Here is a 576,716-nt window from a genome sequence, read left to right on the forward strand (position 1 = left end):
GCTGAACAGACAGCTGAAACCAAGCTTTGAAACTAGATTGTCTGAATAGAAGGCCACAGTGCTATCCCCCACACCACAGCTATCAAGGGCACAGGAGAGTTAAACTTAAGAATTAAAAGACCCTGAGGCGTTCGACACCTCATTGCAAACCAGAGATTCTTGGAGTCAGCAGGGTCTCAGAAGGCCCGGCCCAGGCCTCCAACAAGAGGCAGCCAAGACTTCCTTCCCTCCTCATTCCTCCTAACCACAGGGGGCGCCAAACGCCAACAGTCTCTTCGGAGGGCCCTTCGCGCACCCCCGGAGGCCCTCTTGTTTCTTCATGCACCCGCCCGCCCCGACCCACAGCGCAGGCGCCCTCCCCCGCTCCACAACCCCTCCCCACCAGCGGCCACTGCGCAGGCGCCCCAAGCCTGGCATCGGGGAGGATGCCGCGCCCAGGGGCGGGCCACGTGGCAGTTGGTTGGGAGCAGGGCACGTGGCCGCGGTGTCGTTGCGCGAGCGTGCGCAGAGTGGCCCAGCGCGCCCGTGACGGAACGACGAGGCGTGGGGTGCGCGACCTCGCCCTCCGGGCCGGCCCCCGCCCCTTGGCCTGCTGCTCCGCCCCCGCGGGGCGTCCCGGGCCGCTAGTCCCTTCGGCGGCGGCAGCGCGCGGCCCGGGGTCGCCGTGAGTACTCGCGAGGCTCGCTTTTGCGGCGGCCGCCAAGGGGACGGGGACGGGGACGGGACGGGACGGGGCGGGGTGGCCGGGCCGCGGGCAGGGTGCGGGGCCCGTCCCGCCTCGGCCGGGGTGGATGAAGTGAGGGGCTTGGACCGGGTGGCCGCAGGTGCCCGTAGGCTTGACAGGCTTTGCTGAAGCCGGGCGGCTGGCGACACCGATGAGGCAGAGCTTCTTCCCCGGGAGGCAGGTGTTGGGTGCCTTTGGGGTTTCCAGAGGAAACCGGAGAAGAGCTCTAACTGCTCCCCCAAGGGAGGCCTCAGGGCCTGTCCTAAAAGTGTTTTGGGGGCTCAGCTTGTCGTCTCCCTCTACTGGGTATCCAAGACAGCGCTACGCTGCGAGAATCGCCCCGCCGCGGGTGCTCCCCCGCACTCTTTGTTCAGTGGCCTAGTCTTCCTGAGAAGGGAGCACTTGATAGAGAGTGGAATAACCTCCTTTCCCAGGACCACATAGCTGAGAGTCAAATCCAGAGTTTAAACGTTGAGATCCGAGGCTTTTTTGGCTAGATGTGAAGTTGTTTGGCCGAGAAGCGCCCGTGGACCCAGGGAAAGACCTTTGAGATCCACATTGAGGCTTATTTACATTTGGCCTATTCCCGTGCCAATTCATAAAGTGTTCTATGTTAGCTGCCATCATCCAAACTAAACACTGAGCCGAACGACACTCTTCTTTGGGCACTGTTCTCACAATCTGTCTTTGGCCCATCATCTCTTGAAAGGTTCCCTCCTTTTCCTCATTTAGATAAGTCAGATAGGTCTTACTTGCTTAATTCATTAACGAGACCCTTAATTAGTTATAATCACGTCACAAGAAGATTGGATGTAATTAGGAACTGTTAAATGTGCTTAAGTCCCAGTTCCGCTGTACTCCTGACCTTAAGCGAGTTGCTTGACCTCCCTAAGCATGAGTATTCTATGTATAACATGAAAGCTTTGAAACAGGCCATCTTTCAGGCTTATTCGGCTTTAAAATGTGTGTGAATTCCATGACCCACCAGTCCCCTTTTCCCACTCTTCATCTTTTAAACCCATTCTCCATCTCCCCAGAAGAAAGGGCATTGAGAGTAGAAGGTGGGCATCCCTTTCACTGAAACAGGCTGGTTTGAAAAAGATGGTAGTCTCTGAGTTGTCTCTTCCCTGGATAAGAAAAACTCCCTCTGAACTACATTTTTCTCCTTGTGATAACAGCAGAAGCCAAGCAGCAACAGCCTTTGGAGAGAGGCTAAGTGTTTCTTGACTTCTGCGGTGACAAAGACCTTGAGAAAATTGGTACTTCTGGCCTACGCTGCCATCGGCCTACCGCCCAGCCCAAGACAGCCCAAGCTGGACATTAGTGCCTCCCTCTTTATTCCTGTGTGATCATCCAGATCAGCACCTGACTGTTTATTTTCAAATCTGACAAACCCAGCCCCCGGGTCTTCATATTCTGGTTGTCAGCTGCTCTTGAAGGTGAATGGAGTCTTGCTTTTTAAAATTATTTTTTTATGATTTTGTCTATGTGTGAACGCATTTAGGTTCTTGTATGTATCTCCCATTTGGCTTAGGTAACCAGCAGACAGTTCATTCATTCATTCACTCATTGAATAAATACATGTTGAGAGACTGATAGTATAGACAGTGAAAACAATCAAAGCTCTGTCACCATAGAGCTTACGTTCTGGTGGAAGATAAATACAATAAACATACAAGTTGTATGTCACAGCATGGTAAGTGCTGTGGAAAAAAATGAAGTAGGGAAGGTGGTTAGTGCTAGTATTAGTGCGAGTATGTGTGTGTTGGGGTGTTGCTGTTTTATATAGGATGGTCAGGTTGACCTTTGAGCTGCTGAATGAGTGAAGGAGCGAGTCATGTGGATATCTGGGTGAGAAGCATTCTAAGGGGGAACAGCTAGGGGCAAAGGCCCTGTGGTGGGAATATGGTTGAAGAACAGCAAGGAGGCAGTTGTGGAGTCTTGGGTAATCTTCCTGTTCACATTTAGAGTTAACATTCTAGGGAAAGCCCCTGCAAGAGTACAAGTAGCCTCTGAAACCTTCAGGGACCCATCACTCAACTTCATCAATAATCGACATTTTGCCGTATTTAATCTATCTACCCCCTTTTTTGTGTGTGCTGGAGTAGTATTTTAAAGCAGATCTCAGATGTCAGGCAGTTTCATCTATAAGAGCTTCAGATGCAATTTCCTTTTGCGTATTGTTTTTGGTGGGCCAGGCAGCACTGTCACCTGGAGGACTGCTGTGCTGTTTGCCCTGGCACCGTGCCTTCTGTTCCCATCCTGGGTCGGTTACCAGGCTTAAGTTGGTATCCAAGGTACAGACCACAGTCTCTTGGAACGCACAAGGATTTGGAGCAGTCCTCAAATTTTATGCATCAGAATAACTTGGGGGGCTTGTTAAAACACGAATTACTGGACCTCATCTTTGGAGTTTCTAATTCAGTAGGTCTCAAGAAGGGCCTGAGAATTTACATTTTTAACAAGTTTCCAGTTGATACTGATGCTGCGGGTCCACAGACCCCATCAGAACCACTGATCTAGAACCCTAAGGTTCAGTAGATCCATGTGAGACCAAAAACACCACTGTTTAAGGTTGAAATAGGTTAGACTGAGGTGTGTGCAGAGCCAGGAAGGCCTAGAACCGTGGTTCTCAATTTTGTCTTTGCAGTAGAATCACTTGGAGAACTTTTTACAATTTCGTTAGTTAGGATCCGTGCCCCTGAAATTGAATTAATTGGTTATGGGATGGCGTTGTGGACTGATGTGTGTTAAAGCTCCCCAGGTGATTGCAATGTAAAGCCACTTTTATGACCTACTGATTTAGAGAGCAATAAAAAGCTTTTTTAGCCTGCTCCTAAGGTAGCTTTGCCATCCTCTGCCATTAAAACCTTCATAAATTGACAGATGATGTATTTTTTCCTGCTGTATATGGAAGCTTCAGTGGGACTAAAACTTGCTGGTGTAGGGTTGGGGATCTTTAAGATTAGAAGGGAACAGGGAAACTGTATGTGAAAGGGCTAGGGGTTAGTGTTTTTGTGAGTGTTTTTTTGGGATCAGGATTGCATTTTTATTTGAAGAGTAGTTTCCAAGAGGAGTCCAGGGCATTATTTTGGCCCTGACCACTCAGACCATGTCTACCTTAGGATGCTCAGTGTTGAGGACTTTTAAAGTTAGCTATGATTGTCATATAAAGGCGGCTAGTGATAGTGTTGTTTAAAAAGAGATAACGACTCAATCTGGAGAAATAACTAGAGGAAGAGAGTCCAAAAAAATCTGATTCTGATGGGGGTTAGTACTGTGAAGAATGTTCAAAAATGAACTGACTAGATAGAATAGCATAAGCATCTGGTCCTGCCACCATCACTTTTGGCTTCCGGGGTTGATATAGCATTATGAACTAGAGCAGGGACTTGCTCCTGTCCCAGCTCTCTGGCTTAAATGGAACAACAGTGTTTTATGTTTGTATAGTGCTTTCACAGTTCATTATCTTTAAAGAACTATGTGTACAAGTGTATGTGTACATGCATGCAAGTATGTCTCTGTGTGCAAGTGTCTGTACATATGTATAATAAGAGTGTATCCGTAAATGAGTGCCTGCTTATATACCACCCAGCCATTAAGTGATAACGAAACCTATTGTCTACTTTCCACAGGACAGTGACTTGTTACCACTACAACGGCAGAGCCTGCCATCCTCACCAGATCTTCAGTCATCCCCTGACATCACCCCCTCCCCCATCTCCCTTTGTGGCCTCCTAAATGCCCATCTCACTGGCCTGGGTTCAGCCGGTGGTATGGAGGGGTGCTGCCTAGCACTGACCTGGGAGTGTGTGTGACCCACTGCTCCAATGGTGAGAACAACTGATCCCTAGATGGGACGAAGTGCAGGCCTCACATTTCCCTGGTATTTTCCCTCCCACCCTTTTGGAAGGTAGAGTGGCTATTTGAAGTTAAAGGAAGGAGAAGGTTCATGGAAAGAGTATTATTTGCTGTTTGTGTAGGTGGATTCTCTTGGGAAGGAAGGGGTGAATTGAATACTTTAAGGGATAGGAAGGGAGTGATGAGACAAGAGAGCTTAGGTATATGTGGGAGCTGCTGCCTTGGGTAATGATCCTAGAAGAGGCCAGCTTGTAGTTGAACCTAGATTTGCCTAGGAATCAACCTTGACATTGAAGTCTGAATCCTTCCTCATTGGCTACGAGAGCCTCAATCATCATACCAAGACTTACGAAGGCCGAAATTCCCTATTGTTTTCCCCTGTTCCACCAAGTCAGAGCTAGGCCATGGATATGACCAGATTCAGGAAGAGACTGAGATACTCCCAAAGGTTGAGGTGAAGGGAGTAAAGGGATTAGGGCTTCAGTTATTCTATCCCAAGGGACCTGCTCCCATTCTTTGTGGGAATGTGTTTCCCATCCTATAACCCCACCCCATTCTGTGGGATAGCAGGGACCCAACAAAGGGTTATATCCTTATTTCTCATTACTAGGACATCAAAGGCCAGTTCTGGAATGATGATGATTCGGAGGGAGATAATGAATCAGAGGAATTTCTCTATGGAGTTCAGGTGAGGCTATAATCCCTAAGACCCAAGTTGGATGGTCTTGATGTGTACTTTGGATACATCAGGAGTGAAAGATTATTCTGGAGCAGAGATGAGATGAGGATATAATGTTGGTGTGGTCTGAGCATGGTCTTAGCAGAGCTGATCTCATCTTCTTGCTCTTGCCTGGGACTCATACCTTTCCCAGAGTAAACTATACCCTTTGTATATGGAGGCTACCCATATGTTTTAGTTGGAAATAGTTATTTTCTGACCCTTCCCTCACTAGCCAGTGGGGGTCATTTCATTGATTGGGTCAGATTTTTAAAATATTACCCTGCCAGTCATTGCCTGATATCATCACTACCCAGGGTGTGATCCTCAGCAGGATTGTTGGGCTTTGCAGAAAGAACCAGCCTGAGTTAAATTCTCTTCCGCCTGTTCTGATTGTCATAGAAGGGATACCTAAGGATCCTAGTCACAGTCTGAGAGGAAAAGCAGGAGACTTAAGGATGTGAACTCCTCAAAGCCTGCGGCTAGTCTGCCAAAACTTCTTAAGAAAGGTGTTGAAGGAAGACCTGTGTGTCAGTAAAATCCCCAGCTAGGGCCACCACTAAGAACCCCTTCATATAAGTGGGTTTGAGCTTGTATGTGCTGCTGCTGTTTGATTTCCCTGTTCCTGGTTTTTCTTCATGTTCTTTTTATGTTCTTCATGTTCTCATCTCTCTCTTTCCCCCATCCCTCCCCCCACCGTCACACCATTTTTGCTGCTGACTCAGGGGAGCTGTGCAGCTGACCTGTATCGACACCCACAGCTTGATGCAGACATTGAAGCCGTGAAGGAGATCTACAGTGAGAACTCTGTATCCATCAGGTGGGACTCCACTTCAGGAATGGCAGGGCAGCAAGCCGTTTCTTTGAGTTGTTAAAAGGCTAGAGGTTTTTTCTTCATTTATGGTGTGATAGGGGTTCTGTGGACATTGATAAATTATGAGCTTAATGATAGTGGGAGTTGCTCAGAATACTTAAGCTTGCCGACAGGAATAAGTAGGAAAGTATAGCCACTTTTCTGAGAAGTTCCCGCTTATACACTTAGACCCTAGAAGGGTCTGAGAAGACCCTTCTAGGCTGATAGTTTCACCTTTGAGGTAAGATGGGCTTGTGGCTTGGAGAAGGCCCTAGTCATACTAAGTGGCTTGAAGCTGTAGCTAATAGCCTAGATACAGAGCTACCTTCCACCCTTTCCTCTGCCCTGTCCCCAGGCTCAGTTCTCCTTCTATCTGAGTCTCTGTTCCCGTCTTTGTCCCTTAATGAGTCTCACCTGTGGTCGCCTGTATCTCTGTAGAGAATATGGAACTATCGATGACGTGGACATTGACCTCCACATCAACATCAGCTTCCTCGATGTAAGTGGTGCTAGTATCTGCTAACAACATGTCTAGCTGGACTTGTGGATTTTGTCATGTAGGCCAGGAGTCTTACTCCTGAGTGCTGTATTTGGAGCACGTGTTCTTCATCCCTGTCTTTCCTAGATCATCAGCAGACGGTGGTGTGTACTGTCCATGTGCATGTGTGTGTCATACAGGGAAAACTTTAAGTCTATTACTCTCTGTTGCTAAACTGGAAATTATCTTCTTTACTTTTTTAGGAGGAAGTCTCTACAGCCTGGAAGGTCCTCCGGACAGAACCTATTGTGTTGAGGCTGCGATTTTCTCTCTCCCAGTACCTTGATGGACCAGGTAAAGGCAGTGACTTTGGGCAAGTGGGTGCTCTGAGTGTGGTCTAATCCAAACTCCTAAGTTAACTAAGACAGAGAAAAACTAGGAACAAGGCCCCTGGGTGAAATCTGCAGATAGGGGCTTTTCAGTCTCCTGTCATTGGTGTCTTCATTCCCTGTCACCTGATAGCCATCCCCTGAAAGTCTTCTTGGTTAGTGAAATCATTTTGTCTGGTTCCCAAATACCATTTTTTCCTCTCCTTCCCCTCAGCTTCCTACTGAGGATATTTGAAATTGACCACACAGCTCCCAGAATCTACCCTCTGTCTCAGATGTTTTCCTCCTCCACAATTATTGTTTAGAGCACATTAGAACTGAGGAAGCTAATTCCCTGAACTGTGCCTTTGGACTCCCAGGAAGATAGAGAAATATATATACTAGAAGCTTTCTCTTCTCTTTACAGAACCGTCAATTGAGGTTTTCCAGCCATCGAATAAGGAAGGGTTTGGGCTGGGTCTTCAGTTGAAAAAGTAAGAACTTTGATCTTTCTGGTCTTGGACATAGGAGGGAAAGAGACATGTTTGTATGTGAATGGACAGGCAGACCCTTGCATGGAATGTTTCCTTCCAAAAATGTCTTTCTGAAATATGCCCAAGAAAGACTAAAATAAATTGGGGGAGTCAAATTTATGGTTAGATGGGGGAGACTGTGGTTTGGGGGTATCTGGCCTTGAGACTTCCTGGAAGTAACATGAGAAGCTCATCAGTACTTAGCATTTAAGGAAAAGTACAGCCTTGGACTTAGAGCCATGTTCTTCCCATTTCCTTTTGTGTTTTTTTCAGAGTGGGGCTCTAGCAGCTCAGACAGTTTTAGTTTGTTGAATGTGTTGAGCACCTTGCTAAGTATTTGGTATACAAAGAGAAATGAATTACAGATTCTACCCTGAGAAGTTCCAAATAGAATCCAGTGGATACATACTGTAACAGAAGTGAATATGTAAGATTTAGAAAGGACACAGGAAGCAGTGACTCAGTCTAGGGGCAGATGGAAGGCTATGAATGAAAGAATGAAAGAGAGATGATTAATAGTTTTCAAGGATGGATAAGAGTTGCCTGTGTAGACAGATTCTGAGAGTAACATTTGCAAGGGCACAGCCATGTGAAGCAGCATGTGTGTAGGAAGCTTCAAATAGTTAAATCTTGCTAGTAAAAGGCAAGGGGAGAGTGGTGGGAACTGAAACCAGAGAAGTAGGAAGAAGTCTAAATCAGGGAGGATCTTGGGCTTTTGTCTTGTAGACATTGGGAGCAGTGAAGGGTTTTAGGCAAAGAAAGAACATGGTCAGATTTAGTTTTAGAAAAGCCATTCTGGTAGCATTGTGAAAAATAGGTAGAAGGGGGTGAGACGAGAGACCAGAACTAGTTGTAGAAGGTTTTTGTAGAAGTCCTGACATGAGATGATGAAGGCCTGAACCAATGTGTGACTGTGGGTAAGAATAGAGATGAGAGATAGATGAGAGAGAAGGGCTGGCCTGGTGGTGCAGAGGTTAAGTGCACACGTTCTGCTTCGGTGGTCCGGGGTTTGCTGGTTCGGATCCTGGGTGTGGACATGGCACTGCTTGGCAAGCCATGCTGTGGTAGGCGTCCCACATACAAAGTAGAGGAGGGTGGGCATGGATGTGAGCTCAGGGCTAATCTTCCTCGAAAAACAAAAAAAGACTTGAAGACTGATTTGGATATATTGTATGTGGTCATAAGAGCCAAGGAATAGTAGAAAATTACTCCTAGGTTTCCAGCTTAGATGTCTGGGTAAATTGTAATACCACCAATTTAGGGATTTAAGAAGAGGAGCAGGTTTGTGGGATGAGGGTAGGTAATTAGTTCCATTTTAAACATGTTATTTAAAGGTAACTTTGGGATATTCACGTGGAGATGCTTAATTGATTGTTAGATATGTAGATTTGGTATTTACAGGAGAAGTTGAGGTTGAAGATACATATCAGCGTATGGGTAGAAATTACAAACAGCATAGAATATGATATGAGATTGTTAAGGGAGAGCATGATAGAGCGAGAAGAAAATAGGAACAGCAGCAAAACACCTTTTAACACCCAGACAAAATACCCAACAAACAGCAGGGTAGGCAGAAGAAGAAACACTGAAGATAGGTCAGAGAAGCTGGAGAAGAATGAGAAGAGCATGGTGTCACAGAAGGCCAGGAGGAGAGTTTCTTCAGGGAAGGCAAGAGCCAGAGTGGATACGTAAGAGGAGATCGTGGGAGTTTCTGTTGGATTTAGCATCAAGGTGAGACCAATTTTAGCAGAGCGGTGAAAGTAGAAACCAGAATACTGTAAGTTGAGAAGTGAGTGGTTGGCAGTGAAGTAGAAACAGTAAGTATGGATTGAGAAATTTGGATGAGGATGGGAGGGAAAGACAGAGATAGTTAGACTGAGGTGCAGAAACTTCAAACTTTCTGTAGACTTTGGGAAAGGAGCTGACAGGAGAGGGAGGTAATTGATAGATCAAGCTCCCTAAAGAGGAGGGAAGGTGCTGAGATCTAGATTACAAATAGAGGAATTGGTCCTTAATAGGAGGGTCATCTTGTCTCCAGAGAATGGAGGGATTGAGGTAAGGGTGGAAGTGGAAATAGATTTTGTAGTAGGGTTGGAAAATGAAAGGAGCTGATATCTGATGGCTTCAGTTTTCTCTTAAGGAGGAGGAGAGGTTAGTGGTTGTAGGTGAAGGTAGACACTTAAAGAAGGTGATAAGGATTTGGCATAATAGCTTAGAGTAATGCTAGAGAGAACTGATCAAGGACAAGTGAAAAGATTAGAAGAGTAGCTGATGGCCCAGCTCAAGTTGAAAACCATAAATTTGGGGATGTAATTTTTCACCTAACAATGTTAGTACCCCTCATGTTCCTAGTGCTTTTCTTCACTGTTCACAAGGCAGAGGGTGATACTTACCTCCATCCCACTCTCGGTGTAGTCATTCTTGGCAGTAAATTCCAAGGTTCATACCCTTTGAAGGCTTGCTCACCTTTGAGGTTTCCCTCTAAAGGCAAACCATCTCAGAATTTTTCTGGTCCTTTAGACTAGGTAATGGGAGTGAGTATTTACCCGCTAGGGTAAATAGGTGCTTTAGGACAGTACATTTCTGTGTGTTAACGTCATATCAGGGGAGTCTTCCAACACACATTCCCCCACCACGACTGGCTTTGTAGTCCCTTGGGTCTGAATTTTGGATTAGTTGCCTTTCATAGTCCTCTATTTCATGACCTGTTACCCTGCCTGAGCTTTCTTAAGCCTGTTCTCTTTGAATTCTTAGGATCCTGGGTATGTTCACATCCCAACAATGGAAACATCTCAGCAACGATTTCTTGAAGACCCAGCAGGAGAAGAGGCACAGTTGGTTCAAGGCAAGTGGTACCATCAAGAAGTTCCGAGCTGGCCTCAGCATCTTCTCACCCATCCCCAAGTAAGTGCTCCCCCAGGACCTGATCATCTCTGATCATGTTAATCTTGTCTTAGCACCCACCCCACCTTCTAGATTACCCAAACTTAGCTAGTCTGTCCTCTCCCTAGGTCCTCTGAATTCTGTTGCTTTACTAATACTACCTACGTGGTCTTATCCCTTATATATCCTTTTCTTTCTATTCCTAACCCATTGTTCGTCCTTTATGTAGAACACAATAGCTCACTTCATCCATCCTGGCCCAGGACCCACTTGTTTCCAGTCCTCTTCTATGATTCCTACTGAATCCCCACTTTCTTCACTTCTGTTTGCTGTCCCTTCAGGTCTCCCAGTTTCCCTATCATACAGGACTCCATGCTGAAAGGCAAACTGGGTGTACCAGAGCTTCGGGTTGGGCGCCTCATGAACCGTTCCATCTCCTGCACCATGAAGAACCCCAAAGTCGAAGTGTTTGGCTACCCTCCCAGCCCCCAGGCAGGTCTCCTGTGCCCCCAGCACGTGGGCCTCCCTCCCCCAGCACGGACCTCTCCTTTGGTACATGGGCTGGGGAGAGTTTGACTTGGGTGTCAGGAGGGTGGGAGTGGAAATGTGGGAGTATAGCTTCTCAAAATGGGGTAGAAGTATGGTTGTCCAGGCATCATAAATCACACTTGGACATGTACCCTGAGTGGGTGGAATGGAACTGAATTTTTAATAGCTGAAAGCTTACATCTAAACTGTCTGGCAAACTTTTCTGACAGTAGGCCATGGAGCAGAGAGTCTGGGGTGGGGCATCCCAAGGAGATGTCATGTATGATTTTATTAGGTTGTGGTTAGGATTTGGTAGTCAGCTGCTGTGCTAACCTATGCCACCTACCTTGAAGAGGGTTAAGGACAGGTGAGCTTTTTTTGAGAACTTTTAGCAAAGATAGCTGAAGGTGTTCTGTCCAACTTTGGCATTACTTAAGCTGGTCGGAGCTAGGGCTTAGCTATTTTGGGAGAATACTAGGTGATGGGCATGAGCGACGTCTGTTGAGGCACCAGCTTCATAGGAGGCTCATAGGGTCCATCTTTTCACTCTCATCAGGTCAGTGGTCACTGCAAGAACATCCCCACTCTGGAATATGGATTCCTTGTCCAGGTAATCAAGTCTAAAACCTTTCCCCTCTTGTCTGACCTGTCTGATCCGCTAACATCTCCCAGCTCCTCAGCCAGTTAACAGATGTTTGCTGAGTTAGTCTACTCCCAGAACTATACTATGTGTTGTGTGGATAGAAGTAAAGAAGGCATAGTTTCCATCCTCAAGAAGATTACAGCATTTTTGGGAAGACAACACTTACAGACAACTTAAAATCAAGTGCCAAAGCAAGAGGCACTGCAAATTTTAAGTGCATAGATATCAAGATGAGACAGGGATTAATGCTAGTTTCCTTATGATCCCCAACATCCTTGCTCAAATGGTCTTCTGTTTTCCCCACAGACCTCTGTCACTGCTCAGCCACTACGGGTCATTTGCTCCTTTTAAAATCTCCTTATTTCCTGGACACGCTTTCACATTGCATCTCTGTTACCTTTGTTCATGTCGTTCCTCCACTGGCCTTTCTCCTCGTATCTGCCCATTGCGCTTGAGGCTCAGATGCCACCTTTTCCATAACATCTTCTCCGTTATCCCAGCTGTATTAGCTGGAGGAGATGTCTCTTCTCACTGAACTCTTATGATGCTTTTTGTTTTATAGGACACCTGTGTGTCACATAGCATATGCCTTGAATTGTAATTAATTTGCATGCCACATCTCCCTTGTTGGAATATAGGGTCTGAGTGAGAAGAAAATCTTTTATATTATTGCATAATCGAGGAGACCTTTCCCTGAGCTGGGTACATATAGACATTTAATAAATCTGTATTAAATGAATGAATAAAAGCCCTTGCATGTCCCTTTACCAGCCCAAAGGTATATGAAATGGGAGCAACTTGATTTATATACAAAATATGGCTGATTGAAAAAGCTGTATTAAGACAATGTTTAAAAAAGTACTTGAGGAGGGGCCGGCCCAGTGGTGCAGCGGTTAAGTTCGCACGTTCCGCTTCTCAGTGGCCCGGGTTTGCCAGTTTGGATCCTGGGTGCGGACATGGCACCGCTTGGCATGCCATGCTGTGGTAGGCGTCCCACGTATAAAGTAGAGGAAGGTGGGCACGATGTTAGCTCAGGGCCAGGCTTCCGCGGCAAAAAAAAAGAGGACGACTGGCAGTAGTTAGCTCAGGGATAATCTTCCTCAAGAAAAAAATACTTGAGGATATTGCTGCATGAGCTCTGGATTTGTGCTGTCTTCCCAGGACATAGTTGTATCTATGGTTTTGACTAGTGGACAGGCTAATTGTTTAAGATAGTTGAAATGGCTTCTTAGGTGCCCTCTGATCATGGACTGAATACCCAGAGGGACAATCTATAGTTACTACAACTAGTGTTAATAGTTTGATTAGTACCCATTTATAAAATACTTTCACAGAAATCATCTCAATACCTCTGAGGTGAATAATGTTCCACTTTCTAAATGAAGAAACCAAGGCTCAGGTTTACCGACTTGCCCAAAATTATATTTGGTATTAAGTAGTAGGCAGGGACTCTTAACCTGGCTCTTCTACCCTGTCTGGTCTCATCTTTACTGTAATATATGGTCTTAGCTCTACACCTAGGCCATCAGTTTAACTACAGTGCAGGGCCCAGGAGTAGATTCTACCTTAGGCACAGGAGGGAGAAGGAGAGTAGCCAGAAAAGAAGGTAAAATTCTTTCCCAGATCTGTGCCTGTACTTCCAAAAGACTTAGTAGAATCTCTTCTCTCCCCAGATCATGAAGTATGCAGAGCAGAGGATTCCTACGTTGAATGAGTACTGTGTGGTGTGTGATGAGCAGCATGTCTTCCAGAATGGGTCCATGCTCAAGGTACGTGCCCCTATTCTGTGACCCTCTTCCTTGGACCCTTAGCCAAGGCCCCTTCACTCCTTACCTCTTCTGTATTCCTTTCTTCCTGGGTCTGTGGTAAAGGTAGAATTCTGTCTACACTCCCTGAGACTCTAGAAATGTTTTTCTTTGAAAACAAATCTCAGCAGTCCTGTTTGGAAATATGAGGATATGTGACTATTTTTGAGGAGATAATCCCCACCCAACATTTAAAAATAGGGATCAGATACTGATCAAGATGATTGGATATGATGCTGTCCTCAAGGATCCAAGTCTAGGTGAGTAGACAGACACTTCATTGTAAGTGTGTAGAAGAAACATGAGCAGTGTTGTGGAAACTCAGAAGAGAGAGCATCTCATATCTAGGGAGGCCATGGAAGGCTTCATGGAAGACATAACATTAACTCTCAAACTATCAGTAAGGCAATGTAATTAAGACTTCGCTTACTTATAATTTTCTCATGACGTAGAGGGTCCCAGATCCCTACTTCATTCTAGAATTGTCTGAGGTTGCGATTGTCTCTCTCTCCCTACAACACCTTCTTACTGCACACTCGCTACCACCACCATCTGTTTAATATGTCCATTCAGCCAGCTGTCTGTACTCGTGAACTGTGCGTTTTCTCCTTCTACACACTGGGAGTCATGTCCGGAGCTGCAGAGGAGGTGGCCACTGGAGCAGAGGTATGGGAGAGGGAAAGCTGCTGGGGAATTGGGATCAAGAAAGTGTGGGGAACCCAGCAATGTCACTTCTTAGAATTTAACCTCCAGAAGTGCTTTCACACGTAAGGGAGTTCACTACAGTATTGTTTGTAATAGGAAAAAAATAAAAAGGGTACAGCTCCATCTGTAGGGAATCTAGTTAAATTAAGGTATGTCCTTACAGTGGAAATACTATACAGCTACTATTTATGGGTAGAAAATTATAACATAGAAAATAGAACAGTGTGTATAGTACAATTCTTTTTTTTTAATTGCCTGTATAATAAGATAACTATTTCCATAGGAAAAATATCTGAAAGGATATAAATCAGACTTAGCAATAGTTACCTGTGGGGAGTGAGATTCATTTGTGGGCAAGGGGGTGATTTTCATCTTTTCTTTAATCACTTTTTTAATCATTGTTACTTGAATTTTTATAATGTGCTTATATTTTCTAACAAAAAGGCCATGAACATGTTCGCTTTTTAAAAGAACATCAGAGAAATGCTGAGACTTCAGCAGATGGACCCCTGCTTGATACGGTGTGACTCTCAGCACTGGGGAATCACTTAGTCTCTTCTCCCTGTCTCTCCCTTCCGCTAAGGTGGTGGATCTGCTGGTGGCCATGTGTAGGGCAGCTTTGGAATCCCCTAGAAAGAGCATCATCTTTGAGCCTTATCCCTCTGTGGTGGACCCCACTGATCCCAAGACTCTGGCCTTTAACCCTAAGGTATAGTTGCTTGGGAAGAAAGTCAGGGCTAAGAAACAGAAATCGTAAAAGATGGTGGGAGACTATGGGCCATCGTTCTGGTGTACACAATTTGGAATAAGAGAGAGAAAAAATGGAACACTTGTTTCTTGGGAACTCTTGAACCCTAAGCTTTAGCTGTTTTAGTGAATAAATAACTGAGTTTGTTAGAAGAAAGGGAGAATTAAATATTATATGTCATGATAGAGAAGAATAGAGGCTTTGGAGCCAGACAGACCTGAATTCCATTTGAGGTTTGGCTGCTCTCTAGCTGCATAGTTAGGCAAATCACTTAACCTTTCTAAACCTCAATTTTCTTATCTGTTAAAAAGGGCATACCTTGCAGATTGTTAGAAAAATGAGAGATAACAAATGTAAAGTATTAGTCAGGATTCTCCAGAGAAACAGAACCAATAGGAGATAAATATATATAGGAAGAGATTTATTATAAGGAATTGGCTCATGTCATTATGAAGGCTGAGAAGTACCAGGATCGGCAGTCAGCAAGCTGAAGACCCAGGAAAGCTGATGGTGTAAGTCCCAATCCAAAAGCTGATAGGCTTGAGATCCAAGAAGAACTGACTTTTCAGTTCAGTCCGAAGGAGGAAAAGACTGATGTCCCAGCTCTAGGCCATCAGGCAGGAGGGCATCCCTCTTACTTGGCCTTTTCGCTCTATTCAGGCCTTCAGCTGATTGGATAAGGCCCATAGGAATTGGGGAGGGCAATCTGCTTTACTCAGTCTACTGATTCAAAGGTTAATCACCCTCAGAGAGACACTCAGAATAATGTGTGGCCAAATGTTTGGGCACTCCATGGCCCAGTCAAATTGATCCGATTAACTATTGACAAAATTAATCATCATAAGTACCAGCACAGTGTCTCACAATTACTGTCAGTGCTGTGTATCAGGTACTGTATCAGGTTCTTGACATATGTTGTTTAATCCTCAGAACATCTCTATGAAGGTAGTGGGAATATTTATCTTCCTTTACACAAGAATACTGAGGTTTTAAGAGGTTAAGTAACTTATGCTATTAACTCCAAGCTGGTAAAAGAGAACTAGCTTGTCATTCTATAACTATCTGACATTAAATCTGTGTTCTTTCTATGACATACTACATTGTTTCTCTGGGGCCTAGACTTCTTTTGTGTATCTGACCCTCCTTTTTGTCATGTCTTACTCTCCTCCACTTTTGTTCATCTGGTTCTTCTCTTCCCATTGATTCCCCACAGAAGAAGAATTATGAGCGACTTCAGAAAGCTCTGGATAGTGTGATGTCCATCCGGGAAATGACCCAGGTATTCTGTCCTCTGCCTGTCCTCTGCCCTCTATGTTGCCCCACTCAAGTGCCCTATTCTGCTTGGAAGTCATGGGAACTTAGAGATTTAGAGATGCTACTTAATTCCTCACTGTGTTGTGTTTAGTCTTCCCTCTTTAGCCTTCCCAATCCTTGTTCTCTGTTTTGTTACTCCTTTTTCTCTCTCCTAATGTCTCTCTCAACCTTTACCTTTGCTGCTAATTCCTTCACAAGTTGTTCATATTTAATGTTTTTCCCGTAATTCTTAGGGAATTAGAGAAGTGAGGGAAAGACCTCTGCCCAGGGTTGTGAGGGTGAGGAGGGGGGCTTGGAGGTAAGGAACTAGACCCAGGGGCCTACGTCTTCTATCCTTCTAGGGGTGGGGCAGCCACATGGAGCAGTGACCATCCTTTGAATCAAGGCTGTCCCTCACCAGACTTCCCCACCCCTCGTCTGCAATCTCTGCATGAATAGACATTCATTTGTACTCACATTTACAGGTGGGCCTCTTCTCAGCAAATCCTATATATCACAGTTCAGATTAACACATAAGTGACACCTAGCAGGGATAATTTACTTGTCAAAGGACTCTTTGCTTTTTGTAAAGTTTTACCACAGGATTCCTTAGCCTAAATCTTTCTGGGACATTGATTTTATTTATTTTTTGATTTATAATCAACCTTTTAGGGCTGTAGGAATTGCATAAAATGAGGGAGACCCACCTGCATGTTGTTTTGTAAGCATCTTTGGTCATTTTCATATTTATTTATAGTCTTCCCAACCTGACTGGGCTCCTTAAGGGTGGGAACCCCATCTCCTCTTGCCTTTGTATGGCCTTCAGTGCCTACCTTGCCCTGGGCCCTGATAGTCTGTGGAAAGTGGGAGGGTTCCCACCTCTCCTGGTAGATAACTTTAGGGCCGTTGTCTTACAGGGCTCATATCTGGAAATCAAGAAGCAGATGGACAAGCTGGATCCCCTGGCCCATCCTCTCCTGCAGTGGTATGGATAGAATGATGCATCCTTCCCAGGGCGGGTGGGGAGGGAGGCACAGTGTTAGACATGGAGCCTGCACCTTTTCTTAGAGGCAGTTTCAGCATCCTTAATGAGGTTATAGATGTGGCTGCTTTTTCTTGGGGTTTTGTTAATACACCTGGCCATGATAAGAACTCAGATCCTACAAAGAGCCCACAAATTCTAACATGATGTCTCAAGTTCTCTGTACATGTTTCATGTTTCCCAATAGGTTTTTGAATGCCCCTTGCATGTAAGAATTAACACTGTTCATTTCAACTGGGTTTTCTACGTACCCAGAGGTCTGTCTCCCGCTTAGACTCCCTTTCCCTGTCTCAGTGCCTTTCCTGTTGATACAGACTCTCCAGAGCCTTGAGACATTATTGTTATTCCCTTCTCCTAGCAAAGACTCTGACCGTCCTCTGCTGCCCTCCCTGCTGATGTGGATTTCTGTTCTGTTTTCCTGACATAGCTTTCCCCTTCTAGCTTGTTGCCCTCTTCCTCATCAGCCTTTGACATCAGTACTTTATCAGTGCAGCATTCTCCCTCTTAGCATGAGGAATGACCAAGTATAGACCATCCAGGATACACGTACCATCATAGGTACATGGATGAAGCACAAAAAGTAAACTTTATCCACTCTAGGAGATAATGCTGCCTCGCTGAACCCTCCATGTTTTATGCCTTTATTCTCTCCTGTCTTCTGAGTTCAGGCTCTGTACAGCCCAGTCTGTCCCTGAATCCTCAGAAAGTTTGTTCTAGTTTCTTCTGTTTCCTTCTCCAGCCCAAACAGTAACTTTCTCTCCATTCCTCCCCATCCCTGAGAGAGCCCTCAGGCTTCCTCTCAAGTCAGGTGGGATGGCTCCTGAGCCTCAGTTCTAAGTTTCTAAATCCCAGGTATAAGTTATCACCGTCCTAATACAGACCCCTCCTTTCTAATTTCTTTTGTTTTGTAACTGACCTCTTGTGCTCTTCTTTTATATTATCCTTTTCTCTCCCTAGATATAGCAGCCCACCTCCCATCCTTCTCTTTCATCCACTATTTACAAACCTAGTACTTAGCTCTTTGGTCAGTAGCTTCCCTTTTACATTTTTATACACAGGCATTACCCTCCCCAGGAATATCCAGACAGTGACCTGGACACTTCACACAATTCAGACAGCCCTGGAATCCTTGTTTGTTCTTCCAGGGGCAGAGCAGCGTTGCTGCTTTATTCAGGATGGCCTAACCACGTACTTGTTCTATCCTTTTCCTTTTTTCTCTGTTTCATCCTAGGATCATCTCTAGCAACAGGTCACATATTGTCAAACTACCTCTCAGCAGGGTAAGTGACCATTCTCCCCCAACTCTTTAAATTTCTAGTGAGGGGCAGGGAGGGGCTCCAAATCAGCTAACCTCATTGGTTTTAGACCTGTCTGGTGGGCTCTTTCCATCAACAGTAGTCTTTGGGCCTAAGCATATTTCCCTTCTTTAGGGTCATTGCAAGCCTGATTTGCTCCCTATCCCCAGCCCTTCCCTCCCTGATCTCCATTTCTGCTCTGTTTTCCTGACCCCACCCCACCCTGGGCAGCAGCTGAAGTTCATGCACACCTCACACCAGTTCCTCCTGCTGAGCAGCCCTCCTGCCAAGGAGGCTCGGTTCCGGACCGCCAAGAAGCTTTACGGCAGCACCTTTGCCTTCCAGTGAGGGGGTGGAGCCTGGGGAGGAGGGCAACGAATAATGTAGGGGGGTGGGAGGGCAAGTTCCCTTGAGGTGTATGAGTTTGTGTTACCTATGTCTGTCACCCAGTCAGTCAACAGATATTTACTAAATGCTATTGTGATAGGTGCTGTAGAGAATAAAAAGACACATGTGATATGGTCTTAACTCTCAAACTTGTTATCATGTAGTTGAGGAGAAATGATATTTACATGTAAAAAGATGTGATTGAAGGAACAGATTGGAGGGGATAGGTTTGAAAGCTACTTTGAAGGAAATCAGCAATCTATGCCTAATGGTGGGAGGGAAGAGAGAGAGATTAAAGGCAACTTAAAGGGAGTAGTGGTACCCTTTTCTTAAAATAGACGTTAAGTCAGGATTGGAAGCCATATTTGGGATCAATGATAAGTTTGTTGAGTTTGAGATGAAGTTGTTTAATTTGAAATATCAGGAGAATAAGCACATGAAAATACTGAACCAGCAGTTGAGGGTTTAGGATGGGATTAGCTGAAACGCAGAACAGAGGATGGGACTGGAAGTCAAGATGCAGGCATCTTGCATGCCTGTGACTGTATCCACGTGCATGTCCATCACTGGGTGTATCTGTGTCCGTCATGGCCCGTGTGAGTGAGAATGGGTGGGAGTGGCAGTCTTGGAAGTACTCCTGGGAACCTCATACAATGAGGAGACATGTATACTACCCTGCCTTACAGTGGGTCCCACATTGAGAACTGGCATTCGATCCTTCGCAATGGGCTGGTCAATGCATCCTACACCAAACTGCAGGTGAGGCTGTGCCCTTTCTCTTTCTCTCAACCTCCCTCCCTGCCCCACTGAAGTTTTGAAAGGCAGCTCTAGAGTACTCAGCTGTTTTTGCCTCAGCATCCTCAAACCTAGCCTGCCGTGGGGCTTCCCTAGAGAGGAAGTTGGAATTGCGTGTATAGAGTAAATGTCGCTGTTGTATATTTGACCCCAGGCTGGGTTTTTTGGTGATTTTGGAAATGAGAATGTAGCTATAGGCAGGAATATGAATTGCTGATTGCGGCCACTGTGATGAATTAACCTATTAGAGCTTTTCAATTTATGTGTCTATTTTATTCAGAGAGTTTATATAGGAGACTTATTTCTTTGCCCTCTGAGACTCCAAGGAATGGTTATTGTCCTTCTTCCTGGCTATCTATTCTGTACTGCCCTTTTGTGGAATCTGCATATATCCCAAGGCCCAGGGACAGGAGCATGGATTCTGAGGGACTGACTCAGTGGCTCTGCCACTCTTACTCTCCAAGGCATCAGTATCTAGTATTTCATAGGCAAAGGGGTTAACCTGCATCCACTTTTCAGCCAATCAGCTTTTTAAGAGTAGGTTCCTAGAGTTATCTGAATGAATGAGAGGGTAAATGGAGAGACAGAGGGCTGGATAAGCCTTGTGGCTGCGTAATATGCACCGATGGGAGGGCCCAGGCTCATATTGCTCATCCTGGTGTTTCCCTGCAAGCTGCATGGAGCAGCCTATGGCAAAGGCATCTACCTGAGCCCCATCTCCAGTATTTCCTTTGGATACTCAGGTAAGAAATACTCTCTGGCCACTTTGACTCTATTTACATTGCATCCGTTTTGTGACTATGTGATCTATGCTGTCTCCTCCTCCATCATAGATACTTGGTCTATGTCAGCTCTCTCCCCAATCATGGATACATAGTCTGTCTCCCTCCGCTTTCTCTCATTAGGAATTTAGATTCTTTACAAGATGAGGCCAGTTATCTCCCTTTCTTTTAGGTAGTCCTCTTCTCCATGGGGATTGTTTTATTCATTGTAAGGGCTTGTCTCTGGAAATGGGTTAGGGAATAACTGGGAGATGAAACAAGGCTTTTTTTAGACTACATTTTTGATGTTGGCAATAGCCTGTCATCATAGATTGTGTGTGTGCACATGTGCATCTGAGTTTATATGTAAATACACTTGAAGGCTTGAGTCCTTTTCCACTGGCTTACATTTCGGGAGACATTGCTCTTCTCCCTGTGAACCACCTTTAAAATTTAAACTGTCTATAATTACACAGTGTTATATTAGGCACATTAAATGCAAGAGAAAACATTTTATTCCGAAGATAAGTCATGAATGAGGTCCAGATTCTAGTCAGGAGGTGAGTCCAGCTTTGTCCAGCTCAGAAAACGAATCTGGCCTAGAGCTCTCTCAGTGTTCCAGGTTCATGTCTTAGTTGCTTTCCAGTCTTTTGTTCTTGTTCTATGTAGTCTCTGTGAAGGATAGCCACATGTAGTTGCATGTCTGTGAAGGGGACAGTGCTAGATTCTTTACAGAGTACTTGGTATTCTTGAGCAATTGTAAATGTCATAAAGGTAAGGAAACCTGGGTCCAGCGTCACAGAGCTAGAACAGTCCCCAACAACAAAGTAAACCAGACAAAGTGGAAGAAAGCAGATAACACAGGTGAGCACCTAAGTAGTAGAATAAAGACAGTTACAATAGATAGAGCCAAAAAAGCCAAAAGATGATTCTTGTAAAGAACTGACAAGACAGATAACCCTAGTTGGATTGATCAAGAAGGAAAAGAACACAATTAAATAACAATATGAGTGAAAAATGGAACATAACTACAGATATAGCAAAATTTTAAAAGGTAATGGGAGAATTTTGTCAACTTTATGCCAGTAATTTGAAAACTTTGACAAAAGGTTTAAATTCCTAGAAAACTTAACACAATCAATTCAAGAAGAAATAGAAAGCTTGAATAGCCCTAAAACTAGAAAAGACATTGAAATAGTAGTTTAAAATTTTCCACAAAAAAGAAAACAAACTAAAACCCCACCAAGCCCAGCTAGTTTTACAGTGAGTATTAAATCAAACTTTCAAGGAACAAATTATTCCAATCTTACACAAAATTATCCAGAGAATAGAAAAAGATGGAATTACAAGTCATGAAAGATTGGTAAATTTGACTATATTAAAGCTAAAAACTTGTTTTCATCAGAAGACACTTTAAGAAAATGAAAAAAGAAAGATAAGCTACAAACTGGGGGAAGACATCTGCAACATATATAACCACAAAAGATCAGTAATAAAAATGTATTTTAAAAATTCTTACAAATTAAGAGGAAAAAGACAAACCAAATAAGCAAAAGCTTATTATAAAATAATATTATGAAATTATAAAAATAAGCAAGTGACATGACTGGGCATTTCACTGGAAACGATCAAAAAATATGAAAAGCTGCTCAACCCCTATTAATCAAGGCAGTGAAATCAAGACCAAAATGACTTACCATTTAGCACTCATGTGGATTGGCAAAAATTAAGAAATCTGATAATACCTCTGATCGTATCAGAGGTTGTAGATCAGCAGGATCTCTTTTATTGCTTATAGGGATATAAATTGGTACAACTACTTTGGAAAACAATTTTTGGTGTTAAATTCCATAAAGCTGAGAAATTTTATCACTGTGACTCAGTATTTTCATTCCTACATGTGTGCACCCAGAGACGTGTACACGAATGTTCAAAGCAATGCTGTTTGCAACAGCAAATCTTGGAGACGACCCAAATGCTCATCATCGAGAGAATGAGTAAATGTATTTTAATATATTCTCACAATGGGGGCCAGCCAGTGGCGCAGTGGTTAAACGCGCACGTTCCCCTTTGGCGGCCCGGGGTTTGCCAGTTTGGGTCCCGGGTGCGGACACGGGATTGCTTGGCAAGCCATGTTGTGGTAGGCGTCCCACATATAAAGTAGAGGAAGATGTGCATGGATGTTAGCTCAGGGCCAGTCTTCCTCAGCAAAAATAGGATTGTGGCAGCAGTTAGCTCAGGGCTAATGTTCCTCAAAAAAAAAAATTAAAAAAAAAAATTCTCACAATGGATTATTATTCGGCAATGAAAATTAATGAAGAGTGGCATTCAACAACATGGAACAATTTTAGTAATAAGTTGAGGGAAAAAAGGCCCCCTGTATGATGCCTTTTTTCATATTGTTCAAGAGCAAACAAAATTAAGTGTTATTTGGGGGGGGGGTATGAGTGTGTTTTATGATAAAACTAAAGAAACAAAAAAAGAAATGACAACCTACATTTCAGGGGAGTGATTACCTCCCAAGGGGAGGAAGATAGTTGGCATAGGGTAGGTGTACATAGCTAAATGTAGGTCACTGGTAATGTTTTAGCTCTTGGATTTAGGTCTTAGGTTGGGTCTGTAGGTATTCATTGTTCTATTAAATAAATGGTAGTGTCAAAGGTTATATGACTAATCCACACAGGATAAGTGCCCAATAAATATGTATTGCATGTGTGAATGAATCTTATTCTGTGTGCCTGGGGTCCAAAGTGGGGTTGGATTGGGGTAGTCTTTTTGGCTTCTTTGTCTAGGTTCTTCAGTCTTTATTCCAGCCTGAGCTTCCTTCTAATTAAGCTCTTATTACTTTCTTTTTTTTTTTTTCATTTATTTGTTTATTTTTGTATGTACATCATAATGTATTTCAAATTCTGTGTAGATTAACTTATTACTTTCTGAGTAGTAAGATTCTCCTGGCTCTTGGTACCCGCAAGATTCTTTCTTCCTATTTCCTCCCTGCCTCTCCCTGTTGCCTCTCCCACTGGCCTTTGTTTACCACTAAGTGCCTGAATACCTTTAGTTGATGAAGCCAGGAATTTCTTTTAACTTCTTACCTTTCTTCATCACTTGACTGATTACATAAAAACATCATATGACACTATCCTTCTCCCTCTTGAACAGGTTGATTGATTATAGGTAGAAAATACCATAGGATTTTACTACTGGAGTTATAGATCATCTTGACCAATCCCTTTTACTTTATAGATAAGAAAGATGATACACAAAAAAGTTAAATGACTTTCTCAGAGTCACACAGCTATGAGTAGCAGAGCTAGGACCGGAATCCAGGTCTCCTAACTTCTCGGCCACTGTTGTTATTAGTATATCGCACTGACAGGGTAGGCTTTGCTGGCTGACTGAGTCTCTGAGGGCCCCACAGATATGTGAGAGTCTCTGTAACAGTGGGCAGGATGTGTGCAAATGTCCAACATACTGTAGTTACACTAGCATTTGGCCAACTCTATCTTTTTGTAGGTTTCTTCCACCCTATTCTGCTCTGGTTTCCTTTGTTCTTCCTATTCTTAGCCTAGTGGCATTGGGTGCCTTCGCTGGGCGGGGGTAAATCGAGAGCACCTGTTTGACTAGTAGACCCTCCAATGACTTGGCCATAGTGTGCAGGTTAAAACGAGAGACAGTGTTAAAGGAGATGGTAAACTCCATCTGTTTGTTTAGCCCTGTTTAGAGACCTCTGATGAGTATATACTCTGAACACAAAGTATCCAAGGATTATTCTAGCCGCCATGTTCTCAGGGTCTGGGCTCAGGAAACTGACAGAAAATCGTTGGGTCAGTATGGACAGGACAGTGCAACAGGATTGGGGTGGATCAAGATTTGGGTTAATTCATAAGGGCCATCTCTAAGCTCAGCCAGAAAAATCAGATTGCTCTTGCTCATCTTCTTGGGTAGAACCTTTCATTGAAATACCCAGGCTGAGAAGATCATGAGGTTTGGATAGAGAGCTAAACCTAGTTAAGGCTAAGGGAGAAGGCGAAACAGAGGAGTTGGGTGTCCTTTAGGAGAAGGAAATTGGCAGTTCAAGTCTTGAGGCTTTCGTTGCCCTGAGTTTTGTTCAGATCTGTCATAGGACTTTGGTGTGAGTGCATGATGCATTGACAGCCTCAGCAGTGAAGAGTGTCAGTCCAGTAGTTGTCACCCCCACCTCTACACCATGGCTATCACAAAACCAAGAACTGATGCAGAGTGCAGTTAGTAATAATAGGAAGTTTGGGGTGGAGTGTTGAAATCAGGGCCCTGCTTATGGCCTGTAATGATGGCATCATTTCCCATCTTCATCTCCCTCTTGGTCTCATACACACAGACTTTTATCCCTAACTGTGAAGGGCTGGGCCTATGATAAAGCTGAGTACAGAGACTGCAGTCTTATTCACAAGCCACAAAGAGTTGGGGTAGGGGCACACAAGCACTGTTTCATGCTTAAATAAGGAAAATCCAGAATGAGTCTATTAAATGTTAAAAACAGGGCTATTCACTAAGGGTAAGGATGATGGAGGATTTATGGATTTAAATAGATGGAAATGAGTCTGGGAAGACTTTCTGAAGAAAGCAGTGTATTTCAAGATAGCTCCCTGTGGAAAATTATTCATCACTTAACTGCTGTGCTCTCTCCCTTTTTTCTTGAATGACTCTGGTCAGTTTTTGTGTAACTTTGAGACTAGAGCAGATCTGACTTTCTCTGCTTGCTTCCTCTCCACTCATATCACTTAGCCTGGCATTTGATCCTAGGTGTTGATGTCACCACACTTCTGGGCCCCTCATTCCTAGCTCATTTCATGTGTTACTACCCTGTCTTAGAACCACATGTTTCCCTGATGTTCTCAGGATAAACTCCAGTTGCCTTAACGTGACCTACAGCGCCTGCATGATCTGATCCCAGCTCACCTGATTCACATCCTCTCTTGCCACTCCTCTGCCATTAACTATGCTCCATACAAACTAACGCACACTGCTTTCTTTCCCCCAGGCCTTCCATATCCTATTACCTCTGCCCAGAACACTTCCCCCCCTTCATATAATAACTCTTCTAATCCTGTAGTTCTCAGCTCAGCTGTCACCAGGAAGCCACCTTTAAACTCCTAGGCTAGGTTAGTTCCCCTGTGCTGCCTCACACACTGCTTTGTATTCTCCCCATCACAACCCCCACCATGCTGTGTTATAAATACTTGTTCCTTGCCTGTAATCTCCACCAGACTAAATTCTGTGAGGGCAAATATCTTGTTTGTTTTATTCACTGCTGTATCGCCAAGTGTCTAGCTCATTGCTTGGCACATAGTAGGCACTCTAGTAAATATTTAATGAAGAAATGGGTGAATGAACTGGGTTTGTTGTTCTGTGACAGGAATGGGAAAAGGACAGCACAGGATGCCCTCCAAGGATGAGCTGGTCCAGAGATATAACAGGATGAATACCATTCCCCAGGTATTAGTTGGCCTTGCTCCAGTGAGGCAGGACCCTTCCCCTGGGATGAGTTTAGGCTTCAGAGATGGATGGGGAAACAGTACGGGGGGAGGTGGGTATTTTAAAGATCATTTGAAGGAATCAGGTATGTTCTTAGATGAACATACTTCCAGAGTCATATATGGCCTCAGTCATAAGTATGGAAGCAGAGACTGAGTGTAAATGTAGTGACATGAAAATGTAAAGATGGAAGCTGTGGACTCATCCAGACTGATTATGGGAAAGCAAAAGTTTGGTGGGGGGAGGGTGGCTGGGAGCCCAGGACATCTCTGAGCCCCACTCCCAACCATTACCAGCTAACTAGCTTCTCCAGGGAAAGCTATACCAGTCTACTTGGCTCTGCTCTCCTTCTCTTCCAGACCCGATCCATTCAGTCGAGGTTCCTGCAGAGTCGGAATCTAAACTGTATAGCACTTTGTGAAGGTAGGTAGTTCCCCCAGTCCCTGTTTTTCTGGGTCCCCAACCTTTATTTTTGGTGCAGCTTTGGCACATGATCTAGCTAAGGGTGACATTGAGTCATCATGTCTTCTCTCCCCTGCCTCGATGCTGTGACTTAAGCATTATATATATAATTTCTGGCCCCCTTCTTCCCAGTGATTACATCTAAGGACCTCCAGAAGCATGGGAACATCTGGGTGTGCCCTGTGTCTGACCATGTCTGCACACGGTTCTTCTTTGTGTAAGTCTAGGAGGGTACCTTGGGCATTGCTCTGAGGAGTGAGGGTGGGGGTGTGATGGTGTGTGACTCCTGGGAAAGTGGGAGTCTGAGACTTGTCCCTGGCTGCCTCATTGGAGCTGGCACTGGGACTTTCCCCTTGGAGGATGGGGATGAGTATAGATCAGGATCCGTTTAGAGGAAATCAAATAAGCTGAATCTCTTCCACCCTAAAAAGTAGCACAAAAGGGTTCTGGGATGGGATGGCTACACCTCCAAATACAGTTCCATTGGTTGACATTATCCTGGTATTGTCTCCCTCTTATGCTCACACTTGCCCTATCTTTGGCAGATATGAGGATGGTCAGGTGGGCGATGCCAACATTAATACTCAGGACCCCAAGATACAGAAGGAAATCATGCGTGTGATCGGAACTCAGGTTTACACAAACTGAGGGGGCCCCAGCCCTCGTACCACCCCTGTTCCCCCAGGATCCATCTGCCCTCATAAAAGGGGTCAGGAGCAGCTGGCGAGGCTGTCCTGAGGAATCAAGGGGCCATTACCAAGGGTCAGGAAAAGGATAGAAGAGGCGGCCTTCATGGTGGAGACTGACCCAGGAACCACTCCACATTTGGATGGCCCAGACTGACTCCCTACTCCTGATTTTCCCAGTTGACTTCACCCTGTTTGTAAATAAAACAATAAAATGGAAGGTGCTGTGGACTGGATATGATCACTGTGGTCTGACTAGCCTTGGCCCAGCACCTACCCCAAGCCCCCACTTGGGGGTGGCGGGGGTGGGGATAATGGATGATCCTGAGGGTTGGGACTATTTATGTTGGATGGAATCAAAGCCAATGAAGTCCATCTAGTGTAGTGTACTACAGATTTGTCAACTTTTTTTTTTTTTTTGGTGAGGAAGATTTGCCCTGAGCTACCATCTGTGCCAGTCTTCCTGTGTTTTCTATGTGGGTCACCACCTCAGCATGGCTGACTAGTTGTGTACATCCACGCCCAGGATCTGAACCCACAAACCTGCAAACCCAGGCCACCAGAAGCAGAGCACATTGAACTTAATCACTACACCACAGTTTTTATCAATGGATTAGATAAAGAAAGGAAATTGATCAGTTATGCAGATGACACAAACTGAGAAGGATCTAGAATACCACTGATGACTATTCCTTAAGATTTAAAAGGGCCATTGAGGGCAAAGAAGCTCAGATTTCCTACTCTTAGGGCCTCTGCTTTCTGGACAAAACCTAGCCACTCTCCCTTGCTCTGTGTCTCAGGGGCTGGGCCCCTACTCTCTTCCTCCTGCCAGCTATTTGTGATAAAGGAGGTCAGGGGAGAACTGGCAGGTACAGGAAGTTGGGTTGGTGTCTACTTGATATAAAGAGATCCTAAGGATATGCAGCCTCCCTTGATGAAACAAAATTCAAATTCTCCAAGGTTAGCAAGGTGAGGGAAGACAACTGTTTCTAGGAGACATAATTGTTTCAGTGAAACCCATCTCCCTGTTGGAATTCCCACTGCCAACTTTCTGCTGGCCCTGTAGGCTATGCTCCATGTATCTAAATCCCTAAGTTAGTTCTAAGAGATAGGTTGGACATTGCCAAATATTTTATGAAATATTAATGAAGAGGGGCCAACCCCGTGGCTGAGTGATTGAGTTCGCACACTCTGCTTTGGCAGCCCGAGGCTTCGCCAGTTCGGATCCTGGGCGCAGACATGGCACTGCTCATCAGGTCATGCTGAGGCATCATCCAAAATAGCACAACCAGAAGGACCTACGACCAGAATATACGACTATGTACTGGGGGTCTTTGGGGAGAAGAAGGAAAAAAAAAAAAAAAGATGGGCAAGAGATGTTAGCTCAGGTGCCAATCTTTAAAAAAATATATTAATGAAGAAAAACAGGAATATAAGCCCAGAAAATACAAAAAGCATTAAATAAATCTGGCTTCCTTTTCAAGTATAGATTCTTAATTATTTTATAGCTTCTTGATTTATAAAGCCTGCACCAGACTACTGTTGTCTTTTCGTTAGCTTCACACTGCTTTGGAGATAACTTTGCCTGGGTACCTTGCCTGCTTTTTAGTTCAGACTACAAAGCCTGAACTTAACATGGAAGTACCATTCTTCCTCCCTGCCCCCAAGTAATTTTACTGAGATCATAATGGTTTATAACATTGTGTAATTTCGGATGTACGTTATTGTTTATCAGTTTCTGAATACAATTCATCATGCTCACCCCAGTAGTCTTAATTTTTATCCATCACCATACATATGTGCCACTTTATCCCTTTTGCCCACCCCCCAACTCCCTTGCCCTCTGGTAACCACTAATCTGTTCTCTTTATCTCAAGGTCAGACCTGCCTTACCCTGAAAGTACCATCCTTAAAGTCCATTCTTAACGTGCCCCCCAGGAGCTGTTTCTTAAATTTCTTTATCCCTTCTTCATCAAGACTACTGCATTCTGACTCAGTCTCCTAAGGCTCTTTCCCCCATTCTGGTTTCAGGTTTAGAAGTATCTCTTCACTAAGTAAATGACCCCATCCGGGAACCCACCTAACTGAAATTCCTGCCTCCTGGGAGGACCCCTGCAGCTTATCTGTATGTTATCAGAGATAGCTAGCAAATTTTAGTTCTTTCTAGGTAGGTGCTAGGCATTATGCTAAGCACTTTAATAATTTGCTAACACTTTGACTTACATGTGCTTGGCATTGTTGTAAGCTCTCTACATGTATTGATGAATACAGTTCTCACAAAAAGCTTATGAAGTAGATGCAGTTATTCCCGTTTTGTAGATGAGAAAACAGGCACAGAGGACAAGTGATTTGCCCATATTCTTTGCCTAGTGACTGACAGGCAACCTGACTCCAGAATTGCTGTTCTGGTTCTATGCTATATAGCCATTCAAACTTCACAAATATTTTTTCATTAATCCTGACAACAAAGGTGGAAGATAGGTTTTCTTTAGAGATCTTAAATAATATGTCTAAGGTCTCACAGCTGGTTAGTGGCAATGCTGGGTTTTGAACCAGATCTGCTCAACTCCAGGACTCGAGCTCTTAACCATTCTGTTAATTCCCCAGAGCTTCTCAAACTCTTCCCACTGGTGTTGCAGCAACTAAACCTAGGTGCCTGGATACTCAAATGGGAACGCCATTTTTGCTTAATTTTCAGAAATTATTAATAAATTTTTCTCAGGTGGAAGCATTTCTTAATAGTTTTTCTTTATCAGTGGTAGCTGATATAGCAAGTAGTAGCAAATGATGGAGTGAGAAGTAATGAACAGGTAGGATATATTACCAGAAAAACTCAAATACTTGAGCTAACCTCATGGGTGTCACTTTTTTATAGCATATGCATAATGACTTTTTTATGCCAGTAGAATTGTAATGAAATTAAATATACCATTTTATAGTATTCCAAATAAAAGCAACAGGACTTTATGAATCTGAGAAGTTTGAAAGACATACATCATCATATCTGAACAAATGATTATGGTGTAAAACACATCTAATTAAAACCCACAGCACTCCTATAACAAATGCTTTCATTGCAGGGACGAGCCCTGAGTTTCTGAGAACAATCTTTCCGCAGCCTGGAGGGGGAGTTGAGGGAGGATTGCCCCATTCCCCAACCCCAGGCCTGGCTGCCTTGGAGGTGAGGAGGTCTGAAAGCCAGGTCTGAGCAAGAGCTCTTCCTTCACAGGTGCCAAGGCTATTACAAATACAGTGGCCTTCTCCATTCCACACAGTCCCGTGCTCAAGCAGCCTCACTTCATTTAGACCTGGACGTGCTTAGTGAGGGCTAGGACCAGGAAAAGAACTACTTTTCTCACTTAGTTCCAGGTGGAGGGAAGATGGCTATGATTTCTGGATTGAGAACTCAAAAACGCCTGGAGTTTAAACTTCCGCTTCCTGTCATGGGAATTTTCCATCCAGGCAGGGTGTGGCCATGACTCAGTTTGTGGGGAGGATGTGGCCCTCCATGGGGGAGGAGCCTTCTGCTTGATTCTGCCTTTCATTCTGGCCAGGGGTGGAGACGGAGGGAAGAGTCTGGTGCTGAGTCATAACTGGGTTACTTACTAGCTTCTCACAGGCTGGATTCTGAGGTGGAAGTTTGGGCGATGTCTCAGCTTCTGGGACCACTTTGGGAGTGGTGGGAGGAAACTTCACTGGTCACACAATTACCCCAGAAGGGGTGGGAATAAAGTACGGTCCATTTTGTTTGAAGGGGCATCAGTCTCTCTTGGTATAGGATTTTTCACAAATTTCAGAATCCCCTTGCAGTGGGGCCAGAGACACCACCCTTTAAGTTAAAGCATTGCCTATAAAAATTAGGGGAGAACCCCCAATCTCCTTAGTCCTAGCTATACGTGGGTCCTGCTAGCTGGGAGCCAGTGAGCGTGGAGGTGAAGATGAGAAGTATGGTGTCAAGGAGAAGGCAGACTTTGAACTGCAGCAGCAGAACGTGCTAGGGGAGGGGGCACTTGATCCATTGTTCACTGAGGCCTTTCTTGTTCTTCCAAATCTTGATTACTTTAGGGGACAGGGTCTGCTTACAATTCCACTTGCATTGTAGGGAGCCTAAGCTCTGGCTGCACTTGTAGGGTAAAAGGAGAGAGCACAGGGCTTCCAAGGTAGTGGCTTGGTGGATAGGATTAATGCACCCTAAAGAGGCTTTGTTCTGTGAGCCCTAGTGGTTCTGGGCTAGAGAAAGATTGCTGGAGGTCCTTGGCTAACTAGGTCACCTTGGCTGAGAGAGTATTTCTGCTGGAATAAACAGGACTCTTCAAGCTTCTTCCCTCCTGCTTGTAAGTGCTGATGAGGCATTTTCTCAAGTAGGGGTAGAAAAGAGGGAGGAGAGACCTAGATACACAGTTGCATTCAGAAAACATTCTTTACTATTCCTTCCCATACCCATCTCTATCATAACCAACTCTCTTGTCTCTTCCTCCATGAAACCTTTCCTCTCCTTCACAGACAGCCTGTTCTCTGTTTATCCCTAACTCCAAAAGGCCAACTTTCTTCTGTCCAGGATTTGTCTGAGGGAAACTCTGGAATTAAGATTTTGTGCCACCCTGGTGGGCCTGAAGAGACCTTGGGAGTCTAATGGAAGGCACAGAATAAATTAAAAAGTCTGCTTCGTCTGGCTCTGGAAAGGGCATGTAAAGTCCAAAGTGAGAAGCATTTCTGCTCTAAACCTGACGTTGAGGGCCTATGAGCTGCCCTGGAAGTCTGTATTGGCCTGGGAGAAATAATACTGCTGTTTCAGGCAGAAGTCAAGATGTCAGGTAATGGTAAAGCCTGTAACCTCACCCTCTTCACCAGGGCCAAAGCTTGTCTTTGGGCTCCAGGATTGGGTCCCGTATCCTTTGCTGACATACTACCTTGCCTAGGATTCCAAATGACCTTCAAGAGTTAAACCATTGAACTCCAGATTCTTGGTACTGTGGCTGAGAATCCAAGCAGGTAACAGTAATCTACATCCTCACACCCCAGTCCAGTGAACCTAGAAGCTTCTCTTCTGCCAGGTCTATGAGCACAGTGGAAGGGCTGACTCTAGGGAGAGGAGTCTGGCCTCTAGTTTTGTGTCCTCCCTCAGCTGTTCTCAGTTTCCTGTAGCCCTAGGGTTACTTGTTGCTGAGTCAAAGGAGTGAAGATTCAGGAGAATGGCCCAGAGAAGGGCAAACCGAGTTACTTGAATTTAGAAAGATGTTCTGGCACTAGTCCTAAAGACAACCCTCCAGGACTAATCAATTCCCAAAGAAAGAGGATGCCTATTGGATGCTGTGCTGTACTCATTCGCATACAAGAACCCAAGCTTTCTTCTGTACTATGCTGCTGCTCAGCAAAACAATGACAATCAACCTCAATGTGACAGATTTTCACTATGCACCTAATATATGCTGGATTAGTCTGCGGGAGTTTCATGGACAGCATTTTTATAACTGTTAGATGATCAACATTTGTGACTGAAGGGCAACAGTTTGCCCCCAGCTCTCCAGTTTAATACACTTGTCAATGCAAATAATCAGTAACCAAAATCTATAGATAAGATAGAGTGATATTTATTGAGCTGAGGAGTAACCAGGAAGCCCTGTCTCCACCCCGGAAGAAAGCACTCAGGGAAGTGTGGCTTACAGCATGGTTATATGAACAAAGAACAGATATCAAGCATGACAGGTAGAGAATCTTTTTTCCAAAGTCACAAGGAGATGTTTTGCCACAGTTTAGCACGTACACAGCAGTTCAACTTGACCTTGGTTCTCTGGGAAGAAAAACTTATCTTCAGAGAAGTACTGGTAGTGGCGCCAGAGAAAGGGAGACATTCATCTCTGTAAGGAGTGCATTCTTTGCTTTGGGAAAATGTTTAAGCAGATGTACAATGCATGTTCGGTGGGCCATAAGTCAGGCTGCTCTGGGAAAAACAAGTTTTAGGCCAAATCAGATTTAAACCAGAATGGCTTCTCTATATACCTCAATATGTGAAAAATTATTCTTATTTTCATCATGTGCATTTCAATCTTGCGAATATATCTAGATTTAGAACTTTAAAATGCAACATAGTCCAGCATTGGCCAGATCACTGCCACCTCAATATTGTCCACCACTGTACTTAGTTTGTCTTTAGCTCAGGGGGCAGAGAGGGCCATTTATTGCCATCCATCTTTCTCTGGACAGGGAGGAATCTGATTCTCCCTGGTGGGGCATGGCTTTTTTTCCTCTTAACAACTTCATCTGCTCTCACCACCTCAATAACCAAGCATTTACTCCCTCTCTACAACTAAGGAGACCAGAAAAGGCTTACAGAAGAAATTAAAGGATTTTATCTCAAACAGAAATTTACTTTTAGGCTGTCCCTTTCTCCTCCCGGTTTATCTGAGCTAACAGGAAAGCGTAATGAAGGCCTGTGATTCAGCTGCAGGCAGGGTGTCTGCCTGAGCAGGTCACACCCATTGGTCTCATTTACCAGGAAAAAGAATCTAAGACAGGCTATGATTTTTAGTGAGGCGACGTTGTATCTGCCGTCAAAACTTGGCTGAATGAAGGCAAGAGTTAACAGCTGTTTCCATGATTACTGCTGCTGTCACTGGTGGTGGGCTAATTACTGGGAAATCGGAAAATGCCTTGGAGAAAAATCTAAGAAAAGCTCCAACAACACTTATTTAAATGCACCAAGTTGAAAACATAAGTGCTGACTCCTGCAGAGATGATTGGCTCTAACGTTCTGACTTTATATTTCCTGGTCAGTTCTGCACTAATATTAATGCCTTCCATTCACTCTCTGCTCTCAGGCACTCGCTCTGCAGGATTCCAGCCCGTACCGAAGTATTCACATGGCCCCAACCTGTCCTTCCTTGTATTAGCCTAAGAACTAAAGGCCTCCCGCTCCCGCTCCATTGCACACTCCGCCCTCCCTAGTTCTCCCTACTCCCGCTACCAGTGCCAGGGCCCCTCCGAAGGGGGTCCGGACCTCAAGCCATCCCACGAGTTTCCATCTCTCCCCACCTTTTCATCCCATCCCGGCCTCCCCAACCTCCAGTCCGGCTCAGTCTCCGAGATGTGCCCTGGGGCGGGACCCCGGAGGGGTGGGGAGTCGCAGGGCAGGGCTGGGGGAATGCTGCCCAGGGACCCGTAAGTCTGGGCACCGCCGGGGTAGGCCAGGGCAGCTGGGCGGCCTGGGCCGAGGGTCAAGAAAAGAACCGTCGTCCAACATTCTAAGTTGGCGGCAACAGGTGGGCCTGGGCTCCCCTGGGTCTGGGAGGGAGGTCTCCGGAGCTCCGGGGGCGGGCCCTGCTGCCTCGCCGCTTCCCCATTGGCTCCATTGGATCATCAATGCTGCAATTTTTATGCTGTGTTCTTCCGCCACGGAATGTAGTCCCCCCCAAAAGGGCAACCTGACTGCCCGTTCCGCCTGCGCGCAGTTCCTGCTGAAGGTGACTGCGCCCCGCGAGGACGCAGAGGGGCGGGGCCCGCGAGCCGGAGGCCGGGATTGGGTGGGGGGCGGGGCGGCGGAGGGATTGCGGCGGCTCTGCAGCGGGATAACCTTGAGGCTGAGGCGGCGGCTCTCCGCACTCGAGCGCAGCGCCGCTAGACGTCCGACTTGTTTGCAGGAGCCGCGCAGCCAGAGCCGGACCACGCCGGAGGTGAGCAAGGGAGAGGCTGGGCCCACCGTCCCCGCCGAGGCCCTGTCCACTCGGCTAGTGCGGAATCCCGTCCGCCTGCTCACTCCTCAGGACGCCCATCCCTGGGCGGCGCCGAGTCCTGGGCATCTGGGACCGGGTTGAGGTCGGGAGAGAGGAGAAGGGGTGCCCGCGCCTAGGGCCTGCTACTCCAAGCCCCCAGCTCCCGTTTCTTCCCAGGTCAGATGGGTCGGCCATCCCCTTTCCTCTCCCGATCCGTCCCTCCATTCTGGTCCCACCCTCGCCTCCTTCTCCCTCCCTCATCTGGTTCCATCCTCGTCCTCCTTCCCGTATTTCCTCCTAATGCGATTCCTTCCTCTCTTCCCTCTTTTCCCTCCTCCTTCTGCTCCCATGCTCGTCTCCTCCCCTTACCCCTTAATACTGTTCCATTCGCTCCCTCGTCTTCAGCCTGTCGGTGTCCCCCTCATTCTGATGCTTTCTTTGTAATTTCTTCTTGAAACTCCTTCTCTAGCTCCCCTCACCAGTCCCTCCACGTTCAGGTACCGTCCACTCTTCCCGCGTCCCTGTCCCCTCCTCGTGCTCACCCCTTCCCCCATTCGTGCCTGGGTTCCCCCCTCCCCCTCTCGCTCCATCTGGTCACGTCCGCGCCTCCGCATCCCTCTCCTCTGCTCCCGCGTTCGCGCGGTTCTGGTCACGTCCGCCTGCTCCCCCCGCCCCCTCCCCCTCGTCTCTCATCTCAGTCCAACCCGCGCACTCCGTCACGGCCTCCTAGTCTTTGCTATCCTAGAGTCCCGGGGTCACCACCCGAATTGCAGTGGTCTGCCGACGGGCAGCGCAGGCTCCTGTGCGGCCTGGGTGCTGCTGGAGGGTTACGTAACCCTTGCCCTTCCCCTTCCCCGCTGCAGGGAAGAAAGCGTGGCTGCTCCTGCAGCGCCTTCCGCTTTTGTGCCGCCCCGGATTCGGTGGGGTGGCCGCGGCGCCGCGCTCGTTCCCAGGGGCTCACGGGGCTCCATCCCGCCCCGGCGGGGATGCACGTAGCAGTCAGCGCCTGGGACCCGCCTCGCCCCACCCAGTCCCACCCCGCCGGACGACTGGCCTAGCGGCCGGTTACGGGACAAGCTTCACCTCCCGCACGACAAGCCAGCGCATGTGGCACCGAGCCTCCTTCGGGGCGCTCCCCGGCTCCTCGCCTCTGTTTCACATTGCTTAACAGATGCGCCCCGACTGTAGAACGCGGAGGCCATGGGGCGGGGAGGGAGCGGGTTGTGGGGAGAGAAGAAATATGTCGACGGCTTGGCGCCCCCGCATTCTCATTTACTCAATAAAGATTCTGTGTGTGCCAAGAGCTGTTTGGGGAAGGGGGGTGGAGACCCGGATGACTAGAATGTGACGGAGCTCACAGTCTAAGCAACGGACGCAAAAGTTATTACTGGTAAGTGCTGTGAGGAAGGTACGTGCTTCCTCCCGGGGAACGAGGGCTTGGGGTGAGGGGGACAGGAGGCTACCACCAGTCTTGAAGGTTATTTAAGAGCCCAGTCGTGGAAAGGCATCCCATTTGGCATCTTACCTATATTCTTCAAACCCAGCACATTGGTCCTCTCCAGTGCAAGTGAGCCTAATTAAGATCCACGCATTGGCAAGTGGTAAACAGGCTTTCAGAATTAGATTTGACTCATTAACATGCTGACGCGAATGATGGAGGGAATTCAGCCTCAGGACCTCAGTTTACCGTGTGTAAACTGGGAGGAACGTTCTCCTGATTGTTGAAAGGATTGGTCACTATACACACCTACATGTATATATGTTAAACGCTCAGTGCAGTGTCTAATCTCTAGTGAGATGTCCAGAAGAAATGCCTCCAAATATATTCTTTTGGCCGCCGAGCACAATTACTTAACCCCTAATTGAGCCTGAGGGCTCATCTTCTACAGGCCATCCCCAAACACAGACTTGTAGTTAATCTTTGGGAGTCAGGATCTCTAAATACCAGACATCTCCTGGAGACCAGTCCCTTCAGGGATCTTGGTACAGTGTTTACAAAGTAACTAATACTGTTACTTTGCAACTCTCCACTTGCAACAGGGGCTCTTTGGTCTCCTGAGAATGGGACCTCTAGACAAAGGAAGGCAAGGAGGGGGGTGATTTCAGCCTTTGATGTTTGGCTCTAAGAGTGGAAACAAACTTGCTACCCGAACTCTTCACATTCCATTCCCATCTGTTCAGGTGGGTTTCTAGGATTTTCTCAGCCAGCTGGTAAATGAGGTTAGGATTGGAGGCAGGCACAGTAGCCCCCTGTAGGCTATACTGAGGGTGTGGTCTCTTCCTAGGGTACAGAGGAGGGCCTAGGTCAGGCGCCACCCCCACCCCCATCCCGCAGCATTGTTAGCAAATAATTTGATCTCTGGTTGCCTGAGGATGCTGTTGGGAATACCGTGGGATGTTCTGAGGGGGAAAAGTATGTAAGCTATCACCAGGTGGGTGGGGGTAGGGGAGGAGGCAGGGAAGCTCCGTGGAGAGGATGACTCAACCTTTGAATTTATTGGCTTTTCAGAAAATTCTCTTAGTTGGGTGAGTGGAAACCTGCATTGTGGTCTATGAAGGTTTAAAAAGTCCCCTTTCCCCTTTCAGTGAGTCAGATAATGAAGCATGCAGTTCCCCCAGTTAAAAAATGTGTTAACTAAGTGAAAAACGGTTGATCCAGGTCCCCAGGCTCTCTCTACTGCCCTAGGAGCTGAGGTGCAGCATGGCAGGGCCGCAGGCCAGGATGAGCCTTCTGCAGTGGTCATGGCAGGCCTGGTGGGATGGGGGCCGTATGTACATGAATAATGATGACTTAAAAGAATGTCCTTGAGCTAATTTCTGGGTTACTGGGCTTGAGCCAGACTGTGTGGACATCAGTCTCTTCCTGTCTAGTACAGCAACTCTCATTTTAAGCACTATGTTAGAAGTAAATTTTAGTGTTGAATTTATAGTTCAACAAAGAGGATTATTGGGTCTTTAAGAAATGCACTCATAGTGACTTGGCACATTTGGTAGCTGTGACACTAAACAGAGTTAGCACCCTATGGCAGTTTCTTCTGTGCCTTGAATGTTGTGACATTAATATGAGGGGCACAGGAAAAGGCATTTTATTTCTTCAAGCTATTCATTTCTTAATATTGAGGCAATGGAAGAAATGAGGAAATAACTGAACAGGAAGGTAGAAAAAATGCAACTCTTGCAGTATAAACTCACACTACATGGGTTTCTATTTATTTTGCTTCAGCTTTTATGAAGGCACCTCAGGGTGTGTTATTTTGGCCAAGAGTTAAGACTGAGATCAAGGTAGGAGGAAATGACTCATTTGACATTCTCTTTATTTCTGAATCCTTCCAAATATCCACAGTCAGATCCCAGTTGACTGGTACACTGCAAGAGAGAGTTGTCCGGGTGAGCAGTTTTCTTCCCACCTTGTTGAGGATCTTATGAAATGAATAAGTGATTTACTTGGTAAAAGGTCTTATAGGACCTTGAATCATCACTTTAGGGATCATTTCTGGCACAGATAGGAATAGAGCAAAATGAAGACCTTTCTTAATACCATCATACTTTGTCCTGGTATGACTGCTCAGCCCAAGAGGGGAGGTTGGCTGGGCCACCAAGCAGTGCAACCCCACCCCTGCAGTGATCGGTATGTGCCAGTCTGCACGTAGGAGGGAGAGCCAGGCTGCAGTACCTCTGGTGGCCTCTGAGACTTGCCTCCCGCACTTATGTCATAGGCAAAGCTCCTGGGCAGCTCTAAGCCTCCCTTTCCTGATGCTAGCTCACTGTTTTGGAAGTCAGGTAGGGGCTGTGTTAGAGGAGATGCCAAGACCAGCTATGATAGGGCACTGAACTTGCTGGTCATAGTATTTTGGAGTATGGACCACCTTAGCTGATGCAGTCAAAAAATTCTCCAAAGGAGCACCATCTGTTTAAACACCTTTTAACCTACAAATAATACTTATTTAACTTTAGACAGCTGGTGTCTCCCCTGTCTCTGGTGATGAGTGCCAAAGAATTAGTCAGCTGAGTCTCTCGTGGTATTTGAGACATAACCATGTACATTTTGGAGGAGTCCTAGGGTTTTGATCTGGTTAAGAGGTAGGGAAGTAGAGACTTTGAAAACAAGACTATCCTGATATCCCTCTTTTATTACATTACAGAGCAGATTAACAAATGTCACGCATCAGATGGGCAAACATTTTAGAAGTCTGATAGTATCAAGTATTGACAAAGGTGTGGGAAGGCAAGAACTCACATTACTGATTGGTGTAAATGGATATAACCATTTTGGGGAGTATATCAGCAGTATTTAGTAAAATAGAAAATAAACATACCCTGTGACCCAGGAATTCCATTTTTGAATATGCAGAAGCTCACACCTGCACAAGGAGACATGTACAGGGAGGGTTGTTATAGAATTGATTAATAGGGAAAAAATCGGTTTAGTGGAGGGCAGAGGGCCATCCAGCAAGGGAATACATAAATAAGTAGTCTAGTCCTACAGTGGATTAGTATAGGAGTTCACGTGAATTAAGTAGATCCATATACCAACTGGATGGATCTTAAATGTGTGGAGTGAAAAAGCCAGTTCGACGATGTTTGTAGAGTATACTACCTAGGACATTTTAAAAAAAACAATGTCATGGGGTTCCGTATATAGACACTTAAATAGAAGGATGCAATTCATGATGGTGGGTGGGTATCAAAGTTCATGACAGGGTGTAGAAGGGTTGGAGGGACCTGGGGATGGAGGAAAAATGAACTGTATGAATTGTAATTGTTTAAGTCTAAAGAAAATCTGGCTAAATACTAATGAGCTCTGGGTGGTGGAAATACAGATGTTAATATTTCTTTAAGTTCAAAACAAAATAGAGACAAACCTGTAAAGGTCACTGTAGGAAGACTAGTCCATGCTAACTAGGTCAGTGCTTGGACCTAGTTAGTGTTTCCCTTCCTCTCCGTCCTGCATCATAGCCTTAAATGCTGAGCCAACGCCTCATTTTGCTGAGGCCATAAACCAGGGTCCGAGTCCTTGCTGCTTCCAGAGTATGCATATCACGTCCTGAAGCACTGCCCCATGTTTTTAAGCCTAGTAAGGAGTGACACAGCGGAAGAAAAGGTTCATCCAAACTTCCTCCTTCAGGCTGAAACCAGTTCTCTGCTCTGAGCATCTGTCATCAAACCAGGAAATCCTTGGCATCTGAGGACATGGAGGTTTCTCTGACTTGGGACTCCCTTTTGGGGGTAAACCCAAGTATCAGCTTTTGTGCCCTGTTCCACTCGAGTTTGAAATAGGACCTTAGGCTCCTGCTTAGAAAGTTGAAGTCACTAGTTCTAGCCCTGAATAAATAGAAGAGCAAGGGAATTTTACCTGAACCTTTAAGTGAGCTCCTTTTATTTGTGCGGATCAGGATCTACTCCAGACCTTCCTAGGTTCTGTGGCTGTTCCAGCACCCATTTTGGTCTTGTCGCTCTCATAGATGAGGGCCAGTATTGAGAATTATATTTCACTGCTCCATCATGTAGGAAGAGAGCTAGAAAGCAGGCTGGACTGAATGCAGGGTCAGGGTCCAGCGTATTGTGACACACACTTTCTACTGGATGCTGGAATTCTGAAGATTTGGGGAATTGAAAAGCCTTCATGCTGGCTTAGAGACTTGGAGGTGTGTGTAGCAAATTGATGTCAGAGCGAGGAACACAGTCGTTGGCATCAGAGCAAAATTGGTGCAGAGAGGCCTGGCTGGTTAAAAATAGGCTTATGTAGATGCAGCCTCATAGGCCAGGCTGGTTTACTAGGGCAGAATGATTTGGGCCTTTGTGCAAGATGGAATTGGTGAAGCATGAATCTTTCCCAGCATAACCTGCCAAGAGTATTGGCTCTGAGTGGCATGTTGAGTATTTTTATATACAATTTTCAACCCCTGGTTCCTGAAGACTGGCAAAGAATTGTGTTTGGCACAAACAAAACTATAGTTTTAGAGAACCAGGAGCTGCTTGAGATGAAAGGAAAGGTGGGAATAGGGTGCCTGGAGCTGAGTGTGGCTGCCTGTTCCAGCCCGTCAGCCTGCACTAGGGCGTCTGATGGTATCTCATTTCTCACAGAGGAGAAATGGCCCTGGGGAAGATCCTACTGCAGGGGCTCAGGCTCCAGAATAAGGCTTCTGTACCTGGGCACTGCGTTTGGCACCATCAGTGGATCCACCGGGCTTCCACTGCTGGCAGGAGGTTGGCTTTGCATGTCTGCCTCCCGGAGAGGAAGGTGCAGGAGTGAGTCAGACTGGCACAGGTTGGGCCGCATGTCCAGGCAGGCACTGTCCAGGCGGCCAGTGCAAGGGAGGGGAGCTCTTCCCAGAGGCCTGCTCTGAGAAACGGGGGCTGAGGCTGCTCTCCTGGGGCCGGGAGAGGGAGAGTCCAGACAGTGATTAAGTCAGAACTGTAGGTAGGTGGTTGGTGGGATGGGCAGCTTGTGCTCAGAAAAGAGGCAGGAGCGTCCTCTGACCCCAGGGCAGAGCCTGAGGGGAGAGAGACCAGTTGGTGGCCCCTGGATGAGACAGGTCTCTGGTTTGGTGGAGGGCTTTAAGGACATGATGAGATCTTCTTGGAGTCTGGGCAGACTTGCTGACAAGCAAACTTTTTGATTGCTGGTGTGTAAATCCACTCAAATGCCAAACAAATTTTCATTTGTTATTTTTGTACTTAATAGCCTGGGTGAGCAAAAGATCAGAGCTTGTAGACTTCAGATTTAATTCAAGATGGTGAAATGGGGTTTGTGTTTGAGCCCAATGTAATTATATCTTCTAATGGCGTCTCCTGATCCCAGAGGCAGCCCTTCTGGACTAGAACATCTTTGTCACAAAGATTTTGCTTTGAAGCTTGAGGGCAGACTAAACAGGGGAAAATTTGCTGGATTTGGGCACATAACTAACAGGTTTTGGGCATAGCATTGTCCTAAGGACTGTGTTAACTTTTTTTTTTTTTTTACTTTGAGGTTCTGAATGGATCAAGGTTGACCTTAAGCCAGTGAAACTATCCTGCAGTATATTTGTGACCTAGGGCCTGAGATGGCATATTTTGCATCTGCCACATTTAAACATGTATTCCAGAAGTGCATAGAGCAGCAGTTGACTAATGGAACTGGGAGCTTCACATTTGTTTTAATTCCAACAGTCTTATCAGGGTGCTTGTAAATATATCATTTTTAGAAGAGAGACACTTGTAATTTTTCTTATTATAAAGTATTTCATATCAGTCCATTCATTAATAAAGAGAAGAAAAACTTTTGGGGCCAGCCCCTTGGCCAAGTGGTTAAGTTCATGGGCTCTGCTTTGGCGGCCCAGGGTTTCGCTGGTTCGGATCCTGGTTGCGGACGTGGCACCACTCATCAAGCCACATTGAGGCGGCATCCCACATGCCACAATAGAAGGACCCACAACTAAAAATACACAACTATGTACGGGGGGCTTTGGGGAGAAAAATAAAATCTTAAAAAAAACATTTTTTTTTTTAAAGCAGGTAAACACAGTTTAAAAAAAAACTTTTGCTGTAATCCTACCACCTGGATGACATGCTGTTAATACTTGGTAGATATCCTTCCAGTCCTTTTATGTATGTCTATTTAGTGTCGCTTCCCCCCCAAAAAAGGCGAGGGACCAAGTTCTTTTATAGAATGAGTAGTGAAATGTTAGTAAATCACAGGTTTAAAGAGACTTGAGAGAGAAGGCAGTCTTTGGGTACAGTGGGAGGGGATAAACCAGTGCAGAGAAGCCAGTAAGAACTCACTTTCACCTGTGAGTTTTCTATTATCAGTTTCTTGGTATTTTCTTGGGAGGCTTCTCTGGGGTTTTTTGGTAACATAGCTGAATCTCTAGGAGCAGTACCACCTGGATTCCTGGTTATTAAAGTAATTTCTCCGTTACCTCAAAGAGCTTTAGTTACACTCAGCTTTTACCTTAATCCTTGTACAGTTCTACAGGGCAAACCTTGCTCAGCTCCGACCGGTCTTTGCAAGTGGGGCCAAGGAGCGACCCTGAGCCAAAAAAAGAGCATAAAGTCACCACCGGAAGCCCAAGCCCAGAGAGCACAAGGTATGACCTGATAATCAGTGGCCCCAGCCAGGTCTTTGCAAGGAGACCCTAATGTCTCAGGTCTAGAGAAGAACCGGCTGATGATTTTTAAAAAGAGTGGGGTTAGTTACTCCCACACCCTCAGTCAGGTCTTTTGTCTATGACACAGTCCTCAGACTGGATGACTCTCTACTTGGAGGCCACAGCAAGGCCCACGTGTTCCAGTTGGCTTGGTGTGCCACTTGCTACCATCTCTTGAGTAATGTTCCCTTAACAGCCAGACTTACCTAAGTCCAACTGGGTGCTCTGAAGCCCTGCCTCCATGATGAGTGTGAGTAAAGGGACCCTGGCTGCCCAGGCCGTCCTGTCAGTAATTCAGAAGTTCCTTAGATTTGGGGAGGTAGGGGGAGCAGAGGTATAACTTTCATTTTGATGAAGAGGCATTAAGATCCACTGAAAGTTCATTGAACAAACACTGGAATACCTCCAGGTAGTGGATGCTAAGAGATACAAAACTACATAGGTCATGGAGGAGAGGGTTGACATTTTCATTTTGCTATCTGGTATGCATTGGGTAGGGAGTTGGGACATGCACATTGAAAGGAACAGTGCATTTCCCATGTGGAATAGTTAGCTGGTATCTTATTTCCCTTTTTTAAAAAGTTTTAGAGTCTATACTTAAGGACTCATAGCCATCAGTTTTCAATAGCTGACAGAAGCTTTGCTCACAACTGGTCACAGAGCTTCTTGGCCTTTTACCGGAGTTCTTGAAGATTGCAGAGATGGGTAGATGCACGCTCTACTTGAGCCACCCAGAGGGGCCACAGAGTCAAGGATGGAGGAGGAGAAAGAGTAAGGGTTATATGTATGGGGTACCTGGATTTGAAGCCCTGAGATTTAGGAGGAAGTGGGGCAGGGCTAGAGAGGGGCTTGTTCCTGAGGCTGGGCTGAAGCGTCTAGGCTCAAGGGTTTTAGGAGGAGTAGCTTTTGCTATGAGAACTTGAGGAAGGAACTTCCTTGAAGCCTTCTGATGAGGAGTGTCAAGCTTCTGGCTCACATCCTTTACCTGATGGTTTTTCACACACTGTAGAAACTTCTCAAGTCTTTGTCTCTAATCACCTAACTAGCCGGCTGAGTGAGTTTAGTTGTTAGTAATGAAGTTAAGCAAATAAGTCAGTAATGAAGACAAGCAAGGGTCAGGGCAGTTGTCAGGATTGTGACCTGGGCTGGTTAATTACCTGGAACAAATGATCTTTGTTGCTGGAGGTAGTGTACTTGTCAGACTTAGAAAGGGAATCAGGATGGTCCATCAGACAATCCTTTGGGGAAAAGATTTGACGAGCAAGACTTCCTCATGTTGCAAGTGTCCTGTTAACGTAGTTATAAGAATTTTAGAACTAGACCAGTGCGTTTGTGGTTATCCTTGGTTGTATGCACATTGCTTTGCACGTCCTAAAGTCCTCCTGACCAAAAGTAAATGTGGTTTTTAGTTAGACTCCTGGGGTGAAAGATTTTGCATTCAGGGTTCTGGCTGGACTTTGCTTCCTGTCCAGGGACTGGTTTTTATTGCCTGTCAGTGGGCTGGGACCTACTCTTGGGCCTAAAGTAAGTTGAGAAATGAATTTCTGTGGTGTTCTGGGTTAGTGAAAACCTCGGACTTGGGAGCTTGGAGGATTGGAGCTAGGAGCTTGGATGGTGGTTGTCTCTAGAGCCAGGATAAGCACTTTGGGTGTGGGTGGGGATTGTTAAGAAGTGGTGTTCAGTGCCCCAGCCCGTATGAGAGGTTTGTAGCTTTGAGACAACTTTCCATACAAAGATCTAGATTTTCCAAGGTAAAAAACTTGCATCACTGGAAGATTGGTTACAGCTGCCTTTTGAGGGAACTCCTTCAGTTCATGTAAAATGATGTTATCTATAGGATTAGTGGGAAAGCTGTCAAGGTCGTTATTAGCTCAGTGTGAGGGAGGTCTGCTTACACTGGACACCTGGGAAGTACATGCATTTGGTACAAGGTTTTAACTTGTTCTCTGAGGTCCTTTCTACTTGCTCACAGTCGTGTGAGCCCTTTGCCCGACTTGAGGAGCACCCACATAGCCAGCGCATGGTGGGGATCCCTGTGGCTTGTGCACAAAGCGTGCTTATTGAGTTAATGTGTAAGGAGGAAACAGCCTCCTGTGCCAAGCGGTGTATTAACCACCCCAGGCTTCTCAGACTGATCACTCTCTCTTCAGTTCCCCTGGACCCAGGACCTCAGAAGCCATGTCGAAGCCTCATAGTGATGCCGGTACTGCCTTCATTCAGACCCAGCAGCTGCATGCGGCCATGGCTGACACATTCCTGGAGCACATGTGCCGCCTGGACATTGATTCTCCACCCATCACGGCCCGGAACACTGGCATCATTTGTACTATTGGTGAGTAGGTGTGCCAGGCCCCCCTCCCCCCCCCCCCCCCCCAAACAAGGGCTTCACAGTGATCTTTTCTCTCCTGAAAAGACTAAATGTAGCAAACCTGGGTGCTAAGCGAGATGCTACAGATTCTTGTGGAAATTCAAGTCATAGGAAATTGCAATAAAGAATTAGTATGCTTTAGTAAAGGATACAAAATTTAGAGGATGTCTTCCTTAGCAGATTTTTGTAGAAACATCTGAGAGAGGAAAGATCCTTTTGACATGCTCTGTGCAACCAGGATTCTGTGTTTGGACATCTGTCTGGGCTTCAGGGAGAGCAAAGAGGGCTGGCCAAGTCTTACCTAGGCTTTCCTAATTAGATGGAAGCCTGTAGAATTTGAAGGAAATAGAAGTGTCCTCCTAAATCAAGAAAGTGGGCTAGCACAATAATAGCCATATATATGCTTTTGAAAGAATTTTGAGCAGTTTGGCAGGAAGAATTTAGGGGAAAAAATAAAATATCAAGAGTTCTTTCAACTTAAAGTGTTATTCCTACTTTGAATAATTAACACTTACGGCCTTAAAACTTTTTTTTTTTTTTTTTTTTTTTTTGCTAGGCCCAGCTTCCCGATCGGTGGAAACATTGAAGGAGATGATTAAGTCTGGAATGAATGTGGCTCGTCTGAACTTCTCTCATGGAACTCACGAGGTGAGCCTCAGCTGGAGAGTTTGGCTACTGGGATGGCTTATAGGAAACGGTGGGAATGCAGTATTCATGTAGCCACAGTGGACCAGGCAAGAAGGAGTCTGGGGTTTACAGCCAATGGGAAGATTGTTTTCACTAGCCCACCCCTACTCTCCTTCCCCCCTGTCCTGCCATCTCAACTGGCCAAGTCTTCCTAATTCCTAAGCAAAGAAGACCTACTTTATCATTGGCCATGGTTCTCCCACACACCTGTGCTACCGTTGGCCTCACAAAGGAAAGGAAAGTGTGGAAGCGTTCTACTCTAATCCGTTAGGTATCCTGGCCATAGGGCTTGACACTCCAGCCCAGGGTTTCTGTAATAGCTCACATTGCAGCGATGAACCAAAAGGTCACCCTGCAGACTGATTCTGGCCTAGTTTAGACCCAAGATAACTAGGCAGGTCCAGGAGAGGGGTTTCCACTCTTGCAAGTTAAGGACTGAGTCTAATGCATTAACACCATCTGGCATAATATCCCACTTCATGAACTTTGTGTTCCCAGACAATCTCTTCCTAAGGGGTCTGGTCTATTAAAATAAAGTCAGCACACTTCCCCAGGAGGGAGCCTTGTAGGAATGTATTAGTACTGGGGCTGTTTATGAGCTGACTTCACCTGTGGAGAGCCTTACCCAGGGACCAGGTGACAGCTATTGAGAAGTGCTCCATTCCTACTTCTGTTCCCAAGGTGAGAACAAACTTATTTTGAGGTGTGTGGGGCTCCCTGCGGAACAATGCCTTTCAAAAACCTTCAGGCTCAACCATAGGCCATTCATCCCTACAGGGGTTTTATATTAGCATTGATAGAGGAGTAATGGGTGAGGCAGACTTCCCCAACTCTTGACTTATGTATTTCCTGTTCAGAATAAGGAAAACGCTACCCTGTAAGGTCAAGTCGTTGAGGGGTTGCCCTCTGGCATTTGGAAGTTAGTGTGAAGTTTAGACTAAAAATAAAAGCTCAGGAAGTGCAATCTAAGAGGTGAATTTCTCCTTTCTGGAAACTTGAGACTCTTCATCAGAGGTTCCTTAACCCATGTTCCATAAACAGCCTATGGCCTGGCAGGCAGCAGGCCTCCAAATGTCATGGGGGCCTGACCAAGCTCAGAGGAACTGTGCTCAGCAGGCATCTCTGGCAGATTAAGACACACATCTGTGAGGACATTCTGTAATTTTCCAAAGGGTCCTCGGCAGGAGTCACTAGGGATTACTGCAAGTGTTAGCTTAGCCCAAAGAGAGCTGAAGACCTCAGAGAAGATCGGTTCAGTATTGGTGCCTGCTACTAGAGTGTGCCAGGGTCTTCTGTGTGCAGGCAAAGGAGCAGAAATAGATTTTAAGAAATTGACCTTTTACTAGGCTTTACCCCTTCTTCCATCCAGTAAAGTAACACCACACAGCCCTGAAATGGCAAGGGGATCTGCTGCACCTGCTGGAGGGGGGCTGGCTCAGGGATTTTTTTTTTTAACTACAAGAAGCATTTGGAGATTATCTATGCTTTAACTCTTATTCCAAGATTAGAATTGAGATTAAAAAAAACAATTCTCTTTTATGGGTTTCTTTTGAGGCTTTTGACCATGTGAAGTTGTCTTGTCCCTGGGATCGGGGTTTTGGACACTGATCTGAGATTGTCCTAGTATTATATAATGTACACAGCTTTAGTTTGACTGCGTCTCAGGGCCCTCACTTCATATGCACCTTTCACTAGCAGCTGGGACATGGTTTTCTGATCTTGACAATTGTAAATAATCTTGTAAGCAGAGCGTTGGAATTGTCTTCTCCCTCCCTCTGACAGAGAGACATCCACTGTTTGCATCTGATCTTGCGACAGCTTTGCCACAGTGTCTCCAGTCCCCACTCTTGGCAGTTCACGTAGGCAAGATGTGTTTCTCTTGAATGGGTGGTCACATAATGCCATGTTGGCCAGAAATACTGACTTTTAACCAACCTAAATTTAGAACCTTCCACAAGGACAGCATTGGTTGATAGAATTCTTTACCACCTGGTAACATCCAACAAAACCACAGCCATAGTGAAAGACTTCAGTGCACCTCCCAGAGATATACCAGCAGATGACAATATAGAGGAAGTGGATAAAATAATGCCTAATACTCTAATTGGCTTATGTATAATATATGATTTTACCTCTCCAAGACCAAAAATGCATGTTTTATTTAAAATGCTCATATAGTAGGCCGCTCAGAAACCCTCAAGTTCCGTAAAGTAGAAATTATATAGACTGCATTCTCTGACCTTTTTTGTGAAAATTAAGAACAAAGTCTAACCTAGTAATGAGAAAACTTATAGACTTAAATGCACTTCTCAGGAAGCAGAAGTCTGAAAGTAAATGAAATAAATATTTAACTCAAAACACTAGGGGAAAATACTAAACCTTAAAAGGGTGAAGGAAAGAAATTGATTTAAAAACATAGCATAATGTGGTAGAAAGTAAATTTGACAAATTAAGGCAAGAGCTGGTTCTTTGGGAGTAAAACAACAACAACAACACAGTAAAACAAACTCCCTGGAGGCCTGGTCAAGAATTAAGGATGCACAAAAACACTAAATAGGAGAGGGAATATTCCCTATACATTAGAAGAGAGTTCAAAAGTTATAAAAAGACTTATACCTTCAGCCCTATAAGTTGAGGTGAAATTGACTATTTCCCAAGAAGTAGAAAATGTAAATAGACTATCAGCCTTAAGAAATTGAAAAATGATTATAAGATCTAGCTCTGCTCAGAATACCAGACCCAAATGATTTTGATGGCTGAATTATGTCTCCCCATCAAGGAATACTTAAATCCTTTGTTATGCTGGTCCAGAGCCTAGAGAAGTCTAGAAATCTTCCCAGTATGTTCTTTGAAACCAACATACCCTGATGCTAACATGAGACAAGGATAGTATCCAAACCAGACAGGTTAGTACTAAGTTAGTACACTAGACCAGTGTGACTTAGAAAGCATGAATAAAATTTAACAGTCCAGATCCAGGAGCGTATCAAAGGAATTTCATGACCCATGACCAAGTAAATTTTATTCTAGGAACACAAAGTTCACACTGGGATTAAATAGAGTGGTCAGTCTAATAGAAGAAGATGATCATAATAGGTAACATTTATTAAATAATTATGTGCTCATCTGTGTTCTAAGCATTTCATGTATTCTTTTACTCCTCCCATCAAATCGGAGCAAAAGGCATTTGACAATATTCAACACCCATTCCTTCAAATTATTTCTATATTCAGTACTATTTTTACTGCAAATCAGCAATAGAAAGAAATTCTCATAACTGACGGTAAGGACCTCTACCTCAACGGAATGAGCCAGCGGTCCTCATTATAGAGTATTCCTAGAATTGGAAGCTGAAGATCTTTAGGTAATGCCATGCTTGGAGATTAACCTCTGGTGCCAGCTCCCCACCAGCCTCCTCCTTGCAGGTGCTGTTCTCGTGGACAGTGATAGTTAAAGGACAAGGCCCACAAGTGCTGAATTGGCTGTCCATTATCAGCAAAGTCATACTGATTACACTGTCTAAGAACTTTTGACGTCTTGGCTTTGAGTCAAATGGCAATGGCAAATGGAAAAAGAGAAAGGGATTTAGAGAGACGATTGAAGCCAGGATTTATTGCAAGTGAGAAATAGCAAAGGGCAATTAGTTCAGAGAAAGGCATATTCCCACCTCTCTCTACCCCACTTCCGTCTCTAATCAGACTCTAGAAAGTGATTGGGAAAACCACGCCTGTGCGACCTTAGCAGTGGGTTATTCAACTCGGCCACTGTTAGCTTAAGTTAATAACTTTGAGTTTGAATTGTAGTTGGAAACAATAGAGGAAAAATGCAGAATTACCAAATCTATCAGAAGCTGACACTGATTGCCAGACCAATATTATCCAGACGTGAGCCTGGGTGTTCTACTCCAGTTGCCTGCTTTATTTGCTGAGAGTGTTTGATGAATCTTAGGGAAAAGAGAACAGCCGGAGGGACACATGCTTCTTTTATGTTGAGACATGTTTACACCGACACATTTAATGGGTTTTGGTGGCAGTATTATGAAAAGTCTCATAGATTTGCCCTTAGAGTGAGTTAGTGCTGTGGCAGAAGAGGGCGGAAGCTGAGGAGGTTGAAATAAGCTGGTAGAGGGTGCTCAGTGAACAGACGGTGCTGAGACTAGACGGAGGTGGGGGTCTAGAACATCCACAGGTCTTTCCTGAGTGATTAGCTTCAGCACTAGATCCTAGTGTGTGGGAGGTTGCTCATCACCTTCCCTCCTTTCCCCTAGTACCATGCAGAGACCATCAAGAACGTGCGCACAGCCACAGAAAGCTTTGCTTCTGACCCCATTCTCTACCGGCCGGTTGCTGTGGCCCTGGACACTAAAGGACCTGAAATTCGAACTGGGCTTATCAAGGGCGTGAGTATCCTGGGGAGAAGCTAGAGGGAGGGCACAGGAGGCAGGGTGCCGCAGAGACAACCTCAGCAGTCTCTGCCCTTTGAAAGCCGTGTTCCTCAGTGTTTAGGTCTATAAATGAGAGTTTCCTTCCTCACTGTAAAAACTGTTGATTTGATCTATTTTGCTAAGAACTACTGTCAGAAATAATCTTTGTTTCTCTAAAAACCCACTTCCAAGTCTCTAACTTTGGGGAGCAATTTCTTTATCTCTTTTCTCCTATCAGTAAGCAGCATAACTAAAACATTGTAGGTTTTTCGTAGGTTATTTCCTTGAAATATACCAAGTTAGATGATATGATCATTTATTTCCAAAGGAAAAGCTTTAGTGTTACTTCGACCTGAGGTTTGAGCATTGTTCCCTGGAGGAAGGAGCTTTTCTGTTCTTGTCAGGAGGGCCTGGCCTCTGCATTTCCACTCGCAGCTTTCTCTCTTCACTGTAGAGCGGCACTGCAGAGGTGGAGCTGAAGAAAGGAGCCACTCTGAAGATCACTCTAGATAATGCCTACATGGAAAAGTGTGACGAGAAGGTCCTGTGGCTGGACTACAAGAATATTTGCAAGGTGGTGGATGTGGGCAGCAAGATCTACGTGGATGATGGACTTATTTCTCTGCAGGTGAAGGAGAAAGGTACGTTACAGGAGTCAGGGTCTAGTTGTCTAAAGCCGGCTCCCATCTCTACATTTCTTCAACATAAGGAAGATAGGAAGCATTTTTAGCTGGCAGCAATATTGAGTCTTTATATGCTCAGGAATTCCTTTTATAACTCCTTATTCTTAAAAGCAGACTTCATTCCAGCTTGATTGTGCTCTTGGGGAGCATCTCCACTGCTTTTCGCTTTCTGCTTCCTTCTTCCATCCCTCAGAATGATATGTACAGGCCTCCAGCGTGCATGGGAATGAGACCTAATATTTAAGTGCCAGGCACTATTCTAAGCATTTTACATGATAATTTGTTTAAACTTTAAAACAACCTGATGAGTACTTATTATCCCTATTTAACAGGTGAGGAAACTGAGGCCCAGAGAAGTTAATTGACTTGCTCAAGGTTACATAGTTAGTGGGATTGTGATTTGAATTTGGGCAGTATGGCTCCAGAGCCCATCATCTGCTACTTCCCTGTTCACTGTGCTGGAGAGAGCCTACTTCCTGTTCAGGGCACATGCCCTCATTGCTCCGTCTCTCCTACCTGCTCCATTTCGCACAGGTCCTGACTTCCTGGTGACCGAGGTGGAGAACGGTGGCTCCTTGGGCAGCAAGAAGGGTGTGAACCTCCCTGGGGCTGCTGTGGACCTGCCTGCTGTGTCAGAAAAGGACATCCAGGATCTGAAGTTTGGGGTAGAGCAGGATGTAGATATGGTGTTTGCGTCTTTCATCCGCAAGGCATCTGATGTCCATGCAGTCAGGAAGGTCCTTGGAGATAAAGGAAAGAACATCAAGATAATCAGCAAAATTGAGAATCATGAGGGAGTTCGGAGGTAAGTCCCCTGCCTGTCCCCCACCTCTTTCAGCCCCAACCCATCTCTCTGAAGAGCAAGATGCATCCTATGAATATCTAGTTCCAAACCTGGCTGCCTGTCCTTCAGGATACAGACACTAGTGTTTATTCCTGACCCACTGAATTAGAGTATCTTAAGAAGGGGAGTGGAAGGCATTGGTATTTAAAAATAAACCAAAGATTCCTAGGTGATTGGGATGCCAGCATCTTGACATCGTTCCGTAGGCCCAGGGACCAGCATTAGAGAGAACAGGGTCACTGCTCACAGGATCAGGAGCCCTTGTGCTATGTTGCCTGGCATGGGGGAACCACCAAGAGGGAAGACAGCAGGCTTTGAGGAAAGGGCCCCCTCACTTGGGAGCCATGTGGAAGCTCAGGGCCTAGTGTTGAGACTGAAGCTTATGGCCTCTTGGTCTTCACTAAGAAAGCAGCTGGCTTGACGATTGGGCTAGCTTGGGCGTGGTATCAGCTTCCCAGAGGAAAGCATGCCATTCTCCCTAGGTCCAGATTGTCCCAGCTCAGCTTCACCACCTCCCAGAGCTCACCAGGTAGAGCCAAATGAGTATAGCCAGGTTGATGACGTCTGTTCCTCTTTGGCTCCCTACTGGAAACAGAACTCAGTGCTGCCGAAACTCCAGAACTACTCATGTGGTTTAGGTGTGTGCGTGGGGAGGGTGGGAGGAGCAGCACTAGTCACTGTCATAACCTTGCCATCCTTAGCTTCATTTAGATGTCCTTTGTACCAGGCAATTTGGGGTCCTCCCTCTACCATCCTGATAAGCCATGGGTGCTAGCTGACCTAAGCCCCAGGCTAGGCAAAGCCATGTGTCCTCTTGCCTTCAGCAAGTTAGAAGCAACCACCTGAAGGAGCAGCTCTCAAGTGTCCTTGGCTGGAAGAAGCCATGGACCTTCATGTCAGGAGCAATTAGCAGGCCTTGGGTTTTCTTTCTGCCTTGGAAGTGCTGACAGGAGTGGAAATGGTAGACACCTTAAGAGGGGCGTCATACAATATAGATTGAGAGGAAATGAGCCCATGGGACTTTGGGGGGGGACCTTGCCCTTTCACCCCAATGAAGTAGCCATACTGGTGCTGAGAGCCCAGCAAGCAGAACTGTTGTCCCACTTTAGGGGGCTGGTACACCCCACCACCTCCATGCACCCGTGATGACCTCATAGATGGCTGTCCTGGTGCAAGGACAGCTAAGTCAGAGAATCTCAGCAAAACATCCTTTGCATCACCATACTTGTGGCCCCTGTTCCTTATAAATATCTCTCTTTCCACTTTCTCTGTCAGGTTTGATGAGATCCTGGAAGCCAGCGATGGGATCATGGTGGCTCGTGGTGATCTAGGCATTGAGATTCCTGCAGAGAAGGTCTTCCTTGCTCAGAAGATGATGATTGGGCGGTGCAACCGAGCTGGGAAGCCTGTCATCTGCGCCACACAGGCATGTGCCTCTCCCTGAGTATGTGTGCTTTCATGGGAAACTTTTGTGGGCTAAAAGTTTAGACCACAAACTGGTCTCTTCCTGTGGACTCTGCTCCACGTCATACACACACATACGCACGTACATATATCCCCTTCCCCCACCCCATGCACCCACACAAAGCTATACTCTCTGCACACACACTATCTGGGGAGTCAGCTTGCAGTCCTTCATCTATGAAGATAGCCCAGGCCATGTCTCACTAATGCTCTGTCCCCTCCCAGATGCTGGAGAGCATGATCAAGAAGCCCCGTCCCACCCGGGCCGAGGGCAGTGATGTGGCCAATGCAGTCTTGGACGGAGCCGACTGCATCATGCTGTCTGGAGAGACCGCCAAAGGGGACTACCCTCTGGAGGCTGTTCGCATGCAGCACCTGGTGAGTTCTCAGGGCCTGCGCATCTCCCCGAGCTCAGGCTGGGGCTGGGATGGAGGCACGCTCTGGTACAGAGCAACACCATTTAGGTTTCTGCACACGCAGTCTCCAAGTGACAACAAGAAGAGTGAGGAGGGGTGTGCTGGGCAAGGGGTGTCTTGTTTTTTCTGTTCTACCTTCCCTGCCCACACCACGTCCCCTGTTTCCTTCTGTTCTGGAGGTGTCCTCCTTCATCACACGATAGCCCTGTTCATTCGTAGCTTCAGGGTTGTGAGTCCTTCCCTTGGCTGAAGTACTGGGATACTTGTATCTCTTCCTCTGGACAGCCCAGAGGACCTGAGTAGCTCTCCCCTATTCTGGAAAAGGTCAAGGGCTCCTGATCCCAGCTGTCCTCTTTGTTTGGCTTTCTGTCTGTTTTTTTTTTTTTTAAAGATAGGCACCTGAGCTAACAGCCGTTGCCAATCTTTTTTTTTTTTTTCTCCCCAAATCCCTCCAGTGCAGAGTTCTTTATTTTTTTTAGTTGTGGGTCCTTCTAGTTGTGGCATGTGGGATGCCACCTCAGCATGTCCTGATGAGCAATGCCATGTCCGCACCCAGTATCGGAACCAGTGAGACCCTTGGCCACCAAAGCTGAGCGTGGGAACTTAACCACTCAGCCACAGGACCGGCCCCCGGCTTTCATTTTGATTCCCCACCTGTCCCAAAGACAGGTGCTTCCCCCACAGGGGCCTCTGGGCCTGCGCTGGAGGCTGTTGCCTGTGCTCAGTGGACCATGAGCTGGTCTTGCATGGGGCCTGCAGTGGGACCTGCTTTGCTGAGCTGTTGCACACTCCCCAGACTAAAAAGTGGGGTGTAAGTGATGGCGACAGGTCCACAAATAGAGATAGGTGGGAAGATGGCTGATCCTGGCTGGCCCTGGAGTGAGAGCATCTGGAGGTGACTTTTCTCTCCTGCAGGGAGCTAGCTTTTCAAGGCTCTTCTGTTCGGCTGTGTCCTACCACCTGGCTGCCTCTCAGGGCTTGAGGCTTGGTCCCTCTGCCCTATCTGCTTCTGTTCTAGAGCTTACTAAAGAGTTAATGGAGGCATCAGTTATGAGGGTTTCTTATCCCTGGGAAAATGAGTGCTGCAGATGAACTTTCCCACAGTCGTCCTGGCTCACTGTTTATCACGTACAGCTCAGTGAGCTTGCCTCTTGCTCTGAAGTAGTTTTTCTTCAACCTTCCTCTTCCCTTTCCAGCCAACACAGGACCCCCTGTCCTTTGTGACGCCCTTGCATTCCACCAAATTTAAAACAACCCCCCAAAAGGGACCTCTGCACTAGGTTTTCTTTCTTTCCTCCTTCCCTTTCTATGTGTCCAATTATTAGACTTACATGGCTTCCGGAGAAGACGTGTCATTTGTAACTAAACACTTTGTCAGTGGTGAACAGAGACACCTTAACTACTGATGTCTTCTGGGCTGTCCTCAGCATCCTTGGTGGACTACCCCATAAGGAAATGGTAGAGACCGCTCCCTGTCCCCAGGATGGCTGAGTACCCTGGCCTGGCTGATAGGCCAGCTTCTCTGCAACATGATTGCTCTTCGGATGCTCAGGACCTCTGGGCTTGTTCTCATGACTGCCCCAGTGCAGGAAAGTGTCTTTTCTCTCCCAGGAGACAGTGGACCTTGACCCCGCCACTTCTAGAGTGGCGGCTGTTGTTTATGAGTGTCTCCACACATCCCCCCTCTGATTTTCTTAGTTGTGTGGCCTAATGGCTTCAGAGGTGGGATAGTGACCTTGACCTGATTTACTAAACGATAAAACCACGTAGACTTAGGGACTTTATGTATCTTTTGGCAAATCAGTTCAGCTTTCAAGGCCTTATCTGTAAAATGAATTAGATGGGATATGTTTAATTGTAGCCTTAGCATTAACTATTCACTGCTGTTATTAAGTGTCTGGTAAGTCCCTCTGTAGATTGATGTAAGCTTCATTACTTCTGTGAGATAGATGTCACCCCAATTTATAGATGAGGGTTACATGATACTAAAGCCTGAATTTGAACCCAGATCTCCTGACTCCTAAGTCACTGTTCTCTCCTGCAATGTAGTGCTTTGTCTAGCAGGAGATAGGCCCACATATCCATGTGGAGCCCTCACTGGGGTCAGAGACTGAGAATCAGGCTCTGGGCTCTCAATTCCATGTCCATTTTTCCATACCCTGATCTTTCCTGTGAAGAAACACGTCTTAGAACTGCAAGGCTTGGATTGCATGGTGGTGCTCAGAAGATAAGTTATGGGGTCTGGGCCAGGTGGTGCTGGCCTCTCCTTTCCACATCCCTAGACCACAACAGCCTCTCCTCTTAACTGCTTTCCCCTGTGTCTAATTGATGCAGTTAATGACCCATGACTAGGGCCAGGCAGTACCAGGTATGGTTCTGTTCCTGTTCATGTCCCCTCTCCTTTGGGCTGCATGCATTCTATTCTTACAGAAAGAAAACCTTTAACCTAGTAAATCCTGCCACACATCTGCTTATTACTGTCAAATTAATGAGATGCTGTTACTTATTCCCTCACCCATCATTCTCTAAGTTGCTGATAATTGCCTTATAATCCTTAATAATAATAAGCTTAAATTTTCTTTCTAATTCTTGCTGTTGGTCTGAGTAGTTGGTCTGTAAATAACTCGGTGCCTTTCTTATGACTGTTTTAATCATTAGATTTTAATCAGATATCTTGTTAAACTTGCCTGCGTGCTTCCACAGGCATCTGTCTCATCACATGGCTGGTCAGTCTACCCCTCATTAGGCTGCCAGTTTCCCACCATCCTGCTTAGAATGCGGTAAAGCCACATGGTTTTGGCTTTGTCTGACCCCAGCTTTCCAGCGCTGCTCCATGCATTTCCGTGGCAGGCCACGGGAAAGGCTCATAGCATCCTCGCTTGAAGCTAAGGCAGCACTCCATGTGTGCATGGAAGCTGGACAGGGAGACCTGGGGTAACTAGACAGCCATGTGAGGAGAGAGGGCCTGTTCCTTCCTCTAAGCTGTGTCATGAGGCAGTGTGGCCAAGTCCTGCCAGGGAGTGGCGTGGGCCCAGCCTGGACATGTTTCTGAGTCAGGATACTCGAGCCTGCTGCCATATTGTCTCCCCCCACCACCACCACCCCTACGATCCCCCATCAAAAAATCCTTCCAGAATGGAGGATCCAATTTTCCCTCTATTGGAGGGGAAGCAGCAGCATTTGGTGCTGAAAATTCTCCACATGGTCCTAAATAGTTAAGCTTTCATCACCCTGCCTCATTGCATCTGCCTGAAGGACAGATTTAGCCAATTAACCCAAGGTTACCTTCCTCTCTGATTAATTCCACATTCTGTCTTTCCATGTGTTGTCTCTCGTTTTTTTCCCTTCTTTTTCCTTGCCTCCCGTCTCTCCTAAACCTTGCAGATAGCTCGTGAGGCTGAGGCAGCCATGTTCCACCGCAAGCTGTTTGAAGAACTTGTGCGAGCCTCAAGTCACTCCACAGACCTCATGGAAGCCATGGCCATGGGCAGCGTGCAGGCTTCTTATCACTGTTTAGCGGCAGCTTTGATAGTTCTGACGGAGTCTGGCAGGTAGGGCCCTGAGAGCAGGTAACTCTAGGATAACCAGCTTCTTGCTCCAGCTGCTCTAGAAGACAGCCAGGGCCCAGCCCTGCACCTGGGACCTGGACTCAGGGCCTCTTGTCTCATCTGCAGGGAGCCAGCCAGGGAGGTTAAGGCAGGGCAGGACCAAAGGTCCTTCGGCGTGGTAGGCACAGCAGGTGTCACGGGCACTTGGTGAAGGACTGGTTCCTGTGAGTCTTGATCTTACTCAGCTCAGGACCTCCAGTAATTGGTCTCCTCTTGGCCTTTGCATCCGGGGACATGTTCCTCACCAGCTGTCTGTGCGCCTCTTCCCTTCCCTCTCCCGTTGTGACACAGCTCTGACAAAGCTCTGTCCCCCTCTCGTCCCTCTGGACGGATGTTGCTCCCCTAGATTGCCCGTGAGGCAGAGGCCGCCATCTACCACTTGCAATTATTTGAGGAGCTCCGCCGCTTGGCGCCCATTACCAGTGACCCTACAGAAGCCGCCGCCGTGGGCGCCGTGGAGGCCTCCTTCAAGTGCTGCAGTGGGGCCATAATCGTCCTCACCAAGTCTGGCAGGTAGGAGGTGGCAGTGGCTCCCTGGGAATGCCCTGCTCAGTGGCACCTTTCCTTGGGGTTCCTGGGAGCAGTGCATTGAACGGTGCTCAGTGGCGCTGAGCCAAGGTAAGACCCCTCTGCCTGCCACCTGGACCCTACAGGGAAGGAGCTCCCCTAAGCCAGGATCCAGGAGTGAGCAGAGCCCCTTCCCTGGGCCTGAAGGACAGGACTCCAGGCAGCTGTCATAAGGCGTGTTGGGCCATTTGGATCCAAAGCAAGTTTCTACCCTCATGACAAACTGGAGACTTAACTGCATCACTACAGATAGACTGACTACAAATGTTTATTTGATATTTAAAAGCAGGTCTTCTAAAAAAGTAAAAGACAATTAGTTTTGCTTATTCCAGTAACTATGGGCTCTTTTAAAAGTTCAGTTTTGAAAATTAGTGCTGTTCGCTGACATGCTGTTTCGTTGATGCACCCGTCCTCATCTGTCTTTGAGCCCCAATGATGAGTGGGTTCTGGCTCAGGAAAGGTCACCGTGTTGTCTTGCTGACACTCTGGGGTGCCATGCAGCCAAGCTGAGGACTTGGGACCCCTTCCTAGTCTGGGATAGTCTGCGTTATCCCCAAGTCTGGGGGTGTGCTGCTCATCCCTGCCCACAGGGTGGCTAGGGTTCCTGGCAGAGGAGGGTGGGAGAGGAGCAGACGGGCAGCCCTCATGCACTGAGAGCAGCAGGTGGGGCTGCCTGGGGAAGCGGGACACGAGACCTGTGCAGATTCTCAGCAGAAAGCTCAGGATAAACAGCTCCAACGTTAGGATTGACCTTTGTGAGAAGGTCTGGCCTTTGCTTTCTGGCTATTCTTAGCTCCAGTCTTCTGGGATTTCAGTCTCAGCTGGTCCTGATTTCAGCAGTTGCTACTCTCTGAAAGCCTTGTATGGAGGCCAGGCCTTAAGCGGGGCATTCTCTGCTGTGACATGGCTTAAGTTCCCTGACACCTGTTGAGTGTCCTCATGGCTTGCCTTCTGGGCCCAGTTCCTCCTGCGAGCCCCTCCCCAGCTCCTGAGACACATGTGCGACTACAAGTGTAGTGTCAGTGTTCAAGGCAGCACCTGGCATCGGGCCTTCTGGGGCTCCCCAGCCCTCCAGGGGAGCCTTCACAGGCAGAGCCTCCCACACGGACACTCCAGACTCATGCTCTGGCCTCCTGGGTAGCACCCAGATTTCCAAGCCTCACTTAGCTACTCAGGTTTGACTCTAGGGCTCTAGAGCCTAGTTGCTGGGCCTGTTTCCAGGGGCTGGGGGCCATGTGGGGTCGGGAGAGGGCACAACAGTGAGGAAGGTTTGGATCACAGATTCCCAGGGGGGCTGTGGGGCTCTGCTCCTCTTCTTTACAGATGTTGAAAGTCAGGTGCTATTCACATGCTGCCTGGCTTGTAGCTGTTGCTGACAGCGAGAGGAATGGGTGCTGGTGAGGTTGGACAGGGTTTCCTCCTCATGCCAGAACAGAAAAGTTTAGAGGAGGTGGGAGGGTTCTGCCAACAATGGTCTGTGTGGGGTAAGTGGGTGAGACTGACCATGCTGGGCCGCTATGAGCCTGGGGCCCTGCCTGTGGGGAGGGCTAGAGGACAAATGGATAGCATAGCTTTGAGGAGGAGTTATATGCTGGGACGATAACAGGATTAGGGGCTGCCCCAACCTTGGGAGCAGTTGTGGAAATGGCCAGAGCCTGAGGCTGGCATAGTGAGTTGGATTAGAGTGAGCTGTTACTGAAGGCCCTAAAGGGCTTCTTGGGAGGCTCCTGGGACACTAATGGTCTTTTCTGCCTATTCCCCATCCCATCTCAGGTCTGCTCACCAGGTGGCCAGATACCGCCCCCGGGCCCCCATCATTGCTGTGACCCGGAATCACCAGACAGCTCGCCAGGCCCACCTGTACCGTGGCATCTTCCCTGTGGTGTGTAAGGACCCAGTGCAGGAGGCCTGGGCTGAGGACGTGGACCTCCGGGTGAACTTGGCCATGAATGTTGGTGCGTGGCTGGGGGCAAGGGCTAGAGCCTAGAGGGATGGGAGGGTGCTTGAGCACTGGCCTCTTTGGGACCCTATAGAAAGGGGAACATGCAGACCTTAGAGTGCAAGAGCCCCAGCTGCCCTCACTGGGACTGTTCTCTCTGGATCATCCATCCCCATACTCTGAAGTCCTGGGCTGAGCCCAGGAGGGAAGAGGAGCCTTGGGGTTGTGGAGTTGAGTAACCTAGTTCCTCTCCTCAATCATCCAGTCTGGGGCCCAAAACAAAAGATCTTGGATCGTCAGGGCTGTTCTTTCTCTTACATTTGCTCATTACTGAGGATGTTTATAAAATTAGCCCAGAGCTCCTACACTGTGGGGCCGCACACACACAGACTATGTACTCATATGACCTTTGTCCCTGTGTAAGAGCAGGATGTCATGGGATGAGAGCAAGCAGCTAGCTCTGACCTCGGGCAAGGCTCTCCACCATCTAGAGTATAAAATGAATGATGTCCGAAGGTCCCTGCCAACACTACCATCTGAGTGATAAGGAAATCTCAGGGCCTCTCCACATCCCCTTCGCCTGGGCTGTGAGGCTGGCGCCACCTTGTGGTGTAAGGAAGTAATGGTCAGCCAGCCCTGCTTGCAACCTCTGGCTGTGGGGCAGTCTCCCAGGTGCCTACCTGCCTGGCGTGGCTTTTACTCACCACCTCTCTTCTCTTCTCTTCCTCCAGGCAAGGCCCGAGGCTTCTTCAAGAAGGGAGATGTGGTCATTGTACTGACTGGGTGGCGCCCTGGCTCTGGCTTCACCAACACCATGCGTGTAGTGCCTGTGCCATGATGGGCCCCAGAGCCCCTCCTCCAGCCCCTGTCCCATCCCCTTCCCCCAACCCATCCATTAGGCCAGCAATGCTTGTAATGCTCACTTGGGGCTGTAGCGTGGCACTGGTAGGCTGGGACACCAGGGAAGAAGATGAATGCCTCTGTGAAACATGGCTGTTTTTAAGACCCTGCTTGGATAAGGTAGCCTAGAGTTGGGCTGCCCATCCTGTGGCCCACCCAAGCAGGGGATGAAGGAAGTGTGTGGGACTGGAGGCCCCAGAGCTTAACACAGAGGGCGGCAGCTCCTGCTTCTCTTCCTTTGTATACTCTATTCAGTTCCTTCGAAAATGGATACCCAGAGAACTCCCAGCCCGGCCTGGGGTCAGGAGATGGCCAGCAAGAGTAGGGACCGTAGGGCATGGGCACTGGCTCCAGTTTAAGCAGACGGGCCCTGGCCCTTACTTCTCCAACCCCCTCAGCCTCCCCGATTTGCACCTTGTGCACTTGTGTCTCTGCTCCACTCAGCTGTCGCTGCAGATAAACACTCCAGCCTCCATCTTCCATTTTCCCCACTCCTGCAGCCGCCTCCGGGCCTGTTGCTATAGAGCCTACCTGTATGTCAATAAACAACAGCTGAAGCACCTGTTTCCTGTCTTTTCTGATGGGGGTGTGGGTGGTTGAACCCTGCCCTCTGAGTAGGGTGAAAATGGCAAGAGGCTCGTGGCTCCTGGTGGGTACTCTTGTGTTAACTCAGGCCACCTGTTCTGTCCTCCAGGGTGCAAAGGTGCTGGGAAAGCAGTAGCTGACGAGCAAGGATAACAGGTTACCCCCTTCAGCACACTGGGGAGGTGTGGTAGCTGTGTCTCTAAAAGCTCCTGCAGCTGGAGTAATTTTAGTGGCTTATTTGGACCAAAGCTAGGAGAGGGCAGTAAACCAGGAGTGAGGTGCTCTTGCCCTGCCCCTCCTCTTAGGTCTTCCTGCAGTAAAGGCCTCTGATGCAGGGAGCTGTAGGATGAGACCGGGTTCTGCTCCCAGTTTCCAAAATAGTTGTGGACCCCTGGTCTCCCTTTGTGCCACTATTGCTTGCCAAGTGCTCTCACCATGATAAAGCAGGGCCAAGGAGGTGGGAGGGTTGGAAATGCAACTGAATCTGGCTTGCACCTTCCCTCCCTCCTGACCACTCCCTAGGACCAATCCCTACCTGGTGGGGATAGGAGGAAAGGGGCCCACAGGTTGGCTGGGGGACCAGGGCGGGTCCCATTCTCAGGGCCCAGTTCATTCTTATACACACGTCTGATCTCGTCCTCCTGTGCTCCAAGAGTGGAAATCATCCACTCTTGATTCCTGGCTATCTTCAGTACAAAAGCTTTTTGCCTGGGAGTCCCTGGGAAGTTCTCAACTCTAGGCCAATTGCACTAAGGCATTCTAGCTCCAGGGCTATCACATTCAAAATCCCCTCTGGTGGCCCCTGCTGGGTCCTCACTTCTCCGGTGTGGAGAGAAGTTGAAACCTAGCCTGGAGCCCAGTGTTGGAAGCGTTGGGAGAAGGGTGGGAATGGTTGCTGCAGAGAGCTACAGACTAAAGGTCTGGAGCGGACCCAAACCCTCGCTGTGAGGACGGGAGTACGGACCCAGGCCCTGGGCTCTGGGACTTTCCAGCCTAGAGGACGGAGCGGTAGGATCTGCGCGGCGCCTGGGGCTCCATCCGCGTCTGGAGAGGGGGAAGGACGGCCAATGGGCTGGCGCGTCCCGCGCGAGCAGCCAATGGGTGGGCGGAGGTGGGTACTCGGGGAGGGCGGGGTCGGGCCGCGCTGGTCCCCGGCGGGCGGTCCCCGGTGCTCGCTGGAGGCGCTGCGATGACCGCTCTGCGCCGGGGCGAGGCAGCCGAAGGGGGCAGGTAAGGGGCGCAGCCCCGGGACCGCAGCGAGGGGAAGCTGCCGGCGGGGCGGGGGAGGGGGAGGGGGGGGGCGGCCGCGGGGCCCGCGCAGACTCGGCACGTTCTGCCCGCGGGGCAGACACTCCCTGTCGCCGGCATGAGGGCTCCGTGCCAGAGCTGCCGGCCCGGGAACCTCCGGGGCTGCGGGTGTTCGCGCGGGGGCAGAACGCCGGGGCAGTCTGCCCTTCCTGCGGGGGTCTGAAGTTGCGGGATGAGGGACGTCTGGGCGGCGTCAGGGTGGTGGAGGGCATCTTCCTTGGTTCACCGCCACCCGCTTCCGCCAGCATCGCTGCTCATTCATTCATTCCTCAGCCACGTCGACCCCCAGTCCTGACTGCCGCGGCCCAAAGGCTGGAACTGCCCTGCTGGCCCCCGGAGGGAACAGCCTCTCTCCTCTCCTAGCCGGGTGTGCAATTGTAGCGGCCCGCGGCTGCCCGGGAGGCAGGCAGTGTGGGTGGAGGCATCCTGGCACGACTCAGCCGCGCCGGTGCACCAGGCTCGTCCCGGGAGGGCGGGCGGGCGGGCCGGGGCCGGTCTCTCAGTCTAGAGATCTGATCCAAAGTTGTCCTCCGAGAAAGGAAAGTTCTTGTAGCTGGGGAAAGGGGAAGGAGGCAGGGCAGGCGGTAGTTGGCGTTTCAGGTGACATCAAGAATTGTGGCCTCTGCCCACCTTGATGTCCTGGGGCCCTAGGAGTGAGATTATTTGGGGAAGATAGAGCCAGTGAATGAAGATATAAATTCCTGCCCTTACCCAGGTCCCAAGCCCCAAATCTGAGCTCTGTAGGACAACCTGGCACCCCTGGCCAGCCAGCCCTGGGGCAGGTAGTGTGAATGCGTGAGCCCTGTGCCCACTCCACACAGGTATGTGGAGCTGGCAGAATGCTTAGGGGCTCCCTCTCTCCTGTCGTCAAGAGGCTGGTGAGACTCTACCCAGCTGTCATTTACCCTTGCTTGCCGTACTTCCCCCACTCCCACCCCCACCACTGTGTGATGTTTAGGGGTGCCCATCCTTGAAGGGATTGGGCTCCTAGGGAATGAAAGCGAGTCCCCTGACAATCTAGGATGTCTTTGCCGCATGTACACGTCTAGCTGGCTCTGAAGTCTAGCTCCTTTCAGAGCAAAGATTTATGGGGTTGCAGGGAGAGGCAGCGTAGAGGGTGTCCCTCCCAGTCTGCAGTGAAGGGGCCAGTATGCCCCCTCCACAGTCCTCTGATCACGCTTGCTGGAGTCCAGTCAAGTCCATGCTGGCAGACCCTCTCAGGTTTGAGGTTACAATTTGATGGGGCCGGTTAAGCAGTGAGCAGCTCTGGGGCAAATGGGCAGGTCTAGAGGGCAAAGCTGGCAGGGGTTGCCACCGAGCTTCTGGGAGAGTTTCTGCTGGGGCCAAAGTGGAGTTCTTCTTGACTTGCCTTTGGGAGAATTTTCTGAATAGCGTAGAGGGGACAGTCCGGGCCCTATCCATGCTTTGATGTTCCTTGTAGCTTTCAAATGTCTGAGCTTAGGGGAGTCCTCAAAGCCTTAGTGCAGACCAGACAGGTCTGTGTGCCAATTCATCCACCTAGGATGACCCCCTAGGGTTGAAGTCGGCAGTACTCAAGATGAGCTTATACCCCCCAGCTTCCCTGAAGCTCTTGCACACGCCTGCGCAGCTCCGCCCAGTCCTTAACCTCGTTAAGTCTTTGCTTTGGCTCTTGAATGCCACATACCATATTTATCAGACTCTTGTGAAGAGCTTTCCTCTGGGAGTCAGAAGTGAGTTAGCCTCACGCTGTTCCTACTTTGCTGCGGCTTGAGACAAGTCAGGTCCCCTCTCTGGACCTGCTTTGCCATCACAAGGTAAGGAGATTGGATGGTAGGCTCCCTAGAGGCCTCTTCCATGTAGCCTTTCAGTGATTCTGCTAACTAGCCTGTCACCCTCAGTTTCTAAAGGTATTTTATTTCTTTACATAATTTCTTCTTTGCTGTGTCTACCTTTGGAAAGCCGACGAAGTCGAGCACAGTGCAGCATTCCACTTTGGTGTCCAGGGCCTGAGTCTGGGCACCAGAAAATAATTTTGTTTTCTCCCCTCCTGAGAAGAGAAAATAATTGCCCCTAATCCTGCAGCCATCCCTGATGCAAATGTAACTTTGTCATGAAGTCGGCCTTGGCCCTGCCCTGCGATGCTGTTCACCTGGGCTGCAGGGCGTGACCTGTCCTCATGTGTTATCACCGACCTTTGAAGCTTCGATTAATTTCCCAGCTGTTTATTACTGTAGGCAAGGAAGGAGGAGGGGCAGGGCAGAAGCCCCTGGGAATGGAGCTTCCGGTGTGATTAAGAACTGCAACTGCCTCCCCAAGGAGCACCTGTCTGCTACAGCAGATTCCAGAAGGAGGGCATTGTTCCCAAGAATAAATGCCTGTACAGAGCAAACTGGTTCCTCCCTTCTCCCACCATCAACTACAAATTTTTATTAGTTTAGAAATGCTTGGTCGTGATGTAGGACTGGAATGTTTTAATAACCTGTGGATTCCAAACCAGTCTTTAAGTCCTTGTCCTAAATTAGTGTTTCCTCAGATGATATTTAAAATCCACCAGAAAATCCCATTGTTAATTTTTCAAATGGACATCAGTTGTCTGGCACTATTTTTTTAAAAAAATATGAAATAAAAAGCATACAAAGAATTAGTTTAAATCAAACATAAATTGCGGGGCTGGCCCAGTGGTACATCAGTTAAGTGCGTGTGTTCCGCTTCGGCAGCCCAGGGTTCTCCGGTTTGAATCCTGGGTGCGGACATGGCACCACTTGGCAAGCCATGCTGTGGTAGGCGTCCCACATATAAAGCAGAGGAAGATGGGCTCGGATCTTAGCTCAGGGCCAGTCTTCCTCAGCAAAAAGAGGAGGATTGGCAGCAGTTAGCTCAGGGCTAATCTTCCTCAAAAAAAAATAAAAAGCCTGCATAGGTTAAAAAAAAAAACATGAATTGCTTTCCTCCTAATGTGTTGACGTGGCACTTAAATGGTATATTAAATAAGTGTCAAAATTTTACTGGTATTTCACTTCATCAGTGTCCCTTTTTTCTCTGACTTAGGGTCAGAGCAGCAGCTGGGGTGCTATGCCTGAGGAAACAATAGTGACTGGTTAGGAGATTGGTTCTCTCTTTCTCTTTTCTACAGAAAAAGAAATTACATATTTCTTTTTTTTTTTCCTTCTAAAGATTGGCACCTGAGCTAACATCTCTTGCCAATCTTCTTTTCTTTTTTTTTTTTCTTTCTTCTCCCCAAAGCCCCCAAGTACATAGTTGTATATTCTGGTTTCAGGTCCTTCTGGCTCTGCTATGTGGGATGCCTCAGCATGGCCTGATGAGTGGTGCTAGGTCCGCACCTAAGAGCTGAACCAGTGAAACCCTGGGCCACTGAAGCAGAGTGCGCGAACTTAACCACTCGGCCACGAGGCCGGCCCCTGATGAGGAAACTTTAAATGCTGACTAGCTATCTGATGATTTTAAGGAGTTACTGTTATGTTTGAGGTGTGAAAATGGTATTGTAGTTCTATTTTTTTAAAAACCTTATCTTTTATAGATGCACACTGAAATAGTTGTGGATGAAATAATATATCTTTGATTTGCTTCAAAACAATCCAGGAGGGGCTAGCCCCGTGGCCAAGTGGTTAAGTTCGCACAATCCGCTGCAGGCGGTACAGTGTTTTGTCAGTTTGAATCCTGGGTGCGGACATGGCACTGCTCATCCAACCACGCTGAGGCAGCGTCCCACATGCCACAACTAGAAGGACCCACAACTTGGAATATACAACTATGTACCGGGGGGCTTTGGGGAGAAAAAGGAAAAAAAATAAAAATTAAAAATCTGAAAAAAAAAAAAAAAAACAATCCAGGAGGAGCTGGCCCGGTGGCACAGCGGTTAAGTTCGCACGTTCCGATTCGGCGGCCTGGGGTTCGCTGGTTCCGATCCTGGGCTCAGACATGGCACCACTCATCGGGCCATGCTGAGGCAGCATCGCACATGCCACAGCTGGAAGGACCCACAACTAAAATATACAACTATATACTGGGGGGATTTGGGAGAAAAAAGGAAAAAAATAAAATCTTTAAAATTTCCCCATCATCTCATAAACTTTTTTTTTTTTGAGGAAGATTAGCCCTGAGCTAACATCTGCCACCAATCTTCCTCCTTTTGCTGAGGAAGACTGGCCCTGAGCTAACATCCGTGCCCATCTTCCTCTACTTTATATGTGGGACGCCTGCCACAGCACAGCCTGCCAAGCAGTGTGTAGGTCTGTACCCGGGATCTGAACTGGCAAACCCCAGGCCACTGAAGAGGAATGTGCGAACTTAACCATTGTGCCACTGGGCTGGCCCCCTCATAAACGTTTTTGTACCTTTTAAAAAAAATTTTAATAAGGATCCCAGTGAGTTTTATACAATTGGTTGACACATGGAATCTATATATCTATACCTCTACAATCTCATGTAATCTATAGTTCCCCTTCCCATTCCCTTTCTTCTTTTTTTCCCTTGCAATTACTTTTTGAAGAAACCGGGTTATTTACACTGTACTATTTCCCAGTTTGTTGATGTTGTTTAAAACGTTCCTCTGGGGGCCAGCTGGTAGCGTACTGGGTAAGTTTGCACGCTCCACTTCGGTGGCGCAGGGTTTGCAGGATCAGATCCCAGGTATGGCCCTACACACCACTCATCAAGCAATGTTGTGGTGGTGTTCCCACGTACAAAATAGAGGAAGATTGGCACCGATGTTGGCTCAGGGCCAATCTTCCTCACCCTGCCCCCGCCCCCCCCCGCCAAAAAAAAATTGTTCCTCTGCCTCCTGTATTTCCTATACTTTGGGAGTTGGATCTAGAGGTTGCTCAGATTCAGGAGATATTGAACACTTGAGGAAGCACGGAAGGTCTGGTTATGTCTCTTTGAGGGATGTTAGCAGCCATTGGTGATTATTTTGTTTAGACCCACTATTTCATTAGGGATTTGAAAATGGTATTACTCTAATTCTATCACTCTTTCATCATTTATTAGCTTGAATCTTTCTATAAAAAGAAATGTCCATTCTTCATCTATTTGGTTACACTGAAGTATAGCTAGTCCTAGAAAGGCAGAATAAATGCTTAACTCTTTCCTTTTATTTACAATTTTTCAAAATAATGAGATGGGTCCTTAGTATCCACCTAAGGTGACCAATGAGTCATTTTTGTATTATTATGATCTCATGGATTTAAACAGATTTGATGTGTTTCAGGCCATTGTAGACATCATGCTTATTGGTGCCCAGATTGTCCCATCTTTGTCCTATCTTCAAGTTGGCTCCCGAGTCCTTGTGCCATGACCTCAGTCTTTGATGGCTTCCTTGCTTTCTGGTGTGATTAGATATTTTAGGCTCATTTGTTCATTTCCTGCCCCAAATCTGGAATCAGTCGTTTCTCCAAGGAGCATCAGTTCCTTTCAGTGGGGCATGGCATTTAGAGACAACCATCTAAGTACCAGGGATGCTCATTGCTAGCTGAGTGTTTATTTTTTAAAGTAATCAGTTTTGGAGTTTATATATATATATTTTTTTAAATACATCTTTTTTTTTTTTTCTTCCTTTTTCTCCCCAAAGCCCCCCAGTACATAGTTGTATATGCTTCGTTGTGGGTCATTCTAGTTGTGGCATGTGGGACGCTGCCTCAGCGTGGTTTGATGAGCAGTGCCATGTCCGCGCCCAGGATTCGAACCAACGAAACACTGGGCCGCCTGCAGTGGAGCGCGCGAACTTAACCACTCGGCCACGGGGCCAGCCCCTGGAGTTTATATTTTAAACCCATCTTGTTGCTCATCAAATTAAAGTTGTATTTCCTGTCATTTGGGGAGTCATAGGCTACATTAAAAATCTAATAAAAGTGCAGTAGCATTTCCATACACTAACAATGAACTAACAGAAAAAGAACTCAAGAACTCAATCCCATTCACAATCGCAACGAAAAGAATAAAATACCTTGGGATAAACTTAACCAAGGAAGTGAAGGATCTATACAATGAAAACTACAAGACTTTCTTGAAAGAAATTGATGACGACATAAAGAGATGGAAAGACATTCCATGCACATGGATTGGAAGAATAAACATAGTTAAAATGTCCATACTACCTAAAGCAATCTACAGATTCAATGCTATCCCAATCAGAATCCCAAGAACATTCTTCACAGAAATTGAACAAAGAATCCTAAAATTCATATGGGGCAACAAAAGACCGCGAATTGCTCAAGCAATCCTGAGCAAGAAAAACAAAGCCGGCGGAATCACAATCCCCGATTTCAAAACATACTACAAAGCTACAGTGATCAAAACAGCATGGTACTGGTACAAAAACAGGTCCACAGATCAATGGAACAGAATTGAAAGCCCAGAGATAAAACCACACATCTATGGACAGTTAATCTTCGACAAAGGAGCAGAGGGCCTACAATGGAGAAAAGAAAGTCTCTTCAACAAATGGTGCTGGGAAAACTGGAAAGCCAGATGTAAAAGAATGAAAATTGACCATTCTTTTTCACCACACACCAAAATAAACTCAAAATGGGTCAAAGACCTAAAGATTAGGCCTGAAACAATAAGTCTTCTGGAAGAGAATATAGGCAGTATACTCTTTGACATCAGTTTCAAAAGAATCTTTTCGGACACTGTAACTCCTCAGTTGAGGGAAACAATAGAAAGAATAAACAAATGGGACTTCATCAGACTAAAGAGCTTCTTTAAGGCAAGGGAAAACAGGATTGAAACAAAAAACAGCTCACTAATTGGGAAAAAATATTTACAAGCCACTTATCTGACAAAGGGTTAATCTCCATAATATACAAAGAACTCACACGGCTTAACAACAAAAATACAAACAACCCGATCAAAATATGGGCAGAGGACATGAACAGACATTTCTCAAAAGAAGATATGAATATGGCCAATAGACACATGAAAAGATGTTCAGCATCGCTAATCATCAGGGAAATGCAAATCAAAACTACACTAAGATATCACCTTACACCCATTAGATTGGCAAAAACATCCAAAACCAAGAGCGACAAATGTTGGAGAGGTTGTGGAGAAAAAGGAACCCTCATACACTGTTGGTGGGAATGCAGACTGGTACAGCCACTATGGAAAACAGTATGGAGATTTCTCAAAAAGTTAAAAATAGAAATACCCTATGACCCAGCCATCCCATTACTGGGTATCTATCCTAAGAACCTGAAATCAGAAATCCCAAGAGTCCCTTGCACCCCTCTGTTCATCGCAGCATTATTTACAATAGCCAAGACGTGGAACCAACCTACATGCCCAGATACTGATGACTGGATAAAGAAGATATGGTATATATACACAATGGAATACTACTCGGCCATAAAAAAAGACAAAATTGGCCCATTCGCAGCAACGTGGATGGACCTCGAGGGTATTATGTTAAGCGAAATACGCCAGTCAGAGAAAGACGAACTCTATATGACTCCACTCATAGGTGGAAGTTAACATATTGACAAGGAGATCTGATCGGTGGTTACCAGGGAAAAGGGGGGGTGGGGGGAGGGCATAAAGGGGGAAGTGGTGTACCCACAACATGACTAACAATAATGTACAACTGAAATCTCACAAGGTTGTAATCTATCATAACATTAATAATAAAAAAAATATAGTAAAAGTGAAATGCTCTCTTTCCAGAAACATGTTCCTTTGTTCAGACACAACAATTTGCCTCAAATTCCAAGAGTTCACAGACCCGCCCTGCACCCCTTGCCTGGCCTCCAGAATTCATTAGACTGTCAACCAGGGTTTGTAATGATGGAGGAAGACTTGAGAGGACTGGAAATAACCAATTGGCCCCATGTAAAAGCAGCGAGTGGGAAAGCTAATGGGTCTTGCAATATCAGACCCAGGAGAAGAGAGAGCAGTAATGCTCATGGCCCAGACTCTGCACTGGTCACACTAACGACGGAGATCTAGCTTTATCAAGGAAGGAACGTAATGACAGTTTCGTTCCTTGGTGAAGGATCGCTACATAGGACAAGGTCCATTCAGGTGTGGAAAAAACTCTAATAATCAGGGCTTCAGTGACATATCTGATGGATGATATTCACATGTAGGCACACGTTTTGAAATTCTTTGTGCCTAAGTGCAACTCCACTTTTTTTTCACCCACTCAAATAGTTTCCTTACACCAAGTTCTTTGATATGGATAACACTGAATAAGTGTTTTTTTCTTTTAAGTCTTTCTCAGATACGTAGTCACTATCATATAATAGGAAGAGCTGAGCTTTCACAAAGACCTGGATTCAAATCCTTGCTCCACAAGTTACGCCTGAGTTACTACTAGCTCTGAGGCTCCCTTTCTTCATCTATAAAACAGAGTCACGTCTGACCCACTTCAGAGATCCTCAGGTTGTGAAATGGCCTGGTACAGGAGGTGCTCACCAAAAGTTAGTTTCCCTGCATTGCCTCCAGCTTGGAGAATCTGAGACCATGCCTCTCTGGTGATCCAGCTCCAGCTCTAAGAAAAGCTTGGTCTGTTTTCTTTTCAAGAACCCAACCACTGGGCCACACAGCTGGCCCCCAAAGTTCATTTTTTAAATGTAAACTTTTGGGGCCGGCCCTGTGGCCAAGTGGTTAAGTTCGCGCTCTGCTTCGGTGGCCCAGGGTTTCGTTGGTTCGGATCCTGGGCGTGGACGTGGCACCGCTCATCAGGCCATGCTGAAGCAGCATCCCACAGGCCACAACTAGAAGGACCTACAACTAGAATATACAACTATGTACTGGTGGCCTTGTGGAGAAAAAGGAAAAATAAAATCTTTAAAAAAATAAAAATAAACTTTTGGGGCCGGCCCGGAGGTGCAGCAGTTAAGTGCGCACATTCTGCTTTGGCAGCTGGGGTTTGCTTGTTTGGATCCCCGGTGCAGACATGGAACCGCTTGGCACGCCATGCTGTGGTAGGCGTCCCACGTATAATGTAGAGGAAGATGGGCATGGATGTTAACTCAGGGCCAGGCTTCCTCAGCAAAAGGAGCAGGAATTGGGAGCAGATGTTAGCTCAGGGCTCATCTTCTTCAAAAATAAATAAATAAACTTTTATTTTGAGATAATTGTAGATTCACATGCAATGCAATTATATGACATAATATAGAGATGTTGTGTGTCTTTCACCCAATTTCTCCCAGTGGTAACATCCTGCATAACAAAAACACAACAGCACAAGCAGAAAATTGACATTGATATAATCCATCAACGTTATTTAGATTTCACCAGTTTTAAATGCACTCACTTATGTGTGTGTTTTTAGTTTTGTGTAGTTTTATCATGTGGGGATTTGGCAAAGTTCATTTTTAAAATCAAAGTTTCTTTTTCTGTTGGATTCTGAGGGTTTCCCTGCAAGAAGAATGAGGTTTTAGGATTTTGGAATTTCAGAGGTATCTATTAGTTAACATATTGTGCCCTTGAACAAATCTTTTTTCTTGTCGTATCCTTCTCCTTTCTCCTTTTTATTCTTTTCACCTAATGAAAACAGTTAGTTTATTGTGACAATAAAATTTAGGCAAAGTATACAGAAAAGTATAAAGAAGAAAATAAAAAATACCTAAAATCCCAACTGATGGAGAAAAATGTTGTTAGAATTTTGTTGATCATCCTCCCGACATATATTTTATCATGCATGCTGTTCTATATAATGCTTTTTCCAAGTTGTATAATGCTATCCTTCCATGTTCATATAGCCTTTTTCTTTTTCCCTGAGGAAGATTCTCCCTGAGCCAACATCTGTGCCGATCTTCCTGTTTTGTATATGGGTTGCCACCACAGGATGGCTACTGATGAGTGGTGTAAGTTCATGTCCGAGAACTGAACGCAGGTCACCGAAGCGGAATGCACTGAACTTAACCACTAGGCCATGGGCCAGCCCCGATAGAGACTTATTTTTAATAAATAAGTTTTAATAAATAATTTGATATCATTTTAATAGTTACATAGCCTTCCATTCTATGAATAAACCATAATTTGTTTATGCCCTATTGTTTTTTCTCTTCTAACTACACTTCAGTGAACATTCTTATACATTTAAATTTGTGTCCAATTATTTCCTAAGAATAAATTGTTAGAAGTGGAATTTATGAGTCTGACAATTATCTACACATAAAATGTATATATCTTTTTCACACTGCACTACCACACAGTAGTGTGTGAGACTGGCTGTTCACTATGTTGATCAACAGTAGATACTATTCAACTTTTAAGCCTTTGAAATTTAATAAGAAAAAATATCATTTCTGCCTTTTGTTTTTAAGTATCTTTATTGTTTTTGCTGATTTTAAAAGTATTACATGCCTGTTATAATAAGTTCAAACAAAACACAAATTATAGAGTGAAAATCCTCCCATATTTCTCCCCAAGATACAATCACTATTGTTTGATATATATCCTTAAGTATAGATTTTTTAATTTTAAAAATGGATTATATCTTACTAATCTGTACCTACTTTTCAGTAAACAACACATTTTGGACTTTTCCATTTTAACACTATACTCTGGCCTTTTTTTTTTTTTTTTTTTTTGAGGAAGATTAGCCCTGAGCTAACATCTGCCAATCCTCCTCTTTTTGCTGAGGAAGACTGGCCCTGAGCTCACATCCGTGCCATCTTCCTCTACTTTATATGTGGGATGCCTACCACAGCACGGCTTGCCAAGTGGTGCCATGTCCCCACCTGGGATCCGGGCCAGTGAACCCTGGGCCGCCGAAGCGGAACGTGTGCACTTAACCGCTGCGACCCTGGGCCAGCCCTATACTCCGTTCTTTTAGTTAATTAAATAGCAATCTATTGATAAAATACTATTTTGAAAAAAATACTGTTTTCATGTTTCCACTTTCCCCCCATAATTGTTAACCGTATGAATATAAATTTTGCCTATTTGTCCATTTATTTCCTTATACCAAGTTCTGTGAAATGGAGTTGTTAGATCAAAGGATTTGCATTTCTTTTTTTCTTTTTTTTTTTTTATTGGAAGGTGCTGGAAATGTATATCTTGATTGTAGTGGTCGTTTTGTTTTTGAGGATTGGCCCTGAGCTAACATCTGTTGTCAATCTTCCTTTTTTTCCTTCTTTTTTCCTCCCCAAAGCCCCAGTATATGTTGTATATCCTAGCTGTAAGTCATTCCAGTTCTTCTCTGTGGGATGCTGCACAGCATGGCTTGATGAGTGGTGTGTAGGTCCATGCCCAGGATCCCAACCTGCGAACCCCAGGCTGCCAAAGTGAAGGGTGTGAACTTGACCATTACGCTACTGGGCCAGCCCCTTTACCTTTTTCTTATTGACTTGGATGAGCTTATTACATGTTAAAAATACCAATCCTTTGTCAGTTTAAATTTTGATGTACAAAGATTTTTAATTTTTATGCAATTAAATCTTTTATGTGTTCTGGGTTTTATATCTTGCTTAGAAGAACCTTTCCTGATAGTTTAATATTCTCCTTTATTTTACTTTAGTTCTTTATTGATTTAGAAAATATTCAGATGTTTAGTCTGCCAGGAATTTATTTTTGTGAATGGTGTGAGGTACCCCGTCACCCCAATACCATTTATTGGACAATCCATTCTTCTCTTATTTGAAACTCTTTATTACATACTAAACTCTCAGATGCCCATAGATTATGTTCTGGACTGCCTCTTGTGTTTCTATTGATCCATTAATCTTTCCTAAGCCAGTAAATACCGTGCTATTTTAATTGCTCTTGCTTTGTAGTTCTGACATCTGGTAGGGCAAAGCCCTTGCATTAAATTTGGGATAAACTTGCCTCTTTGAAACTTTGAATCTTCCCATTCAAGAACAGAGTTTGTCTCTCCATTTATTCAAGTCTTCTTTTAAGTCATTTTAGAAATGCTTGTAGTTTTCTTCTAGATTTTCTATGTTTTAAAAGTTTATTGTTGGATATCTTATATGTGTTGTTGCCATCTGAATGAAATCATTTTCCTGAATATATTTTATAACTTTATTGCAGGCCTACAGGGAAACTATTGACTTTTATGTTGCTCTTCTAACCACTAGACTAATAATTAAGTCCATAAGAGTTCATCGTGTCTATCCCCGTCACAGCTCTGTCTAGCCCAGTGCCCAAATTTAAGAATATCTGGGCCACTTTCTTATGGTTTTTCAGTTGATTGTGTGTGTCCCCTAGGTAATCTTCCTATCTTTCAAATAATAATCATCTCTTTTTAATGTATAAACCTTTTATTTCTCTTTCTTGCCTTTGTGCAGTGGCTAGAACCCCTAGAATAATGTTGAATAATAGTAGTGAGAGCCAGCATTCCTAGGGGTTTTCCACCAGTTAGACAATCTGGAGTTCTCCCTGGAGGAGGAGGTCCCAGGCCCCAGCAAGCTCCTTAAGACTAGGTCATTGCTTAGGAATCTGAACCCTTAGCCGAACCACAGCTTGGGGGAGCAGAATTGGCTGGAGCCTGTGGCAGGGCTCAGAGCCTGACTCTGCTTGGGGAGTCCCACATCCAGGCCAGCTACCGGGTTTGGTGCTGGGCACCAATCCAAGCGGGCTTGTTTGGGGGACGGCTCCCTTTTCAGGGAGGCCGGGATGTGCGGGCGCGGCGTCTCTCCCAACAGCGCTCCCTGTCTGCGCAAGCTTTTGCTCTGACGTCTCAGGACCCACCAGCCCCCACCAAAGGGTGGGCCGGGGCCAGGCAGGCGGGCTCTCTGGCGCCGGTCCGCCGCCTCCGGGAGCTGGCGATGAGTGCCGTGCTGGAATTCTGGGTGTGGCTGGTGACCCCGGGCTTCCCAGCCCTTCCTGGAGGCAGGCGCAGAAAATGGACTTGGGATTTGCGGGCTGCGGCAGACACGCACCAAGGGTAAAGGAGAGGCAGGTGAGGATGGCTGGGCAAGGGTGAGGCTGCGAGCAAGGACAGCACCCCTGCCTCTCCCCGACGGCAAACAGCCTCCTCAGGGCACCAGGAGAGGAATGTACAGTCCCTTCTCCTTCCCATCCTCCGCGGTCTTTCACTGCGAGGGAGGCAGGATCCGAGGTTGGTGTGGCGCTGAGCTGGCCAGTGACCTGGGTTTCCGGCTGTGCTCAACAGCATCCTCGCTTGTGCTCAGAGGCCTGTCCCCACTGTCCATCCCTGGGATGAAGTCTCCAGGCTGGGAGAGAGGTAGGAGAAGGCCGTTAGCACCCGAGTCTGGATTCAGATTCCCACGAGCGCACCAAAGTTGTCGCGGCTAAAGTTACCGATCCTCTCCGTGGTGCTCAAGTCCAGACTGCCTCTCCTCAGTCTTCCTTCCACTCCGGCTCTCAGCAACTTCACTGCTTTCCCATTCCTCCTTTTTGAAAACTCCTTTGGCTTCCACAACAGCCTCTACACCTGGTATTCTCCCTCTTGAGGCACTCTCCCCTCATCTCCTTGGGGGAACTCCTCTCCCTCCTCCACACAATCTTTTAATGTTGTGGTTCTTCAAGTCCCAGACTTCTTTCCTTCAAGCTATAATTCATACACCATAAAGTTCACCCTTTTAAAATGTGCGATTCAGTGGCTTTTAGTGTATTCCCAAAGTTGTGCAACCATAACCCAGAACAGTTTCATCACCCCAAAAAGAAACCTTATCTGCATTAGTCACTTCCCATTTCCCCCTCCTGGCAGCCCCTGGCAACTACTAATCTACTTTCTGTCTCTATGAATTTGCCCATTCTGGACATTTCCTCTACATAGAATCATACAATATGTGGTCTTCTGTGACTGGCTTCTTCCACTTAGCGTAATGTTTTTAAGATTTATTCATGTTGTAGTATGTATCAGTACTTCATTCCTTTCTATGGCTGAATTATATTCCACTGTATGGATATATCCCATTTTGTTTATTCATCAGTTGATGAGTATTTGGGTTGTTTTCACTTTTTGGCTATTATGAATAATGCTGCTATGAGTATTCTTGTACAAGATTTTGTGTGGACATATGTTTTCAGTTCTCTTGGGTATATACCTAGGGGTAGAATTGCTAGATCATATAGTAACTCTATGTTTAACCATTTGAGGAACCACTAAACAGTTTTGCAGAGCAATGGCACCATTTTACATTCCCACCAGCAATGTATGAGGGTTCCAACTTCGCCACATCCTCACCAACACTTGTTATTGATTATAGTCTCCTAGTGGGTGTGAAGTGGTAACTTATTGTGGTTTTGGTTTGCATTTCCCTGATAACTAATGATGTGAGCATCTTTTTATGTACTTATTGGTCATTTGATATCTTTCTTGGAAAAATGTTTATTCAAACATTTGCCTTTTTTTTTTTTTGTGCTGAAGATTTGCTCTGAACTAACATCTGTTGCCAATCCTCCTCTTTTTGCTGAGGAAGACTGGCCCTGAGCTAACATCTGTGCCCATCTTCCTCTACTTTACATGTCGGACGCCTGCCACAGCATGGCCTGATAAGCAGTGCCAGGTCCACACCCGGGATCCGAACCAGCAAACCCTGGGCTGTTGAAGCAGAGTGCACAAACTTAACCCAATGCCGTCGGCCGGCCCACATTTGCCTTTTTTTAATTGGATTGTTTGTCTTTTTAATGTTTGGTTGTAACAATTTAAAAAAATTTTTTAATTATGGTGGAAAAAACCCACATAAAATTTAACATTTTAATCATTTCCTAGTTAATTTTTACAGTTCAGTAGTGTTGTGTATTCGTATCGTTGTGCAGCCAATCTCCAGAACTTTTTCATCTTGTACAACTGAAACCATGTACCCATTAAATGACTCTCCATTTCCCCCTCCCTCCAGCTCCTGGCAGTCACCACCCTACTTTTGTTTCTTTGAATTTGACTGCTCTAGATGTGTCATATAAGTGGAAAAATATAGTATTTGTCTTATTGTGACTGGCTTATTTCACTTAGTATAATATTTTCAAAGTTGTGAGAGTTCTTCATATATTCTGAATACTAGTTCCTTATCAGATATATGATTTGCAAATATTTTCTCCCATTCTGTGGGTTGTCTTTTCACTTTCTTGATGTTATCATTGGCGGCACAAAAGTTTCTAATTTTGATGAAGTTCAATTTATTTTTTTTCTGTTTCTTGTGCTTTTGGTCTCATCTTATGAGACCATTGCCTAATCCAAGGTCACAAAGATATACATCTATGTTTTCTTCTAAGAGTTTTATAGTTTTAGCTCTGACATTTTTTAGTTAATTTTTGTATATGGTGTGAGATAGGGGTCCAAATTAATTCTTATGATGTGGATATCAGCTGTCCCAGTGCCATTTGTTGAAAAAACTATTCTTTCCCCTGTTGAATTGGTCTTGGCACTCTTGTTGATAGCTTCTCTTCTTTACGGACCCACTTTCCCTGGAGGATCTTCCTAGCTCCTCTACCCATTCATGGACCAATAACTCAGAAATTTATCCCTCTTGCCTGGACCTTTCTCCTGAGCTCCTTACTCATATATAGCTTGACAGCTCTACTTAAATGTTTCTCACACATGTTCAAGACTGAATTCATAAATGTTTCCTCCAAATATGCTCTTTTTCTAATACATTTTTCTCTATTTTGCCTCGCAAAACAGCAGTATCTTACTTGCTTAAGCCAGAAATCTGAGTCATATTTGACACTTTCTCCTTTATGCCCCATGTCCAGTTGATCACCAGGTGAGGCTCTCTTTAGAAATATATACCCTAAATCGACCCCTGGCCCTTCATCACCAGTGCCACCAAGTCTGAGATGTCATCTCTCTGTTGGAACACAGTCTTCTAACTGATCTGTCTCCGTGGAAAATGAGGAGATATTTACATATACAAAAGAGGAGAGAGTTGTAGGGCGGACCCCCATGTATCCATCACCCGGCTACAATAAGCCTCAACATAAGACTGTCCCTATTTCATCAGGACTCACCCTCTATTCCCCCAGTCCCCCTCCACTGGATTCCTTTGAAGCAAATCTATGTATCAGAGTGATTTCTTTAACACACAAAGTTGATAGTGCATTTCCCTGTTTAAATCCCTTCATTGGCTCCGCATTGCTTTTAAGATAAAGACCAAAAACCCTTACTGGGGTTCACAGGGCCCTCCATGATCTAGCCCTGCCACCCTCTCCAGCCTCATTGCTCACCACTTCACTACTCACCTCTACCATCCAGACATAAAGGCTCTGTTTATGTCCCTCATATACACCACATACTTCTGGCCTCAGAGCCTTTGCACATGATAACCCCTCTACAATGACCCCTCTCTAACTGCCTCCAACTGCCACCCCCCGCCCCCGCCCCGATATGATTAGCATCCATTGGCTATCAGCTCAAATGCTGCTGCTTCTTCAAGGAAGTCTTCCCCGCTCTCCCTGATAGAGGTCCTTCTAGGACGCTGTGCTTTTACTTCATAGCATATATTACACAGTTATAATGATGTGTTAATTTTTATAAATATTTGTTTCATGTCTGCCTCTCCCAACAGGCATTTTGGGGATAGTAGCTTGCCTCATCCCTCTTGGTATACACAGCATTAAACGCAGTGGAGCGAATAACAGGCATTCAGTTGGTGTTTGTAGGAAGGAGGCAGAGAGGCCGGCAGCCCTTTGAGGACTGTGCTCCTGCCAGCCTCTGCTGGGATAGGGTCCCTCTGACCACAGAGGGCCAGTGGCCAACTGCTGTTCACCCAGATCCTGGCTCTGCTTTGTTTTTCCCTCAGACAACATTTGTTTTCCCTCAGGGCTGAGACTGTCTTGCCCCTTTGCAGAGGAGTAGCTGAGGTCCACAAAGAGAGAGTGGCTTCCCGGAAGCCCCTCTGCAGTGAGAGGTACTTCCAAGCCTGCCTTCCTGTCTTCCTGCCCCCATGCCCAGGCTCTTTAAGGACCCTGAGCCTCTGAAACCTGCCTGTGCCCTGAGAAGAGCCTTGTGGGTCCACAAAGCCAGAGTGATTCTGAGGTGGGTGTCGCAGGGTGGCTGGAGTGAAGTGTGTTGGATAGTATCCACAGATGGACAGAGCTGACTTGTCCCAAGTGTAGCCACACCCACTGGCAGCCTGGAGTGGCGGCGTCTGAGCGGCTGAAGCTGTCTGTGGGCCCTCCCATCAGCAGGCCTGGCAGAGGGTGGCCACCAAGAGCACAGGGGTGCTCTGTTTCTTAATGAATGCAAGTCTGTTTTTAGACCTGAATGACCAGCTTCTTGTCTGGAAACAGCCAGGCCCCAAGTGGCCTGCCAAGAAAAAGTGGTCTGTGACCAGGTCCAGGGCTGCCAGCTCAAACAGATGCTGCTATAGCAGTGGGCACTACGGGATGAGGGTAGCATCAGGCAGGCCACTCTGCAGAACCAGCCACTGCTCTATGGTGTGGTCTGGGCCTCATAGGAAATCCTGGATATGCCCCGGAGCAAAACTTCCCGGTTTCAGCTGTTTGTCCCGTCTGTCTCTCTAGTGACTGTTCTCACTCTGCAGACCTTTGAGCTCTGGCCAGGGAGGGGGCAGCAATTGCAGGCCTCAAACTCCTCATGGAGGGAGGAAAAGAGAGGGTGGGATCCTGAGCGTGGCTGGGCCTGAGCTGTGGGAGTACCTCTGTGCCCAAGAGGGGTGGGAGGTAGCCACTGGGTGTGGCCCAGGTGTAAGAGGGCCCTGCTTGCAGCCCTCTCTGGCTGTAGTCCCGGGAAAGATTCAGTCATGCAGGACATGTATGAAGTTTTGTGGGTGCAGTTTGGGGCCCGGTAGAACCGCCATCCCTTCTTCCCTTCGGGAACTACACCTCTAGTCATCCTGCAAAGGACATGATGGGATGTGGGCCCAACTCAGCTCTCAATGGTGCTGGCAGGGGGAGTGAGGCTCAGTGGGCAAGGCTGTGAGGGCCGGCCCCCTCCCCAGGGCTGGGCTGTGGCCTCTCAGAGCCTCACAGGTCTTCAGGGCAAGGAGGGGATTTCCCCCATTTCATAGAGGAGCAAACTCAGTGAGAGGTGACTGGGGGCTACTCAGAGGGTCAGGGGGGCCAGAAGCAAACTTGAATGAGTTGCTCCCACTCCAGGTCTTGTGTCTGTGTCCCAAGGCCCCAGTGCTGCTGAGCAACCTACACAGAGGAGCTTTTCAGCTGGGAGCATTTGTTTATTCAATGTATAGTTATTGAGGGGCCGGCCAGTGGTACAGCCATTAAGCGCGCACATTCTGCTTCGGTGGCCCGGGGTTTGCCAGTTTGGATCCTGGGTGCGGACATGGCATCGCTTGGCAAGCCATGCTGTGGTAGGCGTCTCACATATAAAGCAGAGGAAGATGGGCATGGATATTAGCTCAGGACTAGTCTTCCTTAGCAAAAAGAGGAGGATTGGCAGCAGTTAGCTCAGGGAAAATCTACCAAAAAATATATATATATATATATATATATATATAGTTATTGAGCACTTGCTGTATGCTTAAACCTGTTCAAGGCACTGGAGTAAGAGAGGAATAAGTCAGTCTAGTGGGGAGACAGCCACATAAACAGGCAGTGCAGCAACAGAAGATATCTGAGCAGACTGTGTGTGGACACAGGGAGGGAGGGGTCTGCTTACCCTGGAGGCGCAGGTTGGCCAGGCTTCAGGGAGGACAGGGACTGGGGGATGAGAACAAGGGGGGCGCCATCTTGGGCAGGAGCAGGTTAGCTAAGCAGTGTCCCGGCAGAGCTGGGACAGGCAGCTCGTTAGCACGCCTCCCCAGTGCAGGAGAGGAGTGAGCCTGAGCATTTGCTCCTTTCCATGCCCATGCGGAGCTGGGCCTTTCTGATGTGCTGAGAGAGCCCAGGCCTGGATGGAAGGTCAGGAAACAGGGAAAACGAGGACTCGGGACTTTTAACGAGGGCTGGTCCAGTCAACCAAGCAGCTAAGTGCTTGGCTGACTAGTTCTGGGCTCCACTGAGCCACCTGGGCAGTGGGGAGTGTCTTGACTGCTGAGAGTGGGAGATGGGGCCAGCCTTGCTCTTGGCCCTTCCTGCTCCCACTGGATGGGAGGACCCAGGGGTTTCTGAGATCCCTGTAGGTGGGAGTTCTTGTTAGCACCAAAGCTCAAAGGGGTCCTTGTTCAGGCCGGATCCAGCCACCCCCAGAGGGCTGGGCCAGCCCACATCTCCTCCTGAGCAACTAGCTCTCCCAGTTTGTTTGGTTCTTTGAGTAGAGGAGATAAAGGCTTGTGGGGTGGGGCTCTGAGCTAGGGAAACCAGAAGTGTCCTTGCATGGTCATCTCAGCCTGAGAGACCTCTCTTTCCCTTCTCCAGTTCTCATCTACTAAGTGGGCCTTTGGAGAGAGCTGGGGCCTGGCCCTGCCACCAGGGAAAGCTACATGAGAGGGCAGAATTCCAGGGCCCTCAAGCCCTCCAGGCAGTGTGCCACAATAGAAAGAGTGCACATTTTCAGCCAGACTGGAGTTTGAATTCGAGCTCCGCTACTTTGCAGTTCAGTGGTCAGGAGCAAGGTGATTTACATCCCTGGGCCTCAGTTTCCTCATCTGTATAATGGGGATGATGCCATCTCCCTTGCAGAACTTGAGCTGAACTGAGGAAGGATCAGAGGAGATCATGAGCCAGATTTGTTTAACTTCCTCCTCCCCAGGGGCTCCCTCAGCTAATAGGGCTTGACTTGGTTTGAACAGAGTCCTCTTCCTTTCCTGGTCCTGAAGGCTCATTGAGGGTATGATATGACCCAGGCTTGTGTGTCAGGCAGACCTCCATGGATTCCTGGCCCTGCCAATGACTGTGTGGGCAAGTCACTGAACCCAGCTGAGCCTCCCTTCTCCACCCATGAAATGTAAGTAGTGTCACCTGCCCCACACTAATGGCCTAGATGACATCACATGTGTTCCCTGGTTTGCAGTGTTTGGGCAAACCAGGTATGGGTCGGGCTTGGGGTTGGGGCGGGGTGGGGGGACGCGATTCTTGTCTTGCTGCAGGTGCTGGGGCACTGGGAGCAGAATGGGAAGTTAATGGGCAGCCAAAGGGAGCAAACTCTCTCTGCTGTCCCAGACCAGCTTGACCCATGGCCCCTGCTTCTCTCTGCACCCTGTGCCCTCTGCCTTCGCTCTAGCCCCAGTACCTGGTGCACACACAGATTCTGCTCCAGCATACCTGCAGCTGTGTCCTTCCTGTTCGCTGCATTGGGCTGCACACCTCCATGTCTCGTATTTCCTAGTTAGGATTCATTAGAAAGGGAATCTGATGGGCCAGCTCATCTTTTCACTCCGAAGACGCTGCTGGTGGCTCACGGATGGCTTTGCTTGGGTCTGGAGCATACCTGTGGCTCTGTCAGTTGTGGCCAAGATCATTTGGTACAAACTGTGACGTCTTGGGCAGCAGGGCCTCTGGCCCTTCAGATCCCTCTTCATTTCAAAGGTGCGGCAGGTGGTAAAGGGACACTAAGCACATTCCTGGCCCAGGTGTTTTCAGAGCAGCTCCTGGGAAGTAGGGTTTGTGACTATACTGAGCGCCTGCCCCTCCCTGAGTCCTTTTCCAGGGTGGCTGAGTGAGACAGCTGGATTGGAGCCCAGCATGTGACCCCCCCCCCAACTCAAGGAGCCCCACTCCCTTACACTCAGTTTGGAATTCAATCATGAGATTTTTCTCCCCTTTCTAGCCAATAGAAAGGGCAAAGCAGTTGTCCTAGCTATGGAATATTAGCTTAGAAAATAAAAAGTGAGGTGCAGCTTCTGTGTAAGAAACACTAGAATTATTTTTTGCAAAAGAAGATAACCTTTTATCTTCAAGTTTCAGCATATTGATGATGAGCCTGACTATCCACATTATTCCAGTTTCCCTTTGAGAGAGGTCTTGTCAGTCAGCTTCTGGGCTGTGTGTTGGGACTGTGTTCCCAAGAGAAACTAGGGAGGCTCTTGGGAAGGACATGGTGTGGTTCAGAGCCAGCCTCTGCCACATGGAAAAGCTGGCCTTCTTACTTCCTTGGAATGACCTAGTGAATGTGCTCTGTGTCCCTAACAGATGAAGGAAATCTCTATTAACAATGTGATTCCTCGTCTTGCCAAGGATGTTCCTGGAAATCCACAGGGGCCGGGTGAAGGCACAGGAGGGTCAGGGCCCTAGACTCAGAGCCCAGGAGGGAGGATTGGCCTTGGAGACCAAGAGGTATGCTTCTATCTCTGAGCCACAAAGAGAGGATGGGTGCGGGCAGGGTTCACCCAGTGAATTCTTAATGCTGGCTGTGGGTTTCAAGTCACCTGAGAGCCTTTAAAAGCCTGAAGCTGAACATACGCCTACCTTATGGCCCAACAATTCCAATCCTAAGTGTTTACCCATAGAAATGAATACTTGTGTCCACAAGACAGGCACTGGAATGTTCATAGCAGCACTTTCATAACAAGCAAAAGCTGGAAACTGCCTAGATGCCCATCAATAGTAAAATGAATGAATCAAGTGTATTATGTTCATATAATGGAATTCCAAATACTAGTGAAAATGCACAGTCTACACTACGTGCAACACTGGATGAATCTCACAAATGCATTGCTGAGTAAAACACATAAAAGAGCATGTACGGTGTGATGCCATTCATAGAAAGTCCCCAGTGAGGCAACGGCAGTCTGTGCTTTTGGAAATCAGGGTGATGGTTGTCCTTGAGGGTGGGGTGGGAGGGGGCAGTGAGACTGGGACGAGCAGGAGGAGCTTCTGAGGGGTGGTTTCCAGGGATGTTCTGTTTGTGAAATGCATTGAATTGTACATTTATTTTACATGCACTTTTCTATGTGTAAATTATACTTCAATAACATTTAAAATATGTAGTTACCCCCAGAGATTCTGATTTAATTGGTCTGAGACGGGACTTGGGCATCATATGGTTATTTAAAAAGCTCTGCAGGTGTTTCTAATGTGTACCCAGCAGGCTACACATTAGTGTTAACAAGTGGGTCTCTTCTCTGAAGTAGATGGTGAGCTGTGTGCTGAGTGAGAGGTGGGGTGAGGTGAGGCAGGGGGAAGCTGGGGGAATTTGGAGCAGCACCAAGTCCAGGCCGCTGAGCCCCAGTGGCTGATGTTCCTTCCAGGACAGATGTCCATTCAGCTTTGACTCTAGATGGCTACTCCCATGGTTTCTGGGTTTGTACTCTCGGGCCTGGTGCTAAGACACAGCTCACTGTGCTGCGGCCCAGTGTCCTGGCTGACTGTAGGAGAGGGTGGAGCTTCCCTGGTCCTGGCCTTGAAAAGAGCTGGCAGGACCCACAGAATGCTCTAGTATCTCAGATGTCCATGAGGAGTCAACTTGGGAGAGAGTGGGTGCCTCCCTGGGGGAGGAGACATCCATGGGGACCCACCTGTGACCATGAAGGCCCAGTTGGCTCAGGCTGCTAGGCTTGGCCAAGCTTTCTGTTGCATCATCAGCCACGGCACTCCTACTGCCAGAGGCTTGGAGGAGCCCTGGAGGGAGGTTGGCCCTGGGGTTAAGAAGGGTCTGGTGTGGGGAAAGGGGCTGGGTAAGCTGGAGGAGTGTTGCTTGGGCATGTGGCAGCTCAGGGGGAGTGTGGCCGAATGAACACTTCAGTGGAGGCAGCAGGGGCCCAGCCTGTGCTTTCCTCCAAATACCCCAACCATCCAGTCTGGGCCACTGTATCCTCTTCTATATGTCTCTCCCTCCCACCTGAGCCACCCCTTTGGTCAGTCAACCACACGAATTGAGTACCTTGTGGTGCTGGGCCAGGGTTGTCTGCCTACCAGCCCCCTTCCAGCTAGGGCTCCTGGAGGGCAGGGCCATCTGTGGATGACTCCCATCAGCTCCTGTTCCCAGGCCCTCCCCTTCCTGCTGGGCATCAGGTGTTCTCTGTGCCCCTTTATTTCCACTGCCTTGCTTCTGTTCTTCCCTCCTCCCTCTGGGAGTGCCATCATCTCTCTCTCTCTCTGTCTCCCTCACTCATTCATTTAGCAAACACTGGGTGTCTGCTGTATGCTGGGGATACAGAGATGTGTAAGACACGTGCCTGGTGGAGCTCAGAGTCAACTGGGGGAGGCAGATGTGTAAACAGACAGACGTAGTCTTGTGTGGTAAGTGCTGGGGCAGCAGCGTGAAAGAAGGGACAAGGGACCACAGAGGAGGGACTGACCAGCTCTGTAGGGGAGAAACCGGGCAAGGCTTCACAGAGGAAGTGACCTTTGAACTGGAGCTTGAAAGACAACCAGAATTCCCCCTGGTACATAAAGCATGGGAAGGAATTCCAGGTGGAGCAGACATGCAGGGATGAAGGGTGAGGAAGCAGAGGGGTGAGGAAGCAGAGGGGCTCGGCTGAGCAGCATGGGTGAGGCTGGAACAGGAAGCAGGAAGCCCAGCTGAGGATGTCAGAGGGAACTAAAGAAGGAGAGTCAGCAGGAGTGGAGCAGGATCAGATCTGGGCCCCAGATGGCTCTGTTGGTGGTGTGGATGCGGGAGTGGGCCAGGTGTGTAAGGGCAAGGCTGGGGCAGGGTTAGTTAGGCTGTTGGTAGCATGCAGGAAAAAGACAATGGTGGTCTGCGCTGGCATGTGCAGCAGGAATGGAGAAAGTAAACAGTACATTGGTGAGGTTCTCAGGGCCTTGGGGACTGATTGGTTGTGGCGGTGGGGAGTAGCATGAGTCAAGGATTTAGGTAACTGGAGGATGGCGCCTTTCAGGGATGTTGGGTGCCCAGAAGGAAGCAGGTTTGGGCAATAATGCTGAGCTCACTTTGATGGATTCGTCTATGGGGCAAGGACGAGGTGTCAAGGTTAGAGATGTAGATTTGGGAGTGTCTGCCTGTGGGAGTATTTTGAGCCTGGGGGAGGCATCCAGAGCAGCGTGTACGTCAGGTGTCCTGCGGGGCCTAGTCCATGAGGTCTACAGGAGGCAGCTTGACTCTTGCATCTCTGGCTTCCCTGCTTACTGCCTCTTTCTCCCTCTCCTCTCTGCCTCTCCTTTCTTGATGGGCCCGGCTCTTATCCTGACATCTCCTGGTGCTAGCTGCCTATCCCTGCCCTTTCAGCAGCCCCCCAGGCTGGGCAGGCCCCATACCGGGCTCATAGTGTGATAAGCTGAGTAAGTATTTGTGGAAGGAATGAAGGAATGGCAGGTGGCCTGAGTTCCCTCACCGGCCAGTGAGGCTTGAGGACAGAGCAGGCACCTGCTGTGTCCTCTGGCTAGCCATTCCTGCTTCAGACCAGGCTCAGCAAGGTGAAAGCACCTCATCTGAGTTTTCCAACCTCTACCCCCTTTAACGTCAAAGATACTGGGTGTCCCCTACCCCATCCCTCTCATGACAATAATAATATTTTTTGTGGCTTTTATTGAAAAAAACAGATATTGGGGGGCTGGCCCCATGGCTGAGTGGTTAAGTTGGTGTTGTGTGCTTTGGCGGACCTGGGCTTCACCAGTTCAGATCCTGGGTACGGACCTAGCATGGCTCATCAGGCCATGCTGAGGTGGCATCCCACAAAGCAGAACCAGAAGGACCTACAACTAGAATGTACAACTAGTTACTGGGGGCTGTGGGGAGAAGAAGGAAAAAAAAGATTGGCAACAGATGTTAGCTCAGGTGCCAATCTTTAAAAAGAAAAAAAAGAAAAAGAAAAAATAGATATGGATTTGAGGACCTCTTGATGTTAACTCCACAGTCTGTACGTGGATGTGGGATAGGAATGGACGGGCAGGGTGTGTAGTTCACAACTCACAGAGGAAGAGCAGCTAGCTCGAGGAACTCTATGTGGGAATGGACAGAGGCTGCCAGCAGGGTCGGGGGGCCCAGGCTGAGCCGTCCTGGTTCCTCACTTTCCAGTTCCCTGCTCATGAAGCCTCCTTCCTGGCTCTCTGGATGGGGTCCAGCTGGTCCTCGGGTACCCCTACCACCACCCCGCCTGACAGGTTCCTTTGGTGAATGCTTGATGACCACTTCACCCTAGACCTTTTTATCTGGCATTGCTCCCATTTCTTTATTTTCACTCATCTAAACAAATGCAAACACTATGGGGGGGAAGACTAATTATAGCAGAAAGTCTGAATTGAAGATAATTTTGAAAGCAGTGCATTTTGGCCACAGGGAGGGTCTCTGTACCAACAGCATTATCAGGACAGCCAGGAGGGACTGGCTCCAATGGATGGACATGAAAGAATGGCTTATAACCATCCTGTTGATCACAAGTAAAGGGATTTCTTTTAGTTTAAAAATATTTGAAAGTCCTGTGTTCCCAACTGACTCCCGTTTATTGTTTATTGTTTTCTTCACAGATATGCTGTGGGCCGTGGCCACAGCCTTTTGTTATTCTCATGGTCTGTCTCTCCTGCAGCCTCTGTTCTTTATCTCACTTACACTGTCTTCACACAGTCCTTCCTCAGACATGCCGAGTGCCTGCTGCATGATGGCATTGCACCGGGCTCAGGGGGTTCAGGGATGGAGGAGGCAGTCCCTGATGTCCTGGAGCCCCTGGAGATGGACAGAGCACACCACACAGCGTGACAGTGACATCAGGGTGCCATGAGTGCCTGCAGCAGGGTCCCCTCAGTAGGCTGGGGGAGGGCCGAGGGAAGGCTCCCCTCCCCGAGAAAGTCACATTTGGACCCAAAGATGAGTTTGGTTTGGAATGCATGCAGAGGCATGATTATGGGAGCCATGCAAGATCAGAGTCCTATGCAGTCAGTAAGGCTCAGCTTCCTTTTCTCCAGGAGCCCTTCTGTGACTCTTTTACTCCATGGGATCTGTGTGTCCTCTGAGCTCCTGCAGCCCTGACAACATGAATCATACTCTCCAGTGCCTGAGTGACAGGCTCCCTGCCTCTGAAACCACAGGACAAGCTCCTTCTCCTTGGGGTCCTGTTTTATTTCTGGTCCTCCAGACCGGAGTGTGTCCCTCAGCGGAGCCCACGCCCTTCTCGTTCCTGGTGGCCCAGTGGGCTCAGGGGCTGCAGGGCTCTGAGGTTTGACTTGGACCTCCTCCACCTTAAGGGCCTCTCTTATCAAAGCACTTACATTAAGTAAGGAGCAGAGAGAAGGAAGATAAAAATAAACACAAGTACAGCAACAATACCAGACAAAACTAAAAGACAAATGACAAACTGGGGAAAATATTTGCAAAAAATGATAAAGCAAGGATTAAATATTCTCAATAAAGAATTTATACAAATCAAGAAGAAAAACATGAGGATCCTTACAGACAATTCACAGATGAAATTCCAATGGTTAATATATATTTGGAAAAAATTGCTCAACCTACCAGTAAGCAGAAATAGAAATGAAACCAATTTATTTTCACCTATCAAATTTTCAAAGGTGAGAAAAAGACAATACCAGTCTAGGGCTTGGATGTAGCGAACGGGCACCCTCATATCATGCTGATGGACGTGTTAACTGGTATAGCATTTGGAAAGCATTCTGGAAGTGAGTCTAAAGAGTCTGAGAAAGGTTCATTCTCAATCCACTGATTTCACTTCTGAGATTCTATCGTGGGAATGGACAGTGACATGGGGAATTTCTCATGAAATCATGTTAAACAACAAAAGTAGGGCGTAGAAACTGTGTGATATATAATCCTACTCACATAAAGTATATATTTATGCATAAATATTTTCTTTGGGTGATTTTTGTGGGTTTTTTTCCTTATGGGTGATTTTGATCGTCATATTTTATATGTTTCTCATATTTTCTATAATGAGCACAAAAAAAATGAAGAGGGAATGAAAAAAAAAATCTGTGTGAAATGTGAAACAATGGAACCAAATAAACCCAGAAATTAATTTTGGGAGTCAAAGGATCAAATCACTGGCATAACTTGTCACTTTGCAAGATTCAGGAAATATATATTGATGTGTATACCAAAACCCTCCATTAGGTTGAGGGCAGAGGTCACCAGGCCATGTGACTATAGCTGGGCTGATTTAATGGGTGAGGGTACCTGGCTCTGGGTGACACTGGGTATAGCCTGTCTCTTGGTAGGTCTCAGTTTCCTAATCTGTACAGTGGTACAGTGGGAGGGGGTCAGACTAAACAATTTCTGAGGACTCTGGCAGATCTTGGCTGAGTCAGAAACTCTGTTCTTGAAAAAGAGAACTTCGACTTGCCCCCGTCACACAGCTGAGAGGGACCAAGTGCTGGGATTTGCAGGCTCCTGGTTCCAGCTCCTTATCTGCTGAGAAACCACTGCACAGGACATTGTTACCTATTTGGGACCACTGCACTGCCTTGTCTTGGCTGTGCTCCTTGGCCAACCTCTCATCCTGTCACAGCCGCTGGGCCCACTCACTGGGGGGCTAGTTTGACTGCTCAGGCTTTATTGATTCCTAGTCTGCCTGCCCTGGAGGGGCAGGAAATGGGAACCCCATGCTTTGGAGCTGTCTAGTGGAGGCATGAATTCAAGCCCATTTGGGATCCCCACTTGCCCAGGGAGAGGGTGCCTCAGGGCCCTCTCTCTGGGACATTAAAAAATATATATATATATATATATATACATTTTTTGTTGTTGTTGAGGAAGATTGACCCTGAGCTAACATCCATTGCCATCTCCCTCTTTCTGTTTGAGGAAGATTGGCCCTGAGCTAACATCTGTGCCAATCTTCCTCTATTTTTTGTACATGAGATGCCACCACAGCATGGCTTGGTGAGTGCTGTATAGGTCCATGCCTGGGATCCAAACCTGCAAACCCTGGACCACCAAAACAGAGTGCATGCACTTAATCACTATGCCATGAGGCCAGCCCTTCTTTGGGACATTTTTGAGATGGTTTGGCTCTCAGGGCCAAGCTGCCCTGACTGTCCAAAGGTGATCGAAGCCACTTCCTGATGTGGAGCAGCCCCTCCCCTCCCGGCCCACAATCACCTGTGGGCTGACTGGAGTCCACTCCCACAGCATCAACTGCATCAGCTCTCAGCTTTGATGAGGACTCCTGTGTTCAGTGACCTTTCCCAGAACCTGACAGTTTATGGTAATACTGCCCGGGCACCTCAGAAACTTCTTTTGCTTTCAGCTGTGAGCAAGTCTCAGAGTCCTCCCTCCCATGTACCTTCTCAAGTGTGGGGCTGGAGGCCTAACTCCGCCTGGCCTAACAGCTGCCTGGCGCTGGGGATGAGGTAGATTGATTTTCCTTCCTGCTCAGGTGTAAACTGAGCATCAGGCTTCCAGAAAAGACGGTGTGTAAGACTACTGCCTCCATCAGCTGCCCCAGGACCCCTGCCTGAGCTGTTGCCTCTGGACTGTGACATCTTCAGCCTTACCCTGCATAGCAAGGCCAGTCCTGGGTGGGGGCAGAGGCAGCTGCCCTGGGGCATGGTGGAGATGATAGGGAAAGGTGTCCTCAGGAAACCTCTCTTCCTAATGTGGGCCTGTTTCTCTTTAGCAGCAAACAGATGCATGGAAAGACGGCTTCTCTGAAGAGTCCCGAGTCCTGCACAGAGCAACTAGACAGAGTTCAGGCACCCCTGGACTCCAGGTGAGGCCACCCTCCCAGTCACCTGTACATACAGATTGTAGGTAGGAAGGCCTCAGGAGGTGACCTGTTAGAAAGGGGACCTTGAGGCTGAGCTAGGGTGTTAAGTCTGGCACAGGCTGCCCAGGTCCTCTTCCTCCCACTCTCAGGCCCGTCCCAGTGCACTGGGACCTAGCAGAGTCCAAGCTTCTCGGGTTACCAGCCTCCTCCCTGCCCACCTGTCCTCAGGCCAACCTGGCCAGGGCAAATGTTTGTGTTTCAGCACCACCCCTTCTCCCCCAACCTTGGTAGCATCCATCAGGTCAGGGGAATCTGCCAAGCTCCTCACTGCAGAGCTCGGCAGGGAGGAGGCTGCAAGGAGGGCAGTCCTGCCGGGATCATGGCCCATGACCAGGCCCCGGAGCTGTGAGTCTGACACCTCCATCTCACCCACTCCTCAAACAAGTCCCCATCCCTGTGCTTTCTGCTCATTTATTCTTGGGTCTGTTCTTCTGCTCGTCCCCTGGCCAGAGAAATGGGAGAGTTTTTGACATCCAGGGTGGGTGGCTCCTAAGCATTTCTTGGAGATTGAGGCTCAGGTTGGGCAGCCGCTGATCACACGTGTTCAGGGAGGGCTCTCAGCGACCCCTCCTTGCATCCAGGAATGCCCTTCCCCAGAGTTGAGCTATGTGCTTACTGTGCTTATCACTTTGCTGTGGCCCCTGGAGAAGGGCCCCAGGCTCCAACCTCTGCCCTAAGCTTCTGGCTTGAAGCCAGGGCAGAACTGGCACTGAGGATACATGGGTAGGCCTTGAGGGTTCCTTGTTCCTGGAATGGAATGTCTCCTTTGCAGTCTGCACTGGCCCAAAGGCTCGAAGGGTGAAGAGATAAAGAAGTGCAGCCGAGAAGGGGTAAGTGTGTGGAGGCTGACTTCTCACTGCCCACCAAGGGAGGGGTCCTGGGCTGCCTGAACTCAGTGACTATTGGCTCCTTAGCCAAGGCCTGTCACCAGGAAACCTGAGTGAGTGTCCCCTCCTGGGTGGGAGTGGTGTGTTCCCCTCCAGTCATAGGCTGCCTATCAGGACCCAGCGTCACCAGGAGACAAGGTGTGCTTGGAACTCAGCCCTCCACGCCCATTGACTGCTTACTGGCTGCTTCATGCTAAGTCCCCGGGGGGGGCGTCTGTGGCATTATTTCCTGGTGGCTGGAGCAGAGCCCCTTGGTGGTCTGATCTCCAAGGACTTCTCAGACCCAGCCCATGTGTTTGCAGACATCACTGAGTAAATACAACCAGCAATACCACAAGCTGTTTAAGGACATCCCCTTGGAGGAGGTGGTTCTCAAAGGTGAGCTGTCTCCCTGGTGTGGCTGGACAGGCGCCTCTAGCGCCCGAGGCCCAGTTCCTCTCCTCTGGAACCTCCAAAGCACGATTTAGATATGGGAACTGGCTGCCCTTTGGATGTGGTTTGTCTTGTTTCTTCAAAAGTATGAGAAGGCTGGGCTGGTTTGGGATATGAAGTTGAATTTGTGAAGGGTCTCTTGACAAAATGTCAGGGCTTCCAAATCTAATTTCTGTTCTGCTCTTATCAGTGACTGTTCTCAGGTCTCTCACTGAGCATGTGGGAGCATTTGCACAATCAAGGCCCTCTCTCAAGGGCAGGGCAGAGCAAGGGGTTCTGCCTAAGGGAGTGAGAATCCAGGCTTAGGTGACCCCTTGGGGCATGGTCGGAGGAAGAGGAAATATTAGCAGTTTGGTAGGGTAGGTGGGGGCAGTCAACATTCTGAGGAAGGGACTCTTGGGATGCTGGGGGAATGAGTTGTTTGGAGCCTGGGATTGGGAAGGGGGATTCTGAGGAAGACCGTCCTTGAGCCTGGACTCTGGATTCCTGAGTGTGAGGACCCTGAGGCTTCCTGCTGACCTTGCTCATGGTGGTCTTCTTTCCTGCGACTTCCTAGTGTGCTCCTGTGCCCTCCAGAGGGACCTCCTTCTCCAGGGCCGGCTCTACATCTCCCCCAACTGGCTCTGCTTCCATGCCAGCCTTTTTGGCAAGGATATCAAGGTAGTAATGAGTGGTAAGGGCTGCCATAGCCCAGTGAAGCCCTAGCCCCCTGCCCTGCAGGCACACCTCAGGTCATGCCTGTCCTTCTGCAAGCTGGTGAAGCCTCTCACTGGTTGGATGAGCAGCTGTGAGGTGTCCCAACTGGTGTCCAGGGGAGTAACCCTCCCTCTTCCAAAACCGGGACCCTAATCTAGACTCTGCTTCTCGCCTGAACAGTTCACAGCCAGATTATCCTGCCTATGGGTGTCTCTGAAATGCCTTCAGAATCAGAGTGGCATGTCATTTAGGGGGGACCATAAGTGTGGCCAGGAGTTACGTCAGGGAACTCCTTTACTGGAATATGGGATTCACCAGAGCAACCACCCTTGGCCTCCTGGATAACAGGGTGAGAGCCTGGAGTGGTGTGTGCTGCCAAGGCTGGGGTTGGGTGCTGGGGATAACTGGAAGGGAAGCCTACATAAGAAGGTGGAATGTTCAGATACTCTCCCACATGGGGCCAGGCTTCTCCATGGTGTTCATGCTTGGCTCACTGCCAGCTGTGGCTGGGGCCCTATGCAGGAAGCAAAGGGACCATGTCCTTGGGAGTGAGTCCTGAGAGAAGCATGCTTCTCCCCACTCAGGTGGTCATTCCTGTGGTGTCTGTGCAAATGATCAAAAAACACAAGATGGCGCGGCTCCTTCCTAATGGTCTGGCCATCACCACCAACACCAGCCAGAAGGTCAGTGAGTCTCTGGGCCAGCGCTCCCTTGTCAGTCTCCCCATCCCAGTCCCAGAAACCCATAGCCTGACTGTGGCACACTCTCAAGTCGTTATTACCCCACCCTCTTCTGTTTTCTTTCCATGTCCTAGTATGTCTTTGTGTCACTGCTGTCCCGGGACAGTGTATATGACATGCTGAGGAGGGTCTGCAAGCACCTACAGGTATGGAGTTCAGGGGCAGGAGTTGGGCTAGGGAGGCTGCTCAGGCCTGGAGTGGGGTCTTGAGACAAGTCTGTTGGGGGAGGTCGGCCCATCTCCAGCACAGGGAGAGGGGAGTACGGGCTTAGGCTCAGTGGATCAGAGGCAGTCCTTGGACTATGTGTCTACGCTTGTGAGCATGTCTCTTTCAGGCCAGTGGGACCTTGTGTGTCCCCATGTATATGCTCTCACATGTGCTTCCTCAGCATATGGATAGGCAGGAGCACGTGGCTGCTTCCCAATATGCCTACAACTCTCTCCGGCTCCTGGTGAGGAAGGTGGGAGGGGCAGCAGCATTGGGGAGTATATTGCCTTGGATTTGCCCTCTACTCCAGAATTAACTAGGGGGTTCCTTGGAAACTCTGGGAGCTATGCTCCATCTGACCCAAAGTGGCTTAGTTGGAGGCAAAGCTCTCTTGGAGAGTGCTAGCACCTCCCCATGCCTGACCTTAGCTGTTCCAGATAGACAAGTGACCCCTGTTCCCTTTTCTCCTCAGCCTTCCAGCAAGAAGAGTCTGAGTGTAAGAGAATTTCCAGAGGAACCTAAGTGCCAGTCTCTGGTGAGAGCTAAGGCTGAGAGCAAAAGCTGCTTCCCTGAGATCACCAGTGGCTCTGTGGTTTCAGGGCTTCTCAGGCAGGGGCCCACAATGCAGAACTGGGGCCCCAGGTTCAAGAGCCAATGGCCACACTATGCCAGGGGGGCCCTAGCCCGCCACACTCCATACCAAGCAGAGCTACTAGGTCCTGGGCAGATTTGCTGACTCTGAGCAGAACAGATGTCCAGCCCCCAAGAACACTGCCCAGGTTGGATTCCACACCTGTATGGACTCAGAGCAGTGACCATCCTCTTTCCTCTAGCGGAGTCAGGATGCCTTCAAGGGGATAGAGATGTCCTTGGGCAAGAACTCCAAAGGCTATCACTGTGGAACCCAGACAGACTTAGTTTAGATTTGCTGAGGTCCCAGCAGTTTGCTTAGCTGTGGGGGTTCTGGGTAAGCAGAGCTGAGTTTCTAGAGCAGAGATGGGGGGTGGAAATGACCCCAGGGTGCTTGAAGCCTCCTTCAGTAACTATTAAGTGTTTAGCCAAGCATGCAGCATGACGCAGTGGATAGAAGGTGATGTTCCCATTTTTGTTGATGGGCACCCTGAGTACCCCTGCCAAGGTCAGTGATGTGCTTAGCATTAGAGCCCAGATTTGAAGGAGTCATGACTTATCCCATCTAAGATATTTTGTGCTGAGCTTTCTTGGACTCAGCTGATCTGAGCATGTACCTGGGTTGCCTCACGTCTTAGATCCCAAGTGGTTCTACACTAGAAGTCTTCAAAGACATCACATGTTAACTGGCAGAGTATCTGGTCACTGCAAGGGAGCAGATAGGAGAGACGTGTGGATGCTATGGCAATGATTTCCCCTTTCCTGGATACCTGCTTTCATGCCTTGCTGGGTATCCATACTGGTAATATCTGGAAAAGCTTTGATGAACCTAGTGTGGGCCCCTTAGGGCAAGCAAGATCCCAAGGGCCATGGTGAGACAGCTTCTCCTGCCTTCTCTGCAGGAAGTCCTCATCCCCGAGATGAAATGGAGAAAAGTATGCCCTGCATCTGGGTCTCTGTCCCTCCCAGCCAACATCCCTTGTGTCCCTCGGGCATCCATGGACTCCACGGACAGCTTCTTTCCCTCCAGGAAGCCTCCAGGGTCTGGTGAGTTCAAGGGGCTTGACAACAGCAACTGTGTGCAAAGACTAGGCTTTCCCTCCTCCTACTTTTGCAAACAGGGATCATCACAGCCCGCAGGGCTTCTGAGAGCTGTTTCTTTCTTTCTCCAAACCGATAAGGGCAAGCCAAGCAGCTTCGGAGAATATGGGGAGGTGGGCATGCCCTGTGTTGGACTGGGGTCCTGCCTGCCCCGGGAAGATGCCCAACTGCTCTCCTATTGCAGAGAAGGCTGTCTGTGAGGAGGAGAAGCTGGAGGAAGAGCCCAGGAGTGAAGGGGAACTGAGGCTCTGGGATTACCTGCTCCTCAAGATCATCTTTGTGCTGTAGGTGACTATATTATGGGAGGGGAGCAAACTGATCCGGGTATCTGGGTGTTTGGAGCAGGGGCCTTGGTGTGTGGGGAGGTCACTGTCCAGAGCCAGGGGAAGGTTCTGAGTCAACTGCAAGCTGCTGGCTGGTGTCTGGAGGCCACATGGCAGACCTTCTATAGCAAGACAAAGTATCTCCAGTTTTTATTGTTACAAACCAGCAATTTAGGGTTAAGGCTGTGTGGTGGGGAGGGGCAGGGTATGAAACTGTTGAGAAAAGGAAAAGTTGCACAGGACTGGGGAGAGGGAGGGCTGGCAAAATTGGATAGGGCCATCAGATAGACTAGGGAAGAGCCATGGCCTTACCACTGCTACCCACCATTAGGACAGTTTCTGGAACCCCAGACTTGTCTGTAATTCCGCCTAAGGACCAGTAGGGTAGTGAGCATGGTGGGACGTTTTATGAACAGCCAGTCCCTGGCTTCCCTTCACCTAAGCTCATCACCTTCCTCTGGCTCTGCTGGCTGGGTTTTGACTGTTAACCTCAGCACTTGCTGGAGAAAGGGGCCTACTGTCTTAGTGGGTAATCTTAGTGGCCTCCCAGAAGAGGCACAGGACCAAGGTGGCTGGTCAAAGGGAAGGTGGGCTCAGCTGAAGAACCCAGAACTCCTGCTGGGCTTCGAGGACACTTCCATGGGAATGAGTCTCAGGACCTTCATGAGGCCTCTGGGAAGAAAGATGCCCAGGCCTGAATATAGCTGCAGGGCAAAGGATTCTTTAATTCTTCCAACTGCAGGAGTAGCTTAGTCATTACTCCTATTTTTGGTGAGCCTCGAAAAAGGTCCTTTTACTAGAAGAGAGATTCAACCCTTTCTTGCCCCCTCTTTCTCCAGGATCTGCTTCTTGGTCATGTCCTCATCCTATCTGGCATTCCGCATCTCCCGGCTGGAACAGCAGTTATGCTCCCTGAATTGGGATGGCCCAGTCCCTGGGCACAGGTGATCCCCTTTCTCTTCCCTAATGCCTCTGGGATTGAGGGTTAAGGACAAGAGCCAAAACCTACGGCCAGGCTGCTTGTTACTCTGGCTGGACTTGGCCCTGCCCTTAAGCTGGCGTGATGGCCCTGAGCAAGGCTGGGCAGAGTGTGCAGGTTACACAGATCCCACCCTGACTCACTCTTACTGGGGGAGAAAGGCTTCACTGACCTACCTGCCTGCCTTCTACGCCCTGTCTCTGATCTGGGCGTGTCTCCCATGTGCAGGTAACAGCCAGCTGGCCTTTGTTCCGGCTCCTCCAAGAAGAATGCTCTAGGTGCTGAGGTTCTCCCTATGATCCCCTCGGTTTATGCTGCTGCTGTGCTGAGACTGAGTATGAAGGAAAATATTCCAGATCCCTCCTCCTCCCCACAGCTCTTCTCCCTCCTTTAATGAGTGATCTGAAGTACCTGTTTACAAAGCTCCTACAATTTTGGGACTCAGACAAAAAGCCAGATTTTTGGAAACAGCTGAGGAATTCTGCATTCTAAGCTTCGGCAACCACTTAAATGAAAAAAAATTGTTTCTTGGAAACAGTTCCGGCACACAGGCAGAGCACGAAGGGCCACCCCAAGAGAGGGCCATGATTTGATACCTGGAATGTGGCTCTCTGTCACATGGCTCACTCCAGTGGTAGGACAGGGGCCAGAACCCATACACCAGTGTGGACTCTGCTCTCTCCCAACATACTGTGCCCTCAACTTGGGCCCCTGAGAGTCCCTGTTCTGGGGCCCAAAGGCTTCTCTTCAGGGAGCCAGGCCCCTATCAGGCCTACAACAGACTGGAGGGAGGTAGGGGCAGGCTATGTATAAGGAGAGGAAGGCTTGTGGCCAGGATTCCAGTAAGAATGGAATGTTCATGATCTGTGCTGAGGCTCTGTTCTGGCCCCTCACAAGGAGGCTGGCTGAATCTAGAGGACACTACCCACAGCAGGAGACAGTGGCAGGGGCTGTGAAGGAGAACAGAGGTCCAGCATTCTGTGTCCTCAGCTGCCACTTCCTGGTGAGATAGGTGGATCACTGTGGTCACAGACCTGATACTGGATCTTCTCTTGGTGTGCTCAGACATTTCCAACGTGCCCTAGGCAGGAAGGAGGGGTTGGAAAGGGTGGTGGCTCTGATTTGAGGTCTTGCTCTGTACTCCCTGCCTGACTGCCTGGATTTCAGGCAGGGCCAACTGCAGCCTGTTGGGGAGGCTTGGCTAGGCAGCTGGGCATGATGGTGTTGGGCCACCACGGGGCAGAGCTCACTCATGTCACCTGCAGTCAGTGTGTGGCAGACCACGAACAAGGGTCCTCCACTCCATGGGCTCTGTTCTCTATAAATAAAGTGGAGGTGTCCAAAGCGGGCCTAGTCTAGTGCAGGGACCAGGCCAAGGAGGTCTGTCTGATACCTTTGGGGATGAGAGCGGTAGGGGATGGAAAGAGTGGACATGGTGGTGGCTTTGCCTTAAGAGATCCTTCTCTTAGCCTTCTCTGTCAAGGCCTTCTCTATTCCAAAAAGCGTCTCTGTGCCTTAGAACTCTGGCCTGCTCTCTCTGGGACTCATCTTCTAAGACAGTGCCCTTGGAGGTTCTGGAAGGGCCTTAGTGAGGAGGCCAGATATCAGGGAAAGTCTCTGGTGATGGGGTGGGTGGTGTCAGAAATAGCCACTGTTTTTCCCTCTTCAGACACCTGAGAAGCTAACTGGGGAAACATCCAGGGGAAATGATTGATTGTGGAGTTGCGATTGTCTGTCCTGTTTATGACAAAGCCAAATGAGGATTGGAAGGACTGAGAGTGGGTGATAACTCCCTACGCTCAGACTGGAGGTCTCTTCATCCTGTCCTCATCCCAGATTCTAGGATTAAGCTTAGAGCCTGGCCTTGTGGGTTGCTTGCACCGAATCTGTATGTCTCAGGTGAAACTCGCTGTTCCATTCTCCCTACAGTGCCACACTGGATGAATGCCCCTCCTTTTTTTGGGAACAAGTCCCCTTCATCACTCCTTTCCATAATATTTTCAGGGAAATAATCCTACTTGCCCCAGCGGCTCCCCTCCCTGGTCCTTGCTGAAAGGCAGGGAGAACAGATCCATTCTCTGAGCCTTGCTAGGTTGAGCCAGAGGCCATAAGAGGTGCCAAGTCGTGGGTGGCTGTGCCAAGATGCTGGTGAACCCAGTCTCCAGCCATGCCCGAGACTCAGAAAGGGGAAGAGGAATGCTGTAGGGTATATATGGAGGCCCTCTTAGGGTCCAGGGCTTTGAGTGGTATGAGTGTGCCTGTCCCTCTGGAGGGTCCTCTTTCTGTTTCTCCCTTTTGTCCCCCAGCCTAGTCCTCTGCGGCCAGTGTACCTTCTGTTGTGCTCATTTATAAACTATGTGTATTTATACAGACCTGCTTGCATTGGCTGATGCTCCTTTAATTCCCTCAGAGTCTGGTTCAACTATCCTTGGGTTGTTTCACTATGGCATTGGCCTTTGAAAATATTTTTAAATAAAAAATTTGATTTTTCTAGTGTCCTGTGATATGGAAAGTTCATTTTTATCTTTTGACCACTCATTAAAGGTACTGTTATGTATTTGGCACCAAGGAGACTGATGGAGCCCAAGTCATTCTCAGAATCCCAAGTACTCTGCAAATCTTCATGAACTTCAGCTGAGCTAACTCATACTTCAGGCATATGGGGAAGGATAAGGATGGCCACAGCAAACCACCACAGTCTTCTGCCTTTGTTGGGCGGACACTGAGAATGCTTTCTCCATTTCTCCTTTTCTCCTGGGCAACTCCAAAGCAACGTCCCTGGTTTAAATAGTATTGTGCTTCTGGTTCAAGAATTAAAGTCTGGAGGTTAGAGCCAGAAAACTCCTGTGTCCTTTTCTATGACATTGAGCCTAGATTAGGGAGGTTAAATTCCAGTTTGGGCAACATCACCTTTCTTTTCCCCTAGGATGCCCCCTCTAGTAGTGATTCATTCATTCAGTAAATATTGAGCCCAGACTATGAGCCAGCTACTATGCTGGGCATTGGGGATATAGCAGTGAACATGTCACGCAATATCTCTGCGTCTCCATGGCACTTAAGTTCCATGTAAACATAAGTTCCAAGTAAATATGTAAACAAGGTGATTGCAGATTGCAGTCAAGTTCTATGAAAGAAAGAAAGAAAGAAACAGTAATATGAGATAAACAGAGAGATGGCTTTAAATCGGTGGGCCAGAAAGTTTCTCTGAAGTGACATTTAAGCTCGTGCTTAAAGGATGAGGAGCCAGTTTTGGGAGGAGCTGGGAAAAGAGCATTCCTGGAAAGTGGATCAGCAGCTGTAAAGGTAGGAAAGAGGGCCTGTGTCTCTGAGGAACAGAGAGCCGGTCTGCACGACTCTGGATACTAATCAAGTGGGAGAGTGACATGAGAAGAGGCTGGAGAGGTCAACTCAACAACAAGAAAACAAACAACCTATTTAAAAATGGGCAGAGGACTTGAATAGACATTTCTCCAAAGAAGATACACAAATGGCCAACAAGTACATGAAAAGATGCTCAACATCCCTAGCCATTAGGGAAATGAAAATCAAAACCACAATCAGATCCCACTTCGTTCCCATTAAGATGGGTACTATCAAAGAAACAGAAAACAACAAGTGTCGATGAGGATGTGGAGAAATTGGAACCCTTATGTATAGTTGATGGGAATGTAAAATGGTGCAGCCACTGTGGAAAACAATAAGGCAATTCTTTAAATAGTTAAAAATAATTACTATATGATCTAGTAATTCCAGTTTTGGGTAAATACCCAAAAGAACTGAAAGCAGGGTCTCAAAGAGCTACATGTACACCCGTGTTGATAGAAGCATTATTCATAATAGCCAAAAGGTGGAAGCAACCCAAGTGTCTATTGGCAGATGAATGGATAAACAAAATGTGGTATATTCGTACAATGGAATATTACTCAACCTTAAAAAGGAAGAAAATTCTGACACATGCTACAACAGATGAACCTTGAGGACATTATGCTAAGTGAAATAACACAAAAAGACATACTGTAAAATTCCACTTATGAGGTACTTAGGGTAGTCAAATTCATAGAAATAGAAAGTATAATGGTAGTTGCCAGGGGCTGGGGGGAAGGGAAATGAGAGTTACTGTTTGGTGGGTATAGAGTTTCAGGTTTGCAAGATGAAAAGAGTTCTGGAGATGGTGATGACGCTTGTACAACGATATGAACTACATACTATGGAACTATATGCTTAAAAATGATTAAGATGATAAATTTTCTGTGTATTTTACCACAATTAAAAACAAAGAAAGGCTGGAGAAGCAGGTAGAAGGGAGTTTGGATTTTATACAATCCCTGGGTACTGCAGCTCAGATCTGAACGTTTGGAGCTGGTAGGATCAGTGGTTGCTGAAACCAAGTGCTTTCCTTTGCTGGAAGAAATAAACATGGGGATGTAATATGGTCTATAATCTACATATGCTAATATACCACCTTTTCACTATTCCCAAGGACCCGTTCATAGCAGTAGCATCAGAGAGGGTATATAATCTTAGACATGTTTATATTTTTAGTGGAAATGAGCTAACTTTATAAGGGAGAAACAACTGCCTTAAATTTGGAGGAATGAAGGGAAATATATATATACAATGCAGGAGCCTCAGTTTTGCAACGTGGGCCTTAGCCAGATGAGAAAGGGTAATGGGAGGGGGAGGAGTTCTAGTGAGAAGGCCATTCAGGAATGAGGGGAGCTCCACGAGAACTGCATCCCGTTGGAGACATCCTGGGAGTAAGAAACTGCCCCGACCCTCACTCCCAGGTGCCCAGCCAGCCACCCAGCCTTGGCCCTCCTACCCGATGGCCATGACATTAGGACCACCCATGGAACTGGGTGAGATCCTAAATCTGAGATGCTCCTCTCCTAGCTGCTGGGCCACAGGATCAGGGCATCCAAGGGCAGAGGAACTTCTCAGAGAAGGCTCTCCTATTTGCCTCAGGCCTGGAACTGAGGCCAGATCTCTAGGCTGGTTATCTCTTTGAGGGGGAAGAGATGCCAACTGGGCCACTAGGTGGCAGCAAAGTCCAGCAGGAACTAGAGCCGAGGAAGTGAGCAACACAATTTATTCTTTCTCAAAGGTCCCCCTGTCCCCTTGCAGGTCAAAAAAGGGCCCAGCCCTCATCCAAGTCCAGTGTACGGCCTATCCAATCACAGAAGGCACTCTCTGGCAGGCTCACATGGCCATTTCTCCCGTCTCCTTTGGTCCTTTCTCTTCTCCCTTTCCCTCTTCTTTCATACCTGGGGGAAAGGTCTGAGCTGATTCTGAAAGGAGAGCATTCCCAAGGGATCTCCAGACCTTCAGAAGGTCAGGCCAGTAGGAAGGCAGAACTGGCAGGTGTGAAGAACAAGTGGGGGGCAGGGAGGAGTCACAGGGGAAGCTCGGCCTCACTTCCAACAAGGGCGCAGAAATCCCAGGCTTTCCCCATGATCTGCCCTCGTCAGTAGCATCTTCTCTTACTCAGGACACAAAATTACAGAAACCTGGCTCCTGCAAAGTGTGATTTCAGGAGGCAACAACACTCTTTCCCCTCCTACCTTCCTCTAAAGTGCAGCAGGTGGATCCTAGAGCAGGGAGGATTAAAATTTAATGGTTATACATGTTTTGGCCACTGAAAGTGAGAGGGAGGGGGGTATTTAAGCCTCTGAAATGCTAATCCAGAGAAACCTGAGTTCATCCATCTGCATGCTTGACCTCCACAGAGCCAAGGAGCACCTGGCGCCCAGCAGGCACTGCTCGCTGGGCTTCCTTCGTGTTGGCAGGGCTCCTTGCCTTTCTGGAATGTGTGTGTTCCTTCTTGTTTGCCACTCAGTGCCTGGCCCAAAGCCAAACCTGAGCTGCTCGGAATACCATGCCCCACTCACTTCTCCTCTCACAGGATCTGAGACAAGGCTCTCTTCCGCCTGAGAAAAGGCCAGGCCCTTGCTGCAGCCTCATCCCATTGGTGCTGACTTCTCTACAGACATCAGACCCTCCAGTGGCTAAGAGCAGAAGCACTTTGGGAGGATGCAGCTAGGACCCCAGCAAAGCAGACTGTGGCATATTGACGTCTTATCCTATTGGCAGCCTTCTAAATTGGGCCAGAGTGGGCAAAGTGTTACTCATAAGCTGTTCATTAACTTGCTAAATGCAGAAAGGGTGGCTTAGGCACCACTTTGGGAAAATGTACACCCACTGCTCCTGGATTCACTGTAGCATGAAGGTGTGTTATCTGGTGTAGGATTTCTGATGGAAGTTTTTTCTCTATTGTTAGTTCCAAATACCAGGCTAGTCTGAATGGTATGCTCTCGCCAGTACATGACTACATTTAAAAGATTTATTAAGCACTTTGTATGGGTTCCTGGATGTACACGTCTATAGATACTAGAATACTATAATTTTCTGAGCACTTAGCTGGGTACCAAGCCCCAAACAAGGTGCTTTTTATACTCATTTGACTCTCAATACAACAATACAGTTTTCACACTTTACACTGTGGAAACTGAAACTAATAGGCCAGAAATTCAATACAGACCTCTTCAGGGAGTTTACTGAAGAGACAAGATAGAGGGAATAGCTATATAACTGTCTAGACATGTGAGCCCAGGACAAATACAAAAGGGAGTGCAACAGATGGACTCACTGGCAGAGGGGTGTGCAGCATGTGTGGGCTTCAAAGAAAGAGTAAGATTTGGATCAGAGCAAAGATGTGGGGATGATCCTCACAAAATGTGTGTTCGGAGGGTAACATTGGTAAAAGGATGGAAGAAGAGGTGCAGATGAAATCTTGGGAGAAGCAGAATTCCTTCTGAGGAATGGATACATAAGTGGGCAGAATCCTTCAGGATCTCAGTGCCAGGAAAGGAGGGAGACTTGGTATTTCAGGCAATGAGGAGCCACTGGAGCTATTGAAGCTTAGGAGCAATGGATAAATTTAATTGTGTAGGAATATTGGTTTGGCAATGGAGAACAAGGTAGATTAAAAGTCCAGGGGAATAGTCTAGATCATGGTTTCTCAACCTCAGGCACTACTGACATTTTTGGCTGCATGAGTCTTTGTTATGGGGGTCGTCCTGTGTATTGTAGGATGTTTAGCCACATCCTGGGCCTCTGCCCACCTGATGCCAGTAGCACCCCCACCCTTGGTTGTGACAACCAAAAATGTCTCCAGACATTGCCAAATGTCTCCCGGGGGTCAAAACTGCCCCTGATTGAGAGTCACTGTTCTAGACGGCAGGAGATTAGGGCTTGGACCTCAGAATATTGGCAGGTACTTTCCTAAGCAACTGCATCAGTCTATCGACTTTTAGAACAGCTGACAAAAATGAAAATGGTTTCCTTGCCACAGGAAATTCATCATGCCAAGGAGCTTAATGGCCTAGAGAAAAAGGCTTCAGAATTAGATCATTCTGCATATTAGAAATCTCTAGAGGGTACTCCAAAGCTATAGATAATGTGCTCTAGACTCATTAGCAAGAAAGTGGCTGATATCAGGATTTCTCTCTCTCCTCCCCACCCCCACCCAAGTCAATAGTCCCCTTTGAGTAAGGAATGTCCAATTTGTCAGGCAGACAAGGTCCTGATCTGTAATTTTGCTGGGTTTACATGTACCTTTCTAAAATTTTGTTTTTGGCAATTGGTAGAGTGGATGGATAGAGCCTGATCTGCCAATGAAGAGCTATGATTTACCAAGCTGTATTTTTGTCTAAAGTGAAGTACAGCCTGCTCGCCAGCTACTTATTTTTGTAAATAGTTTTCTTGGAATACAGCCATGCCCATTTGTTTATGTATGGTCTCTGGCTGCTCTGGAGCTCCAAAGGCAGAGTTGAGTACGTAGTTACAACAGTAATCATATGACCTATAAACCTATAATATTTACTATCTGGTCCTTTAAGCAAAAGTTTGCTGGCCCCTGATCTGAAGGAAATGCCTGTGTTGTACAAAATTGTAGACTCGGAAGCTCATTCTCATCCCAGAATGAGATTCTGGAGATGACGGACTTTATTTTTTCATTCAAATAATTATCATTGAGTGCTTACTATGGGCTAAGCACTGTGCTAAGTACTTGGGATATATTAGTGTACAAAGCAGATAAAGATCTTTGCCTTCATGGAGCTTATATATTCTGGCAGGGGGAGGAGGAAGATTAGCAATAAGCAATAAAAATAATAAATTATATATTATGTTAGAAGGTGATAAGTGCTAAGGGAAAAAGAAAAAAATGTAGAGCAACAAAAGAGCGATTAGAAATCCTGACGGGGAATTCCAACTAATAGAGGGTGGTCAGGGAAGGTCTGATTAAGAAGTTGATATTTACACAGATTTAAAAGAAGTGAGAGAATAAGCTTTGTGGGGCATTCCAGGCAGAGTGAATAACCAAAGCAGAAGGTCTAAGGTGAGAGGGTGCCTGGCTTGTTCAGGAATAGCAAGAATGCAGGTAGAGTTGAAGAGAGAGAACAAGGGGGCTCTGGACCAGGAAACGAAGTCAGAGGTGATGGTGGGGTGGTGCTAGGTTGCGGGGGATCTGGAGATCATATAAGACCACTGTAAAAAATCTGGCTCTTATTCAAAATGAAACGGAAGCAGAGGAGTGAATAATAAGCTTTTATTTTACACATGTCAAAAGGACCACCCTTGGCCGCTAGGGAGAGAAAGGTGGGAGCAGGGAGATCAGTTAGGAGGCTCTGTGGCGAGCTAGGAGATATGATGGTGGCTCTGACTAGCATGGCCGAAGTAGAGATGGTAAAATGGGCTGATTCTGAATATATTCTGAAAGTAAAAACAGCAGAATTTCCTATCAAATTAGAGATGGAGTAGAACAGAAAAGGAGTCATAAAGGATGATTCCATGTTTTTTGGCTTGAAAGGATGAATAGAATTGCCATCGACTGAGAATGGAGAAAGCTGTGAGTGGTGGAGTTTTTGGAAGGAAGATCAGAAATGTAATATTGGACATAAGTTTGAGATGAGTTTTAGACATCCAAGTGAGTATGTCAAGTGGGCAATAGGCTATTTGGGTCTGGAGTTCAGGAGAGAAGTCTGGGAGATATAAATTCAGGAACTGTCAATATATGGATGGTATTTAAAAGCACGAGACTGGATGAGATCACCAAGGGACTGAGTGTCGACAGTGGAGAGGATGGAGGACTGAGCCCTGTGGCACATGGTCAGTGCCACAGAGATCAGGAAGAAATGGAGGAACCAGCAAAGGAAACCGATGAGTGCCTGATGAGGTAGGAGAAAAACCAGAAGAGTTTGGTGTTCTGGAAGCTAATTACCACATACCAAGGAGGAGACTGAAAAATGCTGCTAATAAATCAAATTTCTCTTACTGTGGCTCAACAAAATTTTTTTCTTGCTTGAATGTAACCCAGAAGTTTCCAACCTAGACAACTCCAAGCAATTTAATGTTTAGGAGTCATTCTTTCAATACAAAAATGGCCTAAGCCCCATTTTCAACCATTGTAGGAAGTCCTGAGACCTCAGTTTGTCCAAGGGTTTCCCAGGTTGCTTCTCTCTCTCCTGGGTCAGACCATGATGCAGCCTGCTTGCCTACTGCTTTTCCTTTGGCTATTGCCCTCTTGCCCATGATGTGCCACTTCTCATCCTTCATTCCTCCAAATGATCCACCACTAAGACGGCTGGTGTATCCAAATTGCACAAAAGGTTTAGAGTTAATGGAAGGCACAAAGAAGAAAACAGCTTCAAATTAAATGCATACATGACTGCTTATAGAAATTTAACAGCCATTCTCTACTCTCTCAGGAAACTTCTCATTGCATGTCCTCCAGTAGGCCCCTGCCTCCTGCCATTTTTCTGGTATGCATCCCATCTCAGTTCTTTTCATCAACCTCCCTCCACTTCTTTCTTTCCTAGGCCTCATTCTCTTTTTCTAGGACATTCAGTGAAAATTCAGATTGCTTTCATTTTATTATTTGGAGTAACTGATCTCTCTTTGTATCCTCCGGGCCCACCCAGGCTAAACCCAGGAAGTTGACCTTTCTCAACCAAAAAGGTCCTTCTAGATAGTTACTTCAACAAAACAAGCTCCCTAGCAATAAATTATGCCACACTCCTGAAATCGGAAAGGCTACATTCAGTTTTTGTTTTTAATAGCAATTTTTCCTTTACGGTAAATAAAACAGAAAAAAACACATTACCATTAACAAACAATCAGGAGACAGTATATTCTGGTGGTGAAGAGTACAGGTTCTGGAATCAGTATGCCTACATTTAAATCTCAACAATTGGGGCCGGCCAAGTAGCGCAGTGGTTAAGTTCGCACATTCCGCTTCTCTGCGGCCCGGGGTTTGCTGGTTTGGATCCTGGGTGTGGACATGGCACCGCTTGGCAAAAGCCATGCTGTGGGAGGCGTCTCACATATAAAGTAGAGGAAGATGGGCATGGATGTTAGCTCAGGGCCAGTCTTCCTCAGCAAAAAGAGGAGGATTGGCAGCAGATGTTAGCTCAGGGCTAATCTTCCTCAAAATAAATAAATAAATAAATAAACCTCATCAATTTACTTCTTAACTTGGGCAACTCTAAGCTTCAGTTTTCTCATCTCTAACAGGGGGACAATAATAGTATCCAATAATAGTATCTACCCTACGGATATATGGTGATTATTAAATGGGAAAATTCACATCAAATCCTTAGAAGTCCCTGGCACATAGAGAGAGCTCAATAATTGTGAGTTATTATCTATTAAACTTCAAGAAATAAATTTAAACAAGTATAAAACCCAACGTTGGTAGAGCTACATGGAAGTATACATAGGTTTATATTGTACATTTTTAATAGTACTATACCTTGATTCTTTCTTTTGAGAACTCTCTGGCTATCTATACGAAGGGATATAAATTGCTTATATAGTTTGATAACTCAATTCCAGTTTTGTATTCCTCAAGGAGATAACTGAAAATGAAAAAGTTATTTATGAAGAGGGTTTGCAGCACTACTGTTCATAACATTACAACTAACCAAAAAACCTAATCAAGGGGAAATGGTTACGAACATCATGATCTATTAACTTGATGTAACCCCATGTTACCTTTAACCGTAACAAGTGAACAATGATTAAGGAGGGAAATTTGTAAAAAGCAGAATTAAAATAGTGCTTACACATGGATTACAACTATGTGAAATGTGAAAATCTTTAAGAAATCAGCAGATAAGTTGAAGGGATGTCCATGGTTAGAGTTATGTTTAGTGAGTTCCTTATTTTCCATCAGGTTGCTTGAGTTCATCAACCCCGTATCCCATAATAGCTTGCTCTTATGCAAACATGACAAGTTATGCTGATTAACCTGGCATTTTGATTTCTGCTGCAATGCCATGGAAGGATGATGGGCTGTTTTTTGATAAATTGTTTCTATATTTGCATTTATTCATTCAACAAATAACCACCAGCATCTATGTGCCAGGCACTATTTTAAGCAGCAGGGATTGAATGGTGAGCAAATCAGACATGGTCCCTGGCCTCCTTACAGTTTAGCAGGAAGAGATACACCACCAAAAATTATATGTGATTTGGGCATACTGAAAGCGTTCATGACTCTGGAGAATTTTTAACAGGGAAAGCAAACCAGTCTGGTGCATTAGGGAAGACTTCCTTGAGGAAGATATTACATAGGAGTTTCCCGAATGAAGAGTGTGGGAGTCAGAGGGGGAGAGAAAAGCAAGTGAGAGTGCTTTAAGGGGAGGAAAGAAGGTGTTGTGTTGGAGGAACTAAAAGGTGTGCAGAGTTGGAGCACAGTAAACTGGGCAAGCAAGAGAGGTCTAGCTCGTAAGGAGGTAGGAGAAGCAGGAAGGGGCCAGATTATGCAGAGCTTTATTAAAGATATTAGCAGAATATAAAATGGACTGGGGGATGGAAAGTATGCGTGAATACTAGCAGACCGCGTTAGAAGCTATTGTGGCAGACCAGATGAGAGACGACGGTTGTTTGGACAAGAGTGGTGGTATTGGCGAGAGAAATAGATGGATTTAAAGGATATTTAAGATGTAGAATCAACATGACTAGATTGAAGTATGTGAAGTGTGTGAGAGAGAAAGTCAAGGATGACTCCTAGGTTTCTAGCTAGAAGTGGGTGGGGAATTTCCAGTGGGAATACTGATAGAGCAGGTGTGATGGGGAAGATGAGTTGAGCTTTGGGATTTGTTGGGTTTGAGTTGCTTATGAAATATCCAAGGGAATATGTCTAGTAGGCTGGTAAATGGATATACAGGTAGAAATTTGGAAGAGTTCAGGAGAGAAGTACAGGTCTGAAGTGCTGAAATCTATTGCTGGCCTGGGGAATGGGAAGAGGGAGCCTAGGAAGTGTGTACAGAATGAGAATAGAGCTTTTGGGACAAACTCTGAGAATCTACAGCAAGTAGAGAAGAAACTGGCAAATAAGAAAGTCTGGTCAGAGAAGTATGAGGACAACTAAGTATGGCATCAGTTAAACAAGAGTGGTTTGAAAAGAAGGGTTTAATCTTACTAGGAGGACTAATAAAATAAGAACCATTAGGGGCTGGCCCCGTGGCCGAGCGGTTAAGTTCACGCGCTCCGCTGCAGGCGGCCCAATGTTTCGTCGGTTCGAATCCTGGGCGCGGACATGGCACTGCTCATCAAACCACGCTGAGGCAGCATCCCACATGCCACAACTAGAAGGACCCACACAAAGAATATACAACTATGTACCACAACTAGAAGGACCCACAACAAAGAATACACAACTATGTACCCAGGAGCTTTGGGGAGAAAAAGGGAAAAAATAAAATCTTTAAAAAAAAAAAAGAACCATTAGCGATCTTATTGAGAATTTTTTCTAGAGTGGTGGGAGAAGAATCTAGATTAAAGTAGGTTGAGAAGTGGGAGGGAGGTGAAGAATTGTGACACTTTAGATCTGGCTGGAGGAGGAGGAAAACAAAAGGTCAATATCTCAGAGGGAGATACGAGGTCAGGCTTTTATTTTTAAAGATGGGGAGACTCAAGACATCTATACGTGTAAGCGCTGATGGAAAAGAGCCGGTGGAGAGAGGACGACGACGACGGTGACGATGGTGTGTATGTGAAGGAAGTGTCTGCATAAGATCCCTGTGCCCAGGTGAAGGGATTAGCTTTAGCCAAGAGGGTCATCGCAATAGAAGTGAGGAATGCTCAAAGATGGGTAGAGATACACTCAGGTTTGCAGATTTGGTGTCAGGAAAGTTGAAGCTCATGGTGGTAACTACATTCTCTATGAAGTCAGAGAGTGCGGGAGGAAGGCAGGGCTTTGAGGTTTGAGGAATGAAGACTGAGGTGGCAGCAGCAGAGAGCCGCAGTGTGAGCTGGCTAGGAGGCACAGCCTAGTACAGAAAACCTTGTCTCAGCTTGTGTCATGGGTAAAAGGTTTTCTTCCAAGTACAGGTTGCTGCATTTGGTTACAGGGAGGGAAAAGAGCCAGGAAGTAATTCTTCTCGTCCTTTAACACAAACTGCAGGATCTAAAATTAATTTTTTCCATAGTAATGACCACTCTTCCCTACTACTGACAGTGAAGTTGCCTACCACTTCCTTTGACACTCTGACATGTTTTTCCCTACGTAAGAAAACTTAATTTAAATGCATTTTGCACTTGATTTTTCCTTAGTGGAATTTCATTTGCCTCATTTTGGAACTTGGTGACCACTCCTCCCATCTTGTACTGAGTGCTCCATCTTTGCTTAGTTGCATTTACTTGACACAGTTCCTCTAAGCTCTCTCTTGTTTATGAGGCTCCCCAGGCCGCTGCTCTTGTTCTTCTCATCTTTCACATGTACAGAATCTGAAAGGAAATACAACGGAGGGTTTTAAAATGCCTTAGAGCAGTAGATCGATGTCAGGAGCCGATCCAAATATGACCTAATATACAAAACAAAGCCAGTTATTATACAAAGTTTTGCAGTTAATTGAGATAATTTTTCACTATTGGTTTCTGTAATATACCAGCTGAATTTATGAAATTTATAAAGTGAGGCGAGATTACATTTAAAATGTTTAAGCAAGGAGTTTTTGCCACCATTTTCTGAGACAGGGAGAAAGGCATACGCGGAAAGAGTGTAAGAAGAGATGGAGGCCGTGCATTTGAGTCTTGGCCCTGTCTCTTTCAATCATGTGACTGAGCTTCTCTGAGTTTGTCTATCTATAAAATTAGAATAATAATACTGAACAAACATGACAAATGAGACTACATAATTCTATATAAAATAACTTGTACATTATAGAGTGATACACAGATTAGTTGTTGTCAGGGCCAGCCCGGTGGTGCAGCGGTTAAGTATGCACGTTCCGCTTCTCGGCGGCCTGGGGTTTGCCGGTTTGGATCCTGGGTGCGGACATGGCACCGCTTGGCAAAAGCCATGCTGTGGTAGGTGTCCCACGTATAAAGTAGAGGAAGATGGGCATGGATGTTAGCTCAGGGCCAGTCTTCCTCGGCAAAAAGAGGAGGATTGGCAGTAGTTACCTCAGGGCTAAGATTCCTCAAAAAAAAAAAAATAAATAAAAGATTAGTTGTTGTCATTTACCATCCTTGAATAAGTTTTCTCTTTTGTACATAATAGTACTTATCAGGCCATTTTTTTGCAGCTCTTTAGCTGCAATATAAAACAAAGTTTTCAGGCTTGCTGCTAGTCTGAAAATGGAACTGGGTAGTAGGACAGAAGGGGAGTAGGTTTATTTTAATGTCTATTATATGCTTTACATATGATATTTAACCCCTATAGGACCTGCTTGAACAGACCACTAGCTTCATTCTGCAGATGAGGCTACTTAATCTCACACTTGCCTGAGGCTGTAAGTTTATAGGCTTGGATTCTATTAAAACATCCATGCCCTTTCCCACACCACAGCATGGAAATTTCTGTAAATATTTTCCCCTTTTTTATTTTAAGTGACAGAGGAAAAAACTTTCAATATCAGTAAATAGCCATGTGACTGAGAAATTCTACTTTGCCATTTCAATGGAATACCTATTATTAAAACATATGGTCAGTATGGACATAGTAAAAGTAGTATAGTAAAAATCATAAGGTATATATTAGAAATATAATCCACTTGTGATTTTTTAAATTATTCTGGTCCAATTAGGATTAGTGCTTAGGAATTTCAACAACTATCTAGCCAAAGGGCAGAAATATTTATGATTTGGACAGTATTAAATAGAAAACCCACTGATACTTATTTTTATTTTTGACCACCATCTACAGCTGGGTTTCTAAATTCCATATGAGACACAGGTTAGACAAGTGTGAGTATACTTATGGATCAATACACCAGGATATTCAAAAGCAGGGTAGTTCACTGTAGCAATTGCTTAATTGAATTTTGAATAACCTGCTTTCCTTTTGAATATTTTGAAGCTGAATTTTGCACCCTGGATCCTTTTGACTCTAAGAGACAGGGAACACAATACCAACAAAAGATCTGTCTCCTATTTTGTATCATGTAACATCAATGGATGGTCAAGCCGTGTATAACTATGGGCTGTTATAGTAGCATCTAGTGAAATATTACAAGTAAACTCTTAGAGTCTCCTGTCATTTATAATGCTAAAACAAATATCATACTCAAAGTTTCATAGGAGACTAACCTATGGCACAGTTCAATAACAGAATGTATTTGGAAAAGGAGACCTCAGATTTTATCTCTTTTTAAAAGACTTTACTAGTTTAGTTAAAAAAATTATTTCTGGGACAAATCTTAGGGAGTTAGCCAAGACTGCTCTCATACGTATTAACTCTTAAGATGGAGACAATCTGACATGTACACAGACACACTTTGTATTATCAGAAGGACAACTTTTCCCAGAGAGGATATGACTCTTTCAGAGTCTAGACTAGATGCCTAGGTCAACAGTTGTTGAAATAAATATTATTTCTTATCGTTATCTACACTCTTGGCCTCAGCAACCTATGTCACTCCTCTTGTTGTCCCTCCCTCCCTATTTCACCTCTATGACTGATTGCCAGGTCCCAATCTTTTTTTTCTGACACCGATTTCCATTAGGTCTCCTCTTTTTATTCAAAACATACTGACTTGAAATGTAAACTTTTTTGTAGCCCTTCTCTTTGACTTTTAGTTTCAACTTCTGTTCACTTGGGCCTGCTACGTAACCTGTACTTATTTACACTTACTGTGTTTCCTCCGTCCCTGACCAAAAGGAACTGAGTTACTGCCTCTGTGGTCACTGAGTGGTGAGGTTATTCTGGGCTATGAATGCTGGGGGCAGGATTAGGCTGGGGAGGTAGTTGAAGTAAGTTTCATGGCTGAAGGTAATCTTTGGTTTTCAAATCTCATAAGCATTGCAATCTAATTCTCATTAGGAATGGAATTAATGTGTGTACCCAACATGTCATCTGATTGTTAATTATTTGAAGCAACTCTGAAAAAAGACATCAGTGATTTAGGAGGGTTAGCATTTTTTACTCTTGGTTCCACATTTAAAAAGTTACATAGTCTGCATTTTGAATTAAGCAAAAGGGTTGACAAAGGCCACTTTTTCTCATTTATATCTCAAAAACAAACCAACTTTTACCCTGTGAGTTTCAGATAGAATAATCATTCTGAAATCACCATGACATAACTGAAAACAATTCTGCCAGATTAAGGATAGAGAGGAGAGGAAAAACTGACTATCAGAAAGCAGAAATATTTACCTGAAATAACAGGTAACCTTGGAAAGTTATCAGCCATGAGTTTTAAAACCAGAGAAATTTGGACATAAGGAAGGAGTGTACCATGGCTAATAGACATGGTGACGGAAAGCTGTTATCAATCCAGAGTAGCAAGTTGACCCCATTCACTGAGCAAACTAAGAGGGCTACTATAGCCATTTATTTTAATGAAATTACTTAAAGTTCCCCCTTACTTAAAGCATTCAAGAATCAGATGGAGGAAGATGGGATAACATCACCTCTATCAAATATTTGCAAAAGTTACGCAGACAGCCAGAAAAGACTTTGCATGGTGAATGGAAGAGAGATCACAGAACTGAGTAAATGATTTTCATAGCATTTAATCTTGAATTAGGTTAGGTCTTGATCTGCTTCTAGCCAGTTGATCTCTTTAAATATGTAGGCTGTGCAATAAGTTTTTGGTTCTTCAATAGTTTTCTTCTTGCATTCCTCTAGATTTCACATATTCTTAATTTATTTTACAGATTACTGCCTTTCCTTGGGAATAAGCCAATATGGATAAGGGATACCAAAAGGGAATTAATAAATCTTAAAATCGCTTGGTCTTAAGGTTTTGGTGCATAACTTCAAGACATTTTCACAGAACATATTGCTCTCAAGCTAGGGTTAAAGTGAAACTTTCATTAGGATAATGCAGAGGATGACATTCTTTCAAGAGAAAGTAAAAATCCTAAGCTTCCCTCTACCAGGCATCTTCCCTCAGGCACTGAGATTGCAGCCATCCAATAAATGGGGATGGGCAGAGAGAGGAGGCTTCAAAAGTCACAAAATACACTTCAACAGCTAATTTTTAGCAAGTCTGGCAATGAGATCTTTCCATTCTCCCCTCTTCTTTGTGATGTACGTAGGAGTGAGCAGCTGTAATAGTGATTCTGGCTGTTGCCTAAAGAAGTTCTGACACAAGGCCTCAGTGTTACAAATCACGTACATCCCACAGTCATAGCTGTTTTGTTGAGCAGGGGCTTTCTCTTCCACAAAGGCCAGTTTGTCTCCTTTTCTGCCTATGAAAGCCTCCAGTTTCTCTGCTACCTGCTTTGCATGGACTGAGTTGCTTCTGCTATGGGAATCATAATGAAAAAAGGTTTTTTTCTCTTGGAGATAAACCAACAAACTCCAATGGCTTCCCCCAGCTGCCTGGTTGGAATTATCATTGATGGCTAAAAATACAACTCTCTTGTGGGGGAGATCCAGGGGTTCAAGGAACATGGCGATCTCTGTTGGGTTGCTAGTGCACTTGATGAACTGGGTGACTTCGGGGCTGATGAAGCAGACGTACTCAGAGCAGTCATGAAACTGACTGTTGGCAAAGTACTCAAAGGCAAACCCAATAATATGGTCATTGAGCCAGCTTGGAGGATCCAATAGTGAGACATCTGATTGCCGCAGTAGACTGTCCATGTAACTCAAGACTACAGGGTCCATCTTGTACTGACCAGGGCTGCTCAGAAATTCCAGAAGCTGAAGGAGAGGCAGAAGACAATATTTACTGTTGAATACAATACTTGACTGTAAAACAGGGATCATAAATAGTAGCTACTCTTACAAGTTTTTGTGAAGTTAAATACTATTATAAAGAACAACGATGCCTGGCTAAAAGTAAACATTCAAGAAACTCTAGCTTATGTTCTTTATGTTAATAATTCGTTAGAATGAAAACTTTGGAAATTTTCCATGCTAAAACAGTAACCATGGATTTTTAATTTCCTCTTTAAATGCAGAGACTGGTTAAAATTATAACTAATGTTTCACCAAACTATATAGCATTAACCATATATTTGGCTCTTTAATGAATATGCATGATAACAATGGCAAATTTATTATTATTATCATTTCTTTTGCTGAGGAAGATTTTCCCTGAGCTAACATCTGTTGCCAATCTTCCTCTTTTTGCTTGAGGAATATTTACCCTGAGCTAACATCTGTGCTAATGTTCTTCTATTTTGTGTGTGGGTCACCACCACAGCATGGCTGCCGATGAGTGGTGTAGGTCTGTGCCCAGGAACTGAACCTGGGCTGCAGGAAGTGGTGCACACCTAACTTAACCATTAGGCCACAGGGCTGGACCCCAATGGCAAATTATTTTTATATTAAAGATAAATTTTCAAAAAGTCTACAGAAAAATGTTACTAATTACCAAGGGAAATAGTTTCCATTTCAACATTAATTTTCAAGAGATAAGATAAAATATTGCTTCTTCATTCCATAATGGAAAGTGACAGTGATTAGAGCTGTAGTTAAAAGTAACTATAATTTCAAGAACAGAAAATCATGAGAGTAATTCATTCCTGATTCTGCCTAGCTAAGAGCATGAGTGATATAATATGTCTTGCCCATTTCCCACCTTTACCTCAAGGGGTAAGATAAAGACTTTGTTCGTAATGTAAGTTAGCAATTCTTTTGGCATTGAAAGGTAGTGGGCACAGGAATCAAGACCTTGGTCGAGCCCTAGTTCTACCACTGATTTGCTGGTATCACCTTGAGCAAGTCATTTAAATGATCTTGTCCTTGTTTTTGTCATCTGTAAAAAGGGCATATACCTGCTTTACATGTCTAAGAGTATTGTGGAAAAGGTCAAATAAATTCACTCGGAGGTATTAAAAGAGTACAAGCTGTTGTACAAATAATATTTATGTTATTATTGGATGATATTAGTAAGATGATCAGACAATCTAGATAGAGCTCCAAACCAATCAAAGCAAATGAGGTTTGGAAACAAATATCCATTCATATTTTGTCCAAACAAAAGCAGGACTCACTAACAGTAGGAACAAGACAAGTGGTATGATAAGATGAATATGCTCATGATCACCTGAGGGAAGGTGCTAACAAAGACAAAAACTCTGGTAATGGTGGTAAAACAATATTTGAACCTAACAGACTGAGTTCACTGCTATTCACTGATTGGTCAGCATAACACTATTTTTAAAAATCACAAAGCAATCAACTATCACATGCAGACTAAGAGTACAAAGCAAAGCATATTATAAGAAATAACAACACTGGACTAGAATTATGACATCAATTTAATCAATTCCGACCATTACACCAGTTATGTTACCACTTGGTTATGCTACTAAAAACAAACAAACACACAAACAAAAAGACCCAGCATGGTACAGACAAAAAAACAGACACACAGATCAGTGGAACAGAATCGAGAGCCCAGACATAAACTCACACACCTATGGACAGCTAATTTTCGACAGGGAGCCAAGAACATACAATGGAGAAAGGAAAGTTTCTCCAATGAATGGTGCTGGGAAAACCGGACAGCCACATGCAAAAGAGTCAAAGTAGACCATCATTTTATACCACACAGAAAAATTAACTCAAAATGGATTAAAGACTTGAATGTAAGATCTGAAACCAAGAAACTTCTAGAAGAAAGACAATACGCTTTTTTTTAAATCATCCTTTTTTTTTTTAAAGTTTTTTTTTTTTTCTTTTTCTCCCCAAAGTCCCCTGGTACATAGTTGCGTATTTTTAGATGTGGGTGCTTCTAGTTGGGGCATGTGGGATGCTGCCTCAGCATGGCTTGATGAGTGGTGCCATGTCGGTGCCCAGGATCTGAACTGGCGAAACACTGGGCTGCCAAAGCAGAGCGGGCAAACTTAACCACTCGCCATGGGGCTGGACCCACAACACACTCCTTGATATCAGTCTTTTTTTTTTTTTTTTCCTTTTTCTCCCCAAAGCCCCCCGGGTACATAGTTGTATATTCTTAGTTGTGGGTCCTTCTAGTTGTGGCACATGGGATGCCGCCTCAGCATGACTTGATGAGCAGAGCCATGTCCGCGCCCAGGATTTAAACCGATGAAACACTGGGCCGCCTGCAGCGGAGTGTGCGAACTTAACCACTCGGCCACGGGGCTGGCCCACTTGATATCAGTCTTAGCAGCAAATTTTCAAGTACGATGTCTGACCAGGCAAGGGAAACAACAGAAAAAATAAACAAATGGGACTACATCAAACTAAAAAGGTTTTGCACAGTAAAGGAAACAATCAACACAACAAAAAGACAACCTAACAACTGGGAGAAGATATTTGCAAACCATATAGCTGATAAAGAATTAATATCTAAAAAATATAAATAAAGAACTTGCACAACTCAACAACAAAAAAACTAACAACCCAATTAAAAAATGGCCAAAATATCTGAACAGACATTTCTCCAAAGAAGATATACAGATGGCTAAGAGGCACATGAAAAGATGTTCAACATCACTAATTATTAGGGAAATGCAAATCAAAACTACAATGAGATAGCAACTCATGCCCATCAGTATGGCTATAATTAACAAGACAAGAAATAACAAGTGTTGGCGAGGGGCCGCCCAGTGGCGCAGCAGTTAAGTGTGCATCTTCTGCTTTAGTGGACCAGGGTTCGCTAGTTCGGATCCTGGGTGCGAACATGGCACTGCTTGGCAAGCCATTCTGTGGTAGGCATCCCACATACAAAGTAGAGGAAGATGGGCATGGATGTTAGCTCAGGGCCAGTCTTCCTCAGCAAAAAGAGGATTGGCAGCAGATGTTAGCTCAGGGCTAATCTTTCTCAAAAAAAAAACAAGTGTTGGAGAGGATGTGTAGAAAAAGGAACTCTCATACATTGCTGGTGGGAGTGCAAACTGGTGCAGTCACTATGGAAAACAGTATGGAGATTCCTCAAAAAATTAAGAATAGAACTACTGTATGATCCAGCTATTCCACTGCTGGGTATTTATCCAAAGAATATGAAAACATGAATGCGTAAAGACAGATGCACCTCTATGTTCACTGCAGCATTATTCATATAGCCAAGACTTCGAAGCAACCTAGGTGCCCATGAAAGGACAAATGGATAAAGAAGATGTGGTATATATACACAATGGAATACTACTCAGCCATAAAAAGGATGAATGCTTGCCATTTATGACAACATGAATAGACCTTAAGGGTATTATGCTAAGTGAAATAAGTCAGAGCAAGAAAGTCAAATACCATATGATCTCACTCATAAGTAGAACAACAACAAACAAAACACACAGAGACAGAGAATGGATTGGTGGTTACCAGAGGGGAAGGAGGGAGGGAGAAAGGTGAAAGGGGTGATTAGGCACGTGTGTGGTGATGGATTGTAATTAGTCTTTGGGTAGTGAACATGATGTAATCTACACAGAAATCAAAATATAATGATGTACACCCGAAATTTATATAATGTTATAAGCCAATGTTCCAATAATAAATAAATAAAATTTTGTGGCACAACCATTTTCATGTAATCAAAACCCTGCAAAAACCTATAGAGAAAAATAAATATACCCCTCAAGAAAAAAAGCTAAGTAAATGAGGTAGCTAAGACGCACCAAAGGTGGTTTTATGAGCAGTGTATCATAATACGAACTATTTCAGAAACAACATAAGGCTGTTTGTGAGTGTCTGTCTGTCTATCTATTATCTATCTAAAATAAGATGGCGTGAACTAAGATTTTCTTAAGAAAAAGTAACTTGAGCAGAGATATAAACTGGAGCCAGGAACAAAGTCAACGAGGCATAGAGCACATTTGTTATGGGTGGGCCACAAATTTGGCTCTAAGCTTTTTGGCAGCTAACCAGAGTGCATTAAGTTAAATATTCACAATGTCCATAGGTAAAAACAAAGCATTTGTTCAGGAAAGGTAAAAGCATTCTTTGTATTAAAGTCAGACCATTTTCTCTCAAGAAATTTTCATAGAAGTCATGGTCTATCATAATGAATAATATCCCACAATATCCTTACAATAGATGAAACAGTTTCAGAGGATTGTTTCTTCTAATGATCCTGATGGCAATTGAGCAAACAGTGATCAAGTAAAAGCAGTTTTGTGGAGGCTAGGTGCTCAGCTTGCTGCTGATGTGCCTTGATTTAAGAGTATACGAATATGAAAAGGGAATAACTGTACATGCATCAAGCATGGCTCCCTGAATCTCTCCCCCATGCCTTCAGTGAACACTACGTAGTGGTGAGTGCCAGATTGTACTGCCTGGCAACGACATGGAGACCTGCTCTCTACACTGCCAGCTGAAATCAGACCCACATCTTATCAGCCAACCCAACCAGGGATAGGAGCCTACAAGAAGAAGAATGCCTGAAGAGACAGGCATCTCACCTTGGAGGGAGTGTCCACAGGCGGGGACAAAATTTTCTTCAAAAAGTAGTTTTTGTGTTTTGTCTGTTTGAATTTGAAAATGTCCAACATACAGACAATGGGTAATCAAGGACTTAATTCTATTTCATACAGCATGATTGCCATAGTTTAACCCCGACAATTCTAAAGCAAATGGAATCAAACTAATATTAGCCAAAACACCCTTGGCCAAGAAAAAGAACTCTAAACTTCACATCTGAAGACTTGAATTTTAGACTCAGTTCTGTTACTCATGGCTGTGTGATCATAAATAAATTACTTAATTTTTTTAAGCCTCAGTTTCCTCTTCTGTAAAGTGAGAAGATTAATACATGACCTTTATCATAGGGTGTTTGTCAATATAAAGTGAAGAAACATAGGTAACTAAGATTTTAAAAAACATAACAAAGTGGCATTTCCAGGTATCTATTATGTCATTAGGAAATTTACATCCCAGTAACTGATAACTGTATTGTATTTCATTTAACAAATGTTTATTGAGTGTTTCCTATGTGCTAGGGGCTGGAAAATCAGAATGGGAATGAAATAATCATAGTTCCTACCCTGACTGAGTTTAAGCCTATTATGTTATAATGAATACATAATGAATACATATACCTCTTTTAGTCAAAAAACACCTACTGAGTATCTAATATTAGGTGTTGTGGGAGACACAAAGATGTATAAGGTGGCTTACACTCAATGAGAGAAGAAACCCATGAGGCACAAATAAAACGTATGGAAATTAAGAAGAGGGAATAATCACTTCTGGCTAAGGGGGTGAAAGGGAAGGAGAGCTCAGATCAGGAAGACTTGAAGGAGAAAGTGGCATAAAAGTGGGCTCTTGAAAGGCAGGTGAAGTTGGAAGCAAGGAAAAGGGCATTAAGAAGGCAGAGGGGCAAGGAAAGTGCCTTTAAGCGTGTGGTCCAGTCTGGCTGGATTGAAGTGGCAGTAGGAGTGTAGGGAGGGTTAGAGGAAGATTATTAGAAGCTAAGTGGTGTGAGACTGAATTCCAAGTAAAAGAGTTTGGAATTTATATGAGGAAACGAGGAGCCATTAACGGCCATGTCAAGCTTTAGGAAGACTAATGATTCAGCCATAGTATATAGGATTAATTGGTAGGGAGAGAAACTGAGGTAGAGATTAGATTTTATTGAAAATAAAGGTAGGAGGACATGATCTAAAACAGGGAAGATGGTAGTAGGAATGGAGAGGCAAGGAGGAAAAGATAGTGTAGACAGAGAATCAGTAAGTGATCAGAGGAGGTTGGATGAGAAAGGAAAGAATTAAGAAATGGTCTAGGGGCTTTAGCTGGTGTGACCAGGAGGGCGATGATCCCACTATTAAGGGTGTGTGGGGGAAAAGGAGATGAAAGGGACCTCGCCAAAGAACCAAGAGCCATACTTCCTTGCTATAGAGTGAGCCCTGTGCTTGGCATATCTGAGGTACAACAAATATTTGCCAGATGAATGAAACATTTTAAAAGGGGAGTTGGAAAATACAGATTAGAGAAATAAGTCTTCTTAGGATTTTTGTATTGTCTGTAACATCCTCATTTGCTTTTGTTTTGTTTTTTTTTTTTTAAAGATTTAATTTTTTTCCTTTTTCTCCCTAAAGCCCCCCGGTACATAGTTATATATTCTTTGTTGTGGGTTCTTCTAGTTGTGGCATGTGGGACGCTGCCTCAGCGTGGTTTGACGAGCAGTGCCATGTCCGCGCCCAGGATTCAAACCAATGAAACACCGGGCCGCCTGCAGCAGAGCGCGTGAACTTAACCACTCGGCCACAGAGCCAGCCCCATGGTTTTGTGTTTTGTCTGTTTTCCTCTGTTGATTAGTATTAAATTCCTTCAGAATTAAGACCTATGTACTTGGTTTTGGTGGATGGTAAAAATATTGGGCAGTGAACTGGGAGACAATGACCTCCTCATGGTTCTATCTGTAAAATCCTACAAATATATTATAGTTCTATGTTTTGGGGCTAGGTGGCTTTGGGTCCAGGCTCTAACTTTGCTACTTGTTATCTACGTGACCCTGAGCAAGTTACTCCTCCTCTTTCCGGGCCTTGTTTTCCTCATCTGTAAAATGAGGTAACAATAAAATCTGCTTCACAGGGTTGTTACACAAATTAAAAACATGAGTGAAAACACTCAGCACATTGTCTGGTATACAGCAGCCTCTCAAAATAAGGTAGTTTCCTTCTCTGTTCCCTATATTTGGGATGGGAACAATGGACCTTAAAGATTTCTTGAAAATAAAACATTTGTCTCTTTATAAAAAGTCACAAAGTCATCAAGGATAGATCTAGCCAGGGCATGACTCTGTGCTTTTGTGCTTTACCTTTGGCAGAAGAAGAGTGAATGCTAATCCCGGAGAAAATTGTTCTCTCAACCCTAGCTAAGTGAGGCAAAGATGTTAACGTGTTGTCAGTATACACAAACTCTGCAATTACAGGGTTTAGTTTATTATATCTTCCAACTTCTGTAGCTAAATGAAGCTAATATTGAACTCACAGTATAGAACACTTCCTAAACAAAGGTTTAATTTTAACAAGAGGAAGAGACTATTTTTTCATATTAGTCTTAAAATCCTTAAAATGCATACTACTTGAATATCTGTTATAAAAAAAAAGCAGTAAAAACTAACTTGCGGGAAAATTTACAATCCAAAAGGAGCCATTCTTTACCTGCTGATATAAGTAAGGGAAGAAGCTGCTGGTTCAGTAGAAAAAACACTAGGTTGGGAGTCAGAAGACCTGGGATTCAGTTCAGATCTACAATTAACCAGTTTGACTCTGGAGAAGTCATTAAACCTCTGGGTCTCAGCTTCATATCTATAAACTGAGTTATGGATCAGATAAATAGTGGTTCTGGCCAGGGGTGCACATCAGAATCATCTATAGGGATTTTAAAGAGCATACAGGATTTATCTCTAGGGAATAGGGTCTGGGCACCCGTACTTTTCTTTTGCTTTTGTTTTTTTCCTAGTTTTTTATTATGAACAATTTCAAACACACAAAGGTAGAAGGAAAAGTATACTAAACCACCATTATCCATCATCTGGCTTCAACAATTATCAATATATTGCCAAACTTGTTTTGTTTATACCTCTTTGTTTTTTAATATAATTCATTTGATTTTAAGTTAAAATAATTAAAAAAATTTTTTTATTGTGGTCTAAATAGTTTATAATATTATGAAATTTTAGTTGTACATTAATATTTGTCAGACACCATATAAATGTGGGCACCTGTATTTTTGACATTTGCAAGTGATCCTATGATTTCCAAAAGTCTCCTCTAGCTCTAGGATTCTATAATTCTAAGTCTAAGCTTTCACCTTTGCCAACTTTAAAAACTTGTCATCCTATTTAAAAAATCCTAAAAAAATCCTAGTTTTCTAGTCCCAGCGTCAATAAACTACAGCCCACAGACCAAATTTGGCCCACTGCCTGTTTTTGTAAATAAAGTTTTATTAGAACAAAATCTTGCTCATTTGTTACATATTGCCTATGGCTGCTTTTGAGCTATAAGAGCTGAGCAGCCTGCAAAGCCTAAAATATTTACTATTTGGCCTCTTAGAGAAAAACTGCTGATCCCTGTTCTAGACCACAATTATGTAACCTATTGTAAATTTCTAGGTTGAATTAATTTTAAGAGCTTTTAAAGGTCTAATAAAGCATTGGGGCTATTTATTAAACTATCTTAAAGGCAGTTTCCAAGTAGATTATTAACCTTTAACTAGAGGTGCTACTGCTGTTTCAATCTGGATTTTTGATGAGGAAATCCCTAAAAATACTAATTACAGTGGATATAAATAAGTATTGTCTACTTTATAGATGCATTAACAAATATTTTATAAGATTAAAAATATACATGAGGATCTTAATGACCAAGCATTTCAAAAGGTATGCAGCAATCCTCATAACTTCTGGGAAAATATGCCTGTGGCTGTTAAATGAAGTAGCGATCCAGATAAGCTTGTTTTACGGTAAGGCCCAAGAGAAAATATACTATCTCAGAATCGTGACCTTTACTCATTTTTCCCCTAATTATTCAGTCAGTGTTCCTTAAAAAAAAAAAAAGGAACAGCCTTATTTGGTTATGTTTTTAAAAACATTAAAAGTGCAAAGTACACCTGTCCTACTAATTTTAAATGAAGATTATAAATTAGTAGTTTCTAAATGCAGTTCCCCTCCTAACTCCCCTTGGCTTTTGTTTCAAATTGTATCAAACTGCAAATTCTCAGAACTGGTCTGTGCTTCTCTACCTGGATACATGGCTATGGCCAGCAGGTTATCAACAATCAAACACACATCAAAAATCAAACACAGGCTAATCACAGCACATCTTCCTAGAGCTTCAACTTCAGTAGCTTTGGGGGAAAAGAGCTAATCAATTTAATCTTAAAATATTTCAATAAAATATTTCAGTAACTTAAAATATCTTAATTATTAACATAAACATGGACATACTGTATCATAAAATACAAAATCAGCATGGACTTTTAAAATAAGAGATCCCCAGAGAACTTTTGCACCTGTGGCAGGCAATTTTCTCTGCTTCATTCACTCTACTCTGCTGGTTTGGACACTTCGGTGGAACAGTCTAATTACTGTTCATAGTTGATGTGCATGTAACATAAGCCCCTAATTCTTAGGAATCAGATTCCCTAATAATTAACAAAGGTATGAGCACAAGTTATGCTTTAGTAGGTTAAATCTGTATAAGAGCAAGACATTTATTAAAGCAAGTTTATTTATTTGGTTAAAATATATTTACTGGTGTTTTCTGTGTGCCAATTTTGCCTGTAATAATTAGACCAGAAATTGAATCCAGTACTGTATAATGAAACACAGACATCATCCTAGAGTATTCTATTTTCTTCATATCTCACATCCAATCGATAATGTCTTGTTGATTCTCCAGCCAAAATGTTTTGAATCTGTTCAATACTTTCCACCTCCACTACTACCACCTTAGTCAAATCCATCATCATTTCTTACCTTGACCCAGCCTAACTGGTCTCCTGATAGAAGTCATCATTGACCCTTTCAGTAAATTCTCCATATAGCTGTCAGAGTAATTGTTTAAAATTTTAAGTCAGGTCATGTCTGCCCCCTGTCTAAAACCCTCCAGGAACACACTATCATACTTAGAAAGAAATACAAACTCCCTACCCTAGCTTACAAAACCCTGCATGATCACATGGCCCCAGCTACCTCTCCAACCTCATCTCCTATTACTCTCCCCCTTGCCCACTAAGCTCCAGCCACACCAACCTTCTTTCTATTCCTCAGACATGCCATGCTCTTTCCCTCCTGAGGGCTGATGTACTAGCTGTGCCTGGACCTTCTAGTGGTTGGCTCCTTCTGTGGGGCAGATTTCAGTTTAAACACCACTTATTCACAGAGCTCTCCTGTGACCACCCAAAATAAGAGGCCACCAATCACTCTCATCACTCTAATTTCAATTCCTTGCATAGCACTGATGGCTATCTGACAGTCTTCTTTTTTGTTTGTTTGTTTCTTGGTTAATTCCCCCTCTCCCCCACCCAAAAAAACAAGACTGTAAGCTCCATGAGAGTAAGAGAACAAGGGACCTTGTCTGCTTAAACTTGTTTACTTATTATAGCCCCTGGACCTAAAACAGACCTTGTCAGGCAGATACTCAAGAAATAATTGTAGCATAAATGACTGAATAATGTAGTGTAGATCCCAACATGATATAAGTTCTGCAGAGAAATGTTTACATTTCCAGAGTCTTATAAGTGTAAGGACTTTATCCCTTCTAGTCTAACTTCCTACTCCATGCAAGAACTCTTCACTTCTGCTCTCAGGGAAAAAGGTGCAGGAGCTTGACTCACAACCTCCTGTGTGGTACGGGAACAGAAATAGATAAATCAATGGAAGAGCACAAAAACAAATGCTTGCATTTTTAGAAATTTTAAATATGATGATGAAAACATTCCAAATTAATGGAAGAAATTATGAACTACTCCATGTTTTCAATGAACACTATGTTCTATAGCAGTGCCGTCCAGTAGGACTTTCTGTGGTGATGGAAATATTTTTTATATGCAATGTCCAATACAGTAGCCACTGGCCACATGTGGCTATTGAGCACCTGAAATGTGGCTAACGTGACTGAGGAACTAAATATTTAATTTTAAATAATTTAAACAAATTTAAATAACCACATGTGGGTAGCGGCTACTATTTTGGAAACCACAATTGCAGAGGATTTCATAAGTATTTCTGGAAAGAAAAAATTAAGATTATATGGTTAAATAAGTTAGGCAAATGCTGCACCCTAAAACTCCTGATTGAAGATTCATACTGCCACAAGCACATTAGAGGCTAGAAGTTGTTCCCCAATAAAGAAATTTAACTTTTCTTGGTCTGAATATTTCCCAAGCTCATTTGACCATGAAACATTTTTTGTTTTGTTTTGTTGTTTTGTAGAATATCTATTAACTCCTTATTGTCTGTGTAATGACGTTTGGGATATACTCACTGGGTTATTTAACAAATGGCACTGGGACAACTTGTTAATCATTTGATTAAAAAATGAAGTTGGATCCCTACCTCCTACCGTATATCAAATTATATTTTGGATGAAGTAAAATTTAAATGTTAAAAAGTGAAACAAAAATATTAGAAGAAAATAGAGCTTAATACACTTATACGACTGGCCAATAAACACATGAAAAGATACTCAACACCTTACTGGTAATCAAAGAAATGTAAGTTAAAGCAAGATTTCATTTTTCACCTATCAAATTAGCAAACATGGGGAAAACTGGTAATAACCAGCATTGCCGAGAGACTATGGAAAAACGGGCATTATCGTTGTTGACAGGAGTGTAAACAAACGCAAGCTTTTTGAAAGGTAATTTGCCATTATATTTTAATTCTTAAGAAATGTCTATTTGTAGCTATTACACTTTCAGAAATTTATTCTAAGGGAAACATTAAGGATGTGTGCAAAAATTTAACAAGGATGTTTACTATAGCAATATTTATAACAGAAAAATTGGAAACAATCTGAAAGTTCAAAACAGGACTGGTAAATTTAAATAACAGGGTTTGCATACAATGAAATATTTTTCAGCCATTAAAAAATAAAGTTGTAGGGTCTGGCCCCGTGGCCGAGTGGTTAAGTTCGCGCGCTCCGCTGCAGGCGGCCCAGTGTTTCATTGGTTCGAATCCTGGGTGTGGACATGGCACTGCTCATCAGGCCATGCTGAGGCAGCGTCCCACATGCCACAACTAGAAGGACCCACAATGAAGAATATACAACTATGTACTGGGGGGCTTTGGGGAGAAAAAGGAAAAAAAATAAAATCTTTAAAAAAAAATAAAGTTGCAGATATGACTTTATTGACATAGAAAGATGTTCATGATATGCTATGAAAAGGTTATATAAAAATTTGTAGCAGAAAAACACATAAAAATAATCAAGAATGATAGCCATCAAAAATTTTAATACAGTTTTCTTTAAGAAAAGGATTATTAGTACTTTTTAACTTTTAACCTTCTACTTTTTGATACTGTTTGCTTTATTTTCTTCCCTTTTCTTTTTATAATGAGCACATAACCAGTAAATTTAGCTATTTCCACTCAGGGGAAAAAAAACGATGTACCACTTCCCACTCCTACAATGACCTAAAATATGTCTGTTTCTTCAACTCACTGGTCTCACTTCCGTCCTCTGGAAAAGACAGTGTAGGTCTAATCTCTCTTCTACAAACCTTCAAACACAAAGATTTAAAAATAATCTGATGTTTACTAAAATTAGTTTATGCTCAACTTTTAATGGATGATTCCATTTGCAATTTCACAAAAAGAATCACATCCAAGACCATATGTGCTTTTCATGGCAGCATAAGCAAAAAATTTTCAGGAAGGAAGTTCAAGGCTACGTTTTTTTGTTTCATTTTCCCCTAATTAAACGTTTCCTTTTAATGCTAGCCTAAACCATCCAGAGATTTGTACAAAGTGGCATGTAAAAATTACTATCAAGATTTATATATCCTTCTTGAGGGCAGAGATTAGATTTCACTCATTCCTGTTATCTTCAGTGGTTGACAAACTGGAGAAGTTTTAATAAATGAATGCTTTTCCTGAACAAAATACAGAAGTGAAATATATTTTGAAAAACTCCTAATAACATAAAATAGTTATAAACATAGGAAGATTTCTCAATTTTATAAATTTATTTATAAATGTGGATAATATTCCTCTAACATCAATATTTTACAAATAGAAGAATTCAGCTCTCAAAGTAGAAAAACCACTCGGTATGATGATGATGCCTGGTAACTCTAATGCCATAAATTTCATTTGGTCCTGCCTTGGGCCAGAGAGATAAATTAGTTGACCTTTTATGATTCCTTCTAGCACCAAGGTTTTCCATTTACTGCTCTGTTACTAGGCATGGCCATCAACAGCTAAGGTGTCATTGACAATGAAAAGAATTTTATTCTCAGTCAACCATTTCTATCTCAAGGGTTCCATCTATAATTGTATTACAATTATTTTTCCTTATTATAAACTTGGTGTAAACACCAGCCTTTTCTTTTTCTTATTTATTTATTTATTAGGAAGATTGGCCCTGAGCTAACATCTGTTGCCAACCTTCATTTTTTTCTTCTCCCCAAAGCTCCAGTACATACTTGTATATCCTCGTTGTAACTCCTTACAACTAGTTCTTCTATGTGGGATGCTGCCACAGCATGACTTGATGATCGGTGTGTAGGTCCATGCCCAGGATCCGAACCAGCGAACCACCGGCTGCTGAAGTGGAGCACGTGAACTTAACCACTATGCCACCTGGCTGGTCCCAACACCAGCCTTTTCTTAAACTTTGTTTTGCTTAAAATTTTCTGAGAAATGACTTTACACAACTGCAAAATGTAAAACGACTGGGGTTGAAAAGATAGTGTGTGGGGAGGCCATTAGATTTAAGATTTTATTTTTCCGTTTTCTCCCCAAAACCCCCTGGTACATAGTTGTATATATTTTAGTTGTGGGTCCCTCTAGTTGCGGCATGTGGGATGCCGCCTCAGTATGGCCTGATGAGCAGTGCCATGTCCGCGCCCAGGATCCGAAGAGCTGAAACCCTGGGCCGCTGAAGCAGAGCGCGCAAACTTAACCACTTGGCCATGGGGCCGGCCCCCGAGGCTATTAGATTTAATGAGAGGTCTGAGTAAGATAATATTTTATAAAAGGAGTGGACAGACTTTTAGTTTAGTATATAGCTGATATATTTAGCTGATAAACTTTGCTCAAACTAAAGTTATAATATGCTTGATTTCATAAATAATCACGGTGTTCAGCACATAGTAGCTATGTGCAAAGATAGTGTTTGAAAGAGTATGAAAAAGCCATCATCTTTTAATCTTGTTTGTTCTGTATATTTCAAAGCCTGGTAAGTTATTTTTTCATAGATAGTTAAGAAGTAAATTGTTATTAGAAACTCTTAATTAACGGGTTTCAAAAATGTGCTTGGCACATAGTAGGGGTTCAATAAATATTCAATGAATGAATGAAATAATGAACTTCTGTCAGTACTACGCTGACAGGAAAACAGAGTCTGATAGGACATAATGATATATAGAATTTTCTGTCTTAGCCATTTGCCTTTAAATGTTAATTAACACAAATACTTGTGGGCTATCTGACCAAGTTTGAATTAGATTACATATTACTAAGTAGGGCTAAACATTACCAGCAACTATTTATTTTAATGTAAAGTGCCAAGTTGCTGCTGTGAGAAAATTAAGAGCCAACAAAGGCCAGAAGTTCCCAAGCTATTGTTTTGAAGGACTTTAATTTGTCACAATGCTCTGAAGAGTATTTATTCATTTGTTGGCTATCAGGGAAGGCAGGCTTAAGGTTTTTAAACCTGTAATACAGATGCTCAAAAATAATAACTGTAATCAGGACAATTTTTTTCAGTATCAGGATTGATACTGCTTCCATAACACAGGAATATGTGAAGGGACAGCCATTTAATTAGAAGCCTGAGAAAGGAATTTTCAGAGATTTTCTACAAGTAATAAAAGTTTTTAAAAAGCTTCATAAATTTCAAGTATTGTCTCTGCTTTAAGATAGACCTGTTCCCTCTTCCCTCCAAAAAGGGAACAGATAGATAAACCTCAGACTCTACATAAACTTGATTTTCAGTCTGTATTGAACCTTATCACTACCCAAATGGTCTCCAGTAGTTAGATGGACAAAGTCAATATAGGTAAGTCATGCTGAAGAAGGTAGTCTCTCAGAGAATCTGGTTCAGAAAGTTAAGTAACTTTACATTTACTCATTTTGATTACTAATATTTGGACCATCAAAACAATTTTTTGAACAATATGTTTAGAAAAGCACACAATTTGGAGACTAGCTGGTATTTGGGCAGTAAGTTTTAGATAGTCTGATATGGATCAGTTTCCAAAGAGATGGGCCTTGAAGACTTCCTTTTTGTTTGCTAACGCATTTTATTCATCCAAGAGGTTTAAGGGATTGGCAAAGAGAGAGGAGTTTTGACCTTAAAAAGTCAGAAATGTAGGATTTACAGGTGTAGAAGAAATTTAACCAACGAAGGCCTTAGCAACTTCTGGGAACCTGTCTATGTGGTAAAGCCATTGTTTATCAGAAGTATTAATATTATTATTTATAACACAAAAGAATGGGCTAGCCTCTTGACTATGTAAAATGCTAACTGACCTCCACACTAGTGTGCACATCCTTCTTGAAAGGTATGTAATTTATTCCAATCTATGTTTCTTTAGATTGGTCAGTTACACCGGGGAAATAAAGTATCTTAGCGGATTCTTGAGAGATCACTTTATGATAAAATTTAGTTAAAAAAATTTATTTAATTCTTTATTGGTCTAGTCTCTTTGTTCCTATCCTCTCTTACTACACATTACTGCTAGATTAATTTTTCAAACAGAACTCTAATTGTATTATTCTACTCCAAATATTTTAACATCTCTCCACTGTCTACCAAATTAAGTACAAATTACAGCCTGGCATTCAATGATTTCCACAAAAAATAGCCCCAACCTATCTTTCCCAACTTATTTCCTAGTACTGCTCCTACATACACAGCCACAAGCTCAGTCCTCCTGCAGGCCCAAACTGTTAGGCAACACTGGATTAGTACTGGTTGCTGCCCCCAAGGTATAGGAGGAGCAGAATAAAACAGCCAGTGCCCCAGTCCTACTCCAGCAAAGAGGCTGGGAAGCAAACACTGCTCTAGCAAATCTGATCTGTTATGCTCTTGCTTAAAACCATTACAGTGAGGTTTTTTTGAGGAAGATTAGCCCTGAACTAACTACTGCCAATCCTCCTCTTTTTGCTGAGGAAGACTGGCCCTGAGCCAACATCCATGCCCATCTTCCTCTACTTTATATGTGGGATGCCTGCCACAGCATGGCTTTTGCTAAGTGGTGCCATGTCTGCACCTGGGATCCGAACGGGCGAACCCCAGGCCACTGAGAAGTGGGACGTGCGAACTTAACCGCTGTGCCACTGGGCTGGCCCTACAGTGAGATTTTTATAAATCTAGGATCCATGGGCCAGGATGTGGCCAGAATTTAAGAGTTCCAGGAACTTGGATTGGGAAAAAAATTGCATCTTTATTTTCAATAATCTCTAGCTAAAATTTAGTATTTTCTTCAGTAAGTGTAGGCAATAATCCACAGTAGTATTAACAGTCCCTATGTCTTTGTCATCAATAGAAAAACGATATTTTCACATCACATTAGTTACAAGTATCTCAAAATATAATTTATACTCATTATTTTGAAATTACATAATTAGACCTGCTGCCAGATGTTATTTAATGCATAAAGAAGCACATATATAACTACACCACACACTTGTTTTAGTATTTTTAAAACTTTCAATAAAATTGATTTCACTTATGTTTCTATGCATTTTTTTTTTTTAAACAAAGATTTTTTTTTTATTTATTTTTTTATTTTTTCCTTTTTCTCCCCAAAGCCCCCCGGTACATAGTTGTGTATTCTTCGTTGTGGGTTCTTCTAGTTGTGGCATGTGGGACGCTGCCTCAGCGTGGTCTGATGAGCAGTGCCATGTCCGCGCCCAGGATTCGAACCAACGAAACACTGGGCCGCCTGCTGCGGAGCGCGCGAACTTAACCACTCGGCCACGGGGCCAGCCCCTGTTTCTATGTATTTTATTTTATACATTTAAAAACCTCATTCTGAGATAGAGTCCACAGGCCAGGCTGACAGAGATTCATGGTGTAAACAAGTTATTTTATTTTTACCTTTGTTATTTATACCTATTAATTGCTTACAGTATATAATCTAAATGCTTTGGCATGGAATTCAAGACTCCTCATAATTTGTTCACACCCATTTTATCATCTTTATCTCTGCCCCACCTCTATTCTCCATATTAAACTCCAGTCACAGCAGACAACAGTAAGTCTCTTATCTGGAGGCAGATAGACAGGTTTTTGGATTAACCCTAGTTAACAGACAGTAACCATGCAGTGGCTTGGGCTTTGCTTTATAAAGACCTCTGCTTGCCAAGTGAATTCCTCTTTTAAAGGTTTGTTTTCCCTGGGGCCAGCCCGGTGACGCAGCAGTTAAGTTTGCACGCTCCACTTCAGTGGCTGGGGGTTTGCCTGTTGATCTTGGGTCATCTGTTTGGATCTCCGGTTACCGCTTAGCAAGGCACGGTGTGGCAGGCGTCCCACATATAAAGTAGAGGAAGATGGGCACGGATGTTAGCTCAGAGCCAATCTTCCTCAGCAAAAAAAAAAGAGGAGGATTGGCAGCAGATATTAGCTCAGGGCTAATGTCCGCCCCCCCCCCAAAAAAGTTTGTTTTCCCTAATACTATGAGGCCCTAATAGAGTTGTATCTTAAATATCTTTATATATCATTCCTAATTTAAATGACTGATGAAATAAATAATAGAAGACAGATTCTAAATTGGCAAGGCACTGTGTGTAGTAATTTCTAGGGGAGTGATGTTAGCCTTTGAATCTCATAAATTGGCTTAGCTCTGATTTTTTTGGGGATAGAAATGAGGATGCACTTGAGCTCTAAATTTGGATCCCCAGCTGACAAATCCTGCATGGAAGGGAAAAGGAGAGGAAAGACAGCTGTAACCAAGACAGGCCTGATTAAGACTGAGGGATGGAACGTGCTGAAGGGAAAGGCAGGAGGGACTCTTTCTCCCACTTCCCAGAGCAGTTATTCAAAACTTTCATCACCCTGTTCAAGCTTCTCATTCTATCCCTAGCTCTCTCATCAATGACTCCCATCTTAACGTTACAGAGCCCATCAACTTCCTGCCTTTCTCTACTTTTCATCCTTTCTTTTTCTCTAGTTCAGTGGTTCTCAACCCTCAGCATTAGAGCCACCTCAGGAACTTTAAAAAAATATTGATGCCAGAGTTTGTTTAATTGGTCTCGGGTAGAGCAACAGCATTGATTTTTACTTTTTAAAAAAGATTCCCAGGTGATTCTAATGTAATGTGCATACAAGGTTGAGTTCCTCTAGTGCTCCTGATCCCATAAATCAGCCACCCTCACCCATGAATTGTCCACTTCTCGCTTCCATGGTACACTTTTATGCCTGAGTCTGCCATCTTTAAAGAAAACACTCTTGCGGCCCACATACTCACCCCTCATCGCTCTCAGCCTTTACAGCGATGCTTCTTTAAAGGGTAACCTACACAAGTAAGGTTTCCATCAGCTATATTCTATTCCTCTAACTTTTTACGTTTCCAGCCAATACTGTCAGATGCTTTTGTACTCGTTATTCTTTTTGCTTCTATCTCACCACGTACTTCTTTGACCAGCTACCGTTCATGTCTTTTAACATAGTTAAGAGTGACCCATAGGTCACCTTGGAGGGGGTTTCCTCGTGTCCTTCTACACAATCAGGGGCCCCTCTTCTATGCTCAGAGAGTATCATGTGCTTTTTTCCTATTATGATTTTACTATACTACCACCGCAGATTCTCTCATCGTCTTCCACAAAACACAGCACTTCAGAAAGCTGAAGACCATTTCATTCGCTTCTGACTTTACGGAGTCTAAAGCACGGAAACGACTCAGCGAAGTCTGAGGAATGAATGGAAAGGACGACTAGGAAAAGGAGGGCGGGGAAATGCGGGGGGAGGGGGCGTGTGCGTGGAAAGGGGCGGGGGCGAAGAGGGGCGGCGCTGAGAACCCTGCGCCAAAATTGGGGATGGGGCACGGATACACTAGGTCTGCGTGCGCAGCAAAGCAGTCTCCGGCTGGGACACACTGACCGACAAACCGAAGTGGGCAGGCGGCTTCTTACCTGCCTCGGGCCTCACCACCCCAACCAGCATTCAGGAACCTCAGTGTTGGCCGGAAAGCGAGACCTACTGTCGCAAACTCAGAGTTTTTCTACCCCCAACCTTGCGACACTCCTCTCTCCTAGAGGGAAAATCTAAGCAGCGTTCTGCCGTAAAGTGAGGAAGAAAAGTTTGGGCGGGGCCGCCTGAGGCGGACGCGATGAGGCGTGTCCGCGCAAGCGCAAACTGTACTCGCTGGCGGCGTCACGTGCGGGGGCGGGGCGGGGCTGGGCGGGCCAGCTCCGGCGGGCGGTAGGGGGCGTGGGAGTTAAGTGCGCGCGCGCCTGCTCGCCTGCAGCCAAGGAGTCGCGCGGGGCGGGGTCGCGTGCGCGGGGTCGGGGGCGCGCGGGCCGAAGCGGACTAGGGACGCGGCGGCGGTTGGCGTTGGCTTCTGAGAGTCCAACCAGGACCGTGAGAGGCGGCGGAGGAGGCACCGCGGCACCGGCAGAGGCGGCGACAGCGGTTGAGGCGGCGGTCCAACGCGTGCTCTCTGGGCGGGGTGCGGCGGGCGATGTGTCTGCCCAGGCCGGGCGGAGTCTCTCTGACAGGGCGGGGGATGCGCGGCGGCCGCTCGCCCGGACCCTGAGGCGGCTGGGCCCACCCTCCCGGAACCGTCCGACTCTTGGGGGCCTCCGCCTCTGCTGTCTCCTTCGGTCTGACCCTGGGGCCGAGGCTGAGGCGGCTTCCGCCGAAGAGGAGGGGGCTGCCACCGCGGCGAAGCCCGAGGTAAGACCCGCCCAAGCCGCCCAGCGGCCCTGCCGCCGGCCCGGCCCACGTCTCAGTCTCGCTCTTTGGCTCTGGCGGGGCCACCCCGCCCAGCCCCAACGGAGACGCCCCGCGCGGGTCGGCCCCGGAGCCTCCCAGACACCCGATCGCTGCCCGGGGGCTCCAGGAGACCCCACCCATCGTATCTTCCATTGGCCGGCACCATTCCGGCCCTCCAGCCTCCCCGGCGGTTCTCTCCCGGGCTCCCACCCCGAGCACACCCGGTTAGAGCCCCCCTCGGACTCTCTTAGCACTCGTATTTAGTGGAGCCTCCGGGCTCCCTTACATCCTTCTATGAGCTGACCGGATCACAGTTCCTCTGAGACCCAGTCACGGCCGCCCCCTAACCCACTGCGACCCCCAGCTCCCAGGCCTATCTGTCGCTGCCCACCCCTCTCCCCAGCGGAACCCCCCTCCCAGCTCGCTCCGCACACAGCCGACGAGCTCTTCCCCGACCCAACTCGGCTTTCAGAGTCTGTGTCGTGATGCTCTAACCTCCCGGTAGATCTGGTGTCAGCCGCTCTAGACGCCAGCAGACCGCGGCCTCTCCCCCACCCCTGCTGTAGCCTCTCCCACAGACGTTCTCTCCTCAGGCAGTCCTTATCTTTCTTTCTTTCAAAGAAAGGTCTTGATCCTTTTTTTGGTTGAAGGGCTTTGCTGTGAAATCCTGAAGGCATGTTTGCTCAGCCTAGCATTCCTCCCAGTGGGGCTTAAGCGGACCAAGTGACACCTATGTTTGCAGGGTTTACTCTGGTGGCTAAAGAGAGGGAGAGGGAGGAGTGTGAAGCCCAGGGCAGGGGATGGGTGCGCTCTTATAAGGTCACGCAGCCAGCTTCTCATCTTGTCTCTTCTGCAGAACGTGTGAGGTAGTCCAGATATGACATTTTAGGGACCTCTATAAGGATTAAATCACATTACACTAATGGATATAACTGTGTCCGTGTAGTATCATTTGCCTCACTTTCTTGTAGATTTTTGCAGATCTTTTGCAGTTTTTGAAGGATACCAGGGGACTTTTTTTTGGTTTGCTGGTTTTGAATTTCCTGGAAAAGTAGGATTTGTAGCTTTACTTAATCCCTGAAAATTTTAATATCAGTTAAACTTAAGTTTTTACTCCCTGGTGCTGCTGTGTTGCTTTTCCAAGGAGCAAGTACAATTATCATGCAGTGTTCACTGACGTTATCAACAGCCTTCCCAGCAGTAGTAAAATATTGAATAAAATGTTGTTTGTTGAAGTTGAACTCCTGAGCTGTCAAGAAGGTAATGTAATGTTACCCCAAATGATCAGTGCATAATTTTAACGTTGGTACAGGGATGAAGTATAGAGAGATTTTTGTAGTCAGTACTTTTAAAATTTTTATTTTGTGTGTGTGGAACTGAGGAGGGAGAAAATCATAAGGATAGGTAATAACTGAACATAGTATAAAAGTCAAAAGGTTCAAAAGAGTATGCAGTAAAAAATTTCTCTTCCCTCTCTTACCTCCAACCATCCATTTTCCCTCTTTAGAGGCAACCACTGTTTCCATCTTCGTGTGTGACCTTCCTGTGATACTTCTAGCGTATACAGGCCTGTACATTTATATTTTTAAAACACACCACAGACAAATGCTTACATACTGTACACTCTGTATATAGTTTGTTTTTAAAAAATTTCATTTAATAATAGATCCTAGAGGTTATTGAACAATAGTACATATGGAAGTGCCTCATTTACTGGCTGGATAGTATTCCATTGTGGTGGTCTTGAGGTTATTTTTCAGTCTTTGCTTTTACAAATAGTACTGCGTGCTTTTCTTTTAAATGTATCAGCTGTTAAAATTTCCTGATGATTCTTTTGTGTTGAACCTACAAAAAAGGGTATAACTAAAGTAAATTTCTCTTTGAACCTCTGAGCTTCCGTGGAGTGACTAGTTTTGATGGTGATTATATTTATCAAATAAGTTATTGAAGGATTTGGTGTAGGGGACTGAAATGATCAGATTTGCATTTTTAAAAGGTCGCTCTGGCTGCAGTGTGGAGTGTTGTATTGAAGGGTAGACTAATGCTAAAGGCAGGAATATTGGGAGGGTAGTCCAGGCAAATGATGGCAGTGGGTATGGATTTGAGTATTGGGAATAGATAAGTCTTGGTGATTTCATTCAATTTGGGATTAGGGAGAGGGTTCATAGAGGATAATATCTAGGTTTCTAGCTTCTGCCTTTCACTGAGGTGGTGAGCCATAGGAGGGAGGAGTGGGATTTTTATTTTTTGTCAAGAAAGAGGAATTCAATTTCTGACATTTGGGTGATTATACTTCTGTCCGATGTAGATGGCCAGTAGGCAGCTGGATTTGTGTCTTAAGCTTATTATCAAGTTCTGGGTTGGTAGTAATAGATTCTGGAGCAAAGGGTATAGATGAGAGGAGAACAGATTGTAGGACAGAAACCCAACATTTACAGTATAGGAAGAGTTGAATGTTAAGCTGTAAATTATGTGATTAACTTAAAAAAAAATCTTGTTATTATAGTTTAAGCATCAGTAGCGAGGTTCACTGTCTAACATGACTTTTTAACAGTTTTTTCCCTTAGTTAACATTAGTGGTATATAATTCATGAGGGAAATGGAGTAAACTTAGGTTTTTTTTAAAAGAGTAAAACCTCAGTAAACATTAGTAGTATAAATCACATCTTTCCTAATCATTTGGATTACACTATTGTTGAAGCTTGTTCAATCTTCAGTGTTTGCAGAGAAGTGCAGAGGGTTGACAATGTGGTTTGCCAAGAATAAGTTTTTTGATTTACCTGATTTTTAATTATGTTAATTTAGTTTAAAATAAATATTAGCTGAAGAATTTTCAGTCATGTTTTAAAACTATGACGTTAATGTATTTCTTCCTAAGTCTGGAGCTACTGTGTAGAGCTTTTGCTGTACTCTAGACCCCTATAAATCACTGCTAATGGACATCTCCACTTGGATTCACGTTTCACAAGCACTTCAAACATGTACAGAATAAAACTATTCTCTACCTCTCTTCCCTCAAAAAAGGTGGGGGAGAGGGAGACAAACTGAAACAAAATTTTTCTTTTGATTTCCTGTCTTGATGAATGGCACTGCTGTCTCCTCATGAAGGCTTCATGGACCTGGGAATCATCTTCCTTTTCACTCTGTACCTTACTACCAAGATCACTAAGTCTACTTATTCTCCCTCATGATATTTCAGATCATTCCTTATTGCTATTTTTATTGTCTCTATTTTAACCCCAAATGTCGTGCTTCTGTAATGCTTTCTAAGTAGTCTTCTAGCCTGCTCTCTTCTGTCTCTTGTTTTGCCATACCCTTCAGTTCATTCTCTGAACTGCCGCCAGAGTAAGTGTTCTAAAATGCTCTTTTAGTTAGCCTCTTTCAGTTGCAAGCAAGAGACTCAAGTTACCTTAGGTAGTGGAGTGCTTATTGAAAGGTAACAGGCACAAGGGAACCCAGAAAAAGTTAAACACCTTGGTCTCAAGAAGAACAGGAGCTTAATAAATAAAACTAGAACTAGAAGTAGGAAAAGACAGATTTCACTCTAGTGCTTTACTGTTAACTTGTTTTAGCTACTCTATTTCTCTGTGGCTTATTTTTTCTCTCTACTCCAATTTTTCCCCCTCTATTTCATAGCTTCCATTTATTCCTAATTTCTGTCTCTTTATAACTATTGTGTCACTCCCATGCCAAAATCTTGCCTCCTGGCTGCTATCTTATAAACTTGAGCTCCTGTTGCTAACTTCTTCCTTCTCACTAGGATTTTCTGGATTGAGTTCCTGAGAAGCAATCTCTTTGGCTCAGCTCTTTTTCTCATGGGCTGCTAGCAAGCCTGGGTACTTGGGTCATGTGACCACTCCTGGCCATTTAGTGTTGGCCATGTGTTTATTTGTGCATGTGGGTGTGGGGCAGGATCATAATGTGAAAAGCATGGGCCAGTGTGCAGGCTGGTTTCTCACAAAATGGGCTTGCAGGTATGGCAGGCACCATAAATGACATTTACAGCACAAATTCAAATCTAATCATGATTTTTCCTGTTGAAAGATCTTTAGTGCTTTCTTCTTGCTTTCAGGATAAACTTTAAACTGTAGCATGGAATGTATATGAGATTCTTCATGATCTGACTCTTCTCTAGGCTTTCCTCCTTGCTCTCTTCCATAAATTATTTGATACAGTCTTATTCAAATTAGGCTTCCTTTCAGATAAAGTGCTTTTCCTCTTGTCTTTGCACTCTCTGTTCCCTTTCCAATCTTCCCCTTCCGCCTTGCTTCATTTGGCTGAGTCCTTTCCTTCAGCGCTCAGTTCAGATGTATCTTCAGGAAACTTTCGTTTACATCTTCCAGGATAAGTTAGGTGCAACTCTTATGTGCTCCTGTGGTACATAGTGCTTACTTCTGTCATAGCTCTCTAATGAAATTCCTGATTACTTGTTTATTTTCTTCACTGGGCTTTAACATCTTTGATAGCAATGTAATATAGTAAGGCAGGTTTTTAGATTGAGAATTTTTAAAATATAAGCTTTTTATAAATTATAAAGTACACAAAAAAGTACAGAGATCATAAATGTACAGCTCAGTGAATTTTTACCAAGTGACCACACCAGTGTAACCAACATCCACATCAAGATACGGAATATTACTACAACTCCACAAGCTCCCTCATGCCCTCTTCTAGTCACTAATCCAGTTCAGGAGGATTTAATTTTAAATAGGAAAACTCTTTAACATATAGATTTCTCTGCATATTTTGTGTGTGTCTTTAGACATACAAGAGACATAGGCATTGGAATTTTGAACCTATAGAAAGAAACTGCATAATTTATATTATAGAAATGTAATTTTGGCATCCTTTTATGTCATAGACAAATTCAAGATCGTGTAATACTAATATTCTAATATTCAGTTGTGGGATGTTTGTATTTAGGTAGATTTTCTTGTTTATAAGTTTAATATAATTTTAGAGTGGCAGAAAAAGATAAGATAGATCAAAGAATATTTGCTGAAAATAGCCTGTTAGTTTTGAGTGGTGAACATGTTGAGATGGGTATAGTATACATGTACAGCACTTTCCAAATGCTGTTTGGCCTCTGGGTTTTAATGTGAATTATGTTGCTAGCATATTTGGCAGTGGGGTCATCCAGCGGGCAACTGGAGTATAATTTTACATGTACAGAGAGGAAAGTACTAGCTGTCCTGTGTCATAGACAGCTGGCTTGCTAAGAATTGGTTGTTTTTAACAACTAACAATAATTTTAGAGTATACTTTTTCTTTTTTCTCAGTTTTAATTTTTCTTAAACTTTAAGATTATGTAGCTCTTTGAATATGATGATATTCTTTTAAACTTAATTTCCTTAGGTGGACTTTTCTTTGTATAAATATTAAATCCATTAAGGCCAGTTAAGTGGAGAGAATATGGACTTTCAAACCTGGATTTCTAACAGACCTTAATTCAGTTTCCAGCCTCATCACTTATGAGCTGTTATTTATGAGCTAGTTACTTAACATTTCTGAGCTTAAAGATGTTCATCTCTTAAACGGGAATATTTACCTCATAAGATTATCATTAAACACTTTATGTAAAGCACCAAGCGTATAGTTGATAATCAACAAGTCTTCCTTTTCCCACTTGAGTATATCTGTTTCTTTCTTTCTTTTTTTTTTTTTGTGAGGAAGATTGGCCCAGAGCTAACATCTATTGTCAGTCTTCTTTTTTCCTGTTTTTTCTTTTTTTTCCCCTCCCCAAAGCCCCAGTACATAGTTGTATATCCTAGTCGTAAGTCCTTCCTAGTTCTTCTGTGTGGGATGCTGCCACAGCATGGCTTGATGAGCAGTGTTTAGGTCTGTGCTCAGGATCCACATTGGCAAACTCTGGGCCACTGAAGCAGAACACATGAACTTAACCACTTGGCCAAGGGGCTGGCCCCTCTATTTTTTGTTGTGTTTAAATACAAGATCAAGAATTTAAAGAATTTCATTTTGTGGCATTTAGAATAAATGGCTAATAAAAGTTTGTTGGAAATAGAAGTAAATCTTAGGAGGATAGTCGGCTAGCTGTCTTTCAAATGTGATCATATTTTTCAATTCAAAAAATTTCAAAGAAGTGCTTCTCTTGATGTCTTAGTATGTCAGATTAATGGATGTAAGAATGTGTTTTGATTCAGTGGTAGGTATCATAACAAAATGTTCTGTTTGCCAATGGCAAACATTCCTCAAATCATTGACAGATTATAGTACTATTGCTGTTTATAGTGTGTAAGTATTTGTTTGAAATCTGTTTACTTATATTGATCAGATGATAGTGGGCTGAGTAATCTCTTTTTTTATGTAAGGGAGAAGGTTCTTCAGGTGACTGTGTAGATGTGTATTCATAAATGATTTTGAGATCATGTTTTTTCTTTACTTTTCAACTACCTTCTTTTAGTTTTCTTCCTATTTCCCCCCTACTTTTTTATAATAAAAAACTTTGAAAATATTGAAAGCTTGAAAGAATAGAACAAAGAACATTGGTATATCTGACACCTGGATTCAGAAGTTACCAATATGCCATCCATATTTGCTTTATTGTTCTCTATGTGTATGTGTGTATATACTTTTACTGAACCTTTTGAAAGTTGCGAATATTGACATTTACTTCAAAATATTTTAGCATGTATCTCCTGAGGAAATAGATATGCTCTACGTCACCACAGTGCCATTGCCAACCCCTAAGAAAAATAACAGAAATTTCCTAATAACATTTAATATTCAGTCTATATTTAAATTTTACCAATTGTCCCAGAAAATGATTTTTTCAAATCAGAATTCAGTCAAGATTTTTGCATTGCATTTGATTATCTTTTTCGTCTCTTTTCATCTAGAAAGCTTCTTTCCTTCACTCTCCTTTCTTATGGTATCGAAATTTCTTTGACAAGACCAGATCATTATCTTGTAGAATGGCCTGTTTTCTAGAGTTACCTGATTGTTTCTTTGTGCTTTTGTTTAACTTAAATTTCCTCTGTTCCCTGTGTATCCTGTAAACTGTAAGTTCTATTTTAAAAGCTTGATTAGATACATGTTAAAAAGTTTTGGCAAGAATACTTCATAGGTGATGTTGTATTTCATATGCCTACTATGGGAGCTACATAATGTCACTATTAGCGATCTAAGTTTTGTGAGATTTAAGGTGGGGTTTGCTATCTCTCTTCATTGTAAGAGTTATTTTTTTCCTCCTATGATCATCAAGTACAATAATCTGTGGGGGTGATACTTTGGTACCATAAAAATATTGCATTCTTCAAAATTCTTTACCTAATAATTTTAGCATCCTTTCTTGAGCCTTAGGCAAATAAGTTATTTAATTGGAGGTTGAAAAATGGTACTTTTGGGGCTGGCCCGTTGGTGTAGTGGTTGTTTGTGCACTCTGCTTTGGCGGCCTGGGGTTTGCAGGTTCAGATCCTGGGTGCAGACCTAGCACTGCTCGTCAAGCCACACTGTGGTGGCATCCCACATAAAATTGAGGAAGATTGGCACAGATGTTAGCTCAGCAACAGTCTTGCTCAGCAAAAAGATTTTCTAATTCTGTAATTGTTTTACGTGTATTAGCTGTCGTTCTTCAAGCTAGCAAGAGCGTTATGACCTTCATCAACTGGGAGTGAACTACAGTTCCTCCTAAAAGGGCAGAGTAAATACACACTTAATTCTTTCCCCTCTAGTTTTCAGAGTGCGGAGTTGGTCTAATAGTCATCTATGGTGGTGACAAATGAGTTTTTTAATGGTCTCTTGGATTTTTATTTGTTGTATACAATTAGTTACAGACATTTCCTTTTGGATGTTTAAATTGTCTCAAATAAGGACATTGGGAGTTCCTTCAAGTAGACGCCTGAGTTCTTTTTGCATGAACCCATTATTCGTCTTTGAGTGATTCTTTACTTTTGGGTACAAGGTATCTTGGCTGACCAGGGACTTTTCTTGCTTGGGCTGGAATCAGCAATTTCTCCAAGGAGCTCTGTCTCTTTAGAGTGGAGGCTCATATTTATAAACCAATATCTGGATGCTAAGTATGCTTCTTGTTATGGGGCTGTCATTGTTTTTAGGCCTTGTCAGGAGGGAAGAAAAACCAGGAGGTCATATTGATAATTCTAGTTCAAATTTGACATTGTAGGTTTCTTTCTTCATCTGTTTTTAAAAAATTACTTTTAATCTCTTTTACATTGAAGATCTTAGTTTTTGTTAATATTGATGTAATTGTTTTTTTTCTAAGTATGCCTAAAGTAGTTTCAAAATAAATAAAACTACTCAGTGAAGTTTAAGATTTCTTTGCATTTCATTTTGTCCTCAGAACGTATCCCATTAAGGGTATACTTATTGTTAGTACTGTATTCAAAAGTCACTTGAAATCATTATTTTCTCAGTGTGATTGCTACTAATTTGATATGTAGTTAGATCCATTTGTTTTTCATTTTAGGGTTTGCTTCCTCTGTTTTTTGATTTAATATTACCCTTGGAGTGTGTAAAACACATAGTTCAAAAGGAGAAACCACATGAAAAGGAATATGTATCTCCATCCCTTCTACTCTGTTTCCTCCTTGCTCCCCTATAGATAACAATTTTTGTAGATTTCTGATCAATCATTACAGTATTTTTTTCTTCTAAAAATAAGATATCTGTGTATGTGTGTATTCTCCCTTCATACATCAAAGGTAAGATACTATATGTATTGTTTTGTACCTCTTTTTTTTTCTCACTTAATATATTCTGGAGAGCATCCCATATTGGTATATACAGATCTTTCTCATTCTTTTTTACGGAGGCATAATATTCTGTTGCGTTGATATACCATAATTTTATTAACAAGTCTGGATCTGATGGGTATTTGTGTTTAATCTTTTGAACTATGGATAAGTAATACATATTGAATAAATTATTTAAGAAGTAAAGTTTGTTCCCTAGGTAATTGAGAAGGAGTTGATTTGTTCCACAGAGTCTTATAATCCAAGAGGGCTTTGTTGTTGTGTGTTTTGTTGTTGTTGTTAAGAGAATTTCAAGAGATGTAGATATATTTTGGGACATAGGTACACTTTCTTTCCCCTAGTAGGTGATCGACATGAATGTTAATCTGCTTTAATTGTTTTATGGTACCTGAGTCAGAGGGACAACAGATGATTTACCTGCTTTGTCACCCTATGCTTCTTGGCTCCTTGAAGCTGTGCAATTAAAACCTGATGTCCTGGGTATTTTCATGTAAGGATAACTCAAGTTCTGTGTTTGCTGTTTTTTCCCCACAGTTTCCCCTTTCCTTAACTTTAGCCTTTCTTCTTCCTCTTTTCTGCTTTAAATTTCTCAGATTATAGGATTCCAAGCATTTAATGAACAGCTACTTAACAGTCTAGTAAGGCAGGTAAGATGTATATTATGAGTTTAAAGATTAAGAGATCAGGGATGCTAAAGGGAGAGGAAAGGGTACCTGTTAGGATACAAGGAATTCAAGCTCTAGGGCTTTTGAAATAGAAATTAGAAGTTAGAGAACCTATCCATTCTGATCTAAATTGTCTTTTAGTGCAGTGATTGAAAGGGATTTGTTTCATTTATTGAACAAAATATTTGAACATCTACCATGAGTAACTTGTTGTGGTGGGCACTTTAGAGGATACAAAAAATTGTATAGTTATAGTAGCTTTTTTTTTTTTAATGCACACTAGGTACTGGACTTACATAGGTTGCTTTATTTATTAAATTACCATAGCAAACATATTCCTTTTTATTGATATATACAAGAGAATGATAAAACGTGCAATTTAAAGAAAATTATGAAGTGAATATTTGTGTTTTCATCGCCCAGGTCAGCAAATCAGAATTGCCTCCCCCTTACCTCACCCTCCTCTTACCCTTGTCAACATATTCCCCTCTGTGGAGGTTGCTGTTATCCTGACCTTTGTGATAATCATTTTCTTACTTTATAGTTTTAAACACCATGTTGTATATCCTTAAATAATATAGTTTAGTTTTCTTGTATAGTTTAATATTTTAATGTAGTTTAGTTACCTATAATATAGTTTAGTTTTTGTACATGTGATTATTTTATGTGATTTTAAAAGCTTAGTTCAGCATTTGGGAAATTAATTCCAAGTTGTTATAGTTAGCCATAATTCATTAGATTTTGTTTTGCTAAAGTATTCCATTGTATGATTATACTACAATATATTCTTACTAGTGTTTTTTTAATTGAGTTAATGATAGGTTACAATCTTGTGAAATTTCAGTTGTACATTATGTCTGTCAGTCGTGTTGTAGGTGCACCCCTTCACCCTTTGTGCCCACCCCCAACCCCACCTTTCCCCTGGTAGCCACTAATCTGTTCTCTCTGTCCACATGTTTAAATTCCTCATATGAGTGGAGTCATACAGAGATTGTACTTCTCTATCTGGCTTATTTCACTTAACATAATTCGCTCAAGGTCCATCCACGTTGTTGCAAATGGGATGGTTTTGTTCTTTTTTATGGCTGAGTAGTATTCCATTGTGTATATATACCACATCTTCTTTATCCAGTCATCTGTTGATGGGCACTTAGGTTGCTTTCACGTCTTGGCTATTGTAAATAATGCTGCAGTGAACATAGAGGTGCATGAGACTTTTGGAATTGCTGATTTCAGGTTCTTTGGATAGATACCCAGTAGTGGGATAGCTGGATCGTATGGTATTTCTATTTTTAATTTTTTGAGGAATCTCCATACTGTTTTCCATAGTGACTGCACCAGTTTGCATTCCCACCAGCAGTGTATGAGGGTTCCTTTTTCTCCACAACCTCTCCAACATTTGTTACTATTAGTTTTAGATATTTTTGTCATTCTAATGGGTGGAATGTGATAGTGTAGTTTTTATTTGCAGTTCCCTGCTGCACAGTGATGATGAACATCTTTTCGTGTGCCTATTGGCCATCTGTATATCTTCTTTGGAGGAATGTCTGTTCATTTCTCCAGCCCATTTTTTGATCGGGTTGTTTGATTTTTTGTTGTTGAGTTGTGTGAGTTCTTTATATATTATGGTATAATGGTATATATGGTATATTATGGTATATAACCCTTTGTTGGATGTATGACTTGCAATATTTTTTCCCAGTTAGTGGGTTGTTTGTTTGTTTCAATCCTATGTTCCTCTGCCTTGAAGAAGCTCTTTAGTCTGATGAAGTCCCATTTGTTTATTCTTTCTGTTGTTTTCCTTTTCTGAGAAGACGTGATGTCCGAAAAGATCCTTTTAATACTGATGTCAAAGAGTGTACTGCGTACGTTTTCTTCTAGAAGCCTTATGGTTTCAGGTCTCACCTTTAGGTCTTTGATCCATTTTGAGTTTATTTTGGTGAATGGTGAAAAAGAATGATCAATTTTCATTCTTTTACATGTGGCTTTCTAGTTTTCCCAGCACCATTTGTTGAAAAGACTTTCTCTTCTCCATTGTATGCCCTCAGCTCCTTTGTTGAAGGTAAGCTGTCCTTAGATGTGTGGTTTTATTTCTGGGTGTTCAATTCTGTTCCATTGGTCTGTGCACCTGTTTTTGTACCAGTACCATGCTGTTTTGATTACTGTAGCTTTGTGGTATGTTTTGAAGTCAGGGATTGTGATGCCTCCAGCTGTGTTCTTCTTTCTCAGGATTGCTTCAGCAATTTGGGGTCTTTTGTTACCCCATATGAATTTTAGGATTCTTTGTTCTATTTCTGTAAAGAATGTCCTTGGGATTCTGATTGGGATGGCGTTGACTCTGTAGAGTGCTTTAGGTAGAATGGACATTTTAACTCTGTTTATTCTTCCAATCCATGTACGTGGAATGTCTTTCCATCTCTTTATGTCGTCATCCATTTCTTTCAGAGAAGCCTTGTAATTTTCGTTGTATAAGTCTTTCACTTCCTTAGTTAAATTCACCCCGAGTTATTTTGTTCCTTTTGTTGCGATTGTGAATGGTGTTGTGTTCTTGAGTTCTTTTCTGTTAGTTCCTTATTAGAGTATAGAAATGCTACTGATTTGTGTAAATTGATTTTATACCCTGCAACTTTGCTGTAGTTGTTGATTACTTCTAAAAGTTTTCTGATGGATTCTTTGGGGTTTTCTATATATAAGATCATGTCGTCTGCAAACAGTGAGAGTTTCACTTCTTCACTCACTATTTGGATTCCTTTTATAACTTTTCTTGCCTAATTGCTCTGGCCAAAACCTCTAGTACTATGTTAAATACGAGTGGTGATAGAGGGCATCCTTGTCTCATTCCTGTTTTCAGGGGGATTGCGCTCAGTTTTTGCCCATTGAGTATGATGTTGGCTGTGGGTTTGTCATATATGGCCTTTACTGCGTTGAGGTAGTTCCCTTCTATCCCCATTTTGTTCAGAGTTTTTATCATAAATGGCTGTTGGATCTTGTGAAATGCTTTCTCTGCATCTATTGAGATGATCATGTGGTTTTTATTCCTCACTTTGTTGATGTGGTGTATCACGTTGATTGATTTGCAGATGTTGAACCATCCCTGTGTCCCTGGTATGACTCCCACTTGATCATGATGTGTGGTCCTTTTGATGAATTCCTGAATTTGGGTTGCCAAAATTTTGTTGAGGATTTTTGCATCTATGTTGATCAGCGATATTGGCCTGTGGTTCTCTTTTTTCGTGCTGTCCTTGTCAGGCTTTGGTGTCAGCGTGATGTTGGTCTTGTAGAATATGTTAGGAAGTGTTCCATTCTCCCTAATTTTTTGGAATAGCTTGAAAAGGATAGGTATTAAATCCTCTCTGAAAGTTTGGTAGAACTCCCCAGGAAAGCCATCTGGTCCTGGGGTTTTATTCTTCGGATGCTTTTGATTGCTGTTTCAATCTCTTTCCTTGTGATTGGTCTGTTCAAATTGCTTCTTCTTGACTAAGCTTTGGGAGATTGTAGGAGTCCAAGAATTTATCCATTTACTCTAGGTTATCCATTTTTTTGGCATATAGTTTTTTGTAGTATTCTCTTATAATCCGTTGTATTTCTGCAGAATCTGTTGTTATTTCTCCTCTTTCATTTCTGATTTTGTTTATTTGAAGTTTCTCTCTTTTTTTCTTTGTAAGTCTGGCTAGGACTTTGTCACTTTTATTTATCTTCTCAAAGAACCAGCCCTTTGTTTCATTGATCCTTTCTACTGCCTTTTTTATTTCAATGGCATTTATTTCTGCCCTGATTTTTGTTATTTCTCTCCTTCTGCTGGCTTTGGGCTTTGTTTGTTCTTTCTCTAATTCAGTTAGGTGTAGTTTAAGATTGCTTATTTGGGATTTTTCTTGTTTGTTACTATGTGCCTGTATTGTGATGAATTTTCCTCTTAATACAGCTTTTGCTGTATTTCATATGAGTTGGTATGGCATGTTATCATTTTCATTTGTCTCCGGGTATTTTTTGATTTCTTCTTTAATTTCTTCAAAGATCCATTGCTTATTCAATAGCATATTGTTTAGTCTCCGCATCGTTCGCCTTCCTCAGCTTTTTTCTTGTAATTAATTTCTAGCTTTATAGCATTATGATCGGAGAAGATGCTTGTTATTATTTCAATTTTTTTTAAATTTATAGAGGCTTGCCTTGTTTCCCAACATATGGTCTAACCTTGAGAATGTTCCATGCGTGCTTGAGAGGAATGGGTATTCTGCTGTTTTTGGATGGAGTGTTCTATATATATATGTTAAGTCCAACTGTTTTAGCCTTTCATTAAGCTCGACTGTTTCTCTGTTGATTTTCTGTCTGGATGGTCTGTCCATTGATGTGAGTGGGGTGTGGAGGTCCCCTACTATTAATTGTGCTATTTTTGAATTTTTATTTTAGGTTTGTTAATAGTTGCTGTATGAACTTTGGTGCTCCTGTGTTGGGTGCATAGACATTTATAAGCATTATTTCTTCTTGATGAAGTGTCCCTTTGATCATTATATATTGGCCCTCTATGTCTCTCTTTAGCTGCCTTATCTTGAAGTCTGTTTTGTCTGATATAAGTATTGTGACACCTGCTTTCTTTTGTTTGTTATTAGCTTGGAGTATTGTCCTCCACCCCTTCACTCTTAGCCTGTGTTTGTCCTTGGAGCTGAGATGTGTTTCCTGGAGGCAACAAATTGTTCGATCTTCTTCTTTAATCCGTCTCACCACTCTGTGTCAGTTTATTGGAGAGTTCAATCTATTTACATTGAGGGTGAGTATTGATGCCTGAGGGCTTAATGCTGTCATTCTGTTGCTCGTTTTCTGGTTTTCCTGTGTTTCCTTTGTTTCTCGTCCTGTGTGTTTTAGCCTACTCATTGACTTCTGCAATTTCTTATGCTTGATTTCTTAGATTTTTCCTTATTTATGTTTAGTGTCTCTGTTCTGCTTTTTAGTTTAGTGGCTACGCTGAGGTTTGTATTCAGAATCTCGTGTATAACGTAGTCCATTTTCTGGTGGTCTCTTACTTCCTAAGCCTAGACTGTTTCAGTCCCTTTCCTCCTCCTGTCCTTAATTATTATTTTCATCTCTTATTTCAACTTGTGAGTTTGTGGTTAGAGTGATAAGATTGTCTTTGCTTTGGTGATTTCCTTCCTTTTATCCTAATGCTATAGTTGAATATTTGCTATCCTATTCCGATTCTATCTGTCTCCCTACTCTGTGTTTTGTGACCCCTTTCTCCCTTTTTTTCTTATTTCAGGTATGAGAGCCTTCTTGAGGATTTCTTGTAGTGGATGTCTTGTGACTGCAAAATTCCTTAGCTTTTGTTTGTTTGGAAAAGATTTAATTTCTCCCTTATATCTGAAGGATATTTTTGCTGGATAGAGTATTCTTGGCTGAAGATTTTTATCCTTTAAAATTTTGAATATGTCACTCCAATCTCTCCTAGCTTGTAAGGTTTCTGTAGAGAAATCCGCTGAAAGTCTGATAGGGGTTCATTTGTAGGTTATTTTCTTCTGTGTTGCTGCCCTGGGTATTCTTTCTTTGTCATTCATTTTTGCCATTTTTACTACTGTGTGCCTTGCAGTAGATCTTTGTACATTGACAAATCTAGGACATCTGAAAGCTTCCTCCACACACATTCCTCTGTCAATCCCTAGATTTGGGAAGTTCTCTTCTATTATTTCATTGAGCTCACTTTCTGCTCCGTTTTCGTTTTCCATGCTCTCAGGAATTCCGATTATTCTTAAGTTGCATTTTCTCATTGAGTCAGCTATTTCTTGGAGATTTTCTTCAGTTTTTTTAATTCTTAGTTCTCTTTCTTCCTCTGTCTGGAGCCATTCAGCCTGTCTATCTTCGATTATGCTAATTTGTTCCTCTCTGGTGTCTACACGGGTATTCAGGGAATCTGTATTCTGTTTTATCTGATCCATTGTATTTTTCATCTCTAGTATTTCTGTTTGATTGTTCTTTATGGTTTCAATCTCTTTTGTGAAGTAACTCCAGAAGTCGTTGAGTTGTTTCTCCATGTTTCCCTTTACCTCATTGAGTATTTTGATGATAGCTATTTTTGAACTCATCTTCACTTAGTTTACCTATTTCCAAGTCCTCAGGACATACTTCTGCATTTTTACTGTTTTTCTTTTGGACTGGAGCTTTTATAAATTGCTGGATGGTAGAGGAGCGGTTTTTGTGCATGATGGTATTATTCAGTTGCAGTTACAGCCTGTCGCCACTAGATGGGCGTTGAGAGCCGTGCGTTCTGATCCCTTGGCCTTTAGCTGCGATGGCGGCGCGCAGCCGGGTTGGGGGAGAAGGGGCACTTTCTCTTGCATGCTGACCTGGATTCGTGTCAGCTCTCGCTCTCTAGTCTCCTGGGGCCCTGGCTTGCTGGGGTCCCCACATGCCAAAGCTTTCCCCCCTTAGAGGGTTTCCACTGCATGGGCGTAGGAGTCCTGGACCATCCCTGGATGCGTGGCCCCTCCCCTGCTCCTTCCCTCACCTGTGGCAGCAGTCCCAGTCTCTGGGGGAGGGAGTGAAGTTCTCTCGTACCCTGTGCCACCTCCTCCGAGGGCGGCTCCACCCTCTCCCCCTTCCGTCGTTTGACTGCTGTGGGTCTCTGACAATTTCTGTTCTTGGGATTTTTTTTTTTGGTTGGAAAGCAGATGCTCTTTTTGGTTGTAATTTGGAGGAGGGAGAGTCCCGGGTGAGCTCATGCCACCATGTTGCTGACGTCACTTCTACAGTCTCTATTCTTTCTAGTTTTGATGGGCATTTGAGTTGATTTCAGTTTCTTGCTGTTATACAGACAATTCGGTGGTGAGTCGTCTTTTACCTGTTTCATGTTTGCAAGTGCACAAATGTTTCTGTAGAATTTCTAAGAATGGAATTGCTAGGTTGTGAGGTATGCACATATGGCAAAGTATTTTTCAAAATTATTTCAGTTTATGCTTCCACTAACACAATTTATGAGAATCCCTGTTGCTCTACATTTTCAACACTTGGTATTGTCAGACTTTAATTTTTGCTAATCTGAAGGATGTGATGGTATCTCATGATTTTAGTTTGCATTTCCATGACTACTAATGAACACTTTCCCTAGTGTTTTATGTCTTCTTATGTGAGTTTTCTTCTTATGTGATGTGCCTGTTCCAGTTGTTTGCCCAATTTTTTTCTATTAGATCGTCTGTGCTTTTCTTACTGATTTTTAGAAATTCTGTATGTGTTTTGGTTATTGGTTCTTCAGTTATACCTGTTACAAGTTTCTTCTGTTTTTGGCTTGTTATTTCACTCTCTGTGGTGCCTGTTGATCAACAGAATTGCTCAGTTTTTTTTTTTTTTGCACTCTTTTTTTTTTGAGGAAGATTAGCCCTGAGCTAACATCTGCTGAGGAAGACTGGCCCTGAGCTAACATCCGTGCCCATCTTTCTCTACTGTATATGTGGGACGTCTGCCACAGCATGGCGTGCCAAGCAGTGCCATGTCTGCACCCAGGATCCGAACCGGCAAACCCTGGGTTGCCGGAGCAGAACATGTGCACTTAACCGCTGCACCACTGGGCTGGCCCTCTCAGTTTTGATATAGTTGAATTTGTCAACTTTGGCTAGTGCTTTTTGAATCCTTTTAAAGAAACTCTTTCCTGAGGTAAGATGTTCTCCTATATTATCTTCTAAGAGTTTTTAAGTTGTAACCTTTCGCAAATTTGGTCTTCACCTTGAGTAGATTTTGTGGATAGTATGAAGTCCAGTTTCATCTACCCCCACCCTAAATGGATACTTGATTGTCCCAGCATCGATTTTGCAAAGTTCATCTTTCCTCCACTGATCTGCAATGCCACATCTGACATATATCAAGTGTCCATTTTTGTGTAGTTCTGTTTCTGGTCTTGTTTTTCTGTTCTACTGATCTATTTGTCTATTTCTATACTAGTGACATACTCTCTTAACTACTTATAACTTTATAAGATTTTTTTTTTTTTGGAAGATTAGCCCTGAGCTAACATCTGCCACCAATCCTCCTCTTTTTTCCTGAGGAAGACCGGCCCTAAGCTAACACCTGTGCCCATTTTCCTCTACATTATATGTGGGATGCCTTCCACAGCATGGCCTGACAGGCGGTGCCTAGGTCCGCACCCGGGATCCAAACCAGCAAACCCTGGCCACTGAAGTAGAACATGTGAACCTAACCGCTGCACCACCGGGCCAGCCCCATAACTTTATAAGTTTTGATACCTGGTAAAGCATGTCTTCCCACTTTGCTGTTGGTCTTCTAGAGAGTCTTGGCTGTTTTTGGCCCACTTTCATATATATTTTAAAATCACTGTGTCAAATTCCACACACACAAAAAACCCAACAAATAATCCAACATAAAAACAACATTTGGGGTTTTTATTGAGATTGAATTGACTCTATAGGTTAATTTAGGGAAAACCTACATTTTTCCAATATTGAGTCTTAACAATCTATGAACATGGATATCTGTCTGTTTCTGTAATGATTCATAATAGTCTCATTCTTTTCAGTAGAGGTTTTGTACATTATTTGTTAGATTTATTCCTGAGCGTTTCATATTTTCTGATCCAATTTTAAGTAGTGATATCTTTAAAAGATTATTTTCTAATTGTTTCCTGCTGGTATATAGAAATATAAAACATATCAAATTGTGTCTGTTAAATTATAGAATTAATAAGAGATTATCTGTAGATTCTTCTGGCTTTTCTTTATAGTTTTTTCAAAGACACAACTTCTGGCTTTGTTGTCCCTTTCTATTGTATATTTTCTTTTTATTTCTCATTTCTCTTATTTTCTTTTACTTGTCCTAGGTTTATTTTGCTACTCTTTTTCTGTCTTGTTGAATAGACTGTTTCCTAATTTTTGTTTTTTTCTGTTGCACTTGTTTAGGGTTATAAATTTTCCTGTAAAGTATTGCTTTAGCTGCTTCTCTCAAGTTTTGAAATGTAGTATTTTTGTTATCATTTAGTTCAAAATATTTTTTATTTACTTGTCACATGGATTATTTAGGACTATATATTTATTTATTCTATTGAGGTCACATTGGTTTATAACATTGTATAAATTTCAAGTGTACAGCATTATATTTCTACTTTGATATAGACTGCATTGTGTTCACCACCAAAACAGGACTATATTTTTAAATTTACAGTTAGATATTTCCTAGTATGTTAGTTATCTGTTGTGCCGTAACAAGTTAAGCCCAAAACTTAGTGGCTTATTATTGTTTTTGTTGGTCAGAAATTCAGGAGCGGTTCAGCTTGGCAGTTCTGCCTCAATTGCTTTCCATGTAGATTTTTTGATGGAACTTTTTAATATTGTTATGGTATGATTGCTCGAATTCCTGAGGGAGATAGTGCCAGGTAGAAGCCATGTTGTTGTTTCTGACCTAGCCTTGGAAGTCACTCAGCCTCACTTCAATGCATTCTGTTGGTCCAGACAGATAGAAAGATCCATCCATGTTCAAGGGGGAAAGAACACAGGGAAAAATGTCAGCGTCACATTGTAAAAGGGTATGTGGGATGGGATATATATTGGTGTGAAAGATACTATTTGTTATTCCTAGTCATCTTTTTGTTACTAATTTCTCTTTGTTTTCAAAGAACACCATGTTACTATTTCAGTGCTTTACTTTTTCTGGATATCCAACTTACATATATTAGAATTTCTCTCTTTCCTACATGTTTCTTAACCTTGTTTTTTAATTTTTTTCTTTCACTGTAATTTCTTCTGATATGTCTTTTAGTTCACCAATTTTTCTTCAATTATTCCATTTTATTTTTAATTTCAGTTGTTGTGCTTTACAATTTTAAAGTTCTTTTTAGTTCTTTTTCAAATCTTCCAAGTCATTTTTTATGGGTTTTGTCTCCTTCAGATATTTTTCAGGCTTGTTTATTGCTTTTGACATTAGTAAGCAGTTATATTTTGTGTATGATCATGTCCAGTATCTGAAAATTTTTGCAGATCTGTTTCTATCTTTTGTTTACTTACTCTCATTCATGGTGCTTTGTTTCCTTCTTTTTTGGTCTAAATAATGCCTTTTTTTGGGACATTGTTTGTGACATTTGTACATGCATATTCTAGATGTCTATAACCTTGGTTTTTTTTTTTTGTATGTCATCCAGGTGATGTGAATTAGGACCACAAATGTGTGTGTGTGTATGTGTATTGTGTGGGTAGGGTAGTGGTAGCTGAGGTGGTGCTGTGTGTCTTGTGGTTAAGGCGAACTGTGGCCTGTGCCACCTATTTTTATAAGGTCGCAAGCTAAGAATGGCTTTTACATTTTTACATGATTGGTAAAAAAGCATAATATTTTGTGATGTGAAAATTATATAAACTCAAATTTCAGTGCCCCTAAATAAAGTTTTATTGGAACAAAGCCATACTCATTTGTTTCTATATTGCCTATGGCTGTTTTCATGCTACAGAGACAGAGCTGAGTGGTTGCAGCAGATACCACATGGCCTCCAAAGCCTAAAGTATTTATATCTGGCCCTTTCCAGAGAAAGTTATAACTTGTCAGCATCTCTTCTTTCCCCTTTTCCTTTACAGCTCAGTGCCAGAGCCAGAGCAACTTTCCTTGCAGTTCTTAGGGGATAGGTTAGCATGAGACAGGTTTACTTTTGTTCATTTTATGAGTTCCAGTCTTGTGGTATAGGGTCTCCTGTCATACTCACTACCCAGAGTGGGCCCTGGGCTTGGCTTCTATCTTTGTGAGACTGTGAAAACCAAAGCTCAAATTGGCTTTGGTCAGGGGCTAACTTGGCTTCAGTACTCTGCCCACCTCTCTTAATTCCTGCCCTTTCTTATGTTTTGGCCTTAGTTCCTTACTGTATTGTCAGCTCTTGGATCCTTTTAAGGATGTATATTTTCTATCTTATTTAGTTAAAAAAATTTCAGTGAGTGTTTTGTTCTAAGTAATTGGCCATATTATTGGAGATTAATATTCTTTTTTTTTGTTGTTAAAAGATTGGCACCCTCACTAACAACTGCTACCAATCTTCCTTTTTTTTCTTTTCTGCTTTTTCTCCCCAAATCTCCCCAATACATAGTTGTATATTTTAGTTGTGGCTCCTTCTAGTTTTGGCATGTTGGATGCCGCCTCAATGTGGCCTGACAAGCGGTGCCATTTCTGCGCCCAGGATCCAAACCAGCGAAACCCTGGGCTGCTGAAGTGGTGTACATGCACTCAACCTCTTGGCCACGGGGCCGGTCCCTGATATTCTTTTTTGAATATGAAGAAGTTAAGGTTTAGAGAGATAGAGTAGCTTGTCCCAAAGTTGTTACTAGTAAGTAGCAGATAAGACTTTGTCTTTAGGAAGCTTATTTATGATGTAGGAATGTGAGCAGTTAGGATTGCACATTCTTTCCCATATTCCCAGTACAATCTTGAGGATTTCTGCTGCCTGGACCATGCAGGAGAAGTGTCTCAGTTACAGAGGACAAGAAAGACATAAAATACTCAAAAGCTATTTTGGCAGGGAAGTATAACAACATATATACATACTTGAGAACAAAAAAATGTTGGAAAAGAAATGGAAAATTTGTTGACTCTGTACAATACAGTAGAATTTAGTAAATTTGCCGTGGTAACTATATGAATCAAAGATGAAAGTTGGCCTTTTAATTTTGTACCTACTTTGTAGTAATCAGTGTTTTTTATGTACATTATCACATTTAATTTCCTAGCAGCTGTGAGTTAGGTGATGACGGTGATGTCTTTTAACAAGTATCCAAACATTTAGGGAAGATGGTTTATTATTTACCCAGGATTACACACCTAGTAATTGCTAAAAGTAGGATCTGAACCCTTGTGTGACTATAAAGGTCATGTTTTTCCCACAAAATTACATTGCAAACAAAAAATCTCTAAATGCTTAATGGAGATTTTATGAAAATATATGGTTAACATTTCTGTACTTATATGAGAGTCCCTCAGGGTTTCATTTAGAGGTTAGACTTATTTTAGATAATTCAAATCAGTATTGGTTTCTAAGGTCACGTGGATTAGAAGCAGCAATGAAAACAGAGGGACATTTGTAGGTCGTCATGCTGACAGCATGAAAAGCTTTTCTGTAAACTAAAAGTAAGCCAATCTGGCGATATTCAGGTTAGGGCCAGTCAACTTTGCACATCTATGTTAGTAATTTCTGTGAATATCACTGTATCATAAAAATTGACATTTATTACAAGATTCCAATTCTTAAGAAATGAGTAAATTATATTCAATATGCTCTGCTTAAAAGGATATAAATGTAGAAATATATTGTAGGAATAATTTTATCCAGAGTATTTGAAAACAACAACATCTAATGCTTAAAGAGCTGAAATTCTGATTTGTTGAAAGACTTAGATTTCTGGAATGACTTCTCTAAATGTTCAGCATAGCTAAAATTTTACTGATGTGCTGATAAGTAATTTGTGGTTTGTTATCTGATTCTAATTACTATGCAGTAAGACAATGATTAACTTGCACTTTTATTTTGCATAAAACTAGTAACTTCATGAGTACTCAGTCTCCATAAGTTATTTAGCATTGTCTCACAGCTTAACAAAATAGAGGTGAGCTTTCTAGAATCCCACTTGAAGCCATTGTCACTATATAGTTTTTGACAGATGGTGAATGATGACCTTTTTAAAAGTACCAAAACCCAAGGAAACACTCAAGATTGAATTTTTCTGTAAGCGATCGGGCACCATTGCTATTGATAAGGTGAAGATCTTGAAGGAATAAAAATGATCCATTTTTCTGTAATGTTTTGACTCTTGAGTCAGTAAGGCAATATTTGATGAGTATTTTGAAATGTTAACTTAGTTGTTCAGTGTAGCATTCAAATGAGAACAAAATTTTAGGCTTAATTCCTGAGTAATTTGGTAAGGAATACTCTGTTCTTTGATCATACTCTGACCTTTGGGAGGCTATTCTTTGCAAATATGTACATTGTTGGTGAGGGAAGGGAGACTGGATGACTGGATAAATGAGCACAGACATAACCAGTGTAAGTAGAAAAATCAACTTTTAGCACATGCTTTATTGATGTAAAAGCTGGACTCTCTTTAGATAGTATTTGAAGAGCAGTGTTTTTTCATTTTAATAAGCTATACAGAATTAGCATTTGAATTTTCCCAACTCAAGGAAGAGCTCCAACAGTCAGAAAAAAATTGCCTACTGGTGTGAGCAATAAGATAAATAATAGAAACCAGCATATTATTGCTTTGATCATTGACTAGAAGTGCTCTCATTGTCTCATGTCAACAATGCAAGGCTAAGAGGTATACATGAAGCAGCTGGTAAAGGAGTGAGTGAGGGAGAAAAAGATGTCAGAGTGGGAAGTAGCAAATATGTCTCATTACACTTTTGGTAGTGTGTTGGAGAATAGACCTCTGACAGTGGTAAATAATAAGAGCAGAAATCAGACAGAGGGCCTAGCCCTGTGGCCGAGTGGTTAAGTTCATGCACTTTGCTTCAGCAGCCTGCGGTATGCTGGTTCAGATCCTGGGTGCGGACCTGCACACTGCTCATCAAGCCATGCTGTGGTAGCATCCCGCGTAGTAGACTTACAACTAGGATATACAACTATGTGTTGGGGCTTTGGGGAGGAAAAAAAGAAATCAGACAGAGATGATCACTGTTGAGGGGATGGAAGAGAAGGGAACTTGAGTGTAATATTTGAAGCTCTGTTGGGAAAAGAAAGCCATACATATATGACAACCAGGCACAAAGAGTATTGTACTTCTTAGGCCATGGTAGAAAACTAGAGTTAGTATCCTATAGAGTTCATTATAATACAGTGCCAAGTTATGATGTATTAATAATTGTGTACCAAAGACTGCTGTATAGTTGTATTAGTTTGCTAGGGCTGCCATAACAAGATGCCACAGACTGAGTGACTTAAACAACAGAAATTTATCTTCTCATAGTTCTGGAAGCTGAAAGTCCAAGATCAAGGTGTTGGCAGCTTTGATTTCTCCTGAGGCCTCTCCTTCGCTTGCAGATGGCCACCTTTTGCTGCATCTTCACATGGCCTTTTCTCTATGCACATCCATCCTTGACAAGTCTTCTTTTTATAAGGATGCTAGTCCTATTGGATTAGGGTCCCAACCTGATGACCTCGTTTAACCAAAATTACCTCTTTAAAGGTCCTGTCTCCAAATACAGTCATATAAGGGGTTAGGGCTTCAACATACGAATTTTGGGGAAACACAATTCAGCCTAGAACAGCAGTAGTGAAAACCCAAACAGCAGAACAGAGGGTAAATTTTGTCTAGAGAAAGGCATAGTGGAAAAGACTGTAAGAAAGAAAAGACAATCATGGGATAGTTTTGATGATCTGGTACATTATTAGTTTAACTATGTCACAATAGCATATCTCAGATCAATTTTTTGCATATTCTGAAATAATGGATGCTGTAGAATGTTGTATTACAATTTTACTAGTGTGATGTTCACCAGAGTGCCATACGCTACACCAGGTTTTTTTTTTTTGATGGGGGGAAGGGCCTAGGAGTCAGCTAAGTTATGAAAGAAGAGGGTACAATGGAAATACCATAATCATTGTAGGGATGGAATTATTGATAAACTAGGAATCAGCAAATAGTACTTGTTCTTGTCTGGTCAATCACAATTGAGTGATTTAAAATTCCTTATAAGTGTGGAAATATTTACAGATAAAAACCTATATCCAGTGTTAATTTATGCCAAGGCTGTTTATTCTTTTTTTTTTTTTTTTGAGGAAGATTAGCCCTGAGCTAACCACCGCCAATCCTCCTCTTTTTGCTGAGGAAGATTGGCCTTGAGCTAACATCCATGCCCATCTTCCTCTATTTTATATGTGGGACGCCTGCCATGGCATGGTTTGATAAATGGTGCATAGGTCCGCACTCGGGATCTGAACAGCAACCCTGGGCTGCCAAAGCAGAACATGCAAACTTAACTGCTGTGCCACCAGGCTGACCCCTATGCCAAGGCTGTTCATTTTTAAAAGTTTAGAAAACATTTTGAAATTTTTCTTCAAGTTCTGAAGCCTGTTCTTAAAACCTAGAAATAGCCAACTTAAAAAATTAATGTAGATTCTCCTAACAAAGATTAAGACATACAGATCAGGCATACCCAACCCACTCCCATCCTTCCATCCTGTTCCCTTCCCAGTGGTTTTGCCATACTGTTACCTTCCTAGAGCTGCTCTTTTCAGTTTGTTATATATCTTTTCACATAGTTGTCTATGCATTTACTTATATACATATATATGCACTTGTAGAACATACATCATCTTGTTTTAAAAAACATAAATGTATCATTATGACCTTTGTTCTATATCCATTTTTAAATGAAAGATCTAAAGAACCGTTCAGTATTTCATTTTTGAAAATTAAGGTATAATTTACATATAGAAAAATGCCTAAATCTTAGAGTGTACAAGTTGATGATTTTATAAAAATTTGTTAAAAATTTATTTTTAATTAATAGACTTTTTTCTTTTTAAAAAAGCAGTTTTAGGGGCCGGCCTGGTGGTATAGCAGTTAACTTCGCACATTCTGCTTCCACGGCCTGGGGTTCGCCGGTTCGGATCCCGGGTGTGGACATGGCACCGCTTGGCATGCCGTGCTGTCTTAGGCATCCCACATATAAAGTAAAGGAAGATGAGCACAGATGTTAGTTCACGGCCAGTCTTCCTCAGCAAAAAGAGGAAGATTGGCAGTAGTTAGCTCAGGGCTAATCTTCCTCAAAAAAAAAAAAAAAGGCAGTTTTAGGTTTACAGAAAAATTAAGCAGAAAGTACGGAGAGTTCCCATGTACCTCTTCACCCCATCCCTCCAGTTTCCCGTATTAGTAACATCTTGCATTAGTATGGTCTGTTTGCCATGATTTATGAACCAATACTAATTAAAGTCCATAGTTTACATTGGGGTTCACTCTTTGTGTTGTACATCCTCTGGGTTTTGAAAAATATATAAAGACATGTGTCCACCATTATTGTATCATATCAGATAGTTTCATTGTCCTAAAAATCGCCTGTGCTTCACCTATTCATCCCTCCATCCTTCTTCCCAAACCCTGGCAACCACTGATCTTTTTTACTGTCGTCATATTTTTGCCTTTTTCAGAATGTCATATAATTGGAATCATATAGTATGAAGCCCTTTCAGATTGGGTTCTTTCACTTAGTCATATACACTTAAGGTTCCTCCCTGTATTTTCATGGCTGGATAGCTCATTTCTCTTTAGCATTGACTGTTACATTGTATAGATACCATAGTTTATCCATTCACCTTTTGAAGAACATCTTGGTTGCTTCCAGGTTTGGGCAGTTATGAATAAAGCTGCTGTGAGCATTAGTGTACAGATTTTTGTGTGGACATTAGTTTTCACTTCTTTTGGGTAAACACCAAGGAGTGTGATTGCTGGGTTGTATGGTAAGAGTATGTTTAGTTGGTAAGAAGCTGCAAAACTCTTTTCCGAAGCAGCTGTGCTATTTTGCATTCCTACCAGCAGTAAATGGGAATTCCTCTTGCTTTACATCCTCACCAGCATTTGGCCTTGACGTTGTTTTGGATTTTTGCCATTCTGTTAGGTGTGTAGTACTATCTCATTGTTTTAATTTTAAATTCTCTAATGAGATATGATGTTAATCATCTTTTCATATGCTTCTTTGCCATCTGTATATCTTTGGTGAGAAATCCAGATCTTTTTCCCATTTTAATTAGATTGCTTGTTTTTTTTATTATTAAGTTTTAAGAGTTCTTTGTATGGCTTGAATACCAGTCCTTTATCAGATATGTATTTTGCAAAGATTTTCTCCCAGTCTGTGGCTTGTCCTTTCATTCTCTTAGTAGTATCTTTTTTGTTTTTTTAAAGATTTTATTTTTCCTTTTTCTCCTAAAGCCCCCCAGTACATAGTTGTGTATTTTTAGTTGTGGGTCCTTCTAGTTGTGGCATGTGGGACACCACCTCAGCATGGCCTGATGAGTGGTGCCATGTCCGCACCCAGGATTCGAACTGGTGAAACCCTGGGCCGCTGCAGCAGAGTGCACGAACCTAACCACTTAGCCACAAGGCCGGCTCTCTTAGTAGTATCTTTTGCAGAGCAGAATTTGATTTTAATAAAGTCTGATTTATCAGTTTTTTCTTTTTATGGCTTTTACTTTTGGTGTTGTATTTAAAAAGTCGTTTCCAGGGGCCAGCCCCCTGACCTCATGGTTAAGTTTGGCATGCTCCACTTCGGAGGCCTGGGTTCGTGGGTTTGGATCCCAGGTCCAGACCTACACACTCATCAGCCATGCTGTGGCAGCAACCCACATATAAAGTAGAGAAAGATTGGCACAGATGTCAGCTCAGGGCTAATCTTCCTCAGCAAAAAAAAAAAAAAAAAAGAGTCATTACCAAACCCATGGTTATTTAGATTTTTCCCCTGTGCTATCTTCTAAGAGTTTTATAGTTTTTGTTTTACATTTAGGTCTGTGATCCATTTTGAGTTAAGTTTTCTGAAAGATGTAAGGTTTATATCTATATAAAATATTTTTTTGTGTGTGTAGACATCCACTTGTTCCAGCATTTGTTGAGAAGATTATCCTTTCTCCATTGAATTGCTTTTGCTCCTTTGTCAACAATCTGTTGACTACATTTGTGTAGGTCTGTTTCTGGGCTCTCTTTTCTGTTCCAGTAATCCGTTTGTTTTTTCCTTTGGCAATGTCAACTGTATTGATTACTGTAGCTTAGAAAAGATAAGTCTTGAAGTCTTGTCATTTGCTTCTCCAACCTTGTTTTTCTCCTTCAATATTATCATGGCTATTCTGGGTCTTTTGCCTTCCCATATAAACTTTATAATCAGTATATATTCACAAAATAACTTTCTGGGATTTTGATTGGGGATTGTGTTGAATCTGTAGATCAATTTGGGGAACGTTTGCATCTTAATAGTATCGAGTCTTTGTATTCTTGAGTATGGTATATCTATATATTGAGGTTCTCTTCAGTTTCTTTCAGCAGAGTTTCGTAATTTTCAGGTTAGAAGTCTTTCACATCTTTTTGCTAACTTTATTGTTAAATGTTTTTGATTCTATTATAAATGGTATTGTTTTTTAAATTTCATTTTTCCAATTGTCTTGTTGTTACTTGATTTGTGTATATTGTACTTGTGTTATTTGAACTTGATAAGTTGTTAGTTTTAGTAGTTTGACTATTCCTCTGGATCCTCTGTGTATAAGATTGTGTTCTCTGAGAATAAAGATAGTTTTAATTCTTCTTTGTGCCTTTAGTGCTTCCTGGCACTGGCTGTTATCTCTAATACAGTATTGAATAGAAGTGGTGAGAATGGACATACCCTTCTTGTTCCCAGCATTTTTCTTTCTTTCCTGCAGATCCAGACTTATATTCGAGATTATTCTCTTTCAGTCAGAAGACATTCCTTTAGTATTTCTTGTTTGTCTACTGGTGATGAGTTCTCTCAGCTTTTGTTTGTCTGAAAATATCTTTGTTTTAATCTTTGTACTTAAAGGATATTTTTGCAAGGTTTAGAATTCTAGGTTGTCAGTTTTTTTCTTTCAGCAATTAAAACATACTGTCAATTGTGGTCTAGCTTCTATTTTTGAGAACAAATCAGCTGTCATTCTTGTTACCCTGAATGTAATCTGTCCTTTTTCTTTGGATACTTTTAAGATTTTCTCTTTATTTTTAATTTTAAACAGTTTTATTAGATGTACCTGGGTGTAGTTTTCTGTTTGTTTATTTAGTTTGTTGTGTTTTTTGGGTCTGTGGGTTTATTTTTACATCAATTTTGGAAAAAATTCTGCCATTTTCTCCTCAAATATTTCTTCTGTACCATTCTCTTTTTCATCTCTTTCTAGACTGTTTGATATTGCCTCAGAGATCTCTGACTGTCTAATCCTAAACCTTTTTGTTTAATTCTTTTTTGTCTATACTTTAGTTTGGGTAATTCTATTGATCTCTTGAACTCAGTGATCTTTTCTGTGTCTTATCTATTGTTAAGCCTATTCAGCATACTTTCTATTTCAGATATTGTATTCCTTTTTTTTTTAAGGAAGGTTAGCCCTGAGCTAACATCTGCTGCCAATCCTCCTCTTTTTGCTGAGGAAGACTGGCCCTGAGCTAACATCCGTGCCCATCTTTCTCTACTTTTTTATATGTGGGATGCCTGCCACAGCATGGCTTGCCAAGCAGTGCCATGTCCTCACCCAGGATCCGAGCTGGTGAACCCTGGGCTGCCGAAGCGGAACGAGTGAACTTAACCACTGCACCACCGGGCCGGCCCCCAGATATTGTATTTCTTAATTTGAGAATTTCCATTTGGCTCTTTTATAGAGTTCCCATTTCTCTGCCAAAATATATTAAATCCATATTTTTCTCAAACATATCTTTATAACATTTATTTTAAACTCTGCTAATTCCCACATCTGGGTCATGTATGGGTTTTTTTGACTTTTTTCTCTTGCCTGTGCATCACATTTTTGTAATTTTTTGAACATCTTGTAATTTTTATTGTATGTGAATATTATATATAAAAAGAACTGTGAGAATGAAGTTTATAACTTTGCTTTTTCATTTCCATGATATAAACTATAGGGAGAATGATTAATTTTTTATTATTATCACACAGGAATACCTACTCAAATCTAACTTTCCATCAGTTAAATTTTTTTCTGGATTTCAGCTTTTATGAGTAAAAGCCAGGTGATGTGAGGACAAGTTTTTGTTTATGGCTGTCTTCTCACCACAGAGGCAGAGTTGAGTACAGTAGTTGGGAGGAGACCATATGACCTATGAAGTTTGATGTATTTACTGTCTGGCCCTTTACAGGAAAACTTGCACTAGACCTGCGCTAGACCATAATTAAATGCCGGTAAATAATATTGTAAGTTAAATAGCTTTCCCAGGTCACACAGCTACTTTTCTTTTCAGAATTTTGTGTAGAGTCTTTAATTTCAGCAGACTGTGATACCAGATTTACATATTACCTGTCATTGTTGGCATTTCCTGTTGGTTGCTTTCTGTTAGACACCTCAGTTCCATCTGTAAAAGTTGTCCAAACAGAGGAAGATAACTGTATTATCAGTGTTCCTTTTTTTTTTTTGCTTCCCTAAGGGCTTTTGCTGTAAAATCGTTGCCATGATGAACCATTGCTAAACAGCTAATCTGAGCTATAGTTTACGTATTTGTTTGTTTCAAAATGTGGCTCTTCCTGATTTCTTCTTTCAGTTCTTGAGACTGTCATTGATGTTTTAATTTAGATTCCCTTGAGATGTGAATAGGAGTGATATGTTGGCCCTATGGAATAAATTTACTAGATCAGGGGGTATACCTAGATCTGAGGATTGTTGCCCAGTGCATTACTTGGTTATGATTTTTTGATGTTCCATGGACCCTGGTAATTGTGGTGGTAATTGGTTGAGATAGGTACACTTAGTGACTTTTCTTAGTTATAGGAGCCACTAAAATGATTTTTAAATAACTAAGGCAAATGGTTCAAGTTGTTGATCTTGGTATAGATCTTATGATCTTTACAGGTAAATACTAATTTAATGGAGGGTCACACTTGAAGAGTAGTTAGCAGTGGCTTAACTTTAGCTTCTGGGAACAGATGATTTACTATATCTCCACAGTGTCTTAATAGAGTAGTAACATTGATTACATAGTGATCTATGTAAAAGTAGATTACTAACCATGAATAATTTATAATAGGAAAGATAAGATGTCTTCTCATAGGTAGGTAGGTAATGGAATATTCAATAATAATAATAATAATAATAATAATAATGGTGCCTGCCGACACTTATATGCTGTTTACTATGTGCCAGATATTGTTTTAAGTTCTTTTTATATGTTAACTTATCTCTCAGACTAACCCCATTAGGAAATTGAAGTACATGTCCAGACTTAACTAGCTACAACACAAACAGAACACAGAAATGGTCACATTTTATTTCTGTGATTTCAAATAGATAGATCCTTTATCTAATCTTATTTGACTTCATTTGCTGCTTGAAATACTTCTCTTTATGACCCTTCCTTTGCCTGGCGGTTTTCCTCTGCTTAGATGTCTCATCTAGAGCAGGCTGTTTATCCTTTGTTCTTCAGTTTCTTCATTTGAAAATCGTGATAATAGTGCTTACCTCCACAAAGTTGTTCTTAGATTTAATGACTCAAATGAATAGTTTGGCAGATAATAAGTATTCTAAGGGTTAACCATTATTACTATTATTACTGTGACTACTGTTACTAGTATGTGTTTTTAAGTCATTAGCTGCTCTATTTTTGACTTCCCTTCTTTCTCTGCTGGTCCACTAAACATTGGCAACCACATGGCTTGGTCATAGTTCCTTTTCTCTGTCTACAGTTTCTTTGTATGTGAGTTCATCTAGTCTGATGGCTTAAAATACCATCCATATGATGATGATTACCAGATGTGTATTATCTCTAGCCCTTTCCTCATTTGTTTTCCAGATTTGTATATCCGGTTGCTTGCATAATATTTCTACTTGGATATCCTATAGGTATTTTAGACTTAATGTGGCCAAAGGCATACTAAGCCATATTTTCCCCTCCCTTCCAAACAACAACAAAAATAACACCAACAAATGAACATAAACAAACTTGTTCTTCCTCCTCTTCCTCATTTTAGTAAATAGAACCACTATTTACCAAGTTCTTTTCAGCCAGATAAACCTAGGTGTTATGTTTCTTTTCACGTCTAATCCATCAGTGAGTCCAGAATACATACCCAATCTGTCTACTTCTTTTTGTCTCCACTGTTACTACTCTTTCCAACAGCCATTATCTTTTGCCTGGACTACTACAACAACCTCCTAACTAGTCTCCCTGCTTCTGCTTCTTCCTCCCTCCCTTTTCTAATCTATTCTTTTTTTTTTTTTTTCTTTTTTTTGAGGAAGATTAGCCCTGAGCTAACATATGCTGCCAATCCTCCTCTTTTTGCTGAGGAAGACTGGTCCTAAGTTAACACCCGTGCCCATCCTCTTCTACTTTATATGTGGGACGTCTACCACAGCATGGCTTGCCAAGTGGTGCCATGTCTGCGCCTGGGATCCGAACCAGCGAACTCCAGGCCACCGAAGTGGAATGTGCACACTTAACTGCTGTGCCACTGGGCCGGTCCCTAATCTATTCTATTTCAAGCAATTGGAGTCATCTTTTAAAAACATAAATTATGTCATATCATTCCCCGTATATGAAAAAACAAAACAATACTCAGAGGCTTTCTATTCCATTTAGAGTAAAATCACATACTGCAAGCTACTACACAATCCAACCCCTTCCTACCTCTGACCTCATACTCACCGTTTTCCTTTCTGTATACTTTCTTCAGCCACACTAACCTCCTCTCTGTTTCTCAGCCATACCAAGTTTATTTCTGCTTTAGACATTTTGCACTACCTGTTCCTTTGAACCTGGAGTATTTCTTCCATATGTTAGCACAGTTGGTACCTTCGTGTCATATAGGCTTCTCTTCACTTCCCAGAAGCTTCACTGAGTGCTACTGATAACTAAAATAGCATACCTAAGCCCTCTACTATAATGACAGAGAAACTACTGCCCACGGGCCAAATCCGGCAGGTGGCCTATTTTTGTACTGTCTGAGAGCTAAAAATGGTTTTTACATTTTTAAACATTTAAAAGAGTAGAACAAAACACACAAAAAACTCAAATATGTGACGGAGTTTATGTGACCCACAAGTGTAAAATATTAACTGTCTGGCCTTTTACAGGAAAAGAACCCATTGCTATCTAAAATTACTTTGTTCATTTGCTTCCTTAGTATTTTTTTGTTTGTTTGTTTTTGAGGAAGATTAGCCCTGAGCTAACATCTGCTGCCAATCCTCCTATTTTTGCTGAGGAAGACTGGCCCTGAGCTAATATCCGTGCCTATCTTCCTCTATTTTATATGTGGGATGCCTACCACAGCATGGCTTGCCAAGTGATGCCATCTCCGCACCTGGGATCTGAACTGGCAAACCCCGGGGCCAGCGAATCAGAACGTGTGCACTTAACCCCTGCGCCACTGGGCCGGCCCTGTTTCCCTAGTATTTTTTGAGCTTAGGATGCTTAATTGTTGAAGAGTTTTGAAATGTCAGTTAAGTTGTCTGGACTGAAGGAATTAAGCAACAGTAGTTAATAAAAGGAATATTAGAGTCGTTGTTAAAAGGATAGAAAAGCAAGACAGATAAAAAATGTAGTAGAGACAAAGACTAAACAGTCTGAGACTGCTCCCAAAGTGGATGCGAAGAGATGATCTGTTAAAAGGATTTATTGCTCGTGTGACTCTGAAAGCCCCTTAGAATCATTCATACAGAGGATTCATATTTGAGTTTAAAGTATACCTATGAAACTATTCAAATCATTAGAAGTATGCACATCTGAAAAACCACTGAGTACCTGAAAGATGTCATATTATGGAAGCATGTGTTCCATAGGCAAAGTAGTAGAGTTGAAAGATATTCTTAGGCTAAGTTTCTAAATAAGTGCTGAACTCTTGTTGCAGAAGCTTAAGAATTGGAAAGTGATGCTGAGTCTCTGCATTTTGGTGTCCATTTTATAGTCATTGAGTATATGTATCTTGTCAACAAGATTGCCGAAATATACAGACATTTATGGAGCTCATAAGTGGATCAACCCATAAATAAACTCCCCTAGTCTCTGATTCTTAATGAAAGTCAAAGGAAGGGGTGCTCAAAAGGAAGGATGTCTTAAAAGAAACTGAAGGAATGAAAATTTATGAATACGTGAATTAAGAAAAAGAAGAAGTCTCTCTGTTTTGTTTTGCTTTTGCTCCCTTATTTTCTGGTGAGTATAAGCAATATATGTTTCTAGTGTCTAACACTGTACTCCTCTACTCTCCTATTTCAGCAGCCTGATAAGTAGTTTACCACAAATTATATAATTGCTTATGAAATCCTTTTATATTTTTGATTCTGTTGATAGTGGGGATTGTGAGCTATGACCCTTTATAATAGAGTTTCACATATTTATTCAAAAAAGATTTTTTGAGATAAAAACACTGCCCTCAACAAGCCTATAGATTAGTAGGGGATACCACCAGATATGCACTAAGCAATTAGATATACAATTTTGGAGTTCAGTGGCAAGGCAAGCTCAAACATCACTACTGCAAAGAAGCCTTCCTTAGGACCTCAGTGTGTCTCTTAGTTTCCCCTTATTTACCAGTCTCTATGTTAGAGAAAATGTGATGCTGAGGTGTAGTAGGGTCAGAAGACTTGACTTCTGCTCTCTAAGAGCTTATGATTTCATGGAGGAGATAAGACATGTACCTTATCAACTATAATAGAAGGCAATTTATGAAAGGCAAAGTAACATAGCAGTTAAGAACCGAAATTCTCGGGGGCCGGCTCCGTGGCCAAGTGGTTAAGTTCGTGTGCTCTGCTGCAGTGGCCCAGGGTTGGGATCCTGGGCGCAGACATGGCACTGCTCGTCAGGCCACGTTGAAGTGGCGTTCCACATCCCACAACTAGAAGGACCTGCAACTAAAAATATACAATTATGTACAGGGGGGTATGGGAAGATAAAACAGAAAAGAAAAAAAAGATTGGAAATAGTTGTTAGCTCAGATGCCAATCTTTAAAAAAAAGAAAAAGAACCTAAATTCTAGGGCTAGACCACTGAAGTCCAAATCTTGCCTCTGCCATTCACTGGCCTGTAACCTTGGATAAATGGCAGCCTCCATGTGCTTCAATTTCTTGATCTGTAAAATGGGGATAATAATAGGACACATTTAATTAGTATTGTTATGAAGATTAAATGATTTAAGCATGTAGTAAATGCTATATGAATGTTTCTTACCATTATTATTAATTATCATCATGTTTCTTATTTGTGCTAAGTGTAGCTTATTGGTTAAGCAACTGGGACCTGGTTTCTAATCCCAGATCGCCCACATACTAGTTATATTATCTTGGGAACATCACATAACCTCTCTGGAATTGGTTTCTTCATCTGTAAATGAGGGTAATAGGACACATTTCTTATTAAGTGAGGTAGTACATAGAAGGCACATAACACAATGTCTAGCTGTATATGTTCAATAAAGAGGAGATTTTTTTTTTAAAGCTGTGAATGAAATAAGGTGTTACAGTATTTCAGAGAAGTAAAGTACTGCTGAGATACAGCTCATTCCTGAGCTCATAGGAGTCACTAAATGCATGTTCACTTAATACGTTTATGTAGAGAATGAGAGCCTAGGGAGGAAAGCTGTTTGAAGAATAGTTTTCTTTCCATGAGGACTGTGGAAGGGTGATTTGATAGTCTTGTAGGCAGATATCATTGAACTAGTAAAAGGAAACCTCAGAATAAATAACCTAGAAAAGAAAATCATTTATAATTTTCTTTTCTTTTCCAATTGCAAATAGACTTTTTGTATTTTCTTTAAGAATTCTGAAGAACTGTAGGATTCTTAGTCTGTCAAACTGTGCATTGTATTGTAATTATGAGTATCTATGCATTTTATGTAATTAAACTTGAGGGGGTTTCTACAGAATAGAAAATTTGCCGAGTAAAACTATACAAAATTTCTTTTATAGCCTTAAAATACTTTTATTAGAATAAGTAAATATTTTGAAGCTCTGCAATTTTATTACCTACATTGATAAAAGCACAGAAGCTTCATAAGTAGTCCATCCATATTATATTGGTGTATTAGGGAAAAATCTCATTTTACAAACAATGGAAATATATCTTGTAGAGGGAGAGATTTTAAGTTGTTTAAGATTCATGTTTTTGTTACAGTCTGATCTCCGCATGGTGTCTTAGTAGAATGGCAAAAGATCGGTTTGTTTTGAAACTGTTAAAATAAGGTCATGTTTTAACTATTTGGACTGGTATTTTAAATTAGATGCTAAGTTTTGTACTTTCCCTGGGATTTAGTGATTATAGTATGGTGTAATTTTGAGACATTCTTAACTTATACGGTAATAGCAATATTAGACTGATAAGCAACATTTATTACATGAATACCATTTTAACTTCAAATAACCAGTCTCATTAGTTACGCTAAAGTTTTTCCTTCCTTTTTTTATTGAGATATGACATAGAGTAAAGTGCATGAGTCTTCAGGTTCACAGTTTACAAATTATGTGTATATACCTAGTCATCCACCATCCAGATCAAGATATAGAATGTTTATAAAACTATATAAGGCTTCCTTTTGTGCCCTACCTCCGTAACTCCCCCTCCCCTAAAGGTAGCCATGCTTCTGAAGTTTGTAACCATAGATTTATTTTGCCTGTTTGTGAACTTCATATAAATGGGATAATTTAGTATGTATCTTTTTGTATCTGGCTTTTTTCACTTAACTTTATGTCTATGAGATTCATGTTGTGTGTATCAGCAATTTGTCCTTTTTTAATATTGGAATAATGGAATATATTGTATTCCGTTTATTTTATTATTGATGGATATTTTGATTGTTTTCATTTTTTGGCTATTATTTTATGAATGAAGCTGCAATGAATGTTCTTGTACATATCTTTTCATGGGCATAAACCATTTTGGTTGAGGTTTGGTAGCATCCCATTGTGATTTTGATTTGCATTTCTCTGATGACTAATGATGTTGTGTTAGTTAACTATTACTGCTTAAGAAACAACCTGATAATGACCAGTGGTGTACAGCGGTAAGTATTTATTTCTCCGTCATGATTTTGTGGGTCAGCTGGGACAGCTCTGCTCTGTGTATCTCATCTTCCTACCGGGACTGGTAGGCTAGATGAGGCATGTTCTCATGGTGGTGGCACAAGTACAAGAAGGCATAGCTAGCTGGCCAAACATATTTCAAGACCTTGTTTGTGTCATGTCTGCTGACCTCCTATTCTTCAAACTAAGTCATGTGGCTTAGCCCAAATTTAAGGGATGGGGAGATACACTTCTCCAATAGACATGAGGGTAGGTGGTGAATATTTTTGAACAATAATCTAATCTGTCACAGATGTTGAGTTGTTTTTCATGTCTTTATTGGCCATTTGGATATCCTCTTTTCTTAAGAGCCACTCTTCCATATATATTGTGAGATATACTTACTGTATCAGCAGCATTGATTACCTCCTTAGGAAAGGACTTTGAATTACTTGCTCACCTTTAAAGCCAGACATTGTCAAATTATTGTTGAAAATAGCTCTTACAGGAAGTCAAGTAAAGTGGGATATATACTGAAAATAGATGAGAAAGTTAGTGGAAAAAAAGCTATGGAGAAGTTTAATAAAATGACTGTCTTAAGCAATAAAAATGATTGCTTAAATACATGAATTAATGTGTATGTGAATTTGTTTATTCCTTTACCAAGTGTCTTTTTGAGCTGTGGATACCTGTGATGAAAAAGATGAAGTCTTTTATTGTTCAGTGGGCAAGTCAGACAATAAACAAAAAAACAAACAAATACTAATATAATTCCAGGTAGTGTATCAAGTTTCTGATTAAATATAAGTCGAGATAAGGAGAATAGAGTGGGGATAGAGGGTTATTTTAAAGAGGGTAGTAAAGAAGCCTGTTTGAGGAGTTGGCATTTGAGCAGAGACCTCAATGATAAGAAAGAAGGTCCAGGCAGAGGGAGCAGGAAGGAAGTGTAAAGGTCCTGAAGCAGGAATAAGCTTAACACAGAAAAAAGACCAGTGAGGCTCTAGTGGAGTAGAGTGAGGGAAAGATGAAGTTAAGTCACAGTGAGAGGTTTCAATTTTATTTGTTTTGTGGAGAGCCATTGAAAGTTTTGAATAGAAGAGTGGCATGATCTGATTTACCTTTAAAAAGGATGACTCTGCCTGTTGTGTGTAAAACAGACGGTAGTGGAACAATGATAGAAGCAAGATTTATCATACTCCTTCACTAACTCAGATGATAGAATGACAGTGGGCTTGAACTAAGTGCTAGAGATAGGAATGGTAAAAAAAATGGTTAGATTCACAATGTATTTTAAAGGCCGACCAATAGTACTTATTGATGGATTGAATATAAGAGAAATCTCCTTACAGGGGAGGGGTTGGAAAACTTTGTGGTAATGCATTAGTCAGGGAAGGCTAACTGCTGTAACTAGACACACCCTGAATATCAGTGGCTCTACACGATAAAAGTTTGTTTCTTATTTATATCACAGTAAAATGTAGGTACATGGGGATGGAGTGTTGGTGGGTGCTCTTCTCTATGTGGTCTTTTGGGACCCAGGGTCCTTCCATCTAGCGGCTCTATATCCCTTTGGATCTTAGAGCTTTCCCCTGGATCCTCTCCATTCTTGCAGCAGACAAGGAAAGGCTCACCCTTTTTTTAGGGGCCCTTATTTGGCTCAGCCTGAAGGAGATGTGTATCATCCTTGCCCACATACCATTGGCTTAGGACGTGGTCAGATGACCACATGTAACTAACTGTAAGAAAGGTTGGGAAATATAGTCTAGTTGTATGCCTGGGAAGAGGAGGCAATGGTTTGAAAAAAGAGTATCTGGGGACTTTTGGGGAAAAAAAATCATTACAAAACACATAGTTTGCAAAATTTAAAAATACGAATATTTATAAATCTAAGTAAGTTACATATATGTTTATAAATGTGGTTGTACATTAGTATGGTAATAACTATATTGATTTGTAGAACATTTTAATTGTAAGTACCAAAAAATGAAGAAACATGAATATTAGGTCTTGAACACCACTTTCCCAGAGTTATTTTTCTAAAATAAGTTTGAAATAGTAGCTCTCTCCCCATGAAATTTACAGCTGTACACAAATCAGTATTGTTTTCTCGAATGGATCCTGCCTTGACAGTAGAATGTTCTCTTTTTTTTTTTTTTGAGGAAGATTAGCCCTGAGCTAACAGCCGCCACCAGTCCTCCTCTTTTTGCTGAGGAAGATTGGCACTGAGCTAACATCTTTGCCCATCTTCCTCTATTTTATATGTGGGATGCCTGGCACCACATGGCTTGATGAGCTGTGCTGGGTCTGCACCTGGGATTCAAACTGGTGACCCTGGGCCGCCACAGCAGTGTGTGCAAACTTAACCGGTATGCCACCAGGCTGGCCCCAGACAGTAGAATGTTCTCTTTTTAATATGTACTGGTGAGGCCTTTGCTTTGAGTTATTTTATTCTTCAGTGAAGCTAGATTTTATTTTTTAGACATGCATTTGCCTGATTCTATTCTTCCACTCCTCTTGTTACTGAATGATAATTAATGATCCTGCTTACTAACATTCATCAGTAGATCCCTATGATAAAGCAAGTATAAAGAGAGAGGATACTTTTTTTTTCTTCTTGGAAAATAACCTTGAGAACTTGATAAAAAAGTAAAAACAACAATCTAGAATCTTTGAAAATTAAATTTTGTTAGCACACAGACACAAAACTGCATTAAAAATCTTTGGTCATTTCTTTTTATCTTTTTAACTGAACTTCCAATTTAAAGGAAACTCTGTATTCCCTGACTGTTTTCTGTCTTTGCCACAGTTTTCCTCTGTAATTAGTCCCTTCTAACTCAGTCCAGTGAATAACATCATAAGCTGGCCTATTCGGAACCACACCCTACTGACCACAGCAACTGTCTCACCACATTGTTTCCCTCTGTTAGCATATACTTTTGAAGTAACTACCTTGGGATAGGGAATAAAAAGTGTTAAATAATTTTCTTCATAAAAGATATAGCAATGTCTGATTGCTATATAAGTGCCAGTAATGTGCTTAATTCTTTATATGTGTAGTTTTATTCTCACAGTCAGTCATTTATCCTCACGTCATCATTGAGTAATCTCCTTTTTCCCTGCTGATTTGAAATGCTATCTTTATCATAAAGTGTTTTCATAGATTTTTTTGCTTTTTAAGCCTTAATTTTCTGATTTGAAAGGTAATTGTTATTCCCTGTCTCAGGAAAGTGCTGTTCAACTCGAATGAGGTAATGCATGTCGAACTTAGTTTTTGATGAAAACTATAAAGGAAAATTTTGAAGATGTCCCCAAAGCCTATTTTTTTGGTACATTTTTAATATATGTGTACCTTTACATACAATTACATATTGTATGTTTTTTTATTTGACATTATATTGTACATTCCTTTCCATATTTGTGCATGGCTGACATTGTAAATATCTTTCACTATCCAAATCTGTTTAATTCTTCAGTTTGGATAGTGAAACTTGGATGTCAGGGGGTACTGCCTTGGAATCTATTTGGTTACCCAAGTTTGGGTAGCAAATAGCATGATAGTGAAGGAACAATCTAAAAGTTTATTCAAATATATCTGGTTCCTAAATTTAGATTGTGAGGTTTTTCGATGTCAGGAATTTGGATAACAAGGGGTACCTATATTTTCAAAGGGAATTGCACTGAAATGCTACCTGTTGTAGTGGGCTCTTTTGATTGTAGAGAACAGAAAACCAACTCAGAGTGATGCAGGGAATAAAAGAGGATTGATGGGCACACTTAACAAGGAAGTTCAGTGATTGAGTTTATTTGAAGCACAGCTGGATTCAGTGGCCCAAACAATATTGATATGCTGTGTGTGTTAGTTCATTTTCTTTTACTGCAGAGAGGCTTATTCTGTGTATTCAGGGAAGATGGCTGCCCATAGCTCTAGGTTTACATTGTTCTAGATTAGCAACCATAGTAGGAAAAAAATGCTTCTTTCCTAATAGTTACAGCAGTGTTCCAGTGTAGAATGTCAGTGAGCAGGGGGAATGCAGTGTAGAATGTACTGTTCCTAGGGGGAATGGAATAAACTGATTGACTGGCCTGGGTCACAGCTAATACCAGCTTCCCCCGTGACTAGGGGATGAGGTCAGTCCATTCAAACTGTGTCAAATCACAGGAGAGGAGAAGTAAGTCTTCAAAGGAAAACACAGCACTTTCATCAGAAGAAGGTGTAGATTACCTACCAAAGCAGATATTAGGGCAGACTAAACTGATAGCTGTCCATGTCCCAGTGCTACAGTGTGTCATCTGATACCTCATTTCTTCCATTACCTTTTCTTCAATTGATATACTACAAAATATTTCTTCTTTCAGCACCCAGTTTGGCTTTTACCAGGCATTGACTTACTGTAGGTAAAAGTGGGCTCCTACATCCTGTCTAGTGATGAAGATCAGCTGACATGCACTCTTGTCATGTCTTATGTAAAGCTGTTTCTCAGCCCATCAGCCCATCTTCTTTTTTTTTTTTTTTAATTCTTTCAAAAGAGAGATATAGTGTCTTTTTTTCTTTCTGGGAGAGGTACCCGTCCACTTTTGACCTAAGTCTCATTTAGTCTTGTTTACCAAAGAACTTTAGCTCACCACTTAGACCTTTCCTTTTTTACTTCTCTGCTTGCTTCTATTTATAACTGAAAGATGTGCTCCCAAGCCCTCTAGTTAATAAAAATTTCATTCACACTCCTTTTCTTTCTTGCAGATTTGATTAACTGCTTAGTCTGCTTACTTGCCAAACTATCACTTCCTCCTTAACTTCTTATAGTTCTTTCAGTTTCCTGCTTTTCAGGGTCACCAGTGGTATCCAGAGACCTTTGTTTCAGGCCTAAACCTACAATTGTAGTATGTAAGAGCTAAAAGGGTCCTAAGAGGTATTTAACCTAACTTTCTTTTTCTATTTTGCTTGATATTATTTTGATTATACCAACTTTATTTTTGTTAGAATTTACATGAGATATCTTCTATTTTTTTACTTTCAGATTTTGTACCCTTATACTGTAGGTATGTGTCTATTGAAGACAGCATGTAGTTGGATTTTAAAAATCTGGTCTGACGATCTTTGTTTTTTAACTGGAGCATTTACACTTAATACAGTTGCTGATTTATTTAGTTTGCTTTCCGTTTGTCCCATCTGTTCTCACCCCCACCCCCATTTCTTGCCTTCTTTTGAATTGACTGTTTTTTATCATTCTACTTTTTTACTATGCTAGTTGGGAAGTTATATTTTTTTCCTCTTTTTTAGTAATTAGCCTAGAATAGAGGTTGACCAACTTTTTCTTTTAAGGGCCACATATGTTTGTGGATCATATGGTTTCTGCCACAGGTGCTCAGTTCTGCCACTGTAGTGCAGAAGCATCCATGGATAATAGATAATGGCATGAATTATAGGTAGAGGACTAGGTAAAATCATTCAGATAAAAAAGCGCTGGGTTGAGACCAGAAACTGGGGGAATATTTTTATTTTTAAGTTGAGGTAGTGGAAAAAGAGCTGTAAGAGTGAATAAAAAAAAAGATCGAGCCTATCAGGAAGATTATAAGAAAAATAATTCTTTTGTGAGGGCAGTTTCAAGATTGAGAAGATGGCCACCTTAATCAAATGCTGTAGTATGGGATGTTAAGATGAAGATTGAGAGAAGAGGGCTTTGGATTTGGCAACTTTATGCTAACTGGTGACATTTTCCGAGCACATTGGCAGTAGCTCACTATGTGGGACGAGTGGTGAGGGAGTGGAGAGTGGAAATACAGACCACTGATTCCCAAATACTATTCTGTAGACCAGCAACAAGAGAATTGCCTATGTTTCCCAACCTCAGAACCATTATTGGGCCTAGAAATGTATATTTTTAAAAACGTTTTCCAGAAGATTGTGATAAATGCTCATGGCTTGCTGTCAAGATGGATTTGTGAGTGCTATTTTGAGGCAATCCATTTTTTCCAAACATAAAGCAATGATTGATAAAGTAAGGAAAATAGAAAACCAAACTGACATAAATGGGGCTCAAAAAAGATAAACATTTACGTATCTCAGGTAATAGAACACAAAGCAATGAGTGGGGCTATGGCTGCAAACCTGCATGTAAAGCAGCTGAGGTTTTGGCTTCTTTGAGCTAATGAGGAGGTGTCATTGGAATTGGGCTCCTTGTTGGAAACCACGGGTCAGGATAGGTAGGGTTTCCTCTGTTGAAAAACATATTTCTGAGATTAGTTCTAGGGCTGCCGTATTGTACATCTTTAGAGATCAGACTGTAGTTAGGCAATGTGTCTCTTGCAGTAGTGCAGGGCAGAGCCTGCTTGACTGTAAGGAGTAGTTTTGCTGCTGACTGCTGCCGTAGGCCACAGTATATGAAACCTATACCTAAGGATTCAGGAGGACACAAACATGGCTTTACAACTAGGAACCTGCCAGCTCAGAGCATATCTTCACTGTTACTGCATGACAGATCTCCTGATTTGAATGGATCAACTGTAAGAAAAATATTTATAAGATAATTGGGGAAATTGGACACTGACCAGTAATACTAAAAATTCTTAGTTTTTCAAGATGCAATTAATGGTATTTCAATTGTTTTACAAAAAAGTAGGAAATAGTAGGTTCTTGATAAATGTATGAAAAACAAAAAAAATATCTTCCATCAAAAAGTGCACCTGGGTGCCAGCCCAGTGGCATAGTGGTTAAGTTCATGTTCTCCGCTTCTGCAGCCAGGGGTTTATGAGGTCGGATCCCAGGATTGGACCGACACACTGCTTGTCAAGCCATGCTGTGGTGGCATCCTACATATAAAATAGAGGAAGATTGGCACAGATGTTAGCTCAGGACAGTCTTCCTCAAGCAAAAAGAGGAAGACTGGCAACGGGTGTTAGCTCAGGGCCAATCTTCCTCACCAAAAAAAAAAAAAAAAGTGCACCTGTAAATGTAAATTCTGAAACAAATTAGGCCATCTAATTCTGAGAAAGATATGAAAGCAATCAGAAGAGCAGTTCACTCTGGATGACATCATAATGTTAGTCTGAAAAATATCAAATTATATATTTAGGATTTTCAAGGAGATAAGTGAAGGAGTAGTATCCCTTAAATTAAAACAATTATGAAATTTAAATCAGTAGAAAAAAGAACTGGTGGATATGAAAATGACAAACCTTAGAAGTGAAAAATAGTGTAATTTAAAAACAACAACAACGTGGTATTCACAAATGGGGAGTCAATAGCATGTCAGATTTTTCCAGTATTAATCTTTCAAATCAATGCAGTGTCTATCAAAATGCCGAAAGTTTTTTTCATGAGAATTGACGTGCTGATCATAAGATTCTCATAGTAGAGTAAATGGCTAGAGTAACATTAAAGAAACAAATTGAGATTCAAAAATTACAGAGCTATAATAATTAAGACAGGCTCAGGGATAGACAGACAGACTAGTGGAACAGAATACAGAGCCCAGAACAGATTGATATTTATATGGAATTTGCCACATGATGAATATAGCATTATAAATCAGTTGGGAAAGAGTAGGTTCTTCATTGTGGTGCTGGTTCAATTACTGATCTGAATTGATGTGAAAATAGTTGAGAGCCATGTCTCACAGCATACATGAAAATAAATTTTATATTTATTAAAAAGATGTAAATGAGAAAAGCAAAACTTAGGCCTTTTAGAAGAAAATATAGGATAATAACTTTATGTCCTCAAGATAAGGAAGGATTTTTAAAAACTATACCAGGAGATAATACTTACAGAGCCATTAGAACCAGATTGCCTGCTTCAAATCAAAACTTTCTCACATTCTAGTTATGACTTTGGGCAAGTTACATAATCTTTTTGTGTTTTCTCATTTGTAAAATGAGGAGGAGGATGATAAAAACAGCCTGCAAGAAGGAATTGTGAGGATTAAATTAAATAATCCATGTGAAATGCTTAGAAAAATGACAGTACAAATAAACACACAATAAGAGTTAACTCCACTTGTTGTTAATGTTGTTTATTAAAAAAGAAATAATTTATAACCTTTAAAGGATTGATAAATTTGACTACTAGAAATAAAATCTTCGAAAGCTGACCCCGTGGCTGAGTGGTTAAGTTCGAGTGCTCCACTTTGGCGGCCCAGGGTTTCGCCAGTTCGGATCCTGGGCGTGGACATGGCATCGCTCATCAAGCCATGCTGTGGTGGCATCCCACATGCCACAACTAGAAGGACCCACAACTGAAAATATATAACTGTGTACTGGGGGCACTTTGGGGAGAAAAAAAATCTAAAAGAAAAAAAAAACCCTCAAAAAAAAAGAGAAAAACTTCTTTATAACAAAGGGCAGTGTAAACAAAATAGAAAGATAAGCCGCTGATTGGTAGGTGATGTTTGTCACACATTCAACTGAAAATTGATGAATATCCAGGATATATGAAAAACTCATTCAAACCAATTAGGAAAAGACAACTCAAAAAGGGAAAATGAATAAGCAACTTAGCCCAAATGGCAAATAAGAGTTGCTTATCCTCACTAGTAATCAGGTAAATGCAAATTAAAGTAATAAGACAGCTTTTTACACTTATAGAGGCAGAAAATCAAGTCTGACAATACTAACTTTTGGTAAGGAGGCAGAGAAATGTGAGCTCTTGTTATACTGACTGAAATAATCAGTTGGTACACCTATTTTGGAGGACATTTTGTTAATGTCTAGTAAATTTTTTTTTTTTTTTGCTTTTTCTCCCCAAATCCTCCCAGTACATAGTTGTATATTTTTTAGTTGTGGGTTCTTCTAGTTGTGGCACGTGGGACTGACTCAGTGTGGCCTGACGAGCGGTACCCTGCCTGTGCCCAGGATCTGAACCAGTGAAACCCTGGGTCGCTGAATTGGAGTGCGTGAACTTAACTACTTGGCCACAGGGCCGGCTCGGCCCCATCTAGTAAATTTGAAGAGGCTTAAAGCCCAGCAATTCCCCTCCTAGGTGTAAAGCTCAGAGAAATTCTAGCAAAGGCACCTGAAGAGACATGTATTAGAATTACGGCATTGTTTTAATAGTGTTCTATTGGAAACATTCTAGGTGTTCAGTAAAAGGACAGTAGATTGATAAATTGTGGTGTAATCATACAAAGGGATTTAAAAAATAAATCCTGTATTTTTTAGAGCATTTTTAGGTTCACAGCAAAATTGAGTGGAAGGTACAGAGACTTGCCATATACTCCCTGCCGGCCCCCACCACATGCATAGCCACCCCTGTTATCAACATCCCCCACCAGAGGGTGCATTTGTTTCGATTAATGAATCTACATACAATGGCATATTATTTGGCAGTTAATGAACTTTACATACATCACCATTTATACATAGAAAAGACAATATTAAGTTAAAGTGAGATGCAGACTATTAAATATAGTATGATACCATTTTTTTTAAAGCTTACAAAACTGAAACTGTACTATATATAGTTTAGGGAGACCCACATATATAATAAAAATATAAAAACATGTATGGGAATAATACCAGCCTCAGGATAGTGATTACCTCTGCAGAGCAATGGAAGAAGCTTTAACTATATCTCTGATATTTTTTATTTGATTTTAAAATGATCTGGGGGAATTATAGCAGTTTTCAAACTTGTTGAATTTGGATGATAGATATATGGCTGCTTTTTATATGTTCTGTAATATTCTCTGTGTTTAAAACGTCGTCTAGGAAAAAGATGAAAAACAAAGTTTCTTCATTAGAGGACTTTGACAAATATGTAATAGTATGAGAGAGAAGTAAATGAAGGTATTTTTCTTTTTTTTTTTAATAACCGCATCTTTATATGTTAAAGGATGAAATAAGTAAAAAGGGAAAGATTGCTAACTCATGACGGTGGTTTTTCGATGGGGCAGGTTACTGATGGAGATGATAAGAAATGGGTTTTATTAGCCCTGGAAAGGATGTGGGACATATTTTCTCTCTTGACAGGAATGGAAGAACAGAGATGAGATGAAAATAGGAATACGTTTTGAGTTGGAGAAGTCATTTAAAGGAAGTTACTATTTTCTCAGTGAGGTATAAAAGTTGAAATCATTCTTCTAGAGGTGTGGTATGTGAGGTTGGAGAAGATTGGAAGAATATGCAGAATACTGTAAGGAATGAAATAAGGTTAGATAAAAAGGTGGGATTGAAGGACAAGGGAAGGTTGAATAAAATTTATAATGGTGCCTAGTTTATGATTTTGTCAGCTTTGTTCAGCAAGCCGGGGGCAGGATCTTTTTGTTGCCTCCCTTACCTCTTCACCTTGGGGAAAGTGGAGAGTGAGAGCCAGAAGTCCTTGAAAATATGTCTGTTCTTTGGCAGGTTTCTCTCATTGTTATCTTAGTTATAACTTCAACTAGTTTAATTTCTGTTTATCTGATCTCATCTTCTTACTGTTTTTAATTTCACAAAATTTTTACTCCATTGGTGGCATTCTTTCTTGATTTTTTTAAGTATGAGAGCTTTTGGGTCCAGGGTGATTAGATTTGTGTGTTTATTCTGTCCATCTTAATCCAGTCTTCACTGAGGCTCTTTAAATATAAAAAAAGAACTTGATTATGATCCCAAGTACTTTTAGAAACATTTGAGATAGTAGGGGGCAAAATAAATTCTTTGTACTCTTTGGATTTTGAATTGTTAATAAAACATTGAAAAAATTTTTTGGTAAGTTGCTATTTTAGAAGGTTTTCAGATCTGCACAATAAAATGTAATGCTACGTGGTCTCAATGAGACTGTTTTCAAGACTGTTCCTATACTGAGAGAAGAGTTAGGATTTTGTGTTCTAAAAGATGTAATCAACATGATTGTTAATCCTGCCTTTCTTGAGCATCGGAAAGCAATGATTGTCTAATATGACTTCTAAATGTTTCGCATCTTTTATATTACAGTTCTTTTGCCACGAAAATGGTTTGCACAGTCTTGAACACGTACTATCCATTCTGATGGGACAGGATCCAATATGAATATAAATGATGGAGGAAGACGACGCTTTGAGGATAATGAACATACATTACGTATATATCCTGGGACAATTTCAGAAGGGACAATCTACTGTCCAATTCCTGCCAGAAAAAACTCCACAGCTGCTGAGGTGATTGAATCTCTCATAAACAGGCTTAATCTTGACAAAACAAAATGTTACGTACTAGCAGAAGTAAAGGAATTTGGTGGAGAAGAATGGATACTCAATCCAACAGACTGTCCAGTTCAGCGAATGATGTTGTGGCCCCGAATGGCTCTGGAAAATCGCCTGAGTGGAGAGGACTACCGCTTTCTTCTGAGAGAAAAAAACCTTGATGGATCAATCCATTATGGTAGTCTTCAGTCATGGCTCCGGGTAACAGAAGAACGTCGCAGGATGATGGAACGGGGTTTTCTTCCACAGCCTCAACAGAAAGACTTTGATGATTTATGTAGTTTACCTGATTTGAATGAGAAAACTCTCTTAGAAAATCTACGATATCGCTTTAAGCATGAAAAAATTTATACGTATGTTGGCAGTATTCTAATAGTTATTAACCCATTCAAGTTTCTTCCTATTTATAACCCCAAATATGTCAAAATGTATGATAACCACCAACTGGGAAAACTTGAGCCGCACATTTATGCTGTGGCTGATGTAGCTTATCATGCTATGCTTCAGCGCAAAAAGAATCAGTGTATTGTGATTTCTGGAGAGAGTGGTTCCGGGAAGACTCAAAGCACAAACTTTCTTATTCATCACCTTACTGCTCTCAGTCAGAAAGGATTTGCCAGTGGTGTAGAACAGATTATTCTTGGAGCTGGACCAGTACTTGAGGTAAGTGTGTAGAAATAGTTTTCTTACTCTTAAACATATCTTAAAAAATTAAAATTTGGTAGATGTGAGAAAATGAAACTAAACAAGAGGTATAGGCATCATTTTTAGTTATCAAGGAAAACCGGAAGATGGGAAAGCAGAAAAGGCAATGTGGAAGATTGAGTGTGACAGTGGCAATATTTTTTTCAAAGGATGTCTTTGGGTCATAGTGATGCAAAAGAAAGATCATTGGAGTCATATGTATACCCTTGTAAAGGGGGATATACCAGGGGCAAGACTCCCAGTAACCGGGTTGTGGAAGTAGGTGGTTGGGGAAAATATTCTTGTCAGTATATTTCTGTCTTTGCAAACTTAACATCTGTGTCTAGCGTAGAAATTCCAAGGGTTCACTTTTGAAAATGTGTAAAATATGGGAAAAATTTTTAGTTTTGTAATGTTTTAGAAGTAGTACTATCAAGAGTAGCAAGGAAAGAGAATGTATTATTTTTGTTTTAGAGCTGAAAGAAAAAGGTAATATTTCTTAGTATTTTGTTTAAGAGAGATTTTTGTGAGGTATAATTGAGCTATAGTAAATTACACATATTTAAAGTGTATAATTTGATAAATTTTGACCTGTATATATACTCATTATAAACCACTACCGAAGTCGAGATACTGAACATATCTTTTATTCCAGAAGTTTCCTCATATCTCTTTGTAATCCCTCTCTCACACGCCTTCCAGCCCACTTATCTACAAGAAACCACTTAAGTGTTTTCTGTCACTATAGATTAGTTTTTTTCCCTACAATTTTGTATAAATGGAATCATATATACTCTTTTATGTTTGACTTCTCTCACTCAGTATAATTATTTTGAGATTCATCCATGTTGTGTGTGTCAATAATTCATTCCTTTTGCTAAGATAGTATCCATTGTATGGGTATACCACTCTTTGTCCATTCACCTGTTGATGGACATTTGGGTTGTTCCAGTTTGGGGCTGTTACACTTAAAGCTGTATGTAAGTCTTTGTGTGGATGTACACTTTCTTTTTTCTTGGGTAAATACCTAGCAGTGGAATTTTTTCCTAGGTGAAAAGTGTATGTTTAACTTTTTAAGAAACTCCCAAACTTTCCAAAGTGATTGTACATGCCATTTTATATTTCCACCAAGCAGTGTATAACAGTTCCATTTACTCCATATCCTTGCTAACCCTCAGTATAGTCACTCTTTTTAATTTTAGCCTTTCTAATAAGTATATGGTGATATCTCATTGTGGTTTTAATTCTATAGTGACTAATGACGTGAACACCTTTTCACGTGTTTATTTGTCGTCATTATATCTGCTTTGGCTAAGTGTCTGTCAGAATCTATTGCTAAACTTGTTACTGGGTTTTCTTATTGTTGCATTTTGAGAGTTCTTTGTGTATGCTGGGTGCAAATCCTTTATCACATACATATTTTGCACACATTTTCTCCCAGATTTAACCCTCTCTTAGTAATACCTTTTGAAGAGCAGAATTAAAAAATTTTCTCGAGATATAATTGATGTATAACATTGTATTAGTTTAAGGCATACAACATAATGGTTTAATATATATTTATATTGTGAAATGATTACCACAATAAGTTTATTCAACATCCATCACTTGATAGAATTACAAATTTTTTTTCTTGAGATGAGAACTTTTAAGATTTACTGTCTCAGTAACTTTCAAATATATAATACAGTACTTTTTTTTTTTTAAAGATTGGCACCTGAGCTGACATCTCTTGCCAGTCTTCTTTTTTTCTTCTTCTCCCCAAAGCCCCTAGTACATAGTTGTTTATTCTAGTTGTAGGTCCTTCTGGTTGTGCTATGTGGGACGCCGCCTCAGCATGGCTTACTGGGTGATGCCATGTGTGCACCCAGGATCCAAACTGGCAAAACCCTGGGCCTCCGAAGCAGAGCATGTGAACTTAACCACTTGGCCACGGAGCCGGCCCCCTATAATACAGTACTGTAGTCATCATACTGCACGTTACATCCCCAGAACTTATTTATCTTATTAACTGAAAGTTTATACCTTTTGATCACCTTCACCTGTTCCCCCCTCCTGCAACCACCAATCTTCTCTCTGTTTCTGTGAGTTCAATTTTTTTAGATTCCACATATAAGTGAGATTGTATAGTATTTATCTTTCTCTGTCTGACTTATCTCACTTAGCATAATGCCCTCAAGGTCTATCCATGTTGTCTCAAATGGCAAGATTTCCATCTTTTTTTATGACTGAATAATATTCCATTTTAGATACATACCACATCGTTTTCATTTCTTCATCTGTCAACGCACACTTAGGTCTCCATATCTTAGCTATTATGAATAATGCTGCAGTGAACGTGGGAGGTGCAGAAATCTCTTTGAGATAGTGATTTCATTTCCTTCAGATAGATATTCAGAGTGGAACTGCTGGATTGTATGATCTATTTTTTAATTTTTTGAGGAACCTCCATTCTGTTTTTCATAGTGGCTGTGCCGATTTACCTTCCCACCAACAGTGCACAAGCGTTCCCTTTTTTTTACATCCTTGCTAACAATTTTTTTTTTGTCTTTTGGATGAAAGCCCTTCTAGCAGGTGCGAGGTTGTATCTCACTGTGGTTTTAATTTGCATTTCCCTGATGATTAGTGATGTTGAGTACCTTTCCGTGCACCTCTTGGCCATCTGTAGGTCTTTTATGGAAAAATGTCTATTCAGTTCCTCTGCCCATTTTGTAATCAGGTTGTTTGTTTTTTTGCTATTGACTTGTATGAATTCTTTATATATTTTGGATGTTAACCCCTTATGAGTTATATGATTTGTAAATATTTTTTCTCATTTGTTAGGTTGCCTTTTCATTTTATTGATGATTCCTTTGCTGTGCAGAAGCTTTTTAGGTTGATGTAGTGCCACTTGTTTATTTTGCTTTTGTTGCCATTGCTTTTGGTGTCAAATCTGAAAAATCCAAGACTGATATCGTACCCCCTGAATTTTCTTCTAGGAGTTTATGGTTTCAGATCTTACCTTCAAGACTTTAATCCATTTGAGTTGATTTTTTGTGTGTGTGGTGTAAGATAGAAGTCCAGTTTCCATCTTTTGCATGTGACTGCCCAGTTTTCCCAGCACCATTTATTGAAAAGACTATCCTTTCCCCATTGTGTATTCTTGGCTCCTTTGTCGTCAAATAATTGACCATATATGCATGGGTTTATTTCTGGGTGCTCCATTTTTTTTCATTGATTATATGTCTGTTTTCATGCCAATACCATACTGTTTTGATTACTGTTGATTTTTATTATAGTTTGAAATCAGAAGTGTGATGCCTCCAGCTTTGTTCATCTTTCTCAAGATTGCTTTGGCTATTTGGGGTCTTTTGTGGCTCCATACAAATTTTAGGATTGTTTTTTCTGTTTCTGTGAAAAATGCCATTTTGATAGGAATTGCATTAAATCTGTAGATTCCTTTGGGTAGTATGCAGATTTTAACAATATTAATTCTTGCAATCCTTGAGGACAGAATATCTTTCCATATATTTGTCTTGTTCAGTTTCTTTCATTAATGTCTTATAGTTTTCACTGTATATCTTTCATCTTTTACTTCTTGGTGAAATTTCTCCCAGATTTAACCCTCTGTTAAAAGTACCTTTTGAAGGGCAGAATTTAATTTTTTTTTCTTTTTTTGTGAGGAAGATTTTTCTTCTTTTTGCTTGAGGAAGATTGCCGCTGAGCTTTACCAGTCTTTACATCTTTACCAGTCTTTCTCTGTTTTGTATGTGAGATGCCACCACAGCATGGCTTGATGAGCGATGTGTATGTCCACGCCTGGGATCTGAAGCTGTGAACTCTGGGCCTCTGAAGCCAAGCACATGAACTTAACTGCTATGCCACTGGGCCTGCCCCAGAATTTTAAATTTTGATGAAGTTCATTTTAGCCATTTTTTTCTTTTATGAATTGTGCTTTTGGTGTCATATTTAAGAAAATTTGCCTAACCCATCGTTGCAAAGATTTTCTCCTATGTTTTTTTCCATTGCTTTTATTATTTCAGATTTTGCATTTAGGTCTGTGATACATTTTGAGTTCGTTTTTGTGTATGGTGGGAGGTATAGATCAAATGTTTACCTATAAATATCCACTTTTTACAGCACCTTTTGTTGAAAGACTGTATTGTCTTTACCTTGTTGCCTTGATGTCTTTGTTAAAAAATCATCAAAAAATTATTTGTCCATATATATGTGGGCTCATTTCTGGATTCTGTCTTCTGTTTAATTGATCTGTTTGTCTGTCTTTATGGCAATGCCACATTAGTTTCATTGTGTAGCTTTATAATCTTGAAATTAGGTAGTATTGACCCTCCAGTTTTGTTCTTCTTTTGCAGAGTTGTTTGGGTCTTCTAAGTTCTTGGCATCTCCGTATGAATTTTAGAACTAGATTGTCAGTTTTCTTATAAAAGCTTTTTGGGACTTTGATTGGGACAGTGTTGAATCTGTAGTTCAATTTGGGGAGAATTGACGTGGTAACAATATTAAGTCATCTGACCCATAACCAAATTTATTTCTTCATTTATTAAGATCTTTAATTTCTCTCAGCAGTATTTTGTTGTTTTTAATGTACACATCTTTCACATCTTTGGTAAGATGTATCTCAGTATTTTTTTGATTCCTTTATAAGTGGTGTTTAAAAATTTTCGTTTGTTCCTAGAGTATAAAAACAGTTGATATTGGTATATTGATTTTGTATTTTACAACCTGGCTAGATGCAAATATTAGTTCTGATAGTTTTTTTTGTGGTTTCCATTGGCTTTTCCATATAGGAAATTATGTTTGTGAATAAAAAGACAGTTTTATTTCCTTCTTTCCAATATGGAATTCTTTTTTTCCTTGCAGGTTTCACTGGCTACTCCAGTATAATGTTGAATAGAAGTGGTGAAAGCAACATCCTTGTACTGGGGGAAAGCATTCAGTCTTTAAACATTAAGTATGATGGTAGCTGTTGGTTTTGCGTAGATACTCTTTATTAGATAGAGGCCATATCCTTTTATTCCTATCTTGTTTAGAGTTTTTGTGAGAAATGGATGTTGGATTTTGTCAAATGCTTTTTCTGTGTCTTTTGAGATGGTCATATGGTTTAAAAAATATAGTTTGTTAATATGGTGAATTATATTGATGGATTTTGGAATAATGGTAAACCAGCCCAGCATTCCTGGGATGAACACTGCTTGGGTCATGATGTATTATCCTTTAATGTATTGCTGGGTTTGGTTTGCTAAATTTGTTTTTAGAATTTTTGCATCTGTGGTCATGAGAAATATTGTTTTCTTTAATATCTTTTTGTTGTTGTTGTATCAGGATAATTATGGCCTCTTGAGAGTGAGTTGGGAAGTCTTCTGTTATATTTTTGGAAGAGTTGTGTAGAACGGGTAGTTTTTTTCTACTATCAATATTAGAATTTATTAATGAAGCAATCTGGGCCTGGTGTTTTCTTTGCAGGAAGATTTTAAACAAAGTTTCAATTTTTAGAGTAGATACAGTTATTCATGTTACCTATTTCTTCTTGAGTAAGTTATGGTACTTTTAGTGTCTTTCTAGGAAGTTGCTTAATCTAAGTTCTAAAATTTATTGGAATAGTGTTTTATGCAATATTCCCTTATTATACAAGCACCAGCTTTTGGTTTCATGGATTTTGTTGTTGTTATTTTGGTCTTTCATATTTCATTAATTTCAGCTTTGATCTTTATTATTTTTTGGCTTATATTACATTTAATTTGTTCTTTTTTTTAATTTTGTTTTAATTTTTTTTTAAGATTTTTTTCTCCTAATATATTTTTTTATTGAGTTATTGATAGGTTACAATCTTGTGAAATTTCAATTGTACATTAATGTTTGTCAGTCATGTTGTAAGTGCACCACTTCACCCTTTGTGCCCAACCCCCACCCCACCTTTCCCCTGGTATCCACTAAACTGTTCTTGGTCCATAGTTTTAAATTCCTCATATGAGTGGAGTCATACACAGATTATCTTTCTCTCGCTGGCTTATTTCACTTAACATAATTCTCTCAAGGTCCATCCATGTTATTGCAAATGGAATGATTTTGTTCTGTTTTGCAGCTGAGTAGTATTCCATTGTATATATGTACCACATCTTCTTTATCCGTTCGTCTGTTGATGGGCACTTAGGTTGCTTCCACGTCTTGGCTATTGTAAACAGTGCTGCAATAAACATTGGGGTGCACAGGACTTTTGGGATTGCTGACTTCAGGCTCTTTGGATAAATACCCAGTAGTGGGATGGCTGGATCGTATGGTAGTTCTATTTCTAGTTTTTTGAGGAATCTCCATACTGTTTTCCATAGTGGCTGCACCAGTTTGCATTCCCAGCATACAGCAGTGTATGAGGGTTCCTTTTTCTCCGCAACCTCTCCAACATTTGTTGCTATTAGTTTTAGATATTTTTGTCATTATAACGGGTGTAAGGTGATATCTTAGTGTAGTTTTGATTTGCATTTCCCTGATGATCAGCGATGATGAGCATCTTTTCATGTGCCTATTGGCCATCAGTATATCTTCTTTGGAGAAATGTCTGTTCATGTCTCCAGCCCATTTTTTGATTGGGTTGTTTGATGTTTTGTGATTGAGTTGCGAGAGTTCTTTATATATTAAGGATATTAAGCCTTTGTCAGATATATGACTTGCAAATATTTTTTCCCAGTTAGTGGGTTGTTTTTTTGTTTCAATCCTGTTTTCATTTGCCTTGAAAAAGGTCTTTAATCTGATGAAGTCCCATTTGTTTATTCTTTCTATTGTTTCCCTTCTCTGAGAAGGCATGGTGTCCGAAAAGATCCTTTTAATACTGATGTCAAAGAGTGTACTGCCTACGTTTTCTTCCAGAAGCCTTATGGTTTCAGGTCTCACCTTTAGGTCTTTAATCCATTTTGAGTTTATTTTGGTGAATGGTGAAAAAGAATGGTCAATTTTCATTCTTTTACATGTGGCTTTCCAGTTTTCCCAGCACCATTTGTTGAAAAGACTTTCTTTTCTCCATTGTATGCCCTCAGCTCCTTTGTCAAAGATAAGCTGTCCATAGATGTGTGGTTTTATTTCTGGACTTTCAATTCTGTTCCATTGATCTGTGCACCTGTTTTTGTACCAGTACCATGCTGTTTTGATTACTGTAGCTTTGTAGTATGTTTTGAAGTCAGGGATTGTGATGCCTCCCGTTTTGTTCTTCTTTCTCAGGATTGCTTTAGCAATTCGGGGTCTTTTGTTGCCCCATATAAATTTTAGGATTCTTTGTTCTAATTCTGTAAAGAATGTCATTGGGATTCTGATTGGGATGGCGTTGACACTGTAGATTGCTTTGGGTAGAATGGACATTTTAACTATGTTTATTCTTCCAACCATGTACATGGAATGTCTTTCCATCTCCTTATGTCGTCATCTAATTCTCTCAGAAAGGCCTTGTAATTTTCATTATATAGGTCCTTCACTTCCTTAGTTAAATTTACCCCAAGGTATTTTATTCTTTTTGTTGCAATTGTGAATGGTATTGTATTCTTGAGTTCTTTTTCTGTTGGTTCATTACTGGAGTATAGAAATGCTACTGATTTATGCAAATTGATTTTATACCCTGCAACTTTGCTGTAGTTGTTGATTACTTCTAACAGTTTTCCAATGGATTCTTTGGGGTTTTCTATATATAAGATCATGTCGTCTGCAAACAGTGAGAGTTTCACTTCTTCCCTCCCTATTTGGATTCCTTTTATTCCTTTTTCTTGCCTGATTGCTGTGGCCAGGACCTCCAGCACTATGTTAAATAAGAGTGGTGATAGAGGGCATCCTTGTTTTGTTCCTGTTTTCAGGGGGATGGGGTTCAGTTTTTGCCCATTGAGTATGATGTTGGCTATGGGTTTGTCGTATATGGCCTTTATTACGTTGAGGTAGTTTCCTTCTATGCCCATTTTGTTCAGAGTTTTCATCATAAATGGCTGTTGGATCTTGTCAAATGCCTTCTATTGATGATCATGTGGTTTTTATTCCTCAGTTTGTTGATGTGGTGTATCACGTTGATTGATTTGCGGATGTTGAACCATCCCTGTGTCCCTGGTATGAATCCCACCTGATCCTGATGTATGATTCTTTTGATGAATTGCTGAATTCTGGTTGCCAAAATTTTGTTTAGAATTTTTGCATCTATGTTGATCAGTGATATTGGCCTGTAGTTCTCTTTTTTCGTGGTGTCCTTGTCAGGTTTTGGTATCAGCGTGATGTTGGCCTCATAGAATGTGTTAGGAAGTGTTCCATCTTCACTAATTTTTTGGAATAGCTTGAAAAGGATAGGTATTAAGTCCACTCTGAAAGTTTGGTAGAATTCCCGAGGAAAGCCATCTGGTCCTGGGGTTTTATTCTTTGGGATGTTTCTGATTGCTGTTTCAATCTCTTTCCTTGTGATTGGTCTGTTCAAATTGTCTGCCTCTTCTTGAGTGAGCTTTGGGAGATTGTAGGAGTCCAGGAATTTATCCATTTACTCTAGGTTATCCATTCTGTTGGCATATAGTTTTTTGTAGTATTCTCTTATAATCTGTTGTATTTCTGCAGAGTCTGTTGTTATTTCTCCTCGCTCATTTCTGAGTTTATTTGAGCTTTCTCCCTTTTTTTCTTTGTAAGTCTGGCTAGTGGTTTGTCAATTTTATTTATCTTCTCAAAAAACCAGCTCTTTGTCTCATTGATCCTTTCTACTGCCTTTTTCGTTTCAATAGTATTTATTTCTGCTCTGGTTTTTATTATTTCTCTCCTTCTGCTGACTTTGGGCTTCATTTGTTCTTTTTTCTCTAGTTCAGTTAGGTGTGCTTTAAGGTTGCTTATTTGGGATTTTTCTTGTTTGTTAAGAGGTGCCTGTATTATGATGAATTTTCCTCTTAATACAGCTTTTGCTGTATCCCATATGAGTTGGTATGGCATGCTATCAATTTCATTTGTTTCCAGGTATTTTTTTATTTCTTCTTTAATTTCTTCAATGATCCATTGCGTGTTCAGTAGTGTGTTGTTTAGTCTCCACATCTTTGTGCCTTTCTCAGCTTTTTTCTTGTAATTAATTTCTAGCCTTATAGCACTATGATCTGAGAAGATGCTTGTTATTATTTCAATTTTTTTAAATTTGTAGAGGCTTGCCTTGTTTCCCAACATATGGTCTATCCTAGAGAATGTTCCATGTGCACTTGAGAAGAGTGTGTATTCAGCTCCTTCAGGGTGGAGTGATCTATATATGTGTATTACGTCCAATTGTTTTAGTTTTTCATTCAGCTCCACTATTTCCTTGTTGATTTTCTATCTGGATGATCTGTCCATTGATGTGAGTGGGGTGTTGAGGTCCCCTACTATTATTGTGTTGTTTTTAACATCTTCCTTTAGGTCTGTTAATAGTTGCTTTATGAATCTTGGTGCTCCTGTGTTTGGTGCATAGATATTTATAAGCATTATTTCTTCTTGATGAAGTGTCCCTTTGATCATTATATACTGTCCCTCTGTGTCTCTCTTTACCTGTCTTATTTTGAAATCCACTTGGTCTGATATGAGAATTGCAACACCTGCCTTTTTTTCCTTGCTATTTGCTTGAAGTATTGTCCTCCACCCCTTCACCCTGAGTCTGTGTTTCTCCTTGGGGCTGAGGTGTGTTTCCTGGAGGCAACAAATTGTTGGATCTTGTTCTTTAATCCATTTTGCCACTCTGTGTCTTTTTATTGGAGAGTTCAATCCGTTCACGTTGAGAGTGATTATTGATGCATGTGGACTTAATGCTGTCAATCTGTCGCTCATTATCTTGTTTTCCTGTGTTTCTTTTCCTGTGTGCTTTAGACTACCCATTTAATACTGCAATTTCTTATGCTGGGTTTCTTAGATTTTTTCTTATCTATGATTTGTGACTCTGTTCTGTACTTTATTTTAGTGTCTACCTTGAAGTTTGTATTTAGAATCTCGTGTATAATATAGTCTATTCTCTGGTGGTCTCTTACTTACTCGACTAATACTGATTTAGACCCTTTGCTCTTCCCCTCCTAAATAATTATTTTCATTTTTTATTCCAATTCGTCTTATTAATTTGTAGTTAAAGTGCTAAGATTGTCCTTGTTTTGGTAGTTTCCTTATTTTTACCCTAATGCTATAGTTGAATATTTGCTATCCTGTTCTGGTTCTATCCATCGGTCTCCCTAGTCTGTGGATTGTGTCCCCTTTCTCCCTTTTTTCTTTTTTCAAGTATGAGAGCCTTCTTGAGGATTTCTTGTAATGGAGGGCTTTTAGTTACAAATTTCCTTAACTTTTGTTTGTCTGGAAAAGATTTAATTTCTCCCTCATATCTGAAGGAAATTCTTGCTGGATAGAGGATTCTTGGCTGAAGGTTTTTATCCTTTAAAGCTTTGAATATATCACTCCATTCTCTCCTAGCTTGTAGGGTTTCTGTAGAGAAATCCGCTGACAGTCTGATAGGGGCTCCTTTATAGGTTATTCTCTTTTTTTCCCTTACTTCCCTGTGTATTCTTTCCTTATCATTCCTATTTGCCAACTTTACTATTATGTGCCTTGCGGTGGGTCTTTTTACATTGACAAATCTAGGAGATCTAAAACCCTCCTCTACACACATTTCTCCATTGATCCCTAGATTTGGGAAGTTCTCTTCAATAATTTCGTTAAGCACACTTTCTGCTCCATTTTCCTTTTCCATATTCTCGGGAATTCCTATGATCCTTATGTTCTTACTCCTCATTGAATCCATTATCTCTCGGAGATTTTCCTCATTTTTTTTAATTCTTAGTTCTCTTTCTTCCTCTGTCTGGCGCCATTCAGCCTGTCTGTCCTCGATTATGCTGATTTGCTCCTCTAGGTTGTCTACACGGGCATTCAGGGAATCCGTATTCTGTTTTATCTGGTCTATTGTGTTTTTCATCTCAAGTAATTCTGTTTGATTCTTCTTTATGATTTCAATCTCTTTTGTGAAGTAACTCCAGAACTCGGCTTGTTTCTCTATCTTTCTCTCTACCTCATTGAGTTTTTTGATTATAGCTGCTCTGAATTCATTATCACTTAGTTTACCTAATTCCAAGTCCTCAGGACTTAATTCTGTGTTTTTATTGTTTTCCTTCTGGTCTGGGGCTTTTATAAATTGCTGGATGGTAGAGGAGCGGTTTTTTCTCATGGTGGTAGAATTCAGTTGCAGTTACAGCCTGTCGCCACTAGATGGGGGTCGAGAGCAGCGTGTTAGCTCTCCGCCTTTGGGGCAAGATGGCTGCGCCCACTGGCTTTGTTAGGGGGGAGGGGCTGTTACTCACACGCGCCGGTCTGGGTTCAGATCAGTTCTGTTCTCTGGTCTCCCAAGGCCCTTGATTTATAGGGTCCCCGCCGACGGAAGCTTACCCCCCGTCAGCGGGTCTCCACTGAATCAGCGGCAGGAGTCCTGGATGATCCCCCGGTCGTGTGGCCCCTCCGCCGCTCCTTCCTGACCCGCGCCGCAGCAATCGCAGACTCTAGGGGAGGGAGCGATGTTCTCTCCTACTGTTCCGGCGCCTCCGAAGGGGTAAAGCTAGGTTTATGATCTCCTCCTTCTTGGTATAGTAGGTCTCTAACGAGCTGGCATTATGTTTATTCTCTGAAATTCAGTTCTTCCAATCTTTTGTTGTATTTTGGAGGGGAGAGAATCCCGGGTCAGCTCACCCCGCCATTTTGCTCCACTCACCTCCTTTTTTTTTAAGATTTTATTTTTTCCCCTTTTTCTCCCCAAAGCCCCCAGGTACATAGCATAGTTGTGTATTCTTCGTTGTGGGTCCTTCTAGTTGTGGCATGTGGGACGTTGCCTCAGCGTGGTTTGATGAACAGCGCCATGTCCGTGCCCAGGATTCAAACCAATGAAACACTGGGCCGCCTGCAGTGGAGCGCGCGAACTTAACCACTCCGCCACGGGACCAGCCCCAAATTTGTTCTTTTTTAGTTTCTTAGTGTGGTATCTGTGGTCATTGATTTGAGACCTTTCTTCTTTTCTGATAAAGTCATTTAGTGCTATAAATTCTCCCCTAAGTACAGCTTTAGTGACATCTCACAAATTGTGATATATTGTGTTTTCATTTTCGTCTAGTTCAAAATGTTTGTTGATTTCTCTCTTGATTTATTCTTTGATTTGAATTGAATGGAGTGAATTCATGAATTCTTTGAACATGGGTTCAAAGAAGATTCAAAGAAACTTAGATGTGTGTTATTTAGTTTACAAATATTTAGATCCTATCTGTTATTGATTTGTAATTTAATTATCTTGTGGTTGGATATTACATTTGTGACTGGAATCCTTTTGAATATATTGAATATGGTCTTTCCTGGTAAGTATTCTCATATGCACTTAAGAAAATGTGTATTCAGCTCTTATTGGGTGGAATGTTTTATATGCATCAATCTCGTTAATTTGGGTGATAGTGGTGTTGAAGTCCAGTACGTCCTTTACGATTTTCTGTCCACTTATTCTATCAATTCTTGAGAGAGAGAGAGGTCTTGATAACCTTCAGCTATACTTGTAGATTTGTCCATTACTCCTTTAAGTTCTGTCAGGTTTTGCATCTTGTGTGTGAACTTCTCTTGTTGGTGCATACACATTTATGATTATAGGTGCTTGCTTTTGATTAATTGGCTCTTTTTTCATTATGAAATAGCCCTCTCTTTCTTTCTTTTTTTTCTTTTCCTAACTTTTTTTTTGAATTTTTTATTGAGTTCATAATAGCTTACATCAATGTGAGATTTCAGTTGTACATTATTTCTCGACTTTGACCACATAAATGCTCCCCTTCACCCCCTGTGTTGATCCCCCATCCCCTGGTAACCACTGAACTGTTTTCTTTGTCACAGTACTTGTTTGTATTCCACATATGAGTTAAAGCATCTGGTGTTTGTTTTTCTCAGACTGGCTTATTTCACTTAGCATAATTCCCTCTAGGTCCTTCCATGTTATTGCAAATGGGGTGAATTTGTCTTTTTTACTGGCTGAATAGTATTCCATTGTATATATATACCATACTTTCTTTATCCAAACATTGGATTGTGATACCTCCAGCTTTGTTCTTTTTTCTCAGGATTGCCATAGCAATTTGGGGTCTTTGATAGCCCTGTATGAATTTTAATATTCTTTGCTCTCTTTCTGTGAAGAATGTCATTGGGATTCTGATAGGGATTGCATTGAATCTGTAGATTGTGTTGGGTAGTGTGGACATTTTAGCTATGTTTATTCTTCTGATGCATGAGCAAGGAATCTCTTTACATCTCTTTAAGTCCTCATCAGTTTCTCTCAGTAATGTCTTATAGTTTTCATTGTATAAGTCCTTCACCTCCTTGGTTAAATTTATTCCTTGGTACTTTATTCTTTAAGTCGTGATTGCAAATAGAACCATATTCTTGAGTTCTCTTTCTGTAAGTTCATTATGGGAGTATAGAAAAGCAAGTGATTTTTCTAAGTTGACTGTGTACCCTGCAACTTTACTGTAGCTGTTAATTATTTCTATTACTTTTCCAATGGATTTTTTGGAGTTTTCTATGTGTAAGATCATGTCGTCACCAAACAGCGAAAGTTTCACTTCTTCCCTCCCTATTTGGATTCCTTTTATTCCTTTCTCTTGCCTAATTGCTCTGGCCAAAACCTCCAGTACTGTGTTGAATAAGGGTGGTGATAGGGGGCATCCTTGTCTTGTTCCTATTCTCAGGGGGATGGCACTAAGTGTTTGCCCATTGAGTATGATGTTGGCTATGGGTTTGTCATATGTAGCCTTTATTATGTTGAGGTAATTTCCTTCTATCCCCATTTTGTTAATAGTTTTTATCATAAATGTCTGTTGGATCTTGTCAAATGCTTTCTCTGCATCTATTGAGATGATCAAGTGGTTTTTATTTCTCAGTTTGTTGATGTGGTGTATCACATTGATTGATTTGCAGATGTTGAACCATCCCTGTGTCCCTGGTATGAATCCCACTTGATCAGGACGTATGATCCTTTTGATGTATTGCTGAATTCGTGTTGCCAAAATTTTGTTGAGATTTTTTTGCATCTATGTTCATCAGCAATATTGGCCTGTAGTTCTCCTTTTTTGTGCTGTCCTTGTCGGGTTTTGGTATCAGAGTCATGTTGGCCTTGTAGAATGTGTTAGGAAGCGTTCCATCTTTCCTAATTTTTTGGAATACCTTGAGAAGGATAGGTATTAAGTCCGCTCTGAAAGTTTGGTAGAATTCCCGAGGAAAGCCATCTGGTCCTGGGGTTTTATTCTTTGGGATGCTTTTGATTGCTGTTTCAATCTCTTTGCTTGTCACTGGTCTATTCAGATTGTCTGTTTCTTCTTGACTCAGCTGTGGGAGGTTATAAGAGTCTAAGAATTTATCTATTTCCTCTAGGTTATCCGTTATGTTGGCATATAGTTTTTCTTAGTATTCTCCTACATTCCATTGTATTTTTGTGGAGTCTGTTATTATTTCTGCTGTTTCATTTCTGATTTTATGGGAGCTTTCTCTCTTTTTTTCTTTGTAATCTGGCTATGGATTTGTCGGTTTTATTTATCTTCACAAAGAACCAGCTCTTTGTTTCATTGATCCTTTGTACTGCCTTTTTTGTTTCAATAGCATTTATTTCTGTTCTGATTTTTATTATTTCTCTCCTTCTGTTGACTTTGGGCTTTGTTCTTCTTTTTCTAATTCAGTTAGATGTGATTTGAGATTGCTTATTTGGGATTTTTCTTGTTTCTTAAGGTGAGCCTGTATTGTGATGAATTTCCCTCGTAATATGCCTTTTGCTGCATCTCCTATGAGTTGGTGTGGTATGTTATCATTTTCATTTGTCTCCAGATATTGTTTGATTTCTCCTTTAATTCCTTCAGTGATTTATTACTTGTTCAATAGCATGTTGTTTAGTCTCCACATCTTTGTCCTTTTCTCAGCTTTTTTCTTGTAATTAACTTCTTGCTTTATAGCATTATGATCAGAGAAGATGCTTGTTATTATTTCAATTTTTAAAAATTTATAGAGGCTTGCCTTGTTTCCCAACATATGGTCTATCCTTGAGAATGTTCCCTGTGCACTTGAGAAGAATGTGTATTCTGCAATGTTTGGAAGGAATGTTCTATATATGTCTGTCAAGTCCAACTGGGTAAGCTTTTCATTTAATTCCACTGTTTCCTTGTCGATTTTCTGTCTGGATAATCTATCCATTGATGTGAGTGGGGTGTGGAGGTCCTCTAGTATTATTGTGTTATTTTTAATATCTTGTTTTAGGTTTGTTAATAGTTGCTTTATGAACTTTGGTGCTCCTGTGTTTGGTGCTCCTGTGTTGGGTGCATAGATATTTATAAGCGTTATTTCTTCTTGATGGAGTGTCCCTTTGATCACTATATATTGTCCCTCTTTGTCTCTCTTTACCTGCCTTATCTTGAAGTCTACTTTGTCTGATATAAGTATTGCCACACCTGCTTTCTTTTGTTTGCCATTAGCTTGGAGTATCGTCTTCCACCCCTTCACTCTGAGCCTCTGTTTGTCATTGGAGCTGAGGTGTCTTTCCTGGAGGCAGGTAATTGTTGGATCTTTTTGTTTAATCCATCTCACCACTCTGTGCCTGTTATTGGAGAGTTCAGTCTGTTTACATTGAGGGTGATTATTGATGTATGAGGTCTTAATGCTGTCATTATATCACTCATTTTGTGCATTTCCTTTGTTTCTTGCCCTGTGTGTTTTGGTCTACCCATTGAATTATGTAGTTTTTTATGATGTGTTTCTTTGTTTTTTCCTTATTTATTTTTTGTATCTCTGTTCTGCTTTTTTGTTTAGTGGCTACCTTGAAGTTTGTGTTCAGAATCTCGTTTATAAGAGTCTGTTTTCTGTTGTCCTCTTATTTCCATAGTCTAAACCGATTCATAGTCTAAACCGACTATTTGCTATCCTATTCTGGTTCTACTGTCTGTTTGTCTCCCTACTCTGTGTTTTGTGACCCCTTTCTGCCTTTTTTTCTTTTTTCAGGTATGAGGGCCTTCTTGAGGATTTCTTGTAGCGTGTGTCTCGTGGCTATGAGGTCCCTTAGCTTTTGTTTGTATGGGAAAGATTTAATTTCTCCCTCATATTTGAAGGATATTTTTGCTGGATAGAGTATTCTTGGGTGAAGATCCTTGTCTTTTAAAGTTTTGAATATATTGTTTCCTTTTCTCCTAGCTTGTAAGGTTTGTTTGTTTGTTTGTTTGTTTTTGAGCAAAATTATCCCTAAGCTAACTTCTGCCAATCGTCCTCTTTTTACTGAGGAAGACTGGCCCTGAGCTTACATCCCTGCCCATCTTCCTCCACTTTATATGTGGGCCGCCTACCACACCATGGCATGCCAAGTGGTGCTATGTCTGCACCTGGGATCCGAATTGGCGAACCCTGGGCCACCGAGAAGCGGAACATGCGAACTTAACCACTGTGCCACCAGGCTGGCCCCTGCTTGTAGGTTTCCTGCAGAGAAATCTGCTGAAAGCCTGATAGGGGTTCCTTTGTAGGTTATTTTCTTCTGCCTTGCTGCCCTCAGTCTTCTTTCTTTGTCATTTCTTTTTGCCAGTTTTACTACTATGTGCCTTGCAGTAGGTCTTTTTCCATTGATAAATCTAGGAGATCTGGGAGCTTCCTCCACACACAGTTCCCTCTCTTTCTGTAGATTTGGGAATTTCTCTGCTGTTATGTCTTTGAGCATGCTTTCTTCTCCATTCTCCTTCTCTTCATCTCCTGCAATACCTGTAATTCTTATGTTGCATTTCCTCATTGAGTTGGATATTTCTTGGAGACTTTCTTCATTTCTTTTTAGTCTTAGTTCTGTCTCCTCTGGAGCATTTCAGCATGTCTATCTTCAGTTACGCTGATTCGCTACTCTTTTGTATCCACAGGAGCACTCAGGGAATCCGTATTTTGTTTTATCTCTTCCATTGTGTCTTTCATCTCTAGTATTTCTGATTGATTCTTCTTTATAGTTGCAATCTCTTTTGTAAAGTAGCTCCTAAAGTTGAATTTTCTCTATATTCTCTTTTACCTTACTGAGTTTTTTGATGATTGCTATTTTGAATTCATTGTCGTTTAGCTTACATATTTCTGTGTCCTCAGGACTGAGTTCTGGGTGCTTGTCGTTTTCTCTCTGGTTTGGAGATTTGATGTTGTGCCTGATGTTGGAAGGTTGGCTTTTTCTCATTCTGATATTATTCGGTTGCAGTTACAGCCTATGGCCACTTGGTTGGGGTCTAGAGCCTGGTATTCTGAGCCCTTTGCCTACAGCCAAGATGGTGCAGTCAGGTCAGGGGAGGGGCACTTTCTCCTGTGTGCACTCTGGGCCTTTTCAATCAGCTCTCACTATCTGGTCTCCTGGGGTCTTGGCTTGATGATGTCATGCCTCCTGAAAGCTTTTTCCCCCTTCGAGGGCTTCACTGTAGCCTGCAAGGACCCTAGGGAATCCTGGGTGTTCCCACAAATGAGCAACCCCTCCCCCTCTCCTTCCTTCATGGATTCTCCCCTGGCAGTGATTGCAGCCTTTAGGAGAGGGAGCGAAATTGTCTCTTACCCTGTTCCAGCTCCTCTGAGGGGAGGCTCTGGCCGCTCCTCACTCCATCATGTGGCTGCATGTCTCTCTGAGGTTTTTTGTTGTTAGGATATCTTTTGTTGCAGTATGGTTTTTCCCTTTTTGTTGTATGTTGGAGGGGAGAGTATCCCAGGCAAGTTCACTCCGCCATTATACTGATGTGCTTTCCCTCCCTCTTTTTCTTGATAATATTCTTTACTCCAAAATCTACATTGTCTGATATTAATGTAGCCACTCTTTCTTGTGTCTAGTATTAGCAAGATATCTTTTTCCATCATTTTACTTTTAGCTTTTTTCTTTATATTTAAAGAAGTACATGTGGACAGTTTATGGTTGAGTCTTGATTTTTTTATGTAATATCACCATGTTTGACCTTTAATTGGGATGCTAGTACCATTTACATTTCATGAGATTCCTGATATGGCTTAGTATAAGTGTATCTTCTTGTAATATTTCCTATTAATCCCACATGTTCCTTATTTCCTTTATGTTTTTCTGCCTTCTTTTTCTTCCTTTTTTACAATATTTTTTTGAGGTGAAATTCACATAACATAAAAGTAACTTTTTAAAGTGTATAGTTAAGTGGCATTGAGAACATTCACAATGTTATGCAACTACCTCTGTCTACTTTCAAAACATTTTCATGTTTTCATTCCAAAAGACAACCTCATAACCATTTAGCAACCACTTCTCTTTCTCCCCTCCCCCTAGCCCCTGGCAACCGCCAATCTGCTTTTTGTATATATGGAATTATGTATTCCATGTATTTCATATAAATGGAATTATACGCTCTGTATTCTTTTGTGTCTGACTTCTTTCACCTAGTTCTTTCAAGGTTCATCCTTTTTGCAGCATGTATCAGTACTCCATACCTTTTTATGGGTGAGTCATAGTCCATCGCATAGACATAACACATTTTGTTTATCCATTCATATGTTGATAGACATTTGTGTTGTTTCTCTTTTTTGGCTATATGAATAATGTTATGAGTATTTAAATACAAGATTTTCTGAGGACGTATGTTTTCACTTCTCTTTGGTGTATACCTAGGAGTTGAGTTGCTGTGTCATATGGTCACTGTGTTTAACTGGTTGAGGAACTGCCAAACTCCTATTATATACATATGTTATGTGTTTGGTGATGTCCTACAGGCCTCTCCAGCTCTGTTCCTTTTTCTTCATTTCTTTTCCTATTTCTTAGATTGGATCATCTCAATTGATCAATCTTCAAATTTCTGATTTTTCTACTTGCTCATGGCTTCACTTGAACCCCTGTAATGAATTTTTCGTTTTAGTCAATATATTTTCCAACATTGAAATTTTAGTAGTTTTTACAATTTCTATCTCTTTACTGATATTCTCCATTGTTAAGGCATCTTTGTTATACTTTCTTTTAATTGTTTGAAAATATTTAAAATAGCTGAGAAAAAGTCTTTGCCTAGTAAGTCCAACATCTGGGCTTCATCAGGGACAATTTTTATTTATTGCTGTTTTTTATTTTCCCATGTCCATCCTTTGTTACTTCTTTATATGTCTCATAATCTTTTGGTGAGACCTCAGCATTTTTATTAATACAGTGTGGCAGTTTTGGAAATGAGATTTTCCCTTCTCCAAGGGTTCGTGGTTGTCATTTTGTCATTGCTGTTTGGTTGTCCCATGACTTCTTAGAAATAATTCTGCAAAGTCTGTTTTTTTTTTGGTGTGTGTGTATGAGACCATCAAATTCTGTACTCAGTTAGCTTAGTGGTCAGATAATGATTGAACAGGTGTTTCTTTAAATATCCCAAAGCAATAAGGCTCCCACTCTTTTCTACAAGGTTCTGTGTGCTTATTGGGATTAACCCTCAGCACTCAAGCACGAAATTGTCAACTTTGCCATACCTTTTACTTCCTGTTCCCTAGAGCCTGAATGTCCACCAGAGGTCTCAGATCTTTGCTGAGCATGTACACATTCCTGGGTTGTCACACTCCTACACATGCACCAAACCTTCTGCATTTCTAAGAATATTTCACATATTTTCAAAGCCCCTTTAATACATGTCATTCACCAACTTTTCCTTTTAAGTTGCTTGATTACCTTGTTTTTTGTCCCATCCTTGTATTGCCATCTTAGGCAGTTGCCGTGTTTGAACAATTGCCTCTGATTGTTTTAACAAACACACTTCGGGGACAAGCTGTTTTCAGTGAGTGATCTCCAAGTAAGGTCAAATAAAGACAACCATTTGAGTGAGGTTTTCCAGGGAATGCCATTTAGGTGAAATTGTGACAGTTATCTTGTGGAACAGTGCTTTGGCTGTAACTTGGGTCTAATACTTCCAATGGCTTCTAGTCTACTTTTAAAAAAAAACTATAATTGTAGGGTTTTGGTTTTCTCTTCATCCTGGAGCTAGGGAGAGGGAGATGGTAATAGGGTAAGTTGAAATGCCACAATGTCTGTTTTTCTTACTGAAATTCAGTATTTTCCTTGATTAAATGTTCCTCTACAAAGGATTATTCCAAGCCTTTGGTTACTTTCCAGAGTTGTCGAAAAGTTGATTTGAGAATTTTTGTTAGTGTTCTTATTTCTTTTATGAAGGGGAGAGGATATTCAGATATCTTTACCATTTTCTCTGACCTCACGCTCAATGATCTCTTCAAGATATTTAAGCAATAAAAAATGTTTTATATATTTACTCACGTGGTTACCATTTCTGCTGTTCTCCATTGCCTACATTGATCCATATTTGAATATATCATTTTACTTCTGTGTGAAGGACTTCCTTTGTGTTTGTTTTAATGTGAGTTGGCTTTTGCTGAATATTTTCAGATTCGTATATCTGAAATTGCCCTTTTTTGCCTGCATTTTTTACTAATTTACTTTTTTAGGAGATATTAAAATTAAAAGGAATAATATTAATAAAATTCTATAAATTTTAAAACAGATATTAACTTGTATAGCCAACTATATATAATCTGGATACAGAATTGTTCCTCTACCCCATAAAACCACCTCATGCTATTCCTTATCTTCATACCCTCCACCCTCCCATACTCTCATAACTCTTGGGAACTACTTGTCTATTCTCCATTGCTGTTATTCTTATTTTCAAAATGTCATATTAATGGAATCATATAATATGTACAGTTTTGAGACTGGCTACTATCATTTAGCCTTATCTCTTGGAGATTAATTCAAGTTGTTGAATATGTCAGTTCTGCTGTGGATTCTTTTCTTTTAAATTTCAATTTTAATCACTTTCATTGAGCTGTAACTTACAATAAAATATAGTAATTTAAAATGTACAGTTTAGTGATTTTTGATAAATGTATACACCTGTGTAATGACCATTATACAATCAAACTATAGAATATTTCCATTAATCATTGTGCCCCTTTGTAGACATTTCTCAACCTCACCCCCATTCCCAGAAAAGTGATATAGTTCCTGTTACTTTTGTTTTGCCTTTTCTAGAATGTTATATTCCAGTATATACTCTTGTGTCTGGATTATTCCACTTGGCATAATGTTTGGTATTCATCAATGTTGATGTCTGTACTAGTAGTTCACTTTTATTGCTGCGTAATATTCCATTGTATGGTGTATACTTTAGGTCACAATTTAGGAAGCTTATATGTTATTCTTCTAAAATTTGTACTGTAGCTTTGTTTCAAGTAAGTGTAATAAAGTCTATGTTATGTAATGAAACTTCATTTCATTTGTACTATTCTAAAATTGTAATTATTTTGATGTAACTATTTTTTCCTAGCTCATTATTTCAGTTTAGCAAGATTAGCAAGATTTGTATATATGTGTATATATGTATATGAATTATTAAGAAAATTTGCTGGCTCTGGATTGTGAACGTGAAATCTGAATTTTGATAAGCATTAAATTTTTAAAATTGGTTTATTTTGCTGAATTGAATAGTATAAAATACTACCTACTAGGTTTTATTTCAGTTATTAGTTGCTTTCTTTTACTTTACCTGAACTATAGGTCTGAAGGTATAAGTGAATTGCTTCTCTACTATCTCTTTAGCATTTTTGTCTCCTTCAGCGGACCTAAGGAGGATTTTCCATTTTTTTAAACAAATGAAATTAATGAGAACTGTTTATTTTGACAGGCCTTTGGAAATGCAAAGACAGCTCATAATAACAATTCAAGCCGTTTTGGCAAGTTTATTCAAGTAAATTACCAAGAAACAGGCACTGTACTTGGGTAAGTAGCAGTAACAGGCTTTGGAGCATGGTTATATTTTCACCATTGCATCTTCATGACCATAGATTGTTCATTTACTCTTTCATGAGAATAATGATGTTGGTGTCTTCACTAAATTCTTTCCTTGCATCTTTTTTTCCTTTTGGAAAAGTTTAAACCTGAGAAAAATTCTAAGAATAATGTAACACCATACATTCTTAACTTAGATTTATTAATTATTAAGCATTTGCTTTCTCTCTCTATATTATGCATACATTCATTTTTTTAAATTGTTTTTGAATGTCGGACATAGAACTTGACCCTCTAATTACTGTATTTCGTAAAGCAACCACAATTACATTTTCCTACCTAATACTATTATTATCCTCAAGAAATTTAATTTTGTTACCATATTTCTTATTACACAGTCTATGATCAGAGTCCTCTGGTTGTAACAGCAATATTCTTTATAACTTTTTTTTAAATTAATAGACTTTATTTTTAGAGCAATTTTAGGTTCATAGCAAAAATGAGTAGAAAGTGCAGAGAGTTCCCATGTACCTCTTCACCCTATCCTCCAGTTTCTCTTATTAATAGCATCTTGCATTAGTTTGTACCATTTGTGTTGTACATTCTGTGAGCTTTGACAAATATATAAAGACATGTATTCACTATTACAGTATCATACGGAATAGTTTCACTGCCCTAAAAATCCTCTGTGCCCCACTTATTCATCACTTCCCATCCACTAACCTTTGGCAACCACTGATCATTTTACTGTCTCCATAGTTTTGCCTTTTCTAGAATGTCATATAGTTTGAATCACGTAGTACATAGTCTTAATAGATTGGATTCTTTCCCATAGCGATATGTGTTGAGGATTCCTCCATGTCTTTCCTGTCTTGATTTTATTGGACTAATGTATATATTAATTTGAGTATAACTGACATTTTAGTGCTTTGTAGAAATGTTTTTAAGTTTTTTGTATTTCTTGTTGGGTTTATTCCTAAGTATTTTATTTTATTTTAATGTTATGTTGTTATTATAAGTGTGATTTTCTTTACACTATGTCTTCAAATTGTGTATTGTTTGTGTGTATATGAAGGGTATTGATTTTTATATTAATTTTATATATTAATTATTTTGTTATCTTTATTAATTTTCCTATTGTTTCTCTTACCTTTTCTAGATGTATCTATTACTGATACTTTTACTTTTTTTCCTGTTATATCTCTGATTATTTTCTATCTTGTCTGGTTCCATACCTCCTATACTGTGATAATAATTATTTCAGACTATGTGAATGCCTTTACTTTTCTCGACTAAGTAAAATACTGGCTTTAGGACATTTTTTCATGTTAATGAATTAAGCCTCAGTTTTAATTTTCTTTGAGTGTTTTTGTTAGTGATGGGTATTGCATTTTATGAAAGGCTTTTTTGGCATCTATGGAGATTGGCATGATTTTCATTCTGAGATCTATTCATATCATTATTTTCCTAACACTGAATCATTTTGCATTCCTGGGAAAAGAATTCCATGTGGTCAATACAAAGACACACACACTCATACATACATACACAGACATATTAATACACAAACATATATAAATTGGCTGCTGTGTTTTTTGCCAGTTTTTATTTATGACTTTTGTGTCCATATTAATAAGTGAGATTGATCTGTATTTTTCTTTTTTATGCTATCTTAATTATGCTTGTCTTATTTTATTTCTGCTGAATTTTAAAATTTTGACCAAAACTGTGTTCTTTCCCCCAAAAGTCAAAAATAAAAACAAGAAGGCTAAATCCTTCTTCAATGGTAAGTTTCATAGCTTCTTTCTTTCCTGATTAGAGGAATCATCAGTTTCCAAAGGTACAGTTGGAACTTTTACTCATAAAAGTGAGATGCAGTCAAGTTGTCAGGCTGCTCTCTTAGTATTTATGATTTTGCTGCAGGAGAGGTTGATAATGGATAAAATTGTGTATATTGCTTTCTAAGTTACAAAATGTTGATATATATATGTTCATTGATTCTTTAGACAATTTCATGAGTTAGGAATGGCAGATGTTTATTTTCCCACTTTATGAATTAAATTTAAGCTCTTATATTTTAAGTGACTACCTAAAAAATTTAAACTTTCCCTTACATCAATGATGAGCAAAAATCTTCATGTTGATTAGTAAGTCAACAAATACATATTGAACATTTTTAACTTTAACATTGAGTCAACAAATATATATTGAATATTTATCTTCATTTTATCATTTATTAAGCAAACATTTATGGAGTTCATTTTGAGTACCAGGCCCTGTACTAAATGTTGAGCATATGAAAAGATGTAGATATGTTGTCTCCCATTAAAGTTCTCATAGTCTCTTTGGGAAGATGGATGTTTATATAAGATGATTACAGTAAATGAGATAAGTGCAATGATTGAACTATGTGTCTGAGGGACTTCACAAAAAAGGGTGATTTTTATCTTGGGTGTTGAAAATATGCCAAACAGAAAAAGTGGGAAATCACATTATCGATTGATGAACTTGCCTTAGCAAGTGAATGGAATCATGACTATAGCTTGGTATACTTGAGGATGTAAATTCAGTAGCTAAGGATTATGGGCACAGTGGTCAGTTGGTTTCAGATTGTGAATAAAGCTCTTATGTTTATAGTTTATCCTCTTGACACTGGGAAGCAGATTTTAAAAGTTTTATTATGAAAAATGGCCAAACATACACAAAAGTAAAGAGAATAGTATGCAAAACTCCCACTCAGATTCGTGGTTTTCATACTTTGCCATATTTGCTTCATCTAACTCCTTTTTCTTTTTCTATGCTGATGTATTTTAAAAACAAGCCCAGATGGGCATAACATCAGTTCACCATAACATACACTTTAGTATGGGGATCAAGTGAAAGTAGAGGAACAACATGATTGTGATCTTATTTTATAGGTAGATACTCTTGTAGCAGTGTAACTCATGGATTGAAAGAGAGGGAAGAGAGATGTCCAGAAGTATATTGGTATAGTTCAAAGAGAGAGCCTTTGTAGTTAAAATAGACCTGTGTTCAAGTGATGGTTCTGCCGTTTGTTAGCTGCATTATGTTAATATCTTTGAGCATCAGGTTCTCCATTTGTAAAATAGAGGCAGTGATATTTGCATGCAGGGTGAGTATAAGAATTTAACACACTAAGTTTTGTTAGTTCGCTTTCTCCCATTTTGGAGAGATAAGATCCTGTTTCAGTAGTTTAGACGAGGTGATAATGGTAATTCAGAAGAAGTGATCAGTTTTAATTATTGGTGATGGTACTGGCTATAGATTTGCACAGAAGGCACATTTAATGAATGAATGGAATCTACTGGACAGAGTGGGAATAGACTGGAGAATTAGAAGTGGAAGGAAGAGCATGAACAATACAGTCAGGAGTGAATGGCAAGCTTGAGGGAATAACCTGTATTTGGGAGTGACTGAAATAGAGAGCATGCAGTAGGAGGGAACTGAGGGTAATAAAAGCTTGGTCAAATTTTGACCCTAGAGAGATTTGTGCTAAGTAATTTGGATTCAGGAGTCTAGTGCTTTTAATTTTCAGACTGTAGAACCTCTTTTTCCAGTGAGATCTTAACTGATTGCTCCAATTTGGGTAAGACATATTGGAGATTTGAAGGGTTCAGGCTAAATAAAGAGAATAATATATCAGAAATACAAGTAGTGTTTCAGTTCCTCATTACTTTCAAGATAAATTCAATTCTTCCAGCCTATAGTATATTGGTCCTTCTTGATCTAGTCCATTTGCCAATCTCATTCTCTAGCCATGTTAACTAATTGTCTTCCCTGAAACTGTCAGTACCCTCTTTCTTTTATGCCGTTAGGTAAAGTCACTTCTCCTTGCCTTCTTGTCAGATTTCAGAGTAATTTACTCAGTCACTCACCAGATATATTTACTGAATATTTACTGTGTGCTTTGTACTGACCCTTTATGAGAATTCTTCCTTACATCCTTTTTCCTTCTTGGATTGAATCTTATGTGTCTCTCTTTGTACATCCGTAATATCCTGGTTGTTGCTCTATAATAAACCTATCAACTCAGTATGATAGGTGCTAGTTTACCTATTTCTCTACTAGTTTGTAAGCCCCTTTAGAACAGGTAGCGTATTACTTATTTACATATTTGAATGGTGCCTATCACAGTGCCCAATTGATAAGTACTTATTGAGTAAATCATTAAATAATAAATTGATTCCAGCATGTGGCAATAGCATGAATATGTAAAGAAAGTACATCTTTGAGCCTTATTTAGTAAGGTCTGGCCAAAGTATAATGTCTGAAAGAATGGGTAGTGGTATATCAGCCTGGAAAGAAAGTAAACTTTATGTCATGGGAGGGTCTTGTGTGCCACGTATTGACTTTATTTTGCTTTATTGGAAAAAAAAAGAGACTTATATGTTTTGAATTTAACGTGAATAACACTAATGGTGTCCATAACACAGTTTTAATGGTAAATGTACTAAAATGATCTGGATAATAGTATTCTTTATGCTGTTGTGTCTTCTCTGAAAAAATGTTTGTCTAGCTTGTGTTAAGCTTTGTTATTTATATCAACCAATTTGTTTTCTTCTAGTGCCTATGTTGAAAAATATCTACTGGAGAAGTCCAGACTCGTTTATCAAGAGCATAATGAACGGTACATATTTTTATCTATATTATTAGATCAAGTTAACGTTTGCATATGCAGATTGACTTTTAGGATCTTTGTATATTATGACCCTTAATTCAGTTTATACCATACATAGCTTTACATGTAATGCTATTTATATCATGGGGCAGAACACAGCACTTTTTCAGAGGCTGCTAGAAGGAGGTTTTTTAATGAGTATGTAGAATTCTGTTGCCTTTTCCAAATTCTAGGCAAACTATCAGAAAGGAAAACACTGGTATCACAGGTGGTATCTTTTAGCTCTTTGTGAGCGTTTTTGCATTTTTCCATGTTTTAGTGTTCTTTCTCTAATTTGCGAGGTTTTTAATTAAGCTCTTCATTTCATTATAATGTTTGAGGTATATGGGACTTCAGAGATGATATATGTATCTTCCTATAGGTGAAGAAACCAAATATCAGAGAGGTAAATGATTGGCTTCATGTTACAGTGAGACAAAATAGTGTTAAGAGTCAGAGTTTGAAGTTAAACAGACCTGTATTCAAATTTTAGATGTTCCTTTGGCATCTCACTTAAACTCTCTGCTTCTTATTTATTACTTTTTTACAGATGGAAAACTATCTTAGAATTGTTTAAAGGATTAAATGAAATACATTTATAAAATACTCAGTGTGGTCCTTATATATAATAAAAGTTCAATAATTAATAGCTAACATTATCATAATGAATTACCTGCAAGGTTAGGATTAGAACTCAGCCTTTTCTATTAATTTTTTTGTGGCTCGCAGAAGAGGAAATCTGACTTAGAGTTGTTTCAAAATGAAGGGAAGACAGTTTCAGGAAGAGAATAGCTCTAGAAAGACTTGCAGAGCTAACAGGTACTGCTATTAGAAAGTTATTAGTAACTTTTTCTAATACATTTTAATGGAATGGCAGGGATATAAGCTGATTTTCCTTGATGTGAAGAATCAATGGGAGATGAAGATCCAGAGCTTATAAACTGATTCTCTGTTATCGTGTTGGATTTTATTTGCAGATGTATATATAATCCTTATTATATGTTACTGGATTTGGCTTGCTAGTATTTTGTTGAGGACTTTCTGTGTCTCTATTCATAAGGGATATTGCTGTATGGGTTTTTTTCTCTTGATGTTGTTGGCTGGTTTTGGTATCTGGGTAATAGTGGCTCATAGAATGAGATAGGAAGAGTTTGTGAAGGATTGGGTTAGTTCTTTAAATGTTTGATAGAATTCACCAGTGAAGCCATCTGGTTCTGGGTTTTTATTTTGGGGAAGTTTTGGTTATTAATTCAAATGCTTTAGTTGTTTTAGATCTCTTTAGATTTTCTATTTCTTCTTTAGTCAGATTTGGTAGTTTTTTTCTTTCTAGGAATTTGTCCATTTCATCTAGATTATCTAATTTGTTGGCCAAAAAAAAAAATGTTTATAGTATTCCCTTATAATCTTGTTTATTTCTGTAAGGTTCATAGCAGTGTCCCCCCTTTCATTCCTGAGTTTGAGTCTCCGCCTCTTTCTTAGTTCTTTTGGGCTGCAAAATACCACAAACTGGGTAGCTCATAAAAGCACAAATTTATTTCTCACAGTTCTGGAGGTTGGGAAGTTCAAGATGAAGGCACTTGCAGTATGAGCGGCTATTCTAGTGAGAGCCCTCCTTCTGGTTCATAAGCCTTGCCACCTTGATGGGTCCTCACCTGGTGGAAGGGAATAGGGAGCTCTATGGGATCTCTTTTGTAAGAGGACTAATCCCATTCATGAGGGCTCCACCCTCATGACCTAATCACCTCCCAAAGGCCCCACATCCTAATACTGTCACCTTTTGGGGTTAGGAGTTCAACATAGGAATTGGAGGGGTACACATTCAGACCATAGCAATCTCCCCCCTCTTTTTGATCAGTTTAAATAAAGATTTATCAATTTTGTTGATCTTTTCAAAGGAGTGAGTTTTGGTTTCATTGATTTTTCTCTATTCTCTGTTTTATTTCTGCTCTCATGCTTATTACTCCCTTCCTTCTGCATGCTTTGGGTTTAGTTTGCTCTTTTTTCTTCTAATTTTTTAAGGGGGAAGGTTGGGTTATAGATTTGAGATTTTTCTTCATTTAAAATACGGGTTTACAGCTATAAAGACCCACTGAGCACTGCTTTAGCTGTTTCCCATGTTTTGTTATATTGTGTTTTTGTTTTCATGCATCTCAATGTATTTCTAATTTCGTGTGTGATTCTTCTTTGATCTTATTTAGGAGTGTGTTGAATTTTGACGTATTTGTGAAATTTGGAAATTTCTGTTATTAATTTCTAATTTCATTGTAAGGTGGTCAGAGAGTATACTTTGTATAATTTTACTCCCCTTAAATTTATTCATACTTGTTTTATAGTCTAACATTGTCTGTCCTGGAGAATATTGCATGTGTGCTTGAGCAAATATGTATCCTGCTGTTCTTGGATGGAGTATTCTATAAATGTCTCTTAGGTCTAGTTGACATTTAGTATTTTTCAAATCGTCTTTTTCTTTGTTGATCTTTTGTCTAGTTGTGGTGTTCATTATTGAAAGTGAGTATTGAAATATTTCCAGTACTGTCTTTAAATTGTTTATTTCTTCCTTTAATTCTTTTAGCTTTTGCTTCATGTATTTTGGGGCTCTGTTTTTAAATGCATTTATGTTTAAAACTGTTATATCTTCTTGATGGATTGGCTCTTTTGTCTTTATAAAATGTCCTTTGATTTAATAAGAATTTTTGTCTTAAAATCTGTTTTATCTGATATTAGTGTAGATAGTAAGCTTTCTTTTGGTTGCTGTTTGCATGTTATCTTTTTCCATCCTTTTTCTTTCAACCTGTTTGTGTCTTTGAATCTATAGTGTATCCTTTGTAGACAGCATGTAGTTAGATCATTTTTTCTTTTTAAATCTCTTCTGCCAGTTAACCACCTGTGGACTGGAGAGTTTCGTCCACTTATATTTAATGTAATTATGAAGGAGAATTTTTTAATATTATTTTTATTTGTTTTGTATATGTTTTATGATGTTTTTGTTCCTTTAGTCTCCTATTACTCCCTTATTTTGTATAAATAAATATTTTCTAGTGTACCATTTTAATTCCATTGGTGTTTCTTTTATATATTTCTTGGGTTATTTTCTTAATGGTTGCACTGGTGATTACAGTAAACATCTTAACAATCTGGTTTGGATTAATAACTTAATTTTAATAGTATACAAATAACTTTGGTCCTATGTATCTCTCTTCATTTGCCCCTCCTTTGTGCTGTTATTGTCATACAGATTACATCTTTATAATAGTTGACCCAACATTACAGATTTATAATTATTGCTTTTTTGCAGGTATCTTTAAAATCTAATAGGAAAAAAAGTGTTACAAACAAAACATAATTTATACTCTTTTTTGTATTTATGTATGTAGTTACCTTTACTAGTGCTGTTTATTTCTTTATGTTTAACTGGATCTTGTTTAGTCTCCTTTTATTTCAGCCAGAAAAGCTCCCTTTAGCATTTCTTGTAGGGCCCCTCTGCTATATATGAAGTCTCTTATTTTTGTTTATCTGGGACTGTCCTAATTTCTCCTTTATTTTTCAAGGATAGTTTTGCTGGATATATAGTTCTTGATTGATAATGTTTTTCTCTCAGTACTTTGAATATATTATCCTTCTGCCATGGTTCCTGATGAGAAATTAGCTGGTTATCTTATATTAGGATCTCTTGATGAAGCATTTCTCTCATGGTGCTTTGAAAATTTTGTCTTTGTCTTTCAACAATTTTGTTTTGTCTAGGTATGGATCTCTTTGAGTTTCTTTTCCCTGGAGTTTGTTGAGTTTGTTGAATGGGTAAATTGTTTTTCATCAAATTTGGGGAATTTTGGTCATTATTTTTTCAAATATTCTTTCTGCCCCTTTCTTTCCTTTCCTTTTGGGACTCCCATTGTGCATATGTTGGTCTCCCACATTATGCATGTGTTGGTGTCTGCTTAATGGTGTTCCATACATCTCTGAGACTCTGTTCATTTTTCTTCATTCATTTTTCTTTCTGTTCTTCAGACTGTTCTCAAGTGACTTGTCTTCAAGTTTGCTGATTCTTTTTTCTGCCCGCTCAAATCTGTCGTTGAGCTCCTCTAGATACTTTGTGTGAGAGTGTGTGTGTGGAAGATTAGCCCTAAGCTAACTGCTGCCAATCCTTCTCTTTTTGCTGAGGAAGACTGGCCCTGAGCTAACAGCCATGCCCATCTTCCTCTACTTTATATGTGGGACACCTACCACAGCATGGTGTGCCAAGTGGTGCCATGTCCACACCCAGGATCTGAACTGGTGAACCCTGGGCCGCCAAAGCAGAACCTGCGCACTTAACTGCTGCGCCACCAGGCTGGCCCCTCCTCTAGATACTTTTTCATTTTAGTTATTATATTTTTCAACTCTAGAATTCCTTTTTGATTTTTTAAATAAGTTCTCTATATTTATCGATAGTCTTTATTTGATATGATAGATGTGATTTCATACTCTCCTTTAGTTCTTTAAACATGATTTCCTTTAGTTCTTTGAATGTATTTAAAACAACTGATTAAAAGTCTTATAAGTCTAATGTTTGGGCTTCTTCAAGAACAGTTACTATTAAAATCTTTAAAAAAAACGTGGGGCCGGCCCTGTGGCTGAGTGGTTAAGTTCACACAGTCTGCTTTGGTGGCCCAGGGTTTCAACGGTTCGGATCCTGGGCATGGACATGGCACCACTCATCAAGCCATGCTGAGGCAGCGTCCGACATGCCACAACTAGAGGGACTCACAACTAAAAATGCACAACTATGTACCAGGGGGCTTTGGGGAGAAAAAGGAAAAATAAAATCTTTAAACCCCCCTCCCCCCAAAAAACAGTTACTATTGATTGTTTTTTCTCTTTTGTATGCGCTATGCTTTCTTTGCATGCCTCTTAATGTTTTTGTTGAAAATTGGCCATTTTAAATAATCATGTGGCAGCTCTGGAAATGAGATTCTCCCACTCTCACGGTTTATGGTGATTGTTTTTGTTCCTGCTGTTTGTGTTACAACTTTTCTGAGCTACTTTCATGAAGTCTCTTTTTTTTGAGTGTGGCCACTGGAGTATCTGCTTGGTTAGCTTGGTTGTCAGGTAATGATTAAACAGAGATTTCCTTAAATTCTTGATGTGGGGCTCCTTATATGTATTGGGCCATGCCTTAACACTCAGGTAGGTATTTTATAATTGTGACTTAGCCTTTACTTCCTGTTTGTACAGGTTAGCCAGAGGTGAGAGCTTTGTACTTCCTCTGGTCTTTGCTGAATGGACATGCTGCCCTGGACATGCACACAGGCTGATACGTGCACATGGCCTTCTAGATTTCCAGGAATGTATTGGAGCTTTTCAACACCTGTGTGGAGATCTCAATTACTAGCTTTTCCCTTTAATTTTTTTGGTTAGTTTATTGTTTGCCCCAACATTTATCCACCACTTCAGGCAGCTGACGTTTTCAGTTGTCCGTAATTGTTTTCTGCATGCCCTGGGGGAAAAGATTTTCACACTGGGCTAACTCTGAGTCAGGTTAAATAAAGACAGTTTTGAATGTGGCTTCTTCCAGGTAACCACCAGACAGTACAAATAATGATATTTCTTAGGAATGATTCTCTGAACAAACTCTAACTTTGGTCTGCCCTTCTTGGAGGCTACCAGCCTTCTGATGTTCATCATTATAAGCTGTTGGTTTGAAGGCTATCGTGGAGCTGGTGAGCAGGAGGTGGAATAAGGCAAGATAAAAGGCCACAAAGGTTGCCATTTTTACTGAGATTTAGCTATTTTTCTTGTGTAAAGACTCCCTGGATTGCTGTAAGCTTTTGGTTAACTTCCAGAGTTCTGAAAAAGCTGATTCTGACAAATTTGCCAGTTTTCTAATTGGTTTTATGGAGGAGAGAATTTTCGGAGGCCTTAACTTTGCCGCATCACTGCCTTCATCCCCCTCTTTTGAACTCAGCATCCAAAACATCATTCTATTTTGAAGGAGTACTTAAATATTGAATTTATCATCTTTGTATTAAAAAACTGAGGCAAGGCTGAAACATTTACTAATTAATGTTTGCTTTTTTTCTTGTTCAATGATAACCATAGATCATGTGCATTATAAAATCATACTTCTTTATTTCCAACAGGAACTATCATGTATTCTATTACCTCCTGGCAGGAGCAAGTGAAGAAGAGAGATTAGCATTCCATCTTAAACAACCAGAAGAATATCATTATCTCAATCAGGTGAGAGTTCATGAAAAGCATTTTGAAATGTAGGGCATTATTAAATTTTACCTCTTGAGAGAAAGTTTATTGTAGCATTCTTTGTTTTCAAACCTGGTAATGGCTATTAACTAGCATTTTCTTTTCTTTTCTTTTTTTTTAAGATTGGCACCCAAGCTAACATCTGTTGCCAATCTTTTTCTTTCTTTCTTTTTCTACTTCTTCTCCCTAGAGCCCCCAGTTCATGGTTGTATATTCTAGTTGTAGGTCCTTTTGGTTGTTTAGCATTTTCATACATGCAGTCTAAAAATATATGTGATGTAATTGTCAAATTTCAAAATTACTTTTACTCTCATATGTGTTGTAAAAGACTAGTTATTTGTGTGCCTTTTGCTTTTTGTGAGACACTTTAAGAGAGTAATAAGTTGTTTATACGTACCTCCATGTTAGAAAAATGCTTTACTCATTCCCAAGTGGTTTACCTTTTGTAGACCACAGCATGTTAAATGTAACTAATGATTAATGTCCTTGCAAGGGATTACTTGAAACCTTATTTGCATGTTTTGAAGTCTAATACATGTACTTCTTTGCATGACATTATGATAAGGACTTAGAGTATGACTATTTTAATATTTTAGTGAGTGATCCCTTTAAACATTCAATGTGAAATTCATCAAAAGAAATGATTTATTAGAGAATTTGTATCTTTCCTTGAAACTCAAAATTCACTTCCGTAATAATGAGCAATTCTCACTTTTCATTACATTGGTTTCTGTAATTTTCTTATTCCTCATATTAACAAAAATTCTAGAATATTAATAGAATTGGTGTGACAGTAGATCACTTAAATAACAGATTGTCTCCCTTTATTTTTTAATCATTTGAGGCAAAATGTAATGTCTGGAAAAAAATTCACGTATGATAATTTGAAAAATCTGTACGAAGGTTTTATAAGCAAATTAGCACATTGATGATGACTCAAAGATTGTAGTCTGTACTTAGGGTTGTGAAAGTAACATCTTAGACCTCTCCCAAGATATACAGCATGCTGTATAAGTGATATTTCTTAATTTTGAAACTACATGTTTATATAAACTAACATAACTCTGTATTAATATATGGAGAACTTCGAAATTATTCAGAACATAATTTTCTGGTATAATTCTGGGTATTTTTACTGTATAGAATGAAGTAGGTTAGAAAAATAGTTGTCATAGTTTGAGTTTTTCCCCTTGCATGTTTATTTGCATTATATTTGGTTGATTAAATATTTTCCTTTTTAAAAAGTAGTAACTGCCCATAAATGAGCTGATAGTTGTTAGTATTAGAGAAATCTAGAGTTTATTATTGTTTTCCACATCTTTTTGTAATCAGTGGCCATACTATACATATTCTTGTCATAAGATCATTATTCATAGATATGGGACCCAGCAGTTAATGTAAATCTCAGAGTCACTGGACAATAGCAGATATGATTGATTATAATGATCTCCCAGAATCTGAATGTTTACGTAATTGTTTCTTGTTTTATGCTGCTATACAAAACAACTTTCTTTGGATAACAGCAATCCTTCCTCAACACTTACATCTAAGAGGTGATTAGAAAAGTGTGATAACCATTACTTCTACCTAACTAATCTGCCTTACTTTCAGATAACAAAGAAACCCCTCAGACAGAGCTGGGATGATTATTGCTATGACTCTGAGCCGGTCAGTACAAGTACCTAACTATTCTGTGTTCCTGTTAAAGGATCCTCACCTTGCTTGTTTGCATCTATCTCATGACTTAGAAAATCAGCAGAAATACTAATAAAGAATCTAGGAAAGGAGAAGTCAATATTTAATTTCTTCAAATTGATTTGTCTGTATGTCTATGGTTTGTTGGTTAAAAAGCAGTCAGTTTACTTTTTTGAATATTTTTTGTTGCTAAATGTTTAGTCTGTTCACTACGTACTTTGACAAACAAATTGATTGCATTCCTGATTTTTGAGCATTGATGTGGATCCTTATGAACTGTAGTTTTTTCTTGACATTTATTTTTTCAGTTAATTTTTAGTAGTTTCATTACCCACATATTATGAATAGTACTATTATTTTAGATTTAGATTTTTTTGTAAGATTTTTTTTAAAAAATTTTTCTTTTTCTCCCCAAAGCCCCCCAGTACATAGTTGTATATTCTTCGTTGTGGGTCCTTCTAGTTGTGGCATGTGGTATGATGAGCAGTGCCATGTCTGCGCCCAGAATTCAAACCAATGAAACACTGGGCCGCCTGCAGCGGAGCGCGTGAACCTAACCACTCGGCCATGGGGCCAGTCCCTAGTACTATTATTTTAAAAAGTGATATGTATCAATTTAACAATCAATGTAACAGTCTTTTCACAAAATGAATACATGTATATTTTTTCTTTCATTTTTTTTTTTAACAGCAAGAGAGGCTATAGCCTTTATATAATTTTCCACAAATTAAGAATTGAAATTCCTATAAATAAGATTATATGTTTTAAATTGAATGATTTAAGGGCATATATGATGTAGTATAATTTGAGTAGGTAAATTTAGCTTTATTTCTTACATTTTATAAGGACAAATTTGTAATCATAGAAAGAGCACAAAAAATCTTTCACTTCAGTTTGCAATTAGGTCAGATGTAAAAAAAAAGGCTGAAAACATGCACTTATCTATATCTATTAATTAACTAATGAACTAATTTATTAACTGTTCCTCCTGGAAACATATCGTGTCTTAGTCCTTTCTTTAAATAACCATTACTTTAATTTTTTACTGTATGTGATTACATACTTCATTAATTATAAAACTGGCCTATTTTAGAGTTGAGAAGGATCAGTAATTATGGATATTAATTTCTTCCTTCAGGCAAAGTTTAATTGCATGAACATTTCGTAGTAAATCAAGTAATTTATGGTTTCAGATTTTAGATTTTGGAACATAAATTTTAGACATTTCAATTTATAGATTCAGATAAATATTGGAGAAAAATTTTATACTGTTTTGCCACTTGAGAAGCTTCCATGTTTCACTTCCTATACCAAGTGACCGTGCCTCATTGGGAAGTAGGAAGGAGACAGGGAAACTTGTATGGCAAATATAAGATTTGGTTGCCTGTTTAGAGCTTAACATGAAACTGTGAACTCATCTGCTGTTGTTTAGAGGCAGTCTCTAAGTTAATGCTTAAGCATTTGGGCTCTGACTTGAATTCTAGTTCATCCACTTCCTAGTTTTGAGAACCTGAGCAGGTCACTTAATTCTTTTGTTTCCATCATCTGTTTAAGGGGATAATGTCTTTAACTTTTGTGAGTATTAAATTAGACAATGCATATAAACAGCTTGATAGAGTACTTAATACTTAGTAAGTGCACAATAAATGTTCCTACCATTGCTGCTATCATTGAAATCATCATCATTCATCTTTTCCTTTTGGAAGAACTTTGTAGCCATACTCTGCTACTCTCTTAACATTACTTTCATCGCTTTCTTCCCATTTATTGTTTTCAAATCTATTATAGTTTGAACTTTGATTAATTTCTGCTTTTGTCTCAGGAGTTAATTAATGAAACAACCAGTCACTCTGAAGATCTTCTGGTTTATTCTTTCCTCTTAACTCCTCATGGTAAATTTGGGGGCAAACTAAACTTTATTTCCGTCTGAGTTGTTAGAACTTATGTGACTAGCATTATGGGAAGAGAGGATTGTTAAGGTCTGTTTTGCCATTTGTGCTGTATTACTTATCGTACATTTTATGTAATTGATCCCAAGGGGCACTATAGTGAGAAAATTGCATTTAATAAGGGACCTGTTGTTGCCCACTATATGGTGACTTAATACCTTTTAAGGGTTGTTCTGTTAAATAAGATGAAGCAACTAATGTTGCCTAGGAGATAGCAGAGGATTTAGAATTGGATAGATTTTGGTTTGGCCATCCTTGTTATTTAGGCAAGTTATTTAACCTCTGTGTCTATTTTCTTCCCTAGAAATTTACATATAATTATATATACATACATATAATTATCTTCTTGTGTTTTGGGGATTTAGTGAGATTATATGTGTCAGGTGACTTTCATAGTGTCTGATAAGTCGAAGATGTTTGGTACATACTGATTTCTCTTCTTATATGGTAATAATCTATTCAAATAATTTTACCTTAAAGCTAGTTCTCAATAACTTTTATGTAAAAGGTTAGTCTCACCTAATTTTTTTATTTATCTGAACCAAGGTTTGAGTGGTTTAAGGGTCCATCTATCGGGCAGAGATTTAATGAGAATTATTACAGTAAGTGATAGTCTCAGAACACTACCATGTCCACTATGCTGCAGAGGGATTAGAACTTATTATCCTGTTGAGACCAAGCTCTCACCCTGGTCATCACTACCTTTACAGGAACCCAACCATCTGTAGAGTACCTGGCAACCTGTTTTCCCATGAGGTAGACCTGCTGCAGTGCTTTCAGGGATCCTGATGCAACTTGGGTAGAATCCTTTGAATCTATAATGTTTCTATTCTCCTTATTTTAAGTATTTCTACAGCATAAAGACTCTTACCTCCATTCCCTTGTAGTCTGTTAAGTTCATGGTCATTCTCTCAAATACTGCCTTTGTGGCTTTACTCCTCATCGTCTGTCAGTCCAATATGAGGTCTCTGCATGCAGCAAAACTTACTTTGCATATATTTTTCCATTTAAAAACCACTTTAACATCCATATTATATTTGATCATTATAAAACCACTGGTTGGAGTTAGTATGATTACCTTTCTCACAAGAAGCAGCAATGACTTAAAATTTAAGTGGCTTCCCCCATTGTGTTGAAGCAAGTTAGTAATGTTACTGGGATTCCAGTGAAGCCTCTGTTCTTTATATTCTTTTCCTTAAATGATCTCTGGCATCTTTACTAACTCTCAAAGTCAATTATTCTTATTTATGTCCTGTACTGTCAACTTGAAGTTATAAAAAAGTATGATTTTTCTAAATACCATTCTAGGAAATACAGACAAAAGAAATGTATAATTTGACTCTACCCTTTACTTTCTCTCCCTCATACCCATGTCAAATGCCTACTACCTGCCAGGCTTATCGTAGGCACTTGTAAATGAGAAAGGGTTCTCATCATTCCACACAAAGGGAAAAAAAGGCTCATAGCATGAAAGAACATTTTGGTGTGTTTGTTGGGAGTGTGCAGTGGCATGTTATCAAGCAAGACTACAGCTAGAGCTGAGTTGGGCAAGAGGAACCAGCTATCTTTTTCCGGTGGAAAGGTTTGTGGCAGTTATTGGTTAGTTCCCTGCCTTATTCTTTGAACCTTACCATTTCGTTGTTCTCTGAGTGACCTCCAACAGCCAGTATTTGCAGCTTGGTGTCTGAAGACTTTTCTTAGAACTCTGGAAGGCCTTTGTGCTCTAGCATGGCCCCCTGGAAGAGCATAGGAATTAACAACTCCCTCCCCCTATCTGTAGAAATCCTCAGCCAGTGATGGGAGATGACATACAAATGGTCCAGCTTTCTTATCTCTCTGTGTTTTACCCTGTTTCCCAGAGATTACTTTGGGATTAAACTCTACTTACCCACTGTGGTAGGTACTTTAATAGTGAACCCTGTTTAGGCTACACTGCTTTCCCTATTTCTTTTCCCATTCCCTTACTACTTATGCTGAATCCTGGTTTCAAGGTCTACTTCTGTGGGAACCCAAATTAACCCAAATTAAGGTAAGGATATTTCTGGTTTGGTAGATTAACCATCCCTAGCTTTTCTAATACTGTTATCATCAGGGAAACAGTTAAGGTCATCAGTACATGTTTTTGAAAATAAATTATGATTTTGGTGTTTGTTAAGACCACTTTGTATTTCTGAAGAACATTCGATTGTGGATAACAGCAAATATAAATGTATATTTTAGTGCTTCTTTCAATTTACTTTCTCAGTATTTTATATACGTTGTTTTATTCATTTTGGGGGCAGATAAGAACACTGTCAGTTATGAGATTCATTGCTGTATTATTGAGTGGAAACATAACTTTTTTCCCCCCTCACTTATTTGTTATAGAAAAATATTAACCAAATCATAGAGTGAATGAGTTGTTTGTGGTTTGGGGGAGAAGAGAATCAAGAGCCTTTTAAAAAGCTTTTCTATAGGGGTTGGCCCCGTGGCACAGCGGTTAAGTTTGCATGTTACGCTTTGGTGGCCTGGGGTTTGCTGTTTTGGATCCTGGGTGCGGGCATGGCACCGCTTGGCAAGCCATGCTGTGGCAGGCGTCCCACATATAAAGTAGAGGAAGATGGACACGGCTGTTAGCTCAGGGCCAGTCTTCCTCAGCAAAAAGAGGGGGATTGGCAACAGATGTTAGCTCAGGGCTAATCTTCCTCAAAAAAAAAAAAAAGCTTTGCTATAGATAAAAGAAGAATGTGTTAACTTAAAATTTTTTAGTGAGTAGTAGGACATGGGCATGTCTGTAGAAATATGTTTTAAAATTGCTTAGTCCAAATTTTATAGGCAGAAAATTAAATGAATGGATTTTCAGAAAGAACTTTTCTTGAAGTGAATTTGAAATTTTAAACTATGTGTGTGTACCTTTCTATATAGAGAATAAAAATATTTTTAACAGCGTTCTAAAATTTAGTATTTAATTGTAAACTTTATATTTAGATATATTCATTAACTCATTCTTCCAGTGCCTGAGGGGGTTGTACATCGTAGATACTCGATAAATACTTTTAAAAAAAATGAATGAGCAGTTTCTTTATTTCTCAAAAAGGAATGTTTCATTTAATTCAGTAAGTCAATGATTGTGTGTTTACGTCAGTAATTATCCACTGTATTCTTGGCTCACTTACTCAGTGCTGGAGATCTGCAGTGAATAAGACAAATAACAGTCCATGTGTTTACTAAGTACTTGATGCAACATTCCATAGGAAGATAGGCATTAAAAAAGTAAATATGTGTGAGGAGGTTTTTGAAAATGTAAGTGTAAGGGACTGTGAGAACATAGAGTAAAGAGACTTAAGTACTTATTTATTATTTTAAAGATTTAGATTATGTGTACAGATCGTGTTTTTTGGGAACTAAAATGCAAGGGTTACTCTAAAAATGAAATATTTTGGGCTGGCCCAGTGGTGCAGCGGTTAAGTGTGCACGTTCTGCTTTGGCGGCCCGGGGTTCGCCAGTTCAGATTCCGAGTGCAGACATGGCACCACTTGGCAAGCCATGCTGTGGTAGGCGTCCCACATATAAAGTAGAGGAAGATGGGCACGGATGTTAGCTCAGGGCCAGTCTTCCTCAGCAAAAAAGAGGAGAATTGGCAGCAGATGTTAGCTCAGGGCTAATCTTCCTTAAAAAAAAAAAAAACCATAATATTTTTTTATGGGTTTATCCACAGCTGTTTTTACTGACTCATGTGATGTCTGTTCTGTGCAGGTTTTTATACTTTCACATATACTTCTTTCTTTTGCAGAATGGTTACCATGTTGTTTATATTATTTCATTAGGAACTATTTATATTATATCTCATATCTGTGTACCATAAACATCTCTATATTATACAAATCTAGGCTCCACTTCTCAGCTAAATTACTGCCTCTTCTAAAATTTGTTTTTGTGTCCCAGGATCTAGTTCAGTGCCTTGCATGTGGGTAGGCATTCATTAAATATTTGTTGAGTAAATAGCATTGGTTTGTGGTATTGAACCCTCTTAAATACTTTGGATCTCCAAAACTCTTCAGAACCACTCAGAATCAAACTTGGTATTAGAAGAGTTTATAAGTATTGCTAGCTCTTTATCTTAAGTTACTGTTGAGATCCTTGCCTTGGTGATTGTGTAAGGGAGAAAAAAGGTAACTTACTGGTATTTTGGTAGGTATGTGTTTAGTTTGCATATCTGTAGTAAGATAAGATGTCTAATGAATTTGATGATGTCTAAATATTCACCAACTGTGATTTTTACACATGGGTGTTCTCATCTAAAATTACTTTATTTCTCTAGTGGCTTATGTTACTTTTCAATGGGTAGTCTTGATTTTTCCCCCCTTTTTTCTTAAACAGGATTGCTTCACAGTGGAGGGGGAAGATTTGAGGCATGACTTTGAACGCTTACAACTGGCTATGGAAATGGTAGGATTTCTTCCCAAGACACGAAGACAGTGAGTTTATTTGTTGTATTCTTATACCCTTAGTGGAGAACAAGTCATGATGTATGTTTCAAAAAATTCCTCTTCCTCGGTCCTTTTAAACAATTTTCTAACTGATGTTCCTGATCCAGTGCCTCCTCTATCTTAAGCATTGCTCACAAAATTTATTTTTCTAAAAGAGTTGTTTTGAATTGCTTTTTTTTGGTCATAAATTCTTTGAGAATCTTTTGAAAACTAGAGCTCTTCTTCCTGTAAAATGTACATCCATAAACATTTGCATGTAATTGCAAGCGTTCATTGTACCCCTGAAGCCTATCCAGGGACCTTACTTAAAAACTGTTGCTTTATAACGCTATTTAAAGTGTTATAGGTCTTGTTTTTTTATGTCAGTGATCTCTGATCTTGTTAAGGCATGGATACCTCTCAGTAAAACCTAATTTTCCATGTATTTTCCCTGTAAATTTATGTCTGTACTATTGTATGAACCGTATTTTGTTCATTGTAAATATAAGTAAAAGAGAAATGAGATAAGGATGAAGTATATTATATTTAAAATATATTTAAAATAAAACAAAATATTTAAAATCTTGACTGTCACCAGAAGAATGTAGTAACATATAACTTTTTTGAGGAGGGAATTAGTGTTGATAAATATTTCAGTTCTGATTATATTCTCAACTTTTTTTTTTTTAAAGATTGCCACCTGAGCTAACAACTGTTGCCAATCTTCTTCTTTGTTTTTTCTTTCTGCTTTTTCTTCCCAAATCCCCCCCAGTACCTAGTTGTATAATTTACAGCTAATTTAGTTGTGGGTCCTTCTAGTTGTGGCACATGGGACGCCGCCTCAGCGTGGCCTGATGAGTGGTGCCATGTCCCTGCCCAGGATCTGAACCAGTGAAGCCCTGGGCCACTGCAGCGGAGCATGCGAACTTAACCACTCGGCCATGGGGCCGGCCCCTATATTGTCAACTTTTAATCTTGTACCAGGAGTAGGAGAATATTAGTCCTGCCATTTTCTTGTTTGCTTGTGATTATATCATTGGTATGAATCTTCGATTGGCAGATTCTTTGCCCGGATCTTTTTATGAAAGATAAGTTAAAACCAAATAAGATAATATGTAAGTATGCAAACCAATTTAATTGGTGACAAACTACAATTCACTGGAAGTTACTAAATAAATGAGAGTACCTCTGTCAATTACTCCATGAGGTGTAATACCCTCGTTCTTCCTTCAGGATATCTCATTTACCTCATGTGACACCTGCCAGACTGACATATAGACTGAAGTGCCAGTCTATGTATTAAGTAATAGTGAAACTTCATTTCACTTTTTGTAGGTAACATAAGTTGGAAATACAGTGTTTACTTATCATGCACCTATCATGTGAAAGAGTCTTATGTGACTATATCTCATGTTGGAAACCACAGGAAACAATATGTTCCTAGTAGCCAGGTCTTCAATTAGACCCTTCTCTATCCCTTAGATATTATCTTCAGATATTCCCTAGCACAGGGTTTGTATTTTAACTAGATGGTGTTATCTAAAACATTATGTTGTATTCTGAACATTCATTATTTTCCCTATTCCATGAAGGAATGATTTTCATCTCCTTTCCACTCATTCAAATAACTTTCAATTTTTGGATAGAGAGCATATCATGTATACTACTGTTCGCCTCTCCTGTGACCACTATTGACTCTGCTAATAAATCACAATGTTATTTTCTACTGCACTTAGATCTAGCCCAGAATCTCTCTTAACACAACCTTGCAGGCAACCTAAAATTTGGCATGTGAATTGAAACCTTTTTGCTTTAGAGTACTGTTCATATCCTACCTTTTTAATGAAATTTTCCTTAACTGTGTTTGTTTCTATTTTCTGTATTTTAAGATATCCTGCCCTATAGTATAGTTATTTATTGTTATTTCCTTATGGAAGATTATAAGCTTTTGAGAACAGAGATTCTTACTCCTATTTATACTATTTATACTTTTTTTATACTATAGTATATTAAATTGTTTATGTGACATTTATTATTCCTGAAGACTTTGCATCACATATTTGTGTGTGAGAAAACACTGATGTGCTGATTTTTGAACCCCAAATTTTGAAACAATGTAATTTAGAAACCATATAAACTACTACTAAAAGTAGTTTTTAAAAAATGGGCCGTGAGTTTGTGTTTTTATGTCTTTTGTTTTCCATTAGTTTTTTCTTTTTTCCCTGAGAAAGATTTGCCTTGAGCTAATATCTGTTGCCAGTCTTCCTCTATTTTGTATGTGGATCACCACCACAGTGTGGCTGCAAGTGGTGTTAGGTCCTTGCCTGGGAACTGATCCTGGGCTGCTGAAGTGGAGTGCGCCGAACTTAAGCACTAGGCCACCAGAGCTGGCCCCATTCCATTAGAGTTTATAATGTTTATTGATACTGAGTTTACTCTTTGATTTAACCCAGAATACTTTTATGAATTATTCCTTTATAATTTACTTGTATTTTTTTGAGTCATGTTAATGATTCAAACATTTAAAAATTTTAAATTATTTGAAAAACGAGACCTATAAATTAGATACTGTATATCTGAAAGTATATATATTAGCTTCCTAAGTCAATATTTTTTTTTTTTAAGATTTTATTTTTTTCCTTTTTATCCTCAAAGCCCCCCAGTACATAGTTGTATATTCTTCATTGTGGCTCCTTCTAGTTGTGGCACGTGGGATGCTGCCTCAACGTGGTTTGATGAGCAGTGTCATGTCCACGCCCAGGATTCAAACCAACAAAACACTGGGCCGCCTGCAGCGGAATGTGCGAACTTAACCACTCGGCCATGGGGCCAGCCCCCTAAGTCAATATTTTTGTTTTATTTAGAATACTTATTAATTTTAGGAAAACACATAGTAAAAATTTCATGAGTAGAACAGATTTATCCTATGGAAGTACTGGACAAGGCACAAAGATGTGTGTATACATGGAGTTCCAGGAAGGGCTTTAGATGGAGTGTTCAGTTGTGTTAAAAATACCTCTGAGATGTGAGGTAAGTTAAAAACAATATATTTTTCTTAGTTACTTAGAGGTCTTTGGTAACCTCTGTGAGACACTTCAGTGGGTGGTAGATGCCAGAATCTGATAGTAAATAGGGAATAACAAAGTGACGACAGGAGTATAAGTTAACATTTCAATAGGCTTGTTTGTGAAAGGAAGGAGAAGATGTGGATCTAGGACAGATTGTTTAAAATAAGAGAGAAGTAAACGTGAGATTATTTTGATAGAAAGTTCTTATAGGTTCAGGTGAAAGACAGGAAGTAGGTATATAAATGTTCCTGAGTAAACTGGAGTTCCTGGGATGTAGAGCACAAGTGGAGGGATTAGTTTGTGCTTGGAGGAGGGGCACGTGTTCCTCTGAGACAGGAGGGGAGAACAGAAGGGAGGGTCCAGATGTAGATGTTTCACAGTAGAGGCCTAATATTAGATAATATTCCCTAATGGCCTTATACTGTTTTTTAAAAAGCATCTATCAGTATACTAAATATACAATATTTATCGATATTACACCATAATATGATGTAGGAGAACACTTCTTAAATATAACGAGTAATAAAAAAATCACCTAGTCTACTTGATTAAAAATTACAGATTCCAAGGCCTTTCCTTTAAAGATTCTGATTGAGTAGATCTGAAATAGACACTGTAGGGAAAGGGCATTCCAGGCAGGATGAAAAGCATTTAGAAAGGCATGAACTTTTCAAACTACAGCAGATTCAGATGAATAGCAAAAGTCCCCTTCAAACAGCTATGTCTGATACGTGATACAATACTGAAAGTAAAGTTATGTAAAGCACTTTGCACAGTGCCTGACAGAGGAAATGCTCAATAAATTTTAGTTATTATAGTTATTATTCCTGTGTTTCTTCTTTTTCTAAAGATTAAATACTTCATATTTGTACTGATTAATTTGCTTGATTAGAATTTTAGAATGAAATAAGCTTAGAGAATGCACAAAAGCAAGCCATAATTTGTGGTTTTATTTTCGCAGGATTTTCTCTCTTCTCTCAGCAATACTACATTTGGGTAATATCTGTTATAAAAAGAAGACATACCGGGATGACTCCATAGATATCTGTAATCCTGAAATTCTGCCTATTGTCTCAGAATTATTAGAAGTGAGTGATTACATCTAAGTTTTCATTTCAAATACTGCATGACTTCTCAGTTTTTATTTTGTATAACTATTTTGAGAGTGTAGATGGGTTAATGCTTTTTATTAATGGTGTTTCTCCAAAAGATGGGATTTTTTGCTACATAGTGTACCAGAATCTGTAGAAGATTTGGATTTTCTCTCCTGCCTTGCCTTTCCCCAGATATCCATAACCCCTGAATTTGCTGGATAGGGTGAATATTTCATTCTAGATTGTATAATGTTCTAGGCCTTTGCTTGTTTTTCCCCTTCTGTATTTGAGCTATCTTCTCATACTAAGATTTTGTTTAGATTATTTTATTTGAAGATGGGCTATCTGGACGGAGAGAAAGGGTGCTACTTTTTCTTTCTTCGTGGCCAAATCAGAACCAAAGGTCTTCATCTCTCATCATGCTTCTTCCCATATCAAGGTTTTTATTACCTTAATCTTTCTTCCTGGAGTGATGATTTCTCATATTTTCCCCACTAACTTCTTATCTTGCTAGATTCATATTAAAAGAGGTGTTGGTTTTTATAGGCCCTCCCATCTGACAGAGCAAGGAAATATATGTGTGTATATTCACATATCTACAAATATCTTTATGTAACCATCTATATGTATATAAAGATAAACATGAGGCTATAATGATGTTTCTAACTAATCCGTTATCACATCTATCATTCTATGCTTTTCCCCTTGCTTATCTGTAAACTACCATTCTAACAATGAGGAACCTGTCTCCCACCATCTACTATTCATTTCCTTAATTATTCAATTCTAGTATTCGTGTTTAGTAGTAGTAGAATTGTTAACCCATACCCAGGTGGGAAAAGACTTTATCAACTCGAGTACAGTGCTTATGTGCGGTTCCTTTTACCTTTAGTTTTACAGACTCCATTCCTTTCCAAATCTAGGTCAGCACCTTTTCCTCCCACCCCCTTCAGTGAGGTTGTTTCATATGTTTGTCATACAGTAAGATTCTCTTGTCATTGTCTGCATTCTTTCCTAGGATCCCCCAGTGTCTTAAATAATTTTCTAAAAATTTGTATATATTGAAGTTCACTCTTTGTGCTGTATGGGTTGTGACAAATGCTAATGTCATATGTCCTCCATTACAGTATCATACAAAATTACACTGCCCTAAAAATCCTCTATGGTTCACCTATTCAACCCTCTTCTCCAAAACCCCTGATCTTTTTACTAGCTTTGTAGATTTTCCTTTTCCAGAATATAACGTAATTGGAGTCATGCAGTATGTAGCCTTTTCAGACTGATTTGTTTCACTTAGCAGTATGCATTTAAGATTCATCTGTGTCTTTTCGTGGCTTGGTAGCTCATTGCTCTTTATTACTGGGTAACATTCTGACAACAATATTCCATTGTATTGGTGTACCACAGTTTATCCATTTACCTATTGAAAGACAACTTGGTTCTTTCCAGTATTTTGCAATAATGAATAGGCTGCTTTTTTTCTATTCAAATATTACTCATCTTTCAAATCTTGGTTCATGTGCCACTTCATGGGATTTAACCTTATTAAATGGTCTAAACTGACTCCATCAGCATAGTACATTTGCTTCTATTTAGCGTAATTTAATTTTGGTTTTGTAGCAGAAAGTTAATTGTTTACTAGTTTGTGTCCATTATGAGGTTGCAGTGCTCTTTGAGAGCAAAGGATGCCTCTTCCTTATTTTTCTAACCTTACAGAGTTTGTTATTTTGCACATGCCTGGGTGTTGCTTATTAACTTTAATGGAATGAGTTAGCCTGGCAGAAGGAACAGGAGAAAGGGAGTACCTTGCATTGGAACGATACTCACTCATTGGAAAGAAGTTCTACCAGGAGTGTGGTATTTGAAAATTGTAAATGTTGGGGGTCATGAGGGTCAGAGAACAGATGGTATTTCTGTTAGGCATTTCAGGTGATATCTTAGTCAGACATTGGTATTATGGCAGTACATGGCATTGTGGCTAGTGGTCTTGTAAGTTCAAGCATTCAGCAAGTACTAAAGCTTTTGGTCCTTGTCCAGTATTCCTTCTTTGGTGAGAGACTGCTCAGAGCAAGTCAGGCAATTCAAAGAGAAACTCAGGTAGTGATAAAAAGGGGAAATCCAATTCTGAGAATTGGGCTTACCAGTGTGAAAGTTAGACTAACAGCAAATGTAATTTGATAGAAAATCTCACCTTTGAACCCAAGCTTCTTAAATTCTTTGTTAGGTGTAGTTTGGACAGGTTCTAGGAATGGAGGTTTGGTAATAAGTAGAAAGAAGATGTTTTCAGAGTTGAGGAGCTAGAGATCTGATAGGACCTATCATGGTATTGTGCCTATAGTTAGTTCTTAGAAATTATTTTTAAAGATGATCTCCTCTAATTGCTTAAAATTGATACTAATACTTGGCAACCTTAAGGCTTTCGTTGAGATAAAACAAAGATAAGCAGAGTAAGTGGCTTAATTAAAATGTAAACTCTTTAGTTAAGATTTAATTTAATGCCCCTCCTTCCAAAGTGATTGAATTCAATGATAAATAGAGACTTAGTTTCTAAGAACAAATGTTTCATAAATAATGGTTCGATTTTTTTCCCATTATTTTTTTGTAGTTACCTCAAGCAACGGTGAATGTTTGGAGTCTTTTGTTTACTAAATTCTATTTGGGATAGATAGTTGTGAAATTATTGAAAGATGGACAAGCTCCAATAGATTAATTTGGGTAATTGTGGAGCATGTTTTTGTTATGAGATATTAGAACCATCACTGTTAACAAAAACTGTTCAGTTTTTAGCAGATTTATGTATCTGAGTATATTTTAACATCTTTTGAAACAATATAAAGGAGGGATTTTTAACATATGTATCAGTTTCTCAATTAGGTGAATATGAGAAACTTTGTAGATTGGATATTGAGCCCATTGCTAATTATTTGTATTAATAAAGTTTATTTTTTAATTTTAAATGTCATATATGTGCAACTAAGAATATTTGGAAAATTATAGAGGTAGCTGATTAAAATATCATAAACTTATTAATATTTTCTTTAGGATGTTTATCAAATATAATAAACAGGACTAGAGTATTTTGTATGATTTGTGTGTATGTGTGTGGCTCCGTGTACAATCATTGTCAGGTTTTAGTGCCAACATTAAGCTAATTTCTAAAAATGAGTTGGATAGTTTTTCATCCTTTTAAGTTTTTTCCTACGTTTAAGAGAAGAATCATTAGCAGAGAATAATATGTTCCTTAAAGATTTGAGAGATACCAACTCTGTGACCAACTGTGTTTGATGTCCTTTTGGTTTGTTTTGTGTTAACTAAGTTTTTAAGATTTTCAAATCTTGCTTTAGTTAATTTTGATAATTTGTATTTTTCTAGGAAATCATGTGTTGCTTAAATGTTTAAAATTTATTGTTTTTGTGTTCTTTGTAAAATATTCTGTTAATGTTTAAAACATTTTTCTGTGGTGTTAGCTTTCTGTTTGTGTTTCTTAATTTGTTCTTTTGATTTATGTGAGATTTGTCTTTCATTTCTTATTTTCAAATAATTGGGCTTTAGATTTATCAGTTCTACATCTTACTTGTTAGTATTAATTTCTGTTTTTAACATTTTCTTCATTTTTCTCTGTTAAATTATGAAATGTTTTCAACACACACTGTATATAGAAAACGATATAATAAACACCTGTGTACTCACAACTCCACCCAAGCAATAATACATTGCATATAATTGAATACCGTTATGTACTCTGCCCCCACCAGAAGTGCACACTATTATAAATTTGGTGGTTATCATTCCCATTCTTGTTTTCTATTTTCAGAATAGATAGATATTTCCATACAGAATATTTTGTTTTGTTCTGCATGTTTTCAGACTTATGTAAACATTATACTGTATGGATCATTCTAAAACATGACTTTTTCATTTCATATTATATTTTTGAGATTTTTCAATGCTGATTTATAGTCTAGATTCTTTTTTTTTAGCTGCTGTATATAATTGCATTGTATGAATAAAACATAATCTATCTTTTTTAGTGGGCATTGAATTGTTTGTAATTTTCCATTTATAGATAGTGCTATGATAGGCATTCTTGTACGTCTCCTTGTTAAAATGTGTGAGAATTATTCTTGGATATAGTCCATGGAGTCGAACTTTTTGGATATGGTATATACACCTATTGAGCTTTACTGATACTGACAAATGATTCTCTGCAGTGGTGTATCAATTTATACAAATGTCTGGAAGTGACTTTTGCTCCATGTTCTTGCCAGCTTACATTTGTTTGTTCCTTTAAAAAAATTTCTTGAGTCTGCTGCGTAGACCATTTATTTTTAAGTGTTCACTTTTAATAATAATTGCTTAAATGTAGAAATATATACCTCACAATATGACAGTGTTTTTTTTTCACATATATTTTCCCTTAGTTTTGTCATTTTTCTGTAATTAGTATTATTTTGTTTTTGTTCCTCAAAGTATTTTAAATATGTCTGAAAGGTTGAGGTTTTATATTGAAACTTTGGCTGTTCACTTTTGGTTTTACTGCGTTTTGTAAAGGTAATATACCTCAAATTATTTCCATTTTTTAGAATTTGAGAATTTAGCAATGGATGCTTGAAAAGAAGGTGTACTTTCTTTATCATGTACTCATATTTCAAAAAATGATCTATCTATCATGAATTGCTAGTGGCAGGGTAATGCCTCACTCTATCATTTTGTAACTCAGTTTCTCCTTGTAATCTAATCTTTTTTGCTTGTGATGTTTTATATCATACTATCTACATAAAATTCTATGGAGGTTCTGTCTTTATTATATATGGATGCTTTTGTAAAATGCTCATGTTTTACTATTTCATGTCCATCAGCATGGCAAAAATCAAAACAAGAATCAAAAGTCTGATAATACTAGGTATAGTCAAGGTTCGAAGAAATAGGAACTCTCACATTTCTCAGTGCTGCTGCTGAGAGAGCAGATTGATGAAAACTGTGTACAGGAGTTTGGCAATATCCTGTAAAGTTGAAAATGTGTACACTACAACCTAGTAATTCCACTTTTAGGTATATACTTTAGGGAAACTCTTGAACTCATATGCAAGAATATTCACTGCAGTTTATTTTCTAATAGTGCAAAATTGTAAACAATGTAATTGCCTACAAGTAGGAAAATGGATTACACACTGGTAATTTATATACTGGGATGCTATATAGACGTTAAAATGAATAAGCTTCATCTAAATTATCAACATAGTTAGATCGCAAAAACATATGAGCAATATGATACCATACAAATAGGAGTTAGATACACTTGACAATATAATATGGTGTTTATGAATACGTCTGATATATATGTGTGTGTGTGTATAAAAATGAACTGAAATGATACCAGTCAAATTCATGATAGTATTTGCCTCTAGAGAGAGTGTGAGAAGAAAGTAAGTATCAATTTTATCATTAGGTTTAACATCTGTAAATAAAAGTAAACATCCGAAACATAAATAAGTACCGATGGTAATGTTCCTGGAATTCAAGAAGTGTTGTCACTTTTTAGTCCTGTCTCCAGGTTGTGGGATTATGGTTGATTGTCTTAAAATTGTTTTTGTACTGTTCTATATTTTCTATATCCTGTACAATGAAACATATTTCTCTATTATGATAAGAAAGAAAACTTTAATTTAAAAGACCCGTCTGTCTTCTTTACCCTTTGTTTTCTTTTTTGTGAGGGGAAGTGGAGTGATTGGGACACTTAAATTCCGCTTTGGCCAATATTTAAATTGCCCAGTGTATTGCTTTTTTGTTTTTTCTCTATTATATATTTGCTAATCTCATTAAATTTTTTGTCTCTATTTGGCTTTTCAGTAAATAATTCTACCCATTGTCATAAATCTTATATATTGAATTTACTTTTCTGCTGTGTAGGTTAAAGAAGAGATGCTATGTGAAGCATTAGTTACAAGGAAGACTGTGACAGTGGGAGAAAAGCTTATTTTACCATATAAGCTGGCAGAGGTATGAATAAGTTTTCTTTGATATCAAAGTGTGCTGAACTTTCTTAGAAGTTTGGGTTTGTGTTCTTTCTCTTAACAGAAGGAAAATAACGACAAAGAGCGTTGATTGAAGTATTTTCTGTGCCCTTGAAATTTGTGAGCTTTCCATCAACTTGGAAACTTAAAGTGGAATGTGATTTTAAGGAATAAACTTACATTTTTTCCCAAGGATCTTAATCTGTTCATCATTCTTAAGTTTCATATTAATATGAGGTGAATAGATGATAGGTAGAATTATAAATGAGCAGTGTTTGACTCGATTATTCCTTTTTGACAGTTTCTTATCTTCTAGCACATCATACTCTTCTGTTTACTTTTTCAGTGTTGGCCACTGCTTTTCACTTCTTTTTGCCTTTTATTTTCTTCCTGACCTCTAAAAGATGGGGTGCCCTAGGACACAGTCTTTGTTTTTTCTTCTCTATATTCTTTGTCCAGATTATCTCACCCAGTCCCATGGCTTTAAATATCATCTGTATAGTGAGCCTTCTAGGTGAGATTTATTGCTATAGTGAACCATTATTGTTATTGTAATTATCATTATTATTATTATTATACTCAGGTGTATAGGAGTAGGAAAATTATTGAAACACCTACTATTTTATAGTGTAATTTTCTGCAAGTGATGAGAAATCAAACTATGACAGTTAGTGTAAAAATAGGACGGGAAAAAAGCTGAAAAATAACCAAAAACAAATAGGAAATTTCCTTTAACAACTAAAAAAAAAAAGTTAAAAAAAATGGGACAGGAATATGAGATTAGAAGACACAGAGATGGGGAAATAGTGATTGAACTGTAAAGAATGCTTACTAGGCTGACACTGATCAATTTATCCCACTTTTTGAGGTCCCTCCTAACCGTATGTACAAGTCTACATTTCTTCATTATGTCAGGTATCTTATATTGTATTGTATAGTCTCCAACTTTGAGAGCTCCTTTCTAAACAACAGAAAAAGCCAAACCTTTTAAAGAATCTTGCCCTTCTTTTACATAAAAGTTTAGTACTTTTATATTTTGTTCACAACTTTTTTCATTATAAAATATTTCTTTATTTACATTTTCAAATTCAACTTTTTGTAGCCCCTGCTTTATTTTTGTTTACATTTGTTTGGTATATTTATTTGTTTGTTTAGTAAATATTTGAAAACCGTCTTTATGCCCAGAAATGTGCTAGGCATTAGGGGTAAAATGAGGAGTAGTTCTTAAGGATTTTAATATTTATTTGAAGAGCAGTGGAAAGCTTTTCAAATGTTTTTAGTGAAAAAAGTGTGTTTTTTTTTTTTTTTTTTTAAAGGAGCACTCTGGCAGCAGTGTGAAGAATCAGTTGGAGAGTTTATTTGTTTTCTATAGCTGTGTAACAAACTTAGTGACTTAATACAACACAGATTTATTATCTGGCAGTTTCCATGGATCATCAGTCTGGACACTGGTTAGATAGACCCTCTGCTCAGGGTTTCACCAGGCTGAAGTCAAGATGTCCATCAAAGCTGTGATCTCATCTGAGACTCAACATCCTCTTCCAAGTTCACAGATTATCAATAGGAGTCAGTTGCTTACAGTTTTAGGACTGAGATCCTCAATTTCCCGTTGGCTGTCAGGGGCCATTCTCAGCAGCTAGAGTCTACTTGCCATTTTCTGCCGTATGTTCCTGTCCATACTATGGCAGTTTGCTTCTTCAAGGCCAGCAGGAGAATCTGATGAAAGGATTCAGTCCTTTTTAAGAGCTTTCTCTGATTAAGTCAGCTCTGTCCACAATAATCTCTGACTAAAAAATTAGCTGATATTGGGCCATAATTATATCTTTAAAGTCCCTTCGCCTTTATCATATAACATTAGATAGTTACAGGAGTGAAATGCATCATATTTACAGTCCTGCCTACACTTAAGGAGAGGGGTTATACAGAACATGTACACCAGGGTTTGGGAACCTTGGGGCCATTATAGGATTTTGTCTAACACTGCAGGCAAGAGTGAATGTGGAAAGATGAGTTTGGGGCCTGTAGTAGTACTCCTGAGGAGAAAGGTGTTTACTGCTTTGTCCAGAATGATGACATACTGATAGGGAGTAATGGATATATTTAAAAAGAAAGAAATTTAGATGGTAAAATCAACAGGACCTGGCAATGATTTGCTTAATGGGAAACAAGGAGGAAGAAGGAGATACAAGGATGAATCCTAATTTTCTGGCTTACACATCTATAAGAATATTGGTACCATTCAGTGAGATAGGAAACACTAAATGAGATCTTGTTTGGGTGGTGTCTGGTTGCATACCCAGTTGGGCAAGCTGTGCAGGATAGATTGCAGAGAAACCAAAGAAGAGACCCTGAGATGGCATACAAGACTTAAGGGTTTATTGGGTCTTTCTGGTGGGGAGTGTTCAGTGGCGGCTGGCTGGACGAAGTTGTGCACCCACTCGGGTGTCCAGTGGCAGCCAGCTGGATGGAGTTACCGCTCCCACGAGCAGAGAGAGGGTTGCTTATACAGATGGGAGCAAAAGGCTATGTGCTTGCCAAGAGGAACTGTCCTTGGTACAACTAGTGTTCCCAGGAACAGTAGCTCACGTGGAAGGGCTCTGTCTTCCTTCAAGATGTGATGTTCTTTGAGTGAGATAAGTTAAGATTGGCTTGGCCAGGCCCTGGATCATTACAGATCCCAGCTGGTTGGCATCCTGCCCAGAAGAGGGCCGGAAGGACACATGGTTGTAATACAGCGTGTGGGCTATGGCCCTATACTCTACCCTCCGTGTGTCCGAATGGCCCTTACAATTTTATCATGCCATCTTCTGCAGTTTCCCTTGGGCCAGAGACATACAGGAGCATTGCAACTATGTACCACAACAGCCGTAAAGAGCACAGGTAGAATATACAAGCAATACAAAAAGGCAAGAATGCCAAAGAACTCTTTCTGCCATGGTAACCCCATGGTTGAAGAGAGAGAGACAGCTTGCTACATACCCAGCAATTGGAGTGATTTTGTAAGTCAGTAATGGTGTGTGCCCAATCAGTGAAGAAGTTGGCAGATGTTGTCCTGAGGACAAAAAGTAAGGTGTTTAGAGAGAACTAAAACAGGGAGGTCATGACTGTCCAACAAGACACACACGGTTGTAGAGGTATAGGATAAGGGAGGAACGACACTCTAGAGGGAAAGGATGACACTGCCTTGGGGAATGAATCAGAGGCCCTGGATTAGTAAGTTTGGAGGTTTTGGGTGACCTTCCCACAATAAAGGGTGTTACTGTGATATTCTGTTCTAAGTCTGTCCCCTAGGGGCTAAGAGACCACACCAGTGGGGCTCCATCTGCCAGTCCCAGGGCCAAGTGACCATGTGGGTCCCAGTAGGGAGTACTTTTGGCAGAGGCAAAAGCAAGTTGTTCTGAGTGCTTATCTATGGTTGTAGCTTTTCTGCTTTGTGGGCTGTTGTCTGTAGATGTACTGTTGTATTGGGTTCTTGTGTGAACATCTGATATACACTAGGTCCAGTGTGTCTTTCATGTTCATTTAGTTGATCTACGGCTGTTGTTAGGCGTCTCATCCACTGGGCTAGGGTCCTATCTTCTGACCTTAATTATTTTTTCAGCAAGCCATTCGTTTGTTCCACTAGTCTCGTGGCTGTGGGGTTGTATGATAGGTGACAATGCCCATGTATGTCCATTTGGTCAGTCCACATCTGTACCTTGTGGCCGGTAAAATGTGTACCTTGGTTACTGTCGATGTCAATGGGAGTACCGTACACAGTGCAGAGGTGTTCTAGGTCTCTAGGTGGTCTTTTCTGTAGCCTGTTTGCTAGAATATGCCTGCAGCAGTCCTGTATTCGTGTTCACTCAGGTAAGGGTATATCGGCAGCCATCAGAAAGGGGCAAGGGCCTGATGTAGTCTACCTGCCAGCGTTGAGTGGGCTGATTGCCTCTGGTGATTTGGCCTGTGTCCTGGGGAGTGGCCCTGGGGTCTCAGCAAGGAAGAAGAAGGGCACGCCTGGCAGATCTGTACTATGTCAGCATTGCATAGGGGGAGGCCCCAGGCCTTGGCATTGGCCCGTGAGGTCCTTTGTGTCCAGTCTTCTGGTGTAGCCACTCTGCCACTCTTTCGGCTGGCACTTCTTCCAGGAGACAGATCTGAGCTAACTCGTCTGCTTATTGGTTCCCTGGTGGCGTTGTCACCTGATGTGCAGACTCATGGTACACTGTTACCCTCTTTCCATGGACTTGCTTCCTGGGCCTCTCAGTTCTTCTTCCCTATATTTTTCATGCCCAGGACTCCCTCTAGGCCCTTGGACATTTTTGGGGTGTCCCCATACTCATGCAGTAGGCCCTGTCTATCTAGAAGGGCTGTGACTGGCTCCCATATGAGGACACTGACCAACTTGGAATTTCCCCTGAAGATTTCCCCTTCCCATTGCCCCTAGTCTCGGTGCTCATGGGGGTTTCCTCGGTCTCCTGGCTGGTTTACCAATTGTCTGGCCACACGTCCAGTTGGGCAAGCAGTGTGGGATAGGTTGTGGAGAGTCGGAAGAAAAGACCTGGAGACAGCATATGAGACATAAGGGTTTATTAAGTCTTACTTGTGGAGAGTGTCCAGTGGAGGCCAGCTGGACAGAGTTACCACTACCACGAGTGGAGAGGGTGCTGCTTATATAGACAGGAGAACAAAAGTGCTTGCCAAGAGGGACTGTCCTTGGTGTGACTAGCCATCCCGGAACCGTAGCTCATGCGAAAGGGCTCTGTGTTCCTTCAAGACGTGATGTTCTTTGAGTGAGATAAGTTAAGATTCAGGTTGGCCAGGCCCTGGATTGTTATAAATCCCTGATGGTTGGCATCCTGCCCAGAAGAGGGCCAGAAGGACATGGTTATAATACGGCATGTAGTCTTTAGCTGTACGGGTGGGAAAATATTAATTGATATTTGGGCTTATTGAGATTAAGCCATGATAGGCAGGACTGCATTTCAGAGAAAAGAGGCTGAAAGTCTAATACTGGGAGTAATGGGGTAACTAGGCATTTTATTGGTGCATTTTGGTATATCTGGATTCCATCTGACTATGATATTTTATAAAAATAGTACTTAATATAAACCACAAATATGTAGGTTTTAGTTTTTAATTGAATATGAAGGTCTGCCTTTTAACTAAAAATATACATTATTTATATTTATTGTGATAACTGTTACTTTTTTGTATTGTTTTTGTGTCTTATGCTTGTTTATTTAGTTTTAAAATATTTTACTTTTGCTGAATTTGATCTGATTGTCTTCATTCTTTTTTTCCCCCCTTTGGGGAAAAACAGAATGGTTATTCTGTCTATATATTCTACTATTGATATTTTAAAGATAATTTGTTGATAACTTGCTTGAGTATAGAATCCTAGGGCCACATTCCTTTTTCTCTTGGAACTTGTAAACATTTTCCTCTTTTCAAGTTTCTGCTGTTGAAGACAGAGAATTTGATACCTGTCTTCTCTTTCCTATGTAGGTAATGGTTTAGGTCATTATTTTGTGGTCTAGAAACTTGAAGCTTACAATTTTTTTTCACTGAAATTAATCATCTATGTGACAGTTTGTAGTATTATCTTTGTTTTACAAATGTGTTCACTGCAACCTAAAAGTTTAAGTAACTTGACCAAGGTCACATAGCTAGAATAAGTAGAGAAACTGGAATTGGAAGATAATCTAGCTCTTAATCATTACCTTGTACTTCCTCTAAACTTGTGAGCAGAGATATAAATGTGTGCCTGAATATACAAGCTTCAAAATAGGTCCCTAGACTATAAATTATTAGGATTTGTACTCTTCCAAGTGCTAAGATTCACTTCTCTAAGATATGTGCCCCCTTCTTTGTTTTAGATTGTAGTACTTCCTAATTATTGAACTTACTTTAACTAATAGACTTTACTTTTTAGAACTGTTTCAGATTTACAGAAAAATTGAGCAGACAGTAGTTTTCATAAACTGGGAAAAGCTTAAAGTGAGGGAAAAAGTAAATTACGTTGACTCGATAATGAAGGAATTGTTACTCTGTCTTGGGATGGAGAAATTCTAGAGGTCACTGTGGATGACAAGCTGATGACAACCAGGAATGTAATTGTGGTGGTATTATAATTAACTTTTAAGAGTCTGACTAAAATTCTACAGATAACTGATGCCTTTTTGCTCACAGGTTTATTCCTCTGTCTGGAATACTCTTCCTGACTTTAGCTGGCAAGGTTCATTTGTTTGTAAACTTTCTATTTTACCTTCTTTACTGGGTTAAAGATATACCCCAATTTTCAGTAAAATTTTTGAATTGTGTGACCTACATTTTGTTTTCCTTATCTTTCATGGCAGTTTTAGCCTAGATTCCCTGAGTTGAACTAAATTAATGAGTATATATAGAAAACTTCGATTACAGGCTATATATATTGAGAGAAAAATTACTTTCTAATTCAGGATAGTAAGATTTCTTTCTTTCATGAGAGCAAAGCACACTTTGTTATGATATCTTAGATTATTGCCAATTTCACTTGTATTCCTAACCCTTTTCTTTCTTTTCAGGCTGTGACAGTGAGGAACTCCATGGCTAAGTCCTTATATAGTGCCTTGTTTGACTGGATAGTTTTTCGGATTAATCATGCACTTTTGAATAGTAAAGATTTGGAGCAAAATATCAAGGTAGACATACATTAGATTATTATATATTTTTCCTGGAAAACTGTTTTAGTAAAATAGTTAATACATGAAATTTAAAAACACAGAATTATATGGAATAATAAGTGAGAATCACCTTTTATCTGTATTCCCTACTGTTTCCCTCCTTATTTCTGTTTTCATTACCGTATTCAGGGACACTGTTGTTCCCTGTGTCTTTCCAGACCTTTTTTCTTATCTGCTTACATTCCTGTAGATGTATATATACAGAGTTGCTTTTAAACATAAAAATAGAATCATGCTATCTATATTGTTTCTAACTTGTGTTATTTTACCTAGTGTGTCTTGAAATATATCTAGACCTCATTATTTTTAATAATTTTCTAATATTGTATAGTATGCATGTGTACTATAAATTCTCCCATTAAAAATATATTAATTTGTCGTATTGTTATATACAATGATGTAACAAATATTCTTTGTGCACATTTCTTTAGGATAAAATCCTCAGAATGTAATTTATATACATTTATATGTGTCTATATATAATTTATGTACATTTTAAAATTTTGGTAGCTATTGCTAAATTGCTTTTCAAAAAAGACTGCACTTCCACTATTATTGTATGAAAGTACCTATTTCCCTACACCTTTACTCACAGTGGATATTATCTATTTTCATCTGCGAATCTGATAAGGAAGACTATCCCATTTTATTGCCAGTCTTTTCAATGATAGATGAACGTCAAGTATCTTCTCATGTTTTATATCTTTTATTATATTGTTATATATTTTTTCTATTTTTAAGTTGTTCATTTTGTCTTTTTGTTATTTCTTTTTAGGAGTCATTGTGGATATTGCAGAGACTCATAGTTTGATATATATTGCAAATATTTTCTCTTGACTTTTAAGATTTGTTTATGTTGTCTTTTTGAGCTCATATGTTTTAAATTTTTTTGTGCAGTTAATTCTGTCATTCTTTTCCTTTATTGTTCTGGGTTTTATTTATGTTTCTTCCATGGAGAAGCCTCTTCCAGCCCAAGATAATAAAATATTTATTGGCATACTTTTAGAATTTAATTTTTTATGCTCAGGCCTTTTTTTCCAATTGGAATTTATTTTTTAATATGGCAGATTTTAGATATTTAACTTTAATAATTTCAAATCCATTTTTATTTCCCAACAGCTTTTATGGAATAGTCTACCTTTTCAGACTGATTAGGAATGTCATGTTTCTTACTTAATCCTATTGTCTCAAATGTAAAATTGCTTTTATATGAACTTTTCATGCTTTGAGTAAGACCACAGTTAGAAAATTAATTTTAATTGCAATCTAATTTACCACATTGACTTATTTTTGAAGATAATAATTTTCACTGTTTTTCATAAAGGCTTAGCATTAGTCAACAGAATTAATCAAACAAAATACTCTTAATGGAGACTTTTAAAAATCTCTTAACTATTTATCGCTTATTACATTGATTTGCCCAGTGTCTCTCTTAGCACCAGCAGAGAAAAGTTGTTTTTATTTAACCAAAATTGTCATACAACTGTATTTTAAGAATGAGATGAAGTAGGGGGCCAGCCCGGTGGCGCAGCGGTTAAGTGCGCACGTTCTGCTTCTCAGTGGCCTGAGGTTCGCTGGTTCAGATCCTGGGTGTGGACATGGCACTGCTTGGCACGCCATGCTGTGGTAGGCGTCCCATATATAAAGTAGAGGAAGATGGGCACAGATGTTAGCTCAGGGCCAGGTTTCCTCAGCAAAAAGAGGAGAACTGGCAGTAGTTAGCTCAGGGGTAATCTGCCTCAAAAAAAAAGAAAGAAAGAATGAGATGAGGTAGTGACAAGAATGTTGGTTTGGAGGTTTTAGAACTGAATACTCATCAACCATAGTAAGAAGTTAGAAGATAAATTCTAGAAGTAAAATATCAAGAAATAGAAGAATAAATATTTGTGTGCTATACTATTACTATTTCATACCAAATAGCTAAAAGATTTGAGTGTTGTTGACTTTAGGGAGCCGAAACTGAGGTTGAAGAAAGGATTGTTTTTTGTTATAATCCTTTTATAACTATTTAATGTGACAAACCTCGAACAATTTTTTTCTTTAAAAAATGTAATCCGTAATTTTTTTTACTTTTCATTGAGTTCATAGTAGTTTACATTGATGTGAGATTTCAGTTGCACATTATTTCTTGTCTGTCACCATATAAGGCTCCACTTCACCCCCTATGCCCGCCCCTGACCCCTCTTCCTCTGGTAACCACTGAACTGTTTTCTTTTGAACAATTTCTTTTTCGATAATTTTTTTTTTTGAAGATTAACCCTGAGCTAACATCTGCTGCCACTCCTCCTCTTTTTGCTTAGGAAGACTGGCCCTGAGCTAACATCCATGCCCATCTTCCTCTATTTTATGTGTGGGACGCCTGCCACAGCATGGCTTGCCATGCGGTGCCATGTCTGCACCCGGGATCCAAACTGGTGAACCCCAGGCTGCTGAAGCAGAACATATGCACTTAACTGCTGCGCCACCGTGCCCGGCCCCTGATAAAATGTTTAACTTCAAAAAACCACATATTCTGATATCTAGTTTCGTTCCTGTCTTGCACAAGGCTGATTAAACATACTTAGCTTAGTTCCTAAAGAAGAATTCTGTTAGGATATAAAAGTTAAAATAGGACAATTATAATGTCCTCTTGGCATAACCAGGCAGAGTTAGGAGTAGCCTAGCTTTACTTAAGTAACCTTTTGACTTCCCCATTCCCTTATCTCTTAGAGTTTAGGGATTTCTGAGACTGAGATAACAGGCCACTAACCCTGCTTTGCACATTTCTGTAGAGTAAGCAGTGAATTACATGTGTTAAAATTTTAGATGTATTTTTACAATTAGGATAAAAAGAAAGATGAAGATAAAGAGAACTGGAATGCTTTTTATTTGTGATGTATTTTGTTTGAACACCGGCCCTCCCAAAAATCTCCTCTGCACTGCTGTAGAACTTTGAGCATTTGTTGTTTATATTGTGGCTATTATTCATGAAATAAATTTGAGCATCTTTTTTTTAAACATAATTCTTTCCTGTTTTACAGACTTTGTCCATTGGCGTTCTTGATATTTTTGGATTTGAAGATTATGAAAATAACAGCTTTGAACAGTTCTGTATTAATTTTGCTAATGAACGTTTACAACACTACTTTAATCAGCATATTTTTAAATTGGAGCAAGTGAGTGCCTAAATGCATGTATGTTTGCCCCCTCCTACCCCTGCAGCCCCACTTCACACACAAGTTTTTGAGTCATAGTCATCATAAGCATTTTAAATCTTGTATTTCAATATGGATATTGTAGTCTTCGTATCAGTGTAAGCAAGTGACAAATCAGAGCGTAGTTGTTGAGCCGTATCATATAGAATTTCCTTTCTTATTTTTTTTATTGGCCTTAAGTAGATTTAATAATATGTGTTTGTTTGAGTGAACCTTTGAATGAAAAGATGCATGGATTTGTTTTCAAGTTTCTGTTGGTGTTGTTTATTTTTAATTCCTGCCTTGGGCCTGGCCACTGTGTGTAATGCTAAGTATGCTTGTTTGATTGGTTTGGTCTGTTAGTTCCAGGATGGGATAGAGGAGCTTGTTGATAGAATCTTGAAGCAACTCAGAGTATGGATACAAGAAAACAGAACAGTGTAGAGAGACCGAAATGGGTAACTAGATATTTCTTGTGAGAAGCTCAAATTGAGTTAGTGTAGAAAGAGTGAGACATCATTTTCCATGAGAATTCTTAGGGTAAATGCAAGGTTAAAGAAGATGTTGGTTCTTTTTCCAAGCCAAGTTGGAAGTCAGTAACGAGTTGAGATTGTAGCTCATAATTTCAGTTTGTATATGAGGACAGAAGCAGCAGCAGAGTTCACATTTGACTCATGGGAATTGATTGAGAAATGAAATGAAGAGAAAAACTACAACAGGTCTAAAACAGAAAGAAAAAAAGGATCTTCCTTATCACTGGGACTTGTTGGCCTCTGTCCTAGCTTTAAGCACCTATATTTTGCTTAAATGGTGGTAGAGACCGATTAACAGTAGCACAAACAGTGTTAGTCCTGGCCGTCTTGATGAATGCTTAAAGTTTTTAAATATATAACCTTTTAGCTAGACTCTCCAAAAGATGTTAAAAGATAGTATGTCTTGTTATAATGTTAGCTAACATTTATGTAGTGCTTGGTATTTATCAGGCAGGTACTGTTTTTATTCTGGCTTTATTACTCAAACCTTAATATTCTGGCTCTGTAATTCTTGCTTTTAACCAAAAGCCGAGCTGGAATTGATCTCTTCCCTCAGTCCAGTGTTCTTTTAACTAGATCATGCTAAGTTAGTATTTTTTAACTCTTGCAAATGGATATATGTGTTGGAGGAGTGGAGGAAGCATTTTGTTGACTTTGTTCTGTATTCTTTTTTTTTTTATGCTTTTTTTGGTGAGGAAGATTGGCCCTCAGCTAACATCTGTTGCCAATCTGCCTCTTCTTTTTTTTTTTTGCCTCCCCAAAGCCCCAGTACATAGTTGTATATCATAGTTTTAAGTCATTCTAGTTCTTCTGTGTGAGATGCCGCCACAGCATGGCCTCATGAGTGGTGTGTAGGTCTGTGCCCAGGATCTGAACCAGTGAACCTCAGGCCGTCGAAATGGAGCGCGCAAACTTAGCCACTTGGCCATGGGGCTGGCCCCTGTGATCTGTATTTTACAAAGTAAGGCATCAATTGCTCTGTGGATTGTTAAACAGAAGATTGGTTAAATTGCTTTTGAGGAAGAGAAATGTTCTCTTAATGTGAACTGAGATTGTTCTTACTTTTTCTAGAAGTCTAGATTAGACATGGAGGAGCCACAAGAAATAACTTGCCTAAAAACCATGTATAAAAATAAAACCTTATAGTTCTTGGAAAACATATTCAAAACTAGTAGGGGGTGGGTGATCCTTGTTTATTTGCAACCCTGAGTATCATAATTTTGGGCAATGTGGTGGAATTATGGATCAGAAGACTTAGATTGTAAGCTATATCTTTTCTTTTCTTTCAACTCTCAGTATTCTATTCTGAAATTTGTGACGTGATGGGTGTGTTTTTGATGTAATTTATGGAAAGTTTAGAGTTTACGGAAAATTTAGAGACCTTACACCTCTTCACCCATCCCATCTGTTTTTTTTCTTCCTTTCTCTCTCTCTCCATGTTTTTCCATCTAAAATGGATTTGCTGGGAATAAAAGATTTTAAGGCAGTTTAAATATTAAGTGTTTTATTTATTTGTCTATCACTGGTACCTAGTGTGAGATGGGTGTACCCAGTGACTATTGGTTAAATTCAATTGAATAGAAAATCAGTTAAGTAGATAAAATTTTTTTTAAAAAGACAATAGAAATAAAAAAAGTATCAAAGATACTTTGGGAGGAAACATCTTGAAAATCCCGATTACTCATGTTCACCTGTAACTTTTTTCCAAAAGTAATGCATAGCCATATAGGATGGGAGAGAGATATAATAATTGTGATTCAGGATAAGTGCTATAATCAGATATAAGGTAAAGTTGTGATATAAAGGAAAAGTTGATAAGAAGTTCCTGAACTTCTGCGAAGATTTCCCACGTGTGATTCTGGAATCTAGTTTTGAAGAGAAGGTTGAGCTTACCAAATTGTCAGTGCAGTAAAGATATTTTAAACAATGGTAACAATATCCTTAAAACTGTGAGGCATAAAACAGCATGGCACTTTTGATGAACTGAAAATAGTTAATATAGCTAAAATACCAGATATAAAGATGGAGACATGAAGGGAGATAAGTTTGATGAAATAGCCTAGGGTCAGATAGTTGTGGGCCTTATTTGTGGTGCAGAGAAGGTTAGAATTTTTCTTTTGGAGAATGAGGAGCTATTTGAAGCATATTTAGCAGAGGGCTTGAATTGGAGCCGTGGAAGATGGACTGAAGAGAGGTGAAATGGAGGGAAGGACATGATGTATGAGCCACTTGAAGTAGTGTGGGTGAGTGATTCTGAGTCCTGAATCAATGTCTTAGTAGAGATAAGAGAATAAGAGACAGACTAAAAGAGATTTCTTTGATTTGAATATATATTTTCTATTATTTCTAACACTGCTGTCTTCTAATTTCCTTTACTTGCTCAGAATTATCCTTCAGGTCATTGATTCATCAGTAAATTGAATAACAGTTGTGTGTGAGGCACTGTGCTAGGCTTTGAAGATAGAAAATTTAGAGTGTAAAGATCTTATCGGAGGACTTCATAATCTAGTGATTCTTTCTTTTGTCTATCCCACTTCTGGAGATGTCAGACTGGGAAATTTTTACCAAACTTGCCTTGCAGAACAGTTAAAAAAACTGGACAAAATATATTTGAATGCACTAAAGTACCTTCAAATAAGTGAAGTTTTACAGGGCTTAGTGCTATAAGAAGTTAACCCAGGGAGATGAGCCCAACATTTGGGGACTGCTTTGTTTCTGGAGACATTTCTCTGTTCTGGTAGAGGGCTACTGATTTTGAAAGAGCCAGACTTTGAGAATCTGAGAACTGTAACAGGGTTTTCTCTAGATTTAAGAATAAGGAGGTGCTCCCTGTTAACTTCCACAGGATTTAGGTAGAGGCCTCTAAAGGTTATATCTTAGGAGTAAAGGTAAAACAGAAATAGATCAGGCATCATAGGGGCTGAAGCCCAGTTTAAAATCATCTCAGTTTCTGATTGGGTTAAAATAGCATAGAATTTGTAGTGTTCTTAGCCACCTGTCAAGAGCAAATTTAATCTCCAGCAGAGGAAGAGATCATCCTAGTGCTGAAATTACCTCTGTAGTTTTTTCAAATAGAAGATCCAGCATTCAAATTTTTAACAGAATTTTTTTTTAAAGACATATAGGAAGGGAAACCAACATGAATGAAAACCAACAGAAAGGAGACAATAGACAGTATCATAGGGGATTCAGATAATGATGTTGTCAGACATGAACTTTAAAGTAACAATGGTTTTAAGAAATTTTTTTGGAAAGTGGTATTTTTATTAAAGAACTACAAACTGTTAAAAAAAAAAAAATCCTGGGGGCCATCCCCATGGCTGAGTGGTTAAGTTTGCGCACTCTGCTTTGGCCACCCAGTGCTTCACCAGTTCAGATCCTGGGTGCGGATGTGGCATGCTCATCAGGCTGTGCTGAGGCGGCGTCCTACATGGCACAACCAGAGGCACTCACAACTAGAATAGACAGCTATGTACTGGGGGGCTTTGGGGAGAAGAAGAAGAAGGAAAAAAACCCCCAAATTTAGGAAAATCTAGAGCTAAAAAATAGAGTAAAATTAAGAACACAATGATAGTTTTAAATAGTTAGTTAGATAGAGCTTAAGAGAAAATTAGTGACTTGGAAGATAGGCCAGAAGAAAATACCCAGCCTGATGGATAAAGGTAAAAAAGGAGAATAAAGATAGTATAAAAGACATATGGGGGTATGATGAAAAGGTCTAACATATATGTAACAGGAATTCTGTAAAGATGTATATGAGATAAAGAAAGAGAACAAAATAGAAGCCATATTTGAAAAGGTGGTGGTTGAGAACTTCCCAAAACTTAAAACGCAAACCAAAAAAGTCCGACAAGCACACATTTGAGAAGCTCTAAGAATCTAAAGCATGAAGTACAAAGACAACCATATGGTAAACCAAAGCCAAGCAAAAAAAAATCTGAGAAGCAGCCAGAGTGGGGGTGAAAACAGTACCCTTAAAGAAACAACAATAAGACTAGAAGTCAGTCTTTCGGGGGAAACAGTGGGTGTCAGAAGACAGTGGGGTATTTTCCTTAAAACCGAAGTATGTTATTTGGACAGTTTCTAAATTATCCCCGTTTTAGCTCAGAGAGTCAGGAATGAATGAAGAGTAATAAACATTGTAAAAAAGTAGGTGAATCTAAATTGAATATTAACTAAATTAGGCAAAGGTAAAATACCTTTTGTTGTTTAATGTTTATGTTAAACTAAAATACATGAGTATGATAGCATTCAATTCAGGAAGGGATTACATGGAATTTAAAGTATTCTAAGATCTTTGTATTAAATGCCAAGTGGTAGAAGATTTTTTTCTGTTAGATATTGATAAGTTAAGGATGTATATTATGATTTTAGGATAACCACCAAATAGTAAAAGAATATAGAATTGTCAAGTTAATATAGGGAGTAAGTAGAGTAAAAACAACTCTAGTAATCCAAAAGAAAACGAGAAAGAAGAATAAAAGCAATACTAAGAAAGCAGGACAAATAGCAAATGGTAAGATGGTTGATTTAATCCTACAACTCTCACTGATTGCGTTAAGTATAAATAGATTAATTGCTCCAGCTAGAAGCCAAAGGTTGTCAGACTGGATATAAGACAAAACTAAATTGCTGCTTATGAGAAAGACACTTTAAACATGAGCATACAGAAAGGTTAAAAGTAAAAAGGTGGAAAAAGATTTAGCAAACAACAAAAAAAGAAGTGGTATAGCTGTATTAGTATCATATTTTAAGCACTGCTAGAAATAAAAAGGAATATTTGATAATGCTATAAGAATCAGTTCATCAGGAAGTATATAATTCAGAATTTATAGGTACCTAACATTGCCTCAAGGTATATAAAACACAAGTTAATGACTAAAAAAGAAACATATTTTTGCAATTTTGGTGGAATATTTTAACATACCTTCCTGAATATCTGATAGAATAAGCAGGCAAAAGAATTAGTAAGGATATAGCAGATTTAAAACACCCAGAGGTTGAGGGTGGGTGCTTTTGTGGATACCTAATCCTGCCTGCCCTTCAGGTCAGAATGCCAGTTTCCCTGGGCCTATGGTCTGTATCAAATAAGGACCTAGAAGAATTTTAAAGCAAAGACTTACTTGACATATGTAGATAATTGCAAAAACTTTATAAAATTTGTTCATATACTGGACCATAAAACAAGGGTCAACTTTCAAAGGATCAAAATCACACAGATTTTAATACCATAATGAAATTATGCCAGAAACCAAAAGAAAAAAAGATGACTGGAAAATATTTGTATGACTAAAAATTAAGAAATGTACTTCAAAGTACCCTAGAGGTTGAAAAATTAGAAAATGCATTGAACTTAATGAACGTTACATATTAAAACTTGTAGAATGTGTCTAAAGTTGTATTTAGAGGAAGACTTTATAGGTGTTAGAACATTTTAAGGTTGAACAGCAATGATCTAAGTATCCCTTGCAACAAATTGGAAAAAGATCAGCAAACTGAAGTGAAGGAAAGAAGAAAGAAGTAAATAATAAAGATAAAAGAGGAAGTTAAATAAAAGCAAAAACAAATATACCATGGGAGAGGATCAACAAAGTCAAAAGTCATACTTTGAAATGACTAATAACGTTGATAAACCCCTCAAGAAATTCATCTGAGTGAGAGACAGAGACAAAGACAAAGGGACATAACCAGACTTCCAATGATAACCAGACTTCCAATGATAAACGTCATTGTGGATCCTACACATATTAAAAAGATAATAGGATACACTAAACAACTTTATGTCCATAAGTAGACTTGTCAAATGTTATGAGAAAAAACTTTGCAAAACTGACACAGAAGAAATACAAAATCTGATTCTATAACTATTAAAGAAATTTGATATCTGATTAAAAACCTTTGCATAAAGAACATTGTAAGCCAAGATGGCTCTATTGGTGAATTCTACCAAGATTGAAAGAAGAACTATCAGTTTGACATAAATTCTTATGTGGACTAGAATAAAAGGGGACGATTCTCAATGCTTTTTAGGGGGCCAGGATAACATTGATATCCAGATCTGTCAAGGATATTTTTAGAAGTGGAAATTAATGTCAGTTTCGCTCATAAACATAGATTCAAAACTTCTAAACACTTATATTAGCCAACTAAATCCAGCAAGATACGTAAAAAGATAATATGTGAGAACCAAGTGGAATTTTTTCCCCACTGTGTGTTACATCTAACCAGTAATCAATTTAATTTATCTATAAACAAAACGAAGAAAAAAAACTCATAGTGCTCTCAATAGAAGTATAAAAAGCGTTCGACAAAATGACACATCCATTCATGTTAAAAGAAAAAAAAGCCTTAGCAAACTAGGTTTGGAGGGGACTTTCTGATAAAGGGCATTTACAAAAAACCTACAGTTAATGTTATACTTACTGGAAACAGACTGAATGCTTTCCCCTAAGATTGGAACAAGGCAAGGATGTTTCTTAAGAGTTTTTTTATCATGAACATAGGCACATGAGGGCATCCAAATGGGTAGTAAACATAGGAGAGTTTTCACTTATTAGTCATTAGGGAAATTAAAATTAAAACCGCAGGGAGATACCCCTCGGCATTCACCAGAATAACTAAAATGAAAAAGACCGAAAATACAAGTATAAGATACTATGCACAGGCAAGTCCCATACACTGATGGTAGGTGCATAAATTGGTACAGCCACTTTAGAAAGCTGTTTGGCAGTATCTGCTGAGGTTATACATGTGTAGTTTGTAAGCCTGTGTTTTCTCAACATGTGTATAAATACACGCCGGAAGTTTTGTGCAGAAATGTTCATAATGACATTATTTTTAATGGCCAAAAGTTGGGAATAATTGTAATGTCTATTAATAGTACTATGGGTAAATAAATTGTATATAAATACTCTATAGCTTTGGTTCTCAAAGTGTTATTCTTCCCTTACTGTCCCTTTCTGGTAGCATCAGCATTACGTAGGAACTTGTTAGAAATGCAAATACCGGACCCCACCCTGTTCCTACTTATTCAGAACTTCTGGGCATGGGTCCTAGCAGTCTGTGTTTTAACAAGCTCTCTGTAATTCTTTTGTACATTAAAGTGTGAGAACCGATGCTCTTTAGTAGATTTTGGCATGCTTTTTCTGTAAAGGACCAGATAAATAAGTCTTTTGGGTTGTCTAGGCCCTATGGTCTCAGCTTTGCTGTTATATTGAGAAAGCAGCCATAAATAATGCATAAATGAGGGATTCTGGTGTTCCACAACCCGTGTTCTACAGCAGTTAAAATCAATGAACTTTAGATGCATCCTACAAGATGGATGTGTCTCTGAAATATAATGTTGAATAAAAAGAAAAAAAGCCAGATGAAAAGAGTATGTATTGTATGATTCTATTTATATAATATTTATAGACAGACAAATCTTTTCAGTGGTATTAGAAGTTGAGATAATAAACTTTGGGCAAGAATGTCTGAATTGTCATTGGGAAGAGGGGATGAGGAGAGATTTTGGATTGCTGATAATGTCTACAAACATCCATATGCCTGTACTGTCTAGTACGCTTTTGATCCATGCTACAAGAAAAAAGAAAGAGAAAAATAAATCTTGCCTACTGCCACTTGGGGTGACCTTTACATAGCAATTACTTACTTGTGAAATTGTTAATTAAAAGGAAAGAAATAAGCATTTACCTTTCCCAATTAGAGTAACTATAGTTTATACTAGGGCCCATTTTTCTTTATAGGATAATAATACTACTAAAAAATGATAAATTACAAAATCACGATTTTGCAAAACCACCATTTTGCAGAGAAGTGTGCAAGTGTTATCAGTGAATACTAAAACCATCAGGTGAACAGGATATTTACGTGGTGCCTAAATATTACTGCAGTGTAGAGAATTATCTCTTTTAGATTGTCAGAGGCATCTTTCTGAAAAACAGTTTAAAAGTACAAGCATCACAGGGATAAGTAAAAGAATATTTCCCAGGACAAAGAAAAAGTAAGAAATAATGGGGGCTTCATGAAGGGTTTTGAGTAGTTACTTAAGGCCTGAGCTTTGAGTTTTTTAATCTTGGAATTTGAAACCCCCACCTCCACCCCTTTTTGGGAAAATATGCTAAGGGTTTTATTTTGCCAAAATTAAGTATGTATGGATTCCATGTGATTTATATCAGTGATTACTGGAGGTGATGGTTTTCCACTTTTCCCAGACATTGTTTCATTAAATTCATTGCTGATCATCTGACAAATAGTCCTTTTTGATGGCTTAAAGTCATGTGGGAGAGATTAGGCTTCTTCATATTATTTATTTTTATTTTTTTTGCTGAGAAAGATTCACCCTGAGCTAGCATCTTTTGCCAATCTTCCTCCTTTTGCTTGAGGAAGATTCACCCTGAGCTAACGTCTGTGCCAATCTTCCTCTACTTTGTGTATGGGTGCTGCCACAGCATGGCTGCTGACAAGTGATGTAGGTCTGTTCCTGGGAACTGAGCCCAGGCTGCTGAAACGGAGCATACCAAACTTAACCACTAAGCCATGGGACCAGCCCCTCTTCGTTTTATTTTTTCTTAGTGCAGTCATCAGATAGTGTGGCTAAAACAAATCAGCCCTCAGTTTTGATCTGAATGGTATCCCAAATAGGATTTGAATAAAAAATTTTGATTGCATGTTAAAGGAGACAGACATATATTCTATCAGGATTTTATACAACAAATTATACATTATTTTATTGTCTGGATTATTGATTCAAAAGAGAAAAGTTAGACTATTCTTTTAAGCCTGGTAAAAGCTTTTTAGCCTTTATTATCATATATCTGTTATTTTCTGCAAGATGAATAAGTTGTTAATTTATTTCCTAGGAGGAATATAGAACTGAAGGTATCAGCTGGCACAATATAGATTATATTGATAATACTTGTTGCATAAATCTTATTAGCAAGAAACCAACAGGACTGCTCCATCTTTTAGATGAAGAAAGCAAGTGAGTATGATTCTTTTCAATTTTGTTATTGGCCATTTGGGCTTTTCATGTCTTCTGAAGTCCTAAACTTTCTTCTTACCTTATTAAATAAAGAGCCAAAGTTTCCCTTGTTTGCATTTTTTGCATGTGTTTTTGTGTTTCTAGGAAAATTGGATAGACTTCACTTCTAAACTCATTTTTCCTTAAGTTTTTCCAGATTTCTTCTACAGAGTCACTTTGATGTTAAATTTGTTGCCATTTTGTTGTCGTTAAGTGTTCCTCTCTTCTTGAATTGAGTTTTAGATATGATATCTATTTGCAGTTTTCAAATTTAGCAGAAAAGAATATCATTATAGATTAGTGATGTCTGCTATGTCTGTGCAGGTGATAAGTGGCAATATATGCCAATTGTTTGCCATTTCTTGTCAACACTGTTCAATATATCAAACTTATATATAAGCTTTAGAAATAAAGATTCATATAGCATCCTCCAGAGTGTTCTCAGTGCTCTATAAAGTATTTATAGTTAAATTATCCTAAGAGATGGCAGATCTGGAATTGAAGAAATCAAAGTGATGGAGTATTAGTAGGTTTTCTCTGGCTCTTTAATAAAGTACTTAGAAATTGAATTAGGTCACCTGATTCCCAGCTTAATATTTACTCATTAAACTAGAATATAAAATACTGGGGATTTAATATCATAGGTAGGATGACCATACATCAGGTTTGCATGGGAGAATTTAAAGTTTATGCCTGTTGTCCAGTTTAGTTATCCTGGATTGTATGGTAAGTTACATGTCACACGATTAATATGCCATAAATACTCATAATTGTTACATAGATATATAATATGGAGGAATGCCAAATATATTAGCAAGGAGACTGCTAACAGTTACATCTACCCACTCTATCACCAGGGTGTATTAATCTAAATGAGTAAAAATGTGGTTAACACAAAAAATATTTTAAGTTTGTGTCCGAAGTTGGGTAGAAGTTTCTTGTATTGCTGTATATGCCCTGAAACATATATATCTCTTATAAAATGATAAGGTTAGTGGTTCTTAACTTTGTGTGCATACCTTAGCTCAGGTGTACTTTATTTCTGGAAAGCTTCAAAGATCTTGATATTTATTGTTGAGAATGGTTGTGGCTGATAATGAAATGATAAACAGTTCTTTTTTTTGAACTATTTTATGGTAACAAAAGAACAAAAAAGTTTAAGCAATTTGAGAAAAAGGTCATATAGGCAGTAAATGATGGACTAGAGATTCAAAACCTCCAGATATTTCTGACTAATAAACTTGTACTTTGAAGTATTATCCGACATTGCTTCTTCCATAATACTTAGGCTATATAGTCAGAAGTTCAGGATGTATCCCATCTTTATTAAGTACCCTCAGCAAATCTTTTAGTATCCTTGGTCCTCGGTTTTCTTGCTTGCAAAAAGAAAATGATGATGATAAATGATAGTGCTCTCTGCTGTGTGTCTTAAGGAGGTTGTGAGCAGCAATTGAGATAGTGGATATATAATTAAAACTTTAATAGAGCAAAAGGATCTTGTTTGGCCTGTCATTCTTTAAGCAAAATTTCATTGAGTCTACATCTTATACAGAGACTGTATTTTTCTGGTCAGTTGCTACTTCACATAGATATAAATGTTGCCTTTTTATATCACATTTATATGATAAATATATGAAATGGATAGTATTTGAATGCACATAAATATGCCCATTTATATCACATAGATATAAGTGAAGAGAGTGTCATCTCTTTGTTGTTACCCAGAAGCTTCTGGGGTTAAGCCTTGTGGCCAGAAATTACAGGGAGACAGATTTTGGCTCAGTATAAGGAAGAACTTTCTAATCATTAGAGCTGATTACAAGTTGCTTCATAAAGTAATGAAATTTCCCATTATAGTAATTATTTTGCATCATCTGTCAGGATATTGTTGTAGGTTGGAGACTGGACTGAAAAACCTCTTAATCATCCCTTCAATTATATTTCTATGTTCACTCTTCCATAAAAATTTTTAATAAATCATAATATTATTTTCATCACTTTATGAGTTAGTCCTATTGTTATTACCTCCCCTTGTAAATAGACCACTTTTGTCTCTATGCTTTAACATCACAGAAGATGCAAAGGCATGAAATATTTTCCCTCTGCCATGTACCTTTATAAAGAGAAATTGAAAATAAATTAGTCATATTTAGGAAGAGCTATTTTGTGAATCACTTAAACTGAGTATTTTTTTCTCTAAAAAATATTTTGTTCTATAAAGGATATATAATATGAAATATATTCCTAGTGGTGTTCCTACTTCATTCAGTGTGTATATAGTGTATCAGATGGATAGGTTTGAAGTCAGAAGTCTTGTTTAATCTTGTCTCTGCTCTCTACTGGTTGTTTGACCTTGGGCAAGTTACTTAAGCTAGATTCTAAAGGATGCAGTGTGGAATTTAGAAAGGAGAAATAGTGTAAGCAAATTTAGGTATCAATAGGATGTTCATACCTATAGTACTTGAAGTGTAATATGCTGACAGTTCTGGCCGGACCTTGAAGCTTGTTAGAAATGCGTAATCTCAGACTTCCACCCCAAATGTTTGAATCAGAAGCTGTATTTTAACAAACTGAAGTTAAGATCAGGGCATTCATTTAGGACAGCATTTTGTCAGTCTTGCCTGCTCATAAGAATTCCCTGAGGAACTTGTAAATATTACTGACATGTCACTACCCTAGCATCAATTCACTAGAATCACTGGAGGTGGGGTCCAGGCATTGGTATTTTTGAAAGCTCCAGAGGTACTTCTTATATGCATAGCAACACTAATCTAAGGCTACCCTTGCAGATAGCCTTTGGAGAACACTAGATGAAGAGCTTTGAAATGAGCAATAATGTCTGATTTCCCTCTGCCATGTACCTGTAAAGAGAGGTTGAAAATGTTCTAAAGTCTTGCTTGATAATGTAGTATGTATCTATAAATGTTTCTTGAATGCAGGACATGTGAGCTTACTTTCCATCTTTCCTTGTTTGGAATAAAAACTGTTCTCACCACTCTGGAAAACAGTATGGAGGTTCCTCAAAAGTTAAGAACAGAACTACCATACGATCCAGCTATTCCACTGCTGGGTATTTATCCAAAGAACATGAAAACACGAATGTATAGAGATACATGCACCCTATGTTCATTCCAGCATTATTCACGATAGCCAAGACTTGGAAACAACCTAGGTCCCCATCAAGGGACGAATGGGTAAAGAAGATGTGATATATATACCCAGTGGAATGCAACTCAGCCATAAGAAACGTTGAAATCCAGCCATTTATGACAACTTAGATGGACCTTGAGGGTATTATGCTAAGTGAAATAAGTCAGAGACAGTCAAGTATCATGTGATCTCACTCACAAGTAGAAGAGAACAACAACAACAAACAAACACATAGAGACAGAGATTGGATTGGTGGTTACCGGAAGAGAATGGGGGAGGGAGGGGGGCAAAAGCGGTGACTAGGCACGTGTGTATGATGATGGACTGTAATTAGTCTTTGAGTGGAGAACATGATGTAATCTGCATAGGAATCGAAATACAATGATGTACACCTGAAATTTATCTAATGCTGTAAACCAGTGTTACCGCAATTTAAAAAAAAAATCATAAAAATAAACAAATAAAACTGTTCTCATGTCTGTCCTTCTTCCTTTGAAAATTTCCTGTCTCCATTTAAAAGTAAGAGAAAAATAAATCACAAATTTTTCAATTACTCTGAGGATTAGAAGATAAATAAACCCTTATCTAGAGACAATGAGGTGAGCATCCTTCCTGAAGGGAAGCATTCTGCTGTAGAGTAGTGAGGCCTAAGTTTCCAGAGGTTGGGTTGGTCTATGCCTAGGAGCCTGGGTTCCATCTCTTTGGGTGATCATAAATTTTTCTGAGTAGAGGAGGCACATGATTAAAGCACTATTGTGAGACAATTTATTTTGATACTTTGGTGACTTGAAACAGGGTTAGATTAGAATCACTGAGGCTGTAGAGGCTGTTGCTGTATTCTCTGTTTGAAATTGTAAGGGTTGTAATCCATTCTAGAATGGCTTTAGAGTTCTGGAATGGAGAGGAGGAGCTAGATGGTAGAGGTGTTTTAAAGAAGGGATAGTATTTGAATGCAAAAATAGGCCTAGGTGACTAGGAAAATGGCAGTTTGGGCAACATAAAAACGTAGATGTCAGTTAGTGTTAGATGTTTTTACTAGAGTTATTTAATTATAGTAGCACTGTGATACTGCCTTATATTCATTTTATGGGTTAGGAAACCAGTTGTTAAAGAAGGTTACCTAGTTTGCCCAAGGTCACAGATAGAACTGGTAATCTGAACTATGACTATCTGACACCAAAGGCTATCCTTCCTGATTCCAATACATACTATGGATTATTTTTGTTGTAATTTTGGAATCCTTTTTACACCTTAGATCTTGTATTCAGCCTCTTTATAACTTCATGTCACATTATTTCTTAAAATTCCAGCTATTAAATGAAACTATTCTCTGAAAGATGACTTGCTTTCTCCTTTTTCTGTTAGCGATATTTCCTTTATTTGAAACTCCTCCCAACCTTTAATTCTAGCGCATAATTGCCTCCTACATCTTCTGTTAACCTTTTTGTTATTTCCAGCCCCTAGTGATTTTTTTTCTCTTCTGTACTTTTATGTTTCTGCATTTGCTGTTATATAATTATCTCAATAAATATTATTTGATTCTTGAACGTGAAATGCTCATCAGTGAGTACAAACCCATTGATGTATATTTGAAATAATAATAGAAAAATATATAGGAACTTGTATAGGTAAGAGACTTACTACTTAATTTATATATGAAGTAGTAGGAAAACAAAAAATGACTGGATTTAAAGGAACTGTCCAAATTGAGATATCATTCTCTTTTTGGAAGTTCTTGGCCCTGTTGACCTTAAACAGACAGCTAGTTATTTTTCCAGCAAAAGTGGGTTTATTGGGGATCAGCAGCGAAATACAATTCAGAGTCTGCAACCATGGCAAACTATGTGAGAGTCCCCCTCAACAAGGAGAGGAGAAACTCTTATATAGGGGAAGAGGAAGTTGAGAGGTCTGTTATAAACAGAGTCCATTGGAGGAATTGAGAGCTCCATGTCTAGTAGCTTTTCATTGGCTGAGTTTGTGAGTCTTTCATGGCCTGAACCTGTTCCTGTTGGACTGTGCAGTCATCGATGTAGAATGCGAGAACTCCCCTTTTTGGCCTCCTGACTCCAGTTTAATGAGGTTTCTGTTTATTAATTTTCACAGCTCCAAAAACATGCGAGTTAGTTTTTATTATTCTACAGGTTTTACGGTAGTACAGCACCATGCAACCTAAGCCGACTGTCTAAAGACCTAAATTAGTTTCTGTTCTACTATTAGCAAAATGTGCATTTAGGCAAATCACAACTTTTGATCCCTCATCTATAAAATAGGAACACCAATTCTTGTTATACTCGCTTTTAACCTTGTTATGACAGTTAATATAGGTGAAACTCTTTGTAATTTGCTAAATGTGTTAGATGGCAATGTAATTATAATGTTAGTTTTTTTTTTTAAGATTTTATTTTTTTCCTTTTTCTCCCCAAAGCCACCAGGTACATAGTTGTGTGTTCTTAGTTGTGGGTCCTTCTAGTTGTGGTATATGGGACGCCGCCTCAGCATGGCTCGATGAGCGGTGCCATGTCCGTGCCCAGGATTCAAACTGAGGAAACCCTGGGCCACCTGCAGTGGAGCGCACGAACTTAACCACTCAGCCACGGGGCCGGCCCCCCTATAATGTATTTTTTTAAAAAGAGTGTATTAAGTGCTGCATCTTTCTTTACTGTTTTTGTTTTTGTTTTTAATTCAGCTTTCCACAGGCTACAAATCAAACACTGCTAGACAAATTTAAGCATCAACATGAGGAGAACTCTTACATTGAATTTCCAGCTGTGATGGAACCTGCTTTCATCATAAAGCATTATGCCGGGAAAGTAAAATATGGAGTAAAGGTCAGTAAATTTCTCATTGGCTATGCCTACAGGGCAGAGATGTGTTCTTGACTATATCACCATCCCAGTTACAATACCCTCTCTGTAGTTTGTGGAGGCTCTTGATCAGTAACAGTTGGAGACATTTTATAAGGATATTACTAAAATTCAGGTTCTAACTTGCATTATATTACTGTCTTAGGTGATGTTTCTGTTGCTTCCCTCTTATAGATAACCCTGATGCTAGTCCATTCTAATGGCCTTTTTAGATCTTAAGGAATAAATTGCATCATTATGTCTTAAACTCACTAGTTCATCTAGATAGTTTGTTGAATTTTTCTCTTCTCTACATCCCTGAGACCTGACAGAGGCTTCATGTCTTCATGCACCATTAGGTGTTTGTGAACTTGTACTCCTAAAGAACATATTGAAACCCTTTAACTCCTGTGGAAGGGAATCTTCATAATTTTGTCCATTTCTTGTTTGTAATTCATGAGCCCATTACCCTTCAACCTTTGATGTTTCAACTTGTCATTTAAGACAATTTCCCAGGCAAGGCAGTGATGATATGGGGAATAGTTGAGCAGTATGTTTTCTCCTGCGCCTTGAGATGAGAGTCAAAATTAAGATCACTTATTCATTTATTACTGATTCATTTATTCAGTAAGTGTTTATTAAACAAAGAGCATGTGTCAGACCCTGTGCTTGGTGTTTGGAATGATCTAGTGATAAAGTAGATAGATGTGTTCCTTGCTCTCCATATACACATATACATGTGCATGTGTGTATAATATAGATAAATGGAACTGTGTGCTATAAATAAATGAGTGGGTTCTATGAGGGAAAGTAGCGAAATGTGGGTTTTGAATTTGGAGATCCCTGAACACCTCTCTGAGAAACTTAAATTTTGAGAGATGGCCTGAAATAACATTTACTTGGTGAGGAGTTGAGATGATGAATATTCTGGGCCATGAGATAGGAAAGAATTTAATATGTTAAAATAATTGAGAACAGGTTTGTGTAACTAGATTATAGTGAGCAGGTGGCATGAAATGAATTCAGAGAATGGATAGCAAATTAGTTCTTCAGGGCCTTTAGACCAGGTTAAAGGAGTTTGGGTTTTGTTGAAATTATAACAGGGAGCCATGAAAATATTTTAAGCAGAGGATGTAAAAAATTTGTGTTTTTAAAAGATTTTTTTGATTACTTTGAGGAGAAGCCATAGCAGAGGATGAGTGTGGAAGCCAGGAGATCAATTAGGTAGCTTTTCTTAATAGTTGAGGTGAAACGTTAAAGTAAAGTGAACTACAGGGGTGGCAGTAGAGATGGAGGAGGTCTGAATGATTATGAGATATATTTTGGAGGTATAATCAGTTGACCTTATTGATGGATTCTTAGTAAATAAGTGACTTCTGGCTATAGCTGATGGGTGAATTTGAGGTGCTGTTTCTTGACATGAAAATGACAGGAAGGAACAGATTTTAGAACAAACATTAAGAATAACAGTGTGTAGAATGGTGGTTACCAGGGGCAAGAAGGTGGCGGAATTGAGGAGATGTTGGGCAAAGGATACAGATTTGCAGTTAGAAGATGTAGTAAGTTCTGAAGATTTAATGCACAGCATTGTGATTATAGTTAACATGATTATAGCATTGTCTTCAAAGTTGTTAAGAGACCAGATCTTAAATATTCTTGCCACAAAAAAGAAATGATAATTATATGACTTGATGGACGTGTTAGCTAGTGTTACAGTGGTAATCATATCGCAATATATAAATCTATCAAATCAACATGTTGTATACCTTAAACAATGTTAATATGTCGATTTTATCTCAATTCTAAAAGAAGATTTAAAAAAATAGTTTAAAACAAAAACAAAAAACTTGAGCTCTAAAATCACATAGTGAGATGCATCAAGTACACAAATCTAAAGTATACAGATTTTGTTCGTGCCTCTTCCCAGCTCATTCTCCCCAACCCAAAGGTAACCACTATCCTAATCGTCAAAAGTTATATCTACCTACTGACTTCAATTCAATATATATAAACCAAAAAGAGCAAAAGTAGAACTAGAAAAATCTATCCTCATCATTGTAGATTTTAATAATATCTCTCAGTAACTAACAGAATAAGCAGACACAAAATCAATTAAAACAGAAAAATTGAACAGCATTATTAAACAACTGACCCAATTGGCATATCATCAAGATAACTAGATAGTCTTTGGATATTTAGAAATTAAGCAAATTCTTCTATTGTAACCCATGAATCAAAAAAGAAATCACAATTAAAATGATAATATTTTGAATGGAACATTAATGAAAATACAACATATCACAATTTGTAGGGTACATTTAAACAATGACTTATAACTTTAAATGCATATAATAGAAAGGAAGAATGGTTGAAAAGTAATTATCTAAACTTCCATGTCAAGAAACTAGGAAAAGAACAGCAAATTAAACCACAGAAAATTAGAAGAAGGAAATAATAAAGGGAAGACAAAAAATGAATGCAATAGAAAGCAAACATATAATAGAGAAATTAAGCAAAGCCAAAAGTTAGTTCCTTAAAAGGATAACAGAAAATAATATGAGTAAAAGGTAATGGAAAGTAACTAATAATAGGAAAAAAGAGATTCACAAGTTATAAATATCAGAAATGACAAGGGGGGCTTAACTGCATACCCTACAGATATTAAAAGGATATGAACATACTTTGCTAGTAAATTTGACAACATAGATAAAGTGGAAAATTCCATGAAAAACACACATTACCAAAACTGACACCAGAAGATATATGAAAACCTGAAAATCCTATGTCTGTTAAATAATTTGAATCAATTTTAAAACTTTTCCACAACGGAAATTCCAGGCCCACGTGGTTTCTCTGGTGAATGCTTCCAAACATTTAAGTAATAACTAGTCTTACACATTCTCATGCAAGTTTGAGATTCTTTTAAGATGTATAAATGGATCTCAGACATAACAAGAAAGATCTAATTTGGGCCTCATCATATAGATAGTGTTTAAAGCCATAATTATGGTTGAGATCACCTGATGTAAGATGATTGAGTGAAAAATATAAGAGTACACAAGATAAAACCATAAGAATCTCCAGTATGGAACCAGCAGTGGGGATTAAGAAGGGGCAGCACATGAGGTAAGTAGTAAATCACAAAATGTGTTATAGAAACCAGGAGAAAAGAGTTTCAAGAAGAATAATGTGATTTGTTTATGACATGTACTTAAGAAATCTAGAAATATGAAGACAGAGAGATGAGAGCATTACATTTGAAAAATGAAGGTCTCTGTCAACGTTTGACAATCATCATGGAAAAGAATTTTAGAATAGGATGGGATGGTCTTTGGAGTAGGGCAGACCGGTGTTTCATTTCCTGCCTCAGTACTTCGGCAAGCTTCTTTACCTCTCTGTTTACTTATCAGTAAAGTATGATTTATAATTGATTCTACTTTATTTAGAATTGGGTAAATTGTGTATAGTGCTTAACTTAGTGCCTGCCATCTTGTCTGCCCTTGGAAGGTGTTAATTGATGATGATGGTGATGGTGGTGGTGGTGACAACGATTTGGATTTGAAAATTCTTACTCAGTTTTGTTAACTTTTATAATACATACTTTTGCTCAGAGGGTATTTAGGGACAAGCTAAAGACCAAGACTTCTGGCTTGTTTCCCCTTTTTCCCTATTCTCAGGAGAACAATGGAGAATTAGGAAAGGAAAGCCCTAAAGGTAATAGGATGAATCCAAGCTGTCTTCTGGACATGAGGGTAGATGATGTCATACAGTCACACTCCTCATAGAATTCTGAGTTAGAGTTGTTCTATGAAGCTACACCGACATGGAGTGATTTACTCGCCAAGTTTTAATCCTTCCATCTAGGTGTGGTTGTAATGCCTAAACAGTATGTATCAGTCTGGGACCTTCTTCCAGGAGTGTAAAATTCTTGCCCTCTCTTTCTGTGGGGTATTTTAAACCATTTTCTTGTGTTCTATACCTTTCAACTCCCATTGGCAGGTGTTTTTTACTGCCTATTTATAGTCCTTAGGTAATATTATCCAACTTAAAAAATCTGTATGCTGAGACATGCAGATGTATTTTTTTAATTCTCTATAGAACTCTCAACATGTATGTCCATCTGCCTGCTTGATGTCTGTATGCAGACATAGTTTGGTGGTTATGAATGGTTGTGTTTCAATATCTGTTCTTCCACTTACCATGTGATAGGGGCCAAGATAGTTAACCTCTCTGTGTCTCAGTTTCCTCATCTATAAAATAGGAATAATATCTACATCAAGGAGTTGTTAGGAGGATGAAATGAGCTTAAATGAGACAATATAAAATATAAAATGCTTAAGAGTGCCACACACATATTAACCTCTCAATAAATGTTATTTGCTATTATCATTATCATTATCCTCATCATCTCAAACTTCACTTGGACAAAACTGATCTCTTGATCCTCATTTCCTATCTCCTTCTTTCTTTTCCAGTCTTCTCCACATCAGTATATAGCACCTCCATATACCTAGTTACTCAAAACCAAAATAGAGGCATTAACCTAATTCCCTCATTCTCTCACCATGCCGTAATCCACCAGCAAGTCCTCTGCCCTTACCTCTAAAACATATCCCAAATATGGTAACTATTTTCCCTTTCCGTATTACCACTGACATAGTCCAAGTCACTGTCAGCTCTTATCTGGAATATTGTAATAGCTGATCTCCCTTTCTCCATTCTTTGTAGAATTCTTTCCCTCTGCAGCAACCTTTGGTATTTATAAAACACCAGTTAGCTCATGTCATTACCCTTCTAGTGGTTTTCTTTTACCTTTGAATAAAATCCAAACTCCTAATTCCAGCTTACATAAAGGATAAAAGGATAGCTTATTTATTTGCCTCATGTTCTATTACTCTCACCCTTGCCCAGAATGCTCCAGCCCCTGGTTTTACTGCTTTTCTCCTAACTTGTCCAACTCATTACCACCTATAGTTAGTAGGTGTTCCCTTTTCTTGGAATGCTGTTCCTGGTCTTCTCAAATCTGGCTCGTTTTTGTTATTCGCCTCTCTCATCATTTTATGTGATACTGCTTCAGAGAGGCTCTCCTTCAGCAGTGTTTAACTAGCTGCAAGAAAATTGTGGGATATTCATTCTAATCTAAATGTATTATAGAATTCAGTAGTTTTAGGGTTGGATGGGACTTTATAGAAGATATCTGGTCTGGTTAGCTACCTAGAATAGAAATCACTTGTTGTAGTCCTTAGTCCTTGGTCACTCATTATCTTCTTGGTTTAATCATCTTTTCAACAATAACACTAGTACTTTTTTCATGTAGGATTTCCGGGAAAAAAATACAGATCATATGCGCCCTGACATTGTAGCTCTTCTGAGAAGTAGCAAGAATGCATTTATCTCTGGGATGATTGGAATTGATCCCGTAGCTGTTTTCCGATGGGCAGTTCTCCGAGCTTTTTTCAGAGCCGTGGTTGCTTTCAGGGAAGCTGGGAAAAGACACATTCAGAGAAAAACTGGTAAGCAGTAGATATTAGTATTCTACCATGCTGCTTCTTTTAGTTTTTTACCTGTCTAAGGAGTAGAGACATAATTTTATTCTGTTCTCTTTTCTTACCATACCCTAATATGTTTAAGACCTAATGAGTTCTAGTGAGTTTTATATGATTGAGTTAAGTGGATGTTGGTGTATGTGTGTATATATGTGTTGGTACATTTTTATTAATAAATACTGATAGGAATAATGAGTGTAAAGCACCTGGTATTTAGTAGGCAGTCAGTAAGACATTGATGTGATTTTTAAGCAAAAAGTGAAATTAGAATTATCATTTAATTATATAGAATTTATTATTGATACCTTTCTCTGTTTACTTCTTATGCCATAGTTTTTTACTACAGATGAAACATAATTTAATGTGGAAGCATAAATCAGGAGACAGAAAAATTAGGATGGAGGTGTAGTATAAGGTAGTGGAGATAACCCACTTCAGTAATCAATCAAGTGTTATCTCTTCTCCTGACTGATTTTGTGACTATTAGCAATTTTTCTTGGAGTGTAAATACTACCTTCAAAATTATAGGGGTAAAATCAGATAATACATGTAAAGTATCTGTTTATGAGGTGTCAATTTATTTTTCCCTCTTACCCTTAACTCAGTTCATTGGATTTCACTTGGAAATTTAGAAATGGATAGAGCAGGTTCCTTTTTCTGTGTGCCTCCTCTTAAATTATAAAATATCCCATTTCACATTCTGTAGGAAGGTATCTTCCTAAGCAGTTGTTACCTACTGAAAACCACACTGTTGCTTGCTGTAGCTCTAGCCTTAAATAGACCATTGCTGCCTAGTGAGGATTTTCTAATATATATATAGTCATTTAAAATAAAATTTTCTGCCCAGAGAAGCTTCAGTAGAAGTGTGCTAGGGCACACCTGTGCTTTCAGGACTCCCAGACTTACTTTTATGGCTTTTTGGCATGTGCACTAGCAGTAAAACTCTGAATTCAACTTGTATATATTCCAAATGAATAAGTATATTTGGAAGATTGTATTCCTAAAATTGGCAAAATTAATTGAACGTAGAAATATTTTTCAGCTTATGATATATGCAAACTGGCCTTTGTAGACAGGGAGAATTGTAGTTTTTTGGAAAATAAAAGAAATAGCTTAAACCTGCTTTGCCTTTTACAAAGTTATTTCTCAGAGGCTGTCTTTGCAAAAAACATGAGGAAAAGTTTTTCTTTTAAGGTACATTCTTATTTATTACAGTGACCTATAAATTTTGAAAATTAAGCATCCTGCTAAGATTTTTGTATTTACTATTAAATATATTGTTTTCTGTAAAAGTTATTCACATTCTCTGTATGCTCCTTTGGCATGTAAAATATTATTTGTGAAAGTTGGTTGGTTGTATATTATTATCAATTTGGGCAAAGACATTCAATGTTATTGTAATCAGCAAACTGAACCTTTATTTAATCTCTACTTTGATAATTTCTAGATTTTTTTTGTTTTCTAATCTAGCTTTTCTTTCTGGCCAACATAGAGCTTCAATATAATAAACTTTTTGTGAAAACTCTTTTATTCTGGGATATAACGTGCATATAGAAAAGTGTGCAAAACAAAAAGATATAGCTTAGAGAATTATCACAAAATGAAACACCTCTGGAACTACCATCTAGGTTAAGAAATAGAATCTTATCAACACCCTAGAAATTCTCCTTGGACAAACTTTCTAAATTTCACTTTTTATCAAGGAAAATAAAAATCCTATGATTCATTTGCATTTTGAGGCAATGACTGAGCAAATTTCTTCCGGAGAATAATTGTTTGTATTAAAGTATATTAGTATCAATGCCAGCATTTAGCCTTTTTGCTTCCTCTACACCACTTACCACCACCTATTTTCTGGTGGGTTTGCGATAAAAGGATAGCATAAAGTTAGAACATTGTAGCATTGCAAAATGAAAACTAATGGAATTACTGTGAAAATTGATTTAAGTAGTAGATTCAGAACTTATATTGTGACCATAAATATAAATAATATACAAATATATCCAGGTGAAACAGGAATTGGAGATTATTTAAGCAGAAGCAGAATATATGGAAAGCAGAAGGTAACCAAGTTCAGATATTGAATGAGAATAAGAGGTCAAAGATAATACTTCTAGTGAAAAAAGAAGATGTAGACTGCAGAAGTACAGTATATTTTCACTTCCTTTGAGAGTATCTTTATAAAAAATTTCAGTGGACTCTTAGCTAATGGTCAACAAATATCCTGAGGGTGGACTAAAAAATCCTGGATATGCTCAGGGAATTCTCTGACATTCTTTTGCTTCATCAGGCCAACTGAACACAAATGAGAATATCATTGTAAAATCTACTTTTAACTGTTTAATTTTTTTTTGTAGACTTCCAAATGAAGGGACATAATGCCATTTTAAGGCCTTTAAATAAAAATTAATTCAATTTAATTATTCTTTTTAAGAACAAATCTGTTACAGTTGTAGACTCTGTATTATGGTGATCAGGAAACCATAAAATGTTCTTAGTGGAGTCATATAAGTAGGCAGCCTGAGTGAAGCTACATGTTGGCCCTGCTGGGAGGTAGAATGAGAAATGGTAATGATTTGTCTGGTCAGCAGCGAAGTTTTGGAGAACAGAGATTTCAGTGGTATCATCCGCCTTACCTCTGATTTACTCCTCCTGAGTAGGAAAGAGCATGGATTAGAGAGCACAGGGGAGATCATAACTTGACCTTGAATTGTACAGTATGTAGAAGTAAGTGCAGTGATGTTTTGTTTGGTTCTTTTGGAGTTACATGAAAGTATAGCCAAAGAGGAATTTTAATCAGTCTAAAAAGACTAGGCAGAGACAGGGAATTCAGCTGTGGCATTGGAATAAGAAGCAAGAACAAAAGAGTTCAAAGTATCATTCAGTTTCTTCATCTACAGAGAGAGAGACTGAAGCCATTCAAATAGTGTCTGCAAATAGACAGCTTTAATGTCTATTAACTTTAGTTTCTATATAACCTGTTCCCCTTCCTACCCCGCTCAGTGGACTGCATGACTAATGTGCTCCCAGTTGTTTCTGCAAGGGGAATAAGGGTTCCAGTGACCATCTCTTTTCAGAAATGGCCAGATACTAAAACTGATTGGATATGACCAAGAGTCTAGGATCTCTATACAGTACTCTGTCCACAGTGCTACTCAATACTTAAGACAATCACTTCTGTATCAGGCACTGTAGTGTGGTGGTTAAGAGTGAGGGTTTTAGATTGAACATCAGCGAAATGTTGGAGTAAGGACCTCTGAAAATTCTTTCTTCTGTAAAAGCAACAAGAACACTTACAAAGAGTGTCAGAATAACTTTCCCAGAACTCAGGAAATTTGTCAAAGTTTTGTAGTAATATGTGAATTGTTTATACAAGAAAAAAAGCTGAATATTAGTAAAGACAGTACGCTTTGTAGTGTTTTAGCTTGCACTATTTGCATCCCTCCCTCTCCAGCTCCATGGTAGCCTGGAAAACCAACATCCTAGGAGCACAATGAAAATCAGCAGTGTGGAAACCACTGGAGGAACTAGAAGGGGGTTGGAGCTCCTTCAAAGCCCCATTCCCAGAGAATTTTCATTATTTAGCCAATTGGGTAGTTCCCTGGAAGGACTCTCTTATAAGCCTGTCTTTAACCTGATTTGGAGCTTGCCCTGCTTGAATAGCCTTTCCTTAGGGGTGTTGTCAAAAAATAATCAGAAGCAATTGTTGAACATTGCAACTCCCTGATGCAGTAGATACCAGTTGGGCAAAAACTAACCAGAACACTTTAAAGGAAAAGCTTGGGAATGAGGTCTCCATCATGTCTTTGAAAAGTTCCCACATATTCATGGGAATCTAGATAGCCATGCACATGCATAGGGCTATGTACATGTCCAGGGGCTATATGCATAATCAGGAAAGACCTGAGAAGATCCTGATCTCTCACCTCTGGATAACCTTCAGGCTCTGTGCTAGCAGGAAGTGAAGGATAAGACAGAGTTGTAAACTGCCTAGCTGAGTGTTGGTGTGCCCCAGCAGACATACAGTGACCCTTGACAAAGACTGGGAGATTTATTGGTTTCAGGCATGTAAAGATATCTGCCTCCAGTCATTAGCTGACCGTTAAGCTAACTGAACAGAGATTTCCATGGTCATGTGTGACAAAGAATACAAACTTTATAGAATTAGTTCAGGAAAGTCCTAAACAAATAGCAACAACTCTCAGAAACAGCAACAAGAACAAAATCCTGGGGAGACGGGAGAATCTGATTTCCAGAGTTGCCATGTTATATTATTTAAAATGTCTGATGTTCTACACAAAATTACAAGACATGCAAAGAATATGACCTATACATGGGAAAAAAGAAATCAGTGGAAACTATCCCTCAGTAAAGCCAGACATTGAACTTACTAGACAAAGTCTTTAAGCTATTTTAAGTATGTTCTAAGACCTAAAAGCAACCATATCTGAAGAACTAAAGGAAAGTATGAGAACAATGTCTCACCAAATAGAGAATATCAATTTTACATATATATATATATATATAAACTCTGAAATGGGAAAACTAAGTATAATAATTGAAATGAAAAATTCACTAGAAGAATTCAAAAGCAGATTTGAACAGGCAGAAGCCAGAATCCATGAACTTCAAGACAGATCAGTTGAGATTATCTAGTCTAAGGAATGGAACGACAAAAGAATGAAGAAAAATGAACAGAGCTTCTAGACCCGTGGGATACCATAAAGCATACCAACTTCTGGGAGTCCAGAAGGAAAGGAGAGAAAGGAATAGAAAAGAATATTTCAAGAAATAATGGCCAAAAACTCCTCAAATTTGATGAGAAAATTAATCTGCACATTCAAGAATCCCAACAAACTACAAGGAGGGTGAATTCAAAGAGATCAAAACTTAGATACATCATAATTAAACTGTCCAGAGACAGAGGATACTGAAAGCAGCAAGAGAGAAGTGATTTATCATGTGCACAGTACCCTCAGTAAGATTAACAGTTGACTCATCATCAGAAACCATTGAGGCTGGAGGGCAGTGGCTTGACATATTCAAAGTGCTGAAAGAAAAGGACTGTCAATTAAGACTTCTATATTCAGCAAAATCCTATCCTTCAAAATGATGGTGAAATGAAGACATTCCTAGATAAACAAATCTTGAGTGACTATTACTAGCGGATCTGCCCCACAAGAAATAACAAAGGAAGTACTTCTGGCCGAAATGAAAGGACACTAGACAACAACTTGAAGCACATGAAATAATAATGCGCACCACTAAAGGCAACTACAGAGTTAAATATGAGACAGTATATATTGTTTTTTTAATCTTGTAACTTTTTCTGCTCTAATCTGATTCAAAAGACAACTGTACAAAACCGTAATTATAAATCTGTGTTGATGGACATGTCATTTTAAAGATGTAATTTGTATGACAATAACAGCATAAAAGAGGAGGAAGGGAATGGAACTATATAGGAGGAAAGTTTCTATATGCTATTTAAATTAAGTTGTTTTTAATCCAGACTAGATTGTTATAAATTAAGTTGCTAATTATAATTCCCTTGGCATCTGTTAAGAAAATAGCTAAAAAGTAATTTAGCAAAAGAAATGAGAAAAATACTAAAATAATATACTGTAAAATATCTGTTTAATTCAAAAGAGAGTAATAAAATAATAGAGGAACAAAACAATATGTCTAAAGACATATGTGGAAGCTAAACACACTTCTTAATAATCAATAGGTCAAAGAAGAAATCACAAGGGCAATTAGAAAATGATTTGAGATAAATGGAAGAAAATATGTACCAAAATTTATAGGATACCACTAAAACAATGCTTAGAGGGAAATTTGTAATTTTAAAACTTTTATTAGAAAAAAAGAAAGATCTCAAATAAATAATCTAATGCTCTACTTTAAGATTCTAGAAAAAATGAGGAAACTAAACCCAAAGCAAGCAGTAGGAAGGAAGTAATAAAGAGTAGATTTGAAAAAGATAAAATAGAGAATAGAGAACAATAAAGAAAACAAAACCGAAAGTTGGTTCTTTGAAAAGGTAAACAAAGTTGACAAATCTTGAGGTAGACTCACCACAAAGAAGAGAAAGACTTAACTTACTAAATTTTAGAATGAAAGAGGGGTGTTGCTACCAAGTGATGGAAATAAAAGGCGTCACACTATGTACAGTTGTGTAGCAACAAATTATAACCTAGTTGAAATAGGCAAATTCCAAGAAAGATGCAAACAACCAATACTGACTCAAGAAGAAATAGAAAACCTGAATAGGCCTATAACAAGAAAAGAGATTGTATTGGTAACAAAAGAAACTTCCTACAAAGCAAAGCCAGTGAACAGTGAATTCACTGAATGATTTCTATCAAATAATTTAGAAGAATTACCATCAATCCTTTATAAACTCTTCCAAAAATAGAAGATAAGAGAATATTTTAATTCTCATTAAAACCACAAACTAATATCCTTCAACAAAATCCTAGCAAACCAAATCCAGCAATACGTAAAAAGTATTATATACCATCATCTAGTGAAATTTACCTGGGAATGCAAAGTTAGTTTAACTTACAAAAATCAAATCAATGTTGTAGAATGTTAATAGAATAAATGACAAAAATCACATCATTGCCTCAGTAGACACAGAAAAAGCACTTGACAAAAACCAACACCTTTCATGTTTTTCTTCATAAAAACACCGAAGAACTAAGAATAGAAGGGGGCTTCCTCAACCTGATAAGGGGATCTATGAAAAACCCAAAGCTTACATCATACTTAATGGTGAATGACTGAATCCTTTTCCCCTAAGATCAGAAACAAGACAAGGATATCTGATTTCACCTCTTTATTCAGCATTGTCTTGGAGGTTCTGATAAGAGCAATTAGGCAAGAAAAAGAAATAAAAGACATCCACATTGGAGAGGAAGAAACCATTTTGTTTGAAGACGACATATTGTAGATAGAATATCCTAAAGAATCCACAAAAAAAGCTATTAGCACTAATAAATGAGGTCATCAGGGTTGGAGGACACAAGATCAATATGCAAAATCAGTTGTATTTCTATACGCTAACAATGAACAACCTGAAAACAAAATTAAGTTGGTGCTCCAATTACAAGAGTGCCAACAAATACAATACTTACTAATAAATTTAGGAAAAGAATTGTAAGACTTGTTCATTGAAAACTACGAAACGTTGAAAAACCTTAATACCTAAGTAAATGGAAAGATATCCCAAGTTCATGCACTGGAAGGCTTAATATAGTTAAGATGGCAATACTTGATCTACAGATTTAACATAGTCCCTGTCAGAACCTCAGCTACCTTTACGCAGAAATTGACAAGCTAATCCTAAAATTGATATGTAAATAGACCCAGAAATGCAAGAAGAACCAAGTTGGAGGACTCACATTTCCCAATGTGGATTAGGCAATGGATTCTTGGATATGTCACCTAAAGCATAAGCAACTAAAGAAAAAATGGATAAATTAGACTTCATCAAAGTTAAAAACTTTTTTGCCTTAAAGGACACTTAAGAAAGTGAAATGACACTCCACAGAATGATAGATAATATTTCTAAATCATGTATCTGATAAAAAACTGGTATCTAGAATATATACAGAACTCTTACTACTCAATAATAAAAAACTAATAACCCAGTTAAAAAATGAGCAAAGGATCTGAAAAGACATTTCTCCAAAGAAGATATGCAAATAGTCAATAAACACATGAAAAGATGCTCAATATTATTTGTCATCAGGGAAATGCAAATTGAAGCCACAGTGAGATACTACTTCCCGTCTACTAGGATGGCTATAATAAAAAAGACAGGCAATAACAAATGTTGATAAGGATGTGGAGAAATTGGAATCCTCGTGTGCTACAGTTGGAAATGTAAAATGGTACAGCCACTTTGTAAAACAGACTGGTAGTTATAGTTACATTTTACCCAGCAATTTCGCTCTTAGGTAGATACCCAAAATAATTGAAAACAGGTGTTCAAACAAAAACTTGTACATGATGTTCTTAGCAACATTATTCATAATGACCAAAAGGTCGAAACAACCCAAATGTCCATCAACTGATGAATGGATAAACAAAGTGTGGTAATCCATATACTGGAATGTTATCCTGCCATGTAAAAGAATGAAGTACTAGTACATGCTACAACATGGATGAACCTTGAAAGCATTTTGCTAAAGTGAAGGAAGTCAGACACAAGAGGCTGCGTATTGTATGATTCCATTTACATGAAATGTCTAGAATAGGCAAATCTATAGAGACAGAAAGTAGATTAGTGTTTGCTTAGGGCTGGAGTGGGTAGGCTGGGAGATGATGAGGGGAGTAATGGTTAAAGAGTATAGAGTTTTTCTTCAGTATGATGAAGATATTCTAAACTTGATTGTGATGGTTAAACAGCTTTGTGAATTATACTAAAAGCCATTGAATTTTCATTTTAAATAGGTGAATTGTATGCTATATGAATTATATTTCAATGAAGCTATTATACACAAACACAAAGAATGTCCGTAGTGGCTTTATTCATAATAGCCCCCAGTTGGAAACACCCAAATGTCCATCAGTGAAAGAAATGGATCACCAAGTTGTAATACATTCCTATCATGAAACATTATTCGGCAATAAAAGGGAACAAACTACTGATACTCATAGCAAGTGAGTCACAAAGAATATTGAGCAAAAAAGCCAAACATGACAGAGTACATACTGTATGATTTTATTTTATTTAAGAACAGGTAAAGTAATATACAGTGATAGAAATCATAACTTGATTGCCTCTGGGAGGGGCAAGGATGGTATTCACAGGAAGGAGATAAAATAACTTGCTGATGGAGGTGTTTTATATTTTGATTGAGGATTACATGGATGTAAACATTTAAGCTCATCAAACTGTATACTTGAGATCAGTGGATTTTACTGTGTATGAAATATACCTTTAGAAAACGGCCCTAAGGTTTGGGAGCTGGCATTACAGAAACTTATAGGATCAGAGACATGGCTTCAGGTTTGAATGATACAGTGGTGTTGAGATTGAGCTCCTATTGTGTAGTTTAGGAGCTTCAAAGACCTTGAGTTTTTCTGTAACTGAAAGATAATTGAAAAATTCTGTTTGTTGGCCTTGCCTAGAGAAGCAGGAAGAACCTTAGCAATCTGTTAGGCCTTAGATAAGGTTTAAAAAAAAGTTACCTTTAGAAAAAATCAGTGCCCTGTATCTTCACCATGCATGGATATGGAGTCTGAATTTATGCTGTGTGTTTGGTACATAATCTCAAGATAAGAAATTATCAAAACTAGACCAGGAGAAACTAGCATAAGTGGACATTAAATTAAACCTCTTTTAAGAGTTTCTGAGACTCCTCAGACAATAACCCCAATGAAAATGTACTTATAAACCATCCTAGGAAACCAGACCCACGTTGACAGGGAGTTGGTACACACAACAAATGAGCAATATCGCTTTAAGGTTTGGAAATAGTATTATAGTCTGTAAAATAATGTTTAAAATAGTTGAAGAGTTAAAAGGAGGCATAGAAAGCAGAATGAAAAAACAGAAGTTTGAAAAAGCTAATGTAGCTTTGATGGTGACAAAACAGTCACAGATAGAAAATGCCACAATTTATTAGATAAAATAAAAAATAGATTCCAGTGGCTGTAGTAATGTTGAGTGATTTCTTAAAACTACATAATAATTTAGTATATTTAATATCTTGAATTTTTATATAAAATAGTTTAATACCATAATCATCTTAAATTATTTCTGACCAGCAGATTATCAAGTTAGCTACTGAAGGGCCTGAAAGTCTGGTGGTAACTTTTTAAAATTACAGTTTGGATTGAGTATGAGTAGAACTCACCAGGTGTTTTTTTATTAAGTGGTCCCCCTCAGCTCATATCCATCCACCCCCTCAACTAACCAAGTGCATGTTAGTCTGAACCTGAGTATTCTTCCTCCAAGTAGTCCATTAAGGGGGAGATTATTGATAATAATGAGAATAAAATATTTTTACCGAGATCTCTTTTGACTTGTCTCTTTGAAACATTGAACGTTTGCAACTGTGGACTCTCCATATTGGATAAATGAGATAATGTTTTATATTAGCTTGCTTTTTAATTATTGGACATGAAAAAAATTTTTCAAATCCATTTTATTAAAAAAATCCTGCTTTTTATATTATTATCTGATGTTACGGTATCATAAGACTCTGTCTTCTTAGCTAAAATGTAATGTTTACTCTCTGGTTATAGAAATCAAGTTTAAGGAATCATAGTTAGATTAAACCATGCTGTACAAACCTCTTTGAATGACTCTGCCTCTGTTTAACTTTTAACATGATTCTGTCTTGAGAATTATTCATAGGTAGTATCTGATTTCTAATTATACAGTAAATATGCACTAATAGAATGTTACTTCATTGTTTGTGTTGCTTAATTTACCTCGATCTATTGTTAAACTATTCACGTTTGTGTTGTAAAGGCAAACCTACGTAAATTTGAACTTAATGTCCTACCTAATTACTGTTCTTAATTGTCCTAGAGATGTTCTCTGGGTAAATGAAACTCAGCTCCCCCCAAAACCTGGAAAACCTGTATTCTCTTTTAAATCCATTTATCGATAATGTTTATGGTACTGAAACTTCCCCCCTCTTTGTTGCTCAAGTGACTCACTATTTCAGTAGCACTAATCTGGGGCTTTGGTCCTTACTTGAACATGCTCTCTTCCCTTTCCTACCAGTAGTTGATTCTGTCTCACTTTTCTAAGAAGTGGTGGTGAGCTACAGATTTTCCAGGTTTATTTTCAGATTTGTAAATACAGAAGCGCTGCTGGGTTTTCCTGCTCTATGGTGCTTTTCTTCTACTCTTTCTACATTGACACACTTGTTGGAATTCTTTCAAGTGTCATTAATGGCAAGATTTATGAAAGAATTGTTTAACTCTTGGTAAATTGTTTTGGGTGTATTTCTCTTTGGGGTTCCATCAGTGTTCCTTGCATTGTTGCCAACTATATGCTAATTATATTTCAGACCTGATAAAAATGAGTCTACTAAAAAAAAATGACTAAACCATACAAATTGTTTTTGAAATTTCCCTAGTATTTTAAATTAGAAATTTTTAATATGGTCTCAAGTCACAACTGAGTACTGAAAGGAATACTTTGAATACCTAAAAAGGACCTTTATTTTTTCCTAGTATTTTTGGTAATTTCCCTAAATTAATTGGAAAAATCATTCACATTTAATCCCTATTACTTGATACATTTTTATATACTCCTAAGATAGTTGGCAGCATTGTCCTTGATTCTCTCTTGGTTTGGGCTTATATAATGTCTTTTTCTTTTCTCCATTTTTTTGTTTTTCTTTTGCTTCCTAAGGACATGATGATACAACGCCATGTGCAATTTTGAAAAGTATGGATAGTTTTAGCTTTCTCCAACACCCAGTCCACCAGAGGAGCTTAGAGATTCTGCAGAGGTGCAAGGAAGAGAAGTACAGTAAGGCTGCAAATCCTGATAAACCCTGTGTTATCATGTAACCATTTGGAAATGGAAACCAGGAACATTCTACACCAGGGTGGGACATAAATTGCATAGGCAGTGTGACCTCCATACTCCTTTGACCAGTCAGTTAGGATACTTCTATTGATACTTTAGTTCTTTCTATCAAAAAAATGGATATACCTGTTCTTTTAACTTGGATAACTGTTTGCCTATGATCCTTGAGTTCTTAATCATACTTGGTTACAGACTCTGAATTGGTTTCCATTTTTCTCTTTAAAGTAGCCAAATGTTGGGTAAAAATGAATAAGGATTTTTTTCCTGCTGATTAAAAAAAAAGCTTTATTGAACTCTAATTGAAGTAAAATAAATTGCATGCAAAAGTATACAGTTTGGTAAATTTTGACAGATATGTGCACCTGTGAAATTATCACCACACTCAAGATAATTAACATATTCAACACTGCCAAAAGTTTCCTTTGCCCCTAATTCTGACTGATTTTTATGCTTGCTTATGCTTGAATTTCAACATCAGCAGTGCTGCTTTTGTGTATCATTGGTAAATCCAGTTAGTTTGAGTGCAGTCCCATCGCACTTTCCTATGTCTGGTTTCGGGCATAGCCACCACATTAATGTTTTGGCTTAGGAAAGAATGACAAAATCATAGTGGATGTCCTTGTTTCATTTGTTTTTACAAAATTGGTGTAAAAAGTTGCCCTTGGTCTCCATTTCCCCCTTTCTATTCGTTATATGCTCATTCTGCATGAAAGTGGTTTCTTTTGCCTGTTGTTGGATTACACTTATTTGGCTAATGCTATAGTGAGAATAAAGGGGTCCTTCAAAATACTCAAAGCCTAACTCAGCAATTTGCATATAATGGACCTCATTACTTATATGTTCTGTTCTGTTCTGAGCTTTTTACAAGTCACCACAGTTTCACTTTGCTAATTTCACAGTTTTGTGATTGAAATTCTATGAAATTTTAGTATCCCGTTATCAGTGAAAGAAGAATGTAAGCAGAATTCCTAAAAGCAAATGTTGTGGGTTCTTTCTTCAGTTCTTACTTTTGCTGTCTTGGTATAAGAAAATGTGTAATGCATTTTGAAAAGTATTTTCTCCTTTTAGAAAGAAGAAACGTAAGTGTTTCCTTTAAAAAGACATTCTTAAATGTTACTCTTAATTATTGCTGTTGTTTCTAAAAGATATACAACAAGTCGTCATTCCTATTATCCATTTCCTTTTCCAAATCTTTTAATCCATGGGACATTATTTAAAACTGTCTAAATATTTTTTTGGAGCTTGAATTAATTCTTTTTAACTTTTAAATAATCAGCAAGTGGTTTATTTGCTTTGTTGATTTTCATTTTCTTAGTCTGACGACCCCAGGCCTGATTGTATGCCAGCTTAGTATATATATGGGTCTAGAATAGGAAGGCACCAATTTCACCTTAGGCTGCATGAGTAAATTGTACATTTGTCTGTGTTCACCTATAAATTTATTTCTATATTTGTGGAACTTGGAGCTTTTCCATTATTAGTTTATTCCATTTTCCATTATAGTACTACCATTAATTAAAATTTTATATAAAATTATAAATTCAAGTTTGGGAGATTGTTTTTAAAAAGGATCAGGGGACTACCAGCCATGTGAAACCAGAGGACTACCAGATAATGGTGAATTGGTAAGATGAATGAACCCTCCCACAGGTAACAATAATAAAACCTGGAAAAAATGTAAGAATAACAAACTGTTTAAAAGCACTGGAAAAAGACTCAAAATACTAAAAGACCAAAAAGAAGCAGAAACCAGAGGAGACTTTATTCTATTAAGTAAGTGAATTTGTGGGTAAGAATTGTGAATTTGTGACCTTTTGCACAAGGTACTCTCCAACTTCCATAACTCCAGCGACAGAAAATCACAACTATACTGGGTTGAGGTGTCAGAGGACAAAGTTGAGGACTGGCAAAGCGGCTTCAAATTTAGGAGGATAATCCTGGAACTGAAAGAGCTGCCAAAGGGCTAAAACCCAAAGTTAGAGTATGAATTCTGGCAACCATACTTGGCTGACTGCTGTGAGTATCCAGGGAAGACTGTAGGAGCCCTGTCAAAAAAGCAGTGCAAACCAAATAGGAGATAACCTTTGAAAGACACAATGGCAATTGATGAGATTTGCAGGTTTGCTGCTTTTTTGACTGAGGGCTTTTTGTATTTGTGCATAGCTCCTGTGGGAGGGAAAGCCAAATTCTTCCTGCCTTAGTTGGAATCCCATAAGTAGAGGAGAGAGAGAAAAAGGCTTGAAGAAACAGTGACTGAAAACTTCTCACGTTTGGTTAAAAAAACTACCTTAGAGATCCAAGAAGATGAGTGACCTCCAAATAGAACAAATACAAAAGAAAACCACAACTAGGCACATTATAGGTTAACTGCTAAATGCTAGAGATAAAGAGAGAATCTTGAAAGCAGCCAGGAGAAAATATGACACATCAAATACAAGGGAATAATGATATGATTAACACCTGACTTCTTATTAAAAGCAATGGAGGGGCCAGCCCCAGGGCTGAGTGGTTAAGTTCATGTGCTTCAGCAGCCCAGGGATTCGCCAGTTCGGATCCTGGGCGTGGACTAGCACCACTCATCAAGCCATCCTGAGGCAGTATTCCACATGCCACAGCTAGAAGGACCCACAACTAAAATACACAACTATGTACTGAGGGGCTTTGGGGAGAAGAAAGAAAAAAATTTTTAAAAAGCAATGGAGGCTGAAAAATATCCAAAAACATAATTAACCCCACCCCCCCCCCCAAACTCCAAAAACACAAATAATTTCAGGCAGAATTTCTGTATTTGTAGTTTGGGTCCAGGCAAGTTAACTATCTGTTAGAAGAAAAATTGTCAGTCTTCAGAAGAACATAACAGAATTCAGTGTTGCTACAGTGTATTATCTACAATGTCAGTTAGCAAAAGTACCATTCAGAAATGAAGGGAAATGACACTAGATGGTAACTTGGATGTATGGTAAGAAGGGTCAGATAGTAAATATTTTAGGCTCTGTAGGTCATATGGTCTCTGTTGAAACAACTCAATTTTGCTCTGAAAGGAGCCATAGATAAACATAAATAAATAAGTATGGCTGTGTTTCAATAAGACTTTGCTGTGGACACTGATATTTAAATTTCATATAATTTTCACATGTCACAAAAATATTCTTCCATTGAGTTTTTCCTCAACCATTTAAAAATGTAAAAACCATTCTTAGCTCGCAGGCCATGCAAAAATAGGTGGTGGGTTTGATTTGGCCCATGGACTCTAGTTTGCTGATCCATGAATTATTGGAAGGAATAAAGAAACCAGAAATAATAAATACGTTTAAAAATAAATGACTATGTATATTTTTTTCCCTTCTCTTAATCTTTTAACAAGATATATGACTGTTTAAGGTAAAAATTAGAATTGTTTTGGTGGTTTAAAACATGTACACAAATTCTTTGATACTCCTCCCTTCAAAAGGCATATGCTGTACTTAGTGACTCCCTCTAACAAACGGAATGTGGCACAAGTGACAGGGTATGACCTTCAAGATTAAGACATAAAAGGTATTGTGGCTCTTCCTCCTCCTGTTCATTTCCAGTGATTCTACCTTCTCTCTGCAGTGCCTATTCTCTGAGATTTGGCAGGGAGGAAATTAGAGGAGTGGGGAGAAATTGGGATTCTTGGGAGCATGAGCTGTAGCGTCACTTCCGCAAAGGTCAGGAGCTCTGGAAAGGAGAAGGAATAAGATGGTAGGAGGAAGAGAGAGAGATGGTAGAATAGAATAATCTCACTTCAATTTGAACTTATACTTTTGACCTTCAATCTAGTCTAGGGACAATGGAGATTGTGATGTTTGTGAATAAGATGAAGGATTAGCAATTGTGAGAGAAGAGCTATGGGCTTGATAGGCTTCACTCCTTTCACCTTGCTGACAGTGCCTGCCTTAATGTCCCTAACCTCAGGCATCAGTATGATCACACAAATGATTGAAATTTTAAAATATTGTCTGATCAAAATGAAATTAAAATAGAAATCAGTAACAGAAAGATATCTGAGAAATCCTCAAATATTTGGAAAATAATATACATAAATAACTCAAGTAAAGAAAAATTCAAAATGGCAACTTGAAAGTACTTTGATGTCAATGATAATGGCAAACACAACATATTACAACTTAGTAATGCAACTAAAGAAGTGCTTAGAAAAAATTCATAGCTTTAAATCCTTATGTTAGGGAAAAAAATAAAAAATCAATGATCTAAGCTTTTGCCTGATGATGCTACAACAAGAAGAGCATATTAGACCCAAAATAAGTAGAAGGAAGTAAATAATAAAGTTAAGAGCTAAAATCAGTGACTAGAAAGCAGACCAACAGTTGAGAAAATCAGTGGAGATCAAAAGCTGATTTTTCAACAAGAGCAATGAAATTGATAAAACTTGAGCCCAGCACTGTCCAATAGAACTTTCTCTGAAGATGGAAATGTTCTCCAAGTATGCTGTTCAAAATTGTAGCCATTAGCCACGTGTGGCTGTTAAGCATGTGAAAGTTTTGAAAAATTTAAAACCCAATGTTTTAATTAAATTAAATTTGGATAGCCATATATGGCCAGTGGCTTCTGTATTGGACAGTGAAGTTCTAGCCATTCTGATCAAGAAATATGAGAGAAGACACAAATGCTATTATCTGGAATGAAAGAGTGGACACAGTTACATACGGTACAGACATCAAAAGGTTGAAGAGAGATTATGAACATTTATGCCAATACATTTGATAACTTAGATGAAATGGACAAATTCCTTGAATGTCATTAAGTTATCAAAACTGACCCAAGGAAAAATAGAAAAATCTAATTATTCCTGTATCTATTAACAATATTGGATTCATAAGTAAAATCTTCCCACACACAAACACAAAAAGGTCCAGGCCCGGATAACTTCAATAGTGAATTTTATTTAAGAAACATTTAAGCAAGGATTAATACTAGTTCTCTTTAACTCTTTCAGAAAAGAAAGGTGCAAGGAACACTATAAAAATCATGTCATTAGGCCAGTATTATCACTCTAATACCTAAACCAGACAAAACATCACAAGAAAATTACAGACCAACATACCTCACAATGATAGATATAAAAATCCTTGAGAAAATAAGAGCAAACTGAATTCAGCAATATATTAAAGCAATACATGAAGACCAAGTGGAATTTATCCCAGGCATGAAAGGTTGATTTGATAATAGAAAATCAATCAATATAACTCACCATATTAACCATCTCAAAAAGAAAAACCATATTATCGTCTTAGTAGATGGATAAAGAGTTTTTCATAATTCTACACTTACTCCTACTTAAAAACTTTTAGTAGCCTAGGAATAGAAGGCAACTTTCTCAACTCTATAATGAATATGCATGAAAATGCTACAGCAGACTTCATTGTTAGTGGTGAAAGATTGAATACTTCTTCCCTGACATTGAGAATAAGGCAGAGATGTCTGCTTTTGCCACTGAAATTTAACATTGTACAAAAGGTCATAGTGCAATAAGGCAATAAAAAGAAAGAAAAGGTACATAGATACGTGATCATCTATATAGAAAGTGATAAGGAGTTTAAAAAATGCTGTTTGATCTGAAAAATTAATGATCTCACAGGATACCAGGTAAATATATGAAATTGAACTGTAATATTGTAGCCATGAACACTTGGAAAATGAAACTTATAAATGCCATTTATATATCTGTGGCAACCAGCCTCCTACATATTTCTCGGTCATCCCCGTCTTCTGGTATTCACAATCTTATGTAGTCTTCTCCCACATTTTACCACTGTTGGTCTTTATGACCTATCGGACATGGCAGAAGTGATAGGATGTCATTTCCAAAATTAAGTTATAAAAGTCTACAGTTTCCCTCTTAGGTAATTTCTGACTTGCTAGCTCTCTTGGCATCACTGTTTCTGGGAGAAGCAAGCTGTCATTTGTGAATAGCCCTAGTCAACAGGCAGTGAGGAACTGAGGCTTGCCGTCAAATACATAAGTGACTTTAGAAGCGGATCCTTCAGTTCGCTTCCAGTTTTGAGGGGACTGCAGCCTTGGCCGACAACTTGAATACAACCTCATGAGAAACCCTGTCAGAACTACCCAGCTAAGCAACTCTTGAAACCTGTTCCTCTAGAAACTGTGTAACATGATCAACTGTTGTTTTAAAGTGCCAGGTTTGGGAATAATTGAATATGCAAGGGATAATAACGTAACATCAAAACATGAAATACTTAGGGATAAACTTAACAAAATATGTGTTAGACCTGTATACAACTGAGAGAAATTGAAAAATGCCTAAATACATGAAGAGAAATATGTTTTTGTATTTCTGAGATGTCAGTTCTTCCCTCAAGTGGATCTATAAATTGAATGCAATCCCAGAAGGTCACAGCAGATTTTTTGGGTGGAATTTCACAAGCTAATAACTAAAATTTATACAGAAGTGTAGAATACCTAGAATGACCAAAACAATTTTGAAAAGGAACAACAAAGCTGGAGAACTTACACTGTTTGATTTCAAGACTAAAATAATCATGACATTAGTCTCTTAGTGTAAGGATCAACAGATCAGTAGAACCAAATAAAAAATCCAGAGATCTACACATATACTGTCAATTGATTTGCAACAAAGTCACTGAGATAATTTAGTGGGGTAGAGTATAGTCTTTTAAACAATGGCGCTGGAACAACTGGATTATCCATGTTCCAAGAGAACTTTGACCCTATATTATGCATAAAAATTAACTCAGAATGGGTCATACAGCTCTTTGTAAACAGTACAACTATTAAATTTGTAGAAGAAAACCTGAGAGAAAATTTTTGCGATCTTGGGATAGGCAAAGATTTCTTAGATGAGACATAAGAGCATGAACTATAAAAGGAAAAGAATAAAAAATTGGAGTTCACCAAAATTGAAAACTTCTGTTTTTAAAAAGATATTCTTAAGGAAACAAAAAGCATACCGCAGCCTGGGAAACAATATTTGAGATAATTTAGAATACTGATAACTGATAATGGACTTGAGAACAAAATGTTTAAAAAAGTCATGCAATAATAGATAAACAGTTGAGTTAAAAATGAACAAAAGATTTGAACATACACTTCAAAAAAGAAGATATATGAATGGTCCATAGCCACATGAAAGATTATCAGCTTCATTAGTCCTTAGGGAAATGCAAATTATAATCACAGTGAGGTCTCATTAACACCCTGTATCATGGCTAAAATTTAAGAAGTTGACAATACTAACTGATGATGAGGATGTGGAGCAGCTGAAACACTTAACACTCTATTGGCAATGTAAAATAGTACAATTATTTTGGAAGACAGTTTGTCAGTTTTTTATAAAGGTAAGCATATACTTTCCATATGTTCCATTAATTCTATTCCCAAATATTTACCTGAGAGAAATGAAAGCGTATGTTCACACAAAGACATTTATAGATCAATCTCTAAAATATATATGAAACATTAAAAAATGGTATATGATCACAATTCCTATTTGAAAATGATAAACGGAAACAAACACAAGAGATTCTAGTATGTATTTGGTGAAGCCTGCAGGGAAGGCAGAGTGTGTTTCTCTTGAATTGATTGAATATAGATATTTATCAAATTTAGGAAATCAATATGAGTAAATAATCATGAAGTATGCGTTACAGACAACAACAATAACAAAAATAGAATCTTTGTCTTTTAAAATAGCATAAGAAACCTTTATCTGTCAAATGAAAGCTGAGGGGAAAAATGAGCTTAAAGAGTGAAATAAATGGAAAGTATAAAATAAGATACAAGAAACAGGTCCTACTGTTTAAAATTAATGAAAATAGATTAACCTCACCAATTAAAATCTCAAAATGAATGTTTCAGAAAGTTTAATTATTAAATGATGGCTACAGGAGTCTTAAAACAGTGAAAATAAAAGGATGGACAAAGATATACCAGGCAAAGATGAACAATAGTGGTAAATAAAACTAGATAGTAATCTCAGCAGATCTGCACCAGTAGAACTTAGAATAAGATTTAGATGAGAAAGACAGAAGCTGAACTCACTAGAAACTTTGAGATCTGATAAGGAAATTGGTAAAAGTATGTGTAAATCTAAATAAGAAATTACTTTATAAAACTTAGTAGTAATGCCTAATTTGCTTGATTAACGAAGAAAACAAGGTGAATATAATTACTAGGTGACATCTGTTATGGGAAGGGGATGATGAGAATCAAAGCATTTGAAGGTTCTTGTACTCTTTAGGAAAAGAAAAAAATTAACTTAGTTGAGAATTCATGAGTTTGTAAAAAACTGAAAGATAATCAAGGAGGAGAGTATATATAACTTCTAAAACAAAGGAAAGAAGTTGAATATAAAGAAAATATTCAGTAGAAATCTAGATAAAAGCATACCGTAATTAGGGTAGATAGAAAGCATAAAAGAAGGCAGAAAAAATATTGCAGATATATCAGTAATACCATTAAATTAAAATGAACCAAACCAGAAAGTTAAAGAACAGGTTATGCAACCAAGAAAAATAAAATTCATCTGTAAAATGTTTATAAGAGACAAACCTAAAACATATGAACACAAAAAGATTAAAAATAAAATAATGGAATGAAGTTGTGTCAGAAAACTTATTCTTGCTCTCTTGTACATTTTCTCACCTCCTTTAGGCAACTCCTGTTAAGATTTCTGTTACTATAAATTAGTTTTGCTTTTTCTAAAAATTGTACAGAAATGGAATCATACATTATATATTCTTTTGTGTTCTCATTCTGTTATGCAACATAATGGGTATATATATCATCTATGTTGTTCCATATAGCATTAATTTGTAGGCAAGTTGTATTCCACTATACATATGTGTGTATAACTGTGTATACAACTTTGTGTTTATCATTTGTTTCTTGATGGATATGAGGGTTGTGTACTGTTTTGAGCTATTGTGAGAAACCCTGCTATAAATGTTCAAGTGATTTTGTGTAGTCTATTTTCATTCCTTGGGTAAGACTTGTGAGTGGAGTTTCTGTGTCATAAACTAGGCATATGTTTAACATTAGGAACTATCAAACTGGCGTTTAAAGATGTTCCATTTTCTTTTGTCCTCCATTATTTGTGGTGATAAACTCAGATGTCATCCTTTTGTCATTCTTTCATATCTAATGTACCTTTGCTCCTCTGGCTGCTTTAAGGTTTTCTTTTTATTTTTTGGTTTTCAGCAATTTGACTTTGATGTCCAGAGGTGTGATTTTATATTATCCTGTTTGGAATTTGCTGCACCTTTTGGACCTGTGCTTCATTGTTTTTCATCAAATTTAGGAAACTTTTGGCCAATATTTTTTCAAAAATGTACTCTGCTACAATTTCTCTTTTCCTTCTGAGACTTCAATTACATGTTCTTAGAATATTTGATATTGTCTCACAGATTTCTCATACTCTGGTTCCTTTTTATAGCCTCCATTTCTCTCCTGACATTTTCTATCTGTTAACTCAAAAGACCTATCTTCTACTTTAAGTCGTTGAACATTATGATGGCTATTTTAAATGCCTTTTGTGCTAATTCCAACAGGAGTGTGATGTTGGGATCTGATGCTGTTGGAATGGGATCAGGAAGAAAGGTGCACAGGACTTCATTCTCTAATCTGAGTGATCAGTTGCAAGTGTTCAGTGTATTATTCCTTATGCCTTTTTAATGTTTAAAATATTTAATGATATTAACAAATCATTACACAGAGGGAAATAAGGAAGTCAAATAAAATGCATAAAAGAACCACCCTAAAAGAAACACTCTGTTGTGTTTGCAGGGAAGATACTCCAAGAGAGAGAAGAAAATTCCCTCTGAGCACTTTACAGTATAGAAGAATTTAAGAACATGAATCCAATAAATAAATAGCGTGAATTTAAAACTATAAAATATCAGAATGAGGGGGCCAGCCCTGTGCCTGAGTAGTTAAGTTTGTGCACTCTGCTTCAGGGGCCTGGGCTTTTGCTGGTTCGGATCCTGGGCACAGACATGGCACCGCTCATCAGGCCCTGCTGAGGCGGTGCCTCACACAGCACACCAGAAGGACCCACAACTAGAATATACAGCTATGTATTGAGGGGTTGGGGAGAAGGAAAAACGAAAAGAAAATTGGCAACAGATGTCAGCTCAGGTGCCAATATTTTAAAAAAATGTATCAGAATGATATTGAAAATAGATATTGAACTACTGAAAACAAGCAGAGGAATAAAGCCAACAGAGGAAACATAGCTGAAAGTTGACTTAATAGTATTGAGGAAAGGTCTGAGATGCAAATATATGGAAGAAAAGAATGGATATGGTGATAGAAAATGGTAATTTGTCATGGGGTAATTGATGTCTATGACTTAGGAGCTGAATAAGTAAAAAGAAAGTTTTTGTGTGGGTGTAGATATATATCTTTAGTTCTTTAGGGTATAGAATTAGGAGGGGAGTTGCTGGGTCGTATGGTAACTCTGTGTTTAATTTTTTGATCAGCTGCTAGACTTTTCCAAAGTGACTATCATTTCACCTTCAGCGCTGTATGAAAAGTTCCAATTTTTCCATGTCCTTGCCAACATTTGTTACCTGTATTTTTGGTGTTATCCATCCTAGTGTGGTGTGAAGTGGTATCTCATTGTAATTTTGATTTTCATTTCTCTGATGACTAATGATGTTGAGCATTCTCTCATGTGCTTATTAGCTGTTTGCATATCTTCTTTGCAAAAATACCTGTTCAGATCCTTTTTTTATTTTTAAATTGGGTGGTCTTTTTATTATTCAGTTGCACGAGGTTTTTTTTTTATATTCTGGATTAAAGTTCCTTATCAGATATTTGATTTGGAAACATTTTCTACCATTCTGTGGGTTGTCTTTTCACTTTCTTCATACAGTGTTCTTTGAAGCACAAAAGTTTTAAGTTCTGATGATGTCCAGTTTATCCATTTTTTTCTTTGCTTGTGCTTTTGGTGTCATATCTAAGTAACCATTGCCTAACCCAATGTCAGGAAGATCAATTCCTATGTTTTCTCTTAAGAGTTTTATACTTTTGGCATTTATATTTTGACCTTAGACCCAACCTCATTCTATTGCATGTGGATATCTAGTTTTCCCAGCACCATTTGTTGAAAGATTATTTTCCCATTGAATTGTCTTGGCACCTTTGTCAAAATTCAATTGATCATAAGTGTAAAGGTTTATTTCTGTACTCTCAGTTCCTTTCCATTGATCTATTTGTCTATCTTTATGCTGATACCATACCGTCTCAGTTTACTTTATCTTTGTAGTAAGTTTTGAATTTAGGAAGTGTGAGTCCTCCAACCATGTTTTTCTCTTTCGGCATTGTTTGACTATTCTGGGTTCCCTGCATTTCCATGTTAATTTTAGGATCGGCTTACTCATTTCTGAAAAAAAAGACAGCTGGAATTTTAATAGAGATTGCATTAGTCTGTAGATCAATTTGGGGAGCATTGCCATCTTAACAATATTAAGTTTTCCAATTCGTGAGCATGGATGGCATTCCATTTATTTAGATTTTCTTCAATTTCTTTTAATGATATTTTGTAGTTTTTAGTTTAGACATTTTATACTTTTTTGTTCATGTTACTCCTTTATATTATTTTGGTGTTATTATTAATGGAATTGTTTTCTTAATTTCATTTTCTGATTGTTTATTGCTATTGTATAGAAATAAAGTTGATTTTTGGATATTGATCTTATGTTTTTTAATTTTGCTGAACTCATTTATTAGTCTTAATAGCTTTTTGTGAGTTACTTAGGATTTTCTGCATACAAGATGACCTCAAATAGAGATGTTTACTTCTTCCTTTCCAATGTATCTTACCTACATTAAATTTTTTTGTGGGTGTGTATGTTATGAAAATTGATAGCTTTATGTTTATAGAGCTTCAGTGTTCATCATATGATTTGAAGAAAATTATAACTTAAAAAATAGTGGTAATCCAGGGGGCTGGCCTGGTGGCATAGTGATTAAGTTCTCCGTGTTCTACTTTGGCAGCCTGGGGTTTGTGCATTCAGGTCCCAAGTGCAAACCTGCACACCACTCATCAAAGCCATGCTGTGGTGGCATCCCACATACAAAATATAGGAAGATTGGCACAGGTGTTAGCTCAGCGACAGTCTTCCTCAAGTGAAGAGAGGAAGATTGACAAGAGATGTTAGCTCAAGGCCAATCTTCCTCACCACCCCCCAAAAAAAAAATTTGTTAGTCCTTAAGGAAGAAATTTATCGTCTTTGATTCTTAGTGTCTTTATATGTGAGATTAATTGATCTCTAAAATCTATAGTCCGTGTCAGCAATATATTGTTGAAAAGTTTTATTGTTGATGCCAAAGAATCATTAGGAATTTTTTGAATATTGAAATAAGAAATGAGCTTGTACACTTCTAGACCTTCAGCCCAGTTACCCTTTTATTTTCTGATAATATTTAAATGAGAGGAGAAATAAAAAAATTTATTATTAAATTTCCTAGTTGACTTCATTGTCGGTTAAGTCAGATTTGCAAGTAATAGTCCTGAGGCTTGGTTCATGTTATTATTTAGATGTTTCTGACATGTTTAGCAAATACTATCGAAGTACGTTAATTTCATTTGTCCTTAGAAAAATTGTGTTTAGTTTCTTTTAGCATTGATTTGAAAATCTCTGCCTTTCATATGCTAGGTATAACCCGGAAAAATCCCAGAACACCTCTTTCTGATCTCCAGGGCATGAATACTCTAAATGAAAAAAACCAACAGTAAGTATCTTTGGTTTGTTTTCAAGGAATTATAGAAGAAATAACTAGAATTCTTGTTAATAATTTTGTGACTTTAAAAATATGAAGAAAATCATACCTCATTTGGTTTTTAGTTCTTGAAGCTTTTATAAATGGTATAGTAAGTTAATAAGGTTAGAGTTAACAAAACTATTAAGACTAAACTTGCCTCTGGTAGAATAATTGCACAATTAAAAGAAAGTTTCCCCAGAATAATTAAGAATGAGCACATGTGTTTTAATTCCTGAGACCCTTCTACATTTTATGTCTTGTGCAAAATTCAAGATTTTTTTCTGTTTTTTTCCCCATGAAGAAATCTTATTGGTAAGTAATAATTTTGTAGTTTAACTTACATCAAACCATCTAATACCTTTTCTTGATGAGTGTGATAACCAAAGCTTACCTTTTACCATTTTCACTGAAGATTTGTTGAGTAAAATTTGAAAGTAAGAAATATAAATAATTTTCTGAGCTTCTAAATAAAGTTTCTTTGTTCTTTATACATAACTGTTTTATAAAGATTGTACTCTATACAAGCAAAACAGGAATGTTTAGTGTCTAGAGTCGGCTATCTGTGTTTAAACATCCTCAAGAGAATTGAGCTTCTTAGTGCTGTACAAATAAAGATGGTCGGTCATTAAAATTAAAGTGTAACTTCATTGAGTAATTTTTCCAGTTTGAGTTACTATGTCTTTCTAATGTATATTGTCATTTCTATGCTCAGTAACTATTTTATAACTCTTTATTGCTTGTTAAAAGAAGTCTTGGTTCATTAGTCTCACATGCAACAACTGTCACAGCCCAAGTATCCAACCTCAATTATATTCATCTTAAATGTCAGCAAATCAAACTGCTTGCTATCTTTATAGAGTATGCATTTTATTTTCTTAACAATGATGCTTGGCTAATGATGAAATTCACCACTGTATTTGCATGTTAAATTTTACCCAACAACAAATTAAATCATTAATCTGGTGACTTGTGTGCCTTCAATTCAGTCTATTGGCAGTATTCTCACCCTGATCATTAGAGATCCCTAACTTAAGGAACCCATTTTCTTGATTTGGATTAAAAAAAGAAACTGTTCTGCCTCATTTCCCAAAACAATTTAATGGTTATAACTCTCCTAATTGCTGGTTTGTATTTCTTTGTACTTTCAATTTTGGATTCCTGAAGTGAGCTGTATGGGCCTCTGGTTTTTATACATCAGTTTGGATGGTCTCATATTTTGATTTAAGATTGATTGGGTTGTTCTGGACTCAAGCTATTAACTGAATTTAGGCACTGATGGAATGATAAACTAATTTTATAAAGGTATTTGTGTAAGCTGATTTATGAGACCCTTCTTTACAGGGAACTTGACTACATCAGCTTGATTCTTTAACTTTGTAAAAAACATGTGGCATTGAAGTAGTATTATCAGGAAAAGGCCATCTAGCAGCTTTAACAAGAGATCCTTCCAGATTGTGTTCGTTGTATTTGTGAATTTATTTTAGAGAAAATTGGTGAGAAGAAGGAGAGGATAGGATAATAGATACTTATAAAATCAGATCAGCTGTGAAATCATTAGTAACTGATTTTATAAGTATCAGTCTTTTGGATCTTTGCTATAGAATTCTCCTGATAAGTAACTCTTAAGTGAAAGGGTGGAATGTCCAATTTGGTGGTGATCTAGGACCAAGAATTGATGTAGTCTATATAAAAACAAGGAAATGCAAATAGTAAAACTGTTTTTAGCCAGTGCAACTATTCCTCAAGTGAGAGATAAAACTTTCATTAAAGTTGAGAGGGCACTTGTTTTTTGGTAAGAGGATATAAACTGGAAACAAATGTCTTTATATCAAAATATGATTTGAGGAAAAATATGGAGCCTATGGTTCACATATCATGAAACCGATGTGGTAAATGCACTATAGAAGCTACTAAACTGACCCTTACTAAGAATAACTAAAAAGACTGTGTTAGTAGCCAGAGATACATTTATTCACAGGTAGAAAAAGCTCTTGTGAGTGAATAGTTGTAGAGCGGAATTTGTGAAGAATAAAATACATGAGACTATATTGGAAAAAAATGCCTTTGGAAATTTGTTGTCTAGGAGGAAACAGGAGTGTACATCATTACAATTTATTGTTGATAAGTAAATTATGAATTTTGTAAATTGTGGAAGTATGTGGTAGGTTTTTAATTAAATAGCGTCTGTTGTACTGTCGTGCTAATCCCAGGGCATTAAGGAACAAGAATAAGTCTCATTAAAACTCTTGGGTTATGGCACCATTCTTTAGCACTTTCTACTATATTAATATCTGCATACTTGAGATAGACCTATCCTTGAAGAGTCGAATATGTAGCATGTTGTGGACACTGATTTCTATTCTTAATACAAGTAAAAACTCTCTGTCTATGGCATTGTTTTTGTTTAAATTCAACTTTTCCTCTTGATCTGGGGAAATGACTGCTTACCATCTAAGACATTGTATTATAAAATGCAACAATGAAAACAAAGTAAATACCTTTTTTTTGAGAATAAAAGGTAAAATAATTTATTACTAGGATTGATTTAGAAATGATCATATTTAGCATGATTTATAAAGATGAGTGGATTTCAAGGTTCTCTTGGAACCAATATGACTTGGTGTCACATGAAATAGCTTGGAGTGATTTCTGATTTGTTACAGCTAGGTAAATCTTATGGCATTCCTTCATGTCTTAGTATGTATTTTGTTTACCATATTGTCTAGGAAAAATAGAGACATTAGATATTAATGTAAGTAGGTGTATGTGATTAGCAATTCATATAATACTAGAAAATTGTAGGTATTATGAGATAATACTCATATTTAACTATAAATTTAAAGCATTAAGTATTATATACTCATTTCAACAGTCTCTTCCAAGTTTTTTCACTTTAAAATATAGTACGTCTTTTAGCCTAAATGATATTTTTGTGTTTTTACATAGTTTTGTCAAACTTTTGTTTTAAAAATTAATGGCTTTTTTACTTGGGCATTAATTGCATGTTATGTCTATTCCTGAAGGTCAGATTGTTCTTGAGAGAAAAATAAAAAGATAAATTAAGACAATTACAGCTTATAGTTCTGGCAGATCATTTGTTTATTTAACAAGTGCTTAGTGCATACTTAGCACTAAGTACTTAGGTCATGTGGTAGAAACTGGAGATTCCATACTTTGTAAGATAGTGACAAGTGATATGATTGAAAAAATATAGGACACTATGGAAATATATAGGAGGACTATTTAATTCTAATGTTGATACTATTTTTTTTATTGAGTTCTTAATAGTTTACATCAATGTGAGATTTCAGATGTACATTATTTCTTGACTGTCACCACATAAGTGCTCCCCTTCACCCGCTGTGCCCACCTCCAATCCCCCTTCCCCTGGTAACCACTGAACTGTTTTCTTTCTCTAAGTACTTGTTTATATTCCACATATGAGTGAAATCATCTGGTGTTTTTCTTTCTCAGACTGGCTTATTTCGCCTAGCATAATTCCCTCTAGGTCCTTCCATGTTGTTGCAATGGGATGAATTGGTTTTTTTTCAGGCTGTGTAGTATTCCATTGAATATGTATATACCACATCTTCTTTATCCAGTCACTGGTTGGTGGACACTTGGGTTGCTTCCATGTCTTGGCTATTGTCAGTAGTGCTGCAATGAACATAGGGGTGCATGTGTTACTTTGGATTGTTGATTTCACATTGTTTGGGTAGATACCCAGTAGTGGGATAGCTGGGTCTTATGGTAGTTCTATTATTAGTTTTTTGAGGAATCTCCATACTGTTTTCCATACTGGTTGCACCAGTTTGCATTCCCACCAGCAGTGTATGAGGGTTCCCTTATCTCCACACCCTCTCCAACATTTGTTATTCTTAGTCTTAGTGATTATAGCTGTTTTAAAAGGCGTAAGGTGTTATCTTAGTGTGGTTTTGATTTGCATTTCCCTGATGATTAGTAATCTTGAACATCTTTGCATGTGTTTATTGGCCATCTATATATCTTTGAAAAAATATCTGTTCATCTCCTCTGCCCACTTTTTGATCGGGTTGTTTGCTTTCTTATTGTTCAGCTGTGTGAGTTCCTTATATGTTATGGAGATTAACCCCTTGTCAGATATATGATTTGCAAATATTTTCTCCCAACTGGAGGGTTGTTTCTTTGTTTTCATCCTAGTTTGTTTCGTATCGCAGAAGCTCTTCAGTCTGATGAATTCCCACTTGTTTATTTTTTTCTTTTGTTTCCCTTGTCTGAGAGGACATGGTATTTGAAAAGATCCTATTAAGTTCGATGTCAAAGAGTGTACTACTAATATTATCTTCCAAGAGTTTTATAGTTTCAGGATGAATCTTCAAGTCTTTGATCCATTTTGAGTTTATTTTTGTGTATGGTGTGAGATAGTGGTCTACCTTCATTCTTTTGCATGTGGCTGTCCAATTTTCCCAACACCATTTATTGAAGAGACTATCATTTCTTCATTGTATGTTCTTGACACCTTTGTTGAAGATTAGCTGTCCGTAGATATGTGGTTTTATTTCTGGGCTTTCAGTTCTGTTCCATTGATCTGTGTGCCTGTTTTTGTGCTAGTACCATGCCGTTTTCGGACACTATTGCTTTGTAGTACATTTTGTAGTCAGGGATTGTGATACCTCCAGCTTTGTTCTTTTTTCTCAGGATTGCCTTAGCAATTTGGGGTCTTTGATGGCCCCATACGAATTTTAATATTCTGTGCTCTATTTCTGTGAAGAGTGTCATTGGGATTCTGATAGGGATTGCATTGAATCTGTAGATTGCCTTGGGAAGTATGGACATTTTAACTATGTTTATTCTTCTGATGCATGAGAAAGGAATCTATTTACATCTCTTTAAGTCCTTATCAGTTTCTCTCAGTAATGTCTTATAGTTTTCATTGTATAAGTCCTTCACCTCCTTGGTTAAATTTATTCCTTGGTACTTTATTCTTTAAGTTGTGATTGCAAATATAATCATATTCTTGAGTTCTCTTTCTGTAAGTTCATTATTGGAGTGTAGAAAAGCAAGTGATTTTTCTAAGTTGACTGTGTACCCTGCAACTTTACTGTAGCTGTTAATTATTTCTATTAGTTTTCCAATGGATTTTTTGGGGTTCTCTGTGTGTAAGATCATGTCGTCACCAAACAGCGAAAGTTTCACTTCTTCCCTCCCTATTTGGATTCCTTTTATTCCTTTCTCTTGCCTAATTGCTCTGGCCAAAACCTCCAGTACTATGTTGAATAAAAGTGGTGAGAGTGCACATGCTTGTCTTGTTGCTGTTCTCAGGGGAATGGCACTCAGTGTTGTCCATTGAGTATGATGTTGGCTGTGGGTTTGTCATATGTGGCCTTTATTATGTTAAGGTAATTTCCTTCTATCCCCATTTTGTTAATAGTTTTTATCTTAAATGGCTGTTGGAGCTTGTCACGTGCTTTCTCTGCATCTATTGAGATGATCAAGTGGTTTTTATTCCTCAGTTTGTTGGTGTGGTGTATCACATTGATTGATTTGCGGATGTTGAACCATCCCTGTGTCCCTGGTATGAATCCCACTTGATCGTGATGTATGATCCTTTTGATGTATTGATGAATTCTGGTTGCCAAAATTTTGTTGAGAATTTTTGCATCTATGTCCATCAGCGATACTGGCCTGTAGTTCTTTTTTGTGCTCTTTTGGGCTTTGGGATCAGAGTGGTGTTGGCCTCATAGAATGTGTTAGGAAGTGTTCCCATCTTCCCTAATTTTTTGGAATAGCTTGAAGAGGATAGTTATTAAATCCTCTGTGAAAGTTGGGTAGAATTCCCCAGGAAAGCCATCTGATCCTGGGGTTTTATTCTTTGGGGTGCCTTTGATTGCTCTTTCAGTCTCCTTGCTTGTGATTGGTCTATTCAGATTGTCTGTGTCTTCTTGACTCAGCTTTGGGAGGATGTAAGAGTCTAAGAATGTATCCATTTCCTCTAGGTTATCCATTTTGTTGGTTATCCATTTAGTTTTTTGTAGTATTCTCTTATAACTTGTTGTATTTCTATGGAGTCTGTTGTTATTTCTCCTCTTTCATTTCTGATTTTGTTTATGTGAGCTTTCTCTCTTTTTTTCTTTGTAAGTCTGGCTAGGACTTTGTCAGTTTTATTTATCTTCTCAAAGAACCAGCACTTTGTTTCATTGATCCTTTCTACTGCCTTTTTTGTTTCAATAACATTTACTTCTGCTCTGATTTTTATTATTTCTCTCCTTCTGCTGACTTTGGGCTTTGTTTGTTCTTCTTTTTCTAAATCAGTTAGGTGTAGTTTGAGGTTGCTTATTTGGGATTTTTCTTGTTTGTTAAGGTGAGCGTGTATTGCAATGACTTTCCCTCTTAATACAGCTTTTGCTGCATCCCATATGAGGTGGTATGCCATATTATCATTTTCATTTGTCTCCACATATTTTTTGATTTCTCCTTTAATTCCTTCAATGATCCATTGCTTGTTCAATAGCATATTGTTTAGTCTTCACATCTTTGTCCCTTTCTCAGCCTTTTTCTTTTCTCTGTTTTGTTTTTTTTTTTGAGGAAGATTAGCCCTGAGCTAACATCTGCTGCCAATCCTGCTCTTTTTTGCTGAGGATGACTGGCCGTGAGCTAACATCTGTGCCCATCTTCCTCTACTTTATATGTGGGACACCTGCCGCAGCATGGGTTGCTGAGGGTGCCATGTCCGCGCCTGGGATCCAAACCAGCGAACCCCGGGCTGCCAAAGTGGAACATGCACACTTAACCGCTGCACCACTTGGTCGGCACATCAGCTTTTTTCTTGTAATTGATTTCTAGCTTTATAGCATTATCATCGGAGAAGATGCTTGTTATTATTTCAGTTTCTTTAAATTTATGGAGGCTTGCCTTGTTTCCCAACATATGGTCTCTCTTTGAGAATGTTCTGTGCGCACTTGAGACGAATGTGTATTCTGCTGTTTTTGGATGGAGTGTTCTATAAATGTATATTAAGTCCAACTGGGTTAGCTTTTTGTTTAATTCCACTGTTTCCTTGTTGATTTTCTGTGTGGATGATCTGTCCAATGATGTGAGTGGGGTGTTGAGATCCCCTACTATTATTGTGTTATTTTTAATATCTTCTTTTACATTTGTTAATAGTTGCGTTATGAACTTTACTCCTCCTGTGTTGGGTACATAGATATTTATAAGCATTATTTCTTCTTGATGGAATGTCCCTTTGATCATTATATACTGCCCCTCTTTGTCTCTCTTTACCTGCCTTATCTTGAATTATACTTTGTCTGATGTAAGTATTGCAACACCTGCTTTCTTTTGTTTGCCATTAGCTTGGAGTATCGTCTTCCACCCCTTCACTCTGAGCCTCTGTTTGTCCTTGGAGCTGAGATGTGTTTCCTGGAGGCAACAAATTGTTGGATCTTCTTCACCCCTTCACTCTGAGCCTCTGTTTGTCCTTGGAGCTGAGATGTGTTTCCTGGAGGCAACAAATTGTTGGATCTTCTTCTTTAATCCATCTTGCCACTCTGTGTTTTTTATTGGAGAGTTCGATCCGTTTACATTGAGGATGATTATTGATGTATGAGGGCTTAATGCTGTCATTATATCACTCATTTTCCAGTTTTCCTGCATTTCCTTTGTTTCTTGTCCTGTGTGTTTTGGTCTACCCATTGAATTATGCAGTTTTTTATGATGTCTTTCTCTGTTTTGTCCTTATTTACTTTTTGTGTCTCTGTTCTGCTTTTAAGTTTAGTGGCCACCCTTAAGTTTGTATTCAGAATCTTGTATATAACATAGTCCAATCTCTGATGGCCTCTAATTCCCTTAGTCTAGACTGATTCAGTCCCGCTCCTCCTACCCTTCAAAGTCAGTGTTCTCATATCTGATTCCAAGTTGTGTTGTGAGTTTGTGGTTAAAGTGACAAGATTGTCTTTGTCTTTTGTGTTTTCCTACCCTTTGACCTAATGCTGTAGTTGAATATTTGCTATCCTATCCTGATTCTGCTATTTGTCTCCTTACTCTGTGTTTTGTGACTCCTGTCTCCCTTTTTTTCTTTTTTCTGGTATGAGGGCCTTCTTGAGACTTTCTTAGGTGGTGGGGTCTTGTGGCTATGAAGTCCCACAGCTTTTGTTTGTCTGGGAAAGATTTAATTTCTCCCTCATATCTGAAGGATATTTTTGCTGGATAGAGTATTCTTGGCTGAAGATTTTTATCTTTTAAAGTTTTGAATATGTCATTCCATTCTCTCCTAGCTTGTAAGGTTTCTGCAGAGAAATCTGCTGAAAGCCTGATAGGGGTGCCTTTGTAGGTTATTTTCTTCTGCCTTGCTGCCCTGAGTCTTCTTTCTTTGTCAGTCCTTTTTGCCAGTTTTACTACTGTATGCCTTGCAGTAGGTCTTTCTACATTGACAAATCTAGGAGATCTGGAAGCTTCATCCACACACGTTTCCCTCTCTTTCCCTAGATTTGGGAAGTTCTCTGCTATTATTGCTTTGAACATGCTTTCTGTTCCATTCTCCTTCTCTTCACTTTCTGCAATACCTACAATTCTTATGTTGCATTTCCTCATTGAGATGGATATTTCTCAGAGACTTTCTTCATTTCTTTGTAGTCATAGTTCTGTCTCCTCCTCTGTCTGGAACATTTCAACATGTTTGTCTTTGATTATGCTGATTTGCTCCTCTATGGTGTCCACACGAGCATTCAGGGAATCCATATTTTGTTATAGCTCTTCCATTGTGTCTTTGATCTCTAATATTCTGATTGATTCTTCTTCATAGTTTCAATCTGTTTTGTGAAGTAGCTCCTGAACTCGTTAAATTGTTTCCCTTTATTGTCTTTTACTTCATTGAGTTTTTTGATGATAGCTATTTTGAATTCATTGTCGTTTAGTTTACTTATTTCTGTGTCCTCAGGACTGAGTTCTGGGTGCTCGTTGTTTTCTCTCTGGTGTGGAGATTTGATGTAGTGCCTGATGTTGGAATGTCTGGTCTTTCCCATTCTGATATTATTCGGTTGCAGGTACAGCCTGTCCCCACTGGGTGGGAGTCAAGAGCTGCATATTCTGAGCCCTCTGCTTTCAGCCAAGATGTCGTGGCACAGGTCAGGGGATGAACGCTTTCTCCTGTATGCAGTCCTGGGTTTCCCGATCAGCTCTCAGTATCTTGCCTCCTGCTGTCTTGGCTTGATGAGGTTCACCTCACGCACAAGCTTTCGCTCCGTTAGAGGGCTCCCTCTAGCTGCAAGGGCCCTAGGGAGTCCTTGGTGATCCCTCAGACGCAGGACCCCTGCCCCACTCCTTCCCTCTTGGAGCCTCCCGCGGCAGCTACCCCAGTCTTTAGGGAAGGGAGCGAAGTTCTCTCTTACCCGGTTCCAGCTCGTCCGTGGGCATCTCCAGCCTCTCTGCCCTCTGTCATGTGGCTGCATTCTTTCTGAGTTTTTTGTGCTGTTAGGCTATTTTCTCTTGGAATATGGTTGCTCTTTCCTGTTGTATGTTGGAGGGGAGAGATTCCTGGGTAAGTTCACTCTGCCATGGTGCTCATGTTGATACTAGTTTTAAAGAATTGAATATGGGACCAGATGCATCAGAAAGGTTTTTCATAAAAAGAATCTTTTAAAATGTTACATTCAGGAAAAGTGAGAGTGAGCCTTATGAAGAGGAGAGTGATGTATTCCAGCCAGGGGAGCAACCTGTATGAAAGTTCAGGAGCAAAAAGAGAGAGAGCTCTCGCTAGCGAGCATGGCACAAATAAAGAATTAGAAGAATATGAGTATGAAGAGAGAAGTGATGAGAGTTGACTTTAGGAAGAAAAATCGTCATGAGCTTGTTCCTGTAGTGCCATATTGTTAGCCATATTGGAGAAGTTGCATTTCATTTTAAGGGTTCTGAGAAGTTATTTAATGCTTTTAAACAGGAGAAGAATCTCTCTCGTTGCTTTATGAGCATGATTTGGAGAGGCTCTTGATAGGATATAGGGAGACTAGTAGTTCTGGCAAGAAATGATAGCTTGGAATGGGATGGTACTGGTGGTATGCATTGATGTGAACCTATATTAAGAAGGACAACTAAGGGAGAATGTATATGCCTCTCACCTTATTTTTTGAAGATTCAAACTTTATGAGAAATGTATATTGTATCTTCTCTACTTTGTGCGAATAATTTTCATATGTATGCACTTAAGTCTGTGTCAGTGATCTAATATACAAGAAAGGTGTCCATATAGAGCACAAAACAAAGACGTTGTATATGCCATCAATCTTAGTAGCAATGTGCTAAGCTAAGGGAAACTCCTGGAAACTCTGAAACAGATAACCTATGTGAAGTCGTTTCATTGAAACAACCAACTGGTATAAAGATTTTTAAGTATACACAGAGCTTCTCTGTTCTCCCTAGCACCCCATTGATTGTCCTCTCTTTCTGTGGCACAGCCTATTATTGTTTTCTTTCACTTCCAATCTTCTACTTCACCATCAAGCCTGCCATTCTAATGCTGGGACTCTTCTTGTTAGTTAATGTGTTAAATACCAGTAAAATCTGTTTGTTTTGCATTAGCCCTTTCCATAGCATGTAGGAAGAAGAGCACTGGTTTGTCACCAAAAATTTGTTTTTGGCCCATCTTACCTTGTTATTCTGTGATTGCAACTCTGGTATACCTTTGTTTCTAACAAAAAAAAGAGAGAGAGAGAGAGGGAGAGAAAGAGATGGAGAGAATCTATATGTCTATATAAAAATTATGGAATATATTGGATGAGGAGAGGGAGTAATTAAGGATGATTTCTAGATTGCTGGCTTAGTACTTGGATAGGGAATATAAGAAGAGCAATTGTATTGAGGGGGGAATGAAAGTTTTGGCTTGGACATGTTACCTTGAGGTTCCTGAGAGACATTCATTGAGAGAGAATAAATCGTTGGATCCACTGGTACACTCAAGAGATACTAGGACTAGAGATATGTTTTGTAATTAATTGTAGACCTCACCATTTAGTTGGTGACTTCCAAATGTCCTATCTCTAGATTGTTTTTCTTGGGTCAGTTAGATTGTTTCTCTGCCTACAGGTTATAAATCTGGATACTAATGTTCTGGATGTGTTGCTGGGCTTCTTGTGATTCCATATGCATACTTCCATTTAATTCCTCCCATTTTCAGTGTGGTACTTTACTCCTACATTTAGCTTTGTTTAATGTCCCTAACTACTTCTGAAATTCTGTGTTTCCATTTTCTCTATAAAGTAAATTTCCCATCTTCTACAGGTGTGAGCAAGGGAATGTTATTTCACGATGTAGGGTAAGGGTCTAGCTCATTTCAAAGAATTCCAACCTATTTTCCTATTTTTGACCTCCTTCAACAGCACCCCTTGCAGAGGTGCCATTTATCTCTAATACCTGAACGTTCCCAGAGTTCTGAATGAGAATCTACATGCATTTTGTTGTTTTAGTCTCCCTGCCACTCCTTACCCCATCTTCTACACACATACACACATACACTCGTATATATATATTCTCAATCACACGTACACATATATACTCTGCTTTTCTATGATTCTCACGTATATGTAAACTTAGATTTTTCAGCTTTTTCTTGTCTACTGCATGTCCATCAACTTTTAAACTTTTGCCTCTCCTTGTCCCTTGCATAGTCTTCCTTCCTACTCTTTGTTCTTAGGAATTTACGACCTATTTGTCATCTTAGTGGTTTTTCAACTGGGTGCTGAAATAAGCAATTGAGTTCCATATGCCATAGAGGCTTATTTCCTCTAAGCAGAGGCCTAGTAGTTTATTAAAGAATGTAGCTTATTTAAGAATGTTACCCTAGGGGCCGGCCCAGTGGCTCAGCGGTTAAGTGTGCACGTTCCGCTTCTGCGGCCCGGGATTTGCTGGTTGAGATCCCAGGTGCGGACATGGCATCACTTGGCAAAAGCCATGCTGTGGTAGGCATCCCACATATAAAGTAGAGGAAGATGGGCACAGATGTTAGCGCCGGGCTAGTCTTCCTCAGCAAAAAGAGGCGGATTGGCAGCAGATGTTAGCTCAGGGCTAATCTTCCTCAAAAAAAAAAAAAAAAAAAAACGAATGTTATCCTAGGATGCAGGAGTGGAGCTATGGGAATAAAAATAGGAAGGATGGAGAATCCATACAAGAATGCATTAATGAGTTGGCTACTGGTTGCTCAACCCTGTGGGACCAACTGAGAACCCTAATGAATCATATCTCAGGACCATCTATTTGCCTTGGGGAAGAAAGGAGGAAGGATTTTAAGAGTTATGCATGTGTAAGTGCAGAGCTGAAGCCATCAAACAAGAGACAAATGTATGGAGTCTGAAACCGTGTGTTGTCAGTAGCGTCTACTTGAAATTAGACAAAATATGTGTGTCTAACTAGTCACAATACTGTTTGCAACAGCAATAGCTAGAATAAGAGATAAGACTGCGAGGATTTGAAATGGTACATAAGTTTTCAATACACATGTTTAATGGAAAGCTCCTATTCAGTCTTTAGATGTTAATGTAGCATTTGATGCAACAGAATATACAAAACACACGTACGTTAGGCAGCACACCAGCAAAATGAACCTACTCAAGTTCAGAACCAGAAGATTATTAATACTACTGCAGCCATCTTTATATTACTTTCTGATCATTCTCCTCCCTTCCTTCCCACAGGTGACTGCTATCTGTAATTTTATGTTTATCATTACTGTGCGCTGAAAAATAAAGTTATATGATAAAAGTGTATGTTTTCCTAAGCAATAAATTGTTTGGCTTTGCTAGTTTTTGAGTTTTACAGAAATACTAAGATATAGCATAAGGTCTTCTGTGACTTCTTTTCCCCTCAATAATATGCATCTAAGATTCATCCATCTTGTTGCATGTAGTTTGTTCTTTTTAGTTGCTGTATAATATTATATGGTTTTGAGGGGAATGGGGAGTCATCGTTTAATGGGTACAAGGTTTCAGTTTGACTAAAAGTTCTGGAGATGCGTAGTGGTAATGGTTGCACAACAATAAATGTACCTAATGCCACTGAATTGTACTCTTAAAAATAGTTTAAATGATAAGATTTATTATGCTATGTGTATTTTACCACAAAAAAAGAGTATTAAAGAAACTGCATGGTATTGGGAGAATAGGGAGTTATTGTTTATTGGGTACAGAGTCTCAGTTTGGGATGATGAAAAAGTTCTGGAGATAGAAGGTGGTAATGGTTGTACAACAGTGTGAATGTACTCGATGCCACTGAATTGTACATTTAAAATTGTTAAAATAGAGAACAGATTGTGGTTGTCATAGGCAGGGGATCAGGGGTGGGTGAAATGGGTGAAGGTGGTCAAAAGGTACAAACTTCCAATTATAAAATAAATAAGTCCTGGGAATGTAATTTACAGCATGATGACTATAGTTAATAATACCATATTGTATATTTGAAAGTCGCTAAGAGAGTAGATCTTAAAAGTTCTCATTACAGGAGAAAATACCTGTAACTATGAATGATGGTAGATATTAACTAGACTTATTGTGGTGATCATTTTGCAGTATACAAATAGTGAATCCTTATGTTGTGCACCTGAGACTAATATAATGTTATATGTCAATTGTATGTCAATAAAAAAAGAAAATTGTTGAAATGGTAAATTTTGTTATATTTTACCACAATAAAAAATTACATGGTATTAATATACATAATTGATTTGTCCATTCTCCTGTTGGTGGGTATGTGGGTGGTTTTTTCTGTTATGAGTGGTGCTGCTTTAAATATGCTCATACCAGTCTTCTGGTTCACCTATTATTCAGTCTCTGGGATATGTACTTCGTTGTGGAACTGCTAGTTTAGTAGGATATGTGAATGCTAGATTTATAAAATAATCCCAAAATGTTTTCCAAGGTAGTTGTACCAATGTACATTAACAGTGGCAGCCGAAAATTCCTTTTGCTTCATTCTTGCCAGTACAACTTATTCTCAGACTTCTTAACTTGTGACAATCTAATTGTTATAAAATGATATCTTATTGTAATTATAATTTGCATTTCCCTGCTTATTAATTATGTTGAACATATTTTTATATATTTTATGGCCATTCATGTATCTTCTTGAAATGTCAGTTTTTTGTTTGCTCATATTTCTTTTTTTAAAAGTATTCTTTATAAATTTTATGTACTGGTCCCATTTCAATTATATGTTACATATATACTCCCAATTTGTAGCTTATATTTTTATTTTATTTAATGGTGGCTTTTGGTAAACAAAAATTCTTAAATTTAATGTAGTAGTTTTTTCTCTATGATTTGTCCTTTTTCTTCCCCCCAAAGATTGGCACCTGAGCTAACATCTGTTGCCAGTCTTCTCTTTTTCTTCTTCTTCTCCGCAAAGTCCCCCAGTACATAGTTGTATATTTTAGTTGTAGGTCCTTCTAGTTCTGCTATGTGGGATGCCATCTCAGCATGGCTTGATGAGCAGTGCTAGGTCCGTGCCCAGGATGCAAACCAGCAAAACCCTTGGCCACCAAAGCAGAGTGCACGAGCTTAACCAGTCAGCTGTGGGGCCAGCCCCTGATTTATCCTTTTCATAACTTGAAAAAATTCTTCCCTAGTCACAAGTCATGTATTCAGCCAGATTTTCTTCTAAAATTTTCTATGCCTATCATCAGGTAAACCCCCAGCTCTTTTGACAGTTGTCTGAGTTTTCTCTGATCATATAGAGATACATATTGAATTAATTTCATCTTCTTGTAGAAATCTCTCCTGGCATTGTTTTGATCTGTACCAACATGGAGGGTTTGTTTTCTAGATCTATCACATAGCTGTCACATTGATATCTTCTTTTACCTTTGTATTGAACCTTCTTTTTGTTATTCTTCTGTTTCATATCAACTATTTTTTCTACCATTTCTTCCTCTTTTAAGTCTACTTTGAAAACTGTTATGGAACATATTCTGTAGTAGCTGCATGAGAAAGTATGTATAGGGAGAAAATTTTTTGGTTTCGCATAATTAAATATGTGTTTATTCTCTCCTCATGCTTGATTGGTAATTTGGCTGTATATAGAACTCTTGGTTGGAAATAGTTTTTCTTCAGAATTTTGGAGACATTCCTGCTTTGTGTTTAGGTTCCAGTATTGCTGATTTCTGAGCTGATTTCTTGTTTTAAACAGTTTTATTGAGATATAATTTACATACCACAAAATTTCACCCATTTAAAGCATAGAATTCAGTGGAGTTTGGTGTATTTAGGAGTTGGCCAACCATCTCAAAATCTAATCTAGAACATTTTAATCACTCCAGAAAGAAACTTCCTACTCGTTAGTTTCTCTCCATTCCCCATACTGTCACCAACTATAGGTAAATATGAATCCACTTCTTGTCTCTATAGATTTGTCTATTCTGGAAATTTCATATTAATGAGGTCTTAAAATATGTGGCTTCACAAGGCTTCTTTATTTAATATGATATTTTCAGGGATAATCCATGTTGTAGCCTGTACCAGTCCTTCGTTCCTTTTTATGGCTGAATAACATTCCATTGTATGGATATGTCGTTTGGGTTGTTCTCACTTTGGCTGTTATGAATAATGCTGCTGTGAATATTTGTGTGCAAGTTTTTGCATGGACATATGCTTTTGATTCTTTTGAGTATATACCCAGGAATGAAATTGCTAGGTCATATGGTAACTATATTTTGTTTAACATTTTTAGAAATTGCCAAACTGTTTTCCAGAGTGGCTGCTACATTTTACATTCCCACCAGTAATGGATAAAGGTTCCATTTTCTCCACATCCTTGCCAATATTTGTTATTGCCTGCCTTTTTTATTTTAGCTGTCTTAGTGAGTGTGAAGTAGTATCTCATTGTGGCTTTAATTGGTATTTCTCTAATGCCTAATGATGCTCAGCATTTTTTCATGTGCTTATTGGCGACTTATGTATCTTCTTACATTATGCAATAAAAAAAGTGTTTTTTGGTATATATTCTTCTTCTCAAGTGTATATCTGTAGTTGTCTTAAACAAAACTGTATTCCTGCAGCAATTTTTAAATTTAATAACATATGCGAACATATTTTTATGCCATTAAATATTGTTCTACAATATGATTTTTAATGACCTCATAGGCTTACATTGGGTGGTTGTGACATAATTTATTTCACCTATTTTCAATTGTTGGTTATTTAGCTTATTTCTAATTTTTTGGTATTGGTGAAAATTTTTATAGCTAAATTTTTGCATGTTTGATTATTTTTGCTCCTGCTTTTCTTAATAAAAAGCTTGACCAGAAGGATAGTACAAAGTTATTACAAAATTTTAAAGATACTGTCCTGGCTATCCAAAAAGTCTTAAGTTTAAATAAAGACCTAATGGGAAAGTAAATATTTTAAGGTTATATCCCATTTTTCAAAAGTAGGAAGTTTCAAAAATAGTACAAAGGAAAAAATAGTTCACTAAATGTGATGCTTAGTTCACCAGGTTATAACATGTATCAATAGTTCATTCCTTTTTATTTCTGAGTAATCTTTGCCTATTTTTTTAAATTGGATTGTCTTATTATTATTGAGTTGTAATAGTTGTTTATATATTCTAGATACAGGTCCCTTGTTAGATATGATTTGAAAATATTTTCTCTGTCTGGGAGTTGTCCTTTTACTTTTTTTCTGGTGTTGTTTGAAGTGCAAAAGTTTTTAATTTTGATGAAATCTGTTTTTTGCTGTACTTTCATTATCATATTTGAGAAATGATTGCCTAAGTCTGTGTCACAAAGGTTTATTCCCTATGTTTTCTTCTAAGTTTTTTATAGTTTTAGCTCTTAAATTTAGATTTATGATCCATTTTGAGTTTATTTTTGTATGTGGTGTACAATAAGGCTCCAACTTCCTTCTTTTACACGTGGATATCCAGTTATCCCAGCACTATTTGTTGAAAATACTGTTCTTTCCCCATTGAATTGTCTTAACAATTTGGTCCAAACTCAATTGACCATAAATGAAAGTGTTTGTTTCTGGATTCTCAGTTCTATTCCACTGACCTATGTGTCTTTCTTTATTGCAGTACCATATTGTCTTGATTACTGTAGCTTTGTAATATGTTTACAAATTGGGAACTGTAATTCCTCCAGGTTTGTTCTTTTTCAACATTGTTTTGGCCATTCTGGGTTCTTTGCATTTCCATATGCATTTTAGGATCAGCTTGACAATTTTGCAAAAAAGACAGCTGGGGTTTTTATGGGGGTTGTGTTGAATTTATAGATCAGTTTGGGGAGTATTGTCATGAAATATCTTTCCGCTTATTTAGATCTTTAATTTCTTTTAACAATATTTTTTGGTTTTAGTCTACAAGTCTTATCCTTGTTTTGTTCAATTTATTCTTAGGTATATTATTTTTTATGCTGTGGTAAATAATGTTTTGCTTTCATTTTTGAATTGTTCATTGCTGTTGTGTAGAAATATAATTGAATTTTGTAATTTCACTGAACTCATCTTTTAGTTCTAATAGTTTTTTTAGTGGATTCCTTAATTACATGAGATCATGTCTTATGTGAATAAGTGTAATTTTACTTCTTCCTTTCCAATTTGGATGTCTTTTATTTCTTTTTCTTCTTAACTGACCTGGCTAGAAATTTCAGTACAATGTCAAATAGGAATGGCAAAAGCTCATGGCCTTGTCTTGGTCCCAATCTTAGAAGGAAATCTTCCAGGTTTTTTTTTTTTTTATCATTAAGCATAATGTTGGCTGTAGGTTTTTAAATATATGCCCTTGATCTGATTCTTGAGCTCTTGTATGTGACATCTCTTCTCTGTCTCTAAGTCTCAGAATCTTGGAGGATCTATCTAGAAACTCTGTTGTTTGGGTATTGAGTCTACTTGATTGATTTACAGTCTTGTGACACATAACAACTTCTCAGTTGACAGTGGACCACATGTACAATGGTAGAGCTGTAAGATTAGTACCATATAGCCTAGGTGTATAGAAAGCTATCCCATCTAGGTTTGTGTAAGTACACTCTATGATGTTCACACAGTGACAAATCACCTAAAGAAGCATTTCTCAGAAAGTATCTCTGTTGTTAAGTGATGCATGACTGTATTTTGTTTATGATTTTCCATCTTGTTTTGTTTTGCTTTATAAGGAATGATCTCTCCCACTTCCTTATCCCTAAATCTCCTGTTACTAGTAAAAGGTCTTGAAGTCATCTTTAATTCCCTCTTTCTCATACATTCCACATCCTATCTGTCAGCAAGTCATATTGACTTACCCTAAAATGATATCCAGAATTTCACCACTTCTCACTACTTCTACATGAATTGCCCTGGCATGGAAGGCTGGCCCTGAGCTATCATCCATGCCCATCTTCATCTATTTTATATGTGGGACACCTACCACATGGCTTTTGCCAAGTGGTGCCATGTCCGCACCCGGGATCCGAATGGGCGAACCCCAGACCACCCAAGGGGAACGTGCGCACTTAATTGCTGCACCACTGGGCTGGCCCCCATGATCTACCATTCTTACTTCCCCTACTTAATCCAGTTCAGCCTTGGTGACTTACTTCATATATCTCAGATTCATTAACAGCATTCCTGCCTCGTGAACTTTGTCTTTGCACTTCTCTCTGCATGGAATGCTCTTCCAGATAACTATTTGATTTGCTTTTTTTATCTTCTTCACATCTCTGTTTAAATGGAATCTTATCAATGAGGCCTCCCCTGACTATCTATTAAAAAGCCTAGCATACTGGCAATTTTTATCCTTCATCCCTGTTTAAAATTTTTCCTTAAGCCCTATTCTCTGAGATGTGATATAGTATTTTCTTGTGTTTTATTGTTTGTCTCCTTCCACCTGAATTTAAGCCTCATGAGGGTAGAGATTTTTGTTTGTTTTGTTGATTGGTATATGCCTAGTGCTAGAAAAATAATTGGCACTAGTTGATGCTCAATGAATATTTTTGAATGAGGGAATGGGTATATTCTTCTGCATTTCATTAGTGTTACATTTTTAATTTTCAGGAGCTTTTTGTTACTAATTTTGTTTCCTTGATGTTTATCTTTTATAGCATCTTGTTCTTATTTAATAGATGGAATATTTTCTCTTTTCTCTCTAAATGTATTAATGATAGCTTTTTTTGGTTGTTTTTTCTTCACTTTTTTTAAATTGAGTTCCTAATAGTTTACAACATGTGAAATTTCAGTTGTACATTATTTTTTGTCCTTCACAATGTAAGTGCTCTCCTTCACCTCCTGTGCCCACCCTCAGCCCCCTTCCCCCCTGGTAGCCACTGAACCGTTTTCTTTGTCCATGTGTTTGTTTATCTTCCACATATGAGTGAAATCATATGGTATTTGTCTTTCTCTGTCTGCCTTATTTTGCTTAATACCCTCCAGGTCCATCCATGTTGAATGGGATGAGTTTGTCTTTTTTATGGCAGAACAGCATTCCATTGTGTATATATACCACATCTTCTTTATCCAATTAGTGGTCGATGGGCTCTTGGGTTGCTTCCATGTCTTGGCTATTGTGAATAATGCTGCAGTGAACATAGGGGTGCATGGGTCTCTTTGAATGGCTGATTTCAAGTTCTTTGGATAGATACCCTGTAGTGGGATGGCTGGGTCATACGGTATTTCTGTTTTTAATTTTTTGAGAAATCTCCATACTGCTTTCCATAGTGTCTCCACCAATTTGCATTCCCACTTGCAGTGTGTGAGGGTTCCTTTTTCTCCACAACGTCTCCAACATTTGTTATTTTTTGTCTTGGTCATTATAGCCAGTCTAACGGGTGTAAGGTGATACTTAGTGTAGTTTTTGTGAGCATTTCCCTAATGATCAGTGATGATGAGCATCTTTTCATGTGCCTATTGGCTATCTGTATATCTTCTCTGGAGAAATGTCTGTTTCTATCTCCTGCCCATTTTTTGATCGGGTGTTTTGAGATTTTATTGTTCAGTTGTGTGCATTCTTTATATATTATGGAGATTAACCCTTTGTCAGATATGTGATTTGCAAATATTTTTTCCCAGTTGGTAGGTTGTGTTTTTGTTTCAATCCTGTTTTCCCTTGCCTTGTAGAAGCTCTTTAGTCTGATGAAGTCCCATTTTTTAATTCTTTCTATTGTTTCCCTTGTCTGAGAAGACATGGTGTCTGAAAAGATCCTTCTAAGACACTGATGTTAGAGAATGTACTTCCAATATTTACTTCTAGAAGTCTCAGGGTTTCAGGTATTACCTTCAAGTCTTTGATCCATTTTGAGTTTATTTTTGTGAATGGTATAAGAAAACGCACTACTTTCCTTCTTTTACATGTGTCTGTCCAATTTTCCCTGCACCATTTGTTGAAGAGACTTTCCTTTCTCCATTGTATGTTCTCAGCTCCTTTGTTAAAGATTAGCTGTCCATAGATATGTGGTTTTATTTCTGGGCTTTCAATTTTGTTTCATTGATCTATGTGTCTGTTTTTGTACCAGTACCATGCTGTTTTGATTACAATAGCTTTGTAGTGTATTTTGAAGTCAGGGATTGTGATGCCTCCAGCCTTGTCCTTTTTCCTCAGGATTGCTTTAGCAATTCAGGGTCGTTTATTGCCCCATATGAATTTTAGGATTCTTGTTTTATTTCTGTAAAGAATGTCATGGGGTTTGTGATTGGGATTGCATTGAATCTGTAGATTGCTTTAGATAGCATGGACATTTTAACAATGTTTATTCTTCCAATCCATGCGCATGGAATGTCTTTCCATCCTTTATGTTGTCTCAATTTCTTTCAAGAAAGTCTAGTTTTCATTGTATAGGTATTTTACTTTTACTTTTATTCCAAGATAGTTTATTCTTTTTGTTGCGATTGTGAATGGGATTGTGTTCTTGAGTTCTCTTTCTAGCTGCTTCTTACCCCGACATTCAACTAGTAGTGTTCCTGTTTTAACCCTCCTTTCCCACCACTTCCCGAAATACTTGGTATCAGCAACTCTGAAGCCATTTGGGAGTTCTGCAGAGTAAATAGGAATGCTTCTCAACTCTCCCCACATCCGGTTTATTATTTCTTTCTCAGGCTTACTACTGAGAAAGCAATGTGCTTTCTATATTCATCTACTTTCCATATTTCAAAAATGTGTTACTGCTGTCTCTTAGTATTTCTCTTAATTCTTAAGTGTTTATTCTTTCAACAGTTATTTTAGTACTGTTTTTTGGGTTTCTGGAGGAATCCAAATGTGTTTCCAGTTTGCTGTCTTTACCTAGAAAGCCCCCTAGTCTTTATATTGTAATCACTGGTAATTTTATCTGTTTTGTTCATTCCTGCACCTCCAGTGCCTAGAAGAGTACTCAGCCCATAAAAGGAGCTTTGTAACTTTAGTTGGTATGTGTGTAGTGAGTGAGTATGTAAATAAGACCTCCCAGAGGGAAATTAAACATTTAAGAGAATGGAATGGCCTGTTAGAATTGTAAATGCCTTCACTTGCATTTGGAAGTTCTAAAATTTAACAAAGACAAAAGCCATTACATTATAATACCTTATATTATTTACTGATTGTTAAATGGTTAATAATATGCTTAAAGATACTAGCTGCATGATATCCTCATCTACATTCACATTTGTGTGTGAATATGCCAGAATCCATAGAAATTTTTTGTTCTGAATAAATAAAATGTTAGTCCTAATTGATTGGTGATCTCTCTGATAAAACCATTTTCTGCTGGTTTAGCATTTTTTCTAAATTTCAACTTAAGTTTATAAAGTCTTATTTTACTTATTTAAACATTTTAGAGAGTGTTAATTAGAGGTGTCTCAGTTAACTAAAATAAATTGTACTATATTTAATTTTTACAGTGATGCATTTGATTTTTCCTGGAACGGCAGAACTGGGATTCGCCAGAGCAGACTATCAAGTAGCACCTCCTTGCTTGATAAAGATGGGATATTCTCTAATTCAGCTAGCAGCAAACTCTTGGAGAGAGCCCATGGAATTCTCACGTTAGTATTGATTAGTAACTTGGATTGCTTTTCATGACTAGTTTAAAATTTCTGGCTGAAAAAATGAAGAGGGGTGATGGTGAAGCATTATTTTTGTGAGTAGAATTTTGAGTGAAACTAGACTCAAAAGTAGTCATTATTTAGAGCTATGAATTTCATGCATTATAAAGCCAGTGTTTTGTTTGTTTGTTTGTTTTCATTTCACCAAGAGAATAATGGTTGAATGTACTCACTATGTAGATGATTCTTTATTGCTCTTTGACAGACCCTACCTCCAGAGAGAGAAAAAACTTAGCTCTTTTTAGGATTCCTAGTCTTTAACTGCAATTGTTCTTTAATTCTGGTAGTCCTAACAAATTAGTCAGGAAAATCCCCTCCATAATGTTGGATGGGATCGTATATAGTGATATATAACACTTATCTGAGCCTGGCATTCCTCATTATTTGATCATAGAACTGGTTTGAGGACATGGATATAACCATGCATGGTGGATTAGTAAAAAGTTCTCAGCTACCTATATCAGCATATTTCAGACATTTCCAAAGCATATTTTTTGACTACTAGCTAGAGGTCTGACCAGTAGCTAGAGGTCTGACTGAATTGGATTCCTTAATCCCTATCTAAGTCATTGCTTAACAGTGTTAAGAGGTTCAATTTATGTAAGTCTTGCTGTACTCCAGAATTGTGAATTAGCCCATTTAATCCTCACAACAACTCTAAGAGGTTAGTGTATTACCATCCTCATTTTACGTTATTACATAATGAAACCAAGGCTTAAAGAAGTTAAAATCAGGGGCCGGCTCCGTGGCCGAGTGGTTAAGTTCGCGCGCTCCACTGTGGCGGCCCAGGGTTTGGATCCTGGGCGCAGACATGGCACTGCTCGTCATGCCATGTTGAGGCGGCGTCCCACATCCCACAACTAGAAGGACGTGCAACTAAGATATACAACTGTGTACGGGGGCGGGTTGGGGAGATAAAAGCAGAAAAAAAAAAAAAAGATTGGCAACAGTTGTTAGCCCAGGTGCCAATCTTAAAAAAAAAAAAGAAAAAAGTTAAAATCATACCTTAGTAGGTGGTAGAGTTTAGATGCAAGCCCAGGTCTTTCTGACTTCCCAGCCCATGTTCATAAGCATTGGGCTTTATTCTCTTTTTTTCTGTAGCCATAAAACAACCTTCTTGATATAAGTATGATACTGAGTTATGAATAAGAAAAAAAAAGAGCAGAAGAGAATTTTTAATTCCCAAAAGTAGAGGATCATAAGTTTTAGTGAAAAGTACCTTTTAAAAATTTATGAAATAGAGCATCTATTTAAAATCTTAAAATGACAGAAACTGAGTTTCTGTAGGTATAAGAAAGCAGAGCCCTATTAACATCCAAAAGAAAATGCAACTTTAGCTTTGAATGTACAAAATTATGTTACTGATCATCAGGCTTAAATCCGTTTATGCCTAGCTATAGTACAGAGCTGTCGTCTCTTTTCTTGTTCTCTTTTTCCCTTGCTTATTCTTCTTTCCCTAAGGTGCTTGCTTAGTTGAATCAAACAGTGTTTTCATGTGGAGGACCTATATCTTGGAAATGAGTATAGAATCTGTTGTTTCAGTAGAGTCCTTGAAGTCATTCACCTCTACAGTAGTTTTTTCTAATGTTTGATTTGTTTCTATAGGAGAAACAAAAACTTCAAATCCAAACCTGGCCTTCCAAAGGTGAGTGTTATAAAAAAACTTTTTCCATTGGTGTCTTCCTTCATAATTATTTTTTTATTACTCATACAAACAATCTTTTTGAATCAAAGACAAGAAATACCTTATTTATACCCCAAATAGGGATTAATTGTGTGCATTCAGTTGAATCCATTTCAGAAATAACACTGGATATTATGAAATGGCCAAGCTTAATTATTCTGATAAATATTTATTTGTGATATATTCCATTTTCTAGTATTTGTAAAGCTTCTGAATACGAATGAAATTTTTGTTGAGTAATGGCCTCTTTATGTAGATGTTTTCATTTCTCCTTGAGTCAGGTTAAGATCAAATTCTGAATTTTACTTGATTGTAAAATAATTTCTGATTAGTGCTCGTTAGCCAGGTTTTTCTGAAAAGGTCCATGGAGGCTTGCAGGTCTCTCATCTCTGTTGTAACTACTTAGCTCTGCTGTTGTAGCACAAATGCAGTTGTAGACGATACGTAATTGAGTGATTGTGACTGTATTCCAATAACAGTGAAATTTGAGTTTCATGTAATTTTTCCCGTGCCATTAATTTTTTTTTTCAACCGTATAAAATGGTGTAAGAACAGATTTGGCCCACGGGCCGTAATTTGCCTCCTCTGATCTACATTCTTTATGCAGAGATGACATTCCAAAAATATTTATTGCATTTACTAAAGAAAGAAAAATCTTACTGTTTCTTTTTCTTGGACCCTTCCAAAGAAAGAATCCTGTCACTTGTAACTTTGTTGATGAACATAATTCCAAAATTTTAAAGGAGCTGTTTATTCTCATGATTCTCTAGTTCAAGAATAAGGAAATGACTCTGTCTTTATTTTTCTTCAGCTTAAGTCACCTTAGGCTTAATACACTGCTGATGTGGTGTCTGATAATGTAAATATTGTTTTAAACCACAGAGCACAAAGGAAATTAATTTACATGGTTTTCACTTATGTTCTTAGCATGAAAAGATTTTATGTAGAGACAGAGGAAAGGAGGCCAAATTTGTTATCAAACGTCTGTATCTGTTCATTTGTCCTTTTTTTTTTCTTCGTTCTATAGCCATTTAGTATTTTGCATGCTGCTTTTGGGCCTCACTATTTGCACTGTTCTTTTCACTCTCCTCAAGTGGATAACTTCTTCAACTTCATATGATAGCCAGCGTGAATAGGTTGGATACATCTGAAGTAAATAATTCTATTGAATCATCAATCATAGGAATCCCATGTGTTTTTCTCTTTTTAAATTAAATGTGGCTATTTTTGTGTTTAGTGTGTCTCATAGATTCAAATACATATGTTTAATATTAGAGAGGCAAAATAGCCTATAAGAATATAGACTTTGGAGTCAGACTGATCTCCATTCAAATTCTAGATCCGTTACTTGCTCTATGGTTTTTAGAGTAAGTTCTCTAACTTGTCTTAACCTGTGTCCCGTCATTTCTAATGCAGGGCATTATACGTTAGGATTAGATACATGCATGCTTAGCAGTCAATAAATAATAAGTATTTTTCTTCATATTTTCTACCAGAACATTTAGAGCTGAATTTGTGGCTTATCTGTACACATACATGTATGTATGATGTGTGGTTTGTTTAGTAACCTCACTCTTCATCGTATTTTTCCTCCTCTTTTTTAAATATGCCTCTCTTTCTAATTATGCTTAATGAATGTCTTGCTTATTTCTTTCAGTCCATTTCAGATCAAGTCAAAACAAGTATATGTTAATAAAAATTAAAATGGGAGACCCTATATCCTCACTGACCATGGTCATTTTCTGAATATTTCTGTTGCATTGAGTTAGTTTTATATATAATGTGGAAAGAAGAAACAGAAGTGTAGATAACCTGAAATTGTTTTTTTTTCCTTCTTCTTTTGCTCTTTTGTGAAATCTGCACCCTCTTTCTTACCTTGCTATATGAAGCATTATTGCATTCATTGTACAACTTTTATAGCTGCTGGAAATAAGATTCAGTCTTCCCTCTTGTGGGCACTTCTAGTACGTCATTTTATGGATATAGATAAGATAAGATAAGATGCTTTATTTTTATTACAACCCTCAATAAACATAGGCAAATATTTAACAAATATATCCTTCAATAGCTCTTAGCCCTCTGTTAATATAGTTTTGATAGTACTTTCCCTTTTCTCTCTCAGAATTTGTTCCCTCTCATTCCTTGAAATGGTCACTTCTGTTAAATCTACTTTTCTAACATGACCTTTTAATTTCCAGTCTCTTTTACTCATAGTTGCCCTGCTGTACATTTCTACTTTGACACCCTGCTCATCTCTCAGACTTGATGCCCAAAGTGATTTTAGTGTGTTATTCTCCATTTTAGTCACTCAGGCTCAAAACTTGAAGTTAATTTTATCACCCATTTTAGTCCTCTTTAACAACATGAGCAATATCTTCTTTCTTTTTTTGGTGAAGGTAACATTGGTTTATAACATATAAATTTCAGGTGTACACCATTATTTTTTGACTTCTGTATAGACTACCTCATGCTCACCACCAAAAGTCCAGTTGTCATCTGTCACTGTCACATGTGCCCCTTTACCCCTTTTGCCCTCCTCCAACCCCTGTTCTCCTCTGGTAACCACCAATCTATTCTCTGTATCTATGTATTTGTTTGTTTATCTTCCATGTGTGAGTGAAATCACACAGTATTTGTCTTTCTTCATCTGACTTATTTCACTTAGCATAATACCCTCAAGGTCTATCCATGTTGTCGCAAATGGCAAGATTTCATCTTTTTTTATGGCTGACTAGTATTCCATTGTGTGTGTGTGTGTGTCTACGTGTGTACACATACACATCATCTTTACCCTTCTTCTGTCAATGGGCACTTAGTTTGTTTCCAAGTTTTGGCTATTGTGAATAATGCTGCAGTGAACATAAGGGTGTATATATCTTTTTGAATTAGTATTTTTGTGTTGTTTGATTAAATACTCAGAAATGGAATAGCTAGATCATATGGTAGTTCTTTTTTAATTTTTTGAGTAATATCCATACTCCAAATTGGTGGCCACACCAGTTTACATTCCCACCAGCAGTGTACATGGGCTCCCTTTTCACCACATCCTCTCCAACACTTGTTATTTCTTGTCTTTTTAATAATAGCCATTCTGATGGGTGTGAGGCAATGGGTGTGGTTTTGATTTGCATTTCCCTAATAATTAGTGATGTTGAACATCTTTTCACGTGCCTGTTGGCCATCTGTATATTTTCTTTGGAATAACTTCTGTTCAGATCCTTTGCGCATTTTTTAATAGGGTTGTTGTTTTGTTGTTGTTGAGCTGTATGAGTTCTTTATATATTTTGGATATTAATCCCTTATTGGCTATATGATTTGCAAATATCTTCTCCCAATTGGTAGTTTGTCTTTTCGTTTTGAGATGGTTTCCTTTGCTGTATGAGCAATATATTCTTAATTTTTGTGTCTATAGTACCTTGCACAGCAAGTAGTAAATAATTGATTTAAAAACAATGTACTGATTAATTAAGCTGAATAAACTAAACAGTGAAGATGGAATTAAGAAAGGAATAAAGTAGATAATGAACAGAAGACCTAAGAAGGGAATTAACTCTATATCCCTTTTCTGCTAGATCTCTCACCCATGTTCTAATTTTTGGTTTTTATCACCTTATGCTGAGCTTTTGCAGCCATCACTTAACTGGGTTCATCTCTCTCGGGTCCTTAGCCTCCTGCTCTCCATCTAGTTCTGTTCTGTCTTGTCTCCCTTTTCTCCCTTGCCCTATTTTATCTTCTTCATAAATCTTAAAAACTCTCAAATTATCATTTATTTTTTAATGTCCTTGTAGGCTGTTTCTGTATAGTTGAATGCAGTGTATTCCTAGCATTTAGAACAGAGCCTGATGTGTAGATTTGATTGATTTGATCATGGTAAGTTTTATGGGTAGAAGTCTAGTCTCCTGTTGCTGAGGAAACATTGCTCAAAAATCGTTAGTTGATAACCATTTATGCCTTAATCTAAACTAATGTTTATTTAATTACCTACTCTGTACCAGACACTGTTTTCGGCATTGTGGTTATGGGGATAAACAGTCTAGTCAGAGTCCTTGCTCTCTCACAGTTTATCTTTTAGAGAAATAAAAAAAACAACATACAATTAAGCAAATAAATGAAAGGATAATTTACACCATATTATGTTCAAAGAGGAAAATGAAGTGACATATTCTTGACTTAGAAGTGGGCTACTTTTTGGGTATTTAAGCAAAATCTTTATAACGAAGTTTGTGTGTTAATCAATGCCAAGAAAAATCAAGCGATGTGAAGGTCTGCCTATAGAGTATTCCAAGCAAATGAAAAAATTGGAAAGACACTGAGGTGAGAATGAATATGAGGTTTTGTTTTTGTTTTTGTTTTTTTACTTTTCAAATTAAATTCCTTCAAAGCGAGGACTTTTTTTTTATAGTTATTTGTTTTACACAGTCCATATGATGTTTTTTCACACAGTGACAAACATTTAGTAATGAATTTTACCATTGGTTTAGATACAGGTTTATAAAATGAAACCATTATTTCCATGGTCTTTTTCTGGAAAGTGTGTTGAATAGGGGGAAAAATCATTTTCATCTTTAGTGCTAGTTTGTTTTTACTTATGGATAAACTATAAAATTCTTCTAATTGAGTCTTCATGAGCGTGTAAAATTATTTTTTCTTAATATACAATGAATCTTCTTGTGAGAATTGAAAAATACTAATAAGAATAAAGCAAAAACCCTCCAAAATTCAACATACACATGACATTTTGAATATAAGTTATTGTTTTATGTGGCTTTTTTTGGTCAGTAGTATTTGCAAATATTTTTCCTTGTTAGTAAATACAGGTTTACAGTATCCTTAAGAGCTGTATAGTATTCATTTGTGTGAATGAAGCATACTTTATGAAAACAATTGCATATTATTGCAAATCTCTGTTCATAATTTTTCACTATGTTTTGAAGTACATTGTTAGAAATAACATTCAGATCTTGTTTGATAATCTCTTTAAATAAATATCTGGAAGTGAAATTGCTTATCAGGAAAGTTATACTGATTTGCATTCCTAAGAACAGTGCATAAAATGCCTATTTCTCCACATCCTCACGAATACTGGGTTTTGTCAGAATTTATTATGTTTGCCAATCTGCAGAAAATCTCTTTAAAAGAAAATGTGTATTTCTGTGATTACAAGTGAGATTGATTGTCATTATGTTGTCATTTATACTTTATTTGAGAATTGCATATTCAGGTCTTCTACTCATTTATTATGGTGGGATATATTTTTAAAGGATTTTTACAGTTCTTATATACAGATGATAAGTCTTTATCATTGTTGGAAATATTTTTTCTTAGTTGTAATTGTTTAAGCATATATTGTACTTATTGCCACTTGAAAGTTTTTATTTTTTAATGTTTATATTGTCAAAGTTAATATTTTTTAGACTTTTAAAAGCTCCCAATCACTTTACTAATATCCTATTTTGTATTCTTTAGTTGCTTTATGCGTAACTCCTATCTTATTATTAAGGTTAATAATTAGCACATGAGGATGAAGGTTGATAGGGACTATGTTTTCTTTTTTTCTGTGTATATATTCTTGGCATACCTGGTATAACCCTGGGATTTAATTTAATTTATTGTCTCTATGAGTCAGGATTCAGTTGCAGATGACAGTAATCACTGTAGTTATTTTAAGTAGAAAGGGGCTTAATTCAGGGAGATGCTTAGACAATCATTAGAAGCCTTAGAGTTTCAGAGAATTAAAACAAAGAGGAGAACTGAACCCAGTTGTCGTCAGAAAGCTAGGAAATCTGGAAGCTGCCTTTGTAGCTGCTGCTTCCAGTCACACACCACCTGTGGTATAATCCAGGAATCAGGAAGAAGCTGCTACAACTATTGGCTCTAGGGCTAAGGTGTATTTACTAGAGTTGCAGTGACAGTACCAAAGTTCTGCACTCTGCCTCTCAGCACTCACAAAAGTAGTACCTGGACACTGGGACCACAGAAAACGAAAGCACTTTCATGTACATGCTTGCCAGCAGAAACAGAAGCTAGTAGCCAGAGGCTCTGCCTCAGTAATACCTTCCTAGTTTCACATGTGGCAATTTAATTGATGAACTGCAATCACATCTGGGACCCAAGATGCAAGAGAGTTTGGGAAATATAGTTTTCTTTTTAGCTGGAAAGCTTTTGCAGGAAAGCAGAAGGAGTGCAGAATCTCCCATATCCACCTCAGTCATTATACATAAGAAATAATGAAAAGTGGCTTACAATTTTGTTTTTCCTATTCTTAAATTAATTTATGTGAATAATTTGGTATTTTCCCCTTTGTTTTCAGCACTTACTAGAGGTAAATTCTTTAAAACACCTAACAAGACTGACCTTACAGGATCGAATTACCAAGTCTCTTCTTCATTTGCACAAGAAGAAGAAACCTCCCAGCATCAGTGCCCAGTTTCAGGTTATTTCCTATTTTACTTTATAAAAAAAATTTTACTTTTAACAAAAAGGAATATGTTTCTTTCAGATTGGCATTGAAAGGTCAAAGTGATCTGCAGGATACCTGAGTGGGATATGACTCATGTAACTAAAATGCCATGCTATAATGGTCATTTTGGAGAGAAGTACCAAAGATGGAAAAAAGTTAGCTGCCTTTCTTTTTCATCCTTGTATATCTGGATAGTGGATATCCCAAAGAGTGATTCATTATTTTTAATGTGAGGAGAAAGGCAGCAGAAAATTGATAATATAAACAAAATCTGCCTTAAAGCCTACTGCTTGGATATAGTCACTGTTAACATAACGATGTATGTTTTGTTCTCTATATATTTAAACCTCATGCTACTGGCATTAATATTTAAATGGGATTGTAGGATTTTTTTTTTGTTTGCTTATTTTAGTTTTGTATATATAGAAATTCAGTTCCTTTTATTGTGACTGGGCGTTTAAGAGTAAGTATGATCATAATAAATTAACCAAATAACTTGAGAATAATTTTTCAAAATACATTTCTAATTACTTCTTCCTGTTCTTCTCAAGTCATCTCTCTCTACTGTTCTATTCATTTGCTAGTTTTTTATGAAAATGAGCTGAAAATCTGATGAGTAACAATGCTTTGCATAATTTTACTCTGCTTCATGCTTAAATCACAGAAGCAAAGTGCATTGTTAACTAAAAATTTCTTTTATCTGCTGGTAGCTGTATTTCTATATGTTATCACTTTTCTTAATCCTCCTTTTTAAGCCAGAATACTTGAATGTAAATTATCTACTAATATGTCACTGTATATGATCTTGTTTGATTTATAAGCACAGTTCTTCAAATTATGGGCTAGAAATGTCATTTTATTTTAGACACTTCTCACCAGATCTAGAGAAAAATTTGAATCTGTGAAGGCTATTTGGTCAAATGCTTTCTTTTAAAATAGAAAGAAACAGAAAAATCAAGATGAAAAGCCAAATAACTTACTATGTGCTAATAAGGTTAAAGGAAAGACAGTTGAATATAGTGGAAGATCTGCCATGAATTTAAAAAAATCTGTCTTAATTCATAATCCTATGAGTTAATGATATTTGATTATTAAAAAAAGAGAGATGTTTCTTGGCCAAGTGTATCCATACCTTGGTGCTGTCTTCACATTTCCAGAGTCTGGCTTTTTACTTGTAGATTTAGAAATGCAAAAGTGAGTGGGTTATAGGGAAAAAAATCATGCTAAGTGATAAACTATACACTGCTTTGTAAAACAGTATCAAAGTGTATTAATATACAATGAGAAACGGAATTATAAGCAGACTTGTTACAATTGTTAGTTCATTATCACATTTTCCCCTGATTAGCAAATCAACATGGGAAACCTAATTCTGATCAAAAGGTAACTTCATGAGCTTCATATCTGAAAAGGAAGCATTAATCTCATAATTATGAAGAGTAGAATAAAGCTGTTAAGTGTCCTTTGTTTTGTTACCTTGGATCTTTTACAGGTGCCTGTATACCAAAGTCATTCTTTAATCTGAATAGTACATTATAGCTACTACAATAAAAACTTAGTTATAATTACAGTCCTCTTATGTCCCTTAAAATCCCCTGAAATTTAAGAATTTTGGAGAATTTATTCTCAAGTTGTACTTATGTGTTGTATGTAACTTTTGCAAAAAGGGCCATCTTTAGTGTTTCTAATATGTTAAATATTACAAAAGTAATTGAGTTGTTTTGATTATTTAGAAAATACAGGTGAACAAAAACAAGTGAAAATCATTTGCCATCCAGAGATGATGACCAATGTACCATATTTTCCAAATCCTTTACTAAATATTTATATATATGCATTATCTAATTTTTCATCCAATTCTATGAGATAAATACTGTTATTGTACAGGTGAAGAAATTATAAGTGGTGGAGATGGATGGCACCCAAGTGTCTTTGATTCCATGCCTTTCTTATGAATGAATGTCTATTTTCATGAAAATGAGATCATCGAACTCATGATGGGTTAACTGATACAGGAATTGCCCTTCTGCTCTAAGCAACTAGAAAACTGGACAAAAGATAAGAATCAAATGTTTTTAGATATTAGACAGTAAGCATTGCAGGACTGTGATCCCTGAGACAAGAGAAATAAATGAGGCAAGCCCCAGATTACTGCATAAAGGCAGTTTTCTATGGCTCAGGAAGAGGGGAGCCAAACAAATGCCAGAGATTTTGCTCTAGACTTGCCCTCAGAAAGCTTAAAAGGAAGTCTTAAAAGAATCAAAGTGATCCTACATAACAGCATGCCAGGAAAAATGTCTGTCACTCTTTAAAGCAATGTAACAAAATCCAACAGTGTAAAATCACAATGTCTAGCATCCGATATGAAATGACTAGACATGCAAAGAGTCAAGGAAAATGAAACTTATAACAAGGGAGAAAAAACAATCATTAGAAACAGACCTAAACGTGACAGAGATGATGGAAATAGTAGATAAGGATCTCAAAATAGCTACTACAGATTGTATAAATATGTCTAAGGATATAACATAAAACATGAATATGATGAGAAAAAATTAGAAGATATGAAAAAGATTCAAATGGAACTTTTAGAGATTAAAAATGTAATATTTGAAAATAAGGTAGATGGGATTAACACCTATTAGTGCAGAAGTAATGAATTTGAAATTATATTTGCTTAAAAATAAAGCCCAGAGGGAAATAACAAAGATGGAGAAAAATGAAAAAAAGCATTAATAACTTGTAGGAAAATATCAGGTGGTTGAATAGAGGTGTAATTGCATCTCAGAAGGAGAGGTAAGAGAGGAGGGTACAGCAAAACATTTGAAGAAATCATGACCAAAATTTTCCCCAATTTTATGAATAATATAAGCCCAAATATCAAAGAATCTCAACAAACCCCAAGCAGAACAAACGGAAACACACCAAGGCATATCGCATCAAAGTGCTAAAACCAGTTAAAAAGAGAAAATCTTAAAATACTCCCAGAGAAAAAAGAAGATATTATGTGCAAAGAAATGAAGATAAGAATAACAGTAGGTTTCTCATCAGAAACTATGAAAGCCGGAAGTCAAGAGTAATATCTTCAAAAGACTGAAAGGAAAAAAATTGTTACTCTAGAATTCTATGCACAGTGAATATATTTTGTAAAAATGAAGGTTAAAGGGGCTGGCCCCATGGCGTAGTGATTGAATTCAGTGTGCTACACTTCAGTGGCCCAGGTGTCCAGGTTTGGATCGTGGGCACAGACCTACACCACTCGTCAGCCATGGTGTGGTGGCAACCCACATAAAAATAGGGAAGGATTGGCACAGATGTTAGCTCAGGGCTAATCTTCCTCAAGTGAAAAAAAAAAAAGAGAGAGAGAGGAAGATTGGTGACGGATCTTAGCTCAGGGCGAATCTTCCTCAGCCAAAACAAAAAGAAAAAAAATGAAAGTTAAATAGAAAGAAAAACTGAGAGAATTTATTGCCAGCAGTTCGTACAATATCAGAATGTTAAATGTGGGAGAAAAATGATGAGAAAACCACATGGAAATTTAGATCTTTGCAAAATATGAAGAGTGCCAGAATGACAGAAATGTAACTTAACTATAAAAAAATACTTTTTCTCTTCTTTTAATCTTTTAAAAAGACAATTGACTGTAGAAAACAAAAATAATATGAGGTAGAAATAAAACATATGACAAAAGTAGCATAAAAAAAGGAGGGGCTAACATGTAAGTATACACTATTATAAAGTTTTTACATTATACAGGAAATGGTGTGACATTATTTGAAGGTAGATTGTGATATGTTAACGCTGTGAACCCTAGAGCAATTCCAAAAACAAAAGCTCATTATAGGTAATGAGCAAATAGCAGAACTAAAATGGAATCATAAAATATGCTGAATTTAAAAAAGACATGATAAAACAGCATATTAAATAAATAGAAGCAAATAGCAAGATGGTAGACCGTATGTATATTTTTCTTGATCATTTCAACTGTTAGGTAAGTTCCCACCCTCACCCTACTCTGGATCATTCTCTTTTGAGATTTTGTCTCCTGCAAGCAAATGTTAGTATGAATCTATCCTTTTGGCCACCAAACTGTCAAATAAAGTACCTAAAGCCTTAAGTTATGGGCAGAATGATGCAACTTGATCATAAGGCAAAACTGCATTGTTTATGCATGGACCCCTATGTGAAAGCCTGGTCACTTCATAGGCACCATGTCTCTGCTCAATTAATTCCTTAAAAGGAGTTTTGTGGCTTTCTCCTAGGGTAATAGGTCATGCACATGCTGTTGCTATTATATCTGCTGAAACCTGCTAATAAAACCACTGCCCCTCTCCTGCATGCCTAGCTGCTCAGAGACCCATGGATTGCTGGGAAATATATCCGCCACTACATCATTAGTCAACATAGTCCTATACTTAGAGCAGTTTTTCTCTTCCTTGGCCTAAGGGTCTTTCTAACTTTAGGTCTAAGGAAGATGTAGGATACATGAAGCATTTTTTTTTTTTTGCAAAAATCTGAATAACCTTCTTTCAGTTCTGCCTCTGAAACTAAGGATTAAGTCATTACCCAAACTAAACCAAACTGATTTTTATTCTCTGAACATATATTTATGGATTAAGTTTTCTACAATAGCTATCTATATATTGGTTTTATAATTAGAGGAAAAGATGTCTAAAAAGGATTACTTTTTTCACAGATGGTTTATTTATAGCAGCAGGAAGCAGATAGGTGGTTGCCTGGGGCTGTGGGCAGAAGCAGTTATTGATGGCAAATGGGCAGCAGGGAGCTCTTTGGAATGATAGAAGATTTCTAGATCTGGATTGTAGTGATGGTTGCACAATTGTATAAATTTACTAAAAATCATCTGTATACTACAATGGTCATGTTTTTATAGTATGTAAATTGTATTTCAGTAAAACTTCTAAAAACAAAAGTCACTATTAACAGAATGAAAAGGCAGCCTACAGGGTATGAGAATATACTTGCAGTACAGCTGAAAAAGACCTTGTATGTGGAATATATGAAGAACCATAAATCAATTTTTAAAAAGACAGACAACCTAATAGAAATGCGCAAAAGTCTTGAATACGCAAAACTGTCTGATATCAAAAGATGTTCTCCAAAAGGCCAATAAGCCTATCAAATACCTGCTCAACATTATTCTTCATTAGGAAAATATAAATTAAAACTATAAGGCAATAATACTACACACTTGGGGCTGACCCGGTAGCCTAGTGGTTAAGTTTGCATGCTCTGCTTTGGTGGCCTGGGGTTTGCAGGTTTGGATCCCAGGTGTGGACCTAGCACTGCTTGTCAAGCCATGCTGTGGTGGCTTCCCACATAAAATAGCAGAAGATTGGCACAGATGCTAGCTCAGGGCCAATCTTTCTCACCAAGATGATGATAATAATAATAATAATAATAATAATAACGATAATGCACACTTGCCAGCTTGGCTGAAATAAAAGACTGTGATATAAAGTGTTGGTCAGGATGTGGAGCAACCAGAACTTTTATACTCTGCTGTTAAAATATAAATTAATGGAGGCATTTTGGAAAACAGTTAAAAGACACGTAGAAGAACATTGATAGCAACTTTATTTGTAATAGCCCAAACTGGAACAACTAAATATCCATCCTAAATGGATAATTTAATTGTGGTATATTTTATAGCACTGAAAATGTACAAAATGCAAGTGTATGCAACAAAATGATACATGGTATGTCTTTCTTGTTATATGAAGTTTAATAGCAGCAAAACTAATTTACTGTCTTAGAAGTCAGGATAATGATTACCCTTGGTTGACGTGTGGAGGTCGGGGCAGGTAGCTTATGTACAGTGACCTTGCTAAATTCAGTGCACCAGGGCACAGAGGGGCTTCTGAAGTTCTGGTAATATTTTCTTTATTGATTTGTGCTCTGGTTATGAGAGTGTGTTCCCTTTGTGAAAATGCATCAAACTAAACTTAGGATTTAAGCATTTTATTATATATATCATACTACAATAACATTTACAAGGAAAAAAGCACCTAAAAATAAAAAATTTGTATGTTGATGCAATATATATGACAACAGTAGCAGGAGTCTATGTGGTTGTAAGGCTTCTAAGTTTTACTTTGTTATAAAATATTGACTCTAAGTAGACTGTGACAAGTGGGTTTGTATATTCTAATCCCTAGAACAGCCAGTAAAAAACAGTACAAAGAGTATAGCTGGAAAGCCAATAGATAAATTAAATATAATACTAAAAACCAAAATATGTTTTCTGACCATAATGGGATTAAATCAGAAGTCAATGAAAGATAACCATCCCCAAATATTTGGCAAATAAAAAACAGACATCTAAATAATACATGAGTCAAAGAGGAAGGAAAATTTTGAAAATATTTTAAATGGAATGAAAATGAAATATCAAACTGTGTGCAATACAGCTAAAGCAGTGCTCCAAGATTAATTTATAATGTCAAATGCATTTATTAGAAAAGAAGAAAAATCAATAATCTATGCTTCTACCTTAAGAAACTAGGAAAAGAAAAACATATTAAACCCAAAGCAAGCGGAAGGAATGAAATGATAAAGATAAAAGCAGAAAGCAGTGAATTTGAAAACAGAAAAATAATACAGAAAAATCAATGTTTAAAATGTTTAAAAACTGGTTCTTTGAAAAGATCAAAAACTTTATAAACCTCTAGCTAGACTAATTAGGAAAAAAGAGATTAAGTACAAACTATCGCTATTAGGAATGAAAGCGGCAACATCGCTGCATACTCTACAAACATTAAAATTAAAGCAGGGGAACACCACCTTACTGGATACCCTGCTGGATGATTTTCAGAGTTGCTCTAGGAATGCATGAGTTTGAATAAAATTACTTCATGAAATGTGAAGAAAAGTGAGAAATTTATTCTTGACTTAGATTATTTTGAAATATATCTGCAATATTTACTATTGCCAAGCTATCAGCTTTAAGATTAAATTACCCTCCTTGTCCTTAATTATACTTAATTTAATCAGTATGGGAATATACACAATTTTCTTTTCAGAAACAAACCTATTTCCATGAATACCATTTGTTTTTTGCATATTTTGCCAACACTCTTGTTTATATTTGTAAATCATTCTTTGTCAGTTTGTAGTGAGAGAAAATGCTAATTATATTGCTTTGTATTGCAGGCCTCATTAAGCAAGCTGATGGAGACGCTTGGTCAAGCAGAACCTTATTTTGTAAAATGCATTCGCTCTAATGCTGAAAAGGTAAAATTGTCCTGTAAATAAGAGCTTCTAGCTCAGCTTACTTCAAACCAAGCCTTAAATTCTTTCTAAAGAGACTAAATGGAGGGGAAAAACTATAATCTTTGTAAGGAAAACAATGTTCTATATTTTTTATGGATATCCTTCTAATTTCTGCACTTACCCGGCTGTAAGATATTTATATGAGCTTGATTTAGCATCTCCTAGAATTTGAGAAGTAAATAGCTCTTGAAATTCCATCATAAAAAAGTGTTTTATGCAACTTTTGTTACCCTGAGATTAATCTCTCTTCTTTGGATATAAGCTATCACTCTTAAAGAAGCTGCTTGGCATTTTTCATGTTTAGAGATTCTTGTCTCTGTAAAATAAGGTACTGGGGACATTTTTGATTATTTCCTCTTTTCTATGACAGTTCTCCTAATTAGAGCTTTGCAAAATATATGTAATAAGTGTCAACATTTGTCGTCTTTCTTTATGTTCATCATAGGAAAACATAGTTCCCAGCCAGAACAGCTAAAATGTTATAGGAATTATGCTCAGCTTTTTAAATTCTTTTTTGTTTGTTTTTTGTTTTGTTTTTTGTTTTTGAGGAAGATTAACCCTGAGCTAACTGCTGCCAATCTTCCTTTTTTTGCTGAGGAAGACTGGCCCTGAGCTAACATCCGTGCCCATCTTCCTCTACTTTATATGTGGGACACCTACCACAGCATGGCTTGCCAAGCGGTGCCATGTCTGCACCCGGGATCCGAACTGGCGAACCCAGGGCCACCAAAGCGGAATGTGCGAACTTAACCACTGCGCCACTGGGCCGGCCCCATCAGCTTTTTTAATTCTTAAGAAGCAGTCTCCCACTCTATTTACAAGCTTTGTGACTTTAAATGAGTTACTTAAACCTTTCTGTGACTTATATATTTTCATCTGGGTAAGAATATACTATAATTATAGGACCAACCTCATAGTGTTTTGTGATTTTTTGAGTCAATACCTGTAAAGTACTTAGAATGTTCCTAGCCCGTCCTAAGTGTTTAGTAAATGTTAGCTATTCTTTTATAGTGACAAAAAAGGAAACCATTCTATTTATAGTTAAGTGGAAGTTTGAGTCTCTATTATTAATTGAGATCTTGCTATGCAAAAAGTTCAATTAACGAAGTATTTCAGGGCACAGAATAATTACAAAATAAATGTTAACTGTTATGATTATTTAACATAAGTTTCCCACTTGACTTTTTTTCCTTGACAGCTGGGATTTTCCATCTCTCTGCAGGAAAATGTTTGTGATTACTGTAGAGGGGGATCATTGAAAATAGTATTTAGAGAATAAGGAGAAATATAAGAAGCTCCAAATACATCCTTTTTTGAATGTCTAAAAACATGCCTAATGGGGCTGGCCCTGTGGCCAAGTGATTGGGTTAGCATGTCTGCTTTGGCAGCCCAGGGTTTCACCAGTTCGAATCCTGGGCACAGACCACTCGTCAGGCCATGCTGAGGCGGTGTTCCACATGCCACAACTAGAAGGACCCACAACTAAAATATGCAACTATGTACTGGGGGGATTTGGGGAGAAAAAGCAGAAAAAGAAAAATGCCTACTGAGATACCTAGGAGTGACAGGGTGTCATGACTGGTGATGAGTGACTGCCTCCCATTAGTATCTTCCCTGTCTATGCCTGTACAATAAGGAGATCAATTCTTAAGGACTAATGGAATTTTTTGTTTTTCAATGTGTCATACCAGTATCATTAACAAAAATACAGACACTCTTGATTGTGTTAAGTAGGTTAGTCTTGTTACAGATTTTATAGTGACTAGACAATGTGGCCTCCTTTGAAGGTCCTCTCCCTCTACAACTAGAGAAACCTGGAAGCTTGGTTTCTCTTTTTTCCCTAGAGTCAGGCAGTCAGAACTTTTCTGAAGCTATCAGCTGGGGAGGTAAGATTGTCCCATCACCTCTGCTATATCTTAACCAGACAACCTCTAGTCAATTTCTAGATCTTCAGAAGTTAACCATACTTATAAGACAGACATTAATTTGGAGATCTGTTCTTCTGGGTTAATATTTGTTCCATTTGCCTTGTTTTAGCTGCCGTTAAGGTTCAATGATGCCTTGGTACTTAGACAGCTTCGGTACACTGGGATGCTGGAGACAGTTCGGATTCGCCAGTCAGGATACAGCTGCAAATATTCTTTCCAGGTTATGCTTTTATAGTGATATTTAAATATATATGCACATCAAGTGAATTATTCCTTTGTCTTGCTTTTTGTTAATTTCAGGCTTACTTGTTTATTCCTCTTAATTCTTCCTTTTCATTCCATCCTTTGTATGTAGAATTGAAGAGGGAGAGAGAGTACTCAGTTCCATTGAATGGCAACAATCTCAATAAGCTTGCGTTGTAATTGAATCCAACATGTGACTATTCTGATTTGATCTGAATGTTTGCTAATACTAAGTTTACTCATAACATAGCAATTCTTCACACTGATTGCTCCAGTAGTTGAAATAGTTCAATCAGAACTATCTGAAAAGATTCCATTTGCTTTTCTCTGAAGTTTTCTCAGCAGGATTTTCTTTTATAGGAAGCTGCCAGCAAGCCTTACAGCTATTCTTAACAGCTACTGCTGCTATGGGTGTAGAAATTGTATTGAAGCTTTTCAGCAGCTGAGCAAATCTTTGCTGTTACTGGGAGAGAAAGCTTCATTCTCACTTGTACCTTGTAATAGCTGCCACCTTTGCTTATTTTTCTGCTAAAAATTTCAGATGCTTGTTAAATAACTTTTTCTTTGGTCTTTAATACAGCTTTCTCAAAAGAGAGAATTAGTTTCTGCCCTTCTATTCTTCTTCCATTCCCCTTTGATAACAAAATATGTAGAACTGTCCCCCCCCCCACATTTTACAAATTAACTTTGTGTGATATTTTAAATTAACAGGCAAATTCTTGGTTTCACCCTGTTTAAAAGAATGAGAAAAGGATCAATAAAAGGACAATTAGTTGAGGATGTTGTTTACATATAATTCTCTTGTGACTTTACAACATTCTCTTTTCATTTTTCAGGATTTTGTGAGCCACTTCCATGTACTTCTTCCCCGAAATATTATTCCGTCCAAATTTAACATTCAGGATTTCTTCAGGAAAATAAATCTTAATCCAGATAATTATCAAGTTGGAAAATCCATGGTAAATATAATATATACTGCTCTTGTCAAAATTGAGTGCATTTTTATAAATAATATTGGCAATCTTTGCCTATGAGAATGTTTTTTTAAAAATATCATAAGGAAATTGATCAGGCCAAGATTTTTACTTAATAATACAGTCAGTATTAATCAAAGAACTTCAGGCCAGTGCTCTGGTTCTGCTTATAATTTTAACTACCTAAAAACCTTCTCTCCCTAGGTATTCTACTGTTCTCTCCAACTCAACTTGCCCAAAGTGACCTTATTCAGATTCCCCTGCTGTCCTTAATTGATCATCTTCATACTGTCTTTCTCTGCCACCTTCCTTCTAGTTTCTTAGGCTAGAAACCGTAATCATATTTGGCTTACCCTTCACTTTCATCCTTTTACAAAGTTCTGTTTCTTCTTTTTCCTTACGAATGATTCTCACATCTTTCCCTGTTTCTCCATTCCTACTGCTTCCATTTTAGTTCTATTCCTTAGCTGTCACTTATATTTTTCTTACAGCAAACAGATCCCTCATCTGATTCCAGTCTATTTGTCATTCCATTTAACTCACTCGACCCATAGTATCAAGATCATCATTTTAGTGTACTTCTTTCTTTATATCAGCTTCCTGGGCCTAACCCTAACCCCAGATAACCTTCTCATTAAATTCAAACATCTTTCTCTTTTTCAAGAACCTACATATTGTGACTTCATATTGTTTAATATCTTCTTTATGAGAATCAATTGTTCCATTGTCCCCTATATGTGCCTTTATCATTATTTCCAACTCCTTGTTTTGCTCAGGTGTGGTCCTCTGTCTCATTCCCTTATTAGTTTACTGTTTTCCTCTTCGGGTATTTAATGTCTATCTGCTCTTTTTTTTAAATATTTTTTTATTTTTGACAAAAATGGGAGATGATGGATATGTTAATTAGGTAGATTGTGGTAATCATTTCACAATGTATACATAAATGAAAACGTCACATTGTACATCTTAAATATGTACAATTTTTAATATCTACCTGCTCTTAAAGGTGAAGCACAAATTCTATTTCCAAAGGAACTATGTCTAAGTTATCTTTGTACCCCCTAAATCCCTAAAGATTTATTAATGGAATGAAGGAATAAATAAATAAACTAATTAATAGTTTTGGGCAGCAAGAAGCCTTTGATGCATACTGGCTTTCAAAAAGACTGTTATTGGTTTATTCATGTTATGACCAAACTTCTAAAACTATGGTTCTCAACTTTTCCTGCTTTCCTAGCATCTTGAAAAAGATGATATATTACCAGTAATACGTTGGCTCATGATGGTGGTGAATTTCCTGAGCGAATAATGTATCACAGCCTCTGGCCCTGGGATTTTTGTACTCATGTTCACCTTTCCATTTCCCCTTCTGTATTCTAATGTCTCCTTTCCAATTTGAGAATGACCACTTTGGATAAATTGATAGAAATATTTACAAGTACTACTTTTACACATCTGCCACTGAATTTATTCTTCTCTAAAAAAGCTTACCACAGAAAGGATGATTCATGAAATAAATTTCTAATTTCTTCTTAAGCTGTGTTCCTTTTCTTTCTCCCTTGTGGTAGGTGTTCCTAAAGGAGCAGGAACGACAGCACCTGCAAGATCTGCTTCACCAAGAGGTGCTCCGTAGAATCATAGTGTTACAGCGATGGTTCAGGGCCTTGCTGTGTAGGCAGCGTTTTCTCCATCTGAGACAGGCATCCATTATTATCCAGGTGGGAAGCAAAGGATTCCTTGCATGAGACTGGCTGGTTTATTTGGCCTTTGTTTTAATAACTAGAGCTATTTTAAAGAAACGTTTAAAGATTTAAACATTTAAAGAAGAATGTAGGGGCCAGCCTGGTGGCGCAGCGGTTAAGTGCGTATGTACTGCTTTGGCGGCCCTGGGTTCTCTGGTTTGGATCCTGGGTGCAGACATGGTATGGCTTGGCATGCCATGCTGTGGTAGGCATCCCACATATAAAGTAGAGGAAGATGGGCGTGGATGTTAGCTCAGGACCAGTCTTCCTCAGTGAAAAGAGGAAGATTGGCAGCAGTTAGCTGAAGGCTAATCTTCCTCAAAAAAAAAATAATAATAAAAATAAGAATGTAAACTTTTTCAGAGATAAGAATGTGTCCAACTCATCTTTGAAATGTTCATAGCGCTCAACAGATTATCTGGCATATAATAATAGGCTATTGATAAATATTGATGGAGTTGAATTTAAATTAAATTGAATTTATAGTTATAATGTCTTGTATGATATAATTAAGGACAAAGGAATTATGTGCCTTAATTTTTGTTGACGTAGTTATTTTTATTTAATAGTGTTCTGAGTGATATTTGAGAGTTATACATACATTGTTGTTGTTATGTACTCACCTTGGATGATGTTGTTTTCTATAGGACTTTTTCTCTTTTGTATAAGAAAATCTTTCGTATCTTAATCTTTGAGATGTGTGCATATTGACCTTAAACCCATTAATATTGGCAAATTGTAGCATGAGAATATAATGTAATTTGTTAAAATTAATTTGTGGAGCATGAAAGCATCAACAATTCAAAATTATTTTAAGTTCTATAATTAACTTCATCAAGATTATATATTACCTAAAATAGTTGTTTTAGGCAAGCATATCTGGGAAAGAAAACGTTTTCTTTTACTTTAATCACCCACAATTTAGCTGTCTAGCTACTTAACCTCTAATTATGACATTAGAAATTTATCCTTGTTTTCTTTTTCTGTGAAAATGTGGTATAAGATATGACAACACTTTCTATTATTTTGTCTTCCCCACAGCGATTCTGGAGAAATTACCTAAATCAGAAGCAAGTCAGAGATGCAGCTGTACAGAAGGATGCTGTAGTTATGGCTAGTGCAGCCACTCTTATCCAAGCTTCCTGGCGTGCTCACTTAGAGAGGCAGCGGTATTTGGAGCTACGGACTGCAGCTGTCATCATCCAGCAGAGATGGAGGGAGCTCTATAGGCGGAGGCACATGGCTGCCATCTGCATACAGGCAAGATGGAAAGGCTACAGGGAAAGTAAGAGGTATCAAGAACAAAGAAACAAAATTATCCTTTTGCAGTCAATATGTAGAGGATTCAGAGCAAGACAAAGGTAATCTTTGTTTCTATAATAATTACTCTCTCTCTTTCCAAGTACTTTGTTTATACCTCTGCTCTAATACTTGCCTAACTTGTATTCGAATTGGTTATGTACAATTTGCATTCTCCACTAGACTGTGATACTCCTAGCAATTTTAACCCACATCGTGTGGTCTATAATAGAAGGTAAATAAGTATTTATTAAATTAAATTGGATTGGAAAACTTGCATGGTCTATGGTTATAACTGCTAAGAGTTAACTTTTCCCTTTAGGTTGAATCTTTAAAAATTGACAATATTAACTGTTTTTACCTTCAGAAACTTTCATTTCATTTTTAAGGTTTACCTTAAGATAAGGATATTATTAAAATGAGAGCTTTACTTTTGAGTTAATTTGTGTTTTGACTAGAATGCCCAATTAGGAATAATATATTTAATAAAATATCATCTCACTCATGGAAATAGACCTATGAAGTGTCTACCTGAGTTACTTTCAGAAATACTTAGGTATGAAAAAAAATTTTTGAGACTTTCCATTTTTTTCTTAAATTCTCTGTAAATGTTTTCTCTCCAGTGGTAACCAAGAGATATCTCTAACCCATTTTTTCTGTTTTATATAGATTTAAAGCTTTAAGAGAACGAAGACTAAAAGAAACAAGACTAGAACTTGGATCATCAAGTATTGAGCCATATGGAGCTCTGGAAATTCAGGGTTCAGACCCTTCAGAATGGGAAGATCGTTCCTTTGACAACAGAGTAAAAGCCATAGAGGAAGGTAAATCTGTGATAGAGAGTAATCGAATTAGCCATGAAAGTTCAATGGACTACTTGAAGGAGTCCCCAAACAAGCGACAGGAGAGAGCCAGAAGCCAAAGTGGTGTGGACTTGCAGGAAGATGTGATTGTAAGAGAGAGACCCAAGTCCTTGGAAGATCTCCACCAGAAAAAAGTAGGTCGAGCTAAAAGAGAAAGTCGGAGAATGAGAGAACTCGAGCAAGCTATATTTAGTTTAGAGTTACTGAAAGTTCGTTCTCTTGGTGGTATGTCTCCTTCAGAGGAACGAAGATGGTCTACAGAACTGATGCCTGAGGGCTTTCAGTCTCTGCAGGGTACACCTGATAGTGGAAGCTCTCAAGGAAGCTTGGAACTTCTGAGCTGTGAAGAAAGCCAAAAGAGCAAACTAGAGCCCATAATTTTAGATGAAGGAGATTTTCAGATTCCATCACCTAAAAGATCTAGCAGTCCAAAATTTGAATCACAAGACAATGCCCTCAGTGCCTCAAGTGAGACTAACTATACGTTGATTCAAAAGGGGGCACCCTCTGACTCAGTGCATTTGAAGAATGGGACAGTCAAGGAAAAACTAGGTTGCGGTTCTGAACCTATTACCTGTAAGCCGCAACTGAGAGACTCCTTTATTTCAAATAGTCTGCCTACATTTTTTTATATTCCCCCACAAGACCCACTGAAAACAATTTCCCAACTAGACACAAGTATCCAGAGAAACAAACTATTGGAAAGTGAAGAAACACTTCCAGCTCTTACTTTGGATATCAGTAGGGAAGCCAGAAAGTACCACTTCTCAGAAGCAAACCAAGTTGTTGCTTATTTGAATACAGATTCTTCTAATACTGTGCTTAAGAAGTTAGAAAAGCTAAACACAGAGAAGGAAGAAAGGCAAAAGCAGTTGCAGCAGCAGAATGAAAAAGAAATGATGGAACAGATTCGCCAGCAAACAGATATTTTAGAGAAGGAGCGTAAAGCCTTCAAGACAATTGAAAAGCCAAGAATTGGAGAGTGTTCTCTGGCACCATCTTTCCATCAATCAAAGCGAAGAATAGAGAGGCCATCCTCTCTCCTCATCCTGAATACCCCAAATAAGGAAGAACCCAGTGTACTAGGGCCTCTATCAGTATCTGTGAAAGATGCAGCTCTTGCCCCAAAAGACAGTCCCTCTGCTCACTTACCCCTGAAGGACCCACATGTCACCCTGTTCTTTGAAAGAAAAGGAGGCCCATGCCAGTCTAGTACTGTCAAGGAGTTATCCAAGACAGACAGAATGTCCACCCAGCAAAATATAGCCTGTAAACTCTCTAATAATCGCATCTCAAAAAGAGAACACCTTAGGCCTACTCAGTATTATAGCCACAAATCTGATGACCCTTCTGGAGATGGAGCTACTAGGGCCATATTCTTCACGCCAAAGGACAATATGAGTACTTCCCTGTAAGTGAAATGTTTATTTATTTTTGTGTATAAATGAGAAACTTTTTGGAGAATTTCATTGAGGTGACTTAATCTGCCTCAACTGTTTGTATGGGTGCTACTCAAATTAGCCATTTTCTCTATGTAAAAAACATTCTCTAATTGTTGACTCCACCAGCCGCATGAAATTGGATATAATTATACTCTAGGAATCTGTGACCAATCACAGATAGCAGAGTTTTTGGTTCCTCCCCATTAAGTGAGAAAACATTTGTGCAGGGTGATACAGTCCCTATTAAACATGGTAAGCATTCAGCAAATGCTAGTTGCACAAGAGCTGTTAGGTGTAGCAATCTAAGCTAGTGTCAGGCTTTAAAGTTAATATGCTTTGTCACATCTATTGGCCTATTTATGGTCTTCATTAATAAGTTCTTTATACCTTTTTTGTGGTAAAAAAACACATAACATAAAATTTACCATTTTAACCGTTTTTTAAGTATACAATACAGTAGTTAACTATGTGCACATTGTTTGCAACAGATCTCTAGAACTTTTTCATCTTGCAAAACAAACTCTATCACTCATTGGACAACAACTCCCCTCTTTCACTTTCCCCAAGTCCCTTGCAACCACCAGTTCTACTTTCTGTTTCTAAGAGTTTGACTCCCTGAGGTGCCTCATATAAGTGGAAATTCTTTATACTTTTAAGTTTTCTTAACTAGTGGTAGCTGTGAGAACAGCATTTTTAAGTGGTACATAAAATCAATTTGATAAAATTTGAGATATTTGTATGAAGTCTTTGTATACAGTGGATTCTTTCAGTTCTTATGGGAAAATATCACGGTTTAAATGAAATGAGGGCTGTACCTTAGGGCTAAAAAAACTAAATTTCACATTAACTAGAAAAATAACTTTCTTATTATAACCTGAGCTTTTAAATCTTTCATTCTTTAAAATTGCATGCAGATTTTATAGAAACATGGGCAAGAGATCATTGATACTTTATTTTTCTACTAAGGATTTCCGTACAGCATTATGAAACGCAGTTGGACTTAGTGACAGTTTGAGGTTCTATTCCTGCCCATTAACTTATAGATTGCCCAAAAGTTCAAAGACTCTATGTAGCATATAAGCCCATCGGAGAGTGTTAAAAACATGTTATTGCGTATCATTCTGATTAAGTTTAGTGATATGAGACATGTATTTGTGTGTGTGTGTGTGTGTGTGTGTGTGTGCAGTTATTGGATCCATGAATCTGTTTTGTAGAAGGCTTCCTTGTAGATTTCAAAAACATTAATCATTCTTGTAAATTATTCCTTTTATCATTTTTCTGAGTTAATCTTAAGTCTACTTGATCTAGTTTGCTTTACCTCATTAAAATCTACTTCCAAACAATTATATATTAGAATGCTTATGTGAAAGCTTAGGTAAAATTCATACTTCAAATCTTCTCTTGTTCTATAAGTAATACTAGAAACCTTAGCATTTTATAGAATCATAAATGTTGGTGTTTCTAAATTATCTAGTCAGTTGCCACATATAGATGAGGTCAGTGGGGCCCAGAGAGGTGAAATGGCTTGTTCAGGTTCACATATTTAGAGAAAGAGATGGGACTAGAACTTGCGTTTCATAATTAGGAATCAGCATTCGGTTTCATGATTAAGAAGTAACATTAGATTAATGGATTTTTTTATGCCATAGTGGTTATAAGTACCTAGTGGTATTCATCTGGTTAATGAGGGAGAACAAAAAAGAAATCATGGAGAAATCGAGAAAATGTTGCGAGTTTAAAAGTTAGGATGGTCAAGTCAAAGGTTTTGTTAATTGTTTCTCTCTTTGGAGAACAGATCAAAGACCAGTAGGCTCAACTGTGGCAAGAGAGATTTTAATAGCCAAAAGGGAATCTTTTAAGCCAACTCAGGATTGCTAGGCTTGATCATACACTGGTCAAAAAGGGAGATCTCTGAGAAGCCTTTAGCTAGGAAAGATTGTCATCTATTTAGATTTGTTTAGGGATTATTTCATAGAGCAGAGGATAAGATAACCTCTTATGGCCCCTAGGCCTTCATTTATAAAAATTAAATGAAAGATTTTGAATGGGAGATCAATTAGTCTGCCAATTTATATTACAGGTTAATGTCTACTTTAAACCCAGCACTGTAGTAGAAGGTAAGATGTGATTCTCAATGAGCTTACAGTCCTGCTAAGGAGAGATTAGCAATATGTTGTTGATAAATTTTAAGACTGATAGTGCTGAGTTAATACAGGTAATTGGGGCCAGGAAAGTGCAGATTCTCTTCATATTTTCATGAGGTGCTGGCATCCATTTCTACCAAAATTTAATGATAAAGCAGTCACATCATGTGGTTATTCATGCGAAACTAAATTTTCACAAGCTAACACTATACCATCTGTATGGTTTGGGGCATACTTCTTTTAGCTTGATAACAATTTCTTATCCTGCTATTATTGATTTTATTATGTCCAACTTCAAGTTTTAAAACTAAGACAGTAGATAGAAGCTATAAAGATTTCAGAAAGGAATTTGCTAACCAATAGGAACCGTCTCAGTATAAAACAAAGTATTGAGGTCCTCATCACTTGGTGGCTACTTATCAGGTGTTTTATAATGATTAGAGTAAAAGACCCCTTCTAAGACTGATTCTAAAAATTTGGAGATTTGGTATTTTCCCTTTCTTGTCATCAAATCCATTTCATTTCTTGAGCTAATTCTGCTGATACTATTAAACATGTGTATACTATTAAACATATGCTATAACTATATAATATTAAAAATATTATATAATATTTTAGCTATATAATAGTTTATAACTATTAAATATATGCTGATCCTGTTAAACATATAATCACAGTAGAATATACCGAGTGATTATCAGGGCAGCGCCTCTAGTAATTCAGTCATATATGTAAATTTCTGATAATATTGTTAATTTGGTAAGCAGAAAATATTTGATGTATTGTTTTGTGAATTGAATAAGATCTGAAAGTATTTATGGGATTTGCTGGAATCTTTGACCTGGTTTTTTACACTATATTTTAAGCTATTCTTTAAGAATGCTGCCATGAGCTGTCTGCTGGGAATTGAAATGTAATCCTATTGTTTTATCATAAGTGTCAACAAGGAAGCCTTAAACAGTGGAAATCCTCAACTCCATAAACAAGATGAACCAGCTTGGAAACCTGTGAAGTTAACTGGGCCGGGCCAAAGAGAGGTAAGTGTTGAATTTTGTTTATCTTCTATGCAAAATGGATGCACGCTATTTTGGAAATTATTATTCTTGTAGGCAGAGCACCTCATCTACCCATTTACTCCCAAGTATTTATAGAGAAAAGAACCATGAGTTAAGTCTGTTATACCTAGAGAGGTCTACTTCAGGCAGGCAGTGGTGCTTAAAAAACCCAGATTATATTTATTTTAAAAAAGTTGCTAAGAAGGCAATTTGTGCAAGTGACTTTGGTGACTTATGGCAGTGAAAGATGACTTCCTTGGCTATGGAGAAGAACACTGTAGATTTAGCTTCCATTCTTATCCTTTGTCCAGAGTAATATATTATGGATTGCTTTTGGTTATTCCTGTCACTTTTAGTGGAAGGGGCACCGTGGGGTGGAGGGATGTTTCAAGAAATTCTTGAGCTCTCTGATGTCTTTCATTGGCATCATCTCCAAAAAAACCAAAACAAAACATTGTTGTGTTATTTGTTTTATCATTTGGTCAAGCAGGTTGCCAGACCGGCCCATAAAAAGAAAGCTCGAATGGCGCGGACGCGCTCCGATTTCTTGACTAGAGGTACTTTTGCCGATGGGGAGGGGGATACAGAGGAAGATGATTACGATGACATTATTGAGCCCCTTCTCTCCCTTGACCAAGCTTCTCACTCTGAGCTAGGGCCTACACCCAGCCTGGGTCAGGCCTCTCACAGTGACTCCGAAATGGTAATTTTACAACAATATAAGAAAAATAGGCAACAAGCAAATCTGATGGGAATAGTTTTTGCTAATCTAAAGCTAACCTTCACAGCTTCTTCCCCATATACTGGTTTATACATGGGAAACCTCAGTGAACACAGCAACTAAAGCTAAACCTTAATTTAATAGGACTCAGATAAAGGGCACTTAGTGTATGTCAAATCATAAATTAGGCAAAATTCAGGTTATTTAACTTATTGCTAATGTAGAAATTTTCTGTTATATCTTAAAAAGTCTCAAACAGGGATCCTCAATTTTTTTTATGTGGGTTATACAGTCTCTGTTGCAGCTCCTTAACTTTGCTCCTGTAAAGTGAAAACAGCCATAGACACTAAGTAAACATAATGGGCATGGCTGTGTTCCAATAAAGCTATTTACAAAAATAGACAATCGGCTGTATTTGGTCTGCTGGCCATAGTTTGCTGATCCCTCCCTGATCTAGTGAATAGGGTATATTTTAAATAATCCAGTAGCTTTTAACTGAAATGGTATTCTCTTTTCTTTCTTTCTTTCTTTTCCCTTAAAATGCCTTCCCCTCCCCCATTTTTTAGTAATAGAAAATAATCATGAATTTTTAAACATTTAATGAGCAATGCCAAAAATATCTCTCTGTACCAACGCAGCCAAGTAGAAGGTTATATGTAATGTGAATTTGTTTTAATCACAAATATGACATTGGAGTCATGTTTGAATAAAGCTGCACTATTTTGACTAAGAATATAATTTTATCATCATATAGCAACCAAAATTAAGTATATATAGTTTGACAAGTATGAATGTGTTTATGGATATAAAGTATTTGATTTTGGAATTCTCCTGGGAAATATATGATGTAAGGACCCTGTATGTCCAATATGTCTAAAAGATTATCACTGATGAAGTGGAATGAATGCATTTTATTTCCTTGCATATCCTTAATTAAGTTGGATCTCTAATATTCTTTAACATCTGTTCATTATGGAAGGAAGATTTTGGGATAGTCTTCTTTTGACTCTAAGTATTTTCTCTTTGAATTGTTTTATTTTTTTGTTAAAGATTGGCACCTGAGCTAACAAATATTGCCAATCGTTTTTTTTTCCCCTGCTTTTCTCTCCCCAAATCCCCCCAGGACACAGTTGTACATTTTAGTTATGGGTCCCTCTAGTTGTGGCATGTGGGACACCACCTCAACATGGCCTAACGAGGAGTGCCATGTCCGCACTCAGAGTCCGAACCCGGGGCCACCAAAGCAGAGCACCTGAACTTAACCACTTGGCCTTAGGGCCGGCCCTTGAATTGTTTTAAACTGTTTGATTGTACCACAGACCTAGTTAAAATTAAAATTTCCGCTAATTTCCAGAATACCCTTATTGTCTTTATTTTTTATTGGAGATAGACCCAGTTTTTAAATGATTATATTGATATTCTAAGAAATAAAAAACAAAAACAACAACCAAAACAGAAGCATGTGCATGACCAGTTCTCTAATTAGACAATCGAGTCATTACTCTGAGCCAAACTATAGGATTGTAGAAGTTGGAAATAATCTATATCCATTAATATACATAATTAGAGCCAAAGCCCTCTCTTCAGTGTGGGATAAAATAACTCTATTTTGGAGGTGCCCTATTTTTGAGTTATAAATAGTAAAACATACTGTATCATATGATTAGTAGTTAAATGTGAAATTATGCAATGGAACAAACTAATCTTAATGAAATAGTCTAACTAGGGAGCATACTTAAATTATTCTCTCAAGTAGACATAGATTTTTCGTTTTTGGAAGAACTTAGCATTTGTAATTGCTGTTTTGTTCCTGAGCGTTTCCTTTGTTACAAACCTTAGTCCTTTGGGTGGTAGAATTCTTTCTCACTGAGAACTCTTATTGAGAGGAGCCAGGAAGTTGGGCTTTCTGCTTGGAGGATTCAGCCCCTTTAAGGGTTCTAGCTGGTAGCCTCTGCCTGTGATTCTGTTCACCTGCTTGACGGTCACTGCATGCCAGTAGTTGTAGAGCACCCCTGCACAATGTGTTAGTCTCCCCTACAGCTTTCTCACTGTACTTCTGTTCCAGCACTGCCTATTTTAGGAACAGGTGGTGGTGTTTATTTCTGGTGGACACTTGCATGAAGAAGCTTTGCTTTCTAGAATATGCTGATACGTACTTATTGGGGTTGGGTTGGGAAAGGTGGGAACAGTTTTAAAATGTGTTTCTGTTGTTTATCTTAAAAATATGCCCTGTTCTAATGTTATCTGGTATTGTGAAGATGAAGACTAATTGTTTCTAAGTGGAATCTACTGAATTCTCAAAATCCAGATATCTTCAGGATTTTAATTGGGTTTGATTTTCTGGGCACGTGGATTTTTAAAAACTGGATAGTTGTGGTATTTTCTTCTGGACAAAGTGATCCCATCACTCTGACATTTGCTAAGAAGTGTGTCATTCAATCTTGGAGGAAGCCAGTTGTAAAATAACTGATCTAATAGGATAAGAACAGTTCTAAATGAATTACCTGAAGGGGATTTGATAAGCATTACCTCCTGAGTTGGTGAATTGAGGAGTGGAGGCCAGAGTAGTAGTTTCCCTTTTTATGATGCTGGTGTTTTTTTAACTTCCTACTTTTAACTCTGCCATTTGAATAACTGTTTAATCTCTGTATGCTGCTCTCACTCACTTCTTAGACCCACTATGTTGGCTTTTACCCAAGAATGACGTGTTCTGCTAAGCAGTACTTTAAGGTGACTTTCATATAGTCTTTTAGTCTCTCAATTTCTGCGTAGTAAGTGAGTTACTAAAATCATTTCTATCCCTTATTTGTAGGATTGGTATAGATTATAGTTTTCTCTGTATAGTTTTTTCTACCATTCCTCTGACTCACAGCCATCGTTTCTTTGGGTATAACTCCCAAATGCTCTCCAGAATTGGTCTTGTCTCTAGTATGATAAAACTAAATTTCTCAATTTCCCCCAAAACTGCTGTTTACTTCTTATATTTCTGTTTGTTCTTCTCTAAGACTCTCTCCAATCCTAACTGATGTTGAATTTTCCTTCTCTCCTCTGTCCACTCCACAAAAAACTGCCAGAAAAACCTGTTGATCAAGCAGGGCTAACTTTATTAGCTTATTTTACAGGCGGGAAAAAGCCAACTTGAGTAGGTCTTAGTAATTTCTCAGAAGGGGGAAGTCAGGAGAGGATATTTATAGGATTTTAAGGCCTAGGCTGGTGATTTTGAGGTGGCTCTTGCAAGTTGGGAGACTGATTGATATTGAACAAAGTTTATGATGTAAGAGGTTTGGATTGGTGGCCCCAGAACAGCAACCCTACTGTTGAATACACTTAGTATTCATATGTGTATTTTATTTCCCCAAAAAAATCAGGAACAGTTTATAGCATTGTGATTCTCTACTCTTTGAAGATTTGGTAGAATTTCCCTGTGAAACCATCTGGGATTGGTACCTTTTTGTGGCATAATTGCTTGATAAGTTCCTCTTTTTTCCTTCTGAGGAAATTAATCTTTTAAGCTTTCTATCTAATGGGTTCACTTTTGGGTAAATAGTTTTTCTTATGAAATTATCCATTTCATCTAACTTTCAAGACCTCTAGTTGTACAGAGTTCTGGAAAGCAGTCTTATATGATGTTTAGAAGTTATCTGTTTCATTGGTTATTTCCCTTTTATCATCTCTTATTTTGTAGATTTGTGCTTTTTCCTTTTTCTTTGTTAGCTAGTCATTTGTCTATTTTGTTACTTTTTTCCAAAATAACAGGATTTTGATTTATTATACCTTTTTTTTTCTATTCTCCACTGATTTCTGCTTTTACCTTTATTATTTATTTCCTTGTGCCTTCTTGTGGTTTACTTTCTTATTTTTCTAGTTTTTGAGTAAGTCATTTATTTTATTTATTTTTATTGATACAGGTTTCTAAGGCAATGGATTTTTCTCTGTTCAGTACTTCAGATGTGTATTTCATTTACTCTAATGTGTAAAGTTTTTATTTTTTAGAAAATATGTAATTTCAGTTTATATTTCTTTTTTACTCTATTTGGGAAAAATTTTTAGTTTTCAGAAAAAGCTTTTTTGTTTTTTAATTTTTATTAATTTCTAGTTTTATTGTATCACGATCAAAGAGTATTTGTAATGTTTCTATTTGATAAAATTTACTCTTGTTTTCTTTCTTACTTAATATGTAATCAGTTTTTGTGAATATACCATGTGCATTTGATAAGAAGGTGTATTCTCTGTTCAGAATGTAAAATTACAATAGATATCCATAATCTCTCCCTTACTGATTATGTTGTTTGTCTTCTGTATCCTTAATTTTTCTTGTACACTTCATCTGTCTTACACAGAAAATGCTGTGTTAGAATCTCCTAGTATTCATTGTGAATTGTGGCTTTTAGTATTAAAGTGTCCTTTGTCACATTCAATGCTTTTTGTTTAAATTCTACTTAAATAATAATATTACAGTCTCTGTTTTCTTATTGTTTCCATTTGTCTAGAATACTTTTGCTCATTTCTTTATTTTTAGCCTTTCTGGATCCTTTTAGATGTCTGTTTTCTGTGCAGTGTAGTTGGGTCTTGCTTTGTGAACCAAATGAAAATTTTTTTCCTTAATAGGTGACTTAAATCTATTCATATTTATTGAAATAACTGACAGATTCAGTCTAAGCTCTTTCTTATAATTTTATGTTATTATGTGTTATGTTAAATTTGATGTGTTTACTACATGGTTTTTTTTTCCCCTCTTTTATTTTTTTAAATTTCTTTTGATATGTAGGAAGGGTTTTGTTCTTGTTCTCTTGGTTATTAATTTTTGTATATGATTTTTAAAATGCCTTTAATTCACTTTTTTTTTGTTGTTGAGGAAGATTAGCCCTGAGCTAACTGCTGCTAATCCTCCTCTTTTTTGCTGAGGAAGACTGGCCCTGAGCTAACGTCCATGCCCATCTTCCTCTACTTTATATGTGGGACGCCTACCACACAGCATGGCGTGCCAAGCGGTGCCATGTCCGCAGCCAGGATCCGAACTGGTGAACCCCGGGCTGCCGAAGCGGAACATGCACACTTAACCACTGCGCCACTGGGCCGGCCCCATAATTTACTTGTTTTATTTAAGCAGTTATTCTCTAATCATTTTTAAATGAATAATATTGTTTAATTCTCACCTGCTGTGACACAACTATCAATGACTTATTCTAATCTCTATTTTCTTCTCCTTTCTACGCCTGGGTTTTAGACTTATTTCTATTTTGGCAGAACATGTAATTTTACATATTATTCTTTACCCTAGTCCCCACCTTTGTTTTTGGCTTAGATCTACTATTAAATATATTAAATGATTGTATCAAGTATTTTGCTGAAGTTTCCCCACTTATCTGTTGGTTGGATGAATCTCTGCCCCTAGTAGATTACTCGTGAAGCATTCATAGATACAGAATTCCCTGAGTTCTGTCTATAGCCTTGGTATATGAAGGGATATCTTGGCTACATATAAAATCCTTATTTCATACTTTCTGTCCCTGAATTTTTTGAAAATGCTATTTTATTGTTATCTTGCTTTATTTGTTATTTTTGGTAAGTCTATTCCCAGTGTAATTCTCTTGCTCTTACAAGTTATTTGATCTTTTTAGTTGGAGGCCTTCAGAATTTTTTCTTTATATTTAAAGTTTAGGATGTGTCTTCAAGTTGATCGTTACAGACTAATTATCCCATATACCTGCAAGGCTCTGTCAGTCTGTAAATGCTGGTCTTGCCTTATTTTTTAAGTTTTCTTGCATTATAGTTTTAAATATTAGTTGTGTTCTATTGTTTTGTTTTTCTTTTTTAGGGTCTCCAACTATAAATATGTTTTTTCTTCATTTCCTGTCTTCCATTTCAATTACCTCCTCTCTTCCATTTCAACCACCTCCTCTCTGGCCCTTTTTACTTATTTCTTTGTATCACTTTATATTCTTTATTATCTTCCTGCCTTTGTTCAGTCCCCTTTGTAAACTTCCATTTGTACTTTTTCTTCCTTAGGCATCTTGTAAGTTAGTTTTCATTTCCCTATCTTTCCTGAGTTCATTCAACTCTCTGGAATGAACATTTCTTCTTGTGTTTTGTCTTTTTGGTTCATTTCTATTTTTAATTTCTGGATTTCTGATTCAGGATGGTGTTTCATATGTATGAGGATATTTAATTCATTTTTGAATTACAGTTTTTTGCTTCATGCTTGGTTTTTTTTTTTTTGGTGAGAGGTGGGGTTAATCAGCTGAGTTGTTTTGGTTCTCATTTTCTTTGTTTTCTTATTGTAACTTCTCTAGATTTTGTATGTTTTAATTTATTCATTTTGTGCGTTTGGGGTAGTGTATAAGATAATAAGTTCAAGTACTTTCTCTTCTGTTAGTGAGCAAAGTATGTTTCTTTTGCAGACAGCCTGTTTTGGGTTGGTTTGTTTGTTTTGTGGTAGTAGAGGCAGCATTGTGTCCTCCATGTTTGCTTCTCTTTTGCCATGCTGGATTCTAAATTTTGTCCTTTTGCTTTTGTTACCCAATTTCTAAAGGACACGCTTTCCTTACCCTTTTTACCTTCTTCTTCCTAAGAAGCAAAGTCTTTAAAAACTTGTCACCTTGAATCACATACAATTTAAATCCGTTCCCTTTAGTCAGTTCTCTAATCTACCAGTACTCTATAACATTTGTGTCAGTTTTGAGTCATTATAGATGGATTGTTTTTTCCCTCATTACTGGCCATATATTTGTATTTCTTTGCATGCCTAATTATTTTGTATTGGATGCCTGACATTGTGAGTTTTGCCTTGTTGGATGCTGATACCTTTGTATTTGATTAATATTCTTGAGATTGTTATATTCCAGAGCTTTCTTCTGGAAGCAATTTGGTCCTTTTAGGCTTCCTTTTGAGATTTCTTAGACTGAATGCATTGAATACCAGAAATTTGCTAAAAGAATAGATTTCAGGTAGTCTTATCACCAAAAAACAAAAAGAAATGTAGCTATGTGAGGATATGATATGTTAATTAGCTTGACTGCCATAATCATTTTACTCTTTATATGTAAATCAAATCATCATGTTATACACCTTAAATATGTACATTTTTAATAAATAAAGATTTGTTAAGTTCAAACAGAGCAGTACTTAGTCTAGGGCTCATTATTCTTGACTATTGAGGCAAAATCCTTTGTGTACATTGCCTGGTACCCTGGGAATCATAAGGTTATGTACTCTGACTCATGGGCACAGACACTCATACTGACCTTTTGTGAGTGCTGGGCACTATTATCTTTAATCCTTTCTAGTGGTCCTTTCCCTCATCTTGGGTAGTTGTCTGACACAGAAGCGTTGATTAGTTGTCAGCTAAATACTCAATGGGGCCTCTCTGAAGATCTCTAAAGTTCCTTCTTTATGTATCTCTCTCCTCTCCAGTACTCTGTCTTTTGGTCTCTAGTCACTCTGGTTTCTCTGTACCTTCAGCTTCATGTGTTCAACTCAGAGAATCTGCCGAGGTTCACCTGGATTCCCCTTCTCTGTGTCACAGCCTGGAAACTGTCTCAAGGCACTAAACTGGGGCAGTTGTAGGACTCACTTCATTTGTTTCCCATCTCTCAGGGATAACTATCCATCATCTTCATGGCTGCTGTTTTGTATTATTTTGTCTGGGTTGTTGTTTGGTTTTGGTTTTGGTTTTGGTTCTTTTAGGCAGGACTGTAAAAAAAAGTCCCTGTTACTCCATCCTGGCCAGAAGCAGAAGTCTGTTCTTTAAATTTTGACAACTCAAAATGTTTTCTGTTTCTGTTGATAAGGCCATAGTCAAGCAGACCAAAAGGCTAAAGAGAAGAAATTATAACTATAGAAAAACAAAATATTAGGAAATGAGTTGAATAAGTAATGAGAAATTCTCTCCTCCAAATGGGATTGTCTTTAAAGGGGCAGATTTTAAACAAATGGAACAAGAATTGACAATTGAAATTCAGGTCCCAGTTTGGTAGCCATGTAAGTTGTTTATAATTCAGACAATTAGTGGTGATAATATCTTTTATTCTTTGGTCCCTTGGTTTTTCTTATCTTCCTGTGTTCTGGCTTCTTTAAATCCTTGACTGGATACAGTAAGACTCTATAATTGAAAGTTAAGCCATAAAAGTAATCATCACCTTTTAGGGACAAATAAAAGGAGGTATGAACGACTATACTTAGCTTTCTAGATTTATCAGATCCTGGATCTTTTGTCTGTATCTTTAGGTAGTTTTGACTTTTTTCTTACCTTTCTACTTGATATTCTTTGTTAAATTGTCCAAAAACATGATCTGGTAGATCCTATCAAGTCTCTTTACTTTAGGAAATTAATAGAGTTTTTAGTAGGTTCTTTTATTTCAGTGAATCTCTGAATAATGTGAATGTACTTTTGTATATTTTTAATAGGTGTAATTCTCAAATAATCTATAACCTGAGTTTTAATTACAGTGCTATGATGTAGTTACTTGGTTTTAAAGTTGTTCATGTATGTGATTATTACAGACATCACAGCGATTTTCTTTGGTTGATGAAGAAGCAAAGCTTCATAAGACTATGTCTCAAGGGGAGATTGCAAAGTTGGCAGTGAGACAGAAGGCTTCAGATTTGGATATAAGGTATAAAATATACACTGAGAGTTAATAAGGGTAATATAATTTTGTTTACTACTAACTGTAGTTAAACACTGAACCTCTTTTTAAAAGCATAATTGATAGAATAGCTAGTTTTGAAATTTGTCTATTTTTCAACAAATATTAAGTACCTACTGTGTGACAGGCACATAATGGTTCAGAGATATAAATATATATAAAGAGCTGTATCTTTCTATATGTTTAGTAGTGTGATTTGGGCAGTCATTAAATCATTATATGACTTGTGATTTTTTTTGTTGTAAAAGAAAAGAGAACAGATGAGATTGAAAATATTTTCCAGTTTTGGACTTGGATTCTGTTCTAAACTAAGTGTTTTACAAATGGAATTGGAAAGGACTTTCAGGAAATAATTCTGTTCTCTTTAGAAGAGTATATGGAATTTTTACTAGTCAAGTAAATATCTTTGTCCCTTATGGTGTTATACAAGGCATTTGGGCCCTCACCGAACACCTGAAGATCACATTGAAATCCATATGGTTCATAACCCTATTAAAGACCACTTTCTCAATGACTGTAGAGGCATCATCCAAAGTAACCCAAATCCAGAGCAGATTATGCTGGAGATCAAATTTTGGGAAACAAGATATAACATAGTTGGAAGAACATACAGCTAGAGATAGCAGATTAAATATGTAAATTTAATTTCCACTCCCTTCACTAAAATTGCTCAAATTACAAAACCTATACAGGACAAACAACAACAAAAAAACAACAGGAGACAATAATAATAAAATTGTGGAATCCAAAAAGTAAGTAGACAAATTTTAAATGTCTTAATAGGCAGGAGAAAGCTGAATTGTAAATCAGCTAAGAAAGAACATCCAACTGACTGACCTTCCCCAGTGCTAGCAGAAAATAGGATATTCATTCTCTGGAAAGGATAAAACAGAACGTCTCTGCACTTGAAGGATGTCAGATACAGTTGAGGACTAGGATACATATTTGCCACAGGAGGATTTAATGAATGTTTACATACTGAATGTTAAGATTCCTCAGCTTTTTTCCTCTACTCAACTTCCACATTTCACATGCCCTTTAAGCAGATGGTTCAAAGAGTCTTTGGGGCTTTTGTCCAACCCTCAAGGAAAGAGCTAGAGATATTGGCATCAGGGTCATCCCTACAAAATGGACCAGCCAGATAACTGTACAAGGAAGACCATGGTTTGGAAGCCCCACCAACACACATTAGAGCTTCCAAATACCTTTCTTTTTAATCCTACTTTTTATCACATTTGAGGAAACATTTTATATGAAAGAAACTAAAAGTAATGGATAAAATACAACTTGGAAGAAATAAACTATGCAGAGGAAAGAAAACTTCAAGACAGTCAAATACACTATCAACAGACTTTTGCATAAATAAATATAACTGCATCTGTCAAACCAAACAGAATGCACGAAAGACAAACATTCATAAAGAGCTTTTGAAAATTAAAAATATGATAGCATAAAAAAACAACCAGGAGAGTTAGAAAGAAACTTGAAGACGTATCTCAGAAAGTTGAAGACAAAGACAAAAAGACAAAGAGATGGAAGAGACAAGAAAAGATAAGAAAATTAGAGGAGCAGTTCAAGAAATCCAGTGACCCGCTATAGGAGCTCTGGAAAGATAGAGAACAAAGTAAATGGAGAGGAGCAAATCATTAATAAAGTAATTCAAGTAAATTTCACAGAACTGAAGGACATGAGTTTCTAGATTGAAAGGGCCCACCGAGTGCCCAACATATGGATGAAAACAGACCCATACCAAAAGACATGTCATTATAACATAATAAAGACAAAAGCAATCTCCATTATGGTAAAAGTAGCTTTTCAAATGATAGTTGTACAGCAAACACTGAGAGAAACTATGCCAGATTGGAGCAGGTTGGAAGGTTCTGGGAGAGATTTCATCAAGAACATGAAACTGATGGAGTACTACATTTGAACATGTTGAAAGGAAATATATACAAACGAGGAAACACTTGGAGGTGAATTGTATGTAGAAAAGTGAGCAAATGTAAAAACATTTATTAACTCTTGAAAAAAAATGGGTTATGCACATGCCTCAGTTGTGAATATTATTTACATAATAAAAATAATAATTACTAAAAGAAAATACTGTATATTGATCTAACTAAAGTTGCCATATGATTCAGTTGGGGACACATCTCTGTTTGTGGACAGTGTAGAACAGGAGTGATAGAACATGCTTAATCATTAACTGTGGTCACAAGTATGATAGCAATATAAGTATGGTGAGTCTTAAAAGAATCATAAATCAATTCAAAAGAGTTGCCTCCAGGGAGCAGAAAAGGAATGAGAATGGCAGAAGGATGCTGTCATTTGTAATCAAGCTTGTAAAACAATTTCTCTTTACACTCTGGATGTGTAAGTTTAATAATAAGCTTTAGGAAAAAAAGGAACAAAGGAAAAAAGAACATGGGCTTCAAAACCAGATAGACCTGACTTTAACTGCTGGTTCCATCAGCCCTCTGAGCCTCAGTTTGCTCATATGTCAAGTAAGGATAATACCTCTTTATCATGGTAGTTGTGAAAATTAGGCATATCAAATGAGGCATAGTGCCTGGCTCCTAGTAGATGCTCAAAAATTTTTTTTGATTGCCTAAGTGAACATACAAAGGAACAAACAAATTAATGTATAAATAAGCCTCCTAGTATGGAGTTAGGATACATGCTATATGGTCAATGAATGTAAGCTGTTGTTAGTATCTCAAGGTATTTCCTTGATCTATGTGACGGGAGAGAGTTTATAAGCACTAAGAATGAGGTGATATACATAGTAAGCGTGATTCTCAACTTTGTCACTCACTGGTTATGTAACCTTGGGAAAGTTACCTAATGTTTATTTAAGCCTCCAGTTTTCACCTGTAAAATGGTTATAGTAGTTTGAAAGTAAACTTCTCGTTGCAATTAAGTAAGGTAATCCTGTGTAAGCACTTGTGCCCGGAGCAAGATAACGCAAATAAGTGGTGGCTTTTGTTAATGTTGATAACTCGTGAAAATAAAATAGTGACATTAAGACCTTTCTTATACAATGGTAAGTGGAAAGGTTTAAAATTGTATCTGCATCATGATTGCAGTGGTCTAAAAATGGGCATGCTTATATGCATAACGATTGGAAGGAAATTACCAAAAAAAAAGTAAACTAATGTGTTTACACTAATGGGATATCAGTGATTTCTTTGTAAGTATTTTCTTTGTTAAGTTGTCCATATACTAAATCCAAGCTGGAAGGAGGACAAGAATGAAAAGATATCAGATCAGAAATCAGAAAACCTAAGTTAGAATCCAGTTCCACTGCTTTGTAGCTGTTTTGTGTTAGGGAATTATTTAACATCTCTGAGTCTTATTAGTTCTATGTTCAAGGTGAGGAAAGTAACCTGCCAGATGTTTAGATGTTAAATTGAAGATTAAATATGGTTAAACTTAAGAGTGAAGTTTAAATGAACTAATACAGATGAAAGATCATTATATAGCTTAAAGTAATGTACAAATATTGTTACTGGGACATGCTGATTTACATTTTTACCTTTATTTTTTAAAAATAGACCTCAGAGAGCTAAGATGAGATTCTGGGCCAAAGGGAAACAAGGGGAGAAGAAGACTACTAGAGTGAAACCTGCCACCCAGTCGGAGGTTTTGGCACTCTTTGCTGGCTCAGAGATGATTCCAGCTCATCAGTTTCCAGAGGGTAAAAATGGACAGAGGGTGGAGATTGTCTTCGTAATTTCTGTTTACTTTTTCTGAATGTTTACTGTTCCTCTAGTATTCATAATGGTAGTCCTGTTGGCTAGATGTTCTAAGGAGATAAGACCAGGATTGTTAAATTCTTCCTTAACTAAAAGATAATTATAAAATTACATTGTACCTATAAAAGAAGTTCCAAGGAAATGTGGCACAAAACAGTGAAACAACTTCAAGAATGGTTATGAATCTTCAGTTAGCCTCAGTTTTCTAAAGTGTAAAAATTTAGCCATCACTCATTCACTTAACAAATATGTATTATTAGTAGCAATTAATAAGATAACAGCAGCTAATATTTGGGTGCTTACTACATACAAGGCACTATACTAAGCGTGTTGTATGTATTAACTCAGTTGATCCTCACAGCAATTTTTTGAGGTTGGTATGGTTATTATTCCCAATTTATAGATGAGAAAACTGAGGCACAGAGAAGTTATTTGCTTCTACATGTATAGTAATTGGCAGAGGTGACATTCAAATCCAGGCAGTCCAGCTCCAGAGTCCACATTATTAAGTACCTGCTATATGTCAATGTCTGGGACTTTATAATGGTAGCTGTTATTTTGACTTTTTGGGCATCAGTCATAACACATATGAAACACGTAACACATATCAGTCAACAGTCTGTTGAGAAAATTGGCCTTTCTAAATGTCAGAATCACTAACTTTCTAAAGATTCCAATAATCCCAGCATTAGAAGATTAGTTCCCAAGCCCTTTGCTAAAGTATGTAAGAGAGTTTTTACTTACTCTGTAATAATGCCAGTCATCTTCACCAGGGACATACATCAAAGGGGAGTATGTGGTAATGAGTGGGTGAAATACTAGTATTGGATAAAACAGAAAGAGGTCCAAGGAAGAAAGTTATTATCTCTTACCAAAAGATAGAACAGACCCAGTTAAAATAAGTAAACAAAACTTCTCATGTCTAAGATAAGATAGAGGGGCAAGGAGGAAAGATCAGCAAGCTTCATATAGAAATTGAGGAGTCAGAATGGAGGCACCTGTATGTCAGAGATAAAAATGGTAGAGATGTAGTTAGAGCCCTGTTTTTGTGTCTTGTAGCTTTGCTCCTATTAGTTGACAAACTGGTATGGATAAAAACAATAATAAATTAAATGAATACTACAAGTTTAGTTTGGAAAATTTGGAATTTCTTACCGTTACATTACTAAGAGGATCAATTTCTTGTATCTTACCTGGTTTACAGTAATAATTCTAAAATTTTCATTTTCCACTGCTAATTCCCAAGAAGGAAGTGTAAAGCTCTTTAGTTGAAGCATATATTATGACAGACTTCATTGTGTATTTGCTTCATAAGGATACATGTATAAAAATTAAGACTGTAGCTTTTTATTTATCTTTGGGTAGAAATCCATTAACGTAGCCTTTGTTTTTAATGGTGAAATAGGATTATAAACAGTTTCTTACTAACCATTATTTCTTTTAAGAAAGATATTGACTTTGCTAAATGAAATAATTACATACTTATATATCTAGGTTATATAATGGAATTAAAATCAGTTGATACCAATTTGAATTTACTTGTATCTTGTATCTTTATAATTTTTATTCTGGTACCGTTTCTGAGATTGAGTCTGTCTCACCTCCTGGGGTGGCATTTAGCGTGTAGGAGGCTACTTCATGATCGGCATTAGCTTTTAGATGGAGTGAGGATATACCATTGGACAGACGATAAGGTGAATGCATGTGGGGGAAACAAACAGATAAGTGAAACGAGAAGGGGCCAGCATTCTCATCAAGCCCCAGGTAGGGCTTTGGTAAATCCGGTGTAGTGCTGATTGTAATGGGCAATTTAAATCTAATTTCTCTGGTATAAACAATTGCAGAAAAAATTTGCTGTGCTTTCCAATATTGCATACAAAGCTAGTTCATTCCAGGAATTCTTTGAGAAATTCAGACAGTTATTTGGAAGATGTATAAGAAAATCCTGAATACTAAGGATACCCAAGCAGAAGTGAGCCAGTTGAGTTACCTGGCTCCCTAAACAGGTAACCAGATAACCAGATGTTATCTCTGAAGCATTTATGGCTTCAGATCCTAGTCAAGAAATAATAATAATCATCAAACTTCACTGGTTGTTGAACTTGTATATAGCTAGATGTTCTTTCAAACAGATATAATAAAGCTGTGACTGGATTAACAATCAGCACTTAACATGCTAGGGTGATTGTGTACTCTTCTTTCTTTTCTTTGGAACTGAGGTCTTTGGGATCCATGCTTCGGTTCTACAAGACTCTTCCATCTAGATTTTCAGTATCAGACCTCAGCTCCTTGGGAGACACGATAGCATTTCCTGTTGAAAAGTTGTAATTCTTAAATATATTTTCTGTCCAAATGTGCAATCTGGAGTTACTGCCTAAATGCCTGACCTCAAACATTAGTGTTACTTTGCTTTTCAGATATTTATGTATGTTTCCTTCAGTGACTTTCTAAAGGAACTTAAACTTAAAAGAGGAATGTGGAGATTTCAATATTTATACTAAATTTTTTTTGATACTCTATCTTGAATTGTAGAATTAGCTCAGTATCACCCAACCCCTCCTTTGAGTCCAGAATTGCCTGGAAGTTGCCGGAAAGAGTTCAAAGAGAATAAAGAGCCTTCTCCAAAGGCAAAGCGCAAGCGAAGCGTGAAGATCAGCAGCGTGGCTTTGGAGTCTATGCAATGGCAAAATGACTCTGTTCAGATCATAGCAAGTGCCAGTGATTTAAAAAGCATGGATGAGTTTCTTCTGAAAAAGGTACACTTTGCGTGCTGAGTTAGGCCCCTGAGCAGCTTTGACTATGGAATACTGGTATATATCACGATATGTCCCCTGGAGATCAAAGTTTATAATATGCTTCAGTAAGTTAAATGGTCTGTTCTCTACCAGAAAGGTACAAATAATAGGATATGCATTAGTCAGACTGGGTAGACAGGATTTAAGGTTTTGGGCTTTACTGTTAACTTCCATTTTGCTATGATGGTAGCAGAACTATAGAATCATAGAATGTTAGAAGAGACCTTAGAAATCATCTAGTAGTGATAAAACTTTGGCTATCTAGTTATGCTTTTACCTGGGTCCCATAATAGCAGTGGCTTGCACTTTTAGGACAGTCATTGTTGAAGAAACAATATGTGACCACTGTTACATTCACCTCTTTTTAATTAGTTGATTGTGTACAAAAATTCTTTCTATGGTCCCCAGATGAATGACCTAGATAATGAAGACAGCAAGAAAGACACACTAGTAGATGTTGTGTTTAAAAAAGCCCTAAAAGAATTTCGGCAGAATATCTTCAGCTTTTATTCATCTGCGTTGGCGGTAAGTCGGACTGTGTTAGGAGATATTCAGTAGTTCAACATATGAGAAATTTGGCAATGCCATAGAATATAATACAGAGGCCATGTGCAACTAGAGGTTTTTCTGGTTCCTTGTTTTTGTTTTAGGTAGGGAAAATACTGACTGACCTCAGATTGATAACTTCCTTGAGTTTCCTTGAGTAGTTTTGTTTTCCCTCTTATGGATATATTTGCATCTTCGTAAGATATTGAATTCAAATTACTATGGGTATGATTCTGTTTCACCCAGTGGCTCTCTACTATTTTGACTCCTCATAATCCTTTTAGCTGTATCTCTAGCTTCTAATTCTCACATGTGTGGAATTAGTATACATGTTTTCCCAGTGGAATTAGAACTGTTTATGTTCACTGATTTCTGTATATCAGTTTATATCACTTTCAGATTTACCTTATACTTTCATATGATATTGATTGTATTTTAGAAAATTTATTTTTGATGCTAAAGTATATAGTAATTAGTGCTTTGATCTATAGAATCTTTATTAGTATCTATGAATGGTCATATTCTATAAAATAATTTGTATTTAATTGGTTTTTCTTTGTTCAATCTATAATCCATTGTGAAAAGAGAAATCAGACGGATTTTCTTGTATATCCTCTATTTTTTCTTTCCCAGTATAAGATTTTTTGCGTTTTAAAAACAGGAACTACATAGTCTGAGAGAACAGGAATTTCAAGACCATAATAAAGTGGTAACCAGGCTATGACAAATGACTAGGTTTGAGGAGGGACAAGGTTGGCCATATTTGTCTAATCCTGCCCAATACTTATGCTCATCTCTTTCACTACGTCATACTTGGATTTCCTGGCGTAGAGACTCAGGCTTGTTGGATGCTCCAGTACACTTTGAATCACATAAGAGCCAGCAGTAAGGAACAGAGCTTAATAGTGGTTTTTTAACCCTGCATCAAAAAAGTTCAACTTCTAATTCTAAGAAGGTGAAAGAGATATAAACTCTAAATGTATATAACACTTTTTGGTCACTTAAAGACTTTTTTTTCTCTTATAAAGATTTCAGACCTTATTTGGATAAGTTAAAAGGAATTCCCTGTAGATTTCTTTGTAATTAATTAGGTGTTATTCTGGATCTGTCACTCTTCTTTGGAAAAATAAAATAAAGGTTGCCTAATGTGTCATTAGGCAAGGATTCAAGTATTGACTCTTTCAATTTTAGAGTAGAACTGTCTAAACAAGGTTCATTCCTGGGGAGATAGAGAAGAAGGATGCAAATAATCTTTATAGCTAAATATAGTTAAAAAACCAGACTTATGGGAGAAATTCCCAGGAGTTTCTTAAATTATCACATTGTTTAAACTGTTAAGTATTTTACTACAATTTAGCAGGTTTTATTCTTCAGATGTTCCACAGTAGAGTGGGAATTTACAAGTACCACATGACCTCATGGGCATGTCCATTAGAAAGTATATTAGGATCCTAATCTTTATTCTGAACTACCCAATCTTTTATATTTTGAATCAGTCTTCTATATTTAAAGAATTTCTTCATAAAAACCTTACATTTCTTCTCCTATTCTTACTAGATAGATGATGGGAAAAGCATACGGTATAAAGATCTCTACGCACTATTTGAACAGATTCTGGAAAAGACCATGAGGCTTGAGCAGCGTGATTGGAATGAATCTCCAGTCAGAGTTTGGGTCAACACTTTTAAAGTGTTTTTAGATGAATATATGAATGAATTCAAGACTTTGGATTGTATACCCACAAAGGTAAGTATGATATATTTTGACTTGTAAAAGGATTCAATTATGAATTCTTCTTAAGAATCTGGGACATCTGATATTTGAGAAAGATATTCGAGTAAACATGTCAACTTAGTACTATTTTAGATCCAACAAACTCCATTCTCTAAGTTCATCAGACCATGTTATCTAAACCTTCTGCAATTAATACATTTTTCACAGAGTTAAAATGTTGTGCCCTCAGCTTTGATAGAGGTCAATACATGAATTTCCTTTTGAAAAACAGTGGTTAAAGATGTGATTAATTGTATCATCTAGTGGCCCTTATGTAAGGACCCACAAATTATATTTCTCCTTGAATTAGGTTTTACGAATATATGTGTTTCTGGAACTCTATATAACAGTAATAATAACCTTTATTCCTTGCATGCCAGGAATTGTACTAGGTGTTTGATATTTAATTCTTGCTTCAGCCCTATTATATAACTATTAGTATGAAACCTGTATTACGGAAGAGGTAGCAGGCTTATATAAAGTTGTTAATGGGTTTCCTTTCAGTACCCCAGCTGAAATAATTAGGTATCCAATTATTAGATAGCAGGAATACTATTAATCTTTTCTATTAATTATGTCCCATTTTGTTGTCACTTATTCTAGTTTGTGTGTTTAGATTTACATACCATCTTAAATCATTTTTGAAGTAGTCAGAAATAAATAAACCCTTGAAAGTTCTTCTGTTCTAGATTTGAGTTAAACTCTTTGTTAGGCAGAAGAAGATTCTTACCACGTATATACTGCCTTTGTTTATAATTTTAAAAGGTTAGGTTTAGATTATTTTATACCATTGCTATCAGGAAATGTCATATGTAAAAGAGCTTTTCCGTGTCTGAAACGATACCTTTTTATATTTAGCTTTGGGATGGAGAGTTTTCTAGAGCCAAAATATGGAAAATGCAATCTTTAAAATTAATAATCATCTAATCAATGATTAAAATAGTCATTATGGTATGGCTTCTGGACAGAAGTGAGGCTTAAGAAGACAATAATCTCTAAAGTATCCTTCCATTCTGTTGCTTTTATGAGCACTGTGTTTTACTAAACTTTAAAGTTTTCTCACATTTGCCTTGCTAGCACTGTACATTTCCTCTTGCTGCTTACTCTATTGTCTGTTGAGCAAAAATCTCAGCATTTGCCAAGAAGCAAGAAAGTATGGTAGTCTTTATTTCACGATTTCTGTATTTCTCTCTCCCACTAGGTGCCAAAAACAGAAAGAAAGAAAAGAAGGAAAAAAGAAACTGATTTAGTAAGTTACAGTCTGTTTTTTATATTATAAAAAAAGTGATTTTTAGGCAAGCAGTCTGAAGTGTATCATACAGTAGTTCTCTGGATATATTTAGGAATAAGTTTATCCAATGCCTAGGAGGTAATCATTTATGCCTTTACAAGAATTTAGAATGACAAATGTGTCTTCAATTCTGTGACTTGACTTGTTATCAATGGTGGCTTCCTAAAATGGCAGAAAACTGAAAATGTTTATTCATGAAAGTAGAGATATGATCCCTTTTTAGAAGTTGGGGTGGGGAAGGAGCTTTTTAGGAACTTTCCTTCCATTCTAAAGTAAATGAGGACTATTTAAGATTTTACAAACATAAGTACTTCTAATTCAAAAGACATTCCCAAGACATTTGAGCATATTTTACCATTGTTCATGTTCTTGTCTATAGTATTATATATCTCTGTTTCGAACTTTATGATAATCTTTATAATTACAAGGATGAATTAAGCCCTAGAGGAGTTCATAATCTACTAGTGAAGGCAGGCATTTAAAAAATCCTTACTGTCAGGTATGATAAATATTATAGTAGAGATAACACGAAATGCTGTTGAAATACAGAAAGGGAGAATGAAGGAACGCTTTACAGATGAAAAGATATTTCTGTTAATTCTTGACAAGTGAATAGTAGTTTAGACAGGCAGTATCTAGTGAAGGGAAAAGAGTATATCCAAAGGCGCATGAGTGAAAAATCTGGCATGTTGAGCCAGTAGCTTTGATTGGCTCAAGTATTGTATGTTTTTATGGGGGTGGCTAGAAAAGTAGGCAGGAGTCTAGTCAACACTACCTTCAAAATATATCTAATATCTGACCATTTCACACCACCTCTACTGCATTACAACAGTCCAGTACACTATGTGTAGTCTCATAATTGGTCTGCCTTCTTATACCTTTCTCTCCCCTTACAGTTCTCTACATAGTAGCCTACTAACCATTTAAAAACAAAAATCAGCTCATGTCCCCCTCCTCTACTCAGAACTCTCTGGTGATTTCCATTGTTACTCAGAATAAAACCCAGAATTCTTACCATGCCTACAAGACTCGACATGATCTTGATCTTGACTACCTCTCTAAGCTTCATTTTGTACCACTCTCTCTGTTCCCTCTGCTTATCAGCTTCATTTGCTGCCACCAGTTCCTCCTCTCTCCCCTTTTCGTTTCCCCTCTTGTCTTCCTCACTTCCCCTGAAAATGTTAAGCTTTAGGGCCTACAGTCCTGGATTCACCCCTTCCAATGACAAATTCTAATTCAAGGGTATTTATTGTCAACCTTGCTAATAAATCAGGATTATAAATCTTCCCCTCTCACTTGGAAACCATATTCTGAAGTCTTTTAGATCATTGCTTGTAGCTTTTCACTGTCTGTGTTAAAAGCATGATCTGAGCCTTTTAACGTGATCTACCTTTTGAAAAGTTCTTCCTTTTCACAGGTACAGAATCCCGAAAGTAGTATATAGCTTGGCTTACTTTTGTTTTCCAAAGGAGAATTGAGAAACCTTAGACAACTTTATCTATGTGTCTCAGTGTCCTCGTGTGTAAAATAGGAATAATGCCACCCACCACTAAGAATTTTTATAAAGAGTAAATGAGATTGTATATGAAGGAAAGGGTAGGGAAGGTGGAGGGCCCGTTATTTACAGGTAGTGTTTAAGTACTTTATACACTTTAAGTCTTACAAGACTAGTCTTTTTCATGTCTATATGCAAAAGAACCATACCTCAGGATAAAAATGAGCAAAGCAAATAACATTCAAAAAAAGACAATTCATTTATCCAACAACTGGTATATTTCAGGGACTGTGATAAAGTGCAGGTCATAGAAAGAAATGACAAGTGCATAAATAATGTTTATAATTGTTAGGAGTCAAAAGAAAATGAAACAAATCGTGAATTTCTACTTTGTTCATAAAGGGACAAAGCTCAAAATAAATTAATTACCTAGTTTGGAAGGATATATAAATATGAATTTTTTCAGTATTGCAAATACAAGGGTAATTTGCATAACCTTCTTGGAGAAGATACTCTAACAATGGTATATCAAAAGGCTTAAAAATATTAAAACAGGAGCCGGCCCCGTGGCGGAGTGGTTAAGTTCGCGCTCTCTGCTTTGGTGGCCCAGGGTTTCGCTGGTTCAGATCCTGGGTGCTGACTTGGGACCACTCATCAGGCCATGATGAGGCTTCGTCCCACATACCACAACTAGAAGGACCCACAACTAAAATATACAACTATGTACTAGGGGAGGTTGGGGAGAAAAAGCAGAAAAAAAACGCAAAACAATCTATGAGTCCACACTGATATAAACAATTTCTTTTTAAAGAGTATTTCTTTTTCTAACAGAGAATAAGTCTATATCATTCAAACTTTTTTTTAAATGTGCAGGTACTGAGAAGTCTAACTGCCTTTTTCTTCCTCTAGTGATGTATATTTTTATTAGTGTTTATCTTCCCAATGTTTCTTTATCCAATATAAGAAATAAGACAAATGCTTATTTTCTATGCTTTCTCACACAAAATTTAGCATGTTATATAATAACGCCATAATACTCTTTTGTGCCTTTCTTTTATTGTTGAACAGTGTATTCAGGAGATCCCTCTATAACTCTGGTAGACAAAATCCTAAAGAAGTGCCCCTCCAGGTTCTTGTCCCTTGGTTATTCAGTCAACACTAATCTACGTACTGTTGTAAAGGGACTTTTCAGATGGAATTAAGGTTGCTAATCACCTCACTTTAACATAAGGAGTTTATCCTGGATTATGCAGAGGAGCCCAATATACTCATATAGGCTTTTAAAAGCAGAAGAGGAAGTCAGAAGTCAGAGAGATGTAGTTGAAGAAGATGCACAAGAAATTGGTAGAAGGAGAAAGAGAAATTTGAAGCATGAGAAGGACACAGTTTGTTACTGGCTCTGAAGGTGGAGAAAGGGGGACTGGTAGCCATGGAATGTGAGTGGCCTTTAGAAGCTGAGTACAACCACTAGCCAACAGCCAGATAGGAAACAAGACTTTGGTCCTACAACCGCATGTAACTGAATTCTGCCAATAACCTGAATGAGATTAGAAACAGGTTATTCCCCAAAGGTTCCAGAGAAGCAAATAGCTCTGACAATAACTGCATTTAGCCTTGTGAGACTTGAGTTTGACTTCTGGCCTACACAACTGTGAGGTAATAAACGGGTGTTATTGTAAGCTGCTAAGTTTATGGTAATTTGTTACAGCAGCAATAGAAAACTAATACGATAGATGTGCATAGAAATCTGTTTTATAGCTGTCTCATATTCCTTGCTGGACCATTGGGTTGTTTCTAGTCTTCTGCTGTTACAAACAATAATGACACAATGAATTACCATGTTTGTGTGCATGTGTGTAAGAGAGTGGGGGGTGGTTATTCCTAGAATTGGAATTACTGGGTCTTAAGTAAAGTGCATTTGTTATTTTGATAAATATTGCCTCATTTCCCTGTAGAGGTAATCACAGTTGTCTTTTGACCTGTCTTTTAATGTTATTTGCTATATAGATTTTCACTTTTATAAAATTAAATTTACCAATCTTTTCTTCCATAACTTCTGAATTTTGAGTAATAGTTAGACTTTCCCTCACCTAAAGGTTATAAAGACATTCTCAACTTTTTTCTTCTAATACTTTAATGGTCACAGTTTTTATGTCTAAATTCTGATCTTTACGGAGTTTATCCTAGTCTATAGTATAAGATAGCAATCTAATTTTACCTCTTAGCAATCCAACATCATTTATTTAAAAGTCCATCTTTACCCATCTACTTTGAGATGTCACCCTTTTTGCATTCTAAATTTCCCTTTATGCTTGGATCTTTTTATCCTGTTCCATTAGTTGATCTTAACCACTTTAATTGTTGAGCTTTTATTATGCATAATAATTGGCAGGGCTAAGTCTTCCTTAATTACTTTTCTTTTTCAGAACTTGTCTGGCTATTCTTACTTATTTTTCCGTATGAACTTTGAGTTCAATTGTCTACTTTAAGGGGGAAAAGTCTTATTAGTACTTTTACTTATCAGGTTACCTTATATTTCTAAATTAACAGAGAGAAGTGACGTATTTATGATTTTGAATTTTTTCATCTGTTCAGCAGTATTTTTCTGTCCTTCAAGAGGGTTTTAAAGTTTTTCATATGTAGGTTTTTATTATTTAATGTTGCATATATTACTGGGTATTTTATCTCACAAAGATAATCACTATAGTTAACAGCATGGTGTATTTCCTTCTATACTTTATCTGTACTTATATAAACTCTTTAATTTAGTGATTTTCAAAGTGTAATCTGCAGGGGTTTCTGGGATACTTTCAGGGATTTTGCAAGACCAAAACTATTTTCATAATAACAGTGACATTAGTTTCCTTTTTTACTGAGTTGACACAGAAGCAATCATAGGTAAAACTACTGACAACTTAGCAGAAAGCAGTTGCTCCAGATGGGAATAGGAAGTATGCAGTAGCTGCATATGATGATTGTCTCAATAAAAATCACTTGTACAATTGAATTGTAAGCTGATCTAGCTGTTTTAAAAGCTGTGACAAAATTCATATAACATAAAATCAACCATTTAAAGTAAACAATTTAGTGGGTTTTAGTATGTTTATTATGTTGGGCAACTATCACCACTATATGATTCCAGAGCGTTTTCATCACCCCCCAAAAAGAGTCCATCCTCATTAAGGAGTCACTCCCCATTCTCCCGTCCCCCAGCCCTGACAACCACTAATCTACTTTCTGTCTCTATAGGTTTGCCTGTTATGGACACTGATTAAAAAAAAGTCATATGGGGGGGCCGGCCCGGTGGTGCAGTGGTTAAGTTCACATGTTCTGCTTCAGCGGCCCAGGATGTGGACCCGGTTCAGATCCTGGATGTGGACCTATGCACCGCTTGGCAAGCCATGCTGTTGCAGGCATCCCACATATAAAGTAGAGGAAGATGGGCGTGGATATTAGCTCAGGACCAGTCTTCCTCAGCAAAAAAGAGGAGGATTGGTGGAAGGTGTTAGCTCAGGGCTAATCTTCCTCAAAAAAAAAAACTTAAAAAGGAAAAACGTCATATGGGGCCAGCCCTGTGGCTGAGTGATTAACTTTGCATGCTCTGCTTTGGCAGTCCAGGGTTTCACTGCTTTGGATCCTGGGCACAAACCTAGCACCATTTATCAAGCCATGCTGAGGTGGCGGCCCACATAGCAGAAGCTGAAGGACATACCATTAGAATATACAACTATGAACTGGGGGGCTTTGGGGAGAAGGAGGAAAAAAAAGATTGGCAACAGATGTTAGCTCAGGTGCCAATCTTTAAAAAAAAAAAACAAAAGGCACCCCTTCCACTGCCTGGCCCTCCAGCCCTCTGATCCACCAGAGCACCATGTGGAGAGAGAAGCAGCATTTGGGAAAGGTGCGCAGGTCTCTGAGATTCCCTAGAGTGCTGAGTGGGGAGAGGGGTGGGGGCTGGGAAAGGTGCACAGGTGTAAGAAGGTACCCCTTTCCCCACCCAGCACTCCAGCCCTGTGATCACCCAGAGCTCCACACAGAGAGAAAAGCAGAGGCTAGGGGAAGCACAAGTGAAAGAAAGCACCCCTCCCCCTGCCTGGCACCCCAGATCGGCTGTCAGTGAGAGCATTGCACACAGAGAAAAGAAGTCAGTGTCTGGAGATGGGGAGCCTCAGCTCATGCTGGGCCCAGAGTACACAGTGCCTGATCTCCACCTAGGGGAGGCAGGTGGAAGCTGCAACCAGATAATAACTATGGCGAGGCAAAAATCCACACCATTAAGCAGTAGGAAAAAGTACTTAAATCTCCAGACCAGAAGGAAAGTGACAAGTACCTGGAAACCAACCCTGAAGACACAGAAATTCATAACCTAAATGACAAAGAGTTCAAAATAGCTATTATAAAAAAACTCAATGAGTTACAAGAAAACACAGAAAGACAAATTAACAAATTCAGGGGCTTCTTCCCAAAAGAGATTGAAACTATAAAGAAGAAACAATCAGAATTGTTGGAGATGGAAAACATAATGGATGAGATTAAGAAAAATCTGGATTCCCTAAACAACAGAGCTGATAATATGAAGGACTGAATTAGCAATTTAGAAGATAGTAATATAGAAATGCTTCAGATGGAGGAAAAGAGAGAACTAAGACTAAAAAGAAATGAAGAAGCTCTCAGAGAAATGTCTGACTCAATTAGGAAATGCGACAAGGATTATAGGTATTCCAGAGGGGGAAGAGAAAGAGAATGGAGCAGAAAGCTTCTGCAAAGGAATAATAGCTGACAACTTCCCAAACCTAGGGAAAGAGCTGGAAATATAAGTGAATGAATCCAGTAGACCTCCTAATTTCATCAATGTAAAAAGACCTATTGCAAGGCATATAGTAGTAAAGCTAGCAAAAGTCAATGACAAAAAATATTAAGGGCAGCAAGACACAAGAAAATAACTTACAAAGGAACCCCTGTCAGGCTTTCAGAGGATTTCTCAGCAGAAACCTTACAGTCTAGGAGAGAGTGGATTGATATATTCAAAATTCTGAAAGACAAAAACTTTCAGCCAAGAATATTCTATCCAGGGAAAATATCCTTCAGATATGACAGAGAAATAAAAGCTTTCCCAGATAAACAAAAGCTAAGGAAGTTCATCACCACAAGAGCCCCCCACTACAAGAAATACTCAAGAAAGCCCTCTTACCTGAAAAAAAAAAAATAGGAAAAGGGCTACAAAGCCCTGAGTAAGGACATGAATAGGAAGGCAATAACCAGAAAATGGCAGCTCTCTATCAGATCAGGTTAGTCAGCACTCTACTTTAACATTAAGGATAAAGAGAAGGAAAACAACCAAATAAAAGTAATCTCATCATTTTAACCACAAATTCACAGCACAAGATGGAATAAGATATGACCTAAATAACTTAGAAGGGGAAGAGGAAAGGGACGGAATTGGCATAGTCTAAGGAGATAAGAGTCTATCAGAAAATGGACTATCTCATCTACAAGATTTTTTATACAACTATTTGGTAACCACAAAACAAAACTTAGAACAGAGACATATATGATGAACAAGGAGAAAATGAAGAAAACCACCATAGAAATCTACCTAATCAAATTAGTAGTTCAAAAGACATGTTATGAGAAACAAAGGAAACGCAGGAGAACTGGAAAACGAGCAATAAGATGGCTGTATTAGGCCCTCGTATATCAATAATCACTCTAAATGTAAATGGACTGAATTTTTCAATCAAAAGACACACAGTAGCAGAATGGATTAAGGAACAAAACCCAAAAATATGCCTCCTCCAGGAACCACATCTCAGCTCCAAAGACAAACACAGGCTTAGAGTGAAGGGATGAAAGACGATACTCCAAGCTAATGCAAACAAAAGAAAGCAAGTGTTGCCATACTTATATCAGACAAAGTAGACTTCAAGACAAAACAAGTAAAGAGAGACAAAAAGGGGTAGTGTGTAATGATAAAAGGGATGCTCCACCAAGAAGATATAATATTTTAAACATATGCACCCAACACAGGAGCACCAAAGTACATAAAGCAACTATTAGCAAACCTAAAAGGAGATATCAGTGACAACACAATAATAGTAGGGGACCTCAATACCCCACTTACATCAATGGATGGATCATCCAGAAAAAAAGTCAACAAAGAAATAATGGAATTAAATGAAAAACCAGACCAGATGGACTTAATAGATATATACAGAACTCTCCATCCCCAAACAGCAGAATATACATTCTTCTCACGTGCACGTGGAACATTCTCAAGAATAGACCATATATTTGGAAACAGGGCAAACCTCAATAAACTTAAGAAGATTGAAATAATATCTAGTATGTTTTCTGACCATAATGCTATGAAACTAGAAATCAATAACAAGAAAAAAGATGGGAAAGGAACAAAAATCTGGAGACTCAACAAGATGTTACTGAACAACCAATGGATCATCGAAGAAATAAAGGGAGAAATAAAAAAAAATCTGGAGACAAATGGGATCGAGAACACACCATACCCCTTCATATGGGATGCAGCAAAAGCAGTCCTAAAGAGGGAAATTTATGGCAATACATGCTCACATTAACAAACAAGAAAAAGCTCAAATAAGCAATCTTAAACTACACCTAACAGAATTAGAAAAAGAAGAACAAACAATGTCCAAACTCAGCAGAAGGAGGGAAATAATAAAAATCAGAGCAGAAATAAATGCTATTGAAACAAAAAAGGCAGTAGAAAGGATCAATGAAACAAAGAGCTGGTTCTTTGAGAAGATAAATAAAATTGACAAACCCCTAGCCAGACTTACAAAGAAAAAAAGGGAGAAAGCTCAAATAAACAAAATCAGAAATGAAAGAGGAGAAATAACAACAGACTCCACAGAAATACAACGGATTATAAGAGAATACTACGAAAAACTCTGTGCCAACAAAATGGATAACCTACAGGAAATAGACAAATTCTTGGACTCCTACAGTCTCCCAAAGCTCACTCAAGAAGAAGCAGACAATTTGAACAGACCAATCACAAGGAAAGAGATTGAAACAGCAATCAAAAGCATCCCAAAGAATAAAACCCCAGGATCAGATGGCTTTCCTGGGGAATTCTACCAAACTTTCAGAGAGGATTTAATACCTATCCTTCTCAAGCTATTCCAAAAAATTAGGGAGGATGGAACACTTCCTAACACATTCTACGAGGCCAACGTCACGCTGATACCAACGTTTGACAAGGACAGCACGAGAAAAGAGAACTACAGGCCAATATCGCTGATGAACATAGATGCAAAAATCCTCAACAAAATTTTGGCAACCCGAATTCAGCAATTCCTCAAAAGGATCATACGTCATGATCAAGTGGGATTCATACCAGGGACACAGGGATGGTTCAACATCTGCAAATCAATCAACATGATACACCACATCAACAAACTGAGGCATAAAAGCCACATGATCATCTCAATAGATGCAGAGAAAGCATTTCACAAGATCCAACAGCCATTTATGATAAAAACTCTGAACAAAATGGGGATAGAAGGGAACTACCTCAACGTAATAAAGGCCATATATGACAAACCCACAGCCAACATCATACTCAATGGGCAAAAACTGAGCACCATCCCCCTGAAAACAGGAACGAGACAAGGATGCCCTCTATCACCACTCTTATTTAACATAGTACTGGAGGTCCTGGCCAGAGCAATTAGGCAAGAGAAAGGAATAAAAGGAATCCAAATAGGGAGGGAAGAAGTGAAACTCTCGCTGTTTGCAGATGACATGACCTTATATATAGAAAACCCCAAAGAATCCATCGGAAAACTTTTAGAAGTAATCAACAACTACAGCAAAGTTGCAGGGTATAAAATCAATTTGCATAAATCAGTAGTATTTCTATACTCTAATAAAGAACTAACAGAAGAAGTCAAGTACACAATACCATTCACAGTTGCAACAAAAAGAATAAAATACTTTGGGGTGAATTTAACTAAGGAAGTGAAAGACCTACACAATGAAAATTACAAGGCTTTTCTGAAAGAAATAGATGACATAAAGAGATGGAAAGACACCCCATGTACATGGATTGGAGGAATAAACATAGTTAAGGTGTCCATTCTACCTAAAGCAATCTACAGATTTAACACTATCCCAATCAGAATCCGAAGGACATTCTTTACAGAATTAGAACAAAGAATCCTAAAATTCATATAGGGCAAGAAAAGACCCCAAATTGCTAAAGCAATCCTGAGAACAAAGAACAAAACTGGAGGCATCACAATCCCTTACTTCAAAACATACCATAAAGCTACAGTAATCAAAACAGCATGGTACTGGTACAAAAACAGGTGCACAGATCAATGGAACAAAATTGAAAGCCGAGAAATAAAACCACACATCTATGGACAGCTAATCTTGGACAAAGGAACTGAGGGCCTACAATGGAGAAAAGAAAGTGTCTTCAACAAATGGTGCTGGGAAAACTGGAAAGCCACATGGAAAAGAATGAAAATTGACCATTCTTTCTCACCGTTCACCAAAATAAACTCAAAATGGATCAAAGACCTAAAGGTGAGACCTGAAATCATAAGGCTTCTAGAAGAAAATGTAGGCAGAACACTCTTTGAGATCAGTATTAAAAGGATCTTTTTGGACACCATGTCTTCCCAAAGAAGGGAAACAATAGAAAGAATAAACAAATGGGACTTCATCAGACTAAAGAGCTTCTTCAAGGCAAATGAAAACAGGATTGAAACAAAAAAACAACCCACTACCTGGGACAAAATATTTGCAAGTCATACATCCGGCAAAGGCTTAATATCCATAATACATAAAGAACTCACACAACTCAACAACTAAAAATCAAACAACCCAATCAAAAAATGGGCAGGAGACATGAACAGACATTTCCCCAAAGAAGATATATGGATGGCCAATAGGTACATGAAAGATGTTCATCATCGCTGATCATCAGGGAAATGCAAATCAAAACTATGCTAAGATATCACCTTACACCCATTAGAATGACAAAAATATGTAAAACTAATAGTAACAAACGTTGGAGAGGTTGTGGAGAAAAAGGAACCCTCACACACTGCTGGTGGGAATGCAAACTGGTGCAGCCACTATGGAAAACAGTATGGAGACTTCTCAAAAAGTTAATAATAGAAAAACTATATGATTCAGCCATCCCACTTCTGGGTATTTATCCAAAGAACTTGAAATCAACAATACAAAGAGGCATTTCCCCCTCTGTTCATTGCAGCATTATTCATAATAACCAAGATGTGGAAGCAATCCAAGTGCCCATCGACCAATGACTGGTTAAAGAAGATCTGATGTATACATATACAGTGGAATACTACTCAGCCATAAAAAAGACAAAATCATCCCATTCGCGACCACATGGATGGACCTTGAAGGTATTACGTTAAGTGAAATAACCCAGACAGAGAAAGACAAAACACCCTATGATTTCACTTATTTGTGGAGCATAAACTTACCGACAAAGAGAGCAAGTTAGTGATTACCAAGGGGAACAGGTGTGGGGGTAGGCACAAGGGATGTAGGGTCACATTTGTATGATGTCTGACAAATAATAATGTCATTATTATTATAAACTGAAATTTCACAATGTTACAAACTATAATGACCACAATAAAAAGTAAATTAAAAAAATTTCCTCCTTCCTTTAAAACAAAACAAAAATATCATACAATATTGGCATTTTGTGTGTGTCTTCTTTTACTTAGTGTAATATTTTCAAGATTCATCCATGTCGTAGCATGTATGGTACTTAATTCCTGTTTATCGCCAAATAGTATTCAATTGTATAGATATACTGCATTTTATTTATCCAATTATCAGTTTACAGACTTTTGGGTTTTTCTACTTTTTGACTATTATGAGTAATCTATGAACATTTATGTTCAAGTTTTTGTGTAAACGTGTTTCTAGCTAATTTTTTTTTTTTTTTGAGGAAGATGAGCCCTGAGCTAATTGCTGCCAGTCCTCCTCGTTTTGCTGAGGAAGCCTGGCCCTGAGCTAACATCCATGCCCATCTTCCTCCACTTTATATGTGGGACGCCTACCACAGCATGGTGTGCCAAGTGGTGCCATGTCTGCACTCAGTATCTGAACCTGTGAATCCTGGGCCACTGAAGTGCAACATGCGCACTTAACCACTGCGCCACTGGGCCGGCCCCTGCTCATTTTTTCTTTTTTATAGAACATCAATTTTACTTTATTAACAAGCTATACTTATTCAGACTTTGGCAGACATTTTCTGAAAATGAACAAAGTGACCCTGTCACTTCCGGGAAGACGCCTGACAAAGTCTTCCAAGTTATCAGTGGTAAAGTTTGAACTTTCAAGCAAAAATCAAAATTGTGGAAAACTTGTGTCTGCTACTGTGAGCGTGACAATCCTTCTGTAAAGAGTTTTCTGGGGCCGGCCCAGTGGTGCAACAGTTAAGTTGCCGTCACTCTGCTTTGGCAGCCAGGGGTTTGCTGGTTCAGATCCCAGGCAGACCTACGCACCGCTTATCGAGCCACGCTGTGGCAGGCGTCCCACATATAAAAATAAAGGAAGATGGGCGCAGATGTTACCTCAGGGCCAGTCTTCCTCAGCAAAAAAGAGGAGGTTTGGTAGCAGATATTAGCTTAGGGCTAATCTCCCTCAAAAAAAGGAAAAAAGTGAATGAAGAATAAACAAGCTGCTCAAAGTAAAAAAAAATTTCTAATAAGATTGGTGGTAATATGAAGGAATGTGACTTTTTGATAGTGTATAATGAAATGTATCAACATTTGGAAGAACTACACAACTCAATGAACCAGTGTTTTCCAAATAACCCATACATAATACAGTAAAATTATGTATAGGTAAAATGTTCTTTTAAAGTTCAGGATAGACCAAAGGGTTTTTTAAAAACAGCCTTATTAAGGTAAATTTACTTCTCATGTAATTTATCCCTTCTAAGTCTACAATTCAATGAGTTTTAGTAAATTTACACAGTTGTTACCATCACCTCAATCCAGTTTTGGAACATCTACATCACCCCTAATGGATTTTTTGTGCCAGTTTGCAATCATTGCCCTTTATTATGCTCACCCCCAGGCAACTACTAATTTACTTTCTGTTTCTACACTTTTGCATTTTCTGGACATTTTATATAAATGGAATCATACAATGTGTGGTCTTTTGCGTATGGCTTCTTAGCATAATGTTTTTGAGATTCATCCATGTTGTGTATATCAGTAGTTTGGTCTTTTTTGTAGTGCTGAAATACTAGTCCATTATATGGATATACCACATCAGATGATTTATCCTTTTATCATTTGATGAGTATTTGGGTTGTTTCCACTTTTTGGCTGTTATGAATAATGGTACTATGAACATTCGTCTGTAGGTTTTTGTGTAGACATATGTTTTCAGTGTTCTAGGGAATAAACCTAAGAGTGGAATTTCTGGGTCATATGGTAACTCTATCTTTAACATTTCAGAAACTGCCAAACAGTTTTCCAAGTGACTATGCCATTTTACAATCCCACCTGCAGTATCTAAGAATCCCAGTCCCTCCACATCCTCACCAACAGTTGTTATTTTCTTTTTAATTATAGCCATTCTAGTGAGTATGGAGTGATTATCTCATCATGGTTTCAATTTGTGTTTCCCTGATGACTAATGATTTTGAGCTTCTTTTCATGTGCCTGTTGGCCACTTGTACTTCTTTGTTGAACTGTCTATTCAATATTTTGCCTATATTTAAACTGACATCTTCCTGTTAATGAGTTGTAACAGTTATTCATATATTCTAGATTGAAGTCCTTTATGAGATACATGATTTGCAAATATTTTCTTCAAGTCTGTGGCTTAGTTTTTATTTTTTTAGTGGTACTTTGAAGTAAAAGTTGTAAATTTTAATAAAGCCTAGAACAATGGATTAATGTCACAGAGCATGAAGAGTTCGTTGGTGTGGTTTTAGATTTCAATTAACCTTTAAGTTACCATTGGTAGAGTTTTAATATAGTATCATTATCTGAAAAGACAGTGAAATTATTCTTTCATTTTCCAATTTCGTATCTCTATGAAATTGGATTTTCTTCATCAGTTTCAAACTAAACTGTGTACTGCCAACAGATTGAATGCAGAAGTGGGTATGAGAATCCAGGTGTCTTTTATTAAGCCAGACATCAAAGAGATTTACAAAAATGTAAAACAATACCCCTCTTGTCACTACTTTTTTTATTTTAAAGATATAGTTTTTCATAAAAATATTATGTTAACATGTAATACATTTAAGGTTAATTTTAAGTGAATTGGATAAATACTTAAAACTTTTTTCAGTTTTAATTTCTAATACAGTAAAAATCGATAGGTATAACTCATGAACAGAAGTTCTTTAAGTTCATCAATAATTTTCAAAAGTGTAAAAGGTTCTTGAGGTTAAAAATAAAAATTTGAGAACTGCTGCTTTTAATTTAACATGCCGATTCAGAGTCATATGAGACAGCTCTTTTATATTTGTACCATTGCTTTCTGATTTTCATATAAGTTGGTCTTCTCTTTCTACTAGATTGTTAGCTTTTTGAAAGCAGAGAGCATATATTTTACTTTTATTTCTTAGAAGATTATCATTCTCCTCCTAGAATAAGTATCCAGTGAAGACTTAATAAGGGATTGAAGGATTTCCTATTGGCTGATCACGTTAGAGCAGCATTACTGTGTTGGCTTTAACATAAATAGCTGTATTTTTTCATTCAGGTGGAAGAGCACAATGGTCACATCTTTAAGGCCACCCAATATAGCATCCCTACATACTGTGAGTACTGTTCTTCTTTGATATGGATAATGGACCGAGCCTCTGTTTGCAAATGTAAGTATGAGACATCTTTGAGGAATTGTTTTTAACCACTTGACATTTCTATTTCCCTGAGTTTTCTTATACATTCTTTAACATAAAGGTGTAATTCACACTCTAATTCTTTAACCACATCTCTCACTATACTCTCACCTGCTCTCTGTAACCAAACCATATATTTTGGTGTTCTCTGATCACTGTACTTGCATCTCACTCTATCTGGAATGCTGTTCTCCCAGATGTTAGTATGACTTACAATTTCAGTTAATTTGTGTCTCCACTCAAATGTTACCTCTTAGAGTGCTCTTTCCTTACTCTCCTATCTAAAATGGCACCTTGTCCCCCATTCTCTGTCCCCTTACTCAGGTTTAATGGCCCTTATAGCACTTATCACTACCCCAAAATATATTAAGTATTCATTTGTTTTCTTGTTAGTCAGTCTGTCCCACTAGAATGTATGGCTCTATAGGGTCAGGAAACTTACCTGTCTCTTTTGTATCACCAGTGCCTGGAACAGTTCTGGCACATTTTAAGTTTTAATAAATATTTGTTGGGTAGATGGACCTATAGCTGGATGGATGAATTAATGAATGAACTCTTAAATTGTAACCAAAAAGGTACTTTTTTCTGCTGTAATCCTTTCATCATAATATATAAATCCCAGAATGTGAGTAGAGATTTTTTGTAGGTCAACTGGATTCTGGCTTACAGAAAACCTTTAGCTTCCACTCATGTCATTCCATGTATCTAGTCTGTTCCTTTCAGTAATTCTGTGAGGCTTTGTTTACTAGTGGGCCAGAACTGAATGAATAAAATACTAGGAAGGACTGGGTCCGGTATGACAAGAAGAATGAAAGTCATGTTCGCCATAGTGAAATCACTATCATTGCTGGATATGTTCACTTGTTCAGTGGTTCAACGATGGTTTTCATTTTTTTTTTATTACTAGAAGTCTAAAAAATTATAGTGAGAATGAAATAGGAAGTAGTTTGCCATGTACTTGACTGTTTAATGCTAGTCTGATTCCTGTAGATTTGGTGTAATTTTCTCTGGTTTGAAACTGAAAATGTGAAGAATCTGCTTTTTTATAACTTGGGTGGGCTTGGTTTGGTTTCTTAACAAAGTAAATAAATTTCTTTGTGATTATAGCAGTACAATGATTTGGCCTCCCCTCTTTGATCTTGGCTTGAAAACCCCACAGTTTATACTCTAGAGACTCAAGAAGGATGTTCAGGTGTTAATATACAAGAGCCAGAGATGGTGTAGCAAGATGACATAGGCCAAGTGTGTTCTCAGTATCCTCCTCTCAGTGTGCCTCTTCCCACCTACCTGGCTAGCTACCTTGTTAGCTCCTGCTCGAAGAAATTATTTCTGCTCTGAACCTTTTCTTTATCTCATCTTCCCAATCACAACTGATATTCTTAATGTTCTGGTTCCTCAGAGCTGTATTCTGGACCTTCTAAGATAATAAATAAGACCTTTCTTAGCTTTTTTTTTTTGAGTTCATAATAGTTTACATCAGTGTGAGATTTCAGTTGTACATTATTTCTTGACTGTCACCACATGAGTGCTCCCCTACACCCCCTTAGCCTCCCCCGACTCCCTTTCCCCTGTTAACCACTGAACTGTTTTCTTTCTCCCAGTACTTGTTTATATGCTACATGTGAGTGAAATCATATGGTGTTTGTCTTTCTCACTCTTGCTTATTTTGCATAGCATAATTCCCTCTAGCTCCTTCCATGTTATTGCAAATGGGATGAATTTGTCTTTTTTTCTGAGTAGTATTCCATTGTATATATATACCACATCTTCTTTATCCAATCATCAGTCGATAGGCACTTGGGTTGCTTCCCTGTCTTGGCTGTTGTGAATAGTGCTTCAGTGAACACAGGGGTGCATATGTTACTTTGGATTGTTGATTTCAGATTGTTTGCATAGATACCCAATAGTGGGATAGCTGGGTCGTATGGTGGTTCTATTATTAGTTTTTTGAGGAATCTTCATACTGTTTTCCATAGTGGTTGCACCAGTTTGCATTCCCACCAGCAATGTGTGAGGGTTCTCTCCTCTCCACACCCACTCCAACATTTGTTATTTTTAATCTTAGTGATTATAGCCATTTTAACAGGTGGAAGGTGTTATCTTAGTGTAGTTTTGATTTGCGTTTCCCTGATGATTAGTGATGTTGAATATCTTTTCATGTGTTTATTGGCCATTTGTATATCTTCTTTGGAAAAATGTCTGTTCATCTCCTCTGCCCACTTTTTGATCGGGTTGTTTGCTTTCTTATTGTTCAGCTGTGTGAGTTCCTTATATATTGTGGAGATTAGCCCCTTGTCAGCTATGTGATTTGCAAATATTTTCTCCCAGTTGGTGGGTTGTCTCTTTGTTTTCATCCTAGTTTGTTTCATGTTGCAGAAGCTCTTCAGTCTGATGAATTCCCACTTGTTTATTTTTTTCTTTCGTTTCCCTTGACTGAGAGGACATGGTATTTGAAAAGATTCTTTTAAGTTCGATGTCAAAGAGTATACTACCAATGTTATCTTCCAGGAGTTTTATGGTTTCAGGACGTATCTTCAAGTCTGATCTATTTTGAGTTTATTTTTGTGTATGGCGTGAGATAGTGGTCTACCTTCATTCTTTTGCATGTGGCTGTCCAATTTTCCCAACACCATTTATTGAAGAGAGTATGTTCTTGGCACCTTTGTCAAGGATGGGCAGTCAAGGATATGTGGTTTTATTTCTGGGCTTTCAGTTCTGTTCCATTGATCTGTGTGCCTGTTTTTGTACCAGTATCATGATGTTTTGGTCACTATGGCTTTGTAGAACATTTTGAAGTCAGGGATTGTGATACCTCCAGCTTTGTTCTTTTTTCTCAGGATTGCCTTAGCAATTTGGGGTCTTTGATGGCTCCATATGAATTTTAGTATTCTTGGCTCTATTTCCGTGAAGAATGTCTTTGGGATTCTGATAGAGATTGCATTGAATCTGTAGATTGCTCTGGATAGTATGGACATTTTAACTATGTTTATTCTTCCAATCCATGTGCAAGGAGTCTCTTTTTTTTTTTTTTTTTTTTTTGAGGAAGACTAGCCCTGAGCTAACATCTGCCAATCCTTGTCTTTTTGCTGAGGAAGACTGGCCCTGAGCTAACATCCATGCCCATCTTCCTCTATTTTGTATGTGGGATGCCTGCCACAGCATGGCTTGCCAAGTGGTGCCGTGTCCGCACCTGGGATACAAACCGGTGAACCCCAGGCCACTGAAGCAGAATGTGTGCACTTAACCACTGTGCCACTGGGCCAGCCCCAGGAAGCTCTTTACATGTCTTTAAGTCCTTATCAATTTCTCTCAGTAATGTCTTATAGTTTTCATTGTGTAAGTCCTTCACCTCCTTGGTTAAATTTATTCCTAGGTACTTTATTCTTTTAGTTGCGATTGCACATGGAATTATATTCTTGAGTTCTCTTTCTGCACGTTCGTTATTGGAGTATAGAAAAGCAAGTGATTTTTCTAAGTTGACTCTGTACCCTGCAACTTTACTGTAGCTGTTAATTATTTCTATTAGTTTTCCAATGGATTTTTTGGGGTTTTCTATGTATAAGATCATGTCGTCACCAAACAACAAAAGTTTCACTTCTTCACTCCCTATTTGGATTCCTTTTATTCCTTTCTCTTGCCTAATTGCTCTGGCCAAAACCTTCAGTACTATGTTGAATGAGAGTGGTGATAGTGCGCATCCTTGTCTCATTCCTGTTCTCAGGGGGATGGCACTCAGTGTTTGCCCGTTGATGTTGGCTGTGGGTTTGTCGTATGTGGCCTTTATTATGTTGAGGTAATTTCCTTCTATCCCCATTTTGTTAATAATTTTTATCTTAAATGGCTGTTGGATCTTGTCAAATGCTATCTCTGCATCTATTGAGATGATCATGTGGTTTTTATTCCTCAGTTTGTTGATGTGGTGTATCATGTTGATTGATTTGCGGATGTTGAACCATCCCTGTGTCCCTGGTATGAATCCCACTTGATCGTGATGTATGATCCTTTTGATGTATTGATGAATTCTGGTTGCCAAAATTTTGCATCTGTGTCCATCAGCGATACTGGCCTGTAGTTCTCCTTTTCTGTGCTGTCCTTGTCGGGCTTTGGGATCAGAGTGGTGTTGGCCTCGTAGAATGTGTTAGGAAGTGTTCCCATCTTCCCTAACTTTTTGGGGTAGCTTGAGAGGGATAGAAATTAAATCCTCTCTGAAAGTTTGGTAGAATTCCCCAGGAAAGCCATCTGATCCTGGGGTTTTATTCTCTGGGATGCCTTTGATTGCTGTTTCGATCTCTTTGCTTGTGATTGGTCTATTCGGATTGTCTGTGTCTTCTTGACTCAGCTTTGGGAGGATGTAAGAGTCTAAGAATGTATCCATTTCCTCTAGGTTATCCATTTTGTCGGCGTATAGTTTTTTGTAGTATTCTCTTATAACTTGTTGTATTTCTATGGAGTCTGTTGTTATTTCTCCTCTTTCATTTCTGATTTTGTTTATGTGAGCTTTCTCTCTTTTTTCTTTGTAAGTCTGGCTATGGATTTTTCAATTTCACTTATCTTCTCAAAGTACCAGCTCTTTGTTTCATTGATCCTTTCTACTGCCTTTTTTGTTTCAATAGCATTTACTTCTGCTCTGATTTTTATTATTTCTCTCCTTCTGCTGACTTTGGGCTTTGTTTGTTCTTCTTTTTCTAAATCAGTTAGGTGTAGTTTGAGGTTGCTTATTTGGGATTTTTCTTGTTTGTTAAGGTGAGCGTGTGTTGCAATGACTTTCCCTCTTAATACAGCTTTTGCTGCATCCCATATGAGGTGGTATGCCATGTTATCATTTTCATTTGTTTCCACATAGTTTTTGATTTCTCCTTTAATTCCTTCAATGATCCATTGCTTGTTCAATAGCATATTGTTTAGTCTCCACATCTTTGTCCCTTCATCAGCATTTTTCTTTTCTCTTTTTTTGAGGAAGATTAGCCCTGAGCTAACATCTGCTGCCAATCCTGGTCTTTTTTGCTGAGGAAGACTGGCCCTGAGCTAACATCTGTGCCCATCTTCCTCTACTTTGTATGTGGGAAACCTACCACAGCATGGCTTGCTGAGGGTGCCATGTCCACACCTGGGATCCGAACCAGCGAACCCCGGGCCGCCAAAGTGGAATGTGCACACTTAACCACTGCGCCACCGGGTCGGCCCCTCAGCTTTGTTCTTGTAATTGATTTCTAGCTTTATAGCATTATAAGCGGAGAAGATGCTTGTTATTATTTCAGTTTTTTAAATTTATAGAGGCTTTCCTTGTTTCCCAACATATGGTCTCTCTTTGAGAATGTTCCGTGCGCACTTGAGAAGAATGTGTATTCTGCTGTTTTTGGATGGAGTGTTCTGTATATGTCTATTAAGTCCAACTGGGTTAGCTTTTCATTTAATTTCACTGTTTCCTTGTTGATTTTCTGTCTGGATGATCTGTCCAATGATGTGAGTGGGGTGTTGAGATCCCCTACTATTATTGTGTTATTTTTAATATCTTATTTTAGGTTTGTTAATAGTTGCTTCATGTACTTTGGTGCTCCTGTGTTGGGTGCATAGATATTTATAAGCATTATTTCTTCTTGATGAAATGTCCCTTTGATCATTATATTCTGCCCCTCTTTGTCTCTCTTTACCTGCCTTATCTTGAAGTCTACTTTGTCTGACATAAGTATTGCAACACCTGCTTTCTTTTGTTTGCCGTTAGCTTGGAGGATTGTCTTCCACCCCTTCACTCTGAGCCTATGTTTGTCATTGGAGCTGAGGTATGTTTCCTGGAGGCAACAAATTGTTGGATCTTGTTCTTTAATCCATCTTGCCACTCTGTGTTTTTTGTTGGAGAGTTCGATCCATTTACATTGAGGGTGATTATTGATGTATGAGGGCTTAATGCTGTCATTATATCACTCATTTTCCAGTTTTCCTGCATTTCCTTTGTTTCTTGTCCTGTGTGTTTTGGTCTACCCATTGAATTATGCAGTTTTTTATGATGTGTCTCTTTGTTTTTTCCTTATTTACTTTTTGTGTCTCTGTTCTGCCTTTTAGTTTAGTGGCTACCCTGAAGTTTGTATTCAGAATCTTGTATATAACATAGTCCATTCTCTGAGGGCCTCTTATTCCCCTGGTCTAGACTGATTCCAGTCCCTCTCATTCTCTCCTCCAGTCAGTGTTCTCATATCTGATTCCAAGTTGTGTTGTGAGTTTGTGGTTAAAGTGGCAAGATTGTCTTTGTCCTTGGTGTTCTCCTACCCTTTGGCCTAATGCTGTAGTTGAATATTTGCTATCCTATTCTGATTCTACTATCTATTTGTCTCCTTACTTTGTGTTTTGTGACCCCTTTCTCCCTTTTGTTCTTTTTTCAGGTTTGAGGGCCTTCTTGAGGCTTTCTTGGGCAGGGGGGAGGGTGTCTTGTGGCTACGAAGTCCTTTAGCTTTTGTTTGTCTGGGAAAGATTTAATTTCTCCCTCATATCTGAAGGATATTTTTGCTGAATAGAGTATTCTTGGCTGAAGATTTTTATCTTTTAAAGTTTTGAATATGTCATTCCATTCTCTCCTAGCTTGTAAGGTTTCTGCAGAGAAATCTGCCGAAAGCCTGAAAGGGGTGCCTTTGTAGGTTATTTTCTCCTGCCTTGCTGCCCTGAGTCTTCTTTCTTTGTCAGTCTTTTTTGCCAGTTTTGTTACTATGTGCCTTGCAGTACGTCTTTTTACATTGACAAATCTAGGAGATCTGGAAGCTTCCTCCACACACATTTCCCGCTCTTTCCCTAGATTTGGGAAGTTCTCTGCTATTATTGCTTTGAACATGCTTTCTGTTCCATTCTCCTTCTCTTCAATTTCTGTAATACCTATAATTCTTATGTTGCGTTTCCTCATTGAGACGGATATTTCTCACAGACTTTCTTCATTTATTTTTAGTCATAGTTCTGTCTCCTCTGTCTGGAGCATTTCAACATGTCTATCTTTGATTATGCTGATTTGCTCCTCTATGGTGTCCACACGAGCATTCAGGGAATCCGTATTTTGTTTTATCTCTTCCATTGTGTCTTTGATCTTTAATATTCTGATTGATTCTTCTTCATAGTTTCAATCTGTTTTGTGAAGTAGCTCCTGAACTCATTGAATTGTTTCTATATATTCTCTTTTACCTCATTGAGTTTTTTGATACCTGTTTTGAATTCATTGTCATTTAGTTTACTTATTTCTGTGTCCTCGGGACTGAGTTCTGGGTGCTCGTTGTTTTCTCTCTGGTCTGGAGATTTGATGAAGTGCCTGATGTTGGAAGGATGGGTCTTTCCCATTCTGATATTATTCGGTTCCAGTTACAGCCTATCCCCAGTGGATGGGTGTCAAGTGCCACGTATTCTGAGCCCTCTGCCCTCAGCCGAGATGTCGCAGTGCAGGTTGGGGGAGGGGCACTTTCTCTTGCATGCAGTCCAGACTTCCTGATCAGGTCTCGCCATCTTGTCCATCCTGGGGTCTTGGCTTGATGAGGTCATCCCACGCACAAGCTTTCGCCCCATTAGAGCACTTCCCTCTAGGCTGCAGGGGCCCTAGGGATTCCTGGGTGATCCTGCGGACGTGCAACCCCTGCCCCACTCCTTCCCTCTTGGAGCGTCCCGCGGCAGCAACGACAGTCTTTAGAGGAGGGAGCAAAGCTCTCTCTTATCCCGTTCCAGCTCCTCCGAGGGTATCTCCAGCTTCTCCACCCTCCGTCGTGTGGCTTCTCTGACTCTCTGAGAATTTTTGTGCTGTTAGGGTCTTTTCTGTTGGAATATGCTTGCTCCTTTGTATTGTATGTTGGAGCGGAGAGAGTCCCAGGCAAGTTCACTGCACCACGACACTGACATCACTCCCTTTCTTAGCTTTTAATGTACTAAAGTTTTTTTTTATTTCAGTAGAAGTCTTTGGCAGTAATGCCTTCCTAACCCATTGGAATGATTCTTAATAGATATTTCTGACATTTTAGAAGATTATGGATCAGATATGTAAGGGGAACATGAGTGCTATATTGTGAATCAAACCACAAAGTTATATAAATATTCTGTTTGAAAGAATAAAAACCTTTTTCATAGACAGTAGTTAGAAATTTTAAGCATGTTTTTAGCTTCATTTTTCCAAATACAATGGCTTAAAATCCATTTTCATTATAATACCCTACAAACATATGTGTGATGTTATAGCGGTCTTGGACTTAAAGAAAAAATTTGTCCAGAATAAAGTTGTAAAATTGTTAAGTTCTTGTCATGAATTTACAGACTTCTAAAAATGCTGCATTCTTAACCTGTTTTTCAGTATGCAAGTATGCTTGCCATAAGAAGTGCTGTCTGAAAACCACAGCCAAGTGCTCTAAAAAGGTAGGATATTATCACCTATGAGTAATAAATAACAGATCTGTTGGTATTTTGTGCCTCATTGAAAGAAATCAAGGCCTCTTTAATGATTTCATAGAGCAGTGGTTTTCAAACTTTTTGACCACAAATCACAGTAAGAAATACATTTTATGTCATGATCTAGCATACACATATAGTGAGATGTGTATATATATCTGAAATAATTTTCCTGGAACTATATCACATGGAAGCTACTAAACTGATTTCACAACCAACAGTTTACTAAAACACTACTTTTAAGGGTTTCCCACTTTATTAAACACTCATAAGTTTTCCTCGGAATTGTCTTGAAAGTGATAGTTAAAGATTTTAACATGAACAGCAAAATTCCTCAGCATAGTTGATGTTTTTACATATTTATACTTGGATACACAGAGATCTAAAAGATAATGAACAATGTACTATGGTACTTTATGCTTCAAGGAAGCAAGCATTTTTGAAACATTTCAGGCTTTTCTTGATGTGTAATCACATTTTCTTACTTATTAATCACATACCGACAATTATAACAGTACTATACAATTCTGAACTGTAATATAAATGTGTGTATGTGTTGTTTATAGCCCACATATAGAATTTGCATCTATTCCTAATTCGTTGACAAATTATGGCAGGAAACAAGGAGAAATTTGATTCAGGGCTTAAAGTACAGTGAAGGTGGGACATGTGCTTCTAGTTAAGATGGAGTAGCTTATGAAAGACTAATACTCATGTTGAGAACAACTGAAGAAAGTCTGTTGCCAAGCATCGAAGAGCTGCCCAGGCAAATTGGACTTTAAAGGTCTAGATCCTAGAGAGAAGAGAATTGCAGAGTGGTAAATCTGTATCTGTGAGATGTTTTTCTTGTACTTGGAATTTGTTAATTTTTATTGTAGGACAGGAAACCAAGAATCTGGGCACAGGGCCACATTTGAGAGTCAGAGGAGTCAGCACAGCTTTTAGGAATCTCATAGGGCTATAGAGACAAAAGTTGGAGTTTGGGATTGCCGGGACTTTAGGGACCATTATCCAGAGATATAGAGAAGTAAGCCTGAAACTCAGAGGTTTTCTTCTCAAGGCATTTTCTGAATTCTTAAGCTGCCTGGGGTAAAAGGCTAAGAATCTACACAGAAAAGCAGATTTCTGCAGTGTCACAGTGCTACGGAGAGAAAAATTGGAATTGTATGATCCACCTTTGAAGAGAGACCCTGGTCAGTACCATAGACTTTCATTGAGACCTCTGAAGAGCTGTACTCTAGGGGGTGAACCTTTGATAGACTGAGCTTTATAAAAACTGCAAACTAGCTTTGAGGCCATTCTTGATTAGATTAAGATGATCTGTTTCTTATTATAACTACCCACCAGAGAGAATAGGTTCAACTCTCTTTAAAGAGAGAGAATATCATCCAGAGCCTTAACAGTTTGCTTGAATACAATATCAGACATTAAGAAATGAGAGTAAGGGGGCTGGCCTCGTGGTGTAGTGGTTAAGTTCAGACGCTGTGCTTCAGCAGCCCAGGTTTGTAGGTTCGGGTCCCAGGCTTGGACCTACACACCATTCATCAGGCCATGCCATGCCGCTGTCCCACATACAAAAAATAGAGGAAGATTGGCACAGATGTTACCTCAGGCACAATCTTCCTCACCAAAAAAAAAAGAGAAGCAAATGAGACTAAGAAAAGAGACAAATAGAGAATATCAACAGACTCATAGATGACCCAGTTACTGAATTAATCAGATATGTATTTAAAAAATTTTTTAATTCATGTATTCAAACGATAGATTAAAAGATAGAAAATTTCTTTTCTATCAGAAAACTGAAATATACATTAAAAAAAAGTAGTCAAATGGAAATTCTGAAAATAAAAAGTACACTGACATTATAAACTCAGAAGAATGATTTAACAGCATATTGGCCACAGGAGAAGAGAAGATTGGTGAATTGAAAGATAGGTCAGTAGAAATACCCAAGCATGGAGAGCAAAAAGAAAGGAGAAATACGTAAATTAACATGAGAGACATATGGGAAGGATGAAAGGTTCTTAAACATGTGAAAGGGGAATCCAGGAAGAAATAAGAGAGAACAAGGAAGAAGCAGCGTTTTAAGAGATAATGGCTAACACATCAAGTCACAGGTTCATTAACTACTTTTAACTTAAAGTGAGATAAATACAGAGAAAACCATCAGAAGCACAGTGCTCCAAATGAAAGAAAAAATTTCTTCAAAGCAGTCAGAGGGAAAAAAATAAACACTACTAAAGAATCAGTGAAAAGACTGACAACTGACTTCTTAACAGGAATGATAGAAGCCAAAATACAGTGGCTTGGCATATTTTAAGTGTTATAAGAAAATAAAGCTAACCTAGAATTCTGTACCCAGTGACAATAGCCTTCAAAAGTGAAAATGATGTGAAAATGTTTCCAGACAAAGAAGAACTCAGAATTTATCACCAGTAGACCTACATTAAACGAAACACTAAAGGAGGTTCTCCAGGAAGAAGGAAAATGATCTTAGATAGAAACAGACGTGTAGGAAAGAATGAAGAACAACAGAAAGAGTAAATAATGTGTAAATATAAATGAATAGTGACTAAAAACACAATAATAAGGTCTTGTGGGGCTTAAAATATATGGAGAATTAAAATGCATGAGAACAGCAACACAAAAGGTGGTTGGGTAAATGGAGTTAAACTATTATAAGGTCTCTGGGTTATCTGGGAAGTGGTTAAAGTGCTAAAAATATATTAGACTTAAATGTGTTATGGATATTTGTTGTAGTCTTTAAAGTAACCACTAAAAGAACAGCAAATGAATATATGGCTTAAAGGCAAATAAAGATGGAAAAATGGAAAAACAAAAAATACTTGATTAATCTAAAAAAAGACAAGAAATGAGAGAAACAGAAACATAAATTAGGTTAGACCAAGAAAATAATTAGCAGATTGGTGAGTATAAGTCCAAATATATTGGTAATTACATTAAATGTTACTTCCAATTAATATGTTAAAACCAACTGAAAAATCTCAATGATATGCTGTTTACAGGAGACATAATTAAATATAAAGATACAGGAAGGTTGAAAGTGAAAGAGTAGATAGATATAGCATGCAAGAACCAACCAATAGAAAGGTGGTGTAGCTGTACTAATATTCAAGTGTACTTTAGGACAAAAAACAGTACTTTAGATAACGGTGTTTCATAATGATAAAATGGTGAACCCCTCAGGAAGATAGAGAAATTCTAACTTTAGAAGAGTCTAGTATTATAACTTCAGTACGTGGCAGACAGAAATTCAGTTAAGGATACAATTGGTATGAAAATCAAGATTAAAAAACTTGGCCTAGTTGATATGTATTGAACCCTGCATTGTACAACTGCCTGAATACAGAGTCATTTCAAGTGCCCATAGAACATTTGACAAAATTGATTGTATGTTGGACCCTAAAACAAGTCCCAATAAATTTTAAAGGATTGAAAATATTGAGATTATATTCTTTGACCAGAATGGAATTAAACTATAAATCAACATAAAGATAACTAGATAGTCCTCAGTTGTTTGGAAGTTAAGCACTATACTTGTAAATTAGAATAAAAATTGAAAAATATTTTGAACTAAATGAAAGTATGACATAGCAAAAGTGTGAGTAATTAGAGGAATATTTATAGCTTTAAATGTATACATTAGAGAGGATAGGAGAAAAATAACCCTGGCAAATTAAACCCAAGACAGTAGCAGGAAGATAATAAAGAGAAATAAATGAAATCAAAAGCATTTGTACAAGAGATAAAAATCTACAAAGCCAAACTTTAGCTCTTTGAGAAGATTAAAACAATGGATAAACTCTTGGGAAGAATGATCAATAAAAAGAATTTTTAAAAAACAGAAATTGTCATTCTGAGGAACAAAAATGCACATGTCATTGCAGATGTTGCATATATTAAAAGCAAAATAAGAGGCTATTACAGATACATGGGTACTAATAAACTTGACAATTTAGATATAGGGCAAATTCACACAAAAACGTAACTTAGCTAACATAAGTCAAGAAAAAATAGAAAATCTGAAGAGTCATATCTGTTAAAATAGAATCTGTAATTGAAAATCTTTCCACAAAGAAATCTCCAGGCCCAGATGGTTTTTCCACTGAATACTTCCCAGTATTTAAGGAAGAAACAACACCAGTCTTTTACAAACTCTGCCAGAAAATGGTAAAAGAGTGAATGCTTCATAACTTTTTTCCCCAAATTGGCTTATGAAGATAGTGAAAACTTGAAGTCAAGCATGAAAAAGATAGTACAGGGGCCAGCCCTCTGGCCAAGTGGTTAAGTTCACGGAATGCTCCGCTTTGGCGGTTCAGGGTTTTGCCGGTTTGGATCCTGGGCATGGACATGGCACCACTCGTCAAACCATGCTGAGGCGGCATCCCACATAGCACAACCAGAAGGACATACAAGTAGAATATACCACTATGTACTGGGGGGCTTTGGGGAGAAGAAGGAAAAAAAAAAAAGAAAAGAAGATTAGCAACAGATGTTAGCTCAGGTGCCAATCTTAAAAAAAAAAAGATATTACAGTAAAGGAAAATTGCAGGTCAGTCTATATCATAAGCATTGATGTAAAAATCTTAAAATATTAATATATTAAATTTGTGCTAATGATAAAAAAATGTGAAAAAAATACCTTATGGTAAAGTTGTTTTTTATTCCATGAATGCAAAGTTGGTTTATCATTCAAAAGAATCAGTCGATATAATTCACCACGTTGAACAAATAAAGAAAAAAATGTAATTTCAATAAATCAGGAAAAGTATTAGATAAAATTCAAAACCCATGCATTATTCAAACAAGTAAACAAACAAAAAATAATCGACCACAGAGTGGAAGAAGATATATTTGCAATTCATCTGTCCATCTTGGATCTGCAGTATATCAAAAGCATCTACAAATTAGTAAGAAAGATGGTCAGCTCTATACAAAAATGAGCACATGACTTAAGCAAGCACTTCACAAACTACTCTTGACATTATTTGTCAGTATTTATCCAACCTGAACATAAGCATTTCTCATGACTCAGCAGTACCACTCCAAGTTATATACCCAATAGATCTGCATAGATATTTGTGCCAAGAGACGAATAAAGAACATTGATATCAGCACTATTTGAAATATCCCCCAGCTCGAAGAAACCTAAATGTTCATCAGCGGTAGGATGAATAAATAAATTTTGGTTTATTTGTATAATGGAATACTATATAATAATGAGATTAAACTATTGGTACTCACAAATATAATGTTGAATGAAAGAAGTCATAAGCAAAAGAGGGCATTCTGTATTATTCCATTTAAATAAAGTTCAAAAATAGATGAAACTAACTTATGGTATACATGTTATATGATATTACTAATATAATTTTCAAAAGCAACTAAAACTAATTTATGGTGATAGCTAGCAAGTAAAGATAATTTATAGTGATAGAAGTACTGGTTGGTTGTGAAGGTTGAAACACATAGTGGCTGGGAGGGCTTTGAGGAGAATTTTATACTACTGGTTATATTCTATTTCTTGATTTGGGTCCTGGTAACAAGTGTGCATTTACTTTGTCAAAGTCTGTCAGGCTTAAACGTACGATTTGTGCACTTTTCTGTATGCATGTTATACTTCAATAAAATTTTATTTAAAGTATACAAGGAAGTTAATTTGGAGGAAAAATAACTATAAAAACATTTTTTTACAAGGAAAACTCGAGTTAAATTTTTTTCAGTTGAAAATAGTAAAATTAATTTTTTCCTTAATTTCAAGAAATAGACTTTTTTAGCAAGTGTGCTTTAGATTAGTTGGTTTCAAATCAGACTATTTTAAAATTTTTGTTTAATACTCTCAAGTATTTTTTTGCTTTCACAGATCTTAACTATTAACATTTCTAATGCCATAGGGATAGCCATAACATTTAAATAAACAGATTATATGTGTGCATCTGTATGTCACAGTAATAGCAAGAAGTTTGGCTAAAGTTTATTTTTGTTTTAATCATTTCAGCAAACATTATTCTGTTTCTTTAACAATTTATTGAACATTTGCCATATACCAGATACTATGCTATGTATGTTCATCTGTTAATCTTTACAATAAGCCTCTCAGATAGAAAGGTAATACTCCTGTTGCAAATATAAATATAAAGTAACATAGCTATAACCTAGTTGTAAATATGAAGTAACCTAAATAGCCTAATTCATATAGTGATGATGCAAAATTTTAACTTGCATTCTCTAAATTTTTCAAGATTAATTGTCCTTCCAATTCAGACCTAGAAATACTTTTCAGAGATGTTGCTTTATAATAATTTAAGATAACTTAACATGCTTCAGAGTAGACATGCAGTTAATTCTCTTGAGAATTAAGTGCTGGAATTCAGAGTATATGTAGATGAATGACACATAATATAAAACGTAGGTCTGCTTCTACTTAAAATTCTCTGGTTGCTTCCCTTATCTGTCAGGACACGACGCAAATTCTGTAACTTAGTACTCAAAGCCCTTTATAATCTCTCTGTCTACCTTTTCCTCATTTTAGTTCAGCCATATCAGATTACTTTTAGTGTATTTTGCCCAACTTTGTAGTTGTGTGTTTTCTGTGCCTAAAAGGTTCTTTTCTTGCCTTCTTTACTTATGTATTATTTGCTTTTCAGCAGTTAGGTTAAGCATCAAGTCTTCTCAAGGTCATTGGTTGTTACCCAGCCCAATCTATAATATCTAATAAATCTTTACCCATCTCTACACACTACACACTCTACACTACTAATACTAGTAGACTAGTATTAGTCTACTAATACTACTAGACTAATACTACTAGTCTACACACTAATACTACTACTATTACTCTTAGGATAAGGACTATCTCTGATTTGATTTTGTTTCCCTGTTACCTAGCACGTAAATGACAAATGTATTGTTAGACTGGAAAGAGAAATTAGGATCAATTAAAGTAATATCTTCAATATTAGACTCAGGAATGTTTGTACCTTATTTTGGTATATGCTAATTAGCCACTGAAGGTTTTTGAGGATAATAAAGTAGATTATATATACTATATAATATATTAAAAAGGGAGAAAATGGATGTGGGGAAATTCATCAAGAAGCTGCTGGAGTAGTCCAAGTGGTCAGTGACATAAGTTTGAACTAGGGTGATGGCACTGAGAACAGAAAAGAAAAAACAGTGTACTGATTCAGTGAAAGAACTTGGTACTGATTGGATCCAGGTTGAAGGAGAGAGTAGGGTGTACAGTGATGGGTTAGAGAGGGAGAATAGTGCAAGAGAAGGAAAGGACAAAAAAGATTTACAAAAAAGGTTTTAGTCTCAAGTAATACCTGGCATTTTTCTTTTCTGTGAATTATTTCAAATAATCTTAAGGATAAGCTGTTCTTTTGCAGTCACACACACTATAGTTAGTAAGGTATGATATTAGGTACACTATTGAAGTAAATAAAAAAGATCTAAAACACTCATCATGGGCCAGTCTGTGTGTCTCTGCCTTTAGCTATGACATCAGTGTTCAGTTAAACTTCTCTAAAGTTTTCATAAACATCGAAGCACTCTTATGCTTCAGAAATTACTGACATCTCTAATTCATATCAAATTAGTAGATTTTTCTAATGCTATCTGGTAAATGTTTAGGATACAAAGTCTATTCCGCTTCTCTCTTGCCCAAATCCCACTTTACATGAAGGGACGTTTAGCAGGAAAGGAAACAGTAGCCTGTTGCCACTGCCTCCATTCTCCACCCCATAATTTTGGGGGGAGATTCCTACTGGGAGAGGATTGAAACTAACATCTCACTTACTTATACTCTCAGCATTTACCGTAATTCACTTTCCCCTCAATTCTCATAACCGTGTTTATAAAACCTCAGAGAAATAAAAAGTAGTTCCTCTTAAAAAATTGGTTAAACGTGTTTAAAGATGGTTGAATGTATTTGGAACAAAAAATTATCTTCCATTTAGTATGATCCAGAGCTATCATCTCGACAGTTTGGGGTTGAACTGTCTCGTTTGACCAGTGAAGACCGAACTGTTCCTTTAGTGGTGGAAAAGCTCATAAACTACATTGAAATGCATGGACTGTACACAGAAGGTATTTACCGAAAGTCTGGTTCAACTAATAAAATCAAGGAGCTTCGTCAAGGTCTAGATACAGGTGAGATAGTGCCCTCCAAATCAAAACCAAGTACTTTTATTTAAATAGGTCATTTCATGCTCTTAATGTTTTCATCACATGTTGGTCCTTTTCTTGCAGCCAGAAGAATGCAATCAGTTTCTGTGGTGCTTGTTTATCATTTTGTAGCTTTCTAAAGAGTCTTTGTTTTTATGTGGTCAATTCAGCAAACATTTATTGAATGTGTCATTTGTGCAAGGCCTTATTGGGTACTTCAGACAGATTTCATTTAATCTTTTTAACAATCCAGTAAGATCACAGTATCTGAAATTTACAGAGGAGAAAATTTAGGTTCAGGGAAATTAAATAACGAGCAGTTGAGGATGATGCACGGCACTGTGCTAATGTTTTTATACTAATCTTCGCAACAGTCCTATGAATTAGAGAGTATTACTCCAGTTTACAGATAAAGAAACTGAGGCCTACAGAGGATCTTGCCCAAAGACTCTCCATCAATAAGTGAACAAGCTGGGCTTTAACCCTAGATTTTCTGAATCCATAAACTGAACTATTGCCTATTATGACTCCAAGTGGTGCTCTTTCCAACACATCTTCTTGCCTTCCTACATTGATGACATAGCTATTTAAACTGGTAATTAGTAGGTTGAACATGTGTTTGTGTAGAGTTCTAGCCTCAGTCCTGGAGTGTACCCAGGGGTTTAACTTTGACTTTGGTTTCATTCTCAACTTCTACTCTTTACTGCTATTGGGAAAGAATAGGTCTTTTTTAATCACACTTAGGTACAAAACTTGTCTCTGTGTTCCTAAGAACCTACCCACATGCTTTTTCTTTGCAGTTTTTTTTTAATGAACAAATTAATGAGAAAAGAATCAGTATGGACATAATAACAGAAAATGCCTAGTAAAACTCAAGCAGAAGGTTCTGCCCACCAGAGACTCAGTCTACTCCAATTTAAAGGCAAATTGCCAACTTGTCTCTTGTACCTTAGGTCAGCACAAATGAAAAATCATTCATCCTGTGTCCTCCCGATCATCTCATCTGTATAACCTTAGGGAGTTTTTAAATGAAACAGAATAATATGTTTTCTTTACAGTTCCTAAGCTCAATTATTGCTGTCCTTTCATCTCTAACAATGACTTAAAATCAGCCTTACTATTACAAAATGCTCTCTGGATCTTTTTTCCATTTGCCATCCAAAGCATTGCTACTCAAAGTGTGGTTCCCACACTAATCCACAAGATAAGTACAGAAATTGAGAGCAAGCATTTAGAAACATTTATAGCAGTTTAACAGTGCATTGACATGAAAAAACGTGATCTTTTATTTTACACATCTGTCAGTCCACAACAGATTTGGAAAACAAAGAAAAACAGTTCCTTTACCACAGTTAGAAGAACTGCTGCCAAGCATGAAATTAGATTGTAGAAGATCTAAGTTAGTTTAAGAACATGTAGGCTTCTTTTGGTGATGATAGTTTGTAAAGTGAATTATTTGAATCTTTTTTGCATGTTTTGGCCTTGTTGTCTAACTCTTGTCTCTAAATAGATGCTGAGAGCGTAAACCTAGATGACTATAACATACATGTCATTGCAAGTGTATTCAAACAATGGCTTCGGGATTTGCCCAATCCACTCATGACCTTTGAACTCTATGAGGAATTTCTTCGAGCTATGGGTAAGTACAGGCTTCCTGGTTTCAGGGGAGGCCTCACTTAGGAAAGGAATGCCATCTTCATTATAGATTATTTGGCCATCCTCTTGTGGTTTAGTCTTTATAGATCCAAAACCAAAAGTAAGCTTCTGACAGTCAACACAAAACTGCCAGTGTATACTCACCTATTCAAATGTTGACTTTGTTTAGAGACTCATTAAAATGTCAGTGTCCTGAAAGATTTGTAAGTCACTTAGTTGCTTCTCACAAAGGGATTAAAAGACTAAGGTTATAAACAAATTAAAAGATGAAGAGATTTGAGGGTTGGCTTATGTTCATTTAAATTGTGAATCTAGGCAAGACCTCTATGTAAAGCTAGCTATTTTATGCCAGGCCTAACAGGTTGTGAATTTAGTTTTTCAGTGCTCCTGATGTGTAAGGTATTGATGAACGCCTCCCTTGAAGTGTTTAGGCCCTGAGGCATGACTCTTCAAATTCCCATAAGACTGATTTATAAAATCTATGGCAATTGATTAATTTTAATGGAGAATCAGTCTGCCACAAAATGCCTGAAAAACTACGACATCTCTTTCCCCTTGCTGTAATCAAGGATTACTGCAATATAGGTTAAAACTCAGGAGACTGTTTAGTGAATATAGAACTCAAGCAAAGGGAGGTTAGTGGTAATGGTGAGTTGCTCTTCTGCCATACAGGTACATCTGCCTCTCCTAAAACTGTAAGACTCTAGAGCCAGTCTCCCCGCTACCTGGTGTCTGTCCAGGAGGAAGATGTAGCATATGAGAGGGGGTATTCAGTCTTATTTGCTGCTCTTACTGTTTTTAGGCCTTCAGGAGAGGAAAGAGACAATCCGTGGTGTATACTCTGTGATTGACCAGCTCTCCCGAACTCATCTCAATACACTGGAACGCCTCATCTTTCATTTAGTCAGGTAACTTCAAGAAGCAAGGGAATGTTTAAGAGTTTCTCTTGGATTATTTTAAATAAATGAAGGGCTCCTCCATTTGGAAAACTGACAGATATATTTTTTTCTCTTGTTTATAAAGTCAAGCCTTAAACAGATGGTTACAGTTTCTTGGAGCAGAAAGCCTCAGCTGATTTAGACTACATGGCAGGTGCTTCTCTATTCTATTTGAGCCATGTATCAGCTTCAGCCTCGTGGTGGCACTCTATAGTCTTGCATGTTATCTAACCCCTAAACTAGAAAGGATGTATATCTGTTGACATAACCTAATTCATAGTAAGTGGGTTCAGATGGTGCTCAGGAATGGACTGACCAAAGAGACTTCAGGAATAGTCTCTCTTCACCTGAGTGTAAATATAAGCAGTAGTTGGGAAAGATTCCATCTTTCTTTTTGGATAAATACCTTATATGACCATCTGAAAATGCCTTAAAGTCTCTTCTCCATTCTTCAGATGTGTTCATCTAGTGATGGTGACCTTGGGCAGAGGGTCACAAATTTCCCTTGGTAAGCTATCTGCTGGTCTACATTGCTTCAAGGAAGGACCAGAGTGAAAGTGCATTTTCCAGAGGCAAAAGAACAGCTTTGGGAAAAGTCTACAGTGTTTCCCTTCGACTGATGTGACTCTCCTTCCACTACTATGCAGTTGATGTCATACATCTTTTTTCTCTCATCTTTTCTGCCTACCTCCCTACTATTTTTGCTTTTATTGTGGTTTCACTTGGTTTTTTTTGTACCTTAGGATTGCTCTACAGGAAGATAGTAATCGAATGTCTGCTAATGCTTTAGCCATTGTGTTTGCGCCCTGCATTCTCCGCTGCCCTGACACCATTGACCCGCTACAAAGTGTGCAGGACATCAGTAAGACTACCACGTAAGGCCAGTCACTATCACCTCTGCAAAACCCTGGGGACTTCTGAGTTGCTGTAGTCACTTTATCCAGATATAAAATTTAGTGAATGGTTTCATAAGTTCAGATGTTTTTAAGAAGGCAGCTAGACACCATTGGATTGTCTTATGCTGAAGATGAAAAATTTTTTTAGATTCTATTCACCTGAGCATCATTTGTTTTGAAGGGTCTTATTTTTTAAATTTGACTTTTCTTTAAGAATGCTTATAGTTTCTAAACACATTTTAAAATTCCATTTTACCAAATTACATACACTTTGTATCTTCCTGTAATCTAGTCTAACTATGGTATTATGGTTCTGAATCCCTTTGGTCTTAATACTTCAATATTCTTGTATTTCACCTTGGCCTTTTTTCATGGGCCTCTGCTTTCCTTCTAGAGTGGTGGTTCTTAACCTTGACTGCAAAAAGAGCTTGAAAAAAAACTAGTGTTTGTGTCCTATCCCCAGAGAGTCTGATTTATTTGGTCTGGGGTGTGGCCTGGGCACTGGGACTTATAACCACTTCTCAGATGAATACTAAAGTGCAGCCAATGTTGTAAATCGCCTTTCTAAACCCTATCTCTGAGCTCGTAAAATAAGGGATGTTGATTTTTCTTTTATCCTCCAACCGTCTACCACACTTAGCTAAAAAACATTCTGGGGGTACTACACTTTCTTTGATTTACTTCAGCTCCTAAGGGTTTTCTCTTTCCTTCTGTTTCAGCTGTGTGGAGCTAATTGTTGTGGAACAAATGAATAAATATAAGGCTCGTCTCAAAGACATCAGTAGCCTGGAATTTGCTGAGAATAAGGCAAAGACCAGGCTATCACTGATTCGTAGATCAATGGTAAGATGCAAGACATATAATCATAGGGGAAAATGGGAGCCCTCATGGGATTTTAAGTGTGCATTTATGGTGTAGAGAGAAGTTATTCTTTGAATGTTTTTCACATGGAACAAGTGAAAAAAAAATCACCTCATCTCAGAGTACTATGGATGCCTCATGTTTGATCTTTTAGCTGTCTTTAATTATATGTATGGAATATACGCAGTTAAATGTGCAGAATTTTTTAAATCAAGTGTTCAGATTGGGGCCAGCCCCATGGCCGAGTGGTTAAGTTTGTGCGCTCCACTTCGGAGGCCCAGGGTTTCACCAGTTCGGATCCTAGGTACTACATGGCACCGCTCATCAGGCCATGCTGAGGTGGCATCCTACACAGCACAACCAGAGGCGCTCACAACTAGAATATACAACTCTGTACTGGGGGCTTTGGGGAGAAGAAGAAAAGAAAATGTTTGGATAAAGTGGTGGTGGTTTAATAATCTGCCCTGTTTTCTTTTTCTGTCCTTTCTCTGAAAACTTAACCTGTTCTTACTTTTTTCGCTACTTCCTTCTGCCATCTGTTCCCATGCATAACCATGTCACTTTTGGTCCTGCCAATACTCCTGGGATATAGAGAACTTAATCATTTGCAAGAATGTGATTCATAAGGAAATGGGATTCCATCTATGAGTCTACTATTATCAAATAAAGATTTCTTTCAGTGTTTATTGTTAGGTTTTGAGAAAAGCCTTGCAAAAAATAATTTATCTCCTCCATTTGCCCCCTTTTCTGTTTAATATCTTCCTTTGTAACCAGTGAGCTGTAAATAGATAACTCCAGTTCCCACTGACCAATAATCAAGAGGGTCTGGGTAGCTGGAAAACTGCTACATTAAAGTTTAATTATTGCCCATTTGCTACTCTTACCCTCAATTGTAAAACAAAATTATAGTGATGAACGCCCACTCAGATCCCCAGAAAATCTGAAAAAAGAAGCAAGCTTCCCTGTCATCATGCCCATGCTATTCCAGGGGCCCAGCAATACTTCTTCCGTATCTTCATAGTTTATACTTAGATTATCATTAAAGTAACTGTCTTCCTTCACTGTTTAAACAGCCTGGCACATGCCAAGTGCTCAACAAATGTTCGTTGATTAAGTTAGTGAAGGGTCTTCTCTAAAAACAAATATAAACATAGACTTTTTCCAGGCAGTAAAGATTAAATAAATCTCATCATAGGATACCGTCTAAATCTTTTCCCCAGAAAATGGAAATAGAAACCACATTTAAAAGTGAATCTCGGAGGCCAGCCCCTTAGCCAAGTGGTTAAGTTCGCGCGCTCCGCTTTGGCAGCCCAGAGTTTCACCAGTTCAGATCCTGGGTGCAGACGTGGCACCCTCATCGGGCCATGCTGGGGCTCCATCCCACATGCCACAACTAGAAGGACCCACAACTCAAAATATACAACTATGTACTGGGGGGCTTCAGGGAGATAAAGGAAAAATAAAATCTTTAAACGTGAGTCTCTTTCTGTAGTGTGAATTCTCAGTTCTGAGAGGCCCCAATTTAGCAGTGCCCATCCAGGGAGGAAGGGAAGAGACCTTTTACTTATATAAAGCTACTTTTCAAAGCAGCTAGACAAGCTGTGCTTTTTTTTGCTGATGCTGCAGAAGGTGGATACATTCAGTCCATTAACAGACTAACCCTTCTCTTTTAATGTGGCAATGACATGTAAATTCTAACCTTCTGCTTTCCTTTTCATGTCCTTCCTAATCCAGAAACCTGTACTAATTGCAGTTAGATTTATGAGCATTACCCGCAATTCAGTCTCGGTATGTATTAATATTGCAGTGTGTCACAGCCACTTTTTGTTATTGTCTCTCATCCATCCAGGAGTTGTTCTGCTCTGTCTGTCATCCATGCCTGTCCACGCTTCATGTGCAGCCCCAATTCAGGTTCCGCTTCCTGACTGGCCTTCACTTGCGTTTCTCTTACTCTCTTTTTTTAGAAGCTTTGTTTTCCTTCCTCTGTATCATGCAGTTGAATGATGTCCATTTACAATATACTGGTTTTTCCTCTTTGTCAGATAAGCCTCTTTGTGATTTCTTCTTTGGTTGGATCATTAAAAAGTGAACGTTGAAAGCATTGAGGTATCAAATTAATTTCTGCTCTATGAGCTTTGTTCTCATCAATTTCCTCCACTTTATTACTTAAAATATTTATTTCTGCTTTCAGCATCCTCCATTATTAGTAATGCTTGTTTGTCCATTCATATCTGTGACTTTGATAGTGTCTTCCCAGATGTGAAAGTGTGGCTCTTATCTGCTTAACATTTTTCAGGTAGAGTAGCAAATAGTAGTGAGCAAATTGACAGACTGGTTCTAAACTTAAAATCATAGTATAATAGAACTCATCCCAGGATTTCATTGATTATACAAAAAAGGAATAGAGAGGTGGAAAGCTAACGCCAATATATATGGAAACTAATTTCAGAGACTATCCATCTATGTGTAGCCAGTTCATTGAGGATGCCAGTTTGTTGGGTTATAAATACAAATCAGTTTTGCTTTTTTATCTGATAACTGCCTCCCAACTCTACCATGTCAAAGTCCCCTTGCCTACTGGCTGTCAGCTACCTTAACAGCATCTTGTCACTATGCCGTAATTTTCAAATACTCTAGTCTCATTCCAGTGTTTAAGACTTAGTTCTTTTCACATTATAACTTCAGTCACAGGCTTGAGGCAGTACTCTTGTCGCTTTCTCCCAGGGTAGACTAGACTTTAATCTGAGGCTGAGAACTTTGGGGGTGAGTGAGTAGGTTCTTTTTGTCACACACTTCTGCTCTCCCTCTTTCTTGTGCTTTTTCTTTTTCTGGTGTTGAACCTGGGAGGAGTGATAGGAGTGGCAGAATTCTACATAATATCCCAGTGTTGAGGGCCAGTCCTTTTTCTTGATTGTTCAGTGTTATTATTCAAGCTCATTATCAATAGGCTAAATAAAGATGAGTGGTAGTTCCAGTTTATCCTGCCAACAGTGAGGTCAATCCTATCCCATTTCCAATCCTATCCTAGTTCCATAGGCATTGGCAGTCCCTTGCAAGATTTGGTTATATCTTCTGGCCAAACCTGATTGATGGCATTCACACCGTGTGACCCTGATATGTATATCTTTTTTTGCCTGAAGACTTTACCCAATCAGATCTACCGCCCATGGCCAATTCTAGGGCCTGCAGGCGCGTTAGGGGAAAAGGTTACATGTTTCATACCTCTTGGGAACCAAGAACTCAAGGTAGCAATAGTCTTAGCCTACTTTTCTACCTGACACTTCCCCACCACACTCTCTCCCCATTTCCCTTTCCCTGTGCATATAATAGAGAGGCAAATCAATAGGCCTTTTGCCTACACAAATAATCAAACAGGGAATGCAGTACCAGTCTGCATTTCTTTTAGATGGCCTCTAACTTTGATTCTTATCCTCTAGATTCAGATGTGACACTACTATTTTCCCCAGTCAGGGAAGGGAATATCCTCTTTTCATAAATTCTACATTCCCTTCAAAGTCCAGTAGCCCCCTTTTTCTTTTCTGCCTTTTTAGATTTACATTGAAGGAAGGTGTTACAATATTGATGATAAGACTGGTTCAATAAACTGGTGCCTCTTGGTAAGCCCTGAGAGAAGAGGCTGGTACGAAGTTCTGTTGGCTCTTTGAAGCTAAAGGAAGGAGTACTTAATTATTCTCAGCTTTGGGTCTTAGCCACAACTTTGGCACAGGAAGAAAAATCCCACTTAACATCCTCTTGCATATACATTTAGCTGTACACCGAGTCTTAAGAACAAGACTATATCTAGGACCTATTCAGTATTCAGTAAGCATTTATGGAAGTAAATCTAAGAATTGAATCTAGGTAAGATAGCAGTGAGTTTTTAGGATATCCACTACAAATAGACTAATCAAAGTCAATAGTGTTCATGTATTCATAAATGAAAAAATTTCTCTTTCATAATTAAGTATAATAGTGACTTTTTTGAAAAGAAGGATGAACTACATTTATGAAAAGTATATTGTACTGTTGCCAATGTGAAAAGTCATTTGAGTTGGATGTTGAAAGATGAGTAGTAATTTAACACATAGGGAGGGGAAAGACAATTCCAGAGGCAAGGAGGCATGAAACAGCAATCCAGGAATAATAGCTGCTTTGAGTAGCTAAAGCTAGGGCAGGCAGTGTGGAAATGGCAGAAGAATTTGGAAAGGTAGATTGGAACCAGATGTGCAAGATTAGGAATTTTGAATTTCCTGCTTTGAAGCATTAGGGAGCTATGGAAAGGTTTTTAAATAGGGGAATGTCACCAACAGTGTCTTTTAGAAGATAACTGGTAGCATTCTGAAGAATGGATTAGAGATGGGTAAGACTGGCAGCCATGTATCAATTAGGAGGCTCTTGACTTGTAAATAATCATGTTTGTCATCGCTAAAATAAGTTGAATCCTGGTCATTTTATTTTGAAATGACTTTGAAAATCTCTGTTTCTACTACCATGTGAAAAGTGGTAATTAGATTTAGGGAGCATAATCTTTGACTAGGCTACTTCCAGACTAGGATTTCAGAACATGTTACGCTTACAGTCCATCCAGTTATGCCTTTTCTATAACAAATGGTTTTTGTTATTTATTTATGCTGTAATTCCAAACATAAATAGGGATTTAGCACTAATTAGCTAATATAATATGAAGAATATAATTTGAAATATGTTTTACTAATCTATAAAACGCTCACAAATAATCCTCTTTGAAAGATATTACACACGAAGGTTTCCACAGCCAAACAAAGTTTGGGATATAATGTGTAGCACTTTCAAAACTTTGACCATGGAGTGCTTTTCTTCATAATGTATTAAGTTGAACAGGGTTCTAAGCAAGGCATTTTTAAAACAACATTTTAATTTTTAATACTATTCAAATATCAGTTGCTACTTTATTTACTTAGTTGGAATTTTAAAATTACTCTAAGTCTTTTCATGGTTTTTCTGCTATGCTTATAGGGGTTGGCAGTACTTGGGAATTTTGTATCTTCTAGGCTTATTAAAGAACTTCCTTGCATGTCTCTGTTAGAAATTGGCATACGTGCAATTCTAAATTAATGTGGATAAGTAGATCTGTGGGGTTAAGCTTTGCAATTGACTACACCAAAAGAAGCAAGAAATGCCTCTCCAAAAGTTAAGAATTAATAGTTGGAAAGCCAAGAATCATTTGAAAAGTGACAGCTCTAAAGAGCTCCAAAGGAAAGAGATATTTCAAGTGTGGACTTATCTGACTCTAGCAAAGGGTACTGTCATTTCCTTACCTTTGTGCATGGTATCTAAATCTACTATTCACATTCAGGTGACTTGAGGTAATAAGAATCAGATTCAAAGAATGAAGATTCTCTCAGAATATAGAACCATTCTTACTGTTTCTGGTACTGACTAGCACGTATTTTTGTAGTGTTATCTTTCTTTTAAGATATAATTGACATACAGCATTGTGTTAGTTGTAGACGTACAACATAATGATTTGATATATGCATATATTGCAAAATGGTTACCACAATAAGTTTAGTTAACATCCATCACTACACGTAGTTACAATTTTTTTTGTGTGATGAGAACTCGTAGTGTTATCTTTGATGCCACCACTACCAGAAGACCCCCACACTTTCTATTTCTCCCTACCCCTCTTCCAGAGATCATTATGGTATGCAGGAGGCATTACTTGAAGATCTGTATGCAGGGCCAGTGGTGAGGAGGATTAGGCACAGGACCTTTTTGGAAGAGTAGACAAAAGGAGAACAGTATTTGTGTTCTTTTTTGTGTATTTGTGAAAGAAGCATCTCTTTCAAAGCCTTGGAATCTTCTTATTCTCTCAGATGGGGACAAACAGGACGAAAAATTATGTAGGGAATTCTTATAGATAGAATTCCATAGGAGTGTAATAACTACAGTATTATCTGGCAAGAGAACTTGACTCTTTTCAGGAGACCTGAAAAATTAGGTTTGGGGAGTGAAAGGCAGAAGTTAGGAAGTAAGAAAATATAAAGATGACTGTGGTTTGGAGACGATTGGATTATAAGTGAGAGAAGAAAAGGTGAAGAGTTTACAAATGGTAGAGTGATCCAGGCTGTTTGTATGTTTAGAGAATAAAAGGTGCAGAATGCTAGAGAGGAATGAATGATGTTGGCTTCCTATGTAATTTTTGCTGCTAGAAGGAGTTTACCTACAGGTGTACCATTTATATTCTAAAAATTGTTAAATAGTCTCAGTTTACTCTTGTATCTCCTTTTTTAAAAAAATTCAGATTTGAAGCTTCATGCTAGCCCTTTTTGCATAATGTACTTAATACTTTTTAGAGAAACTTTTCTAATTTCTCACAGAACTTGAAATTGAAAGATAAACTATTTTATATTTATTTTCAAATCATTGGAATTATTTCTTTAACTTATATACTGTCTTTTAAAATTAGCCATTTGATAAATCTAAGATCTTTTTCTACATTAAAGACACATTCACATAATTGTTTTATGTTAATTGTGGAAAATTTTGAACAGTAGGGTAAAGTGTAAAAAGCGTGAAGAAAATCATGATTGTCTATTAATATTTTAGAATATTTATAGTTGTCTTGAACTTTTTCCTTACGTGTATTTAATGAAGTTATGACAATACTATAGTATTCATAGTTTTATGTTTCTTTTATTATTTTTGGAAGGTTTTTGTAGAGATAAAATATTAGTTCAATTCAGAATCATAAATTCATTTAATATTTTTAAACTTTTACAATTTTACTAAGTAAAAATGAGACTGCTTTCAATATGTTTCTTTAGAGGTACTTCTCTTTGTAGACTACACCTTAGACACATCTTTTTTTCGTTCCCATTCTCTTCTGCAGATGAGACTTGTCCCCCTAACCCCACTTATTCATTCAGTTTCATTTATTCTCATTTATTTTTTTCAACAAAAATGTAATAGTTCTGCCATGTTTCAAACACCATGCTAGGTGCTGGAGGTATAGAAATGACAAGATCTCTGCCTTAAATAAATTAAGTCTATTAAACAAAGATGTAAATAATTGCAGTTCAGTTTACTAAATCTCATTTTGTCCGTGCAAAAAGCTATAGGAAGATAGAGAGCTGGATGACTAGTACCACCTGAGAAAGTTGAACAAACGTCAGTGGCTAGAATGCAAGATTTCTTGGTAAGAATGAAGGAAGGGAAGAGTGATAAGATATAATGAGTAAGTAAGGTTTTGGGTTCTTAAATTCCAGAATCAGTAGTTTCGATTTGATCCTTTTAGGCCTTCAGAGGCCATCAAAGGTTTTTAAGCCAGGGGATAATATTACCAAATGTTTATTACCAAAGACTTCCAAACCTTCTTAGGGAAAAGCAATAGGTTTACTCAAGTGTATCTTCGACTATTAGGTATACATGGGATAGCCTAAGGTCATTAGCTGTTTTCATGATCCTACATAACAAAACACGCCAAAACTCATTGACTTAATACAACAAGCATGTATTTATCACTTACACATCTGTGAGGTGGCTGGGTTCAGCTGATTTACGGTAGGCTGCAGGTTGCTCTGTTCGACACATCTCTTATTATTCTTGAACCAGTAAACTATCTGGGATATGTTTTTCTCGTGACAATGTCTGCATCACGTGAATTGGTAAGATCAGCTGTGCATGTTTCTGCTCCCATAATGTCTGCTCGTATCCAGCTGGCCAGAGTAAATCAAGGAGTGGGGAATAGGCTTTACCTACCCTGAGGCTATGGCAGGGTATAGATGTTTCTATTACAGAAGATTAAAGAGTTAGAACCAGTATTTTAGTTTATCGTAGTCTTTGGTATTTCTCACAAGACCAGGAAGATAGCTCAGGAACATGTTTCTTTACAAAGAAAGCAGATGTTTTCCCTCAGACCTCCCCTAAAATAACTTAATCCTTCCTTCATTTGACGTGTCTACTCAGCATCTGCTCATGATCCAAAGCTGAGTTTCCTTCTCCTTCATAGAATGTTGGCCTTGTAGATGAAAAGGAGCCTGCCTCAGTTCTGCTTTCTAAAAGGGATAGCTCGTAGCTCTTATAAAAATGCCATTAAGAGATTCAAACTCATTTCTGTTGAAACGGGCTTAGGGAGCTGTGGTATCTGGAGTGAGGGAAGATTTCTCATCTACTATGGTCGATATACTTCTGATCTTGATTGCTCAGATAATTTTGAATACTCTTTGGTCCTACAGCCAAAATGAATAATTTTTAGTTTCTTACAGTTTAGTTGCAGTATGGAATGTGAAGCCATATCAATTAACATTTCGTATTCTGTGACATTAAAATCTCTTGGTTATTTTGCACTTTGGAAAGATCTTTTACTCGTATAGGGCTTCATAATGTCATAAGTGGGTCATTTGGAAAATATTGGTTCACTGAGTTATGCAGGTATTTTAAATGTTGTTTCAGTATATAATACCAAAAATCACATTCATTAATATCGCCACCAGTCTCTTCAGAAAATCTTTAAGTATTGGGCAGCTGTCAAACTCACCGGGCAGTTCAAGTATTCCAAAATTCTGATATTTGTTTTTAAGCTTGAAGTTTTATCATTGACAACAAATATTGTCATATGTTGCACTTGAAGTAGTGGGCTCCCTTCATACATTTTTAAAGAAAATGTCTGCCATTTACCCAAGTATGCTGGCTCACTGCATTGCACAGAAATATTTGGTGAGGATAATTTCTTTTCATGTGCAAGACGTAAATGCACACAAACACTTAACTGGCTGTGTTTAAAGTGCTTACTAATCCTCATTATCTGGTGAACCATAACAACAAGCACTGGGATTTTTGAACGAGCCGGCTTACCTAATTATAACATTATGCAAAACAGTCTCCTAGAAAACCTTCGATATAAGGACCTCTCCTTACCAGGAAAGCAGACTCCTTAGGAAGTGGTCTGATAGTTCAATTCCTTGCTTCCTATTTTTTTGACTTAACAAAAGACACTCAATAGTGATCTCCCGTCTTGGCCCAATGTGCTATTTTGGAGTAAAATTTTTTCATTAAGATTCTGAGATTTGTGCTATAGCTAATTATATACAGTCCTTCTTATATATTCAATTCATGGAGAAACCCCTGTTACCTATACTTTCCTTGGATCTTCATAAAGTATCATGACTCTCTGGTGATGTCTTTCCTTACTTAGTCATCAGATTTTTTAAGGGTAGTGCAATCCATTCCTTTATCACCACCACAAGTATCTCTCTAACTTCATCTATCTTCAGTTGTTTGGGCTTACTCTGTATAGTATTAAGCTTCTTTGTGCACCGTTGATCATGCCTTGCCATTTCTTCCTGTAACCTTTCTCTGTCATGAGCCTCATAGCATTTTCAAGAGAAATCAAAACTCTCCTCATAAGCCTTATTCATTTTAACACTTTTGGTGTAATTCTACTCATATTGTTATCTCTTTAAGCCTTAGGAGAAAATGGAAGTGTTGGGCCCAACTGAGGATGACCTCAAAGAGGGTATCTTCACTTGGATCTTCCCCATTAAAGCATTTGGTTCCCAATATTTTGTTACAGTAGGGAAGCCTATTACAGACAAGTCTCACAGAATACTAGGGAAGCCCGTTATAGACTGATCTCACAGAATTCTGACCCAAAGCAGATAGTAAAGGATCTCTCTTTCAGAATATCATTCTTAGAAGAAGTAGACATAGAATCATTTATAGCCTTCCTCAGACAAAGGATAGCAAGTCTACATGACTAAATGACTGAATTTGTGGGTATTGGAAAAAATGTTCTAAAAGGAGGGAGGGAGGGATCAGACAGTACTGTGCACTGTGTGGTGAGAGTACTAAGGAAGAAGTACTTAATTCTGCCTGAGAGTACTGGGAAGGGCTGTAGAGGAAGTGACATGTGAGCTAGATCTTAAGGGGTGAGTCAGAACTAACCAGTTGGAGAAAGGCATGTTGATACAAAGACTGTGTATAAGGTTTAATTCTGGAAAAAGCTGTGTAATTAAGAACTGCTAGAAACTTGGATATGTAATTGTGCAGAAGAGAGGCCTTACAAGTTAAAACCAAAATAGGCTTTGTTTTGAAGCATACTGAGACATTAGCACTATGGGGCCATGAGGGTGAACCAGGACTTACAAAGTCTCATGGATAATTTAGCACTTAATGTAAGTTTGGTGCTTTATATCTTACTTTTATATTTATGATAGGGAATGGGAGCTAATGTTAGTTATTATTTTTCAGCCATAGTATTAAAATTTCCTCCTACATCTCCTTCAAAGTTCACAGTAAGTGTAGCTAAAGAGCATCCTAAGATTTCAGGGCAATCTGTCTATTGGGGTGGAATGTGAATTTTATTTTTAACCACAGAATGTCTTCATTTTTAGGGAATAATTGATACCAGAAAAAGATTGTTTAAAGTGAATATACTTAAATAACACAATTAATGATTGATCTAATGTGTGTATACATGTAATTCTGTACCCACAAAGAGAAAATGTATACTTTTTTTGGCTGCCCATTGAATATTTTCAAAATTAGGCTGCAACACTTCAGTGACATTGGTGATGTTGTAGTTCTTAATCTGGGCAGTGGCTGTACAGGTGTTTGTTTTATTATTTTTGAAACTGTAATTGTAAGTTTTATATTATCTTTAGTTATAAAATATATCATAATAAAAATTAATTAAATAATAAGAAGTCTGGGGGAAAAATCAAGCCACAAGAAAAACCTCAAAGGCAAAGAAGAAAACTAAACTGAAATCATTGAGTAATTTTAAAATTAGAATAAAAACGCTATATATCTGAGTCTATGGGATGTAAAGCTAAAGCAGTGTTCAGAGAAAATTTTATTGCCTTAAAAACTTAAAAACAAGAAAAATGAAAATAAACATCTAAATCCAGAAGTTAGAAATAGAACAACAAAATAAACTTAAGGAGAGCAGAAGAAAGGTAATAATGAAAGTAAAAGAAGGAAATAAATTAGAAAAAAATGGTGAAACTAATAAATTAAAAATTGATTCTTTGAAAAACAAATCATTAGCTAATCTAATTAAAGTGGAGTAGGTGCAAAGTCACAAATAAGAAATAAGGAAGGAATTATCGTGGATAACAGTGAAAATTAAGAGTCATGTAAAAAACTACTGTTGTGTTAGTTATCTATTGCTGTGTAACAAATTACTCTAAAACTTAATAACTTAAAACAACAATAAACATTTATTATCTCATACATATATTTTTGTGGGTCAGGAATTCAGGAGCAGCTTATCTGGGTGGTTCTGGCAGGGTCTCTCATGAGCTTGTAGTCAAAATGTCAGCCAGGGCTGCAGTTATTTGAAGGCTTGACTGGGGCTATAGGATTTGCTTTCAAGATATCTTATTCAAATTGCTAGCTTATTGGTGCTCACTGTTGGCAGGCCTCAGTTCTTCACCATGTAAACCTCTCCATAGGGCTACTTGAGTGTCCGAATGACTTTTTCCAGAGCAAATGATCCAAGGGAGAGCTAAGTGGAAGCTCACAATGTCTTTTATACCCTAGCCTCAAAAGTTATACTCTGTCATCTCTACAGTAATCACACAGATCAGCCCTATTCGGTGTGGAAGGGACTCCACAAGGACGTGAATACCAAGAGATTAGAATGATCAGGAGTCATCTTGAAGGATAGCTACTGCATCTTCATTCAACTCTGAAATAAGTCTCAAAATGGAAAGTTTTCTAGGAAAATATACTTTACCAAAACTACCTCTAAAAAAAAGACTATCAACAGACCAATTACCAGAGATAAAGTTGTCTGAGAGTTTCCTCCTATAAAAACACCAGACATTTACAGTTTCACAGAGGAATTTTACCAACCTTTAAAGCCAGTTGCAATACAATTTAAGCTGTTCCAGAGTGGAGAGGGAAAAGGTCTATTTTTTATGAAAAGAGTATAACACTGATACTCACCCCCACAAAAAAGAAAAACTGATAAAAAATGCACACAAAAGTATTAAAGGCAGCAGAGTACAGGATGGCCTCTGGACTAGACTTTTGCGTTCAAATCCAAGCACCCGTTTACTAGCTATTGTGACGTGAGCAAGTCATTTAATCTCCATGTCTCTGTTTTCTCATCTATAAATTGCAGTTAATAGTACCCAACTCACAGGATTATATGAGTTAATATTTCTAAAGCCATAAGAACAGCACTTGATACATTGAGAGAGGGAGATATACACACACACACATACACATATGTCAATAAAACACTTGATATATAAATTCAGAACTGCCTCATCTATGAATATTAATCCAAAAATCCAAAGTTAAAATATTAGCAAGCATAGGCCATAAACATAAACCTTGACCAAGTGAGATTTAACCTAGGAATGAAAGCATGATTCCATATTAGAGATCTGTTAAGATAATTCACCATGTTAATTGATCTTTGGGGGAAAAAATCACATCCTCATTGATATTTAAAAGGCATTTGATATAATTACATAAGTATTATTTTTAAGAATTCTTATTAAAATAGGAATATATCTATAATTCCTTAGCATGATAAAGTATATCTGTCTCAACTCAAAAGCCAGCATCTTGCTAATGGGGAAACATTGGAAGTGTTCTGATTAAAATCATGAAAAGGTAAGGATGTCCTTTATCCCCATTATTATTTGACATTGATCTGGAGGTACTAGCTGATGCAATTAGATAATAAAAAGGAATCAGAGGTATAAAATGGAAAAGAAGAGGTAAAATTATCACTATTTCCATTATGGTTGTATATATGCAAAACTCAAGAAAATCAATTAAACAATTACAGATTATAAAAGAATTCAGTAGGCTGTCTGGGTGTAATTAATAGTTAATAACTTTGATATATATATACAACCAATTGGATGATATAATGGAAGAAAAATGCCCATTTGCGTTAGCACACAATGAAAACAGCAACACAAAATACCAAGCAGTAAACTTAAAGAAATGTGGAAGATTTGTACAAAGAAAGCCTTAAAACTCCAAGAATTACAAAAGAAGACTTGAACAAATACATTTGGAAAGGAAGACTAAATTTTATAAAGGTGTAAGTTCTTCCCAAATTCCTCTATTCTTTTATTGTTCTACTGCCAACAGGATGGAGAGAGGATATGTTATTAGACTCAACTAAACTTTCAGACTTATAAGACTACCATGGGCTACACTTGGCATCAGAATCACTTAGAAAGATATGGGACAGGAAGCACAACATGCCAGCAAGTAGGATAAGTTCTTACTCTTCTGCCAGACTCCTTGTAGCAGCCCATGCTGCCACATAGCCATCAGGGAGTTAGTTATCTTTAGCCTCCCAAGTCACAGCTCAATTGCAAGGAAAAAGAGATCCACAACCAGTGAGTACAGATCCCTTCTGCCTTAGAAGTTTCATGCCTCCACAGGAGTCAGTATTGTTCATAAAATTCCCCAGACGTAGTTTCTGGGGAGCCTGCAAGGCATATGTCTAATTGGAACAGACTCCTCCACACTCAGGGAAGTCCAAATATATGGCTTCCTACCAGATATTTATAATTTATCATTCCTTTTTCTCCAGATGCAGTTTTTACCAATCTGGGTAATTTTTGCCAGAGACAATGTTGTCTAGTAACATCATTTATGTGCTGCCTTTATCAGGTTTTCAGGGGTCTTGAGCTAGAACATTGGCAAAAGACAAATTCTCATAGACTTGGAATTGGAAAAGAGTTTTGGAAACAGTTTTGTAAGCCTTTACCTAAAAATACAATCTCAATTAAAAAAAGCAAAATAATATTTGGGGGGAGACCTTGATAAGTTGATACTAAAATTAATAAGAAGAAAATAAAGAAGAAGAAAAACTAGGAAAATCCTTAAAAAAAGAAAAAGGCTTATAGAACAAAGTGAGTAGCATTTCAAAGGTATATTATGCAGTAAATGGTGAAGGAAAAACGAATAGCCATGTAGGGAAAAGACAAGAAAAATTAAAACATTGATCCAATGAATCAAAGGCTGTGAAAAATACAAAATTAAAGTACCCAAGTATGGCTCAGACACTAGCTTTGCAGAGCCGCTCACTGCCCTGCATCCTGTAGGCGCTCCAGCATCCCACCTCTTCACCTTCACACTGCCACAGTGCCCAAGAGGTTCAGTTCAGCTGAGAGGGCAGCTATGGAAGAACCCAAGAAGAAATCAACAAAGCTGTCAGCTAGACCTTTTCCTACAAAAGTTAAAACCAAGCCATAAAAGGTGACAGAAAAGGATAAATCTTTAGGGGGAAAAAGCAAGGGAAAGGGAGCAAAAGGAAAACAGACTAAAGTGGCTAACCAAGAAACTAAAAACACTTCAAAAACAGAGAAACGAAAGCTGTGTGATTAAATTAATATCATTTATCAAGTCAGTGGTCCCTGTATTACAATCCTTGAATAATCTAGAAGAACTTTTTTTAGTCACTGTGTTGTAAATGTGACCTTTTTAGAGCTCTAAAAACTTTTTTTCTTTTTCCTCTGTTTTATTTAGATATTAAATTGTGTAAGTTTAAGGTGTACAGTGTGATGATTTGATATATGTATATATCATCAAGTGGTGAAATGATTACCACAAAAAGGTTAGTTAACACATCCGTCACCTCACATAGGTATCTTCTTTTTTTGGTGGTGAGAACATTTAAGATCTACTCTCTTAGCAACTTTCAAGTATACAATACAATATTGTTATCTACTTTTGCATGCTATACATTATATCCCTAGACTTTATTTACCTTATAACTGGAAATTTTTACCGTTTGAACACTATCACCCATTTTCCCCAGCCCCTGGCAACCACCAGTCTACTCTCTGTTTCTATGAGTTCAGTTAAGAACATGTTTTTTAGGAAGAAAGGAATCCTATTTCTTCCCATTTTGAAAGGGTGAAATCAAGTGCTAGTTTATTTTTCTGTACATACTGAAAATTGTTAACTCTCTGTAAGCTTGATAATGTGTTAAATTGCTCCCTGGTCTTGGCTCTGTGTCAGAATGGTGTTTTATCTGTGACGTCTTTAGTAGCAGTAGTCCAGCTTTTCCTAGTAACTTTGTTAATATCCTGTGAGGGATTGGAAATTTGAATATTGTGCGTGATATCAAATCATGGATTAGTAGGATTTTAGACCTAACACTTAAAACACTTGAAGATAATTGCAGTTGATATCCTGATTTTAGGAATAATTTGTCTCTAAAGATTAAGCTGGAAAGTCACTGGAATAACTATTCAGAAAGGATGACAATATGGCTTTACAGGTTTTACAATACTTAAATTAAGAATTGGGTACAAATTGTTCATAAAGTGTGTGATCAATCAAAACCAACAAAATTCCTATTATGATAGAAAAGTATACTGCCATATACTTCTCTTGGAGTAGAGTAGGCTTTTCTATTATATAAAGCCATTAAAAGAAAAGTGGATAGGTTCATCAGCACTGGTATCAAGTATTGCTACATGATAAGAATGACCATAAGCAAGGCAAAACAAAGATGATACACCATAAGAAAATATTTATAACTCTTGTCACAAAGTCTAATTTTCCCTAATTAATAAGAAGAAGCCCCTATAATAAAATAGGAGAAAGACAATAGCATTTTCCCATGCTTCTAAAACCTCTATGTAATCAACTTTAAGAATTTCTTTCTTTGACCTTGTAAGAGAACTCTGGGCTGTAGAGGTTTCAGCTTTTCCTTCATCTTGGTTTGATGCTGTCTTCAAAGAGACAGACCTGTAGAGCTTATTTGATTTTCTTCAGCTATTTTAAGTGATTCTTAGCTAACCCGTGATACAGTACTCAGGCAGTTTAGTATGAACGCTAAACAAAGACAACTCTTACTGAATACTACGGAGTCTATACTAGGGATAAGCTCGATTTTTCCAGCTCCCTGAGGCTTTTATATCACATTTTTCTACGTATTTATTTGGCTTCATTGAAATAATCAAAATTAAATGGAATGGGAAGATGTCCTGGAATTTATAGTGTAATTCTCACTGGTCAATATGGACTTTAACACTATGTTGATAGTAACTCCAAACCCTGTTCTCTGCCTCCATTCCACAGCGCCATCTTCTCTGAGTCATGCTTTGTTAAATTTGCTGACTGATCTTCTGTTTTGAGGGCCTTTTTCTTAGAATATTTTTCTTAATATATTTTTTACTTTTTGATCTCAGAACTAAAGGTGAATAGCAATCTTGTAATCCTCCTGATTTTCATACTGTTGCGTGTTTTAGAAAGCACGAGTTTAAAAGAGCCTGAATGCCCTTAGAACTGTCCTCTACTTTCCCCTCACCACCTGGGCTAGATCAGCAGTTTCTATTTCTGAGACAGCATATCTTCCTTCTTTTTTCCCAAGATCAACTCAGAAATCTGTCAGTTTATTGTCCCATGCTATTCAGAAAATATTAGTCTATTGCATAAATAGCTAACTTTGAAAAGGAGCTCTTAAAATATCTTTTTTATTGTGAAATACAACACATATGGAAGAGCACAGAAACATACATATACATCTTAATGAATTATAAAGTAAACATCCTCATACCACCCTCAGGTCAAGAAAGAGAACATTGCCAGCACTCCAGAAACACTCCTCTTTCTCTTTCCCATCACAATCCTTTCTCTCCCCACAAAGGTAAGCAGTAACCTGAGTTTTATGTTAATCACTTACCCTGTTTTCTTTGTTGTTTTCCCACTAAAGTATGTATCCCTGAGCACTATAGTTTTGTTTTGCCTGTTATTAAACCCTATGTAAATGGAATCATATAACATGTATTATTTTATATCTGACTTATTTCACTCAACCTTATGTAAGACTTACCCATATTGTTGTGTTTAGTTGTAGCTCATTTTTGTTACTGTATTGTATTCCAGTGTATGTGTCTCCCACAGTTTATCCATTCTAGTATTGATGACATTTGGCTTGTGTTTGGAAAACTATGAATAATGCTGCTGTGAACATACTGATACAGTATTTTTGGTGGACACATGCATTTATTTTTATTAGTGGCATATAGGACTGAAATTACTGGGTCACAGCATACATGTATCTTCAACTTTAGTACATAATGCCAAATTTTTCCACAAAATTGTTGTACTATTCCAGCAGTGAATGAGTTCCCAATTGCTGCACCTCCTCCCCAGCAATTAAATTGCCAGACTCCTTAATTTTAGCTGTTCTAATGAGAGTGTCATTGTGGTTTTAATTTGTATTTTTGTGCTGTGACAGTAATGTATTTAAGCACCTTTTCATAGTGTCTTGGTCATTTGGATATCCTCTTTTGTGAAGAACCCTTTCAAAGCTCTTGCCCATTTTTCTAATGGAGTTGTCTGTCTTTTTCTGATCTGTAGTATTTCTTTATGAATTCTGGATGCAAGCCGTTTATTGGTTACTTCTGTTGAAAATGTCTTCTTCCACCCCTAAAGCTGTCTTTTGATAAACAGAGGTTCTTAATTTTAATGTAGTCTAATTTATCAGTCTTTTCCTTTAAGCTAGCACTTTTTGGGTCATGTTGAAGAACTTTTTTACCACCTGAGGTTATGAAGATAAGCTTTATTATCTTATAAAAGTTTTATTGTTTTGCCTTTATATTAACCTAGAGACAATTTTTGTATGTGGTATAATGTAGGGAGTGGTTTTTATATTTACACATGGATCATTCAGTTTTCCCAGCACCATTTATTAAAAAGCATCCTTTCCATACTGCCCTGAAGTTCCCCTTTTGTTATAAATCAGGAGTATGCATGGATCTGTTTCTAGGCCCTCTACTTTGACTATCTTTGTACCAACACCACTATTTTAATTACTATAGCTTTCCGAAAATATCTGCTAGAAAAGTCATCCTATCTTCTTCTTCGACAGTATTTTGATTCTTCTTGGCTCTTTACACTGCCGTAGAAATTATAGAATCAGCCTCACAAAAATTCTCTTGTGATTTTTATTGAGACTGCTTTGAATTTATAGGTAATGCACTTTAGGGAGAATTGACATTTTTACAATTTTAATTGTTCCCATCTGTAAACATGATATGTATCTCTCTGTTCACTTAGATCATTAATTCCTCTCAAAAGTGTTTTATAAGTTTTGTGTGTAGCGATCTTGCACATCTTTGGTTTAGATTATTACTAGAATTTGAATATTTTTAATACAATTATGAATGTTATTTAAAGATTTTTGTATTCTATTTGTTGCTTGTTAAGTAAAAGTACAGTTGATTTTGGTATTTTTCACCTTATGTCTAGCAACCTTGCTGAACTCACTCTAATAATTTTTCTGTGGATTCTTTTGGATTTCCTACTTCTATAGTCATATTGTTCATGAATAACAATAGTTTAATTTGTTCTTTTATAGTCCTTATGCCTTTTATTTCTTTTTCTTATGTTGGTAGAGCCTTCAGTATAGTGTTGAAAGGAAAGGGGGATAGGGATCATTCTTGGCATGTTCCCAACCTCCAAGGGGAAGCTTTCAACTTTTATCACTAAGTATGATGTTTGTTGTGAAATTTTTGTAGATGCTTTATGAGATTAAGTTTGTTCCCTTCTATTTCTGGTTTTCTAAGAATTGTTATTGTGATTTAATACTGAATTTTATGAAATGCCTTTCCTGCATGTATTGAGGTATTCATGAGACTTTTTAATTTTATTGATATGACATATTACACCAAGGGAATTTAGAAAGTTAAACCATCATTATACTACTGCAATCAATCCAACTTAGTCATGAGGTAATATCCTTCTTATATATTTCGTGATTCAGTTTATAATATATTGTTTAGAATTTTTGTACCTATGTTATGAGTAAAATTGTCCGATAATAGTCCTTTTAATATCCTTGTTATGTTTTGATACCAAGGTTATGCTAGCCTCTGAAAATGAGTTGGGGAATAGGCCTTTTTCAAAATTCTGTGGAAGAATTTGTGTGTTATTTCTTCTGCTTGTTTGCTAATGAAGTCATCTAGGCCTAGGGTTTTCTCTCTCAAAAGGTTTCATTTATAGAGTCAATTTATGAGATTATTCACATTTTTTGTTTCTTCTTTGACACTATTAATTACTTGGATTTTTGTAGAAATTTCTCCACTTTGCATAAAAATTCAGATTTATTGACATAAAGTTGTTCATAGTGGCCTCTTCTCCTTTTCATGTTTATAAGATTTGTGGTGATGTTCTGTTTTTCATTCCTGCCTTTGGTTATTTGTGAATTCTCTTTTTATCTTCATCAATTTGCCAGGGTTTTAAATCTTTTATTAGTCTTTTCAAAGAGCTACATTTTGTCTTTGGTCCTCTTTTTTGTGTGTGTGTGTGAGGGAGAATGGCCCTGAGCTAACATCTGTTGCCACTCTTCCTCTTTATGCTTGAGGAAGACTGTTGCTGAGCTAACATCTGTGCTAATCTTCCTCTATTTTATGTGGGATGCCACCATAGCGTGGCCCAATGAGTGTTGCCAGGTCCCTGCCTGGGATCCGCACCCACAAATGCTGAGCTGCTGAAGTGGAGCGCACGAACCCAACCACTACACCACCAGGCCAGCCTCGGTCCTCTTTTTTTAAAGTTTATTTCTCTTGTCTTTATTTCTTTTTCTCTCCTTGGGTTTGTTTTGTTGTTCTTTACCTTCCTGAAATAGTTGAAATAGAGATAACTCTTTAATTTTTAACCTGTTTTTTCCCCTAATATGTACATATAAGGCTATTACTTTAAGGTAGGCAGAGTTAAACTGTATCCCACAGATTTTGATATTGTTGTTTAATTCAAAGTATTTTCTAATTTCTGTTGTGATTTTTCTTTTGGCCATGGGTGTTTTAGAATCTATTTCTTAATTGCTGAATATACAGGGATTTTTAGTTTTCTCTTTGTTATCGCCCTATCAGAAAACTTACTTTAAATTACTTTACCAGTCAGATAAATTATTTCAGCCCTTTAAAATTTATTGTCTTGCTGTATGTGCTTTACAAGAACGAGTGTTCTGTAGTTGTTAAATACTGAAATCTATATATGTCTATTATATCACTTGTTTATTAAGTTCAGTTTGATAGCTTTACTAATTTGTGTGTACACACTTGTTTGCTGATTATAGCTTTGTGTATTTCTTTGAGTATTTCTGTCAATATTTTACTTTAAGTCTTCGGAAACCATTTCTTAGATACTTACAAATTTGGAAATGTTATATCTTCTTCATAATTTGAACTTTTATCATTGTCTAATATCTCTGTTTATCAAAGGTCACACTTTTTACCTTAAAGTTTACTTTGTCTAGAATTAATATAGCTATACCAGTTTTCTTTTGGTTAGACATGGTATGTCTTAATCTATTTACATTTAATGTAATCGCTGTGTAGTTCTGTTTTTTTAATTTAAATCTGTTTTATTATGTGCTTTTTATTTTTCCTACCTGAAATATGTTCCTTTTCTTTTGTTTCTTGCCCTTTTTTTTGTTCTTTTTGCCTTTTTCTTTTGACTACTTTTTATTATTCCATTTTTTCTTTTGTTAGTTTACAAGTTTTACACTCTTTTTCTTTTAGCAGTTAACTTACAGATTGCAACGTAAATCTAAGACCTATCAAAGTCTGTTAATTAGTACTTTTATCTTTTCACCAGATAATGCAAGGACTTTAATATGCTTTAGTTGTTATATGATATAGTTGCTATTGTTGTTGTGTTTTTAACCACCTGTATATTTTCAATCCAACATGTTGTTCTTATGTTTTACGCAGTCAATATTCATTTAGACTTAATCACGTATTTACCATTTTCATTGGCATTCACTTCTTCCTCCCTAACTTTTCTTCTTGGGTCATTTTCTATCTGCCCTTTAGTATTTCTTTAGAGTAGGTCTACTGGTGACAGATTTCTCTGTCTTGGTCTGTCTGAAAATGTGTTTATTTCAACTTCATTCTTGAAGGTAGTTTTTGCTATGTATAGAATTCTAGGTTGGCAGTTACTTTTTCCTTTCATCACTTTGAAAATACCATCTGTTGTTTTCTGCCTTTCATTGTTTCTGTTGAAAAGTAAACTTTGAATCTAGTAGTTGCTTCTTTGTTGCAGATACATTTTTTTTCTGACTGCTTTTAAGATTTTCTCTTGCCTTTAATTTTTAGCAGTGTGTCTAGGTATGAACTTCTTTTTATTTGTTTTTCTTAGAGGTTGAAGGCTTTCTTTAGTCATTAGGTTAATATCTTTAATTGGTTTTGAAAAATACTCTACCATTATCTCTTCAATATATCTTCTACAGGGTCTCTCTCCTCTCCTGGTATTCTTTTACACATGGTAGATCTTTTTGTTATGTCTTTGTCTTTCACGTTCTTTTCTGAATTTTTTCCAAAAAAGTTTTTATTTTGTTTTGTTTTTTCTTCTTGATTTTTTATATTTTCTTCTGATGTAACTTTGGTCCACTAATTCAACTATGTCTTTCTGTCTCCTTCAGCATGATTAATTTAAGTCTGATAGCCACAATATCTGGAGGCATTGAGGGTTTCTGTTTTCTGTTGTTTTTACTGATTTTCATTTACATTGTTTGGTCTCCTTTTGTGCCTGGTTAGCTTTGATTGTGTGTCATACATAGTATTTGAAAAATTATTTGTAAAAATAATTTGAGGCCTGAGATGATATTACTTTCCTCCAAAGACTGTTTTCATTTTTTTCTGCCAGGTCCTAGGACACTAGCAATCTGGGATTACTTTAATCCACTTTTAGGGATTATAATTTTCTGGGCCATTCAAATGACTTGAAGATAGGCTGCAGTGTCTACAAGGACTATTATAATTTCAGTTTACCGTTATATCTAAGATGCAAACCTTGGGGACCCCAACATCAGGCATGGAGATTTTGCCAGGCAGTAGCCCACACCCTTGTGTGGGTCTGGGCTCCAACTTTTATTCTCTGCCCCAGGGATTGGCAAACTTGTTCTGTAATGGACCAGAGAGTAAATCTTTTAAGCTTTGTGGACCATACAGTCTCTATTGCAACAATTAATGGTGCCATTGTTCTCCAGAAGAGCCATAAACAATGTGTGAATTAATGAGCATGAATGTTATTTCAGTAAAACTTTATTTACAAAATCAGGCACAAAGCCAGATTTGGCTCACTGGCCATAGTTTGCTGGCCCCTGCTATAGTCTGTCAAAAGCTTTGCTCAGACTCTCAGCCACCTCTTCTTAAATTTAGATTAGCCCTAAATGCTAGGCTAGCCTCTCCTTAGTCTACCTTGTTAGCTCTCCAGTGCCTTCAAGAATATGTTGGGTGATTTATGTTTGGTCCAGTTGTTCTCAGCAGGAAGTTTTATCTGAAATCCCTAGTCTGCCATTATCACAAGCTAGAGTCATATATAAGGTAACCAATTTAAAAGCAATGAGATTTTTCTCCCCATCTGATCTCAAGAAGGAAGCTTCTTGAGTTATTCTCAGAGAATCTCTCTCACTAGCACCATGCAGTATATAAATGACATTTTTATTTTTAGTAAAACTGAGTTTCAGGACATGTTTCTATAGTTTTCCTAGAGAGATTGTGCATTCCAAGGTTAAAGTTATAGAGCAGTGTTGTCCATCAGAACTTTCTGCAGTGATGGAAATGTTCTATATCTGTACTGTTCAATATGGTAGCCGCTAACCACCTGTGGTTATTGAGCACCAGAAGTATAGCTAGTGTGAATGCAGAACTAAATTTTTACTTCTGTTTAATTTCAATTAATTTAAATTAAAATAGCCATGTACAGATATTTAGTTTGGCATGGATGCAGCTTTGATTAAAAGAAGAATCTCATCTCAGTACAAAATGTGTTCTTACGCTCCTACCCACCAAAGTATCCATTTTCCAGTGCTCTTACAAGATATACTCAACCTAAATGTGTTTGATGGATGGTATGTCAATAAATATCTTAGGCCTCACAGAATGTTTCCATTTATTCCTACCATTCACCTGTTGTGATGGAAGTACACTTGTTATTCTAAATGGGCCATGTAAAACCAATACAGTCACTCAATTTACTGTCTAATGTGTATTTTTCTTTGCAGGGAAAGGGGCGTCTTCATCGAGGAAACTATCCAAGTCCATCCTCTCCTGTTGTAGTCCGATTGCCCTCCATGTCTGATGTCCCAGAAGAGACCTTGACTAGTGAGGCAGTCTTGGAGACTGACATCACAGAGCAGCAGCAAGCGGCTATGCAGCAGGAAGAGAGAGTACTGACTGAGCAGATTGAGAACCTACAGAAAGAGAAGTGAGTTTCCGGGAGGAAAGGGAGCAGTTGGTTATTATCTGCTTTCACTTCCTCCCTTCTAGCCTTTCTTTATTTTTCCTTATTTATTAAATATCTCCTATATGTCAAGCACTATCCGATGATACAGGGGATGTAAAGATGACAGAAGACACATTGCCTATACTCAGGTAACAGTGTGAAAGTTGTCATCTCAGGGAAGGAAGCTCCACGAGCAGGAAGACTTAAAGCTGCTACAGTGACGGTTCTGGGGAGGCTGACTGGGACGGGTGTGTCAGTCTTAGTCAAGATGCCTAACAGCTCAGAGACCAGCCTCAATGAACAGATGTGTCTTAAAAATGGGAATAAGCGGGGCTGTCACCATGGTCTAGTGGTTAAGTTTGGCACACTCCCCTTCAGCAGCCTGGGTTCAGTTCCCGGGCACGGACCTACACCACTCGTTGGTGGCTGTGCTGTGGCACCGACCCACATACAAAATAGAGGAAGATTGGCACAGATGTTAGCTCAGGGCAAATTGTCCTCAAGCGAAAAGAGGAAGATTAACAACAGATGTTAGCTCAAGGTGAATCTTCCTCAGCAAAAAAAAAAAAAAAGGCAGGGGGGTAATAAGGATTCCCAGGCTAAGACAAAGTCCCTTTTAAGAAGAGGCATTATTCAAAACTCCATGAAGGAAAGTTATTGTCTGATGATCAGTATAGCCGTGGGGCCAGCAACTAGATGGTCAGGGTAAGACAACTCTAGAGGATGTTAGGATACTGGGTAGGGAAATTGGTTGCAATTTAGGAGAGAAACAAATAAGCAGCTCTGTGATGTCCACCATCACTGGAGCAGGGGTGGGTTACAACTACATCTTGGGATACTGTGAATATCCCATGGGTTCTCCTTAAAGGTACTTTTTACTAGTTCTAGTTGACAATGATGACTCTTAAATTTTAAGGGGATTTTTGTTCCTGAGTTCCAGGATCCCAGGTCTGAGAGCTTGATGCATGAGGGAATATGAATCTTAAAGTACTTTTTGCCTGTCAGGATTGATTCTAGAACTTAGGCAAGCTAAAAAAGCATCTGGGGCTCAGCTGTGCAAAACATGGTAAGGCAAAAGTGGTGTACATTGACCAGGGCCTAGCTATTTGATATAAGAATGATCTGAAAAGAGGCCCTGACTCAGCTTTGATGAAGATGGTATTGCAGGTATTGAAGGATGAACAAGAATTTGCTAGGAGGGAGAAAGTCTTTCCAAAGAAAGGAAAAAGTATGTGTATAGTCTCAGAGGTGTGAATGCACATGGCTTATGACAATTGTAATTGCAGCAATGAGTTGCTGGTGAGACTATCCTTGAAAAGATTGTCCATGAATCTCAGGCTAAGTATTGGAGGTATTGAAGGATGACTAGTTCAAGTTAGGTAGAGTGGAAGTGAAGCTAAGATGGCTCTGAAAGGGAGGAGACTTGATGAAAAAGGGAGTAAGAATTGGAAGGATAAGGAGGTTGTGGACAGAGTGGAGTTTTGGGTTCACAGCTAGTATATTTTCAGGTGATGACAAACTCTAGGATCTGCCCATTGGAGGAAGTTACCTGGATAAGGTGGAAGAAAGGTTATTAGAAGTTGCAGACATAAAGGAAGTTTGGTGTTAGGGTACTGACGTCAGATTTTACAAAGATACTGATTTAAATAGATTGGGGTGATGTCCGGCAATAGTGAGAAAGCAAGATTAGGAGCAAGGACCAAAGACTTCAGGGAATGTGGGAGGAGGCATGACTGAGAGGTAGTTGGGTGATTGATAAGAGGAGTAGAGAATACTATCCGTGGAGATGGCATAAGCTTCAAAGGACAGAAAAGATCAAGCAATGTTTTACTTCATCTAGAGGTCTCTCTGTGATCAAGGTAGAATGTATAGTCTGTAGCCAGTTGGTAAAGTTTCATGGAAAATAGTTAAGAGCTGGAGGGAATCTTAGAGATTATCTAGTTTAATCTCTTTGTTTTGTGGCTTAAGAAGCTGAGGTCCAGAGAGAGGAAAGTAATTTCCTGATGCTTTATGAATGAGTTTAGAGTTTAGAACCCTGATCTCCTGATTATCAGCCCAGAGTTCATTTTACCAAAAGATCCTACGGCTGCAGCATCTTTACCCACCTCACCCTTAGCCCTGTTGTGGGTCCTAGGCTTTGCTGTCTTTAACCTTCACCATTGCTGTGGCTTACAGGTCCTTATCACCACCCTGGTGAGAAGAGTAAGAAATATGACTGTTTTTGCTTCTTAAATTTCTGACTTTCATGGGAGGTCTGTTTTCTTGTAGTCTTCCTTCCACTTCTTATCAAATGCTAATGGATTTCTTGGTTGTATCTTACAGAGAGGAGCTAACATTTGAGATGCTTGTACTGGAACCACGTGCCTCTGATGATGAAACCCTTGAGTCTGAGGCCTCTATTGGAACTGCCGATAGCTCAGAAAATTTGAATATTGAGTCTGAAGGTGCCATTTCTGAAAAATCAGGTAAATGAAAATGTTTGACCAAAGACTCCAGATTTGTTTTGCAAAAGAGGAATAAGGACTCCCAAGCTAAGACAAAGTCCCTTTCAAGAATGCCTTGACCTTACACGAAAAGGTGACAAAGTCCTAAGGAGTTGAAATATACTGATCTTTGTGAAGGTTCCATATAAATTGTTCATCAGACTAAGGCTTCAATGTAGTGTAGTTTTTTGGTATAATTTAATGTTTTCTCTTATATTTACCACAGAGAAAAAGCGAATAATCACAACACACGTTGTCTTACTGACCTATGGTCCATTTTCTAAGGGTGGGGTAACAGGAGTTGTGCCCTGCTGTGAGATGGGACTGTACCAAAGCGGGGGGTATTTAACTACCTGACATGTCTCAGGGAGACATGGAACTAACTATATATATTGGCAGTTTTTTAAATGATAGTGACAGTTATAGGCCTTTCCGAATGGCGTAGTCAATCTCTAGACTTCCTTGGGCTTGATCCTGAAATAATATATGTAAAAATAGATGATGAACTCTTCTCGAGTCGTGACTGTGCACAAAGGTCAGCCTGGACCCTCCAGGTCTTAGCCCACCCAGTTTCATGTGTGAACAGTGAGACCAATTCTTATATGATGATTTCCTTTAGAGAGAACTGTCATTTACAGCTTTGGTCTCTTTTTTGCATTAGAGAGAAGCTTAGCCCTTAGTTCTCTGAAGGCAGCGGGCAAGTCTGAACCTTCAGGCAAGTTGCGAAAACAGCTAAAAAAGCAGCAGGACTCTTTGGATTCAGTGGACTCTTCAGTCTCTTCTTTATGTTCGTCTAACACTGCATCCTCCCATGGGACCAGAAAACGATTTCAAATTTATTCCAAATCTCCATTCTACCGAGCTGCCTCAGCTGGTGAGGCCCCAGGAATGGAAGGGCTGTTGGGCCAGACCAAATCCCTGGAAGACAGGCCTCAATTCATCAGCAGAGGAACCTTCAACCCTGAAAAGGGCAAACAAAAATTAAAGAATGTGAAAAACTCACCTCAGAAAACCAAAGAGACCTCAGAGGGGACAGTCGTGTCTGGCCGCAGGAGAACTGTGGACCCAGACTGCAGTTCCACCCAACAGCTAGCTCTCTTTGGAAATAATGAGTTTATGGTCTGAACTAGCAGGTGTGTGTCCCTGCATGGCTACAGAGTGGTAAACACATCTCGTCTTTGGGGCGTCTTCTCATCACCTCATCCGCAGTAGTCCATCCTAATTGTGGTCCTGCCTCTTACCCAAGCATACAACCAAGACCATGTGTGCTGAATTCCTGGGCCTCCTGCAGAAGTGGACAGGCCTCTTTGAAGCCTGCTTGGGATGGCGCCAGCTGTGCCTTGGCTGCTGTATTTGACTAGAGATTTCACTAAACAAAGCCACCTAGGACCTGGGGATCTGGGTCAGTTGTGGAGGTCTTTGTAGTCGCCTCTCCTCCATCCTCTTTTCCCTTCTTAGAGGTGGATGTTGAACTAGGGGGGACATTGTGGGCCTGCAGGACCCACTGATTTCTGGCATTTGAAGAAAACATGTAAATCTTTCTTAACCATGAAAGCAAAAGCCTTTGGGTTTATTTGGGGATAGTTAGGAACTGAGGTAGAATATAATTTTTTCCGAGGATTTATAAACAAAAAGCCTAAGCCCTCTATTTTAAGATTTTTGAAAAACACTCCGTATTATATTCTGGGGAAAGTAAAAAAGCAGTTGTTTCCCTTAAGCCATCAGAGCATGTCTCAGACATCTGGTTACTCAATGAAGAAGAGAGTACATATTTTGTTTTTTGATGATGTTTAATGTCATAATAATCAATGCTGGTTTAACTCCTGGTTAGTTCCTGCCAAATATATTGCATGGGCTGAAGTTTCAGTAGCCATACTCTTCTCTTTTTCCCTGGTCCTAGGACCAGGTTCCTCTAAATTTTTTTAAATGTCCCAGAGACATGGTGATCCCTAAACATGAGGGTTTCATCCTAATCCATCCAGGCCTTTCTCTTGGTATAAATTAAACTGAAGATCACATATGAACCTGTTTATCTGCTGGTGGATTTTCACCATGAACTCAAACAAATAATGTGACCATTTAATCACTTCTCCCAAAACATTCACACACAACATTGCATAAGTGTTACAGAAACCTGCCAAAAAATAAAAAGAGAAAAGTTTTTAATATGACGCATCTAACTTTTATCTTCTCCTCAGACTATCAGTATTAAATAGATGAAAAAAAAATCGAGGACTACTTGAAGCTATTTTTGTTAATATTCTGGTTCCTGAAGTTTACTGTAAATATTTATGTATAGTAGGCATATTTCTTTTTAACCTTATGCTTCCCTCCTCCCCATGGAATCTCTTCCCACAGATTAGGAGCTATTGGACAGGGTGGGTGAGAGCCACTCATTCCCTGATTTGGAGGAAAAGTCAGACCACCTTTTTCACCACTGGGTGTCTCCATACCCCTGAGTTAGAATAGCATTTTAAGCTTCTTAGCATTTGTGGGATTAGAAACCTGTTTTTGCTATTTATAATATATGGAAAATGAAACATGATACCCTTTATTGAGATAAGTATGTGAAGATGTTTATTTTTAATGTTACTAAATGCATCTTGTCTAACTACCACATGCACTGTTCTAAAAAAGAGCCTTTACCATCTGTAACCTGAATTTTGGTTATTCTTCCTTTTCATACTTCTTTGATTTAAAGTTATGGAAATATTAAGACTTTTGTTAAGGCAGAATCTCTCCTGTTACACAACACTGAACCTCATGCCACTGCCTCAGTGGTTATTGTCGAGCCCCAGAGGTCAGACTTGGAACATCATTCTGAGTGGCAGCTAAACGTAGCAGGAGTCTTACCTCTCCCTGGTTTGGGTTCAGAAATGAGTTAGGGAAAGGAATCTTTTTAAATCTCCAGAATGATGATGGTTAGTGAGTAAATGTTAGATTTTATATCCTGCAAACATCTGCCACCTTGTTCATGCTGTTCTCAGGAGTAATAAATGTAAAGCCTTTAAAAATCTGAATTTCAGAGACTCTCCTAGAGGAAAGTCCAGCCGCTCAGCATGGTTGTGTCAAAGTGGGATTGCTGGTGCTGCAGGGCCCCATGCTAGGCTGCACAGTCTGTTTCAGTATTCTTGGGAGAGTAGTCTTCTGCTAGGCGTTGACTACTACTCTCCACTTGCTCCAGAACATTGGTTAAATACTATACAAAAAAAGAAATTACCCTTGTTGAATAATTTTCTTTGGCTCAGAGGAATGGCGGAGAATACATCTTGACATATGTTCTCTCTTCTAAATCGTTGTTTGCTTTTTTGCAAATTAAGTTTTTGGCAGTCATGTAGGTCACCTTATAGGAACTAGGTGATGGATGTTAAGAGACTTTAATTTTTCTCAGGGATCTGAAACCTGAATTTGGATAAAATTAAATAAAAAGTATTTGTTTTTCAGTTGCTAGATTTGTGGATTTCTGGTCATTTAACAAGCTGCCAGAATGGAAGGTGGTGAGGAGGAGAGATCCACTCAATTTTAAGAATGGAAAGCAAGTGTGGGACCCTCCCTTTGAAGGAAAGAAAGCTGCTGTTCTCATAGGATAACAGTCATTGTTGGCCTGATAAAGATATGAAGCCATAACTCTTAAAAACTGTCAGAACCAAGTGCTGTATCTCCTTCCACCTGAGCTTAACTGGTCCTCTCTGTGGTTAAAGTTATGTCACCACAAAGTAATGCTGTATTACAATCACTTATGATTAAGATATTTAACCTTAATATGTGTCAAGTTTGTGTTTCTTGTTGCTTCTCCTTTGCTTGTTTTCTTTGATCTCAAATGCCTCCAAGGAAATCCCTGCATGGCAGCGCTGGGACAGCCCCACGTGTGGTGCCTGTACTCCAAAATGCAGAACATTCTGTTCATATCACACATTCCTTGCCCCAAACAAAGCCTGGATTTTCACTTCCCCCCATTAAAGCCAAGGTGTCCCTTATCATGGAAAATTTAATGGAAGCAGAGAAGTGTAATTTTAGGTTCACACTGTATATCACAAAGTGAAACAGACTGCTTTAACAGCATAGGGAGGTGACATGCTTAGTTCATAATGCACTTTGTACTTCCTACCATTTTAATTTTTTTGTCCCTCTCGGCTTCTGAAAACACAAAGGGAGATACAGCCTTCCCAGTATGAGCCTTGCAAACACAGAGGGGCATGAGATCAGGAGATGGGATCCCAGAGCCCCCACCTTCTCATGCTTTGGAAACCAGCTATAGTTCTTACCCTGCTGGGAGGTTAGTGGAGATTTCTGTGTCCCATCACAATAGGGTTGTTTTCACTGTCAAAGACAGAGTCCCAGAAGCGTGCTGAAAAGGAAGTCCAGCAAGGTTCTGCAGGCCCACTTCAGTAACTGGGGGCCATGGTTTTTTGACTGTAACTAAGGAATGTGTACCTTACAGAGCACTTTGGTGAACTAGAGAGAAGAAAGTATTCTCAGGATGTGTTCAAAGCTAAGTGAGTTTTAATTTTGAAAAGAAACACAGTCCAGACGGCCTTTCCTTTTCCTTCTCTCTCTCCTCTTTTTTTTCCTTTGGTGCAGAAGTGGACATGGGGCGTGCATCATTCTGTGTTGACAAATGTGTATGTCTACCCATATTTTTGTGACAACTCCTCAGCACTGTCCCCCAGTACTAGTCTTCCTAGTCTTCCTAGTAAAATTCCTTGGTACTTGTGGGAATCTTCTTTCTATGCCTCTAAAATACTTTTAACCACTTTTCTTTGGAACCACTTCCACATTTGATTTGGTGTTAAAGTGTAACAGCAAGATGATGATTGTGGACATGGATCTATTAGGTCTTGTTGGTCTCTTGGTTTAAATTGTTTTCAAAAAGCCTGCCAAGGGGCCTATCACCTTGCTGTCCATCCATACTTTATACCTATTTATCAGCCCTCTTAGGTCATATAAGAGTTGCACCTTTTGAACCAACTAATTGTATTTACTGGGGGAAAGGTGTGGACTACAGATTAGTATTATATTATTTTAATGGATTTAAAGTAATTTATAAGTATGCCAAGTGTAAATTTTTAAAAGACTATGTATTGTAAAAGGACATATCCTGTGAAATATAAATATCATTTTACTGTTTAACAGAATAATTCTATAAGAAGGATGATTTATCTCACCCAGAGAACTGATTACATTCCTGATGCAATCAGCAGGCACTTTGTAATTTCCTTTTGGGTCTTTTTTTTGGAGGGGGAGAGCAAAACATCATCTGTATAAAGTGCAGTTTGTATCACTCAAAATATGCACTGTGCGGCTACACAAAAGCAGCTTGATGAACAAATCACTCCATGGCTCATTAAAGAACAAAGCTTCCAGAAGCAGCAATACGTGTGGTTTATTTTCTGACCATTCTGGCTCCCACCCCAACTCGCTCCAACCCAGCCCCAAGGAACAGCAGTGAGTTTTGTTAGTTAAACTGATTTTTTTTTTTAAGGAAATCACCGAGCTCAAAATTAACAAAGTGCAGAAGTGGTAGTTATTAGAACTCAACTCAAGTGAAGGTGAGATTCAAGCTGTTAGTTTTCTGTAAGGGATGCTAACTGCTAGCTGTCAAGGCTTCATTTAATCAGTTTAGAGCTAGGTAGGAAGGGAAGGCAATAAATCTACGTTTAGGGTCCTCACCAAAGAGGCCATGAACAAGTAGCAGTGTCTGCTGCTAGAGAGCCAAAGAATTCAAACCTTGATTTTCGTCTTTGTTCTGCCACTATACTGCAGGACTGGGAGTCATTTGTCCTCTTTGGGTGTTAATTTTTCCTATCTGAAATGAATTCTCTTCCCCAGGTTCTTCTCCAGATAACTTATACTAACTCTCAGGTCTCAGTGTAAAAGATAGTTGTACTTGGAAATTTCCTCTTCCTCCTTGAACTGGATTAGGTGTCTTATGTTCTCAACAGCTCCCGGTATTTGTGGCATCAAAAAACTGATGTAAGCTTCCCAAGGCAAGAAATGTGCCTATCTTGCTGCCTCTTAGATCTCTAGTACCTAAAAAAAGGTGCCCACACTTAGATATTTGATGAGAGGAGTGAATGAGATTGGGGTTCCCAAATGCCAAACCAGGTCTAAGGTGAAATGGAAAAAAATTAATGTAATGAATTTTTCCCTAATGCCAAATTTATTCAATTTTTTAAAATTCTGAGATCATCATTCCCATTTCTTTTTACATTAATTTTATATTTACATTTTTGCATTAAATTCACATTACATAAAAACAATAAAGATAGTGAATTTCTTAAAATTTTAATTGGCAGAAAAAACCACTAGAAATGCCATTTTTAAAACTTGCCCCTGGGATTACTGAATCTACAACAAACCTTTCCAATTATGAAGCCAAGAACAGAAAGGTGTAAGGAGATGCATGTTATAAAGAGACCAGTGCTTTTATATTTTAAAAATTCTTCTTTGTTCTAGAATGGGTAGCAGTACAGGGTCTTAGAGCCAGAGACATAACCATTTTAGTAGATAAGACACATATAATATCTGACTGTTGAATCTTGTAGGCATCTTGGACTCCTAGTCAAGGAGTGTGTCACTTCCTGGTTCTGTGTGGCCATTTATCCATTCATTCAATAAATATTTACTGAGCACCCACAGACACCGTCCTAGGTGCTTGGGGTACATGAGTGAACAGAACAAATCTCCCTGCCCCTGTGGAGCTGGCATTCTAGTGGGGCAACCCAATGATGGCCACCAGCTGGAGACCAGTCATCCACAATATCTGGGGTCCACTATCAGGTTATATTTATTCATTTGAATGGGTGCTTCTTGGCCTCTTTGAGTCTTTTCCTGCCCTTCCTACCTTTAAATACTCCCTTGAGGGTGAAAGAAGATAAGTGTCTCAGGAATCTGAAAACTGCAATTGAGAATGCCCACATAGGCCCACAGCGACTACCTCTGTGCTTCACAACCAAAGACATTTCTGGCATTAAGGGCAAAAAAGAGCTTTCATAGTATCCTCTCTCCTAGCAAGGGCCCTACCTGCAATGAAACAGAGCTGTTACCCATCTTAATTTCAGTGGGGCCAATTTACGCAAAGCTTGAATAAATCCTGGGGTCAATGAGAGCTGTATTGTATTAGGAAAATAGAAGCCATTCAGTATATTTCAGGTAAGAAGGACTTAGTATAAGAATTAAGGGCTTAACCGTTGGAAGAACTGGGGAAACAAAGGTCAGAGAAGTTCCCACAGGAGGTCGAGAACGCCAACACAGATCTCAGCCAAAAGTTCCAGAGTTCTCAAGAGCTTGCCTGGAAGCTACTGCAATTCTAAAGAACATCGATGTGAAATCTCCATCTTCCCATTCATCTGGCTGCAACTGCCTACAGAGAATAATGTCTTCTCATTTACCTTCCAAATCTCATGTGAGTGCCTTTCTTCCATTAGCAAACCATAGGGGAAGGGGATCCTGGGAAATGTACTTCCTGGCATCTCTGCAATAAAGACAAGACCTTAGAAGAGGAGATGGTATCGACAGCAGATAATCCAATTTATGTACCTCCTCTAATTCTCCAAGACTTCCTCTGGAGATCCCAAACTGTCTCTTTCCCAATGTAGAATTGCTATGCTCACGCACCCCAGACACCAGACTGTGTGCCTTTGCTGTCTTATGTTCTGTAGGATAAATATGCAGGACCTATCGTTATATTTCAACCATGTTTCTTGCTAAAGTGCTTTTGCTCAGGCTTTCTATATATAGGCCTTTAAACCTTATGGATAAAACTTTTGATAGGGAATTGGATAGTATAATGGACATTGAATGACTCAAATAACTGAGGCAAGCTTTTAAAAGATCAAGAGTCTCAAGTAGTTCCAATGCTTAAATGGGAGGGGCTTAAGCTGGGCAGTATTTGCCATACGCTTTCCTCTCCGGGTACCAGTTTAGCTATTGTCATTTCCAGAGCAGAGTGTCCTGAACCATCCTTCCTCCACCAAGGCAGGATGTCTGTCAGCTAGGAGAATTCATACACAGGCCAAAGAGGAGGGAACGCCTAGGATTTCACAGATTTCTCACATGATCTTTTCTTGCTTGACTTCAAGCATCTCTTCTTTGAAGACAGAAAATGCAACAGTGGGCCGGCCCAGTGGCACAGTGGTTAAGTTCGCACGTTCCACCTCTCAGTGGCCCAGAGTTCGCCGGTTCGAATCCCAGGTGTGGATGTGGCACTGCTTGGCACACCATGCTGTGGTAGGCATCCCACATATAAAGTAGAGGAAGATGGGCACGGATGTTAGCTCAGGGCCAGGCTTCCTCAGCAAAAAAAGAAGAGGACTGGCAGTAGTTAGCTCAGGGCTAACGTTCCTCAAAAAGAAAAAAAATGCAACAGAATTGTTTAGCTGATTCCAGAGGTGGAGGGGGCATGGGGTAGAGGCAGTGCCAGAGTTAAGTAGAGTCGCAACAAGGTTTGAGTCTTAGACAAGCCTCAGTTTTTTCATTTATAAATGGAGATGATTTGTCCCTCCCCCAGAGTTAATCAGGATTAAATAACAATGCGCATTCAGCACTCACTTCACTGCCTGGTATATAAGGTGCCTGATATATGTTAACTTTTTTGATTATTATTATATTCTAGGTCTTCTGGGTCTATCTTTGAAAAGGATGAGATTTCTGAGCTTCATCTTTCCGTAAGGAATTAAGAAGTGATGGAGATTCCCCTTCACAAAAAGTGCCTGTAACTGCCCTGTGTTGAGTTGGCTGGTGCCCACGTTTGCTTATGGAGGGGTGAGGAAGGATAAGGAAGAGGAAAATTGAGAGAAGCTGTGGGATGGTGGGAGGTCATCTAGAGAGAAGCTGGGTTGTTGAATCCTGTGGGAGAGTTTTCACTGGGCTTGAATTCGTTGCACATGAACTCTGACTCAGAGAGGAGCTGGATGGAACGTAAGACCCTGTGTTCATTCCTTTAATGTCCTCAGAGAGAGATCCTTGGCCACATTTGTTTTCCTGTTTGTGTTTTTTCACTTTTTTATTGAAGTTTAACAATACAGTAAAGTGCACAAATCTTAAATACACAGCTCAATTAATTTTTATGAATGTATAATGAATTTTTATGAAATGAATGAATTTTTATGAAACCACCGTCTAGATCAAAATAAAGAATATTTCTAGCACACCAGAAGGCTCCTTTGGGCCTCTTTCCAATCACCCCACCTCCTACCCCAGAGGTAACTACTATTCCAACTTTGTCTTGCCTGTTCTTGAACTTTGTGTAAGCAGAACTTGTGTCTGGCTTCTTTTATTCAACTTTTATGTCTGTGAAATTTATCCATGTTGTCCCATGTATTAGTAGTTGATTCTTTTTCACTGCTGTTTTCCATTATATGACTACCACAATTAATCCATTCTACTGTCAATGTGCAGTTTGGGGCTATTATGAATAAAGCTGCTATGAATATTCTTATGATATCTTTTGATGTGCATTTCTGCTAGGTACGCATACCTACAAGTGAAATTGCTGGGTCACAGGGCGGGCAAACATTTAGCTTCAGGAGATTGTTTTCCAAAGTGGTTGTACCCATTTTCCTTCCACCTTCATTAGGTTTTGAACATATCACAAAGGAGCTTCTCCATGGGAGTGTTCCCTATGGTCTTGCGGAAAAAGAGGAGTTCAACACGGTCGGAAGTGATAAACCTCAAAGACGGGAGGAGCAGGAGCAATTTCCCAAACCTGAACAGGAGAGAGGACTCCATCAGTTTTATTATCAGCATCGAAGCATGAGCCCTGGGGGCAGTGTCGTCCCAAGAAAGGCAAAGGGGGGAGGATAGGCGAGATGAGAGGTACCCATGGCAAGTAAGGAGGAATTTCGAGGAAAGGCCCCATTCACTACCAGAGTTGCCACCACCCACCCCTGACTCCTTGTCGCCCACTCCAATTTGTTTAGTTGAGGAGCACAGTGAAACGGGTGAATAAATATTATGTGTAAAGATTATAAAGTGAGAAGTTATATTATATATATGAATATATTATTAATCAATATATGATTATTATGATAGTTATATTATTAATACTATACATATTTGAAAAGGAATACAAACTCCCCTCTGTAAGAAACTTATGATACTACAGTAGCCGTTAGTGAAAATGTTGTGAAGTTGAAGCATAGTTTTTGTGGCTGAGATTATCATCCAGGATAAAAATAAATACAGTTTTAAATAAGAACCATTTGCCAAGGCAGGGGTCCCCACTGCAGAGAAGGTGGGTGGTGAAGGCCCAAGGGAGATAGATGGGGGCATGAGAACTTCCTTGGGTAGGAGACCTGACAGCTGGGGTCAATGCTCAACATCAATGAGGCCACTCCAAAGTGGGGCAGCTTCATGCTCAACTTCCAGCATAGAGGAATATGGGAAGCCTCCCCAACTCCCAACTATCTGCTGAACTCGCTCTGCCAACCCAAGGGCTTGCTTTCTCTTGTGAGCGCCATGTGAGTGGCACTGAGCATCGTACGCCGTCCCCTGTGTCTTCCCCTCTTCTGTTTTTCTGATCTAAGCAATGTCTGGAAGAAGTAACTATACAGTCAAGTAGAGAAATTGTTTGTCAAACCACAGGAATTGATCCACTAGTGAGTCTGAAATTCAATATAGTGGGTCACAACCAGGCTTTTTAAAAAAAACTAAAATAGAATTATCAGAGTAAATTATACAAAGTAAGGGCAAGTATTATTTGGTGGAACTTTGCTTTGGTGACTGTGTGTATTGGGTTATGATGGAAATTGTATTCCTTCTTGGTATTGCAGTTTTTAAAAACTGAAATACGCTGACTTGGAGAACCCCAAATCACACTCTCAACACTCAGTTCTTCCTGTAGTTGGTATTGAACTGCTATAGAAATCTTAATCAGGATTTTGAAATTTGACACAAAACCAATATGCCCAAACATCCCTGGGAGCTGATCCCAACAGAAACTTGGCCTAGGAGGGCTACTGGTGTCTGGTGTCCGTGATGACCATTTTTGGGATGCTGTGTCAAGCCTTAGGAACAGTTGTTCTCCCTAAGCTCATAAGGAGCAGAAATCTTTCTGTGAAACATGGTATATTCCTCGTATACTTTGGCTCTTCTTAAAGGGAAATTACCTCTTCTTATGTTCGTTTCTCAGATGAGAGATGATTCGAGGGTGCCCATGATAGCTTACTTCTCAGAGAGAACTGCTGAGAACCCCAAGAGAATGCAGATGGTATGTTCTAAAATAGCCAATAGATGCCTGGAGGCCAAGTGGCCCAATCTCGCTGAGGGTCCACTGTATCTGCTGGTGCTGGGCCAAGCTGAGCAGTCCCAGAGCACTGGCTCCTCTCCCCACCCTCCCCCCAGCCACACTGTCCCTGTGGCTACTGTCCCCCAAACCCAGCCTGGGCTGGGCTATTGTCCACACACGGCTTATGCAAGTGCATCCCTGTGAGATGTCCCTCTGCCCCTCCAACAGACCTTGTTATGTTCCCTCAAAACTATCTCTTCCTCCTGACTTTTCTTTTTATTTCTTCACTATCTCTTCTCCCAAATAGCTCCTTTTCCCTTGTTCCTTACATCCACCCAAGTGCCAAATGTGACCCATTTCAACTCCTGGAGGCTTTTGCATCTCTCCTCTCCTTTCCACTCCCTATAGCCACTCCCAGAGAGCAGAACTCCGTGGTCTCCCCTGGATGACAGGAGTATCTGCTTCCCTCCTGGGTTGTATACTCTGTGCTCACTGCCACGCCAGTCTGCATGAAGTCCAGCTCTATGTACAACACCCACCTGCTCAAAAAGCTGCAGTAGCTCTCCTCTTCCCAGCAAATCAGATATGGCCTTTGGCTGTCATTCAAAGTCCTAAACAGCCTGGTCCCAGAGGCCATTCTGTCTTAATCTCCCACCTTCTCACTGGCAGCAATCAGTTGCACCTTGCAAACCGGGCTCCTATCCTAAGAACACATCCAGATTTGCCTGTCTCTCTCTCTCTTCCCCGCTTTGTAAATGATGACTTCTCTTCTTTTAGAGCCTATCCTTCTTTCCAGGTCCAGCCCTGCCTCCACAAAGTCCCTTGCAGTTCTGCTTTACAGCCCCCACTTTACAGCCCCCAATGGGCCTCTGTCTCCTTCGGATACATGCAACCCTCAATATCTGACTAGGGTGGTTCTCATCTTCTGTGTGGTCACTGTGCCGGGCATCCCTGGAAGGCAACAAGTTTGTCTTACACACATTTTTGTCCCTACTCCTGCAGCCCGGCACTGTGCCTGGCACACAGTAGTTGTTGGCTATATGCCAGTTGAACTGAGTCCCTTGTGTCATGTAATCAGTGCAGTCCTGAGATGGTGTCAGAGAGGTGGGCAGGGGTGTGAAGAGGTGAAGGGATAGATGGGCAGGTAGACATGTGCTCAGGTTACCTCACAGGCTGGCTAGGGTGGTGGGCCTTGCTGTGCTGGCTCAGCATCACTTGGGACTGGTCCTGCAAGGCCTCCACGTGCTCAGGATCCTTCAGGCCCCGTGTTTCTGGAGAAAAGCAGCAGCAATGAGCTCCTCTCCCAGCCTGCCTTGCCCCCTCAGATAGCCAGGGCCCTCAGGAGGGGTGAACCCAGCCCTGTACCTCTCTCCTCCTGCCCCCCAGGGAAGACAACTGCAATCCTCTTGTTCTATATGGGGTGATGGAGGGAAAGTGAGAGGCAGAAGGAAGGCCCTGGAATTCCCATTCTTCATCCCCAGCCACTTTTCTCTAAGGCTTGGGCAAAGACTCAGGTACCTGGTTTGAAGAGGACAAGGGCCTTCATGCAGGCAAACTCTGTGGGGTCCACCGCCAATGCCCGGAACCGTGAGATGGTTTCCTGCAGGATACGAGTCTCTGCGCTGGCCAGGGCCAGGCGGCCCTGGGAGCTGCCGGCAGCAGAGGCCTCCGGCGGGGCCAGCAGTGGGCAGCTATCCAGAGGCAGAGACCACTGTATGGCTCCAAGGAGGAAGAGTTCACTCCACGCCTCTTCCAGCAGGATCACCTGTGCCCAGAGAGTGGGTGAGTATGATGACTGATATACAGTTCCTCTGGCTCAGCCTGGCAACTCTGCCCTCTCCTCGGGTACCCTAAGAAAGGAAGAGCTGGTCCTGGATGCCCAGAACATTCTCCTGACCTCTGCTTGACATCAGCTAGGGACCCAGAGCTCTGGGATTTGGCACCATCTAACTCAGCTGTCTAGGCTTCAAGACACTCTATGGGTTCCACCCAGAGCTGCAACTGGAACATTTAGGAAAGCCTAGAGCCCTGAGAAGTTGGGCAGCCTTGGGGACACTCCCCATGAGCATCCTAAGGTGAGTGTACTCAGCAGACTTGGCCTGACTTCTGAGCTGCTCCATCCAAACCACGGCTTAAGGGCTCAGACCCTCAGCCAGGCTCTTTTCCTGGGTTTATCATGACAGGTCTGCTTGCCCATGAGAAACCCAGAGGGGTGTCCTAGAGGTGAAGAGGTTGGACTGAAACTCAAGCCCTGAAGTCAGAGGCATTTGTGCTCCAAGGGAGCCCAGAGTCATCTGCTCATGCTGTTCAGGGTATGCAGCCACCCTGTCATGTACAGAGCATCTGTAGGACCAGAAGGTTTGTTTAGAAGGAAAGAAGACCCAGGGAGCCATAGGAACTGACTTCAAATCCGTGGTCCCTGTGTGAACCTGGCTATCATCATCCCCAATGTGCACACCCCGACCATCATCGCTGCCCAGAGATGTGAGCACCCTCAGTAATCACATCCCTGAGAGATGTACCCCTAACCATCACTGACTCAGAGACATGTGCGTCCCCAACCATCACCATCCCCAAGTGGCATGCACCTCCAATCATCACCTGCACAGGGCTGTATGTGCCCCTAATTCGGCTGACTCACATGGGCCACCTGACAGGTGTACCTGATCCCTGAAGGGCAGGTTGGAGAACACAGGCAGGTTCTTGGCCCACTTGACAGCCATGAAGAGGAGGCGAGCTGACGTCTCATGGATGCTGTCCAGGGCACAGGGGGAGGAAGAGGAGTAGGGGGACGAGGGGAACTCAGGGTCATTGCTGGTGACATCAATATTCTCATCAGCTGTTGGAGAAGAAGGTTGTGACTTCAGTCCCTACTCTGCAGCAGGTGGCAGGGAGTGCCCAGGGACTCAGGTGTGGGGATAAAGGCTGGGAGCTGTGGCCCCACCGTGACCTGGAAACTCAGCCGTCTTCCCACTTACCATCCTCTGGCTCCAGCTTAGCACAGGTTTCAGCTGTTATAAGGCTGGCCATGAAGTGGTGGTGCCCAGGAGGTGTGAGGGCCCCAGGCCCCAGGGCTCTGGCTGCAGAAACAGGCATGGGGCCCCGTGGGCTGGGCCCTGCCGGGGCTGGGGAAGCCACCAGGGGCTCCAGCCGGGGCCCGGTGTCTGACTCCATGCCATCCAGGCGGACCTGGGCCATGCTTCGTGGCTGGCGCTCATTCTGCACAGCTGGGGAAGCAGGAAGGGTAAAGAAACACCACCAGTCATGCAACCCCTTCTCTTCTGTCACCCCTCTCCAAGTTGGCTTCCTGACTCACCGTCCTGGTTCATGCCTGCCTGCAAGCACTTCTTCAGCCGGCAGGCCTGGCACTGGTTCCGGTGGGCCTTGTCCACCGGGCACATCCCTGCCCCCACCTGGCACCTGCAGGAGGAGGGGAGCCCCAGGTGTCAGTGTCCTGCCCAGGCCCTGGATCTGGGGTTTCGGACATGTTTGCCCTTGCTTCTTCTCCCCTGAACAACCTCCATCCCTCCCAGGGACCCGCAGGGGCAGCAGGCTGGGGGACTCTTCCAGTTGGGGGTCTCACCCACCCCCACCTTCCTCACCTGTAGATGAGCCGCCGCCTCACGCTCCTCTTGAAGAAGCCACTGCAGCCATTGCAGGCGTAGATGCCATAGTGCTTCCCGCTGCTGCTGTCTCCACATACGCGGCATTGCAGGGAGGGGCCCAAGCCTAAGGGGCAGGGGCTGAGTGGAGGCTGGCTGGGCAGGGCCGCGTGCCCCTCCCACCTCCTCAGGGACCCCGTCCACCCCTCATTCCCTTTCCCCTGTCCTCAGGTTCCTGGCCAGCCGCATTTAAACAACCCATGCCTTTCTCATCTGGAAAAGTGTCTCCCTTCTGCATCTCCCAACACCCCACCCAGCTTCTGCCCCCTCGCCTCCCTCTATGGTCAATTTTCAACAAGACTAGACTCTGCTTTCACTTCCCCACCTCTCATTTCCCCCTCTGCAGGTGGCTTCAGGCTCCATCATCCCACAAAAACATTCTTGGCAACACCACTAGGGACCTCTGCTGCCAAACCCTAAGGGTGCTTCTCTCTTCTTTCCTTCCCCGTCAGCTCAGCTGTCCTGACCCCCATGTTTCTAGGATTCTGGGTTTGCCAGAAGGTTCCCTCACACTTGCCCCCAGCCCTTGGGGCTGGGCCTGAGTTGCTCTGACTTCTTTCATGGTCCCTGCAAACCCCCAGCTCACAGTCTACTCCCCAAGGGCCCAGACCTTATCTCCAGGAAAGCCATACCTGTTGGCTCCTCCCCCACGCCCCATCTGCCTGGAGACTCCTTCCTGGAGGCAGCCACAGCCACTGGCACAGCTGCAGCCATGTTGGAGCTCATCCGTGCTGTTGGCCTAGTGCTGGCCTGTCCCGGGGCAGCCTTCGCCTTCCTGCCTGAGGGAGGCCTCCGGATCACTGAGCCAGGCCCAGCCTCTGCCTCCCTCTCTCTCTGTCTCTCTGTGCCCGTCTCTCTTCTGTCTCTGCTTCTTCCGCTCCCTGGCCCTGGCAGTCTCCCTCTGTCTTTGTCTCTTTCCTCTGTCTTTCCTCTCTGTCCTCCTGCCTCTGGTCCTCTCTGTCAGAACTCAGGGACTGCCCCAACTTCCCCTCACAGCAGCAGCTCTGGCTGGAGGAGATTTCTCCCAGGGCAGCGCTGAATACAGCTTATGATCCTCTTAATCTTTACTGTCTCCACAGGGGATCAACCAGCCACACCTGCAACATTACCAAGGTGCCCCCAGGAGCCGGTCAGTCCTGCTGCCTGCCAACCAGTCTCTGGCTGCTCAGTGAATGTCCCCAGGTCCCTTCTGCCGTGTGGTCTCAAGCTGTTTGCCGCTCAAGGCCAAATCTTGAAGGGAGGTATGGACTCCACTTTCCCCAGGACTTTAATCTTTCCAAGCTCCTAGGCATGCATCTGGGGACAAATGTGTGTGACTGAGGTGTGTGTGCATCTGTGTGTGGCTCTGCGCGTGTGGTGCTCACTGAGGGTCCTGGGTAGGTAGGTCCAGCTCTCTGCCCCAGTGGTTCTTGCCCAATGCCTTGATAACGGACTACTTAGGGCCCAGAATTTGAGGGTTCTTGCTCCCTGGAAGGCTCGCAGTTCCCAGATGCCCAGCACAGAGGCAGCTCCCATCACATGTAGGAATGGGTCCAATGCAGGGTCTGAGGCTGGCCTGGAGGTGGTGAGGCCTGGGGCCCAATGTGAAGGGTCTCCTCCAGGCCTGTGAGGTGGCAGAAGAGGAGCTGGCAGGTGTTTTTCACCTACCTGGGGAGCTGGGCCTGTAGGGCGGGAGGGTGTGAGGACACAGCCCTGGAGTCTGGCTATGGGATCTCAGGCAGCCTCCCTCCTTTGCCTGACTGGACCTCACAGTCCTAGGCAGGATGGTCCCTCAGCGGTCCCCAGACTCAGTCTGCCCAGTGATGGTTCTGAAGGGAGGAGGCGGAAGGAAGAGTCTGTGCCTCCTTGGACCAAGACCCCGGCCCCAGAGGGAGGGTGGGGAGAGGCGAGACAGACCCAAGTTCAAACCCTTGCTCCCTCACAGGCCAGCCATGCATCCCTGAGCAAGTGATTTTACCTGTCTGAGCTCAGTTTCTTCGTCTATAAAAGGGATGACCAAAGTCCCTGTCTTGTAGTGTAGTCAGGAAACTCAGTAAGATGATCGCAAAGTCTGTTAGTGACTGGTACTCAGAGCAGAATAAACAATGGGCTGCTAGTCTTATTCCTTCCCAGGGTTACTGAGAAGATCACAGAGCAATCTGCAGTAGCCTCTCCTTTCCCTGCTCCTCTGCCCCCACAACCACTCCCACCCCGGGTGCATGATGAAGCAGAGAGCCCATGTTGGTCTGGAGGGGACCATCCATCCTCAGCAGACCTGGGTTCACCTCTGGAGTGAGCCTGGGGCAGGGCTTTGCTCTACCTTAGAGCCCAAGGGTGAGAGCGGACAGGGTGAAGCTTCTGGGAGGATCGTGGAGTTAAGGGGAGAGAGCCGGTAGGGCAGGGCCCTTATCTAAGCAGGGTTAACCCTCACTGTGACAGAGAAGCACTATTGAGGATTTGGAAAGTCAGCTTGAGGGGCTTTGCAGGCTAATCTGCTTTCTGGGGCCTCAGAAGATCGAGGCCACTGGGCTAAGACCCCTTACCCAACCTCGTCTGCCTCTGTCCTCACCCTCCGGACAGGCAGCCCCTCAGGACCCTCCACTGCAGGGTCTCCAGCTCCTCCTAACCCTGGAATTTGATTGACTGGTCCCTCCTTCCCAAAGCTCGTCTCTCCCGCTTCTCCTGGAACTGTCTTGACCATCTTCCACCCCTCTCTTAACTTGTCATCCCTCAGGGTGCCCCGGAGGTCACCCCAGCAGACCCTCTCCTTGGACAGTCTTGCACACATTCACAGCTTCGGTGACCACTTCACACCAGGCTCCTGCCTGGGTCTCTGCCCCGAGCTTCCACCCATAGGTCCACCTGGAGTTCTGGTGTAGGGACCAACTCCACACACCCCGAACAACCCATCCCCAACTGGTCTGCACAGGATGGTCACTGAAGCCTAGGACTGAAGGATGGCCTGGAGCACGTGTGTGGGGAGGAAAGTCCCTAAAGCTGAGTTGAGAGCCTCTAATCCTGGAGGCCTGGGCCAAGGAAGAGCAGCTGGCAAAGGAGCTGAGAGGGACAACTAGGATAGCGCGTGCCACGGGAGAGAGGGAAGGGCGGGATACAAGGAGGGAGGCATCAGCCAGGTCAAGTGTCTTATGAGGTCATTTGCAGCACCAAAAAGAGGAATGAGAAAGCAAACAAGAAGAGTGCTTACACCAATACTTGCAATATCATATCTGCACCTCACACTAACCCAGAGAGGAGCGGCCATTATTAGCCTTAACTCACAGATGAGGAAACTGAGTCTCAGAGAGGTTAAGCAATTTGCTTCAGGCCACAGAGCTACAGCATGGTGGGAGGAGGCTGGAAATGGAGACGGGGGTTTCAAACTTACGTTTGATCCCCAAACTCCTGTTTCCCACCGTGGTGCTCTGCAAGAAGACTCGAGCAATCTCCTGGGCTTTAGCAGCAGGAGGCAGCTGGTGCCTTTGGCGAGAGTTGTTCCAAGGGAGAAGGGGACCCAGCGGCCACGGCTAGGAGGGAGGCACGGGAAGCAGAGCGCTTGGCTGAGAAACGAAGGAGACAGCGCTAAGGGGTTTATAAAAAGGGTAACACTAAGGAAAGATTTTTTTCTTTTTTCTGTCAAGGTAGATACTTAAAGAAAAACACTTAAGAAACTTTCTTTTAAAATGGTAGATACAGAGGAGACAGAGCCAGGGGAGAGGGGGTAAAGTTGGAGGTGGTGTGTAAATTGAATATCTGATCCTGAGCAAGCCAGAGGGGGTGGCAGAGCACAAGGAGAGGGACGGATTGGCCTGGAGAGGGGTCACCCTGAGGGAACGAGAGAACCTCGGGCTTAAGGGGCGGGCTCTGGGCAGGGCAATCCTCTTAGATCCTGGTTTGATGTCTTCCTGGCTGTGTGAGCTTGGGCAAATTATTCCACCTCTCTGTGTTTCCATTTCATCATCTCTAAAACGGTAGACTAGAGCCCCCTCGGGGGTTGTGGTAGGGTTACAGGAGATGATACTAAAAGGGTTAGTGCAGTCCAAGATGAGAGGAGGAGGTCGGTGGAAGGGGGCCAGGAGTGAGAGGGCAGAGGTTGGAGGTGACTGCCTTGGAGAGGGTAAGGTCTGAAGCAGCCGTTGTGGGGAAGGGACTTCGGGGGGAAGCTCTGAGGAGCAGCTGAGGTTAAAGACAGTGACTTGACAGGAGGACAGTCTGGGCAGAGAGAGGATTTTCCCTGAAGCCCTTAGCAGGGCTGCGAACCCTGGGCGAAGTAGACACCAGGACTGCTCCCAGCAAGTGCACGGGAAAGACCTCAGGGAAGGAGATGAAGACACCGAGGAAGGAACCCTCAAGGTAAGAGCGAAGCAGGGAAGCGGACAAAGAGGGGACTCATTTGCCCTGGCTGCTTTTTCTCTGCTGTTCTCCATCTGAGCTGCCTGCCGCTCCTGCTCTATCTACCCAATCCTTCCCGTCTTTCCAGGCCTGTTCAAGGCTCACCTCCTCCAGGCTGTCTGCCTTGACTCCTCAGTCTACCTACTGTCCTTCTAGAGGCACCTCCAGGGCCAGATCTTGTCCTTAATCTTGGACCTCATTCCAGGTCAACTTTCTCTCCTCAGTCAATGGAGGGCTCTGGGGACCAGGTTCAGAGTTTCAGGTCAGCTGGGCGTGTGGGTCACAAGGCACTTAATAGACAGACGTTCATTTTCAACTTGTCCTTATTGCCCTGATAGTCTATGGTGGGTCTGTATTACTTAGGATGGCAAAAAATAAATCCATCGGAATAAAAGACACCAGCAGTGTTTAACCTGCCTGTTCTTACGCTGTTTGTTTTGACTTGGTTATGTCGACTCCTCATATCATTTTGATCCCAGCCAAGCTCCTCTCTTACCAGGGCCCTCGGTTCTTTGGCAGGTCAGGCCCAGCCAGAGCCGTGACTGTGCTGGGGGAAAGGATGACAGCCCAGCAGGGCTGGGGGCAGGGGGTCTCGCCCGATCTGTGACCAGCTGCTGGGGCAGACGCCAAAGGATTACTCAGCCCAAAGCCTTGAATCTGCTGACGAAGCCGCCAGAGGCCACCTTATCACTAATACAATTATTCCCCCAGGGGACAGGTCAGCAACTTCCTTCTGACTCTCTGGAGGTCTGGGGCGGGGTAGAGGGAGCCAGGGGATGGGGTGGGCGGGGATGAGGGTGCATGATAAAGGCTGCAGAACTGACTTCCCTGTGGACCCTAAGACCCTGGCAGGTAAAGCCCGCTGCCCCAGCCTGTCTAGGGCCTGTCATACCCTGTGTCACTAGGTCCCAGGCCTGAGAGATGACCTGGGTTCTCCCATAGGGAGGAGGGAGTGGCTCCTGGGATGACCCAGCTGCCAGTCAGGTTGGCTGGGCTGGACGGCCATGGCTCCCATTCCAGCAGCCACAGGCTTCCAGTTTTGGGCAAGCCTCGTTCACAGCATTTAGTCCCGGGAACATGTCTTCTGGGATTTCTTAAAAATTCTCTCTTTTTCCCCCACCCAAGGGTCTTCACTGTCTCTGAGCAAGCACAGCTAATGGTGAGCATGTGGGCTCTGGAGCTCAGGACCCAACAATTCCACTTCCGGGAAACCATCCCATGGAAAATTTCACGAAGATTTCATGACTGTTCCCTGCAGCAATTTTAGTAAACCACCCATCTGTAGACAACTGGCTAAAAAAAGCATCCACCCCTACAGTGGAACACTATGCAGCTGCTGCAAATGGTGGTGTTCCCGAATTCATTTACATGGAGACGTGCCCACAGTGTTTCAACTTCCAAGCCAGCTACAAACCAGCCCACGCAGTCTGATTTTATGTGTCTCAGGGAAATTTCTCACCAAAGATCATGGGACCCCTTTCTCCTCGGCAGGACCTAAATGAATCAACAGTTTCTTTTTCTAGAGCAGTGAGTGGAAGGTTCAGGGCTCCAAGAGGCTGACAGCAGCAGGAAAGTTTCTCAACAAAGCCTCTTTATATTCTTTTCAAGATAACATTTAGAAGTCATCAGATGTGTTCCCTACACAGTTTTCCCAGCCCTTGACTACTGAAGTCTTTTTCCTAGAACCCTCTAAAGGTCTGAGCAGAACTGCAGAGGCTCCCACCCCCTCCTGGGACGGGCAGACACAAGGCAGTCTGTCCAGGACACATCCAATCTGCTGCTCCCCGTTTGGGGGCCCCTTTCTCCCTGTGTCAAGTCGACTGACAGGGAACCATCCCTGATGTGACTTCTCCTTTGTCCTGGTCCTGAGAGGGGCTTCTCCCCTCTCCAGCAGAGCGCTTCCAAGACACCATGGGCAGGCATTCTCACCACAAACAGAAAATTTTCTGTTTTGTTTGCATGTTTAATAATGAATACGCATCTCAATTATAATCAGGATAAAACAAAGCTCTTTTCATTTTTTAAAAAAGAGAACTGCTAATTTGAAACAAATATTACCAATAATAATACGAAATATTTATGAAGAAGTTGTTAAGTGTTTATGTGGGTGAGAAGGAAAAGCTTCTCCTGCTCAGGTTTCTCCCCCTCGTTACCCACGGGGAGGGCCCGAATCTCCAACAGCTGGTGAGCCCTGAGCCTGGCCAGTCACAACAGCTGCAGCCACAGGGGGGCCCTGCCTCGCTCTGCCAGGTGTAAAGCCTTCAGTGGGGGGCCTGCGGGAGCCCTGGAAGGTGGGGGAGGACCGGCAGTGAGGGCAGGGCGGGGTGGGGAGCTATTGGGAAACCAGCACAGAAGTAGAAAAGTTTAACGACAGGACGACCCTACCAGTATATTCTAGCTGCCTGACTCTCCTGTTAATAATATTTATTACCTCTTAGAAATGAAATGACCTAAGGCAGGGTTTTTCAACTTGAGCACTATTGATATTTGGAGCCAGATAATTCTTTGTCATGGGGCTGTTCCTGGGCACGTAGGATGTTTAACAGCATCTCTGGCCTCTACCCACTGGATGCCAGTGGCACCTTCCTCTCTCCAACTGTGACAATCAAAAATGTCTCCAGACATTGTCAAATGTTGCCCTGTGGGGCAAAATCGCCCTTGTATGAGAACCGTTGGCCTAAGCCATGTTATTTCCTGCTTCCCTGGGGACAGTTGACCGAGTGTTTTCACAGATGCAGGAAGCACTGTCCAGGACAAATGTCGGTGAGGAGCCCCAGGCCATCAGGCATGTAACATCATCTCCAGTTTCACGTGAATGCAGACTCAGGAACTATCTGGACAGATGCTCGAAGGGTCAACAGAGGTTTCTCTGAAGGAGAATTTTACTATTTCATTGTCTTCTTTGCATTTTTCTGTGTTGTTTGAATGTTTAATAATGAACTTGTATTATAATCAAGAAAAATATGGATTTTTCATATTTTTAAATCAGACTGGCTAATTTGAAATAAATATGACCTATAACAATCCTAGGAAATATTTATTATGAAATTGTGTGCCAGACACAGGTCCCAGTGTTGCTCTGTGTGAGCTCATTTAACCCTCACAACCACACTATCAGGTAGGCGTGAGAGTTATTAAGCTTTTACAGATAAGACTGACAGGTTTAGCCACTTGCCTGATGTCACACAGGTAGCAGGTGACAGAGGAGGGATTCAAACCCAGGCAGACAAGAAAGTTATGTTAGGAGAATATATCTGCCCAAGGGTGAGGGACAAAAAAATGGGAATATCATATTAAAAAAAACACCTCCATACATTTAATAAAGAAAATCTCTTGCAGACACATGCTGTCTCCAGGAAGGTTGAAATCAAGGGTAAAGCAGCTAATTCTGGGCCACGCAAAGTCACTTTGAACTGGCTTTTCTGTCCTCAGCTTTTCTACAAAAGGCAGATTCTTACATTCAAACTACATTAAACTTATAGAGAAAAGTGAAAGGGTTACTCTGTAGGAAACCTCTTTGATCGCTTTTAATGGAATGGCTCTGGGGCTGCACCAGATATGAGTGGGAACTACTTGTAGGTGTGCATGTGTGTCCGTGTGAGTGTGTGTGTGTCCGTGTGAGTGTGTGTGTGTCCGTGTGAGTGTGTATGTGGACATGCGTGTGGAGGCGTGAGTGTGTGTACGGTGAGAATCTGACTGTCCCATGCCACGGGGGTCTAACTGAGATGTGTTGGCTCAAGCCCCCAGCCCTGCCTGTGTCTCTCGCAGTCTATTCTTGCGGTTCCAGACCACGTCATGACAGGCGCATGGGCTTAGAGAAGTTGCCCAGATGGAACTGTTTAGATGAGCAGTGTTTAAATGTAATATTTGGTATATTTTCCTTCTTGACTTTTGATATTGAAGTAAATTTTGTTTTCTGACATTCTTTATTAGCTGCATTTATTAATTTGATGAAATCCTAAATTGAGGTAACGAATATCCCGTGCTTCTCCACAGAAATGAAGGATATGTCCTTTAGAATGACATTTTAGAAAACGCATCTGCTCAAAGCAATTTTCCCTAAGACATGATGGTTCTGGGGTGGGGGTGGGGGGGGGTCCTGTGTGGACTGGCCGCACTCCTGCCCCTGCTCCATGCTCTGGCCGCAGATGTCTCCTGGACCCTGAACAAGGCGTGCTCCTTCCCCAAACGCAGCCTTCCAACATGCCGCTCCTGCTCCCTCTTCTCTCCAAAGGGGTTTGGAAGACGCGCTCTTTAATAGAATTTCTTACACGAGCCACACCATGATGTACCAAGATGTTGTTTTCAGTCACAATGCATTGGAAAGAGTTGAGTGTATTTTCAAAATTGAATAAATTATGGCACATTTCCAAGATGGTTATTTTCCTGTCATTGAAATGGGTTAGATGGAAAAATGTTATGATTAAACAGCAAGGTACAAAATACTATAAATCCTATGACATTTGTATACAAAAACAAAAGTAGTTATGCTAAGTCAGAGGTGTTCTTGCTGATGTTAAATTAAATATATTTAAATTTATCATTATATTTACTATAATACAGTGTTTAATAGAAATTAGTGTTATTATTGTACTGGTCTTTTATGTTATACTGTTTTTTCAGCATAAGGAACAGTTTGTCATTTATTTATTTGGCAGTCTATTTTCAAAGATAACTTCTAACCAAATCTGTAACGTATTATTTTATTCCCAGACACAACCGTAAGGTAAGACTCTAGAATCAGACATTGAAACTTAAAATAACTTTCCTAGAAATTATTTCAAAAATAAAATGTTTAAACACACACACAATTAGAATACATTAAAAAATTGTTTTTAATTATGTTTGTTATGACAAAGCTATTGTGGTTATATTTAAATAAACAAGAATCCTATCTGTTAGAGACATATTCTGAAGTAATTTACCAGAGAAGTGATTAGTGTCTTGGATTTGCTTTTTAAAGGCTACAGAAAAAAAAAAGGAATGAATGGAAGGATGAGGTTTATGAAGCGAGAACAACGGAAGGTGATGGTTGTTGGTAGGGGAGATGGGTACATGGCATTTCATTGAACTATTATCTCTAATTTTGTTTATGATTGAAATTTACATAATAAAAAGTTAATTTAAAATATATATACACACACAAGCAGATATCACGAAAAATGAAACCAAAAAGGCAGTTGATGACTCTGGACGCACTCTCTAGTTTGTCTTTTCTTTTTTCGCTTCGCTTCAGTGACTCCCACGCTAAGTCTGTCTTCACCGACCGTTTTTCTCCTGCTGTGTAGTTTTTGAGGAGCTGAATGAAGGGGCTGGGTGCCTCAGAGAGGAAGATGCCGGGTTTCGGCATCGGATTGGGTTGGGGTTACACCATCAGCGCCCTCTCCCGGAAGGAGAAAGAGGCCAAGAGCCCGGCTGGAGGCTCCCTGGAGCTTTCTCTCCGAATCAGAGGGCCTGGCCCTGTCGCTCGCCTTCCTGTCTTTCCCTGCTGTTGGCTTGCCCGGAGTCCCTGCGCTCTTCCTCCAGCCAACTCTCTCACACTTCAGGGCCCAGCTAGATAGCTCTCCTCAGATCAGACACTCTATCATTCCTCCCCACATTTCAGTCACAATCAGAAACCATCTTATCTATTTGTTTAGTTCTTATGGCCTGTCTCCTCTGGCTAGAACGTAAGCTTTGTGAGACCAGAAATCTTGTCTATCTTGTTTAAGGGCTTGACACCTGCAAGGAGCCTGACAATTATTTGTTGAACGACTGACCAAGTAAGTAAATGGAAGCTCCCCCTAGTGCCCTGGCAGAGTTAGCTGCTGCTTCCTCCTCGCCTGCCCTCTGCTCTTGCCCCATCTCACTGCATCAGACCGATCTGCTCACACGCCGCAGCGAGGCTGGGGCCTGGCGTGGAGCAGGCCACCCCTCATCCCTGCCGCCGTCACACCCATGGCCCATGTTGTCATAGGAGGTTGAAAACATCTGACTTGCAATTGAAAACAAATCAACTTAGAGATTCTCTGGGGAGAGATGTAGAAATGAAGAGTTGCTGATAATCATGATAGAAAGCGAGTTACATTCTGATAAAGGGATTTGTCTGGTCAGAACAGAAACTGGTCAAATAATAAACTGCCTCAGAATGGAACGGTATTTTCCTAGGGATCTTTCCCAGGTTCCCACAGTGATGTTCCCATGGTGATTTACCAGGGAAGCAGCCCCTGGTACAAGACACGGTTGTCAAGGTGTGCTGGGTGAAGGCGCTGGCGAGGGTGGCCCTTCGGTCACTTCAACCGCAACACCTCTGCTTTCGTCACTTTTATAATTCGGAGGATTTTGTTTAGGAAAGATTTCCTCTTCCTAAAAAGTGACAAGATGGGGGCTGGCCTGGTGGCACAGCGGTTAAGTGCGCACATTCTGCTTCGGCGGCCTGGGGTTCCCCAGTTCGGATCCCGGGTACAGACATGGCAGGGCTTGTCAAGCCATGCTGTGGTAGGCGTCCCACATATAAAGTAGAGGAAGATGGGCATGCATGTTAGCTCAGGGCCAGCCTTCCTCAGCAAAAACAGGAGGATTGACAGCAGATGTTAGCTCAGGGCTCATCTTCCTAAAAAAAAAATAAAAGTGACAAGAGGGTTGCAGGAGCCTCAGATAAGATACTCTACTTAGCTGTGTGACCTTGGACGAGCCTCTTAACCTCTCTGGGCTGTTACAATGATGCAATAGGGGAAGGAATAAACCTTACCTTTATGAAGACAGGGGACGCAATTAGAGGACCCCTCAAGTTGTCTCCCAGCTCTAAGATCTATGATTGTACCAAGAGTCACAGGATTAGAGATAGCTTGATCTACTTGCAATATCCAGAAGGGCCACAAGATGTAGGTGTTACTCCATGAGAAAAGCTCTGCCTACTCCATGGAATGTTTTGCCCCCCAAATTCTAGCCCAAGAAAATTTGGGAATTTGTTCTTAGAAATTGCAGAAAAGAATTTTTAGTAATCACAACCACAGGCAGACTATGTAAACTCTTTTAGTGATGGATCCTGGCATGTTACCCAGTGTTTAATGCACAGCTTTGTTTTTTTAATCAAAGCACCAAAGAGGAGCTTCTGTGATGGAGCAACGAGACCATCGTCTGACACTGAGGCGGCAGCTTCACCCTGTGAGAACATCTGCTGGGTTTGTTCTGATACGTTGGTTCACGTGCGTCAGAGCTCCTGACATGTCATCAACATCCAGGAAATAGATGCTGAATTTGTTGAGCTGAATCATTGAACGGCAGGCACCTCAGTGTTAGAATATACGGTGTTCTATAAAGAGGACTTCCTACGTTCCCATAAGAACTGTTGAGATGATTTGTCAAAATGGTTAGAGCTGTCTCTAGTTTTTGGCTAGAATTCAGTTTTTCTGTATTTTAGAGGCGATTGTCTCACAGGCCAGATGAGCAAGGTTCGGGGCACACTGAGCAGGAAGGATATTTACTGAACTGAGACTTGGTCAGGGATCTTTGTCTTGTTAGACTATTGGGAGGAGGAGAAAGTAGGAAGCCACAGGACTGGGTAACCCAGCCTGGCGGGAGAGGACCTGTCTTCCTCCGCAGACGCTGGGAACGGAGGCGGGACCAGGCGGCGGAGGCTGGGTGCTGACTTCTTGCTGCATGAGAGAAGGGAAGCTGGAAGGCTGCTTGGAGGAGCTTGCACAGAAGACAATGACTGAGATCACCTGGCAGGAAGTCTGAGTGAGGATAGAAAGTGGATGCCTGGAGCCTGGGAGCCAGACAACTTTCTGGACACAGAATTGCCTGTTGTTTCCCCCAGAGTGTGGTCAGAATAAATGAACTGAACATTCCGGAATCCATGCCAGACCAACCTGTCAAGACCTGCTCGTGGAGGAGCCCTGGGGAACCTTCCTGAAGAGGCCTGGGCAGGTACAGAGGCTACCGCCTGCCATCCCACGCCCCTGCCGCAGCCAGGGGGCGCCAGCCCCTCCTGAGCGCTGATCAGGGAATCTGCACCAGAAAGGCTTTTCTGAACCATATGATGCTTCCAGCTACTAGTTATCCCAGTGTGGCTCACACTTGAGTAACCTCCAGACAACTTTTAAAGGAAAATAATTGTTTCACTAACCTCCAATGTCGAATTAAATAATTTAATGTTTAATTATAATGTTACAAAAATTAAGCTAATAGGATTATAACTCTTATAGAACTATATAATCAAAATGAAATTGCTAATTAGGTGAAAACACTATTTCAAAACAGAATCAAAAGCAACAGCATTGGTAAGATAGATAACGTTTGCTGAAACTCAGCTGCCACTCACAACATGGATACAGGAACCAACTGCATGGCGCAGAATCTTTTGGGTTTGGCAGATACTGACAAGAAACTTGCCCTCTTGTCTCCCCACACTGCTGCATATCCTGCCCCAAATAGTGAGTCTGTGACATAATTCAGCCTCTGCTTGGCATGAACAGACCTTTTAACGCTAAATTCAACTCCATTCTTCTTGTATGAGCTCATCTCATGACAACTTAAGTAACACTACGTGGTCCCAGTGCTGGAACCAATGGTCATGTTGGGCTACAAGGCAGCCAGCTAGACAATGGAGTATATGTTCATGCCTAATTTTAAAATATTTTTATGAATGTGAAAACACAAAATGAAAAAATTTATTATTGAAAACACTCCTGAAAAACACGTTTTATTAAGTTCTCTCCCCAGGATGAATTCCCAGGCACGGAATTATTCAGTGAAAGGGTATATTCAGCTTTATGGCTCTTGCTACAATGTGCTAAGTGGACTTTCATAAATCAACATTTTCCTGGAAATGGCATTTCTCAGCTTGCCTCCAATGCTAATGGTTTAACCCAGGAAAATAAGTGTTTGGGGCACAGTTAATACAAGTGCACGAATCCACAGCTGTCATGTCCCGCTTCTGGCCTTACTCAAATCCCGTCCCTCCTCTGCCCAAGTTCCTGACTGGCCTCTCCTGTCACTCACAGTGAAACCAGAGTCCTTCCCTGGCTCCCAAGGCGTCTGACCGCACCCCCTGCGCCCCCGGCCGTGTTCTGCAGTTCCTGAACTCTGTGCGTGCTCCAGCTGAGGCCGGGCGCCTGCACATTCCTCTGCCTCCCACGCCCTCATCCAGATCTCCACATGGCCAGCTTGTTCTCGCGCCCCCTAACCATCTTATTTAAAACTGCAACTCCTGCCCCATCTCCACCTCTCCCTCCCTACCCATCTTCTCAGCCTTGCTGTCTTCCATGACACATATCACCACCTGACATACCACGCATAAATTACTTGTCTATGTCTTTATTTTCTCTCTCCCTCATTAGAATGTAAGCTCTCTGAGGGCAGTCTTATTCCACTTGGTATCCCGCTACAGATTCAGTGCCTAGCAGAGTGTCGGGCTCAGAGTAGGTGCTCAATAAATATTTGTTGAACGAGTGAGTGAATGATTGTCATGACTAGGGAGGCATAAAGGCAGGTGATATAAAGCAACTCCCAAGGGGGAATGCCTGAATTCTTTGACAAAAAGAACTCAGAGGTCAGGAGCAGGCTGACGGGTCTACTTATTTCATTTCCCTCAAATCTGGGCGGGCCTATGATCACTCTTGACCAATAGCATGAGGCAGAAGTGATGCCTGGGACTTCTAAGCCAGGGCCTTAAGAGATCTGGCAGCTTTCTCTTCCTTTCTCTTGCATGCTCTTCCTCCTCTGTCTGACATATTTGAGAAGATCAAGCTATAAGGAGAGACCACATGAAGAGGCCGTGAGGGGAGGGCAAGGCCCTGAGACTACGTGGGGGAGAAGCGAGGAATCCGGCCAACAGTGAGAACTAAGGCCCCAGATACAGGGCCCTGAGCAAGCCATTCCAGCCGTCTCAGCTGAGGCATCACCTGGGAGTGAAGAAGCCATCTTGGATGGTCCAGCCTCAGTGGACAACACGTGGAGAAGAAACAAGCTGTCCCCAGTGTGCTCTGACTGAATTCCTGACCCGTAGAATCATGAGAAACAATAAAATGGTGGTTGTTTTAAGCCACTAAGTTTTGGGCTAGTTTATTACACAGTAATAGATAAGACAAACTAGGTCATTACCTGAGAGCATGAATCGGGTGTGAGGGGCATGGGTCTGAGCTCAGATGAGCCACAAGGCAAAGATGAGACTCAAAGTTAGACAGGCAGGACCATCCAGGGCTCAGGAGTGAGGAGCCAAGAATGCTGCTGTCTGGGGGAGAGACTAGAGGCTGACGTTGGTGTCAAGTTCAAGCACATTTGATCCTTTGAGTCCCACTGCTTCTGTCCCCCTCCTACCGTGGCCAGCCTCCAAAGAAGAGTGACTCTGGGCTAAGACGAACAAGTTTTTGGAATCCACCTGTAAAAGCAGGACATAGAAGTAGAGGTGGCTCCTTGAAGCATTTTCTCTGGAGGCAATAGTGTGTGTGTGTGTGTAGATATCATCAAAGAATTTTCCCCCATTGTCCTTGGGCTCTCTATCTAGAGCCAAAGAATCTTCGTGAAGCCACAAACGTAACAACAACATCTGCTGTAATGTATAACCCATACTCAAGGAGTAAATTATGCTTTCAGTTTAGTTTTAAAGGGAGTTTTGTGTTGCACGTGGATTTGTGCAACTCTTTTGGAGGGGCAGCGCCATGCAGAGGGACAAGCACAAGCTTTGAAACTACATGGACGCAGGGTCAAGTTCCTCAACCACTTATGACCTGTGTGACCACGAGTAAGTCTCCTAATCTGGCTGAGCCTTAGTTTTCCCAGCTGTAAAATGGAGAGAATGGTCCCCAGCTGCCAAGGTGGTGACGAGCACTGCAGGGCTGTAGACAATGCTGCACAGAGGAGGCACTGCAAGTGTGGGCTCCCTGACTGCCTGGTCAGAAATAACATCCGTCCAGCACCACCATTCCAGCTAGTGGAAAATGGAGAGCCAAATACGATGTCCATTTACTTGCTGTTCATTTCAGAAGCCTGGCTGCATCCACTCTAACTGGTCCCTTTGTGGGTCTCCTTGTCTGCAAATGTTTTAGGTTGCACAGTATTTTGTAAAGTCCACAGGACTTATGTATCCTCAATGCCCCCAACAGTGCCTGGCACATAGTGTGTGCTCAGTAAATATTTGTTAAATAAAGGGAGCTGTGCAGCGTAAGCCGATTTTAAGGAGTAGCTCCCCAACAGGCCAAAGATGAGCAGACTCTGCAGTGTTTGAACTTCCACTGCTGCCGTCTAGAACTTCGTGCTAAGGGTGCAATGATCAGACTTCACTGGTTATTTCACCCATGTTCTTCCTCTCCTCTGCTCTCAGAACCCCCCACTGCACCCAGCACAGCTGTGTGTCCAGCACCAGATGACGGATCCTGATTGGTCCAAGCTAATCATGACAATTCTGTTTCTGTTTGCCCAGATTCCTCTGCAGCTAGAAATGACCATGCCCTACTGCGGCCAATGAGATCTAAGTGGAAGTCTGCTGGCCAGGAGAGGTGGTTCTAGGAATATGTTTGCCTTCTTGGTAAATGGAGACAAATGCAGTTGCAGCTGTCCTTCCTCCTTCATCCCCTGAAGATGGACATGATAGCTGGAGCAGAAGCAGCTGTCTTGTGACCATGAGGAAGAAGCCAAGAGAACTGCAGAGAAGCTGGCCCTGAAACTGTTGAGTTGCTGAACCAATGCCAGAAACTGCCTTCCTCCAGAATTCTTGTATAACAAGAATAACAAGTCCCTAAGTCAGAGTAGTCAGATTTTCTTTTACACGTGGCCAAATTAATGCCTGAATGATAACACAGATTATCTAGTTAAAAAGTTAAGGGGGCTGGCCTGGTGGTGTAGTGGTTACAGTCATGCGCTCCACTTCAGCGGCCTGGGGTTTGCAAGTTCAGATCCTGGGCATGGACCTAGCACTGTTCATCAAGCCACCGCATCCCACATAAAATAGCAACAGATGTTAGCTCAGGGCCAATCTTCCTCACAGAAAAATAAACTAAAAAGATAAAATTACATGATGTATGATACATGAGTACAAAGATGTAAAAGAGTTTCAGAGTTGGTATGTTTCACTCATCAAAGGGGTAAACTGGTAGATTAAGTCCAAGAATCTAAACTTTACAGAAGACTGTTTCATAGGAATCTCAGGAGTCACTTGCTCAACTTCTCAATAAAACCCAGAAAACCTGCAACTTTCTTAAAGTGCTAAGTGCCTCATTTTCAAAGCACCAGTTCCACCTGGGGGCTCGTTAGACCTGCAGACTCTCAGGCCCCACCAAAGAGCCACCAAATCAGAATCTGACGCTCAACAAGAGCCCAGGTGATCCACAGACACGTTAGTGAGCTGCACCGTTCTCAGCCCCCGTTAGACTGTCCTGGTAGTACCCAAATACCCACGCCTGGTCTCCACCCCGAGCAACTAAAGACTGGAACGCGTGGGAGTGGGGGTCCCAACGTCACTTAAAAAAAAGTTCCAGTTGATTTCATTACACAGTGAGGCTTAATGAAAACCCAGGACAGACCCTACCACTTAGCAGTGTGTCCTTGGCCAAGTTATCTATTCTCTCTGAATCTCGATTTATTTATCCATCAAATGGCCACAAAATGAAGTGCTTGCTACATAGGAGTTATGAAGATTAAACTAAATCAGGTAAAGGCCCTAGAGGACACCTGGCACATACAGGTGCTCAATAAATTAGGGCTGCCCGGCCGTGATGATGCCAGGGCTCGCCTGGGGCACTGGCTCGCCGTGCAGCCTGCTGTGCTCTCCTCTTGGCGAGGCGCCACACTTGGGGTGGGGGGGGGGGGGGGGGGGATGAGCAGTCCAGGTGATTTCTATCATTAGAAAAATTTGAAAAACACCACCAAAAACGTTAGCTCTCTTTCTCCCTGTCCTCTTTTTGTATTTTATTCCACCCTCAACTTTTTATTTTAGAAAATTTCAAACTTCAGAAAAGAATAGTATGATGAATACCACATACTCTTTACTAATATTCACCAAAGTGTATTTTACCTATTTGCGTGTGTTCTCACTCTCCACCCACTCGCATGCACACGCAGGCTATTACTGACCTGTGATAAAGTAAATTGCAGACATCGTGACCTTCAGCCCTAGACACTGCAGCAGGCACATACTCCTGCTTGAGCATCGTATCCAAGAAGTCTTACCTGGATTCAACTGTGTCATCTTAAATACAGTCCATATTCAAATTTTCCCTCTGCCCACGTTCCTGATCACTCTTTTTTGAGGGTACCACTGTCTCTTGAATATCTTTTCTCACTGGTAAGCCTCTCTATTATGGGGACATCTTATTTATTTTTTTGGTGAGGAACACTCTCGCTGGGCTGACATCTGTTGCCAATCTTCCTCTTTGTGCTTGCAGAAGATTGTCACTGAGCTGACATCTGTGCCAATCTTCCTTTATTTTGTATGTGGGATGCTGCCACAGTGTGGCTTGATCAGCGGTGTGTAGGTCCACACCTGAGATCAGAACCCGCGAACCCTGGGCAGCCAAAGTGGAGCACGTGAAGTCAGCCACTATGCCACCGGGCTGACCCCAGGGACATCTTATTTTGAACCAAGTCTGACTCCCTGTCCCTTGTCTTTGTTCATCTGCTGGAGGTATCCAGGTTCTTGTTGTCTGTCCCTAACGGTCCTTGAGATGTCTAAAGATGGTTGAAGAGAGTTTCCTCTTCAGATTTACCACCCCCATCCCAGTCAACATCCTGGCATCATCCTCTGGGCTCTTTCCTGGTGGTCAATCAATTTGTATGACATGTGATTCCTAGAACTGAAGACCTATGGTTCCAGCTGACCCCTAGAACAGAGCAGGCTTGCCACCTCTAGGTGGCAGTTGTATATCTTCAAATGCAGCCCATGACCATATCAGTCATAATGGCTAAGCAACTCATCCAGTCCTTGTGCAACTGATGTCCATTGACTGGGATTGATGTGGATAAAGGACTGGAACTAACATATGCTGGGACCATCTAACGTGCCAGGCCTGGGGAGTTGGAGGTGGGAGAGACAGAGGCCTGCTCAGGGGGATACTGACTGTAGAATCCTAGTGCCACCAAGTGTTAGCTGGAGACTAAACCTCTCTGGGTCTCAATGTCCTAATTTCTGGAAGGGGATAATATTCCACCTTTCTAGGTCTGCTGTGCAGATGTAATAAGACAGTGTGTGTGGAAGCACTCAGCATGGTGTCTGGCATGTAGGAGACTTCTGATCTGGGTCTTGAAGAATGAATGGCATTTTGGGGTAATGAAAATGTTCTGGCAATTGTTGCACAACAGAGTGAATGCACTAAATACCACTGAAGTGGATACTTTAAAGTGGCTAAAATAGTGAATGTTATGTTAAGTGAATCTTACCACAATCAAAAAAAAAAAAAAAAAAAAAAGAGAGAGAATAAATGGAGATTTTCCAGGCAGAAAAGGTGGACGGGAGAGCCGGGAAGCACATTTCAGGCATTATAGCAAGTTTCTGAGAGTGACTGCCCGAGCCCCGCAGGACAGAGCTTGTGGGCACTCCAGTGGAGGCTGTCTCTAGTCCAGGGTGACTTTCAATGGGTATTATGACCTAAGTCATATTTCACTTTATTAGGCACCAAGACGACCTGATTTTGTCGAACACTTTGCAAACTCAACACCAAGGTGAAGTCAGCTCGAGGGGAGTCGGAAGAAGTTTTAGGTAAGTTGAGAGATGGAGCCATGTTGAATTGGCACAGCGGGTCCCAACCTTTCCTGCCTCCTGGTGGGGTGGGGGTGGGGGGGGGGGGTTAAAGAAACACTGTACCAGCGCAATCCCGAGGGCGGTGCACATTCCTGAATCTTCTATCTGAAGCTCCTCAGGTGACTCTCACATACAGCTGATGCTGAGGACCAGCCTAAACCAGCGGGTTGAAGTCCGCCGTGTCCAGGGCACTTCCTGTTCTGAGCGGCCCAGCGCCCCAGAAGCCCAGAGCCGACTGCCCCCGGGAGCGCTCCATTCTTCTTGTCAGAGGGGGCTGTCTGAAGCAACATGAGTAGGAACGGAATAAGGCCCGAGAAAGCACAAATGGGTTAACAAAGCTGATCTTTTAACCAGTTTATTGTATTTTTACAGTAATAAAAATAAATTAGTCATACACAAAAATAGTCGTCATTTTGGCTGAAGAGAAAACAGACTGTATTTACTCACATAATTCACCTTCTATCCTCCTTAAACAATAATTTAACACCACAAGGGTGACATGGAGTCGCTGGAGCATCAGAGGGTTCCTTGCTCCGGGCTGTGCAGTTGCCAGGACAACTCAGAGCTCCACCCCAGCAGTCCCATTGGGGACCCTGGAGGCGTGGGCAGAGCGCGAAACACATCCCCTCCCTTCCAGCCCCTCCCCGTCCCTTCCAGCCCCTCCCCGTCCCTTACAGCCCCTCCCCGTCCCTTCCAGCCCCTCCCCGGCCCTGCCGCCGCCCTGCCTCCTCGGCAGAGCTCACCAAGCCGCGCCCTTACTGCTGCTGTGTCTAACCAATGAGGCCGCATACACAGATGGGACGAGAAAGGCTCTCGTATTTCCTTTGCCAAATGTTCGGGGATGAGGAGAGGGCGGATTATATGAGCAAATATAATATTTAAGATGGAAAGGTGGCAATCCAGACAGACCTGTTTCAGGTACAATGCCAGGGTGAAAAACCCCTGAACGAGTCGAAAAGCAGAGTAATTTATATTCGATTTTAAAACCCAAGGAATTTGACTAATCAGTATACTAAATTCTAAGTATGGACTTAGAATAAGACATCGTGTAGCAACTTTCCAGGTAGCTGGGTTAGTAGGATCAAATGATTTTACACAAATGTGGATCGCATATGTAAATAAATACCTATTAGGTCCCTTTAAAATTAAGATATTCTAAATAATAGAACTATTTTGGTGTAGTGACTCATTCTGCCAATAGAGTTCAGAATACACATTTCCTATAGACATCTTGTATTTACAAAGAACAAAATAATAAGTTATAACAAAGTATATCCTTCTGTCAAACTGAGCCTGGGGATCTGGGGATCGAGGCAGGTGGAAGTTAGTTATGTAACAGAATGGCTTTCCTCTCAGTGAGGCAAAGGGCTCAACGTCTGGAAGATGCTGGGAAAGCTGGCTGGAAGCTCCCCCCCCTCCCGTGGTCACGTTTCCTCAGCACAATGGAAGTCTCCCACTGTCACACTGAATAGAACCAGGAGCGTGGGATGGTTCAGGGTGGAGACAATAACTTCGCTCCGGCAAAGGTGCAGGAAAGCAAGGTGAGTTGAGAGAGAGAGAGATGCTATTTGGAGGGTCCTAGTCTAGTCAAGGCTCTGCCCTGATCAAGATGTGTGACCCTGGGCAGGGAACTAGCCATCAGGACGTTTGGTTACAGATCTGTGAAGCAGGACCAGACAGGGCAGCTCTGAGCAATCTGCTAGTGGTTCTTTGAGGTGTGAGGCCACATTCAGCTCAGGGGAGGAGGGCCAGACTGGGTTCAAAACGGCAGAGAAATGGGAAATAACTTCCGCTGCGTACTTGCCATTCCAGGCCAGGCGGATCACTTAAAACTGTACTACTGAGAGAGTTACCAAAGCCCAGACTTGGAAAGGATCTTAAAAGCATGTGGCTCCAGTTGGGTGCTGGAATGCACTCTCCAGCATCTCTGACAGATGGCCATTCAGCCTCCGCTGAGACCTCCAGTGACTGGTCAGTCACCGCTGACCACAGAGCCTTCCGAAGGCTCTTGGTTCTTCTGCAGAGCTATCTCAAGTCTCTTTTTCTCCAAGCTAAATACTCTCATGAAGTCCTTGTCACTGTTTTTAATAGTCTGCACCCCTCATCAGGATTGAGCATGCTCATCCGAATGTTAAACGTTATCAACATTCTTAAAGTTTCCGACAATAGCAAATATAATATGGTATGACTCTCACCAATGTTTTCTCCTTCTGTAGCCTAAATGTCTCAATTTTTTTCCCCCTGTGTTTTCTTTGGGTGGTTCCATCCCACTTTCTTGACTCACAGTAAGCTTAGTCAACTGAAACTCTTACATCTTTCCCATCTTGAACTTGTATACTTTTTATTTATTTATTTTTCAATCCAAAGGGAGGACTTCGTGTTGTTCCCTGGTGAATTTCTAAGATCCAGGTTTTGTTCTAGTCTCCTAGATCTTTTCGGATCCAGAGCCTGTCACTCAAGCCATTAGCTCTCCAAATTCGTGCCATCCACCAATTTTATCAGTAAGGCCTCTAACTTCCCATCGAAGCTGTATTAAAAATGTTTCACATGGCAAAGATCCAATGTTGGCCTCCGCCTGCCAGGCTAATTTGGGCTCCCTCAGGTTTGGTTATTTAGCCTGTTTTAGGAGAAGTCACGTTTCTTTTTACCACTTATATTTATGTGTTCCACATTAGAAAACTGATATTCCAATTCTAAAATGATTCCATTAAAAAAAACAGGGCGCCACTGGTTTAGAAAGGTACTAGTAACCTCTAGATTTCTCTCTCTGCCACACAACTTGATGAAAATAAATTAAGCTAGTGTCTCTCATTTTTCATCCCTCTGTAAGGCCAATCTTTGTAAAGGAAAAAGAGTGTTGAATGCTCAACACTTTGAAGATAAGTAAATGATGCATACTGAAGGAAATGAAGAAAAAACCAAACTCCAAGAACCCTGGACCGAGAAGTAAGGCAAAGGGACAGATCTGAGCGCTAGCATCACACTGTAGCTCCCTGAGGGCAAGCACAGGCCTTGCTCATCTCGGTTCCGGATTAGCTGGAAGGTAGTGGGCGCTCAACATGCCTTTAATGAACTGAACTGGCTCCCTCTAGTGGCTGGGTTTACAACATTTTTTTTTTTTTTTTTTTTTAGCGTCACCTCTTTTATACTATTCCTTTTCTATGGGGAGAAATGCAAGTCGACGTGAGGATGGGCAGGGTCCACTGCATTAAATGGCCTTTGCCTAGGCTGCAAGGGGGCACAATTTCTTTCTTAAGTAAGTGAAAGTAAAAAAGAAAACTATTTCTGTTTGGAGCTTTGTTGATTTTGTGAGAAAAACATGTAACAGCTTTAATTCATTTAATTTTAAAATTCAGAGGAGAGAATGCGGCAATCTAGTACATAGGGGGGAAAAAGCAGTATGAAAATGTAAATTTCAGTTCTGCATTATGGCCATTTAAGGGAACAGGGAGAGGATGGACAAGGAGATGGCAGATAACGGAGAGGAGAGGCTGAAACAATGGGGTGCCAAGAAAGGGGGAGGAGGCATGCCCGGAGGGAGAGAGTCATCAGAAGGTCCCACCCAGGAAAGTTATCACTGGAAATACTAAAGGACTGGATCATATGTGTTGTGCTAAAGACAAAGGCATTTAGATATTGATATAAGAAACAAGGATAATTTCCTAGTAAAAGTTGGAATTCTAAGACAAATAAGTTGATAAAACCCCTGTTCTAGTAATTTAGAACCTCTTCAGAGATGAGTGAATTCCAAGAATAGCTCAACTATTTGTTGGAAGATAAAAAAGACCCCTAATTAAGGTATTTTTTCCCCCTGAAGACATGAGATTGATCCACTTGCTCCCACCCAGTCCCACAACTACATGACGGCCACTCTCACAGGAGGATCGCTGCCCTTTTGGGTAGTGTGTGGCGGCCACAGGACAATGTTAGGTGTCAAGGAGACAAAGCCATCATTGACCTAGCCCAGTCGTGAGAATCCCAAGTTAAGGACCTGGGATGTTCACCTCCAGCCGTATGGAGAACTCCCTTTTAGGATGGAGAGCTCACTCATGTATGGTGGTCCATGCCTCTCCTGGGCAGCTTCGATGGCTAGAAGCTTTTCCCTTAATTTGAGCTGACATCAGCTTTTCTGCTCTTCCACCCATTGATCTTGCTCTGCCCTTCAGCATGAAAGAAAGCATCTTTTAAGAAATCCTTCCAATGATTGGCTAGCTCAGCAAGATCTGAGAGCAGCCATACAAAGGAAAAACTCCCCTGAGACAGGAAGCAAAAGCAAGTGGTGAGAGGGAGAGAGTGGGCCCTGGGCGGGACACCACACGCTTGGCTTCTCTGGTCTCCTTTTGCTTGGTGGGCATGGGCTCCTGGGCCTCAGCCCAGTGGCTTATTGCACAAGTTCCATAAAATCAGGAGAGATGGGGGTGCTTCTGGGAAGTGATGGCTGGGGCTCTCTAGGAAGAGAAGGACACCCACAGAAAGGCCAGCTAGAGTTTCTGAAAACCCTAGGGTCGTGGGAAGCTGATGGAGTGCATCAGACCAGGCTGGTGTCTCTTCCAAAAGCCCCAAATGATCATCAGATTAGCAGATTTTCAGGGGAAAGGGCTCACGGCAGAAACTCAAATGCTGAGAATCCAGGCGTGCTTTCAAAGGGAAACAGGCCAGGGAGCATGGTACTAAATAAGATAAATTTTCTACAAGCTTACGATTTGTTTAGCCTGATAGTTTTCTTAATGAGTGAGTGAAATAATATATCTAAAATACATATATATATATATTTCTTCTTCTTAATTGGTTTTTCAGCTAGTTCACCTTTCCATATGTACTGTACCCGCCTTCCAGCCTGAGGCCTCTGGAACTACAGAGTTAGGGGAAGTGAAGCAGGGAAGACCCTGCCGCTGTGGCCATCACTGGAAGAGTTCACAGCCCCTTCTCCCAGGTTGGCTGCATTAACGTAGATCTTAATGCTGAAGTCTGGAAGGGGAGGATATGGGTTGTGAGTCATGGGAGAAAGGAGGGATGCAAAGTCACAGAGAGAAATCCATAAGTCAATCAAGAAAGAGCAAAGGGAGACTCTTTCTAATGGAAGTGCAGGGTTTGCTGGGATAGCTTGGTTGGAATTCCCGGGTGATGAGCGTGAACAGCCCAGGAGAGACGGCTAAGGAGGGGAGAGAGCCTAGGGCAGAGCTGTCGGGAAACCTGGTCGGGGACACGAAAGGCTCTGTGGCCAACGGGACCCTGATGTGTGATTCCATGGGAGGAACCTATCACTGGCGAACAGAATCAGTGTTTCAGGCAGTCACCTTGTTGCCCTCCAATGGCCTTCTCATCTCATGGGACAATTCCATTCCTGATGGGGTTTAACAAACCTGCAGAGTGCTGTAACCAGGATCCATGACTTCCTGGGGGAAGGCATAAATAGAAACAGACTTCTGAAACAACTGAGCGCAGGGGATGACGTCCTGACCTCTGGTCAGAGGAAAACTCAAAGGCCTGGGTTTCATGTGCTGAACCGGAAACTTCTCAGCCTCTCGGTCTGAAATGAAGCCACATCCTGCAGACCCAAGACTAAGGCCTCGGGGTGAGGGCTTTGTGGTCAGACGCTTGGGGTCGGGACTCAGCTCTGCCACTGAATGGGTGACTGTACCCGGCAGGTCAGTTACCTAAGTTGAGTCTCAGTTTCCTTGTCAGTAAAATGGGGATAATGATTCATTCCCTGCCTCCCATTCTGAGGCGCTGTGAGCCGCTATGAGCTAATATCTGTGAATACACCTGCAGAACAATAAAGCTCTATACTGACAGGAGATATCTGTGTCGTAAGGCAGGAAAACAGCCTAACGTCTTCGAGAATGAAAACAGGCACTGTGGGCTGAGGTAACAGGGAAGTGGGCGTCTCAGCAAGGCTTCTGGGGCTCTGGGGTGGGCACTGCCCCTCCGACTCCCCAAGGGCGCTGATATTGGAAAGGCCGGTAGCACCAGGGACAAGGCAGTGCCCAGTCAGGGCCCGACCGCTGACCTAGAAAGTGCAGGCCGGGAGTCTGGCTGAGAGCCACGCGCACTCCCCACCGCTTGGTTTTCAGGGAGCACAGTTGGCAGGTGCCACGTTTCCCAAGGAGGGGATGATCAGTTTATGGCGATGCTCAAAGGACAACGTGGCTTTGCTCCTGGGAACCACGTGTACACTTTACATGGAGGTGGTGACTCAGTTGGCTGGCAGCGCATCGGGCCAGGGAGCCCCTGGTGGAGCAGGAGCCAGCCAGTCCCACTGCTCACAGACTCCCTGTCCTGCCCTACTGACGGGGTGTGGGGGTGTTATCTGCTCCCCAGGAAGCCCGGCTGCCTGTTGGCCACGCGAGTGCAGGAGGCGCAGCAGGCTGTCTTGTAGTAGTTGTAGACGCAGAGCCGCGCCTGGACCACCACGTTGCAGTTGTAGTACCTGTCTTTGCAGTTTTCATCTGCAGCAGAAGAGAACAAAAAAGACTCACTGAACACAAGAGGCAGCCTGTACTTACGGAAAGAGAAACACAGCTTTCAATCCTGGCCTTACTGTTTATCACATGAGAGGTGTGAGCGTGGGCTAAGAGCTTATGTTTTTTCCTTTAAACATAAAGCTGAAATCTCACTACTTCGACCTTAAGGATGACGGAAGCAAATCTCTGCATGCACTTCCATTTTAATCAGTTCACAGTTAAGTTGATCTTTTGGTGAGTGGCTTGGATGGCCATCTGCCACAAACAGCCACCTTAAACTGTGAAACTTATCATACCGAAAGGATTTTGACCCCTTGAACTCCGTGGCTAGGCACAAGGTCACAGAGACACCTAGATGGGCTTGGCATTGTCACACCAGAGAACTTGACGGAGCTGAAGAAAGACGAATCTTTACTCCAAGATAGGAATCCCTACTTACCAACTTCAGGGACACAGTCCTGAGGGTTACAAGATTCTTTCTCTTCTGGTTTCAACTGAGGGTCACAGAGATTACTTAGGGTCATGTCATCTGACAGACAGCGCACTTCCCGGACCCGGAAACCGCCCTGGCAGCTCTTGGAGCACTGCAAGGGGACAAAGGGAGAAAGGTAGATTCCTTGGCAGCCAACAGCTCAGCACAATGGAGAGGGCAGATACTGGAAAAGGTCTAACATCTCCCAAAGGAGACAGAATATTCGCACAAGCTCCCGTGAGCCTCTCCACCGGCTTCACCACTCATCCACTGAGGCCCAGTCACGTCCCAGCTCTACCCCAGCCACGTCCCCTCCTCACATTCTTTTGACAAAAATCTGGACATCATATAACTTCCTCCATAATATTTCAGTTTGTAGCTCTAAAAGACAAGGACTCTCAAAAAATTACCACAATCCCATTTTTACACCTAGAATTAACAATAGTTGTTTATTATTTTCAAATATATATATATTCAGTGTTCCTATTTCCATGTCTTGTGAATCTCAAAGATTTTTAATAGTTTTTTTTTTTTTTTCCTAATCAGAATCCACATCAGGTCTGCACATTGCCATCGGTTGACATGCCTTTTACAACTCTTTAATCCACAGGTTCCCTCCACTGTATTTTTTCCCTTTGCACTTTATTTGTTGGAGAAACTGAGTCATTTGTCTGGCAGAGTTTTTCATAGCCAGGATTTCGCTGACTGCATCCCCACGGTACAGTTTAACGTGTTCTTCTGTGCTCTGTATTTGCTGTGTATTGGAAGTTGGATCTAGAAGAGGCCTTAACAGGTGCAGCTTTGATCCTTTTCTGTGGTGAGACTACTTCATAGGATGCGTGTGGTTGTCTCTCTTTTGGGGATGTCAGCAGCCATCGATGAGCAATGCCCAGATCCACTAGTTTAATTGGGGTTGGAAATGGTGCTAATATTCTACCACTTCTTCTTTCTCTAGCTGGGAATCTTTTCTAAAGAATCTCTCCTGCTGCCTCTGCCCCCGCCCCACACATTTTGTCTTTGGTTGCCCAGTGGTACAGCTTGTTTAGGAAAAACAGAGTAAATGCTCCATTATTCCCCTTTATTTATCAGTTTTCAGAATAACAGGTTAGTTCCTCTAACAACCTCTAATAGTGATTAGCTTATTATTATTATTATAAACTTGTTACAAATGGATGAACTTAAACATATATGATGTGTTTCATTCAATTTATGGTAGTTATTATTTTTCCTGATGCTCATAATGTCCCATCAATGACTAGCGGGAGCCCCTAAAAGTTGGTCCTGGGGTCTCTGGACATGAACTCGGTTGTCTTTGAGAATGTCCTTGCTGCCTGGTTTGAAAAGATAGTCCACCTAATTTATACGTACATGGTCCCAGATCTGGAATCAGCCATCTCTCTAAGAATTCTTGGTTCCTTTTAGTGGACAGTGGTATTTTGAAACCACATTCTGGCTGACAGGCAGGCCCTTTGCTACTGGACTGTCATTGTTTCTTGGCTGTTTCAGTGGATAATACTAGAAAAGAGTTTTTTTTTTTTTAAGATAAATTGATTAATGAGTTCATACTGACATTGCTAATTCGAATTCAGGACAATAGGATTTTCACTTAAACTTCTCCTATCTTTTATCTGTATCTTCTTTCTCCTAAGTTGAGGACCCTATTTCTCAAGGATATGGGGGATAATAGAGTTATACTCTCATATTTTCATATATACTATCATAGTACCATAAAGTATACTACTCATTTACTTTATTGCACATTATATACCCAATCATCTCAGGATACATCCAACACTATCACTAAAAATGTGACTATTGCAAACAATGTAAACATTTTTCTGCAATTCTTCTTGTCCTTACGGATGGACAAATTACTACATTTTAAAACCACGTGCAATAGTGCTGATGCCCCCAATAGGGTACATATTTAGCTTCATTTGTTTCATTGCATTTTCCATTTTTAGGGATTGCTTTTTAAAAAAATTCAACTTTGTTTTATAATTATATAAAATATTTACTTAATTTCACACTCAAATTTATAAAACAAGGCATGTTCCAACATTGAGCTTCCATCACTGTCTTTGCTATGATAGTAAACATTTATTTCATATTTGTTTCAGTCTATTTATTTCTTTTTAAATTTACAGACAGAAAAATTCACTTTTTGTGGTGAACAGTTCTATGAGTTTTGACAAATTCCTAGAGTCGTTTATTTCTCACTGCAAACAAGACCCAAAAGTTCCATCTCACACAGCAAATCCCCTCGCGTTTCCCTTTGTCGTGAGATTCACCCACCGCAGCCTCCGGCAAAATCACTGACCTGTTCTCTGCCCCTACAGTTTTGCCTTTTACAGAATATTATGTAAACAGGATCACACTACATGTAGCTTTTGGGGTCTTTCTTTCACTTAGCCAAGTGCACTGAAGTTCACCCACGTTGTCGGAGGCCCCAGCAGTGCACTCGTTTTTGTTGCTGAGCAGTGTTCCGCGAGTGAACGTCCCATGGTTTGTTTATTCATCCACCTGTTGAGGGACATCTGAGTTGTTTCTTGCCAAGTGTTTTGGAATTTGTCTCTTTGATGTGGCCTGGTGAATTTGGCTCCTTCTAGACTCTCCGAACCGAGTGGCAAAATAAAACAGTGACCTGTTCTAACATTCTCAAGGGTCTTGGCCAACATCAAAATCATTAAATTCCATTTCCCAGAAGTTGACAAAACACTTCTGAAACACAACACCTCCTTTGTCCCCACTTGCCCCTGAGATGCGCTTGACCACACACTCGAACGGCCGTTACCACCGGAGTGGACACACACTGTTTGGAAATAGGACTGTCAGCTTTTATTTGCATATTTCATAAGCAAAATCCCTTTCCTCACCTCTAAGTGATTCTGACAAAGGCTCTGGCTTCTATTCCGGGCTCACCGACAGCCATTGCTTGAAGATCTTCAGTGACACAAAGCAGAATGACTCCCCACCCCCACCCCGCCACGTGTCCAAGCTGTGTTAGAAGGTTCCTGGCAATGATGCTAAGTAAGTTTTATGTTTCATGAAGTTTCTCGAAAATAAACTCTTCTACTTGGAAAAAAAAAAGAATTTTATCACGATTTCCATTCTTTCCCATTTCATTCCTTAATAATTTATCTCTGTATTAACTGTCTGTCTCTGTCTCTCTTCATTTACATACTACTCTCCCTCCTTACAAAAAAGATTTTGCGATGGCTTAAGAAATACTTAAAGGGCTACAAGGTAAAAAAAAAAAAAAGAAAAAGAAAAAAGTGAGGAAATTGGGGTAAAAAGAAGATAAAAGTAGGAAAAAGAAAGAGAAGCCAGGGAACATTGGCACACAAAATCCACTTTGTAAGGTCTGATAAACTCTCTCTTAGAGATGGGCCACAATTTTGGCTCTGAGTTTCCTAGCAGCCAATTCAAAGAGAAAAACAGGATCAGTCCCATAATCCACAATCCATGTTGTCTGTAGGATTTTAAAAAGTGTACACAACACACACAAATCAAGATCATCCCAGGCTCCAGCTCCCCCACCAAGCAGGCTGAGCCCAGGGGTGCCCCAACAGCAACCGATGAGAGCAGATTGCAGTAGGGAATCTATTCGAGGGCTGAGCCCAGTGCCTGGCATCTAGTAGGTGGTCCAGGCGTATCTACGGGAAGAAAGCAGAAGAATGATGTACTCTTGAAATCTCTATCAAGAGCACCATGACTTACCATGCTCCATTCTGTGTTAAACCATTTGGCCCCACAAGGCTTGAGGTGGCAGGATTGCTGGCTGGGGGGTCTCTCCAGGAAGGAACATTCATAGGGGTCAAGCACTTCAAAAGTATCTGCATTCTTCCTAACACAAATCACCTCCCTCTGTTGGGTCCCGCTCCCACACTCGATGGAACACTAGAGAAAGAAGCAGAGAAGGACGGGTGTCACATGATGGAAAGAGGACGAGAACTACCGTCCACCAAGGGATGTTTATGAATGCTTTCCATCATCAATTCAGTGAGGGAGAGTGCATGGGCACCTGGGAAATGTTTCTGGAGGAGAATTGCATGTGGATTCCAATTTTCCTAACAATTCTGTGTCTAGAATGGAGACTTGGTGTCCTGAGTTACCACAGCTTGAGGATGATGGTCCCTCCGATCCTGGTCCCTCAGTGCTGAGGGTGAAATGGTTTCCTATAGACTCCCCCATGGGAACACACCAGCTAGTCAGTTTCGTTGATTCTGTCCAGTAGACTCTGACCACTCTCACTGTGAAACTAGGAACTGACAGTCTCGTTTATCTGCTGGTCTCTTAGAGGGTGGATACTGGGAATGAATTAGTCTCCCAGAGCCTGCTCACCTGTGGATGAAGGGCTAAGTTAAGATTCACACAAAGCTGAGAAGACAATCTCAGACTTGGGACAATGTCACCTATGGTCAACCCTCCCCTCCCAAGACGGTGGCCAGGAGGAAGCCTTTGACCCTGGAGTCCAATCCCCTTGCTTCCTAACTTGGTGCTGAAGCTTGCTATAGTTGTGGCCACAAAGAGGCCAGTCAGACTCTTAGACCTGTTGGCGTGTTGTTAGTTTACGGAAATACAACGCATATAACTGCTCATAAATTTCTCTATTTAGTATCTATTCCTTTGTAAAATGGTTTTTGTTTATGTTTGATTTACTCTTAATACTTTTTGGTTACAAATTTTAAAAGCTGTGATCTATATACTTTTAGAGACTTTCAAGAATCTACTGCCTTTATGAAAAGCCTGTAACAACGTCTACAGCTGAAACTCTTAATACTAGCCTTGCTTTTGTACACAGACGCACAGTGAAATAAAAACAAGGGGAAAAAACTCCACACCTCTGCAGAAAAAAAAACACAACCCAATCAACAGACTCTGAATTAGTCACACAAAGCGCAATAAACATCACCATCAGCAATTTCTGCTTTGTGTCTTCTTTTCTGCCATTTCATAGACACAGACATCCAGAAAACTACAGGTCTTCTTAGTTTTCCTATTTTCTTCCATGTTAGTTAGTCAACTTGTCTGCTTAGTGCTGGAGGTTGAGTGCAATCCCAGCATCGCAGGCAGACGGTATTCTATCTCTGTGGTTTGTACGTGCGTGTCATGATCTGTCGGACCTGGGTTTTCCCTGGATGTGGTCTTTCTCATCTGTGTAGAACAATGCATGTCGTAACATGTTAGTTCCTTATTGATTGGAGTGTATTCAGTATATTCATGTTTTGTCTTTTTCTTTCAAGGGTTGCAGACAATGAAAGAATCAGAGGCAAGAGAGAAGCAACAGGCTGCCAGGCAAAGGCAGGAGGAGGAGAGCTGGAGGAGTGAGGGTGTGTGTGAAAGGTCCGGGGTGGCAGGAGCAGGACGCTGGGCTGAAGTCAGGAGAGGCGGAAACTAGTCTAGACGTCGTCACGAATTGGTCTTGTTTCTTTGGCCAAGACATTCGCTTCCCCAGGGCTCCATTATCTCACCTGCAAAGAGTGGGGTTTGGAAACCTGACCTGAAAGACCTCTGACTCCTCTGAAGGTCTCTGTCTCTACTGAGTGTTTGGTAGAATAGCAGACCGTAAACCTTGACCAAAACCTGAAGTTATTTTATGCTGTTCAGAAAGTTCTTGAAGATGTTAGGTAGTTAAGGGAGAATGAGCACATATCTCGATGTTTTCTGACCCTAAATGCCCAGAAACAGCAGAATAGTTGTGTGTGGGAAAAGTGAATGGATGTGTGTGCATGAGACAGTATCTGAAAACAGGAAAGGGTACTCATCCTCAGTGGACCAGAAATCCTGGGGAATCTTTGAGTGGTGAAAGGCAGATGAGAGTAAATTGAAGGAAAAAATCACAGTTCAAAATGCACACAGAGAAGGGCTCCAAGCAAAGAGGGAGCAGCTCAAGTGCTTTAGGCGAGAACAGTACGGACACAAGAATGTGAGGAACAAGAGGGAGGCTCGGACGAGGAAGGGTGATCAGCTAAGACAATGACCAGACGCCTGACTGTGCCAAGGAAGAAGTGAAGGCATTTACCCCTACTGGGAGCATTCAAGTCCAAGGGCAAGGTGAAGACATTTTCAGATATTCCAGGGGTCAGAAAACTTAGGGCTTATGAATCTTATCAGAAAGACTTACTGGGTTATGGTCTCTAACAAAATTAAAAGAACCAGGGAGAAGACACAGGATACAAAAGTAGAAGTTGGCAAAGACATCAGTAAAAGCTATTGTTAATAATGGATATACAGTTTCTTTTTGGAGTGATAAAAATGTTCTGGAATTAGATAGTGGTGATGGTTGCACAACTTCATAAATATACTAAAACCACTGAATTGTATACTTTAAAAGGATGCACTTTATGGTATGTGAATTATATTTCAATTAAAAAATCTTTGGAGAGGAGGAAGTTATGTTAAAATCTAAATTAGTATTTTCTATAAAATTAATTACCGTTAATGTGGAGCTAAATCCAGATGATGTCAACATCTTTTTGGAGATCTTATAGATTGAGAGAGTGGAGGTAAATAAAAGGGGACTTAAGGCTTCTGTTTTCTTTTAGGAGAGGATGTGGTTATTGATAACTTGACACTGATTGAAACACAAAAGTTTAAAAGTCTGTGTTAGGGGCCGGCCCGGTGGTGCAGTGGTTAAGTTCGCATGTCCTGCTTTGGTGGCCTGGGGTTTGTTGGTTCAGATCCTGGGTACGGACCTACACACTGCTTGGCAAGCCATGCTGTGGCAGGCATCCCACATATAAAGTAGAGGAAGATGGGCACGGATGTTAGCTCAGGGCCAGTCTTCCTCAGCAAAAAGAGGAGGATTAGTGGAAGATGTTAGCTCAGGGCTAATCTTCCTAAAAAAAAAAAAAAGAAAAAAGAAAAGGAAAAAAAAGTCTGTGCTAAATCTTTTTTCTTCTGTTATCACTAGATGAAAAAAAAAATAACATTTATAACTTCCAAAGTGTAAGAGGGAAAAAACAGAATTAAGGAAACCTGCCCAATAAAACGTGTGGAAAGGAAAGAGGAAAAAACCCAAGAAAGCACAGCAATAGAAAACTAAACAGAAAACACAAAATAAGACAACAGGGAAAAGTCCAAACATAGAAGTGATTACAATAAATGTAAATGGTTAAAATTTACTCTTAAAAAATATACACTTGCATATTGAGTAAAAATAAAGACAAAAATAGTTCTGCATACCAAAGACACTATTTAAAAATACACATGAAGTTGAGAAATGTATACCAGATGAAAATCAACAATGCAAAATAAGATACAGCAAATATCAGATAAAAATATAATTCATAGAGAAAGGCATAGAAGACAAAAAGTAATATTTACTAGGATAAATGCTTCCACTGAGAAGTGATAGCAATTATGCACGTTTCCACACCTGCGGCTGTACTTTGGTGGCTCACTGATCCAAGACCGCATGAGAATGGAGACGTCTGCTCAGACGTGAATGAGAAGAAATGTGATCCAGACACATGGGCAGATAAGAGGGCTGCTCCCAATGACTAGACACTGTGAAAGACCCCTCAGAACTAAGACAATCTAAGGGTGAAGTAAGCCCAGAACTGACAGAGAAGAAAGGAAACAGCTGGGCATGAATAATAGACTTGGCAGCATACCTTATGAATAAGAGCTGGGCTATTTTGCCTCCAGAGTGAAAAAGACTCCCTAAACTGGACAGGTCTTACTCTGTCAGGCTGGCTTTCTCAAGCCTCAACACAGCAACTACTAGCACCTGTGCTTACAACTTTCTGGGAGGGGGGGTCTCTTTCCTTAAATCCATAAAAGTCCCAGGGAAGGACTCTGTCTGGCTCGGCTTGGGTCACATGTCCATCCTGGACTAATCACTGTGACCAGGCTGGTGGGGTGTTCAAGATGCCAACCCTCATTCAAACCACGTGACAGGAAGGAACATTTATTTTTATATTCTGAAGTCAGTTAATGTTTAAGACTTACCTTTCAGTAAAGAAGAGCTCTATTTTATTTTCTCTAGGGATAATGTCAAATTCCCAGGGCAGGGAGGTGCCAGCAGGCTCCAACATCCTTACAAATTCAGAACCAAAACCTTTGTCCACATTCAATCATGTTCTGACCCTTTTAGACAACAGGGCAATACATTCCATGTTTCTTATCTTGGCAGAAATAAATGCTGCTTCACCAGGATTCGCACCACTCTCAGTTCTCTGAGCTTAGGTCTAGAGTTAACAGGAGGCCCACAAACAAAGAAGACCCTGAATCCTGCTCCCCTCTCCCCTTCCGAGATTGCAGGCATGCCAGCTGAATCACACTGCTCATCCTCACTGTGCGTGAAGACCGTTATGATCTGATATTACAATTTCACGTAAGACTCTTCCCATCGCCTCAGTTTCCATGGATATTTGGTGTAATTGGGGTCCCATATACATCCCGCTTCTGAACTATCTTTGGGGTTTAGATGCTAGGTGTGTTGCTACCAATAATGAGACAGAAACAGCCACCAGAAAAAATAATAAAGACTGGAGGAAAGAGAGCTAATATTTATTAAGCATTTCCCACGTCCCAAGCAATGGGTAACCCCCTTTATATATAGCATTTCATGAACACCCATTACAATTCTAGGAAGTTGGTATTATTATCCTCATATCGGGATATCTGGATGAGGAAACAGGCTCAGAGAGGTTAAACTTACCTGCCCCAAGTCAGAGAACTGAGGAGAGGCAGCACTGGCATCTGTTATCAAGCATATCTAACTCTGCTATCCTCTAGGGTAGCACTGGAATACTTGAATTCTCTTTCTTTCTGTTTTCCATATTTTACAGTTTGCATTATAAAAACATTAAAAGAGGGGCTGGCCCAGTGGCATAGTGGTTAAGTTAGTGCGCTCTGCTTTGGTGGCCCAGGGTCCACTGGTTTGGATCCCGGGTGTGGACATGGCACCGCTTGTCAAGCCATGCGGTGGCAGGCGTCCCACATATAAAGTAGAGGAAGATGGGCAGGATGTTAGCTCAGGGCCAGTCTTCCTCAGCAAAAAGAGGAGCATTGGCAGTGGACATTAGCTCAGGGCCAATGTTCCTCAAAAAAAAAATAAATAAATAAATAAAGGAAACTTGAGAAGAAAACATTTGCCCATATTGTTTATATAAAATGCCATACTTTGAAGTGGTTGAGATAGGCTCCATATATCTTCATATTCTGTTTGTCACTTGCCATTATATCATATGCACTTTCCACATCTTCCTATCATTGTTATTGTTACATAATATTTTAAAGAGTTACGATATACCATAATATCCCTAACTACCCTGCCGTCATGAACACCTCTGTTGAAAAAGCCTTTTTTCTTCGGTTAATTATTTCCTTAAAATGAATCCCCAGGAGTGGGGTGACTGGGTTAAGGCAAATGAACACTTTTATGGTTCTTGACTTTTATTGCCAAATTGCTTTCCAAAGGGGTTGTATCAATTTACAAGGACAAGGCAGTCCATTTTTTCAGGGGCTGTTTTTAAAGCTACTTAAAAGGAATAAAATTCTATATGGAGCCGGAGGCCCTGATAATGTGTAAATCATGACCATCAGCCAAAAAGCCCTTGGAGAGCCAGCCAGCCCCGGGAGCCAAGTGCTCAGTGGCCCAAGAACTCACAATGTTGATGGAAATCTTCGCAGGGCAATGCAAGGGAAGGGTCGTCTCAAGTTTTCTTAGGGGGTTCATGTTCAATTTTGGAACCGTAAATCAACCGATTAACTGAGTTACTTTATTAAAGCATTCGGTATTATCTGTTCTTTACAATGAACAACCTCAACTTTTTCTTTCTGCTTCTATCTTTCTGTCAGCTTTATTTGGGTACAATTGACAAATAAAACTGTAATATATTTAAAGTATACACATGATGATATACCTTGTGAAAGAGTTCTCACAATCAAGTGAATTAAAAACACACTCATCACCTCACATAGTTACCTTTTGTGTGTGTGAGAACGTAAGCTCTACTCTCTTAGCAAATTTCAACTATACAGCACAGTGTTATCAACTGTGGTCACCATGCTATGCATTAGATCCTCAGACCTTATTCATCCTATAACTGAAACTTGTACCCTCTTACCAGCCTCTCCTCATTTCCCCCACTCCCTAGCCCCTTGCAATCACCATTCTATTCTCTGTTTCTCTGAGTTCGACATTTTTTTTCAGATTCCACAAATAAGTGATACCATGCAGTATCTGTCTTTCTGTGTCTGGCTTATTTCACCTAGTATAATGCCCTTTAGGTCCATTCACGTTGTCGCAAATGGCAGGATTTCTTTCTTTTTAAAGGCAAATAATATTCCATTGTATGTATATACCACATTTTCTGTATCCATTCATCAATCAACAAACACTTAGATTATTTCAATACCTCGACTGTTGTGAATAGCACTGCCATGAACACGGGAGTACAGACACCTCCTCAAGAGAATGATTTTGTTTCCTTTGGATATGTACCCAGAAGTGGGATTGCTGGATCATATCTATTTCTGCTTCTAACACTCAAATACAGACAAAACTGGCTTTGTTAACATTAATAATAATAATAGCAGCAACAGCTACGATTTATTGCGTGTTTATTGTATGTCAGGCACTGTGCTGACATTACTTTGTTTCTCCTAAAAATAACCTCATCAGCAGCTGTCATTACCAGCCCTTTTTGGACAAGGAAGCCATGCTGGGCCCCCGCTCCCTGGCGCAGGGACACTTGTCTCACTCACTGAGCATCCTCGAGTGCTTAGAAGAGCATGTCGTAGGTGCTCAATACATACTGTTGACTGGCCCAGGCTCCAAGCAGCACAGCGGGATCCAAACCAGGGATACCTGGGACTCCCAGACCCCTCCCCAGGGACGACAGACACTCCAATTCGGCCACTCACCTGACTCCAGCTCCCCGCAAACCACTCCACCTTGCCCGTGCAGGGCCCGTTGTCACAAGGGGTGGCCTCCGCTGGCCGGTTGTTCCCACAGCCCTCCAGGGGCAGGCTGCTGACGTGGTTGGTCATGCACACCACCGAGCGTGTCCGCACTCCGACCCCACACTCTGCCGAGCACTGCGAGACAGGAGAGGGCGGTGAGAGGGGAGGCCGCCTGCAGGTCCCGGAGCCACTTTCAGACGACTCAAAGGAGGACCAAACACCTCATTTCCAACCAACTCTTTCCCTGGAAATTGCTGGCCACCTCTCATGCCAGCCTACACCATGATGAGACAGCGGTACGGCAAACCCCCATGTTAGATTTTCTGGGACAGTCTTCATTCCAAATATCCTGTTCCGCTGCAGCGATTAACACCCTCAGCCGCACCGGGCTCTCTCTGCCAAGTTTTGCTTTCGAAACTATATACAGCAGCAGAAGAACGACAGCATAAAAACTCGGGCACATGTCCACCTGCGATTCCACTTTCTTCCTTTGTATTAGTTATTTGTGTCCTATTATCTTTTCTTTATAGAAGTAGGCTTGTTGTGGCCAGGGACCATGAAATCGTCTTTAATTCCCTCTCAGGGCATCTCACCCATGCGCGAATCCATGAATATCCACTGAATCAGGGAGTGGACCCTCCCTCACTCATTCCTCTTCTCTGCCAGCACCTTCCCGGCCTGCAAGTGCCCCTTTAGATCATGACCAAAGCCCATTCTGAGGGTTTCTGCAGAGTCTTCTCTTAAAAACAGACCCAATGTTTGGTTTCTACCAACATTTCCATTTTTAAAAATAAACAAAAGCAATATAATTTTAAATAAAATTTGAGAAAAGGAAAAACAATACAACCTGGTTTCCTTATCAAGGTTTCTATTTTCATTTTTGGAACTTGCTGTCTAATCTTGTAAAATCGCAGCCCAGGGTGAGTAATCAAACATTTACACGACCACTGTTAAGGGGGCTGCACTTCCCGGAAAGGAAACTCTCTGGAACACAGAGCTTGAAGGCACCCAGAACATGCTGCTTTGGCATATTGATTATTTTGAGCTAAAGGCAATTGAGAAACAGCAGATGCAGAAAGAGGTCTCTGCCCTCCCCTTCTTGCCTAAAGCAGGGCATCAATTTCCTATGAGAATGGTGCCCTCCCAGTTCCAGGAAGAGAACATTCTCATCATCTGAGATGGGGAATTGATGCCAAGATGATGTCTTCACAAACAAACCTTACTAAAGTAACCCTTATCCTCTGGTAGTTCTCCCATATATCTCTTAGCCATTTCCCCACAATTTACGGCTTCTAGAAGTCCAAACATCTTTCCTTCGTCTATTCACTTCTTCATAATTTATCACCCTTCGTTAAGTGGTATATAAGCCCTCATGTCTAACTGCTTCTTTGGGATTTTCACTTCTTTCCTATGAAGATCCCTGAGCCGTGTAAAAAAACTAACATCAAATAAATTTTGTGTCTTTTTCTCCTGTTCATCTGGCTTTTGTCAGCTTAATTTGCAGGCCTCTAGAAAAGAACCTAAGAGGGTATAGGAAAAGTTTTTTTTCCCTTACAGCCTCACAAACACTTTTCATGACTTATCCTTCATCTGCATTGTTATTAGAAATCGGAGACAATGAATCAGTCTCTTAGGTTACAAAAAACCTTTGCTATAGTAATTGGCATACTCCAGGCTAAAGAGTTTTTTGTCTCAGCCATGCATTATTTGGTCTCTTTCCTCACTTTAAAACCGAAGATATTTAAGTTCTCCTAAAGAATGCAAGGTAAATCAAAGCTAAGTTATCTTTGTGTCCCAAACTCTAAGAATATTTCTTTCCAGGTAATTTCCGTTTGACTCACTAGCTTCTGTTTTTCAAACCAAGTAATGTACACGCATCTGGAAGAGTTTCCTCATATCCCCATGTGATTAATTTAAAAGAAGAATGTTAAGGACCAAGCCAAGTGCCCAGTGACAGAACATTATAAGGATGAGCCCTGCAGAGGAATTTCACTTTATTTCACCAACTGCAGGGAAAAGACAACAAATCTAAATTTGAAAGGAGCCACCCACCCAGGCCCTGGCCTTGGAACCCTGTCAGTAGAAATGAGGGGAACGAGGGGGCCCTATGAGGCAGCAGAGAAACCGTCAGAGTAAGGCACCCAAACACACCCATTCGCAGTCCCTGAGGACGTCCTGAAAGAAGGCCCAAATCCGCTCTGACCGTTGGAAAAGGACCTGACTCCTTATTGAACTCCTGGGCTGATAAACAGAAACACATGAAATTCCTCAGCAGCCCTGTGGCAAGGACTGTCTTCTCAGTCCAGCCTCAGTTAAATGCTGAACTTGGCCCAATTGGCCCCTGAGGGACCATAAGGTTCTAACGAGTATTCCTGAACTTCAGTTTTATGCATCACTGTCTACAATTTAGATAACTCAATGTCTTTACTTATTTCTTCTCTTAGCAAACATTCTTAGAAATTAGGCATTACAAAATTGCAGCTGGTGGACTTTCTGAAAGTTTTTTTTTTCCCCTGTGGGATTAAAAATTGCACATGTGTTTAAACCTGTCATTGATTTGCAGAACTAAAAAGTAAATGATGCCCACATCTGAGAAGGCCCACCCTCACGTAAAGGAGGCTGCAGGGATGTTTTCAAGTGAGGAATCAGTGAGAACTCTGTGGCCCCAGAGGTTTAAGAGAAGATTCAGACTGAGTTTATAACCTCAATTCATTTGGGTAGAGATTAATTAATTCTAAATCTGGCTACAGGATACACTCTGGATCCTTGAGTGTTTGTAAACTTTAATCTCATTTTCTTTCGTCTCCCACTTGAGCTCATTAAACAGAGGCTGTGTCTCATTCATGCCTGGCATGTATTAGGCACTCAAGACATGGTGCGTCCCAGTGGCGAAAAATTGCATAGTTCACAGTAAAGCTTAACAGAGTTATTTTTTTTTGGTAGGAAAGTTTCGCCCTGAGCTAACATCTGTTGCCAATCTTCCTCTTTCTCTCTCTTTTTCTTTTTCCTCCCCAAAGCCCCAGTAACATAGTTGTATATTCTAGTTCAAGTCCTTCTATATGAGCCACTGCCGCAGCATGGCTACTGACAGATGAGGGGTGTGGTTCCACACCCAGGAACCAAACCAGGGCTGCCAAAGACGAGTGCACTGAACTTTTAACCACTAGGCCATCAAGGTTGGCTCCAGAGTTGATTTTTTACACAAAGCTGCTATTCAAATCTGGAAGACTGCCATCAGCTGGTCATCCCTGGAGGATGTACGTTTCAGAAAGCTAACTGGCGACTCAAAGGCCCACCCCATCGTGCCAACCTTGTCGAGGGCATGGTTCCGAATGTGTTATCCCTTAATGCCCACTCAGCAATGTTACAGATGAGGAGACTGAGTGTCAGAGAGTCAGCAGCTGCTCAAGGTCTAACAAGAAATAAGTTCTTGGGGGCCGGCCCTGTGGCCAGGTGGTTAAGGTTCCACGTGCTCCACTTCAGCAGCCCCAGGTTCATGGGTTTGGATCCCAGGTGCAGACCTATACCATTCGTTAAGCCATGCTGTGGCAGCAACCCACATACAAAATAGAGGAAGACTGGCACAGATGTTGGCTCAGGGCGAATCTTCCTCAGCAAAAAAAAAAGAAAAAAAAGAAAAAGAAATAATTCCTTGGGGAAATGATGCCAAAGCCAATGTGCCTTCCTTAAACCCAATAGCACTCCTTCCCACTCAACTACTCTAAAATAAGCATGAACATTCAGGAATAATGGTCTATTCGGAGGGAGATAAAGCAAAATTACTTACATCACAGTACCAAACTTACATGGCTTAAAACATCTTTTCCAAAAAAGAATAAAAAAGTTCTCTAAACAGAAGAATAAAGTGCTCAACTTTTTCTCTGTTTAGAATTTTAAGACAAAGGTTAGAGCCAGCAAGTGCTTATGTTAAAATACAAAGCAAACTTACTCTATAGGGAAATTTATAAGTCTTTATTGGAGGAGAAATAAAGAATAGGGATTGGTTCAATTACAGAAGTCATACAACAGCTTGTTCTAATTAGAAATCTTGCTTTAAAGGTTTTTTAATTCCATTAAAATGTTTATAATAAATACATAAGTGAAAAAGCAGGTTACCAAATTATACATATGTTATGATTTATATCCTTAAAATACACGAGTACAAAAAAGCTATGTATGTAAAGTATGTATAAGTAGAAAAAAGCTTGGCAGTTGGCTTAAAAATCTTAAGTTATTGGGGCCCAGCCCCGTGGCCTAGTGGTTAAGTAAGTGCACTCCACGTCAGCAGCCTGGGTTTGGTTCCCAGCCACGGGCCTCCACCACTTATCGGCAGCCGTGCTGTAGCAGTGACCCACGCATAAAATAGAGGAAGATGGGCACAGATGTCAGCTCAGGGCGAATCTTCTTCAACAACAAAAAATTACACAAATAAATAAATAATCTTTTTAAAAACGTTAAGTTAGGGGCCAGCCTGGTGGAGTAGTGGTTAAGTTTGCGTGCTCCACTTCGGTGGCCTGGGGTTTGCAGTGGACCTACACACCGCTTATCAAGCTATGCTGTGGCAGGCATCCCACACAGTGGAGGAAGATGGACATGGATGTTAGCTCAGGGCCAATCTTCCTCAGAAAAACAAACAAACGAAAAACCTTATCTTCTAGTGAAGAGATTATAGGTATGCTTTTCTGATTTTTTCATATTTTTTATAATAGTATATGTTACTTTATGACCAGAAAAATTAACATTATTTTAAAAAGACTCTTTCTAATGTAAAAATGAAAGCCCAGCATCATTCTTTTCATTCATTTGCTTACACGCTATATTCACCAAGTTTACTATGAACACAAATGAGTTCTGGGATGGCTAGAAATCCAGAAACACAAAAGAATTAGTTGAAGGAACAGCGAATTTTTAGCCTGGAGAAGAAGTGGAAGGGGTCCCTAAATATCTGTAGGGCTGTAATGTAAGGAGAGAGCACTCACATTTTCTAGGGGCCCCAAGTGGCAGTTAGCAAAAACACTTTGGTTCAATGTAAAAGGAAACCTCTCGACACCATGGGCTGTACAAGAAATAGATGTAACCGCCTCGGCACCAAGTCAGTTTCTGACAGAGGAGTCAGACCCGTGTCAGGGACGCTGCAGAGGACTCCTCATACTGGCAGGGAGGCTGGCCAACGTGACTTCTGAACTGCCTCCCAGCACTGTTTCCACAATGCCAGGAGCTAATGTGAGAGCTGGGAGCCTTGGAAAGGGGGGGATATGCAAACAACTGGGGTGAGCTCTGCTGCCGTCAGCTCTAGGGGCAGAAGTCTGAGTCAATGGACACCTTTAGATCGGCATCTACTTTCCATCTGTTTCAACCTTCGGCTAGCACCTTCCTGATGGTGCTAATTTGGTGCCTGTTACAATCATCTCCTTGGGCTGGAGGCACCGTTAGCTGCTCATCCTAAAATTTCAGTGTTCACACTCTAAGGGCTCTCTGTTTGGGGGCTAAGGGGCAGGGGCCGTATGCCATGAGGTGTCGGGAATCCACACGAAGATAAGTCACTCGATGAGAATCTCCAGGATGATCTCTGAATGTGGAGTGAAGGCTGCACTGGCAGGTTTGTTCTCCCTTTCTTTCTCAATAACAATCCCCACTGATGTGGATTATGACTGTGATGAGAGGGATGAAGTTAAGGGGCATCTTACAACAGGGAGGGAGTGGAAACCCATGTGAACACTGGTCCACGGTGGGTACTGACCAGTCAGAGTGGATGCTGGCCAATTGGAATCAACCAATGTGGCAGTATGGGCATGAATCTGCTGATGTGTGAAAGTTTATTCCTCTGAGCTTGAGATACAGAACATGAGGCTGTGGGGAGAGGGCTCACGAGCTCAGCAGTGTTTCCTAAGATTCTATGAACTCGGCTGTTCTCCCCAACCTTGGACCAGCGGCCTCAGTGCCACCCGGGACCCCATCAGAAATGTAGAATCTAGTCTATGCAGAAACTGATATATAATACTGTACCCCTGAAATTACACAATGTTATAAACCATTATGACCTCAATAAAATAATTTTTTTTTAAAGATTTAAAAAAAAAAGCAACGTGGACTCTCAGGTTCATCTCACAGTACGGACTCAGATTCTGCGCTCTCACGAGGTTCCCAGCTGATGTGTAGCTCGTTATGGTTGGGAAGCATCATGAGGAATTCTGATAAGGGAAATGGTGCAGACCTGGCCTAACTGAGAGGGAGGCGCTAACCAAGGACAGAGACAGCCACTCATGTCTACGTCCTGGTTAAACTTCCAAGGTCTTCTGGAGAATCCGGAAACCCAGAAACAGTCTGTTTGACGACTAGACCAGCTGCCCTGGGCAGAACCCTGGTCGGCCTCTCCTTCTGCAGCCCATCGGCAGCTTCCGCAGGAAAAGGAAGGCCAGGCTCAGCATCTCCTTCCCCTCTATTCCTTACTCGAAGCTATGCCCTTTAACGTTGATTCCCTAAACTCTTTTTTTTTATTGTGGTAAAATACGTATAACATAAAATCTACCATTTTGATAATTTTCAAGTGTACAACTCAGAGGCATTAAGTCCATCCACATTGTTGTGCAACCATCCCCGCCATCCATCTCCAGAGTCCCACTCTTTTCTTATATAAATCCTATTTTTGTCTGTGATAGATGGACTCAGTCTCTTATTGGTTTCCCTTGTACACAGGTACCTGGTGGGCTGATGATGAACTCTATGCCTTTGAGTTAATCTTTGACACCTGACGCCAGGGACCCCAAGGGAGGCCAGGCTAGTGGGGAGGGGACAGTGTGTGAAATGCTTTGAGTCAGTAAGAAGTAGGGAAGGGGCCTGCCATTTGCTGAGTGCCTACTCTATGCCAGGCACTCACAGAACTTATGAAAGGTGTGATGTAATAATTCACTTGATTTAGCATTTCATTATTTAATATTCATGTGCTAAGGAGAATTAAACTAATTATTTCACACCCACTCCTCAGTCTTGGAGCCCCTCAGTCTTCATATAAGAATAGAAAGCTTATAATAGTTCTCTGGGCCTTTTTCCCAAAGTCAGAAATTACCCTTGGGATTCTTGGTGAGTGGGTCATCTTTGTGTGGTTTGGAGACCTTGTGACGTGCAGCTCCTGCCCATTAGCCCAGCAGGCCTTGGCCCCAGCTCCAGAAAACACACTCTGCCCACCGCCACGCTCACCCTTTCACTCCACTCGGTGAGGAACCAGCTCTTCGCACAGGGTCCCATGTCGCAGTTCTCAATGTCATTCGGCCGGAGCCTCATGTTGCATTCCTCATCGTCAACCACGTCCCCAATGTTGCTCACACACTTCACGTCTCGGGTCCTCTGTCCCACTCCACAAGGCACTGAGCACTAAAACACAGCAAGCTTACGTCAGTGGAACAGGCAGCGTTAGCTCCGGGGGACTCTCCAGTTGTGGTGCCCTCATCCTTGTTACCTGCCACCTGAGCAGAGGACGGTGCTGAGACACCCTGTGTTGCTGGGTCCCCTGCAGTATGACACTACCTGGGGGGGACCCCATCCCTGAAAACTTCACGACCCTTTTCTCTAAAACCTTCCTAGATGTCTTGCCTGCTTTGTTCCTCTGAGACTCAGTTCTGTCATCTATAAAATGGGAGAGTAAGATTGGAAGGAGTTGGCTCTACCAGCAGTTGCCAACCTTCACACCACTGTGACGCACGGGAGAGATGAGACCCATATGCACATGACTCTGATGGGCTCACTCTTAAAGTCGGCTGCGGATGATACACGGTAGCCTTAACTCTATCCAGCTATCGGTACCTGCTGCGGTTTGCAGAAACAGAAGTTCAGAACCCCACAGGATGGGTTCCCTCCTGGAGAACTCAGGGTCCTTCCAAGTCAGGTCTTGGTGGGGGGAGGTGGGAGGGTGGCGGTGGGTCTTGGAGGGGGAGCCCCAGAGCAGGCTGCCCCACCCTGCGTACCGAGGTCCAGTCCGTCCGGATCTGCCACTCACTGCAGATCTTGAGCTGGCAGGTGCTGGTGGTCTCGGGCTTCTCCAGGTGCTGGCAGCGGTAGGGCTGCACCGTCAGGCTGCGGTTGGCGTACACCTGGCGGCACAGAACCTGGCGATGCTGCATGCCCAGGCCGCAGGTCTTGCTGCACTCGGACCACTCCCCGATGTCCCAGCTGGCTCAGGAACAAGACGGTGGGAGGGAGAGATCACGTCAGTCAACAGGAAGAGAACACGAGCCCGAGTCGACTTACACAGGACCATCAGAATCCTTCTGGGTGGTCCTCATCCTACAGCACTGCTTAACAGTCTGCCTAGGGGCCTGCTGACTCTGTAAAGGAATGAACTTTGTTCCACATGCTATTTGCCGGCGATTAGGGCCCAGATTCTACAAAATTAGAGAAAACTGGGAAGTTATAAATGATTTTTATCTAATAAAAAAAACAACTCCAAAGGTTAGTTTAATTACCCTGTAGAACATTAACCCACTTTGGAACTAAGAAATCTTATTCTAGCTTTCTCTCTCTGTGCACAGCTCACCTACGACACGGACCACACTGGATTGTAGTTCTATGCTTCCCTCTTTGTTTTCCTTGCCAGGCTAAGCCCTAATGGCTCCGGCTCCCTGGGAGCGGGCTGACCTGTGAAAGGCCACGAGCTCCTGTGTTAATCCCGAAAGTCAGGTGCGCTTGCTAAATGGACTGAATTTCATGCATACAGCAAGTCATGTTTCTAAATGAGATGTAGAGAGATTTAAAAATTCGATTATATCTGCTACTAAGGCTCAATGTGCAAACGACTAGAAGCGACCTAATAAGAGGTAACCTCAATAGCGAGGCCGTCTTACAAGGCTGGGCAAGGGAAGATGTTGCAGGGCTCCTCCTCCGGGGTCGGCTTCATGCTGGAGTCACAGTAGCTCTCAGGGACCTCTTCGTGAGTGCTTCTGTGCACACAGCGAAAAATAGGGTACTGCGAGCCTGCAAGGACAAGGAGAACATGAGAAGGACAGTCCCGCACGCTTGACTGCTGGGCTGCAGGGGAGCTGCACAGAGATCCTGATGAAGAGAGGCCATAGAAACAGAACCACTCGCACACACACTCCTTCCTCGATGCATTTACACACAGCTCCCACACAAGGTCTGCCAGGCTCTGCGGGGTGCAAAGAAGCATAGGAACAGCTCCTGCCCTCGAAGAGCTTACAACCTATTTGTGCACACGGTTTCAAAGGCAGATAAAAACAGCTTTCATAACAGTCTAAGATGTCGCCAGGCAGGTGAATGATTATGAAATGAGCACAAATAATAACTTCTTGAAGATATTCTGGAGACATCAAAGAGAAAGGGGTCCTGGAGGGGCCAAGCTGCATCCTAGAGAAAGGGTGGGTTTGCGTAGCTGTGTGCACAGGTCCAGGTCACTGAAGTGGAACAAAATTGCCCAACACATGGCCTGCAAGTGCCAGGTACATGTAAGAGACAGTCAGTTTGAAGCAGAGAAGTAAGAAGACTCAAGAGCGGCTAGAAGAGCAGCTGGCTCCCCTCTCTGTAAATCATCTCATGCATTCCCCTAATAAAGCACCAATCCAATGGTATGCTAGTTATTTGAGTATTTGTCTGCCTCCTATGAGATGGCAAGCTTCTCAGGGACAGGACTAGCTCCTGTTCATCTCTGTAACCCCAGTACAGCAGAGTAGCAGGTGCTCAATAAAAGTTTGTTGAATGAATATTTATCAGAGGTCTGATATTTGTTTTTATTATTTTGCTATAAAAATTATACTAACCGCCTCAGGTTTTTTGTTTGTTTTAAGTCCACAAGCTGGTTTCGTTGGCTTAATAAGGATAAATCTATTTTGGATAAAAAGTCAGAATTTCTAGCTCAAAAGAAAGCTGATTCAATTCTGCCTTTCTCTCTCTGCTACCCCCTGGTGGCAGCACTGAAGTATTACTACCGGCTGTTTACAAAGTGAGAAATGGAACAGGCTGAATTTCAGTTCAACTGTCTGAAGAGTAAGATGTCTTTTCACAAGTAATTCCCTACGCCCACCCCAGCCCCAGTCTGCGGTGAACAATTCCTGCTGGGCAGAACACTGTCATTTATTCTACAGCTCTGTCTTAGCTCTGTTGCCAATTGGCCAGGCATTTAGAGTTTCTGAACTTCCAACTTGCTATAATTTTAATTGTAACTGCAGGGATAAATTTTAATGCAAGCGTCTCAACACTGCATCAGCTATGAAGTGTTTTAGTGCTTCTTGAAGCTGAGCTTGTGTGACCCGCTGAGCCCGAGGACGGTTCTTGTAAGGAGCTTGACAGTTTGTAAGACAGTTTTGAATCTGAAACAATCATTTGTTTAAACGACTCTGGCAGTAAAAATTCACAATGTAGCTATAACTTGAGACCATTATTTAAAATAACATTCCAATTAAGCATAATTATTAGCTGAGTAAAAGCAGTACTGACTGTAAAATTAATGGAAGGCAAAAACTTTTGCGAAGTTAAATATTGTCCAGCGACATACCTGCTTCCATTAAGAAGAGATTTTTAAGTAAATTCGACAAACATTAAGCACATTGTGCTGAGTTACAAAGATGAATAAGATTCAGTCCATGGCTTGCAGGGTACCCATCTGGGACCCAGCTATTAAAAGTTTAAGTAAAAATCTTATTATTTAGCCTATCCCTTTCCCTTCAGAGCATATGGGTTTCAGTTTTCTGCTTACAAGTTTGTGGATTGGAAAGCAAAAGTAACTACCCCAACCAGCCAGCACTCAAAAGAGGGGGAAATTTAGTATCTTTCGCTAAAAGGATATAGGTTACCATAGGAATGCTCTGTGCCCTGGAAAGATGGGTCCTGCTTGGGGCTGTTTGTACATGGCCACTGCCTGCCGTTCCCCACCCTTACTGCCTTTACACTACACTTGTCCATGGTCCAGCTCCAGTGTTTAGTCAAGGAAATAAATTCAGAAGCACTCTCTCTTTCTGATGGCGAGAAAACACCAGAGCTATAATTCTTGACTCTAGTGACCACAACTGGTTCTTTCTTTGGGTCATTTTCTTTACTTCTGCTTTTTCTCCCCAAATCCCCCCAGTACATAGTTGTATATTTTAGTTGTGGGTCCTTCTAGTTGTGGCATGTGGGACTCTGCCTCAGTGTGGCCTGACGAGCGGTGCCATGTCCGTGCCCGGGATCCGAACCAGCAAAACCCTGGGCCACCGCAGCAGAGCACGCAAACTTAAACACTTGGCCACGGGGCCGGCCCCTTTGGGTCAGTTTTGATTTCTGCAGAAAGGGAGACTGTCACTCAGAATGGCACCTGGCCATCTCTTCATTGTCCAAGCATGCCATTCAATTATTCCTCTAATTGCTAGCAAGCAAGAATGGGGGGTGGAGGAGGCAGTGAGCTGAGATGCTGGCTGGGCTTCAGGCAGCAGGAAAAAATCTGGGGTCTGTTTGGTTGGGTTATATGTCTGGTATATTAATCAAAACAGAAATATGTTACAGTGGAGGAGGGAACTGTACAGAGGTCAGTGAGGCATTATGGAGAGATGGACAAAATAAGGAGCAAGAAAAATTAGATAACTCTAGTCTTGGAACTATGGGAATCAACCGAGCCAAGCCAAGAGTTTGACCAGACTGACAGAGGTGTTGGCAAGGCTGGGACGGAGTGTGGGCCACTCTCGGATGCTGGCAGCAGGATCCCTCCCCGTGATGATGATAGCATGATGCTGAAAAGCATCTACAAAAACAGAGACGTAGAAATGTGTGGTCTGGTTAGCTCCCCCAGGAAGGACTGGAGGAGAGTTTGGGGGAGGGTTTGTGTGGGGACAACAATGATGTCACAAGGGGAATGGACTTGGGTTGTGCAGAAAAGAGTTAGCACCAGCAGGTGGGAATTTCCTGTCACGGCACACATGTCACTGCTGCTGATGACCGTGAGATGAGCTAAATGTCCTGTGGATCCACATCACCTCCTCTGCCCTGCACGTCGGGGACCAGTGCCACCTGGGAGCAAATCTTAGAGGGAGCAAACGAGGGGCATCCATGGGCTGCTGCCATTTGTCACACAGAAAAAAGGGGGCTAGGAGTACAAGGGAAGGGAGAGGTAGGGGAGCAATACGTCTCTGATCTTCTTCTATTTCCAAGGCACCTTTCAGTATCTCTTTGGCCTGAGAACCAGCACTGTTTCTCAGGGTCAAAAGAGGATGGACATGTCATCTCGGGCATCTGAGTGGCAGATGCCAAGTGTGTGTGCATGGTGTGTATCCACAATGCAATGGAGAAAGGCTATCTTAGAACATTAAACAAAATAATATGGAAATCTAGAGAAAAAGACTCTTCAGTTTTGAATATATCAATCGACATTCTTTATGCCAGGATGTAATGAGGATGTAAAAACTACCCTCATACATAATAGCTGATGTGGACCCTATTTGAAATGTGGTGATGATATACTCACTCACTCAAGAAAACTACTGTGTGCTTGGTATGATGCCAGGCGCACAGGCTGGAAAGTGTACACTCAAGGAGACAGCCAGGCCAAGCAGAGCTGGGAGAGAACGGTGTCCCAAATCACCGTGAGGTCCCACAATTACTTATTCCATGCCTACCTGTTGTCTCGCAGAATCAGGAATCAGGAAGGACTTGACAGAGCAGGCAAGATCTTGGAGTGTAAGCAGGAGTTTGCTGGCCAGATACCAGAGAGCAGTAAGGAAGGGAGATTGTTTGCCTCAGGTGGATCCCACAGACTGGAGGGGTGGATGTGGGAGCAAAATAACTGGACTCTTTGGATGGACGGGTCCCTCCATCATGTCTGGTACAGAGCAGATAGAGACCCACTGAATGACCACCTGGCTGAGTAAGTGGCAACCGTCAGGGAACTGAGGACTGTGTGAGCAGCGTGGAGGGTGAGCCGGCAAACGCCACATGCTTTTGTCCTTATCCCATCAAGCTGGTAACACAATGCCTTACGGTCTCTGGACAGGCTACATTCCACGTTACTGGAAAGGCTGGACCAGGCTATCTTTAAAGGCATGAAATGGAAGAGAATCTTTCACACAAGGCACCCTTGATGTAAAACCACATGACAACAATTTTTATCCCTTTTATAACTTTACCTTCTTTTTACCTAGTTCTGAGTGTATCTGGTTCCTTTAATGGGCCTCACACAACTCCCTAACTGGGAGAATGTTTCAGTAATAAGACATTCTGATCCGGAGTTCCTCTGTCAATTATGTTTCATACTGTTTACCTCTACGGTATAGATGGACAGAGCCTCACTAAAATGATTTTGGCCTTAACGCATAATTATCTCTAGCTTTCTGCCTTTGTCAAGACACATCCTACAGGCATTCAATTTTCCCTCACAAAGCTTATAAAAGAAGTTGGTCCAGTGACTCTCCAGTGTCCATTCTTTGCACGTGTATTAAGTATAAACACAATAAAATTTGCATAATGACACCTCCGCAAATCAGCACCCTGGTCATCAAGTCATTACGGAACTGGCAGAGGTTCCAGGCAGAAAGAGGTTCATCCCCAAGAAGAAGCAAAGATCTAAATTCTATTGTCAAATCTACTCAATCAATGCCCTTAGGAAAAGGTAAAAGCTTTCGAGGCAGTTGCGAAAGATTCTTCCATTTGCTAATTTTATCAAAGTTTCCAAATGTTGTACACTCAGATGTGTCTCTTGAAAAAAAAGAAAAAAATCCCCAAACCAATAATCTGCGGGTATCACACAGTTTCTCAGCTGCAGAAACTCCTTGGGGATACAGCCTTTCTGTTTCTGTGGCAGCCTCTCCTCAAAGAACAGCTGTTTTAGCTCACAAATAGGACTTTACTACAAACAGGATGCTATTACCATTTATATGAAGCAAATTCTAACTTCACAGTTTGCAGATGTGTCCTTGCGCTGGGGAGCTGTGCCACCTTGAAACAGAGAAGCAGCATCAATTTTTAACCCAGCGCAGAATGCTGTCAGATAAGGGGTTTCTAACACCACATTCCACATCTATCTTAACTTTGGAGTTCTCAAGGAAACAGGACCCTGGGTCCACTTCACGGTTCAGACTGATAGTGATCTTGACCCCTTTGCACACAGCCGCACTGTGCTGTGACCCTATCAAAACCTTGTTTTTTAAAAACACCTAACTCCCCCCTTCTCCCAAATCCTATGGCTCTATTTTCTCTTTTGTTTGGAGAGACGCCCACACTTCTAGAGTGTGGTCTCCCTTGTTGCTAGGAGTCAGTAAACCTGACTCTGTTGGGCTACAGATTTGCTCCTGGTGGTCTCAGCTGATGGGGTTAGGATAAACGGATGGATACAGGATTAAGATTTTACTGGGAGAGTAGGAAGGGAGCTGTAGGGTTGGTGAGTGTGAAAGCTGGGCAACTAACACCCCAAGCCCCAAAGCCTGTTTTTTCCTGAGATCCTTAGATTTGAGAAGGAGTTTCAACTGGCATTTGTGTTAAGTGTCCCACAACCTGGACTCGTACGTCAACTTTCAGATCTTGAACCACATGAGCGTGTTCTGTGATTATTAGTGAACATGTTGTGCAGGAAAGGGTTAACTCAGCAGGCCTGGGCTGCTCAGTCCCTGCACATTCCAGAGAAAAGCTTGTCTTCCGAACCGGCCCTTCGCCAGGGCTGGAAATAACCTCTGAAACCTTGGAATATTCTGCTGGTGGGAATGTTTTCCTATGTCTTGGGTCATGCTGTGTCAGGTTGACGAGACAGTTTCTGCCAACACTGTGGTTTACGGTCAAGGCCTGTTTTTGTATGCCTGAGTCCTCGGGCCATATGGTGCTAGTTTAACCTCTGGGTGCTAAAGGCTGAGTAGCTAATGTCAGGTGTGTGTGAGCTGCATGCCCACATGATTGAATCCCAGTAAACCCCCTGGACACCAAAGCTCGAGTGAGCTTCTCTGGTCGGCAATACGAGATGTATATTGCCATACGTCACTGCTGGGAGAATTAAGCGCATCTCTGTATGACTCTCCTGGGAGGAGACACCTGGAAGCTGGCGCCTGGTTTCTCCTGGACTTTGGGCCATGTGCCTTTTCCCCTGCTGATTCTAATCTGTATCTTTTCACTGTAACATTATAACCATGAGATAGCAGCTTTTCTGAATCTTGCAATCCCTTCTTGTGGATCATCAAACCTGAGGGTGAGGCCTGAGGTGTTGGGGACCTCTGACCCAGCATCATACTAATGAGTCATCTCATGGTCAGGCTCAAGGTTGGCAGGGTCAGCCGTGTCCCTTAGGCCCACCGCACATTCCTTGCTTGGGGATCTGCAGAGATGCTCATATCCCATACACGAGCTCACCTTTCCCACAGGTCGTTGAGCATTCTGTTGTCCCGAGCTGTTTCCAGTTGTGATCCCGGCTTCGCCGTGGGGGCTGTGGTGCTGGTGGCACCAAATTGTCTGGATGGTGGGAAGAAAATCTGTCTGGATGCCTGACCGGGAAGGGCTGTGCTGCTTCTGAGGTGAATATTTCAGGTGCCGCACCGCGCAGGTCTTCCTTCTCCTCATTCCTCTCTTTCTCTTCTCCCTCCTCCGCGCTCCTTCCTTCTGTGACCAGCTGGCCATTGAAGGGCTCCCCTAACAGAGGCAAGAGCACACATGCACAGAAGTAAGATCGGACATTGAGTAGCACAGAGGAAATTGCTTCAACACTAGAAATTAGGCAGCATGAGATCATTTCTAATTCATAGCACACATATTTAACATAAGCAGATACTAATTTCCCTAATATTCAAAACATTATTAAAAATGGATAAGAAAAAGATGAACATCCCAGTAGGAAAAGTAGGCAACAGCCAATGGAGAGGCAATTCACATAAAAAGAAATACAGGCAGCCAAAAGTCATTTAAAAACGCTCAACTTCACTCATAATTTAAAAATTGCATGTGAAAACAAGAACAACAGTGACAGCTCTATCTACCTAAGAATAAAGATTAGAAACTTTGGAAACCCTTAAATCCCAAACCCCTTGTTGAGGGTGTAGGAAAACACCTCATACACTCTAGGTGAGCCTGCAAATAGACACAAATTTTGGGAGAGCAATTTGGCAATATCTATCCAAATTTTAAATGCACATGCTCTTTTGACCCAGTGATTCACTTTCTAGGACATTTGTTGTATAAATGTTCCCATTCTTTCATATAAAGCTGTATGCACAAGTAGGGTTACTAAAGCATTATCTGAAATAGCAAACAGTAGAATGGACTTAAATGGCCACCAATGGTGCTGGTTAAAATAAATTATGTTACAACCACGAATGAGATGCTATGTTATTTTTTAAAAGAATGAAGCAAATACATGTTGTGACATGGAGATAGACTCTGATATGTTGTCTGCTGAAACAACAAAAGCATAGTAGAATCCAGTTTGTGTGCACACACACTCACACACAGATGTGGCAGGACACCTTTCGAGAGATTCATTTGTGTTTTGTTCTTTATCTTTGTTCCTCCTCCTCCCCTAGTCCAAGCCGCCAAGCCCTTAGATTTTCTTGCCTGGGGTTTTTGCAGGAGAGAAAGCAAGAGCTGATGGAAGTCAGCACTCTTCCTTCTCACAGCGGAGGCCTGAGCTTTCAGTGAGGATGACGGTTCCAGAGGCGCCAACAAGGGGAAGGAGGGAGGAAGATGCAGGCGGGAAAAGTGGAAAGTGCTTTTTGAGAGATGGTTCCAAGGTGGAGAGAGGCAGGAGTCTGAGGTCTTGGGTTTCCGGAGCACCACAGATTCTTAGCAGCGCCAGGCAGGGATCTTTACTCATATCTGGAGTGTATGGGAGGAGCCCCCATATTGACTGAGGTTGAATTTTCTACCACTTTCAAAGAAGTTTCAGGTTGAGGTTAGATTCAAGTTGACTTATGGAAAAGAATGACATGTCATGTTCCTTGTACACTTAGATTGTAGACAAGGATTCAAATTGGTTGTGAGCATCTTTGTAAATGCATAGAAAAGGGCCAGCAGAATGCCACCAAATCGTTAAGAGAGATTCCCTCTGGGAAGAGGTGAAGGGGATGAAGTTGGGGGACACTGATTTTTTTAAATTGACTTTATTATTTTTCTTAGAGCACTTTTAGGTTCACAGCAAAATTGAGTGGGGAGTATAGAGAGTTCCCACATCTCCCAGCCCCCGCCCCTGCCCCAGCCTCGCCCACTATCAATGTTCCCCACCGAGCGGTGCACTTCTTATAAACGATGAGCCTGCGCTGACACACCCTTATCACCCGGAGTCCATAGTTTACGTTAGGGTTCACTCTTGGTGATGTACGTTCTATCGGTTTTGAAAAATGTATAACCACAAGTGTCTACCGTTATTAAATCACACAGAATGGTCCACTGCCCTGTGCTCTGCCTGTTCATCCCTCCCTCGCTCCCGGCCCCTCACAACCACTGATCTTTTTGTTGTCTCCACAGTTTTGCCTTTTCCAGGATGTAATATGGTTGGAATCCTACAGTATGTAGCCTTGTCAGATGGGCTTCTTTCACCTAGTCATATGCATTTAAGGTTCCTCCATGTCTTTTTGTGGCTTGTTAGCTCATTTCTTTTTGGCACTGAATAACATTCCACTGTCTGGATGCACCCAGTGTATTCATCCATTCACCTACTGAAGGACATCTTGGTTGCTTCCACGTCTTGGCAATTATAGGCAAGTTGCTTTTTACTTTGTCTATTTCTATTTTGATTGAAGAATGCTCAGGTATGTATCATTTTAATACACAATAAGGAGGAAAATTCTAGAGTTGCTGTAGAACACAATTAAAATGTAGGGCTTTCTCCACCCTTTCACCAGTGCTTTCCTATTTAGTTGGCTAATTATAATACATCATGGTTTAAAATATTATACGCAAATCAGGCCAACAGTATCAAGACCAGGCATACCAACATAAAGGAGACCGCCCAAGATGTTAGTAGGCAAAAACATTTTTAAATCTTTTGAATACCTTGTATGTATTGGGCACTGTGCTGGATGGACACCTAATTTATTCAATACCCTCCCCTCCCCAAATAAAACAATTGAGTGTAGGTTTTTTTCCTCTCTATTTTGTAGACTGAGAATGTGTTCAGAGAAGTTACTGACTTGCCTGAGGATGCACAGCAAGAAAGTGGCAGAGTTGGATTCAAGCTCTGGCCTCTTGACTCTGTTGATATGGAGGATGAAGCCTGGTCCAGAATGCCCTTCCGCACGAACTTTTTACAACTGATCCCTTCTGGGCCTGCCCCATCCCAGGCAGCCAATCCCAGAACTCCACGCTACCTGTTAGCTGAGACCCACTGGGCTCGTCATCAATCATCATCACTCTGTTTGATTTCAAATAATCTGCCCGGTTGCCCCTATAAATCAGCAACAGACTTCAGTAATCCCAATATTTTGCCATCTGAACTTAGTTTCTAACGTTGGGCATTGCTCTTGGAAATGGCTTAAAAATTCTTTCAGCCTGAGTGTGCTGACTTGGAGTGTGGCCAATACACACATTCCACGTGCTGGGCACACCCCAGGCTGTTGACTCCAGGCAGCCAACTGTCCCCAACCCATGACAATCAGATGACCTGGTTATCCAATCAGCAGCCCAGAGAAGGACGGACAGGACTTGCGTCTGTCCCCTCACTTCCTGGGACAGGCATTGGACCAAGTAGCCTCCAGGGAGTATAACAAGCACAGGGCCTAGTCACACAGGCTGGCCTGAGGTCACGGTGGGACCCGGGCAAGTAACCTAACCTCTCTAAGCTGCCATTTCCTTACTCTGAAAATGAGGCCAATATGAATACCTCCCTCAGAGCACTGCCTGAGAATTCCATGAGTAGATTTATGAAAAGGACTCAGCAGTGTCTGGCACGAGCAAGGGCTCAGTGCGTGTGAGCGATTATCATTAATATTTCTGCAGACCTTCCTGATCGAAAGACGGAAAGCCAGTCTGCATTTGGGTGGTGGGCTCCATCATCATTTGGTAAAGAAACGTCTGCAGAGCCAGAGTGCCGGGCCACCCCCAGCAGCAGCCGAGCGAGAGCTGCCTGCTCTGGGTACCAGCAGAGCCCACAGCGAAGAGGCAGGTTGTCAGGTGTGACTCTTTTCTTACAGGTCAAAGTAGTGTTAATAGGAGCAAAAGGGGAGCAAGAGAAAAGGCGAGTGGCAGACAGAATAATAGCCCCCTGAAGACGCCTGTGTCCAAACCCCTGGACCCTGCAACGTGTTCCCTTATATGGCAGAAGGGATTTTTCAGTTGTGATTAAGTTAAAGATTTTGAGATGGAGAGACTTTCCTGGATTATCTGGCTGGGCTCAATGTTATATAAGGGTCCTTGTAAGAAAGACGCAGGAGGGTGAGAGTCAGAGAAGATGTGATGACAGAAGAGGGTCAGAGTCAGAGAGAGACTTGCAGGTGTCACTCAGCTTGCTTTGAAGATGGAGGAAGGGGCCATGAACCAGGGCATGCAGGTGGCCTCTTGATGCTCAAAAAGGTCAGAAACAGCTTCTCTCCTAGAGCCTCTAGAGGAGCATGGCCCACCAATGCCTTGATTTTGGCCCAGCAAAACCCATTTTGGACTTCTGACCTCCAGAACTGTAAGACAGTAATTTGAATTGTTTTGTGCTACTAAATTTGCAGTAATTTGGTACAGCTGCAATAGGAGACTAATATAAGGCATTTCAAAATGATGAACTAGAAAGAGAGACCCAGGATGTTCACCTCATTTTTGAATCAAGTGAATGAAACACTCTTATCAGTGAAGGTCCAGACAGATGGTGAAGCATCCTCTGGTCTCCAGGCCCACTGACTCTAAAGTATGCGTCCATGGGTTTTCTCTGTGTTGACTGAGAGACAGAGGGGAGATGCACAAGAAGAGGAGAGAGGGGGCTTTAAAAGGAAATGACACGAGTACTTGGCAGCAAAAGAGGATTTTACCTGGTCTCCTGTGAGGTGGCACCTGTGGGCTGATGGCGTTGGTCCCCATGATAACATACTCGTAGTGGACTCCTGGGTTAGGCTGCTGGTGTATCATCTGACAACACAAAGGTCACGGTCACTGCACTAGCACGCATGCACAGCTCTTTCCTGCTGGCTCTGGTTTCAATGGTATACATGGCACTATCTATAAATGAGTGGGTTTGACTCATATCCTAATAGTAGTCCCGTGACAGATTAGATGAAAGCTATTTCTAGATGGCTTTTCCTTATTTGCTTTTGAAGAATGAGGAACTTAGCCTTTGAAAGACTCAGCAGACAACTAGGCTGGAAGTCAAGATTTCATATATTCCAAATAGGAAGATAAGAGCAGTGGTACCAGAACCTTTCTGTTGGTTCGCAACCATCCCCTCCCATGGCTTAGATTTTGCTCAGTGCTCTCAAAACGTCCCAGATTCCTGTTTACACTACTGAGAACCCGTCTGAACACGAGGTGGCGAGATAGAGTCATGCACAACCAGCCCAGGATTCTTTAGGCTCCTCCCACCAGGCTGGCTCAGGGAAGGTCTGCCCTGGCCTGCTCCCTCCTTGACTCCCCGGGTCCCATGGCTCTCATCCATGGAAAGCTCCAGAACGACAAAGAGGTGGGGTGAGGAAAATAGGTATAAGGGAAGTAAGTCTCCTTGGGTCCTACTCTCTCGGGGACCGATGACAAACACTGCACAGCACTGTGGAAGCCAGCAAGTGAACACTGGGACCTGAACACAAAATAAATCAGCCTGGTACAGCAGAGTAAGTCCCTCCCTCTTGGTTTTGGAGCACAAAATCCTTTGTTCCAGGGCTTTCGTGGTGGGAAGTGGGGTGGTGGGCTAAATGGAGCAGCAGAATGAGAATCTGCAGTTAAATATGAGCCAGGCAAGGAGACACTGTCACGTTGCATATTTCTGTCTCTACTGCTTTATAAGGGGCTCTCCTGGTGGCTAGCTGTGTAACCTGGAGCAAGTCCCTTCATCTCACAGTTTTTGATTTCTTCATCTGGAGAAGGAGGAGGTTAGAATCACAGCTGATCTCTTAGGTCCTTTGGACTACAAGTGTCTCTGAGTCACTCCTGCACAGGTGGGTCCTGTTTGGTTCATGAGAGTGTCTATTCTTTCCACTGACACCATCATCTGTTACTCCCTCCCTGCTTGGGAAATGGGGCTTCCATTCTATAAATCACCTGATGGAACGCAGACATGAGAACCACTGGGCTCCTTACAGCCAGAACTGTCATGCCCTCAAGGGACGTGGTGGTGTGACCTCAGGGTCCCACTTTCTACCCCTAACCCTCTCACTTCTCTTTTCACACAATCTGACAGTCGGTCTGAGGCTGGAAACCCTCTCTCCCTCTTCTGTGCCTCTTCTGCACAAGCATTCTGCCAGTGCAAACCTTGTCCTATTTATGAAATTATTGTTGGCCACCACATCCTAGACCACCCACGTGGGCCTTAACAACCTGGGTTTTTACTCCCGATGCCATTTGAAACTTACCCTGAGTCCAGCAACCAACTGGACAGTCTAAAAAAAATATTCAAAATTATAACAAGGCTTGCTTTATAGTTTTTAGTCCACGAGCCACTAGGCCCAAGAGGAATGAACAGTTAATATTTACAATATTTATAAAACTCTAACATAGCAAATATCATGTAGACTAGCGTGGCTTTGGAGATGGTAAGAGAATGTACGTCTATGGGTGAGCTCATTCTTTTTATCAATATGTGATTTCGAGCTTTTATTTCTTGTCAACTTTTGTTTCCTGAACTTTTTAAGAAGACTGGATTCTAGTTGTTTCTTTTAAAAATAAGGACCATTTTTAACTCATGGGCAATTTAGTTTCTCGTCAAATAAATCAAAGTTCTGTCCTCTGTGAAGCAGGGAGCTTCTAGTAAATCTCTGTATTGGTTCTGTGTCATCTGGAGTACTCTGGAGCTCTAGTTTCTTCATTTGCTTTAATAGAATTTGAAGAGAGCTGGGAACTGCAGTGGTCTTGTCTTGCTTTAGGCAGATGCTTTCTTTTGCCATAAAAAGAAAACATGCCAAATTAGCATTAGGAGGAAAGCGCTTGGAGGAGATCCAGTGCTCATGAAATAAAGGATATGTTTTGCCTCTGATTTGGTTCAACAAGTAAAATTGGTTTTACTGAGTCAATAAACTCTGAGTATAATAAGCATCTGGTAGAGTTTTCTATGAGCCAGGTACATCTGGAGGTGAATGGCAAAGACGAACACCAAGCATTTAAGGGCCCCTCAAAAGGCTCACACAAATGGTTTTACTGAGGATGGGCAATGATGTGTCGCTTATTTGTTCTAAGTGTGGCCCTTAGAAGCAACAAGATAGAAAATCCAGAGAACAGTCCAGAAACATCCAAACTCACATAGACATCCAAGATCTCATTAGTGGGACCTTCGGCCAAAAAGGACTCTCCAGCAGTGCTCGAGATCTCATTTGGACGCTTGTAGGTGAACATCGTTCCTCCACCCTCATATTTTCCAGGCCGGTCAATTGCCCAGTTCCCGTTGATGATGGAGCGGCCAGAACGACTTCGCAAAGCTGTTGAGAAAAATGAGACAGTGGCTTGGGTAAGCCCTGAGTGTACACAAGAAATGGAACTCCCCCCCCCCCCCCCCCACCCCAGGTGCAGGCTTATTCATTCATCACATTTCTGGCTAGGATCCACTACGTGCCAGGGACTGGTCTACGCCCTGGGGCAGGACAAGGCATCTAGATCACATCTCTTTGAGCTTAATCACTTCTTCAACCCACTTCAATACCTTTCACCATTTGGGCTTGGTAGAGAAATGAAGGATGGGAGTGGTTAGGAGAGAAGAAAAGTGGAAAACCAGGGAGAAAGGAGAAAGTTGAGGAGGCAGATAAAAGGGAGAGGGAAGGGAAACTGTTGTATTCCACTATCTAGGTGAGAGCTTGCATACTGGCAGTTCATGAGCTGGTTTTGGCCCACAGATGGGCTTAGTTTGGCCTTTGTACTATTTTTTTAAAAAAATAATTGAACCTAAATTCAAGAATTGGGAATTTTCACAAAAAAATTTAGAGTTCTATCTTCTCTTGTAAAACAAGAAGACATGTTAACATTGGCTCCATTCCCTCAAGACAGTGATCAGTTGGAGCTGTTGGGGGAATGCCCCTTTTTAGATGCGGCCTGCAAGCCCTGTTTTGCCCTAATCCCCATCACTCCCTATTACCCCCCAACACTGAGGCTAAGTCTTTCTTTATTAGCCATTGATTGATGAATATGGATTATTTAGTTCATTTATGACCATGCTTGCACTGTTATTTTTCTTATGGAATAAATTTTTTCTTACAATTCTTCCTATGTGTATGTCTACTACAAGTGGCAAAGCTAAAGATAGGCCAAGAGCATCACATGATTTTCTCCTACCTGGTCACCTTCATTTATTTATATTACCTTCCTGATTTCTGTGGGCTTTTGAGGCTGTTATGTTAAATACTTCCACATACACTGTCAAAATTAGTCTTCACAACATTGCTAAGCAGATGCCTATACCCATCTTTCAGAGAGTGGTTCAGGGGCCAGAGGGAGCTTGTTCAAGTTCATGAAGACGGTAAGTGACAGAACTATGATTTGGAGTCCACTCTCAGGAGGGAGGTAAGAAAGGAGGAGGGGCAAGGAGTCAGAGTTAATGAGAGAAGAAAGGACAGCATGTGAGAGATGATTTTCTTCCCTTAGACGTGTGGCACTTTGAAACCCACAAGCCAATGGCAGGCTGGGTTTAAAGGAGATCCTGTTGTAAGCGCCATGTGCATAGTGGGCCTGTGATGATCATTGGCTCTTTGTGCTTTCACTTAAGAGAGTTTCTAAATTTAATTTTTTATAATGCATCATGGAAAAATGTATACATAAATAAGAGTAGTGATAACATTATAATAAACCTCTATGTACCCATCACCCAGCTTCAACAATTATCAACTCATGGCTTATCTTGTTTCACTGTGAAAATCCCAGGCCCTATTTAGCTTTACATTTTTCAGGAGATGTCTCTAAAACATAAGGACTTTTTGTTTCTTAGACCCATTTCCAGCATTGTTTCTACAATGGAGTCAGAAGCTGCTCGAAGGGGTAGAAGAGCCTTCAATTTCGAGGCTGGCCTCCCTGCAGACTCTATGCCTGCTTCGCTGGTTGCCACGGCTACTGGGAGACCGCAGCTGTGGAAGAGTGACTACACAATTATAAAATCAATTCAAATTATTGAGTGGCAAAGATGGGTCAAGAGTAGAAGAACTGAGAAGAACAGGTTTGGGGCTGTTTTCTATCAAAACCCACACTTCTTGACAGTGGTCCCTACAGTGTCACCATTTCCTCACTTCTCCTTCATGTCTCAGCCATCTCCCATCTGACTCCTGCCCCTATCATTCCATTGAAACAATTCAAATTAATGTCACCAACACCTTCATGGTGCTAAATCCAATGGGCATTTCCCAGGCCTCCTCTTACTAGACGTCTCAGCAGCATTTGGCACTACTGACCACTCCATCTTATTTGAGACATTCCTTCACTGCTTTCTGGGACACCACACTCGGCTTGCTTCCTCCTGTTCTTGGGCTGCTCATCTGTTCTTTCTTTTCTGTCTCATCTTTCTCTATTTGGCCATTCAATATTAGTGTTCCTTAAGGATTAAGAGTAGACCCGCTTTGGGTGCTGTACTCCTTTCATAAGCAATTTGATCTATGCCCATGACTTTAACTACTATATTCCAGTGACTTCCAAATTTATGTTTCCATTTCAGACTTTTCCTTTGGTCCCAGACTTTTATATCTAATTGCTTACTTGACAGCTTCACTCAGATATGTTGTCTAAGATTGAACTCATCCTTGACCTCTTCCAGTTTCTAATTTCAGCAAATGGCACCACCATCCATCTAATTAGAAACCTAGGGATCATCCTGGACACCTCCTCCCTTCCTTATCCCCTATATCTAATTTATCATCACATTTTATTTGACTTTCTCCATATTTCTTGAACCTACCTGCTTCTCTTCATGTCCACTGCCTTAATCCAGGGTCAAGCTACCAGCAAATCTCATCTGGATTCACTCAAAAACCTTGCTATTGGTCTTCCTCTTTCCCTTTTCAGCCTGAGTTATCTTTTCAGATTTGATCACCAACTAGAGCTCAAAATCCTTCAATGGCTTTCTATGTCTCTAAGAGAAAAAACTCCACATCATTAGTGGGGCCAAGGCCCCAGGTGACATAATTCAGCCTCACCCTAAGTCACTGTCCTTCTCTCTCTGCTCTGTTCCTTGGCCTTCTTTTAGCTCATCTCATACATCGCAGTCCCTCCACCATGCTGTTCCTTTTTCCAGAAATGCTCCCCCAACCCCAAATCCTAATCGTTCTTTAGACAACAGCTCCTCGGGGCGGTCTTCTCCCACCCCCATTCCCGCCTGTCTCTTCACTCACATGCTCTCAGAGATACAAGAGCCTCTCCTTCAAGGTACTAACTCTGTCTGTACACACCCCCATTGGGAGCATGATCTGATTGAGGTGTGTCTCCCACTGCACCGGAGGCTCCCAAAGGGCAAAGACACTGGTGTTTCCTCACCCTTATGGCACAGGTGCCCAGCCTAGTGTTCACCACACAGTAGGAACTTAATGTTTGCTGAATGCAGAAATAGGTAGGAGAAACAGGCAAGTAGCTCAAAAGAAAGATAGGCAAAGAATGATAAACAGGCAATTCACAGACAACCAAGTATGAGTATTCTATAAGTCAATGAAAAGATACTCTACCTTACTTAGGATTTAAGAAATGCAAATCAAAACCACCATGGGATGTTCTTGACCCATTAGATTGTCAAACATTTAAAAAAATGTGATAACTGCTAGTATTGACAGATTTGTGAGAAAGCAAGCACCCATAACATTGTTGGTGGGAATGTAAACCAATTAAACCATATTAGAGAGCAATTTTGTTACATTGTTAAAACTTTAAGTGCCCATATACTTGACTCAAGAATTCTACTTTTAGGAAGCTACTTCTCTACATATATAGAAGTGTTTGTAACAAGGACATTCTCTGGAGAACTTTTTTTAAATAGAGAAAAACTAAAAACAAACTAAATGGGGGCCAGCCCCATGAGGGAGTGGTTAGGTGCACGTGCTCAGCTTTGGCGGCCTAGGGTTTTGTTGGTTCAGATCCTGGGTGCTGAGGTGGCGTCCCACATAGCACAACCAGAAGGACTGACAACTAGAATATATAACTATGTACGGGGCGGGGGGGGGGGGGGGGGGGCGCGCTTTGGGAGAAGAAGAAGAAGAAAAAGAAGAAGAAAAAAGGAAGATTGGCAACAGATGTTAGCTCAGGTGCCAATCTTTAAAAAAAAAAACAAACCACAACCTAAAAGTCCATTAGTAGAGGATTGCTTAAGTGATTTTTCACACTGGATATCCATGCAATGGGGAAACCATGTGGCCTTAAAAACAATGGGATAGGACTGTGTGTGTGGGCATGGGAAGAACTCCATGATACATTTTTAAATGAAACAAAAATGCAGAACAGTAGTGTTTGGTATGATCTCATTTGTGCATACTTTTAAACAAAAGCATATACATAAAACATGTAGGCACGTGCAGAAAACTTTTTAGAGAAAGACAGCCATAAAACTGTTAACATTTGGGGACAAGAACTGGGGGTTTAGGTTGGGATGGGAGATGAGAAGGGAGATATTTATTTCCCATTTTACATCTTTTTACCATGATTTAAAATTTGTTTTACCATATGCACAAATTACTTTCTTTAAAGTTTTAAAATTTTTAATTACTATAAATGTCATGGTACAAGCAGAAATCCCTGAAGGATATATGTATTTTCCCTTTGCTATATCTTCTCCTAAAATCTCATTCAGAGCATCAAGAGCTCAGAATTGAGGTACGTTCTGGCTAAAGTTTTATTGCTCTTAATGGCAATTTTGTAGAAGAGATTATTATCTGGAAACCAAAAAGTCCATAAAAGAGCCCTTTGGAATACTGCATAGCAGAGAGCTGCAGGGGCCTCCCAGGAAATAGAACCTTGGGGCCCTGCCTCTTTTTACCATCCACTGCTGTTACCCACGCACCCCGTCTAAAGGTTTGGGTGAATCTTTAACTGGATAATAGCAAAGCATAAAAAGAAGCCATATCAGATCTTTAGCAGACATGGTCCTTACTCCATGTGCCCATGAGTTAGCCTCTGAAACAGCTCTGAAACTAGCCCCCACCTGGCCTTGCATATCAAAAACAGTTGCATCTACAATTTATGTGCCTGTAAGCAATTCCACGGCTATTAATGGTGTCCAGAACTACCCCACAAAAAGGTGCAGGTGACTCATGGCTCTTGCTAGTGGGTGTGTTCACTGAACGTCAAGCTTGGGCAAAGCCTGTTTGAAAGGCAACCTCACTGCTGTGTCAATATGAGGAAATCTCTACTCTCATTTGACATCTGGGTTTTATTCCAGTTTTAGTTGTCAATACTGAACATATGTATTTGGCCTAAACTATCTGCACCAACGATGCCCTTCTCCAAGATTCATATAGGAAATGCTTACCTATCCAAGCCCTGCTTCTCATACACTTTACCCCACAATCTTAATTCCCGTTGTTGACGACCCAACCACTTTGCTCCCACAACCAAATAAAGAAGGCAGCTTCCTTAAAGCAAACAGATTCACTGTCATCTAGATGTCTGTTTCTTCCTTTGGAAAATGAAGGTTAAATTCCTTCTACTAGCAAAATTCCAAGCTTCTTAATGTTTCCGCAGTTCTCAGAAGCTTTCTTGGAAGTGTAGCACACAAACTCCAGGGCAAAGGGGTCAGACATCACTGGCCACCATAACAATGCTAGCTGGAGGCCTGCAGCCCTGCAGTCTATCTGTGAGCTCCCACGGATGCCCACATGTGGGCACAAACAAGTGAGACTCAGAATATGTGAGCTAATCTGCATACCCTGAAACTGGAACACAACTATTCACTTCATGCTACCACCTTGGGGGGGCTGTCAGTTGCATGTCTATGCTAGCATTCCTTCCATTATCGATGTAGGCAACAACTCACAAGAGTGTTAGCAGGACAGCGCCTTTGTCGTCGACAGAAATCACATACAGACTCATATGACATTACAGATGTCACAGATATTTTGAAATACTCTTTAAAAACTCATCACTATTTTGAAATTACAATGGTTATTAAACCCTCCATGACATCACCTATTTTAGTGTTAAAGAAGCACGTTACTATATTGCCACTTTGTTTTCTAAAAATATTTTGATAATTACATTTCAGTATAATTAGTTTCCTTTGTACTCTTCTGTATATTATTTTATGGATTTAAAAATGATGTTCTGAGAAGGTATCCACAGACGGCCAAAAGAGTCCATGGCACAAAAAGGTGAAGAATCTTGGTCTAACGCTTTATGGTTTTCAAAACACAAAGGAACTCACATAATATAAATACCAATCTTATAAGGCAAGTAGGAGACATATTACCTTTCTTATATAGATGAGGAAATAGGCTGAGAGAGATTAAGGTGCTTGCTCAAGGTCACAGACTATTCAAGTACAGGACTTGAACTTTGATGCTCTGATTCCATATTCTTTCCAGACGCCAGCAGTTCTTAAAGTGTGGTCCTTGGACCAGCAGCAACTAAATCTGCTGGAATCTGGCTAGATGTGTAGGTTCAGCTGGCTGAATCAGAAACTCTGGGGTAGGGTCCAGCATTTGGGTTTAACAAGCTCTCCAGGTGGTTGTGGTGCATTTAAAGTTGGAGACCCACTGCAGGACACCTTCCCTCATCTTATTTTTGAGTCCTGATAGAAAGAGAAGCCTTCTCAATCACGGGAGGAACGGTTTCACTTCTCATGTTCTGGCGCTGCCTGGGCAACAGGGCAGACACTGAGAGCAGAGAGGCAAAAGGGCCAGTCTGGGGGTTGTGGCCTTCATTCCGCCCTACTACTGAAGCTCTCATAACACCCTCCTGCCCTGCCTGTGAGCAGTTAGGATTCCCAGAGCCCACTTTCCCATGGATTTCGAGTTATCAGCAATCAGTCCTAGAGGATGCCTATAACTGTGTGTCTTTATACGCAAAGCCTAAGCCATCAAGGGTTTAGACTGAGGCTAACCCCTGTGGGGGGAAGAATCTAATTCAACTCAACAGGAAATTATATCAAGACACCGAGTAAGCCCACACACTGTACCGTTAAATACTAGGATGCCTGGTTTTTCCCATTACTGACACTGGATGTGTCTTACAACAGAAAAGCAGTAGCTGCCAAGCACGTGATTACGTTCTGATGTGCAGTAGTTGTTATTTCCTGAGCACATGTGAAGTTGGCCTGATTAAGTCATTTCAGATGAGTTAATTGCACTGGCAGCCCAATCTGTAGCTGCATTAATTTTCTTTTTCTTTTTTTTAAACTAGGATGTAACATATATAGTAAAGTATTGAAATCATAAGTTTATAGCTTGATGATTTTATATTTGTATTATACCTGTGTTACTACTACTTGAATAAAGATATAGACCATTCCAGCCCCCCAAAAGGCTCCTTCCTGCCCCCTCAAAGTCATTACCCTTGTCCCCACAAGCCTCAAGGATTACCACTACTGTGCTGTCTAGCACTATAGTTTTGATGCTTCTTAAATTTCATATAAATGGAATAATGCTGTATGTACTCTTTGTGTTGGATATCTTTTACCTAACTTTAGGTCCATAAGATTCATCCACATTGCTGCATTTATCAGTAGTTCATTCTTTTTCATAGCAATTTAGTATTACATTATATGAATATACCACGATTTATTTACTTTTTCTTTTATTGATTGACTTTTTTTTAAAAGGTTGGCACCTGAGCTAACATCTGTTGCCAATCTTTTAATTTTTTTTCTTCTCTCTCCTTCCCCCCGAAGCTCCCCAGTACACAGTTGTATATTCTGGTTGTAGATCATTCTAGTTGAGCTTTATGGGACGCCCCCTCAGCGTGGCCTGACGAGCGGTGCTAGGTCTGTGCCCAGGATCCGAACCAGCGAAACCCCGGGCCACTGAAGAGGAGTGCGCGAACTTAACCACTCGGCCACTGGGCCAGCCCCTGATTGACTTTTGAGTTGTTTCCAGTTTGGGGCTCTTATGAGTAAAGCTGCCATATAAACATTCTCGTATGTTTTTGGTGGACGTAAGTCCTCATTTCTGTTGGGGATATACCCACAAGTTGCATTGCGGGGCTACAGGTATATCTATGTTCAGTTGTAGTAGGGGCTGCCAAACATTTTTCCAAAGTGGTTGAACCCTGGAGCTGATGTTGTTGGGAGCCAGGGATCTCACTGTGGAAAAGGAGATATACAAATATGGGATGGGGGAAGGCAAAACAGAACTCTGTGGGATGGACTTGAATTTGAGATAGTGTGAATTCATGATCTTGAAATTATGTATATGGATGTCTCTGTACATGTTTATATGAACATGTATATATGTATATTTATGGGAGTGTGCATATGCTTATGTATGTATACGCATATGTATATATACATGCATATGTTTCCTAGCTCTCTCTGTTAAGACGGCTAAGAAGCAAAAACACCCCCACTACCCATCAGCCTACCTAGCACCTTAGTCTCGAATACCATTTCACATTAAAAGGCACCATTTTCTGGAGAAGTGACTAGTTCCAGGGACAGGCCAGGGTAGGTACAAGATAAGCCTGGAAGCAAGGAAGTGTTCACAAAAACGACGGGGACATGTCACATATGCTTCCTACTCACCCAATCTGGGGCACTTTGAGCATCCAAAGAAGTACAGTAATGAATTATAAATGATTGGAAAAAAGAAAATTCATGAGTTCATACCAATAACAAGTATATAGATAAATACATGGGGGAGAAGGGAGAGTTCTTGCCAATGAGAGATTTCGAGGGCCCACTGATGAATATGGAGGGAGTGCTGGAGGTGAAAATCATTTTGCAATCATCATGGTAAAGACTGGATTGGGCAAGAATCAGCAATCGACACTAAACATTGGGGGAAATTTTGATGTGGGGCAGGATATTCCTTTGGTCTTATTGACTCTTCAGACTACTTATTAGTTGCAAATGAGAAAAAGAAAGAAAATTATCCAGGGAAGAAACTGGGCAACACTTTACCAGGTGATCAAAATTAGCATCACCAGTGAGAAAAAGTGGACCTTGTATACCTCCTGATGTGGCGCCTTGAAAAGGACACACCATCACCTACACAGTCTTCTGGCCAAAAGCACATAATTTCATCAATGAGGAATATTATATTTTTTAAAAAGGGGGGGACTCTATCCTTCAAAAATGTCAATATCATGAGAGACAACTGACAAAACTGGAATATGGACAGTAAATTAAATACTTTTAAGTATTGTATCAATGTAAATGTGTGAGCTTGCTAGCTATAATAAGAGAATATTCCTATTCTTAGGAAATACTCACTGAAACTGAGGGATTTACGGGTGAAGAACCATGATATACATAACTGACCCTCAAATGGTTGAAAGGAAAAAAAATATAGGTGACTCTGTATAAAGAGAATACAGGAACTCTTGTATTATTTCTATTTCTGCAGCATTTTATGAATTTCAAATTATTTTCAAATAAAAAGCTTTTAAAAACACAAGTTGACTTCTTTTCCCTCAAATCCTCATGCCTGCATCCTACCTCCCCAGAGACCTGGATTTCGGTGGTTGGGGTGCAGCCTGGGCATTGAGTGGTTTCCAAGCTCCCAGGTAAGACGAACGTACAGCAAGGGCTGGACTAGATAACAGAATTTCCAAAGCTGGCAGAAGTTGCTGCCATGGATTCCCGCATCCTCAATCACCTCTCTTGTCGTTCCACATCTGTTTTTCAAGAGCTTCAAGCTTACGTTTAAGAGATAACTGCTGGAAATACATAATTTGACTAAACAACATGTATAATCAAACAAGAAATTCAGACAAAGCCCTAGTAGTCTTTAATATGCTTTGAACTTCTGTTGATATGTCTAAACACGCTAAAGGAAGGCCATGTACACAGACCACACAATACATCTTATCACTGGCATGCTCTATAAAACTGCCAAAGGCCTGAAGAGGTTCAGAATATGAAGAAGGCTTAGAGTCTAACTTTGCTGGTGGTAGAAAGAAGTATCATCTGTACATAAATATGTGTATATTATGGCTGGATTCTGTTATTAAGTTTATTTCTCTATACTCTATTATATATTTATATACCGGCCTCCCTTGCTAGAAGGTGACTGCTTTAATGGCAGATACTGCGGCATACATTTTTGCCTTGCTACTTGGCTCTTGGTTGGCACTTAATAAATGCTTGTTGAATAGAGGTAAATTATGAGCTGTCTTGTTCTGACCTATCTTATTTTAACCTTGGACTTCAGATAAGAGATTTGTGGAGACTCCTTAAAGTCTTGCTGATATCTGGATACTACTGTTTAAGAATTCCAGTCTCAAAAATGTCGTTTGGTCATTCCTCCTGACCAAAATGGTAAACACATGTAGTGATGCATAAAAATTCTTTTCAAAAGAAGTGTAAGCCTTTCTTTTCAGGTAGATCCAGGTCTAGTTTGATAAAGTGTGCAAATTATGGTTTCTCTTGAGCAAATATATGCACATATCACATAGTGATTTTTCAGTTCAGATTTGCTTTAGCATTTTGGGTTTGGATAGAATCAAACCCGTGTGATTTTCTAAAACAGGATGGAACGCATTTGGACTGAAAATCAGAGTTTCAGAGAAAGAAGGCTGGCTTTCTCTTTGGCACTCTATAATCACAGGTTGGGAGGGGTTTCAATAAAGGGAAATGCCAAGTCTTTGTTCTCATTTCATTGCTAAATTATAGCTAAGTACGGCTAATTCTCATTCTTTAAAATATTAACATGTGATTTATTTTGACGCAAATTTCCTTTGAATTGTTACTAACTATAAAGAAAGTTTGTGTGTTTTTAAGTCCCAAATAATGTTGTGTGAAACAGATCCCATCTACGGTTTAAGAAAGTAAACTGGGCAAAGAAGTATGGGGGCTGCAAGGATAAGACACAGCCCGTCACTTCTGGAGCTCAGACACAAGCTAATAGACGTGAATGGAGAGGCTGGTAAAATTTCCCTGGGAGTGTAGAGGATCTCGGAGAGGAGGTGGCATCTGAGCAGGAATTTGCAGGGTGAGGGGCAGGCAGTTCACCAGGCAGAGGACGAAGTCGGGGGGGGGGGGGGGGAATGTGGGGGTGAAGGGAAATGGCATTGGGGTCAAGGGCATGGACAAAGGCAGACACAGGAAGGAGTCTGAGCTTTGGAGGGCTGGGAAAATTCTGGTGCGCTAGAAAAGGGGCAGGGGCTGGAGCAGAATGGGGGCTGTGGACTGAGAGCCCCTGGAAATGAGGCTGGAAGGGGAGACGGGGGGCGGACTGTGAAGGCTGGATTGTGGGCACTGGGGAGACATGAAAGGTTTTTGGTCAGGAGAGTGACAGCTGAGATCTGGTTTTTGGAGACAACACTGGCTGCTGAACACGAAGTCCAAAAGTTCATTCACACCACAGTTCCTGAGTACCTGCCATGCCTCCTCCGGCTCACGGAGAACACCCGCTCTGCCATGGCAGCCGTCTCGGGGCCTCCCTCCCCCACCTTACCTAAAGATAAACCCAGCATCTTTCTCACCCTACATGAGCCTGCTTCCTAATCCCTCCTCTTTTATAAAAAAATTATTCTCCCATTACTCAGATTCAAGTTTTGGCAATCATCTTTGGCTCTTTCTATCTTTCTTTCCCCCTAGCCAATCACTCGTCAGGCATATCATCTCCTCCTTTGAACTGCTGCTTAGTTGATCCCCTTTCCTCCTCTGCTCAGTCACCTCTTGCATCCAGATTCTCTTTGCCTCACACCTGGACCATGCCAGAGGCCTGATCATGGATCTCCCTGGACGCTACCCTACATTGGTCTTCCTGAAATACTGCTTTCCTCCTGTCCCTCCTCTGCCTCCAAATTTCCATGCCTAAAATATAAAGCTCACCCTCCTTTGATTCACAGTCAAGGTCTTGTGTGATTTGACCCTACCTTCTACCACCTCACACAGCCCCCTTGTCTGCATTCAATCAAGTATGGAAAATGTTGGTAATTTGTGTCTCTGCTTTTTAAAAAAAATTCTACTGTGATTTTTCATAGGGCAGGAGCCCTGTCTTATTTAGTACCTGAAAGAAGATGCTCAGTAGATGTTTTCAAATAATGCTAGTGTCCTCTCTCATCCGGGGGGTCCTGTTCAAGGGCTGGTATCTCCTGCTTCTAACCTCTTAACCTTAATCTTAGTGTCCATGCCCTGCTCTTTGAGCCTTATCCACAGCAAAAGCAGTATTTTTTCAGGGCCCACATATAAAGGTAAAAGGCGGTAATATGTTCACAAGAATGCACCCTCCTCCTGGCAGAGACAGGGAAAACTGGAGCTGACAAAAAATAGTATGCCAGAGCTGGGATTAGAACTCAGCGTGCTCTGCCTCCTGGTCCTCGGGGCAGCTCCACCCCAAAAGTTCTCACTAAGGAGCATCTGTGGTGACCTCATGGAGCTGGGTATTAGCACCCTACATTAGCGGACTCCAATGCACGATCAGAACACACCAAAAAAGAACCATCCTGCATATATAGCAAGAGGGGAAACCGCAAGGGGTGCGACCTGCTTGGTCTGAGGGAGGAAGACCATGGTAGTCAGGTGGGATGGTGCTGCTGCCTATGGAGGATGCTAGCCCACTTGCTGGCCTGGCATCACCTCATAAGTAGTCAACTAAGATTTAAAGCACTGGTCATTAGACTGCAAAAAAACCAAAATCAAAACCACACCACACACACACACACACACACACACACTCTGCAAAACAAGAAAGTACTCTGTGAAGCTCTCAGAAGAATGTAATGAATACTACTGTGTAATTGCGCATGCTTTACATTTGTGTAGCCATGTGGACACTGTACTGGATTGAATAGTGTCTCCCCCAGACTCATGTCCATACAGAACCTGTGAATGTGACCTTATTTAGAAATAGGGTCTTTGTAATAGCAATCAAGTTAAGATGAGATCATACTGGATTAGGGTGGGCTCTAAAGCCGATATGACTGGTGTCCTTAAAAAAGAGGCAATTTGGGGCCGGCCTGGTGGCGCAGTGGTTAAGTGAGCATGTTCCGCTTTGGCGGCCTGGGGTTCACCGGTTTGGATCCCAGGTGTGGACATGGCACCGCTTGGCAGGCCATGCTGTGGCAGGTGACCCACATATAAAAAAGTAGAGGAAGATGGGCATGGACGTTAGCTCAGGGCCAGTCTTCCTCAGCAAAAAGAGGAGGATTGGCAGATGTTAGCTCAGGCCTAATCTTTCTAAAAAAACCAAAAAACCAAAAAAACCCACATAGGTCCTTTTACTCTCCCCTCTGTATGTTATATTTGCCATATGTATTACATCTATATAAAATGAAATCCTCCCAATGTTACAATTTTTGCTTTCAGTAATCATGTATATTTTATAGAACTTAAAAGGATATGACTGGTTTGTTTTAATCTGACAACAATCCTGTGAAACAGGGAGCAGGTGTCATGAACTCCCTTTAAGTCAGGTGACGTGTCTACAGTCACACAGGTGGCCAACAGCAGAACCAGGACCCAACCTATCTTCCTCCCTTCCTATCCCTTTTCCCACTACTAGGCTGCCTTTTGTTCCTCAGATGTAAGTTACGGCATTGGTATGTACAGAAACTGGTGTCTGTGTGGCACAGAAGGTGCCACGAAATTATAAAAAGATATGGGAAACAGGAACACCTGGGCTCAACACCTGCTCTGTACACCGTGGGCCACGAAGGAAGAGCTTGATCCAGGTTGAACACTAACACGGGAATGCAAGGCCTGGGAGCTTCCAGCCAGGAAGGGTTAAGCATCCTTCCCTTTGGAAATACCCCAGTGAGCCAGGGGAGGTGGCTCTTCTGTCTTATGTGTGGCACCAAATAATAAGCATAAAGAGACCTGGGTCTAGTTTCTAAGGCACTGGGGCAACCACAGACTGGCCGATGCCGTTTGTGTTCCCAACTAACAAATAGTTTAGGTCCATGGTCACTTATCTTGGCCTCTGTCGTTTGGGATTTGTACCTCTATTCATCAAAATAACCAAGATTCCAACTACAGATGGTGGAATACAAAATTCATTTCTGTGGAAATCCTATTTTCCTTCCCTTAAGTTGGTGGTTTTTAAAACTGTGTTCCCTGGAGCCCTAGAGATTTTCCTTAAGTTCCCAGATTCCCATGAAGTGTCCTCAGGAGTCGTCACGGAGAAGAGGGTAGAATGTTCCTGAGGAGCCGAGGGGGAGCGGGAAACCCACCTCCTTCTTCCTTTGTTTTATTTTATTTGAAGAAACAGTTCTCGGAATTATTAAAGAAATGTGAAAACCTCCGTCTCAGAGCTTTGACTCAGCTTCTCAGGATGGGAAGGAACTTGAGGCTTGTCTACTTTAGTCTAACCATCCATGAAGGCTTGAAGTCATCACCACCAGGTGACACCCAGCCTGGGGCTGAGCAGCTCCAGCAGCTCACTCCTTCTCTGCTTGGTTCTGATGCTACCAGTCCCTCTGCAGATCGCTGCTTCGCAAACTGGGCTGTCCATTGCAATCACCCGGAGAGTTTTAATTTTATTTATTTTTTGAGGAAGATTAGCCCTGAGCTAACTGCTGCCAATCCTCCTCTTTTTGCTGAGGAAGCCTGGCCCTGAGCTAACATCGTGCGCATCTTCCTCTAATTTATATGTGGGACGCCTACCACAGCTTGGCGTGCCATAGTGGTGCCATGTCCGAACCTGGGATCCGAACCGGCGAACCCCGGGCCACCGAAGTAGAACGCGCGCACTTAACCGCTGCGCCCCCTGGCCCGCCCTGGAGTTTTTAAAACTACTGATGCCTGGGCCCCACCCCCAGAGATTCTGATTTAACTGTTTCGGCGTGCAGCCTGGGCAATAGGAGATTTAAAAGCTGCCTAGGTGGTTCTAATTTGCTGCAAAGTTTTGGAAACATTGCCTTAGATGAGCTGAGACCTTACCTTTGAAATGGCCACCCTCCTCTGAAGTCACATACAGCAAGGCAAACCCCTCTTCCACACAAGAACATTCACAAAATCCAAAGAGAGCTTTCATTTTCCTCCCAGAGTTTTCTCCTTCCAATTAAAATCCTGGCGCTCTCTAGATGTCTCCACCTGCAACATGTTATCTGGGTGGTCTACATTTCTCGTAAAGTGAGGTGCCTTCCCTGGAATGCAGTATCCTAGGATCTATTTGATCATTCGACAGGAGAGTAGAGCTAGGATATCCCTCCTTCTCCACGCTTCACTTTGAATCTTGCAGTTTTCTCTTGTTTTTTTTTTTTTTTTTTGAGAAAGATTAGGCCTGAGCTAACATCTGCTGCCAATCCTCCTCTTTTTGCTGAGGAAGACTGCCCCTGAGCTAACATCCGTGCCCATCTTCCTCTACTTTATATGCGGGACACCTGCCACAGCATGTCCGCACCGGGGATCTGAACCAGCGGACCCCAGGCCACCAAGCTGAATGTGCGCACTTAACTGCTGTGCCACAGGCTGGCCCCTGATCTTGCAGATTTCTATGTAGTCCCAGGACAAGGTTGATTTGATGCGGAGCCTTTTCCAAGCAGGTGCTGCTGCTAATTCCTAATTCCTAATTACTGGCTAAGGCCTAATGACACTAGAAAACCAAGTCAGTAGAACCTGTAGACAATTCACTCTCACATCTCTTAACCTTTTATAGTTCGCAAAGTAAATTCACACACCTTATTTCAATTACTCCTCCCCCTCGGCTGTCCTTATTCCAATTCTATTATTCAGGCGAGGAAGCTAGTTTTAAAACAAAGAAGAGCCATGCCTGAAATCATGAGGTTAGTAAGTAGCAGAGCTGGGGGGATAATGCAAGGCTCCCACTTCCATATTTAGCAATCTTTATGCCAGGCCGCACTACCTCCTCCGTAATTGCACAGCCCACGGTAGGCTCGGGACAGGACCTCATGGAATATAAACCTCTGGTTATTGCTGCTGCTTTACATGGCAGGGTTCCAGGGCCACCCAAGCTCTCTGCACAGTGTGTGTGCAGCACCGTAACCACAGGACAGGGGCTCTGCCACAGTGTTGAGAAAATAAGGCCAGCTTTCAGGCAACGTTACATGCCCTTCACTTAGAATGCTGACGGATTATGTGGTGACTTAAAAACCTCCTTGGAGAAAGGCCACCACGTGCATGGCTGAACCAAAAAGAACCAAGTTAGAGAGCGGCAACCCATTTGGCAAAAATTCATAATCCATCCCATGGATCCCTTCCTGCATATAGGTGTGATGCCTTATTCTTTTGGTTTCTGATTTGCCTTTGTCCTAGCACTTAAAAAACGAAATCTCTTCTAGCAACTGATACCTTCACTATATACTCTTTTAGTTTTCAGCTCAGCTTTGACTCTGGACTTCGGTTTTCTGGCTGCAAGTCTGGAATATTCTCAGGACTTCCTCATTTCAAACCCCCACTGCTGACCTATTATGGGTCTTAATTTCACCTGTTTCCCCAACTGGACTAAAGTCAGGGTGCCATGCATTGGCTGGGCAGTGGGCGTGGTCTGTCCCAGGTGCAGGCAGTAAGGAGGTGCACTGTCTGGAGAGGATTTGAAAAGGGTAATAGAACTATCCGATGGAAGGAAACTCAGTTAACTGTTAGAAACAAGATACCCCTAGAAGGCTTCTACGGCAGAATGTGAAAACCAGAGAAAACTGGATTTAAAAAATCTCCAAGAATATACTCTTACACGACACACTGGTTATTCCCAAGCACTGGGAAGTATCATTCTGAAAAAAGAGGGCATGAAATTATTTTTATTTGAAAGGCATTTGTTTGAGAAAACGATGCTTCCTCCAAGCAAAATGTTAGCTTGCCTGGTTAGAAGTTAATTACAGTATTTATTGCTTGAAGCTAGACCAGAATTTGGGCTTGAATTCTTACAAGCCTATGATTCAGAAGGGAAATTACCTATTCTACCCGAGGCCAGTGAGCTAAAGGTTGATCTGATAACTGCCTATTTCAAAAGGGCCCAAAAGATATGAAATAAGTCTCTAAGGGGATAAAAAACAAAACTGCGGTTTGAAATCCCGGAACATTATCGTGGAGCTTCAGGAATGTTTGTTACCGAGACTGGAACTAAATGAAGAAATGACTTAAAGGGATAAAATGGTTAGTTGCCTGGATTCTCAAATTAATAATGTCCTTGTTCTTTTGATATCTCCAATATTCACATATTGGTTTAATTAAAATATTTGGATGCTGAAGTCCAGTGCAAGCAGAGAAATCATGCATTTGACATGTGGCTTAGTGGACTTCAGCTTTATCATTCTAATCTGTCTCAAAAGCAAACATTATCCTTGTTGGTCATCTTCCTTCAGCCTTGTCTCCAGGGCTGGGTACCACTGAATGAACTGCTTGGGCATCTGGACATCATGACTATGTTTTCCAGCTGTCCATTCCTTGGTGCCTGTTTGACCTTGAACTTTGGGTTTCTCCCAAGGTTTGAGCCTCAGCCCTTGTTTTCGTCTTCCTGCATGACTGACTTGATCCGAGCAGCTTCAGTGCTCACCCGCTGTATGACTCTCCAGCCTGGCCCTCCCACCTCAGCTCAGAGACTTCAATTCCAACTGTCAACAGGCCGTATCCTCAACCTTAATCCCTCCTGCCTCCTTCAGGATCACCCTCCATCATGTATTCCTTCTCTCCTCCATCTCTTATCTCCCTCTCTCTCTGCCAGTTCCTCTTCATCTTCCAAGAAACATGTTTAAGACTACTCTAGCCTTAAAAAGAAAAGAAAAACCACATCTTGCCTCAGCCCTGGCACCTCTTAATCTCTCTCCTCTTCACTGTCAAACTTCCTAAATAACATTTACTCTGGCTGCCTTGCACCTGCAAAGGTCAGGAGTAATGTTCTAGTTGCCAGATCCAGCTGCCTTTTTTCTCGGGAGTCATGTTTGCAGCACGTTAACCCTTTCTGCTAGGGCCTAGACTGCTCCCCGCCGAATCTCTCCCATCCCTCCCCTCCAGGGTATTGCATCCCCTGACCGGTCTACCTCTGACTGTGCCTCAGGTCCTCCTCTGCCTCCTCCCCTCCAAAGGGAGCTGTTGCTACAGTCTTTGGTCAGCTTCTATTTCCCCCCTATCCCTTGGACACCCCAACTCTCCCCATTGGAGAGCTGACTCCCAGTTTATAGCTTCGGTCCTGATCTCCTTGCTGAACTCCAGCGCCAGGTTTCCCACGGCTTGCTAGATCTTCCCCCGATCCATTCCATAAACGCCTCCGGTTCAACATGTCCCAAGCCAAACAAACCATTTTCTCTCCCAGCCCTGCTTCCCCCTCTTCCTGGCCCAGATATCCTCCCAGTCATCGAGCTGGAAACGCCTGTTTTTCCCTGGCTCTTCCTTTACGCCTGGCATCTAACCAATTATGAAATCTTATTTTCCGAGCAAACTGCGATCCTCACTCCACCATACGCAGTCAGAACTTCCGCACCTCCAGGCCCCTGCCCACACTGTGCTCTGCCCGGGAGGCCTGCCCCTGGTGAGGAGGGGCCTGTGTGGAGAGAAGCCGCACTCAGGTAAAGGCTCGGTCTCCAGGCCTGCCCCTTACCAGCCTGGGCCTCAGTTTCCTCACATGCAAAATAAGGGGTTAGAAAGACCATCTCTACAGCTCTGTGATCCTCTGGACGGGATTCCTCACCATGTCTGTATGTCCACACCTGCTTATCCTTCAAGATTCCTGGTAGTTACTGCCTCCTTCCAAACACTTCTCTGACTCCCTCCCTGCCCCACTCCCACAAGAAGTGGCGTCTCCCCCTCTGGATGCCTGTAACACTTTATATATTTCTTTTGGGAATGTATCACTGATTACTTCTTACCTCCCCCATTAAATGAACTGACCACACACTCTTGGAGAGAAAAGCCTACGTGTAGTTTTTCTTCTTTAAATCCTCCTTGTGTACAGGAGGCAACCATGAAATAGTCATTGAATGAATGAATGCATGCAAAATCTTTTCCCTTGATGAAAAGCCCGCAATAGCTTCTGATTTTCTCTTGGACGCTATCCTGAAATAAGGGCGGGAATGCTTGCCCACCCTGAGAGCTGGAACAGGGAGGGGCCGGCCTGGCAGCTGCTTAGCATGCTAATCTGTACGGAGCTCTAAAACATCTCGAGGACAGCAACATCTCACCAGAAATGTAAAGAGATGAAGGAAATTTTCTTTACCTCAACTCCTGTCAGGGACTACTGCGTATGGTAAGAAGACCGCCCTGGATAAGCGGCTTGGGGTTAGAGGAGAGCCCTCTTCCACCACGGGGCAGAGCTTCAGTAACAATCCAGGCCAATCAGATACCTTCCAGGAAAGTGGGTTTGGTTATCTTTGGGGTTTTAATTTTGCTAATTAGGGTATGGACAGTGAGGCCCTGCCACCATTGGTCTCTCTTCTCATGCAGGGCGCAGCCTCTCCTTGAAACGAAGGTTGAAGAGGTATTTGAAGACTCAGTTTGAGGGACACCTGGCTGTTGGCTGGCCCTGCGTGCCCACCTCTCTGGTCCTGCCCCTTCCCAGGGGGACCCTTCACTCCACTCCTGCCAGCTCCATGGCTGCCCTTTAGTGGCTTAGGATTATCTTCACCCCTCAGCTTCTGCTTCTTCCCTTCCAAATTCTACCCACTCTTCAAGGCTTGGCCCACATTCCACCTCCTCCATATCTCCCCTCCCCCTGATTACTCTAGATATCATTGCTTTCTTTCTGTTTTGAAGACCCAAGGTGGACTTCTTATACCTTCCCAGGCCAAGCTCTTTAAATGAGAGTCCATAAAGATGGCATCACTACCCACTTCTCACTCAGAGAGCCCAAGGCTGCCACATTTGTGTAGCTAACAGGGTCTGGGGTCAAAGCCGGGTTTGCACGCCAGCACTCCTGCTCTTTTCACTGCATCAAGGTGCTCTCTGTCCCATCACTTAAGTCACAGGTAGAGGCCATGTCTAAGTGGCCTTTGGATCTCCAGAGTTGAGTGTCTGGGTCATAGCGGTTGCTGGATAAATGCATAATAACTAAATACTTAGCTTTGAATTATATAATTTAACATAACCTCATGTACTATCTTTATCTTGTCACAGCAATTTTCACTCTAAGAAAATTGAGTGAAAGTGGTTTCCTAGGGTGAAATCACTATAAGTTATGTTAAAAACTTTGTAAAGTTTTTCATTAAATATTGGCTAAAATTGGCCAAGATCCTTGCCCCTCACGGGAAAGGAGGGCAGACAGCCCTGACAGGAAGAAATGGAGGAGGCTCCCGGGAACTGGAACTTCTCCATCTACTCCCAGGTCGTAGTGGCACCTTTAGACCTGCAGCTGAGCCCCACGCCTGGGCTGACAACCTGCCCCCACTCCAGCCCTGCCCATGGCCAAGGACCCACTTCCCTTGTGCCATCTGCCTGGACTGCAGGCCCAGATGAGCTGCCTTCTGTGGAAAAACCAGCAAGAGGCAAGGGGTGAGGCTGGCTTTAGGCATCTGTCAGAGCGCCGAGCCCCTAGGGCCCTGTCCCTGGTGCTACTTAAGAACTAGGTGACATCCACCCCCTCTCAGCCCCTCACAGGTTCCCCCCTTGTTGACTCAGGTCACTACCCAGGAACGACTGAGTAAAACATTAAGACGCCAATAGACAGGAGAGCGAATGCCATACGCTGATGGAAATATGTTCAATCTCTCTTAAAATTAAAATAAAGCTGTATCATTTTTTGCTTCCAAAAGAATAATTAAATGATAATATACATTCCACGGACTACTTGAGGAGATAATCACATAAGAGCAGGGGCCAGAAACCTTTCAAAAGTGAGTGTCAGATTTACTCATTCTTTCCCTTAAGGAACTCTTTTCGAGCACCTCCTATGTGCCCTGTGCCGGCTGTGCTGGGCACTAAGGACACACAACAGAGACATGGAGTCTGTCTCCTTTGAGGGAAACCGGTTGCTAAAAGGGACAATGATGGGGGAGGGATCTACTTGACACGCAGGTCAGGGAAGAGCTCCCTGAGCAGGTGCCCGAGTGTGGGAAAGGAGCCAGCCTTGTGAAAAGCGGGGAAACACATCCCAGAAAGAGGGAACAGCCTGTGCAAAGGCCCCAAGGTCAGAAGAACTTGGTTTGAAGAAATGACAAAAGGTCCTGCCTGATGACTTTTGCTCTCATGAAGAGAGGTGAGTACAGTTACCCTTCTGGAGGTGGGCAGGCAGGGGGATGGCAACGACATTCTTAAATGGAGGCACAGGGGCAGGTGTTGGCTCACAGAAGAATCAAGAAACTTACGAGGCTGAGACCCAAAATTCAGCTTCTTAAATCTAATACAATTTGTGAATGTTCTTTCCCTGGGCCTCTGATTCCTCACACGTAAAATGTTAGGAGTGAGCTAAAAGATCTCCAAGGTCCCTTTAAGTGAAAAATTCTCTTAAAAGATTAAATTTAATTAAAATAATGAATCCAAAATGGTGAAATGAATCAATTAAAGAGTTTTACTATGACGACGAGCTCCAGAGAGTCAGTGGCAGCCTTCTTCTGCCTTTTCCCTGGTCCTGTTAGGACACTCCAGTCTGCAGTTACTGTGGGGTGGGGCGGCCCGGGATGAGGCAGCGCCCTCAGTGAAGGATCCTGAACAGCGATCCACTGGGAATGCCTGACCCCGGGAGGAAAGTCACGGAGCGCTTTGCAGACAGTCAGGGTTTTGAAGACTGTCGGTTCCCAATACCTCAGATGGGGAGGAGGCCTGGCGGGGCGCATCTGGTCTGAAGATGCTTTTCACATTTGATGTATAGGCTGGACAGGAGTGTTACCTCTGGCAGTTTTATTTTCCATATGTTTTTCATCAGAACAATTTGAATTTTTTTTAAATCACAGAAGTAATCCTTTAAAAAAATTAAGTTTCCTAAAAGTAAGAAGTGGAAGTTCTTACTTCTCCTACTTAGCCCCAATCTCACTTCATTCCATGAGGATGACCACGCTTAACAACTTGGTGCATATCCTTCCAGACCCTTTTGTGCCTGGGCAGACACAGACATACATATAATTATATATAATTTCATATGGTTCATTTTTATTTATTCTAATTAACTAAATTAATTAATTTATTTTGTGAGGAAGATTGGTCCTGAGCTGACATCTGTGCCAGTCTTCCTCTATTTTGTATGTGGGACGACTCCACAGCGTGGCTTGATGAGCAGTGTGCAGGTCTGTGCTCAGGATCCGAACCTGTAAACCCTGGGCCGCCAAAGTGGAGTGTGCAAACTCAACCACTACGCCACCGGGCCAGCCCTCATATGGTGCATTTTTAATGGGACCCAAAAATGGGACCTACTATAGCTTTTTTTTAGCCCAGCCTCCCTTCAAGGATCTTCATTTCATGTCATTAAATGGAGAGTGACTCCATTATTTTTAATGGCTGAAGAGTGTTTCATAGGATGGAAATATAACGTTTAATCACTTTCCTATCATTGGGCAGTTAGATTGCATTTAATTTTTTTTCAGCTTATAAAACTGGTTGCAATAAACTTTCTTGCACGGGTCTTTGTGTTCTTAAAGGAGTATTTTAGTAGGATAAACAGGAGTGGAATTGCTAAGTCAAGGGTTTGCACACTGTGGTACATTATAAACTTAACATGACGAAAGTTGCTAACTGTCTTTGCCTCCTCTCTCACACCATATTTTTACCAACATTCAAAATTTCTACAATCTGCTAGGTGAAAATTGTACTGCAACAGTGTGCATTTTCTTGGTTACTGATAGGGTTAAATATCTTTTCATATGTTTTTAGATCACTAGCATCTTCTCCCACTGGGAGTTACTTGCTTATATCATTTGCCTGTTTTATCTTTTCTTAGTGAATCGTAGGAGCTTTTTCAAATGTTAAGGATATTAATCATTAGCCCTTTGTTATATGTTCAAAAACATTATCTTTTAGTCTATCACTTGCCTTTAATAGAATCTTTAGACATACAGAAGGCTCTAATTTTTATTAGATCAAATTTGTAAATCTTATTAATGCTTACAGAGGCCAAGAGAGTTTAGAGTTTTGTTAGAAAGTCTCTCACACCAGGTGATTTAAAAATATTTTCCTCAAGTATCTTTATAGGTTTTATTTTCCTATATTTTCTTCTCGTATATTTATAGCTTTTATATTATGTATTGTGACACAGAAATCTAACCTTATTTTTCCCCATAATGATAACCTATTATGAGAATGCTGATTATTGAATTGTCCAACTTTTCCTCAATTATTTAAAATGAACCTTTTTGCAGCCACTATGGAAAAAAGTATGGAGATTCCTCAGAAAAATACCATATGATCCAGCTATTCCACTACTGGGTATTCATCCAAAGAATGTGAAAACATGAATGCATCAAGATATGTGCACCCCTATGTTCACTGCAGCATTATTCACAATAGCCAAGACTTGGAAGCAACCTAGGTGCCCATCAAGGGTCGAACGGATAAAGAAGATGTGGTATATATACACAATGGAATGCTACTCGGCCATAAGAAAGGATGAAATCTTGTAATTTGTGACAATCATGGATGGACCTTGAGGGTATTATGCTAAGTGAAGTAAAACCAGAGGGAGAAAGTCAAATACCGTATGATCTCACTCATAAGTAGAAGATAAAAACAACAACAAACAGACACACAGAGACAGAGATTGGATTGGTGGTTACCAGAGGGAAGTGGGGAGGGAGGAGGGCGAAAGGGGTAATTAGGCACATGTGTGTGGCACATGTGTGATGTGTGATGTATGTTGTGTGATGGATGGTAATTAATCTTTGGTGAACATGATGTAATCTACACAGAAACCGAAATATAATGATGTACACCTGAAATTTATATAATGTTTTAAACCAATGTTACTTCAATAAAAGGAACAATAAAATAAATAAAATGCACCTTTTATCATATACTACGTTCTTATGTACAGTCTATTTCCAGACTATTTCATTTCATTGTAATCTCTTTGGTATCCCTGTCTGTCCCACACTATTTTAATTGCTGTAGGCTTTAAACTTTTGACATCTGGTAGGACATGTTCTCACTTCATCTTTATTCAAAAACTTGTGATTATTCTTGCACATCTGCTCCTCCAGATGAATTTTAGAAGCAGGTGATTTTCATTAAAATTCTACCGGAATATTGGTGAGTTGTAAAATTGAATTTACGGATTAATTTGGGAAAAATTGATATATCTTTAATACGGAGTTGTCTCAGACATAGATATGGTACATATTTTCTTTCTTTCTTTTTTTTTTTGAGGAAGATTAGTCCTGAGCTAACTGCTGCCAATCCTCCTCTTTTTACTGAGGAAGCCTGGCCCTGAGCTAACATCCGTGCCCATCTTCCTCTACTTTCTATGTGGGACGCCTACCACAGCATGGCATGCCAAGCGCTGCCATGTCTGCACCTAGGATCCGAACTGGCGAACCCTGGGCTGCCAAAGCGGAACGTGAGCACTTAACCGCTGCGCCACCAGACTGGCCCCGGTATATATTTTCAACTTTAACTTATATAACTTTCCTTATATATCCTTCAGTAAAGTTGCATATGGCTTCAGTTTTCTTCATATGGCTCTTGTGCATTTGTTTCACTTATTCTTAAATATTTTAAATTTTTGTTGCTGTAGTGAAAGGCATCTTCTAAAAATTACATGTTTTATATTGTTACTGCTTACATATAGGAAAGCTAGTGATTTTTGAATATTTATGTTGATCTGGACACTGTAATAAACATATGATTAGATCTAATGAACTTTTCATGAGTTGTCAATAATTTTGTTGGTAAAAAATCATGTTGTTTGTAAATAAAGAGAATTTTATCCCTTCTCCCTAATATTTATACCTTGTTTATTTTTCTCATCTTATTTCATTGGCTAGAACCTTCACAGTGGTACTCGGTATCTCTATCTTTTCCCTGAAATAGGACTGCTTCTCACATTTCATCATTAAGTATGATGAATGCTATTGAATTCCAGTAGACATTCCTTATCAAATTAAGGAATTTCACTTCTGTTCCTAGCTTATTAAGAGTTTTAATATACGTTGGGTGGCAAATGTTATCAAGTGACTTTTCAGCACTTATTAAGATGATTTTGTTTTCTTTTAATATATTACTGTAGTAACAGATTTCCTAATATTAACCATATTTTTATTCCTGGACTTCTTTGGATTTTTTTTCCTCCACAAAGCCTTTCTGATACAATTGACCATGAAACAACAAAGACTGCCATATTAACATGGAAAACTCATTCCATCCAGAACGCATGGAAAGTCTTGATGAAGGTGCCATATGTCAAGCTGTAAGACCTTGGGCGTGGACTCAGTTTAGAGGTAGCTTTAGCAAACCCTGGGCTGTACCTGTCAACTGTAATGTGAAATGTCCAAAACAGAGAAACAAAGGGAACGACAATGTTATTTTTAAGAAGAGAAAGGATAACAGACACTAAAGACTAATAGCATCACTAAAAACAGGAGTAAAATATTTACAGAAACCTTGCTTTGAAAAATGGAGAAAAATAACAGTCCGGAAGACATACATGATAGAGGATATGCACATTCTAAGCTATGAAAAATATCTAAATATCTAGCTTTGTTGTTTGCAAAGGAAACATTTTATAACCCTGGAGTTTAGGTAAAGCCCTATAAGAGACTGCAGTTCCAAATGCCACCTTGAATCCTGTGAGGGTGGCCAGGCTATAATTGTCACCCTACCAGTCACTCTAGTTATTTTGCAAATCTGGCTGGCAAGGGCCCCTTCCTCCCTTATTGCTTCTGGACTTCCTAATTAACCTCACCCAGTCTTATTTCCCATTACTCTTCACAGTCATCCTATGTTCTAGAAGTTCCAGATACTAAACTCCTTAAAATTTCCAGAAAATTCTATACCCATTTGCACTTTGCTGCATTTACACAGTTTGTTCTCTTTGCCCTCAAAGGTCTTTCTCCATTCTCACCTCGTGAACTTTATTTATTCTTCACAATCCAGTTCAGTGGCAGCTCCTCTGAAGGCCTGCTAAAATCCCTTTTCTCTCCTCTCCACACCCTCCAGAAAAAGTTTATTTTCTCCCTCCGAGTCTACCTTAGCAGCCACCTGATTGCATTCCAGAGGGTTGTTTAATTTTCAGTTTCCCCTCTAGACTGAGTTCTCCCAGCGCTGGGAATGATACTTATTTATCTGCACGTCTCTACCACACTATGCATCTGGAAGTGGCAAGCACCAAATGGTTTTCAAAGTGTGTGTCAGAGAACCTTAGGGTCCTGAGGGGTGACTTGAGGGGCTCTGCAGGGTGAGGGAGGGGCTGAGCTGCTGAGGCTGCAGACCCTTGACCTCGTAAGCTGTGAGAGAACTGCCTTGCGCCTTGTTCATGTATTGAATTGGGGGTTCCGTGCAAAATTTCATCTATGTAAGTTCCACTGCCATAAAAACAATACAAATGAATATTTCCACCCATAGGCCCTTTCCGCACCTATTCTAGAGAAAATACTCACTATCTAGCTTTTTAAAAACTTCACAGAGGAGACCTCACAGCTTGTGCCACAAAATGAATTTATGTTTTGCACCTGGAAAGATATGATGTTTCACAAATATGCAACAATATTTTCCCCCATATACGTAACTCAAATGCAGGTTTTGCAAACACCGTAGTTTGCAAAAGCCCTGATAACCAGTGTTAGCAGGGTGCTCTATCTTCCTTCTCTCATTTTATATGGCGCGTTTTGGACTCTAGGACCTGAATCCTACATCATTCCTATTCTATGGTGTCTGTAATCATCACTTTTTCCCCCCTCTCTCCTTTCATCTGGGGCCCAAATGCACACTCTTTCTTTACAGCAGAGCCCCTCGGACGTTTCACACACACCCCCCTCGCCCGCCCCAGTCTGTTGGCCCTGGGATCCTCTGGCAGAGGCCTGCTTGGAGGGCAGGAGTGTTTATGTCTATGTGTCTGTGTCCACTCTCCCCACGCAGGTGTTTCCTCTCATTTTCCTGAAATGAACACCCAGTTTGACTAAGGAAGCACATTCCACCCGCGCTGGCTGGTTCCCGGCTCGCCAATTTCATGCGCCTCTCACAGATCATCTTCATTTCATGTCACTGTCCTCCACCCGCCCTTTCTGCCCTACCATCTTGCACTTCTGGGACAGCTCCTCGACCTAACTTTCCCATTTGTTTCTTTCGAAGCTCTCCAATTAAATATTTCCTCTGCTATTCTCCCTGGCACATCTGTCCTCACGTGTCCGCTTTCCACACAATAACTTGGACCTGTGTCCTTAGCAGCAACTACCCTGTTTCCCCCTAATCAGCCTGTCACCAAAGGGCACTTGTCCCTTCCTTTCCCTGTTTTTCTCTCCCAGAAACTAAGCATTCCAAAGACCGCCAAGTCTTCAAGTCACACAGACCATGATTCTCCCAGCGTCTGTGCTCCAGTCCAGCTGGACTCTTTGTTTATATTTTTGGGCTTAGAGCAGACTTGGTTCTGCTTGGGAGTGGTTTTAGATCAACCCGAGGCCTCCGCCCGCACTAGTTCCTTCCTCTCTCTTCCCCACAGATTCTCCCCTCGTGTCTCTCCTCCCACACTGCCGGGCCCTGGGGTGGGCGTGGGAGGCAGCGTGCGTTTCCATGTGCTGGGAGTTGGTGTTCCTTCTTTGAGCTACAGTTATCTTGACATGTGGGCATTCTCTGTCCCCAGGTTATGCCAAGGGTGTGGTTTTCATGCAGTTTCATTTTTCCCTTTCTTGACGCTCTAGATTGTTTGTGCAGGAAATATTGGGAGATGGGCACCAGCTGCTGCCATAATCTTTAGGTACCTGGAAGCCCCTGTGTTCTTCTTTTAAATGACAATAGCTACCAGAAAAGAATTTTTGCTTTAGACCAGACACTTTATACAATAATAGTAAAACTAGCTAATATTTATCGAGGACTTACTATGTGCCAGGCATGTCCTAAATGCTTCCCCTGTATTAACCCATTTAATCATCACAGCCACCTTATCAGGTAGGTGCCTCTATTATTCACATTTTACAGAGCAGTTAAGTAACTGGCCCAACATGCACCCATTATCACATAGGTGCAGACAGTCTCCAGGTAGGCATTATTAGCTCCATCGTATAGAAGAGGAAGCAGAGGCTCAGACAGGTGAAGCAACTTGCCCAAGGTCACAGAGCTACGAAGGCGCAAGGCTGGGATGTGAACTTGGTTCCAAAGCCCTTCTTCTCCCTTGTGAAGGAAGAGGAGGGTAGCAGTTCTGCCGGCTCCCGACTGTGTGGTGCTGAAGCTGCTCCTAGACCTGGAGGCTGTGACTTGAGGGCAGAGTGGGAGTCAGACCAGCTTCTCACCTGCCTCTGGTGCGGTTGCCACCACCTCTCCCTTCCCTAGGGGGCTGGGACAGCAAAGCAGAGCCCATCTAGAGTCCTTCTCTCTATGAGATTGCCCCTGCCTTCACGGAGCTATGGGTCTGCCTTCTTTTGGGGCAAGGACATTCCATGTCTAGGCAGGCGCCTCTCCTGGAACGGCAAGGGTGGGCAGCAGACACAGGAGTAGGGTTGGAGGGGGTGTCTGAGGGAGAGAAGCTACAGTCTGCCAACCTCTTTACCAAGCTAGATCAGCTACAGAGATGACAACGTATGGACGGCTGTCTCACTCAAGGGACTATACCTGACTCTGGTTAAGCCTCTGACTCAGCCGCCAATTGGTAGAAAATACGGAGGACAGAGGAACATATTAAACTTTACTATGACTATGCAATCAGCAAAACGCACCACTATGGGAAACATTACAATCAGTCACCCCGGGTCCTCCCACAGGTAAATCATAAAGAAGAGAAAAGAATAGAAAGGAGAATATGTAGATAAAGAGAGGCTTAAAGGACCTAATTAAAAATGGGCAAGACCAGGGGCTGGCCAGTGGCACAGCAGTTAAGTTCACACGCTCCAAGGCCCGAGGTTCACAGGTTTGGATCCGGGGTGCAGACCTAGCACCGCTCATCTAGCCAAGCTGTGGTGGCATCCCACATAAAACAGAGGAAGATGGGCACAGACGTTAGCTCAGTGGCAATGTTCCTCAGGGAAAAAGAGGAAGACTGGCAACAGATGTTAGCTCAGGGCCAATCTTCCTCACACACACACACACAAAAGGGCAAGCCCAAACTATAAGGTCCAAGGATGCACACTTGAACAATAAAAGTACAGAGAAACGCAAGGAAGTGATTGCCATACAAGTCAGGAGGGGAAGGGAGGGAGCAGAGCTTGGGGCATGTGGAGGAGCTTCTGGCGACTGGCGGAGCTCTCGTTCTTCACCTTACAATAACTCATGAAGATGTACACTTCTTCTGTGGGATCTTGAGGGAGGGGAGCTATGAGGATACTGAATGGGACACGAACTCAAGAGGCACAAAAGGAAAAGTTTAAGAGCTGAGGGGGCCTGGGCAGTTCCGTGCACATGCTAGTTGTTTACTGCCCCTGCTCACCTCCCTGCATCTGCTTCACTTACGGGCTCTCCTGGCCGCCAGGTGCACACAGGCCCCAGGTGGATGCTCGGATGTTCTGTGTGGTTTGTTGTGGCCCTGCGGGGTCCTCAGCGCTACTATGATGGGGCTTTGGACTGCTTCCCAGTTCTGCCTCAGGCTTCTCCTGACAAAGCCACGCATAGTTACGGGAGAGTGTCCTGGAAACGTAAGTTCTAGCTCTCTGCACTTTTTCTCGGGACACGATAATATGGGCAGCAATCATTAGACTTTTTTTTATTAGGTTTTAATGGCTCTTTTGTTCGGGAGCAGAAGTTTTCACTCAATTAAAAACTGAAATAATATTTGTATTATTTTTTTACAACTGCATGTGAATCTATAATTAATTCAATAAAAACTTCAATTAGACTATACAGAAAAAGGGAAAAAGAAGTTGTGAAGAAACTTACTGAAGGAACAAATGGAAGGAAAAGGTATAATTCTTGAAAAGCTTAACCATGTTAAAAGAAAATATGATGACCCCAAATCATGCTTAAAGGATACCGGGCCTTTACTAAAAGTCATCAGAAACAGTGATCTTGGAGGCAACTGATGAAAAGCTAAAACAGATTGAAATCTGTATTGTAGGGTAAAATATATTATAAAGAAAAAAGAACTGAAAGAGGAGAAATCTAAACTTGCAGAACCAGATGAACTGCTGTGACAGTACACGAAGGATAAAGTCACTAGACCATACGTGAAAATCCATTCAGAGGCTGACGGCTTTTCCAACTAGAGCATGTGATGGTGAGCATTTCCCAGACCGTCTTCAACAAAGGGTCGGCCTTCATCTGAAAGGAGATCTTTGCTCTGGCCTCTACTCAGAGTCCCACCTTGATACAGGCTTTCTTCATCCACCTCTGCCTCCAATTCAAGACCTTCTGCTGCCAGTGGGCCCAAGCAGACGGATCATGGAACTCGGACCTCCCCACCCTGCTGCTGGACCAGAGAGTATGTATGGCTCACCCCACACAGGCTTCCTGCTGAGGGATTTTTCTGGCTTTCCACACCTTTTGGTAGCATTGAGAAACGTCTGCCTCTAAGGAGTTTTCCTGCCTTTCCTCTCCCGTACACTCCACATCCCCATATCCTGAAACTGGTCGTGAGTGAACACCAGCATTGATTCAATCTTCAAACAACCTAGGACTAAACATCCAGAGCCACAGCAAGAAATGTGAGACGTTTTTGTGTCTCTTCAAAAGCAGTTTTGAATTCACTCTCATTATCGGTTTAGGAAACTGCTCTCTCTTAAGTGTTTATTCTTTGCCCAATTGGAAGTTTTGTGGAATTATAATTCCAGGATAGCGACTTGTAAATAAAGTTTTTATTCAACTACTTAAAAGGCAGTTTTAAATATTATATATCACCCAGGTCAGCATTTCCTAAATTGTCTTCCCTGGGACATGGGCCCCCCAGATACCAGGGTGCAGGATTTCTTTCTCTATTTCTTGCCGGCAACAGAGCTAGCAAAACTTCTGTGCAGCCACTGTAGCGCCACCTCTCTCCTCCCCACTTTCTTCTGCTGCTTCTCTGAGATACCCTTAGATGCTGGAGCTACATGGGAACTCAGGGGTCTCCTGGGCCAATCCTCCAAGCACAGAGGAGGAGACCAAGGGCTGGCCAGCTGGAGACCCTGGCTCTGATAGCCGAGCTGAGTTCACCACAGCTAGCTCCTGACCTCCAGCTCACTGGTGGCTCCCCACATACTGCAGAGCTAAAGCTCAAACCCAGTGAATGAGGAACAAATCTACAGTGGAAGAATATGTGTCCTGCCACAGCGCACAGCTTTTGTCTAGTTAAATTCCCTTGGCATCCAGGAAAGTGGAAAGGAAAAAAAAAACTCCTGCAATGTTTTGAAGGATGGCCTGGGAGCCTAATTCCAGTAAGATGACCTCATAATCTCTGTAATTCTCAAAACCCAAAGCAGCGATTCAATTTAGAATAACGGAAAAATCAAAATTAGACTCAAATGTTCTCTTACATGTGCATATACATCCACGTGTCTTTTATCAGTTTGTGCCTGGATGTCCTGGAACACTCATTTGTATATATTAACGCCCTGGTATTTGGTTACTCTTAAACTGATTATATGAGAAACTGGCCAACTGAGGCTCTGGTCACTTGAATAAAAAACATACCCGTGCGATTACTCGTTACTTTTGGTGTACATCCCCGCTGGAATTTTGTTACCCCTTGTGGAGAGGTGAAACGTTCCACCCAACCACACTGCCATTTTTGGTTACTCGAGGCTTTCACCTGGATGGCGGCACCATTGGGAATCTTGATCCTTGTTTAGTTTTGACTTCCCTATGGATGTGCCATGCCAAAGCTTCATGAATTCACTGCCCTTGGGGAAGAGAGTGTCCAGCTGCCCGGAGCCCAGCTGGTGGTCCAATTACCCACAGTGGTGTCGCTAGGCATCCCCAGAGCAAGGCTACATAGTGCTAGACAGGGGAGAGAATGTCAGCCTCCCAGACCCTAGAACAAACGGGAACTCTTCCCAGGGGAGCGGAGGAGAAAAAGGCGCCCCTCCAGTCCGCATTAGTAAAAGAGTTCATGTGCTGAGTGCCCACTAGGGGCCAGGTATTCCGCAAGGAGTACCTCACGCAGTTGAATCCTTTCTCGTTTTATAGATGAAGATAAAAGACTTTTGAACAATTAGAGCTGTTCAGGGTTGAAGAGGCTGCCTCATGAGGAAGTCAGCTCTGCGCCTCTGTTTGTGTTCAGGGAAGGAGGGAGCGTGGTCCAAGCAGAGAGCTCCAGACAGGGCTCTAGACTCAGAAGCAAACTGGAGGGAAGAAACACCCGGAGAGCACCTCCATATGCACTCTCTTCTTCGGCCCCATGACCTCAAAGAGGGTGACAGTATTAGCCGCACTCTATGGATGAGGAAGCAGAGGTGAGGCTCAGAGACTTGCCCAGGGAACACGGCTTGTCCAAGGCAGGGCCAGGAGGACAGCCCAGTCTCCTGGAGCTCAGTCGCCCACAGCGCTCCGGTTGGAGCGAAGCCTGGATGCTCCTGGCTTTCCTTCCTGGCTCCCTGATTCTGTGATAGCACTGGCAGTGAAGGCGAGAAAACAAAGCCGATTTTGTTTGTGGAGCCAGCTTTATATCACATTATCTCATTTAATCCTCTCAATATTTACATCATCCCCACTTCATAAGTGAGGAGAAGGAGATTCACAGAGTTCAAATAACACGTCCAAGATCACAGAGCTGCCCAGTGGTGGATACATAATTCAAAGACTGACTGAGGCTCCAAATCTGCGCCTCCCTCCACTGCCACTTCATGGATGCTGCTTCTGGAAGCCTCCAGCTCCTGAGCACCCTGACAAATCATGGGTGGTTTCCAGAGCAGGAAGGCCACACTGGCTCTGAAATCCATCCTTGGTCCGACTGTGTACACCCACCTGAAGATACCAAGAGGCTAAAACACTTGTGGGGAGTTAAAAACACTTTGTAGAAATTTCCAGGAGGATTATTATGACTTTTCTGGTCACATTTTAGACGTACTACTTATTGATCAGAATCTCACTGAGGAGGAAGTAAACTGAGGAGCTCGGCAGGTCCTTGTGGGCGGAGTTCCAGAGGCAGGACCCCTGGCACCTCCCCAGCACCCGAGGATGGACAAAAGACTCTCACGTGTGTTGCCTCGTGGGCCAGGACGGAGAGGAGGTGGGGGAACGGCCTCGTCCTTAAGAAGAGCCAGATGCACAAGGTTCTGGAACATCTGTCACAACTGGAATGGAGATGTCAAAGTGAATGACCAAAAATAAAGAAAGAAAGAAATAATGGACAGGCGCGATTACTCCAAGATGTTAACGTTTTGCCCTCAAAAGTAGGTTTTTAAAAATTATAGGCAGCTGGGGCTGGCCCCGTGGCCGAGTGGTTAAGTTCGTGCACTCCGCTGCAGGCGGCCCAGTGTTTCGTTGGTTCGAATCCTGGGCGCGGACATGGCACTGCTCATCAAACCACGCTGAGGTGGCATCCCACATGCCACAACTAGAAGGACCCACAACAAAGAACATACAACTATGTAGTGGGGGGCTTTGAGGAGAAGAAGGAAAAAAATAAAATCTTTAAAAAAAAAAATTATAGGCAGCTCATGAAGAGACAAAAAAACCCCTGAAGATATTAAACAGGTGACTGAATAGAAGAGCATTATTCTTTTCAATTATAGAAGTTTTAATTCCCGCGCCCCCCCCCCCCCCCCCCATTATTTCTGCTAATAAGCTTGTCGACTGGGCTGGAACTGATTATGAAAGGCTGGGAACCGATTTTATTACCTGGAATAACATTTTTACACATTAGCATTTTACCTTTCAGTTTTATGGCTCAAATGCAATACGGAGTCTCTTTAAAAGTTAGGACACAATTCGTGGGGCTGGCCCCGTGGCCGAGTGGTTAAGTTCGCGCGCTCCGCTGCAGGCGGCCCAGTGTTTCGTTGGTTCGAATCCTGGGCGCGGACATGGCACTGCTCATCAGACCACGCTGAGGCAGCATCCCACATGTCACAACTAGAAGAACCCACAACGAAGAATATACAACTATGTACTGGGGGGCTTTGGGGAGAAAAAGGAAAAAAGTAAAAAAAATCTTTAAAAAAAAAAAGTTAGGACACAATTCAGAATATTACCTCAGGATTACTGCATTGAGCATGCAAATACAGTCATCTTGAGGGTGAAGGCCTAGTGATAACTAATTCTACACAAACCCTTAAAGGCGGAAAAAAAGTTCTTTGCAACCTTTGGAATCTATAGGAAAAGTAAGGGAAGAATTCTGGATGGGGCTCAAGCTAGAAGACTGGATTATCCAGGCTTCCACCAGCCAGTCAGTCAAAATCACGTGCTAAGTGCTCTCTTGCATGCAGAGCATCCCTTGGGAACTCTGGAGCATGGTGAAGAAAAGAGACAATATAGATTTGCACTCAAAGAGCTTTTATTATTAAAAGGGAAGATAGGAAAAGTTATTATACAGAATACATACGAACACATGTGAACATAACAAACACTTATAAGAAGCTATAACTGAAGTCATTAACTGCAGCCTAAAACAGACTTGGCTCATAACAGACTCTCGATAAATGTCTGTTGAATGAATGAATAGGGGTCATCTGCATATAGGCACTCAAATATTTTTGACTGATTGATGTTTGATACAGATGAATTTTAGAGATGTTAACTTTTAAGGTTTGTTTGTGAGCTCGGTCTTTTAAGTGGTGGTTCACTTTCCTCTGACAGCCTTCTCCTAAAAATAGAAAGTGCTGTCAGGAGGAAGCAATAATACCCTAGTTATGGCCTCCTGGTCCAAACCTTCATGACCCCATAACTTTCAAAAATTGAAGCATATCAGGCTAATTTTTCATATAAAATAAAATTCTTATTTGAAACAGCAGAACACAACAACATTAAGAAGTGGACTAAATAGTCCAAAAGAACACGCAACTGAAAAAAAAGGAATACTTGTAAGAAGTGGGTAGCTTAATTTTTATTCCCTAGGGGTTGACAGCCACCATCTGACTTTATATTCAGAGTTGACTATGAAATTTGGCCTGCTGTTTGTGTTGTAAATAACATTTTATTGGAAATCAGTCACTGCTCTCTCGCTGCAACAGCAGAGTTGAGTAGTTGCGGCAGAGACCATATGGTCTCTGGTGCAAAGCCTAAAATATTTACTCTCTGGCCTTTACAGAAAAAGTCTAGTATAGTAATGCTGGAAATCCCTTTACCCTACTGCCACTTTTCCTCCCAGAGAGTGAAACAATGGAATTCATCACCACCACCACCTCCACCAACATCACCACCACCACCTCCACCACCACCAACATCACCACCTCCACCACCACCACCTCCACCACCACCACCATCACCACCACCACCTCCACCACAACCAACATCACCACCACCACCTCCACCACAACCAACATCACCACCACCACCTCCACCACAACCAACATCACCACCACCACCTCCACCACCAACATCACCACCACCACCTCCACCACCACCATCACCACCACCACCACCAACATCACCACCACCACCACCAACAACAACAACTTCACTTGCCAGCAAGCATGGCTCCAGGGGTTTTTCCTTTCTCTGTCCTTACAACCTGAACTAAAGCATGGTGTTGGTGGGTAAAAGGCCATGTCAGCATTCTCTCTACCCCCAATGTGTTCTGGTTTCATGATTTATAAAAAACGACAGGGACTGATAAACTGACGAAGGAAGAGTCCTCTGGCGATCTCAAGACAAAGATACTCTTACGTGGAAGGACAGCTGTCACCTTTTTGTTTGGTATAAACCCTACAGCTCTGATTCAATCAGTAGACAAAAGGAGAAAAATTTCCCTACTTTTCTTGTTCACTCCAACTCCTGAAATTGTAAAGATCATATTCTCCAAAGCAAAAAAATCAGAAATCAACAGTACAAATATAATGACCTAAAATATGTAAATACTGACAAATGCCTTAAATAATTTGGGTTAAAGAGTAGATCAAAATTATACATCATGGGTAAAAAGTTTCAGTTTTGGAAGATGAAAAGAGCTCTGAAGATGGATGGTGGCGATGGTTGCACAACAATGTGGACATTCTTAATGCCACTGACCTACAAACTTAAAATGGTTAAAATGGTAAATTTCATGTTATATATATTTTACCACACTTTTCAAAAAAGTTAACATTACAGGAGGCAGGGTGAAGGGTATATGGGAACTCTCTGTACTATCGTTGGAATTCTTCTATAAAGCTAACGTTATTTAAAAATAAAAAGTTTTTAAAACAATTATCCATTTACTTAGAAGAGTGTTTCTCAAGGCGTGGTCTGTGATATCAAATCTATTTTTATAATAACACTAAGATGTCATTTGCCTTTTTCTCTCTCACTCTCTCATGAATGTTCATTGATGTGGTTTCAGATTCCACATTGCAACAAATCATTAAGAAACTACCACTTTTTTAGTTTAGTGTAGCATCAAAGAAAAAGATCCACAATTATCTGAAAAGACTACTAAACCCCTTCTCCATTTCCCAACCTCCTATCTATGTGAAGCCAGATTTTCTTCATGTACTTCAGCTGAAACAACACATCAGCATAGATTGAAAGCAGAAGAGATATGGAATCCAGCTTCTTCTATTAAGCCAGACATCAAAAGATATTTGCAAAATTGTAAAACAATGTCACTCTTCTCAAAATTTTTTTGCTTTGAGAAATAGTTAACTTTTCAAAAAACTGTTATTGTATAATGAGTTTATTATTATTTTAAAATAAATTAACAATTTTCAAATTTCAGTTTAGATTTTGAATACTGTAAATATCAATAAATACAACTCCCATAAACAAAGGTTCTTTGGGGTCTTCAACAACTTTTAAGTATGTAAAGGAGGCCTGAGACCAAAAAATTTGATAATCACTGACTGAAAAAATAACTAAAACAGACACATTAAATTTATGAGATGTGGTCAAAGCCATAAATATTCTTATTTCTTTAAAAATGGAAATCAAGGTGGAAATCTTAAAACAGAACTTTATGAATTCAAAAAGAAAGAAAGCTGAATTAGAAACTGAGAGTTAGTTCTCCAAAAATAATTTTTTTTCTTTTTCTCATGAGAGAGATTGGCCCTGAGCTAACGTCTGTTGCCAATCTTCCTCTTTCTGTTTGATGAAGATTGTCTCTGAGCTAACATCTGTGTGAATCCTCCTCCATTTTTTTTTTTTAATGTGGGACGCTGCCACAGCATGGCTTGACGAGTGGTGCTAGGTCTGAACCCAGGATCCAAACCTGTGAACCCCAGGCTGCTGAAGTGGAGCGCTCGAACTTAACCGCTATGCCACCAGGCTGGCTCTCCAAAATAATTTTTTAATAAGCAACTTAATAAAGAAAGAAGCAATAAAGCCCAAATAAACAATATTACAACTAAAAAAAGATAATACGTCAGAGGACATTGAAACGATAAGTGAATTCTATACGTAATTCTATACTACAACGTTTGAAATTCTCCATGAAAAAGATATTAAAAAAATTATCAAGTTGACTTAAGATGAACAAGAAAACATGATAGACTAGTAGCCATATAAGAATTTTTAAAAATTACTAAAAGTAATTTTTTCCAAAAAGATTCTAGGGCCAGATGTTTTTTATTGGTGAGCTTTCATCAAAATCTAAAGGACTAGGTAATGGTATAAAGCTTTCCAGAGCATATAAAAATTGGAAAGCTAACCAAACCTAAGCCTCAGAGAGGCAGCACAGAATGAAAGCAACAGGCCAGTCTCACTGAGAAATATAGATTTTTAAAATCATAAGAAAGGTTCCAGCAAACTGAATCCAGCAGAACACGGAAAGACTCACTGAGCAAGATGAAGCAGGCTGTATTCCAAGAATGCAAGGATGATTTAATATAGGAAATTTTTAGGAAAAAATAATTTAAATAGATGCCAAAATGACATTTAAAACTCATCCTGGTAAAAACATTTAAAAAATTAGAAACAGATTTTCTCAATCCGATAAGTAAGCACATAATCATTCATTAATTTAAAATATTTATTGAGTATACATCTATCTTTCTTGATAGTGAAAATTAGAGATATTCATATTAAAATAAGAGGTAGGTTAAGGATGTCTGCTATCACTTAGCAACAATTGTTTTAGAAATTTCGGTAAACTTTTGGTTGTATATCATGAAAAAGAAATCAGAGGTATGACTATGGGAAAGGAGGAGGCAACATTAGTATTTCTAGATGACATGATTATGACATTGGAAAATCACGAGAATCATCTGAAAATACTCAGAATTAATAAAAGTTCAACAAAGTGTCCAGAAAGTGATAAATGCAAGAATTCTACAACTTTTCCACATACTGATAATAACAGTTTTGAAGATAAAATAGGAACAGATTTCATTCTCCATCCTCCTCCTCATCACCACCATCATCATCCCACAACAGAAGGCAATTTAATACCTAAGACCAATCTTCACAAGAAATGCAGAGAAGCTATATGGAAAATATCAAAATTTTACTGGCAGATATAATCTATTTGAATAGATGGAAATAAATGCTATGTTCTTAGACTGGATGTTTGAACTATTACTATTCCTCCCAAATTGATTAATAGATCTAATACACTCTTGGCTTGATGCAGGTTCCAATTCAAGTGTCACCTCCTCTGAGAGACCTTCTCTGACCACCTAACTCAAATAGCACCCTGCTCCTCCAGCCAGTCACTCCTTTTCCTCTGTCCCTGTTTTATTTTCCTTAGAGCAGTACGACCATCTGCAATTATCCTTTGTTCTTTTGTCTCCGTCTCCCCCACTAGAACGTAAGTGTCATGGAGCGGGCATCTGCCCTTGTTCTCTGTGGTATTTCCAGTGCCTAGAACAGAGCCTGGCACACAGTAAGTGCTCAACAAATGTTTATCGAGTGGATTTAACATAATCACATGAAAACACCAATAGGAGTTTTTTCCCTTTAATGTCACAAATTGGTCCGAGAATTCACCTGGAATACAAACATGCTAGATTATCTAAAATGTTATTAAAAAGAAGGAAAAAGGGGAGACTTGCCATGCCAAATATTAAAACACATTTTAAAGCTACAGTAGTCAAAATGTGGTACAGAAATTCTTTGACAGATAAACAAAACAGAACAAATAGCCATGAAACAGACCTAGGAGACAGATGAGGACTTAGCCCATTCCAAAAGGTCCAAAGTTAAATAAATGAATTATTGATCAAATTGGGTTGGGAAATTGGCTAAATATTATAGGAAATCTCATTTTATACTATACTCCAGGTTAAATCTTAAAAATGTTTAGTGCCTTCCCCCTAAACAAAACAGTCAGATACAAAAGAGTATATGCTGTATTATTCCATTTCTATAAGGTTTTTTAAAAACAGGTGAAACTAATGTCTGTTGTTAACAGTCCAGTTCCTCTTGGGGCTGGAGGATCAGAGACTGAGAGAGGGCGTGCAGGAAGGGGCTGCTGGATGCCAATAAAGTTCCATTTCTTGAACTGGGTACTAGTTACGTGCAGGTATTCACTTTGTGAAAATTCCACAAATCTGTATAAGTTTGAACTGAGAACTTTTCCTATGTATTTATACTTAAAATTTCAATAGAAAGCTTATTTAACAAATAAATAAGTGCTAGGCCAGCCGATGGCACTGAACAGAAATAAGGCTTTCTGCACTGAAACAGGCATGTCTTTTTCATTTGCTCTTTGAGAAGAGAGGATAAAGATGACAAAAAGTTAAACTGATTTAATTGTCCTCAACTAAGCAGGTCCATAAACACCTTGGGTTGAAACGTTTTGACCCTTTCCAGGAGGGGTCTGTGTCACAGGGGCTCCAAGAGTCCCCATGCTGAACAGTACTGGGGGTCCACGTCCTCCACTCTCTCATGCTTACAGCAGAAATTTCATTGTTCTGTGGGTCTCTGAGATGCAGCTGAACATTTTAAAGATCAACACATTACAGAATACAAAGTCACTATTGTATTAAAAGCAGAATGTCTAAAAGCCCAATCTGCATTCCTTGCCCAGACCTTAAATATGAGCATTGATCGGCTCCTGATTGCAGCTCTGAACATCTCAGAGTAGCATCTCAAGCCAACGAGGTGAATCAGAGGACACTGCCTCGACTGGATAGGATCCAAACAGCTCTTAATTTAGTTCACTGTCCTTTAGAAAAATGCACGTGCTGTCAAACTTTGATTTTACTATTGGCTTGGTATGGTTAGAAAAAAAGTCTTGCTTTTGGAAAGGCTTTTATTGTCCAGACAAAATCTCAAAGAGCAAATACGTAGATCTATAACCATGTAATCCTGGCCTAGTTTATATAATAGTAACAACAATAAAAATAGTAATAATGACATCTCATACTTGTCGAATAAGTATTTTGTGTCAGTCATTGTGCTAAATAAATGCTTGACTGGTAGTCTCCTATTTAATCCTCCCAATGACCCTACAAGATAAGTATTACTGTGAACTCATTTTACAAATGAAGAAAATGATAATGGAAAGGTCAAGCAATCGATGGAAGACCATAGAGCCAGAAAGGTACGTTGCACAACCTGCACAATCTGCTGATACTGAAATGTCGGAGACTTTGTACTTCAGGTACTTTCGCCAGTGAAACTGGTGACTACTAATTTTTCTTTAAATTCCAAGTTAGTCTTAGACATTCATATTTTTCTAAGTAAAGAAAAGGCTAATCACAACGTGGAATATTTATTTCGAAGAAACATTAAGTTGGTTCATTAGATTCTTTTGCTGAGGAAGATTCGTCCTGAGCTAATTTCTGTTGCCAATCTTCCTCTTTTTTCCCTGAGGAAGATTAGCCTTGAGCTAACATCTGTGCCAATCTTCCTCTATTTTGTATGTGGGATGCCGCCACAGCATGGCTGCTAAGTGGTGTAGGTCTGCACCTGGGAACCCAGGCCATCGAAGTGGAGTGCACCGAACTTAACTACTAGGCCACGGGGCTGGCCCCTAGATTCTTTTCCTTTGATGAACAAATTTCTACTATACTAATAAAAATTCATCTTAAGGGTTAATATTGGTCTTCTTTCAGCAATTCTGGGAATTTATCAGACATGTGACTTGTTAGGGATAATCGAAAATAGAGAAATTCAATTTAAATAAAGCATGAATGAAGGATGGGTACAGGATCTCTGCTGCCTGATGAGAACTCGCTGTGAGGACTAGGTCATTGCCATGGTAGAGATCTAGATAACCATTTAGCTTTGGTGTCCCCAGAACTCACCAACAGGGAAGAAAAGACCAGGCTAGGTGTCAAGATGCTGCTTTAGAGACAAGAAAAGAAACTTAGTTTCTCCCAAATGCAACTCAGATTTCCGTTTGTATATCATCTCTCTCTTTTTTGAAGTAGGATTGATCATGTAAATTCCCAACTCTTGAAATTATTCACCTGTCTCTTCTACTTTCGTTCCCTCCAGATCATCTCAAAATACCAAATACACATTATGATTCATGATCTAGCAATACTTTGGTGTATTTTTACATAATAAGATGCTTAACGTACGTCATGGATTAAAGACACGTACGTAAACTCTGGTTTTCAGTTAAGGCTCAGTTTATTGTTTGGAATCACTGAGCCCAATGATACACCAACATCTTTGGTATTAGTCCTTTCCTGTCCTCAGACTCTTGGTATAGACCTGACGTTTTGGAAACGGTTGCTCTCCATTCCCTGCCTCTCCCACTACTGTGAAAAAACGCCTTTATAGCAGAGGTATGATCCTTTCACAACCCTCCTCCAGCCCAGCATCTTCAGTGGCTGACCACTGTCCACAGATTAATCCAAAGGATGGAGTTTGGGATGAAAGGTATTCCACGGTCTAGCCTTATCCTAAAGTTGCAGCCTCCAATGTCAAGGCCACCCTCACTTATTTATAAGACACCGTGTCCAGTCACGCTTCACATTTCCTCCTTCTCTGTACCTTAGTTCTTTCCCCTATTTCTTCTCACAAAAGCTTACTCATCTTCTAAAACAGGTGTTGGCAAACTACAGCATGGAAGCCAAATTTGGTGGCTGCCTTTTTGTAAATCAAGCTTTCCTGGGACGCAGCCATCACCACTCATTCACATATTGTCTCTGGTTGCTTGCTCACTATGGTGGCAGAGTAGCTGCAACTGAGCCCAAATGGCCTGCAAAGCCTAAAATACTTACTAGACGGCCCTTTCCAAAAAAAGGTTGCTAACCCCTGCTCTAAAAGCCCAGTTTAAATACCACCTCCCCATGTTCCTCCTCAGATTATCCTGCTAAAAATAATTTCTCCATCCTTTACATGACATAGTGCTGGGTCCTTCATCAAAGTCATCAGAGATTCTCAAACAGATTGTAAACACCTTGCGGGCAGGGACCATGTATTGTTCAACTTCATGTCCCTGCAATGCACTGCACACAGTAGGTGCTTATAGATATTCACTGAAATGTTTCATTATTTTGCATGAATATCAAGTCCAATAAAGAGCAATGTTTTATCTAATCAGATTATATAACTACTAGATAAAAGGAGAAATAAATACTGATCAAGGAGACAAATTTTGCCCCCAAAGCATAATAAATAAAGGTGTGACTGTCAGGCCACAAAGGAAGGTGAAGGGGTGGGACTATGGGAAAACACATTTTCCAGAGAAGGACAGGAATATCAACTTGAACTGAGAAGGAGTGGACCTTCCCCATGCTGACATTTACATGATTTCTAATTCAAAGAATAGAGTCTGGCTTGGGGAAAGGGTAGAGTAGAACTGCCAAAAGTTCTAAGAGCTGTTGACGCTTGGCGGAAAGGGCGGCAGAAGAGCCACTAAAGGCACCCACAATTAGAAGGAGAAAAGAGGCTTATCTTCAAAGCTCACCCCTTCAGGAATTTATTAGCAAGAATTAAGGGTTTAGAAGAAGAGCAGGATCTGACTAGAGTTCTCCTTAATGAGAGAAGGGCAGAGGGTGCTCAATTTCTCCTGTGGGAAGGTGAGATGAGGAGGGGACGATCCTGGAGGCAGACTGCCCATTTCTGAAGCTCTCATCCTTGAGGGAGAAAGTAAGGGAGCTTCCAGAGGAGAGCCAGGACCACGAGGGCGCAAAGGCGGGTGGGCCCCAGGTGGAGGCTAAGAAAGTCTTGAAGTTACTGTTTTTCTCAGCAGTCACTTCTCTTTTGTTAAGTCAATCATATGTACGAACTGTTGTTTAAACCTTAGCTATCTCTTCTGGAGGCTTGACTTGTATTGATTCCCTAATGTGAAAGCTCAGCAATCTAATACACTGCAAAAAGCCAGACTTTGATTCAAAGAGGGAAGGCTTAGAGGCACTTCCAAGCGGGTTAGAAAATGGACGGATTGAGGACAGCATTATCCATGCTGGACTCACAGATAACGGCTTCTAAGTATTACCCTAATCCAGGTAGGAGACCTGGGAGCGATTAGCAGCCCCAGAGAAGATGCTGTCAGGAGGTGCTGCTGCCCAGAGCCGGCTGAGAGAGGCTGTTCTCCCTGAGGGAGAGGGCTGTCAAATCACCTCCATAAAAATCCAAGACCCAGCCGGCTTGGCAGCCGTTTCCTGCATTGGAGGAAAGCGTCTCATCAGGTGTAGAAAAGCAGGTGTGGGAGCTTTGCATACGTCCGAGACAGACGATACAATTAAAAGCAAAACCAAATCACAGCCTAACGATTCCCCACCAAAACTAAAGGCAAATCCAGGTACAAACAGGCAAACGCAGTCTTACATTTCCAGGCAACTAGGTGCTGACTAAAAAGCAGAAAATGTGAAACAACAATGAGCACAAGAGGGTGGGGTGGAGTCGATTTCCCTTTGTTCCAGCGTATCTGAAAGCTTTTCAAGGCCAAACGACTGAAAAAGTGCAAAGAAAGCCCATGTAAACAGACGCAAGAACATCAGAGCTTTCCCAAATCAAAGGGAAGCACGCTGTCAGACACCAGGTGGAAAGTATGTAAGGCAAAATGAAGTCCAGGAGTGCTAAAACAAACAACAGCATCTGTCCAAATCACAGCAAGAAGGCAGGTCTCTCTGGCACAGGATCTTTGTTTTGCGAAGATTTGGTTTTGGACAGAAATCATAAAAGCTTGCTGCTGAACAAAACGTGAGAACTGAGTCCAAATAAAAAACCAAACACTCAGTGATCACCTCCTCTCCTGAGCCAGCACTGATGAGGAACATCCAGCCACGAGTCAGGATACCACTCTGCGGCGTTTGTGGTTTGACTGTCTCCTGGGGCTGCCACTACTCGCAGCAGGTAACCGAGGAGGATCTCAAAGGCCATCTCAGCATCCTGTCCGATGCCTGAAAGCAGACCACTGGGTGCCTGTCATATCACCAGCTTAAGCACTCCTTTAAAAATGTGCTTGAAGTGTTGGCAAGGATGTGGAGAAATTGGAACCTCTGTGCACTGCCGGTGGGAATGAAACATGGTGCAGCCACTGTGGAAAACAGTTCGGCGGTTCTTCAAAAGTTAACCATGGAATTACCATATGACCCAGCAATTCCACTCCTAGGTATAGACCCAAAAGAATTGAAAGCAGGGACTCAAACAGACATGTGCAGCAGCATTTTTCACGATAGCTAAAAAGGGGAAACAACCCAACTGTCCATCAAGAGATGGGTGGAGAAACAAAATGTGGTATATACATACCAAGGAATAAATTTCTGATACATGCTACAACATGGATGAACCTTGAAAATAGTATGCTAAGTCAAATAATCCAGACACCAAAGGACAAATACTGTATGATTCCACTTGACTGAGGTACCTAGAACAGGGAAATTCATGAGATAGAAAGCAGAACAGAAGTTACCAGGGGTTTGGGATAGAGGGACACGGGGAACCATGGTTTATTAGGAAAAGCTTTTGGGATGATGAAAACGTTCTGGAAATGGATTGTGGTGACGGATGCACAGCATCATGACTGTACTTAATGCCACTGAATTGTATTCTTAAAAACTGTTACAATAAAAAATTTTACCACAATTTAAGAAAAGAAAAGAAAAAAACAACATGATGTTTTATTACTCCAAAATGTTCTAATCTTTTTAAGAGCTGGACGTTCTTTTAGATGCTAGTTTCAGAAGAACTCTGCTCAGGCAGATGGTGGCTAAGATATAACCATGGCAACCTAGTCCAAGGATTCCCAATGTGAGGGTAGGCCAAATGATTTTACTCAAGTTTGAGGTAATAGTGGGGGTAGGGATGGAACAGTGTGGAGGGGACAGAAAGGCTGCAGGGAATTAGAACATGTCCTTTTTCTAATGGCGGGGGCAGGGGAATGCATAAGTTCTCCCACACTGATCATCACCGCCACACTTTTCTTGCCAATGGCCATGGGCATACACATAGAATGTCAATCATGAGCAAAGACTGAGCCTGGATTTGAGTCCTAACTGAACCACACACAAATTGTTCTCCTGGGCAGTCCTTCAACCATGCTGGCCTCAGTGTCCTCAACCACAAACGCAGATGCTGATATTCCCCCGGCCGCCCGCCCACCTGCCCGTGAGCGCTGTGAGTATTACCTGAGGGAGGCCGATCCAGGATTCCAACAGTCTATGAGGAACTTATGACTCCACTACCATGAGTGGGGTCTCGTGATCAAGGTGGGCTAAGGGGGTCTGAGCACAGACCCCAAAAATGGGCTGCACAGCACACGCGTAGCCTCAGGAGAGACAGAACAGATTTCTGTATCCCCACTACACAGCAGTTACTAGCACATGGTGGGCACTTGAGAGAAGGAATGTCTGAGGCTACACTGTTTATCCTCAAGAAGTACACAGCCTAACTGGGGAGAGCACAAACATGTAAACAGATAAATTACAATAAAATACGGTAAGTGCCAAACTGGAGGTATGATCAGTCCTATGGGAATTCGAATGAAAAATCGAACTCTCTTTGCTTTTCCTTTTCTGTCTTTTATTTCTATGCCACATATTAAGAAAGCAAGCAAGGACTCCAAATACCAGAAAGGCAGGCTATAGGAAGGCATTTTAAGCTGGAACTTCTGTTGCTGGGGCTGCAATTCAGGGGCCCACGGCCAACAAATTGAATGAAATATTGAAGGTAAACTTAAGGAGGGGGCTTGAAGCAGAAACTAAGAATTCAGAGTGAGCTGATAAACGCAAATTTAATGGTAGATAAAAAGTTATTCTAATAGTACCTTAGACACTTATTATTTTTTAGACAGCATTCTGAAGTAAATGACCCATGAACTTTAGCACTAAAAGGGATCTTAGTGATCACATAGGCCAAGGTTTCTCATCTCAGCACTACTGACATTTGCAGCTGGATAAGTCTTTGTTGTGGGGCTGTCCTGTGCATTGTAGGATGGTTAGCAGCATCCCTGGCCTCTATCCATCCCATGTCAGTAGCAACCTCTTCCCCTACCCCAGCTGTAACAATCAAAAATGTCTCCAGATAGTGCTATATGCATGGGTGGGTGGTGGGCAAAATAGCCCCAAATTGAACTCCACTGACATAGAGAAATGGTCTTTTACCTTGAAAAGACATTGGAATCACCTAAGGAGCTTTAATAATCCTGACACCCAAGCTGTGCCCCAGACCAATTAAATTTGCAGGTGAGAGCCAGGCATTGGGCTATTTCAAATATGCCTCAAATATCATGCCTCCTGTGATTCCAGTGAGCAGCCAGAGTGAGAACCACTGACGCAGGGAGATAAGGGAACGGACAGTTACTGAGTACCTTTAAGATGCTAGGTATTTTACATACATTATCTCATTTAAAGTCAACAGCTCTCTGAAATTACAACTGTTTTCCTATTTTACCTATGACAAAAACAAATCTCAAAAAAGTTAAGGAACTTGTTCAAGAGCATCCAAGCCAGAAATGGTAGCTCTGCAAAGGGCCATTTCAACAGGCAGTACTGGACCATAAATGGAAGACAAGGCCAAGAACTAGAGACTAGATAAGAGCAAGAGCAGAGAAACACCACTCAAGGCCCTGGATGCAGCGGGGTGGAAGGGGTAGTAAATACATGATCATAAATTTATACCCTGAGGAATCCATTTTCTGATTAGAATGAGGTTGACACAGGAGAGATACTGAACACGCATGTCCACTTTTGTTTCTCTTTTGTTCTGCTGGAAATTAATTCCAGGTAGATTAAGTATTTACCTATAAAAATATAACTATAAAAGTAATAGAAGAAAGTATCAGGGAATAATTTTATAATATTGGAGGTGGACAGGTCTTCCTAAGTAAGACAAAACCCACTAGCCATAAAAGAAATGATTGACAGATCTGACTAAATAAAGATTAAAAATTTTCCCCAGAGATTAATAGATACCATAAGCAGAGGTGAAACACGAGATAAAGACTTATATACACACCAGCAGAAAATGGTTATAATTCATAATATATATGAGTTCTTAAAATCAGTAAGAAAACTACAAACAATTTAAAAACAGCAAATTCAGAGAAGTACAAATAAAAATGAGTGGACAGGAAAATGCAAATAAGAAAGATATACTAAAAATCAAGTACATTCATAATATTTAGTGTTGATAAGGCTGTAGAGAAAGGATTCTTCCATGCACTTTCGGTGGGGGATGTAAATTGGTACAACTACTTTGAAGAGGAATTTTGCTTTTATCTTTCAGAATTTTAAATGTTCATTCCATTTGACCTACAAATTCTATTTCTAGGAGTCTATCCTACAGAAATATTTATGTAAGTATGAAAAGATATATGTACTAGGATATTCATGGGAGCATTACTTATTAGAGAAATTTTCTTTAAGTTTTCTTCTCCAAGAATTTGCTCTGTTTCTTCTAGAAACTACTTTGGGTTTTCTTGTTCATGCTATAGGTAAAAAACGTCTAGTGATCCTTGGTTGTCCATTCATGTTCTTTTCAGTTATCCATTGATATTTCAGACAAAAGCAATGGGAAGGCTGCCGGAGAACTCTGTAGACGGCGGTGGGGCCCGTTAACAGGCAAGTTCTGGAGAGGGAGAGAATGGGATACCCGTCGCTAAGCTGCTCCTTCCTCCATTTCCAGATGGCATGCTGAGGTCTTGGACCATCAATCGTCTCACGCAGGCCCTACTTCCCTTCAGCTTTTGGATAAGGCGGTCTATGCCAGCATTCTGAATGTGTGTTCTGAGCGTACCTGTTCAAATACAGGTCTTTTCACTATTCTTCCATTTTTCAGCTCCATTCTTCCCTCCTGCTTTCCATTTTACCTGCTGCCTCCCAGATTCAGAGGCTCCTGGGGCTCTGCATTCAGGCCAGGCCCTCCTCATCAAAGTCCCTTCTGCTACCTAAGCTGTGATTCCCTCTGCTCTATTAGTCAACATTCTTCCATCTGCTTTCAGAACGTTGTTCCAGAAATTTGTTAAAATTATTTAACAGATCCCCACCCCCTCAACTCCTGTTTTCTTAGTGGTTGTAGGCTATATCTTCTCTTATTCTTTTAGTATCTTTTTGATGGAATTTTGTGAGGAAGGGAAGAAAAACTCATGTACTCAGTCTGCCATCTTGAACCAAAAATCTAAAGTATTACTCGCAATATTAGAAAACTAGAGACAATTTAAACACTTCTCAATAGAGAAAAGCTCAAATAGATTATATTACATCATTGCAAGGAATATTCTCCATTCAAAAAAATAATGAATTAGCTTTATATGCACTGATATGAAAAGATATCATAATATAATACTAAAATAAAGAAGCAAATTGCAAAAAGTGTGTATAGTAACATCAATTTTAGAAAACACATATTTATTTGTACTTCCATAAATGACTGGAAGGTGTACACTGAACTGTTAGGAGTGGTCATTCATCTGTCTTTGCTCTTGAAGGCAGTGGATCGGGCAGGGCGTTGGCATGAAGGAATTTCATTTTTTTGCCCTATACTGTCTGTATCGTTCAAAATTTTTATAATGCATATGAAAAAATCTTTGGGATTCATTGTTGTGCAAACGTCAGACATCATATCATCCAAATACTCCAATCTTTCCCATATAGAAAGCTGCTGAACTAATAAATAAAGGGTTGCAAATTATAGATGATTCATGATACTTGATTTTTAAAATGCTGCCCATTATTATTACTGTTCAAAACGTTTAAGAAAACATGCTTAGAAGTAAAAGTATCGCCAGTTTATTTTTAAAAGCGTACAGATCTTGAAAAACCCCTTCCAAGTCTAAGGCTCTCTGACAGTGCACCACGTTGGCAGGGAGAACGTATCCTGTAGCATCAATTTTTGCTTGGCATGCTTTTACGTCTGATTTCTTAACGGTTACATAATGACATTAGTAAGCTGAGCTGACCGAACTCTGCCAATCTTTGATATTGCGGCTGAAATAATTTTACAACATCTTATTACTAAGGAAGAAGGAAGTAATAAAAAATGTCAATCATTTAAATAAAATTAGATTCAACTTTTTATTTTCAAAGAGCACGGTTCAGAATAACTCACATGCAAAAGGGGAATCCACAGCCTACAACAGATACAGAGGTTCCATAGCCTTTTTCATTAAAATAAAAAAGAGATCTGAGGATCCATCATCCATCAACTAGTTTACATTTTGCAGCATGTGAACAAATTCAAATAAACACCGAAAGGTGGAGCTCAATAATACAGAATTTCACGGTTTCCTGCCTAAAATGAGATGAATAAAATCCCGTCTCCTGAAATCTGCACACCATTAAAGGTCATGGTTTCTGTAGCTTCACTTAGAGAAACAGTGTGCATCGTGAAGTGCAGGGTTGGCCTGTCCCCCCAGCTCCACGTGGGCCAGTGCCCCTGTGAGTTATGGCAGGGCCAGGGCCAGACCTCAGGCCATTGGAAACTGAGTCCAGCAGGTCCAGTTCTTGACGGCCAGACCAAATTAAGCCATAAACTCAGGGTCAGGTTGAATGCACTGTAACTCTTTACATATTAGCCAAGGTTTTTGGTATATATGCCTCTTTCTTCTGTGTAGTTCTTGATTTTTTAATTTCAATTTTCACACCCTAACTCTATAATTGCACCTTTAGTAAGATACTCCAAATCTTTTTTAGGGCAAGCAAAGTAAAGAATGTCTAGTTTTCAAAGTCAGAGGACCATGCATGGAAAAAAGCTTGGAGACTGAAGCATTACACATACAGCATGATTACTATTATTGCCTAAGTGACTAGCCTAGAGTAAGTTATTTAAATATTGAAGGTTTAAAAAATTTTTTCTTTCTGTTTTTGGTGAGGAAGATTGGTCCTGAGCTAACATCCATTGCTAATCCTCCTCTTTTTGCTTGAGGGAGATTGTTACTGAGCTAACATCTGTGCCAATCTTCCTCTATTTCATATGTGGGATGCTGCCACAACGTGGCTTGATGAGTGGTATGCAGATCCGTAGCCAGGATCCAAACCCGTGAACCTGCAAACCCCAGGCCGCTGAAGCAGAGCACGCAAACTCAACCACTATGCCACTGGGCCAACCTCTTAAAAAAATCTTTTAAAATGAGATGATTAAACCATCTTCTCCAGCACTAATAACACAAGTCCTTCTGTTTTCACAGAAATCTACTTTCTATCTCTAGAAAGTGTGGACAGGCAGTCATTACAAAATACCAAGTATTTCACAAGGAAAGTTTGATTTGCATTACAAATAACTAAAGGTAATTCTGGAAAACAATAAGGCAACTGAAAAAAAGTTGTGCATTTTTTAAAAGCAATGATACAGATTTGAACTATTCATTTCTTCGAAATTGCCTATTCTGTAGAAGAAATGTATGCAAACAGCCAAATCAGTTTTGTGCGTCAAGTCAAATTTTTATACAAAATACAGTTCACGTAGCCAGAAATCACAAAGTAAGAAAACTGAAACCTTCATCATTACCTGGAAAATTGTGGAGAAACCCACCACATATCTCTTTGAAAAATGTTTCAATGTTTGAAAATGTGTAATGTAAAAGACAGTCACTGGATGGTTCAAAAGTAGCTAGATCTGTGCTCTGGTGGCTTATACAGCATCTTAGCAATGCCATGCAATTCAACTTTTAAAATATATAGACTTCACAGAACAGGAGATTTAGCAGGATAAGTGGGATAGGTAAAGAGAATCTGTGATAAGAAAAAGACCATAGCACCCACTGTACACTTTAAAAGAGTGAATTTTATGGTATGTGAATTATATCTCAATAGCAAAAGGAATAAAAAAAGGAAAAAAAGGGCATCCCAGGTGATGCTACCCAAGTGATGCTGAAGTGCTACAGACAGAAGCTCCTGTTCATCACCTCTGGAACTTCCTTTCACTACAGCCTGTTCTTCTGTTTCCATCCTCCCTCCTTTGCCCACGTGGCCTCCTGTAATACTGCCACGGACTCTGGATTTCTCATGTACCCCGCTGGTCGCTGGGCAGAGGAAATTGAACTTGCCTTTCTGAGTCACCCTCCCATTGACTCTGGTTACTTCCCTTCTCTTCTGCCTCCTCATCTTTTTTAGGGGGAGAGGGAATCTGGATTTCAGAAAGCTTTGACAAGTTTTCTGAGACAAAAGAAAAGGAAGAAACATTTGTCAAGAGCTAATAAGTGCCAGCGGCTCTGCTGGGTCCTGAATATCTGTTATCCCATTGAGTCTCACGAAAATACTTGTAAGGCCAAGATTCTTCGCCCATACTCTAGATGAAAACACTGAGTCTCTGAGAGCAGTTTCCATTCAGACATCCAGACATTCACACAGGATAACATATTTTCTCTCCAGAGGGCACAGCTTAAAAACCACTTACTGAATAGGACGAATTCGAGCCAGGGAAAATTTACTAAAAACAACACAAAGCTCATAAAAAGTGGCATTGTTTGCTGGTGCATTTGGACACAATCACGCTTCAAATAATCCCCCGAAGAACATGTTCCATTCTAGGAGACAGGATGTTTATGGAGATGGGATCTCCTAATAGTACAAAAGAAAGGAGGAAACACGCAAAGACTATTTTTTGCAAATAAAAATAACAAGCAAACCACTCAGTGGTAAACTAGGCTCACTGCCACCATAGTGGCTCCTGGCTTTGCCAGAGCAAATGTAACAGCTTTCCTCTTCAGTTGGATTTGTCTTCAAGTCCCATCTGCCGCCCCTTCCTCCTCTTACCAATAAAACCAAGCGAAGCTAATTTTGGTTGCTTGACTGGGCAGAGAAGGAAGAGCTGCAGAATCTGGAGTTCTTGGGTCCAGAGTTACCTTCTGGGGTGATTCTGATACTCAAAATTTGCAAAGTTAGTCATCTCCCACCTGCTGCAGCCATTGACTGCCGCCTGGCCAATGGCGTACCAGAAGAACTCAGCTTCTAGACCTGCTTGCAGGTGTCATCTCTTGGTAGACTACCATGCTTGGAGACAGACTGCCTGGGTTTGAATCCCAGCTTCACCTTTTCCTGGCTGTGTGGCCTTGGAAAGTTATATAATCTCTCTGTGCCTGTTTCCTTATCTATAAAATGAGGATGGAAAAAGCTCCTATCCCCTAGGACTGTTGAGAGGGTTCAATGATTTAATGCTTGTAAAGCACTAAGAATAGTGCCTGGCACATAGTCTGTTCTATTTAAGTTTCTGTTAAATAAATAATGAAAAAATAAAAATGAATACTGCTGTTCATTAAATGACTTTAAGAAACTGCTTTCCTTATATTATTTTTTTAACTGATTTGTATATGCTTACATGAATTAGAAGTTGGTAAAAATTAATTTGTGACTCGATTTGCTGTGCATAAGATGCAATCAGCCAGAAACTCAGAAGGAAGTATCAACAAAGATCTCTTTTGGTAGGAAAATGGGTTAAAAATGGCCTCTCAACCTTGATGACAGTGCCCAAAGTGACTGCTGAGGGGTTCTGCAGCTGTTCAGAAGATACACTCCTACTATACACACACTGCTGCCCCAGGCGGGTGAAGCAGAAAGAAGTGAAAAATGGCTTTTGCTTTGGACCCCAGGGAGTGAAGGTCCAGACAGGATCATCAACTCCTCCTGGCCACCTCAAACTCCAACAGAACAAAGACTGGCAGATCTCCTCATTTTTCAAAGATCCTCTCCCATCTCAGAGAAACAATTTAGCCTGTTATCGATTTCATAACCATGTTTCTCTTGGAAGGAACAGAGGCTGGCCTAAATGTGTAGATATTAAACATTTACTTGGAAAAGGGACTTTTTTTACTTTCTCCACCCAAGCCTCTCATTTCAAGGCAGAGGCCAGGTGGTGCCTTGACATTCCCCAGTGGCACCTTCTACGTGTCCAAGGACCTCTGGACCCTGCTGTGTCACGATCCTGGAAGGAATAAATCATCTGATAGCGACAGATGGTTTCCTCTGGAAAAAGCCCAAGCTTACCCAAATAGTTGTTGCTCTTGTACATCTCGGTGATGTTGATTTTTGTGGCTCCTTGGGGAATCTCAACAACTCGATGGTAGCCCAGGCTGGTGAGGGCATGCTTAAACACGCCCGACACAACCTGACAGCCTGTGTTATCGCCTCCGCACACCCCGCATTTGTCCACGACTTTGTCGGAGCCTAGGTAGTCATCGCAGCCAATGCTCTGCAAAGAGGTGGAAAACAAAAGACTCTTGTAGCATGTAACAGAAGCACTGGGGGAAGAAAGGGAGAGGGGAAACTGAAGATCTATTGGTGGGACTTGAACTGACCTTCCTCTTGCCCCCATCCAGCTCCTGCAGATGAACAAGTTCATTCTTCCCTTCATTCAACAGATATTCATGGAACACTTACTTTGGGAAAGGAACTTTTCTTCTAGGTATGTGTGAAATGTACTTTCTAGGGGCGTGATGGGGGCCACAGACAGTAAACAAGACAAGTAAATAAAAGAGAGTATGCTTGGTGGTGGTAAATGATCAGGAGAAAAATAATGCAGAGAAAAGGAAAAGGGAGGGTGTGGGGGCCGGAAATGTATTTACACAGGGTGGACAGTGAAGTTGTCCCACAAATCCATCCCTCTGTTGGACTCTGAGAGAGGAGAGGCTGGACTATGCTGGGATTTTTACATAAAGAAGCTCTTGGGGACCACGATAAGTACAACACCTAAAATTGGGGTTTGTCGATCGCAACAAAAAGAATAAAATACCTTGGGATAAATTTAACCAAGGAAGTGAAAGATCTATACAACGAAAACTACAAGACTTCCTTGAAAGAAATCGATGATGACATAAAGAGATGGAAAGACATTCCATGCACATGGACTGGAAGAAAAAACATAGTTAAAATGTCCATACTACCTAAAGCAATCTACAGATTCAACGCTATCCCAATCAGAATCCCAATGACATCCTTTACAGAAATTGAACAAAGAATCCTAAAATTCATATGGGGCAAGAAAAGACCCCGAATTGCTAAAGCAATCCTGAGAAAGAAGAACAAAGCCGGAGGCATCACAATCCCTGACTTCAAAGCATACTACAAAGCTACAGTAATCAAAACAGCATGGTACTGGTACAAAAACAGGTGCACAGATCAATGGAACAGAATTGAAAGCCCAGAAATAAAACCACACATCTATGGACAGCTAATCTTCGACAAAGGAGCTGAGGGCCTACAATGGAGAAAAGAATGTCTCTTCAACAAATGGTGCTGGGAAAACTGGACAGCCACATGTAAAAGAATGAAAATTAACCATTCTTTTTCACCATTCACAAAAATAAACTCAAAATGGATCAAAGACCTAAAGATTAGGCCTGAAACAATAAGTCTTCTAGAAGAGAATATAGGCAGTACACTCTTTGACATCAGTTTCAAAAGAATCTTTTCGGACACCATAACCCCTCAGATGAGGGAAACAATAGAAAGAATAAACAAATGGGACTTCATCAGACTAAAGAGCAAGGGAAAACAGAATTGAAACAAAAAAACATCCCACCAATTGTGAAAAAATATTTACAAGTTATTTATCTGACAAAGGGCTAATCTCCATAATATATAAAGAACTCACACAGCTCAACAACAAAAAATCAAACAACCCGATCAAAAAATGGGCAGGGGACATGAACAGACATTTCTCCAAAGAAGACATACAGATGGCCAATAGACACATGAAAAGATGCTCATCATCACTAATCATCGGGGAAATGCAAATCAAAACTATTCTAAGATATCACCTTACACCTGTTAGAATGGCAAAAATATCCAAAACAAAAAGTGACAAATGTTGGAGAGGCTGTGGAGAAAAAGGAACCCTCATCCACTGTTGGTGGGAATGCAAATTGGTGCAGCCACTATGGAAAACAGTATGGAGATTTCTCAAAAAATTAAAAATAGAAATACCTTATGACCCAGCCATCCCACTACTGGGTATCTATCCTAAGAACCTGAAATCAGCAATTCCAAAAGTCTCATGCACCCCTATGTTCATTGCAGCATTATTTACAATAGCCAAGACGTGGAAGCAACCTAAGTGCCCAGCAACTGACGATTGGATAAAGAAGATGTGGTATATATATACAATGGAATACTACTCAGCTCTAAAAACGGACAAAGTCGTCCCATTCACAACAACATGGATGGACCTTGAGGGTATTATGTTGAGTGAAATAAGCCAGACAGAGAAAGACGAACTCTGTATGACTCCACTCATAGGTGGTAGTTAACGTATAGGCAAAGAGAACTGATCGGTGGTTACCAGGGGAAAGGGGGGATGGGGGAGGGCACTAGGGGTGAAGTGGTGTACCTACAACATGACTAATAATAACGTACAACTGTAATTTCACAAGGTTGTTAACTATCATAATCTTAATTAAAAAAAAATTGGGGTTTGTCCCCAAGACTTCTGTTCTAAATGAGAGACAATGCAAACACTTAGCAAAGTACCCCCGACCCCAAAGGAGTGTCCTCAGTCACAGTTTCTTACGAAATCAAATCAAATTGGTTGAGATCTGGGCCCCCTGGGTCACTGGCTCTGAAGTGCTGAGCAGCAGGACTTTTGTTGGCTCCCCCAAAGCCTTTTTCCCAGGGCAGAAGGGTGCAGGGAAGCAAGGGCCCGAAACATCATTATGCTGGATGATATGAGTCTAACTAACGGGGTGCTCCTTGTACAGGCAGCCTCATCAGTGCTTAAAGGAGCTCTGACCCTCCTGCATTTCCTCCCCCAAAGAATCTTCCTATTACTCATTCCAAGATCTTTTTGCTTTATCTTCCCCCTCCCTATTCATTTTTCTCTTGGGGCAATTAAACCTTAAACAGAATGGAATGATCTTTATGGAATCCTTTTCCACTTCTGGAGCTGACTCTATAGGACTCACAATCATGTTTCCTGAGTCTAAAGTTGGAACATGTGGTCTGAGCAAAGAATTCTGTCACATTTCCATGGACAGATGGAAATGAGCGGAGTGTAGTTTGGACAATGAAATATTGGGATGACAGGAGTATTTCCCTGGGTTATAGGGATAGGAAATGGTACTTGAAGTCAGAATGGTATTCTGAAAGTTGAGACACATGTTTGCTGAATCATAGGCTTGTGTAGGTTCTTGAATTCTAAGAGCAATTGTCAGAACACATCTCAGGGGGCAAAGTGGTCAGTAAACCATTCAGAGTCCACTTTTGATTTTGTTCAACAATCCTGGGTCTGTTCATCTGAGTCCTACAGGTCAAATCCTACAGGCAAAGTCAAATCAGAAAGTGTTCATTCTTTCCCCTCCAACTTCACGTTTGATTGACATCTTTCTGCAGGTACCATAAGTCTGCATTATTACTTCCATATTCTTGAGTGCACATTAGTCCATCAATAATAACTGGTCTCTCTTCACAAATAGCTTCTCTGTAAAACATTATTTCTGACAATAAAAGAACATCATCTCAGTATGTTCATCCATATCCAATTAGACTTTCAAAATGCCATGTTTGCTATATTTTTCCCCTCCCTCAAATATTTCTTGCCCTTGCACTATGCACATTTTAGCAGAAAAACAAGGAAAATGTTTTCCATGCATGATTTCCACCCCCCAACCCAACTCCGTCCCCAAACCTGGTTCTCTTTTGCTTTGAGACAAAAAAGTACCAGCACTAAAAGAGATTCTGGAAACTAGATCCCATGTTGCCAAAGTGAGAGTTAATTCTAACTGAATTAAGGACATGCCTATACTTGTCACTGATGGGGAAGATGGACAGAGAAGCTGGTCAGCACTCACTCCCTGCCCTGTCTGGTAATATCTCACCTTCCTCCCTTTCCCCACCTGCTACCCTGGGACTCAATTTGTCCCTGCATCAGCTCAGTCTCGTGGGGCACTCCAGGTAAAGGGAACAATGTGTACCAAGGCACAGAGGTAGGAAAGAACACTCAGGAAGTAGGAAAGCATGTTCACAGACTGACACGTGGAAGTGTAGGGCTGCTGGGAGGGATGAAATGAGGCTGCAGAATTCAGCTAAATTTGTCAAGAATTTTGTTTACCAGGGTGAAGGATTAGAATTTTATCAGATGGCATCAGCAGCACTAGACGTCTGAAGAAGGGGAGAGCCACGGTCAGACTTGTCTTTCAGATAACTGTGGCTGCAGTGTGGAGAGGGTCCTCGAGTAAGGAGAACAGGCAGTCTAGTCAGTCTCTCTCTTGTAAACGGGGTGTAGGGGATATTTTAGGAATGAGTGAGAACCGCTGAAGGTGGGGACAGACATCACATCCATCCTCAGCCCCCAGCCCAGTTACAGTGGGATGATCACAAGGAAATTACACAGCCATGGGTCGTTTCAGACAACCACAGACAGACAAAACACCATTTTATCTGAATCAGACATTATATTAAAATGCTCTGCACAGTTCAGTGGCTCCCCCCACCAGACTTCCTGCACAGCACAGCCACTCTGGATGAGTCTAGACATGGAGAAGGAGGGCTGCAGCACTGTTTCCTGGTAGACGTCCACATAGCCTGGAGGTTATTTTGGTAAAGGGTGTGGCTGCACAAGTGATGCCGAGAACTAAAGGTGACATCCTGTTTCCTCAGGACCCATCTCTGGACTCTGAGCACCCAGGGTTCACTCCTCAAGAGAGAAGTCAGAACAAGAGGCATGTGAACCTTCCTTGGGGGTGTCAGGCCTTTGTGATGGATTGGTTGGGGGGGGAAAAAGGGAGCTTGAAGCCTCATCCTCCTCTTCTTCCCCATCCTCCTCAGCATCATCATAGCTAACACTTTTGGAGTCTATACTACATTCCAGGTCCTCTGAACATATATTTCTCTCATTTAATCTTAAAAGCAATCTGTGATATTGCTGAAAACCGTAGGAGACTAAGACTCAGGAGAAAGGTTAGGTAACTGGCCCCAACCATGCTGCTGCTGCTAGTAAGAGATTGAACTGGGATATGAACCCAGGTCCAAAACCAAAGCCCATCTAAGGAACTAAGAGTCCACCAGAAAATGGACTATCTTATCCATGAGATTCTGAACACAAATCTCAGGGTAACCACTAAACAAAAGAGCAGAACAGAGACATAAAAATAAGTAAGGAAAAAACAAAGAAACATATCATAAAAAACTACATAATTCAGTGGGTAGACCAAAACACACAGGATGAGAAACAAAGGAAATGCAGGAAAACTGGAAAACAAGTGATATAATGACAGCGTTAAGCCTTCATACATCAATAATCACCCTAAATGTAAATGGATTGAATTCTCCAATAAAAAGACACAGAGTGGTGAAATGGATTAAAGAACAAGACCCAACAATTTTCTGCCTCCAGGAAACACATCTCAGCTCCAATGACAAACACAGGCTCAGAGTGAAGGAGTGGAAGATAATACTCCAAGCTAATGGCCAACATTAGAAAGCAAGTGTTGTCATACTTACAGTAGACAAAGTAGACTTCAAGATAAGACAGGTAAAGAGAGACAAAGAGGGGCAGTATATAATGATCAAAGGGATACTCCATCAAGAAGAAATAATGCTGATAAATATCTATGCACCCAACACAAGAGCACCAAGGTTCATAAAGCAACTATTAACAAACATAATAACACAATAATAGTAGGGGGCCTCAACACCCAAATCACATCAATGGATAGCTTATCCAGACAGAAAATCAACAAGGAAACAGTGGAATTAAATGAAAAGCTAAACCAGTTGGAATTAATAGACATATATAGGACATTCGATCCAAAACCAGCAGAATACACATTCTTCTCAAGTGTGCACGGAACATTCTCAAGGATAGACCATACGTTGGGAAACAAGGCAAGCCTCTATAAATTTAAGAAAATTGAAATAATAACAAGCATCTTTTCTGATAATAATGCTATAAACCTAGAAATTAATTACAAGAAAAAAGCTGAGAAAGGGACAAAGATGTGGAGACTAAACAACATGCTATTGAACAAGCAATGGACCATTGAAGAAATTAAAGGAGAAATCAAAAAATATCTAGAGACAATGAAAATGATAACATACCATACCAACTCATATGGGATGCAGCAAAAGCTGTATTAAGAGGGAAATTCATCACAATACAGGCACACCTTAACAAACAAGATAAATCCCAAATAAGCAATCTCAAATTACACCTAACTGAATTAGAAAAAGAAGAACAAACAAAGCCCAAAGTCAGCAGAAGGAGAGAAATAATAAAAATCAGAGCAGAAAGAAATGCTATTGAAACAAAAAAGGAAGTAGAAAGGATCAATGAAACAAAGAGCTGGTTCTTTGAGAAGGTAAATAAAATTGACAAACCCATAGCCAGACTTACAAGAAAAAAGAGAGAACGCTCACATAAACAAAATCAGAAATGAAAGAGGAGAAATAACAACCGATTCCACAGAAATACAATGGAATATAGGAGAATACTAAGAAAAACTATATGCCAACAAAATGGATGACCTAGAGGAAATGGATAAATCCTTAGACTCTTACAACCTCCCAAAGCTGAGACAAGAAGAAACAGACAATCTGAATAGACCAGTCACAAGCAAAGAGACTGAAACAGCAATCAAAAGCATCCCAAAGAATAAAACCCCAGGACCAAACGGCTTTCCTGGGGAATTTTACCAAACTTTCAGAGAGGATTTAATACCTATCCTTCTCAAGCTATTCCAAAAAATTAGGGAAGATGGAACACTTCCTAACACATTCTATGAGGGCAACATCACTCTGATACCAAAGCCTGACAAGGACAGCACAAAAAGGGAAAACTACAGGCCAATATCGCTGATGAACATAGATGCAAAAATCTCCACAAAATTTTGGCAACCTGAGTTCAGCAATACATCAAAAGGATGATACCTCATGATCAACTGGGATTCATACCAGGGACACAGGGATGGTTCAACATCCACAAATCAATCAATGTGATACACCACATCAACAAACTGAGGAATAAAAACCACAGGATCATCTCAATAGATTCAGAGAAAGCATTTGACAAGATCCAACAGCCGTTTATGACAAAACCAAAGCCCATGCTTTTAATCATTATGCAAGAATTGCCCCCTAAAGGATCAGAGGTCATGCTGAGGGTTCTAGTTTGTTGAAGGGGTAGATGGTGGCAGTGACCTGGGCGTAGAGGAACAAGTTCAAGGTGCTGTTACCATACAGTCCTAGAGAGAAGCTGGCCCACAAGTGACCGGCGTTCTCCTCTTCTGATATTATGAAGTATGGACCACATTATTTCTCTCTTCCACATCAGCTTTTTTAACACAATACTTTACATACAGTTAAGTGAATAAATATTTTAGCTCCTCTTCCTATTACATTAATTTCTTATAGCTTTTTATTTTGAAATAGTTTAAGACTCACAATAGTTTAAGAAGTTTAATAGTTAAGACTCATAATAGTTAAGAAATAGTTTAAGAAGTTACAAAAATAGCAGAGTTTCAGTGACCTTCACTGAGCTTGCGCTGATGATAATAACTCACACAAGCACAGAGCAGTGTCAAAAACACATACCCCATTGCCATTACACCACCATTAACTCAAGAACAAAGCTTATTTGGTTTTGCCATTTCTTACACGCACTTTTCTGGTGTATATGAAGTTTTATCATACGTATAGATTCATGTACCACGTTACTTTCTTCAAAGCAGCCTGTCTTTTCCTCCAGGACAAGGACATAAAATTGGTAAGTGCAGCTGATGTCATTTAGCAGAAAGAGCAGTTTGGCATGATGGAAAGAGTGGTGGGCTGGGAATCAGGAAGCCTGGGGTGTAGTCCTGGCTCAGTGCTTGACTTGCTGTGTGATGCTGGATGGGTCACTTCTCTCTGGGGTCAGCGCTGAAAACACTTCCCCCACCATCCAGATCTTTCAAGGGACAGCACGCAGAAATGAATCTGGCCTGAATTCTGGCTTGTATATCAGGAGGCTGTTCAACTGAAGTCAGCTGATGGGGATGACTTAACATGCTGGCCTATGTCTCCAAATTCTTTTCGAGGGACCACCAAAGTGCCATCAGTGGGCACTTAAGGTGGGCACTATGGTCGGCTGGACACAGGTCTTGTGCTGGCTCTGACACTTAGAAGCACTGTATCTTTGGACATGTTAATTAGCCATTCTGTGCCTCAGTTTCTTTATCTGTGGCTGGGGACGGTACAGCACCCACCCCATAGCACTGTTGGGAGGATAAGATGAGGGAAACATGGAGGTCACTTAGAAGAATGCTGCAAAAGGGTGGCTTCTCAGAAAATATTTTTAAAGTCACTGTCCACTGGTTTCATGTGGAATCTATCCGCTTTGAAGTAAATCACATCCTCATGCAACTGCTCAGACCCACCCCTATTTCTATAACATTTTCTATTACTTCTCAGTCACAGATATTTTTCTTCTTCATTTGGAGATCAGAAAAATCTAAAGAGCTAAGAAATGGCCAAGGTTCACTATAAAGGTAGGCCCCTTCACCTTTACATCTCCAACAGCACCTAGTGAAGCAGACAGACGAACACCCCCCGGCCTACCTTTATCTCATGTTCTTTTCTTTGCTCACCATGAACTGCAGTTCAAAAGAGATATTTCTTCCTGTTACAAAGGCGATTGGACAACTCTCAGATATCCTTAGTATTCTTCCAGTGATTTTTGCATCATATTGTAGGAAAATTTTACACATTGTGAGCCACCACAGGAGAAATTGCTCAAGAATTGCCCCCGATTGTGTGCCAAAATTAACCTAAACGAAGTTTCCTGAAGGAAATGAGCAATCTGGATGACACAGCTGGTGGTGAATTTCATGGAGAGGAGGCCTCTGTACGTCACGGCAGGGTAGGCCGGTGCCAGGTGTGTACATAGCAGGGCTTCTGATTCCCTAATGGGAAGCAGATGTTACTGTGTGGGCTCAGTAAACACACTAGATAGGGTAACCTCAACTGGTTGGCTAGATGACGCCAACAGGTAAAACAACGTGCCTTAATAATCGTGCTGTCACAACGGTGTGGGCGAATGTTATTATTAAAATGATTAGTAGCTAAAACCGATTTACTTATATTTATGGTGAGCTAATTCATGGAAATACATACGGATGCCAAAATTTTTATTCATAACATTCTGTTGAAAGAAATCCGTTGCATATGATGAATATCTCCCTCTTATTACTGTCAGGAATGTAGATCAATACCACCTTCCTGGAAAGTAATTCAGCAATATAGACTGTTTGACACAGGAATTCTTCTTCTAGGAATTTATGCTAAGGAAATTTAAGAAATGAGGCCAACAATTGCTGCACAAAGGAGCTCATCACAATATTATTATTAATAAAAAAAATTGGAAACATCCTAAATGTCCAACACAGGGAAACAGTGAAATGCTATATAGAAGTTCTCTGGGAAATACTGGAATGGATCTTTTTCCAGTTGTTACTCTCATTAAAATCTTCTAGTACGTCTGCCTGCACAATTGACCCTCAATAGAGTTCAGTAGATGTTTCCTACTATGGGTCCATACAGTGTCAGCCAGGGGAGACATGAAGGTAACACAAACATGGTTCTTACTTACGGTCTAAATCAGAGTTCGACAAACTACAGCCTGCAGGCCGAATCTGGCCCACTGCCTGTTTTCGTAAATAAAGGTTTATCGGAACCCACCCATCTCCATTTGTTTACCTATTGTTAGGGCTGCTTTTGTGCTACAATAGTAGGGGTGAGTAGTTGGAACAGAGATAGTATGGCCCACAAAGCTTAAAATATTTATGATCTAGCACATTATAGAAGATGCCAACCCCTGGATTGAAGTGAAAGGCAGACATGACCCCATCATTCACTACAGCAAGTGATGTCGCGAGGGAGATGTGCAGGACCCTGTGCAGCCAACACTGAGGCTTAGGTCGATGCTCCCAAATCGCTCCTGACTGCCCTCATGCTGCGTCACATGCACCCGCTTGCTTTGTCTCAATGTGTCTCAACTATAAAATGGAAGGTAAACAGTTATCTTCTACCTCAGCAGTCTTCAATTTTTTTTTAAGCAGAAAAAACAAATTTTTCAAACAAAATCTCATGCACAAATGCAGAAGTCTAATATGTAAAATGAGAAAAGCGAAACTGCTCTGGTTGAAGAGGGGCTGGCAGGGTGTGAAAGCCTAGCATCTCACTTCCAGCCTTCTCTTCTTCCTCATGGCCAGTGTTTCTCGACTGTGGCTCTTAGTGATATTTTGGGCCACACAGTTCTTTGTCATGGGGGCTGTCTTCTACACTGTAGGATGGTTGGCAGCATCCCTTGCTTCTATCCTCTAGATGCCAGTAGCACCCCTCCGCTCAGTATGACAAACAAAAATGTCTCTAGACATTTGCCAAATGTTCCCTGTGGGAAGAAAACCACCAGCAGTTGAGAATCACTGCTTTAGTTTACTCCACAGGTCATGGGACACTTTAGAAACACATGGAAGATCCTCTAGAAAGCTTCGAAACAATGGCAATTCCACAAAAGTGAAAAAGCAGTACTTTGTAGATTTCAAAGGAGCTAATGAGCATAGAACTCTTAATTACCCAGTTTTAAAAAATACTTCCTCACTGCCATCAAACTAACCAGTAAGTAGCCTTCTAGAGCTCTTTAAGCCTGCCTTTTGGATTAACTTTAGTATGAGCAGGATTATGTACTGGAAAGATCATAGTGCCTGGCACACAGTAGGTGCTTAATAAATGTTTGTTGAATGAAAGAGCACCTGGTTGAGGAATCAAGAGAACAAAGTTATAGGACGAATTTGTTCCTTGAACTGGATCATCTCTAAGACCTTCTGGTGCTAAATTGTTTCTGAAAAAAAGATACAGCCCTGATGTGAAGAATTCTGCCATGTCTAAAGTCCAAGGAATTTGCTTTGTATAGACAAACTTAAATTGGAAACAGGAATCAACGGGAAACACACTGACAGTGTCATTCATTTGAAGAGAAGAAATGGTCCATGGGATAAAAGGTATTTTGGCTTCCTTAATAAGGCAATTGTGAAACAAGCGATCTGGTTTTAATCAAGCTTATGGCTGTTGCTTTTCAGTACCTCATCCCATTTCATTAGAAGATAACACCTTACTAAGTGATTCAACTGGAAGAAAATGTTGGCGCTCCTGTAGGATAAAATTGGGCGAAAATCAACTGCAGCAATGTTTACAAATCTGAAGAAAGGAGCCTGAGAGGGAAAGAGTTCACATGCTGTAAGAGAACTACCACCCCTCTTCCCGCTAGAGTCATCTTTCCCATCTTTCCAGAGTGGTGGCATCCCAAACTCTAAAATTCCCATGCTTCACTTTCATGATCTGGCTCCCAAATGGATTGAAATGGGGGTGGAGGGGCGCGAATGAATTATGACAATGACAGTTGCTCTATTATAAAAGTAAGGTACCCATATTTTTGTATAGAATAGTAGAAACCTCTGGACTTCCACTTTACTTTTAAAATGTAAGGATATACGGTAAATTCTCTGTTTAAAGAGAACCCTGTTTAAAATATCTGGTCAGATTGTTTCATAACTCTAAGGGGCCCCGGAAGGGCCTGCACCATGTGGGATGGGTCTGTCAGAAGCTGTGGTTTGCGCTGCCGGGGGATCAGCACTAAGAAGTTTCCTGCAAAGAGCAGAGACATGCTGTCCACACTGTATAGGGCAAAATTCTGGAAGCCGGACTATCAGCAAAAACACAATATGGAGTTGGGTTGATGAACTGTGCTCTAGGATGGAGGCTGCTTGCACCCTGGCCCAATTACATGGCCTCCTGGGTGCAGACAGCCCAAGTGTACAGGTGTGGGTCCAATGAGAAGGCCCGCAAGGACTGTGGCTGAATCCAGAGATCAGAAGGCAATGAGGGAGACTCATGCTTGAATCCTTGTCATTTTCTTGACACACAGCCTATCTCCAAATGTGCCTGTTTGCATTTTTCTCCACAAGATGGCACCTATAAGCCCTTGTAAAACGATACCTAAGCAACCAGTTTAGGGACAAGAAACAGTGGTTAAATACTCAAAGGAATGACAGCTGAGAAACACAAGGGTGGACTCAGCAATTCAGGCTGAATGCACACTTATTGTGCTCTTACGTGCAAGTTTCTGCCATGTTGTTAAGATACGATTTTCATTTCTCAAAATGTTTTTTGTGGAACATTTAAAAACGTGGGTGGAACATTCAGGTCTTTTATTTCCAGAATGTTCAAGAAAATGCTTAAAATTCTGTGTAAATAAGTTAAACTGTGGGGGTTACATGGGCTTTTTAGATGTCACTGGGTGATCTCCAGAGAAGGCAGAGAAGGTGGGTAGGTGCGAGGAGATGAGAGAGAAAAGGCTGGCTAGCAAATCATGGGAGTTTGAGTCCCAAGGCTCCTGAGTTGGGGAACGGCATACCAAAATGTTGTTTTCAGAAGATGCTTGGCAGACACAGGCAGTGGATTAGAGATGGAAGAGCCTGGAGAGTGAGAGGCACAAAGACGACTACATTAAGATGGGCACAGAGAGATGGGGGCCTGGACCAGAGAGATGGAATTAGAATGGACAGCAAGGCAACACCAAGTTTGTGCTGAAGGAACAACCAACAGACTGAAGAAGGACGGTCTATCGAAGGTAAAGTAAGGAAGACAGGGAGGTCCATGGCCTGGGAACCCGGAAGAATGGTAGTGTTGTCTGACTCAGGCAGAAGCTTTCCTCGGGGGAAGGCCTTTGATGGAGTCACCTTAGAGTGAGGGTTGAGTGTGGATCTTCATAATCACTAATTCATTCATTGAATTTAGTCATATTAATTCTCTCTCCCTCTTTCACTAGAACTTTCCTCTGGAACCCTAGACATTTTTATTTTAGCCTTTTGGATGTCAAGCCTTCCAAAGCATATTTTTCACTCCTCTGTTTTGGTTTTCTTTTTTTAAATCAAGAATACTAATTTGATTATTATTAATAATCAAGAATCATTATTTGATCCTCTACAGCCCTTTGTTACTCAAAGTGCGATGCATGGCCCAGCAGCACAGGCATCATCTGAGAGCTTGTTAGAAATCTGGGCCCCATCCCAGGCTTAATGAATCAGAATCTGCATTTGAGCAGCATCCTCAGGTGATTCCTGTGCAATCTGGGATTATTTGACTTTTTAGGTCACTTTTTGTTTACTCCACGTTCTTTCTACTTTTTCTCTAGTTGCAATCCAACCCCCAAATGGCAACCAGCTCTCTCATCCAGTCAAAACAAAGACAACACAACACTATCACCCTTTTGGTTACAAAATGAAATGAAATAATGCCTTTGGAAAGCTTTTCTCTGTGAGATTTTTAAAGGGGACAGGGGTGGAAGTAAGACACATGTTTGCAAACACAGTCTCCTGAGAATCCCAGTACGGAACAGCAGGAAAGGCACTGGGAGCCCCCTCCCCTTGCTTCATGAATGAAGAACCAAGACCTGGCAGGGGAGATGATTTCTCCAAGGAGGCAGAGAGAGGGCTTCCTGCTAGAGACTTCTTTTCGTGACACTCCAATGCCCTCCTGCTCCTTTCGAGGCAGCGTTTTACTGTTTCCTCTTCTCAAAGGGTCTATCTTCTTATTATGTCCCTGTAACCACATGAAAAAGGATTTCTGTACCAGCTTGAATAGCAACTCCCTATAGAGAGCCAACTGTCTTTGTGGAAATACTTGGATAAACTGCTTAGGGTGGGAGGTGGGACCCCGAGGCCTGGGAATCAGCAGAAACCAAGGCAACAAGACATAATGGCTAAACTGAGATATGGCTAAATAGGAGAGGAGTCTGGTTTTGCTTCCAGGGCTGGAAAGAGAAGAAAGAGACAGAGAAGAGATGGAGGGAAGAGCTGGGTGATTGTGGAGAGCCAGTGAGAAGCCCTGAGTGGTTGAGAGGACGGTTAATAACCGACCTGGACTCTGAAGTTCACACGCCAGGGTGTAAACCTCTCTCTGTTCTGGGCCCTCCCAAGTCTTCACTGAAGCTCGACACCTACATTATGCCTATTTTCCTGCCTTTAGAATTCCTGGTCTAGATTCCCCTTTCCATTTCCATAATCTGAAACAAAAATCTCTCTTGTTTGTTCCCACATCTTTAAAAGTTGTTTCTTCTAGTCACATGGATGTTCGCCTAAGAGCATCCCTAACACACTCGACACCTGCAGGTGACATCATTTTTCTAAGCCTTCGTTTCCTTACCTGTAAAACGAGGGCATTAAAGTATAATTCTCAAATCTCTTTTGAGGATTAAATGAGGATGTGCAGATGAAGGTGCCTAGTTCAGAAGTGGCATGGAGTAGGGCGTGGAAAAATGTTGGTATGCTTTTCCTTCTCCTTGAGGCCGCATGTGCCTGCCTTCAATGACCTGTCCCTGGGCATGGCCACGGGAATTCTTTTTCTCACACAAGGCACACACATTTCCATGCTAACAGAGGAGGCTGGTCTGTTTGTACTGTCCACTGAAACTGCACTGCTGTTTACACATGATTCTCAAGTGCGGTTTGAAGCCAGAATTCTAACAGGCAAACTGCTGCGATCTATTTGCATTTCAATAACCTTCTGAGGACAACGGGGGTCAAAATTTTCAGAGATTTTCTTGTAACTTTGTTACCTCTCTCTCTACTTTTTTAAAATGTGTTTTCTTTTGTTAGTCTTACCTGGTTCATGCTGGAGACCAGCTATGGAAGGCCTCAAAAATTGTAAAGGGGTTATGTTCATTTTAGAAAGAGAGCAAAGAAAGCTTATAGCCTGGACATGTTGGAGCAGAGCCTTAGAGGAATTGTAGGTGGAAAACAGATGCGATCGGGGATTCAAGTAGCAAGCAGGGATTCAGGCAGCAGGAAGCCCCTTGTACACATGTGACAACTATCACAGATAGAGCACTCACCATGTGCTAGGCACCTGACATATGTTAGCCTATTTAATTCTCTTGACTATCCCTATTTTACTGAAGCTCAGAGAAGGTAAGTAATATGTCAAAGGTCACAAAGAGGTTGTGATAGTGGGTTTGAATGAAGGGCCTTCTGGTTCCAAAACCCAGGCTCTTTCTCCTCTGTTAGCTGCATGGTCCCTTAGTCTAACGGAAACCCTTCTTTACTCGTTAAGAACAGGGCTGGGTAGATGCCGGACCAGGGGCCACATATACCAAGGGCTAGAATGACCAAGAAATCAAATAAGGATAATTCTCTCTTATTGCTTTTATCTCAGGACTGCTCTCTGGTTTGCCCCAAGCCCTTCCACGTGGGCTCTACTTGCAATTCAAGGCCTCCTCTCCCATGAGGACTAAGTGAATTGTTTCAGCATCTCTGATAGCCCCTCTTTATTCTCTGCTCCCTCAAAGTCCCATGTTATCTCTTTTCCAGCATTCAGTGCTCATTCACCCAGCTGAAGGAACATCTATCACACCACGCTTTCTTTCATAACAAATTCCTAGGTCCAAAATTATTCACTGGAATAGTAACTATTTTCTCATTTGCCTTCTTGGAATGGAAACTGTTGGTTTACCAGGCTGGGAGATATTTATGACTCAAGGAAAAACACCAGGTTCCAATGAGAGACATCATTCCCCAATCCAAGAGCTGGTTCCACAGGGCTAGAATGACCAAGAAATCAAATAAGGATAATTCCTTCTTATTCTCTCTTCTAACCATAGATGCATCCAATATGAATATTTATTTCATTAGGAAATAAAGACATTGTGTTACATGTACGCTCAGAAGGAGAAATTTGGCTGAAATATTTAAACATGAAGGCTCCTTCATGCTTCTTTTGAAGGATGGCTAAGAACAGGGTTATCTGTCAGACTCAATGTGTTCTATAACAATAATTCAGGTGGCAGCCAGATGAATGATTCTCATGTCTGCAGAGAATTTTCCTTCTCGTGCAACTTTAAGCCGAAAGGTAGGGCAATGGCAGATATGATGCCCACATATGGCTTCAGAGTGACCGCACGAACAACATGCACTTGTGTATATAAATATTTAGGACATGCAAACCAGTTGGATAAACACTGATCCTTCACTTTCTTTGATGGAACCTTGAAATTCTTAATTTTCACCAGTCCCTTCTTTAAACAGATCATATTTATGAGCTTTTAAATCATGCCCCCCAGATGTCTAAGCATAAGAAAGGCTAATGTTGTGGTTTCAGGTAATCTATCCTGCATGTGGCTGTGAAATTTATCTTCCCAAGACAGTGCTGTCATCATGTCATTCCTCTGGCTCAAAAAGCTTCCTGATGTCAGTTGTCGCTTAAACAAGCCGATTATTTCCTCCTAGGTCTTATGCCTATATTTGGGTCCCTGATTCCAGGTGGAAAGGAGTGCCTGGGGCTGCAGCAGCTCAAGAATAAGCTTTATGGGCCAGCCCAGTGCTGTAGTGGTTAAGTTCACATGCTCTACTTCAGCAGCCTAAGGTTTGCAGGTTTGGATCCTGGGTATAGACCTAGCACTGCTTGTCAAGCCATGCTGTGGTGGTATCCCACATAAAATAGAGGAAGATTGGCACACATGTTAGCTCGAGGCCAATCTTCCTCACACACACACAAAACCCCCGAAAGAATAAGCTTTACCCCAGGTGTGGCTAACTGAGTAAAAGTAGGATTTAAAAAAAAATTTTTTATTGAGGTCATATTGGCTTATAATATTGTGTACATTTCAGGTGTACATTATTATATTTCAGTTTCCGTATAGACTGCATCATGTTCACCACCAATAAAAAGCAGGAATTTTGAAAATGATCCAGCATTCTTAAGCTTTGACAGCAAAAATACTTTATTAAAGTGACACTACCTATTAATTAGCAACACTAATTATTAATTATATATTCTAATTTTTTGGGTTGGTTTTGTGATGATAAAGAGAGAGAGTTTGTAAAAAGCATCTGACACATGGAAGGAACTCAATGCCTATTACGTTTTATTTAAAGTCGAGTTAAAGACAACATAGAGGGCAAATTCAACGAAATACAAACAAATGATACTCATTCCTAGTTTAAACAATAGCTGTCTTGGAATGTTATTTAGTTAGAGAATAGCCTACGTATACTTTAAAGAATGTGGAATGGCAGCAAAGATGGAAGTAAAAAGAAAAGCATTTCTCTAGCAGAGCAAAATAACCCTTAGTTAAAAGAGAGCCCGAGCCAAAGCCAAAAAGAGTCAAAAATTCAATTTTAACAATTAATGGACTCTCTGGGTCCTACAAGAAAGGCGTACGCTCATTATTCAGAGTTCTACAGAGATGCTCATGGGCACCAAGAAAAGCAATAGAAAGAAAGGAAACTGGTTTTTGAGAATCTACTAGCATGACAATATTTACTCAAAATCATTTTAACAGAGGAGGAAAGAGGGAGGTTAATTAACTTGTTCAAGGTCATATAGCTAAGCATCAGGATATGAACGCATATCTATTGAGCTCAAAAACTCAGAAGCAGAGTGATAAGGTGGAAGCCAAACAGGTGAGGTTAACATCCTGATCGACACAGGGATTATGGTGGTGAACAGCACATGCCAACGGGTGAAAAGCAGGAGCCACAAGAGCAGGGAGCAGGAACAGCTCTGGATGTGGATGACCACAGCGGCCCACAAAGGCAAATGTCCTCCGAATGAGTGCATGCAGCCTCGGGGTGACAGGTGGTAGAGGAAAAGGTGGCTTCTGAGTGCCTGCTCTTCCCTGCTATTTCACGGAAAGGAGTCATCTCAGTATCATCTTGGACTTCCTCTTTATACTCACGGGAAAGCTCCAATTTCCCAGAAACTTTGAGTCCTGTCTTATCTGTTGTCTCCATGTGCTGCCTGAAGCCCTGGTGCTAAAATCTTCTCCCAATCACTTTTTCCTGTTCTAACAAAAGGATTTGATGGAGGTTTTCTCTCCAGTGCAGACCCAAGGGTCTGGGACTTTAAAATCCTTTGGATAGCTTCTGTTTTCTATGAGCTCACTCTGGCTCAGGCCTCCAGAAGATTTTCCTCTGATGAGCAGAAGGGATCCATGAGCCTGGAATTTCCCCAAGACCATCTTTATTTTGGGTTTATTTGATTCATCCTAGCAATCCTGGGCCTCCCCATTTTGAGATCTAAGGTTTTCCTCTTTGAGACTGTATTCTATATATGTCTGAGGGCTGCAAAGAAATCACTGTATCATTTCAATTTGTTCAGCTTGTGTTTTAAAATAATGATAGGAAACAGGCTGCTCCCTTTAAGATAAAGAAATTTCCAGAGATCTTGAGCAGAGGAAGGCAACAAACCTATAGCTCAATAGGCACTGCTGTAGAACACTGATTTTGAGTTGTTAATGCCTCCTGTGGGTTCCATGAGTTAACCAAGGCATTACCTGTGAGATGAGGAGTGAACTGGATTGCTAGAGAAAGCTATTGGCAGTGTCTACTTGAACACTGGAAAGTCCCCGCCTCAAATAAGTTTGTAACAGCAACAGGGTTGACACACAGCCATTTAGACGTAACTAGCAAAATGATTTATCTTCTACTTAGGATGGCTGGAAAACCATGCCATCAGTATAGATGAGGATGTTTGTTTTCTTCTCGGCTGTAGCTCAAAGTCATCAACAAATCAAGCTAGGTATTTTGATATAAGCTAAAATATCAGGGAACAGAACACAAACAAGGGTGGCAAAGGGCATTGACCTAGCTGGCTAGGAAAATCAAACTTGGATTTCCTTGTAAATTTGGACCTTACAGTTACCAATGAGCATTAACAAAAATCACTAACTCTCCTTGATGTAGAAGACCACAGTTCTCTATTTTATACAAATATCACTAAAATGGATAGGAACAAAAATAAAATGGATTTGAGACAAAGGACATCTATCCTTTTCAGAAAACACAACTTTGAAATTTCACTTCATAACAGATTTTTGTAAGATAGAGAAGAACAAAATGGCTCAACCAATAGGATTAGGAGGAGGTTTATCACAGTACAATCAGGCTTATTATCATGTATTCCCACTAAACACAAAATGCAAGAATCACAAAATCTTAGAGTAGAAGAAACCATGGAGGACAACTGGTCTAACCAAGGTCAGAGGATGTTCCCTGCCAAGACCCTGGACAGGTCACTGGGGATAATTTAACTGATAAAATGTGTCTGCTAGATGAGATAGGTCAGTGGCTTTCAAGATATTCTAAGGTTCTGCTTTAGTGTTTTCATAATCTTTAAAACATATTTTTAAAATATGAAGAACTTGATAGACATCATCTTCAACCACAGTATATGCTTAATTATATAACACACTGCACACCACTACATTAACTCATTTTTATGCAGCCCCCAGAATAAACTGTTTCCACTTTTATTTAATCAGAGAGACTACCTGTCTGCAATTTGCAATTTCTTGTCTGTCTTAATAAAGAACGCCTCAAGAGTTGTAAGCTGAAACAAAATTGAGAAATAAATGGGATGCTGAGGTATCTTAACCATTTTCCATATTCTCTGCGCTAAATTTACTATTCAACAAAATAGTCACATGTTCCCTAATTACCTTTGTAATAGTTAGATAATATTTTAATTAAAAATTAATTTATACTAATAAAACACAGGTTTTTAAAAACTTGTTTTATATATCGGGATCACTATACCACTTTCTTTGGAAAAAAGAGCACTTCTGCTAAAATGTAAAGACTGTAAGACTAGATGATTTAGCACATGCATAGCACTTTCTTTTTTAAATGGCTTATATAAATTAACTCATTGAATCTTCCCAACACTCCAGGAGGTAGACGATATTATGATTTCCATTTTAGAGATGAAAAAAGTGAGACAGAGGTTGAGAAAATTGTCCAAGATTAGCAAGCTATTGAGCTGGAATGTACCGTGGGCACTCCAGTCCCAGAACCTGGACTGTTAACTTCAACTCTTACCACATCTCCAGATGACCTCACAGGTGCCTGGTAACTCTAACTTTCTAAGGTATTTCCCTTCTTGGCAAGAACTCTGTCTATCTGGTTTTATTTGACCCTCTCCCAGTGTCAGGAAGCTCCCTACCAGCTGAGGAAGTTCATTCATCCCTGAAAGGCTCTGACTTGTAACAAATCTTCCCTTCCAGCCACTGGAAACCTCTCTGTGTACCGTCCACTGCTGCATCATGTTCTGATCTCCGGAGACCTTTGGACACTTGTCTGTGCCACTTCCTTTCTAAGATTTTCCATTTGGTTTGATGTATTTGCCTAAAATAGATCCTTTTCTCAACATTATCCCCTCTTTGTCAGGACTATGGTGTGAGACCCTGGCACAAGTAGAGCCCAAGTTTTCCCGCTCCAAAGCTAAATTATCTGGAATAACTTTACTGTTGTGCAGGTATCACAAATGTATTTTTAGTATTAAAACTTTTCTAGCATCTAGTTTCCCTGAGAAAACAATGGCTTAAAAATACCCCTTTCATGAATCTTCTTTCTATGACAAAGTATTTGCCCTTTTCATTCTTTTATTGAAAAGGTGACATAAGGAATTCTATACTCTTAAAAAGGGTAAAATCACTATTACATAGCAATTATATGGAGTAGTAATTAGAAACCCTGTCTTTGGAATCATCTCTTCTGGGACTGTAATACTGTTAGCCATTCACTGTCTGTGTGACCTTAGGCAAGATGCTTAAGTAGGAAAAATTATAGTAATTTAACCCACAAGGGAAAGCACTTATCACAATACCTGGAATATAGTAAGCATTCAACAAGGGTTTGTGATTGTTGTTAACAATAGTATAAAGAATTGGAGTGTTTAACAGGAAGAAAAGAAGACAGACATGCTAGATGGCTCCAAATATCATAGGCTTCATCACATGGAGGAAAGATTTCCTATCTGTGGTCCCAAGAGACTGGACTGGGACTAACAGGGGCATGCACAGAAAAACTTATCCCATTTACTGATCCCAAAAGGGAATCTCAGGGAATGCTCACCTCATAAGATTGCTATGAGGATTAAATGTCACAATCTGTGTAAAGGGCTTAACACTGTGCCTGGAACATAGTAGGCACTCAATAAATCTTGGCTATGCTCTACATTAACAGTCAGAGTTGACCAAGGATGGAAGGGTGTAGAAAGAAAGGTTTAAATCATCAGACAAGTTACTCTATTAACGAGGGATTAAACATCTACCATGTACCTAGCACTACCCAGTCCTCTAGAGAAATCAAAAGTGGCTCTCAATGGGTTGCTGTCAAGCTGGGGAGACAATATCCATGAGAAAAATAAACAAGACATCAATTGCATGGAAGGTAGAACAGGATTTGATGAATGAATTGGGCAGCAATGGCTAAGGAGATCACAGATGGCTTCATGGCAGAATCAGGGTTCATAAAAATAAAAGATGGATTTTTTTTACTCTAAATAAAATGAGAAGAAATCAAAGATTGAAAAATCACACAGTTTTGGGAAAGCCTAGAATGTCTAAACAATAGTCAGTACAACTTGGGTCTTTATCTATGCCATGCTGTCCTTCCTCCTCTTGGCTCTGCAGGAGTCACCTGGTTCAGCAGCTTCACCTTACATCATGGAAGTCAGCCCAATATGGAAGAATGTGAGACCAGTCCTGGGCAGCCTATGGGGAACTCCTGGCTCTCTTGCCATAAATTACCCACCAGGCTTTGCTATGGTCTGCTCTCTAACTTCACTACACCAGATTGGAAAGTTGCCTTTGTTACTGTTTTTCAAATATGCCCAAAATACTACTATTTGGTGGCTACAAAATGGTACCATTTCTTTCTTGACCTGTCTCTACTGAAAAAAGTCAGTAAGTATTCATTGTTAGATGTATTATTCCTCATGAAGCTAAAGTAAATTTTATTTTGAATGGGAAAAAAATTAACCCAAACATATTGTAACGTGTTTCTGGCTTGGTCTTTTTGCTAACTAGGTTACTCATAATTGACCTAGACCATCCTACAAGAATTAGGAGATGAGAATTCCCAGGGGTATATCAGCAGGGGGTCAGGATTACACAAAGTCACAACATAGAGATAATTCTTTGTTGATTAACAATTTAATTTAATAGCAAGCTGTATAAAATATTTAAATCCTAACATCATCATCAGCCTTGTATTGAAGTTACATCTAAGTCCCTTGAGCAAAGAACACGCAAAATTTAACTCTGCATTCCTTTCAGAACTAGTACACCATTGATAATAATTCTTGAATTAAGTAAAATCTATAGCTATGACTAGGCTTCCATTCTAGTTCACAGAATGTCTCATTAAAGAATGAGGAAATCAGAGCCTAGATCCTTTTGGAGCGGAATTTTGTGGTTTAGTGCATTTTAGTTCTGTAGCGCAAATGTTGAAATCAAAGAGACACTCAGCTTAAGTGAATGTCACTCCTGAATTATATCTGGCTTACGGGAATTCCCTCCCACTGCCCATGCAAGCCACCAGGATTTACTTCAAAAATACAGTTTACAAAGTTGATGAAAGTACTAATCTTTTCTCCACAGGCAAAGGGAATAGTAGGATGAAATTCTCTTCAGCATTATTGATGTTTCTCACTATCCGGCTCTTCTACTTCTAGGTAAATGGAGGATTACAACTCCCCAACCCTCTGAAGTTAGTTGTGGCCATTGACTAGTTCTGGCCAAGGGGATGCAAGTGGAAGTGGCATGTGTCACTTCTAGATTGAAACATTTAATTCTGGTGCTCAACTCTCCAACTCTTTCTTCCTCTGCCAGAGGGAATCTCGCAGATGTGGGATGAGATGGCAGCTGCCTAAGATGCCAGAGCCTCCACCAACCTTGGTCCCTGAGGGGCTATGATGAGCAAAGACTCTGCTGGCCATTTAAGGACTAGTGTGAAAAAAGAAATCTTTGTTTTAAGCCACTGATACTGTGTAATTATTTGTCATGTAAGCATAGCATAACCTATTCTTCTTGATACAGAACTTCTGGTTAAATTCTTAAACCTATAGCCAAAAAATTATGCAGAACTTCATGCTAGGTGATAAAGACCAGATCATGCTAATTTCTAATATCTGATACAGTCAAACTATGTCCTGAATCCTTTCTTTCTAATACCTGAATAACAGTGTACTATTGCATTGATATGTCTTAAATTAAATGAAAAGTACCATGACTATGAGAATAATAAAGTTTTAAATTAAGTAGTTGAAATTGCTTAAAAAGATTTTTCTTTATTCTATAGAAAACACAAACTGTTAATAGATATAGAATTCTACCTGCCAATTCCATATACGGTTCCTGATATTCATGTATAGTTTTAGTCTTCAAGGGTTCAGAATTTACCTCTAACTCAGAGCTTCTTGGCTATGAGATATAGCTTTGAAAACCCCAGGAAAGACCCTGCAGGACATCTATGGGACATTTCATCACAACTTTTATGTTTCACACAAAGCCGGAGTGAAAGAGAGGACCCACAAATATCTAAATGGCCTTCAACCTTCTGAAAACACAACCCGGAGAATCCTGCATTCACTTGTCCAGACTGCATACTATCAGCTCAACATGATAGTACAAAAGAGTAACCATGACTACAAAAATGTAGACGTTACATGTGGGATCACTGACAATCCCAACTTTCACCACAGCTCCAATTTTGATGCTGCCTCCACTGTTGGCTATTATCCGCTCACTACCAAATATCTTGAACAAGCACCAACTTTCACACAATCGTGTCTCCTTAACTTTCGGCCACGGACTTCTACCCTCACCAGGTTACTGAGATTTTCCCCCGCGAAGATGACAATGATCTCATCCTTATCCCTCTATCAAATGGAGTCTTCTCAGTTTTCATTCATTCACAAGAGCATTGCTCATGCCTCACCTCTTGAATTACCCTCTGCCCCTGCATTCCATGACAGTGCCCGCCTTGCCCTCCAAGTTCTCCTTCCTTCCTCCCTTCACTTGTCTCCTAACTATGGGCTTCCAAAGGCTCAGTTCATAACTGTACTTTCTCAGTATATACAGCCCGAGATGTTTTCTGAAAGCCAAACTTAAGACTTTGTTAGTAGAAGTTTCAGTTTTCATCTAAAATTTCAAATCCAGGTGTTTTAAAAGTAAATGAAAGGGTAAAGATCTGTAAACAATGGTTAAAGAGTTAATCAGACTTGGAAATAGCAATGCTCATTGACTCCCCCCCACCTCCTCACAGTGGGTGTTCTCCCAAGACAACTGCTCACTCTCAGAGTTTTCTATTTATTCTGTTGCCATCAGTAAATTCATCCAGTTGCCACCTCCTCTCACCCGAACTCCTAATCCAAAAGATCACTCTCTTAAGGAGTCCTTTAGGTGTCTATGTTTTCTTGCCAAAGTCCATGGATTGTATTTTAAAAGCATTTTACTAATTATTGTCTTTCCTCTTCTTTACTCATCCTTCAGGAAATTCAGGAAAGATACTAGGGCAAGAATACCCACGTTTCTCTAACAAATAAAATCTAAATCTAGAAAGCAGTTTTGAGGGAGGAAATGGCTGCTGTTCAGAGCTCTTCTCTTAGGAACCTGCTTACAGGTGAGAAGTTCCTGACTAGAAGGGAGTGCTGGGCCAGCAATCAAGCCTGCAGGGTTCTCACCTCACAGGCCTTCCTGTGGTTCAGTGGTGTCATGGGAGTCTCAGGAGAGGTGGAGCTGGTGATTCCTGGGGGACCAGCCGGGGTCAGCAGAGTAGAAGGCACAGCTGCAGGATTGCTAGGAAGAGCTGAGCAAAGAAAGATTTCTCTGTGCTGGTGCCCATGACAAAAAGCCAGGGAGAGGCTGAGAATGCAGGGACCATGTAGCAGAAGGTGGTGGGAGCTTCAGTCCAGTGACAAGAAAAAGAAATAATTGGAATGAAATGAAGTGAAATGGAGGAGGAGTAGGAACAGATATTTGTTGAATACCTCTGGATTTTGTTTATCATCATTTCGTTTACCCTTTATACTAGCCATGAGGTAGCTATTATTTTTCCCATTTACTTCAGTTGAAGAACTGAGGTTCAGAAAAGTTAAGCAATTTGTTGAAGGTCACATGACAGACCTGGATGAAACCCTGGTCTGTCTCCAAAGCCCACGTGCTTCCACTGTACCAGGCTAACCAAAGGCGAGGGGCAGATAGATCTCACTGGGATCTGAGTTTTGACCCTGCCATTTCCCAGCTGGGTGACCTGGGCAAATTCCTTAGGCTGTGAAGCCACCATTTCCTCATCTATGAAATGGGCGTATAACAGCACCTATCTCACAGGTTTTCAAGTGCCAAATGAGATAATTCATGAAATTGCATACATTTAAAGTACCACATAGTAAGCACCTAATAAACATTAACTGAATTAATATTATGACTGTGATTATTTTCAGTATCACCTCCACCACCACACTCCTGCTCCAAATCACGTGGCTGGGAAAGAATCAGTGTGTTATTTCTTTGATAACTGGCCATCTTTGTATAGTATGTTTTTGATTCTTTATTAACTAAAGCCTTTGGTAACCAGAAAGTCATGAGTTCCAACTAATCCATGACGTGTTTCCTTTAGAGAAAGACAGATAGAAGAGAAAACAGATAACTCAGCCTTCTAGCAGAGTCACAGTTGTAAATTGGTCCACTTTTGCTTTCAGAGAAATGGTCTTGCTATCTTCAAGACCATCTTCTCACATGATTACTTTTCCCAGATCGCTTTTCATTTTCCAGGGTGCTTCAAATAAAGCCTGTGTGTGTGTGTGTGTGTGTGTGTGTGTGTGTGTGTGTGTTCCCACCCAATAAATCTTTTGCTTGGCAGAGAGTGTTGATGGATTCTGTGAAAGGGTCTTTGTGTGCCTTTTTGGGTAAGAAGCTTTTTCATTAGAAGCCGGGAAGTCAAGGTAAGTGCCACAGGGACTCGAGGATTTCTTAGCTTTTCTGTGATGTCCAAATTATCTCCTGGAAAAACAAAGTCTTACGTTCTCTGCAGTCAGTTAATAGAAGTGACAGCTCTGAGAGCTTCAAATCTGGCCTTAATTAACGGGCACTGCACAAATGTGACCAAAGCATACTTACAGAAAAGAGGCTTTAAATAGCATCAAATGTTTGTGAGCATGAGGCCATGCGATGGCAGGAAATATCTGACTGTCTTAATGGGATCAGGCTTTTGTGTGCAAACAATGGCGAGCAAACCACAGCTCAGCTGAGAACCATTAGAATACAGTTTTCATTTGTGGTGCTGCGTAAAGGCTCTTTAATAGCCACTAACCAGAATAGAGAAAAATGAATTTATGGCACGATGCAACTGTAATAAAACTGGATGCCCAAATGAGTGGCCCCCATGCAGAAATTTGTACAGTTCACATGGAGTGATCTTCCCCTTGAACTTGCTGCCACCCTGGGCACAGAGGAGCATCACCTTCTTCAAGAAACTCTTCCCTTCTCCTCTGAGGACAGTTTTTGTTCTCTCATTTCTGACTGAGCTTTCTTCAACTTGTACTTACCATGCCCTCAATGAGTCAGGCCCCAAGTCACTGTTCTTCTCTGTTCACATTTCTAGGTCAATGATTCCCTGGGGAGACTTCTTCTCCCAAATCATACAGGAATTTAAGATTGTCATTTGCCCAGCTGGAGACAAAGCACTGGCCGTGTCATTGGGTTGCAGTTGTGCTCACGCTTAACCAAATACTTACACTGAAGACAGCAAAGACCCAAACGTGGGCACAACGTTCGTTCATTTCCAGATACTCATCTAGAAGCTGGTGATGCAGACAGAAGCCTCCGTGTTCTCAAGGAATTTATAAAAACCATCGTCCACCCCCCTGCAGCAGCTGACCTACCTGGTATGCCAACACTCTGCTAGTGCTTTACTTACATGATCCTACTTAATCCTCAGAACAACCCAGTGAGGAGGCTACTATTATTCTTTCATTTGACAGATGACAAAACTGAATTTTGAGTGCAAGGGCAATCAGATAACTTTCCCCAAGCTAGGGAGCTGGTGAGCCAGCAGAGGCAGGAGCAGAATCACGCTTATCTGCTGTTAGACCCCATGCCCTTATCCATGATACACTGCTGACTTTCCTTTCACTTGCCTCCCAGTCTAGTGAGGGGGAAATAGACAAATAAGTTCACAATTATTGATAATTATAATCCGGCTGGAACCCAACTAAGAGGAAGACAGATATTAATAATCTATACCAATACCCAGGTGAGCTGTATGTTCAAGGAACCAAAATTCTTCCCTTCAAAAGAAATATTGGTCTTGATTTCAAGTCACCACATTTCCCCGGTTACTCCTGTTTCACTCTCAGTGGAATCATTCTCACAGGTGGGACTGGTCATGTGTACACTCAATGGATGGGTGTATAACCACAACAAGAATCTGAGAATTGGAAGAGTCCAAATTTTGGGACAGTGCAACAAAATCTTTCTGCAAGCATTTTCCTCTTGGGAGTCAACCAATGCCCAGAGGTTCCAAAGAGTTTAATTTTGAGGCAGTCTGCCTTCTAGGTGCTTTCTTGCTTTATGTCGTCTTTTCTTTCCAATCTATCTTGACCCCCGAAAAAAAGGGCAAGCTGTCAGGTGAGCTGCCAAGCTGGGGAGACCTGTAATGAAATGACTGCCTTAAACAAGGTCTGTCATAGTAATCAGGAGGCTTGTCACAGCAATAGGCTTAGACAAGAGCTGCAAGAACCTAGATTTCAACTTCCCCTCACTCATGAACTAGGCTTTATCATCAGCCTCTGTGTCCTCAGGAGAAAATTTCACATGTAAGCTGTTTGTATAGTCTTCCTATTAATGTAAATAAACATGACTGTACATGAGACGCAGAAAAGAAATTAATCAGGACCAGGCGATGTTTCCAAATCACTTACAGCACTTGCTGGGAAAACACAACTTTATAATTAAAACATAACAGGAAAAAAATTTACAACACTTCAGTCCAAGACATATAAACTGGACAGGGGAGTTCATTCGACCAACACTCAGAGTGACTTGAAAACATAAAGACATTTAAAACATAAGTAAGGGAAGCCAGTCAAGGCTCTCTGCTCATGGGGAGTAAAACGAACAATTCCAACACACTGGGAGACAACAGAGGGGCCAAAGAACTAGGTTCTGGCTGTATGGCTTCTGGATTTCACCCTGTTGGTTGCAAAGAACCCCTAGAAATTTTAAGCAGGTGTCACATGACCCTAGCAACACCTAGAGAGAGGTCAGTTGGGTGGCAGAGCAAGGTAGACTTCTCAGGAAGGGTAACTGGTGGCAGAGAACTAAGGCAATGTCAACAGAGATAGGAAGGAGGGGGCCATATTTTCAAAAGACATTTCCAAGGAATGTGTAACAGGACTTCTGAAACCACTGGATGTTGGGGCCAAAGAAGAAATAATGATAGTAGCTGATATTTAGTCAGCACTGTACTCAATGCTTTTCATGGATTATCTCATTCAATTCTTCTATTAGCTCTACGAAATAGGCATGATTATTATCTCCATTTTACAGATGAGAAAACTGAGGCCCAGGGAGGTCAAGCAGTTTTACTTCTCTAAGATCTCTCAATGAGTAAGACGTGGAGTCAAGAATTGAACACAACTCTAGTGAACTCCAAAGCCCATGCACTTAAACTCTCTGCTGTTGTAGAAATCAGAGTGCAAAGTGACAGGAGGCTTTCTAGCTTAAGATATTAGGTGGGATGACAGCACCCTGAACTGAAACCCAGAAGCCTGACACTAAAGCATCCCACTGGTTTTCTTATCCCTTTCGTATAGACCTGCGTATCACAGATGAAAATGGAGGGACATGATAAGAACCCCAAGCCAACATTGATGAAGCAATTTCCTAATCCTCCATTAATTGGAACCAAGTGGCCGAGGACTGACTTTTCAGCCTCAGGGCCACTTTCCTTCCTGGCCTGTCTCTCCCTCCTTCCCTCTTCCCTGAGGCCTCAAAGACTCACCCTATTTTTCCTTTTTAATGTCTCCAAGACATGTTCTACCCGTTTTGGGTCCCTCTTTCCTCACGCCCTGGCTAGGAGGTGTTACCCAGTCTCCCTTGCCTTGCCCAGCCTCCCCAGCACAGGTCTTCTTCACTGAGGAGAGTTCTCCTAACCACTAAGGAAGACAAAAAGAACAAACCCGGGAACTTAGGATGATTGTTGTCCTTCTTAGTCATTCCTTTCTGACTTCCTTAAGGAAACTGTGACGCCCCAGCTCCTCTCTTAATCCTTTGATGGAAGTCATGAAATAGTCCCTCTTTTCAAAGTTCTGTCTTTCTCAACCCTGAGTGTATGCTGCAATCACACAGGGGACATTTTTAAGGCTATCGATGCCTGGGCTTTACCCTTAAGACTCTGACTTATTGGTCTGGCATGGGCCTGTCATTGTAATTTGTTGAACATTTCTCAGTGACTCTACTGTATGCCCAGTACTCTGAGTCCTACGGACCCTTCCTCCTAGAAGGATCCCTTTCCACGTCCATCCAATGCAGTGACTCTCAACAAGAGGCAGGTGGGGTGGGGTGGGCTTTTGCTCTCCCTAGGGGACCTTTGGAAATGTCTAGAGACATTTTTGATTGTACCATTGGGGGAGGTAAGGGGAGTGTGCTACTGACACCTGGTGGGTAGAGGCCAGGGACAGCACTAAACATCCTCCAATGCACAGGACAGCCCCCACGGCCAAAATTATTGGTCTACAATGTGAATAGTGCTATTCTTGAGAAACTCTGTTCTGAAAGAACTGGAGACATACACTAGTACGTTCAAACACCCTTGCACCTCTGAGGGGATCCCTAGGGCCATGAGAGGCCCTATTTGGAAGGTCTCAGTCTTTGTGAAGCTCCTTCTTTCCTGGACAGCCCAACTGTTATTATGGTTCTGGAGATAGTGCAGTGAAGGCCATTTTGCTATATCTTTATGAACTGTGTGGCTGGGAAGGTGGGGAGAAAAGCTGCTCTGTCTTCAGGGGAGGGAAGCGCACGTTGTATTCTACTGCATGGTCATGCTCGGAGCACTCACACCTCTTTAATTACACAAAGAAAGTTCTCAAGGAAAGCATGACAAGAAACAACCCTGAAATGGGGGGGTAAAATATAAACAAATGTTTTGGCTGATGTACCACACATTTTTTAATCACAAAGTTGTTTTCAGAGTGCACTGAGCCCTGCCTAGAATGGCTCGAATTAAGATCAAAGGCAGTGCCGTGATGAGACAGAGCTGAGCTCTGTGCCAATTTAACATCCCCCTGCCCCTTCCTGGAAAATCCATGTGGTCATCCATTCGCCTAAGAAGTGCTTGTCTGAAGCACCAGTCAAGCGAGCATTGATTAAAGGAGGGTTTGTGTTCGTTTGGTTTTTTTTTTTTTGGTCTATTTGTTTTCTTTTTTATTGGAGGAACTTTAGAATATAGTTAGATAGCAACAAATTTTAAGAAAAGAAAGAAAGTGATCGAGAACCAGCTTACAAAGACAAGTTTGAAGCTCAGAAAGTGTTTCTACTTTTATTGAGAGATTCCAACTTCAGGCAGAAGGAGAAAAGTTGGCCAAAGGGGATAGAGGCCCCTCTCTGAGCACATAGGGGACATGACCATGCGAACTTGTGGGTGTAAAGGAGCCACCAACGATCCCAGAACCAAGGTGTCACTGGTCACAGAGGGCTGGCTATCCTGGTAACCAGAGAAATCATACTCCTGCGAGCTGAGGCTGTAATCAACATATCCTGAATGAGGAAAATGTACAGAAAGACTGCTCTAGAAGCTGCG

At 40.3% G+C, this 576,716-nt stretch overlaps 7 protein-coding genes across 32 annotated transcripts in view; 4 read left to right on the plus strand and 3 right to left on the minus strand.

Annotated features, from left to right (window-relative positions):
• The first annotated feature begins 626 nt into the window (after positions 1–626).
• Positions 627–27,318, plus strand: LOC124233075 (protein mono-ADP-ribosyltransferase PARP6). 7 transcript variants are annotated; one of them, XM_046650158.1, is made up of 24 exons: positions 627–664; positions 1,903–2,163; positions 4,360–4,557; positions 5,196–5,273; positions 6,029–6,123; positions 6,595–6,655; positions 6,898–6,988; positions 7,430–7,496; positions 10,290–10,439; positions 10,760–10,970; positions 11,503–11,556; positions 13,263–13,358; positions 13,968–14,060; positions 14,683–14,808; positions 16,061–16,126; positions 17,058–17,125; positions 18,414–18,462; positions 18,709–18,821; positions 19,551–19,623; positions 20,333–20,402; positions 25,816–25,895; positions 26,294–26,357; positions 26,529–26,613; positions 26,942–27,318. In XM_046650158.1, exons 3-24 carry the CDS (start codon positions 4,555–4,557, stop codon positions 27,042–27,044), a joined length of 1,896 nt encoding a protein of 631 aa, XP_046506114.1. In that variant the 5' UTR covers positions 627–664; positions 1,903–2,163; positions 4,360–4,554; the 3' UTR covers positions 27,045–27,318. The 7 variants fall into 7 exon arrangements, 6 of the variants coding, with proteins under 6 accessions (XP_046506114.1, XP_046506116.1, XP_046506117.1 ...); XM_046650160.1 differs by having other exon boundaries at positions 18,712–18,821; XM_046650161.1 differs by having other exon boundaries at positions 10,760–10,910.
• A 7,289-nt stretch (positions 27,319–34,607) lies between these two features.
• Positions 34,608–61,376, plus strand: LOC124233068 (pyruvate kinase PKM). Of its 4 annotated transcripts, none has more exons than XM_046650137.1 (11): positions 34,608–34,752; positions 45,068–45,249; positions 45,842–45,933; positions 50,240–50,371; positions 50,850–51,036; positions 51,613–51,883; positions 53,198–53,348; positions 53,612–53,764; positions 57,757–57,923; positions 59,751–59,932; positions 60,648–61,376. In XM_046650137.1, the coding sequence occupies exons 2-11, from the start codon at positions 45,096–45,098 to the stop codon at positions 60,752–60,754; spliced, it is 1,596 nt and encodes a 531-aa protein (XP_046506093.1). In that variant the 5' UTR covers positions 34,608–34,752; positions 45,068–45,095; the 3' UTR covers positions 60,755–61,376. The 4 variants fall into 4 exon arrangements, with proteins under 4 accessions (XP_046506093.1, XP_046506092.1, XP_046506095.1 ...); XM_046650136.1 differs by lacking the exon at positions 57,757–57,923 and adding an exon at positions 57,187–57,353 and having other exon boundaries at positions 34,609–34,752; XM_046650139.1 differs by lacking the exon at positions 34,608–34,752 and adding an exon at positions 42,739–42,857.
• Positions 61,377–62,552: 1,176 nt separating this feature from the next.
• On the plus strand, positions 62,553–99,958 carry LOC124233052 (GRAM domain-containing protein 2A-like). Of its 8 annotated transcripts, none has more exons than XM_046650086.1 (12): positions 62,553–62,631; positions 90,945–91,037; positions 91,867–91,924; positions 92,284–92,359; positions 92,970–93,073; positions 93,694–93,792; positions 93,924–93,995; positions 94,529–94,591; positions 95,589–95,733; positions 95,972–96,071; positions 96,950–97,054; positions 99,634–99,958. In XM_046650086.1, exons 1-12 carry the CDS (start codon positions 62,591–62,593, stop codon positions 99,725–99,727), a joined length of 1,050 nt encoding a protein of 349 aa, XP_046506042.1. In that variant the 5' UTR covers positions 62,553–62,590; the 3' UTR covers positions 99,728–99,958. The 8 variants fall into 8 exon arrangements, with proteins under 8 accessions (XP_046506042.1, XP_046506047.1, XP_046506048.1 ...); XM_046650091.1 differs by lacking the exon at positions 99,634–99,958 and adding an exon at positions 97,318–97,567; XM_046650087.1 differs by having other exon boundaries at positions 62,582–62,631; positions 90,948–91,037.
• Positions 99,959–110,700: 10,742 nt separating this feature from the next.
• Positions 110,701–135,852, minus strand: LOC124233051 (sentrin-specific protease 8). 5 transcript variants are annotated; one of them, XR_006886964.1, is made up of 3 exons: positions 135,644–135,852; positions 113,750–115,246; positions 110,701–110,880 (listed from the first exon to the last, which is right to left on the minus strand). XR_006886964.1 is itself a non-coding variant. In XM_046650082.1 (2 exons), exon 2 carries the CDS (start codon positions 115,208–115,210, stop codon positions 114,572–114,574), a length of 639 nt encoding a protein of 212 aa, XP_046506038.1. In that variant the 5' UTR covers positions 115,211–115,246; positions 135,644–135,852; the 3' UTR covers positions 113,462–114,571. The 5 variants fall into 5 exon arrangements, 4 of the variants coding, with proteins under 4 accessions (XP_046506038.1, XP_046506039.1, XP_046506040.1 ...); XM_046650082.1 differs by lacking the exon at positions 110,701–110,880 and having other exon boundaries at positions 113,462–115,246; XM_046650083.1 differs by lacking the exons at positions 110,701–110,880; positions 135,644–135,852 and adding an exon at positions 133,598–133,646 and having other exon boundaries at positions 113,462–115,246.
• On the plus strand, positions 134,635–424,276 carry LOC124233049 (unconventional myosin-IXa). 6 transcript variants are annotated; one of them, XM_046650076.1, is made up of 43 exons: positions 134,635–135,024; positions 182,016–182,926; positions 204,619–204,713; positions 209,308–209,370; positions 215,517–215,616; positions 217,249–217,305; positions 223,641–223,738; positions 227,759–227,885; positions 233,802–233,891; positions 240,451–240,567; positions 243,630–243,764; positions 253,177–253,298; positions 259,174–259,315; positions 264,648–264,843; positions 276,260–276,379; positions 289,120–289,195; positions 311,020–311,163; positions 312,829–312,868; positions 319,218–319,340; positions 326,541–326,621; positions 328,698–328,808; positions 329,668–329,790; positions 331,374–331,523; positions 332,589–332,908; positions 333,516–335,120; positions 338,233–338,332; positions 338,838–339,053; positions 347,574–347,686; positions 351,274–351,416; positions 354,007–354,230; positions 354,678–354,794; positions 356,373–356,561; positions 357,790–357,837; positions 372,134–372,245; positions 380,581–380,642; positions 388,658–388,850; positions 390,376–390,504; positions 391,324–391,429; positions 392,203–392,334; positions 393,075–393,198; positions 416,204–416,406; positions 418,747–418,889; positions 419,569–424,276. In XM_046650076.1, the coding sequence occupies exons 2-43, from the start codon at positions 182,087–182,089 to the stop codon at positions 420,030–420,032; spliced, it is 7,893 nt and encodes a 2,630-aa protein (XP_046506032.1). In that variant the 5' UTR covers positions 134,635–135,024; positions 182,016–182,086; the 3' UTR covers positions 420,033–424,276. The 6 variants fall into 6 exon arrangements, 5 of the variants coding, with proteins under 5 accessions (XP_046506032.1, XP_046506033.1, XP_046506036.1 ...); XM_046650077.1 differs by having other exon boundaries at positions 338,841–339,053; XM_046650080.1 differs by lacking the exon at positions 338,838–339,053.
• Positions 424,277–428,480: 4,204 nt separating this feature from the next.
• Positions 428,481–434,534, minus strand: LOC124233137 (photoreceptor-specific nuclear receptor). The gene is made up of 8 exons (XM_046650275.1): positions 434,429–434,534; positions 433,737–433,863; positions 433,451–433,554; positions 433,113–433,361; positions 432,798–432,973; positions 431,653–431,899; positions 431,300–431,405; positions 428,481–428,613 (listed from the first exon to the last, which is right to left on the minus strand). Exons 1-8 carry the CDS (start codon positions 434,520–434,522, stop codon positions 428,481–428,483), a joined length of 1,236 nt encoding a protein of 411 aa, XP_046506231.1. The 5' UTR covers positions 434,523–434,534.
• A 20,670-nt stretch (positions 434,535–455,204) lies between these two features.
• LOC124233071 (thrombospondin type-1 domain-containing protein 4) overlaps positions 455,205–576,716 on the minus strand; it is a 548,658-nt gene continuing 427,146 nt past the window's right edge. The window contains exons 9-19 of the mRNA XM_046650144.1: positions 546,103–546,307; positions 493,039–493,214; positions 490,626–490,722; positions 486,037–486,312; positions 479,571–479,700; positions 478,695–478,899; positions 477,931–478,104; positions 470,695–470,868; positions 463,537–463,716; positions 459,784–459,928; positions 455,205–459,329 (exon numbers count right to left, since the gene is read on the minus strand). Of these exons, the coding sequence (XP_046506100.1) occupies positions 459,187–459,329; positions 459,784–459,928; positions 463,537–463,716; positions 470,695–470,868; positions 477,931–478,104; positions 478,695–478,899; positions 479,571–479,700; positions 486,037–486,312; positions 490,626–490,722; positions 493,039–493,214; positions 546,103–546,307 (1,905 nt within the window). The 3' untranslated portion in view covers positions 455,205–459,186. The remainder of the gene's footprint in view (positions 459,330–459,783; positions 459,929–463,536; positions 463,717–470,694; positions 470,869–477,930; positions 478,105–478,694; positions 478,900–479,570; positions 479,701–486,036; positions 486,313–490,625; positions 490,723–493,038; positions 493,215–546,102; positions 546,308–576,716) is intronic.

The sequence above is a fragment of the Equus quagga genome, unplaced genomic scaffold (assembly GCF_021613505.1).
Source record: "Equus quagga isolate Etosha38 unplaced genomic scaffold, UCLA_HA_Equagga_1.0 153_RagTag, whole genome shotgun sequence".
NCBI lineage: Eukaryota > Metazoa > Chordata > Mammalia > Perissodactyla > Equidae > Equus > Equus quagga.

Coding starts and splice junctions, on each gene's coding strand:
- LOC124233075 (XM_046650158.1), top strand. Junction 14,809..16,060: donor CTCTGGCCTTTAACCCTAAG/GTATAGTTGCTT, acceptor GATTCCCCACAG/AAGAAGAATTATGAGCGACT. Junction 18,463..18,708: donor TCAAACTACCTCTCAGCAGG/GTAAGTGACCAT, acceptor CACCCTGGGCAG/CAGCTGAAGTTCATGCACAC.
- LOC124233068 (XM_046650137.1), top strand. CDS start 45,096: ATGTCGAAGCCTCATAGTGATGCCGGTACTGCCTTCATTCAGACCCAG. Junction 57,924..59,750: donor GTCCTCACCAAGTCTGGCAG/GTAGGAGGTGGC, acceptor ATCCCATCTCAG/GTCTGCTCACCAGGTGGCCA. Junction 59,933..60,647: donor GAACTTGGCCATGAATGTTG/GTGCGTGGCTGG, acceptor CTCTTCCTCCAG/GCAAGGCCCGAGGCTTCTTC.
- LOC124233052 (XM_046650086.1), top strand. CDS start 62,591: ATGACCGCTCTGCGCCGGGGCGAGGCAGCCGAAGGGGGCAG. Junction 93,793..93,923: donor CCACCAACACCAGCCAGAAG/GTCAGTGAGTCT, acceptor TCCATGTCCTAG/TATGTCTTTGTGTCACTGCT. Junction 96,072..96,949: donor CTCAAGATCATCTTTGTGCT/GTAGGTGACTAT, acceptor CTCTTTCTCCAG/GATCTGCTTCTTGGTCATGT.
- LOC124233051 (XM_046650082.1), bottom strand. CDS start 115,210: ATGGACCCTGTAGTCTTGAGTTACATGGACAGTCTACTGCGGCAATCA.
- LOC124233049 (XM_046650076.1), top strand. CDS start 182,087: ATGAATATAAATGATGGAGGAAGACGACGCTTTGAGGATAATGAACAT. Junction 240,568..243,629: donor ATTTGGAGCAAAATATCAAG/GTAGACATACAT, acceptor CCTGTTTTACAG/ACTTTGTCCATTGGCGTTCT. Junction 339,054..347,573: donor CTCACAGTGACTCCGAAATG/GTAATTTTACAA, acceptor TGATTATTACAG/ACATCACAGCGATTTTCTTT.
- LOC124233137 (XM_046650275.1), bottom strand. CDS start 434,522: ATGAGCTCCAACATGGCTGCAGCTGTGCCAGTGGCTGTGGCTGCCTCC. Junction 433,864..434,428: donor CGTGGGGGAGGAGCCAACAG/GTATGGCTTTCC, acceptor CCTGCCCCTTAG/GCTTGGGCCCCTCCCTGCAA. Junction 433,555..433,736: donor AGGCGGCGGCTCATCTACAG/GTGAGGAAGGTG, acceptor CTCCTCCTGCAG/GTGCCAGGTGGGGGCAGGGA.